The following is a 525,000-nucleotide window of genomic DNA, read 5'->3' as shown; positions in this document are numbered from 1 at the left end:
TTAACACAAGCCAACTAAGCACCTGTGGGAATAAAAAGGGGTAGGATTTCAGGAGAGTGCTCAGTACCCTCAGTAGGTGCTTTGGAGTTGGGGTTCAAAGAGCCAGCTTGTCTGTGCAGTATCCTTCTTCCTGGGGAGAAGAAGAACATGGGGTGCCAGCCTGCTGAATGGTTTTCTCTCTCAAATATCCAACTGGACTTCCAATCATCTGCACAGCCACAGAGATGCCACCAGGAGGGACCTAGCTCATTAGTCTCTTCTCAGTCGGGAGGCTCTGTACTCCCACTCTGTCCCCACTGCAGCCCCTCCTTAACTCTCCAACCAGAAATAGGGCAGCATATAGGTTTTGTGAGTCTCTAAAAGTGCCTGCTGCCTCCTTTGCAGACCTCCTCTGTCTTCAGCAGCAAGGAACACAGTGAGACAGGGTGGACGGATGGCTAATCAACATGGGCACGCAAATGGGATGCTGGGCACATCGATGCAGAAGATGCAGAAGACTCTCTCAAAGTCTTCCAGGAGTGATGAATTTGTCTGACATCCTTGTAGATAGTCTTCCATCCATTTAGGCAAAGAGCATTTATTAATTCTTTGAGAACTTCATATATTTGTGTGTGTGTGTGTGTGTGTGTGTGTGTGTGTGTGTGTGTGTGTGTTTCTAAGTGTACGAGAACACATCTACACATCTGTGTGGAGGCTAGAGGTCAATGTCACATGTCATGCCTTGTTTCTTGAGGCAGAGGCTCTCCCTAGGATCCAGATCTTATAAAGTTGGTAGGCAAGCTGGCCAGAGACCCGCCTGTCCTCACTTCCCCAGTGACAAGTGTAAGCCACCATCCATCCATATCTGTTACATAGGTGCTGGAGATCAAATAAAGATCCTCAATGCTTGCAGGGCAGGGAACTATATCTCCATCCATAAGGGGTGGCCATTTTTAAATAAGCCCTCAGCACTGTGATGCAACCTGTGGCAACCAGTGGGGAGGATCACCCACTGGACACAGGAATCCACCAAGCTTGCCTCCCTCCCATTTAGGAGAGACTTAGCAGGTGGAAGGTTAGGAGGGGGGAAATGAGCCATGTCATACAAGTTTCCACATACTTGGATTCTGTTTGCACTTGAATCTTAGCATCCCATGAGGACACTAAACAGAGATACAGTTTTTAAGGAGTGACCTAGTAACACTGGATTGTTTTGTTTTGGTTTTGGTTTTGTTTTGGTTTGGTTTTTTTGTTTTTTCAAGACAGGGTTTCTCTGTGTAGCCCTGGCTGACCTGGAACTCACTCTGTAGACCAGGCTGGCCTTGAACTCAGAGTTCTGCCTGTCTCTGCCTCTCAAGTGCTGGGATCAAAGGCTTGCGCCGCCACCACCCAGCCTAACACTGGATTGTTTTAATCGCTCAATGGGAAGAACACATTTCTCTCCGTATTGTGACCCATTTGAGAATCTTTCTCCGCACCTACCTGTCAATTGGTTTCTACATTTCATGTGCAATTGCAGAGCTGCTGGTTGGCTATTTGACCCAAATCTTGTGGTGAATAAAGAGAGCCAAAGATATCAATAAAACAATGTATCAATAAAATAATGAAAATGGACATAGTGGTGGTTTAATTGCTGGGAAGTTACTTTATAGCAGATAAACATCTCCTGTTTTATCCTCACAACCACACAGCAAAACAGTTGTTGTTTTTATTCTTGTAGTTCCTATAAGGAAACTGGAGCTTAGACAGGTGTTAACACATCTCAGAGATGAGCGTACTGTCATGGTCCCCACATCAAAACTGGGCAAGGGTCCTTATACTTCCAGTAGGGAAAGTGAGGCTGAGAGGGTGTGGCTACATCTCAGAAAAGATGTTACTTTCATGGTTCCATTCCCAAGAGGGGCATTGGAAAACCATGTCTGCCAAGGCACAAAATTGGCATAATTTGTCGTGGATCTAATAGGAACTTTACCCTGGAGGGCCATGTTATTGAACATCGGGTCTCACAGATAGTGTGCCGACCTGGAAGGCTATGGGACCTTTCGAAGGTGGAGCCTCACTGGGGTAAAATGGGCTACTAGGCCAGACTTTCAGATTTTCATAGCCTGGAAAAATGGCTCAACAGGCAAGAGCATTTGCTGCTCTTGCAGAGGACCAGAGTTCAGTTCCCAGCACGTATCTCGGGAGGCTCATCACCACCTGTAACCCCAGCTCTAGGGCATCTGACACCCTCTTGTGCCCTCCACAGTACCTGCATGCTGTGGACTTACACAAACAGACAAACACACCTGCATACTAGTAAACAATCAATGTCTAAGAAAAACAAAATATAGGCCAGTTCCCATTTCCTGATCCCTTTCTGCTTCTTGACTCTGGATTCAATGTGACCAGTGGTCTCCCGTTCCTGCTGCCATGCCTTCTGTGCCATAACAGAATTTATCTCCTCAAGCCATGATCCAGAATAAACTTCCAGTTGCTAAAATCAATTCTTGTCAGATATTTGATCGTCTGCAGTGCAAACGGACACAATCTAGCCCTGAATTTGCTGTCATCACTGCTGCTCTGATGCTGTGATGACAGAAATGATGAGAGACATACTTAATGTACAAACTCCACTATCCTTTAAAAGTTTGTCCTGAATCACCACCAATACGAGAGAAAGCTAGATAGCAGCTGCAATGGTAGAAACGATATCCCCTCAGCCAAATTTTGACCCAGTTCTCCCTGGTAAATATTTGCTAACCTGACTCTAGGACTCTTAGGGAATGCTATCTCCTGGGGCAGGGTTCATTTCCACAGAGCACCGGAGGCCCCACTCCCTTCCCACCCCCCAAATAGAGCTCTGCCACAGATACTGCAGTCCACTCAGTAAGACCTCAGGCCAATGGGTGTCCCAGTTAGGTTTTTACTGCTGTGATAAAATGTTCCAACCAAAAGCAACTTGGGTAGAAAGGGAATTATTCAACCTACATAGTCTATCGAGGGAAGTCAGGACAGGAACTGAACCAAAGACTATGGAGAAATGTTATTTAATGGCTTACTCCCCATGGCTTGCTCAGCCTGCTTTCTAATACAACTCAGGGCCACAGGCCCAGGGGTGGCACCACCCACAGTCACCTGGACCCTCCCACAGCAAAAGAAAGCCCCATGGGCCATTCTGATGGAGTTCAAGTGAGGTTCCTTTTCCAAGATGACCTACCTTATGTCAACTTGACAAAATGATGATGATGGTGATGATAATAGCCAACACAATAGGTTAAATATTTATCATTCTCTGCAATGTCTTTGTTAAAGTGAGTTTGTTCCTATGTAAGATAGAATGCCTCAATCCCTAGGATATGTTTTTCTCCTCAATAATCAAAATCAAGACAGTCAGAGATCTCACCTTCTCAGGACATACGAAAGCACAGAAAATGAGATAGAGTAAGTCATAAAAAGCCTAACCCTTTCCTACATTCTAAATTAGCCTAGAACATTGTCCACAGAGACAAACTTTACACACAGCATGCCTCCCCGGTACCATATAGATGGTCCACATCACTAGTTGAATGGATATAAAGCAGCTGCCTGTGGAGTATTTAGTCACAGATTTGACAATCCTCAACATTACCAGCCATGAGCCTATGAGATAAAACCTTTCTGCCATCTAGGACCTAGAAAGAAGCCATGTCACCTCCCCTACAGAATTTACCATGGGGATTTCAGAGAATATTAAGGCCAGGCATATCAGGCTAAAAGAACACCATGAGCAGGTGAATATTTACATGCATTAAAATGAAAGGGAGCAGTGGAGGCTGTAGCAAACTGCAGAGCATGCCCTGTACAGCTCTACTGTATCCCATGTGGCCATGCAAGGTGAAGACATACTTAACAATGGGGGCTATTCATTGAATTAACCAGACTGTGGGGCTAGGGGAATGACCCAGTGGGTAAAGTGCTTACTGAGCAAGCACAAGGACCTGAGTTCAATCCCCCAGCACCCGTGTGGAAAAACTTTACCTGGAGGAACAGGCCTTTAATCCTAGAGCTGAGAAAGTGGATACAGGAGGATCCTTGGATCTTGCTGGTGAGCCAGATGAGCTGAACAGGTGAGTTCTGGGTTCAGTGAGAGACACTGTCTCAAAATAACAAGGTGGAGAGCACTTGAGGAAGACACTCAGTATCTACCTCTACCTCCTCTTCATATAAACATGAACACACACACACATACACACACACAAAAGAAATTCTAGCCCTGTCATTTATAAGCAACAGTAACTAGGGTGCAGTGGCTAAACTCATTGTGCCTCCTTTTTTTTTTTTCTTTTTTTCTTTTTTCTTTTTAGCATGGATATGATTGTCATGACAAATTTAGATTTTGCCTCATATTGGAAAATGAATCTGTTAGTTACTTAAATTGCTTGTAAATTCACTCCTAGGTAAGAGCATGCCTTTAGCAAGGTTCTTAATTACAAAACTGTCTGCACAAATTCTTTCTAGGTTTAATTATTTACAGCTACGGTGTCTGTGGTCAAGGTGAAATGGACACATGAATTTTCTATGAGCCTTCCCTCTGGCGTAGTGGCTTTGGATTGGTTGCATTGCCCCAGGAGTTGTTCTCAACCTAGGACTCAGTGGATTCATTTAAAAACATGGGCCAAGGGGTGATGAGAGGGCTAGATGGATAAAGGTACTTGCTGTCAAGCCTGATGATCTGAGTTCAATCCCTGGGTCCTATATGATAGAATGAGAGGACTGACTCTTGAAAGCTGTCCTCTGACTAACTCTCACATCTACACAATACACACATGCATGTGTATGCGCACACACATATACGTAATAGAGAATTTTTAAATAATTAAATAATTAATTAAAACATAGGTCATATTAGTTCTCTACTTGTGTGGCTTCCCAATTCCCTCAAGATAAAATTTAATATTAATAAGTGAAGGCAAATGGCTTGCAAGTACCCCCTAGGGCTCACCCTGTCCCCCTGGCCTCTCTGACATCACTTCCTTTGCCTTCTGTGCAGCCTCACTGTACTTCCTGATAGATCTGGTGCTTCCAAGGCAATGTTCCTGCCTCTGGGCCTCCCAGCACCTTTCTGTACAGATTCTTCTGTGCCTCCTGCTATATGTGCTACCTATCCACATTTCTTAGGGAAGGGGTCTTAGCTAAGAAATAACAAGGAGAGGGGACACTCAAGGCCAACCCTGATGGCTGTCACACAGAGGACAGCATTATATGGCTTTTCACAGACCATGTCATTCTCACCCTTGTTCCAGTGAGGAGATGCCCAGATACCTCCTATAAAGTAGATTTCCCCCAAGCCTCCCTATAAAAAGGAGAGCTATTCCAGAGGTGGCCAGCGGGAAATGACGTAAAAGGTTGAAGAACTGAATAGATGGCTGATGTTTAAAACTATGCTATATTTTCTTGTTTATCCAAGTTAGTAGGAGTGAGACGTCTATAGAGGTGCTTCCCTGCTCATAAAGAGCAGGAGAACTGAACTCTCTTGGAGAGGCAGAAATGATCCTCAAGCCTCCCTCATATGGTCTGTCTTCTCCATGTGTTTGTATAAGCTCAGGCGAGGGAGTGGCACTATTAGAAGGTGTGGCCTTGTTGGAGTACGTGTGTCACTGTCAGGGTGGGCTTTAAGTCCCTTTTCTAGCTGCCTGGAAGCCAGTATTCTCCTAGCAGTCTTCTGATGATGTTAAACTCTCAGCTTCTCCTGCACCATGCCTGCCTGGACTGCTACCATGTTCCCGCCATGATGATAATGGACTGAACCTCTGAACCTGTAAGCCAGCCCCAATTAAATGTCGTCCTTATAAGAATTGCCTTGGTCATGGTGTCTGTTCACAGCAATAAAACCCTAAGACACCATGAAAGGAAAACAATAGGAGAATAAATTGGGTTTCTGTTGCTGGAATTTCCAACCCCAACAAGCCCATAAAAAAAATCTAGTTATAATTATAAGCTATATGCCTAGATTGGACAGATCTAGCACTATACTAACTTATTCCCCAGCTATAAGACCCCTTGCCACTTGTGGTTTCTCTTGGCCATGTGGTTCTGGTCCATCATGGCTTCCTCTTCCTCCTCTTCTTCTGTCCTCTTTCATACCCTCTGCCTCTCTACCTGCCCCCTCTCTCAAACCTCCCGCCCCACCTATCCCCTCAACTTCCCAATCACAGGCTCTAACCTTTATTGACCAGTTAAGATGGGGAGAAGGTTCACATGAGATCCCCTGAGTACATAATGGGCTGCTTTTCAAGGGCAACCCCTCTTGAAGAATCAGAATTAACATCAGAATACAAACAGTATCAGGGCAACCCACAACAGGTTTCTTGGGCAGCTTAGCTAGAACAAGAACAGGCCATGGATAGGTAAGAAGGCCCAGCTAGTTAGGATGGTGTATCTGCCTCCAAGGCCCACAAGCTCCAGCTACCCCAAGTTTGAGTTGGATGATCATATCATAAACACCATCAAGAGCTTCAACTGAGTTTTTTTCAGGGAATGAGCCTTTCCTCAGACTTAGGTGTCAGGTGAACTATGGCCTTGCTGTGTATAGTGTAACCTGGTTCTAGTGGGTCAGGCTTGGACCCATCTACATGTTTTGGGGTAATTACATATTGGGGCTTGTGTTATTCAACTAATCTCACTAACAGCCTGGGACATGGCAGATTCTTAATAGTAATTATATTTTGAATGAATGAACATGGTGAATGGATAAATAAGCACAGGTTTGATTAGAACTTAAATTCATGAGGCTGGGAAGGTAGCTCAGTGGGTAAAGCCCTTGCCACGAAGAATAAGGAACACAAGATGCCTGAGTCCCAGTGTTCCTGTGGCAAGATGGGAGGCAGAGAAAAGAGAGTCTAGCAGCCTGATATGCTCAGAAGTGAAGAGCCCCTGTCTCAAAAAATGTAGAAGGGAAGAACCAATCCCCAACGTTGACCTCTGGCCTCCATACATTTACCTTGGATGTATTGTTGCATGTATTCTCTCTCTCTCTCTCTCTCTCTCTCTCTCTCTCTCTCTCTCTCTCTCTCTCTCTCTCTCTCTCTCTCTCTCTCTCTCTCTGTCTCTCTCTCTCTGTGTCTGTCTCTCTCTCTCTCTCTCTCTCTCTCTCTCTCTCTCTCTCTCTCTCTCTCTCTCTTGGACTCTCTTGGAGAGGCAGAAATGATCCTCAAGCCTCCCTCATATAGTCTGTCTTCTCCATGTGTGATGGTTTGTATATGCTCAGGCAAGGGAGTGGCACTATTAGAAGGTGTGGCCTTGTTGGAGTACATGTGTCACTGTCAGGGTGGGCTTTAAGGCCCTTTTCCTAGCTGCCTGGAAGCTAGTATTCTCCTAGCAGTCTTCTGATGATGTTAAACTCTCAGCTTCTCCTGCACCATGCCTGCCTGGATGTTGCCATGTTCCCGCCATGATGATAATGGACTGAACCTCTGAACCTGTAAGCCAGCCCCAATTAAATGTTATCCTTATAAGAATTGCCTTGGTCATGGTGTCTGTTCACAGCAATAAAACCCTAAGACACCATGAAAGGAAAACAATAGGAGAATAAATTGGGTATCTGTTGCTAGAATTTCCAACCCCAACAAGCCCATAAAAATTTTTAGTTATTATAATTATAAGCTATATATTTATAATTGACCTCTGACCTCCATATATTTGCCTTGGATGTATTGTTGCATGTATTCTCTCTCTCTCTCTCTCTCTCTCTCTCTCTCTCTCTCTCTCTCTCATCACATGCACATACAAAAGTTAAAAATAAAAGTCTACAGCTTGAATGTCCGGTGAATTAGAAAGAATCAGAGCCTTCATTTCTTTCCTTGGTGTCTCTGATAACAGGCTCGAGACTCACACGCATGAGTAATGTTTAATGGGCTGCTTTCATAAGACACTATCTCAGAGGTGTCATTTGTCGAATGCTCTGGAGCACAGTGAGCAAGATACACCTGTTGGAACAAGTAATTATTGATGTCCAGGTTGAAACTTTCCAATTCTCTTCTGTCTCCAGGCCTGAAAGTCTCTATTGGACTTCATAGTCTCTCAACTGCAAACAATGCTGGTAATGTAGACAAAAACCCATTTAGACAAGAGCTGGGCTAGGGCAGGTGTTCTATGCTGTACATCATCTGAGATGTGTCCATTTAACCCTCATCAAAAGGAATGCAATGCGTCGTGGATAGAAAACTTGCAGTGAGCACAGGTCTGCTGTGAGTTTCTCCCCTGGAAATCCAATGTTAGGAAAGAAGTTTCTGCATCATGACCTAGGACTGAGCATCCCTGCTGGTACTAAAATGGACCTTGCACATCATACTTAGAGTATACCTGCATGTATGACATACCTGCTGTGACTCAAACCCCTGAGTATGGCAGAAAATCTCATTAATTAGACAGTGGTGAATAATTAGTGTGCAGCCAGTGGCATGTTCCCCTCTAGTGATATGCTGGAGCTAATATTAATCAGGGAAATGATGACAAGAGGGTATGTGTGTAACTCTAAATTAGAGTCTTTGCTCATGCAATGGGGCATTTTGCATGATTGGTCTTTCACGCTTATCTGTTTTATAGAATAGCTGAGGAATCTTGTTTTTAATTTTAGGGTAACATAGAGAAGCATCTGCCATCTTCTCCCAGGGGAAGGTCTTTGACGAGAGAGAGAGAGAGAGAGAGAGAGAGAGAGAGAGAGAGAGAGAGAGAGAGAGAGAGGTGCTCTGAGGCTTAATGAGTGCTGGAGAATGAGATGGGAGTTGTGCTGCGCAGGTTGACTTTTGTCATCAATTTGATACAACCTACAGTCAACCTGGAAAGAGGGAACCTCAATTCAAGAGTTACTTGGGTCAGACTAACTTATGGGTGTTGACTGTAAGAGATTGTCTTGAGTAGGGGGCTTGAAAGATGGCTCAGAGGTTAAGAGCACTTGTCTGCTCTTCTAGAGGACCTGGGTTCAATTCCTTGCACCCCCATTGCCTAGGGATCTGAGGGAGTCAATATCCTAATACAGACCATACATTCAGGTGAAACACCAATAGACATAAAATTTAAAAATGAACTTTTTTTTTTAAGATAGTATAAGAGATTGTCTTCGGTAATGATTGACATATAAGATCCCAGCCCATTGAGAGTGGCACCATTCCCTAGAAAGTGGGGGCTAGCCTGTGTAAAAAAGATAGCTGAGAATGAGACAGTGAGCAAGCCAGCAAGTATCAATCCTCCATGCTTCCAAGTTCCTGTCCAGACTTCCCCCAGTGATGGAGTGTAACCTAAAAGTATAAACCAAAACAAACAGATTCTTCCCCAAGTTGCTTTTGGTCAGATGGTTTTGTCACAGCAACAGAAAGTGAACACCTTCTCATGACCCTACAAGTAAATGCAGAAAAAAAACAGGAAGTTTTAGACAATGGAAAGCCATGTGCTCTGAATCCTAGTCAAGACCCATTTGTGGAGTCCTGGCCATCATTGATCATGACCTGTGCTGGATGGTTTTAACTGCCAAGTTGCCACAACCTAGAGTCACTAGAGAAGAGAGTCTCAGTTGAGGTGTTGTCTAGATCGGATTGGCCTATATGCATATCTGTGAGATGGTTTAATTGTTAGTTGGCTCAGCTCACAGTGGGCAGCACCATTCCCTAGGCAGAGAATCCTGAACAGGCAGGAGAAAGCTAGATGGGAGCAAACAAGCAAAGATGCATTCATTTCTCTCTGCTTTTGACTGTTACCTGCTTAAGTTTCTGCCTTCATTCTTTCCAATGACAGAATTCTAAGACAAATAAACCCTTTTCTCTACTAAGTTGCCTTTGGTTGAGGTATTTTGTCACAAAGATGGAAACAAAACTAGAACACCACCTATATAACCCATGAAAGTGGGGCCAAGGGGCTACTTCAGCAGGTGTCACTAACAGGGCAGAGCCATAGGAAGCAGCAAGGCTCCTGTCCAAGGTAATATATAGGCCCTGAGGAAGAACAAGGTGGAAATGTCTAGACTTTCTGTAGACACCCAGTTGGGGAGACACGGTGGAAACTCAAAGAATCCAAAAGGAAAACCCCACTGTGTTCATTATTTTTCTTCTTGTTGTGATAAAATACCTGACATGAACTAACTTAACTGGGTTTATTCCAGCTCAGAGTTCAAGGGTGCAGTATACCATGGCGGTGAAGGTGCAGGCCTTGAGCCTTGCAGGGAGAAATGTAATACAGGCATCCCAATTAGGGCTGAGCACCCTCAGTCCTTTGCTCACAGTTCTAGAATACATGCAAAGATTGTGTCTCAAATATGTTAAGAATTTAGTTTTAATCTTTAATTGATCGTATTCTGAACATTCATAAAAATATTAGTACTGTACAAAGTCAGTTCTGAGAAAATGCAGTTGTCCTTTTAGTATTGGATTTATGGTCACTATGCCGAGTTAACAAGTAAGGACGAGAACACCAGCTCCCACGGAGATCATTCTGGTCCCATTCTGGTCCCCCCCACCTCCCATGGTTCTGTGTTGCAGAAGAAACATGGGCATGAAGAGGTTGGGTAGAAGCCACAGTGTCCATCCAGGCAGCCTGGGTCAGCACGTCCATCACAGGTAAACACAGCCCTCTCTCTCTCTCTCTCTCTCTCTCTCTCTCTCTCTCTCTCTCTCTCTCTCTCTCTCTGTCTCAATGAGTCAGGAGATGAGGACAGAGAGCAGGAAGTGGAGGCACGTGACATCAGGCTGTTTTCAGAGACAGAAAGGATGCTCTATGACTTGAGATGCAGGAGAGGGAAGCTTAGCTGGCTCTGTGGAACCTGTCTGGTCCCCTTTGCACTGGAAGTCAAAGGGCCAGTGCCCTGTTAGCTATGAGGGTCATTGTCCCTACCACAGAGGGAAGGCAGTGTAGTATAGCACATGGAGTGAGTCTTGTCAGCTGCAGAAGCAGGACCTGAGCTGCAGAGGCTCCTGGAAGGCTGGGGTGCCCACTTGAATGGTAACTATGCAGTGCTTTTGTATATTACATTGATGACAGGTGGATAGATAGCTATTACTCCCTGCCCATGAACAGCCTAGGGCACCTACAGCAGGGTCCTGCACATTTCAGACCCCACTGAGGTCTAAAGCCAGTAAAATGAAAGCAGCTCGAGGCTGTGTTCTGCTTCTTCAGAAAGGCCCTCTGGCAGGTCTGCAGGACCGTGGGGTGCCAGCTAAGTTTAGAGTTTTCCCAGAATGTTGTCAGAGTGAAAGGGCTTCATGGAAGTGAGGCTTCATGCAGGGTCTCCAGATCCTGTCAGAAGATCCATATAAGCAAAGCTGCCTGAACGCTGAGATGAGAAGAAAGGTGGACAGAGGATGAAAAGATAAGTGCATAGAGAGATACATAAATGGAACACGGACAGATGGATGGGTAGATAGATGACAGATGTGGATGGACAGATAATAGTGATGAATAGGTAGATGAGAGACAGAGGAATAGATGATAGATAAGAGATAGAGAGAGGATAGATGGATAGACAGACAGGCAGATAGATAGATAATCGAGAGATAGAGATAGATAAATAGATAGATAGATAGACAGACAGACAGACAGACAGACAGACAGACAGACAGACAGACAGATAGATAGATAGATAGATAGATAGATAGATAGATAGATAGATAGATAGATAATTGAAAGTATGGGTAGATATGTGATTGACAGAGGATATATATATATGTATATATATATATGATTGATAAATGATAGATGCATATACATATATATAGATGATTGATAGAGGATGGATAGACTGATTGGTAGATGGACTAATACATAGATGGTAGATAGCAGATAGATGATGATAGATAGATAGATAGATAGATAGATAGATAGATAGATAGATAGATAGATAGCAGATGGATAGATGATAAATAGATGATAGATAGATGATAGATAGATAAATGATTAATAGATAGATAGGTAGATAGCAGATAGATAGATGAGAGAGATGATAGATACATAGATACATACATACACACAGACACACTACACACATACATAGAAGAGAGACTAATGATTGAAAAGCTGTATCATTGTGAACACTAGCTGTACTCTATTATCTGTTACCAACAGCTGCAAGGACAGCTGGAACAAAACATTCCCATCTGGGTGGACCATGCATCAGATATTTAACTGGTCTCTGATTATTCCATTTTGCTGTGGTTTCATCTTCTGCTTTCTTCTGAACTTAGAATGTAAGATGTCCCACTCCCCAACCCCCACCCCACAGCACTACACAGAAGAGTGAAGCCTCTATCTGTCTGAAAAGCCCAGAAACACCTTTCTGGGGCCCAGTCAACCTGTTCACCCTCACATCCATGTATTTGCACAGAGCAGATGGGCCCCAAGTCTGTTCTCCCTGGAGGAAGAACTAGGAAGTCTAATCTTCGGAGTTCAGCTTCGAGTTCAGCTCAGACAGTATTCTATAATTTAAGAAATAAATAGGTTCAGCTCAAGTTTAACCTGGCTTACACTAACTGCTTTCGATTCACCGTGCCTTTCTCGAAATCATTCCCACGTGGGTCGTTTGGCTGGTTTCACCAATCAGTTGCAGCTCTGCTCATGTGGATTAGCGCAAATCTTTTGGATTCTCAAATCTGGATCTTGAAAGCAGAAAGATACAGACCTACCACATCCATACCCCAAATGCTCACCTCCTACCTTGCCCCAGTCTCCTCCATATCACATTTCTGATGAACAGATAAAGGTTATGGAAGAAAGTGGGAGTCTGCTGGCTCTGATGTGAGCTCAGAGACTCAGCTATACTAACTGTCCCTGGACCTCGGGGAGCCAAGGATTCAGGACAGGGAGTTAAAAGGAGAGAGTGAGACAGCAGGTGGTGGAGGCTCCTTGAACGGCCATGCATGAGGTAGAGGGATTTTCTTTTCTGCATAGAATAGGGGCAAAGGGCACTTGTCTGTAGTGTAAAATGTGTGTGTGTGTGTGTGTGTGTGTGTGTGTGTGTGTGTGTGTGTGTGTGTGTGTGTGTGTGTGTGTAATATATCGCCGGCAAGACACCAGTGGGCCTTGTTCACATCTCGGCAGCCTCTCTGACCCAGCGCTCTTAAATCTCTCCACTCAGCTCACTGAGTTCCCACTAGTGGGTTGCTACCACACCAGCCCCACACTTTCAAATTCCCACGGCCTTTTGGGGTGCACTTCTTGCAAAACCCATGCTTTGCCACCGTACCTTTCTGGAACCCAGTTGAGCCGCCACGTGAAGGAAAACGCCCCACAAACTTAGTTCAGAATCAATGGTAACTCAATCGCTGGGCGCAACAATTAACATCCTAATTATAAGCCATTCTAAGTTAAATCTTCACAGATCCGCTACCTGAAATAGGGTCTTCGCTACCTTCATTTTCACCTCCAAGCTCCCATCCTCCAGTCCACTTTCCTCCTCTGCCGTCCCAGTGTCCAACCCGGAAGTCCTGCCTACTCGCCCAGTGATTGGGTTCTTCATTCATTAGAAGGGCCACCTGAAATCCTGAGTACCCGATTCACTCCTCATCCCAGGCAGCCCCTCTTGGTGAAGCAGAATTAGCATCAAAATACAAATGGCACCAGGGCTACCCACAACAGTTGCCCTAAATGTAGGATGCATCCCTGGCCTCTGACTACAGCCCTGTGCTGGTGTTATGAAGAGACAGTGAACCAGGTGAGCCCCGACAAGACATCCAAACCAGCAAAACCCCTAGAATCAGGCCACTTGTTAACAGTGCATGCACAGGGAAGCCTACCTATGGGAGACTCAACGAAATGTCCATCTTCCGTTTAGCCACACCCACGGTCAGGTACTTTGGAAACTCGCCCGCTTTCCAGGGTTGATCTTGGTAATTTGTGGGTGACAGAATTCTGCAGTCGAGTGGGAGGGGTGTGACAAGGAAGAGCCTAGGAAATCCCAGCTTCCCTGGAACTCCCTTTTAATGGCTGTGACCCACAGTTTTCTGCCCTCATTTAGTCTGTCTTTCTGTGGAGGGCAAACCCCCAGCAGCAGGAGCAAGCAGGAAACAGCAGTCATCTCAGCAGGGTGTGCATAGAACAGGCTGTTCTCCAAGCCTGGCTTTTTTTTCTCTTTTATGATAAACTGCGATCATGGGGTAATTTGTCTCTCCCAAAAGAAAGGTGATCTGATTATCCTATTGGCTAAGGATGAGGCATACCTGCCTTGGTCTCAGAAAGATACAAGAACAGCTGAGTCCCTGTTGCATTGAGAAAAGGTGTCCGCCCAAGGAGACAGCCCTGCTACTCAGCTCCAAGAATCATCTCAGAGGCCAGTCTCTGCCTCTCTGCTGCCTACCAGAGCTAGTGACTCTCCTGAGAGAGACCTGAAATCCAGATTTGCAGGCATACTCTCCCTGCTTCTAAATGATGGGCACAGATGCCTATTGACAAACCAGATGAGTACACTTGGCTCACAGGCTGTCAACATTCAACCTCAAGCTTAAACAACACAACAGAAAGCTGGGTGGTGGTGACACATGCCTTCAATTCCAGGACCTGGGAGGCAGAGGCAGGTGCATCTCTGTGAGTTTGAGGCCAGCCCGGTTTACATAGCAAGTTTCCAGGAAGGTCAAGGTGACACAGAGAAACCTCACCTCAGAACAAACAAAAACAAATAAACAAAAACATAGCAGACTCTCTGCTTTAAAAAAAAAAAAATATATACAGAGAGAGAGAGAGAGAGAGAGAGAGAGAGCCTATAAGTGCAGATGCTCAAGAGACTAAAATATATCTGGAGTGCATGTTAGAGCAAATGGAGTGCTTACAAACAGGATAGTGCCAAAAGGAGACAGGTAGGAAAGGAAGGGAGAGCAGCAGGAAAGGATGGAAAAGGGCTTAGGTGCTGGGGAGATGGTTCAGTAGTTAAACCACTTGCCATACCAGTGTTAGGACTGAGATTCAGATCCCCCGCACCCGCATAAATGTGGAAGTTACCTGTATGTAACCCCAGTATTCAGAAGGCAGAGACAAGGGGTGCCCTGTCTCAGTGAATAAGGTAGAGAATGACTGAGAAAAGCACATGACATTAACCTCAGTGTTCCACATGCACACACAGAGACATGCACATACACACGCACACACATGCATGCATGCACTCATGTGTGTGCACACACATACACATAAGCATGAATATACGTGTACATGAACACAGACACACAAACATAAATACACATGTGCATGAACACAGCACAGATACACACATTCATGAACACACACATGCACCACACATGCACCACACATACATATGAGGAAAAAGTCATCTGGAAACGGCATTTTGGACAGAGTGCTGGCTTCAGTGAAAAGACAATGGCAGACAAAAGGTCTCCTTTAGCAGGGACAAGGCATTCCTGGTTGTTCTTCTATAGATGGTAGGAACCCTGGCTCAGCTGGGTATTGGCTAGCATAATGTACATGCTTTTGCATTACAAAATGCTCACAGGAGCCTTGATAAATGGGAGCCTTGGGCTTGTTCTTAGAGCATCTGCTCTTTGAACCCACCTAACATGTAAAGAATGCTAGCTTAGCTCTAAGGTGAGAAAGAAAGTATTCCCCAATTCCCTCTTCTCTGCCGTGCTGCAAGCAGCCTGGATGGAGGCAGTCACAGACCACCACACAGGTCATGAGAAAGAATAGGTTTATCAAGCTGGGGAAATGGCACAGTTGGTTCAGAGCACTTGGTTCTTGCAGAGGACCCATGCTCTATAAGCAGCATTCACATGATGGCTCACAACCATCCAACTCAGATACCAGGGATCCAATGCCCTCTTCTGACATCTAGGGGCACCATGCATGTATGCCCCTGGTACACATACAAGCATGCAGGCAAAGCACACACAAAATGAATATTGCAATTTTTTTAAAGAGCAGAAGAATTCCTCAGGAGTCCCCTAAGCTCTGGTGAAAGGCACACATGAGTAACTATACCTATAGCTAAACGTTAACAGTATTGCCTCAATGGTCCATTGAACAATCTAAAGCTCTTGAGTCATGACTAGTTTTATGAGTTAGCGTGGCTGGGCCACAGTCCCCAACTAGTTCTACGCATTTCTAGGAGGATGGTCTGTCTTTAAACGCAATTCACATTTGAAGCAGTATACTGGAGAATACTTCAATTAAACTTAGCTTCAAATAAATGATACCCGAGCTGTGATATGTATTTATTAGGCTCTGAGAAATTACTGGAGAATTACTCCTAATCTAAATCTCTAGCACTACTTTGACTACTACCCCAGCTATGCTCGCCAAATCCTTGTTATCTGTTAATTCTTTGGGTTGTTTCTGTCCCAGCAGTCTGGTATCCTGGGGAGGCATTCAACTCTGGCACGTGCTGCTGGTCATCACAACTAATGGAGACCTCCCATTCTCCTCATTTTCTCTTTCTCCAGGCTCCTTCTTCTTCTCTCCCTCTCTCCTTCTCCCATGGTTTTGGTCATTACCTGCAACCTCCACCCTGGTAATTCAAATGCCACCTCTCTCTATCTGCGGCCCCCCTCCCGAAATTGGCTGTCATTGGTTTTACTTAACCAATAGTTTTAAACTGGGGAGCAAGGTTTACACAACAAAGTCTGGTATGCGGGAGAATCTGCTCATCTAGAAGCAACCAGATCTTGGCATACAAAATTTAGCATTTGAATACAAGCAGCACCAGACTGACTGCCTACTGTACACCTTCGGCTAAGTAGATGACTCCCCTCCCCCGAGAGACTGTAGACCAACCTATAAGTATGACAGGAGATAGAAAGCAGAGGTGTAGAGTGAAGGGCATAGAGTGGGTGCTGGAGAAGAAATGAGAGGCTTTCTAGCAGCGAACCAGAACTGTCTTGGAATAGACAAGAAAAGTAGCAAGAAAATGGAATTTAGTAATAAAGGGGTAATTCTGGAGAGAAATTGGAGCTAAGTTGGGTTCTAAAGGTAGAAGGCACAAACCTGCAGTGCTGCCGTGTCTGTCCACTGCTGAACCTCTGTCTCCCTGTCTCTTGCCCCATAGTCTCCATTACACCAAGTGGTCCCTCCATTGAATCTCATTAGAGTCTCTCCATCCCACTTACTAAAGGTCTGCATTTCTCTCCCAGTCTTCGGGCACCTGACCCAACCCAGCCCTGGTCCTTCCATGCTCCTTCTGTTACCACAGGCTATCCTGATCTGTGTCTCCTTCATGTCAATTCCTGACAACTAGGAGATATTCAGGGAGTTTTCCTATCTCCTGTCCCCCGTGCTCTCCCCAGTGGTCAAGAAGTACCTCACACTCTCCAGCCAGCACATCTAGCATGGGACTCTCAACAACATCTGAGACCACACAAGCCCTAAGATATATTGGTTATCATCAAGAAAGACTTAGCTCACACCTTTCAAAGATGAGCTCACCATTTAGGAAGTGAGAGGGAAAAGCCTCGCATAGGTATTGCATTTGTTCATGGTCCTCTGACATCACCTCCTAATAGGAAGATCAGCAGAGACCCACCCTGCACCCATTACCGGTGATCAATCTGCCCAGCATGGCAGGAAATCCATGGCTGGTTTTTTTTTATCATAGGCCAAATCACGTGTTCTCTAATTTATAATTTTGACTACACCCATTTTTCACCCTCTTCAAGTTTTGCTCAGACATCAACTCAAAACATCCTGAGCCATTTATCTTACTTTAAAAATCCTAATTGCTTTTAAACGTGGAACACTCCCAACCCCTTTGCCCTGATCCAATCCCTCATCCCATTCCTCTCCTCCACCCGATGATGTAAATTATTTATTATTCTGTTGGTTTGCTGTCGCTCATACATCTCAGAGAATACATGACTCCCGAGAACAACGATGTTGTTTATTTTACTGACTGATGGGACCCATATGGGAATCCATCTTAGTAAGAATTCATCAGGCCCACAATAAATACTTGGGTGATTTTAATGAATGAGCACACTAACTTTAGAGACTTACGAGTCAGAACGTGATGCTCTTACTTATAACCCAGCATTAGGGACTTAATGTCATTTTTCTTCTGTCCCATTAATTCCTCATTTCCTGAAACTTTAAGCTCACTAGTTCTAATTTGACCAAACTAGTGACTTTCAAGAACATATGCCTCTGTGGGGAAGAAATCCCTAAGCTACGCTACATTAACAGGGAGATTCTAACTACAAAGTTCAAACAAAACAACTTAAGGCTGGCCTCCCTGCCACATCTTTTCTCTGTCGTTCTTAACTGAATTTGTTGGGCTAAGGCACACCTCAGTACCTGGCACAACATGAAACAACCATGGATAGGCAATGCCTGGGATATATGTATATCAAGGGAAATAGTCCTATTTCTTACACGTAATTATCAAACTTGGTCCTTGCATCTGTGTTGAGCTGTGGCAGACCTCAGGAGTTTACTGCCTTTCGTGAAGGTATCAGCCAGCTGTAGTGTGTGTGCCTCCTGTTCTCTTGAAGAAGCCTGAAAGTGGATTTTAGCTCACTGTTGTTAAGACCTGTTCTTTGCAGGGTTGTAGGGTAGGGAATCAGCAGATAGACTGGGTAGACTGTCTGAAGTAAATCCCCTCTCTGAGGCAGGGAGGCCAGGCTATGTGTGATCTGTGTGTTCTGGCTTCCCATCCTTGACACACAGCTTCTTTGATACCCTAGCAACATGGAGGAAGATTCCATTAGCTGCCAGAAGCCAATGTGAAGATGCCCAAAGGCTGACAATGGGGGACAGGTGCTATCTGCCTCTCTCTATTCTACATAACTGTCACATCCTCTCCTGCATTTTCTAGGGAGTCACAAGACATGTGACTTTCTTTTGGGGATCCAATTGCTTTGCCTCAGCCTAAAGGGAAAAAAATAAATGTGTAGAGAGAAAAACAACTCTCAAATGATTGGGTTTGGCCCCATTCATATACTGAGACTTACACAGTGGCAAAGGAGCAGAAGGCACCAGAATCTATTCTCTGGGCGGTCTTCCCTCCCTGGTGCTTTTTGGAGTGGGAACATCTCACTACAATGGTCTTTCAAGATGTCTCCTACCATGCAAGATGGTCCCTAAGCTCTCTCAACAAATTCAGTGTTCAACTTGAGGAATCAGGTCCAGGAGCTAACTTCCTAGGAGGAAGCATGACACTGATGGGTTACTGAGTCCATTGCCAGATACCACACAGTGTTGTTCAGAGGAATTGACAAGAACCATAAAGAACTCTGCAAGAGACTTGTCTTATAGTCTCTAGCGTCAGCTTTCTGTTGCTATGACAAAGTAGGAAGCACAAACAGATTACAGGAAGAGAGGTTTATACGATGCCCTATTTAGCTTCAACTGTAAACATGACACAGTAAATAGTTATCTGAGAAGGGAATCTCATTTTAGGGACTGCCTGGATCAGACTGGTCTATGGACATGCCTGTGGGAGATTGTCATGATTGCCAGTTGATGAAAGAGGAGGCAGCCCACTGTAGGCGGCATCATTCCCTGGGCAGGTGAGCCTGGGTTATGTAAGAAAGCTAACTGAGTATGAGCCTGAAAAAGCACTGTTCCTCTATGCTTTCTCCTTCAAGTTCCTGCTTGAGCTTTTGCTTGGACTACCCTCAGAGATTGACTGACACCCATGCACTAGAATGGCCCCCTTTTTCCTTTGGGTTGTTTGTGGTCAGGGTGGTTAAAAGGAAGATAGTACCTGTGGGTATCATCTGTTGCTTTGGACCTATGTTGAAGCAGAGCCTGTTGGAAATTGTTAAGAGATTACATTTTAAAAGTTCTCCTCACAAAACTGGTGGGGATGTGAGATAATAAGCAAGAAAATCCGTTTTCTTGAGCCATTTCACAATATTTACATAATCATAATATATATGCATATATGCATAGCAAGACATCATGTGTGTGAAAAATATACACAACTTGTATCAGTCCAAAAATAATTAGTATTAAAAAGAGGCCTTTTTTAAAAAAAAAAAAAAAAAAAAAAAGAAGGCTACAGATACCAATAATAAAAAGTTGGGTAGAACAGACACCATTGAGTTTGGTTGCAACAAGAGTGTTTGGTGCCCAGTGGGATACCAAATTGGCTCAGCAGTGGGTAGCCTTGCCCTGCTGTCCTGACTTCATTTGCACAGCATGGTGCATGCTTTTGAGGAATCTTCTCCTGTTCTTTTCATTTCAAAATACTTGCTCAAAGCCAGATTAGTAGGGCTGGGGCCATGTCTCATGTCACACAAGCATGAGTCACTGAGTTCAGGTGCCCAGCATCCATGTGAGAAGCTAGGGTAGCAACATTCACCTGCAATCTCAGTACCAGGGAGGTAGAGACAGGCAGATTCCTAGAACTTGCTGGCCAGACCATCTGGCCAAATCAGTGAGGCAGATATACAATGAGAGACCTTGTCTCAAAGACTAAACTAGAGAGTAGTGGAGAAAGATACCCAATGTCAGCTTCTAGCTTCCATATGCATGTGTGTGCACATAAAAGTGTGCTCGCATATACGAGCACACAAGCAGACAAGGTAGTACATGTCTATAATCCTAGCTACTCATGAGGCTGAGGAAGTGTCTTAGACACTGTTGTATTACTTTGAAGAGGCACCATGACCAAAGCAACTCTTATAAAAGGACACATTTAACTGGGGGCTTGCTTACAGCTTCAGAGGGTTAGCCCATGGTCATCATTATGGGAAGCATAACAGCCATAGTGCTGGGACAGTAGCTGAGAGCTCACAACCATATATACAGGCAGAAAGGTCGAACTGGTGATGGTATGGGCTTTTGAAACCTCAAAGCCCACCTGTTTCAACATACCTCTTCCAACAAGGCCACACCTCCCAGTCCTTCCAAAGCTGTTCAGATATATGACCAAGCATTCAGATATTTGAGCTTATGGGAGTCAGTCTCATTCAAACTACCATAGGCAGGAAGATGACAAATTCAAGGCTTACCTTCAGTGAGTTCAAGGCCAGCCTGGACAACTTAGTGAGATCTCATCTCAAAATGTTTAAAATATAAGAAGAGGATTGAAGGTGCTGTTCAGTGATAGGGTGTCTGCCTAGCTGTGCAAGGCTCTGGGCTCAATCCCCTCAAGAAATAAGTAAATAGATTAAAATACAAATATTTAGAGACAGATGAAGGAGTTGAGGTGCATAATATTAAATGCCATTGTCAGTATTAAATCCACTTATATGGTGGCATGAGAACCCCAGGCTCTTTTCCTCCCACTAGACAGCATCGATTCTTCCAATGCTCTGATTATTACAGTAAGCAAAAATCTACTAGTAGCTAAGGATGGTCTGGTAGAACTTTTCTAAAACATATATGCATTTCCCTCTTCTTCTGAAATAAGACTTAAAACGTCCCCAGAATTCAAACAATTTTGAGCTGATCTTGCCTCACTTCAGGATACCTAGGAAAAAAAAGTGGGAGAGGAGGTATAGAGATTTTCATCCCTTCTTCAGTACACACAGGTGTGCATGAAGGGAGATGTGAGTGTCTTTTAGGGACAAGGTATCTCCCAAAAGAGCCAATCAAGGCATTGACCATTGTGGATATTCACAGAAACAGCCATATGCACTTGTATGGTACTTTATAAATGAGAAGCAACGGCCTGAGACTTAGCTATAAATATATCTTTTAGAGACAAAGGGACCCAAGAAAAGGCCGAGACTGTGGAAGAAGCTGGTGGAATTGAAGTTGGGCATAAACACAGATCACCAAGGGAGATTGGCAAACAAGAGGCAGGAGTCAGAAACAGACATTAAAAGATGGTCCACCCCTCAGAGGAGGACTCCCTAGGCTGGAAATCTTTGGTGATGAAAAAGAAAAAAGGCTAGGCTTTGTATTTAAAACAGAGAGAGAGAGAGAGAGAGAGAGAGAGAGAGAGAGAGAGAGAGAGAGAGAGAGAGAGAGAGAGAGAGAGAGAGAGGAAAAAGAGAGAGAGCTAGCTAAAGGCTGGCTGAGCTAATATGATAAATTGCCTACCATTAGGGAGCATCCTGGTTTATAAATTTTAGGGGCAATAAAAGAAATATCGACTGGTAACACAGGGGATCACGCCCTTCATCTCTAAAGGAGTTTTTCTTTAAAAAAAAACCTCTCCATTTGGAAGACTCTCAGAGGCGCCAAGCCTTATTGATCTTATTATACCCACAAACCCTTGCAGGACTTCTTGTATTGCTGGACACAGTGCAACACACACAAGTGTTGGGGAAAATTAGATACGGCTCCAAGCCTCGGGTCCCATCATCTTCAGTTAATCTACAGTTTGCATTGGTCACATCACTCGGGACAGATCCCCACTCCATATTTCACCCCTGACCTGTAAGGAGTCATTTTAAAGGAGACAGAGGTTTAACTGATTTACAATGATTCCTGAAAAGTCAGAATATCATTGACATAATTAAACACTGGCTGTGGTCCAGCATGGCCACCCACACATGACCACCCCAGAGCGAGGGAGGGGAGTGTAGGCAGTGTACAAATCTTTCTTTGGAGAGCAATATGTAAGCATTTTATTGGCTGTGTTAAAAATGAAAGTAACAGAACAAAAGCAGGATTGCAAATATTTTGCTTAGAAGCTGAAGACTATTCTTTTTTTTTTTTTTTTTTTTTTTTTTGGTTTTTCGAGACAGGGTTTCTCTGTATAGCCCTGGCTGTCCTGGAACTCACTTTGTAGACCAGGCTGGCCTCGAACTCAGAAATCCGCCTGCCTCTGCCTCCCGAGTGCTGGGATTAAAGGCGTGCGCCACCACGCCCGGCAGAAGCTGAAGACTATTTAAGACTTTCTTCAAAAGTAATTGATAGTAGAATTAATATTTAGAAATGTGTCAAACCATGGAGCGTGAAAATGACTGAGCTGGAGAAAGCTTGAAACAAAAAATTCATTCATCCCCTCCCTCAGTCACTCACTCATTCGTTCACTCACTAACTCATTCATTCATTCATTCATTCATTCATTCATTGTTTCTTAAGACTCCCCACTCCACTTGAGCCACCTCCAGATGGTGGAAATATATATATATATATATATATATATATATATATATATATATATATATATATATATATATATATATCTTGATTGTTTTGAAAACCCCTAGAGAAAGCCAGAAGGGAAAGGTGCATCTCCAGCATCTTTTTTCTTCGAGATACACTGCATCGGTCCACAGACATTTGGTGAGCAGCAGTTCTATACTCCCAAGCTTCTCACCATCTTCTTGACAGTCTGGATAGGGTAGCTCTCATCTGAACTCAAAGTTAGGCTATATGAGTATTAAAGACACAACGTATAGACCTATCATGTCTTGTATTGAATGACGTAGCTTAGACCAAACCCTACAGTGTCCTGTATCCATGTAAAGGAGCAGGCATTCATGGAAGAGTTATGAATGAGAGATATTCTAGGACCAGCCAAGGACTACAGACAGGAAGGGGCTCCTGGGTTGCCCCCACAGCAGACATATCTGCGGATGGGGAGACAGCTGTGGACATACCCACAGTCAGGCTTTAAATGCCAAGTGTTGGAAAAACTTGTTTGAGAAAGCTAATCCCCATTGGTTAGGAATGTTGGATGAATAAAAGAACATCACTACAAGGGGGACCAAAGTAATGACCTCATGAGCCATGAGCTCCAGGGCAGTCCCTCTTGTGAGCTCTTGGTAATCCTGTCCATCCCAACGAGTCTGATTGAAATCCAAGATTTCAATATGGGGTCCTCCTGAGGCTAGCTTGCTCCCCATGTAGGCAATGATCTGGGCTACAGGATCCTAAGTGACCCTGGGATTTAGGGGTTGTGGTCTGGGGTTAGCAGTGCTTCCAGACTAGCCTGGAAGCTTGCACAGTTCTGTCCCAAGCCTCTGTCCATTTTTTTCCAAATACCATTCTGATTTTGTTTTTGTTTTAAATAATCCTACGGAAACCAGTCAAGCACAATGCCAAGCTCAGCTGCCAATAGCTAAACACTTTATTTGACCTAGACTAGAGAGACACCATTGAGCTTGCAGCCCAACCCTCATGCTAACTTGCCAAGGACCAGCTAGAACCCACATAGAGCTGGCTCTTTCAACAGACAAGGGTCTCCACTAGGTCACAGAGTCCACCCCACCCATATTTGCTCTCCCAAATCCATGAGAGTTAAGACAGCCATTAGGCAAACCCTTTTGCACAGAGCTCACCTTCTATTACATGGTTTCCCAACAATGCACTGTGGACTTCGGACTTTAGGATGCCTGGTTTTCAAGCCACAGGCCAGATGCCACGAGCCCACTCACTCTTGGGGGTTTGTTTTGTGGCCCGTGAAGCTGTTGTTAACACAACAGTTATTTGGAATGGTAGCTATGACAATTAAAATGAAACAATATGCTTGAATTGACATCCAGCAGGGAAAAAGAAGGATTGGGGATACCCCAGCCTCTCCCTCCTCCTGATGTGAATTCCTGCCAAGGCTATCCATTGGCCAAACCTCACTGCACCCAGTGGGAAGAGATTGGTTGCTGTCATTAATACAGATCAGCTTCATTTTAGAAGGCAATGGACATGAGAAGACAGAGCCTGAATGGGGAGGGACAGAAGAGGAACAAGCAGCCATGCCAAAGTTCATGTAAAGGCATCATAGTTGCTTCTGAGTGTAGAAAGAAAGAAGTAAAGCCCAGTGCTCAAAGCACTTACTTGCTGCAGAGGCTTTGCATTGGTCCCTGTGTCTGTCTCATCAGCTCAGGACCAAACACAACCATATCTTCTATTAGTCGACACTCATCTCTTAAGAGCACACCTTCTGCATAATCGGCACATCTAGAATCTTTCATCCTTGCCCTCTGATGCCTCTCCACATAATCCAGAAACCCCGATGGCTTGCACCATCCAAGTGAAGTTAGGAGGCCAGTCATAGAACTCGATGGCAAAGATACCCTGCTGCTGTTGCCTCTTGCAGGCTCATGGGGGCGCCTCTGAGTGGCCCTGTGAAACTCAGTTGCCACTTGGCTGATGTTGGCTCAGTAACATATTGTCCTAAGTGTTGACAGGAATACTCACCCCATCAAGTGTCTACTGCTGTCAGCTCTAACTGCCTTGACAAAAATCTCATAGGCTAGGTGACGTACGCATCATTGTTCAACAACTCTAGAGTCTGCAGGTCCTAAGTGGGTCTAGGGAGGCTCTCTTCTGTCTGGCTCACACAAAGATCACCTTGTCACTGCATCCTCACATGGCCTTTTCTCTGTATCTAGGGACAGTAACTCTCTGGCCTTTCGATTTCTCTCTAAGGACCTATTGGGACCTGAGGATCCCACCTTCTGACTTCCATTCACTTCCTTAAAAAGTCTCTAAGTATGTCAGCCTAGAGAATCAACATGCAAAGTGGAAAGCTGTTCTGTTAGTGGCTCTTCTGCCCTTGTGTCAATGCCTGACAAGGAACAACTTGAAAGAAATTATTTTGGCTCATGGTTTGAGGGTACAGCCCGTCATGGTCGGAAAGCGTGGTAGCAAGACACTCTTGGCCATGATAGCAGGGGTGTGAAGCTGCTCACATCAGATCAGGAAGCAGCGATGAGGGGATACTGGTGCCCTGATGGCTTTCTCATTTTTCCTCATTTGTATTCAAATGAGTCCCCAGTTCATGCATGGGACAGTGCCATTCACACTCAGGGCCTGTCTTCCTTGCTTGGGTGATCATCTCTGGGAACTTCCTCACAGGCTCCCAAAGATGTATCCCCTGGGTGATTCTCATGTCATTCCTATTGCCCGTGAGGGTGGGCCATCACAGTAGGGGCCCAGTTCAATCCATGACACCCAGCCATTTTCTCCAAAGCCTGCCACACAATAGAGGCCAAACCCCTTGCTCCTTAGCAAATGTCTCAGGCCTTAGTCCCCTGCATAGACATGGAATGAGTCCTGCTACGCAAATCACTCAACACTTTCATACAGTCAAAACCTTCCATTCCCCAGCAACAATAGTGTGTTGTAAGAAGCCTGCTTTGGTTTTTTTAACTCTTACTCTTGGGAACTCACCTTTAGGGCTTGCTATCAGGAGACCACTAAATTCCTACTGGTCTTTTCCATCAGGACAGAAGACATTTGTTCATGCAACATTTTTAGGCTTCTGTGATTCTGACATGACAAAGTAGGTCAACCTCAGGGGGAAGGGTATACATAGCTGCCACATCTGGATGTGGAAGAGGCTGCTGGCACACCACAGAGATCCATTTAGATGGCTCATCAACTTAATCACTGCCTAGCAGAGGGACCCAGAGAAAGGCAGAAGCTGTATCAGAGAAGACAGGTTCTGGAAAATGCATAAGTAAATGTATAAAAATGGGGTTTTTATTGTTTTGCTGAGTACAAAGAGCAAACCAGTGCATGTCCCTTCCACCCCTCACTCCTCTGCCACTGTTGATAGGTATCCTAACCCTAATGAGGATCAGGGCTTGGAAGGAGAGGAAGAAAAATGAGCAACATGCACCCCAGTTAGTATGATGGTTCGTATTGATTGGCAGCTTGGCAGGATGCAGAGTTGCCTACGAGATGAAACTCTAGGCATGTCTATAAGGGATTTGGGTTATATATAAGGTCTAAAAATTGGGCTAGGAAGAATTGCCTTAAATGTGAACTGGAACCATGACCTGGGGCCCTGGACTGAATAGAAAGGAGAAATGGCGGGAGAGCAGATGTGTCTCTCTCTGCTTCCTATCTGTGGACTCCATGTAACTAGGCTCACACGCCTGCCTCTCCAAGATGAACTGCACCCTCCAACTGTGAGCCAAATAAACCCTCTGTCTTAGCTAGAGTTTCTACTGCTGTGAAGAGACACCATGACCACAGCAACTCTTACATTTAATTGGAGCTGGCTTACAGTTCAGAAGGTTAGTCCATTATCATCATGACAGGAAGCATTACTGCATGTAGGCATACATGATGTTGGAGAGGAGCTGAGAGTTCTACATCTGGATCCTCAGGCAGCAGGAAGAGGGTGACACTGGGCCTGGCTTGAGCATTTGAAACCTCAAAGCCCACCCCCAGTGACATACTTCCTTCACCAAGGTCACACCTTCTTGAATAGGGCCACACCTTCCCTGTGAGCCCAAGGAATCCATTTGCATTCAAACTACCACACCCTCCCTTCCTTTGCTGGCCAGTTCCAGTGCTACATCTGACATCTGGCCCAAAGACACCAACCATGCTGCCAGTGTCTCTCCATCAGGACAGCCCCATGCTCAAAGTGCCTATCAACAGATTCAACTCTGTCCCAGTACAATAGAAAGAGGCTAGGGAATGAAGAGATGGCTCAGCACTCAAAAGCACTAACTGTGAATTAGGCAATGCAAACTGATGTAATGAGGGTTACTGATTGGCTAGGCATGAACCTTATACCGCCTCTTAAGCCAGTTACTAGTGCTTGACAGTAGATATCATGTGTGTGGAGCTGTCATCCTCCCAACAGACACCTGCCAGGATCTGATACTATAGCAAAGGGTGATTCCTTCCAACACAACACACCATGATCAGTTATTTAACTCAAAAAGGTCCCATGCTATCAGCTGTTCCATGGGCATTTCATTCTTCTCCATGTATATTTAATACACCATCCCACCTTAGCTCTTCCTTCACAGGGAAGGATCTATTTGAGAAAAACAGACTCTGGGTTGCAGTGGTGAATCCTCTACTGTAAACTTAATGGGACTGAGAGAAATGCCTAAAAGGTGAGGAAATCCCACTGGCAAGTGTCTCTGAGCTATTTCCAGATCTGGTTTGCTCATGAGGGCGCTGACCTAAAGGCAGTTTAATCCTCTGATAGAGGCAAGGTGTGACTAGAACAGTGGATGGCTGTGAACCTGTGGAACATAGCGCTTAGTTAAAGGGGGTAGGTCATTATCATTGCGGGCATGTATAAGTTACATTTTGTTGCTCTGATAAAAATACCACAATCAAAAAGGCAACTTAAGAGAAATGTTTATTTTGCTTCCAATTTCAGAGGTACAAAATCCATTATAGTGGGAAAAGTATGGGATTAGAAGCAGGAAGCAGAGAGATCACATGTCTCATCAGCATACAGGAAGCACAGGTGTCAGGAAGTAGAATGAGGCTACAAACCCTCAAACCCCGCCCCCAATGATGAACTTCCTCCAGGAAGGCTCCATTCCTAAAGGTTCCTTAAGATAGCTCCAAACAACATCACTACTGGGAAACCACGTGTTTAAGTACCTAAGCCTCTGGGGAACACTTTTTTTTTTCTTTCAGACTATCACAGAGCATTATTTTTTGAGGGTTATATCTTTCCCTGACACCTTCCTGTTCCTTCTCTTTTCTATTTCCTGGATGTCCTGGTGTGAGCTGCTTTGTCACAACCCCCCAGGCCATGAGCCAAATAAGTCTTTCCTATAACTAGTTTTTATTGGGTATTTGGTAACAGCAACAATAAAACCAAGCAACACAATGGCCACACCCACCTTTCTTCTTGCTCTCAGTAGATGAGGTCCTTCCTCCCGCCTTAGAACCATAGCTACAGCTCTCATTTTTGGATCTCAACTCCACTGTCTTATCATGTTTATATATTCTGTATGTTTATTTATCCATCCCCCTTATAAATTTCTCTTCTAGGTATAAGTATGTATGCTCAGATTCCTTCAAATGAAAGGAAATGCCTATGTAAAATATTCCTCCAACTACAGCCCAAGTTTGGGTGCTTCAACGATCAATCTTAGGGCTGGAGAAATGGCTTGGTGGTAAACTGAAAGAACACTTGCTATCCTACAGAAAGCCTGAGTTCAGTTCTCAGCACCCACATCAGGCAGCTTACAGTTGACCCTAACTCCAGCTTCGGGGAATCTGACGCCCACTTCTGGCCTCTGTGGGAATTGCACTCTCATACCCACTCATGCATACCCATAATTAAAAATTTTTAAATAAATCATCAGAAATCAACCTCTTGAAAACCTATGCATGCTCCTGAAATGCCTCCTAATCTATGTTCCCAAACAATCTCAGCCCAAAGGAGTCAATTTCATCACTAGTTGGGAGTGACTTTCACTGGGTAGCAAAGCTACATCCTCTCTGTGAAAAACCAACAGATGTGTTTTCCACCTCCATCTCGCTTCAGCTCTCAGCGGCTCACACAAATCTCATCACTCTCCCTTCTTGAAGATATCCTTTCTTGGAGTTTCATAACACTCTAGCATCCTTTGTACTCACTGCCTCCCCTTCCCCGCATCGAGCATCTCTCCCACCGTTGACCCAGCTTGGCTGACAAATTCTCCTAAAGAGTTCCAGCTCCAAGTCCTCATTCTCATAACAGTGCTCATTCTGCAAGATTTTGTACATCTTCATGGGGACGGTGCGCTACTGTGTGCAACTCCAAGATATCTGACAGCTCCCTAACCTAGGTATGCTCTGAGTTTCCATTGTCCACACTGTAGACTAGCCTGGAAACATATGGATAGCTTTCATTCAGAAAAGTCAAAGTCACGTGTCAGGAGGAAGAGGAGGGGGAGGAGGAGGAAGAACAAGAGGAGGAGGGAAGGGAGGAGAGGGAAGGTGGAAATCCCATTTACCTACCTGTCTTTTCTGTCTCATAAACAAGGAGCCATTCTCAGTCCCTCCCTCTTTTTAATTTGCCTTCTACAACTATGTAGACAGGACATTGAATCAATAACTAAGCCCCTACAGATATTTTCTTGTGTATATCTCCTCTCCCTCTTTCTAAATCAATCTCTCTTTGTCTATCTCTTTCCCTTCCCCTCTCCCTTCCTCTCCCTCTCCTTCTCCCTCTGTATATCTTTTTAAAACAAGAAGTTGAGCTCAGGCCTTTGCAAATGTAGACAAGTGTTTGACCACAGAGCTACACCTCAGACCATAATGCCTTCTTATAGCTGTGGGTCTCACATTGTCCAGGCTTGGCTCAAATTCACAGCATAGTCAAGGATAACCTTGAACTTCTAAATCTCCTACATCCACCTCCTGAGTGCTGAAATTACAGCATGAATCACTATGCCTAGTTTGGTATCGCACTGGAGGTTGAACCCAGAGCCTCCTGTCTCTCGTGGGTATGCACTGAACCAACTGAATTACATCTTCAGCCCAAATCCCTTCCATATCTTAAGTGGCCCTCCCTTTCTCACCTCTATTCTTGACCATCATCATCTTCTATGAGAATTCCATATCTCCTTCTGTAGCCATTTGGTTCTTAGTGTTGCCATCTTCAGATCACCTTCCACTTAGCAACCTTTATCCAAAATAAAATGCTTTCACTCTTCATCTCTGAGTCTCAGAGAGTTTTGTGATCATGAGCTAGAGAAGTTGCTCAGTAGTTAAGAGCACCGGCTACTCTTCCCAAGGATCCAAGGTTAGTTCAAAGCATCCACATAGTAACTCCAGGGGACCTGACACCCTTTATCTCCTTCTGTAGGTACTCTACATGATAGATAGATAGATAGATAGATAGATAGATAGATAGATAGATAGATATTAGAGATAGAGATAGATCATGCTGGCACAAAATAGACACACAGATAAATAAAATTTAAAAAGAATCATATAAGTATAGCCTCCTTCCTCTCTGACCTCATCTTACTTCTCTGTTCTCCCAAAATCCTATTTTTTCAGCCACATTGACTCTAGGTCCACAGCATGCTATGCCAAGGTTCTGACTCTGTTCACTGGACCCCTCTTCCCCAGCAGATATTCTAATAAGTAATGTGACAGCTGCTGGGGGGAAAGCTATGAAATTCTAGGCACCATGCATGGAAAACAGCGATTAATTATGATCGTCTGAGAAGCTACATTATGTTCTTAATAATCATTACAATCTTAAAATTATGTAGGCATTACAGAGACCAGATGGTTTGGGGTTTTATTTAGTGCTAGCATTCAGTTATCAGGGAAGAACTGATCACAGCTAATGCATCTTGATGAAATCTACATGTCTTGCCTGCATTTATTAGTTTTGCAATGGTTGTTATTTGCATTGTGCTTGACATCACAGCCCCAATTCATAAAAATAAATCAATGGCCTGGCGCAAATTAATTGATGTGTAAAATTGGTGATTATGACAGCCATATCAGCATTATATCCATAATGGTGATATTAATGTGAATGGCTACAACTCAAGCATAAAGCTAGATGCACCTTGGAAAGTGAATCCTATAGAAATGAGGAGGGGGAGTGTGAATCCAGGTACACTGTCAATCATGTTCCGAAAATGGGATTCTATCAGGTTGCCGTGAAGCCAAGGAGACCTTTGCAACATTCCAATGGAATATCGCCGGTAAAGCAACAAGCACACAATGATGCCTATTACACTGAGGCATCATGGGTTAGAAGCAAGGAAACTGGGACTCACATCCTATCTGCTGAGAGCGCATTGCTTCCTCGCATCACAAGATGAGCTACAAACAGCCACAGCCTAGGCATCTTGCAGTCAGGTGCAAATTGAATGGCATGTGTGACAGAAAGAAGTGGGAAGTGGGATTGGTAAGCTGCAGTCAGGAACCCTTTGGTGTAGAAAAGGGAAAGTATTTGCATTCCTGTATTCTCTGTGTGCTGCACCACGTGCCTGTGTGCACATGTGTGTGATCATATATGCTTGTATATGTAGCAGCCAGAAGTTGATGCCTGTGGTGGGTCTCCGCCATTTTTTGAAACAATCTTTCATTGAACCTAGAGCTCACCAAATGGCTATTCTAGCTTCCCAATGAATTCTAAGGATCTTCCGTCTGGTCCCCACCTTCCTCCATCCCAACTGCTAGGATCACAGAGACAGGCTACCATGGCTGGCTTTTTACGTGGATGCTGGGGATCTGAACACAGATCCTCATGCTTGCATGGTGAATAATCTAACAATCTAAGCCCCAATATCTGTGTATTCTTGCAAATAGTTCACGTTAACAGTTGTAAGGAATCATGACTGGGTGTGCTTTATAACAAGTGGTGCTTGGTGCGAGCTGCACGTGTCTGAAGAGGAAACTCTAGGTGAATTCATGGGCTGCTTCTCCTTTTCTGGTTAGCCATTAGCTCCCTGCCCTTGAGTCCGAAAAGCTGTAAATGAACTAGTGTGATCAAAGACATAGTGAGAGCAAATCTTTGCAGCAGGGCGTGCACTGAGAAATTTGTAGCCATTATTGAACTCTCAGAAACCAGTTGGTGCTTGCATTTTGAAGGTGAAGTGTCCCAGACAGGCTCATGTCTTTGAACATTTGGTCCCCAGCTGGTAGCGATGTTTTGGAATGTCCTGGAACCTTGAGGAGATGGACTTCTGCCTAGAGAAGGTGAATCGCTGGGGCCAGGCTTTGACACTTTGTTAGCTAGCTGGGGACCCACTTCCTTTCTCTGTCTCTCTGTCTCTCCCTGTCTCTATGTTTCTGTCTGTCTGTCTCTATCTGTTTCTGTGTCTGTCTCTCTCTGTCCCTGTCTCTATGACTCTGTCTGTGTCTGTCTCTCTATGCCTCTCTCTGTCTCTCTGCCTCTGTCTCTCTGTCCCTGTCTCTATGACTCTGTCTGCTTATCTGTCTATCTCTCTCTCTTTGTCTCTGTGTGTGTGTGTGTCTCTCTGCATCTCTCTGTATGTCTCTCTGCCTCTGTCTCTCTGTATCTCTCTGTCCCTGTCTCTATAACTCTGTCTGTCTCTCTTTCTCTCTCTGCCTCTCTCTGCATCTCTCTGCCTCTGTCTCTCTGTCCCTTTCTGTATGATTCTGTTTGTATGTATCTCCTTCTCTCCCTCTCCTTCTCCCTCTCCCCCCTCTCCTCCCCTTCCCTCTCCCCACTCCCACCTGACTGAAGATAGAGTGACGAGCTGCCTCCCACTTCCCCTCTGGGAAGAAGTGTATCCTATGAATCTGTGAGCCAGAATAAACCCTTCCTCCTTTAAACTAATTCTTATAGGGATTTTTTTTTTTTTACAGCAGGGAGTCAGAGAGTTCCAGTTGAAAGAAGGGAAGGAAAGAACTAAGGGAGCAGGGAGAGAGAAGAAAAAAAGAGGAAGACAGGAGAGGGGAAAAGAGAGGGAGGGAAAGAGAGAACAAGTAGATGAGAAAAATGGCTTATCATACCTACCATCTGTTCTCGAGCCAGATATAGACACCATGGAAAATATCACAACAATGTGATCCTGAGGGAGAAAAAGAATCATTAGAATAAGTTCTAAACTATTATGTTTTATTTATAAATGCACAAACTTCTACCCAATCACCAAATACTTATTAAAGGATACGAGACTGCTGAATGTCAAGGCAACAGGACCCCAGAGGAGAGCACGTCTTCCCTACAATCCTGTACATCATATTATCATGCCGGGTGCGCAGGAGTCAATATTTGTGGATGTAATGAATAAATCAGTGTCATCGCACCCAGCTCCCTAATATAAATTGTGAGCTCTGGGAAGCTCGTGCGTAGCTTCACAGTCCCTGAAAGTGGGAGTAGAGTTGCCTTCCTCAGCTGTGAGTGGCATGAAACACCCTGGGGTTACTGCCCTGCCACACGTGGTCCTTGTCCCTTTCCCTCCTCTCCCTGGGTTCATAGATACCTCATCTGGAGTGGTCCGCCGCCAATCTAGCAAGCCATCCTCAGCTGCCAAAGAAAGAGGTCAGAAAATGGCGAGGCTCTGACTCTGAAAAAGGTGTGAGTTGGGCGGTGTCCCCATGCTGTCTACTGCATTGAACAGGGAGGGGACCCTGTTCGTTTTCCTGACTGTTAATCAGTTTCCTTTTCTCCAAACCAATACTCACTGCTCACAGGACCGGGAACTGAAAAAACTCTTCTGTTTAGCACGTTTCACAGATTTGTGTTCAATTGGCTAGATTTAAATGTTGACTACGAACTTAATCATAATTTTCTAAACCTAAAATTCTAAGCACAAGCCTCATCTGTCTTTATAAAGAGTTTAAACACTTTAAGGAGCAGGCAAAACACACAGTAAACAAAGAGCTTTAAACCAGCATATGAACTCCACAGGGCAACATGAACCCTGCTCTCCTGACATGAATGTCTATATCATCTCTAGGTCCTCTTTTGTCTCTTCTGGGAGGAGTGACATTGTCCCCCTAAGCCAGAGGAGCAGAATTGCCATCATGAAGTTGGAACCACTCACTAAGCCAATGGGACCTGCAGAAAGAGTGGTGGTGGAGGATGTGGGTGTGGTCCCCAAGGATCCCACCCAAAGTCCACAAGTGGTTGCATAAGGATTTGTTGTGTGATTGTGTGATAGATGGTGCTGTCAATATGAACATTGAGAAAAGGGCCTCGTGGTATGCCTGAGGTGGGGTGGGGGATTATCCTGATTATAATGATTTCGGTGACACCTGCCCACTGTGGGCGGCACCATTCCCTAGAAGGGATCTTAGACTGTGTACATAGAAAAGGGGAGCAGAACAGCAGCATGCATGCATCCCCTCTTCCTGGTTATAGATGTCATATGATCAGCTGCTTCCAGTTTCTGTTGCCTTGACTTCCTTGTCAGGATGGTTCATACCCTTGAACTGTGTGAGCCAGGCAAACAAAAACCAAGGCAACAAATAACCCTCCCTAAGTTTCTTTCCTCAGGATGTCTTAACACAGCTTCAAGAAAAGAAACTAACACAGTTGTATTCTGAACACCATACAAGAATGCAGGGCTCATTGCTTACAACAAATTCTAATAACCTCACATTTTCCATCAAAATGGTACTTGCTTTGAAAGTTTTTACATGCAAGCTAACATACACCTCATTTTCAATTGCTTGTTCTGAATAAGGCTTGCTCTAATTTTAGCCTAAAATCTTGCCAATTTGCCAGTCTGAGAGTTGGGGCTCAGTTGGAAAAGTGTTTGTCTTGTAAGCAACAAGAACCTGAGTTCAATCCCCAGAAAACACAAAGAATGGTACTGTACACTTGTGATGCTAGCACTGGGGAGGCTGAGACAGGAGGATTCCCCTGTGCACTGGGCAGCTAGTCTAGTTTAACTGATGACCTCTGGACAGATGAGAAACTCTGTCTCAAAGATAGGGTGGAGCCATAAAGATGGTTCAGCAAGTAAAGATAGTTTTCACCAAGTCTGCCAACCTGAGTTTGGTCCCCAGGACCCTACACATAGTAGAAGGTGAAAACTAATTCCTGCGGGTTGTCCTCTGACCTTCAGACACGCACTGCAGCATCATTAATGCCACAAATTAACAACCTGAATTAATAATGAGTTAGTTGAGTACAGGAAAGATGGCATTTTGAGGAAGACATCTGAGGTCTTCGTCTGTCTCTAACATGTATGCACACCCACATATGCATGTGCACTGGCACACATGTGAACACACACATGTACATTCACATACACACAAACGCATACACACATGCACTCCTTATATACTTGGATTGTGGTGTTCTCACTTTTTTCCCTATGACTACTTCCACTGTTTTCATTTGCAAACTAGGAAAAGGTCTTATCATCTAGTTTTAAAAGCATTCCCCCCAAATGCTAGATCCAAGCATAACATTTAAAAAAAAAAAAGTCATCTGATTTCTCTTGGCCAGATGAACAAATGATAAACCTCGTGTCTGCAGAATGGAATTTCCAGCTACCCATATTGACCTGATGATTGAGGGGGACCTCAGAGACAAGGGTCCAGCTTGCCTGTGTCTGCAGCAGGTTCCCTGACAGCAAAGCAAGCAGTTGCTTTTCTACTTCTGTACATTGGAGACAAAGATCTTTGAAGCCATCCAGATGGTGTGTGGTCCTAAAACTGAAAGAAAGAGCAAAATCCAGGGTAGGAGAGATGGCTCTTTGGTTAAGAGCACTTACTGCTCCTCCAGAATCCTTGGGTTTGAGTCCTACCACCTATGTGATACATCTATAACTCCAGTTTCAAGGGATACAGTGCACTCTTCTGGCCTATGAAGGTACTATAAGCATGTGATATACAGACAAACATGCAGGCAAAATACCTATACATATATATATATATATACAATCTGAATCTGTGTGTCTGTGTGTCTGTGTGTGTGTGTGTGTGTGTGTGTTTTCTTTAAAGCAAAACAGGAGCGGAGCCCAAATGGCTCATAATGGATGAAGAGACAGACCCAGGTACAGTCAGGCAAAAGGACACTCCTCCACCCAAAGTGAAGAGCTGTGGGGACCCACGGTGTTGGAAACGGTTCCTATGCCTGAGCCAGACAAGTGTTAAAGAGAAGGAGAGTCTGTGGTGGGATTCTATTCCTGTGGGCATTTTCTGTGAGTTTTCGTTTAATAGCTGAGTCTTCTGGGAGCAGAATTGTCCACCCATGCAGGGTACCTCTGTTCAAACTCTTTTTTATTATTATTTTAAAATTAATCTTCTGACTCAAGGTTTCTGTAAAGCTTTTTCATACATCCTTCATTTTTGACCCACCTTCTCCCCCTCCTCTCCCTCATCCGTGACTCTGATCCCCGCTTAATCTTTGAACCCTATGTTCCCGCCTCCTCTTCCATATTGCATGAGTTCTACTAGCCCTCTAATTAAATTTTTAATCAGGTTGTGTTCTAGAAATTTCCATATGGCTTTTTCATGTGCCCTTCCTTTAGGCTAGCCCTCCTTCCTCCTCATCGCCCCCGCCCCCCTGCCCCTGCAACATGTTATTTTAATGTAAGCAAATTTGCAAAAGAAAAAAAGATCACATATCTTGGTTCTTGGTTGTATATAGGGGGAACAACAGGATATTTTGACATATATGTATCATAGTGTGTGTGTGTGTGTGTGTGTGTGTGTGTGTGTGTGTGTTTCAAAATGATGACTCCTATCAAGCAAAACTCATATCCACCAACAGCTTCCATGTGTTTGTGTGTTTATCTGTTTGTGTGTATGTCTCTGTGCCATCTGTGGGTCTCTGTAGTATGTGGTCCTGTGGTGTGTGTTTGTATGTCTGTGATTTCTATGGTGTGTATGGTGTATGTCTGACTTTGGTATGTGTGTGTGGTGTGTGTTTGTGTGTGTGTTTATGGTGTATATGTGTCCGTGTCTATGATGTGTGGTATGTGTGTGTTACATGTGTGTGTTTCTGTGTGTGTCTATGTGTCTGTATGTCTGTTTATCTGTTTGTATGTATGGTGTGTGTTTTTACAGTGTGCATGTCTGTGTGTGTCTGTGGTGTTTGTGTCTGCATCTATGATATGTGTGTGGTGTGTGTATGTGTCTGTGGTGCATGTGTGAGTGTCTGTATGTGTGTGGTGTATATCTGTGGTACGTGCATCTGTGTGTGTGTGTGTGTGTGTGTGTGTGTGTGTGTGTGTGTGTGTGTCAGTGTCTCTCTATGTCTATGTGTATGCAGCAACTAAAATCTTCCAGGAAATACTTTTAGTACAAAAGACCATTGATTGTTATGGTGATAATGGCTATGAGACTGTGCAGTTACCAAAATTTTTTTTTAATTTTTAATATTTTTTATTACATATTTTCCTCAATTACATTTCCAATGCTATCCCAAAAGTCCCCCATAGCGCCCCCCACTTCCCTACCCACCCATTCCCATTCTTTTGGCCCTGGCATTCCCCTATATTGGGGCATATAAAGTTTGCAAGTCCAATGGGCCTCTCTTTCCAGTGATGGCCGACTAGGCCATCTTTCGATACATATGCAGCTAGAGACAAGAGCTCCGGGGTACTGGTTAGTTCATCATGTTGTTCCAACTATAGGGTTGCAGATCCCTTTAGCTCCTTGGGTACTTTCTCTAGCTTCTCCATTGGGAGCCCTGTGATACATCGAATAGCTGACTGTGAGCATCCACTCCTGTGTTTGCTAGGCCCCTGCATAGTCTCACAAGAGACAGCTATCTTTGGGTCCTTTCAGCAAAATCTTGCTAGTGTATGCAATGGTGTCCGCGTTTAGAAGCTGATTATGGGATGGATCCCTGGATACAGCAGTCTCTAGATGGTCCATCCTTTCATCACAGCTCCAAACTTTGTCTCTGTAACTCCTTCCATGGGTGTTTTGTTCCCAACTCTAAGAAGGGGCACAGTGTCCACATTTTGGTCTTCATTCTTCTTGAGTTTCATGCGTTTAGCAAATTGTATCTTATATCTTGGGTATCCTAAGTTTTGGGCTAATATCCACTTATCAGTGAATACATATTGTGTGAGTTCCTTTGTGATTGTGTTACCTCACTCAAGATGATGCCCTCCAGGTACATCCATTTGGCTAGGAATTTCATAAATTCATTCTTTTTAATAGCTGAGTAGTACTCCATTGTGTAAATGTACCATAATTTCTGTATCCATTCCTCTGTTGAGGGACATCTGGGTTCTTTCCAGCTTCCGGCTATTATAAATAGGGCTGCTATGAACATAGTGGAGCATGTGTCCTTCTTACCGGTTGGGACATCTTCTGGATATATGCCCAGGAGAGGTATTGCTGGATCCTCCGGTAGTACTATGTCCAATTTTCTGAGGAACCGCCAGACTGATTTCCAGAGTGGTTGTACAAGCTTGCAATCCCACCAACAATGGAGGAGGGTTCCTCTTTCTCCACATCCTCACCAGCATCTGCTGTCACCTGAATTTTTGATCTTAGCCATTCTGACTGGTGTAAGGTGGAATCTCAGGGTTGTCTTCTCAAGGATAAAAGAACCTCTGGTGGAATCACCATGCCAGACCTAAAGCTTTACTACAGAGCAATTGTGATAAAAACTGCGTGGTACTGGTATAGTGACAGACAAATAGACCAATGGAATAGAATTGAAGACCCAGAAATGAACCCACACACCTATGGTCACTTGATCTTCGACAAGGGAGCTAAAACCATCCAGTGGAAGAAAGACAGCATTTTCAACAAATGGTGCTGGCACAACTGGTTGTTATCATGTAGAAGAATGCGAATCGATCCATTCCTATCTCCTTGTACTAAGGTCAAGTCTAAGTGGATCAAGGAACTTCACATAAAACCAGAGACACTGAAACTTATAGAGGAGAAAGTGGGGAAAAGCCTTGAAGATATGGGCACAGGGGAAAAATTCTTGAATAGAACAGCAATGGCTTGTGCTGTAAGATCGAGAATTGACAAGTGGGACCTCATGAAACTGCAAAGCTTCTGCAAGGCAAAAGACACCATCAATAAGACAAAAAAACCACCAACAGATTGGGAAAGGATCTTTACCTATCCTAAATCAGATAAGGGTCTAATATCCAATATATATAAGGAACTCAAGAAGGTGGACTCCAGAAAGTCAAAAAACCCCATTAAAAAATGGGGCTCAGAACTGAACAAAGAATTCTCACCTGAAGAATACCAAATGGCAGAGAAGCACCTGAAAAAATGTTCAACATCCTTAATCATCAGGGAAATGCAAATCAAAGCAGTTACCAAAATTAATCAAACTGCACTCTTAAAGTCGAGTCTTGCCACATGGCAAGCAATAACCCAATCAACAAGACAGGGGAAAGTTCACAGCTGCTATGAATATATTAAAGATGCTGAAATAGGGGCCAGGAGATGGCTCAGTGGGTCAAGCACATGGATGAGGACCCAAGCTCATATCCCCAACACTTGTATGAAAACTGGGCTGCTGTGGTAGCCACCTGTAACATCAGCACCAATCAGGGAGGCAGAGCTGGCATTGACAGAGCAAGCTTGTGAGGCAGACTAACTGGGTCAGAGGGCTCAGGGTTCAGCAAAGGACCCTGCATCAGTAAGATGGAGAGCCATCAGGAATGACACACAGTGTTAATCTTCAGCCTCCCTCCACTCACGTACATATATACACATGAAAAAAGATGCTGATATATATGTGACAACTGTAGTTAATAGCAGCACAAGTCTCAAAATTTCAACATTAGATTTTAAACATTCCCACCCCATACACCAAACAAGGATGTGAAGTAATAGACATGTTAATTATCTTGATTTAATCTTTCCATAATGCATACACATATCAAAACATCACATCAGACCCTATAACTATGTGCAATTACCACAGACTCCAAAAGTGCTAACAGAACAGATTTCAAATGTTTTCACAAAAAAAAAAAAATTGATAAGCGTATTTAATAATGCAGTCACAAGCCTGTGATTTAACCACAGCACACAGTCAGGACACATGAGAACCTCACAGTGTTCTCCAAAATTGAATGTCACATGCAAATTTCATTTGTCCAATGAAAAGAAAAATGTTTTAAATAAATATAAAAGGTGTGTAAAGGCCACAGAGGCAAAAGGTAAGGTTTGCTTCTACTGATGTGTTAGGTGAGTGAGGTTCAATCCGTCCTGCTTGAATACACACACACATGCTTTCACAGGTGCAGACCCACAATCACACCCTATGTGTGTACACACATACTTCCTTTCTTTGCATTCACCAATTTTGCATTAATGTGTGCATGTAGGGGGAGTACATGAGGTATGTGCACGCGTGCACGTGTGTGAGTGTGTGTGTGTGTGTGTGTGTGTGTGTGTGTGTTATATGTGTGCGTGTGGGAGGGCCTGGGAGGTAGTATGCATGTGTGATATATGTGTGTTTGTGGGGGAGTGCATGTGGGGGTGTGTATGTGTGTGTATGTATGTGTGTGTTTATGTGTATGTGTAGTGTGTGTGGTGTATGTGTGTATGGGGGATGTACATGTGTGATATGAGTATGTGTGCTTACATGGGGCTATATGTATATACATGTGTGTGCATTTATGTGAGTGTGCACTGTATAGAATATGTGTGCATGTGTGTGGTAGTGTGTATGTGGTGTATACGTATGCTATGTATGTGTGCATGTATGTGCGTTTATGTATGTTTGCATATTTGTGTGGTGTATGTGTGCATTGTGTAGGGGTGATATGCATGTATGTGTGCATGTGTGTGTGTGTGTGTGTGTTGAGGCTCAAGATCAACCTCAAGTGACATTTATCATATTTACTTGTTGTTCTTGTTGTTGTTGTGTGTATACTAAGTGTGAGGGTATGTGCACACATGTGCCTTGTCTTACACACAAAGGTCAGATGACAACCTTGGGTATCATCCCTTGCCTTCCACCTTGTCTGAGACAGTTTCTCTTTGTCATTCACTACTGCATACTCCTCACTAGGTAGACCACAAGCGTTCATGAATTCTCTCGTGTCTGTCTGTCTCTCAGCTCACTTATGGGAGCAAGCTGTTACCATGCCTAGCTTTTCATGCTCTCTGAGGCTTTGAACTAACACTTTCGCAGCAAACACTTTACCTACTGAACCATATCTCTCATCTCTAAACTTGGACACCTTCTTCCAGAAAGAGAAAAGATATACTCAGCAGGCAGACAGACTTCTTCCTATAGACTTGAGAGTTAGGTGTCCCTCCCCTGTCTATCTATGCATGGGATGCCTAAGGCCCCATGTTGGTACTGCAAAACCTATTTTAAAATTGTAGGTGGAAAGCTGGGAAGGACATTCATGCCTAGGTAGATCTGGAGGTCCTGAGGTCAAGGTTGCAATCTGGGTTTGTCATCCTTCAGCGGCATTGGGAGAGATTGTTGGCGTAGGGCAAAATTAGAGATGCTGTGTGGTGGGCTCCTGTCATCATATTTCATGGCCCCCTTTCTCTGCTTTGGTGATCAATGATGTTGTGAGGAGACCCCATTTCTCAGCTTGTTTTTGTTGTTGGTTTTGATTACCAGTTCAAAGATCAAAAACACCCCCAGCCTGATCTGCTTTCTTGTAACCTACTCCTTCTCCCATATTACCCAAATAAATAAATATCATGAGATTCGCTTTTTCTTCTAAGTCAAAGGTTACAAATTACAGGTCTTTTGGTCACATCTGGCCTATGTGCATTGCATTTGGCTTTAGAGGCTTTGAGCAGTGACCAGTATTTAGAAATCGGAAACCGTTACATTAAAATTCATGTTAAAATCAGATATGTAGCTTCTCTTTGGAAATTGACTGTCTGGCAGGGCTGAGCCCTTTACTGAGAGGTCCCAGCCAGGTCACCCAGTAGTGCTCTTATGCAGACAAGGAGAGTCTGTTCTGGTTCACAGCAATTCATTTGTTTTGTCTTTTGCCCACTGTCGTCATTATAGCTGTGACCTCTGAAAACTAAAGTTAGATGTTGGGAAAGCTTTGGAAATAAAGCTGCATGTTAAGCAGAAAGGAGATTTTTCTGTGCTTGGAACTCATTGGGATCTCTCATGAGGTGGAGACATGGATCCAGGGGTAAGAATGCCCACTGGACAAGCTTAAGGACCTGAGTTCGAAACCCCAGCAACCATGTAAAAGCTGGACATGGGTGTGCTTGTCTGTAACCCTATCAATGAAGATTGAACATGGGACATTCGTGAGCTCTTGCTGGCCAGCCTGCCTACCCCAAATGGTTCAGTAAGAGATCCTATTTCAAGTGCAGAGGAATTCACCTAGTATCCTCCTCTGCCCTCTGCATACACACATATACACCCACACATGTGTACACCCTCACATACACACAAGACAAAACTAATTTTCCAAAAAATTTTTCACATGGCTGCAAATAGCTGGACAGTTGTAATATCTGACAATAGCAACATGAACATAAGTAGAACAAAATGAGAACGTATTTGTAACACAGAACAAGGCATACAGGGCTGCTGTGGATGCTCAATGATGCTGATACAGAGACGGGCTCCTCCTTTCAACATGAAGTACCGTTTTCATCATGTTTTCTTGCTAACACCACTTGCCTCATGGTTGCAGGATAGCTGCCATGGCTCTGGCAACATGTCTGTATCTTAAACAAGATGAATGAACCAAGAAAGGACAGAGAATATGTCAGAAAGGTTAAATATTCTCAGGAATCAAAAGCTGATTTCCCACTGCATCATAATAGTGAACTTTAAGGGGTGTGCAAATATAGAGTCATTATTGTAGTGAATATCAGATTCAAAGAGGGGTAAGCAACTGTGTGATCTGTAGTCAGTAAGACTAGGTCTGATCTAAGGTCAGTGGCAGTAGTGCCTCATATGTAAAAGATCATGGTGATGGTGATGGTGGTAACTGATGATGTTTCTCGTGATGATGGTCATGATGATGCTCATGATGGTCCCAGTGGTGGTAATAGTGGTGATGATAGTGGTGATAATGGCTGTGATAGTGATGATGGTGGAGATGATGACGGTCATGATGATGGTGGTGGTGGTGATGGTGGTGGTGATGGTGGCCGTGATGGTGATGATCATGGTTATAATGATGGCGATGATGTTAGAGATGAAAATACAGATAAAGACAGTGATGATGCTGATTATGATAATGGTTGATTTATTGTTCAATAAAGACTATTCACTTTTAGAGTGGCTTCAGAAAACTTCCTTTTTCTTATTATGTCAAATGATTGCAATGACTTTCTTTTCCTTCCTTTAATGACTTTTAAATTATTTATTATGAATAAAACATGACAATGAGGGGTAGGATAAAACTTTGAACCCAACTCCTTTGTCAACAGAGGATAATTGCTTAGTCCTGATGTGTCTCTGCAGACTTGGTGTTAACAACTGAGGATGACTGCATTTTAAAATAACTTAGAAGCAGCCTAGCTCAACATGTGTGTGTGTGTGTGTGTGTGTGTGTGTGTGTGTGTGTGTGTGTGTGTGGCATGTGCATATGTGGATTGCACACACAGGCATGTGTGCTCTGAAAAATTTAGCATGGTATTAAGAAAATATTTGATTTAAATTTTGGATTTAATTTGATGTTTCCAAGAGCTGTGAGGTATATTTTTGTAGAAATTTAATTATTAGAATGAGTTCCCAAGGTCTAATGGCTTTCACTGAAATTCTGAAGCCAGAGGAGGGGTGGAGAGAGAGAGAGAGAGAGAGAGAGAGAGAGAGAGAGAGAGAGAGAGAGAGAGAGAGAGAGAGAGAAGACCAGGTTTGAAGCAGGAAGCTGGCTCTTCTGTGTGTTTGGAAATTTGATTTTTGAGATTTCTTTTTCACGTGTTACTCAACATATCTTTGTGTGGCTCAGGTTACTGTTGCTCAACTGAATCAAAATCTCTGCAAGAGGGCCAGAGAGATGGCTCCCTGGGAAAAGTCACTTGCTGTTAAACCTGACAAATTGAGTTCAGTCCCTGGGACCCACCCAGTGGGAAAGAGAGAAGTGACTCCAGCAGGTTGTCCTCGGGCCTCCATACGCAGGCCACAGCACCCTCACACACACAAGAAATAAAATAGAAGACAAAAACAAATCTCTGAATAGGTGCTGGCAGTTGAAGGCTCCCTGTGTGGTTTTACTGGGCAGAGAGCCACGTGTTATGAACTCAGCTATAACACAATCTTTTTAGCTAGATTGTGGACTGGCTCTGTGCTCTGTGTAACATGTGGGTGCTGCTGTGTGCATTTCTAGAATATGTGGTCTGTTTACTGATACTATTTACCTGGGGCTGCTCCTCACGGGTGTGGCATTTTCCGAAAGCACCCTAGCCCTAATATGAGGAAGCAACGTCTCTCTCCAATCTCCACCCACTTCCCTTCTATCAACAGCACACGTGGAACAGTTGTGTTTCTTCCGTGGTTTTTCATCTCCCTTCCTAGAATATGAGTTTCTTCTAGCTGGTATGTCTCATGTGTATAAGAGGGTCTAAAAGGTGCTTGTGCCTGGTAGCCTCCCCAGGAGGCAGCCTGGGCTGAAGGTCAGCATGAAAGACTGCTATCACAGACAACACTTGAGACCCACAAGCATCTTCCTTAGAGATCTCAGTTAAATGATGGCACTGACCCTCGACAATCCTATTCTGATTGCCCACTAGGTTAAGGGTCCCTGAAGGAAAAGCACCCTGGTAGTGTAGTGATCAGCTGTTGAAGTTGCTCCAGAGGGCTATCACTGTGGGAGGGGATGTCTCTCAGCATCCTTCTCTGCAGCTAAGGCATGCCACCTTCCCCCTCAGAGACAGAGAAGTGGAGGTATAACATAATGGCTGATACAGTACACAATAAAAAAGTCAGACAGTGGGTATGAACAATATCTACCCCCTCCTTCCAAGGTACAAACCACAAACCAAAGTGTAATTTCACAAAGTTCACCCTGGAGAACTAATGAGTTTATTAGACTTACTTCCAGAGTATGGGTGAGGGGCTACAAGCAGAAATATGGGGGAGCATATTTCCAAAGCAACCATACTGGAAAGTCTCTACCCAGCACGAATGATGGCTTCCCTACATAGATGACACTTCTTCCCCTGATCTTCCCTAAACTATGTATTCTAGCCACTTCCCTAGACAGAAGCCGCACGTAATTAGAGCAGGGTTACATACAGATGGCTGGGAGATGGCTGGATACTCAAGTGAGAGTCCAGTAACACTCCTCAGCCCTCTACTTATGAGTGGTATCAACAGTCCACAGGTCTCATTATGGGGGGCTCAGGAAAGTAGGGACAGCTGATCTCCAGAATGTGACTAGAGTTTCCTTCAGAGGATAGATGCTGACAACCTGTCTCTTGATTTTCTCCCCCAAAGAAATAGAATTCTGGCTTGGCGGCTTTCAAGTTGATCCTTCAGTTTGGAAAGAGACAGGAAGGCACAAGCTTGGGGGCTGGGGAGTGCTAAAGGAGGCATACGGGAAGCAAATGTGGTAGTTCCCTCGGGCCGAGAGCCCTCTAGGGATACATCGAGAATGCACCTTAAAATTTCCTGGAAACACACTTGGGGTAGATCAGCCCAACAGCACCTGTCCCTGCTGCTCACAGGCCTCTCGGGGATGTTACCCCTCCCTCTTCCCTCTCTCTTCCCATGCATATGCATTCAGATGGATGCGCAGGAAGCAGCCAGCTGTCATAATGCATCCAGGACTGACCTGGATGGAACACTCAAAAGTTACACCTCCCGGGAAAACCTGCAGGCCCAAGCCACGCAGGACATTAGGCATGGTCCAAGTACCATCCCTCAAATGCCCAGGTGATAACTGCCCTGAAGCCATAGGGCACTGAGGGGGTCCAAATCCTTCATCTGCCTGTGGTTGGCACTGTTGATGGCCACTACAGTTGGGAGATGGAAGGGGGCAGTGACAGAGAGCTATACCAGTCCATGTTGGCATCTTGGTCAGCCAGCCATATTCTGGGGGCACTTAAGAGCCCCATCTTGTCAAATACCTACCATAACTTTGCCCAATTCATTCTTCTGTTCTTAGTTCTGAAGTATCTTTTTGCAGCCCGCTCCTCTCATCCTATCAGAAGCTTGGAGAAGAGCTGGAGAGACATCTCTTTAAATCCCCAACATTTAGCCAATCCTAGAGGGTGGTTTGGTCCCATGACCTTTTCGTCTGGTTTGCTGTTGCTAGTACATGGTGTGGATGGAAAGCTGGCTCTTGGGACACGTCAAGGCCCTATAGGAAGCTCCATTATTAAGACTCAGATGGTACAATAAAATCAGCGTTGGGCATGCAGAGCTTGTTCTTATTAGGAGGCAAGAAGTCTCTCACACAGAGAAGGGTGAAAATTTGATGAACACAGCATCCTCTAGAGTATGCTAGATTTCCAGAAGATGGCAAAGTGGGCTAGAAAGTTGGCTCTCTGGTATGGATGATGGCGGTTCCATACACTGTAGAAATGCATTCTCTGGGATCAGCGTCCTGGAGACCCCAGAACAGACATACTTGTCCATCCCACAATTTCCTGTCTCTCAGAATTCAGATGATGGACAGGTCCAACTGTTTATTGGTCTTTCTCTAGTGGTTGTGCTGAAGTGAACTGGTCCTGGAGGCTGCATATTTTTTGTTTACGTGGTCCTCAGCTGTGGACTGCCACGTGCCCAGTGTTTCTGGAGATGTGACAGCCTCCTTCTAGTTCCAAGTGTCTTATCATCCCTGTGATCGGCCCGTTAACATAAATGGCATTTCCCTTCCATTGTATAAACGTAGCTACTCATTTGTAACTGCCTGATGCTAATCACGGGCAGACAAGCTCTTTGTGAATATAAAAACTTTGTGGTACCGAGATGGACAGAGCCATTTCTTGCTGGTTCATTCTGTCAGAACCTTCAAAAGACAGCCCCTGTGCTAGTCCTGGGTAGTCAGTACTTACCACTAATCCCTACTAAGGACACAATCACGATGATGTCGATATCCCACACTGGTATCTACCTCCACAATGCTGGCATGGTTTTGTTCTCCAATTAGCAAACCATTCAGCTGCTGATGGGATGCTGCAGCCTTGAGTGGCGTCACGTACAAGCTATGTTATCTGTACTAATTAAGTGAAAGTGGATGAAGTCCCAAGTAGCTTCTCCCCCAAGGCCGCCACACTCATGGCTCCTTCTCTGCAGTCAGCTCTGAGAAGTGGAGAGAGGTTTAAGGAAGTAAGACATGCCAACATCATTATGCCAGATAAAGAAACAGAGACACAAGGAGGCCAGTAGTGACCCCAGTATTCTGCAGCCACTGAGACATCTTAATTGGCCAAAGATGCCACTTCGCTAAAGGGCACAGACAAGATATGAATATGAAAATGTAGCCATAAACGTAAACAGTGTGGATATTAGTATTAGGGGATTTAACTGCCTGCTGTTTTACCTGGGCTAATTTTAAAGATGTACCTCAGGGGCCAGGATGTGCCTCCGCTGACAAAGTGGCTGCCTAGTACACTTGAAGCCCTGGGTTTGACCCCCACACTAAATAAACCAGGGATAGTGGTACAGGCCAATAGTGAAGCGGAGGCAGGAGAATCAGATGTTCAAGTCATCTTTGGCATTGCCAGTTCAAAGCCAACATGGACTACATGAGATTGTCAAACAAATAAACAAACAAATAAGCAAACACCTTTGGTGACCTTGACTTGGGCCCCTTGAGCTGGGACTCGGGAACATTCCCCCAGAGCTCCTGCCTTACTGAGTAAATTTTGGGGGTTGACCTGGGCCATATAGTGAGTTCCAGGCCAAAATTTCTTCAGGTCTATGAAGGTCATTACTGTCTCAGTTAAATGGGACAAAAGCCATAAAAACCAGGCAGGCAGACAAACAAACACAGGGTTTTGCTTTGTTTTGTTTTCTGCATTTTCCAAAATACACTAGGTTGGAAATATTTTTAAAGATGTATTTATTTATATGTCCACCTGTATGTATGTCTGTGCATCATGCGTGTGCCTTGACCATGAAGGCCAGGGTGTTCGATTTCCTGGAACTGGACTTCCAAGCATGTATAAGCCGCTGTGCGGATGAGTTTATCTGCTGAGCCATCTCTCACATCTCCCCAGAATTCTTATCTACAAATAATAAAACACAAGCTTGGCTGGTTTATGCAGGCACTGAGTTATTCCGTTTATTAAAGAGGATAATGAATCCTGCCACACTCGTGGCTCCTTCTGTGCAGCAGGCTCTGGGGAGTGCACAGAGGTTCAAGGAGGTAAGACACACCCACATCAGTATGCCGGAAAGAGAACCGGAGACACGAGGAGGTGGCCAGTGGTAACCCCAGTGTTGTACAGCCACTGAGACATCCTAATTGGCTGAAGATGCTACTGGGCTAAAGGCCACAGACAAGATATGAATATGAAAATGTAGCTATGAATGTAAAAATGGTAGCTATTAATATTAGGAGATTTAACTTTCTGCAGTGTTATCTGATGTGTCAGTGGCTGCGCGACATTTGGGGTTACTGTTGGCCTCCTTCCGTCTCCGTTTCTTTTTCTGGCATAATGATGTTGGCATGTCTTACTTGCCTGCTTGACCCTCTCCCCATTCCCCAGAGCTGACTGCACAGAAAGAGCCATGAGCGATGGAGGCAGGACTCATTAACATCTTTAATAAATTGAATAGACTAGCCATGGCACGGCATTGTAAGGCAGCCACTGTCTGCACTGGGAAGTTCCTCCGGAGATTTAGTGCAAAGAACAATCCTTCAATTTACCCAGTAAGGCAGGAGATCTGTGGGGGGATGTTCCTGAGTCCCAGCTCAATGTGCCCAAGTTAAGGTTGCTGAAGATGTTTGTTTGTTTGTTTGTTTGTTTGTTTGTTTGTTTGACAGTCTCATGTAGCCCAGGTTGGCTTTGAACTGGCTATGTCAAAGATGACTTGAACATCTGATCCTCCTGCCTCCACTTCACTATTGGCCTGGGCCACTTCACCTGGTTTATATGGTGTAGGGATCAAACCCAGGGCTTCCTGTGTGCTAGGTAGCCACTCTGTCAACTGAGGCACATCCTGGCCCTGGTTACAACAGAGGCAGGAGCCAGTGTATCAGGGATTGAATGAATGTCTCTGGTCAAGGGCTCCTCCAACCTGTCACCTGTGCCAAGCGATCAAGTACTTCTGTGAAGCCAGCAAAAGGTTGACGCTACTCTGGGGACCTCTCTCAACCCCAGTCATACCTGTGAGCCATACTAACAGGTAACACTGACCTGGCAAGTGAGTTCCATTTGGAGTGCATATGTCGATTGCATTTAATATCTTTCCTGTAGGAAGGCTGGCTGGCTTTCAAGTTGCTTAGCTCTGGCAGAGAATCCTCTAGCTCGAAGCAACTGGGGAAGCCAGGCTTTTGTAGAGAAACTGAGAAGGAGGAAACCTTTCAGAATCAGCTCCCACTTACCTCAGAAGATGAGATTGAGCTGGAGCTTTCAAAAGCAATGGGTGAGCTCGCTTTGTATGACGCTCTTTCATCTAGAAACCTGCTGAGGACCGCCAGGATAATGGGTTGGCTGCCTGTGCTTGGGACCCAGCCTCCCACCCTAACCAGCAGCAGTTCAGACAAGTAGTCTACCCCAGGCAGACTCCAAAGCCTGGTGGAGAAGGCTAATGCAGCAGGTGGTTAGCCAAAAAGTTGCAAGTTGTTATGTCTTCTTCTCCAATCAACATTCATTCTCTCACCACCATGATGGATGGAAATTGATGGCCAGGCATCCACAGCACTCACGAGGTGGAGACTTCCTGCATTTTCTTGCTCCCGGCGCCACAGGCGCTCCATGACGTGAGACCCGTGTCCCTTCTTCCCTATTTTCCTGTGGGTCCTTCCAGAAGGTTTTTACACATATGAAAAGACTCTTCCTTTCCCTCCACCACAGCAATTTTCCTCGGAGCCCCTAGGAAAGCATCGGAGAACACAATCCTTTCATTGAAGTGTCCCAGGGAGCTCTTGAGCAGCTGAGGGTAAGAGAAACCTGGGAACCAACGGGAAAGGCACTGTGCTGGCCAGCCTGGGGTATCTGTTGCCAGATTTGGTTGGGACAGGCATATTCTGATGGCCAGTTCCACTATTATCAGTGATGTTCTAGCATAGTGGCTCTCAATCTTTCTAATGCCTTGACCTTTTAGTACAGTTCCTCATATTGTAGTGACCCCCCCCAACCACAAAATTATCTTCCTTGATACTTCATAACTAATTTTGCTATTATAAATTATAATGTAAATTTCTGTTATGTGGGATATCTGATATGCAAATACCTCAAATGGTGTTGTAGCCCACAGGTGGAAAACCACTGTTTTATTGAGTACCTTGGCCTTTATGATGGGAATGTGCTGTTCAAATTTGCTACATTGGGGGAGCTATGAACAACTCCTTCCCCTTCTCCTAAGATGTCAATGGCAAACTGGGAGGTGAATCCATCAGGGTTCGTTCTGGGGAATCAAAGATTTTTATCAAGCTTCCTTCCAGAGCATGAGGTAATGACATAGCAGCCACAGGAGAAGGTCTGTACCCAGCAGGGATGATGGCTGGTTCATGACTGTGGAGCACCCCTCTGCTCATCCTTCCTTACCTATATCCTGCATCCCAGCAGTTCTCAACCAGAGAACTTTCACAGGGGTCACCTAAGACATCAGAAAACACAGATATTTACATTATGATTCATAACAGTAGCAAAACTGCAGCTATGAAGTAGCAATGAAATAATTTCATGGTTGGGAGTCACCACAACAGGAGGAACTGTATTAAAGGGTCTCAGCATTAGGAAGGGTGAGAACCACTACTCTAGCCCCTCCTTGAGACCCCGAGGCCACATGTAATTAGGGCACAATCAGCTACAACTGGTAGGGAGGGCAGACAGATACTCAAAAATCAGCAGACCCAGCTGTGATGGTCTTTGATCAGCAGGTCCACCGGGACTCCCGAAGGTGGTGGTTATTTATACTGGTCCTATAAAAGAGAACCGGACAGCCCCAGCCTGGGAATCACAGTCCAACCTTCTCTGTTCTGGATGTATCTGCATGGTCTTTCCACAATAGGAGCAGAACACCTGCTTGATCCCATTTAGAGCTGTGTAGTCATGAAACCCAATGCAGTGCACACTGTCCAGCTCCCATTGGCTCAGAGGCACAGCCATAGGACCACACTATGCACCGTGCGTGCCCTCAAGCTCCATTGCCCACAAGAGGTTCTTCTTGGGCTCTGTCCTTTCCTGCTCTGTTCTAACTCTTCCCTGACACAACACTGGACTGCATCCCTTCTCAAACTTTTAACCATGTTAAATTCCTCCCTTACAATGTCCCTTGGCAGGTATTGAGACACATCGATAACGATAACTACCATAGATGCCACATATAGACATAGTAGACAATGTTTATTTGTGTGTATATATTGATACAGGGTTTCTCTGTGTAGCCTTGGCTATCCTGGAACTCACTCTATAGAACAGGCTAGCCTCGAACTCAGAAATCTGCCTGCCTCTGCCTCCCAAGTGCTGGGATTAAAGGCATGTGCCACCACTGCCCTGCTTGTATATACATTTTTAACTTGTTTTTATTTTATGTATATGGGTGTTTTGCCTGCATGGCTGTCTATGCACCACATACAGGCAATGCCCACAAAGGCTAGAAGAGGATATCAGGTCCCTGGAACTGGAGTTACAGGTGGCACTTGGTCACCCTGCAGGTGCTAGGAATCAAACCTGGGACCTGTGCAAGAACAGCAGGTAATCTTCAGTGCTGATCCATCTCTCCAGGCCTGTTATTTCTCTAATTTCAAAGAAAATAAAGACCTAAAATGTAGGGTTTTTATTATTATATTTTTTACTCATTTAAGGGGAGACATACATGCCACATCTCACATCGGGCGGTCAGAAGGTAACTTATAGAAATCATTCTCTTTTTCAAGCATGTGGGTCCTGGGGATGGGACTTTGGATGTGAGGCTCTTGAGAGGAGAGGTGACTGCACTCCAGGCAGCTGTCACCAGTCTATATCACTGCTTTCATCAGCCGAGACCCAGATGTAAACAATGTGAGTCAGTGCTGAGTGCAGAAAGTTCAGGGACTTCACACACAGTAGCTCGTTGGGTCTTCAAACAGCCTGAAGAAGCTGGCTCATCCCCATTTCACAGATAGGGAACTGAGAGACAAAGAAGTGAGGCGTTCAGGGCCACACACCCAGAGAGACAACAAGAACTCCTGGACCCAGTGGGACCCACCAGGCTGGAGAGTCTCAGGCTATATCTAGTGTCCCGTCTTTCCTGATAGTATTTACTATTGTACCTGTATGAAAGAAGTCAACTTGACTGATTCCCGTGATATCGGCGTCCTGACCCTAATAAGAGTACAAAGTGGTTTGCTTGGTCACATTTTTTTTTAAATGATCGTTGAACTCTAGTCAATAGCGTGTGGTCTGAAGCCTTCAGGGGTGCAGGAAGTGGATGTCTGTGGCTTTCTTTGAGACGGATCATAAAAGCAGATGGACGGAGAGCTGTGAGGCAGACAGATATGTGATAAAGCAAACACTGCAAGATGCTAATTATAGAAGTAAGGCGGTGGGCGTGAGTGCTCAGTTTCAACTTTCCTCTGATTAGTGCTTTTCATAATAAAATGTTGGTAGAACTAGGTCGGGTGAACTGATCCAAAGGTGAGCAGGGACAGGCAGGGTTGGCAGGTGAATCATTCTGCAGACTGAGCATCGCTCTGTGGGTGAAGACTCGAATCCCTAGACTGCAGACATGGCAGAGGAAATCGGAGAGCTCAGAAAACCTGAGCATCCGTACGATCTGGGGAAGCCAGAGAGAAATCAACCTGAGCCACCCTGGCCTCTCATCTTGCTGCTGGATGTCACAGCTGCTCCAGCAGGACCAGGGACGTCTGGTAAGATAGATGAACAGTTAGCCAGTGGACACAGAGAAGAAAATATAGAAATGTGCCATATACAGTCTGCCAGACGGCTGCATCAGCAGAAAGAACTTCATCCCCAGAGAAGCTGAGCAAGAGGAGCCCCTGCTGCACTAATCAAAGTGGGACCCACAATGGATGACTTCCTGTCTTCAGGACCTGTTACGTGTGTTGGAACAGGGCAACCACTGAAAAGCTCTAGTGGAAGAGGACTATCTTCGTTATTTTCTAACTCTGTGATACAACAGCGTAACTAAGACAACATATAAAAAGAAGCATTTAATTTGGGGTTTATGGCTTGAGAGGGTTAGAGTCCCTGGATGAGCAAATGCATGCGGGTGGGAACAACTGAGAGCTCTATATTTTGATCCAAAAATAAAAGGCAGGGAGAGATACACTGTGAATGGGGTGAGTCTTTTGAAACCTCAGAGCCCACCCCACCCCCAATGATGTACCTCCTCCAAGAAGGTCACACCCCCTAATCCTTCTCCAAAAGTCCCACTAACTGGGAACCAAGTATTCAGACATATGAGCCTATAGAAGCCATTCTTCTTTTTCCCATTAATTTATTTATTTACTTATTCACTTTACATCCTGATCGCTGCCCTACCCATCCCCCTGGTGGGAGCCATTCTTATTCAAGCCATTATAGCGGTCACTTGCACAGTTTCCTTAGTATAGAGGACAACTTCCCATTCCTCTTTTGTAGAAAGATAGAAAGCATCTATATGACCAAGTCTTGGGTATCCTCAACCCATAGGCCCTGCTGCTACAGGGCCAACATGGGTCACTTCCTGTTACCTAGGATACAGCCAGCTCAAGAGAAGACACCAATGGCCTCTTTAAAGAATGGACAGTTGTGAAGTTGCTTTGTGCTGAACATACCCAGAAAGGTCAGCATAATGATGGATGAGAGGGGTGAGCCACTGAGAGAAAGGCGTTGACCCATTACCACCCACACGGAGGATAAAGAAGTTTATCCTTTCCTGACTACAGGGATACAGTATGTTCTGCCTGCTTGCCTGATGCTGACAGGTTGAGCAATGACCATATTGCAGTGGCTCATGGAAGCTGTTGCTTCTTCCTTCTCTTCTCCTTTGGTTACTGTGAGGACAGGTACAGGGCAAAGGACACACTATCACCATCATGTGCCTTCTGAGGAAATCTTGGTAGAGGGTTCTCTCTGCTCACAGCCGCAGAACTTTTTGTGGGGGACAAACCTCTTCATAAGGATTGTACATTAGTGGGCAGTAACACAAATGGACAATCTCTCCCTACAAGGGACTGTCTCTGTCCTTCACAGCTTTTGCAAGCTCCACCACACCAGGAGAGAGCTGTGGTTAGTGGTGTGTTAATTCCAAAAACTGGACTTCTTTCAAGAACGAGAAATCAGAATAAGTCAAAGAATACAGTGCTAGGGAGATGGCTCCCTGGCAGCGCTTGCCTCGTAAGCACGAGGACCAGAGTTCAATCCCCAGCACCCATGTAAAAGACGAGCATGGTGGTGTAAGTTTTTAATCCCAGTGTGGGGAAGCAGGAACAGGAGGTTTCCTGCAGCTCACTGGCTAGCCAGCCTACCTGAGTCAATGCTCCAGGTTGAGTGAGAGACCTTCCCTCAAAAATACAAGGTGGAGAACAAATGATGAAGATATCTGACCTTATCCTTTGATCACATGTATGTTCACAGGCATGTACAGGCACCTGCTCCCACATGTACCTCCACACCCACACAAATACATGTGTAAAGAAGAGAAACGTATATTGACAGTGAGGAAGGCATGGGAGAAAACAGGCCAGAAAGCTCCCAGGCAAGGGGTCCCATTGGCCTTCCCCAGAGACTTGCTCTTATGAGACTTGGCCAGATTTATTCTTACTCCATCCTATATAGAGAAAGTATAGGAGAGAGAGAGAGAGAGAGAGAGAGAGAGAGAGAGAGAGAGAGAGAGAGAGAGAGAGAGAGAGAGAGCATGACAGTCAGAGATCACAGATTCACTGGAAACAAGCAAGTTCTATTGTTTAAGGCAGTTCTGAGACAGGCTGAGAATCCAGGGTGGAGTTGGGCTCAGATCTTTATCTGAGCCATCACAAGGTCACTGTAAAGGAGAGGATGAGGTAAGGCAGGAGGCACAATGGTCATGGCCATCTTTGGAAAATACAATCTTCTGTGTGCATCAGTTTGACTGGATCTCAGAGTTGCCCTTCTGGAAAAGGAAGATGGGGTTGCTCCAGTCACAGAGGATCTCTGGGAAGAGTAGCAGATGGTAGAGGTGACTGGCAAGTTGGCTCGCACTGAGCCCTGTGTCTTACCTAGAGCATCAGTCATTGATCCATAAGGGAAAATGTGGGAGGGAGAACTCTGTTGACTGTGTGACCAATACCCACTCCTTCAGAGTTCCTTCCTGCATTGTAGAGATGGTCTTGAGATCCAGACTAAGGACCTTTGTGTGACTAAAATAAACAAGTGGGAAATACATAGCACTTGTAGGAAGATCCTATGAATCCTTGGACAGTGTCTATCTAAGTCACTGTGGTTGTCCCCACTGGTATGAGGATACTACTAGCATCTAGTGTGGAGGCCAGCCTGCTATTTCACAGCCCACAGTGTACCACACAGCCTCCTGCAGTGACTGCCACCCAGTCCTCTCAACTAGGACTGAAGCAGAGTTGCCAGGGGCTATTGCTGTTGTGAAAAAAAAAATGATCTTCTGTCCAAGCTTAGTGAGTAACCACGGGAAGACAATAGCAGCCTCTAGACATGTGTCCGGAGATAAAAGAGAATGTTCTCCAAGCATATTGTTCCTCCTTCCCCATGAAGATGCTGAAACTTGCTGGGAGTGGCATTATCTCCTGGGCATGTGATAAAGGTTCTAGAGGAACAGCATCTTCTAAAGAAGATTCTCAGGGCATGAGCAGCTCTTCTCCCCTGTGGTCCTTAGGAGGCACCATGTGGCATACAAAGATGAAGCTGCCATATTCCCTCGAGAAGGGTCTCACTTGGCTTTGAGGAATATTGGGGAATACAGACTCTAGTAAGTGGCTCTCTGTTTGAGACTGACTTTAGGATGGCTATAGCTGGTACCTAAGACAGTGGGTTATGGGTTGGCTATTTCCAGCAGAAAGAACACTCTTTAGTAACATCCCCTTCTTCCAGATGTATATTTCCAGGCCCCACTCCTTCTCTTGTTTTCTTCCATTGGTATTTCTACCCAACACACCTTCTTACTCAACTTCTGCTCCTCAGAAGAGCTCCATGGTCTCACCATGAGGCTGGACTCTGAAGGAAACAGCTTGGATACAAACCTCTATTCTAAAACACCCTCAGCCATATATTCTAGTTTGAATTCTGTTTTCTCTGGGAAAGGCAGCGGCATAAGGGAGGGAAGGCTTACACTTCCAGGGAAGCTAAACAGATCGCATCCATAGTCAGAAGCAGAGGGACCACACACCCATGCTGCCTTCTTACTTCTGCTCATCCTCAGTTAGCTTCCTTCACTCTTATACAGTTGAGAACTCAGCCTAGGGAATGATGTTGCCCATAGTCAGGGTACCACCTCAATTAACAATCAACATATGCACATGTCTCGAGTGCATGTGCGTGCATATGCGCACACACACACACACACAAACTGATAAGCCTCATACCAACCCAATCTAGACAACTTCTCAGTCAAGACCCTCCAAACCAGAACATCATGTGAACCAGAGACACTGCTCTACCTCAGTTGCCTCTGTCCTGTTTGGTACAATGGCACCCTTATGGGTTGCTCTCTAACTGGGATACCAGAAGAATAAAATAAGGCAAAACAGGTGAGAACTTTGGAAGGCCCCCAGAAAGACAGCCATCCCTGAAGTCAGCTTTCATTGGCACTGATGCACTGAGTCCACTCAAGAGGTCACTTCCCGTGAGTCCCTGATGACCTCTTCTCCTTGGAAGTCGGTAACTGTCCTCTGAAATAAGAAAACGGTCTCTAGGGATGGCTTAGATGACTGTGCTCTTCTGTACGGTCAATTGTATAGTTTTCTGGACTATTTATAATAGAATACCACAGGGTTGGGTGAGTAACTGAAATAGAAGAAATATATTACCTCACTATTATTCACATATATGTGTGTGTGTCATTCATATATACATATATATACACATATATATGTATATATACACATATATGTGAATGATATATATCATTCATATATATCATTCACACACACACATTATACATATACATATACGTAAAAGTGATGGCAGGATTGGTTTTGCCTCTATCTTTCCCTTGGGGTGTATGTGTCTGCCTGCTTATTATGTCTTCATTATGCACACTATGGCCTTCTCACTGTATACACATCCCTATGTGTGCACTGACCTTTTTATAAAGGTTTCTAGTCACCCATTTAATTTAATTGGCTTTCATATTTTTAGCACATGCACGAGTGTGTGCATACTTTGTTCTCGTGTGTGAATACAGAGAGACCACACACGCCACAGCGTGCATGAAGTGGTCTAAGGGCAACCTCAAGTATTCACTCACACCTTGGGATGAGGTCCCAGGCTGTGCTGCTCACAGGCTGCTCAGCCCTCAAGCTTCTGAGATTCTCCTGTCTCCACCGTCCACCTCACCATAGGGTTATGCTGCTGTGTCCAGGTTTTACATGGATTCTGAGGATTTGAACTCAGGTCCTTAGGCTTTCAAAGCAAGTGCTTTACACACCGAGCTATGTCTCCAGCCCAGTTTAATTAGTTAAGGTCACTGTCCATTTAGGACTCAACATAGACATCTCAGAACAGTTGACTGCCCCACCTGACTCCATTTTTTGTTTAGATGGCATCTCAACCTAGCCCACGCTGATTTCAAGCTTGCTATGCAGCTGACAATGACATTGAACTTCTGCTCCTCCTGCCTCCACCGCCTGAGTGCTGGGATCATGTGGGTGCACCGCCACACCCTTTGTACACAGTTCTGAGGATCAAACCCAGAGCGTATGCTAGACTGATACTGTACCTACTGTGTCAATTATCCAGCCCTTCAGCTACTCTTCCAGAGGATCCAGGTTCAATTCCTAGCACCCCCTTGGTGGCTCATAACTGTCTTTAATTCTAGTTGCAGGGGGTGAAATAACTTCTTTTGATCTCTGTGGCACCAGACATGCACATGGTACATAGACATACATGAAGGCAAAACATCTATACACATAAATATAAATTATATATGTATATATACATATACATATGTGTGTGTATGTGTGTGTATGTGTGTGTGTGTGTATGAGAGAGAGAGAGAGAGACAGAGAGAGAGAGAGAGACAGAGAGAGAGAGAGAGAACTAGAAATCTCGGGCCAGAAAATGAAACAGATACTCTCAGTGGCTCATTTCTGCAACAAAGCCATAGTCCGAAGGGCTCTACAACCTCCATAAACAGTGCCACCAACTGGCAGTCAAGTGTTAAAACAGATGAGCCTGGGGTGGAGGTGTTCACATCCAAATCATATTATTTAGTGTATTTCCCATGAAGAACAGATGGAAATAAGACTTTAGTGCTACGCGCAGCGTCTTGCTTTAGCAAACTTTAAATGTTAGCTGCATCCTTACCTCCACCGCCATCACTAAGGATGTTTGTTTTCCACCCAAGATAAAGACCAATCACAAAAGGGTACCCCCAAACTGAGGCACAGATGCTAGGCCTGAGGCGCAGATGCCAGCCCCTGGTGGGACGCCGCTGTTTGCTCATTTTGAGGGAAGGAAGATAAGCTTTGATTACCCTTAGCTGTAGCATTTGAAGGAAAGAAAAGGGGAGAGAGAGAAATGCCCAGAGAACATAAATTTGGCCACAGAAGCGATATTTAGATAAGATTTAAACGCAGCCAGCATTTAACCAGAAAAGCTTAGAGCTAGCATTAAATTCACATAAGTGCCAGAATTATGCACATGAGAGTCAGAAATATTAGCTTTGTCTCCATCATGGAGCAGGGGAGACTGTCTGGGAATGGATTATGGAGGGGACCCGAGAGTGTTACTCAATCATTCCTTGAAGCCGTCAGCATTGCAAAGTGCTGGTTAATAAATGATTTGACGTGTGCCATTAGTCACACTTGAAGGAGATGTGATAAAGTCAGTCAGTCAGTTCACCTAGGTTGTGTTGAATCCGGTTCATCTCCCAAAAGGGGTAGTCTGTGGGGTTTAAGTACCAGATGCTATGGACAGAAGGAGAGAGAGGACCTGCTCCTGTGGATTCCATAAGAAGAAACCCAATCTGTGCCTCTGGCCTCCTGCGTGAGGATCCCTGTCCACTTAGGAACTGAGACTCGTGCTTTCCCAGCTGATAGCCAGCCCATCAATACCAGGCCTTCCAGAGCTGGGAGAGAACAGGGCAGGCTACCTGGGGCAGTGCTGGTAAGGGACACTCATGTGTATGTGTCCTCCATAGAGAGGACTTGGGAGACACTTAAGACAGGGTAAGAACCAGGAGACAGCAGATGAGAAGTGTGACCAGAAGGTTTGAGTCACCACGGCCACTGTGCGGAATGACCATGAGCTTGGTGACTTCAGATATAAGACACATTCTCTGAAGCCACACTTCTCAGGAGCATCCTGTAGAAGCTTGCTGCTATGATCTGATTCTGAAGTCCTAGTGAATGAGATTCCAGCTGTTCTTGCCACGGAAACAAAAGTTGCTCACCCTGAGAGACAGGGATACGTTGTTTTCCTAGACTGTATTAAAGTCTCCAGTATCCACGTTAACCCCAAACTATCATTTTATAAACTTTCAATATACACAGTGATATATATTTCTACAAAGTTAATTAAAAAAAAAAAAAGAAAAGAAAAGAAAAAAAGATTAATCCTGGGAGCTGGCTCAGTTGGAAAATTACATTCCTGGAAAACACAAACCTTGAATTCAATCCCCCAAACTCACATTAACAAGCCAGGTACAGCTGTGCACACTGGTAACATTAGTAATAGGGAGGCACACACAGGAGGATCCCAGGGCCTTGCTGGCCAGCACACTGAGCCTAATTAGTGAGCCCCAGACCAATGAAAGAGGCTCTCTCAAAGGAAATGAACTGTATTCTTGAAATTGGTAGCTGAAATGAAACCTCTAGATTCCTCACGCATGTGCACATACATGTGTGTGCAAACACATACATTTTCCAAGTGGATAAAAAGCATGATTCATATATGCTGATGTCTCTAAGATGTATCGAAACCCTCCCAAACATATAGGCTTAGGAGAACTGTGTCCAGGAACCCCTTCAGGCTAGACCACCATCCATTTATCCTGCCCAAGCACTTCCTCCCTCCCTCACCACCTCGATGGGAAGTTGCCTGGCTATGTCTCTCCCCTGGATATTCCCAGTGTCTGCATCCACTTCCTCTCATTGGCCATCCTTTGTATTAGGAGGTCCCCTCCCACGACCTGGAGGGTGCAAGTGATGTGTGTGAGGTCACTTAAGACAGAGACCCCTTCTCTGTGGGGATCCCAACTACATTCTTGGCCCATTCTCAGTTTTTTGGATAATTCGTGCTCAATGAACCTGTGTTCCATCATCCGCCTCACTCATCCAGGCTTAACCTTCAAATGTCACCAGTTTGGCAGGTTCTGACTTATGAATACAGCCCTTGGAACCTGTCCCCTATGTTTGGGAGACCATCAGGGTAAGCCTCATGAAGTAAGGTAACAACCCATGGCTGTGGTGAATCACCCCAAGGAAGGGCTCTTCTCACCTGCATCTCTGACCCCCAATTGTGTCGGCAGCTATGTCCAACCCCAACTCTGAGATCGTGTGCTGACGTCGGCCACCATCTCACCAGCAGCCAGGTAGCACCTAGAGGGTAACAGGTGAACTTGGTCACTCTCTGTGGAGTGATAGTCCCCTCAAGACAGAAGGCAAGCCCCCAACAGCCTGAAGAACCAGAAATCACTATTGAGCAGCTCATTTGACTCTCTCAGAGTGTAGGATGTGGACTGCACCACGTGGGCATCTTCTGAGAACCACAGAGACATATTCTCAAGCCTCCAGCCCCACTCGAGGTGATTTGTCTTTGCCCTTGACTTAAATAATACCTCATAAACCCACATGTGAGTTCAACCCTTATTCCTGGACACAACATGTCCTGTGCACAGCTCTTGCCCCACAGACACGAGACATTGGTCCTGTGTATAGCCCTGCTCCTGAGTCCTCTGACCTTGTTTGCACAACCCTGCCTCCTCACAGATCCTACAAAGCCTCCTCTCCTGAATCCACACTTTGCCACTGTGTTCTGTCACCGCAAGGAATAAACGCTGAGTTAAAGAGCCAAGACGAAGCCAGTTATAAACTCAACATCATACTTAGTGCACCCCAGCCCACCGCTCCTTCAGTGCAAAGGCAGGCCATGTGGCTCTCTCGCTCTGGATGAGCTCCAAGCTCCTTTAAATGGGTCACCTGTTTGTCAGGAGAGCCCTGACAGTTACGTTCACAAAGGACTCAGTTGCTCTAAAAATGAGTCTTACCACCAATTTGTTACAGTATTCTTTCTTCCCTTCCCTCCCTCCCTTTCTTTTTCCTTCCTTCTTTCCTCATGTCTCTCTCTCCTTCCTCTTTCACCCTCCCTCATCTTTTCCTTGTCCCCTTCCTTCTTTCTCCCCCTCCCTCCCTCTCTTCTTGCCCCACATCCTGATCCCTTTCTCTCTTTCAAGAACTCTGATCCTCTGCAGATGCTCAACCTGAAGTATAAATGGAAATCCGGACAGAGAAAGGGCCTTAAATTAAAGACTCCCTGGGCTCTGAGGCAAGGCAAGCTCTGTCCAGACCACAAATTATAATAAGCCAGCCATCACGCTAGTCCCCCTGGACAGTGCAATCAGATTTAAGTACTTTTGCTATTGGCAGACATTAAAGATGACAAAGTCCTCCTCCATGGAGCCAGCTGCCCATTTCTTTCTCTCTTTACTGATCGACCTCCCCACCTAGGCTGAGCCTCACAATAGCCTGCCCTGTGTATCAGGCATCCATGCTGCCTCTATAGCAGACAAAAGCACTTTCATTAGAAAGGCCATTGTGATCTTTGCACAACCTACTCATTTCTGTCTGCTTTCCTTCACACCCCTTTAAGTGTTAAAAGTTGGTTTTTTCATCCCTTAAGGTGGGAATTAAGAGCCCTGGGCTAAAATTGCACCTGTGAGGGGGGCAGGGAAGACAGAGGGACAGAGAACCTTATCAAAGCCCCATACTCTTCAACATGGCCCTGGGGGATCATCAGTGTCCTTTGTTCTTGGGTTTGTCATATGTGAAGTGCTGCTGACAATCTTACCTGCCTCCTGTGTGGTCCTGATGCTGAGCTGATACTGGGTGAGCTCAGCATCTCTCCCTGACCTGTATCATAGCCAGTGATTAGTGAATTCCTCACCCCTGCTTCCTCTCCCTGTGCTGTCAAGCAAGGCACAAGTGAAGGGACCCATTCTCATCCCAGAATCCATCTTTGCATTCTACCCTGGGTCTACTCTCTACTAGAGCCAGTGAACCACAAATCAGCTGGCTCTTGGAAGAGTGCATTTATCCCCCTGTAGTTCTGAAGACTAGGGATCAGGGATCAGGAATCTGTCTGGTATTGTTTGGCTTCCAATCAGACTTGTCTCATTCCTTACTCTCCCTGATCTCCATGCTCATAGCACAGCCTCCTACCCCCATGGCCACAGTGTCTTCTCCCTTCTCCTAAATTACCAGTAGCCTTCTCAAAAGGACATCTAGAACAGAGCCAAAACCAACCCAAACATTTAAGGCTAATCCCCATCAATCAAGAGCCTTCACTTTAAGGCTAGCGAGATGGCTCAGGAGTTAAAAGTGCTTACTTTGAGAGTGTGAAGACCTGGGTTTAGATCACCAAAACCCGCATAAATAGCAGGTGAGCATGGCAGCCTGTCTGTGATTTTAGTCTTGGAGGACAGACACAAAGAACAAACTGCCGGGTGCGATTAGCCATTTAGATGAGCTCTGAATTTGACTAAGCAACTCTACCTTGATGGATAAGGTGAGCGATGGATGAAGGATGGATTTTTGACATCGACTTTTGTGTTCCTCATGCATATATACACACACACACACACATACACACACATGCTTACAAATGTGCACACACAGACACAAAGAGAAAAGTAAATAAATAATCAAATAAATAAACATATACAACTCTACTTACCACTCCAGTGGATCAAAGATCCTTAGTCATGCCAGCAGGATCTGCTCTGATAGCAGGTACTTCATTCAAAGAGACTGCCTGTGCCTGCTCTGCCTCACAATGATGAATCCCAAATATGGCACTGCCCTATTCCCTGGTCTGTGGACTGCAATGAAGTTCACCTCCCCCTGCCCTGCTTCTCTCCCTCCTCCCCACCAGGTTTCTGACAGATGTGACTATGTCTTTGTCAATGGGAAGGAAATGAAGGGCAAGGTGAACGTGGTAGTCAGCTTCACCTACCAGCACCTGAGCAGCCCCCTGGAGATGACAGTGTGGGTACCACGGCTACCTCTGCAGATTGAGGTCTCAGACATGGAGCTGAACCAGATCAAGGGCTGGCGGGTCCCCGTTGTCTCCAACAAAAGGTAGGTGTATATAAACATGTACATGTGAGAGTGCCTGAGTGTGTGCATGCATGCATACGTGTGTTGTGCATTGAGCATCCATAGCAGAAAGTCATGTCCACTATGGTTAAACTTGAGGAGGGAAGCAGACAGATGGCTAGCTTCAGGTAAGAGTAGATACAAGGGTTCACATGGTGATTTACTGTGACCAAGTGCCTAGACTCTGCCTTGTAGACAACTAGACTCCAGCCACAAGCACCACCTACAGAAAGATGAGCTTGGGGACAGGGAGGAAGTCATGTGGATGAGACTCAGGCTAAGAAGAGAACTGACTTTAGGGAGAAACAAGCAACAGATGTCATTCCATAAGCCAGAGCAGATCGGAGTTCTTGGCCCTGGTGAGAAGTCTGAAGCTTGTCTGCCATAGTGTACCTGTCATACCATGGGATGTAGCTTGGTAGAGAGGTTAGCCTCCCATCATCCATCAGAAGGCCAGATGAGGATGGAGAGGTAGAGTCACAATGCTCAGGCTCTGCTTTCTGAATGTCACTGCAGGGATGCCTGTGCACACAGTCATACACTGGAGACATTTCAAGTGTCAGGGTAAGCATGAGTCCTGTCACATAAGGAGAGACTCCTGTGGGCTATGGGTGCATAGCAGAGGAATCAGTTGTCACTCAAGAGGACCTTGTTATTCTTCACCTTTGAAGTTCACCCCTCTAGTCCTGTGACCTCTGGAAGAGGCTATAGCTGGAGGACAAAGGTGGTGGATGCAGCAGACAGTGGGAAGATAGTCCTTAGAGATATTTCTTTGGAAAACTGGGTTGCAAGGAGCTGGGATAGAGTGAGTGGTGCTGGTGCTGGTGCTGGTGCTGGTGATGATGATGATGATGATGATGATGATGTAGTTGACAGATACCTAGCCAGGTCTGGTAAATGGTAGTCTCAGATGCCACCATAGCTGATGGGCTCCCTCAGAAGTGGACAGTCAACATGTGAATGGAAGTTGAGTTGATGGTGGGAATGGACCAGTGTATACAAGATATCAGAGAAGGAACAGCCAACATCTGTCCATTTGGAGCCACCTGTTCCTGTCTGTCTTGATTATAGTATCTCACTAACCTTATAGTAAATGCTCGCCTCTTTTGGGTGACAACCAAGGCGTATTAGCCACATATTACTGTATGTCCTGGTTGGCCTTGATCGTTAACTTGACACAGCCAAGAATCATCAAAGTGGAAAATCTCTATTGAGGAATTGCCTGGATTGGGTTGATCTATGTGATTGTTTGTAGGGAATTGTCTTAATTATTAATTGCTCGCTCTGGGTTGCATGATTTACTACACAAGTGGTCATGGGCTAAATAGGAGAGCTAGCTAAGCATGAGTCAGAAAGCCAGCAGACAGCATGGACCTTCTCTTCAAGTTCTCACTGGAGTTCCTGCCCCAGCTTCCCTCAATGATGGATTCTGACTGGGAAGTGTAAGCCAAAAAGACCCCTTGCCTCCCCCAAGTTGCTCTGGGTCAAGAGCGCTTTTATCAAAGCATCAGAAAGGAAACCTGAAAACACTGTATGATCAGGACCTTAATCTGAAACTCGGTGTGGCTTGAAGAACGGTGTGTTTAGACTCCCAGATTCTGCACAGGAGCAGTTGGGTGTGGCTTACTGAAGTACCAGGAGCTGAGGTCTCAAAAGCCAAATTCTGTTAGAGAGGTTGGCACCCCATCTGGAGGCTCCTGCAGAGAAGCATTGTTCATAGAGTTCATAGAGTTCCACTCCTCACTAGCTGCTGATCAGTAGAGAAAGGTACCTGTCGGGTGGATGTGTCCCTAGGGAAGCTCAGAAGATGGTACCTTGCTTCATCAGAGTGGACCAGGGACAGAAGCCACTGAAGAACACAGACCACACTGATGTCAGTAACTTAAAACCCAATCATAAAGCCAGGTACTTGGGAAGCTGAGGCAGGAGAATTGTAGCCTTGGGTACATAGTGGGACCTCATATTAAGAAACAAATAAAAGGTCCTGTGAACTCTCGTTGCAGTTCCCAATTTACCTATTCTCTGATCAAATCAACCCAGAGATGGCAGTGCATTCCTCGATACTTAACCAAATGTTCTGGGTTCCTGAATGAAAGACACACACACACACACACACACATGCATGCACAGCCTTCTATTTCAATATGCCTTAAGCAGTTCAAAGGCTGGCCCACTTCTTAAGCTCTATGTGGCTAACACCCCTCCTCTGATATCCCTGAGTTATTACATACTAAAATCTATACTCAATCTTTACAGCCCTAAACCCAATTGGAGAGCCCTAGAGCTGTTCTTTTCTGGCTAGTACATGATTGCTATGTTTTCTCTTCTGCACCTCTCAGACCTGGTTCGTATGCCTTTCCCATCATAGCAATTCTGTTCCATCTTCCCCACTTGGTCCCCTTGCTTGGGAAATCTAAAGTCCCGCCTCTGTCTTTCTGCCTAGCTGCTGACACCTTTTTTTTACCAATCAGAACCAACTGGGCACAAAGACCCTCAGTGTCTTACATGCAGACATGCAGATTTCCATGTGATTTTGGGAACCCACTTAACATAATGCAAGCATTAGACCAAATCCACAACAAACTCTTCCTTCCAACAACCATTACCTGAATGTAAAACCTCAAAGAGCCTTTGAGCCTTGATAGCTATTGGCAAGTAAAGGTGGCTAGGGAAGGCAAGACACTGTCTTTGGTGGTTTAACAACCGGTAAGATGCCCAGATTCCTGTAACTAAACTCTCACACTTGTCCCTGGAAGCAATCCTAGTGAAACTCATTGGTTCATCATCCAAAACAACGAAAGACACAAAGTAGAAAGGCTGGTTAGTATAAGAAAGACGATCAGTGGGAGGGGATGAAAGAGGGTAATGGCAAGGATTGCTATGATTAAAATACATCATGCACATGCATGAAAATGTCCTAATGAAACCCTTTACTACATATCATTAATATAGGGTTAATTAACATGTTGATGATGGGAGGGGCTATCCAATCACTTTTGAATAGTTATAAAACACAATATATGTTCCTGACAAAAGGAGTTGGTACAGAGTAAATGCCAGGAGGTGTGAGCCTTTGAGAAGATCTTAACCACCTGTCATGGCTCTCTGTTCCTTCCAATCAGAACGCTTGTCACACTGGTGGTTTAGCACCCTGAATCTTCTGTGTATGGCTGAGCCTTAAGCAAGCCAGAGCTCTTTGGAGGTAGAGACTCACTGAGCCCCCCAAGTGGCTCCAACAAGTAAATACTTTTTGACAGGCCAGCTCGGGACAGTGAGGAGGAAGATGATGATGAGAAGAAGGGCCGAGGCTGCACCCTTCAGTACCAGCACGCCATGGTGCGAGTCTTGACCCAATTTGTGGCTGAGGCGCCCGATCCCGGGGGACACCTGGCCTACCTACTGGGCTCTGACTGGCAGGTGGACATCACGGAGCTGATAACTGACTTCATGCAGGTGGAGGAGCCCAGGATTGCTAAGCTGCAAGGAGGGCAGATCCTGACTGGCCTGGAGCTGGGCATGACCACTATTCAGGTGAGGCATCAGCAGAGTTGAGCAGGGCTTTCTGTACCCCTGCTCTGCCAGGTGAATTGCTCAACTGTCTGTCATTGCTCAGAACAGAGACTCCTTTGGGGCTCACTTTAGTGAAATCACCAACAGTTTGGGTATGATACAGAACAAGGGCCCTGAGACACCTCGCACAATACATGGGAGACACAGGGCTATACTTCTTGGTCATGTCCCCTAGCCATAGCAGGTCTTACTATCTTGAGAAGCTAAACCCTAGATAGAAGTTCACCCTGCCTGGATCACAAGCCTGGCCAGCTCCTTGATATTGACCATAGTCACCTGAACCTTCTATCCCTCCACAACTGAGAGTTTTTCCTTGACCTATACACACACACACACACACATATTAATAATAATAATAATAATAATAATAATAATAATAATAATAAAATGAAAACATTACATTTAATGTTACTTATATCAAACAACTAAGAAGAAAGTTGAAAGACAATGTCAACACCTAGGAGCCCAGACCTAGATAAGGGTTTATCTTATCTAGGCTTTAAACATTCACTTTGAAACATGATTCAAGTCCAGAAAGGAATTGCATGGTGACGAGGAGGAGAAGGGCAGCCTTCCTAGGCAGGCAGCATAGAGAGTGTGTCAGGAGGGCATTCAGTCCTAAGACCATTTCCCTCAGGCCCACGGAGTTCCCAAAAGAACAATTCATTTATTCATGTTCTTCTGGAGACTTTCCTCTCATGCTGTCTTAAGGTTTTACTCCTGTGAACAGACACCATGACCAAAGCAGCTCTTATAAAGGACAACATTTAATTGGGGCTGGCTTGCAGGCTCAGAGGTTCAGTCCATTATCATCAAGGCAGGAGATGGCAGCATCCAGGCAGGCATGGTGTGGGAGGAGCTGAGAGTTCTGCATTCTGTTCTGAAGACAAATAGGAGAAGACTAGCTCCCAAGTGGCTAGGAGGAAGCTCTCAAAGCCCACACCCACAGTGACACACCTACTCCAACAAGGCCATACCTTCAAGCAGTATCACTCCCTGGGCCAAGCACATTCAAACCACCACATATGCCCATTGTCATTTGAACAGTCAAGATAGATAAACTGGTGATGGTTGGATGGAACATGAGCTCTAGAGACCCTTTGAAAATTGGTTTGTTGAAATGCTGCCCCAAAATTCAAAGGTCAAAAGAGCAGATGGACAAAGGAGCAGACATAATTCACCCAGGGGCATTGAGAATGCATAGTACATGGTGAAAGCCCACTCTACATCCTTCAAAAGCAAGGCTGGGCTGGAGAGAATCATGTTCTGTGGTCACTAGAGGTGTACAGAGGGAATCAAGATTGGAATATCAGCACCAGGTTGGACTCAGAGTGGATGTGGAGAGAGTGGGTGTCGTGGGGCAAGACAAGATTTCAAGATGCCACTGGATCTCATGGCTCAGTTTCTCAAAGAGTAGAATTGAAGTCTGATGTGTTGGTGGAAGCCTTTATAGTACCAGCACTAGGAAAATAGAGACAGACCTCTATGAGTTCAAGACTAGCTTGATCTACATAGCAAGTTTCAGATCAGCCAGGGTTAGACAGTGAGACCCTGTTTCAAAAAAAAGAAAAAGAAAAATCTCTAACTGTAGAAATGCAAGTCCCAGAGTAGGAGATAGATTAGATGGTCTTTGGACCAGGAAGCCCTACTTTCTATTTTGAGACTTGTTTTTAAGTATTTTTATTTTATTTGTATGGGTATTTTCCCTGCATATATGTATATGCACCACATACATGCCTGGAACCAGAAGGGAGTTTCATCCCCTGGAGTTATAGATGGCTGTAATGCATCACATGGATTCTAGGAACTGAACCTAAGTCATCTACAAGATGCTAGTGTTCTTATCCACTGAGCCATCACCCCAGCCCCAAGAAGCCATACTTTATAGTACATGCTGGGTTTCCCATGTGAAACAGAAATAAATATACAGTTAGGGTGTAAAGTCATGGTTCTCTGGGGGACATGAAGTCATTTGGAAATTGCATAATTTTAAATAAGGGTGCACTGGTAATAGTAGGAATGGCCTGTGCTGTGTACAGGAGTCACCACACTCAAAAGAACAATGACACTAAACCCTCTTGCTGAGGATAAGGATAGAATACAGTGACAACTGGAGTTGGTGTGTGAGATTTGGAGGGTAACATGGACTTGCTACCTGCTCCATGTTGTTATGTAGAAGACTGCATCATTACACTCCCGTGATTAAGACTTAGTTTAAGAGGAAGCCTGCTTACGCTCCCATGGGCTCATTGGGGGCTCCCGTCTCTCACTATTCCTGCATGCCCTCATTTATAACATGGGATGGCTGGAATGCTGTGACCACAGAGAGCTTCCCCTTTGTCATGTTGGCTCTGCCCTCCAGATCCTGTCCCCTCTGTCGGATGCCATCCTTGCCGAGAAGACCATCACTGTACTGGATGAGAAGGTGACCATCACAGACCTCGGGGTCCAGCTGGTAACAGGGCTCTCGCTATCCCTGCAGCTCAGCCCCGGGAGCAACAGAGCCATCTTTGCCACTGCCATGGCTCAGGAACTTCTGCAGAGGCCCAAACAGGTAAGGAAGTGGCACTCGAGACACCCATCAGCTGAGTCTTACTCCAAGTGAGATCAGCACACTGTAGATAAGGTCAACTATATACCAGGTGAGGTCAGTATCCACCAGAGCAGTCACACATTAAGTAGACTGTTGTCGAAATTTGTAATCCCAATCAGGGGTTTCTACCCTGCCTTTGACCATTTAGTTTCTGAATAAAAGATATATACAACCTTTATATTTATAATAAGCCTTATTCAGCACAAGAGCTGGACAGATATCCACCCTCTATGTTATTAAAATCTACTTTCCTATCCCTGAGTTATTACTTACTATGACTCATCTGGGCTGCTCTTAACTCCAATTGGCCAGTACTTGGGGCCATGTTTTCATGACTCACCTAACCTATGGCACCTTCTCCTCCATTTGCCTTCTTCTCTCTCTTTCTCCCTCATAATTTTCCTCTGACACCCCTCCCCAAGTGTAGAAACCCTAAAACCCACCTATGTCTCTTCTGCCCAGCTGTTGACATCTTTATTCATCAATCAGAAATAACCTGGGGGCAAGGTCACATAGTGTCACTTGGGTCTATCCCGAACTCTCATCTCTAGGGCAAACAGATCTTGAGGAACCAGTGTTAGCATTAGAATACAAGCAGCATCAGGCCAACCCACTAGAGTAGACTTCACACCAGATGACTATTCCATTATGAGAACCCCACAGCAGGTGGGGGCTTTTACTAGGAGATCAGCATACTCCGAACAGACATCACATGTCCAGTGTTTCTTGACTGCAAAGAAGCTGCTAACATATGATGGCAAAACCTCTTGCCTCCTAGCTTACTAAAACAATGGGCAAACACTATAGCAGGTAGCCAACAGCCAGAGTAAACTCTCTGAAGAGATGCTCCCCTGTCCTCCACACTCAAGTGTGTGAGAGTGGGTCACACTCTCCTCCTGTCTAAATAGCTCTATCTGCCATACTGACCTCACCCAGCAGTGGGAGAGAGGTAGAGACAGGAACAGACTCAGGATTGCCACAGCCTACAGCCAGGCTCCAGCAGGTTTGGAGACTGAGCTAAAGAGTATGCTACCTCTTCTTGTTGCTCAGGCAGAAGTAGAGAACTGACTTGAGGTCATATAGTTCTTCTCGCTGTCTTTGAAGCCAGTGTACTAAGAGGCTGTATTGTGCATTTGTGTTATGTATATGGATATGCATTCGATTTCTGTTGCTGTGATAAACACCACGTCCTATAGCAACTTGATGAAGAAACAGGTCATTTCACCGACAGCTCATGGTCCACCATTGAGGAAAATAAGGGCAGAAGCTCAAGGTAGAAACTGAAGCAGAGGCCATGTTAGAATTCTGCTTACCGGCTTGCTCTTCATGGCTTTCTCAGCCTTCCTTCTTACACCACTGAGGGCCACCTTCCCAGAGGTGGCTCTACCCACTGTGAGCTGGACCTACTCATGTCAATCATTAATCAAAAAATAAAAATAAAAATAAACAAACAAAAAACAACAACAACCAAAAAAACTGCTCCATAGAGTGACCTCCAGGCCAATGTGATGGAGGCATTTTCTCATTTGAAGATACCTCTTCCCAGATGACTCTAGCTTTGTCAAGTTGACAAAAGTTCAGCCAACATAGGACATATGTTTGTAGACGTGCCAGTGCCAGTCTGTGTGTCTTACGTATGCTCATGTATGTGTCTCTATGTGGATATATGTACATCTTGTGTATTGTATGGTCTGTTATGTATGGTTTTGTGTTGTATATGTGCCTATGTGTAGATTTCTGTGCCTGTGGGAACAAACTGTGTGCTGGGTGTATGTATGGATGAATCTTGTTTATGTATCCTGTATTGTGTGAATCATTGGTTGTATACATGTTTGTGTATGTACCTGCATGTGTACTGTATATTTGTGTGTGTGTGTGTGTGTGTGTGTGTGTGTGTGTGTGTATGGAGCATGTATTGCTTGTATGGTGTGGGCACTGTGATTGTGAAAGTACTCCAAAGTGTACAGTTTTATGGTATGTGACCCTGTGTGTATGCACTTGTGCACACATCTGTGTACTGACCCAGTGGTATCACAGATAGAATGTGATTACCTTCCGATTCTGAGGTGGACAGACATTATTTCTTAGATGGAGCATAGAGAATGAGGTGAACATTACAGCAAAAGACAGCAATCAGTTCTCCCTGCGTGGGATCACATTCATCCAACTCACAGAGAGATTTTTCTGGAAGCTTCAGAAACCCTTCCTCCACTGTTACCTTCAGTGGGGGAGGGTTGCTAGACTCAGCCTCCCTTGAAGCACCAGGCATCAGCAGAGACTGACCACACTCACAGCAGGAAGAAAATGGAGTCCAACCCACCACCTCGGAGCCTTCTATCTTCCAGCTGGACCTGCTCCTCAAGTTTCCCTCTCAGATGCTAGCCAATTATTAAGCCCTGATCACATAGTCTTATGTAGGGGATTTGGTATTTAAAAGAGAGAGAGTAGATATTCCTAGTAACAGATATGAATTCTTGGCAAAAATCAAACCTCCTTTTGTTTAGAAGGATGGACACCAGCCTGCAAAGTGCAGATAGGAAAGGAGAGAGATGAGCTCTCTTCCTAGCTCAGTGGATGATAAAATCAGACCGCCACCAGTTAGGAATTAAAAAGTGATAAGACACAGCCAGAATAGAGATAATCCATCCCTGACATGCTGAGTGTCACCTGCTCCCCTAAGGGTAGCTCTGGGGTTGGTTGCATGGTCCTTGGTCTCCTTATACAGCTTGGCTCTGCGCTGACAAATTCGAAAAGCTAGGCGTCCATATACATCTCCTGCTGAGATTTCCTAGCATAGTAGAACAGGCTGGTGGATCAGTGCTGGGTCCTGTGACTTTTTTGCACTGCATCCTGGCTGATTTTCTACACAGCGACTGGTTCAGATTAACATGTAATAAAAGGAAGCTGTGGAAGCCACAAACTGCCTTTGAGAATCTTGTTTTGTTCCTTCCAAGCTAAACACCATCCATGAAACATTGACTTTGGTCACCAGTGAGGGCTGTTAAGATGAGAAAGAAAGAAAGAAAGAAAGAAAGAAAGAAAGAAAGAAAGAAAGAAAGAAAGAAAGAAAGAAAGAAAGAAAGAAAGAAAGAAAGAAAGAAAGGGAAAAAGGGAAAAAGGGAAAAAGGGAAAAAGGGAAAAAGGGAAAAAGGGAAAAAGGGAAAAAGGGAAAAAGGGAAAGGGAAAGGGAAAAAGGGAAAGGGAAAGAGAACCAATAGTAGTAAGGAAGTAGGTAGAAGATGGGAGACTCAGATCCTGGCTGGCAGACCCAGGTCATCTGGTTCCCACACCCTGAAATCTTACCATTTTTTTAAAATCTTACTGTGCATAACTACCACATTCATGTCTTTCCTTATCTCTTGCGCTATCATGGTGGCCCCAAGGGGGGGGGGGAGCTTAGTCCTCAGTTTTACTTAAGTTCTCCCCATTCATCTTTTGTGCTAATCTCTCAGTCTGTCTTTCTTCTTTCAGATATAAAAGAGAGAGGGAGGGGGAGGGCATGGCCCCACTCAGTGATGCTCAGCTTAAGGGATATCATGGCAGTCTCCTTTCTAACTAGCAGAAGCCAACAGGTAATGTGTGGGTCTCTTGAGGGCTGTTCCCAGGCTGGGCTTGAATATGTACATTGTGGAAGATGGAGAAAGGGCTTGGGGCAGAGTAGGCTCTCCAGGGAACTGGAGGAGGAAGAAGGCAGAGGAAGTGCTTAGCCACCAGCATATCGAAGATCAAAGGCTTTACTACAACTCAAGCTGTGAATGAATGGAGACCTCTAAGCACAGAGTATAGAAGGCAAGAGATGGAGGCACACAGAGACCCCAGCTGTAGGCTGCTTTTGTGTCCCCAGGTTTCTTCTCATTGGTTGACATAGAGGCAAAGTCCCTTACTATCTCTAGCTGATTCCACACCTACCTTAAGCCATTGCTTTAGCTCCAGGTGAGCACAAGCCAGTTATATCCAAGAGAAGGTAAGATGGGTGAAACCATGGCCTTCTGTGGTCCTGCGGGTCATCTCTCTACCCATCCAAATCAATGCCCTCCATATGTGTTGACAATGTGACTGGATGCTACAATGGTGTCAGATGGCATTGATGACCACATTAAATTTATACCCATGACAATCATGAAGGAGCCCCCTCACTGGCCATACTGTTTCACAAGCCATTTATAATTGTACCAAAGTAGATCCTGGGCAGTCTCTGAGCCTGCCCTGTCTTCTAACAGATAAGAAAGTAAGTCAATCTTAATTTGTTTTTGGAGACCAGGCTACCCCCAAAACTCATTGCATAGTCAAGGATGACTTTGAACTTCTAATCTACTGCCTCCATTTCCTGAGTGCTGAGATTAGAGCTGGGTGCCCACCTGGGTTAATGTGGTGCCAGGGATGGAAGTCAGGGCTTTACATTTTCTAGGCAAGTACTCTATGAACTGAGCTAGAGCCCCAGCCTCCAATTCCAATCTTAGTTTGGAAGGCTTAATCTGACCCTATTCATCACCCCTGCCCACCCTTCTGTTGCTTATAGTAATTCACACCCCTTTAATGGTAGAGTGTCTCGTGGCTTTCTCTACGTTGTCTAACTGGCTTTTCCTTGAAGCCACAAGAAAATTTCACACACATACACACACACACACACACACACAGAAAGAGACAGACAGACAGACAGACAGACAGACAGAGACAGAGAGCGACAGAAGGACAGAGAGACAGAGAAAGAGACAGAGAAACTGTTTGCTGAAACTCCAGACACATGTTGACCCACTTCTCTTGCTCCACAGGAAGCAGCCATCAGCTGCTGGGTGCAGTTCAGCGACGGCTCTGTCACACCCTTGGACATTTATGATGAGAAGGACTTCTCCCTGATGGCTACGTCCTTGGACGAGAAAGTCGTCTCCATCCTCCAGGACCCCAAATTCAAGTGGCCTATCATTGCTGCAGAAAACGAAGGACAGGGGGCCCTGGTTAAGGTCGAGATGCTCATCAGTGAATCTTGTCAGAAGTCTAAGCGGAAGAGCGTGCTGGCTGTGGGAACAGCCAGCATCAAGGTTAAATTTGGACAGAATGATGCGAACCCCAACAGCAGTGAGAGTGGACACCTTGGGGCTGGGCTTCATGTGGAGAATATCAATGACAGGAGGTCCAAAAAGCCTTTTCAGGAATGGGGGAGCCCCGAGGGGCCATTCTATAGCAGCTCATCCATAGGGCTCATGGAGGGATGGGGCAGTACCACCAAGAGGCCAACTTTCCAGAAGAAGGAAGGCCAGGAAAACCTGTTAGATGACATCATCCTCTCTCAGACCATGGCCACAGACCTCACCAGCTTCCCAGACCAAATGGACCTCCTCCCCGGGAGCAATGTGGGCACTGAGGAACATGACCTTGATCAGGCAGCCAAGGGACTGAGTGACCTCGAAATTGGCATGTATGCTCTGCTGGGTGTCTTCTGCCTGGCTATCTTGGTGTTCTTAATTAACTGTGTGACTTTTGCCCTGAAGTACAGGCACAAACAGGTTCCCTTTGAGGAGCAAGAAGGTCTGAGTCACTCTCACGACTGGGTTGGGCTGAGCAACCGGACAGAGCTGTTGGGGAACCATATAAACTTCTCCTCCTCCCAAGAGGAGCAGATCACCGCTATTGACAGGGGTCTGGACTTTGAGGAGAGCAAACTCCTTCTCAGCTCAAACTCTCAGAACAGCATCAATGGACAGATGTTCAGGTCCACAGGAGCCATGCTCACAGACGACCAAGAACAGAAAAGCGAACCCCCTACCTCCCCTACCTCCAAAAGGAAAAGAGTGACATTTTCCACATTCTCCGCCATCTCCTCAGACGATGGGTGTCCTTCTGGGAACACCATGGTGTTGAGTAATGAGGATGACATTAAGTGGGTCTGCCAGGGCCTGGATCCTGGCGAGTGCACAGAACCTCACAGTTGCATGGAGAGGCTACATGAGCACGTATAACGGGGACACCAATGTTGTTCTTACCTTTCAGCCTTTAACCCACTTGGGTATGGGGAGTAGACATGTACCCAGGGGAGAAATGAGACAAGAGGACACCACAAGGGCAGCACTGTCCATAGAACCCTGGGAAATGATCCCCTGTTAGCTGGGGAGGGCCAGAGTCATGGTATCCATGCACTTGCTGGTGAATGATGCTTTGGTTCGACTTAGGAGGTTTAGTGTGCATGGCAAGATGTTGTCAAACCTGGAACAAAGATGCGCGTTTAAGGGTTCATCACAGGGAAGAACTCGCGCAATTTGGTTTCTTGTCAGATCCATGTTGCTCCGATAATCACTATTTCAGACCATGAAAAAAGAGAGGAAAAAAAAATCGAAGGCTCAGGTTGAGCATGCGTGGGTCAGAGGCAAGAGGCATGGCATTGAGTGGATCAGCACGGCTAACTCGAAGTATGCTCACAGGCAGAGTGTAGCACTGAAGCTGGCTATGGGAGGCAGGGTATTGAGCTGGTTCCCAAAGATGGGGGTCCAAGTTGGCCAGGGATTATTGACAGGCTAAGGAAGAGGTTAGCAGGGCAGAAAGGAAATGGGTAAACAAGCCCACAACTAGCTTTGTAACTACATGCCAAGAAACATACATACATATATACATACACACACACATACATACACACATACATACATACATACACACATACATGCACACATATACACATACATACATTATACACACATATACCTACATACATAAACACATACATACATAAACATACATACATACATATATACATACATACATACATACATACATAAACACATACATACATTACACACACATATATCACTGGAGCAGTTGAGAGAAACTTCCTGTCTATAGGACACTGGATACAAACCCCACTGCTCCTTAATGCAAATTCACAAGATTTGAACTTGATCACTACACTCTACTGACACTCTTCAGCCATTGGTTATGTGCAAGTGAGGAAAGAAGAGTGTTTCCCAGAATTTGCTCCCTGCCTCAAGTTCCCCTGAGCTTCCTGTCAACTTCAGGTGACATTCTATAGAGGAGGTCCCAGGGACACATATCCCTGTAAAGACACTGGTCTCCAGAGTGTAAACAGGACTCGGGGTGAATTCCCCACCCCGCCCTTGCTTTCCTAGAAACCACAGAGAACCTGTTTTGTGATGGGCTCTGCCGCCCCTCATATTGGGTCTCCTGTCCAAGAATTTGTCATCAGGGTATTTTAAGACAGAGCCATCTGTTCAGTGCAGGTTGGCTCTTTTGAACTGCAAGAGAAGAGTGTCAGGGACGTTGGCTTGCGCATGCTTGGACAGCATGAGAGGTGAGCGGGTATGGGTAGGTGTATGCATGTGTATAAGGGTATGCGTGCGTCTGCGTGTGGGTGTGCACACAGTGGGTAGCTGTGCATCTGTGGAGGCTGTGCGTGTGTCTGTGGGTGCGTGTGCGGGTGTAGCTATCCTTGCAAGCACTTGGACCCCCAAATCATCCCCAAAAGGATTAGCATTGCTTAACGTCAAAATGTCTCTACAATCCCTCAAGATGCTGAGTCTATGGAGATGGTAAGGGAGGCATGATCGGGAGATCCCCCACCCCAACCCTGGTCTCACTATGAAGTAAGGATGATGGGTTGAGGAGTAGCCGTGACCTTGAAGGGTAAAGGAGACTAGTCTCTGGGTAATTCTAACACTGTTATTTCCTTCTCTTTTCTTTCCCATTACTTTCTGTCTTCATTGCCTTGTCTCTTTCCTCATCTCCCTCCCCTCCCCCTCCTCTTATTATTCTTACCCGGATCATATAAGAGAACCTCTCTAGAGGACTGCAAGTCCCACCTCCTCTCCTTCCCCTCAAGGCCCTCTCCCCTCTGACTGTGGTGCTAATCCTTTTGTTCTGACAGCCAGCAAGCCACCCAGCTCCCAGCTCCCAGTAGACTCTTCTTTGTTTGGGTGGGTAACTTCACCACTGCAATCCTTTGCTTTCCATTGCCCACTTTCTGATTTCTTTCCCCTTCTTACCCATGTGATGTTTCCTTGACTACTGCAGCAGATGCCTGTTCTCAAATCCCTCCACGTGTAGAATGTATTGTAGATTGTAAGAATGTAATCTATATTTATAAACTTACTGACTGTAAATATAAAACATGCACTCTGCAGCTTCATGGCTGGCCTTTGTCTTTCAACACGCTGACCCCCCCTCCCCGACTCCCCCAACCCTCCTCCCAGGGCCCCTGGCATCCATTGCAAATGGCTTTCCCAATGCTATGGCTTTTGGTAAATGAAAATGTAGATTAAAGAGCCGGGTGCAATCCAATTACACCCTGACATCCTGTAATGCTGCTCCCGGCATCGAGGCGATGCTGACACATGATGACAGAGTGTACCATGTGCTGAGTGTCTCTCCTTCAGGACCTGAAAGGATTTGAAGATAAATCATATGTGTAAATCTCTCCTAAAAGCCTGCTGACAGATGGTAGATGGGAGCCTCAAAGGCAAGCATTTGGCCCAGCCTCCCCGTGTGCTGGAGCAATGAGGGCACTCTGTCCTCCCCTTGGGTTTCCTAAGTATTTACTCACAGCTGTATTCAAAACTTGACCTTGGCGGATGAGGCGGTACAGATTCAGAACACACAAATCGCTAAACACAGCAGTGGATATCTGTAAATACAGTGCTGGAGAGGCAGAGATGGGAGGAACCCTTGAGTTCATTGGCCACCCAGCCTAGCTGAACCTGTGAGCCCCAGGTTCACCAAGAGACCCTGTTTCAAAAAATAGACCGATGTCCAATGTCTCTAGTGCATGAACACGCACACATATACTAGCCTTGAGTTTCAAACTTCATTCACTGTGTCTCCAACATGGTTCTTCATAGAGAAAAGATAGCAGAGCACTGAAATGCCTGTGCACACACACATGCACACACACACACACACACACACTGATGAATGCTAGTCATTCAGCCATTTTTGGATCCACTCCTCTGTCAGTAATATGGAGCTGGGGAGGGACACATGTCACTCTCTCAGATCTTACATTTGGCGACATTAATAAAGATAAAATAATTTGGGCATAGACATATGTTTCACACACAAAAAAATAAAAAGATAAAACAAATAGCAGAAGGAAAAAAAACAACTATTTAAAACCCTGCTCCTTTTGCCTAAAAATACCCAGGTTCTACTGTTCCTTCCAACTGAATACACCATGAGAAAGAGCATAGTCAGTATGGATAGATGATCAGCAAGTATGGGACCCCTGAAGCTCAGAGTGTACTTGGAACAGAGTCTTAATTCCACCTGCTCCCTCCTTCCTTGAAGAAAACGGATTCTTGAAACCATCTCCACTACAGATGGGGGAAAAGAGAATAAGGAGCTGTGTGTTTTTAAGAGTTAGTAAAGGATATGTTTCTGCAGTGAGCACCATTCTTTTCTGAATCCCCTAGGCAAGCACAGAGTGTCTAGAGAACAGAGTGTAAGGGACTTGGGAGATGGCTCAGTGGTGAAGGATTTGCTGCACAAGAAGGAGGACCTGAACTTGGTCCTTAGCACCCACATCAAAAAGCTTGGCATGGGATCTGTGTGCTGGTGAAATAGAAACAAATATCTCTGGGGACTGACCGACAGGTCAGCCTAACCTACTCTGTGATACCCAAGTCACAGTGAGGGGCTCAGTTTCAAACCATAGAGCATGGGCCCCAAAGATGGCTCAGCCACTAAAGGAGCTTGCTGTACCAGCTTGATGACCTGAGTTCAATCCTGGAACCCACATGAAGGTGGAAAGAGAAAGCAGACTCCCTGAAGTTATCTTCTGACCTCCATACCCATACACATTCCATGGCACATTTGTGCTCACATGTGCACACACACACTAATGAAAAATAAACAAAAATTATGAAGAATTATAATTTTGAAAAGTTATGAAGATTGGGCTGGAGAGATGGCTCAGTGGTTAAGAGGGCTTGCTGTTCTTGCCAAGGATCCAAGTTTGGGTTTCCAACACCCACAAGGTGACTCACAACCTCCTGTGATTCTTGCTCCAGAAGGGAGACAACACCTGGCCTCTGCACTTACCAGGCATGGACACACCGCACATACATCCAGGCAAAATACTCACACACATAACACAATTAATAATAATAGTAAGTATCAGTGTGAACAGCGTGTGGGTAACAACAACTACAGTTGAACTCTGACCTCTCCACACGTATGGACACATGCGTACATGTTCATATACACACACGTACACCTATACAAACAGGTACACCCATACAAACACCCACCCACATAGAACAGAACTCTGTTCAAGAGTGAACACCTATACAAACAAGTGTACCTACACAAACACGTAGCCCCAAGGCACACAACTCTGCTTCAGAGTATGTATCTTGGGATACACAAGGTCTAGAGTTTGAGCAACTACCACCCAAAGTCTGGATGGAAAAACAAACAAACAAATAAAATCATTACCAGGTATAGAAAGCTATGCCCTCTTGCTCAAACCTGACCTGTATGCTCATTAGACCACCCATGATTGCCAGAGAGCAAAGAGCTTCCTATATGTTGGGAAGAGCATCCCTGAGGCCGCCATTACCATCTCCTCAGCATCACATCCAGAGGTTCTTTCCCTCCCAGGTCACTTCTAGGCAACCAGCCATGAGGATTTTGCAAACCAGGAACCTTGAACACTGCACTGTTTCTCATCTCTGGAGGGCAGGACCTTCTGGGGTAAAAGTATTGGTGGGGCCCACTCCTTCTAAGAATTTTGAAGCAAGAAGGTCTTCCCTGGCAGTTTGCTGGTGATCTTTGATGTCCCTTGCTCTTACAATAGTGCCTTGAGGCTGGAGTATAGCTCAGCAGTATGTACCAGGCCCTGGGTTTGATCCCTGGTATACTCCTCCCCCCAAATCACCTTCTATCTGCTTCTATCTTCTCTTTAGGTCTCTCTCAGGTGACCAAAGTTCCCTATAAAGACATCTACTTATAGGATTCTGTTTTATTTAGTCCAGTGTGACCTCAGATTACCTGAGTACCTGGAGACACATTTCTATTTAAAACATGGTCACACTCCAGCACTGGTATTGAACCGTCCTGTTATGGAGCTTGTAGTTCAACCCATGTTGTCAGCCTTTGCTCCAAAGTTTCTAGAAACTACTACCAGGACTGGCTTGTGTTTTGGGGCTCAGGCTCAGGCAGTCCCCTGGGGTTTCGAGGAAAGTCTCAGCCCCCAAAGCATTTTCTACACCCTCATTTCGTCATTTCTCACCCACTTTACAAATGAAGCTGTGCTAGGGCACCCTGGAAGTGTGAGCCAGTAAATACATGTGTGTGTATGTGTGTTTCCCTCTGGGAAAGCTCAGAACTGTGAATTCACCACCTGCTTGACACCTCCTAAAGAGCCCTCATTAGCTCCTCTCCACCTTGCTTCTGCCTTCACAGCAGCAAAACATTCAGTAAGAGGAGTATGTGGACCAGGGATGCTGTCCCGGGAAAGGCATAGCTTCTAGACCAGCAGCCACTCAACTGCTTAAAGGAGCATTCTGGGTGATAAGGCTGCCGGCCAGAGATCCAGATACATGACTGACTTGGCTCAGTGGAATCCCATGAGAAGAACTTGTTGGGTTCCTTTGACACGTGACTATGGAGAAGATGTAAGACCCTAGCAAAATGATGTAGGCAGGGAAGTGAAAGGCTTACACTTTAGTGTGTGTTGAGGGGCATTTCCTGGGGAGGGGTTTTGGGGGGGTACATACCTACAGGACTGTTGTAGCAAATTGCCTCTATCCATATGACCTAGAACAAGAATTTGTTCCCTGTCAGTGTCTTTCTTAGGGTTTCCATTGCTATGAACAGATACCATGACCAAGACAACTCTTATAAAGGACAACATTTAATTTTGGCTGGCTTACAGTTTCAGAGTTTCAGTCCAGAATCATGATGGGAAGCATGGCAGCGTCCAGACAGTCATGCTGCAGGAAGAGCTGAGAGTTCTACATCTTTATCAAAAAAAAGCCAGAAGCAGACTGTCCTCAGGCACCTATGAAGAGGGTTTCAAAGCCCGTCCCCATAGTGATGCACTTCCTGCAGCAAGGCTACACCTCCTCCAACCAAGCCACACCTCCTAATAGTGCCACTCCCTGGGCCAAGCATATTCAAACCACCACAGTGTCAGAGTCTTAAAGTTTGAAGTGAAGTTATCTCCAGATGCCTCCTGAGGTCTATGAACGCTCCTGGCTATGCCTGGCCTTCTACTGTGTCTTGATTTTTTTCATCTTCTCAGAAGAATACAGACCTGTTGTTCTACTCTAGTCCGACTACATTTTACTTCTATTACCAAAAACAAAAACAAAAAAACAAAACAACAACAACAACAAAAAAAAAAACCTGTTCCCACAGACACTAAGGGTTGGGACTTCAATGACTCTTTAGGAAGACACAATTCTATCCACTCTATGGAGAAAGATGCTCCTTGGAAAGAAAGAGGTCCTATATTGGTAGGTTTTGTTTTCAATCTTTCCACCAGGCATGGTGGCACAAGCCATTAATCCCAGCACTCAGGAAGCAGAGGCAGAAGGATCACTGTGAGCTCAAGACCAGCCTGGTCTACATAGTGAATCCCAGGAGAGTCAGAGCTACAAAGAGCAGGACCCTGGCTCAGAACAAGACAAAACATAATATTTCTAGTGCAAGTGATTTAAGACAACACATAGGAGCTGAAAAGATGGCTCACAGGTCAAAAGTACCTCCTGGGAACATGTACACAGTTGCAGGTACCTGCAGAGGCTTCAGATCCCCCAGGAAATAGAGTTACAGGCAATTGTGGGCTGCTCAGTATGGGTGCTGGGGACTGAACTCTGGTCCTTCACAAGAGCAAGTGGCATACCCCAAGTGGCATAACTTTTTAAATTATGTATGATACACATTGACACTAATCTATTAAATATGTCTTTAAGTAAACATAAAATAATGTCCTCTGTGGCTTTGTCAATCTTCCATACATCCTTATCATTATTCATTCCTCTTCCCTCCCTTCCTGCTTTTCCCAGTAAAGACGGGAAGGGCTTTTCCATGTCCACGGATCCTCCTCCCCAAAGCCCCCTCTCCCCCTACACGTGGCCCCCTTTAACTTTCCTGGTTTCTGTACAGATAGGGCTTCTCACCTACTTCTGGGTGACAGCTGTGGACACTGGTGACAGGTGTCACCTCCTATGAGAACAGTGGAGTTTGCAGAGCTTCGATGTGGGTCCTGACACATGGGTCCCTAAATCACCATATGGAGGAGCCTGGCCTCCATAGGACCTCCCATAGGCCTCTTCTTGACAAAGAAGATGCTGGCTCATGTACACCACTGGTCCATTGGGTACCTTGGCAGCACCCACTGTGGCCCAATTACACATAGTATGTTGAGCAGATGCTGCTGGTTCATTATGCAGTTGGAGTCCCTAGAGCACATCCTCGTGTCAGAGTGGGAATTTAGGTGTGCAGCCAGGGGCCAGATTAATGCCACAATCTATTATTTTCCCCTTTAAGGATTGCCCTGACCCAGCTGCCAATACAGGCCTGGCCTGAAGGAGCAGAACACACGGACTGTCTTGAGAGTGAAGAGATTCCCCAGAGGCTTAATTGTGAGTCTTATTACAAGGAATGATGGGACCTGACTGTCCTTCTCTCCTGGCTCTAGAGGGCTCATTAGGCAGCTGGGACTTGGCTGTCTGTGCCAGAGCTGCCCAAGAGCCTGGCTTTCCCTGCAACGACCTCTAGCTGACTAGTTTCTCCAGCTCCCTGATGGACTTCATCTCAATCTGCCCCATGGAGCATGTGTTTTGTTATGTCCAGGAACTTTATGGCTCTGAAGAAGCACGAACCTCTCTGCACCTACCCTAGCCACTTTAGACATTCCACACAGCTTAAGGTCTGGAAACAGCTGAGCTGAAGCCCACTTCAACTCCATCTCAAGAGTACCAGAGCTGGGCAGCCCTCCAGGCTGGAGCCTAGATAAGGCTTCAACTGTTCACAGGAGAGCTGTGGTTAGGAAAACACCCCTGGGCTCCTCTGAAAAATGCTTTCCGATGCCCAGACTTGATTCTGCAGTCCCGCTGGGGGAAAACAGCACAGACCATCGAGTTGTCCTGAGCTATAAGTTATTTGTCTGTAATACAAGTGTCTCTCTTGGCCTGAGCAACTTTAGAACACACCTGTGAATAGGAAATGCCGGCGTGTTCCATGGTTTTGGCAGGCTAACAGTGTTATGCCAGAAAGTTCTCCCTGGATCCCACCTCTGCATTTCAGTTGGCAGTTCTGACTGTTCATTAAAATGCTCTTTATCCATCTTTAGGTCCAAAGTGTCCTCCCTCCTCCCTCTCTTTCTCTTCTTCCCTTCCCCCTCTCTTTTTCCTCTTCCCTTCTCCCTCTCTTTCTCCCTCCTCCCTTCTAACTCCTCCCTTCTTCTCCCCCCTCCTTTTCCCTCCTTCTCCCTCCTTCTCCTCCTCCATCCCTTTCTCTTTCCTCTCCTTCCTCTTCCCTATTTCTCCCCTTCCTCCCTTCTTATCCTCCCTCTCCTCCTCCTCCCTCTCCTCCCTCTCCCCTCCTTTCTCCTCCTCCTTGACTTCAGCTAAGCCCCAGATCTGAGTTTGTACCTCTGCTTCACTGTGCCAAGAATGAAGCGATCAGGTGAACCTTGTCGCACCAGCAGAGTGGGCCACCTCACCGAGACAAGTAGTAACTAAGCTCCTTGTCAAGACAAAACAGCATCCAAGGGGCAGATAGGGATGAAGAAACTAGCCAGCTAGAGAGGCATTTGTGGTGAAAGCCAGGCTCTTGGGCATCACTGGAACATAATACGGTCAAGTCCCAGGTGGCTAATGAACCTTCTTGTGCCAGGAGAGAACAGCAGTTAAGTCCCATCATTCCTGGTGGCGTGGGAGCCTTGGGGACTTTATGTCACACTCCATGTCTGAGCCTGGATCAGCCTAGTCCAGATTTTGACCACCCTCCAGCTCTAAAAAGTCTATAGAGAAACTATAGCTCATGACCTCTAGCCAGGAGCCAATTAGAACCTCATCACTTCTGCCACAGAAGACAGACAAAAAGGCAGTGACCACTGTACCCCAGGAGACAGGTGAGCCCCAAAGCAAACATATTATTCTTACTTTGCAGGCAGGCAGAAGCCTTGGAGGGACCATCACTATCTATTCTTTTCTCACATCTTCTAAGAAGAAACCCAAGAACAGCATCATGGGATTAAGCCAGACAGCCTATTGCATGAATCGCTGATCCAAATTTTCCATTGGCCACCAAGAACCTGTCAGAACAGGTTCATGGGATCCTTGTGTCAGGCTGACTGCTTCTCACCCACTTTTTACACACACACACACACACACACACACACACACACACACCAGTAGCCTCTCTTCAGACTCTACAAGGGACAAACCTAACAGTTCCTTGCTGGAGTTGAATCTCTCAGTCTCCAAAGGTGGTTTCGTTAGCCAAGACCATCGTCCCTGACTTCCCATAGGGAAGACAGACATGGAACCTGGAGAGCCCCCCCCCCCAAGGTACAGCTCACACACCATGAGTGAGAAACTTCCCAAGTTAAGCTTTTCTCAAAATAAAATCTTAACTCAGTAATATTTTTAGTTTAATTTAATTTTATTTTTTTACTTATTCACTTTACATCCCACTCACTGCCCACTCCCAGTCACTCCCTCCTCTTCTCCTCTGAGTGGGTGCCCCCCCCCAGGTATACCCCCATCCTGGTACATCAAGTCTTTGCAAGGCTAGGTGCTTCCTCTCCCATTGAGGCCAGACAAGGCAGCCCAACGAGAAGAGCATATCCTATGTACAGGCAACAGCTTTTGGGATAGCTCTTGTTCCAATCAATCAGCAACCACATGAAGACCAAGCTGTACATCTTCTACATATGTGCAGGGAAGCCTAGGTCCAGCCTCTTTATGTTCTTTGGTTGGTGGTTCAGACTCTGAGAGCTCCAAGGGTCCAGGTTAGTTGACTCTGTTTGTCTTCCTGTAGAGTTCCTATCCCCTCTGGGGCCTACAATCCTTCCTTGTATTCTTCCATAAGAGTCCCCAAGCTCCATCCACTGTTTGGCTGTGGGTATCTATATCTGTCTGAATCAGCTGTTGGGTGGAGCCTTAATTCAGTTTTGAACGGCAAGGCTCCTCTCTCTCTCTCTCTCTCTCTCTCTCTCTCTCTCTCTCTCTCTCTCTCTCTCTCTCTCTCTCCCTCCCTCCCTCCCTCCCTCCCCCCCCTCTTCTCTATAAAGGCAGAGATGGAGACCCTGCTGGGCAGAGCTCTTCCAAGGAGAACTTCATGACTGGATTGGCTTAAATAAATGTTCTAAGCTTACGTGATTCCCATGTAACCTTCTGTAGCGTGGTCAAGTCCTGTAAACCTGCTTGCTAGCTGTCCATTGATGCAGGTGTTTCCTGCCACACTTCCTTACAGCAGGACCTGGGAATGGTTCCTCTGGGCAGATTCCACTCAGGGTCTCCCTTCGACATGTGGTCTGATAGATTCCAGCTGGGGCTATGATCATCTGAGGGTTTAATTCAAATTAAATGCATGCCTCTGAAGTAGCTCACTGACCAGTCTTCAAAGGAAAAGGAGGAATTTGGTCTTCAAAGGAAGCCTTGCCACCTGCATCTCAAGCAAGGTCTAGTGACATGTCCTCCTGACATGGCTGTCAGCTTCTCCCAGAATGGGTGACCCAAGAAGGGACAAGGAACATGCCACCCACCAGGGCTCTAAAGATCCAACTCCAGAACTCACACATTATAAACCCCACTATAGTCTATGGGTTTCACAGATTAGACTTAGTCACTGTTGGGGGGCAACCACAGAAGACCCTGAAAATGAGGAGGAGGGGATCATGGGAACCATTCTGAGAGTGGACGCCACGAATCTCTGAGTAGCCACAAAATGATCTTCCCCAGATGATAGGCTGACACCAAAGAGCTCAGTAAGCTGCTAAAGAAGCAATAGCTCTACAAGTGTTTCTAATTTATATATATATATATATATATACATATATATATATTATATACATATACATCATATACATATATATATATATATATATATATATATATATATATATATATATATACTGAATCCTGGTGTTCCAAATTGAGTCTGGAATGCACCAGATTCCACTGACTGTGTTCTCAGTCTGAGCTCTGCTGCCTACTACCTCAGCACTCACCCAAAGTTAGAAGAAGGTACTCCTTCCCCACGAGGAGTCTAGATTTCCCTGTTCCTACAGAAAAGGGGGATGGGGAGCAGAAAAGATCATCGGACATCAGCCACAGTCTCCGAGAACTCCCTTGGTACCTGAGTCTCTCCATGAGAAGGGAAAACTCAGTTAAGGAAACAGTCTGCGTTCAAGCTGTTTGTCTGAAGGCCTTCCCAGAATTTAGATGTGAAATCCCCATTAGAGATAAGCTGAGGTAAGTCGGCCCATGCCCTCTCTGAACTGTTATTCGGGTATCTAACCAATGAGCTGTTTTTCATAGTGAATACTTGGGGCGGGGGGGGGGGGGGGAGTCGGGTGGACTTGACTATACTGTGAGATTCCCCTATGGGCTATCATGACTGTTTCTTCCCAACTATTTAAAATTACATTTATTTACTTATCTGTACACGTTCATCAGGGAGGCATATTTGTGTGTCACACATTAGTATGGGAGGACAGAAGGGAGTCAGCTTTCTCCTTCTACCATGTGGGTTCTGGCGATCAAACTCAGGTCATCAAGCATGGTGGCAGGTGCCTCTACCTGCTAAGTCACCTCATGGGACCTCTTCCTGGCTTTTGAGACATTTCAAAGTCTATGGGAAAGTTTGCAAACAGTACCTTTCTCTCAGATGACTGAGACGAAATCAAAGTCAATTAATAGTTCCCATTCGTTGACATGAAAATGGATAGACAAAGAGCCATGTGTCAATAAATAGATCTCGAAAAAAGGATAACTGTTACTGACAATGTTGATGAAATTACACACTGGCTAGAGTGGATCTGGATCACACCCGCTTACCATGAGAGAGGATGGGTCGTTAGAGTGGCTTGGGGCTGGGACGATGGCTCAGACAATAAAGTGCTTGTGGCCAAGCATGGGGACAGGTTTTCCCCAGCATCAACTTTAAAGAGTCAGGCGCAGTGGTGCATCATTGTAATTCCAGGCCTGAAATGCTGACAGGTGAAGGATAGAAACTTGGGGCTCTATGGCTAGCCAATTTAGTTGAACCATGAGCTCCAGGCTCGGTGTGAGATCCTGGCTCAACAAAAATAAATTAAAAGGTGGAAAGTATTTGAAGAAGACACCAAATCTCTGGCCTCTGGCCTCCAAATAAATGCATGCACAGAGGTGTACCTATCCACATACAGAGAATCCACTCCTGGTCTTCAGGCCTTCAAAGTTCCAAAGACTTTTCTGAGTCACATAGATAGCAAGTAACAGAGTCTTAACCTTGACCAGTAGCCAAAACCACGATGGCAGCCAGCCTAAAGTAAGGCCTGGAGTGCCTCAGAGAGTTACCTCATTCCATTGTATGTCCTGGAACTGGCAAAGTCAGGGAATTATAGTCACAGAAATGAAGGTGGCACCCAGAGACTTTTTGGGTGCCTGGTCATCAGGTGGGCACACAATCAAGATCTGTGTATCCAGTTAGATGCTACAGCTTAGGTTAGTAACTGTGTAGCGCATAACCCAGGGTCAACGAAGCAAATGGGTGTACCCTCTCTCAGAAGCTCTGCGAAGCAAATGGGTGTACCCTCTCTCAGAAGCTCTGCTTGGACCACCCCTCCAGTCTCCAAAGCTAGTCTGTCCCTCTCCAATCACGGCGCCCTATCTTCAAATTCCCATCGGCTTCCTAGTAAATTATATCTTGGAGTAGCAGTCAGTCAATTTCGTGCTTGCGAGAAGATATCTTATCAAGATTAAGCTGGTCTTCTAGAGCATGCTTCCCAATAATGAAATAGCACTTCTATTCTCCAGTCATAGTCTGTGATAACCTGGAGGTCTCTGGGACTGAGATTCTGATATGGCCCTGTATCAGATGGTACACAAACTAAGCATACAAGGAGGGGAAAAAATAGACATGTTTATTTCATTCTGAAGCAATAGTTCAGATGCCAATGGTCTAAGGTTGGCTGGTGACTCTGTTTCTGGCTCATGGGGTCTCCTAGGATGGCTCCTTAACTTCACTTCTGAAGGGCTGTCCTCATTGACAATCCTGCTCAATTTTGGCACTGCTAACATTTTGGGGCTGGGTACTACTTTGTTGGGAGGGGCTGTCCTTTTCTAGTATAGCTTATAGCAGGGTCTCAGACCTCCAGCCACTGGCTACCATAGATATCCCCTCTGGTACATGGAATCCTTGTTCTAGTCCACTGTTTGAAAGGGAAGAGAGAAAAGGCTTCCTGAGATGTTTGCATTCAGAAGGGCGTGACCCTGATGCTCAGAGTCCTTCTTCTATTCACAGCCATTAGCACAGACTTGACCTCTACCTACCCTGTGCTGTCAGGGAGGCTGGCCGGTGTCTCCACCTGAGAGTCCATGTGCAGGGCTGATGCTCAGAGGTTCCTTTAGTGAAAGCAAATAGGTTGTGGGAGCCAGGGCAGTCTCTGCATCCGTCCTTAACAGAATACTGCAGAGGGTTTGCTAGGAGCAGAGCGGAAAGGGTGTGAGTTCAAGTCACTGAAGTAGGATGAGTGATGACAAATATACATGACGTATAACACATGCAGCATATGTGCTGCACATCCATATACAAATGTTTTATTGTGAGATATATATATATATTATATAATTTATTGTGTTCTTCAGAGATGGGCACCTAGAGCAGACAGAGGCTGGAGCCAATGCCAAGGGTGCTATCTTTAGTGGCAGAGGGTGCTCCTCAGAGCTGTTATCCAGTCTGGGTCACAGGGATTGGCATGTGCGCTGGCTGGCTGCTCTTGAACCCATTATACAGAAGAAATAACAGAGTTGAAAATAAACAGAGGCTTGTGAGCATGACAATGTAAGCCTGTTAGGTCAGCCCTCAGGAAACTGAGGCTGGGGCATCAGGAGTTCCAGACCATCGTGGGTTACATGGATGAGGTTTGGTGGTCAGTCTATGTTTTTAATCTGTGCCTGAACTTCCTAGCTCCTGACTTTGCTGGTTTACTCAACACTTCTCAGTTCCTTTATATGTAAAATTAGACTAAGGGTGTCGCCCATCCCAGGGTTTAGAAATATGAATAGTGGAAAATGTACATATCCTGGATACCAAAAGCTTTCAAAATGTCCTGGAGAACATTCCCAAAGCTCAGAGTGAAGGGCCCATCTCTCAGACCAACAAGAGTCACAAAAACAAACATGCATACAAACAAACAAAAAAACAAATAATCAGCAATCTCACACCTATAAGCCAAACAGTCAGGAAGTTGAGACGGGAGGATTACTAAAAGTTCAAGGTCAGCTTGGGTTACATACTGAGATAATATCTTTGAAAGAAGAAGAAGAAGAAGAAGAAGAAGAAGAAGAAGAAGAAGAAGAAGAAGAAGAAGAAGAAGAAGAAGAAGAAGAAGAAGAAGAAGAAGAAGAAATCTAGATGTGTGGTCTATGCCTTTAACTCCAGCACTTGAGAGGTAGCGACAGGTGGATCTCACTGAGTCAAAAGATAGCCTGGGCTACATAGCAAGACCCTGTTCCACCACCACCACCAAAAAAAAAAAAAAAAAAAAGCAGGGAGAGTAAAGTATGAGAGAAGGAGGTAGAAAAGAAGTGAGGGAAAGAAAGAGAGAGGGGAGGGGAGGGAATGAAAGGGGAGTGGGGGACGGCTCACCTCCAGAAGCATTCAAGTCCATAGACGAAGGGCAAGTGCAGGAATTTGCATTTTTGAAGCTTTACGTGGCTGGTTCTGATGGGCAGCTGGGTGAGCAGTGGCCTCCAGACTCTGATTCCATAATCCAGTGGTCTCACATTTCAATCTGTCCTTTGCCCTTTCTTTGGCCATTCCAGCCTCAGTCCTTTCATTTATGACTCTATTAACCTTCCCCCTGTGGTTTTGATCCAGAGCTCCCGTCTTAACTCTTGTCTTTCCTGTGTGTGTACCAAGAGGGCTCCCAGAGTAAAGGGTGACAAGGTTCTCCTCACAGCATTAAGCTGTACAGTCCTGCATTCCTGGACCCCGCAGCCACTGCTGGTTTACCCCGCCCTTTGCTTTGTGTGGAGGATAAAGTAGGGACCAGTCTCAGGAGAATACTGTGGGGAAGACTGGAGACTGCTAGCTGTACAGGAACAGTAAGCCAAGGGTACCAAGGCAGGACACTACCACCACAGATGGTGACTGTGTTTCCTGGGAAATCTTTGCAAACAAAGTTCGGCTCCTTTGTGGAGACTTTGGATAGCAGCTGAGAGGCTGAGCTAAGTGACCCACAGAGAAACAAAAGAGATTTCTTCTCCAGCGCACAGTAGGTGGTTTATTCCACCAGGGCAGCTACACATTTGTGCAAAGATAGATAGATCGCAGCATAACGCTGTTGGCACAGAGAGACCATACCAGAAATCTCTGGGAATACTAGAATTCCTCGGTATCAGAAACAATCAGATCAGGATCTGGTTTCTCAGCACGGGTGTTCAGGGTTCTTGAAGGCTGGCCAGGCTTCACAGCCACTTCATGGACCTTCTAGGTCAGTGGTTCTCAACCTGTGGGTCACGACCCCCATAGGGGTCACATATTAGCTCTTCCGGCATATTGGATGCTTATGTTATGGTTCATAACAGTAGCAAAATGACAGTTATGAAGTAGCAACAAAAATAAATTTATGGCTGGGGGCAGAGCGGGGGTCACCAGAACACAAGGATTTTAGCATTAGGAAGGCAAGGAATCACTACTCTGGGTGTTTGGGGGTGTCTGTGTCAGCATGGACTCTAAAACCCACAGAGGAAGGCTGACAAGTCACAGAAATGCTATTCAATCCTTCTCCTTGTGTGTTCACTGTTTTCTTCTCCGCTTAGCTCAAAGACAATTTCATTGACAAATAAAGTTCATCAATGCGCAAGGCTGGGAGTGTGATGAACTGATTTATATGCACATGATGTGGGGAATCTGTGTGTTCGATACATAACTCTGCCTTCTTCCTCTCATGGAGTGGAATGTATTCCCTCTGCCTTTGAATCTACGATGACTTTGTCACGTGATCTATTCCTCAGATTGAGGTGGAAGTCACATGTGACAGCTCCAAGACCCAGGGACTTTCACATGGCCACGTTCATCCTTATATCTTGACTCCAAATCATAAGCCCAGGTCAGCTTGAGGATAAATCAGTCACATACAATAAACACCTTTGTAGAGTGCCCCATAAAAAGGCCTGGCCAGAGTCAGCCAAAAATTCTTGATTGTCACCACCAACTCATCATGGGTATATCTGTGAGCCCTGACAAGACTGGAAGAGTCCAGTCCAGTTCAACCAAGGCACCTGTCCAAGAGGTAAGCATTAGTTAGATTAGCCACTGAACTTTATGCTTTTGTGTTCTGCTGTAGCAACAACTAGCTAAAATACCAGGGGCTTGCATCTCTGAATCAACATGACTTCCTACCATTGCCCATAAGCTCCTGGAGGCTCTGCGGTTTTGTGGTGTCCTTGAGGTTGTCTCTGTATGTATGACATCATCAATGTCAAGGAGCCCCAGAAACACTCAAGGAGCAGACATAGGCTTGGTCATCAGCACTGCAGCTTTGTGATGAGCTCCAGGACAGAAGGCATAGACAGCTACCCTACTAGAGCCATGTAGCATCCATCACTGCACTGTGCCTTGGGGGTAAAAATCAATCTAGGTCTCAGCTGAGCTGCCCACCTCTTGCAGAAATCCGTAGACATGACGTCATTCTAGCAGAAGTGCCTTCCCCATGTCTCACTCCAGGGGCAGCCCCACCCGATAAGAGGGCGTAGAGAAAGGAACAGGGCTCTCCATCACATGGCACAGAACACTCTGACAGATGAGTCTAAGTACGTAGATGAGATCAGACCTTCCCAGTCAAAATCTACGTGCTGGGATAACACACTAGCCATGTATTATTATGCTCTGGAAATAACAACAGGACCAAAGGTGGGGTCTAAATGGCCTGGATGTGTCTCGTTGGCCTGCCTTGTGGTTGACTGGCACACTATGGGAGGAGTATGGTATTGTAGTCAAAGCCATAGCCATGGAGCCCAACTACCTCAGCTTGAATTCTTGGCTGCTTCAGCAGTTAGATATAACACTTACCTCCTCATGCCTGTTGTTTCTTCACATACAAAACATGAAAATAATAGTAATCATCTGAACAGGTCACGGGAGGAAAAAATCCAAATTAATGGCAAGTGCCTGACAGACATGGAGTCTTATGTGTGTGTTGGGGTCATGATTTTTGCCCATGGAGGACTCACCTCTTCACAGTGCACAACACAATACATGTTAGACCCTCATCTCAAACAGCCATGTGCCCTTCCATGGTCACATGGTAATAGATAGCATTGAGGTTAAATGAGATTCACAATGGATTCCATCCCAGAACAGGTTGTACAGTAACTGTATCCTCATGGTTTTCACTGACATTATCAACGTTCACAAAGGAAGTCCTGGTGTCCAGGTTACATGGGTGGCTGTATACGGAGAGTCAGAACTGGATCCTGGCTGGCCTTGCTCTCTCTGCACCATCCATAGCATAGAGAAACTCAAGTACCAGTAAAAGTACCAGTAAGTCAGTCACAAAATGAAATGTGTGAGCCACCATGCCTGGCTGCCCCTCTTTCTGCATTGATTCAGTTCAGTTGCATAGTAAACAGATGTTCAGGGTGGTTAGTTCCTTATAGAGAATTGCTCTCACTCCCATGGTTCCTGAAACACAGAATTGCCTAGATTCCTTCAGACTCTTCTGCAAGCAACTTGAAGGCACATGCCTCCAGATATAGTATAGTACTGATCCCTAGGCTCCATGCTGGGAGGACAACAGGAAGGTGTAAGAGCTGAGAGGTAGGTTGTTTTTAAATGGGGAGCCACATTCTTCACACACACACACACACACACACAATGAAGATGGAAGATAAATTTCTGATTTATGTGACATCTCCAGATACACAGTTCCTAGTCTCAGGCTCACGGGTAAAGAATGTTGAAATTGAAAAAAAAAAAAAAAAAAACAGAGTAAAGGAGTGGGAGCTGGAAAGATGGCTCAGTGGTTAGGCGCACTAGCTACTCTTACAGAGACTCTGGATCCAATTCTCAGGTCCCACATGGTGGCACAGAACTAAACATAAATCCAGGTTTGGGGGTCTGATACCCTCTTGAGGCCTCTGAGTGTGCCAGGCATGCTCATAGTGTACAGACACATTTGCAGGCAAACACTCATACACATAAAATGAAAGTACAATGAGGTGGCTCAGTGGGGTAAAGGCACCTACCACCCTGACTGACAACTTGACTCTTCTGGCAATATCTTTGGGTAAGGTTATGGATTTAACCGTGATGTGTTTCTGAGTTAACTGATGTCAGGTAGACTTTTTTGGTTGTCAACTTGACACATTTGGGAAGAGGGAGCCTCAGGTAAGAGTCACCCTCATTAGAGTTACCCCATGGGGATACGTGGGTGGACCAGATTTTCTTAATTGCTAATTGATGTAGGAGATCTCAGAACAGTGACAATGCTGCCATCCTTGAGCAGGTGGTCCTGAGTTGTTATCAGCAAGCTAGCCAAACATGAGCATGTGAGTAAGCCAACTAGCAGCATTCCTGCTAGCATCATGGCCTCTGCTTCAAGTTCTTGCTTAAGTTCCTGCCCTGACTTCCTTCAGTTGATGGACTATGACCTGTAAGATAAAAGAAACCTCTTCCTCCCCCATGTTGCTTTGGGTCATGGTGCTTAGCACAGTAACAAAAAGAAAAGTGGGACACCCACTCCTATCTATGTTATTCTGAAAGAGTGGTCAAGTTTCTGCCCCTTAACTTCTGTATTAGCTGCTTGCTGCTGCTGTAACACAACACCTGGCAGACGCACTGGAAGAGAGCAAGGGTTTACTTCAGCTCACAGTTCAAAGGCACACTCCATCCTAGCAGGGAAGGCATGGCGGCAGGAGCATGAGGCAGCGGGCCACATCTACAGTCAAAGCAAAGGAAAACAGACACTGGTGCTCAGCTCACGGTCTCCTTTTCATTGAGTCTAAGACCCTACCTCATGGGATGGTGCTGCCCATATGCACTATGGGTCTTTCCACATCAATCAAGAAGCTCCCTGACAGACATGCCCAGAGGTTTGTCTCCTAGGTGATTTTAGTTCCTGTCAGGGTGACAATCAACATAATCATCACATTCACTTTCCCTGGTTTCAGTAATGACTCTAAAGGTTACTTTTTTTTCACTACAGATGTCTTAGTCACCGTTCTATCACCTTGAAGAGACACCATGACCAAGGCAACTCTTATAAATGAAAGCATTTTATTAGGGTTTGCCTACAGTTTCATAGATGTAGTTCATTATCCTCACGGTGGGAAGAATGGCAGCACACAGGCAGACATGGTAACTGAGAGATCTACATCTAGATCCACAGGCACCAGAAAGACAAGAGTTACTGAGCCTGGCTTCAGCTTTTGAAAACCCCAAAGCCCATCCCTAGTGACACACTTCCTCCAACAAGGCCACACCCATCCCATCAAAAGCCTCACCTCCTAATCCCTCTCAAGTAGTGCCATTCCCTGATGACCACACATTTAAAGATCTGAGCCACTGGGAGCCATTCCCATTCAAACCACCATAGCATGTATTTATGGAGTGGGAGATAGAAGTATGCACTCAAATGCAGATAACTAGGAAGGCCAGAAGATGTTGGATCCCCTAAATATGGAGTTACAGGCTGTTGCGAGCTGCCTGACTTGGATTTCAGGAACCTAACCTCTTCTGTCATTGGCTAGGTCAGCCAGTGCTCTTAATCTCTGAGCCCCTGACAGTAAACTTCAGTAAACTCAGCTCCCAATTCTCACACGTCATCTTCAGTAAACTCTCCTATCTTTTTCCCCATGTGGTCCACAAATTACAGGAAAAAAAAAATCACAAAGCAAAGCCTGCACACAGTCACACTTCAGCTAGTAAGTGATGCCTTTGAGTAGAGAGGATCCAAAGTCTTCGAGACTTGAGAGCGAGTAGGCATCATGGCAACACCCTGTCCATTATGCCACGGATAAACGGTATGCCTCGCCTACACATTGTGGTCTGATTAATAAGATAATGTGGGGTGTAGGCACAGTGGGCAATAGAAAGATGGAATTGCTCTCAGGTACTCAGTGTGGGAGGAGATGCCTCAAGAGCTCCAGCAGCAACAACAGGCACCCATTTCCAACCCTCCAGGATGCTGTGGACACATGGAAAGTGAGGGCCCCATCTGTAGGTGGTGTGCGATCATTTTAAGCATCAACATTGGTTTGTGTTGTATTAATTTTTAATCTCCAAACCAGGGTTTCTACCATGCTTTTAACCAATTAGTTCCTAGATAAGACACACACACATACAACCTTTATATTTATAAGCCTTAATCAGCACAAGAGCTGGGCAGATATCTACCCTCTATCCTATTAGAATCTACTTTCCTATCGATAACCCTGAGTTATTACTTAGTATGTTTCATCTGGGCTGGCTGCTCAGGACCATGTTTTCATGACTCACTTAACCTATGGTGGCTTCCTCCTCCTCCACCTTCTTCTCCTCCTTTGACCCAAAGCCCAGGAATCCTAAATCCCACCTACATCTCTTCTGCCCACCTATTAGCTGTTGGCATCTTTATTTACCAATCAGAAATAACTTGGGGACAGGATCACTTCGATCTACATACAGACTGCAGGTCTTGGGAGCCCTCACTTAGCATTACTATAGACAGCAAGACCAAACCTTAACTGGTTTGCTTTGGGCAAGACATAGAATGTAGGACTTAAGGAATTAAATGCTACAACCCAACTCCCTGTGTTCAATTCCAGGTCCTCCCACTTTTTAGTTGTCTACATACAAGCAATTATTTACCAAACTTCTGTTTGAGCTTTCTAATTGGGGAATAAAATATAAAAGATAGAATTCACATGAGAGACATTCCTCGGTGCTTGGAGGGGCTGAGCAGAACCTTCTTATCCTCAGACCCTGAGAATTTGCATAACATGTTGCCTCCTTTTTGCTAAAACACAATAAACACCATTTGATGATGCAAAGCTTGTTGGAGGTATTTGGTGTTCCTGGCTGCAATCGATAGAGATGTCTCCCTCATCAGGGGATCAGGGTCCCTGGGAAATGACTGGAGCTGAGTCTAGAGAAAATGAATGGAAACCAGGAGGACTAAAGAGAGCAAGACCCTAGATGATATAGCTGAAACTGTCTCTGTCCTCCACACAGATATAACCCTGTACCTCTCTTCCTACATGGCTTTGTGTGTGTGTGTGTGTGTGAGAGAGAGAGAGAGAGAGAGAGAGAGAGAGAGAGAGAGAGAGAGCACCCAGCTTTTTGCACACAGGTTCTGGGTATTAAATTCCGGTTCTTAGGCTTACAAGGCATGTACTGAGCTGGCTGAGCCATCCCACATCTGCTCCCTGCATATCATATTCAAGAATCAGAATTCCCAGAGAAAACCTCAAGCTGGACAAGCCCAAGCTCTGAGCTGACACCCAGATGTCAGAGGAACAACCCCTGCTTTCTTCTCCCACACCAGAGCCTTCAGCCTCCACCGCAGACAGCAGCACACAGTGATGGCTTTCCTGACAGGGTCCCTGGCCTTGACCTTCACGAAGGGACATGTCTTCCCAACAGTGTCCTTCCTATGGACATTTCCCATGGGACTGTTTCAAAGGAGCTTTGACGTTATTTATCCCTCCTTCTATTCCCACTTGTACCCCACCCCCTGTCCCCACCCCTGCCCCCATTTAACCCTTCCTGTCCCACTTTAACCCTTTATAGCTCTGTGCTTTATAGCTCTGTGTTCTGTCTGCCCTCCCTTGAGACCCATCCTTCAAGGCTCCTTACTAATTTTCTGATCTCTGTGGCCATTCCAAAGGAAACACGCACATCTGAAGAGTCAAAGCTAACATCCACAAAGGAGAGGAAGGGAGTGACATTTGTCTTTCAGGAGAGCCACCCAGCCTTTCCTGGAAGAGTTGAAATCCTAGACCTTGCCTTTCGCTGTCCTAGAATTTTAAGCAAACCTTGGGAGCCTAAAGGGTGCAGGCTCTTCCTCCTTCTCCCTTTGTCCACTCCTTTCCAGCTTCCAGACTTGATGAATTACTGAAACTGAACAGCCACGGGAGCCGCCTGTTGTTTGTTTCCTGGGATTGAATGAACAATGGGAGCATCCTCAAGCCAGGCTACTGGGTGACAGTCTGGTCTGCGTGTCACAGAGGAGCTGTTGTAACAGGACAATGAACTGTTGTTGTAACAGGATGCAGGATAGCTGCTTGCAGAATTCACTCACCTGCAAGAGTTGAAACTGCTTCATTAAATCTGTGTAGAACACCCTGTCTTTTTTTTTTAAGTCAGCTAGCATCTGTTTCACACAGATAATATACCACAGCATTGAAAAAAAAAAAAAACAAAAAAGTTGCTTGTTCAAGGGAATAGAAATTATTTAGTGTGATTTATAGATTATAGATTGGGCGCTCGCTCTCCATTTCATTAGTGGACATTTCAATGCATAAATTACTAAATAGCTTCAGCCATTAAGCTATTCTTGAAAATTAAAAAATAAATAAATAAATAAATAAATAAACACTGCTGGCATAGAGAGAGAGAGCTCAATGATTAAGAACGCTGACTGTTCTTGCGAGAACCCGGGTTCAATTTCATGTGTAATTCCAGTTCCAGGGGAGCTGGCCTCCCAAACACCACACGTGTACATGCTACACAGCAGAATCTCCATCAACAGCCAGCTCTCACTGAAGAAACACTAAACATGGATTCAGTTGTATGAACGCTTAATGCATATCAGCTTAAGAGATATTTTCAAGGTGGTTTATTAAATTTTAATCTATAGGAAAGTCATACATGCAGACAATGAAATATGGCCATATGCACACACTCATACACACACACACAAGCACACAATTTTCTCCCAACATCATTTGGATCCTTCACAGCACAACCACCTCCTACCTTCGTGTCTTTTTTAAATAACCCAGTGTTCAATTAGTACTGTCAGGTGCATAGGTATGGGGGCCACCCACCAGCCACTAATTGCTCCTCAGATAGGGGCGGGACCTCAAGAGATCCTCCCCAATCCAGGTTGCATGTTTGACTAGTTTGGTCTAGTGCAGGTCTTATGCAGGTAGCCATAGCAATGGAGAGTTCATTAGCACAATGGCCATGCTGTGTCTGAAGAAAGCTCTCCTCCCCCATCCTCTGGCTTTTATGTTCTTCCCACCTTCTTTTCTACAATGAGCCTTGATGGAGGGCTCATTGATATAGGTACCCCTTTTAGGGCTTAACTCTCACTCTCTTACTCTCCACACTTGGACCAGTGGTGAGCCTATGCTTTAACCACTGCCCATTGTACAGAGAGCTTCTCTGGCCAGGGTTGAGAGCAGCTGGAGTCTATAAGTATAACTGTAAAGAGAATGCCAGTTAACAGCATCACTCTTGAGCAAAATAACACTAGTTGGTTCCACCCAGGGCCTATGACCTGGACTTTTGACTATGTTTACATAAAGTCTTCAAGTTCTAGGGGTTTCAGTTTCTCCACCCTAGGAATCATCAGGAACTAGGTGTAGGGGTTTGAATAGGAATCCCTGCCCCACCCCACCCCCCACCTCTACCAAGCTCATAGATTTGAATGCTTGATCACCAGGGATTGGCAGTTTTAGGAGATGTGGCCTTGTTGGAGGAAGTGGGGGGGGCGGGGGGGCCTTTGAGCTTTTAAATGCTCAAGCTAGGCTAGTCTCTCCCTCTCTCCACCCTACCTCTCTCTTCCTGCTGCCTGCAAATCTGGATGTAGAACTGTTGGCTTCTCCTTCAGCACCATGTGTATCTGCAGGCTGCCATGCTTCCTGCCACGGTGACAATGGACTAAGTAAATAAATTAACTAAATATTTTCCTTTGTCTGAGCTGTCATGGCAATGGTGTCCCGTCACAGCAATAAAACCCTAAGACACTAGGGAGATAGCGCAGTCTGTAACTTACCCCTGTAAGCACCAGGGACTGACTCCAATCCCCAGAAAAACACCTTTTTAAAAAGCCAGGTATGGTAGTGCCAAGTTATAGTCCCAGCGCTGGGGAAATAGAAACAGGGGAATGGCTAAGGTTTGCTGGCCAGCTAGTCTAGCCTACTCAATGAGTTTGTGCTTGAGGAGTGACACCCACATACACACAGGAACACACAACCACGCATCCTACCCCGCCCCGGCACAAAGGGAAATAACCACAGGATGAACGGCAGTCATAACCTGGGATGGTCCCTTATTTTACAGTTGATGAACTTATGGCTCATTGCATGGCTAAGAGACAAGGTAGCGGGCATCATAAGAATTCAACCATTGGCTGTCAACTTCAGTTGGGTTCAGAGGTTCAAAGCCCCAAGCTGGCAATGAGAAAACCAACCAAGATACAACCACCAACAACAGGAGTCCGTCTGAGTGCCAATGAGAACAGTTGGGTTCCTCCTCTGCTCTCTTTCCCGAATCCACACAAATACTAAAGGCAGAGATGAATATGCATGAGAGGGAGGGGGATGCTCCGACCATTGCCTCTTGCTGCCTGTCCTCTGAGACTGCCAGGCCCCCTCTGAGAGTGCTGTCTGTGAATCTCTAGCCCCGGGGACTCCCAGGTGTCTGAATTTCTCACTTGGAAGATTGAGTTTGCAGGTTCTGACACAATATAGGAATGCTAGTGGCTATCGGAGCCCAGACACTCACTCTCCCCGCCCTCTCCTCCCCTCTAGAAGACCTGGCCTTAGGCTTGGTTCCTGCCACGATGCCATCCTCCTTCCTCAGATACCTTTCAGAAGGGACTTGCTCTCTCCTCTCAGGGGTCTGACTCCTCTTCAGTCCCTTGCCCCATCCTCCACACTGCTGCCTGTGGCACTGTGGGCTGAGCTCTCCTTAGAGTCCCTGCCATGTTATCATCTGTCTCTTTGTCCATTGCATTAATTACCCTTCTAATAAACTTCTTGCCTCCAACAACCCGTTTCTGTGTCCTCTTCAACCTCACAGGTGAGACGTTAGAGCTCCGTTCTGATGGTTCGATACTCATACATCTTACTAAGTGCTTCGAGTGTAATCCCTGCCAATCAAGACAGGCTCTGACAGAGGGCACAGCCATGGCTGACTGTTTGCCACCTGCAATCCTTTCACCTTTTCTTGACAGCCACGTCCCAGATTGGCTCAGGGAAGGGAGGAGGCTCCTATCTCCAGGATGCAGCCCAGTGGCTTGTTCCACTAAAGAGAAAGGCAGGGTTTCTACATCAGTGCCCTGAGGGCCTAGCCATTAGTTTCTGCCCACTGCCCCTGCTCTAGGACCATAATCTTTCCTGCCCACTTTTATCCCAGGTTTTCAGCTAACTTTTCTATTTTGCAAGAAATCCAATAGCCCCTTAATAACACCCATTTCCATTTGGTTCATCAAAATCCCTGGCAACCAAAGGACTTTGGATAACCTCAAAATAGGAGAACCCCTAATCTCCGAGAAATGATATGTCAACCCAGGAGATTAATATCAAGCCACTCTGCAGAAGGGATCAGCCATGTGCAGAAATGCTTCTCCAAATGTTTCTGGAATTACAGCCAGGGGAGAAGGGGCTGTCCAGGACGGGAGCAGTTCTCTATGCCTTCATCAGCCAGGATGAGACATCACTGCCTTTAAGACTCTTAGCATGTTATGTTTAAAACTTGGTTGAAACAAGGGGGAGCCTTTGCCCCCTTGCTCTGGTCAGTGTCTTCTAGCCCTTCAAAAGTGAAGTGGTTATTGATAGCCCACTGTCCTGTGAACCAGAAAAAAAAAATCTATTCAGTCATGACCTTTGTTTTAGATGACAGACCTTTGATTTTGTTTTATTTCATTTTTTTCAAAATAAGCTAGTGAGGAACCTGATGTGAGTAGGTCTGTGGTGTTCAGTTATGGGGGTCACGTGACTGTTGCTTGTTGGGTTTTAGACCCCTGTAGAGTGGAGCCTGACACCTGTGTCAGAGGTGTCAGTCAGCCCTTTGGTTAGGGGGAGGTGGTTTCATGGGATGGGCAAGTGCTGTTCTTCTACTAGAACGTTCCATTATTATGTCTCCTCCTGGAGGGCACCTGTACCTTCCAGACACTGTGGGAAGGAAGCCCCTGTCTCCTAGCTGAAATCTCTGCACTCCCTCCGTTGTGGTTCTTGCTCTGCGAGACATGCAGACATCTGTAAAGGCCACAGATGAGAGAGACCCTTGCTAAACACAAGAGTTGATCATTGCATTGTGATGAGATTCCAGCCCCTGCCAGAGCTACATGGCCCTGGTCACATGGTCTACCCAAAGTCCTTATCTCCCTGAACCACCCTCTTTGTCTCTGGCAGCTCCTCCTGTCCTTTGGATGCCTGCCCTGAGTCCTGGAAGGGCTGCACTCTTTGCTAGGCCCTCAATGGAGGTTTGTGGGTGTGACTCAGGGTAGACCTACAATCCCCTATTGAGGGACTGGAGGTATGGGCTCAGGGGTAAATGACAGACTGGAGGTGCTATGAAAACAGGGGGTAGAGGAGCGCCCCACTCTGATGTCTAGGATCTGGGATTTCCTGGATGAGGGCAGGTGATGAGGTTCGGGTCATTGACTACATTCTGCATACTCTTCAATATTCAAGTCAGAAAAGCCATTATCTCTGGACCCATCTGCACATGGCAGCAACTGGCTCCCCCTCCTGGCAGGTTTGTGTCTCTGCAGCTTGCCATGGCGCCGCATTTGTTCACACCAATATGGTTATTATTCTGCATTAGAGGTATTCGATTTTATTTTACGGGTGAGCGTTTTACTTGCATGTATATATCTGTCCCACTTGTGTATTTAGTACCACCTCAGAGAGATGGACCTGAGGCCTCACTCATTTATCCTGGGTGAGCACTGTATTCCAGAGCCACAGAGAACTCTACTCTGCAAGGTGAGTGAGCACAGGGTGATTGCGGTAGGACTTTCTTAAGGATGCTATGGGGAGGAAACACAATGACCTTGAACTCCCTTCCCCTTACTTCTTCCAACTGGGGCAGGGCTTTGAACCCTACCAGGTTTCCCCTTGATTAAAGCCAGCCTCAGGCCAGTGGGCATGGCTAACACATTGGTGGTGACACTGGCAGGACACCTGCCCTCCAGCAAGCTGGCCAGCCATCTGCCCAGGCTATGATAAAGATGCCTCTTGCCTTTCCTGGAAGGCCCTGCCTCCTTCCAGCTCACAGACATCAAGAAGGACATCTCACTGGTAAACCAAGCCTGATATCCGGTGCCCCACAATAAGGATGGGGGAGGAGATGAATGGTTATGTGGGTGCTGCGTGGGAGACCTCCATGAAGCTCTTGGAAGCTCTGGCTGTCGAGCATCTCCAGCCAGGACCTGTCACCCCTCAAACTAATTAATGAAAATCACAGCTCACATCTAAGAACTCCCAGCCCCCACTGCGGCTCTAGACAACCACACATGAGCTGAGCTAACCTCTGATTGCTGGCGGGGGTGGGGGGCTTTCTTTGCACACCCAATTTGTAATTTACAGTCTCTCATTGGTGCTTCTGAGCAGGAGCGGCCTCTGGCATGATTAGTATGAGAAGGCAGCTGGCCGCTGGGGCTGTGAGGCTTACTGCGCTGGGCAAATTGGTGCAGCTGTACGATGCCACATTGGAACTCATGTGCAAGGAAGAGCTCACCCTGTCCCTTCGGGAATTCTGCTGAGTCCCTGAGTCTGGGAACTTCTCCCTGCCCTGTGGAAAGTAGACAGGAAAGAGCGGCCTCAGGATAGGTTCCTTCTTCCAAGAAGGTGCTTATGAAGGGCTTAACAGTGGACCGACCATGCAACAACCAGAAGTCTGTAGCTGCATGGTTTGGAAGAAAATGCCTTAATGGCTGGGAGCTTCCTCTGGAGATGGCAAAGAGGGTGTATGTGTATGTCTGCACCAGTGTGTGTGTGTGTGTGTGTATGTGTTTGTGTGTGTGTGCACACTAGGTTCCTACCTGAACAAGAGGAGAGTATGAGAAACAGATGAGGCTCCTCAAAGTCACCACACCGGAGCACACACACCTAACAGCAAGAGGGCGCAGACACACAGTATTATGCAGAACTATCCTCTGAGCTGAACTACCACCATATTTGGAAGTCCAGCTGCTCACCAGAGATCATCACATCTGGGCCTACTGACCATCAACCTTCCCTCTTGGAAGGAGGGAGTAAGAAAGGCTATGGAACTCTCCCCTGACTACCCAGTTTCCACTCATAAGCAGTTGTGTGTAATTCCTACCTACTTGTACATGGCTTTAGGGAGGGGCTCGAGGACACAGAGGACTTGAGAGAGGACTGCGTCTATGCAGCCATGAGAGAGCCATCATCCATGCTGGCCACAGCCCCTCCAGTATGGCTGCTTTAAGGCCACCCACACTGTGTCATGGTTTCAATAAGAACGGCCTCCATAGGCTCCAATTAGGGAATGGCACTATTTGTTAGAGATTAGGAGGTGTGGCCTTGTAGGAAGAAGTGTGTCACTGAGGGTGAGCTTTGGGGTCTCAAATGTTCAAGCCAGGCCTAAGGTTACTCACTTCCTGCTGCCTGCAGACCCTGATGTAGAACTCTCAGCTCCCCTCCATCAGCATGTCTGCCTGTGTGCTACCATGCTTCCTGCCAGAATGACAATGGACTGAACCTCTGAACTGTAAACCAGCTCCTGTTAAATGCTTCCCTTTTTTATAAGAGTTTTTAAATATAACTTTTATAAGACTCACAAAGGCCATAGTGTCTATTCACAATAAAAAAAAAAAAAAAAAAACAGTGACTAAGACAGCCAGTAATCTCATGCTTCATGCTCTATAAAGAATTCTAATGAATCCATCCATTCCCCAGGTTGAACTTTGGTGGAATCACACCTCAGCGTGTCATTGGAATCTTAGGAAGATCAGGAGACATGAGGGAGGATTTTTTTTCAATCTCCCCCAGGAAAGGCATTTTTAATAATGCACACACAGAGAGATAGTGGCTGAGGTACATATACATGTATACACAAATATATACACAGACCTAACAAGTGAGAAGGGACATATACATACATGCATGCATGCATACATACATACATACATACACACACACACAGACACACACACACATCACACACATTCATACATACACACACATAGTCAACACCATGAATCAAAAGTATCTGTGGCCAAACACATTTCTCCAAATACTGGGTCACCTCATTCCTAGACATGGCGCCAGCTTCCCTGTGTCTTCATGGCCGAGAGTAGACGTATGTCTTCACTTTGGAGGGCAGAGGATGGGCATGCCTCTTCTCAGCCCTTCCCACCTCACAGGGTTGCTTTGGTTCTCCAGACAGGGTCTCTCCCTGGCCCTGGTCTCACTGAAAGCCTAAGAGATCTGCCTGCCTCTGCCTGTCCAGTACTGGAATCTCAAACATGTGTCATGACACCTAGCTTTTTAATCTTTTTTTAGATTTTTTTAAACATATATAGCTGCTTGCATGTGTGTCTATGTATACACGTGTGTACTTGGTGCCCATGAAGGCCAGAAGAGGGCATCAGATCCTATAGAACTAGCATTACAGATGGTTGTGAGCGGCCATGTGGGTGCTTGGAATAGAACCCAGGTCCTCTGCAAGATCAGCCAGTGCTCTTAACTGCTGAGCCATCTCTCCAGCCCCTACATCCGGCTTTGGAGAGAAACAAAATCAAAACAGAACATTCTGGGGGTTGAAATCAAGTTGTAGGCTTACGTGGCAAGTACCTTACTGTTACTCTCTTACTGTGAGTATATACATTTTACCATGCGTTCATCTGTACAGGAAAAACAGGGTGAGCGTGTACTAGGTTTGATACCATCCAGCATCCACTAAAGAGGAGAGACATAGACCTTGTGGGCTGCTGAACAGGTAAATAGATGGATGTGATTTTATTCTTCCTCTCTGTCTCTGTCTCTGTCTGTGTGTGTGAGAGAGAGAGACAGAGACAGAGACAGACAGAGACAGAGACAAAGAGACAGAGAGAAACTTGAAATTTTTGAGGTGGGATGATGGCTCAGTTGGTAAACTGCTTGCCATATAAGTATGAGGACCTGAGTTCAAATTCCCAGAATCCAAGGGGGAAAAAAAAACCAGGTATGTCAGTGTGTGCCAATAACCATGGTGACAGGCTATCCCTGGGGCATAACAGCTAGCCTGCCTAGCATACTTGGAGAGCTCTAGACCAATGTGAGGCCCTGTCTCAAAAGTCAAGTGGACAGACAGTTCCTCAGGACTCCTCAGAACCTAAGATTGACCACATCCTCCACAGTGTGTGCTCACATGTGCCTGCACAATCACACATGTGCACGCACAGTCACACTTGTGCATTCACAGTCACACATGTGCCCTCACAGTCACACGTATGTCTGAACAATCACACATATACTTGCATATGCACACAGGCCCGAACAGACACCTGCAAGCACACACATATACATGCACAAAGAAATGGAAGTTTTCCAAGTCTTAAAGTACAAGTGAACATCAAAGTTTGCTGATGAAGGCCAATAGCCTGTGGTAGATTGCATGGTTGGTTAAACTACCCCACCTGCTCTATCCTGAGGGACCAGGCCCTGAGAGAAATCCCTCCTTCCTGCCATGAACAGACACAGCATGAGACCTACCTCCCACAACAGAACTTGAGCAGAGATGTTTGCTGCTCCTCAAAAGAGAAAAGATTGCTCAGTGATCAAGAACACTTGTTGCTATTGCAGAGGACCCAGGGTTCGAGTCTCAGAACCCACAAGACAGCTCACACCTCTAACATCAGTTCCAGGTGTTCCAACCCCCTATGCTGGCTTCCGGGGGGACCGGTGTGCACAGTGTGCACATACATGCACTCAGAGACACACGGGCACATAAAATAAAAGGAGTAAGGAAATCTTCTCAAAAACATTTCCATTACATGGTCCACACTGGCTATTCCTTTCCTTCAACTCAGGACCGGTACCATCCAGCCTAGAGCTGCCAGTTCACACGGATCTCCGAAGACTAGAGAGCCATGGCATCTGGATGAGCTGAGGGAATCACTGTCACATGAGCTGAGGTAAACCTCCAAACTGTCAGCCACTGAGACGAGTGCCCTTTACTTCTGTAGTGTAAGTGGACAGAGAACCCATTTGATTCCTAGCGTCTCTGCTGAGGCACCCTTGACTGCGCGCTTCAAAGGTGGTCCCTGAAAGCATAGAGTGAGTCAGAAACTTACCCAGGGGTTGCAAACCTGGGCATAGAGGAATCTGACCTCAAATTGGGGGAATCTCACCATTTTGACCATAACATTAGCTCATCTCCCTCATAGCCCACCCTCTTCGAAGATGATGTCTTCCATCTGGAGGAGATTCGGGCTCCCTTCCTTCCCGCAGCTTCCAGGTTCCGAAGGCACTCCAACACTTCAGGGCTTATGTATGTCTGCTGTGGTCAGTACTGCCATCTTCAGGGTAGCTGCAGCCTCCTCTCCCGTATCCCTTCCCCTCACCCTCCCCCCCAAGTCTTATCAGAACTCACTAACGAGGGAAGACTCTCCACTGAGTGGATTTATTTTCTTCCCTCCCGAGGTACAAGCTGTATGGGTCAGAATAACTTACTCCATACTACTGAAGAAAAATCTTGCCTGGATGGCTCCCCAAAGGACAATCGAGGGTCCCAGTCCATATGTAAAACAGTCTCTGAAGCTCCACTCTGCAGCTGCGCCCTATTATCACAACAGCGGCAGGCCGCCTTCCTCTTTAACTGTAAACGCTCCTGACAGCTCCAGTGGAGATAATTATGATGCTTAAGGGAACTTTCGGCCTTGCTAAAAATACTGAGCAACAGTTTGAGGCGAGGGGAGGTGCTTAGGCGTGATCTAGTAAAGGCTCCAGGAGCTGGCGGCTGTAAGTGTGTGTCCAAACCCCGGGGTTGCTTAGTCACCACCCTCTTCAATGCATCTTCATCCATCCTCATAGCTGGTGCTGAATCTCACAGCTAAGCCTGTGAAGCAACTGGAATAGACCTGGTTCTGCTCCGTAGGAGAGACCGGCAGGCAAACAGACAAAACTGGGGAGTTGCCTGGCTAAGGGAGGATCTGAGCAGTCATTGAAACCCATGAGCTCCTCTTAGGGGACACAGTTCAACCCAAGTTCCCAGTGTTCTGGAGGCTGAGACCTGGCCACTGGGCTGCAGATGTGATAAGTGCCAAGAAACCCTGCTGGTCGCTATCTCTCCCTGCCTGGAGCAGCTCAGTGGGGGGAGACGGTGAAAGAGGAGACAAACAGGTCCTCAAGCCACCACGTGGGGCATGTCCTCCGTGCATCTGCACTCTACTTACTCTTACAGGAGAGTGAAGCCCACCCACTCTTGAGTGTGGTCTGTACTGGTCAGTGTACAGCTTTGAAGAGGCAGAGACGTGAGAATCACAGTGGTTCATAGGCCAGTCAGTCTACCTAAATCCAAGCACTCTGGGTTCCATAAGAGACCCTGGCTTAAAATAACAACAGCAACAACAATAATGATAATAATAATAATGTGGAGAGCCATTGAAGGTACCCAGGTATCAACCTTTGACCTCAACACTCTTACATGCACGCACACCGAGACACACACACATACACAGAGCATGCTTGCACACACATACACACAAAAGAAATAGGAGGGAAGAAGAAAGAAGCAGTGTGTTTTTCCTGTTGGTTAAAGGCAGACTACAAGACAGAGTTGAACATGACATTCAGCGGTGTGGATATCACTGACAACCTGGACAAGGTCTACACTGTTCAACAGCTGCCGTCCAATGAGAGGTACAGTCAAGGGGTAAAGGGGGAGGATGCTGGGGACACCTTTCTGTAGGACAAAGCAGAGGAGAGCAAAGAAAAGAGAGAGCCTGGCTACCTCATAATGCTAGATCTACCCCAACATTTGCATGGCTCAGCCAGCAGAGGAGAAAATACAGGAAGAGAACAGAAAGCATCCTGTGTGATGAAGGCCCTCCGGTAGCTGATGGAGCCAAAGGGAAGGGGGCCTGTCAATCAGAGCTTAGAAGCTTGTTGGGATAGTCTTTTTGTACACTGTGTAAAGATCTCTTTGTGTGTGTGTGTTCGTGAGCACACGCACATGTGAAGCTGGGAAGTACTCTACCAGAGAGCTATACTTCCAGCTTCTCCTGTTCATTTTGAGACAGAGCCTAAATAAGTTTCCCACATAGCCCAGGCAGCACCTGAACTTGCATTCTTCCTGCTTTGGTCTCCTAAGTGCAGGGGTAACAGACATGAAACACTGTGCCTTGGTTATAATTGTTTTTAACAGACTCCTGGGAGAAGGGTGGGCGGTTGGGGAGATGGCTCAGAGGTTAAGAGCACTTCCAGAGGTCCTGAGTTCAATTCCCAGCAACCACATGGTGGCTCATAACCATCTATAATGAGATCTGGTGCCCTCTTCTGCCCTGCAGTCATACTTGCAGGCAGAACACTATACATAATAAATAAATAAATAAACAATTAAATAAATAAATAAATAAATAAATAAATCAGAAAAAAAAAGGGAGAGAGCATGCTCAGCCTAAGGAGGGACTGAGGATACAGTGTTGCTAGATGCAAATGTGGTTGTTTGTGTCCTTGATAAACTGGAAGTGAAATCAGCCATCTGGTTAGCTCAGTGGTCAACTGGTTAGCTCAGTGGTCAACTGGTTAGCTCAGTGGTCAACTGGTTAGCTCAGTGGTCAATAGTAAGTGGTCAGACGTTGAACATGGTCAGCCATGATGTTGGTCAACGGTGGGCAAGGGCAACTGGAAACACTGTCAATGATGAGCCTGGGCCCTGGCAGTGTGATCATCTACGTCTGAAGCACCAGTATCCAGTGAGGTCTCCAGACAGTAAAGCTGGGGACTTTCGGAGAATTGTTTGGACGTTGAGGGTAAGACACATCGGCCGGCAACAGTCAGCGTGTGCTGGCTCTGTCGCTTGACTTTCTTGGAGCATCTCGACTCCTGATACTTATGATCTGATCCTCCCACAGTAGTCAATTACAACCACTAACATCAAAGTTTGCTGAGTCCTGGGAGTCTTCCTCATGGCGTACAGCTCCTCAGCGTAGTTTTGAGGAAAAGGGGATTGGGGTTAAAGGGGAGGGCCAAGGTATACTGGGTAAGGGGAGAACTAGAGCATTCTGGGTAAAGAGGGAGACCAGGGCATTCTGGGTAAGATAAGAGCGAAGCATTCCGAATAAGATGAGGGCACTGGCATTCTAAAGAAACACCTGCTATGGGAAAAACAGAATTGGAAATGTCATTTTCATGAGGGCAGTACGAAGAAAGAAAGGGAAGAAGAAGAAGAAGAAGAAGAAGAAGAAGAAGAAGAAGAAGAAGAAGAAGAAGAAGAAGAAGAAGAAGAAGAAGAAGAAGAGGAAGAAGAAGAAGAAGAAGAAGAAGAAGAAGAAGAAGAGGAAGAAGAAGAAGAAGAAGAAGAAGAAGAAGAAGGTGAGAGACGCTCGCAGGTGCCGGCGGAGGGTCAGAGGTGTAGACAGCTGCAAGCCGATGGTTCTTGCCAAGTCCGTCCATATGGAGAAGAAGAGAGGAAGAAAGAGAGAGAGAGAGAAGAGAGAAAGAGAAAGAGAAAGAAAGAAAGAAAGAAAGAAAGAAAGAAGAAAGAAAGAAAGAAAGAAAGAAAGAAAGAAAGAAAGAAAGAAAGAAAGAAAGAAAGAAAGAAAGAAAGAAAGAATCCCAAACACATGAAAAGAGGTTGAAGCAGACTCCATAACGTCTCAAGTGTAAATTAAAAGTAGGCAGCAGGAACGTGTTTTTCCCCCAGCAGATTGGCACACATCCCAACGCACGGGAACATGCTGTGTTGGTGAAGCTGCGGGAAGCAAGGGCCTCACACATCGCTGCTGGAAACACAAACCAATACAAGCTCCATATGGACGGACTTGGCAAGAACCATCGGCTTGCAGCTGTCTACACCTCTGACCCTCCGCCGGCACCTGCGAGCGTCCCTCACCTGCAGCCCTGCGCATACGCAGCGCGTGCACAAGAATATTTAATTGCCGCGTTTTCTTGTAATAACAAGTGATGGAGAAAGACCATATGCTCATCCATAAGAGATTGTACAGATAAAGTGCATTGAACCATTCACTGGAATATGTAATAGCATGCTGCATACCTAGGAGTGGGGGAGGGGAAGAATGAAAAGATCGCGTACCGATGAGGAAAGAGAAGCGATTCAAAGTGGGAAGTGGGTTACAAAACAGTTTAGACAGCAGGGGCCACTGTGTGTAAATAGAAGAGGGCATACGAACATATTTTGTATTTGTTCATGCTTCCATGAAAATACCCTACAACTTAAAGAAAATGAGTCAAAAGCCATGCTTCGCTTAGATTTGAAGGGAGTAGGCCGTATGCAGGTGAGTGTATTGCTCTATCAAGGGATTAATTTAAAGAATGGCTTGTCTGTAGGTGGTGGGATCTGCTGCTGCTGCTGCTGCTGCTGCTGCTGCTGCTGCTGCTGCTGCGGAAGTGGGTTGTGACCGAGCTGTTTGGGGCTGCTGTGGAGTCAGTCTCTAGGATGCCCTCTCTGGTCTCTGCCTCCCGCTATCTACGCTGTGAGCCATAAGAGCTGCGATTAAATGCAGCAGAGGTGATGCGATGTTGTTTCTATAGAGAGAGATAAAAGGGTGAGCTTTCAGGTAGCATCATGTTTGTACCTTGATACCCTCCACAGTTCATAAGCTGAAGCCCTAACTTATGAGTCCTTTGCCATTACTGGATGAGAAAGAATGAACTGAAAAGATGACTCGGCAGTTAAGAGCAATTATTGCTCTTTCAGAGGATCCGGGTTTGAAAACTGGAACACATTTGGTGGCTCAAAACTGTTCCATAACTCCAGTTTCACCTCATAACTCCTGTTTCAGGGGACCTGATGCTCTATTCCGACCTCCATGGGCACCAGGCACAAACAAGGTACACACGCACACATGCAAGCAAACACTAATATGTATAAAATAAGTCTAAAAAACAAAGATAAAAGATGACATCTAGCCGGGCAGTGGTGGTGCACGCCTTTAATCCCGGCACTTGGGAGGCAGAGGCAGGCAGATTTCTGAGTTCGAGGCCAGCCTGGTCTACAAAGTGAGTTCCAGGACAGCCAGGGCTACACAGAGAAACCCTGTCTCGAAAAAACCAACCAACCAACTAACAAACAAACAAAAAGAAGACATCTAGACTTCATTCTCTTTCTCTCCCTCCTTTCAACCCTTTTTTCCTTTTGCCTTCTATCTCCTCTCTCTTCCAATCTCCCTCTGTATTTCTCCTCTGTGCATGTCTCTCTCCTTTCCCTTCCTTTGTTCCTATCTCCTCCCCATCCATCTCTGTTCTTTCTTTTTTATTGTTGTTGTTTTTTATTGGATATTTTCTTTATTTATATTTCAAATATTTTCCCCTTTCCAGTTCTCCTCTTTGGACACGCCCTATCCCCACCCCCACCCCCACCCCCACCTCTATGAGGGTGCTCCCGCACCCACCCACCCACTCCCATCTTCCCACTCTGGCATTCCCCTACACTGGAGCATCAAACACCCTCAGGCGTCAAACAGATGTCCTCCCATAGATGTCCAACAAGCCATTCTCTGCCGCATATGTGGCCGAAGTCATGGGTCCCTCCATGTGTATTCTTTGGTTGGTGGCTCAGTCCCCGAAAGCTCCAGGGGGTCTGCCCTGTTAGCTCTGTTGCTCCCCCCATGGGGCTGCAAACCCCCTCAGCTCCTTCAGTCCCTTCTCCAACTCCTCCATCAGGGACCCTGGTGCTCAGTCCAATGATTGGCTGTGAGCATCCTCCTCTGTATTTGTCAGGCTCTAGCACAGCCTCTCAGGAGACAGCCATATTAGGCTTCCATCAGCAAGCACTTCCCAGCATCCACAATAGCATCCAGGTTTGGTGGCTGTATATGGGATGGATTCCCAGGTGGGGCAGTCTCTGGATGAACTTTCCTTCAGTCTCTGCTCCACACTCTGTCTCCATATTTCCTCCTGTGAGTATTTTGTTCACCCTTATAAGAAGCACTGGAGCATCCACACTTTGGTCTTCCTTCTTCTTAGTCTTCATATGGTCTGTGAATTGAATCTTGAGTATTCTGAACTTTTTACCTAATATCCACTTATCAGTGAGTACATGCCGCCGAGTGTGTTCTTTTGTGTCTGGGTTACCTCACTCACGATGATATTTTCAAGTTCCATCCATTTGCCTGCAAATTTCATGAACCCATTGTTTTTAATAGCTGAGTAGTATTCCATTGTGTAAATGTACCACATTTTCTGTATCCATTCCTCTGTTGATGGACATCTCAGTTGTTTTCAGCTTTTGGCTATTAGAAATGTGTCTGCTATGAACTAAGTGGAGTATGTGTCCTTATTACATGTTGAAGCATCTTCTAGGTATATGCCCAGGAGTGGTATGGCTGGGTCCTCAGGTAGTACTATGTCCAATTTCTGAGGAACCACCAGAATGATTTCCAGAGTGGTTGTACCAGCTTGCAATCCCACCAACAATGGAGGAGTATTCCTCTTTCTCCACATCCTCCCCAGCATCTGCTGTCACGTGAGTTTTTGATCTTAGCCATTCTGACTGGTGTCAAGGGGAATCTCAGGGTTGTTTTGATTTGCATTTCCCTAATGACTAAAAATGTTGAACATTTATTTAGGTGCTTCTCAGCCCTTTGAGTTTCCTCAGTTGAGAATTCTCTGTTTAGCTCTGTTCCCCATTTTTAAATAGGGTTATTTGGTTCTCTGGAGTCTAACTTCTTGAGTTCTTTATATATATTGGATATTAGCCCTCTATCAGATGTGAGATTGGTAAAAATCTTTTCCTAATCTGTTGGTTGCCATTTTGTTCTATGGACAGAGTCCTTTGCCTTACAGAAGCTTTGCAATTATATGAGATCCCATTTGTTGATTGTTGGTGTTCTTTCCCCCTGTGCCCATTCAATACTTTCCCCCATTTTCTCTTCTATTAGATTCAGAGTATCTGGTTTTATGTGGAGTTCCTTGATCCACTTGAACTTAAGCTTTGTACAGGGATATCAGAATGGATCAATTTGCATTCTTCTACATGTTGACTGCCAGTTAAACCAGCATCATATGTTGAAAATGCTGTCTTTTTTCCACTGGATGGTTTTAGGTCCTTTGTCAAAGATCAAGTGATCATAGGTATGTGGGTTCATTTCTGGGTCTTCAATTCTATTCCATTCATCCACCTGCCTGTCACTGTACCAATAATACCATACAGTTTTTAACACAATTGCTCTGTAATACAGCTTGATGTTAGGGATAGTGATTGCCTCAGAAGTTATTTTATTGTTGAGAATAGGTTTTGTTATTCCAAAGGAATTTTAGAATTGCTCTTTCTAACTCTATGAAGAATTGAGTTGGAATTTTGATGGAGATTGCATTGACTCTGAAATTGCTTTCAGCAAAATGGCCATTTTTACTAGATTAACCCTGCCAGTCCATGAGCATGGGAGGTCTTTCCATCTTCTGAAGTCTTCTTTGATTTCTTTCTTCAGAGACTTGAAGTTCTTGTTAAACAAATCTTTTACTTAGAGTCACACCAAGATATTTTATATCCTTTGTGACTATTGTGAAGGGTGTTGTTTCCTTAATTTCTTTCTCAGCCTGTTTATCCTTCGAGTATAGGAAGGCTACTGATTTGTTTGAGTTAATTTTATATCCAGCCACTTTGCTGAAGTTGTTCATCAGTTTTAGGATTTCTCTGGTAGAGTTTTGGGGGTCACTTAAGTATATTATCATAGCATCTGCAAATAGTGATATATTGACTTCTTCTTTACAATTGGTATCCCTTTGACCTCTAATTGCTCTATCTAGAACTTCAAGTAGGGTAGCTTTGTCTAGTCTCTGATCTTAATGGGACTGCTTCAAGTTTCTCTCCATTTAATTTGATGTTGGCTACTGGTTTGCTGTATATTGTTTTTTGCTATGTTTAGGTATGGGCCTTGAATTTCCTGATTCTTCCAAGACTTTTAACATGAAGGGATGTTGAATTTTGTCAAATGCTTTTTCAGTATCTAATGAAATGATCATGTGGGTTTTTTTCTTTGAGTTGGTTTATCTGGTGGATTACATGGATGGATTGCTGTATATTGGACCATCCCTGCATCCTTGGGATGAAGCCTACTTGATCACAGTGAACGATCATTTTGATGGATTCTTGCATTTGGTTTGTGAGAATTTTATTGAGTATTTTTGCATCAATATTCATAAGGGAAATTAGTCTGAAGTTCTTTCTTTGTTGGGTCTTTGTAAGGTATCAGTGTAACCTTGGCTTCATAGAACAAATTGGGTAGTGTTCCTTCTGTTTCTGTTTTGTGGAATAGTTTGAAAAGTATTGGTGTTAGGTCTTCTTTGAAGGTCTGATAGAATTCTGCACTAAACCCATCTGGTCCTGGGCTTTTTTTTTTTTTTTTTTTTTTTTGTTGGGAGACTTTTAATGACTGCTTCTGTTTCTTTAGGGGTTATGGAATGGTTTATCTGATCCTGATTTAACTTTGGTGTTTGGTATCTGTCTAGAAAATTGTCCATTTCATCCAGCTTTTCCAATTTTGTTGAGTATAGGCTTTTGTAGTAGTATCTGATGATATTTTGAATTTCCTCAGTTTCTGTTGTTATATCTCCCTTTTCATTTCTGATTTTGTTAATTTGGATACTGTCTCTGTGCTCCCTGGTTAGTCTGGCTAAGGGTTTATCTAGCTTGTTGATTTTCTCAAAGAACCAGCTCCTGGTTTTGATTCCTTGTATAGTTCTTTTTGTTTCTACCTGGTTGATCTCAGCCCTGAAATGGATTATTTCCTGCTGTCTACTCCTCTTGGGTGTATTTGCTTCTTTTTGTTCTAGAGCTTTCAGGTGTGCTGTTAAACTGCTGGTATATGCTTTCTCCAGTTTCTTTTTGGAGGCACTCAAAGCTATGCATTTTCCTCTTAGCACTGCTTTCATTGTGTCCCATAAGTTTGGGTATGTTGTACCTTCATTTTCATGAAATTCTAAAAAGTCTTTAATTTCTTTCTTTATTTCTTCCTTGACCAAGTTATCATTGAGTAGAGTGTTGTTCAGCTTCCATGTGTATGTGGGCTTTCTGTTGTTTTTGTTGCTTTTAAAGACCAACCTTAATCCATAGTGATCTGATAGGATGCATGGGATTATTTCAATCTTCTTATATCTGTTGAGGTCTGTTTTGTGACTGATTATATCATCAATTTTGAAGGGGGTAACATGTGGTGCTGAGAGGAAAGTATATTCTTTTGATTTAGGATGAAATGTTCTATAGATATCTGTTCAATCCATTTGGTCCGTAACTTCTGTTAGTTTCACAGTGTTTCTGTTTAGTTTGTATTTCCATGATGTGTCCATTGATGAGAGTGGAGTGTTGAAGTCTCCCACTATTGTTGTGTGAGGTGCAATTGTGTGCTTTGAGCTTTAGTAAAGTTTCTTTTATGAATGTGGGTGCCCTTGCATTTGGAGCATAGAAATTTGGAATTGAGAGTTCTTCTTGGTAGATTTTTCCTTTGGTGAGTATGAAGTGTCCTTCCTTATCCTTTTTGATAATTTCTGTTTGAAAGTCAATTTTATCTGATATTAGAATGGCTGGTCCAGCTTATTTCTTGGGACCATTTGCTTGAAAAATTGTTTTCCAACCCTTTATTCTGAGGTAGTATTTGTCTTTGACACTGAGGTACATTTCCTGTATGCAGCAAAATGCTGGGTCCTGTTTATGTATCCAGTCTGTTTTTCTATGTCTTTTTATTGGGGAATTGAGTTCATTGATGTTAAGAGGTATTAAGGAATAGTGATTGTTGCTTCCTGTTATTTTTTGATGTTATTTTTATGCTTGTGTGGCTCTCTTCTTTTGGGTTTGTTAAAAGAAGATTACTTTCTTGCTTTTTCTAGGGTGTAGTTTCCCTCCTTGTGATGGCATTTTCCATCTATTATCTTCTGTAGAGCTGGATTTGTGGAAAGATATTGTGTAAATCTGGTTTTGTCATGGAATATCTTGGTTTCTCCATCTATGATAATTGAGAGTTTTGCTGGGTATAGTAGTCTGGACTGGAATTTGTGTTCTCTTAAGGTCTGTATAACATCTGTCCAGGATCTCCTAGCTGTCACAGCTCTCATAGCTGTGAGAACTCTGGTGTAATACTGATATGTCTGCCTTTATATGTTATTTGACGTTTTTCCCTTGCTGCTTCGAATATTCTTTCTTTGTTTTGTGCATTTTGGGTTTTGACTATTATGTGACAGGAGGAATTTCTTTTCTGGTCCAATCTATTTGGAGATCTGTAGGTTTCTTGTAGGTTTATGTGCATCTCTTTCTTTAAGGAAGTTATCTTCTATAATTTTTGTTGAAGATATTTACTGGCCCTTTAAGCTGGAAATCTTCACTCTCTTCTCTACCTATTATCCTTAGGTTTGGTCTACCCATTGTGTCCTGGATTTCCTGGATGTTTTGGGTTAGGAGCTTTTTTTCATTTTGCATTTTCTTTGACTGTTGTGTCAATGTTTTCTATAGTATCTTGTGCACCTGAGATTCTCTCTTCTATTGCTTGTATTCTGTTGGTGATGCTTGCATCTATGACTCCTGATCTCTTTCCTAGGTTTTCTATCTCCAGGGTTGTCTCCCTTTGTGATTTCTTTATTGTTTCTATTTCCATCTTTAGATGCTAGATGGTTTTGTTCACTTCCTTCACCTGTTTGGTTGTGTTTTCCTGTAATTCTTTAAGGGATTTTTGTGTTTCCTCTTTAAGGGCTTCTGCCCCTTTACCTGTGTTCTCTTATATTTCTTTAAGGGAGTTACTTATGTCCTTCTTAAATTCCTCTATCATCATCATGAGATGTGATTTTAAATCAGAGTCTTGCTTTTCTGGTGTGTTGGGGTATTCAGGGCTCTCTGTGGTAGGAGAACTGGGTTCTGATAGTGTCAAATAACCCTGGTTTCTGTTGCTTGTGTTCTTCCCCTTGCCTCTCACCATCTGGTTATCTATGGTGTCAGCTGGTCTTGCTGTCTCTGATTGTGGCTTGTCCATTCTGCAATCCTGTGTGTTAGCACTTCTGGGAGACCAGTTCTCTCCAGGAGGAATTTGGGTATGGAGAGCTATGGTACAGAGTCAGCTCTCGGGTACAGATAGAAATCAGTAGAATTGTGTTCCTAGCAGTTCCTTAGTTCCTATGTCCTAATGGCTCTGGGAGGGTCCCTCTTGGTCCAGGAATTTGAACAGAAGTAGTGGTTTTATCTGAGCTCACAGGTGTATCTGCACTCCTAGGAGACCAGCTCTCTTCTGGCCGTATTTGGGTATGGAGTGCTGTGGCACAGGATCAGCTCCAGGCACAGATAGAAACTGGAAGGCTCCCATCTCTGACATTCCTTTACTCTTCTCTGATTCTTTCTCTCGGTTTCTGCCCATCCCCTTTCTCTCTCCCTACACCACATAAGAAGACAAGAATGCAACCATCCTAATTTTAGTAAGAAAGGCTGGACCAGACATACTCTGAGTCTTTGACCTTGGGTTTCCAGCTTCCTGACGTGTATTATTGAAGCTGCTTAATTCATGAGAGTTGTGAAGAATGGAATATAAAAGTCTACTCTGTTCTGGAGCAGTGTTTCTCAGTGGGCCATGACCCCTTTGGAGAGTGAAGGACCCTTTCATAAGGGTTGCCTCATACCATCAGAAAACATAGATTTTTATATTATAATTCATAACTGTAGCAAAATTGCAGTTATAATTTCACAATGAAAGTAGCAACAAAAATCAGTTTATGGTGTGGGGGGTGGTCACCACAACATAAAGAACTGTATTAAAGGGTCTCTGAATTAAGAAGGTTGAGAATCACTGCTCTAGAGAAAATCAGAAGCCATGTCACAAAGTAACATTGTGGGGAGCTCTCTAGCAAGAAAGCAAGGTTGATCAGCAGTCACCTGTATGACCTTGGAAGTCACCAGCTCTACATAGACCTTGAACCATCTGTGGGACCAACATTATGGTGACTGCTTCATAAGGACCCCTGTGCCACAATGTCTAGATAGACTCCCTAGTACTGGCTTCCAGCTGCAATTACTGGGGATATTCATTACACAGAAAGAAATAACCTGTATATCTGTACAACTAATTTCCCAAAGCTCAGTCTTCTGAAACCACAAATAGTTCCCATGATCATGAATCAACACTGGCTTTGCCTCTCCTAAAGCCTCAGTCAAGGTATAGCTTCCAGGTGGGGGCTGGAAGGCACTTGAGATACTAGAAGGTCTCTAATACATCCAAACTGTAGGCAAGGGCTTTTCCTCCATCCACCATCAAATGAACCAGTCCTAAGGTGGTCTAGGGTCCTCCCAGGATATCTAGCTTCTCCTAAAATAAATGACTCCTTGGCGTGAACTTGAGAAACTCACAGTCACTCTTATGATTACACAGTTGCAGATATTCTACACATCAGGGCACAGCTGTAGAGTGGATACTGACCCTGAGAGCATGAAGTACCTCTTTGGAGACTTCATAGAAACATCTGGAATAGGCTGGAGGGTCAGTACAGCCTGAACCTGAGGGTGGGATAAGAATGAGGAGATGGGTACAGAGTGGGCGGTGAACACAGGTTTGCCCTTGAGCCTTGTAGGTGGGTATCTGTTGTATTCATATTTATTAATCCCATCGGCAGGGTTTTGTCTGCCCCATTTGTTTATGTTCCTGAATGAAAGACACACACACAACCTTTATGTTTTAAATATATATGCCTTTATAGGCATATAAATATATATGCCTATATAGCACAATAGCTGAGTGACTGCCTAACCTCCATGTTTCTAGAAGCTACCTCCCACCAATAATTCTGAGTTACTACTTACTAATTTCTATGTTCCATCCTGGCTGCTCTGGACCCAACTGAGCAGTCCTCTGGACTGTGTTTTCCCGGCCCCTTTAAATGGAGGCTCTGCCTCTCTGTCCTGCACTCTTCTCAAACATGGAGTCTTTCTCCTCCTTCTTCTCCTCCCAGTCCCAAGCCTGGGAAATCCTAAAATCCCACCTCTGTTTGTCCTTCCCAGCTATTGGCTGCTGGCATCTTTATTTATCAATCAGAACCAACTAGAGGCAGGTTCCCAGAAGCTATGTGCACACACCCTTGTGCAAACAGGGAGGGAACATAATTAACATTCGTGATACAAGCAGCTACAGGTATCCATCATCATCGGTCTTGTGTGTGTACCTCCAATCCTCTCTCTTTGTATCTACCAAGAACTTGTTTTGGGGGTAGGAACATGAATGATGGTGGACTTAGAATATATGCCTGCATCTCTCTATGTCTAAATGTCTGTCTTTATCAGCACAGACAGCTATAGCATGTATGTTGCATTTCAACTTCCACATGGCAGGTTGCAGGATGTCAATAATTATTTATTAAGAATATTTAGTAATAATATGGTTCCTACAGGCCAGGCAGTGGTGGCATATGCCTTTAATCCCAGCACTTGAGAGGCAGAAGCAAGTGGATTTCTGAATTCAGGGCCAGCCTGGTCTATAGAGTGAGTTCCAGGACAGCCAGGGCTACACAGAGAAATCCTGTCTCGAAAAAAAAAAAAAGAAAAAGAAAAAGAAAAGAAAGAGAGAGAGAGAGAGAGAGAGAGAGAGAGAGAGAGAGAAAAGGAAAGGAAAAAGGAAAAGAAAAATTCTCCCTCTGCTGTGGTTTTAAGTTAGATCCAATTTTTGCACTATTAGTAATAATCATAGCCAATCTCAAAGCTTGCAGACCAGGTGATTCCATATCTGTAATGGTCTTTAAAAATGAAACCCTCACAATCTATACTAAGAGAAAGGAGATGTGGAATGCCAGAGGAAATGGGTCAGAGAAGATAAGCATGAGGACAAAGATGGGCATGTGGAAATTTCTGGAATTCTGATCACAGTACAAGTTAGAATGCACATAATACATCCCCAGAACTGAACAAGGAAAGAAAGGGAATCTTATTGTTGATTATTTATTGTTCTGTGGGTGAGGGGTAAGCGGTGGAGTGCATGTGAGTTTAATGCCCATAGAGGACAGAAAACGATATTGGATTCCCTAGAACTAGAGTTACAGCCATTGTGAGTCACAAGACATAGGTGCTGGGAACTGAACACAGGTCCTCTGGAAAAAGACTGCAGAACCATCCCTCCAACTCCATGAATTTATGTGTCCCAAATGTAAGCAGGTGCCCACAGAGACCAAAGGGAATTGTATCACAAGACCTGGAGTTACAGGTACCTGTGAAATGCCATGTGGGTACTAGGAATTGAATTTGGAATTGAATATCTGCTACTTACTGCTGAGCCATCTCTCCAGCCACGATGCTTTCTTAAGTTCTCTTGCATTAGCCCTCCCCAACTGCTGGGGTTATTGGTGTGAACCACCACCCCCGGTTTTATTTGTCTGTTATTATGATTTTGAACAGGGTCTCCTATAGTCCCCACTGGCCTCACACTTGCTCTGTAGCCAAGGATGACCTTGAACTCCTGGTCCTCTTGCTTCAGTGCTAGAAATACAGGACTAGGCCAGTTTCCTGACCTCCCCAGTATGGGTTCTAAGCATCTGTCCTGTGTTATGTGGACAGGGGAGGAGTGGCATGGAAAAATGAAGGACTCAGCACAGGACTGAACATCCTGAATGCCTGCAGGGCCCAGTAGGTGCCAAAGAAGACAGCAGCAATGGTATTAGAAGGTTCCAAGTATCAGGCATGGGCCAGCTGACTCTCAGCGTCATTGGTCTCAAAGGAACCTAACACAGACCTGGGCTCCCATGCAGAGGTCTGGTTTCAGGGGAGAATTCAGAATCCATCAGTGCAAACCCCATCTGCAGCCTTGCACCTCACCCCATGGGCAAGAACAGGAAGTGGCACTGCGCAAACTCGACAGCCACCTCTCCGCTCTGTGTGCTGCTGCCCTCAGGGAACACATTGACAGATCTTTCATTTCTTGAAAGAGGTTGAAGCTGGGATTTCTTATGAAATGTCTCAATTTTAAAAATATCGACTCAGCTTGCTTCTCCTAAGCGCACAGATCCCAGCTCAACCTCTGCGTTACAAGTCGACAGAGTGACGCCATTTGGAAATTCCACAGCACAGCAGCGTCTCTGTAACTTTTTTTTTTTTTTTTCAGAATCTGGCTGAAGTGCAGGAAGAAACCATCTTTCCCTCCCAGGTTACTGCAACAACACAAGAGCCTACAGAGTTGGGCAGAACTGCTTTACTTAGTGTGGCCAGTTAAGCACGATTGTCTTCTAGAAGACACAGGGATGTATCCTTAAGAACACTCCCAAATAGATTTAGCTCAGGAGGGAAGACCCACCCTGAATGTGGACAGCATTACCCCATTGGCTGGGGTCCCTGATTGAATAAAAGGGAGAAAAGTGAATCAAACATCCGTATTCTAATCGCCATGATTTCTGACTATGAATGCCATGTGACCTGCCTCACCATGACAGACTGTACCCTCAAACTGTGAGTTAAAACACACCCTTCCTCCTTCCTTCCTTTAGTGATCTTTGTCAAGTATTTTGTCATACCAACGGTGTCTTAGTCAGGGTTTCTATTCCTGCACAAACATCATGACCAAGAAGCACTTGGGGAGGAAAGGGTTTATTCAGCTTACACTTCCACATTGCTGTTCATCACCAAAGGAAGTCAGGACTGGAACTCAAACAGTTCAGGAAGCAGGAGCTGATGCAGAGGCCATCGAGGGATGTTCTTTACTGGCTTGCTTCCCCTGGCTTGCTCAGTCTGCTCTCTTATAAAACCAAGATTACCAGCCCAGAGATGGCACCACCCACAAGGGGCCTTTCCCCCTTGATCACTAATTGAGAAAATGCCTTACAGCTGGATCTCATGAAGGCATTTCCCCAACTGAAGCTCCTTTCTTTGTGATAACTCCAGCCTGTGTCAAGTTGACACACAAAACTAGCCAGTACAAACAGGTAGCAAAGACTTACAATGACTGCTTATTATTGTAAGTTATTTGTGATCGTATAATGTAATTAGCTAACTATAGTTTCTTCTAGTAGCTTATGATGATTACAGCTCATGAGTTTGTGGTTCTCAGAGTTGGTCTTGGCTGATGATGCCTGGCCCTGCCTGAGATGTGTCAGCTGCCTGGCCCAGGCTGTCCTCAGCTAGAGGAGTCTGTGTCCCCACAAGGATTCTTCTCCATCAATCAATCCATCCTGAGCTCCTCCACAATGAAGCACAGGTGCATTTTTGAGCTTGGAGACCCTGCTGGTCTTATTTGACCTTCGACAGGACACAGCCAGGAGTCACTCTCCATTGAAGGATTCAGGAACATATTGCCATGATGGCACATCTGAGGGAGGGGGGGCTAACTGATGTAGGAAGACCCAGCCCACTGTGAGTGGCAGCATTCCCTAGCAGAGATTCCTGGGCTGTATAAGAAAGCTAACTAAGGGCTGGAGAGATGGCTCAGTGGTTAAGAGCATTGACTGCTCTTCCAGAGGTCCTGAGTTCAATTCCTAGCAACCACATGGTAGCTCACAACTATCTTTAATGGGACCTGATGCCCTTTTCTGGTCTGTCTGAAGACAGCTACAGTGTACTCATATGCATAAAATAAATATTTTTTTATAAAGAAAGCTAACTAAGCATGAGCTTGTGAGTGAGCCAGCAGGCAGCATCCTCTATGGTTTTTGCTTTGGTCCCTGCTTGAGTTCCTGCCCTAAATACATAGAAGCTGAACTGGTCACTTTCCTTCCCTAGGCTGCATTTGGTCTGAGTGTTTCAGCACTGAAGCTAAGATACTTTCCCCACCACATTCCATTCCCCAGAGGCAAGTCCAGAGGCCATGTACCACTCCAGATGGACCAAGTACCAAAGCAGCGTCTAGGCTGAGGAAGGTAAAAGGCCATTATGCACCTGTTCCTGTGACTTGCTGTTGCAGCTATGCAAGCTTTCTGCCTGGGCGCCATGCTTCAGATTTTGCTGACTGCAGCCCTGAAACCCCAAGTATGGAAAAGAACAAGGGAACTCTCCAAAAGAGCAGACCAGTGAACTCAGTCACCAATGCCAGTGTTCACCTATATCCCAGTTACCTAAGGAAGCTGGGCTTTCAAGCCCAACACCACCATGAAGTTAGCTATATGGACTGCACACCCTACATGGAATGGAGGAAGATGAAAGACCTTGAAAAACGTTCAGCCTTCATAACCATCCTAGACCTCCAGTGAGGGCTTACCTTGCATCCTCTAGAAATGTGTGGGTCCACGGTACTGTCCTGTGCCACTATTTGGAGACTAGCGCCTGGACCCAAGGAAGAATAGCCCATGGTTCCACTAACTTCAATGTGTGTCATTGACTCTATTGCTTCTGGGACAGGGTGAGGGAGATTGTCATTCGGGCAACATGTTGTAGAGAGAAATTGCTTGATTCATGGCATCCAGGAAACAGAAAGGAGCCAGAGACAAAAGATATCCTTTTAACACATACCTTAGTGACTTCAACCTCATAGTTGCTCATAACTCAAGCCTCATAGTGTTTAAAGAAGGATCAAGTGAATTCATATATGGAGCTGTGTTTCTGGCTCCCCATATTACACAAAAGCCAAGTAATATATGTGTAAGAAACATGTACCCTGACTCCAAGATCCTTCCCACTATTTGTAGGAGTCATTGTAGCTAAGTATTAACACTGCATATTCCCACTGTCAAGTAAATTTAAGAAAATGGTATTAGCTTGCATACGTCCATATGCATCCTCTGTGTATAAGCCTTAGAAAAACCTGTGTTTGTGGGTGGGTGGGGGCAGTTTGTGTACACACATTTCAATAGATCTCTTAGATTCGTTATTACATCGTGTTCTGTTTTCCCCAGACTCTAGCAGCAGCAGGAACCTCTCTATATATGGTATAAGTGTCTGGTTCAGACCCCATTGAATGTCTAAGATTTGAATAGGTTAAGTTTGAGCAACAAAGACCTTTTATCTAGAGAAGAAATTTCACAAGAAAGAGATTGTTATGTGACACTCTAAATACTGTGTTACTCTTCTTCTCCCTAAAGCCCCTGCAAATATGAACATACATGAACACACCCTCACACTTAACCAATGCCCACCTGTGCCTCTAGAGAAGTACAAATGGTTTTTGAAGCCCACTTATATTCCACTGGGTCCTTTGCTCTTCTGCCTAGACCTATATTATACCCAATGCTGCCTAGAAGAAGCAAGAGATTGCCCAGTCCCTGAGCATATGCAAAGGAGGCAGTGAGCTAATTTATAACAGCCAGAATGGTAAAACATGTTTGCTTAGAGCCTTGTGTCCAGTTTCTATTCTCCAATTTCAGAAAGCTAATAAGAAAATTGATTTTCTTGCAGGGCATAGGAAAGACTTATTTCTTATATGCAGCACAGGAATTAATAATTCATTAACGAGCTCTATAAGTCTGTGGAGAGATCCATTTGGCAATGCTACAGTGACATCAGGAAGGCCGTCTGAGGCTTCCTTAGGCACATAGATGCTTGTCCTCTTTTCTACCATCATCTCTCACCTGCAGAACAAAGTCAATGGCATAGAATGGAAAGCTCAAAATGACATTCACGTGAACAAAATGAACTCTGCTCTAACATGATAACTTAATAATGTGGTGACCCATGCCTTTAATCCCAGCTCTTAGGAGGCAGGTGGATCTCTGTGTGTTCAAGGCCAGACTGCTCTACACAGCAAGTTTCAAGACAACCAGGGCTACACGGAGAAATACTGTCTCAAAACAACCACCACCACAATAATAATAACCATAGTAATGGTGGCGGTAGTGGTAATAGTATTAATAGAAATAATAAAGCCTTCAGGTACCTAAGCAGCTTCTTACTCATGGTCACATGATGACCTCTGAAGCACCAATGATCACATGGTCATTCTGGGCACCAAGAACAAGGCAGAGCAAGGAACTCAGCCCCTCTCAACAGAGTCAGACCTTCCTGAAAGCTCTTCCAAAGAGACGTTCAATCTAATCTTGCCAGAACCTGATCACCTGTTTACACATAGCTGCAAGAGAAGCCAACACAGCAGACCCAAGCCGTTGCCATCTGTACTAGTTACTTGACTCAGTACTGTGAAAAAATACCTGACAGCAAGCAACTTAAAGTGGAAGGGCTTATTTTCGCTCACAGTTCAAGGGGCTACATTGTATCATGGTGGGAAGGTGTGGCAGCAGGAGCATGAGGCAGCTGGTCAAGTTACATCTATAGTCAGAAATAAAGAGCAATGGATGCTAGTACTCAGTTCCTTTTCTCCTTTTCACTCAGTCCAGGGCCCTACTTTATGGGATGGTGCTGCTCACATTTAGGGTTGCTATTCTTTCCTCAACCCAATCTAGAAACTTCCTCATAGACATGCCCAGAGAGTCTTCTCCTTAGTCATTAATCAATATTAAATCTCATTATGCTTTCTGTGGCTGATAGTAAAGGAAAAAGAGACACCAGTCATGCTGATCACACCCCAATCCTTGACAATGATGCTTCGCCACACCCATTCAACTGCTTGTCTTACGAAACTCCATGGCTCATTTCCTGCATCATGTTCCATACCTAGCTTAGCACATTGCACCTGTTCTACCTTCAAACGCATCCTGAGTCTGTCTGTCTTCTAAGTCTCCTCCACAGCTCTACACAACCCACCACCATGCCAACCTGGCCCCCACCTCTGTCTTCACAGTGGAAGAACACCATTCTGACTTTCTCTTGCTTGATGTGGTCCAAAAGCATTCCCTTGCACTGGGAGTGAACACCGGAGCTCAGAACACACCTGAGCTGAGACCTCATGAGATCTGAGCTCAGGTCCTACCTCTGAACCTCAGAGACAGTTGACTTCCATTCCTCCCACCCCTAAGACCCTTCCCATCACAGGGCTTCTGCATTTACTCATTTCTCAATTTGGGCATCATGGTCTCCAGACATTTGTGAACTGCATCCTTCTATAGAGTCCTGTCTCGGTGAAGATATCCTTCCTCACAATGCTTCCATCATTCCATATCTGAGTATCAGTCTCTTCACCTGCATCTCCAGGCATTCCTTAGCTGTTTTATCTTCTCCACCACATTAAAGCCACCATTGGACTGGTCTTTTTCATAATATACTTGTAGGCTGCTGTGTACTCACTAGAACCTGCTCCAACAAAGACAGCTGCTTACTTTAAAAAAACTATTTTAAAATATTTTGAGTTTCATCCATCTATAATATATACACATATACATGCAATGTGGTAGCCAACTGTTTGCTACTTTGTGGATTCTTCTTTCTTCCACCCATCTCCACCCCTTTTCTTCCACCCTTTCAACCCTGGAACACTAGATAGGAGAGAAAAAGGGATAGGGAAGGAAGGAAAAAGATCCCTGAATAAAGTCAGGGGTTGAAAAATGGGGTGGCATTATTGTTAGACTACTTCCTTCTGATTAGGCGCATCAAGTTTCTTGGAGCAAGTTTGATCTTTACTGAAGATATCTAATTTATAGTCTTCCTCCTCCCCCTCCTCTTCTTATTCCTTTTCTTTTTCTTCTTCTTGCTGTTTCTTCTTTGCACATGACTATTTACCAGACAATGACCAACAACAACCAACAACTCACCCTGACTCTCAGAGCCCTAGCATTTATATACCCTCTAAAAGTCTCCAAAATTCCAAACATCATACAATTGCAGAAACTATCTGCCACTGGCAAAACCATACCTCTGCTAGAGCATGAGGCAAATCATAGTCAGCCACTATGGACAGTCCAAAGCAACCCCATATCCCACACCTGGGATTAAAATGAAATATTTTTTTGTGTTTTTTTTAAAGAAACCAAAAGTTCAAAATTGTTACTATACAATATAACATGATAATATTCACCCCTAAATTTCCCCTTTACAACTCTCTCCATGTTCTTCCCTGCCTCAAAAGCACCTTTTCCCAAATTAAAATATACTTTTTGAATAATGTGCTAAATCCAATTAGTATTGCCCATAAGTGCATGTTTGTAAGCATCTGCCTCAGCCTACCAGTGGCCGCCAGTGTTGCCAATATGTGCACTTGTGTGTACCCCCTCCTGGTTGTACCCCCAATAGTGATTCTACCCTAACAACTACCAACTGCCAATGGGTCCTCAGTAAAGGGTGCACCTTGGAGAGCACCTTCCACCCACTTCCATCTATGCTATGCAGAGTTTTGATTGGCTTGATTCTGTGCAGGTAACCACAGCTGCTAAGAGCTCATGAGCGTGCATAGTCATATCAAGTACAAAAGCCAGGCTCTAGTACTATGCCTGCCTGCCTGCCTGCTGCTACTAACTTCCCCTCCATGATGATAAGGACTAGTCTCTGAAACTGTAAGCCAGCTTTTAAAGAAAAGCTCTAAATGCTTTTCTTTATAAGAGTTGCTTTGGGGCTGGAGAGATGGTTCAGCAGTTAAGAGCACTGACTGCTCTTCTGAAGGTCCTGAGTTCAAATCCCAGCAACCACATGGTGGCTCACAACCATCCATAATGAGATTTGATGCCCTCTTCTGGTGCATCTGAAGACAGCTACAGTACTTAGATATAATAATAAATAAATCTTTAAAAAAAAAAAAAGAGTTGCTTTGGCCATAGCATCTCTTCACAGCAATAGAAAAGTAAGATACCACCAACCATTCTCTGGGAAGGAGCAAACCATGAGAAACATAAACACAGGAATCAATAGGATGCAAATTTGTAGGGAATGGATCCTGGGAGCATCTTCCAAAACACCTCCCTTGACCACTCAGACTTTCTTTTTTTTTTTTTTTTTAAGATTTATTTATTACTATAAATAAGTACACTGTACCTGTCTTCAGACACTCCAGAAGAGGGCGTCAGATCTCATTATGGCTAGTTGTGAGCCACCATGTGGTTGCTGGGATTTGAACTCAGAGCCTCTAGAAGAGCAGTCAGTGCTCTTAACCACTGAGCCATCTCTCCAGCCCCCAGAGTTGACTTTCTAGGGACTTTCTGTCCAACCCAAAAGAACCTAGGAGAGGGAGCTGCTTCCACAGTGATGAAATTGTACCAGACAACTTAATAGAAACTTCTCCTCTCCTGCTGAGACATGAAACAGTTGATTTCCACATGGAAGCCCCCATCAGCTGTGACAAACCCATTATAAACTATCCCCAACCCCATCTCTCTTTCACGGAAATGTGAAGAATGACAAAGATTAGCCAAAGAGATTTTCTCCAAAACCCAGCCTTCCCTTCCAGCTTCACCACTCACCAGTGAAGATGCAGCTATGGGCGGAAGGACAAAAATGTGCAAGATGGATTGCACTCTCACTTCCAATTATAATGAGCTATTAATTATACAGCCTGGCATTAGCTTGGATTATAACCCACTCATACAGAAAGAGAGCTATTTTCTCTTTCCAGTTGAGTTCTCCACGATTACCTTCCAGCAGGAGAGAGGAAGCCCCCTCATAGAGAGCTTTACCTCCCAATGGCTGACATGCAAGGTAAGGGGGAAAAAATTAAATAAGATAAAATAAACTTTGAAAATAACCTGCATGTGGCTAGTAACTCCTGGGCTGCTCACCAAGGCTTCAGATCACTCTGGATGACCTCAGATTGGAGCATGTGCCCCTCTGGTGTCAGTTAACCCACTGAGCATGCTTGTTACCGCCAACTGTCAGGATTTCACAGAGTGCTTTACGTGCTGATCAGTCACGGAGACACTGATTTCAACCAGGCTGAGAATGGCCCATGCCTGGCCATATTTCCCTCTGAAGATTAAAGTCATGTGCTCATCTGGGATGCAATGAGTGGGTCAACAATCTTGGGCTGAAGTTTCTGAAGTATGCCCAGCTTTTAGATTCAACTCCTGTGGTGCCGCCATTTTATTATTGCCTAGAAGACCAAAGTCTGGGTTTAGCCAGAAACTCCTTGGATTTTGTCTACTCTTGTCATTGTTAGTACTGTTTGACCCAGGGTCTCACGGGGCTCTGGAACCCACTACATAGCCAAGAATTATCTAGAACTCATGATCCTCTTGCCTCTACCTCCTCAGTGCTAGGGAGGCATGTGCCACCATGTCGGGTTTCACATGGTGCTGGGGATCTGTAAGAAATATAATCAAAAGATTCGTGTTTAAAAATACATGTAAATGGAGGGATGGTTCAACAGTTAAGAGCACCGACTGCTCTTCCAGAGGTCCTGAGTTCAATTCCCAGCAACCACATAGTGGCTCACAATCATCTGTAATGGAATCCGATGCCCTCTTCTGGTGTGTCTGAAGACAGCAACAGTGTACTCATACACATAATATAAATAAATAAATCTTTAAAAAAAAATAAATGCTCATATGTAGCAGATGTGCAGCCTGGTCTTCATGTGGGTCTTGAACAACTGGAGCAGGGACTATCCCAAAAGAACAGGATATCCTGTATGCAGGATATGTTCTAGCTGGGTTGCCTTGTCTAGCCCCAGTAGAAGAGGGAGCCTCTAGTCTTACAGAGATTTGAAGTGCCAGGGTAAAGGAATACCGGGGGGGGGGGGGGGGGGGGGGAGGGGGAGGGGGTACCCACTCAAAAGAGATGGGGTGAGGGGAATGGGGGAAGGATTGTGGGAGGGGTGACCAGGAGGGGGGGGGGGCAGTGAGTGTGATATAAAGTGAATAAGAAAAGAAAAGAAAAGAAAAGAAAAAGAAAGATAACCATGAAAAAAATAAACAAATAAATGTTCCAGAGTCATCTTAGTCTAGCTACTGATAAACAGAAAACCCTGGGAAGCTGGGCAGCCAGCTACCCTAACCTAACCACTTCCCCATCCCCACACACCCCCAAACTACATGCAAAAGACCAGAAGGACAATCTACTGCAGGGCACCGGACCTACCTTTAAGTGTGGTTCATATACCCAGTGAGACTCTGCTGGCGGAAATTACATTTTCCTTTGCAAGTGGCTATCTTGGTTAGGGGTGGGGACTTGTGTCTACTTCCCCCTCTCAGCAGTGGGGTATCCATTAAGTTTGAAAATGAACAGGAAGTAAGAAAGAGGTGGAGAGACTACATGCAAGTGACTCAGTCAATACACGACTGCGACCTGCTTGCTATTCAGCTAATGAGGAAGGAGAGGGAGCATGTCTAGGGCTATGAAGACTGTGGTCCACCTCCATCTACCCAGAGCTCCCGCCGGACTTAAGAAGGATGGAAAATGAACTGCCTCCTTTTCGGGACTCTGAGTCTCCAGTGCTCTTATTTTGAAGTGAATGCCTGAGCTTCAGCTTGGATCAAACCCATGGGACGTGCAAGGAGCATGGGCGGGGCAAAGACTCTATTAACCAAGCTACAGCCCAGCTCCGCCCATGAAATTCTTAAAGGAAACTCAATTTTAACTTCATCTCGAGGCCTCTTGGAAGAGATCGGCTCCAGTGAGACACGCAGGAAATAGGTGTCCGTATTCCATGCCTACTTCTTCACACCCTAAATGGTATGCGTACATGGATCTCAGACTCACTGAGTAACAAGGTAATGTCTAGTGGTTTTTTTTTTTTTTTTTTTTTGACTTTGCCTTCTATTACTTATTGTTATCTGTTTGTTGTTCTTGGATTTTTGGGTTGATTTGGGCTTTTTGTTTGTTCTTGTTTGAGACAGGGTCTTACTGGCTGCCCTAGAATTCTCTCGGTAGAGCAGGCTGGCCTCAAACTCACAGAGATCTGCCTGCCTCTGCCTCCTGAGCGCTGAAATTAAAGGCATGAGCCTCTACTCCCAGCTGTTGCTTGTTTGTGAGGTAGACTCTTGCTACTAAACCCAGGCTTGTCAGGAACTTATAATCCAACTGTTTTAACTTCCTACAATCTAGAAGAGCAGGCATGTATCACCACGTCCAGCTATTCCCTTATTTTTAATATAATTTGGTTGGTGGTGGGGGTGATATGTGTGCAGTATGCCTGCTCATGTATGATGAAATGTGTATATTCATTCCTATGTATGTGTGTTGGATGTATGTATATGCACATGCCTTTGGAGGCCCAAGGTTGATGCCAGAAATAATCTTTCTTGGCTCTTCTATCTTATTTTTTGAGTCAAAACATACTGAGTAAATTAAACCCAGAGCTGGTCTTGACAAACCCTCATTTCAAAACCCTGGGTTTAAAACAATTAAGATGTCATCTGGAGTCTCATCAACTAAAATACAAGGACATTCCTTTGTTTGAGACAGGGTCTTACTGGCTGCCCTAGAATTCTCTCGGTAGAGCAGGCTGGCCTCAAACTCACAGAGATCTTCCTGCCTCTGCCTCCTGAGCACTGAAATTAAAGGCATGAGCCTCTACTCCCAGTTCTAATTCATGGGCATTTACAGTAAGATGGTCCCACCACACACACACACACACACACACACACACACACACACACACACATACACACACACATACACATATACCCCATCCCTCCACCCCCCCACACACACACAAAGACCCACATCTGCTCACCCACCCCCACACGCAAACACACAGACAAACCCATACACACACAGACCCACACCCACTCGCCCACCCATCCACACCCACACACATACACTGTGATGTTTCTCTTTGCTGGGTAATGCCATTTCTAGTACAGTAAAAAGGCTGCATGCAATCCAAATTTATAACCATACACTTGCTTAATTTTGGAATCTGTTATTTCTGGCCATGTGCACTGTTTGAAATTTCCTTCCATCACAGTTGATGTCTTGATGGCGCCTTCTTCCACATACATCTCTTTAATCATCTCTGATTGCATTGTGAGAGTAAATCCCTACAATCAAAATGGCTAGGCAGAGGACAATTCATATTTTTAAGGTTCCTGGAGATGGGTGTATTGGGCTGTACACATCTATGCTTAAGTTTTTATTATCTTCATTATTTATTTTGCTATTTATACTATGCACTTAAAGCCATCATTTATAGCTTTATAAATATCATTTAAATAGATATGAACTTGGGGGCTGTGATAAATTCTGCATTGTAAGTTCTGGCATATTCATTAAATATGCATTTATATATACACTTAGATAAATATTTAAATGTTCATCTATCTTCTATCTATGCCTTATATGTACATTGTATTCCTGTAACAGTCTGGCAGCCAGAACTTGTCCGTGGTACAGTGTTACTTCACAGAGATGCTGACTTGTGCTCTGAACTGTGACTTACCCTAAATTGAAAGTTACATCCCATGAGGCCATGGGATCTGGTGATGTTAGCATGTTTATACCCTTAGTATTGTTTTGAGTCACCAGAGTTCTAGCCATCTGTCATGGAAGCCATGGGGACAAATCTATCTTTGATGTCCCTTCTGGTCCCAACAGGGCAGAAAGTGAATGTTTTAAGCTGAGTCAGGATTAGGGATGACAGGTCCCTCAAGTCTTTGTCCCCATGAACCCTGGGACTTTTATTCAGTATTCCATGTACACCAAATGGCAGAAAAATCCTGGATCTTGTGGCCATCTGGTCTGTAAGCAGCCAGAGTCTAGTTGACACATGAAAAGACGATATTAACTCAGCTAAGACATTATGTGTGTTGGTGAGCTGCATCAAACCGCAGCCCCCAAAGATACATGTCTCAAACTTCAGTGCACAGTGATATTTAAAAAGAAGACACAGCAAACACAATATAGGTGACATCCTGCTGGAGTAGGGTGGACCCCAACAGGAGTCCTTGTCAGGTAAAGGATGAGTGAATCAGGGACACACAGAGACAATGCAAATGCCAGGGATAGATATCAGAGCAATGAGGTTATAAACCAGGGATTGCCTGGTACTGCAAGGACCTAGATGAGGTGGGAATAGGCTGGAGCACAGTCCTGCCTATACCTTCATTCTAGGCCTTGGCTGCCAGGACTGAGTGGGTAGTGTCTGTTTGAAGTCACCAGAAATATCATCACTTGTCATGGAAGTCTTGGGGATGAGCCATGCTGAAGGACTTCCATTCACCCAGGGACTCCACTGCCCTCTTCTCTGCCCCATGATCTGCCTGTAGGGGTTCCTGGTGCAGAGGGACCTGTGTCGCTTCCCTGTGCCTTCTGAATGGGTCTTACCACTGATGGCCCCAGGAGAACAGGATGAGGAATGAGAGGTAAGTCTCCCCTTGTAGCTGCTTGTATTCTAATGCTAATTCGTGTCCCCCAAATTAGTTTGCACAGGAGGGTCTGCACACAGCTTCTGAGAACCTGCCGCCAGTTAATTCTGATTGGTAAATAAAGATGCCAGCAGCCAATAGCTGGGGAGGAGGGAGAGAGGCAGGATTTAGGGTTCCCAGAGGCTTGAGATCCTGTGGAAGCAGGACAGAGGAGCTCTGCCATGCCTTAGTGTGGAGGGGAGGAGGAGAGAAGAGATGCCCTGCCTGAGGCGTGGACAAGAGAGAAAGGCAGAGACACCATGTAAGGGAACCAAGAGGACCTGGCCACAGAAGGCTGCTCAATTTTAAGTCAAGAGCAGCCAAGATGGAACGTAGAATTAGTAAGTAATAACTCGGGATTATCAGTGGGAAGTTGCTAGCCAGCATGGAGGTTAGGCAGCTGCTCAGCTATTATGTGCCTTAGGGCATATTTAGATATAGAGGCTGTGTGTGTGTGTGTGTGTGTGTGTGTGTGTGTGTGTGTCTTTCATTTGGGAACATAAACCATTGAGGGGGGAAAGCAACCCTGTGCCCAGGATTTATTTATTAGAAATATATTACATCTCCTTGGAGCCAGGAGACCTGCACACAGCCCCCCTAAAAGCTACAGTTCCTATAAAGGGCCCCTTGTACATAGCTCCTCTCCAGGTAAGCCATGGCCCCTCCCTGTCTTCAGGTCTGTGGAAGGTTCATGTGCCTGCAGCACCAGCCCCAGGTACATGCAGCTGGCTGTGGCTTTCCTATCTGCTGCCATATCTCTATATAAAATCCTTTCACAACTCCTTCCTTACTGCTGATGGGCCACTTGTTCCCGTGGGACTCTGATGATGAGTAACAGTTACATGGACATATTCTATTTACAATTAGGCATACTCAAACTTATCCATGCCAAAGGGCTAAAAAACAAAAATACATGTGAAGAGATTTGTGTTCCTTGGAAACAGAAAGGTTATAGCAGCCACAGAAATGCACCGCTAAATCACCTGTCTGTGAAAACATCCACATGTCACCTCTCTCTACCCTAATGTCTGCAAGATGGCTGCTGGACTACCAGCCATCACACCTGAATTCTGCACGGCAAGACAGAGTGGCTCCTGTCTCTCATCGTGTCGTTTAGATGATCCTATTCAGAACTTCTAGGTCACACCCCACATACTCAGACTGGAGATACAGGGTATTGTCATTTAGGCAGATTGCCTCCCCTTGCCTCCCTGAGTAAAGCCATACTCTGTTGAAAAGAAGAAGAAGAAGGAGAAGGAGAAGGAGAAGGAGACGGAGGAGACGGAGACGAAGAAGAAGAAGAAGAAGAAGAAGAAGAAGAAGAAGAAGAAGAAGAAGAAGAAGAAGAAGAAGAAGAAGAAGAAGAAAGATATTTGGCGTCCTTGTGCAATTAGCATTCTTTGCCAGTAACCAAGAACTCATTGTTGAAAAGTCTCAGACCTTGTGTGGCCACAGGCACAAAAGCCTAACCAAGGCTGAGAAAGGTGTAAGAGGTGGCTGAATGGCTGGCTGTCACAGAGCCTAGAGACCTGGTGTGATTCACCAAGCTCCATGCTTGATGAACTCAAGTGGCAAGCTGTCACCTGTGACCAGTCTGGGTCGTGCTAGCGCACTTCACACCTAGCACAGTCTAGCTTGTCCCAGCTGAGTTACCACCAGGTATGTCCAACCTCTGACACTTCCACATAACACTGGCATCTATAAAAATCATACCCAAGAACCTCACAATCAAATCACAGGGGAAAAAAATCTCAAAATATTTTAAGTAACTTTGTGATTTTTGTGTTCTACCACACTGATATCCATCCTTTATGTATCTCGGTGCAGCCCAGAGGTTGAGCATACCCGCTAGCTAGCCTCTCTCACCACAACCCAGCCCAAACTGGTATAAATAACAAAGATAAATTATTTTAAAGATAAAGATGGTGGTGTTGTGTGGAACCAAGACATGAGACTTACAGGAACTGCCAGATTTGGTTTGTTTGTTTGTTTGTTTGTTTGTTTGTTTGTTTGTTTGTTTAGAGATAGGGTCTCAGAATGCTTACTCTGTAGGCCCAGCTGTCCTAGAACTCATTGTGGAGAGACAAAGTTATTCTGTCTCTGCCTCTTGAGCCCTGGGATTAAAGGTTTGTACAACACACACACACACACACACACACACACACACACACACAACATGCCTGGCCCTGTGCACTCTCAGCCACTGCTCCAGCACCATGTCTGTCTGTCTGCTGGCATGCTGGTGATGGACTCTAACCCTCTCAACCTACCAACCCCAGTGACCTCTTCCTATATAAGTTTGTGTCTCCACCAGCAATAGAAGAGTGACAACACCCAGGACATTCATGTCTTGAACCTGTATTTAAATTTGCTGTGTTTGCCACTGGCTTCCTCATTCACCTGTGAGGTAAAACCTCCAGTGATCTCATTTATAAAACAATGTTAATAGCACTTGGAAAGCTTAAAGATTTGTTTTGGTGTTTTGTTTTGTTTTGTTTTGTTTTGTTTTGTTTTGTTTTTATATATCTCTATGTGTGTATGTGAGTACAAGTGCCCCTGAAGGCCACTAGAGGGCGCCAGGTACTCTGGAGCTGGAGTTAAAGAAGGCTGTGAACCACCTCATGTGGATGCTGGGAACCAAACTGGGGTCCTCTGCAAGTCGTACACATTCTTAACCACGGACCTGTCTCCCCAGCCCCAGCATTTGGAAGTGGTGTGTGACATATTATTCACCCTTTGGATTGGGGGTAGTGGGTGTGACAAATCCCCCAGCGTGGCAATGGGTCAACAGGTCCACAGACCTTTTTATCACTGTGCACATGCACAGCCTGTATGTGCATAGTGATAAAGAGAAGCAGGGCGGGACCACGGGATCCTGCCTCTGATCTGCACATGGGGGTAAGAACCTGCTTTGGCAGTGAACTTTTCCCTAATGAAAAATTCAGAAAGTCCCCCCCTCCCCCATTTACAAACTTGTCAGGTTTGTTTTTAAATTACCTTGAGCAAGGACAATTTGAATGTAGTCTGTGTGAGTGAATTTCTCCAGCCAGCTTTTCATGTGAGAAAGAGAAATACCCTCTTTCTGTCTTGTAACTCTCTCTCTCTCTCTCTCTCTCTCTCTCTCTCTCTCTCTCTCTCTTTCAGTCTCTCTTATCTCCAGTCTGACAATTAGAACATAGATATGCCTGAGGCCTTCCAGACAGTTTCTGAGACACATTCAGACCTTGCACTGAAGGCCAGAACCTTTCTTCCCAAAAAGCCCTACTTTGGGATTCAGCCTTTGGTGTTCAGAATAGCAACTTCTTACTGACATTCAAAAGCTTCTGAAATCCCCAGTCCAGAACTTGACTCTAGGGCCTGCCTGGAGAAGACAGCTCCACTCAGTGATTAGGAACGTGTGCTACTTTCTCAAAAGGCCTGAGTTGAGTTACCAGCACCCACACTGGGCACACACAGCTACCAGGAACCCCAGCTCCAGGGAATCTGACACCTTCTTCTGGTCTCAACAGGCAGTGCACACCATGCACATACTCACATACATATACATAAATAAAAATAATTTAAAAGATAGAAATTGACTCTGATATCAGAATGGGTGCTGCCTATCTCAGCTCTCTATTGCAGAAAACTTGTGAGTGTCAACTTTCCACAGGTATGAGGTTTACACATATGCAGAAAGTACCCAAGTCAATGGTGATGTATTATGCTGCACCCAGGTGTAAACAGACGTTTGCACAGACACGATAACATGGTAAGATAGCCTATGAGGCTTGTCCAGAGAGGAATCCTAGTCTTGTTTTTAACACTCATTAATAAAAATTCCTGCCATGATATTATCAACAGGCTATGGTCCTTATACCATGCAACTTACCTACCCCCTCACCCTTGTGTGTGTGTGTGTGTGAGAGAGAGAGAGAGAGAGACAGAGACAGAGACAGAGACAGAGACAGAGACAGAGACAGAGACAGATAGATAGAGAGAGACAGAAAGAGAGACAGAGACAGAGACAGAGAGACAAAGACAGAGGCCAGAAGAGGATATCAGATCCCCTGAAGGTGAAGTTAAAAGTGTTAAAAGTGGTTGTAAACTGTCAGAGGTGTTAGGAACTGAACTCAGCCCCTTTGTAAGCGCAGTACATGATCTTAAATACCAAGCCATCTCCCTAGCCCCATACACTCATTTAAGCAAGTTTTTTAAATTTATTTCATATTATGTGTCTGGGTGTTTTGCCTGCATGTATGCCTGTGCCCTAAGAGGTCAAAAGATGTCAGATCCTGGAACTATAGTTACAGACAGCTGTGAGTATCCCATGTGGGTGCTGGGAATCAAAACTTGGTCGTCTGTAAGAGCAGCCAGTGATTTTAATGGTTGAACCATCTTCTCAGACTCATGAACCTTATTTTTTAATGTATAAGAGTAACTTTAGTGAACACTGGTTGGTAGATCTCTTTGGAAAAGATTTCAATGTCCCAGAACCCTCCAACACATACAACAAAATACTGGCTTGCTCCAGCCTGCCATAAGGACCTTCAGAGGGAGTGTGTGTCCATGTATAATCAATATATCTTAGTTTACTGTTTCCCAGGGCTGTGCTTCACTTGAAGCAAAGGGACCACAAAAAGTCACATTCTTTCTTACCCTGAGTTCTTAATTTAGGAACGGCAAAGTTTGAAGTGCTGATCAATACAGCTAGCCGGTGGAGAGCTTGAACTACAAATGAGCATCCGATGGAGAAAAGGTGAGCTGTGACCTTAAAGGCTAAATTAAAGTCCAGAGAAATGCTATTCTTGACATTAAAAGATATTAGGCAAAGCAGACTGCCTATAGCCACAACCAGGATTGCAGTTCTGTATATCTCAATGGCTGCTACCACAACAGGGCCACCTTAGGCATGCAACACCCTTTTTCTTTCCCAGTTTGAGATTCCAAATTTTCCACTGGACCTGGGAATTTGTATTTCTCAGGTTCCCTTGCAGATATATGTGGCTATGGGATACAACTTGAAGTAAGAGTGGTCTTGAAAAATGAGAATAGATGTATTTGTCCTCACCTGGAATTCAGGCATAAATGGCAGAACATAGGCACCCTTCTTTCATGCCAAGCAAGTAATGGCCACCTTGATGATGGGGAGAAAGAGCAAGATGGAAGAAGTGTGGGCCGCCCACCCCATAGAAGATTGAAACATCCCAGTGAGTCTTGTTACTTGAGATAGAACTATTTTCTCTATTGTTTAAAACCACTGCTCATTTTGAGAATTTCTGGGGTGTGTGTGTGTGTGTGTGTGTGTGTGTGTGTATGTATGTGTGTTATGTGTACCTGTGTGTGCTGGAAACAAAACCCAGGACCAATAAAACAGTCAGTGCTCTTTACCCCTGACCCATCTTTCCAGCAGCTGCATTATTTCTTGGAAACAGTGTCTTTCTGGGACCCTGAAGCTAGTGTGGTAGCCTGCAAGCCTAAGTTACCCTCCAGTCTAGGCTTCCCAGACCACTGTATTTACAGACATATCTGATGGTTAAATAGCAATTTCCTGAGTTGAAACATTCCATCCTAGAGGGAGGCTCTTAAAACTCAGGAAGTAAACAACTCACAAGTCTCAAGAAGATCCTGAAACTGAACAGAGGCACAAAGGTTCTCCTTCTCCAAGGTTATACAAGTAGGTAGGTAGGACAGCTGAGGAAGAGGAAAGTCTGACCTCTTAAGCTGCTTATACCCTGGCTGGCCTTTGCAGAGAGTGGTCTATGCTCCTAAGTAGCTCCTCATCCACACTCTTCTAAGTAATCCCAACAAACTCACTGATTCACCAAGTTGGAATTTGTACATTAGTCTGGCATCAGTTCCCTATCTGGGGTGAGTAATTTGTTTTCTAGGAAAAGTCACACAACAGTGGTCACACCTGGCTTCTTACATAGGTACTCAGATCTAAACTCAGAGCCTTAGGCTCATTTAGCAAGTGTTCTTACATACTGAACCATCTCCCCATCCCCTAATTGTTGGTTTGTTTTTTTGTTTTTCTGGTGTCAAACACAATGCCCCCAGAGTCTTCTCCCATACTCCTGTTAAGTTGGTCCCTCTGGTGAGTGTTTAAAATGTTTAAAACATTTTAAATACTACCCCAGGGGCTGGAGAGATGGCTCAGCAGTTAAGAGCACTGACTGCTCTTGGAGAGGACTGAGGTTCAGTTGCCAGCACCTATATCAGAAAACTCACAGTCACCTGTCACTCCTGCTCCAAGGACTCTGGTGTCCTCTACTGCCCCCTGCAGGCTTCCGAACGCACATTGACCCATGCAGATTCACACACAGGCACACAAATAAAAAGAAATCTCAATAAATGAAATAGTGTGTTGTTTGGACTATAAAGCAGAATTGCAGATGTTGGGAGTCAGGGAGTGCTGGAGTTGACAAAATGGAGTGTGTGTGTGTGTGTGTGTGTGTGCGCGTGCGTGCTGCAGTTGACTGAGAGCCATCCACATTGATTTGTGCGGTGGACAACCCAGCTGATGGCACTTTCTGTAGAAGCTGTGAAACCTTAGGATTAGAGTCATGGCCAATGCTGCAGGTGACTGGAATTATACCTTTGAGGATAATGGGCTGCCTTAGCTTTCCCACGCCAGCTCTCTAATCACCCAAAGTGTGAACAAGCAAGGCCAAAGTCCCTACTGCCACAGACAGAACCACCCAGCTTCCATGGTGGACTGAACACGCTGGCAGCATGAGCCAAAGGAAGCCTCCCTTTGGTTGTTTCTGGTAAGGATTCTATCATGGTGAGTAGAGAGAGAACAGGTATGAGGGGCTGTGAGAAGCTGGTAAGGCTAGCAAGAGGCAGGCCACGCTGGGTGTGCCCGAGCAGAAGCACTCTAGAGAGCATCCTGTGGTCTGGTTGCATGATTATTCCTTGTTTACCTGTTTGTGTGAAGTATTTCTTGATTCTGTTTTCATGGTTTTAACTATAGCCACATCAACTAAGTTTGTTCCACGTAAGAGACTTAGCCTCTCATCAATTGGAGGTTCACCCTTCAGAATCAGTCGCAGCCCAGCTTTTCTCAGAATCACCTCACTTTCCATAAGACACTGGTCTCTGGGCCAGCGACATCACTCAGCATGTAAAAGTGCTTCCCATGCAAGCCTGCTGACATGAGTTCAATCCCCTGAACCAACTCCTGAAAGGCACGCAGTGGCGTGTCTGCCCACACCCAACACATCCACACATCACACACAACAATAATAATAAATAAAGTCTGTAAAAGATCCTGGCCCTTTGCTGGATGTGGTAGTGCTTGCAAACAGATCTTTTGAGTTCGTGGACTACCTGGTCTACATAGCAAGTTCCAGCCCAGCCAGGACCATATAGTAAGACACGCCCCCCCCCCATCTGAAAACATAGCCTGTGTCCTGTTCAGATTGCGTGGGTTGGCAGCGGTCATCTCAGCTGTTCTGTGGATCTTTAAGCTCAGGCTGATTTCTCTCTGAGCTTCTAAAGCACCCACCTGGGAAACCAGCTAAGTGTATAAATTGTTTGAACTCAGGCAGGGTTGAGAGAGTCTCTTGAGTGGCCGCCATTGGATAGAGAACTTTCCCAGTGTTTTGGTCCCTCTGGGGACCACTGATGCTCTAATGCAGTGGTTCTCAATCTGAGGGTCTTGACCCCCTTTGGGGGCTGAATGATTCTTTCATAGAATTAGCATATCAGATATCCTGCATATCCGATGTTTACATTACAGTTTTTAACAGCAAAATTACAGGTATGAAATAGCAATGGAAATAATTGTATGGTTGGGGGTCACTAAGACTGTATTAACTGTATTAAGGGTCACAGCAGTAAGAAGGTTAGACTACTGCTCTAATCCCCCACCTCCTCCAAGTGCTGGAATTACAGTTGTTGTCCACTGCACCCAGCCACCTGTTGGAATCCCAGTTCTCAGTGGTGATGGGAGGGTGGGGCCAATGGAGAAGCTCTTGGGCCACCCTTTAAGAGGAGACTGATGCCAGTCCTGGGGAAAAGGGGTCCTCTCAGGAGTGGGTTACTTAAAAAAGCGTTAGTTTAACTCCCCTCATATATTGTTTTCTGTGTATCTCCAGCTCAGCTCTGCTCTTCCATCATGGGACAGTGAGCGCTCTCGCTCAGGCTCTTGCAGGCTGCAACTGCAGAGCCTCAGAGTCTGACCCACTAACCCGTTCATTTCTGTGCCTCGTGCATTAACTGGTCTGCCATGCTCGGCCACATTGGCACAAAATAAGCAGAGACATGTCCCCCGAGCTGCTAGGGAGCTGTGGAAAAATGAGAGAGGAAGCAAATTCAGTTACAAGGAGCCCTTCCAGAGAGGCCATGCAGCAACTCTGAGCATTTCTGTCAAAGACAAGATACTTCAGTGTTCGAACATTTGCAAACCTCCCTTCCGGGCCTGTGTGGAGGTATCCCCCACATAGAGGCCTGCAGCTGTCTACCCCACAGGCTCACTTGAAAGGACAGCTGCAATGTGCCCCTCTGAGGAGGTGGAATTTTTTTTTTTTTTTTTTTAAGATGAGGTGGAATCTTTAAGAGACAGGGCCTACTATATGGTCTTTAGGTCATTATCTGCACTCAGGATTACCTCCTCGTTCACTCTCATTTCCCAGTTGTGAAGAGTGCAGTTTTTACACTGCCAATCAGTCCTGCTTCTTTGCCCAGACTCAGAGCAATAGAACCTGATAGGTTATTTCTCTGCCTCCGCCGCCGGTGAAATGAGCCAATTCAAGCCAGATTAGATTATATTAAAGGCAGGTTTATTGGGAAGCTGCTCTCCGGTGGGCGAGTTCTCTGGCCCCAAGGATCAAGACCAGGGAAGTTGCAATGGGAAAAGGAGGAGGGGAGGAGGGGGGCAGGAGGAGAAAGAAAGAAGGGGATGCGCATGCGTGGACAGAGAGCGCTGAGGAGAGAGACCAAAACTGTCTGGATTATATAGGGAGGAGCCTCTGGGGGGAAGGGCAGCCCAGCCCCTGGGCTGGAAAGTTCAGAGTTGGGGGCAGGATATGCCAGGTAGGGTCTGAGGGATGCTGGGAAAACCTGGAGGCCAGGTCTGCTTCAGTATGTAAAATAGGCACCCCAGTGCCTTGTCCTGGGGTTGGATACCAAACAGAGCCACCCAGGCATAGACTAGAACCTCCAAGCTGTTGAGTCGGCAGAAACCGCTCCTCTTTATGTCCTTCAAGTGTCTGGTACGGAAAGGGAAAGCTGTTACACTTCAGTATAAGTTCATGTCCAACCCCTCTGATCAGAAATTCGAGTAATGTATTTGTTTTCTTGGGGACCATGTTGCAGGGGTGGGGTAGGGTGTTGGGGCTGCTCCCCACAAGAGGTGCTTCTGGAATAAATAAACAGCAGCTTTAAAAAATAGATATATATAGCTGATGGTAACACACTTTATTAGTTAAGAAACCTTCCTTCCCCAAAGGGCATTTGCAGATGTAGCTTAGTGATGCTGGCACAGTGGTCAGGCAGTGATGTCATCCCTACGCAAAGGAGAGGCAAGCATTCCAGAGCATCCTGTTTTTGTAAACAACTGTGATACCTGACCTCTACACACCTCTCCTGAGGTGGGTTTGAACTCTGGGCTCAGAGGAGCTGCTATGGAGATTCAGGCCTCGTGATTCTCTCCACACACCCCCTCCACCACCACCCCTTCTTGTGCCCAGAGAGGTAAGACCCCCAGCTCAGGCTGAGGGCCAAGGAAATGGACACATTTCTCAGTGCGCCTTGCAAATGCTTGAAGCTCAAGCAGTGAGGGATTGCTGCTGCCTCTGCTGGAGCCTACGTGAAAGTGACGGTGCTGGATCTGAGGTACAGAATATAAGGCTGAGAATTACATCCTCTATCGAATCGGGCTCTGATTTCATCCCTGAAGTTCTGGTTTACAAAGCTTGCTTCCTTCCAGCCTGCTTCTCTTAAAAGGAGATGCTTGCTGCTGCTAAGAAATGCAAAAGGCCCAGACGAGCCTTCTGAGTTGGAGCAAGTATGATATGGGTTCTGACTATTCCTCCATTCCTTCCACAGCCTGATACTTTTCACACGTGCGGCTATTGGCTGCGGTTTTTCCTCCCTCCTCCTCCTCCTCCTCTTCCTCCTCCTCCTCCTCCTCCAAGCTGCTTACACAAGTGGCCATTGCATGTCCTGCTCACAGTAGCACAGCCTTGTTGAAATTCAACAAAAGGGTTGCTGGAGGAACGGAGCACTGTTGTAGGGAGATCCCATCGAAAGATACCCCCACTGCCCAGATTGACTTCTCATACCCCAGTGACCTCTTGTCACAGTCTTGGGTCCCACCATTGTCTGGAGTCTTGTGACTCAATCAACACTTGTTCTCAATTCCATAGCAGTAAGAGGAAAGACCGCCCACATTGAATTCAAGGCCCCCAGCCTCCATCTTGAGAGCCAGACTCCCTGTGATGTCATACAGGGGTGGCAGGGCCTCTTCTGGAAAGCAAGCTGGGCTCTCAGGTACACTAGTGAGAAGTGACACAACATGATACATTCATAGCCTCTCCAGAGCTTATTAGCATGCCAACCACAGCCCACCTCCCTACCAACCCCTGCCACCCCCATGTCCCGTGATAGCTTGTTGATCAAGATCATATCAAAAATGCTGCCAGCTCCACTCCATTGACAATCCTGGCCTTTTTGGGTTTTGTTGCTTATAAATAAGCCTCCATTATGTTGTAAAAGCAGTCCTTGAAACAGTCCTCCAAAAGCCCCTGAGATGCACCTCCATCTCCTGCACAGAGCTGCAAACCCATCTGGGACTGAACAGTGAGCCTACAAGCCCACTGATGACTGATCTGTAAGCACCTCTGGGACTGAGTCACAAGCACTTTCAGAAGTGAGCTATAAGTCCATCCAGAACTGAGCTGTAAGCACAGCAGAACTGTCTGCCAAACAGGAAGAGACTTGGGGTGGGGTGGGGTTTGGATGTGTTCCTGGGGACTCTAGGATTCCAGTGGTCCAGGACTGGGTCCCATCTTTTGGCATCTGCCCCGAGCTGAGCACCTGATGGTTGTTGGGACAGATGTGGTGAGCACGGACTTCCATCATTTACTCTTCCAAGTTCGTCTCTAGCTTCCTGATGAGGCGCTGGTAGGTGTCTCTCTCCACCTGCCAGGAATGATGCGTCCTCACATATTCCCTTCCGTTGGTCACAATTTCCTTCTCCAGGGCGGGATCGCTAACCAGTCTTTTTGCCAACTGAATGAACTCCTGAAAGACAGGAAGTGGATGAGAAACACATATGCGTGATGGGTGCAGGGGGGGAACCCTGGAGAAAAATCACTTTGAGGGAGCAGGATCAGAGTAATGCAAGCATTGGGATTAAGAAACATTGTGGCTGGGCGTGGTGGCACACACCTTTAATCCCAGCACTTGGGAGGCAGAGGCAGGCGGATTTCTGAGTTCGAGGCCAGCCTGGTCTACAAAGTGAGTTCCAGGACAGCCAGGGCTACACAGAGAAACTCTGTCTCAAAAAAAAAAAAAAAAAAGGAAAGAAACATTGTATATGTCAGGTGGCAAGATAGTTCAGTGGGTACAATGCACGAGGGTGCACACACGCACACGCACATGCACACACACACCAGGGAGCACTACCCCCACAACCATGAATTCACACTATTCTCGTAGCAGCTTTGCAGTGACCTGTACCTTCAAGTAGCACGCACACAAACGCACATCCCCACAGATCTGTGCCCATAAACACCCGCCAAGAATGTCCACCGGAAACCCTGGAGCTGTCAATCAGGCTCTTCCCCAGCCTTCCTTAGTCCAACGAGAATCATCATCTCATGGCCTATTTCTGCAGTAGGCGGTGGTTACGCAGAGACTTGCACATGGTCAGAGTGAAGATCTAAGTGACTCAGCCGTAAGTGGGATGTGTTCACCACACCCTGCAGGCTCAGGGAACACCATGTGGGAATGTTAAGATGGTAGAGCTGGAGGAAGGGGTTATAGTTCACCTGCATAAGACTGGGACCCACAGACTGAGGAGTCGCTCACCCCTTCCTGACAATCTGTAACTGGTTCATGGTTGATACGGGATATAGAGTGTCCTGATTAGATCTGCATCAACTTGATGTCTTTTCAGGTGACCCTCAGTTGAGAAAAATGCCTCTTTTGGCCTGAGGGCAAGTTTATGAAGTATTTTATAATGATAACAATACTACTACTAATAATAATAATAATACTTTATGTGAGATGGCCCAGCCCACTGTTGAATGGTGCCTCCCCTGGGCAGGTGGTCCTGAGTGTTATAAGAAAGCAGGCTGAGCAAGCCATGGAGAGCAAACCTGTAAGCAGCCTTTTTTTTTTTTTTTTTTTTGGTCTTTTGAGACAGGGTTTCTCTGTGTAGCCCTGGCTGTCCTGGAACTCACTTTGTAGACCAGGCTGGCCTCGAACTCAGAAATCCGCCTGCCTCTGCCTCCCAAGTGCTGGGATTAAAGGCGTGCGCCACCACGCCCGGCTGTAAGCAGCTTTTGTAAGCAGTCTCTGCTTCAGTTCTCACCCACCCCCAGGTTCCCGCCCAGTTTGAGTTCATGGCTTCCCTGAGGATGGACTTGTGTTTGGATGGGAGTCCCTGGCTTATCCCGGACTTGGCCCAGCAAGTTTGATTCCTCCCTCTCTCTCCAACCGCACCCACTTGGAAAGCCTGGGAACAGAAAAGGTGACAGAAAGCCCAGTCCTGCATTCCTGACAGCTATCCCAACCGCCTTCATCTGAAGTCACCAGCAGGCAACATCCACACCCCCCCATGCCCCATCCCCACACAAGCCCAGCATGTGGCAGACACATCATTCTCCCTCCTTTACAGTCTTTAAGAAACTTCCACACCATAGTATGCCAATGACAACCCCCACCTCACCCCCACAGTCCTTATCCCCACCCCTGCTCTCATCCCCTGGAACTGGTGAACTCACCCAGGAGCCCATTCCCAAGTAAACCTGCCCCCCCCTTTCTTTTGGCTTTCAATTCAGTTGAAATATATATAAATATAAATATATGAATTAATATTATATTTAGTGTTATACATTTAATATTATAAAATATTCAGTATTATGTATGCTATATAAATATAACATTAATATTATAGTTAATATCAATAATCACTTTCTTTGCAGTGATTCAGGAGTCAGGATTTCTTCCCTCTTTTATGGCCATAGCTAGAGACGCTCGGCTCACACACTGGGGTCAGAGAAGCTTGTTATGCCACAGGCAATGCCTGGTGCAGAAGAAGTTCTGGGACCCAGGGCCAATTCTGCACCTTTTCTCTCTGCTGTGTGATTTCCAACACGCTAGTTACCACCTCTGAGCTCACACTGACCAGCTGTTGTGAGGGTCTAATCCACTGTACAATGATATCCTGGACCCAAATAGTATATAAAAACACAAAGAGTGTTTTATTCTGCAGAAGTCCAGTGTGCTGAAGTCTCTGATTACCAAGATAGAGAGAGACCACCAAGTGAGGTCTGCAGGCCTGACTTAAAGCACATTAGGGGAATTCAGGGGTCTAGAACTGTTACCAGCATGGGGGGCCTGGAAACTGTTGCTGAGGAGGTCTGGAAACTGCTGCTGACCCATTGTCCTTGCCTCAGAGCAGGTGGCAGGGCAGCTTCTGAGGCCTGGACCTGGACCTGGAATTGCCCAGTTCTTGGAAACAGATTTAGGCCTCGTCTCCTTAACTGCCAATTTGAAGGCTATCGTGGAGTCGGCCTAGTCTTCTCTCTGTGAATGAGCAAAGGCCATCACCCCCTCAGGCTGCATGCAGGGAGCATGAGAAGGTCCTGGGTTTTGTTTTCATGCCTCCACTCCTGTAGCTTCCCTTCAGACCATGTGTGCATTATTAACTGATGCATCGGGGAGCCTCCTGCTGACCAGTACTTAATTTCAAAGCCTCTCCTAATTAGAAAAATTAAGATGTATTCTGATATCAAAGCTTGTTTAGGAAGAGAGGGGAGCATTCGTTATTTACTATGGCTTGCAAGGAATGCTGAGCCAGGAGGTCTGGGTTTAAGTTCACAGACTCCCCTTCCTGAGGGAGACAAAGAGGTTTGCAGCTGGGACTCAACTGTCAGCCAGAGCAGTGGTGGCAGTTGCTATAGAATCTGGGGCAGGGGCGGGGCGCAGTCAGGAAAGTGCTGACCATGCAAACATGAGGACCTGAGTTTCCATCCCCAGCACCCACTAGAAAGAACTTCTATGTGGCTACACACATGTGTAGTCACTCAGCACCAGGGAGGAAGAGACAGGAGGATATCCCTGGGGCTCACAGGCAGGCTAACCTAGCTTCCTTGTGAATTCAAAGCCCGTGAGAGACCCTGTCATAACAAAACAAACAAACAAGGGGAACAACAGCTGATGTTGTCCTCTGGACTCCACAGGCACTCCACCACCTGCATGCATACTTGTGCACACAGACACACACACACACAGACACACACACACACACACACTCTAAGACTCTCATGCAGAAACTCATGTACACTTAATTACTATTGTAACCTTACTCTACTTCAGGTTGAGTAAATTCCAACCAGGAGACAGTGCCTGAGATTAACACAAAGCACTTTCCCGTCAAGAGGGAACAGCCACTTATCCTCAAAATTATTGTTAATTAAATGTTGAACGCCTTTTATGGTTGGCAATATAAATAGCAACATTTATGTGGGTGGGATTTTATTTTTATGTATTATGTACACATTTTCTAGTAAGCTGGTGTTCTTTTCACCATAAAAAAATAACATATTTATTCCTACCACGTGTCATAATAGCATTCATATTAAAATTATTCGATGGGCTTAGCACTTGGGAATATTACTTTACAACGCCGGCCATATCTGTGATTTATCTGGTGTGAAGGACTGGGCTGAAGTCAGGGCCCTTGCTTACTGTCACCACAGGACTCAGGATAATTTTAGAACAAAATCCTGAGCGATGGTGGATAGGTTCTTATAAAGTACCCAACTTATTTATTTATTTATTTATTTATTTTCGTAGCAGTGAAGTCTTGGAAAAGAGGGTTTGAAGAAAGAAAAGACCGAAGCTAGATATCAGATGCAACTTATGGCTGGCTTAATGAATGGGCAAGAGGGGGAAGGAAAGAAGAGAAATAACCAGACCCCCCCCCCAAAAAAAAAGAAAGGAAGGGAGAGAGGGAGGAAGTAAGGGAGGGAAGGAGGGAGGGAGGGAGGGAGGAAGGAAGGAAGGAAGGAAGGAAGGAAGGAAGGAAGGAAGGAAGGAAGGAAAAGTTTTCCCTGCAGTGACTATCTACTGAGCCTGGATACTGTCCCTGTAAGTGGCTAAGCCATTTGCCACCTATTTGTTCCTGGTCAAGGACTGTCTATAAAGTCTCCCATCCTCTTATAGAAGGGTTTTTGCTTTGTGGTTCCTGTTGGGGTCGAGGCCCACTCCCCATACCCTGTGACTGCAGGTAAACAAGTGGCCTTACCTCCCTCAGTGTGCTGTGTCTGTGTGGTGGTTTCGACTTGCAGGCAAAGCTTTGAAGGAGGAGACTTTAGTACATTTTAGAAGTAAACTCTAGGTTTGGTTTTTTTTTTTTTTTTTTTTTGCTTTTCTCTCTCCAAGTCACCTTGGAAAACGACACAGAAACTTGCTTGGGGCAGCCTCACTGAGGATGACATGTCAAGGATGGGATTGTCAGGCCACTGCAAGAGGAAGGCCATTCTGGACCTCTTAGCGCCAGCTCAGCTGTAGCACAACCATCACTGGGCTCACTGGGTGAGCGGCTGGCTTCAGCTGGAGCAGCGGAAGTGCCCACATGGGACTCAGCCACGAATACCCAAAAGTTACCTTTTCCTTCCTCTCAGATGACAGAACCAGCTTTTAATGTAATGTGGTCTGAGGAAAAGACTCACATGGATGACCCTATTTGTCCATACTGACTATGGTGCTGTGGGGTGAGCCTAACCCATTCTCTTGACTCACGCACAGAGAAAACCTGAGAAGCTGGCAGAGGTCAGGAGCCATGGCAAAGATGAGGGATCACGGCAAGGGTCAGGAGCTATGATGTCTGTGACTGGTCCATACTCCATGGCCTTACATGAGTCCAGGATATATGTGTAATGTCAGTCTGTATATCTCTAACTTACCACGGGCCACCACACCAGACAGACGGAAGAACTACAGAGTAAAGGTTTCAGGGACATGTCTGTGGAGTGCACACACTAAATGGGGACAGAGGTTGATTTGCAGTCAGCCAACCTGGAGCAATCCCAGGTTCCACAGAGCTGTCACCACAGACTCATGTCACCAAAGTGCTGACTTAAGCAGGTCAAGTGGCCTTGAGGGAAGTGCTTTCTCTAGGACCAGTGATACCCCCTTGAAAGCCGCTGAGATCAGTAAAAGGCAGAGAAAGCACACACACACACTTAAGACAATGAGAATAAACACCATGCAAAGAAACACAGGTCTTCAGAGAGCTCAGACATGAATGAGTATGGATGCCTATAAGTCAGCCTTAGGAAAACCACGTGTCTCCCATCCCCCCAGTGAGTAGTCAGTGGAGTGGGGTACGGAGCATACTCAGTAAGTCACTCAGAAACACAAAGGATACAGCCAACTAAACAAAATGAAAAGGTAGCGGACCAATGCTACCTCCAGGGTTGCAGGTGTGCAGAGCCTTGCTCAGACACCTGCAAAAAAAGTTGTTTTGTTGGTGGTGGTGTTTTTTTTTTTTTTTTTTTTTTGTCTTTTTTTGTTTGTTTTTCGAGACAGGGTTTCTCTGTATAGCCCTGGCTGTCCTGGAACTCACTTTGTAGACCAGGCTGGCCCGGAACTCAGAAATCCGCCTGCCTCTGTGCTGGGATTAAAGGCATGTGCCACCACGCTCGGCTGTTTGTTTTTTTTTAAGTGATACAAACAACCATTGTTTGTCTTGGGGCCTGAAAGGAACTGTTCCTAGAGGTTACTCTCTTTCCCTATCATCCTCTCTTTTGGTGGAGACAATATCCTTTCTGAAAGAAAGAAAGAAAGAAAGAAAGAAAGAAAGAAAGAAAGGAAGGAAGAAAGAAAGAAAGAAAGAAAGAAAGAAAGAAAGAAAGAAAGAAGAAGGAAAGAAAAAAAGAAAGAAAGAAAGAAAGAAAGAAAGAAAGAAAGAAGGAAAGAAAGGAAAGAAGGAAGGAAGAAGGAAAGGAAAGAAAGAAAGAAAGAAAGAAAGAAAGAAAGAAAGAAAGAAAGAAAGAAGGAAAGAAAGGAAAGAAGGAAGGAAGAAGGAAAGGAAAGAAAGAAAGAAAGAAAGAAAGAAAGAAAGAAAGAAAGAAAGAAAGGAAGGAAGGAAGGAAGGAAGGAAGGAAGGAAAGAAAGGACCATTTAAAATGTATCCATTGAAAATTTTCTATATGTATACAAAGTATCTCAATCCTATTTACTCTCTCACCCCAGCCCTTAACACATCTCAGCTTCATCTCCCTCTTTTAAGACAAAGAGCAAAAAAAAACCCTCACTAAAATTGGTAGCACATAATTTAGGATCATCCAATGGGTTGTGAGCGTCCTACCAATTACCACATACTCCCAAGAATGCATTACTCTCCCCTGCCCCCACAGCCATCGACTGCCAATAGCTCCTCAGCCAGGGCTGCATCCCTTGGAGCCCCTCCCCCTCTGTGCTGGAGTTTTGTGTGGCCTGATGTTATACTTTAACTGAGTGTGGTGGCTTGAATGAGACATGCCCCCCACCCCGGGCATTGTCTTAGGCGTCTGAACACTAGGTCCCCAGTTGGTGGCGCTGTTTGGGGAGGTTTAGGTGGTACAGCCTTGCCGGAGAAAGCAGACTACTAGGAGGCGAGCTTTGAGATGAAAGGGGACTCTACAGCCACTTTTAATGTGTCCTCTGCTTTGTGACTGCAGCCAAGGATGTGGGCTCTCAGCTTCCTGCTTCTGCCCCGTGTGCCGTGCCGTCTACACCATTATGGACGCTAAGCCTTTAGAACTATATAAGCAACTAAACACTTTCTTCTGTAAGTTGCGCTGGTTGTAGTGTTTTATCACCGCAACAGGAACGTAACTACGGTGCATAGCCGTTGCCAGTTCGTGGGTACCACGACCACATCCTGCCCAGCAGACAGCATTCCACAGCTCTCCTCCTCATCTTCCAGCCCTGGCCTCCAGGAGCTTGGGATGGATGAGGAGGCAGCTGGCTCATTCACAGATGATTAAAAAAAGAAAGGAAAACTGCGGATCTGGTGCGATGGTGGGAAGCCAGCTGTTCCCTGGGCCAAGGAGAGCTCTCCAGCAGAGGAGCTAGCATGAGAATGCCATTCTGCACAGAGACCAGCTCCTGGGGGCCACAATCAGTGGGTCTGGGCAGAGGAAGGAGGGCATGGTGGGTGTGATGCGGGGGCCCCAGCATAGCCTAGCACGTATATCACTCCCTGTATAAAATGGGAAGCACAGTGGGGTTCTCAGACATGTGACTAAACTCCACTATTTCAAACAGGTTCCTTTGCTCAGGACCAGGAAAGGCACTACAATGGAAGTGGCTACTGAGATAAATAGCCCTAACAGGATCAAGTGCTGCCTGACAGAGATGGGACACAGTAGACACTGGGTTCAGCTCTGTCGTGGAGACAGAATTCACAGTACGTGGGGACAGTAGGAAACACAAGCAGAGGCACCAGGCAGGTGACTGAGCCTGCTTGCAGCCCCCTCCTTCTCCTCCAGCATTACCCTTCCAGTGACAGCCCAAGGATGTCCTCTAAGGGACACCTGATGACTTCCAGGGTGCTGACCTCTCATGGAGCAGTACTGTTCTGCTCTGATTCAGCCAGGGGCAGGGATGCCATTAGATCTGCCCTACACCTGGGTACCAAAGCTTGAAGAAGGATCCTGCAGTGGGATTGGTTGAGCCCTCATAGGGTACAGGTAGATGTAAGTACAGGGTACTGAAAGAGTAAGGGAAGGAAGGAAGGAAAGAGAACCCTTCCCTTTCTGTCCCTCTGAGTCACACTGGCTCCTCTCCCGGGTTGCAGGCCCATCCCTAACTCATCTTTTCTTCTTCAGCAACAAAGAGGCAAGTTTGCATTTTGGCAGGTGACTGTGCAGAAGATGGTAAGGACACCATGGAGGTCACTAAAGAAACCATGCACCTTCTCTCCCTCGTGTTTTGGGAGACTTCTTGACAAGCAAGATTCTCCTGATGTTGCCCTCAATGCCTTGGTACTCAGGCCTACACCAAGCCCAAGAGATGCTGAGGTCCAGGCTGGAGCTCACCCCAGGTGCAGTTTCCATGTTTCCTGAGGCATGAGCCCCATCTGGTGGCCCTTTCTATCCAGCCACATTCATCAAGCCCAGGTTCCATGGGTCACTGGGGGCTTCAGTTCTGCCAGACTGTGCCATCTGTCTCCAGCATGGGGCAGCTGTGGGCCTCAGTCAGGAAATGTCCCTTCTCCTGATAAACCAGGATGAATAAAGGTTGAGAGACTTCACTTTATGTGTGGGGAGAGGAAGGTGTTAGGTGAGAAAGTACCAGAATTCCTGCTGAAGGGAGAGCTGAAGGGAGAAAGGAAGGGAGGAAGGGAGAAGGGAGGGAGGGGGAAGGAGGGGAGGATGAAGGAATGTAGGGGGACAGAGTCACAGAGACAGAAAGAGGTGAGAGCACCTATCAACATGTGTGGGAGGGAATGGGACATATTTGCATAAGTATATGTCTGCATGAGTGCTAGCTTTCGTGTGTGTGTATGTGTGTGTTGTGTGTGCATGTGCGTATGTAACCATTTCTGCATCCCTCACCTGGGCTGGACTCTTCCGAGAAACCCAGCCAAGGCACAGGACCCCTCTGTCCAACACTACAGTCCTGGTCTATTCTGCTGGGGGCCAGTGAGCATCCACATGCACAGGGATAGGGGACTGGATGCTTACTGACTGCTTAACTAACTTCTGGGGGCCGGGGGTTGCACTTTTTTTTTTAACATATAGAAGTCACAGGACAACTTACAGAAATCTGTCCTCTCCTCCCACCATTTAGGTCCCAGGGGCTAATACTCAAATCTTTAGGTTCAGTGCTAAGTGCCTTTACCATTGAGCGATCTTGCTGGCGCTCTAAATTTGAATGTGAAATCTCTCTAGATTCAATGATTCAAAAATCTTCTTCAAAGCAATTGGCACGGCATCTGCTACTTCCAAAAGGAAGAGTCTTATCTCCATCTTCTGGATGAAGGAACGGCATACAACCGAGTGTGCCTACACGCCACTGTGGGTTTCAAATGGGAACAAGACCCCTGAGCACTGCCACCTTCCAGGTAGGACAAGTTTGAGAATGGTATTTCCCAGAGTACCTTGCTTTCCCCAAACACAATCAAAGCCATCCCTGCTTAAAGAAAGAGATGTCTTTAAGAAAGGCATAGCCTTGAGAAGAGGGTGCGGCTCTGTAGATAGATGGCATGGTTGGCCTAAGTCTGATCCTTAGTACCACATATGCTCAGTGTGTCGGTGGCCATCTATAATCTCTGCAGCAGGGAGGTGGGAGGGGGTGGACAGGAGGATCGGACATTCAAGGTCATGCTTGGCTATATAGTGAGTTTGAAGACAGCCTGGGCTACATAGACTGTGTGTGTGTCTGTCTGTGTGTGTGTGTGTGTGTGTGTGTGTGTGTGTGTGTGTGTGTTTTAAACATAAGCTGGGTGTACAGAGGTGGCTCACACCTTTAATCTCAGCCCTTGGGAGGCAGAGGCAGGAGGATCTTTGAGTTTGAGACCAGCCTGGTCTACAAAGTGAGTTCTAGGACAGCCAGGGCTACACAGGGAAACCCTGTCTCAAATGAGAGAGAGAGAGAGAGAGAGAGAGAGAGAGAGAGAGAGAGAGAGAAACAGAGACAGAGACAGAGACACATAAGCCATGTCATGTTGGCCACTAAGAATACGAGCTCAAATACAGCATGTCCTTTATAAACATTAGCCACCACCACCATTTGTATCCCCAAGTTTATTTCTCGATAGTTGTTTAAAGAACAAAAAGAAAACCTAGCAAATCAGCTTGAGCCGCCCTTGAAGAGCCCAACTCTGGCAGAATATGAATTCACGATTTCTATTAAATATCATATAGATCTTAATTTTGAAGCTATAAAACTGAGCTATAAAAACACCTAGGAAAGTCGCTGGACTCCTTCCTTCTTAAATGGAGAAATAACCAGATTGTTGAGGTAATGAGAAATCAATGCTGAGCTGGTTCGGGAAGCCTCGTTCAAATTGAAATTTTCCAGAGGTGAAGTGTACAAAACCAGAGCTTATTCTGTCCTGACAGTGAAATGTGCTTAGTCATCAACTTTTTAGATATAAAAAAAAAAAATAGATATAGGCATAAGTATGGGATATAAATATAGAAATATATTATCTAGATATATATAGAGATAGATATACCTCGACATTAGCTATATAGTGAGATTGCATATAGACATAGAGATAGAAAGATGGAGATATGCATATAGATACAGACATAGATATAGACATGGAGAGATATGTAGAGGTAGCTGTAGATGTAGATGCTTCAGTTGGCTCTCCTTGTAAGATCCCCAAACAAATGCCCCATACTGCTTAGTTTTTGTCACCTGGGAAGAGGGAACCTCAATAAAGGAACTGTTTCCATCCGATTGTCCTGTGGGCATCCCTGGGAAGAATTTTCTTGGTTGTTGATTGATGTGGGGGAGTGGGGCCCACTATGGGCGGTGCCACTCCTAGGCAAGGCAGTCATGGGTTGTGTAAGAAAGCAGGCTGAGCAAGCCAGCAAGCAGAACTCCTGCTCCTGCTCCTGCTCCTGCTCCTGCTCCTGCTCCTGCTCCTGCTCCTGCTCCTGCTCCTGCTCCTGCTCCTGCTCCTGCTCCTGCTCCAGTTACCGCCCTGAATTCCCTCAGTGATGGAACTGTGACCCGGATGTGTAAGGCACACAAAACCTTTTCCTTCCCAAGTTGCTTTTGGCCATGGCATTTACCACAGCAATAGAACACTAATACAACCCCTTCCTTCCAGAGTCTTTTCTATGCTCCTGTCACAGGGGTGAGTGTAAGACTTACCACTCACTGTCAAAGGCTTAGGGGCAGGTGCTGTCTCAGGTGCTGAAGAACCACAGACGGGAGAGGCCCAAATCCTGAAAGTGAGCGGGCACCAAATCTCCATTGCCCATTAGCAGGCTGTCACTTTGAAGGGTTGAGCCCTCTAAAGGGGACCTGAGGAGAAGGCTGGAGCCAGGAAAGTGTCAACAAAGAAAGAGATAAAGGCTGGGCACCCTGGACCGCACAGCTGTCTCCAAGGATGAACTTGAACTGCTAGAGTTCTAGATTTGTAGTTACATACTGCCTTGTGCAGTTTCAGGCAGTGCTGGTGCTTGAACTCAGAGCTTCATGCACTCTGCCAGCTGAACCTCATCCCAGCATCTAAAATGGCCACGTTCTTCAGTCTCCACACCCAGGCTTGATGTATGATCCACAGGTTTCCCTCATTCTCCTCTCTTACATGGTGCCTGGACAAATTCAAACTTCATAGTCCACAAACCATGACCGCCCTTTCTTTGCTGACCGTCCACTGAGCCCCAGACTCTGGCCAAGGTTCCTGGCCATGCACCCCACCCCCTTGCACAGGCCCCAATCTCCCAATCTCTCTGAACACTTCAGTCTTTTATTTCCAGCCCTACATTGGAAAACCAGGTTTCTTTATGTTCTCAATTAAGGAATAACAGCTAACGCAGAATGAGTAACTATATTTAGCTTGACTTCAAAGAGCATTTATGCTTACGCATTATTTATGCGCTAGGCATTGCATATACATATTTTAACTCCCAAAGCCGGTGGTCTGACAGGACAGTTCTTCTTAATAAATGAAGTGCTGGTTCTCATACATATTTGAATGCATATTTGAAATTGCTCTAGCTTCCCCTGCATCCAAGTCTAAGTTCTGTGGTTGATTAAAGCCAGTGCCAGCCTGGAGTTCCTTAAAGCTTGCGTTATTTGTTTTTAGAGCAACGTATCCCAGCATACACTGGGTACATGTGACATCCGTGTCTCGCGCACTATTTCGGAGTGTGAAGAATCGCAGCTCTCCCCACACAGAACTAGGAAGGGCTTGCTGTTCTAAACATCCGTCGGTAAAGCCAACGTGAAGATGGTGGGTCCAAACACATCTGTGAGTAAAGTTCTAAGTTCTGTAGTGACAGGGATGGGAGGTTTGGGCTGCCTCTGTGACTCAGGGACTGAGACTCACCTGAGAGGACCTGAACATGAGAGAGGCAGGGTGCTGTGCCCCCAGCCCCCAGAATACACTGTGTCACACACAAGGCATCAGGTAGCTAGAAGACCTTTTCTTCTACTCCACCCTGCCCCTAGACAACAACTTCGGAGAAGACTAGCCGGCAAAGTCCTTGTGCGTTAGTTTTTGGTTTGTTTGTTTGTGTGGGGTTAGTTTTGGTTTTGTTTTAGACAAGGTCTCATGTAGGCTAGTCTCGAACTAGCTATATAACAGAGGTTGACCTTAAACTTCTGATCCTCCTGCTTTTATGGCCTGAATGTTCTATGACAGACAGGTATACACCACCATGCCTGGTTTATACATGCCAAGCGAACATTTAGCCGGCTGAGCTAAAATCCTCAGGTCAGAAGTACCCTGGAAGTCTAGATGCTGCATATCCCTCCAGGGTGAGAAGAGAAGTCACTGAGCATGTTGGACGGCTCTACCTCCACCAGGAGCAGGGAGGCTTAGAAGAACCCCAAATTCATGAGCTTTCTTCGCTCAGTCAGAACTCACACCAATGAGGCAAACACAGGGGAAAGGACTCTCTTTACCTGAGGGTTTGAAAACAGCAGTCCCGTGACTCCATGCTCTACCACAGCCGAGTTCCCAGGGATGTTCCTGGCTAGCACGGGAACTTCCAAATCCATTGCCTGTGAAGATGGGAGGAATGAGGATGAAGGTAGCATCTAAGAACCAGGCAAGGGGGCTGGAAGAAGATGGCTTAGGTGGTAAAGGGCTTGCTCTGCAAGCATCAGGACCTGAGTCCAGTCTCCTGGAACTCTCATAAAATAGATAAATAAATAAATAACCAGGCATGGTGGTGCATACCTATAATCTCAATACTGGGGGTGCGGTGGCAGGGACCAAACCAGGGGGATCCCTAGAACTTACTGGCCAGCCAGTCCAGTCTATTTGTCAGGCTCCAGGTTGCGAAAGACCCTCTCTCACAAACCTAAGGTGGTTGGGGCTGAAGAGATGGCTCAGAGGTTAAGCGTGCTCGCTGCTCTTACATAGGTTTAGAGTTTGGTTGCCTACGGTACCCTAGCTGAATGATAGTTCACAATCACCGGTGACTCTAGATCCAGGGGCTCCAGAGCCCTCTCCAGGCCACCAGGGACACCCCCCCACATGTGTACAATCCCCCCACATAGACACCCATGAGCGTCTATCATTTAAAATAAAAAAATAAATCTCTTTTTTTAAAAAAAAAATGGCAAACTCTGAGAAGAGACAAGCTCTGAGAATCCCGGAACACATTGGGAAGTTGGTCCTGACAGAGCTGGAGCTGGCACAGCCCCGCGCTAGACGGTGTTTGGAAATAGGCCTGCTCGCGTTCAGAGTAAATGCACAGAGCAGGCAGGGAAAGACAGAGGAGGGGCAGAGCCCGGCGCTGGGGGACAGACACACAAAATGCCAGGACACGAGACATACAGCTTCCCTTTTCCAAAACAGACTCACCTGGCCTCCCTAGACTAGATCAAGCTCCTCTTGTGGGGTGGGCAGACCTTCTCTTTCAGGCTCACTAATATCCCTGTGGCCCAGGCCCCCACCCTTAGTAGAGCTGCCTGGGGTGGGGGGTGGGGAGGTGAAACAAACTTTCTCCGTGCTTTAGCTGTCCTGGACCTCATTCTGCAAACCAGGGTGGCCTCGAAATCATAGATTCACCTGCCTGTGCCTCCAGTGTGCTGGGATTAAAGGTGTGTGCTATATACTACACCTGGCTGAACCAGTCTTTATCTTCCAATGGCATGAGGAACACAGCTGCTGGAACCTGTACCCCATAAAAAGAGAACAGCCAGGCTTTAGGGATGCACAGCTCACCTGCAGGGTGTGGCTTGTGAAGATTGCAGCCAGGCAGTCCTGAGTCGGACTGCCCTATCTCTATTATCTCGAACAAGGATTTGCTGCGACTTTGTGGCATGGGTGACCATTCTGACTGATCACTGCTAGTATGGGAGAACGTCTTGATCTGAAGGTGTTCATGCAAACTCACAGAACTGAGCGGAGAGTGGCTTGGGTGAGGTTGGCCAGTGGCCGGCTGGCAGTGTATTTCGTCTACGCAAAGACCACCCAGCCCCTTGCAAAATTCCTTACAGCTTCCACATCCCAAATGCATGCCCTTAGCAAGTCTTTCTAGTTCTGACACTTGAAAAATAGCTTCGGCTTGCTTTTCAAAAGAATAAGGAATGGTCCTGTCCCGTGCCCCCACATAAAATCAATCTCTCTATATCTCACCCCTCCCCCCCCATACTTTGGCACCAAAATGGCACAAGCATTTTAAAACTCTCTTACAGGGCCCTTCAAGGTTTTCCAATCACTAGAGCTAGCATAACTGGCTACGGTCAAGCATGCTCCTGCTCGCTCGTAGCTTTAGATCTTCCACCCTTGTCCCACCGGGGTCCCAAAACCTAACCCAGAGGTCTGGTCTGCATGTTGGCTACATCTCCGTTGGTGGTCCAAACAGGAAAACTGGGAATATGAAGACAGCCCTTTATACTCTTTGTGTATGGGGAGGGGGGTGCTTGCGGATGTGTAGAAGGCAAAGGAAAACTTGGCGTGGCCCCGTCCTCAGAAACTGCCCACCTTGTTTTTTTTGTGTTTCTTCTTTGTTGTTGTTGTTGTTGTTTTTTGAGACAGGGTCTCTCGCTGGCCTGGAGCTCACAGACTCTATTAGGTCCAGCAAGCCCCAGGGGTATATGCCTGGCTCCCCTCTAAGCCTTCTCCATCCCCGGGATTACACTCACAAAGCAACCATGCCTGGTTTTTCCCATGGGTCCTGGGCATTGGACTCAGCACATCAAGCACTGAACTAACTGAGCCATCTCTCCATCTCCCTCCTTTAAGGTAATTCTACTGGGCGGGGGCTTGAGGGGGTGTTAGTATTTCAAATCCACAGTATGCTTGAGTGGGAAAGGCCTGGCGGGCTTTTAGCAATAATCACCGGGCTACTGTGCATCTGGCTGACATTTGCTCTTGACACGTTTTTTCTGCGAGAAGCGTGTATTTTAGCCAATGGGCATTTGTACTTGCCTGCTCCCGAAAGCAGATTCGGAAAGGTCAAAAGTTCACTTCCTGGCCCAGTTGATGGGCGTGTGTTCCGTGATTAACACGCTGGCCATCTGAAGGGATTCTGAAGAGGCACGCTGACCACTCCCCCTAAAATCAACTTCTTTCAGAGCCGGTCTCCCAAAGGTTATTTTGCCTTCTCAAAGGAAGGCCACAGCGACGCTTCAAGAGCATTGGAATTGCTAGCAGCTGCCTTTCCTAGGAGGCAAGCCGAGTGCCACAGCAGTTACACCACAGAGAAAGCTGGGTGTGCTGCTCAGAAAACCATTCAGCAAACTTCAGGCCCTTGGCCTTTTCTTAAGAAATAGGAGCAGAGAGGGGAATGTGTATGGAAGTACAGTTGGGCACCTTCTCTACACTGGGTTAAAAGTTAGTTGCTGGGGGCAACAAACCGCCCCAGTGGCTGGGGCTGAGCACCCGACCAAGGCTGACAGTTATCACAGAGTACAGGCTTCTTTGCCGGACACAAAGATGACACAAGATCATGTCATGCACTTCTAGAGCAATTGATGCAAATTCATACTTGCTCCAAGGTATCTAGACACCCTCATCTGGTATCCACCGACAACCGCACTCACTTCTTTGTACGCCCACACAGACACACGTATATACATGTAACTTAAAATTTTTAAATAAATCGTTTTTAAAAATTGGAGAAGAGAAAGAATGGTACCACATCCTGGGCATTCGAGCTGCAGTTACCTCCAAGATGGCGGCTGACATGCCCTCAGAGACTGAGCTGTTGACCAGCGCAAAGCAGCTCTTCACCACTGCATGCAGATCTTCCTGGCACATCTCTCGGATCAGCCGCACCCCTGCAGCCCTGAAGAGGACAGAGCAGAGGTAGCACAGCTGTTTCAGCCCTCTTCACAGCCCCACTCATTTTTTTTTTCTTTTTTGTTTTTTCGAGACAGGGTTTCTCTGTATAGCTCTGGCTGTCCTGGAACTCACTTTGTAGACCAGGCTGGCCTCGAACTCAGAAATCCTCCTCCCTCTGCCTCCAGAGTGCTGGGATTAAAGGCGTGCACCACCACGCCCGGCTCAGCCCCACTCAATTTTATGTGAACAATTAAGACCCAACTTGTATATCGAGTGAAACTGGGTCCCTTATTACTGGCAGAAAAAAAAAATGCAATTTAGACAGATACACTGATCAGTTGTTTCCAAAGAGACTATAGCAGTCTGCACCGTCATCAGCTAAATACAAGGAAGCTCCTTCATTCTTCCAAATCTTTGTTAAGATTTATTTATGTGTATCAGGGTTTGACCGAAGAATGCATGTGTGTATGTACCATGTGACTGCATTACACACAGAGGCCAGAAGACGGCATCCCATCCAGATGCCCTGGAACTGGAAATACAAGTGATTGTGAGCCATCCTGTGGGTGCTGGGAATTGAACCTGGGTCCTCTGCAAGAGCAGTCAATGCTCTTAACCAACTGAGCCATCTCTCCAGTCCCCAAATCTTTGTTATTTTAAATAATTGCATTTTTCCCAGTGTCATTAGTAAAAAAAATAAAAAACAAAAAACAAAAACAACCCTATCATCTTCAAGACCTCTTCACTAAATCAGGTATAGAGGCATGCACCTAGGGCCCAGGCACATAGAGGCTTCTGATTCCAGGCCAGCCTGGGATCTGCAGCAAGACCCTTAGCCAGAAACCAGTGCTTCGCTCTGGCCTTTCCCCAGATGACTAGGGAGATAGAGTGTCTTACACTTTGAGTGAGTCCATTTATTGGCCTCTACCCCGTAACCCAAAGCATGACCTTGGGAGGTCACAGGGAACATTTTAGGAGGCTGCACTTTCAACCCTGCTTAGAGCAGAAACAGAGGTCAGTAAGCTGGGGCTTGAACTGCTCACTCTGCCACGCAGAATTCCCAGTGTGCAAGATGCCGTCGGCCTGCAGGTGCCCCTGCCCGTCATTCTTACCTCCTTACCCGCTCTTTCACTTCCCTTGTAAACACTGGATCTACCTGGAAAAAGGAGGGACAAGAAACCCTTAAAAATGGCACATGGCTCAGCAGGTACAGGCCCTTGCCTCAAAAGCCTGAGGACCTAGACATGATCCCAGAAACTCACGTGGTTGAAGGTGATAACTGACTCCCGAATGTATTGTCCTCTGCCTTCACATATGCACCATGACGTGTACACACACACACACACACACACAATTCTTTTTTTAATCCAATTCTGCAGATGGGAATGAATGGTAGAGCAACTAACTATCGAACACAGAACCCTAAGTCCAGTTCCTAACACTCCATAAACCAGGTGTGATAATGGAAAGCCGGTGACCTCAACACATGCAAGGAAGCAAAAGGACCGTGAGTTCAAGACCATCTTCCACTGTGTGGCAAACTCCAGACCAGCCCAGGATATTTGAAAGACGTTGTCTGGGGCTGGAGCAAACCTGACCTAAATCTAAGTCTTCAGCACACGAATCCTAACAGGATCAAAGCCCACCCAGTAGTTCTGAAAGGAAGAATATACAAGAAACAGACGAACAGCCCAAGTCCAGCCCTTACACAAGGAAGATAAGAAAAGAGAAGTGGGCAGGGTCTGTGTGTAACATCCTCTCTGAACGTAGAGCCCAGGGAAACCCAAGGGCTTCAAAGGACAGTGGAGAGTGCCTACAGACAGGACAATTTAACTGTCCAATCCTTCGGGGAAAGGCTTGCTTTCTTAAACAATGCAGATGGAATTTGTCATAAAAATCCATCAAGGGAACGAGTGGGAAGCCTTCATCAAAGCAGCCCATGGAACTGAGGTTTGTTTTAGGAGCCCTCTCAGAAGTACAGTTTTTAAAGCAAGGGCACGCCCCTAGGCTGATGAATTATAAAACGTGTTTATCCGTGTGAGCATTATTCAGACACAAAGAGAAGGGACTACATTATGCAGTAGCAGACTCCAGAAAACATTCTGCTAGGCTAGGCTTGGAGGTGCACACCTGTGATACAGGACTGGGGGTAGAGGCAAGTGGGTCAGAAGTTCAAGGTCATGCCTGGCTCCATACAGAGTTCAAGGTCAGTTCCCTTCCCTGAGGCGGAAGAGTCATCAACCTCCTTGCAACTCACCACAAACTCTTCCCAGAGACATCCAACCGGCTACACCTGACTGACTAACTCCGTCAGATTGGTCCCTCCGCCTCCCACCTGGCCACTATTATCAGCTGTGAATACGATTTTCAAACAGTTGTAAAAAAGCATTCTTCAGCACAAAACTCTAGTGTCACCGAGATAAAGATGGCTCAGTGGGTAAAGGTGCTTGCCGTCAAGCCTGACCTGAGGTGACAATCCAGGACTCACATGCACCATGGCACACCTGCCTCCTCCAAAATAAAGAAGTCAATAATAATGTAATTAAAAAAAAAAAATAGGGGCCAGGAATGGTGACATTCACCTTTTTTTAAAAATTAGGTATTTTTTCTATTTACATTTCAAATGTTATCCCCTTTCCTGGTTTCCCCTCCGAAAACCCCCTATCCCCTCCCCACTTCCCCTCCTCCCCAACCCACCCATTCCTGTTTCCAGGCCCTGGCATTCCCCTAACTGGGGCATCGAACCTTCACAGGACCAAGGACCTCTCATCCCATTGATGACTGACTAAGCCATCCTCTGCTACATATGCAGCTGGAGCCATGAGTCCCTCCATGTGTACTCTTAGGTTGGTGGTTTAGTCCCAAGGAGCTCTGGGGTTACTGGTTAGTTCATATTGTTGTTCCTCCTAGGGGGCTACAAACCCCTTCAGCTCCTTGGATACTGTGCCATTTACCTTCAATCCCAATATCTGAGAGGCAAAGGCAGGTGGATCTCTTGTAAGAATGAGGCTTGCCTGGTCTATGTAGGGAGTCATCCAGACGTGCACAATAAGATCGTGATTCACAAAGAAAAAAAGAGAAAGAAAAAAGAAAGAAAGAAAGAAAGAAAGAAAGAAAGAAAGAAAGAAAAAAGAAAGAAAGAAAGAAAGAAAGAAAGAAAGAAAGAAAGAAAGAAAGAAAAGAAAAGAAAACTTATTTCAGGAGGAATGAAGAAAGAGAGCTTGATGACATCTGCATGCACACACACAAATGAAAATATAAATACATCTTTACAACTTTTTTTTTTTTTAAGCCCAGACCTTGCTTCAAAGACACAGCAAGGGTGTGAACCCAGCTCAGGGATTCGGGATGCTAGCAGCCCCTCCTGACTGTGGCTCCAGCCAGGCTGCAAAGAAAGTAGCTTCAATTCCTGTTCTCATTTACACGGTGCCAATAGCCATCATGAATTACAAGCACGCTGGCTAGCTGAAAGCAAATGCCGGAACAGCGCGCTTTATAATGCCAGGTGATATAATGCCTTTGTCTAGAAACTCTGTTTCGCTTTCTTCTGACAGGAAGCACTGTGTGGTGGGCCTTGAATCTTTCCAACTGTTAGGATGCCTGCTTAAGGACTGATGGTGTTACATTTACTGACAGTCCTGGGGCCACTATGTGCCTGGAAATTAGTAGGGTTATATTATATCAAACATGAATGCATAAGAATTTGCAATTATCCCTAGAAAGATCTGTGCAGAGAAGAGCTCATAGCTACGAACAACAAATTGCTACTGTTTTAGCTGTTTATAATTAATACTCAGTGGCCACCTAAGCCAGAAAAACATGTGCTAAGCCCTTTAAAACCATTTACTTAGTTCTAGCAACAATGTCATTACTGAACTCTTCTATACAGGAGGACTCAAAGAGGTTGTGTAACTTCACCAGAGTCCCAGAGCAGGAAAACGATTGGGCCAGTATCCTAGTCTGGGCAGACTGGAAGCCAAGTTCTCTTGGTTCTGTTTAGTTTCATCAGATAGCTCTCCTACAAAGCTCAAGGAACAGAGGCTGGAGAGATGGCCCAGTTGGTAAAGTGTTTGCCTTGTAAGCATGAAGACCTGAGTTCAATCCCCAGACGCCACATTTTAAGAAAATCTAGGTGTCAGGGATGGAGAGATGGCTCAGTGGTTAATTAATAGTACTAACTGCTCTTGCAGAGGACCAGGTTCCCAACATCCAACTCAAAACCATCATTTGTAACTGCAGTTCCATGGGATCTGATACCATCTGCTGGCCTCCAGGAGCCCCTATACTCAAGTGGTGAATAATATTATATACATACACACACACATATATGGTGTGTGTAGGTATATGAACACACACACATTATAATCAGGCACACATACATGCAAAAGAAATAATTTAAATGAATAATTATGGTACATGCTCATATTTCTAGCTGGGGGGAGAGGAATGGAGGACACTTGACCCTTCCTGGAGAGTAAGCATTGTAGCCAAGTCTGTGAACCCCAGGACAACGACAGACCCTGTCTCAAAACGACAACAAAAAGGTAGATGGTCCCCCACAGGAAACTGCACCCATCTGCAGTGAGCCCATGAGCACATACACACACAGGCACACATAGACATATCCGTGTGCACACACGCGAATGCAGGCTATAAAAACCCATGAAGTTCCTGCCACTTTCCTCACTGTTCTCCCTCTGGCCAACCTGCGTCCCAGTCTCCAGGAGTCATCATCCTCCAGGATGCAGCCAGTGTCCTATCTCTAAAATGCTTTCACTCCCCCTGACAGTCCTGGCCAGAAGCCACACCTCCCCGAAAACTATCCTGCCTGCTACCTGCCACCCCCAGGGTCACCATCTACGATAGCTCTGCCTCTCTTTCCGCTGCACCTCGGTCTCCTTCCCTGGCTCCCACACAGTGACTAGAACAGTCCTGTGCACGAGAACCCCCTTTTGACTTCCCACTCCTGAGGCCTCATGCTCAAATTCTTAAGCAACCAGATGCCAGCAGAACCCTAGCCTATTACAATGTGAAAGTCAGCCCTCCAGGGAAAGCTCCCTTCTAGGCTGGCAAGATGGCTCAATGGGCAAAGGTGGTTGCCACTAAGCAGAGTGACCTAAGCTTGTTCCCAGGGATACACCACCCCCCAACCTGGGACACTGTAGGAGGGAACCGATACCTGCAAGTTGTCCTTTGATCTCTAGACACATGCATCATATCACGCACATGCATTTGCGCACCCTCGCGCGCACACACAAATATTTAAAAAGGGAAAACCTTTCCTTCTACATGTTAATTTTCACCTTAAAATTTTACATGGGTTTGTTTCTGCCAGCCCAGTCCTCTTTTTGTCTTTATTAGCATGCACTGGCTCTCAAGATGAACTGTTTGGGGAAAGATAATTTGTCAAGGATACAAGTTGTGTTCCGAGACGGCTAGAATGCAAAGCTGGGGACATAGCTAAGGAGTGAAAAACAAGCCTTAAGATGAAACTACAATCGACACCGGCTTTCTCTGGGTTTACTTTCCACATCGGTTCACTTTCAAATCTCTTAGTGAAGCCGAGTGTAACAAAACACAAGATGAAGAGGAAAGGAGGAGTGGATGTTTTTATTTAATGAAATTTTTAAAGGGGGGGGGGGGAGGAAAGCTTTGAAAGCAGCAAGAGAAGAATTCTCATTTCCTCCTTCCAAGCTTGTTTATTTCCTAACAAAAGATATTGTTTCAACTCGAAGGCTTAGGGGAAATAATCTTTGCTATTAAGAAGTTGCTGGGGGAAGTCATTAGGCTGTCATGCCCAAAGCAAGCGTTCCCTCGCCTCCAGCACGCCTCATCAAAGAGCTGGGGAAGGTGCCATACAAGATGCCCTGTGAGTGGGAACACTTCTCTCAAACAGAGAAACTGAGAGATCAAAGGAGCATCCATTGGAAACCCACGCTGAATTCAGAGCATCCCGCAGCTACAACAGGATCCCGGCAGTCAGAGCGGGAAGGGAACATTGACTTTAATAGTCCCTTATGCTTCCTGTAGTCCCAGGACACTCCCCCAAGGACAGGAAGAGCTCGCTTTCGTTAGTACTGGGCCAGGAAGAAGGTACTACTCTCTTAATCATTCCTATTTTGCAGACGTGGAAACTGAGGCATGTGGTTAAGTCAAGAGCAGTTAGGTAATTATCATCAAAGTCAATGAAGGGCATGTCACCCTTCAGACGAGCCATATGACCTAGCTTTTCTCACAACACAGAGGCAGGTCTGGCCCAAAGACGGGGCAGAGTTAACTGACCGGCCATCAGGTCATGGTAGTGAGACCACGGCAGGCACCAGGCACCCATGTGCTGCATATCCATAATACAGGTCAAACATTCATGTACATAAACTAAATCTTGAAAACAACATGTGTGTATTACATAGACAGTTTGGGATTCCGTTGTTGTGGCCATTGCCGTGCAACCCCGAGTCTCAGCCCACCAGCTCCTGGCTCATCCTCACTTCTCCCCACTGAACAGGGTCTGGTGAGTGGCCTCACAGAACGGTCCTCTCTCCCTATTAAAGGACACCCTGACACCCTCTTCCTGAACCTGGAATATCAGCAGGTCTTAGAAGCAAAGTGGGAGGGACTCTTTTTTTTTGTTTGTTTTTTTTAAATCTTAGACGCCCAGCCTTGAGTGACCCTTGTCCCAGTGAGCTGTCTCATGCTCATTCCCAATGGTTTCCTCATTGAGCTCTTAAGATGAGGTATGTCAGTGAGCCTACAGTGTCTTCACCAGAGTCTGACACATAAACGGGATTCCTGGAAGGTGGCAGAGGTAGTTGCTGCTGAACACCACAGTGATTCCGCAATAACTGCCAGACTCTGCTTCACTGGTCATGATCTAGCCAAGTTGATACAATTTTGCAACAAGCCATAGGACTGTGACCTGGAAAAGCTAAGTAAGCCTGCTGAGCGTCCATCCCTCTTACACCATAAGTGCTATTTGAGACTCGAGCTCGGCAGAGAGCAAGAAATGGACTAGAAGAAAGTGCGCTCCTATCAGGGTCCAGACAGGAAGATTCGGGAGGGTAAGGGTTGGTATTAATGCACTGTATGCTTTGGCCATTAAAGGAAGAATTTCAATGTGTCCTGACATGTGGACACTTGACAAACCCACCTCGTCAGTACATGAGTCCCTGATACTGCAGCAAATACTCAAAGTCAAGTACAAAGTGGCTTAAGTCTCCTCCAGTTCCAGACTTCAGAACAAGGATAAACTGAGCACTTGGGTGTGAGCATTACAGACGTGGAGAGGTTGGGAATGGTAAAGAATGAGGTTGTATTGAGAGGGCAGAGGAGCATATCTGAGGACCCGGACCTGAGCCAGAAACGTCACTGAGGAATCTCATCTCAAGAGGAGCAACCAACCGTACAGGCCTTGGGAGGGAGAGCCACTGACCTGCCTCCATCAGACAGGCCTGTGGACAAGTCTGTGGGACATTTTCTTGATTGTTGATTGATGTGGATAGGGCCCAGCCCACTGTGGGCGGTGTCATCCCTTAGGTGTTTGGTCCTGGGTTGTATAAGAAAACTAACTGAGCAAGCCCGGAAGCAGCAAGCAGCGTTCCTCCATGGCCCCTGCTTCAGTTTCTGCACCATTAGAGTTCCTGCCCTGGCTTCCCTTTGTGATGGACTGTAAGTCAAATGAACCCTTTCCCTGTCTAAGTTGATTTTGACTATGGTGAACATCCCAGGGGCAGAAAACAAACAAGGGCTGGAATCAGAGAGCTGCATCTTGCTGGCCATGTTGTTTTTGTCCTTTGTTTTTGTTTTTGTTTTGCGGGGGTGGGGGGAGGTTGGTGGTAGGATTGTGGAAGGATTTGAGAGTTTGGGACTGAAGGAGCCATTGAGTACTGCTGGTTTGCTGTTGGGGGAGGTTGGAGGATAATGCTGAGAGCGGCATACATGATGGAGACCCGGCTTACTGGTACCTGAGGAGAGGTTCAGAGTCTCTCAGAAACACTAGCAGGACCATTCCTTCCTGTGAGGTTTTGAAATTGCAAGTCTTTGGTTCCTGGTTCTCTGGGACAGAAAAGTCAGCTGCGATTTATTTAGGAGACACTAACACCTTCTAGAAGGTGGGGTCGGCACTCAGAAGCTGTGGTCCAGGAGGCCGAGGCTGCGAGGCTTAAGCTGGCAGTCAAACTTAGATGTAAACCATGGTCCTGGTTTGAGGGTGTAGGGGACTTAGAACAACCTGTGGCAGGGCTGGAGTCCCTTCAGAGAGGTTAGAAGATCTTTGGTGGAGGTATATAGCCTCAGCTCTAACAGAGGCTTTAGGCTTGAAGGGGTCATGGAGAGAATCTGAGCCTTAATGCCATAAGGCAGGGTCAGAATCCCTGAAACAGCATTCCTCAACCTGTGGGTCTTGACCCCTTGGAGGGGGGTGGAATAAAATGACTCTTTCACGGGGGTCCCTTATAACCATTGGAAAACACAGATATTTACATTATGGTTCACAACCGTTGCAAAATTACAGTTACAAAGTGGCTATGAAAATAATGTCATGGCTGGGGGTCACCATAGCATGAGGAACTGTGTTAATGGGTCACAGCGTTTGGAAGGAAGATAAAAACAGCCCTAAAACAGAGGCCAGAAAGAAAAGGTACAGCCTCAGTTGCAGTGGCGATCTCACGACTGTGGAGTTCGGGAGGTGGGGGGAGTGGAGTTGGGGGGGGGGGGAGAAGGGAGAGAGGAGAAGGGGAGAGGAGAAGAGGAGGGGGGGGAGAAGGGAATAGGGGGAGAAGGGAAGAGGGGGAGAAGGGAAGAGGGGAGAAGGGAAGAGGGAGAGAAGGGAAGAGGGAAGAGGGGGAAATGGGGAGAAGGGAGATGGGGGAGGAGAGAGAGGAGAGAGGGAGAGACAGAGGCTAGGCAGTGAGAGAGACCACTGGTAAGGGTTGAAGCCTTAGATACAGGAGCCACCCCAGAATATTGAAGATGCCAGACAATAGTGACCACTCAGAGACAGTGGCAGGTGTTGGGTGGAGCTCACCCAAGTATGCAGTGACAGAACCTAGAGCTGGGGCTGCCTACGTGTCTTAGAGCCTGCTTCACGAGAGTCCCAGATGTTGGGCAGTGAACTGTTTACAGTGTTGGGGTTTGGTTCTGCCCTGCTTGGATGCTAACTGAGCCCTGGTTCTTCCCGCCTAAAAATGACAAGTGTGTAGCTTATTTGGAACTTGGTAGGAAGCCACAGCTAAGAAGCTTCGCTATTTTAAAGAGACTTTGAACTTTTAAAGTGTTGGAATTTTTTACTTAAGACCACGGGGGCTTCTAATGTTTGCTGTATTATGCACTCTGTCATGAGAGTAACTCGAGATCCCGTGTCGCTGTGGCCTCTGACATGGTTGCACAGTTTTTGTATGTGTGTATAATGTATATTTCAAATCCTTTTTTATATGTCTGGCTGCACGCATATTGCGGGACAACATTTGGGAATTGGTTCTCTCCTTCCCTGATATGGATCCAGGGGATTGAACTTGAGCCATCAGGCTAAACAAGCAAGCACCTTTACCCACTGAGACAGTTTACCAGCCCCTCCCCTCTTAGTTTGTCTTTATTATCATTTTCTTGTCTCATTCTGAGAGGTAGACGTGATTATTCCCAAAGTCTGGGAGAATGCAGAGAACAGCTGTGCATGCTGGGAAGGTCCACGGGGAACTAAAATAAGACAAATAGATAAGAGTCTGAGAAACGATATCAAGCAATCCCTCGGTTGGGGGGGGGGGGCGCAGGGGATGCTTCTGAGGGAGTGAGTGAACGTGAGGCTAGCCGCTCAATGAATGCAATATTGGAGAATCTGTTTCCTTCAGATCGAAGCGTTTCCTCCTGGGTGGAGGCTTAGGGGAGACACAAGCTAGCCACTATACTCACTGGGCCTCCTGAGGTCGCAGAAGCAAGGAAGCAGTTGCTGGCGAGGAGGGCACCCTTCGGTAGAGCTGGGGGCAAGTTGGGCAGGGAGCTCCAGGGATGTATCATCATCCAGGCTCGGGGATAGGGGGTTTGGTGATGCATCTAGCTGCCTTTGAGTCCTCCCTGCTCCTGTCACCAATAATCTCATTGGTTCACCAAGATGGACTTGTACACATTAGTTTCCTCGGTCTCTGTCAGGGTGTCCATTAGCAAACACTTCCACCTTGCCTATTACCCATCTGGCCAAACAAAGCAAAGTGGTGGGGGTGGGGGCGCTCATCCTGCACAGATGAGAATTCTACTCAGCAGATGATGTAACTGTCTCAGCTCACCCAGGGCACTACTTTGATGTACTGTCACTTGGGTGTCCTACAAACTTAGCAGGGAGTTGTGGAGGTAAGAGGCCAGGATCAGGACATTAGCAGGCTAGGTGTCCCCCTGAGGTGCGCTTCCTGGTTCATAGGTAGTGCTTCCTGGTTCATAGGTAGTGGCCTCTTGCTGGGTCCACACACAATGAATAAAGGCAAGGCAAAGTGGCTCCCTGGGGCTCCTTTTATATGGGCCCTGATCACATTGATGAGGGCTCCCTCCATCCCCTGGGTCCAGGCATCTCCCAGAGGCCTCATCTCATTACATTACAAAAAAAGGATTTCAGTAGAGGAGTTTAAAAGGAACAGATACACAGTGGAAAGCCTAGAACAGAAGCCACAGGAAGAGGGCCATGCAGCTAGGAGCAGAGAGTACACTTGGTTTTCCAAACTTCTCTAGGGCAAACAAAAGGCCACATTCATGAGGTGTGGTCTCAGCACTGAGGAGGAACTAGGAGATAGGCAGATGTCTGCTCCCCATGCATCTTGCAAGAGTCAACACAGGGCGGAGAGGGGAAGTTTCCTGGCCAGAGCTACCAAAAGTCAAACTTGATGTGTGTGTGTGTGTGTGTGTGTGTGTGTGTGTGTGTGTGTGTGCCCGTGCCCAACAGCACAAGGTCCCTAAACAGTAGCCAGCAGCATGATCTGACACTTGGTTCAGTATCACTTCTGCATCCACAGTTTGAAACATTTTGGACCATTCATAGTGACTTAGAAGAACTTTTGTCTTTTATATTTTAAAATAAGTTCCTCTTCATATGACCCTCTGGCTTTCTAATTATCCTTTGCAGTCATAAATTAGTTTGAATTAATTGTAATCTTTACAGTAAATCAGCCATATAAGAGATCAGCAGATATAATCTTTGGCCTGTTCTCTCTCTCTCTCTTTCTTTCTTTCTTTCTTTCTTTCTTTCTTTCTTTCTTTCTTTCTTTCTTTCTTTCTGTCTCTCTCTCTCTTTCTCTCTCTCTCTCCCCTCTCTCCCTCCCCCTCCCTCCCTCTTTCTTTCCCCCTCCCTCCCCCTCCCTCTCTTGCTCCCTCCCTCCACCTCCCCCCACCTCTGTATGTGTGTGTGGTTTTGGGAACTGAATCCAAGGCTGTGCACAACAACTTTGGGGAGTGCTCTACCACTGAGATATGATTGAGATGGTTTTCTTTCTTTCTCTCATTTTTAAAATTTTTTTATTTTATTTTATTTATTTTTGATTTTTCAAGACCGGGTTTCTCTGTGTAGCCCTGGCTGTCCTGGAACTCATTCTGTAGACCAGGCTGGCCTTGAACTCAGAAATCTGCTTGCCTCTGCCTCCCAAGTGCTGGGATTAAAGGCATGTACCACCACTGCCTGGCTGATTTTCATTTTTTAAACATATTTTACATGTAAACATGTTTTGCATGCATAAATGCATGCGCACCACATGTGTGCATTGCCTGAAGAGCCAGATGAAGGCACTGGACCCCTTGAAACTGGAGTTACAAATGGTTGTGAGCTGCCATTTGGGTGCAGGGAACCAAAGCCAAGTCCTTTGGAATAGTAGCTCATGCTTTTAACAACTGAGCCATCTCTCCAGCCCCATACTTTTCTTTATGTTTTTGTTTTTCATACTTTTCAATTTTTAAAAAAGGTAAATTATTAGCCAAAGGAGATAGCTTGTCAATAGAGGTGCTTACCACCATGCCTGACACCTAAGTTCAATCCTTGGGACCCACACAGGAGAAAGACTCCTGAAGGTTGTTCTCTGACCTCTGTGTGTGTGGTATGATACATGAATATCCCCCACACACACATACAGCGCAAATAAATAATAGCATTTAATAAAAAAAAAGGGGGGGGAACTTACTTTAGTTTCTTAAAGAAAAAAAAAATGCCTAGACATGTAGAAGAGGAACATAAACCAGTTATAGAAAATGTATTATGTGTCGACAGAAGAGATGCTGGAGAGATGCCCCTGCAGTTGGAATATATACTACTCTTTACAAAGAACATGAATTCCATTCTAAGCACCCACATTGGGCACCAGACAACCACTTGTGAATCTGGGTATAGAAGGACAGTGCCCTCTGCTGGCCACAATGGGAACCACACACACACACACACACAACTTGAGAAAACAAAGTCAGAGCTGGGCGTGGTGGCGTACACCTTTAATCCCAGCACTTGGGAGGCAGAGGCAGGCAGATTTCTGAGTTCGAGGCCAGCCTGGTCTACAATGTGAGTGCCAGGACAGCCAGGGCTATACAGAGAAACCCTGTTTCGAAAAACCAAAAAAAAAAAAAAAAAAAAAAAAAACCCAAAGTCAGTGGGCTGGAGAGATGGCTCAGTGGTTAAGAGCACTGACTACTCTTCTGAAGGTCCTGAGTTCAAATCCCAGCAACCACATAGTGGCTCACAACCCTCCATAATGAGATCTGATGCCCTCTTCTGGGTGTTTGAAGACAGTTATAGAGTACTTACATTTAGTAAATAAAAAAATAAATAAATCTTAAAAACAAACAAACAAAAACAAAGTCAAGAGGAAAAAACCAGCTATCAGATAGGCATTCACAGCCCATGAACTCACCTCAGGACCTACGATCACCATGTAAACATTGGGTGTTTCTTGATGCCATTCTTGGGAAGGAAAAGAAAAAAAAAAAAAAAAGAGAAGAAGAAAAAGGACTTAGAATGGAGCTCACATGGCTTTCAAGTCACAGCTTGGAAAATAATTCAGCTTAACTACAAATGACTCCACTTTGAGTTTTGTCTTCTTAGCTCATTAAGCATTCATTCAGTCTATCCAGAATCAATTTCATTTATTCAGAACACCTACGTGTCACTGTATGCTTTTACATAAGGAACTCTTTCTTTTTGGACTGAAGCAATGGCTCGGTGGTTAAAAGCACTTGCTGCCCTTGCAGAGGATCAGAACTTAGGTCCCAGCAACTACATGGCAGCTGTAACTCCAATTCTGGGGGATCTGATGCCCTCTTCTGGCATCCACAGGTACTGCATACACATATAACGCTGTCAGACAAACACATAAAATAACAATAAATGGATCTTTATAAAAAGTGGTAAGATTTTTTTAAAAAACTAACTTAGGCTCATAATTATTTCTAATTTGTCTGACATCCTTCACACGTGAAGCTGCAAGTCTACACAGAGATATTAATCCTGTAAGTTACCAAATGGCTACTGGCTGTGTCCCAAGTGATCATCTAGGAACAGTCTGCTTATATGCAATAAACAAAGCGGGCGGGGGCTAAGGTCCCACTGGGCATGAAGGCTCACACTGTAACTCCTGCACTTGGGATGCTGAGGCAGGAGGATTGAGAGTTGGAGACCAGCTGGGAGCACCCAGTACGAACAGAAAGCCAAGGCACATCTCTACTTGCAAGTCCCCCACCCCGAGGAGGGCGTAACACATACCTGAGAATGCATCCACAAGGTACAGAGGATCCTTCACTGGTCTGAGTCCACAGATTATAAGGAATATGTACAGGTTGTCAGCACTTTGGTCAATCTCTGCAATGTAAGAGCGTGGGACACCGGCTAAGTTACCCGGCAACAGTGACGGCACTGCAGCAAGGAGACCAGAGGTCAGCAGCTCACGCTGGCCTTCCCGCCCCTAGCGTGATCTCTAAATGCCTTGTCGCACACATTAGATTACATAGGTAAGTCTGAGCTTTATTCTAGCTATGAAATGCAAGGTTTCTGCCATAGAGGGGGAAGGATGGAGGCGGGGGGGGGGGGGCGGGGGGGGAGGGCGGGGTGTGTGTGTGTGTGTGTGTGATCCAGCCACTACTGAGAGAAATCAGCAGGCCCAGGAAGGACTTGGGTAGTTTCAGTTGATGCAACTAGAAAAGAGGCTTTATGGATGGATGACTGGGGAATTCACAGATGCGTGGTAGGTATGAACATATGTCCATAGGAATCGGAAACACACATACGTCTCCCCATCCTGTTGTTTTTTTTTTCTGCATTTGCCAGTTGGATTTGTCAACTTTACCTCAGAAAACTGTAACAGTTCTAAAAGTAGATATGTATGTTTATGAAGTGGTTTTTTTTTTTTCTCTTTCTCATTTGTTTGTGTTTTCTTTCTTGTGGGTAGTACACGAGATAGTATCTCTTATAATAATAGTCCAGGCTGGCCTCAAACTTGCCTTGAATTTCTGATTCTCCTAACTCCACCTCCCAAGTGGACTAGAGGGAGATACCACCATTCCCAATTCATGCAGGGCTGGGATCGAACCCAGGGCTCCCTGCATGCTAGACAAGCACTCTACCAGATGAGTTATCTGTATAACTTTAAAAAAAACAACAGAGAGGAAAACTGGCTGGGGACATGGCTCAGCAGTTAAGAGCACTGGCTGTCCTAGCAGAGGACCCAGGTTCAATTCCCAGTACCCAGTACCCACATAGTAGCTCCCAATGATCTGTAACTCTAGTTTCAGAGATGTGATGCCCTCTTCAGGCCTCTGTGGATACATACAGACAAAACAGCCATACACAATAATAATAGTGATGATAATAATAATAATAATAATAAATACAAGCTGGACATGGTGGTGCACGCCTTTAATCCCAGCACTTGGGAGGCAGAGGCAGGCAGATTTCTGAGTTCTAGGCCAGCCTGGTCTACAGAGTGAGTTCTAGGACAGCCAGGGCTACACAGAGAAACCCTGTCTTGAAAAACAAAGAACAAAAACAAAAACAAAGAAAAAGAAAAGAAAAAGCCAGGGCTATACAAAGAAACTTTGTCTTGGAAAACCAAAATAATAACAATAACAATAATAATAATACAGAGAAGGCTTAGAAGTGCCATATCTATATAGCAAGACAGCATTGGGCACCAGTCTTGGGACTCTTTTTGTTTTGTTTTGTTTTGTTTTTTGTGACTCTTCTTATGACTGGTGAAGCTGAAAACCCCTGACCACTAGAGAGAGAGTGGGAACTTTCCTGGCCAACAAAATGCAGGGAAAGTAGCTATATATGACCTTTAAGCCTTGGTTGTGAAAGGCCTTGTTACTCTTTGGTCATCTGGCCACACAACCTTCTTAGGGGAAAAAAAAATGTCTTGATAAAGAGACTCACCCTGGCAGAGTGAGGTCCCACCCTGAGGTGAGCATTTCGGGAACAGCATTATCAGACCTAGAACAAGCAGGGGGTGCCTGGTTAAGCCACAAAACCACAACAGCTCACACCCACAGCAATCATGAGAAACAGCCACAGTTGTCTGAGGTCTTGAGGTGTTTTATGGCAACTGGCATATAATTGATGGAATAGCAGTTGTTAATAGACTCAGCACAAAAGCTAGCCTAAACTATCAGCATTTACAGCCTGTGTAATTGGCTGTAAAACCAAGCACGTGCAAGGTTGTCTTCTCCAGGATGGGCACTTGTCCATATATATTTTTTTCTGAGCTTACTTAAGTCTTGAGAATAAAAGTGGCATACTGCATGTGTCATACATGTGCATGAGGGACAGTGTGATGGTTTATATACACGTGGCCCAGGGAGCGGCACTATAAGAAGGTATGGCCCTGTTGGAGTAGGTGTGTCACTGTGGCCATGGGCTTTAAGACCCTCATCCTAGCTATCTGGAAGTCAGTATTCTGCTAGCAGTCTTCAGATGAAGATGTAGAACTCTCAGCTCCTCCTGCACCATGCCTGCCTGGATGCTGCCATGCTCCTACCTTGATGATAATGGACTGAACCTCTGAATCTGTAAGCCAGCCCCAATTAAATGTTGTCCTTTATAAGGTCATGGTGTCTGTGTACAGCAGTAAAACTTTAAAAGACAGACATAGTCAGCACAGATAATAGAATAACCAGAGTGACGCTGGACAGAATCACACTGACAGTGAAGAGTGACAGCCTTGTCCTAGGAAAGCCTTAAGCACAATCACAGGAGCTGGGGGTGTATCTCAGTGGTAAGGTGCTTGCCTGAATATCTTGGTTTGGTCCCCAGTACCACCCACACACTCAACTCACAGATGTGCACACACACACACACACTTCTAAGCCAGGTGTGATGGCATATACTTTCAGTCTTAGTAATTAGTAGGCTAAGTCAGAAAGATAGCATCAAAGTTGGGGCCGGATGGGCTGCACAGGGAATTCAGGGCCAGCATGTACTATATAACAAAAGCCTGGCTCAGAAAGAAAGAAGGAAGGAAGAAAGGGAGGGAGGGAGGGAGGGAGGGAGGAAGGAAGGAAGGAAGGAAGGAAGGAAGGAAGGAAGGAAGGAAGGGAAAGAAGAAGGGAAGGAAGAAGGGAAGGAAGAAGGGAAGGGAAGAGGAAGGGGAAAGGGGGAAGGGAAAAAGAGAAGAAAAAAAGAGGAAGAAAATAAAGAAAATTCCAGGTGAATATGATCAAGATACTTATATGCTGGGGCAGGAGAAAGGGCGTGGTGGTTAAGAGTGATTACTACCTTGGCACAGGACCTAAGTTTAGTTACAAGCACCCATGTGGCGGCTCTCAAGGGTCCGCAACTCCAGCTCCAGAGCACTCCATGCCCCCTGCTGCCCGCTTTGAGCATTGCACCCAAATGCTCATACTCACACACACACATTCATAATTAAAAATTAAATAAAATCTTAAAAATAAAACATTATATATGCATGTGAAAATATGTTATCTTATGCATAATGAATGTAAATATAAAGTGGCCACGGTCTCTGAATTAACCTTTGACAATATCGCTAAGCTGCGTTGAGGGTTTTATATGCCCTCCCCAGTATTTTGAATCTTGTGAACTAGCCTCAGCAGGCAAACCTTAGTGAGTGAATATTTGACTAAAGTCGGAGCCGGAAGCTACAGATGTGGTCTCAAGGTCGGAGAATTGGAATTCAGGCACTGGAATCCAAGGTCAGGAGTCAAGCGATTGTCTTTAATAAATGATAAGCTCTCCTCCTTAATAAAATCTAAGGGGAAGGAAGGGTCAAAATGAGAAGGCAGCCTAAGCCTTTGTTCCCAGAGATGAGCGGCTAATGTTGGATCTGATCCTCAGACTGTACATCTGCTGGGGATGGACATAAAAATTACCTTCCCAGACTTGTGTATTAATTTCAAAGGGAATACAATTCTGTACACGGGAAAAGCAGAGAGGAGGCTGCTTAGCTAAAGCAGGAGGCTGCAGGCCCCCACACAGGACCTGCATACTCACATGCCCAACCCACCTGCCACCCACATACACCCCACACCGCCACATAGATGTATGTACAGCATATTTAGATATACGAGTCTGTGTACTCAAAAATTACCGTCAGCAACAGGACAATCCAACCAAGTCCAGAGCAAGACACAACTCCAGTCTACTCACACCCTTGATATAGGGAGATGCACTAAATCCAGGAGAGGAAGAAAAGTTAAGACGGACAGTGGGAGAGCCGTGAGTACCCCCAAGGTGGGAAATTGGCCTCATTGAATAGGGAGAAAAATATAAATATGTGATCCAAATGCTGCACCAAGATACCATTCCAGAAACTCACACAATTGCTTGGGGAGACCTGGCACCTGGTAAAGCAACTGTCCTGTGCCCCTGTGTGACATGGTGCTGAGGACACACCCACCTTCTTGCTTACCTGGGTCACCTGCTTTAAATAACTGCTGGAACATCTATTTGGCCCAGTTAGCGGGTTACCGCACCTGTTGCCACTAGGGAAACCTAGCCTGGTGTCTCCTGGGACCCGGATGGTTTGGAACGACAGCCCTGGGAAGAGACTGGTCCATGGTCCTCAGCTCCAATTTCTGCAGGATGCTACCTATCACTCGCAAGGAAGCTATGCATCATAGTGCAGCTGAGAAGCCATGATGGCTGAGTGTCACACGCAGCAGTCACACACAATGAAAAACACACTCCAGAGGCTGGAGAGACTCCAATGGTTAAGAGCTGCTTCTGCAGAAAACATGGAACCAGTCCCACACAGCAGCATACAGCCACCTGAAACTCCTAGTTCTTGGATCTGATAGCCTCTTCTGTGGGCACCAGGCATGGATATGCTACCATACTCACACACAGAAAAACATACACACGTAAATAAATAAATAGCCTTAAAGTGCTCTCTCAGGCTGGAGAGATGGCTCAGCGGTTAAGAGCACCGACTGCTCTTCCGAAGGTCCTGAGTTCAAATCCCAGCAACCACATGGTGGCTCACAACCATCTGCAATGAGATCTGACACACTCTTCTGGTGTGTCTGAAGACAGCTACGGTGTACTTATTTATAATAATACATAAATCTTTGGGCCAGAGCGAGCAGGGACAGAGCAAGCGGGGTTGGCTGGAGTGAACCAGGTTGATCGGAACAAGCAGAGGTCCTGAATTTAATTCCCAGCAACCACATGAAGGCTCACAACTCTCTGTACAGCTACAGTGTACTCATATACATAAAATAAATAAATCAATCTTAAAAAAACAAAACAAAACTAGGAAGTACTTAAAATTTTTTACTTATTAAAAAAATAAAGTGATCTCTCTTTCTCTCTCTCTCCCTCCCTCCCTCCCTCCCTCCCTCCCTTGCTCCCTCCAAATTTCAGGTGGCTGGTGATAGACTACCTCACCCTTGAAACAGGATTCCCTCAGACAATCTTGTTCAACCTTGCTCTTTGGTCATGGTGGGAGAGCCTGTCTTGCTTTGTCCAGGCAACTCTGAAAGGCAGGGGCTACAGAATGGAAACCTGAGCTATGGGTTGCAATTTTTTCTGCCCCTTTTCCCCTGAGGGAAATAGTCTGCCCCCTCATGGTGTGTACCAATAAACACCTGTATTGAAAGGTTAGAATCCTGTCTCCTCCTGTCTCTTTAAGCTGCCTCAGAAATCTACAAAATGGGACTAGGGAACAATTTGTAGAGGTCTTGTCTAGCTTGGAGGAAGCCCTCGATTCACTGGCCAGCAAGGGATCAACCAGAGATGATGATACAAGCTCACAATGCTAGCAACTTGGGGTGGAGGCAGGGGGATTAGAAGTTCAAGGTCATTCTTAGCTACACAGCAAATGCAGGGCTGTCCTGGGCTACAGGAGACCCTCTCTCCAAAATAAGTTATTTAAATGAAAATCAATAAAATAGAAATGCACGCTTCAAACTAACGGCGTGCAAGGCACCCTGATATTTCCTATTCAACTTTTTAAAGTGCTCACTCCCCCCAACTCTCTAAATTGATTTTGAGCCTCCTGACCCAGAAGACCCTAGAGGGAGAGACGGAGTTAATCCTATATCCACTGTGCCGTTCAAATCTTCGTGCTGGGCTGGAGATTAAATGTAATGAGAATTCAGGAAACTAAATTAGAGGAATGACAGACAGGGGCATCCCGTGGCCTCGTCTTCTTCTAGAAAAAGAAAGAAAGAAAATTCAAAGAAATACCTGGCGCAGCCTGCCCATAGATAGAAGGCTTATTTTCAGACAGATGAATGCTCAGAAAACCCTGCCAGAGAGCCAAGGGCTAGAGACCAGCATACTAGGGATTGGGTGCTGTCTAGTATGTGGGGTTCTCCATCTGTCAGTCGCAACCCCTTTGATAACTCTCAATCTCCAAACGTTTTATAATACGATCCATAGCAATAAAAGCAATTACAGTTATGAAGTAACAACGTAAATGACTTTATAGTTGGCGGGTCACCACACCATGAGGTCTGTATTAAATTGTTGCAGGATTGGGAAGATTAAGATCCACTGGTGTGTGACCTGGCTGGCACCTTCCAGCCCTTGGTGGCGTATGGAAAAGTGTTGCGTTTGTTCTTTGTTCTTAAAAGGGTAGCCGCAAGAGATGGGCCAGCCAAGGCTTGGGTAAAGCGCATGCTACCTAAAACTTGAGTGACTGATCCTCACTGGTAAATCAAAACATGCGCCTACAGCCTGCCCGTGCCCTCACCGTGCCCTCGTAAGGTTAGGCTGAGTGTGGGTGTGAGCCCAGCAGGTGTGTTGTAGAAATTATTTAAATCTGACCTGGGGGTTCTACCCTATTTTTATATCATTTAGTTCCCAAATGAAAGACACACACAGCCTTTGTATTTCTAATAAGCTGTAATTAGCACAAGAGCTGAACAGATAATGATGTCAGAGTCTATGTTGTCAGAGTCTACTTTCCTAAGAATAACCCTTGAGTTACTACTATGTTTCATCTGGGATGCTCTTAGCTCCAATTGGCCAGCCCTCGGGGCCACGTTTTCTTGAGTCCTAACCCACGGCAGCTTCTCCTTCCTCCGGCTGCCTCCTCCTTGTCCTCCCTCTGCGACCCCAAGTCCAGGAAACCTAAACCCCACCTATATCTCTTTTACCCAGCTATTGGCTGTTGTCATTTTTATTTACCAATCAGCAATAACTTGGGGGCAGGGCCACTGGTTTATATACAGACTCCAAGTCTTGGGGGCCCACACTTAGCATTACAATACATGGTAAAAGGCAAAATCTCAATATCGGTATGCATGTATTTAACATAGATTAGTGTATTTGTAATTGTGTGTGTGTGTGTGTGTGTGTGTGTGTGTGTGTGTGTGGTGTGGGGGGTTGGCATCCACTGCCAGCAACAACTAAACAAGGGGCTGTCTGATCACACATGAGGACAAGTGGAGATTGCTGTGGCTTCCTCCCCTGTCATCAGTGCCATCATTTGACATAACCCTAGCTGGCCTGTATTAGCTGTAGGGCCCAGGCTAGTCTTGAATTTTTGATAACCCTTTTCCCCTTGCTTCATGAGTGCTGAGATCATTGGCGTGAGCCATCATACCCTGCCTTGGCACCTCTCCTATCCCTCAACTATATGGAAAGAAGAGGCTTGAAAAACTTTAGCAGAGGGTGTTATGCTGACTGGAGTCGACATTATAGAATAGGTATCTGATTTATGGCTGTATAAAAACAGAGAGCCATTTGGGCAGTGGTGGTACGTGCTTTTAATCCTAGCACTCAGGAGGCGGAGGCAGGTGGATCTCTATGAGTGAGTTTGAGGCCAGCCTGGTCTACAGAGTAAGTTCTGGGACAGCCAGGGCTACACAAAGAAACCCTTTTTATGGGGCGGGGTGGGAGGGCGGAAATGAAGATCCAGTAGCACCCTCACCTCATAGGAAAACCAAATAGATTTTCTTAAGAATAGACAAGAAAGAGGAACAGGTTAGGATGCCAAGAGTCTCTACCACATAGAAAAACAAATGGGGGTAGGAAAATTGGGGGGAAGATGGGAGGAGAATGAAGCGTAGTAGCATACGTCTAATCCCAGTACTTAGGAAGGACCAGCCTCCACTGCATAGCAAGTTAAAGGACAAACTGGGCTACCTGTGACCTTGTTTCAAGAAAGGGGAATTCTGAGTGGAAGGAGGAAGATAGGCAGAGACAAGTGTAGTAGTGTGTGTGGAGGGGGATCAGGGAGAGGGGGAGAAGGAGAAAGTGAGAGAGAGAGAGAGAAGAAGGAGAAGGAAGAAGGAAGAAAGAAGAAGGAAGAAGGAAGAAGGAAGAAGGAGAAGAAGAAGAAGAAGAAGAAGAAGAAGAAGAAGAAGAAGAAGAAGAAGAAGAAGAAGAAGAAAGAAAGAAGAAGAAGAAAGAAGAAGGAGGAAGAGGGATAAATAAGCAATATAAATAAAGTAAAATGGTTAGTTTAATCTTGGGAAGAGTCTCAGCAAGGGATTGTAAAGGCTGGCCTGTAGGAATATCAGTGGGGAACTGTGTTGATGACATTAATTGATATGGGAAGACCCAGCCCACTGCGGGCAGCACTATTCCCTGCGTTTTGGGTCCTGGATCATAGGAAGAGGAAAGTAAGCTGAATATAAGCATACATGCATTCTTCACTTTGCTCTTGATGGTGAATATGCTTCAAGTTCTTGCCATGATAACCTGGAACTCAGTGTAACCTGGAACTGTGAGCTGAAATAAGTCCTTGACTCCTAAGCTGCGCTACCTGTTCAGGGTGTTTTATCACAGCAACAGGAAATGAAGGGAGTGGAAAACGGAAAGTGGAGAGGGTAACCTCATGGATCTAAGCTTTCCTCTTTTTTTTTTATATATATATATTTTTTATTACATCTTTTCCTCAATTACATTTCCAATGCTATCCCAAAAGTCCCCCATACCCTCACCCCCACTTCCCTACCCACCCATTCCCATTTTTTTGGCCCTGGCATTCCCCTGTACTGGGGCATATAAAGTTTGCATGTCCACCAACAGATTGGGAAAGGATCTTTACCTATCATAAATCAGATAGGGGACTAATATCCAATATATATAAAGAACTCAAGAAGGTGGACTCCAGAAAAATCAAATAACCCCATTAAAAAATGGGGCTCAGAACTGAACAAAGAATTCTCACCTGAGGAATACCGAATGGCAGAGAAGCACCTGAAAAAATGTTCAACATCCTTAATCATCAGGGAAATGCAAATCAAAACAACCCTGAGATTCCACCTCACACCAGTCAGAATGGCTAAGATCAAAAATTCAGGTGACAGCAGATGCTTTCCTCTTTCTAGGATTCTGGGTTTGAGGGCCCATGACTTCCTTTGCTTTAGATAGGTGGGTTGTAGGCAACCGTATGCAAGAATCTCAGAACACTGTCATAGCAACACTGGCCATGCACCTGGAAGAGACTAGAAACCTCACTGACCATTTGAGGAACTTGGTATAAATACTCTTATCCTCATGAGAAGAACGAGCATAAAGAGCACATGGAAAGCCATTATCGTTCTGTAGACTGCTATTAATCTATATAACCACTGGTGCTCACTTAATCTAGAATATGGAATCTTGATGACACACAGCTGGTTTGCTGTTTTAAAGTGGTACAACAGTGATTTGTGAGCCAAGGCTGGGAGATAGAGCAGATCAGAAACTCTGCAACATCCTGAGTGAGGGAGGGCACTGTAAAAAAAAATAATATCAGGGGATGGAGAGGTTGCTTAGTGGTTAGGAATGTGGCTGTTCTTCCAGAAGTCCCAGCTCATGTATGCACAAGGGTCACAGGCATGTACGCTGGTGAAACATGCACATAAAATAAAAATAAATACATATTCTTTTAAAACAGCATCAGGTAGGGACTGGAGAGATGGCTCAGCAGTTAAGAGCACTGACTGCTCTTCTAGGAGACCTGAGTTCAAATACCAGCAATCACATGGTGTCTCACAACCATCTATCATAGGATCCGATGCCCTCTTCTGGTGTGTCTGAAGAGTGACAGTGTACTCATGTACATTAAATAAATCTTTTTTTAAAAAATAGCATCAGGTATTTAAGGTGACTTGTTGGAAAACCCTGTTATTAAGGTCACAGTCCACCTCTCCAAACTCAGAGCAAAATGGAAGACTTCCTTTCTCATCAGAGCTTCTCTTTCTCTGCCTAACCTTATTTGGAGAGTGTCTCTGAGCACAAATGCCTGACCTTATCTGAAGAATGAGTTATGTGTGTGCATAACTCAGTACACACATTCTGCCCTAGCTTCCTGCCCATATGTTAATTAGGTGCAAGGTTAAGACCAATCAACCAGTCTTAGTTAGGGTTTTACTGCTGTGAAGAGACACCATGACCAAGGCAACTCTAATAAGGACAACATTTAATTGGGTCTGGCTTACAGGTTCAGAGGTTCAGTCCATTATCATCAAGGCAGGAACATGGCAGCATCCAGGCAGGCATGGTACAGGAGGAGCTGAGAGTTCTACATCTTCATCTGAAGACTGCTAACAGAATACTGACTTCCAGGCAGCTAGGAGGAAGGTCTTAAAGCCCATGGCCACAGTGACACACCTACTCCAACAGGGCCACACCTTCTAATAGTGCCACTCCCTGGACAGAGCATATACAAACCTTCACACAATCCTTTCCACCTGTACCCCTAAGAGCCCTTATACACCCTCCCCTAGAACAATAAAATAGAATGAATTCTCTCACTGAAGCTGTCTCTAGAAGTCCTTCTGTTATGCTCACAGCCAACTGAACCCTGATCTCTACTTCTGTTCCCTCATGGGTGGGTGGTCAACGACCCCAAGGAGAAAGGAGACCTTCCGCAACTCACCAATATAGATGGTTACATGAGATCCTGCTCTACCTAGCTGCCCTCCAATCTTAAGTGACTATAAGAACTAGAAGACTATGTATAATAGGACGTTTGTTCACCAAGAGCCTGCATCAAATCCTAATCAGTGGTTCTCAACCTGTGAGTCAAGATCCCGTTGGGGGTTGCAGATATCCTACAAATCCGATATTTACATTATGATTCATAACAGTAGCAAAATTACAGTTCTGAAGTAGCAATGAAATAATTTGATGGTTGAGGGTCACCACAACACGAAGAATTGTATTAAAGAGTCTCAGTATTAGGAAGGGTGAGACCCATGTCTATGTCTTCTGCTCTCCTCAGCTGAGGCTCAAGGAAGTATCAGGTTACAATCTCAGGTCACAAAAACTCCAAGAAGCCCAGGTGAGCCAGAGATGGGGTGATAGGCCATCTCCCGCACCCCCCAAATCCAAACCCACTAGGGATGATCAACTGTACAACTGGGAACTCACACATGATTGTTAAACTCTCGGAACAATTCTAGCCACTCCTCTTGCTTTACTGTCTTTCTCCGGTAATCAGCTACCCCAGCCACACCAGGGTCTCCCTGCATGCATGGATTCTGAACAGACAGAATTTCTAACTGTTGGCAGTGATATGGAACACTAGCCAAGTCAGCCCCATGTGGGGGAAATGCCTTCAGCGGAGTACTTTAAATCTCTTGGCTGTCCTGTTACTCACTCGACTACAAGCCCAAACATCAGTCCTGAGACTAAGGAGTTTGACGGAAAGCCGTTTGGCTTTCAGGAATTATGGGTCTCAGTTACGCCTCCATCACGTCCTATAATATATTGAAACTGAAATAACCTAAAGGCAGGCAATTTAAAGCCCCCCCGCCCCGTCCTGAAGAATCGTACCCACATGCTGACATGAAGAAGCAACAGGGTCTTGGGGGTTCATTTATAATGCCGAGAACAGCCACTCCACTGTCATTGGGGATTGATGAATGCGCTACTGAATTTTTTTTTCTAAGAAAATGCTTGGGATTTTTCTTTGCAACAGAAACTAAGGCTGACATGCAGTGTGTGTTGGAGATTTATGGTAAGGTTTTTAGAATGAAAACGGATTTGGGGTGCCCTCACATCAACTGTGGATGGGGGAGCTGATTTCAAATTTTGAGTCTTGGAAGTTTATAGCAAAGCCTATATATCTTTGGGGGGTGTTGAAGCACCCCCACAATTTGGACCTTGTAAAAACTACTAAAGACAGGCCTGGGGAGATGGTTCAGTCAGTAAGCAAGTACAAAGGACCTGGGTTCTATCCACAGAACCCACATAAAAAAAGATAAATAAAGCCAGATCTAAGAGTATGTACGTTTAAGCCAGGTGGTGGTGGTGCACACCTTTAATCCCAGCACTTGGGAGGCAGGCAGATTTCTGAGTTCGAGGCCAACCTTGTCTACAGAGTGAGTTCAAGGATAGCCAGGGCTACACAGAGAAACCCTGTCTCGAAAAACAACAACAAAAAGAGTATATACTTTTTATCCCAGTGCTGGGGAGGGAGAGACAAGAGGATTCCTATGGGCTCACTAGCCAGCTATCCTGGACTACTTGGTGAGCTCTGGGCCAGTGAGAGACAGTGTCTTAACGAGGTGGACAGCTCCTAAGTGTGGGCTGCCTTCTGACCTCCAAACACACCCATGTGCACACACCTGAATGAACTCATAGGCAAACAACCCTAGAGTAGAGCTCTGTCCGAGCAATTCTTGCCTTCAGATCTCATGACAGTAGACAGCTTTTGCCGGTTCTAGCTTTTATGACCAAAAATGACTAGGGTGGCAATCTCATTGGGAGTTTTAACCCCCCCCCCAAAAGCATATACTGTAGACCTTGTTTCTAATCAGTCTATATCTAAAAGACTTTTCACGATAAACTTTTGTCCAACCAGCATCACTGAGTTTATTTCACGCAGTGAATGGAAGATGAAGTGGTTGAGTTTCTGAGTTGAGAATTCCACTACAGACCGGAAACAGCTCCCCACCCCCCGGCACCATCTATGGACTGTGTCCGTATGCCACTGCAGACACTCTCTTTTGTTTTGGGGTTGTTTTGTTTTGTTTTGTTTGTTTGTTTGTTTGTTTCAAGACAGGGTTTCTCTGTGTAGTCCTGGCTGTCCTGGAACTCACTTTGTAGACCAGGCTGGCCTCGAACTCAGAAATCCACCTCTGCTCCCGAGTGGTGGGATTAAAGGCATGGGCCACCATGCCTGGTTGCCAGGTGACACTCTTGAAAGTTGCAAGGAGCTCAGATTAATTGTACAGTTTCACACAAACCCACTGTTAGGAATGCCTCCTAAGAAAACATCTAGGAATGCTCAAAGAGTGGAGGCTACACCACTCTGTTAGTGCAGATTGCAACATTGTAGAAAGAGAAAAGCCAATTGCAGCAAGATGCTTTGAAACATCTGACAGCAGACTCGGAGGGATGCTCCCGCAAAGGGCCAAGAAGGGAGCCACGCCTTACCTAATGATTGCTGGAGGAAGGTGTTCCAGTTAAAGTTGGCATTTGGTATTGTTGCAATTCCTGGTGGATAGAGTAGGAAAGAAAAAAAGGAAGTTTGGGCTCTTACAAATCCATTCAACTTCTTAGGAGTTTCCTGGGCCCTTGGGCTCAGGTTGAATGCACCTGTGGATTCCAGGGATGTCACATCCCAATCAACCACCATCCCAAGCGACCACCTTGGTTTGTACAGACCTTGAGCTTTTTAAAGAGACTCAGGAAGTCTTCTAAAACATCGGCACTTGAATTCTACTGCTCTGGGTAAAGGCTCTCCGTCACTTACAATTCCTAAAACCGACACTCAATGAATTGTGTGGTTGCGAGCCCTCTGTCATTTCCTCGAATGGATTTTTTAAGTTAAAAAAAAAAAAATTCAGCCCTGAGTGATGGCTGCCTCGAGTTCCAAGGAAAGCTGGACTTACAGAAAAAGGCTCTGAAGAGAGAGAGGAAGGAAGAGGAGGGTTGGACTCATAAGTTCCATCATCCACCCACCTCTAACCTTGCTTCAAGGTCATCACTTGCCCAGAGAGTGCGGCTTAGGTACCTTCTGCACAGGCCCCACAGCCCTAAGACCTGCAAGGTAGGAGCTTCCTGCAGTCTATGCAGACAGTGGCCGGACAAAGGGGTCAAGCCAGTTCCCCAGGAGCCCAGTCTCTCTGGACAAGAAACAAAACAGGCGAGGACCAGACTCTACCTACACAGATTCGGAAACCCTTTACCAGCCCTTTCGGCACATCTGTCTTGAAATAGAGACCGCTGTGACTAGAGCTTGAAAAATAAGCTAGGGGGTCTCATGTAACCCAAGCTGGCCTTGAACTCACTCAGTTCTGACCTTTCTAAGTTCATCTGCCTAGTGCTGGGGTCTCAGAGGCCCAGAGGAGCCTAAGTGACATGATAAAGCCAAGAGGGGCCTGTGGGGCCGACATATTTTAGTTCTCCCTGTTTCGGCCATTACATTGACTGAAATCAGTCCCAGGTCCTTCTTTGGACCCCTCTGTCCATCCTCTGCCCTCAAGGACAGCTTGTAAGGGTCAGTGGAGCTAGAGAAGAGAGCCTTTTCCCTTTTGATCAAGGCAAAAATTTGCCTCCATTGTTATACAAGCTCAATCCTGTAATTCTAGCTAAGGCTAGAGATGGGACGGCCAGAAGTTCAAGGCCAACCTGGGTTAGAGAGTCTACAGAAAGAGAAACCAAAATAACACACAGGGAGGGCAGTGGAGTCTGTCGCCACTGGTAGGATGTATGGTCATCTGCACTTTTCCTTATTGTTTTATAATTTTTCCCATCTCTCTTTTACTCTAATGTTAGAAAGCAATGGAAATGTATCCTCTCTGGTTATTCTAAGTACCACTCAGAGGCTGCATTGCCTCAGTCAACATTCTCGTAAAATATAGAGTATCGAGGGGGCCAGCAAGATGACTCAGTAGGTGGAGGTACTTGCCACCAAGCCTGACTTCAATCCTTGGGACTCAGATGGTGAAAGAGAGCCAGTCAGGTGGTGGTAGTTCACAGCTTCAATCCTAGCCCTCAGGACGGAGGCAGAGAGATCTCTGAGTTCAAGACCACCCTGGTCTACAAGGTGAGTTCCAGGAAAGAACCAAAAAAAGTTGTCGTCTAACGTCCATGTGTGTCCAGTGGTGTGTGCATGAACACAAATGAGTAAAAGAAACGAATAAACCGTATATGTCTTATATGGACACTTGAAATTATAGACGCTACATATTATATATTAAATATATATTACAAATATATTTAAAAGTTCTTACCTTGACTCTGGACAAAGATCTTCCCAGTTGCATGTGGCTTTTAAAAAGGGAAGAGAAAGGTAGGGAGTAAATTTAATGGTCCGACCATTCTATACTTTCAGAGACCAAGATAATTAAATTACCCTTTTGGAAACATCTCTAAGCCACCCACAACTGGCTTGTTAGGAGCACAGAGTTACTTCCATTCCTAAAGGGTTTTGCCGTTAATAACAGAGAGCCTCTAAGAAGAACAAAGAAAGAAATCGGGCTTAATGTAGGAGAGTCCCCAAAGCCCAGGAGTGTACCTGTGGCTGAAGGAGAGGTGGTGGACAAGTGCCATTCAGGGGTGCTTTGTCCCCAAGTGGAAAGGGTATTCCCCATCCCTCAGGACAAAGGAGGAAGGAAAGAATGGAAAACACGGGCCGGGCGTGGTGGCGCACGCCTTTAATCCCAGCACTCGGGAGGCAGAGGCAGGCGGATTTCTGAGTTCGAGGCCAGCCTGGTCTACAAAGTGAGTTCCAGGACAGCCAGGACTATACAGAGAAACCCTGTCTCGAAAAAACAAAAAAACAACAAAAAAAAAAGAATGGAAAACAAAGAGAGGATGGGGAGAGGGAAGAAAAGGGGGAGAGGGAGGTAGAAAAAAAAGAAGAGGTGGGAGACAGACCCAAAAAGCACAAGTGGCAGCCAGTGGGAAGAACATGTTGACCTCAAGACCAAGCAGCGCCTTCAGTGTTCCCAGAATCCCACCAGAGGCAGCTGTCTCCCTCCTTCCTTTTCTGCCCCGTTCCTCCTTCTTTCCCTCCTCCTCTCTCTCTCTTCTTCTTTTTTCGATTTTATCCTTCCTCCTCTTTCTTCTCTCCTTCTCCCTTCATACCAAGATCCCAGCTTCTTATTCTTTGTGGTATTCTCTGGTAAAAGTGCACAAGAGCCTGCAAGATGGCAAAAAGCCCATTTCTCCAGATCCCAGAGATAAGGGGCTAGTGCGCATTAAATGTCTGGACAGAAGTGAGAGCTGGAGAGAGGCAGGGGATCCTCTGTCCCATAGCAAAGGAGAGACTCAAATGCTAATGGCTGTGGTCAAAATAGAGTCCCCTGGACAGGATCAATAGGGACCAACTCTGTGTATATTTTTATTTTGTGACCTAAATATTCTGATGAAGTCAGGAAGTGACACCTGAAGCCAGAGGTCATCATTCTGTCGTGTGTATACACACTCTATACACAAGCGAGCACACACACACACACACACACATACATATATGTGGGGGCATAGCACCATCGCTAACAAAGCAAGGCCCTAACACTGTAAATGGCACACACACACTGGTTCTCAAACTTATCTGTCAGGTTGGGGAACAAGCCGTGGTGACAAAGCCCAGCCAGGCAGACCCTCCATGGGAAGACAGGCAACCAGCCACGGGTATGGGGAGGGGCAGCTTCCACTCCAGGACAGAGCTGTTCACTTCAGTTTGGGTTTTGCCTCAGCATTGCCGTTTTAAATTTAACCCTTTGAACCACTGGCCCACCAAAGTTTTCCCTGTCCTACTCAAGGTTGCATCCAGCTAATACAGGTGTCGCTGAGAGAATCCCATGAACTCGAAAGCCCTTTATAGGGAAGTATTTCGAAATTCACTTCTCAGCTAGGCACAGGAGCGGATGCCTGTAATGTCATCACTTGGGAGAGTAAAGCAAGAGGATCGCCTTGAGTTTGAGGCCAGCGTGGGATACATCAAGACCCTACCTCAGAACAAAATGAGATCTCCTGTTTAAAGAAGATAATAGAGACCGTCTACAAAAGCAAGCATAAAATGAGGGGTTGGAGACAGACAAGTTATCCAGTGGCCTCCTAGACCTCACCAGCACATATACGAGAGAAAATAACAAGTTCAAAAGGCATGCTAGGTGAACCCTCAACATGGGCTGCCTTCTTTAGGGACTCAGTGCTTCAGAGCACGAACTTTCTCAGAACCTTCCAGTCCACACCCCCTGTGCCTAGACAGCATGCCTTCATCGATCTTGTGCCATGCCCCAAATCCAGCTTTTGCCAGCGCTCCAGACCTCTCATCTTCAGGTTCAAAGCCTCCTGTTGGATTCCATACTTAGGACCATATCCCCATCTCAAGCTTTCTGTTTGTTTGGTTTGGTTTGTTTGTTTAAAAGGGAGCTTCCGCCGGGCGTGGTGGCGCACGCCTTTAGTCCCAACACTTGGGAGGCAGAGGCAGGCGAATTTCTGAGTTTGATCAAGGCCAGCCTGGTCTACAGAGTGAGTTCCAGGACAGCCAGGGCTGCACAGAGAAACCCTGTCTTGAAAAAAACAAAACAAAAAAAAGGTGGGGGGAGGGGGGCTTCCAGTAGCTGGGGCTGGCCTCAAACAAGCTAGGTAGCTAAGGATGACCTTGTGTAAGGGGCTTCTCCACTTCTGACTACTTGCATTACAGAGGACCACCACACCAAGGTTTTGTGGGGCTGGAGGATGGAACTACATCCTATATGCTAAGGGGCCCGTGGCCTACTGAACTACACCTAGCCCAGTTATAAAAGCCTCCCATTCGTACCCACGTATGTTTTCACAGTGAAGCCTTGCCTTGTTTTACCGTGTTGTTTTCTCTCCTTGCTTGGTAAGAGATTTCTATGAAAAAAGAACGGGAGGGTAAAGGACCTCCTTTAAAAGTGCTAATTTGTGTGTAATCTGCATTGATACAATGTATGTGTAATCTGCATTGATACACTGTGTGAACCTCGTGTGCCGGAGTGGTGATTTCCTCTGCGCAATTTGTAACCATTATATAGGTTCTCTTCAAAAAGCTACAATCGGAAGTCATTTTTTTTTTGTAATTTCAAATCAAAGTCATTATTTTTTGCTGCCCCCGTTGAGCCTTAGAGTCTGCATCTATTACAAGAACTCTTAATGGAGTTTCCACTGGCAGAAAGTTAATTCCAGAAGATTAGCCTTTTATATTAACCTGAGAATGAGAGGTCTTTTTGTAACTGTGATCTGAGCCTTCTTTTCTTTTGTCTTTGTCCTTATCTTGTGCTGCTCCCAGGTCAGAGACAACTGCAATACTATTGAGCCACGCTCTGACCCTTCATCCAAGGGCTGTACCACCTCCACAGCCTCTAAACTAAGCCCTAGCCCCTCCCTGGTTAATTCTAAGCAGGTGCTCTCCAGCCCAGCCCATTCTTAACCTAGTCGTGCCCCCTCCCACTCCTTTTAGTAATATTCTATAAAATGGGTCTCTTACAAAGCTGTGCTTATTTTAGAGCATGTACCTTACAGGATGCTGGCTTTTCCCATCAAATAATTAGTCAAATTATGTAATAAGTTCTCAGGAGCCTTAAAATGGAGTCTTAATACTCTCCCCCTTCCTCTTAAAATATCACACACACACACACACACACACACACACAAAGCTGCTTTAGTTCTCAGCCTTTTAGTTTTTTCATTAAATCCCAGAGAAACAGCCACGAGAGATGAATGAATAGAGAAATTCACAAGTCTCCAGGTACGGCCATTTCTTCCAGTGACAGAGTTCAGTTGCCAGCTTAATTAATTTCGAGTAGAAAAAGGGAACTGAAAGGGACATCTTGACTTTCTCTACTTGTATTAGAAAAGTGTGTTTCTAAGGAGAATAGAAGCAAGGCTGCTCTGGGATTAGCATCTCACCACACCCAATTTAATTACCTTTCTAAATGAAGATGGAGGAAAAAATGCAGTTTTAAGTTTTGAACTGGATTCTTTGCTTAAAAGTACATTGACATACATGATATCTATATATGCACATATTCTCTCCCTTTAAAAAATGTCTCAGGCCGGGTGTGGTGGCGCATGCCTTTAATCCCAGCACTCGGGAGGCAGAGGCAGGCAGATTTCTGAGTTCGAGGCCAGCCTGGTCTACAAAGTGAGTTCCAGGACAGCCAGGGCTATACAGAGAAACCCAAATACCAAACAAACAAAAGAGTCTCAGGGTTTGGGGGAGGAAGGGAGGGAGAATGTGCATGCAGTACCCACAGAGGCCAGTAGAGGACATAGGATTTCCTGGGACTGGAGGTATAGATGATTATAAGCTGCCGTATGGATAATTGGGAATCGAACTTGGGTCCTCTGCAAGAGCAGCTAGTGCTCTTAACCACGGGGCCATCTCTGCTGCCTCCACATTCTCTCTTTTGAAGTCATAAAGTGCCAGGCACAGTGGTGGCTTCAAAACCTTTAATCCCAGCACTCAGGAGGCAGAGGCAGGCCCACCTCTTTGGGTTCAAGGTCAGCCTGGTGTACATAGTGAGTTCCAGGTCAGCCAGGACTACATTTGAGACCCTGGCTCAAAAAGAAGAAAAGAAGAAGGAGAAGGAGGAGGGAGTGGGGGAGGAGGAGGAGGGGAGGTAGGAGGAAGACAGGAGGGAGGAGGAGGAGAAGAAGAAAGGGGAAAGAAAGCCCTAGGGACCTGGAAACACCTATAATCTTATCTTTCAAACTAGGATTACTGATATCTGGTCCCGCTTTGGAATAATTAGGTACAATTACCCAAAGTACAGCCTGAGTTAAGTCTGCTTCCAAAACAGAGCACATAAAATTCAAAACCAAAGCTGGCTTTTCCTCCAGCAAGATTAAGACTACATTGCTCAAAACACATCATCTGCTGCTGTTCACGGTACATGAATCAAAGTCTCTCCTCCAAAATCTACCTAAAAGAATTCCATAAATACAGCTGAGTAAGATACCTTTATATTATTTATACATATTTGTATTTGAAAAGAAATCGAATCAAATAAAAACACTGGGCTGAACTTTATTGGAAAATCCACCCACAACCCTGGACAAAAAATGTGTATTAAAAACAGCTTCACTTTCAAATATAATAACTATCCCCCAGCCATGGAAACAAGGTAATCTCGTCTTTTATTAGGTTTTTGTCAGTATCTCCTATATTCTCATCTGGGAGGGACCAAGCCATCTTAGCTACTTCACGAGTCGTGTGTTTCTTCCTTAATGTTTACTATGTTAAAAAATGAAATGTTGGGGCTGGTGAGATGGCTCAGTGGGTAAGAGCACCCGACTGCTCTTCTGAAGGTCCAGAGTTCAAATCCCAGCAACCACATGGTGGCTCACAACCATCCGCAACAAGATCTGGCGCCCTCTTCTGGAATGTCTGAAGACAGCTACAGTGTACTTACATATAATAAATAAATCTTTAAAAAAAAAAATGAAATGTTTTTAATTATATGTACATGTGTGTGGGTGGCTGTGTAAGTGCACATGAGTGCAGATATCCATGGAGGCCAGAAGAGGGCGCCAGATGTCCTATATCTGGATTTGCAGGCAGTTGTGAGCTACTTGATGCTGGTGCTGGGACCTGAACTCAGGTCCTCTGCTTTTAATAGCCAAGCCATCTTTGTAGCCCTCATTTTTTAATTAAAAAAAAAAAAAAAGTTGTTTTAGATTTCTTTATTTTGTGTGTGTTTATGTTTTGCCTGTACATATGTATACCATGTGCACACTTGCAGCCTGCAGATGTCATAAGAGGGCATGAAATCCCCTGGAAGTGGAGTTAAAGATGGCTGTGAGCTCCCACGTGGGTACTGGGAACCAAAACTGCGTTTTCTGGAAGTGGAGTCAGTGCTTTTACAGATGAGCTGTCTCTCCAGTCCCTCAACGTTTGTTTGTTTCTTTGTTTCTTTGTTTGTTTGTTTGTTTCAAATGCCTGGTGACTATTCCTGGAAGAGGACTGTCTGTGCGCAGGTCTGGCTGACCCAGGGTAGTGTGAGGACCTGAGCTCCATGGTGCCGCCTACCTCACTCACTCTCAGAAGATTGCCCCCGGCCACTGAAGCTTTATGCTTCAGAATTGGATTTCATTGCTGATGGTCAATAAGTTATTTGAAGCACTATTCATTGGTTTTGTTTTTGGTTTTTTTTGTCATATGTATATATTTGTTTGGGGTGTGTGTGCATATACTGTGGGCAATGTGTATTTATTTGTTTGGGGCATGTGTGCATATACTGTGGGCCATGTGTATGTATTTGTTTGGTGTGTGTTCATATACTGTGGGTCTTGTATATGTATTTGTTTGGGGTGTGTGCACATGCTATGGGCCATGTGTGGAAGTGGAAGACAACTGGAGATAGTCAGTTCTCTCCTTGCCCTATGTTGGATCTAGGAATCGAACTCAGGTCTTCAAGCTTAGAGGACAACGTCAATAACCCACTGAGAGATGCATCGTCCCAGCCTCCACCGGGGTTAAATAAAAGCCAACAGCCTGATAAATAGCGGAACAGGCAACATGTCTGCCACTTTCCACAAAATAAAATAAAATAAAATAAAATAAAATAAAATAAAAGGGAGTGGCAGCCAGGTTGTGGTAACAAATGCCTTTAATCCCAACATTTGGGTGACAGAGACAGGTGGATCTCTGTGTTCAAGCTCCAGGACATCGAGAACTGCACAGAGAACCTATCTTGAAAAGAAGGGGGGTGGGGGTGGAGGCTGGACTTCACCCACAAGATTTAAAAAAGAAAGTTTGTTTTTGCACTGAACTTTTCCAGGTATCTACGCTGGGGAAATGCAATACACCACTGTGCCATACCAGCACGGTCGAACTGACTTCTTTCCTGTCCCCAAGCCCCACTGAAAGGACAATGGAGGAATACATACCCACTGCACCTGAGCTGTGTCCTTCATTGCCTCGGTGAAAGCCACAGCAAACCTGGTCCATGGATAGAGATAACAGTCAGTTAGGCTGGAATACAATTACCCAACATGCTCAAACCCTCTTGTTCCTTTTGAATCATGCAGTGGGGGCTGGTGAGATGACTCAGCCGTTCAGAGCACTGACTGTTCCTCCGAAGGTCCTGAGTTCAACTCCCAGCAACCACATGGTGGCTCACAACCATCTGTAATGAGATCTGACGCCCTCTTCTGGAGTGTCTGGAGACAGCTACAGTGTACTTACATATAATAAATAAATAAATCTTTAAAAAAAAATTGAATCATGCAGGGGAAGCAGAAATTAAAACTCAAAGGCCAGGCTGGGGAGATGGCTCAATAGTTAAAGAACATTTACTGTTCTTCCAGAGGGCTGAGATTCAGTTCCCAGCACCCACGTGGGGTGGCTCACAAGTACCTGTCACTCTAACTCTGGCGGATCTGATATCATCTTTGACCCTTGTATGCATGTGGCATGCACACTAACATACATTTACTGGTTTTTGTTTTTTGGTTTTTTTTTTTTGTTTTGTTTTGTTTTTGCTTGTTTCTTCTTTGGGGGTTTTGTTTAATTGTTTGGTTTTTGTTTGTTGAAACATGGTTTCTCTGTGTATCCTTGACTGTCCTGGACTTCGCTTTGTAGACCAGGCCCTTGAACTCAGAGATCTACCTGCTTCTGCCTCCCAAGTGCTGGAATTGAAGGCGTGCGCCACCACCACTCAGCTACACTTACATTTTTAGGAAATAAAAAGTCAGAAAACAAAATTCAGTAGGTGCCATAGTTAATCCCTAATGCAAAGAACACTCCAGGGCAAGAGGTATAGGATACAGGAGCTTGACGTGAGAATCTGTGTGTGTGTTACAGCATCTGCCCTGGATAATGAAAATACATACATATTAAAACCATGTGGTACGGGGCTGGAGAGATGGCTCAACGGTTAAGAGCACTGACTGTTCTTCCAAAGGTCCTGAGTTCAATTCCCAGCAACCACATGGTGGCTCACAACCATCTGTCATGGGATCTGATGCCCTCTTCTGGTGTGTCTGAAGACAGCAACAGTTTTTTTTTTTTTAAAAAAAGCATGTGGTACACAGACAGACACTCAGGCGTATACGTGACATAAATTAAAAGAGAAATAGCAGAGTCAGCAAGTCCTAAGGGGCTCCGGTGCTAAGAAAATGGCGAGCCTCTATCTTAAGATCATGTTTGTCAGTCAAGCAGAGACGGCTCAGCAGGAAGACTTTCTGCCGAGCACCACCACCTAAGTTTGATCTCCTAGAATTCACATGGTGGATGGACAGAACCAGCTCTCTCTCTCCTCGAGAGCTGTGGTAGCATGTTCACACATGCCTGCTGAATTAATAAAGGTATTTTAGGAAGATTGCCTTTGCCACAAAAGGAGCATATCCGGTACATTTTAGTAGAACGGTACGTACACAACATCTCTGGCACAGGAATCATATAAAGTTGTTCTTTTTAAAAAATCAAGCCCGTTGGGAAATGGGATAAGCAAAGTCCACAGTTCTGTGATCATGGCACCTGACAGTAGCTTTACGGATTAGCCATACATACATACATACATACGATTACACACGTGTAATTCTGTGACAATCACAGAATTGGATATTCACATCAATCTCTGTAAATATCATGGCTGATTTCAGTCACCATCTTGACAGGAGCCAGAACCATCTAAGAGGCAAATCTCTGGACATCTCTAAGACAAATCTGGGGGGACTCGGGGGGGGGGAGTTTCTAGATCAATAGAACGGAGTTGGGAAAGCCCACCCTATGAGCAGCACCATGCTAAGGACTGGAACTGTGGGCTGAGTAATAGGGGAGTAAGCTGAGCACCAGCATCTGTCTCTCTGCTCCCTGACTTGGGGATGCTGCATAACCAGCTGCCTCCCCGTGATGGACTGTGATGGACTGTACCTTCAAATTTCAAGCCACAATATAGTCCATTGTTGTTGTTGTTGCTGCTGCTGCTGTTGTTGTTATTGTGGCTGTTGTTTTAAGACTGGGTTTCTCTGTGTAACCCTGGATGGCCTAAAACTCACTATGTAGACCAGGCTGGCATTGAGCTTAAGAGATGCTCGAAAGGTGCTGGGATGAAAGGTAAGCACCACCCCCCTGGATCCATCCATCCATCCTTCCTTCCTTCCTTCCTTCCTTCCTTCCTTCCTTCCTTCCTTCCTTAAGTTGCTTTTTTCGAGCATTTTGTCACAGCAGTGAGAAAGGTGACTGACAGATACTGTCGTGACCCACTTTGTGTCAATTTGACACAAGCTAGAAGTCATCACAGAGGAAGGAGTCTCAGTTGAGAAAATGCCTCCATGAGATCCGATGTAGACGGGCATGTAGGGCATTTTCTTAGTTAGTGACTGATGGGGGAGGGTCTGGCTCATTATGGATGGGTCATTCCTCAGCTGGTGGTCCTGTGTTCTGTAAGAAAGCAAGTCAAGGGGAGCAAGCCAGTAAGCAGCATCCTTCCATGGCCTCTGCATCAGCTCTTACCCTCTGTGAGTTCCAACCTGACTTCTTTTGATGATGCACTGTGATGTGGAAGGCATAAGCCACACAAACCCTTTCCTCCCCTGACTTGCTTTGGTCATGGTATTTACCATCACAGCGATAACAACCTTAACTAAAACAAATCGGATATGAATGGCACTGAGTAACAACCATTCAAGGTAGAGAATACACAGCTGAGACTTGCAATACACACGGACACCTCCCCAAAGCGCAAAGATTAAGACTGTATTAGACATGAAGAGAAGGGGAAAAGTGAAGGAGAGGCTGGGATCAGACTCCAACACACTCAACACAGCACAAAGTCAGCAAAGGGGTTAAATACATGGGAAAGGACTACGCCCTCCAAGACAAAGATAGTGGCTAAGCTGGAGAGATAGTTTAGTGGTTCAGAGCACTGGCTGCTCTTCCAGAGGACCTGGGTTCAATTCCCAGCACCCACATGGCTCAAAACCATCTGTAACTCCAGCTCCATTTGATATGATGCCCTCTTCTTGCCTCCAAGAACATTGCACACACATGGTACACAGACACACACGCAGGAGAATACCCATACACGGGAAATAAAAATAAAGAGACGGTGTTTTTAAAATAAAGAATAACAAGGGATATTATCTTTTAAAAATGGACCTGGAAACAAAATGATACCAATTTTCAGATACATATTTAATTTTGATACTTATAATTACTAAGGACTTATTAGATCATAAGTCTTAGAAGCTGAAAGTCTAATCCAAAATTAAGATGTAATTCTATAACTGTACAGGATAAAAGTTTGAAAATCCTGAAAAAAAAAATTTACACAGCCCCCCCATAGGAAAAAAATAACACCAATTTAAAGGTGTTTGATTAAAAATGGGCTGGAGAAATGGCTCAGCGGTAAGAGCGTTGACTGCTCTTCTGAAGGTCCTGAGTTCAAATCCCAGCAACCACATGATGGCTCACAACCATCCGTAATGAGATCTGATGCCCTCTTCTGGTGTGTCTGAAGACAGCTACAGTGTACTTACATATAATAAATAAAGTTTAAAAAAAAATGAAATGCACATTATAAAACCAGACAAACTCAATAACCTCATTTATGGAAACATGAGCCGCACAACATCAGACAACAAATTCATGATTCATGCGTCTCTCTTGCCTACTGGCCTCAATCAATAACACCCCTCCCAAATAAAAAAAATCAATATTTGCTTTAAGAACGATGCAATAAACAGCCCTAATGATAATACTGTAAGATGGATTTGTCCAATAATGTTTTCAGTAAACGGAATTACTTTTCTTCCATAGGACAGTGTAGCACGGACCATGTAAATGGAAAGGCGATATGTCTTCAGGATGTGCAAACAGTAGTAAGGCATTTGTACTAATAGACCACCTTTTTAAAAAATGATGTGTGTGTGTGTGTTTGCGAGATGTGAGTGCAGTGCTTATGGAGGCCAGAAGAGGGCGCATTCCCTCTAGTGCTGGAGTTGTAGTTCACTTATACCAGGAGCTACTTTTGATGTGGATACAGGGAAGGGAACTCTGGTCCTCTGCAGAAACAGCAAGTGACCTTTTCATTGTCATTGTATTTGTTTTTGTTTTTTAAAGATATATTCATTTTGATTTTTTGGTATGAGTGTTTTTCCTGTGTGTGTGTGTGTGTGTGCGTGCACGCGTGTACCACACACACAAAGTGCCCGTGCAATTCAAGAAGGGCTGGCTACAGCTAGTCTCTGGAACAGGGCTTCCCATGCTATCCTCACAGAACTAATGGATGTATCATCACAGAGAAGCACCAAGCGCAGCCAACAGAGCCATGCTCTTGGAGGTTCTCTGGTCCTGGATGGCTGGGAGTAAGGTATAAACGGAGGACTAAGCCAGGGTACTGACACCTCTCTGGTGACTGTCTCTCAAATGGTTTATGGAACTCACAAAGGAACACAGACAGGAGCCATCCTGAATAGTGAATAGCCATACAGAAGAATAGTTACAACGATGGCCCTTGGGCCTGCATTGCTCTTAAATTAGCGACTCTAGCCGGGCAGTGGTGGTGCACGCCTTTAATCCCAGCACTTGGGAGGCAGAGGCAGGTGGATTTCTGAGTTCGAGGCCAGGCTGGTCTACAGAGTGAGTTCCAGGACAGCCAGGACTACACAGAGAAACCCTGTCTCGAAAAACAAAAAAAAAAAAAAAAATTAGCTACTCTACCCTGCACTGTGGTACATTTCTACAGTCCCAGTGCTCAGAAGGTGGAGGCAGCAGCAGACTTCAAGGTCATCCTCAGCTATCCATGATGGTCAAGGCTAGCCTAGGCTTCAAAAGACCCTATTTCAGCAAACACACACACCCAAAGCACATGCTAGGGCTCTCTTCCTACTACACAAAGCCTTCCAGAATGCTCCTGTGATAATAAAGGTAGGCCAGGTACATTGTAACCCTGTTTGGTTCTGATGAGAATTTGTAACAAAACAGAACTACACTGAGGGCCAGTTTTGTTTTGTAGGGTGGTGGTGGTGGTTGTTATCGCTGCTGCTGTTTTGAGACAGGGTCTCTCTCTATAGCCCTGGCTATCCAGGAACTTGGTATGTAGATCAGGCTGGCCTTAAGTCTCAGATATCCACCTACCTGTCTCCTAAGTTTTGGAATTAAAGGCATGCACCACCGTGCCTGGCAAGGGCCTTATTAGTGATGGTGTGAATTGGTTTCCCTGGTAAGATGAAAGCCTTCCCACTGGGAGAGCCATGGCCTTACCTGGCTTCCTCCAGAACTTTCCCCATGACTTCCTTTTTTTCTTTGTGATTGGCATCTTCATTTAAGTCAGTTCCACCAAAAATGACCCCGAAAGGAATGCTGTGACCTGCAGAATGACAAGTGGGGCAGACTGGGCATCAGGAGGCGCGCCCTGGCCTCAGCTGAGAAACAAAAGCACGGGTTCCCACAACACAGGGCTGCGGGGCTTGTCTGTTTGCAAAGAGCTCTCTAGCCCAGGCTGTCCTCAGACTCTCAATTCTCCTGCTTCAGCATACTCGGGCTGCAATTACAAGTGTGCACCACCACTGCTAGATGTGGGGGGCAGGAGAAGGAGGGAAGGAGAGGGAGAGAGACAGAGAGGGAGGAAGAGAGGTGTGTATGTGTGTGTGTGATAGATGTATGTGCCTGTGAGAGATGTGTGTGAGTATGTGTGTTTGTGCATGTGCCTATATGTGTGTGGGGGCGGGGAAGGAGAGGGAGAGAGGTAGGGAGACAGAAAGGGAGGGAAGAAGAGAGAAGTATAAGTGTGTGAGAGACATGTATGTATGAGAGAGTAGGGGTGTGTGTGTGTGTGTGTGTGTGATAAGAGGAAGGGATACATTTGCCACAGTGCTGGTGTGGCGGTCATAGGACAACTTTGTGAAGTCAGTTCTCTCTCTCCACCTCTGTGTGTCCAGGGAATTTGGATGGCCAGGCTTGTGGAGAAACTGCCTTCACCCAGTGGTTCATTTCATTGGCCCAATCTTGTTTTTGAGGCAGAGGGGCCTTGAGCTTGTTATTACCGGGAGGGTGACCTTGAACTCGTAATTCTCAGGCTTTCAGGTAGGATAGCCCAAGGGGCTGAGATTTCCCCAAGCACTGTCACACCCAGTTTATATCTCTCTGAAAATTGAAGGCAAGGCTTGGCTAGCAGAGTTACAGCCCCAGGCCCTAGGTGTGAAGCATTCAGTTTCGTCCTGGGGGGAGAGCAGGTATCACTATTAAAAGCCAGTACGGAGGGCCATTGAGATGGCTTAGCAAATAAAGGACATTGCCACCAAGCCTAATGACCTAAGTCCCATCTCTGAGACCCTCACAGTGGAAGGAGAGAATCATTTCCCTGTGAGTTGTCTTCTTTTTTTTTTTTTTTTTTTTTTTTTGGTTTTTCGAGACAGGGTTTCTCTGTGTAGCCCTGGCTGTCCTGGCACTCACTTTGTAGACCAGGCTGGCCTCGAACTCAGAAATCCGCGCGAGTTGTCTTCTCACTTCCACAAAGATCTCTCCCCATCATAACCACCATCACCACCACCATCAACACCACCACCACTCCATACACAAATAAAAATATGTACAAAGAAAAACTCACACTAAGATTAATCACGTCAAGTTCCGCCTGCGATAGTTTAGACTATTTTTCATTTTTCAAATTAACTTGCTTTCAATTTTAAGCATACACACACACACACACACACATGATCACCACCATCTATAAGAGACAAGCTCACCAATCCTGGGGTGTGATCAAAGAGCTCATCAAATGAAACAGAAGAAGGCTGGTGAAAGGAGAGGGTTATCACACTCTAACCTGCAGGGGGCAGCACTGTGTAGCCCAGGCTGTTAGACATGGGCACCTGGAGGTCACCAGGCATGGCCCCTCCCTCATATCACCAGCTTCTTTTTTTTTTTTCCCTTTGAACAAAATAAACATTTTTGTTTTACCTTTTTCCCTTTTCATTTCTTTTTATTTATTTATTTTATTAGCTATTTTCTTTATATACATTTCAAATGCTATCCCGAAAGTTCCCTATACCCTCCCCCTGCCCTGCTCCCCTACCCACCCACTCCCGCTTGGCCTCATACGAGACAGCTATACCAGGGTCCCTTCATCAAAATCTTGCTGGCATATGCAATATTGTCTGGGTTTGGTGGCTGATTATGGGATGGATCCCCGATGGATCACCAGCTTCTAAAGCCAGTCTTGTTCTGTAGACTCAGAGATCCACCTGCCTCTACCTCCAGACTGCCCCATGGTGTTCAGCCTTAAAGTATCTTTGAATTCAGTTCTGCACACGGGTATGGTGGCACAAATCTTTAATCCCAGCATTCTCTGTGTCCCAGGCCGGCCTGATCTACATAGCAAATAAGTTCTTGGTTAGCCAAGGCTCTGTAGTGAGATTTGGTCTCAAAAACAAAAACAATTTATCACACGCCAAATCTGAGGAAAAAAAAAAAATGTGGAAATAAGATGTAGTCATTCAGACCCCTCCATTCCTAGCACCTGGACGAACTCAACAATCTGTAGCTCCAGTTTCAGGCTCTCTGATGCCCTCTTCTGGCAACTGCAGGCAAGACACACATAAAAATAATAATAGGGCTGGACATGGCTCTGCTGTAAACAGCACTGGCTGCTCTTGCAGAGGACCTAGGTTCAATTCCCAGCTCCCACAGGACAGTTTACAGTCGTGTGAAACTGCATTTCCAGGAGATCTGATACTTTCTTATAGATTCTGTGCGCACCTGGCACACATGTGGTAAAGGTTTGTGTGTGCGCGAAGGCAAAATATCTTTACAGATGAAACTGTTTAATTAAAAAAGAGAAAAAAGAAAAAAAGACATCACTCCTACCTGATTGCTATGGGAGACCTGGCAAAGATAGAGGATGTTTTTACTTAATTTCAGGTAAAATAGCTGAAGCTGGGTGCACTGGCACATATATGCGAGCCAAGGCAGAAAGATTGCCAGAAGCTCAAGGCCAGCCAGTACTGTAAACTGACAGACCCTGCCTCGAGAGCCTGAGTGTGGTGGTGCTTCCAGTAACCCCAGCATTTGAGAAGAAACAGGAGCAGGAGGTCAAGGCCAGCCTTATCTACAACCCGAGTTCAAGGCCAGCCAGAGCTACATGAGACCCTGTCTCAAAAACTCAAACCAAGCCTGGCAGAGGTGGCGCACACCTTTGATTCTAAGTACTTGGGAGGCAGAGGCGGGTAGATCTCTGAGTTTGACGCCAGCCTGGTCTACAGAGGGAGTTCTAGGACAGCCAGGGTTACAGAGAGAGAAACCTTATCTCAAAAAAACCAAAACCAAAACAAAAGCAAAAAAAAAAAAAAAACAAAATTCAAAACATACAACAGAAATGACAGATAACCGTGGGCCAGTGAGAGGGCTCGTCAGGTAAAGGTGCTTGCCACCACGCGTGAGGACCTGAGTTTGATTCTTGGGACTAACGTGGTAGAAAGAGAGAACACTATAAAGTTATCCTCTGACCCCCCACACGCATGCGTGCATGCTGTGCCACACCCACCCTACTAAACAGATCAATTTAATTTAGAAGTTAAAGACCACCAAACTGTAAGCCGTACATGATCTCGATTTTAAAGACACACAAACTACAGAATAATTATATGGGGTGGGGCGCTTGAATTGGATCCCTACCCACTCACGGGATATCCTCACAGACTGGTTAATGTTCTAAGCCACAGGACTCCATCTGCTTCCTTACTGGGCCCCAGCCTGGGGCATATTCTTTAACTTCATTAAAGCACCGTAGGCTGCAGCAAATTAACTCGCAAGCCGTATGTTTTATAGGCTAGTTAAAGCATATGAGAGGGTTCTCAGAGTGCACCTTGCACAGTGCCCTGGCTATACGCCATCTAGGAAGGACAGCAATAATATTCTGCCATTCAACACTTGAAAAATTCATTGATGTACACAGAAGGGGAAACTCTTTTACATATATCCCCAGGAGGGAGGAATGATCCCTTGGGTTAGTTCAGGGGTCGTACAGTATGAACCATAATGAAAAGCAGGAACTGAACCAGTTTTTTTTTCCTTAAGACTTATTTATTTATGTAATTTATGTATATAAATGTTTTTGCCTGAATTATGTCTGTACATTAGAAGAGGGCACCTGATCCCATAGGACTACAGGTATAGATATAGACGGTCCTGAGCCGCCACATGAGTGCAGGGAATCGAACTTAGGTCTTCAGGAAGAGTAGTCACTGCTCCTGACTGCTGAGCCATTGCGCCAGCCTTGAACCACTTACTGACACGTTGGCACTGTAGCCAGGGCGCATGTGTATGGATGGTGCCTCTGTGTGCTTCCTCGTAATCTGCATTTCTTTGCCTGATCGCTCCCTGGCAAACCTTTGCTTTTTATAAAGGGCTGGGGAGATGGCTTAGCAGGTAAAGGCATGTGCTCCCGAGCCTACCTGAGTTTGATTTCCCAGGACTGACATGGTAAGTGGGTCGATAGGTATGCAGAGAGAACCAACTCTCCCAAATTGTCCTCTGACCTCCAAACATGTGCATGGAAGGCACACTTGCACGGGAGTGCACGTGCACACACACACACACACACAAGTATATTAAAATTTTTAATATAAAAAGTGCTTTTAAAATAAATTAATACACGCCAGGCAGTGGTGGCACATGCCTTTAATCCCAGCACTTGGGAGGCAGAGGCAGGTGGATTTCTGAGTTCAAGGCCAGCCTAGTCTACAGAGTGAGTTCCAGGACAGTCAGAGCTACACAGAGAAACCCTGTCTCGAAAAAACCAAAATAATAATGATAATAATAATAATAATAATTTAAAGAAGAAAAGGGGGGTTGCAGAGATGGCTCTGCTTTAGCAGAGGACCCAGGTTTGATTCCTAATACCTCATTGGCTCAGAACATGATACCCTTTTCTGGCCTCTGGGAATACAAAGCACACACACACACACACACATATATATATATACACATTGTGTGTACACATCAAGATCAAACTCCAGAATCAACCTCCTTATGTTGATACTCAGCTAGAGCTTAGTAGCTTTTCACCTGGATGGTGAAAAGACACTATGGATTCAGTGGAAGACTTTCATTTTTTTATTTTTGGAGATAAGGTGTCACTGCTGAGTGGTGGTGGCACAGGCCTTCAATTCCAGCACTCGGGAGGCAGAGGCAGGTGGATTTCTGAATTTGAGCCAGCCTGGTCTACAGAGTAAGTTCTAGGATAGGCAGAGGTACACAGAGAAACCTTGTCTTGAAAACACACACACACACACACACACACACACACACATGAACAGATGTCATTGAGTTATCGTAAACTTACTTTATACTTACCTAAGTTGGACTCAAAAATTGGAATCCTCTTGCCTTTACTTCCTGGGTGCTGGGAACTACAAGTACATGCCTCTATGTCTGGCATGGTAGGTGACTTTAGAGGCTGAGTGTATGGCTCTAGAATGTTCTTTATAAGAGAAGCTGGCCACTGTGTCTACAGCTACTCAAACTACCTGTGACTTCATTTTCATTGTCATCTGGAGACACAGCCTAGAATTACCTCAGAAAGAGAGTCTCAGTGAGGGTTTGTCTAGGTCAGGGTGACCTGTGGGCACGTCTGTGTGGAGACTGTCTTAATTTAATTGATGTGGGAAGACCCAGCCCACTGTGGGTGTTACCATTCCCTAGTCACGGGGTCCTGAACAGTGTGAATGTAGAAAGGACCATTTGCAGGAAACATACTCTGTGTACATTCATTTCTCTTGAGGTCAGATGTGTGACTAGCTTCTTCAAGTTCCTTTCAAGGATAGGCTGTACCCTGGAACTGAAAACAACCCTTTCTCTCTGAAGGTTGCATTTGTCAGAGCATTTTATCACAGCAACAGGAAACTAAACTGAAACACCACCCATGGAGAAACCCCAGTAGGGAGGTGTGATGGTTTGTATATCCTTGGACCAGGGAGTGGCACCATCTGAAGGTGTGGCCTTGTTGGAATAGGTGTGACCTGGTTGGAATGGGTGTGTCACTGTGGGTGTGGGTATAAGATCCTCACCCTAGTTGCCTGGAAGTCAGTCTTCCACAAGCAGCCTTTGGATGAAGACATAGAACTCTCAGCTCTTCCTGCACCATTCCTGCCTGGATACTGCCATACTCCCACCTTGATGATAATGGACTGAACCTCTGAACCTGTAAGCTAGCCCCAATTAAACGTTGCTTTTTATAAGACTTGCCTTGGTCATGTTGTCTGTTCACAGCAGTAAAACCCTAACTAAGACAGAAGTAAAGAGGCTTCTTGGCCACAGAAGAATAAGTGGACCACAGGAGAGACATGAATGCTTTGACACAGGACTTCCAAAGCTTTGTAAGACCCTGTGCTGTGAATACAGGCATGTACCACACCAGGCCTGGCTTCAGGACAACACTTAAATAAATATTTATACAGTACAGACATCACCAATATCTATCTGTTCTAAACTGGCAAGGTTACCACATTTAGATAACTGTTTAATAGAAAAAGACAGAGACCTTGTATAACCCTTCAGTCTGTCTTTGGGTAACACCTGGCATTTTTTTCAGTACTCCCCCAACCCCCCCGTGTGACTTTGGAAGCGTGAGAGGGGTACCTTGCAGAAGTCTGCCTCCTCGGTAGAGGTGAAGAGCTAGTGCTGCTTCCAGATTTTCATCCACGATCAGGTTGGCAATTTCAGATGGGCTTTCAAAATCAAAGGCATCTCTCAGAACACACATGTGGCCTGCAGCTTCTAGGTGGTCCCTTTGTTAAAACAAAAAACAAAACAAAACAGAGAGAGGGAAAAGTTGGTTGGAGTTGTCACCTTGGTTAAGGCATGTGGTGATTTGAATACGCTTGGCCCAGGGAATGGCACTATTAGGAGGTGTGGCCTTGTTGGAGGAAGTGTGTCACTATGGGAGTGGGCAATGAGAACCTCCTAACATAAAAGCCAGTCTTCTGGGGCTGGTGAGATGGCTAGGCCGGTAAGAGCACTGACTGTTCTTCCAAAGGTCCTGAGTTCAAATCCCAGCCAACCACATGGTGGCTCACAACCATCTGTAATGAGATCTGACACCCTCTTCTGATGTGTCTGAAGTTAGCTACAGTGTACCTGTGAATAGATAAATAAATTAAAAAAAATAAAAATAAAAAAAGAGCCGGTCTTCTCCTAGTGACCTTCCGATGAAGATGTAGAAACCTCAGCTCTTCCTACACCCTATCTGCCTGCTGTCATGCCTTGATGATAATGAACTGAACCTCTGAACCTAAGCCAGCCCCAATTAAATGTGTGCCTGTATAAACGTTGCCTTGGTCACAGTGTCCTTCACAGCAGTAAAACCCTACCTGAGACAAAGCTTTGAGTAAGTCCCACATAGTAACCCTTATTTTCTGAGCTGCTTTTTTTGGGGGGGAGGGGGGCAATCTGTACTGAAACATAGATGGAAGTTTGAAGAGATGACCACAGTAGTCATCCATTCCCCAGCCTGCAGGACCAGGGATTGTGGCTGGGATCAAGGTCAGGGCAATCCCAGCTTTGAGACACAAAAGCTTCTCACCACATTCAGTGGCACTGACCTACCTCGGGGCTCCATCTGCATCTCTCTGACTCCACTCCTGCCTTTGTCCACTGTCCCTTTGGTCTAGATGGTGCCCAATGTGCATCTTACAATAGCTACCACTCACTTTTTTATGTTTCCTTTAGGTTTATATTATTTTATGCTTATGAGTGTTTTGCCTGCATGTGTGTCTGTGGACCACATATAATGCTGGTACCTACAGAAGTCAGACGGTGTCAGATCTACCAACACTGGGGCTCTAGATGATCGTGAGTTGTCATGTGGGTATTGGGGACCAAGCTCATATCCTCTGTAACAGCCGCCAGTGCTCTTACCCACGGAGTCATCTCTCCAGCCCCTGTCATTAGTTTCTTTAATGATTTCAAAGGGCAGGCACGATGGCTCCATGGAATAAAGGCCTTTGATGCTAAGCCAAACTTGGTTCTAACTATCTGAATCTGATCCTATTGGGATCCACGTGATAGAAGGAGAGAACCAACTGTCCCCAAGTTGTCCTTTTACCTTAACCTGTGTGAAGTCACTCCCTACCCCCCAAGCACCATGCTTCCTGCTCTACAGTAAATTAATAAATATAATCTCAAAAGTTTTTTTTTAAAAGGTTTATTTACTTCTATGAGTACACTGTAGCTGTCATCAGATAGACACACCAGAAGAGGGCATCGGATCCCATTACAGATGGTTGTGAGTCACCATGGAGTTGCTGAGATTTGAACTCAGGACCTCTGGAAGAGCAGTCGGTGCTCTTAACCATCTGAGCCATCTCTCCAACCCAATCTTTAAAGTTTTAACGACTGTCCCCGAGAATGTGCTCCCACCTTGAATCTCCAGAAGTAGGAAGTGAATAAACCTCCATAAACCTCCGTTTCTGTATTAACCTGACGTTACCCAGCCTCAGGTTAATTTGTTACTGTAAGCAGGACTGGACTAGATGGATCATCTGGTATCCAATGTGCTATAGAAACAAAAAGGGCTTAGGAAGAAGCATCAGGCTGAAGGAGTACTCAGTACCATGTTCACTCTGGGACACAGGATGGGGCCCGTGGCAGTACTAACATATGAATGCTAACATCTCTTTGCATAAGGTAAAGACATATATTGCATAACATGCTAATGGCACTGTGCAAACTGAGCAAAGCCTAGAGCCGGAGAAAGAGCTCCAAGGTTGGAATACTAGCTGCTCTTGCATTGGACCCCAGGTTCAATTCCCAGCACCTATCTGTGGCTTACAACCATATGTAACTCCAGTTCCAGGGGAATCTGTTGCCCTGTTCTGGCCAGTGTGGGAACTTCACACACAAACACACACACACACAAAAGTATATTACAACTTTTAATATAAAAAGTGCTTTTAAAATAAATTAATTCATGCCAGGCAGTGGTGGCGCACGCCTTTAATCCCAGCACTTGGGAGGCAGAGGCAGGCGGATTTCTGAGTTCGAGGCCAGGCTGGTCTACACAGTGAGTTTCAGGACAGCCAGGGCTACACAGAGAAACCCTGTCTCGAAAAAATCAATCAATCAATCAATACAAGTCAATCAATCAATACAAGCAAAATGGGTCTGAAGTTTTTGATGTGGTTTTTACTGACTTTACTTATTGTTCAGCACAGGGCTTGACGCAAGCTAAACAAGATTTTATCACCGAATTACATCCCCAGGGCTCACCAGGTCACCAGGCTGGCCTTGAACTCACTCTGTAGGCCAGGCAGACCTTGAACCTGCAATTCTCCTGCCCCAGCCTCCCAAGTAATTGGGATACCAAGCCTGTGTCACTACGCCTAGCTCACGTTGCATAATTTGGCCGTACCATTCTCATTGTTAACTTTGATCAGTCATCGGAGGTCAATAGCACGCCCCCCCCCCACCTCCGTCAGTGATGACAGTGTTGGTGCCTGGGTGGCACTCACAAGGGAACCTGTCAACCCTGCAGCTATTGCTTTCCTCAGCCTGAACCTCACATCATTTGTGAGTTGGAATGCTATGTGTTCTGGGCAGCCGTGAGTAACTGCTATTCCATCTCCAGAAAGCTCTAGGAAATGAGAAGCTGCTGGCAGATGGCAGTAACTCTGAATTCTACTAGAGAATGAAAACCCGAGAGAGATCCATGACCTCTGCTGAATCCATTCACAAGGGAAAGGGGACCGTGGCCGTGGATAAGGAGAGTCACGATTACAAGATGCTCTTCGCCTACTAAACGCCCTTTAAACAGCACTGTGACACTCATTGAATGGTCTCATAAACATTCTAAATGAAAAATAACTTTAATCTTAATACTCGGTGGGCTGAAATCTTAACTCCGGTGCCTGGCTGACTTATAACACTTTCCAATTACTTTGTCCCCCTTCCCTCTCTCACAGGATAACTCAATTCAATAACAGATTCACAAAGTACCTATTATGCCCAAGAAAGTATGGTTTTTTTTCTTCTTTCCCAGCAAAAGATTTTTAAAGAAAGGAGCTGAGCTGGGTGTGGTGTCCAATACCTTTGATCCCACTGCTCAAGGGGCAGGAGGAAGGTGGATCTTTGTGAATTTGAGACCAGCCTGATCTACAAAGCAAGTTCAGGGCAGCCAGTGGTCTAAAACCCTGCTCAAAACAAAACAATACAAAAATCACACACACACACACACACACACACACACACACACACACACAGAGAGAGAGAGAGAGAGAGAGAGACTTTAATAATTAGCTCTCATTACTTCTAGGAAAAGGAGACCAATTTGCATGTTCATGACTTAAGATTAGAAATCACCTCACCCAGCTCCATCCAGCAACGACACCGTTCTTTAAGATTTATTTTTGTTTTTTAATTATGTCTATATGCTTGCATGTGCAACATGTGCTTGCAGTACCCAGAGTGACCAGAAGAGGGCATCAGCCCCATTGGAACCGTAGTGACAGGCAGTGGTGAGCCACCACGTGGGTGCTGGGAACTGACTCTTGGCCTCTGAGCCATCTCTCCAGTGCCATGAGTCATACAGTTTCAAAGGGCAGGTTTTATGGTGTGTTGAGTGTGGCTCAGGTGGGAAAGGAAGAGGCATTTCTAGAGGCAGCCTTCTCAGACACTGTAGCGTATGGCCAAGTGGCTTTCCCAGGCTGCCATCTCTGCACACTTCTCCATCAGAGGATTTTCACAGTATAACTGTGTAATACTTTGTGCATTTACATGCAGAACCTTCTTCCAAACGGCCATGCTTGGCCCTAACACACACTCACAGCTCTGGTTGCCTGGCTACTGGCTTCAGGGGTTGCTGGTGGTGCTCTGATGGGTGAGGTGCCACCTAGTCTTTAGTCCTCATTTGCTAAGAGTCTAAATGTTAGCGGACCTCCAACACCTGCTGCTTATGTTAAGTTTCAAACTCTGGACAAATGGATGAGGTGTGTTGTCGGGCTGTGTGTCTGCCTCACCGCTTGAGGTTCCCGAGTACCGCCCATGATAGGGTCCCAGCAAGTATTTTTCCATGTGAGAAACTGTGGGGACTTGGACAGACGCCATGATCCCAGCCTCCTGTGTACCCAGACTCCACTTTCCCTACAAGCCAGACAGGAAGGGGATAGCTGAGTCTGAGACGGGTGGGGGTGGGGGTGGAGGTGCGGGAACCCCATTTGGTCCTGAGTGAGTACGGAGGGGCGGGAAGATAGAAAGCCTTCTCCTGCTCCTGGAGATTTAGGCACATCTCTTTACAACGAAGGTCTAAACCCACAAGTCCTATCTAGATACCTCATTAGCATTGAGAACTCCAGGGTTTTATGCTACCAATGATCACGGTCCTCTCAGTAGGGTGTCATGGTTACGTGTTCCAGATCAGGTAATCTGGTAGGGAGCTGACCTCAAGCCTACCATTTTCAACTCTGAGATTTCCCGGGGTTTAGGCTAGCTCAACCTTACCAGTTCCTCTGTCTGGTGGCAAGGTCCACTTGCCTCACAATATCTATTCAGCATATCAAAGCTGACCTGGCTGCCATGTTCTCCCAGCATTCCTCAGCCCCTACCAGTTATGGGGTATCAGCCCAGCTGGGCTGCCCTTCCCCCAGAGGCTCTGCCCTCTATAAGAGAGACATTTTGGTTACCTGCCCCTTTTGTTCCTTTAGCCTCTTGGCTGCTGTGTCTGGTCCCCACCCCCTCCTCTCCCTTCCTCTCTCCACACGTCCCAGCTCAGTCTGGTCATGTCCACTCTGAACTCTCCCCGATGTCTCTGCTGCTGGCTAAGCTCTCCCACATAGCTATAAAAAAAAAACCTTACCCACTCCATTGTACCTAGTAGGAGCACTCATGTCTTTTCCTTTCCTTTTTATTTTTTTCTTTTTCTGTTCAACTTACGCAGAAAGAAAAATAAGTCTGTTTCCCTGCACTTCCCAGGCACCCATGATGCCCTCTGTGTGTGAGATATCCCCCAAGAAGCTTACGTGTTGAGGGCGTGTGTGTGTGTGTGTGTGCAACTTTGTATAGTCTTTGGGTGGTGACTGATTCCTAAAAACCTCAATGATACTGATGGATCAATCAAATGGATCAATGGGTTTAGAGAAGGGCCAAGCCCTCCATACTCAAAGATCTGAAACCTTCATACAAAATTCTGCTTTCTGTCTCTGATCCCTCTCAGTGGATTTAGTTTCATTTGGTTTGGGTTTTTTTTGGGGGGTGGGGTGGGGGGGTGGGAGTGTATGTGTGTGTGTGTGTGTGTGTGTGTGTGTGTGTGTGGCCTTGGCTGTCTTGGAACTAACTCTAGACCAGGCTAATCTCAAACTCATGGAGATCCGCCTGCCGCTACCTCTGTGAGTATTGGGATTGAAGATGCGCACCACCATTGCCGGGCTCCTCAGAGTTGCCTAATTTATTAGTTAGCTAGTTGGTTCCTATAAAACATCAGTTCTGATGTCATGACCCCTTTGACAGTTGAATAACCCTTTCACAGAGGTTACTTAAGACCATTGTAAAACACAGATAGTTCCATTACCACTCATAACAGGAGCAGACTTACAGTTACGAAGTAGCAACGAAAACATTTTATGGTTGGAGTATCAGCATAACATTTGGAACGGTAGTCAAGAGTCATAGCATTAGGGAGGTTGAAACCCATTGCTTTACAGCAAAACCCAAAAAACTTGAAATTCTCCCCTTATTGGTTCACCAAAAAGCTTTCCCACCTAAAATCTGGTCATTGCAGCAGAACTCAGGAGGGAAATGATAGACGGGGTGATGAGGAAGGAGAAAGTGATTCTGGCTGCAAAAGACGTTTTCCCAGGTGGCTTCAGATTGCTCCCTTTCCCTGAGGTACCTTCTCTCTAGTTTCAGCTGTAAACACGTTTGTTGTTCATTGGCCCTCTGTGGATGAAGTAAGAACAGCTGCCACCCACTGCCCAAAGTTCAGTTCTCCTGCGACAATTCTGGCTCAACACTCTCTGCCCGAAACCAACTTGACCCTGACTGTGTGTGTTCTCCTGAGAGCCAAGGGTTACACAGTACTTGGCAGCATTTTCTGGTCACCGTCGGGAGTGCCACAGACACTGTGTTCCCATAGGATTTGAAACAAAGGTCAAGAAACTTTGTGGAGGGGCGTGGTGGCACACACCTAGAATCCAAGGGCTCAGGAGAGAGATGAGAGGATCAGACGTTCAAGTCCTTCTCTAGTGAGGGCCAGACCTATTCTCATTATGAGGTGTGTGGGGGAGGGGAGGGAGAGTGTTTAAGAGCATCCCTAGCTATAGCCGACTGTTTCACAAACAGTGATGGTGATGGTGACCATCTGGAGAAATGGCTTAGTGGTTAAGAGCACTAGATGCTCTTCTAGGACGCATTCAGTTCTCAGCACCCACACAGTGACTCACAAACATCTGTTAACTCCAGCTCCAGGGGTATCTGATGCCCTCTTCCAGCCCCCATGAACAGCAGGTACTCATGCAGTGCATAAACATACATGCATATAGACACATTCCCGGCAAAAAAACAAACAAACAAACAAACACCCATACGCAAATGATAAAAACTAAAAGCAGCAACACATTTCAAAAATACTAGGGAAGCCAATTTGAGTGTGGAAAGCAAGAGGTCTTTGGGTTTCTGGAGGATGGTCTCTGTCTCAGCTGCTCATCAACCACTGTCATGAGGAAGTCATTCCCAGACAGTGGAAGACACTTGGGGGTCTCATTATAAAAGCCTGGGTTAGCTGGGAGGATGTAGCCCAGTGATGAGTGACTGCAGGGCATGCATGAGACCCTGTGTTCCCTGTCCCCCAGGACTGTCAAGAGGAAGCAGGGAGGGGGGGTTAAGAGGGAGCTGGAGAAGCTAGCTATCCACAAAAGCAGGGATTGACCCAGGAAGCTGTTTTAAGATTAACTTGAATTATTGAAAGGTTTTGGGGGCTCAGCCTCCTCTCCATGAGAGGAAAGATGCTCTGAATCCCTGGGCCCAGCACTAACTGGACAGAGCTACTAAGGTTCCTACTCACATCTACTTCCCCTGTCCTTTTTTTCTCCACCAAGACAAAGTGAAGTTTGTTCTCTGGGTTACATTTATTTTGAGACAGGTCCATGTAATCTATCTAACCTTGAACTCATAGAAATCCTCCTGCTTCTGTCTTCTAAATGCAGGGGTCAGAGGCATGAGCCACCACACCCACCTGTGTTCTAGGCTTCTGATTACAGTTTTCTTTTAAAGTTGTATTTTAGCCATGCAAAATGGCAGTGGTGGTGAGTGCCTTTAATGCCAGAACTCGGGAGGCAGAGGCCAGTCTGATGTCTACAGAGCCTGTTCCAGAACAGTCAAGGCTACACAGAGAAACCCTGTCTCAAAAAACAAACAAACAAAAAGTTGTGGTTTTATCAATGTCTTTATGTGTATGCCTCTGTGCATGTATGGGCACAAATGGGAGATTAAAACCATGTCAGATCTCCTGGAGCTGGAGTTACAGCTGACTGTGGGCCACCTGATGTGATAGGAACAAGACCTCAGCCCTCTGAAAAGAGAAGTAAGTGCTATTAACTGCTTCACCGTCTCTCCATCTTTTCTTTCTTTTCTTCTCCCTTCCTTCCTTCCTTCCTTCCTTCCTTCCTTCCTTTCCCTTCCTTCCTTTCTTTCTTTCTTTTCTTTCTTTCTTTCTTTCTTTCTTTCTTTCTTTCTTTCTTTCTTTCTTTCTGTCTCTTTGTCTCTCTCTCTCTCTTTCTCTCTTTCTTTCCTCCTCCTCCTCCTCCTCCTCCTCCTCCTCCTCCTCCTTCTTCTTCTTCTTCTTCTTCTTCTTCTTCTTCTTCTTCTCTCTCTCTCTCTCTCTCTCTCTCTCTCTCTCTCTCTCTCTCTCTCTCTCTCTCTCTCTCTCTCTTTCCAGACTGTCATTATGTAGCTCCTGGCTGGCCTAAAGCTCACTTAAGTAAACTAAACTGTTCTTGAACTCACAAAGATCTGCCTTCTTCCACACTCTGTTTGCTTGCTCACATATTTATTTGCTTCCATTTATTCATTTATGTATGTATTTAGTTAGTTATTTATTACAGGGTCTCATGTGAACTCTTTACTTAGAGAATTACCATAAGCTTTTTGGTCCTTAGGCTCCCGCATTCAAAGTCCTGATCAGATCGCACATATGTACCACCACACCCATTATGCACAATGCTGGGGATGGACCCCAAGGCCTAATGTCTGCTAAGCAAGCACTCTATCAACTGAGCCACAAGTACCCTGAGTCACAAGCATTCTACCAACTAAGCCACAAGAAGTCTGAGCCACAAGCACTCTACCAACTACATCATAAACACTCTGAGCCACAAACACTCTACCAACTGAGCCACAAGCATTCTACCAACTAAGCCACAAGTAGTCTGAGCTACAAGCACTCTACCAGATGAGCCATAAGCACTCTACCAACAGCCCCCATCGCTTCTAAAACACATGGGACACAGATTCAGTCCCACTTACCTGCCACCCTACAGCTAACACTACCTTCATTTTATGGCTGTTCTTGGCTTTTTGTGACAAAAATCTTGCCCTTATTTCCAGCCTCATGCCCAACCCTGACTCCGGCAGATTAGCTGCCTTGGCTCACACTGTGATGCTCTGATTCATGACCACCAGTCCTCACCAAGCCAATGAAAGGACTCAGAATCACTAAGTTCTAATTACTCAGCCTCATAGAAACTTTAGTGTTTTGCTCTTCAAGATAGGGTTCCTCTTTCGGCCGCCGCAGCCATCTTCCAGTAACTCGCCAAAATGACGAACACAAAGGGAAAGAGGAGAGGCACCCGGTATATGTTCTCTAGGCCTTTTAGGAAACATGGCGTTGTTCCTTTGGCCACATACATGCGAATCTACAAGAAGGGTGATATTGTAGACATCAAGGGGATGGGCACTGTTCAAAAAGGAATGCCCCATAAGTGCTACCACGGCAAAACCGGAAGAGTCTACAATGTCACCCAGCATGTCGTGGGCATCATTGTAAACAAGCAGGTTAAGGGCAAAATTCTGGCCAAGAGGATCAATGTGCGGATTGAGCACATCAAGCACTCAAAGAGCAGGGACAGCTTCCTGAAGCGGGTGAAGGAGAACGACCAGAAGAAAAAGGAAGCCAAAGAGAAGGGCACCTGGGTGCAGCTGAAGCGCCAGCCTGCACCACCCAGAGAAGCACACTTTGTGAGGACTAACGGAAAAGAGCCTGAGCTGTTGGAGCCCATTCCATATGAATTCATGGCCTAATTGTACACAAAGAAATAAAATACCAGCACCAGGAAAAAAAAAAAAAAAAAGATAGGGTTCCTGTGTAGCCCTGGCTGTCCTGGAACTCATTCTGTATTCCAGGCTGGCCTCAAATTCAGAGAACCACCTGCCTCTGCCTCCCCAAGTGCTGTGATTAAAGGTGTATCCTACTGTGCCTGGCTATATATATATATAATTTTTTTTTAATTTTGTGCACTTGTATGTGTCTATGTGGGGATGGTATGTGAGCACAGATTCCCAGGAGGCCAGAAGGGAGTGTTGGGTCCCTGGGATCTGGCTTACCAGTGGCTGTGAGCCTCTAGACATAGCTGCTGCAAAAACTGTGTGCTTTTGAGTCTTTTTTTTTTCTCTATACCTGAACCCCTCTTTTAAACATGGGTGGTGGGATTTGAACTCAGATCCATATGCTTTGGCAACAAGCACTCTTATTCACTAAACTATCTTTCCAGACCCAGAGACGTGACGTTTGTCTAGGAACTTCAGTTCATATGCTGCAAGCAGAGAGTGTCAGTTTCAAAAGAATGGGGGTAGAATTTTCAGGTTTTATGGTTGTTTTCTGGAAAAGAGGGCTCAGATTTCTATGACTACTTTGGGGAAGAGAAATTCTCTCCGTATTTTGTTGTTGTCCTTTGCTTGCTCTATGTAAGAAAGGGTTGGAGAGATGGCTTGGTGGTTAAGAGCACTGACTGCTCTTCCAGAGGACCCGGGTTCAATTCCCAGCACCCACATGGCAGCTCACAACTGTCTATGACTCCAAGATCTGACACCCTCACCCAGACATACTTGCAGGCAAAATACCAATGCCCATAAAAAAAATAAAAATAATAATGATTTTAAAAAAGGAAGGGAACAGGAGGTGGGAATATAGGAGGTCAGCTTCAGACTTTGGCATCATCCAATAAATATTCTGTAGGGATCGTTTACAGTCAATCACTGATCTGTGAGTCTACAACTTTATTCCAAGGCTATGCGAGCTTCTCACTAAGCCCACCAAGGCCTTCCCTAACCACATACTATGCCCCTAGGAATGGCACATGTCCTCCAAGCCCTCTTCCCCCATGGGAAGGGGCATACAAAACTTCTGGGTTAGCGATCGATTCTACTTTGTGACGACCTCCATGCACATGATACATTTGGGCATGTTTTCCACTATTTCATTCATCCGTGATCAAGTCATTCCGGAGAATCTTGGACCTTTCCCACCCACACAGTCAAATGTTAGCTAAAGGTGCTTAATGTTTAAATGTGGCAATCACAAATACAATCTCTTCCTCTTACCATGTGCACAAGACAGCTGGATAACTGCCTCGCCAACCTTCTGTTTCTTTTTTTTTTTTTTTTTTTTTTTTGGTTTTTCGAGACAGGGTTTCTCTGTATAGCCTTGGCTGTCCTGGAACTCACTTTGTAGACCAGGCTGGCCTCGAACTCAGAAATCCGCCTGCCTCTGCCTCCCGAGTGCTGGGATTAAAGGCATGCGCCACCACGCCTGGCTTCCTTCTGTTTCTTGAACAGCTTAAACTAACATTGGCCTCGGGACCTGTGGGTGCTTCCCCTCTGGTCTTAGCTTACAAGCTACTTCTGCCGAGAGTCCAGCCTAGACCTTATCACTTGAAGGAGCCCCTCCGACGCAAAGGTTATATTGTTTTGGTATTGCTTTGCTTTGGAGATAGGATCTCAAGTAGCTGGAAGTTGACAGTAGCAGAGGATGCCCTTGAACTTATAATGGTCCTGCCTTCAGCTCCCAAAGGCTGGGGTTATCAGCACGTGGGCATGTGAAACCGCACCTCCTGGGTTTATGCACTGCTGGGAACGGAACCCAGGGATTCACCTATGCTTGCTTGGCAAACACTCTATCAAATTGGCCACACCCCAGCATGGTTTTATTTGCTCCATAGTCCCAATCGCCCTGGAATGATTTACCCCTGTGTTTACTCTCCTTGTAAATGACTTGCATTTTTCTACTGGAAAGAGCTCAGTCCACAGAGAGCCCGAAGAGTGACTGAATTAGAGGGAGGGGAAACTCACACAATCACAACACTAATCACTGCTCCGGGAAACTTCAGGTATGCATCTGCCCCCCTTTGGTTGTTCACTGTGATCTTGAGAGGAACTATAACATTTTTTTTAACTTGAAGCCTCAACGGCTCTTTCCCATGATGAGGAAACATACCCACTTAGGGGGCCGGGGGGGAAGCCATTGGGACATATCTTGAAGCAAGTGGAGGAGGGGGGCGGAAAGCGAGCAAGAGAGCACCGGACACGTAAGTGTCTGCTTTTCCAATGATTCAGACCAGCCCGGCTTGATCCAGGCAACCAGATGGCCAGAGGTGAATGGACCCGCCTTCCCTGCCTTGTCCTGGCTCCAGGCTTCCGTCCCAGGTAAACATACAAAGCAAAAAAGGCCTAATTAAATAAAATAAGCTGAGCGTTCAGAAGAGAACCAGGTAGGAAGTGCGGGCGCGGGGGAGGGAGTGGCAGCAGCCACGGAACTCGGAACCCTGAATCTCCACACGTGCTGGAGCATCCGATGCACCGATGCACCGGGACTCTTTGCCTCTTTCCAGCCACGTGGGTCCCCGCTTCTCATCCCAGGCCACTCTGCCCAAAGCTCAAGTCTGCAGCGAGGCCTTTGCTGAGCCTCTGGTTTCCCCCACCACCACCCCGCGTCCCAGCGCTGGCCCAGGCGGCCTCTTTGCAGCATCCTAGGGCACTCACAATAGCCAGACAGGGCAGCAGGCAGCTGGAATCAGAGCTGCAGCCCCTCGCGCCCGCACCTGCGCCCATAACCCGGCCGTTTGTGCACGCGCGGCTCTGGCGCCCGGCCCAGTCCCGCATCCCCAGGAAAGGGATGCTCAGGTCCCCGCAACATACCGTAGGCGCCCAGCTGTGACCGCGTTGCCAGTGTGAGGCCTCAGTACTGCCAGGAACAGGAGCCGCATGTCGCTACCGCTACCGCCAAGAACTGGGCCACCAGGCCCGGGCGGAGGGGTAGGGGTGGATTCGGTCCCGCCTGCTGTTCCAAGGCGGAGCCCGCAGGTTCAGGAGTAGGGAGGGGAGGGGAGGGGAGAGGGAAGGAAGGGGGAAGGCAGGGAGGCAGGGAGGGCAGGGGAGGGGACACGAAGGGAAGGGAAGGGAGAAGGGAGATCTGGGGGCCCCGGAGGGGACCTGAGGAGACTAGCGGGTGGGGGTGAGGGTCACGAGACCAGGTGTCAGGCAGCCACGAGCTCAGAAAGATGGGAGGTGGGGGGAGCGTGTCCACTCCTCAGACACCGAGAACATAGGTTGTCCTGTGACTTCCCCTCGTTAAGATCATGAGTTGGGCTCCTACATGCAACATGGTGGCTGATACAGAGACTGCTCCCCCCAGAGACTAGGACCAGGTGAGGTGTAGGTACAAGACCACAGGTGGAGAGGTGACTTGAACTTCACTCTGCATTGAGAAGACCCTAGACTCTAAGGATGCCCTGGACTCTATGTAGGCAGTCCATCCTTTTGTAGACCCTAACAGCTTCAAAGAAGAAAGAGTAGGTGCCTGGGTCCCTTGAGTAGCCTTCTCCCAGTCCAGCTTCGCAGCACACTGGTCTCTGATTGTCAATGGACAAAGCCCACCTCTGCAGGGGGACACTGGACCCACTATCCTACCTATTCACAGGGAGGAAGCAAGGGAAGGTTTGTTTGTTTGATTGGTTTTTTTTTTTAATCACATAATTACCTGATTCTTCCTTCTCTCCACAGTAAAGACTAATAGAACTTGCTCTTTCTTTCTTCCTTCCTTCCTTCCTTCCTTCCTTCCTTCCTTTCTTTCTTTCTTTCTTTCTTTCTTTCTTTCTTTCTTTCTTCCTTCCTTCCTTCCTTCCTTCCTTCCTTCCTTCCTTTCTTTCTTTCTTTCTTCCTTTCTTTCTTTCTTCCTTTCTTAAGTTTTATTGTTGAGTGTGTGCACGTGCACGTGCATACGTTTAGGTGCCTGTGGAGGCTAGAAGAGGTTATTGGATCCTATAGAGCTGGAATTACAAATGGTTGTGAGCTGTCTGATGTAGGTTCTGGGATTCAAACCCACATCCTCAGTAGGAACAGCTCCCTTCGGCTCCAGTCCCCCCTCCCCCAGAATTCATCTTTGAATCTGGAGATGTCTTCCAGGCGTCTTTTGACTGCCATAGCTCAACCCATCACATTCACATTCTGGAAGGAAGGAGAGAAGGAAGGAAAAATGATGCCCTCAGAATAGCACATCTCATTTTTCAGGCATACGTCTGGAAATTCACCGGGACCCTTGATGGTGTTCTTTTAATGACTCTTTTAATGATTGCTTTGAGGTTGCAAGGAAGCTGGCCAAATGCTGAGTGTGTGGTGCACACAGTCACCCTCAGCAAAGCTTGTTTATCAGAAAAATGGGAGGGGAGAGGTCTGAGGTCACCTCTGCGATCGTAATCTGTCTACAGAGGAACAGAAGAAAATGTATAATGATCTCGTGTATGTATGGTGACACACACTGCAGGTTACGTATGGTGACACACACACTGCAGGTTACGTATGGTGACACACACTGCAAGTTACGTATGGTGACACACACTTATAAACCCACCTGCTGGTCAAGACACTAAAGCAGGAGAGTAGAAAGTTCAAGGCCAGCATAGGTAACTTGCTGAGACTCTTGTCATTTTGAGTCTAGTTTGGTTTGGTTGAGACAGAGTATCACTATGTAGGACTTCTGTCCTGGAACTCACTCTGTAGATCACCAGGCTGGCCTCAAACTCAGAGATCTGCCTGCCTCTGCCTCCCCAGTGCTGGGATTAAAGGCATGGGTTTTTGTTTTGTTTTGTTTTGTTGTTTTGGTTGGTTGGTTTGATTTTGGTCTTTTGAGAAACAAGGTTTTGGCCATCCTGGAACTCAACTCTGTAAACCAGAGTCAGCAATCCAACAACTTCTACCTCTTGAGTGCTGGAATTAAAGGTGTTCGCCAGCACCATCCCACCCCTATCCAAGGTATGTTTTAAAAGTAGGATGGAAGCTGGTATAAGGGTGCATGCCTTTAGTCCTGGCATTTTGGAGTCAGAGGCAGTGAGAACTCTTGAGTATGAGGCCAGTCTAGTCTACAAAGTGAGTTCTAGGCCAACCAGGAATCCATAGGAAGAGCCTGTCTCAGAAATCAAACCAAAATACACAAACCAAAAACCTAAGTCCTTTCTACCCCTAGGCAGCAGAGAGGCATTCTTTGGGTTCTAGAGAATAAATCTTAAGAGTCAGAGTGCACTTGGGAGGCAGAGGCAGGCAGATTTCTGAGTTTGAGGCCAGCCTGGTCTACAAAGTGAGTTCCAGGACAGCCAGGGCTATGCAGAGAAACCCTGTCTCAAAAAAAAAAAAAAAAAAAAAAAAAAAGTCAGAGTGTCATCTGGACATGCCCTCTGGACATTCTAGGACAGTGGTTCTCAACTTTGTTAATGCTCTGACACTTCACTATAGTTCGTGTTCTGATAACTCCCCAATGGTAAAATTATTTTCTTTTTCTTTTTTTTTTTAAGATTTATTTATTATTATATGTAAGTACACTGTAGCTGACTTCAGACACACCAGAAGAGGGCATCAGATTCCATTACAGATGGTAGTGAGCCACCATGTGCTCGCTGGGATTTGAACTCAGGTCCTTCAGGTGAAAAAAATCAGTGCTCTTAACCACTGAGCCCAGCCCTAAAATTATTTTCATTGCTACTTCATAACTGTAATTTTGCTAGTTATGATTTTCATAATGTACATATCTTATATGCAGGCTATCTGATATGTGACCCCTATGTGACCCACAGGTTGATAACCCCTGCTCTGGGAGCACCTGTTGACTCCCTGCTGGTGGTGGCTGTCAACATTCTTCCTTTGGTGGCTCCACCGCCCCAGGTTCCACCACCTGGTGCATGGTCCCATCTCTGCTAGCTATCCCTTGGTCTCCCTCCATCTCTGCTAGCTGTCCCTTGGTCTCCCTCCATCTCTGCTAGCTGTCCCTTGGTCTCCCTCCAGAGGTGTTTCCTAATGCACTGGGGAGATGCACTTGTCAAGAAGATGCTGTGTCTTCACTATAGTTCAGCGTGTGCACTCAGTGTCGATGGAGACTAGAAGAAGATGTCAGAGCTGGAACTGGAGTTCCAGGTGATGATGTGGGTGCCCTCAGAATCAAACTCTGGTCCTCTGGTGCTCTTCATCACTGAGCTGTCTGTCCAGCCTCCGTGTTCTGATTTCTGATAGGAGGCAGTGCTACTCTTAAGTGGGTTGGCTAGGCTCGAGTGCACATTGGATGTTCCTGGAATATAGGTGTCCCATCAAGTAGGAGAGGCTGACTTAGCTTTTGGGACCCACAACTTGGACAGGCCCAAGGCATCAATTAATTCATTGGTAAAGTGAGAAAAGCCATAAGCAGTATCATGACTAATGAGCTCATCTTTCACGGGGTCTCATATCATCATCTTAAGTAGGTAATAGAAAAGGGCCCAGGGGCAAATACGTTATGGTAGGAACTGTAGAAATTATTGTGGGGGAGGGGAAGCTGCTGATACTACTCTAGCTGCTTCTAATATAAGGCTCTTCAAATGTACGCAAAGGGGGAAAAAAAATCTGTTTTCTCTTTGATCATAATGTGTGCTCAGATCATTTCCTAGCTCCTAGCACTAGAAAGAACACAAAGTTTTCTCATCAATCCTGAAAAGACTATTGTAAGGAGAGCTCTGAGGGTCTGCTGCCTTCAGACATGCATGGCTCTGTTGTCAAAAATCAACACTTGGTTTGGTTTTTTTTTTTTTCCTTTCGTGCTCATCATGGCCAGGCAGCCGCGTGTCTGTTGATATCAAGAACTTTGAGCCTTTCTGTCATTATTCCTCCCCGTGATGCTGCAGGCTGTGGGTTGCTGTGTGTGCGTGCATGTATGAGTGTGCAGTAGTGGGCGACAGAAAAGAAGAGAGAGAGAGAGAGAGAGACACAGAGAGAGAGACAGAGACAGAGAGAGAGAGAGACACAGAGAGAGAGACAGAGACAGAGAGAGACAGAGACAGAGAGACAGAGAAAGGATAAGGGAGGGGGAAGAGACAGAAGAGTGGAGGGTGGTGGATATTTCTGAACACATTCACACTCTTCTTGCATGAGTCAAAAATCACATACAATCCCATTGCCCTAAGAAAACCACTATTGTGGATGTGAAAGGTCCTGCACCGGCTGGTGGTTTAGAACCCCTGATCCTCAGCTGGTGGCACTGTTGCTGTTTTTTTTTTTTTTTTTTTTTATTCGAGACAGGGTTTTTCTGTGTAGTCCTGGCTGTCCTGGAACTCACTCTGTAGACCAGGCTGGCCTCGAACTCAGAAATCCGCCTGCCTCTGCCTCCCGAGTGCTGGGATTAAAGGCGTGCGCCACCACGCCCGGCTACTGTTGCTGGTTTTTTTGTTTGTTTTTTTCTGGTTTTTGGTTTTTGGTTTTTTGGTTTTTTTTTTTGTTTTTTTTTTTTGTTTTGTTTTTTTTTTTTTTTTTGGTTTTTCCAGACAGGGTTTCTCTGTGTAGACCAGGCTGTCCTGGAACTCAGAAATCCGCCTGCCTCTGCCTCCCTAGTGCTGGGATTAAAGGTGTGTGCCACCATGCCCGGCCTCGCTGTTGCTGTTTTTGAAAGGCTGGGGAACCGTTTAGGAAGTGAAGCCTCTATGGAGGAAGTGGGCTGAGGAGGTGTGGGGGTAGGGATTCAGTGGGCCTTGAGTTTTATAACCTGATCCTATTTCCTGTCAATCTGTGCTTCCTCACAGACTGTCCAGGGATCAACAGGCTCCCACTGCCATCCTTCCTCCTCTGCCATATACCTTCTTGGTTGTGATGGGTTATTCTTTCCTTCCTGTTTTTGAGTTTTGTGGATCTTAGAATATGTTCCCAGCAATCCTCCTGTTCACAGGGTGACGACTGTGTGGACCTTGTTTCAGACTCTGAACTATGCTCTGTCCCCCACCCCCACCCCCGAGAGCCCTCAGCTGCAGGATCTACTCCTTGTATCCTTTACACAGGAATCTGAAAATCAAGAAGCCCTGAAGCCTTCCGCTTACACATCCTGTCAACTTATATACTCGTTTCTTTGGCTTCTCTATAAAAATAGGTATTTGTGTTAATATTTTGTGGACGGCTTCATGGAATCCATACTGGCTTCAAGCTCAGTGCACTGGTTAGTCTTTTTTTTTTTTTTCCAACTTGACACAAGCTAGGGTCACCTAAGAAGAGGAGCCTCACCTGAGAGAATGCTTCCATCAGATTGGCCAGTGGGCAAGTGTTATAGGGCGCTTTCTTAACTGATGTGGGAGGGTCCGGTCCCCTGTGGATGGTGCCCCTGTGCTGGTGCTCCTGGGTTGTATGAGAAAGCAGGCTGAGCCATGAGGAGCAAGCCCCATTCCTCCATGGCATCTGCTTCAGTTCCTGCCTCCAGGCTCCTGAGCCTTGAGTTCCTGCCCTTAGTTCCCTGCAGGAGAGACTGTGGCGTGGAGGTGTAAACCTCATACATTCTTTCCTTCCCAGTCATAGTCGTCATTTTCATTGTCATCATCATCAATTTTGGATTTTCAAGACAGGGTCTGTTTCTGGGTAGCCTGGGCTTTCTAGAACTCTGTAGACCAGGCTGGCCTCAAACTAACAGAGATCGGCCCACCACCTGACCTTTGTCAGTGACCTTTAAAACAGTTCTAGACAGCAAATGTCTTAGTTTCTGTTTCCGTTGCTATGATTAGACACCATAACCAAAAGCAAGTCGGGGAGGAAAGGGTTTATGTGGCTTACATTTCCACATTGTAGCCCTTCGTGGAAAGAAGCCAGAACAGAAACCCAAACAGGGCAGGAACCTGGAGGCAGGAGCTGATGAAGAAGCCATGGAGGAGTGCTGCTTTACTGGCTTGCTCCTTAAGGGTTGCTCAGCCTTCTTATAAAACCTAGGTCCACCTGCCCAGGGCTGGCACGGCCTACAGTAGGCTGAACCCTCCTACATCAATCACTAAGAAAATGTTCCACAGGCTTTAAAAGTAGTGGCTCAGGACCCCCCAAGACCAAGTTGGAGATGTACTTGTCCCAGAGGGACAGAGGACAGGGAATAAGAGACAACGACAGGAGATAGAGGATGAGGGAGAAGGGAGAGGAACAAGGGAATGGAAAGGGATATTTGTCTCCAAGGGGCAAAGGATGGACTCTGGATAAAGAGGGGACAGAAGTGGCCCATAGGCAAATGTTGGTTTATAAAGGTAAAGGAGAAACCCTGCATGAGGATGAGATGTTCAATTTTAACTGGGCACGTTAATTAGGTGAGCCAGAGGGAGCTTTGGATGGCTGGACTTTAATACTTTGATAGCTGGACCTTGGTCGTCAGCCTCAGGAGGAGGAAGTGGTCAACTAAGGGAATAGACCTTGGTGGCTAGCTTTAGGAATGTAACCTAATGGCTTTTAGCAAGGCAGAGGGAATGAAAAAGAAGGGCAAGGCCTACCGGAGCTGTATTCCAGCTGCTCAGAGTCCCATCAGGCCTGCCCCACAGCCTGATCTTATGGAGGCATTTTCTCAGTTGAGGCTTCCTCCTCTCCAGTAATTTTAGCTGTGTCAAGTTGACATAAAGCTAGCCAGTACAGCAAAGAAGGACACTTGCCTATGCATCCAAGGATGGCCTTGAACTTGTGATCCTCCTGCCTATACCTTCAAACCACTGGGATTCCGGGTATGTATCCTCATGTGTGATTTTCTGGGGTGCTGGGGATGGAACCCATGACTGTGAGCCTTGTAGGCAAGTGCGCTACCCACTGAACCACACCCCTAGCCCCAAGGATAGAACACCTTTGTTGATGCTCTGCTTGGGTTGGCGTTTGTCCCTGCTGCAAAATGAGGAGGAGCCAGAGATGGTTTTGTGTCTAATACGTTCTGTTTGTACTTAGTAACCACGGTAGCCAGGCTGAGTGGGATGTCTAAGTGTGTAAAAGCACCTGCCTCCATCTGATGACCTGAGTTCAGTCCCCAGGACACACATGACGGAGAGGGCCGAATGCGATGAGTGGTCCTCTGACCTCCTCGTATATGTCCTGATACATGTAATGCTTCCCTATACACCCTAAAATAAATAAACAAATAAACAAATAAACAAAATTTTAAAATTTCGAATAGGGAATGGAGAGAAGGGCTCAATGGTTAAGAGTGCTTCCTGCTCTTGCCGAGGACCCAAATTTAGTTCCCAGGACCCACATTAGGTGGCTCACAACCCCCTGTAAATCCAGCTTTAGGGGAAGTGATACCTTTGCCCTTCGGGTGTGCCTGCACTCGTGTACGTACCCACAGACAGACCCACATTTCAATGCAATTAAAACTTTTTTTTTTAGGTCTGGGTGGCGGGCTCTGTAGTTAAGAGTGTGTGCAGTTCTTCCAGAGGACCTGAGTTCAATTCTCAGTACCCATATCAGGTGGCTCACAACTACATTTAACTCCAGCTGCAAGGGATCTGACACCTCTGGCTTCTGTAGGCACCTTTTTACTTATCTGTACAAGCTTGCACACACACGCGAGTGCACACGCGAGTGCACACACACACACACCAATAACAATAAAATTTAAAAAATTAAATACTTTTGGTAGGCAAAATTATACAACAGGTTCAAATTGGGACATACCTTCTCCTGGTGGTTCAGGCAAGAGCTACTGCACAAATTCCCAAGGACAGAAAGTGTGGCTATGCAGTTTCTTCACCGTAAAATAGGAAGACAATTCTCTGGGGGAAACAGTAGATCCTAAGCTGATATGTGTGTGTATTGGGGAGAGGGGGTATTTACAGACCAGAATTAGTATAAAGTTGTAATAAAGGATTAGAGAGATAGCTCAGCGGGGAAGAGCCATTACTACATTTACAGAAAATGTGTTCTCTTCGCGGCACCCATGTTTGTGGCTCACAGCCACTAGTGTAACTCCAACCCCAAGAGAGCCAATGTCTATGGTCTCCTCCACAGGCGACTACATTCATGTGCACATAACCCCACACAGACATATAAACATAATTAAACAGAAAAATCAATCTGTAAAGTTATGAAATAAAAATAGACAAGGTGGACTGAAACTGTAACTTTAAACCTTGTTCCTATGGCGGTGATGCCCAGACTTCTGACTTCTGAGCTGGGTGTTGATAAATCCCATTGATTATCAGCAGCCTGAGTTCCTCAATTTGTTATTTAGTGATACAAAGGTAAAAGCGATGTACCCATTGCTCTTTCCAAATACTGGGGCTGCTTTTAGCAACACTGTAAGGAAACAGTACAGAGCCAAGTCTGTGATCCAGGTCTGCAGTCTGCAACCTTTAATTGGGCTGATCTCAAATTCTCCCCAGCAGGTGGTCCAACCCACAAAGCTCTTTCCAGGCTACAAAAAGTGCCTTCCCTTTGAATTGTAAATTTACTGATTCATTTGACTTAACTTTTCCCCCTCTTTGTATGCTATGTGTCCATTACTTGTATCAATTGGAAGGTTTGTTGTTTTTATTCGTTTCCTCTATATAGAGCAGGCTGGCCCCGAACTCACAGAGATCCACCTGCCTCTGCCTCCTGAGTGTTGGGATTAAAGGGGATGCACCACCACCAAAATTTCCTTTTAAATCTGGGATGAATAGATAGCTGTTTATTGTCTCCTCAGAAGTTTTGTAAAATGGCTTCTACTGCCATCAAGCTTCAAAAAGAGTCACCGGCTTCTTTGCATTTTAAAAAATATTTTGCCTCTCTCATTTTAATATTTCTTCTCCTGAGACTTTAGTGGCCCAGAATGTGAGGTTGCTTTTTTTTTTCCATGTTTAGTAGCTTTTCCCAGGAGAATCAAACAACTGTCCTTTTTCTCCCTGGGTTGTAAATCCTTTTATCATTGTGAGCTTTTTGTTGTTGTTCAGTTTTAAACCTTTTAGTTATTTAGTATGTGTGTGTGTGTATGTGTGTGTGTGTAGGCATGCCCGTGCCAAAGCCCATGTGTACAGGTCAGAGAGCAACTTATGGGAGTCAGTCCTCTCCTTTCATCACCTGGGTCCCAGGGTGCTACTCAGGGCGGTCAGTCTTGGCCGCAAATGCTTTTTACCCACTGGGTCATCTTGCCAGCCTTGGGCTTACTTACTGTTATATCTGTGCTTCAAGTCTTCCTCATTGTCTTTGTCCCCGTTAACCTTTCCTACCAGTCTAACCTAAAACTACATACATTTTAGCTGCAAATTACTTGGCCTTTATGCTAATAAGATAAGCGAAACCTTTGGAGACCATGTCCCATGTAGCCTAGCATGGCCTTAAACCCTCTCTGGAGCTGCGAATCACCTTGGCTTTTCTGCCTCCACCCTCCCAGTGCTGCCACCACACCAAGGCTGAGATTATGCTTAAGAAATTACAAAGTGATAATTGGGGTGGGGGCTGGAGAGATGGCTCAGAAGTGAGACTACTTGCTCCTCTTCCAGAAGCCCTGAGTTCGGATCCCGGCACCCATGATGCCTGTGACGCCAACTCTAGAAGAGGCAGCACCTTCTTCTGACCTCCAAGGGTACCTACGCGCGCGCGCGCGCACACACACACACACACATACACTAAGGCTGGATGTGGGATTAAAGAGCCCCTTTGATCCTGGCACTAGCAGGCTGAGGCAGGTGGATCCTTGTGAGTTTGATGCCAGCCTCATCTACCTGGTGATAAGAAATGATCATTAGCAGAGGGCAGGTAGGCATGGCTGCACACCTGTTGGCATCTTGAACATCTTGCAATGCATAGAAATGGAAGTTTCTTTCTCTTTGCCTTTCTTACCCTTCCCCTTTCTAATGTCGAATGATTAATGTCCGCAGACATCTTGTGCATCTTAAAGTGCCGGAGGAAAAGTGCCAAAGGAGCACCGATTTTTCCCCCCAGAGTCAAATAAAATGGGAGTTCGAAAAGACTCATCTCTCTAAGCAGACAGTTTCACACCCTCTATTCAAAGACACCCAGAGTCATCCTGAGAGCGGGGTTAATATATCAGTGCACACACTGCTGGTGGGCTCTGCTTTGATTTTTTTGCTTAACGTACATTTTCTCCTGTTCAGATTTTCCCGAATCCTAGTTGCAAATTCTACTCTGGAATAAACAGAATTCATGACAGCTGTCCACATCTAAGTGGAGTCAGAGGATTGAAAGCATGGCCCTTAGCCGGGCGTGGTGGCGCACGCCTTTAATCCCAGCACTCGGGAGGCAGAGGCAGGCGGATTTCTGAGTTCGAGGCCAGCCTGGTCTACAAAGTGAGTTCCAGGACAGCCAGGGCTACACAGAGAAACCCTGTCTCGAAAAACCAAAAAAAAAAAAAAAAAAAAAAAAAAAAAAAAAGAAAGCATGGCCCATGGCAGCAATGTAGGTCCCCGTGTAAGGGATGAGCAGAGGCCCTGCCAGGGTCACTCCCTGGGGAAGTAGACAAGTCTAGAAAAGCAGAAGTGGCTTGAGTGCCGAGGCTGAGCAGCTGGGTATATTTTGGGTACTCATTACCTGGAGGGACTTAAATACCCACCCGCTTCCTTGTACAGGGCAGCGATGACAAACCAAAGAATGGTTTCATCAAAGTCCAACTTGGGAGACCAATGAGATTTGGGTTTGCTTACAGAACTTGCGTGACGGGTTATTGACAGGAGTGTGACTGACCCAAAGTGGGTCACATGAGAAAGTCTTACCCCAGCATGGGCGACAACTTCTCAGGTAGTGTAGATGGGCATGCTCTAAAGTCTGTACACTCTAGCGGCTCCTGAGACCACAAAACCACACACAGTGAAGCCAGAAATACACACTGCTACCTGGGAGGTAGAGGGGCGTGGCCGGAGTCTCCAGGGAGGGTTCAATGACTCCACCCACTTCTACTGTAAGGGATGTTAGCAGCCTACCCCTCTCCTCCATACATTCCTCCAATCTTGCTCTTTCAAATCCATGGCCTCTTTGTTGTACATTTATTGTTGAAGTCATTAAGAGAAAACATTTTAAGTTATGTGTGCTGTGTGTGTCAGCAAGCTTACCTTTGCGGAATGGCAGCTACATTCCTAACGATAGCTCAGGGACCTGAAGCATGTGGAGTGGAGGCTCACTGAACCTCTTCAAGTCTGAGTCTCTTGGACCAAGCCCAAGACTCTTGTTGGATTCTTAGTCAAAACGAGTTCGGGGCCCAGCCCTGCGGCAATAGCATCTGGGAAGACTACACTCAGGCTAGCGTGCCCTGACGCAACTGGGATTGAGTGGGAGGAAGGATTGTCCAAGTTTCTGTTTTACTCACCTTTGTGTAGCAAGACTTCCAGGTCTGCATGTGAAACCTCTCCCATTTTAAAACTTGTGTTTGTGTGTAGCTGTCCAAGTGTGGGTTTGTATACCCAAGTGCAGTGTCCTCAAAAGCCAGAACAGGACATCAGATGACCTGGAATTGGAGTTACAAGTGTTTGTGAGCCACTCTACATGGGTTCTGGGAACCTAATTCCTCTTCCCTGCAAGACCTGTATGTATGCTTAACTGCTGAATCATCTCTGCAACGTCAGCCTCTTCGTTTTTAATCACTGGCTCACTTCCAGCTGGTAACAGCTCTACCAAGATATGGCCAATGGATCATACAGTTTACCTACTTCAAATGAATAAAGACTGTGTTTTATTTTATTCATAGGTCCTAAAGTCTTAGGGTTCCATTGCTGTGAAGAGACACCATGACCAAGGCAACTTTTATAAAAACAAAACAAAACATTTCACTGAGGCTGGCTTAGAGTTCAGAGGTTCAGTCCATTATCATCATGGCAGAAAGCATGGCAGCGTGCAGGCAGACATGGTGCTGGAGAAGGAGTTGAGATTTCTACATCTTGATCCTAAGAAAATTTAAGCACAGAAGATCTCAGAGCCCACCCCCACAGTGCCACACCTCCTCCAACAAGGCCACACCTCTTAATAGTGCCAAGCATTCAAACCCATGAGTATATGGGGGCCAAACCTATTCAAACCACACCATACAACTAATTTTAAGGCATGCATGCCCCAAAACCTTGAATTCTGGCAGTCACTCTCTGGTTGTACAATGCCTCTGGCCTTGACTGGGAACCCTTGCCTAACATGCACTGATATTTGCCTATTTCATATATTTCAAAGAAAACAGGACCGTGCTGAGGACTGTAAGGGGCTTAGCTGTTAAGGTCATTTGTTGTTTGTTCTTCCAGAGAAACTAACTTTAGTTCTTAGGACCCACATCAATGGCTCACAACCACCTGTAACTCCAGTTTCAAGGACTATGATGTCTTCTTGCCTCTGAGGGTACTTCGTGAATGCACATGAGCATGCATGCACTCACTCACGCACACACACATACAAATAAAAGATAACCAAATATTTATAGAAGTAGCATCTTACGATTTGTGTAATTTGTTGCTTGTTTGATTTCTGGTGTTGTGACTGACCAAAAAACAACTTGGGGAGGAAAGGGTGGTCTTTCAGGTTATAATCCTTCAAAAAGGGAAGTCAGGATGGGAACTTGAGACAGGAAGTTGGAGACAGGAAGCTGAAGGCAGGAGCCATGGAAGAATGCTACTTATTTGTCCCGCTTCTTTCATTATATAGCTGAGGATCACCTGCCCAGGGTTGGCATCACCCACAGTAGGGCTGGGCCCTCTCACATCAATCACCAAGCAAGAAAATGCCCCCAAAGACGTGCCCACAGGTCAATCTGTTGGAGGCAATTCCTCAGCTGAAGTTTCCTCTTCCCTTGTGTGTGACATTGACAACTGAAGCTAACTCTGCCAGTGGGTCACTCCCCACCACCACCTCCAACACTGTGACCACACTAGAATATTCTGCATTCTGGGTTTGTCTCCATCCTCAAAGTACCAAGTTCAGGGGCCCCAGTGCACTGCCTAAAATTCCTGCCTCCACACACTTAACTCCAAGGCCCCGCCGAGCCATTAGCTTCGCATTTCCCTGAAGAGACTGACCCATTGGATTAATTAGTACCAGTCAAACTGAGCAGTGAGTTACCAGCTCAGTCAGTCCAAATGGTTTATTAGCCTTATCATTCCAATACAGACTTTGTTCAAGTGTGTCATGCTTAGCTTAGCAGAGCTTCCTTTTCTTTTTAATTGCTTGTATCTGTATGTGTGGACTTACATGCAGAGTCTGCTGTCTATCCATTAAGTGGGGCTCCCCACAGGGGGATAGAACTCAGGCTATCACCAGGCCGGGTAGCAAGCGCCTTTACTTGGGAAGCCATCTCACTGGTCCAGTTTTTAGCAGTCTTTTAGCAAACGTTCCAAGACTCAGTCTTACTTATCAGCAGGACTAAGAGTCAGTTATAGGCTGTAAATAAAAGTTTTGGTTTTAGTTTCTTTGCTCTCTCTCTCTTTCTTTCTTTCTTGACAGGGTCTTACTATACAGCCCTGGCAGAACTCATGTGTTGACTACACTGGTTTCGAACTCACAGAGATTTGCCCGCCTCTGCCTCCCAAGAGCTGGGTGCCACTAAAGATGTGTTTAGTTTTATGTGTATGGATGCTTTGCGTTCATGGAGGTCTGTGCACCCTGTGTGTGCGCAGTATCCCTGGAGGCCAGAAGAAGGTGCCGGATCCCTGAGGAAATGGAGTTACAGATTGTTGGGAGACACCAAGTGGGTGCTGGGAATTGAACCCAGAACCTCTGATGAGCAGGCAGTGCTCTTAACTGTAGAGTTTTCTCTTCAGTCCTTAAAATAATAATAATAATAATAATAATAATAATAATAAGCAGGGAGGTAGTGGCGCACGCCTTTAATCCCAGCACTTGGGAGGCAGAGGCAGGTGGATTTCTGAGTTCGAGGCTAGCCTGGTCTACAAAATGAGTTCCAGGACAGCCTGGGCTACACAGAGAAACCCTGTCTCGAAAAAAACAAAAATAATAAATAATAAATAAATTTTAGTAATTTTTGTTTTAAGAAGAGACAGAAAAGTGAGAGACCGAGAGAGGGAGAGGAGGCCGAGACTGTTACACTTGACGCCTGGGTCCTGAGAAGATGGCAGGAAGGGAAGAATTAGACCTGGGTAACCTAGATTAGGAACCCAGTTTGGGGCCGGAACCTTGGAGCCTAGGCTCCAGTTTCCCGGTGGAACCCCTCCAGCCATAGGAACCACCATCCACGCATCTCAACAGCAAACCGCTGTCAAGTGAAAGGCCCGCTTGGCCGGATTTCCGGGGGCGGAACCGGCAGCCTCCCCCCCGCCCAGCTTGCCCAGTCAAAAGGCGGCGGCGGGAGGGGGAGGGAACTCACTGTCTCGCGAGAGTTGGGCCACCGGGTCCTCAGGGAACCGGCCATGGAGGGCGAGCGGGCGCCGCTGTTGGGTTCGCGGCGGCCGGCAGTGCCGGCGGCGGCCGGGGTGTTCGCGGGGCGGCGTGCGGCGTGCGGGGCGGTGCTGTTGACTGAGCTGCTGGAGCGCGCGGCCTTCTACGGCGTCACGGCCAACCTGGTGCTGTTCCTGAATGGCGCGCCGTTCGACTGGGAGGGCGCGCAGGCCAGCCAGGCGCTGCTGCTCTTCATGGGCCTCACCTACCTGGGCTCGCCGTTCGGGGGCTGGCTCGCCGACGCCCGCCTCGGCCGGGCCCGCGCCATCCTGCTCAGCCTGGCCCTCTACCTGCTGGGCCTGCTGACCTTCCCGCTGCTGGCCGCGCCCCGCTCGCGCTCCTTCCTCTGCGGGGACCCGCGGCCGGAGCTCGTGCGCAACTGCTCGGCGCCCTTCCCCAACGGGACGGCGGCGTGTCCCGAGAACGCCGCGCGCCGCTGTGCTCCCGCCACCTTCGCGGGGCTAGTACTCGTGGGACTCGGGGTGGCCACGGTCAAGGCCAACATCACGCCCTTCGGCGCCGATCAGGTGAGCCGGACCCGCTCAGGTCTTCCCGGGTTTGGGGACATCTGCCCCGCACCTCCTGCGCACCACGGCTACCCGAACCTAAGCGTTGACTTTAACAACGCTGGAGACACGAGGGAACTGGCCCGGTAGCCTGTGTATCATCTGCATCTCCTGTCCCCAGGGTTCTCCCACTGATTGGAAAAAAGGAGCCACCCCAAACACCTAAACCTACATCCCCACTTGACTCTGCACCTATGTGCAACCGATCGGAATGCACAGGGCTGCCCACCAAGCTTCCCAACCCATAGACCTGCACCCCACATCGCCTCAGATCTAGAGAAAGGTTAAGGTGAGGGAGAGGAATTTCCCAACCCAGGGAATCTCCCTTGTAGTGCAGAGAAGAAGGTCCCTGCCTCTGATCCCTCCTCGTTAGTGGAGGTGAGGAAGGAGACCTGCTCTTCCTTGGAGAGTGGCGGGAGGAAACCCATCTGCTCCAGCACCCGAGTGGGTAGGAGGAAGAGCAAGACTCCCTCTAATGCATGTGAGGAGGAAGCCCATGAGTAGAACCCATTCCACACCTGGCACTAGGTCCAGGACTGAGTAAGAGGGAGTAACGTTACCCCTTCCCCTCCCCTGCGCGCACCGCTGTCCACATCTGCTCTTGCATCTGTTAGGGGTCTGTAGGAGGGGAGACAACAACACCCATCCTCTGCTCTGCGGGAGCTTTGTGTGTGTGTGTGGGTGGTGGTGGTGGAAGCCCTGGAATAGGGGCAAGCTGTATAAACAGGTATGATCTGGGTGGTAAGGAAGAGTTGAGGTGGGATTTATTCATGATGCAGTAACCATTGTGGTTTTAAGGAGAAGGGACGTTCTCTTGGTGGAGTCATCTGCATTGAGATCTGAAAGAGAAAAGGGTGAAGTTATGACTTGGAGGATAGACATATACAAAGGCTCTGACACTGCCCTAGCTTCCCTTTTACAAAGTTAGGGGCAAGCGACAGGCAAGCGCTTAGTTTCTATCTTCACTGCTTTAAGTAAGTTTTGGGGTGGGGTGGGGCGGGTGGGAAAGACCATCATCATACGCTGCTACTCTGACATCCAAGAACAGGGATGAGGAGGGAGCCAGAGCTGTGGAGAACAGAAGTGATCTGCAAGTGTCTGGGTGCCACATCTGCTCTGCTTCCTTTTCTTAGGGGACTCCCATGCCAGGAATAGTTCTAGTGGTCAGATGCAAATAGAGTATTTTGTAAGCAGTGGAAATTATGTGGGGTTTGAGTGTCAGGCTCTCGGGATAAAGCTTTCTTTCTTCTTTTTTTCTTTTTGGTTTTTCGAGACTGGGTTTCTCTGTGTAGCCCTGGCTGTCCTGGAACTCACTCTGTAAACCAGGCTGGCCTCGAACTCAGAAGTCCACCAGCCTCTGCCTCTCAAGTGCTGGGATTGAAGGCATGTGCCACCACTGCCCAGCTTAAGGTCTCATTCTTTTTTTTTTTTTTTTTTTTCTATTTTGTACTTTTTTTTTTTAATTAGGTATTTTCCTCATTTACATTTCCAATGCTATCCCAACAGTCCCCCATACCCTACCCCCCACTCCCCTACCCACCCACTCCCACTTTTTGGCCCTGGTGTTCCCCTGTACTGGGGCATATAAAGTTTGCAAGTCCAGTGGGCCTCTCTTTCCAGTGATGGCCGACTAGGCCATCTTTTGATACATATGCAGCTAGAGTCAAGAGCTCCGGGGTACTGGTTAGTTCATGATGTTGTTCCACCTATAGGGTTGCAGATCCCTTTAGCTCCTTGGGTACTTTCTCTAGCTCCTCCATTGGGGACCTGTGATCCATCCAATAGCTGACTGTGAGCATCCACTTATGTGTTTGCTAGGCCCCAAGGTCTCATTCTTAATTGCTTACTCATCCCCGGCCTCTGCCTTCCATGGAGCTGTAAAACTGAGTAAAGCAGGAGCTAGATAACTCCTAAAACAGAACACGTGTTGTCCTGTTTCAGAAAGACTGCAAGTAGCTATCCTAGAACGCGTTGTGTGGCAGGAAGGTGAGAGCACAGCTCAGACTACAGCTGGTCTGAGGAGAGAAGTGTGGCCTAGAGTGGAGGCAGTGCCTTGGACTGAAGGTTGCACTCAGATTGGGAGGCTGGCTATAGGAAGTGCTAGAGGGTTATTTGTGTGTAACAGGGAAAGTGAGCCCTGGTTCTTGGTACAAAACTGCTCCTTGAGAAGCTGAAACTGAAGTCAGCAGAGCGAAGCAGCACGAATGTAGGACTGACTGGCCAGTGTTATATGGTGTCTGTAAGGCTGGCCATTTTGGAGAGGACACACTCTCAACTGTGTCAGAAGTAGCAGTGATCTTAGTATTTAGAGATTGAGGCAGGAAGGTTGCCACATCACATATTCTGGGCTACAGAGCAAGACTGTGGGCCATGCAAGTAAAATGTAAACAAAGGAAGTAGTTGCTGCTTGAGAGTTCTGCAGTTCTCAGAGGTGTTCATCAAACTCTCAAGACCAGACTCCTGGCCTTGGCCTCTGTTCCACTAGCACATGTTACCTCTGTCATTTAAGCCCAGGTGTGGTGGTTTGCATGAAGTGGCCCTCATTAGCCTCATATCTTTGGATACTTGGTCCCTAGTTGGTGACTGGAGGAAGTATGGGGTAGGCATTTTATCTTAAATTTTAACTGCTGCTCTAGTCAGCAGTCTGACTTGCCATGATGAACTTGAACTGTGAGCCCAAAATAAACCCACCCTTCTCTAAGTGGCCTTGGTCATGGCATCTCTCACAATAATGGAAAAGTAAGCTACATCCTGGGCCATAGCAGTACATAAGGTGTACCTGTGACTGTGCGTCCCTACCTTGAGCGGTTTGAGCTTTATGATGTACACTGGGTTCTTTTTTTTTTAAGATCTATTTATTTATTTTATATATAAGTACACTGTAGCTGTACTGCTGGTTGTGAGCCACCATGTGGTTGCTGGGATTTGAACTCAGGATCTTTGGAAGAGCAGTCAGTGCTCTTAACCGCTGAGCCATCTCTCCAGCCCCCAGTACACTGGGTTCTTTAGACTTTCCACTCACAGCCCCTTTTCATCTGAGAACTTAAGTGACTCTGAGATAGAAAGTAAATATCCAAATAAATAGTAACTGACATCAACCAAGTCACATTTATTTTAAAACAGTTCTTTTACCATTTATTAAAGGTGAAATCCAGTTTGTGTAGTAATGAGATGCATGTTTTTAAAACTTGATAACAGTCCAAAGACAGTAACTCCATCTTTGAAAGCTGAAGTGTGATGGGTGGTAGGGAAATAGCCTAATGGCTCTTTGAAATTAAGCCATTATGCTTCTATAAGAACAGAAAAACATTCTCTCAGCTCATAGCATGTTGGCCTCAAATGAAGCCAGGGTGTGCCAGGCAGCATTTGTTGGCGTCATGAAGCATGTCACTGTGTGAAGTGTAAAGTGCAGGTGGTACTTGTACAGGGTCAGGACTGCCAGGAACATCTTGGGTCCACTGCACATTTGATTCTGAATTAAGTTTTGATCCTTGTGCACTCAGAAACCTGTCACTGTTGCCAGGTTTTACACACATACAGTTGGAGAAGCTTTAGTTGTGTGCACGTCGTGACTGTCACAGCCCAGCTGCTCAGGGAACAGATAGGGCAGTGTGTCTTAGAATCATTGCTCTCCAATAGATACTAGATCAGTGATTCGCACTCCTAACAGATCCACTGGATGGATCCCGTGAGGATCACTGAGTGGGTGCAGTGCGCACACTTCACTGTGTGCTATTGTCTCCAGTGTCTCTACACTTAAAATCCTGGGAAGAGACCCTAGAGAAACTTGACAGCCACTTTGGGTGTGGTCAGTGACTGGCTCTGTCATGGTTTTGTTTTCTGTTTATGGGTTTTTGTTATATTTTTGAGACAGAGTCTCAGTGAAGCTCAGGCTGGCCTCTGATTCACTAGTTGAAGATGACTTTGAACTCCTGATACTCCTGCCTCTGCCCAAGTCCTGTCCTCCCACCATTCTCGGCTATTTATTTATTTATTTATTTATTTTGACTGGGTGTTTTTCTGTGTAGCCCATGCTGTCATCAAACTCACTAAGTATCTCAGATGCTTCTTCAAACCCCTAATAGCCTGACTGCTGCTTTGAGAAGTGTGTGTCACCATGCTAGATCTCCAGTGGTTTGTTTTTGGTTTTTTTGTTTGTTTGTTGGTTGGTTGGTTGGTTTGGTTTGGTTTGGTTTGGTTTGGTTTGGTTTGGTTTTTTGAGTTCTGTTCTTGCTCTGTAACCAAGCTGGCATCAAACTCATTGTGATCCTTCTGCTTTTGCTTCTGGAATGCTGGAAGTTTGGGTGTCTGTACCCCACCCATTTGTCTCTCTTAAAGGGCTTGCTTTGGTTGTTTGGGCTGTTTGTACAGTGGCCTGCACATCAGATGTGGGGGTGGTGTTCTTAGATGTGGCGGTGCCTTTGTGACTGCATAGAAAAGTGGTGGTATTTTTTAGGAGATTCTCAGTCACAAGAATGTGTAAGTGTGTTGGGGTGTGTGTGTGTGCATAAATTCCCTCTCATTCACACATTTGTTTGTTTTGTTTTTGAGATAGTGTCTATCTGTGTAGCCCTGGCTGGCCTGGAACTCAATATGTAGATCAGTTTGGCCTGGAACTGACAGAGATTTACCTGCCTCTGCCTCTTTTATACATTTTGTATATGTGTGTGTGTGGGTCTGTGCGCGAGTGTGTGTTCATGGCTATGGTGTACATGTTGAGGTTGGAACAACCTGCAAGAGTGAGTTCTCTCCGATCATTCAGATTCTGGGGATGGAGTTTGGGTTTTCAAGCTTGTTGAGGTTGCCTTTACCTGGTGAGCCATCTTATCATGTTGGCCTAGAATATTTTATTTTTAATAGGAAGAAAAAGCTAAAAAGAAGGGTACATCCTATTTTTTTTCAGCTTTTCTGTAACTTTGAAATATTTAAATAAAAAGTAGGGTGCAGTCCCTCTGGTGATGAACCTTAGTGCACTCTGTTCATTCATCTGTAAAAATGCTATTCACCCACAGCACTAGAGTTAGGTTCATGTGGGTGCTGAGAGCACCACGGGATGTGAAGGATGCTCACACATCCAGTGAGCTGACACAGGGGCTGCAGGGCAGGGCAGTGGTGGCTTCACAACTCTGAATATACAAGAGATGGTTGGCCACACTTAGGTTCAGTTTGTGGTGTGTAAATGATATCTTCAGTAAGTAGCTGGGATCCTTTGGAGGCACTTGCTCTCTGCTGCCTCAAGACTGCTCCTTGAAGGAGATTTCAAGGCCTCCTTGTTCTTAACATGTCTGCTGCTTTGCAGGAGAAGCCAAATGGCTGGAAGGTGCTTTGTCTATGTTTTCTGCATAGGGTCAGTTCTTGCTGGCCTTTCCCTGTAAGAGCAGTGTGCTGCTGTCTTTAAAGCACTTCTGCTTTTCTGGCTGGTCCTGCCTCTTGACTCTGGATTTAGCCCCAGAGTGGCTTTCTTATATGGGAGGTGGGCCTGACTGTGGGTGAACAGGAATACCAGGTCAGTTCACAGTGTGTGTAGACATTGTAAAGTCACTCTCAAATGTGGTTTGGTTTAAGGCAGAATTCATCTGCCCTTTATTTTTCACAGTGCTTACAAATTGCCAAAGGTCATTGTCATTCTTGATTGCTGATTATTCAAAAAAGTAAGCTAAGTGCTAGGTGCTTGTATATATTCCATTGCTTGGAAGGTGGGGCAGGGCATCCAGAGTTTGAAGCCAGCCTCAGCTACATAGGAAGTTGGAGCCCCGCTTGGGTTACTCAAGACCTTAAACCAACAAGCACTGAAAACAAAATTAAAAATAGCTGAAAGAGGAAGAAGCTACCGTGCAGACAGTGCTGCCACTCTCGTTTGGTTTAGTTTACAGTCTGACTTCTCTGTAGCCGGCAGGCATTCTTTGCTTCAGCAGAGATTCTGAGTGCTAGGATTATTCTGAACATTGGTCAGGACTTTAGGATGGTGTTTGTCCCAGTGGAGAGAGGTTGTGTTCCTTGGTATCTGATAGCTTTCCCCTGTTTAAACACATATCCCTTTTGCCCTGCTGGCCTCTCCTCTCCCTTTGGCTCTGGTACTTTTGGAGGGCGTTGGCCAGGGCATATGAAGAGTTTGATCAGTCTTGGCAGGGCATGTGGTGATGTCATGGGACTGGTACATGGGGAAGCTGTGGCTTTTTGCCAAGGGCAGAGAGAGGCATGTGACAGCTCAGTTTGCTGGCCTGTGGCTACTGAAGCCCTGGGAGTAGGCCTCTGTTTATGAAGCAGCTGTGGCTGGTAACCCTTGGACAGTGAAGTCAGTTGACCACCAAGTTCACAAAGGGACATAAAGACTTTAAAAAACGTTTGTATGTCAGGTCAACTGAATAAGTATTCTCTTACTGTTTTGGGGATGAGCTGTTTCTATGAATGTGGGAAGATATGTATGGTCCTGCTATGTGTAATGGGAAGGGCCTGGGACATTTCAGTTAGTAGCTGTAATGTTTCCTGTAACATGCTGGACATTGTGGTGCATATGTGTAGTTGTAGCTGCTCCACAGGCTGAAGCAGGGGATCATACAAGCTCAGGAGTTTGAGACCAACCTAGGCAACTGATCCCATGTCCAAAGTGGTGTGCTTTTGTTTTTCCTTCTTGTGTAAAGTGGCCTCTTTTCTCTAAGGGTTGTTAAAACAGTGACATATCTATGTGTATATGGTGTTTATACATACAATGTATGAAGTGTATAAATAAAGAATAAAGTATATGTGTGTGTACATTGAGTTTTATTTTCTCTATTTCTTGCTCATATTTTTTCTTTCTTTTGGCCTGTCTCCACTGGTCATGGACATTGATATCCACCATTGGGTAACATTTAAAGACATTGTGCCCCAGCTGTAAGAAACTAAATATAAACTGTTCTGTAGTGATGTCCACCTTTAGAGTGGAGTCTTTGTTCAGAACTGACATGTAGGGCAACAAAATGCTTGTGGTTTGTTGGTCATTTTTGGGGCTGGAAATGGAGTTTAGTGGTAAAGGAGTTGTCTTAACATTGCAAGGACCTGTGTTCAATCCCTAACCCTGAAAAAGAAAAGAACAAACCAACAACTTGGATTTTTCAATTTGCTGAGATTGTAACCCTCTAACATGAGGCTGGTGAAGTATGTGTCTGTGTGCTCAGGATCCGTCTTTGGCTGTGGGTTTGCTCAAGAAAATTTGTGAAATGAAACTGTCCAGAATCATGCTGAGTTGGACTAGGCCCATTCTCATGTTCATGGTAGATAGAAACAGTACAGGAAGAAGCAAGGTTGGGATCGCAGAAGGCTTGCATGGGGGCTGAAGGGGAGAGTCAACTTGGGACTTATTTTAAGCATTTCTTCAATGTGCTGATGAGATCCTCTGTGCAGCTCAGCCAGGATTCAGCTCATGATTCCCCTGCTTTTGTCTCTTAAATGCTGGGATTATAGGTATGCCCCACTGGATAACCTTTCTAATCTAAAGCTAGCTCATGCTTCTCTTACTGTGCTTACAGCTTAGTTGTAAGCTTAGCAAAAACTGGTGCTTGGGCCCCATGCAGGAGTGGTGCCTTGCCGCTGAGCTAGCCTTACTATGCATGGGGCAAGAGCCTGCCAAGCAGGCTCTCATAGCACTTTGTGTTAAGTTTAGTGAGTTCTGGAGCTCAGTGTACTATGTATGCTCCCTCTGTGGGCCTGGACTGGGCAGCTGTGGGTTCTGGACCCTGTTTCAGGTGGCTTCATGGTGGTCAGCTTACTTGGAGCACTAGGACTTGCATTTGGAGAGGCCTCCAGCTGCTGGAGGGATTGAGTGTGAGATGGCTTTTGTCAGGAGACTTGCTGAATCTGTAAACAGCACTTTGACTGTGTCCTTCTTGAGATCCTGTGTATCTGCTTTCAATTTGTAGATGATCAGGTGCCAGGTAGGTATGGTAACAGGGCATATAGCTGCTGTGGGTGGTTGGGAGGTCATTACATATGAGCTTGTCATGTTTAAAGAGGAAACGGAAGGTGTAGAAGATCACATTTTCTTATGCGTTTCTCTTCTCTCTTACTTTAGGTTAAAGATCGAGGTCCAGAAGCCACTCGGAGATTTTTCAATTGGTTTTACTGGAGCATTAATTTGGGAGCAATCCTGTCATTAGGAGGTATTGCCTATATTCAGCAGAACGTGAGCTTTCTCACAGGCTACCTGATTCCCACAGTCTGTGTGGCCATTGCTTTCCTGGTCTTCCTCTGTGGCCAGAGTGTCTTCATCACCAAGCCTCCTGATGGCAGTGCCTTCACTGACATGTTCAGGATTCTGACCTACAGCTGCTGCTCCCAGAGAGGAGGGCAGCGGAGAAGTGGGTGAGTGACACAACTCCTTGCTCCCCGCAGAGAAAGTCCCAGCTGAGGGCTGGGCTGTGTGGTTTGTGTCTGGTCTTCCAGCCAGCTTTATTTAGGAAGTGTGTGATATAAACCCCTCCATTAGGATAGCAGAGCCCTGAGTTCAATACTCTGCCCAACTCCTTCACTGCCAACATGGGTGAGGGTGCCTTGCTGCTGGGTAGCAGATTTGAAGGTAGGGATCTGCAGAAGATATCATGGAGACATTGTGTGCTTTAGGCACAGAAGTATGTTAATGAGAACTTAGGCTGTTATGTATGTTGTAGCTTCTTGTCTCAAAAGGAAGCTGTTGTCTCCCACATTGGTCAAAACAGTTTCCCTAGTCCAGGGCCACGCCATCTACTTTGTATTAGAGGAACACATAGCTTGAGATGCTCTTGGCAACCCATCTACCCTTACTTAAATGGGGCTTGCATAGCCTTAGTGCTGAAGGTCCCAAGCGTGGAACTTTCAGAAATAGCCATTTTCTGAGCTCTGCCCCCTTTTCTACTGGTGGTGATCCATGGTGCCCAACGTAAATTAATGAAGTCCAGAAGTCATCCTACGAAGGACTTAGATGCTTCTGTGTTTTTTACGGGCTGCTATTTATAGTTACTTGACTGTAGTTGTGATGTAAGAGAGATTGTAGTATTGTAGCCACCAGAGCAGTCAAGGAATAGAAAACCAAGGTCCAGGGACCTTGGTGGTCAGCTCCCTCCCTGTGATTTGCTGAACCTAAGGATTCTCAGTAGTTACTGAGTTCCTTGTCCATAGGGCTTCCCATGGGATGGCCATGCTTGCAAAAGTATTCTGCAGGGCAATGTGCACACCTCCTCGTGTGCTTGTTTGTGCCGGACATTGGCGTACCGGAAGCCATTTGTGGCAGATCTAAAGCTACACACTGTGACTCCTGTGGCTCTGCTGATGGCACATGAGTCCCTTGGGTGAAATCTGACTGTCCCAACTTCCTTCATGGACCTGCTGGGAAGGCTGTGTGCTCTGTCAGCTTTTAGACCCTGTCTAGAAGGGAACTAACACTTGAGGAACTTGCAAAGCTGGACACCACCCAGTTCCAGCACACCCTGGTTTTTTGCCAGGACTTTCCTTTGTCAGACAGAAGCTTTGTCATGGGCCTTACTTGTTTCTAACCTAGATTGATTGCTGTGGGGACAGGACAGCCTTTAGCAGACATCCCTGATGAGAGCCTTCCAGCCAGGGACCAGCATTGCTCCAGAGCGTGTGGGGTTTCGGTGCACACATGGCACAGAAATAGTGAGCCTGAGCAGCCTGCCTTCCTCTGAGCTTCAGCTCTAGAAGGCTCTGGGACAAAACTAAGCAATTAACTGGCTGTGGGCCCTGGCTGTTTGGAGACTAATATTAGTGTCTGACTTTGATGTCTGCCTAGGAGAGCTGGACTGCTCTCAGGATTATTGTGAGACCTCAGAGCAGTGAGGTGTGCAGGGCCCTCAGCAACCTAGTACCTGATGAGGCCTGTCACTGTGCCTCTACTGGGGATGCCTGGAGCAGGATTGAAGAGCCCCGAAGTGCCACACACACGTTTCCCATGGGTCTGACTCTTGGCCCAGTCCCTGTGTGTCTACTCTGTGGATGTGCTTGGAGGGAGATGTGGTACTGATTTTAGATGAGACCTGATGCTCTGTGTTCACATCCTCTTGTCCTCACACTACATTAGAGCAGGCCTAGGGGCTCTTTCTTTTTTCAGTAACTTCAAGTGGAGTCTGTGACAAGTGTACCTAGCCTTTCAGAGCCTGAACACATAGGCATGTGGACATATAGGTAAAGGGAAACTGAGTTACAGCCTTCATTGGAGGAGCAGTATGCTCTTGTCTGTGACTGTGAGGCACACCTTATGTCACAACATAGAGTACTAACTGTGCAGGTGGACTAGAAACTTCTTTTTTTCTGAGACAAAGTCTCAAGTAGCCCAGACTGCTCTGCACTTTCTTCAGATCTATAAGTGATTCTCCTGCATCAACCTCCTTAGCAGTGGAGTTACACATGTGCCACGTCACCTGCTGATTGGGAGGCTTTAATACAGTGGTTCTCAACCTTTCTCAGGCTGCCACTCTATAATACAGTTCCTCATGTTGTGGTGACCCCCAGCCATAACATTATTTTCATTGCTACTTTATAATTTTGCTACTGTTATGAATTTTTTTTGGGGGGGGGAGGAGTTTCGAGACAGGGTTTCTCTGTATAGCCCTGGCTGTCCTGGAACTCACTCTGTAGACCAGGCTGTCCTGGAACTCAGAAATCCGCCTGCCTCTGCCTCCCGAGTGCTGGGATTAAAGGCATGCACCACCACTCCCAGCACTGTTAGGAATTTTAATATGAATATCTGATATGTGACCCCTATGAAAGGGTCATTCAATCCCCAAGGGGGTCCAGACCCACAGGTTGAGGACCACTGCTTTAGACACACCCTAGTTCATTAGCTTTAAAGTAACTTGATACACAACACTGAGAGCTGTGGTACTAGAGAATTTGGTTCTTGGCATCAGTGTGTTTCAGAGACATTAGTTCAGAGACATACCATGTACTCATCATTTGTAGTGTCTGTATCAGGTACATGGGGACCTCAGATAAACAAGAATTTGAAGGAGTTAGGAATGTCCTCAAATGAAGAGAAATACATATAGGCACCTGTGACTAGGACTCACCTAGTCCCTGTGATACTGCACAGGCAGCAGGTATTTACATCAGAATTTGACTAAAATACTGAGTAAGTTATGGATTTTAGTTTTTCGATCTTCTCCAACTTGGAATATGCAGATTAAGAGCAAAAAATACGGGCAAGAGAGACAGCTCAGTGGTTAAGAGTACCTGCTGATTTTTTTTGAAAGGGCCTGGATTTGGTTCCCACCACCCACAGTCTTCCACAACTCTGGTTCCTGGGGCTCCATTGCCCTCTTCTGGACTCCAACAGCACCAGGCACATCTATAGTACACTTGGCATATATATGCAGGCAAGCTGGTTGTGTTGGCACATGCTCTTAATTATAGCAAAGAATGGTAGATCTCTGAGTTTGAGGCCAGCTTGATTTGTTGCAAGGACAGCCAGGGCTCCATAGTGAGGCCCTGTCTCCAAAGACAAAACATACATATACTCCAGTCATACATATAAAATAGGAAAAACATTCAAATAATTTAAAATGTGACAATAGGGCTGGTGAAATGGCTCAGTGGGTAAGAGCACCCGACTGCTCTTCCGAAGGTCCGAAGTTCAAATCCCAGCAACCACATGGTGGCTCACAACCACCCATAATGAGATCTGATGCCCTCTTCTGGTGTGTCTGAAGACAGCTATAGTGTACTTACATATAATAAATAAATAAATCTTTAAAAAAAAAAAATGTGACAATATAGGGAAATCAGGCTTAGGGTTATAAACTTGTATATATTCCAGAGTCTGGAGTTGGGAGGCTCTCAGTGGGGATAATTGTCTTATGTTGGTTTTGGTCATGCAGGGAATGGTGTGGTTTCCTACAGTTCCTGTTGGTATTGTGTAGCTGGGAAAGACTGTCGATGCCTGCAGGGCCTCACTCATTTTTTAAGAACTGCAGATGGAGAGGCAGGGATGTTCATTGTATTCCACAGCTATGAATGAGGTGTGCTTGTCCAGGCATGCACCTGTAAGCCAAGATGACCTCGCTTTAGTCCTGACCCCAACTCTTAGAGGCATTGAGATCTTGACACAGCTCTTGTCTAATCTGTGTCCTAACTTCCTCTGAAATGGGTCAGTAAGAGCCTTGCAGGACTTTCAGGCTTGTGATAAAGATGAATGGGTCAGTTCCCTTTCCCATCACCCTAGTGTAGTACCTACCCATCATGGGTCTGTACTTTAGATTGATCTTCATCCCAGAGGCAGATGTTGCTTTTCCAGCCATCAGAGCATCCTCTAGTCCCTTGAGTGTCTACCTGTTTCATAAACCAGTATAGTCACAAGAAAACTTGGGATTGCTCAGATTGCTGTCAGCTGGCCAGAAGTCCAGGTAACATTGCTGCTCTGGAGCTGCATGAGGTTGAGATGCCCCCCTTGTGGGTATAGCGGACACAGTTATCCTTTCCAAGGGTCCCATGGTCAGCCACAGGAGCTGTGCGTGCTGTGTACAGTTAGTCATAGAAGGACTAGAAGCAGGCAATGCAGAGAGCCTCTTTCCCACCCCAGTCGTGATTTGTTACCAGAGCATTGTCACTAGGGGTGGAAGTAAACTAATTCCTTCATTTTGTTTCCCAAAGTGAAGGCCTTGGAGTCTTTCAGCAATCTTCTAAACACAGTCTGTTTGATTCATGTAAGATGTCGCGTGGAGGGCCGTTCACAGAGGACAAAGTGGAAGACGTGAAAGCCCTGGTCAAGATTGTGCCCGTGTTCTTGGCTCTGATTCCTTACTGGACAGTGTATTTCCAAGTGAGTGCTGACCCAGCCTTGTGGCTGATGTTGCAGTGCAGGGCTCAGGGTTGTCCATCAGTTGCCATAGTTTTCAGTCATGGACTCAGGTTGGCTGCTTTGTGTTACAAAACCTTTCCCAAGAAGCAGCTGAGAATTGGTGGTGTGCTTCTGGTTTTCTGGACCCTCCAGCTTCTTTCTCATTTGGTTGCCTGGAAGCTTTTCTCAAAGAGACTGTATGGTGTGACTCAATAATTTCCATGTCTGATTCTGAGAGGAGTTGCCACACCTCAGCTACAGGAGGGAGGGTGTGTGCATAGACTTGGAGAGGCCCTGCTGGCTTACCTGCACCATCTGCTTGCTTTATCCAGATGCAGACCACATATGTTTTACAGAGTCTTCATTTGAAGATTCCAGAAATCTCAAGTATCACCACCACCCATCACACGGTAAGAGACCTAGAGGTGGCAGCTGCATCAGGTAGCTGTGACACTGTCACTAGAACTAGTTGCTGCTTAGTTACAGCCTGCTGAGATTGGATTGGCCAGTGCCACTAAACACTAGTACTGTCAGACTCAGCCCTCCCCCAGCTCCGAGCACACTTGTTGCCAGTCAGCATCTCTAGTTGAAGCATCATGCATTGTGGTAGGGGGAACTGCTGTACTGTAGCTAATGCCATGCTCTGTGCAGCTGCCTGCAGCTTGGCTCACCATGTTTGATGCGGTGCTCATCCTCCTGCTCATCCCACTGAAGGACAAGCTAGTGGACCCGGTGCTGAGGAGACATGGCCTGCTCCCATCCTCCCTGAAGAGGATTGCTGTGGGGATGTTCTTCGTCATGTGCTCTGCCTTTGCTGCAGGTGAGCCACCATGTCTCTGGCCCCCTCGTCTCCTCTCTCTCCCAGAGTGGCTTCTGCAACATGCAGAAGTTAGTGTATTGTTCTGAAGGCACTGGGTAGCTGGTGACTCTTCAAGTGTCATTTTCTTCTCGAGGACAAACCTTCATCCTAGGGCTGAATAGACTTGGCCCTGCGCAGGCCAACACTCAGTGTGGAGTGGGAATGAGAGGAGGAGATTCTGTGAAGGCATCTGACTTTCACAGTTGGTGAAGCCACCAGTGTCCCAGCATGGAGGAAAAGGGTTTGTGGGATTGTTCTAGGCTCCTGGGACACTCCCAGCAAAAGTCTTAACAGCTGAAGAGCTAGCTCCTCAGATCCCATGCCACAGTCCAGCATGGGACAGTGTCCTAAGACTCTCCTCTTTCCCTCATTCTTTCTGTTTGCTGATGAGGCTGGGGTCTGTGCGCCTTTTCAGGAGCATCAGGTGCTCTTAACTGCTGAGTCATCATCTCAGCCCCTCTTTCTTGTTTAATGTTGAAAGAATAGTAATGCCAAGGATTTGCCTGTCGTTACAGCTGTACCATGTTTATTATGCTTATGGAAGGGTTCCCACTCCCCTTTTATTACTTTAAAATTTTTATTTTGTATGCATGTGGGGGAGGAGGTGTGCAGACCACAGCACACGTGTGGAGATCAGAGGTCAGCTTGCCTGAGTTCTCCCCTTCCTCCATGTCAGTTATAGAGATAAAACCTAGGTCATCAGACGTGGTGGCAGCACCTTCCCCCTTTGATTGAACTGTCTCACTGGGCTAGAACTTTGATTTCTACTTGATCTGAAAGTCACTTGGGGCTTTTAGCATTTTGCTTTAGTACTTAGGTTTGTGTTTGTGGTTTTGTAGAGTTGGGGAAGATCCTGTGTTGGAGGCTTGGGGGTTTCTTGTTACTGTGGCATGGTGGTGCCAGCTTGGTACTGAAGGTTCCAGTGAACTGTCTCCCAGGTCCCCTTTCATGCTTCTGCTATGCTGCCCATCTCCTGGGCCTCAGCATTCTGTGCTTTATTTTGGTTCTGCCCACAGCCTCGAATTTATTTTCTTGAACTGAGGCAAGTTTTTGAGCTTTGTCTAGAGACTTGGGCCCATTTATTTCAAGGACTGCACAATGGGTAATTCAGAATTTTCTTTTCGTTTATATGCCTGTGGCGGTGTCTTTGGGGACTTGGGTAACTTGGCAGTGGCAAGGCCACTAAGGAAGTATCTTATTCTCCTCCAGTGATCATTAGTTACACAGATCTCACGCATCCTCTCAGTTTTAAAAAGATGGGGTGCTGGAGAGATGGCTCAGTGGTTAAGGTCACTCACCTGCTGATCTTGCTGAGGTCCTAAGTTCAATTCCCAGCAACCACATGGTAGTTCCCAACCATCTATAATGGAGTATTCCTGTGTAAAATAATCAATCTTAAAAAGATGGACAGGATGAGTGGCCCAGAGACTTGAGGGCGAAACTGACCACAGTGAACATCTGTAAAATGCCCTGGTGAGGACGTCACCAGCTGGGTGACACGACTGGGTCTGCCTAGGAAGTTGTCATAGTCACCCTCCTTTCTGGATTGTTGATAAATTCCTGTAATACACTGCAGACTTAGATTAATGTCAGCTTTAAGTGCTACACTAACTTGATTCTTAATTTTAGGAATCCTGGAGAGTAAAAGGCTGGACCTGGTAAAGGAGAAGACCATTAACCAGACCATTGGTGGTGTGGTGTACCATGCTGCTGACTTGCCCATCTGGTGGCAGATCCCACAGTATGTGCTCATTGGCATCAGTGAGATATTTGCAAGTATAGCAGGTGAGACTGTGAATGCTGGTGGCATCTAGGCCTGTTTGTATTATACCCTGCACTGAGCAAGACCATGGTGCTTTGTGTGGGAGAGTGGGGGTGGGGGAATTGTCTCTTAAAGCATGTAAATAGTAGTCCTCAGGCTAAGGCTGCCCTTTCTTGTGCAAAACCAGTGTTCCTTAAGATATTTTCACAAGTCAAACACGACCCGCCCTGTGTGTCCCAAACTTTGCAGAGCACAGCTGTGCTGCTGGTGCAGGCTTACATACATACAGAGCTTGTTCTCATGGGCCTCTGTCATTAGTGATAACCTGCAGGGATAAGGCTTGGGGCAGGTTGTCTCTTGTAGCAGTGGGAAGAGAGGAGCTACCTCCTTCCTCCCAAACCCTGGCAGATTTCTGTGACTACTGACAAAGGGCTTTGCTTTAGCTTTGCCCCACCTGGTCACTGTGACTATAAGTTTATAGGTACTTGAACCGGTTATGCTGTGTTAGCTGTGAAGTAGGATCCTTATAGAGGCCTCTCTCTAACCCCATTCAAGTCTTGACTTTTAAAGATTGTTCATTTTATGTGTTGCCTGCATGTATACTGCATGCATACAAGCCTCCATGGAGGATAGAAGAGGGTATCAGATCCCTTAGAACTAGAGTTACACATGGTTGTGAGCCTCCATGAGGGTTCTGGGAATAGAACTCTGGTCCTTTGCAAGAGCATCCAGTGCTCTTAAACACTGAGCTCTCTCTCCAGCCCCCTGAGATTTTGAGAAAGGATTGAACACTGCAGCAATCCTCTGGCTACCGCCTGTTGAATGCTAGGATTTCAGGTGTGAGACACCATGTCTGTCTTGTGACAGAAATTACGAATATCTTACAAGTGAGAGTGCCACTTTTCCTTGATGTGTTTAAAGAGCTCTCATGAGGATGAGTGGCTTCTCCAACCACGTGTGTTTCCAAGGACAGTCCTCCTGATAGTGCTCACACCCCAGTGGGATCCATGTATACTGGGAAGCTGGCTCAGGGTGACTAAGGTGATCTTCTAAGAGTGACCTCCTTTTCTCTAGGTCTGGAATTTGCATACTCAGCTGCCCCCAAGTCCATGCAGAGTGCCATCATGGGACTCTTCTTCTTCTTCTCTGGCATTGGCTCCTTTGTGGGCTCAGGACTGTTGGCTCTGGTGTCTCTCAAGGCCATTGGGTGGATGAGCAGTCATACAGATTTTGGTGAGCTTTGATGTCTGGAGGGGTGGGAAACCAGAGTGCTTGCTGTGGGTTGTGTGAAGATTCAATCTGTCCCAAGAGGCCTCTGGCCCAACCCCTGCTGAATCTAGCTTAGCACTTCCTGAGAGCTGGGTGAGAAGTGAGACCTGCGTGTCAGCTCCTGTGTCAGCCTGCTCTTATGTTTTGGCTCCTGACTGTGTTGGGTTTCAGATTTTGGAAGGGTGGGTAGTGCTTTGTCAGTGAACACTGCTGCTCCTGGAGGAGGCTCCTGGTTGTTGATCTGGGCAGCTCTGCAGTGCTGTGTGTGATCAGGGGCTACAACATCCTCTGCCTTTTAGATGTTGTATGTTCCCTATGCAGAAGTCTGTACTGTGAGCATTTGCCCAGCTTGGTAGCATTTCATCCGCTTTCATTGCATAGCTTTGGGAAAGTCAGGAATTTTCTAGAAATTGTGGGATTCCTGGGGCCTTGAATTGGATTCCTTTGAATCTGGGGTAATGCTCAGAAGCCTGAAACCTCCTTCCCCAACCTCTCTGGGTGCCTATAACTGACTGTGTAGCTGTATGAGGCCAGGTGTCAAGCCAACCAGCTGTTCTGGAGCTTGCCTTTGCTCTCATTCCCCTAGGACAATGACATCCCTGGAGTAGAGTCAGCCTGCATGGTGCAGACTTTTCCAAATGGTCATCACAGGATTCTAGTTATTAGTGTAAAACATTTCCTATTATATATGCAAGTAATACAGGCATGTGTGGACGACAGCTTTCAGAAGTCATTTGTCTCCTTTTCCTGTGGGATCTGGGGATCAAACTCAGGCTTGCATGGCAAGTGTCTTTAATTGCTGAGCTATTCTACCAGTCCACAATCAGGGTCTCACTCTGTAGCCCAGGGTTGCCTTAAAGTGCAGGAGTGCCATTCCTACTTAGGAGACAGTTGTCAGAAGAGATTGCAACCTCATGAGGACTCTAGCTCACCTAGGGGACACTACATCAACCCTTATCACCTCATATGTGAGAGTGCTAGTTCTGGGATTGTAGGTGTGAGTGACCTCACTGGCTTAGGCTCTAGACACGTTCTTTGTGTGCAGAGTTGGCTGCTTTTGCTTATTCCCACTCCCAGCCTGCTCCCTACCTTAATTTACTAATTTAGTCTTAGTGTTTTTCAGGGAGATCAAAGACAGGGTTTTTCTCTATATATAGCTTTTGCTGTCCTGGAGCTCATTCTATAGACCAGGCTGGCCTTGAACTCACAAAGATCTGCCTGCCTCTGCCTCCCAAGTGCTGGGATAAAAGGCATGAGCCACCGCTGCCACCACCACCAGGTATAATTTAGTGTCTTTTTGTTCCCAGCTGTTTCTGATAGGCTGTACCTAAGCCTCTGCAGAGTTCCTTTGATTGCTGTATAGCCAGTGTGTGTTTAAGGTAGTGCTTTGCAGTGCCCTGCAGCTTCTCACTTTTTGTTAGGGACTGGGGTCAGCTGTGCAAAGGCCCTGGTGTAACCTGGTTTCTCTAGAAGGAACAGGAGCTCCAGGCCAGCACCCCTTCTTCCCACCCAGGTGCACAGCCCCCTTCCCTCCCCATTCCATGTCAGCATTCTTGCAGACTAGGAAGTGACCAGAGCTTATGTGGTGTCCCTGGTGGGCTAGGGGTTCCTCGTGAGGTTTCAGGGCTCCCTAGGCCTCCATTGCACACTTTCTTGTACCCTAGCCCCTTCCGACACTCGCCACTGTTCCCTATGTGGGAATAACACTCCTGCAGCCCAGTGCTGTCTAAGCCCACAGTCTCCATGCTGCTAGTACAGGTCAGTGCAGAATTCTGTCCTATCTCCTCTCTTTGAGCACCCTGCCCTGGCCAGGACACATTCTGTTCTTATAGAGTCACCATGGGACTCTCATTTCTTCTGAGAGGCTCCCTGTTGATCTGGAGTGTCATTCCCCCACAGAATTATATTGCAGTGTTTCTTAGGTGGTGGATACAAATTTGAATTTTTTGCATATTCCCAAATGAGACTAGACCTGGTAAGCTGTAGTGTGCTTTCTTCTCTGGGGGGCCAGTGGTATGTACATAACTACACAGTCCACTTGTCTTGCCAGCTTCACCACTGCACATAAGATTATACCACTGGTACCTTTTCACAGTTGCAGACAGGTTCTGGAAGATGGCTGTGTCACTGACCATGAGGGAGCAGGACAGCTGAGAACAGAGCAAGGGCAAAGCTGTTTTCCATTTCCTGACTGAATCAGTCTTTTGTCTGTGAAGTTCAGGATAACAGGACTCTTCCCCTTTGGGGCAGACTTAGAGGTTTTGTCCTTCTCTGTGGATCATGTGTCTGTGCTTGTTGGGACCCTGTGTTGTGCTTGCCCATGTTGCTTGATAGACATTTGATACTCAGAGCATCTGCTCAGGTAGTAAGGGGTGTTTAAAATAACCCAGCATAAAAGGACATTAGGAGGAACAAGTCTTACCTTCTCAGTAGAGACTGGAACATGCTTTTGAAGTGTCAGAAAGTGCAACAACCTCCAGCCACAGCATGAGCTGTGCGCCAGTTCCCTTTTGTATGCTGAGTCACCTGGAGTATAGCTGAGTGCTCCTCGGCAGCCCCTGGGAACTATGAATGAGACCTGTGGAGACTCATTATGGGGACAGGAGGCACCCTCAGTGCTCCTTTCATGCTGTGCCCAGCTGTCATCCTGCCACCGGCATGTATGTTGGTCCTGGATCTTTGGAGTAGTCCTGGAGCGGTGGTTTACAGAAGTGATAGTGTGAGGTAGGCAGCATTACAGCTAAAGCTGCTTTACACAGGCCCAAGTCCTCCCAGGTGCAGAGTCACAGTGGAGAGCACAGGCTGCGACCTTGCGACCTGGCTGTTGAGCTCCACAGTCTATGGCCCTGCCCTGCACCAGCCTCCTTCCTTTGGAGTTTGGGTGCTAGAAAAGCTGTGATACTACTTTTATGGTGAGACCAAGGTGTATTCATTCTAACAGGGAGGGAGAGCTGCCTGTATAGATATGCAAGACTTGAAAGATGTTAAGAAAAAGCACCTAGCTTACTCTAGTGCAGCTGTTCTCAACCTGTGGGGTGACCTTTAGGGTCACATATCAAGAGATTTACATTAGGATTCATAACAGCAAAATTACAGTTAAGGAGGTAGCAATGAAAATGATTTTATAGTTGGGGTTGCAGCATTAGGAAGGCTGAGAATCACCGCTTTGGTGGGACAATATCTCCTCATGCTACCTGTCATGTGGGAAGGCCCACACACTGGGGACCATGCTAGATACAGTCCCCTGCAGCATTGCTGAGAGGAATGTGGTGTGGTCAGAAGTGTCACTCAGTGCTAGGTGTAGGCAGTGATAGGAGAGCGCCTCAGAGAGAGGCAGGAAGCAGCACAGGAAGCTTCTCTCCTATTGTCTGTGTGAGGAGAAAGTGCAAGTCAGGAGCATTGCGAGAGGCCTGACGTGACACCCAACCTCACAAGCCTTCCTCCGGGTCAGAGCTAGGACTGGGACACCTGCCTTCTCACCTTCCTTCCACCGAGGATGGGAGAGCCCGGAGAGGCAGGTGGCTAGTGCCCATTGCCCTCTCAGGTGGCCAAGAGCCAGTGAGAAGGTGCCCTGTCTGTGGAGGACTCACCAGGAGGTGTCTGCTCGTTCCTAGGGAACATCAACAGCTGCCACCTGCATTACTACTTCTTCCTGCTGGCCGCCATCCAGGGAGCTACACTGCTGCTCTTCCTCATTGTGTCTGTGAAGTACGACCGCCAGCGAGCCAGGACAGATGGGGGGCCATCCAGCACGAGGACCTGATGCAGCCAGCCAACATGCTCACAGGTTCTGCAGACTCTTAAGGCCTCAGGGCTTGCTAACTACCAGGGCACTGCCAGCAAGCAGACTGAGGCTAGATTGTTGGTGTCCCAACTTCTGAACTTGCATGTTGTCTGGACTGGCTTCTCCCTCCCTGTGCCCGGATGATGGTGGTGAGTGCCTTACTATGGCCCGTCTCATGTGCACTGGGCCTGCCAGATGATGAGGATGTGGCTTCTCTCACTGAAGGTCTCTGCCAGTCCTGAGCCAGCCGTGCTCTCCTGGGCAGCCACTGTTCTGCTGCTGCCATCCTTATTCCTTACAAATATTGTTACTTCATCATAGCATCTCCTTTAAGATTAGCAAGCACTTCCTTCAAGGCATAGGAGGATTCTCTTTAGAGGTGAAAGTGTGGTTGATGTCAAGAGAGCCCTAGGAGCTGTGTCTACTCCATCATGGACTCTTGTCACAGGCCTGGCTGATGCCAAGGCCTTTGTGGGTCAGTCATGTAGACTCATCTGCTCAGAAAGTAGGTTTTGTTGACTGAGATAAAGAAGTTTTTATTAGACAAGGCTGGCCTCAAACTTGGGGCTGCCTCATGTCTGCTTCTCAAGTGCTGAGATCTCAGATGTCTGTCACTATGGTCAGCAGGACTTAGGTCATGAACAACTGATCTGCTTTAAGCACATGCATCCCTGGTGATTGAGGACACCATGTCCTCACTGAAACCAGACAGCAGCTGGCAGGAGATTGGCAGTTACACCAGGCAGATCTTTTCTGAGAACTTGACTTTGTGTAGCAGTAAGGATGGAGGCAGGCGGTGAGTGGGGAAAACATGGGAGCTGCTGGGCTATTGGCCCAGCTTTGTACCGTTACTGACATCTGGGGTTCTGAGTTTGTCAACTGAACTGGTGTGTGTTGCTGTGTTTTGTATAATTTTATAAAAGCTTTTCAGACGTGACACCAAGAGCTTCCTGATGGTTTCTCCATACTCTGCATCAGTTCAGCATCCCCTAAAGCTGCTGCCAGCTCAGCCTTGTATTCCTTTGGCCCAGTGTTAGAGCCACAGTGTTCAAGTCCACTTCTGCCAGAAACCTGACTCTGCCTCTCTCACACACCAGGAAGAAGGCTTCAGGATAAAAACCATCCACTGTGCCCCTTGTTCTTGGCTTTGGGGTAGGGTGGGGGGATAGTTCTGCAGAGGTTTGCCCGTATCTTAAAGAAGAAGCTGGGTGCTGAAGTCATTAATCTGTTGTCACGATGTAGGCTTTCCTGAGTTGGTGAGAAGGCCTAGCAGGTGAAGGTGCCTGTCCCCAAGCCTGAGACCTGCAGACATGATGGAGGGAAGGAACCTGTTGTCCTGAGTTGTCCTTTGCCCTCTACACACCATTATGATGTGCAACCTTCCACCCCAAGTAAAACATAATATTCTAAAAGTAGGTTTTCTTCACAGGAATTTCTGTATTTGCATGAGAGAGGGACCTCTGCCTCCCCTTAGTGTGCTGTGGACACACAGGGTGTGTGCTGGTCATAGGCATTTCTGCTTTGATAGCCCAGGGAGCACCCTAAGTGAGACAAGAATGGCAGCTGGGCAAGAGACCCTGGTGTGATGAAAAGGACCTGTGGGAACTGTCTCGAAGGTCCTGGGGCTGAGTGTGGCAAGAGCATCCATCATCCTCATGAGACTACATAGTGGGGTTGGCTTCAGTACCAGCCACGCTCAGTGAGTGGCACCTTCACCTGGAGAAATGCAGCAGCTATTGGTGGAAGTTCACTCTACTCATGTCTCCATGGCACCCACAGGGTGGTACCTGGTGCTGAGCAGACTGAATGGCTTTCTCTTGCCATGTCTTCCTTGTCTGTTGGGTTTCCTTTAGATGCCCACTTTTGAGAATGATCTTGCATGTTAGTCAAACCTGGGAAAGACTGGTGGGTACCAGATTCACCTCCAGTCTTCTGTGTCGGTGGGAGATCTACTTGTAGTTGGATATCGTGTGAGGGCTGACTGTGGTGGAGCTGGTGTTAGTCCTAAAGCCTACATTAGCATCTGAACAGACAGACCATAGGTAGTCACTTTGATCTACAGTTCTAGGCTGGCAGTTGAATAAAACACACAAAACTGAGCTGTGCTGTTTGGGGTGTTTCAAGCTGTGTATGCCCTGAGTTCTTGGCTGTGTTACCTCAACTGTTCTCTGTGGAGACAGACTAGCTTCTTCAAGGTTATGTGTGTCCTCATATCCTGAGGCAGAAGCTGAGATTGGTTTTTTTGTTTGTTTGTTTTGTTTTGTTTTTTTCTTCAAGATATGATTTCTCTGTGTAGCTATAGCTCTGGCTGTTCTGGAATATGTAGACCAGGCTGGCCTTGAACTTAGATCCACTTGCCTCTGCCTCCCAATTGCTGGAATTAAGGCATGCGCCATCACCGCCTGGCAACAGATCTTTATAAAACCAGCTTCTTCCAAGGTACTTGGTCCCTCAGGGTTGCAGTTGCTGGTACTTGAGTAGGTCATGGCCCTATGTCTGCTTTCAGTTTGCTAGAAAGCTCCACATATGCAGAGCTCCAGAGCACGTCATGTTATTCATGGTGATGCATCTGTGCTGTGGATGCTGGAAGCATCTTATGTGGATTCTCACAAAGAACAAATCACTTGTGGCGATTTTAGTGTTAAAATGGAATATCTTGTTCTTTGCAAATAGGGTATTTTAAAGGGAATAATACACATAGGTGTTGTGCTGAATAAAAACATCAAATATACAAAAGAGAAGGCAGATGATACCAAGCTGGGTCTGTAGTTTATACTCCTCTCCAAGTCACCACACAGTTAGGATCTGAGAGAGTCCAGGACCACATCTCTCATCTGCTTTCTGACTCTTCTCCAAGCCAGCTTACTGTGAAAGACAGCTCTGATCTAAGGAAGGTAAGTAGCCTGACTACCAGGCCCTGTGGTAACAGGCTATGCCACAGCACCAAAGGCTGAGGTCCATGGGAGCCACGTTTGCCTTTTTGTGCCCACTGTCTGGCCATGTGAACACTGAAGGGAGTGAAGGGCAGCCACCACTTGGGCCCCAGGACTGTGATAGGGATGGTTTTTCCAGACCTGTCCCTAGCTCTGCCCTCGCCAGTCATGTCAACACATGTCAATCCCCCCAGCCCTTGGGTCATTTGTTTCTAATTTTTTTCTCTAGAACTCAGACCTAAATTTCTAAAAGATGTCTCCTACCTGATCATAACGATATATAAGTAAGTGTATTTAGATTCTTCTGAGAAGAGTTTATCTTCGCTCAGGCAGAAGGGCCTGGGTGCTCATCCTTCAGTGATCTCTCAGTATCCAGCACATTTTGCTACTGACATGTAGAGTCCTGGGTAGAGGTTGCAGCAGCTAGAGGAGAGCCAGAAAAGGCACTGGCAGTTTGAATGAGCGTGGTTCCGTAGGGTCTCCTGCAAGAACAAATGGGAAAAGAACAGAGAATGGAGCCACTGAAATGACTCGCACATCTGATACCACGTGACCACGATGTGGGAATTCAGCTTTTTAATTCCATCCCAAGTAAAAGAGGATTGGATCCTGCGTGTTCCTGACAACAGCACCGTGGCTCAGACCATCTGTAATTTCCAGGGGATCTGACTCCCTCTTCTGGCCTCCATGGGAACTGCATGCATGTGGTGCATAGACATAAGTTTTAAAAGTCACCAAATCTTGGCATCGGGAACATTTAGGCAGATTCGAGTCTTGGGGCACAGCTTGCTCTTCCAACAGTAATGCTGTGCAGGGCCAGGACAGCAGCCAGAGATTCTCTATTTCTAAGCAAGGTCATCTTGAGGTTCTATGTATACTTGAACTTTCAAGGTTGGAGCATTTTACACTTTAAAAAATGCAGCCTTCTGAAGACTTTGGGAAATTGGTCAAGGTGGCTCCCAGGAGCCTAAAAGGAAAGGAGCTGGGTTGGCTCGTGACCCTATCTTTGACGGGAATCTCACGTGCCTTGCTTGCTGTTTAACTGTTTCACAGCTGGTGAGTGACAGGTGTCAGTCCTTGGCAGAGTAGTGAGAAGCTGCCCCCAAATGGACACTCAGTGTAGAGCAGAACTGGCTGAGTTAGAAAACCCGGCAGCAAGCAGACCCTTCACTCATCTCCCTCCAGAGTCTGCCTAATGAAAGGCCTCCCTCAGGTCAGCACAGATACCACCACAAATTTCTCTGTCTTGGGCAAACAACTCATAGTAATTTATATCACTCCAATTAAGCAAAAATGACATTTCACACTCACTTAGCAATGACTGGAAAGTTCATCCAGAAGACCCCATTTAGTGTGGTCTCATCTTGTCTGTTCCTGTTCCCTGTGAATGATACGATCCAAGGGCTGAGATCAGAGAGCCAGCTCAGTGACTTCAGAACAGCAGGGATGAAATACTATGAGCACAGTGTTGCAAGTGCTATGGCTACCAGCTGTGCACAGGACAGGAGCTCAAACTGCCTATGTGGCTGTAGCAGAAAGAGCCCGAGAGTGACTGAAGGAAGCTGACTCACCATGGTAGGTCTGGTTCTAGAAAATTCCAAGTAAGCCAGGACCCCCTCACTGGCTTTGACCAGACTGGTTTGATCTGGCTGAGGTTAGAGTCCCCCCATGGACCGAAAAGGGAATCTAAAGTGTGGGGATAGACTGCAGAGTGAAGCAGTGCAGTTGTGGGTGCTCGTGCCATGTCTGAAGGGAGCCTGCACCCCCAGAGCATGGCCTGCTCACCAACCCAGACAGAGCTCAGAAAAATTCAGTGGGAACCCCCACGCCCCCGGCAGGGGTATGTGCAATGGAGCAGGGACTCCGTGCTTAGTCTGAAGAGGTGGGAATTTCTCCGCCCCAAGGTAAAACACTTGGTTTGACTGTCCAAAGGAAGATGCCTTCAAAAGAAAGAGTTTTGAAAGTAAGTTAGAACCTTACAGATGCAACTGCCAATTATAAATGATAGAAAAGCTACTAGCAATCTCAGAGTGGTTTTTTTGGGGGGGGGGGGAAGGTGTCCCTCTGTAGCCCAGAGTAGCCTTTAACTTTGTAGCAGTTATGCTTCTGCCTTCAAGAACTATACCCAGCTGTCTATATTTTTATTGGCTATTTTATTTATTTATATTTCAAATGTTCCCTTCCACAATCCCCCCTAGTACCCCTCCCCTTCTTGGTCTCTAAGAGAGTGTTCCTCCACCCAATTTGAGTTGGGATTACTCTAGTCCAGACTCTCCAGGAGTGCTTGCTAGGTAGGTAGCCTAGGATGGCCTCTAGTGGCAGCCCTATTCTTTCAAACTCCCCCAACTTGAGGAATATGGGCAAGAGCAATGATGTCTTGTCCATACCTGCTGAGTGTATGTTTTTTTTTTTTTACCTTCTCTCCCACCCCCCTTTGGGTTGCCTGGAGCTTTTATGTAGACTAGCCTCAAACTCAGATAGTTCTACTGCCTCTGTCGCCTGAGTGGGCCACTACATTCAGCTACTTATTTTGTATATGCACACTTGTGTGTGCTTACATGTATACCTGTGCAACATATGTGCAGTGTCCCCATGGAGGCTAGAAGATGGCATCAGATCCTCTGGATCTGGAGTCACAGGTGGTTGTAAGCCACCATGTGGATACTGAGAACTGAACCCAGGTCCTCTGCAAGAGCAGCCGATGCTCTTAACTGCTGATCTTCTCTCCAGTCTCCCCTCCAACCCCCTTAAGTGTATGTGTGTGGGTGTTTTTCCTGCATGCCTGTCTGTATACCACGTGCATGCAGTGCCCTAGGGGCCAGAAGAAGGTGCTTCGGCTTCACATGCAGTTGTAAGCTGTCGTGTGAGTACTGGGAGTTAAAATCCTTCACCACTGAGCCATCGCTCCAGTCCCATACCTATTAATAATGTAAGAAGTAACAATTCTACTCTATGACTTTGGTGGAGCCATAGAACCCATTCAAAAGACGTTTTCAAAAATAAACATTTGAATAAAATCTGTACATGTTATACTGATGTTATCATTGCCATCAAAATGTTAATTTTTATATTGATATCATATTTATGTAAATTTATGTTTTTACAGGTCCGAAGCAGGCTAGTTTACCCTGTGTGTGCATGTGTCTTCTCATTATTCCCACATCTGTCTGACTATAACAATGCACCACTGCTGTTTGTATAAAGAACAGTTTGGCACAAGCCTCTAATCTCTAGATCTCTGAGACTGAGTCCTGCCTGATCTATAGAATTCCAGGATAGCCAGGGCTACACAGAAAATCCCTTTCTTGAAAGTTTGGGACACTAGAGAGACTGCTGAGAGATGAAGCATGTGTGTTTCTCCTTCAGAGGACCTAAGTTGTTCCCAACACCCACATTTGATGGCTCACAACTGCCTATAATAGCCACTGGTTTAGGTGCAGGTTCATGTGTATACACACACACACACATACACACACACACAGACACAGTTTTTATATGTAAATTCCTCTTTTTTTTCCCACTCCACAAATCACTCTTAGCAAAGCCTGTTGGGCCCATTGCCTCTCTGTGGGCTACAGCAGAATTGCAGGCCATCTTAGCCCTGTCCATTCTGACATAGACTATGAATGTATCTAGTTAAATATAGGAAGCCTGCCCAAAGCTTCTTGTTGTAGGATTCAAAGCAGAATCCTGTGATGTCAAAAATAAATCTCACCCATTGCTTTGCTGGAGTGAGTATCCCCACCCTGAACTGTGCACACTCCCTCTCCTTCTCTTGTGAGTGCATGCAGACAGACAGACACACACACACACACACAGGTTGACAATTGCAATCTGCTAAAAGCTTCTGACGTGCAGGGTTCCTGAAGAACCATTGTCTGGATAACCTGATTAAAATTCCCATCTGACTGAGCAGAAACAGTATGACCTCCATTTTCAAAACTTCATCCAGTCCTATATAGAGCACTTAGAGTCACACAATAGTTCTTCCAAGACTACAGTTCTGAAATCTGATTGAATAAAGGCACCAAACAAAAGGAGCACACTGGTTTGAATTTTTTTTTTTTTTTTGAAGTTTTGACATACAGCTAAAAATCTGTGGTGAAAGTAACAGGTGTTTTGCATGTACACCCAAAGGTTTGGGGCTAGGTTGCTATTTATCCATTACCATGTAATGGATACCCAAGTAGTTTCACACCTTAGAGGCACACACACACTTAGAACCCCTTCTGTGGGCTGGAGACACACTGTGTAGACTTGGGAGTTAGATCACATTGCTCACTGTGTCTGGTTTCCCTGCAAAGAGGTTGTTCTCCAGGCTTCTGCCTTAGACGTGGGGGGTTGGAAAGACACAGAGCAAGAGGAGGAGAAATAGACAACTGGGCATGGAGAAGTGGCCCAGAGGTTAAGAGCACTCCTTGTTCTTGTAGAGGATCAAGGTTTAATTCTCAGCATCTAGGTGGTGGCTCACAATCATCTATAAGTCCAGATGCAGGGGATCTGATGCCCTCTCCCGGATTGTGTGGGTATCTGCCCATGTGGCATACGCTCATATACTTCTACATAAAAAATAAATCTTATTAGCTGGAGAGATGACTTATCTGTTTAAGAGCACTGACTGTTCTTCCAAAGGACTTGGGTTCAATTTCCAACAGCCACGTGGCAGCTCACAGCTGTCTGTACTTCCAGTTGCAGGGGTCGGACATCCTCACAGAGGTATATGCAGGCAAAACACCAGTGTACATACAGTAAAAATAAATCATTTTTTTTGTTTGTTTGTTTTTGTTTTGACCTTTCTTACTCTCCTAGCCCTCTTCTCTTTCCCTTCCCCCCTTTCTCCACGTGGTCATGGCGGGTCTCTCTCCTATTTTCTCTCTTTTCCCCTGCCTTTCTACAATAAAGCTCTAAAACCATTAAAATAGTTAAAAATTTGTGTTCATGTTACTGGAAAACCAAAATAAGTATCTTTAGTATTGATTAAAAAAAAAGTGTCCAGTCATATTTACAACAATGCCAGCAATTTCAAATTCAATGGAACAGCATTTCAAAAGTCACATTTTGATTTCATGAATTGAGTAAATTATAATTCTATAATACCTGATGTTGTATTCAAAGCACAAATATAAAAGTCGGTGCGCTAACAAAGGCAGTGCTCCTGTCTCCCCTCAAGATAAGGAATCAACTGGCTGTGGTGAGCACACCTGTGGTTCCACCACTCAGGGAGGAGAGGCAGGAGGATTGCAGTAAGTTCACGGTTAATTTGGACCACACAGTGAGTTTCAAACCAGACTGGAGCCTAGTGTGACATCCTGTCATAAAACTCTAAATAGGCGCTGGAGAGGTGGCTTGGCAGTTAAGAGCTTGCTGTGCTTGGAAAGGATCTTGAGTCCAAGTTTCCCAGTGCACAACCTCCCATAACTCAACCTACCAGGAATCGGATGCCCTCTTCTGGCTTGAGTACTTCGTGCACACACATTATAAAATAAAAATTAGAAGAAGGTGTGATCCAAAGACGCTGTGATACCTACAATCACTTAATCCAGGCTAGGCCCCCATTGCCATTAAAAGAAAAGTCACTGACTTCCAGTTTGCAAATGACTCATATTTTGTGTAGATTATAATTTGAGACAGGATCATATGTAGTAGCCAAGGCTAGCCTCAAACTCTGAGGATGACCCTGAACTTCTGATTCCATTGACTTCGTGTCCTGAGTGTTGGGATCACAAGCATGTACCACCACACTATGTTAATGCAGTGCTGGGGATAGAGCCCCTAATCTTGTGTATCCCAGGCACCTTCTCTGTCAACTGAGCCACAGCCACAGGTCCCAACTTACTTGCTTTTGCACTGTCTTTGTTTCTGTCAAGGCACACAGAAGCCCCGCATTGAGGCTGAGCACTGTGGGTAACTTCTTATCCCCAGAACTGTTTTCTGTGGCTCTCTCAGTTAAGGTCACACAACATGGCCTTCACTGGCTGACACTGACTCTATCCTCAAGCTTTCAGGACATGCAAGATACTTCTCATGACCTCGTTTTACGTTCCCCTCCAGCAGTGTGTTCTCTCCTGGCATCTTCAAAGAGTTGTCGAAGTGACTGCCCAGTGCCTTGGTTTAGGATCTTGATGGGCCCTCAAAAGTGCATATGGATGTCAGCCTCAATTTTTCTTGGGTAGTGGTGAAATCTTCAGGAGGCAAGGCCTATGGACAGGAAGCTATGTCACTGAGGTATGCCCTTGAAGAGTTACTGGAATCCGAGTCCTCTCTGCTCCCCAGAAATGATCTGAGCAATTTTTCCCAAAGGGACCTAAAAAGAAACCTTCAGACTTCAAGTGCTTTGTCACAGTGACTAACAGCAAACTGGGCTTCTCACATCCTCCATATTTGGTAGAAAAGCCAGCATATCTTTCATTGAGGGACTTCTGCAAAGGCCCGGAACTTGATGGGATGGATCTGGGAGCCACTAGTTCTCGTCCAGCCCTATGCTGCCTGGCTTGTGCTGGATCTTGCAGCTCCCAAGTTTGAAGGTTCTCCTAATTTTCCCATCCACTCCATCGGGATGCATCATCCTGGGCTATTTGTGTTTTGTTTTACTCCTCTCAAAATATTGACTCTGGAAGCAGCAGACACCTGGCATATCCTTCAGAGGTTTCTTTGTTTGTTTTTAAATTACATCAGCTGAAGAGAGCCCCAAAGGAGAGCACATGCTTTGTTGGAAATATAAAGATTGAAAGAAGGAAGAGATGGACATTGAGGGACAGGTTCCTTTGTCTGCTGGGCATTTCTCAGGGGACTGAGGAAAGGGAGACTCAATTTTGAGTATACACAAGGGGTCTGCACGGGATGCAGTGTGGCTCTCTGGCCCTTCCCACTCAAGTGGGTTTGAATAAATAAGATGGATTCGTGATGGAAAAAGTTTTCTTTCAAAGAGATTAGGAAACAATAGGCCCAGTGCTGAGGAAGAAGGGCAGTTGATGGGATACAAGCTTCACCTGCTCCCGATTTGCACTGGTTGAAATAACCACCCCCCAGGCTCTTGCCCAGTGACAGTGGGTGGTGATCGTTACCCCAGGAAGCAGCAGAAGATGGTGGGTATAGGCTCATTTGCATGTTGCTGTGGTTCAGATATGAAGTGTCCCCACAGACTGACTGGTGGGTTGGTCTCCAGCTAATGGCACCTTTTGGGGAGACTGCAGAACCTTTGGAGTGCTGGGGTGGGGCTGGCTTGAGGGTGGGAGTTGGGCTCTACCTTCAGTGCCTCTGCCCACTTCTGGTGTGTCCATGTATCAGGGAGCTGCCACACACCCACCCCGTGCCATGAAGCTGCCCATCTTCAGCCCCTGTGTGATAGCATGAATTATCTGCTTGACAGGATCTAGAATCATCTGACAAACTCACTCCAGGATTGTGACAGATTATTTAGCCTCTGGGCATGTCTATGGGTGGCTCTCTTGATTAGAGGTGTGAAGGCCCATCCACTTTGGGTGGCACCATTCCCTAGGCTGAGAGCCTGGATTTTATAGAAAGAAGAAAGATGGTGTGTGTGTGTGTGTGTGTGTGTGTGTGTGTGTGTGTGTAAGGTGGTACAGTGGTTAAGAGCATTTGCTGCTCTCAAAGAGAACCCAAATTTGGTTCTCTGCACCTGCATGTCCGCTAACAACCACCTGTAACTCCAATTTTGGGGAATCTGATGCCTTCTTCTGGTCTTCATGGGTGGTACCATGGATACACATATTGCAAATACATTCAGGGAAACACTGACACAAAATTAAACAAACCTTTAAAACAAGTATCTAGCTGAGTGCAAGCATTCAGCATTCTCTGCTTCCGGATCTGACCAGCTTCTTCAACTCCCTCAATGTGACTTAACTGCAATTATGGACTGCAGTCTGGGACTGGGAACCACAATAAACTCTTCCTTCCTTAAATTACTCTGGCTATTTTATCAGAGCTCAAGGAAGAAAGATCACGACACTTTCCCCACTATGACGTAGAGCCTAGCAGGTGACACATGGGTACCGTGTGACTGCAAAGTCACCAAAGTGTTCTTTCGATGGCCTGTTCCAGCCCTTAACAACTGACTATATGAAAAAGCAAGTCCACAGTGAGATCCCATCTCACCCTAGCTGGAAGAGCTAAGGGCTATCAAGAAAATAAATGCTGGTGAGTATGTGGAAACAAGGCCCCTTATGTACCGCCAGAGGGATCTGCTGGGGAAGTTGGTCTGGATTTCTTTGCAAAGAAACTAAAGTAGATTTGCAGTTTGCTGATGAGATAGCTTCAAGTGCTTGAAGTAGGACACTCTGCCCTTATGAGGGGTGGGCTCATAGGTTGAAGTGACCCTAATAAGGAGCCCTAAAGCCTCAAACTTCTGGAGCTCTGAGTCCACCGCAAGAATTCCACACTGCCCTTCATAGCCGTGTATTTTATCTGCCTTTTGTTTTTTGTTTTGTTTTGTTTTTCAACACAGGGTCTCTCTGTATAGCCCTGGCTGTCCTGGAACTCACTTTGTAGACCAGGATGGCCTCAAACTCAGAAATCTGCCTGCCTCTACCCCCCGAGTGCTGGGATTAAAGGCGTGTGCCACCACGCCTGGCTTATTATCTGCCTTTTTAAATAAAGGGGCATAGGGGTTCCCACCCAAGCAATGAATGCCCAGAACTACCTCTCACACACAACTGGAGCCCTAACAAGACTGTATACTTCAGTCTTGAATATATAACTGCAGTTCAGTAGGGAGAGCACACACTGAAGGGCAGTCAGAACAGCCTGAGTCTGGGTGCTCTGCTGGGGAAGTCCCACTTACTGTTCTGCCTGTGGGTAATTGAGAACAAGACACATCTCCAGGGCAGGGGCTGGATCGGCACACTTCATCCTGGCATCTAATTCCACCACTCACCATTATCAACAGCCCTCCTCCCTGCAGAGGAAGCCCCAGGCCTCTTTAGCTGATGAATCACCCCTTTGCCTACCCAAACTTCTGTGAACTGCTTTCTTGAGGTTCTCGCTCCACCATTGCATCCTCAGTACTACACGGCCCTTAATTACTTTCCCATTGATTTCTCTTCCTGGGAGCCAGTTGCAGCTAAGGTGAAATCTCAAGGCTGATGGAAAATTCAATGCGTTTCGCATGCTCCCTATCCCGACAAAGGACTCAAATAGATAAGAAAGTGCTGCCTTCTGGGTGCTTAAGCTAAGTAATGGAGAAGTCTGGACATCCAATCAAAGTTAAGAAGTGCTGATCACAGCCAAACATTTGGGGATACTGGTCAGGAAATGCAACTGGAGCCTTCAAGTTGAAAGGAAGGCTGTAGAGTCTCAGCACGGGGCTGGCATGGTGGTGCACACCCAGGGTAGAGGCAGGTGGATCTTGGTGAGTTCCAGGCCAGCCTGGTCTACACATCGAGTTCCAAGTCAGGCAGGGTTATACAGTGAGACCCAGTTTCACAAACCAAGTCTCACCACGAGCTCATTGTCCAAGGATGCTGGCTCCATGGCGGGCTTATTCTTTGGGGTGGGATCAGCTACTCTGCACATCCTCGCCTCCCAAGTCCCGAGGGAACTAGTTCAAAATCATCCTGAAAGGCCTGTTCTGGGCTTTCCCATTCTTTAGATGCTGTCTTTATGGCTTGGTCCCCAGCAGGTGGCACTGCAGAGAGGCAATTGCACCAGGAAGGTGACAACATTCTCAGGGGTCAGTCCAGTGAGCTCAGAGCTGATGGAAGGAGGAAATGATGTGCTCTTGGGGTGGTATCGTTGAGAAACATATCTTGATCTTGGACAGTGCCTCTCTGCCTTTGCCTCCTGTCTAACACAAGGTCGACAGGCTGTCACATGCACCTACTGCTATGATGAACATCACCACAGGCCCCTAGCACTGGAGTCCACTGAACTTGGAATAAATCCTCTGAAACCAGGAGCCCAAATACACCTCTCCTCCCTTGTCTTCCTTGGGTAATTTTTTTTTTTCATGACAACGAAAGAAGACTCCCAGAATAAGTTGAACCTCAAGCCTTTTCCCTAGAAGCATGGGATTCCCTGAATGGCCAAGGAAACCTACTAAAAAAAAAAAGTTTATTTTTATTTCTAAATATTTGTGATGTGATTGTGTGTGTGTGTGTGTGTGTGTGCGCGCGCGCGCGTGCGTGTGTGTACAAATCTCAGGATCTAGTCATTCACTTAAGATCTCGTTCAGCTCCTACACAAAGCATCCCAAAAGCCTCACCTGTGATAAATGAATGGGTCCCTGTGATCTAACCAGACTCTATTGTCCTTGACTAAAGGCATTAAACCCTTTCCCCTGTCATTAACACTGGTTTCTGTAACCTCAAACCAAACTGCTCCATAATAAAAGAAAAAAAATGAAAATTACTTTATTGCACTCAGCCCTAAAGTTATTCACTTCCATCCCTCAAAAAATTTTTATATGCTCTTAGCATATGGAAAGCAGGCATCAATGGCCCATTATCCCTTCAAATGAGAAATCATATATTCTCTTCTTCATGATAAAAGGGCCTGGCTCTGCAAAGAGAGGGGAAGAGTGGTGGGGGCTTTCTTTCAGTGACCTTCAGTGAAGGTCACTTCCCTTCAGGGAGGGGGAGCTCGGGATGGGTGGAGCTTGGAGACTGGGACTGTGATTGTGAGGGTCAGAGCTTTGGCCACTCACGCCTGTGCTAATCTTGTTTATAGTCTTTCTTTGCCTTTACAACCTAAAACAGGGCCTGGCCAGGGAAATAAATGTCTCAAGAATCACAATTAAGACATAGCGGAAGGGCATCCTGATGGTTTCCCGGGAGGCAGGTAGGAGAGGGGTTTTGTTTTTAAACAAAGTGTGCAGGCTAGTTTTATGTCACCTTGGCATATGCTATAGTCATCTGAAAGGAGGGAGCCTCAGTTGAGAAAATGCCTAAGATCCACCTGTAGGGAATTTCCTTACTATTTGATGGAAAGGGCCCAGCCCATTGTGGGTGATGCCATCCCTGGGCTGGTGATCCTGGGTTCTATAAGAAAGCAAGCTGGCAAGCCATGGGGAACAAGCCAGTAAGCAGCACCCCTCCATGGCCTCTGCATCAGCTCCTGCTTCCCGGCTCTTGTTCCACTTGAGTTCCTGCCCTGACTTCCTTCAGTGATGGACTATGATGTGGAAGGAAGCATAAGCCAAATAAACTCCCCAGGTTGCTCTGGTCATGTTACTCTGGTCAACATAGCAACCAGGGTGGCTACCAAGAGTGCCTTTCACTGGATGAGCAGAAATCTTTGGTTACAACCCTGCTGTGATTGGTTAAGCAATTGGGAGTTCCTAGCTGGGAACTGCTGACTTCTGAAATGTATCCCTGGGGTAAATATCCAAGTCCCTGCGAACTTCCAGGGGGTCAGAGTCTAAGGTCTTTTTTTTTTTTAAGATTTATTATTATATCTAAGTACACTGTAGTTTTAAACGATTTATTTATCATTATATCGAAGTACACTGTAGCTGTCTTCAGATACACCAGAAGAGGGCATCAGGTCTCATTACAGATGGTTGTGAGCCACCATGTGGTTGCTGGGATTTGAACTCAGGACCTTCGGAAGAGCAGTTGGTGCTCTTAACCACTGAGCCATCCCTCCAGCCCAGAGCCTAACGTCTTACAGTCAGCTTTCCAGCTTCATTTGGAAAGTGGGGCCTGAATTACCATATGTCCTTCACACTTGCTCCACCAACCTCAATGTTTTCCCACCCTGGTTCTCAGGTAGGCTGAGGGCAATATTCTCCTCAAACCGGTTTCATTTTTTTTTTTTTTTGTTGTTGTTGTTGGTTTTTTGTTTGTTTTTGTTTTTTGTTTTTTGTTTTTTTTTTTTGAGACAGGGTTTCTCTGTGTAGCCCTGACTGTCCTGGAACTCACTCTGTAGACCAGACTGGCCTCGATCTCAGAAATCCACCTGCCTCTCCCTCTCAAGTGCTGGGATTAAAGGCGTGTGCCACTACCACCTGAATTTCAAACCGGTTTCTTATACAAGGTCTGATTATATTTTACAAGACGAAACGACACATCGGAAGAAAGGATCAAAAACAGTATAAGACAGTAGAAATATACTCTCAGTTCTGGAGGCTAAGAATCAGAAACCAATATTCAGCCAGCATTCTTTGGCTTATGGACAAAGCACTCAAATCTCCACTTCTGCTTTCTCATGTATTTGCCCAAGCCTCTCCCTCTCTTCCTCTGTATTGGAACCCTCTGTTCTGAGAGGGGCATAGTTAGCAGATTAGGGGGATCCATAGTCAAGGATGAATCTGTCTGCATATCACGGAATCTGGCAGGACCCGACTCTTAAGTTTGCATCCTAGGATTACAAATGGATGTGAGATTTGGGTCACTGTCTAGCTCAATACAGATGGAGATGGTGGTGTAGATAAACCACATACCATTGAAGGGACAAAAGATCTCTTCCTGCAATTCTTATGAGAGCGCGCCCCCAAACAGGATTCCTTTTTTTTTTTTTTTTTTTTGTCATTGGCTAAAATCGTGCTGCATTCCTATTGTGAACCAGTCATCTGCTTTGGGAAAGCGACCACCTTCCCTGTACATCCCCTGGTATGGGACGCATTGTCAGTCACATTTACAGAATTGATTAGTGTACACTGCTGGGTGGCTTGTTTGCAAAAATTTGCCTTAGTCCCCCCCACCCACTGCCCCTGCCTTCCTGTTTCCCTTTTCCCGACAAGATGACCTTGAAGCCCCTCCATAGGAAGTGGGCTCTGCCTTTAGAGTACACCCCTCCTAAGAATGGACGATATGCAATGGGGAATGATGATTGGAAAAAAAAAATAAAAGACGGGCTACCCATGTTGCAATAGAGGGTAAAAGTGCTTCTATGCCAAAGTCAGCACAAGTCCCCACTCCATGTGATTCTATTTACATGAGCTACAGCAACTCAGTAAGTCTATAGAGACAAAGGGGGCGAGTGGGGAGGAAGGACTGAGGAGTCAGCCAATGGAGATGCATTTCTACCGGAGGAGGTGGTGAGCAAGCACTAAAGTTAGTCGTAATGTGGGCTGAGGATGTGGCTCGGTGGTTAGCGTGCCTACATAAAGCCCTCTGTTTAATACCCAACAGGGCATAAATTAAGCATGATGGCCCTGCCTGTATTCTTAGCACAGGGGAGGTGAAAACAGCCCTGAAAGTTGGAAGTTGAAGCCTGAGCTATGCAGCAAATTCAGGGTTGCCCTGGACTACATGAGACTCTGTCTCAGAAAAATGAACCTACCATCGTAGATGGCTTATACAAGGAATAACTAATAACCATTCAAGTATACACTTGAAATGAACCATCCCGGTGCTGTATGAGTTGCATCTTGATAAGGGGGTTAAGAAATGGTCAACAATGGTGGCTGGGTGTGGTGGCACACACCTTTAATCCCAGCATTTGGGAGGCAGAGGCAGGCGGATTTCTGAGTTCAAGGCCAGCCTGGTCTACAGAGTGAGTTCCAGGACAGCCAGGGCTATACAGAGAAACCCTGTCTCGAAAAAACCAAAAATAAATAAATAAAATAAAACCAAAACAACAACAATAATAGTAATAGTCACACACTCTGTTTTATTCAGACCTTTGATGGTGACTTGCTTTTGCCTAAAAGAAAGGACTGGCATTCCTCAGCATCTAGCCCGATGAAAGACGGCATGGAGAAATTACTTACTGTGCATTTCAAAGAGGGCCTCAAGTCATCATAATACATGTGTAGTCACTGTATATCACGCCTCTGAGCCATCTCTTCAGGTGCTCAGACACACAAACTCCCCCAGCCAAGATCAATCAAACACTCAAGCCATCCAATCCTTGATCGATCAGTCATTGCTAAGTCATTGGGGCAGCTAAGGATGCACCTCAATCGCTGCTCACACCCCCGGAAGCTACCTTAGGGAATGCAACTCAGAGGCTCTCGGTGTATTCATAGGGGGGCAGCCATCACCACAGACAACTTTAGGACCCTCTCCTCAGCTACCAGGAAAGGCTCGCCCATCCTGGTTTACTCCACTCCTGGCTCCCCCATTCCTAGGTTCACCCACCTGGCTTCTCTCTCTGTGTGGATTTGTCTATCATGGGCATTTCATAGAAATAGAGTCAGCCATTCCATATATTACTGCGTGAGTTTTGGGGGCCATTTTCTTGCTCCTGCTGCCATAGCTTCCCCGCCACGACGGACTGCAGCCTCTCAGTACACCCCTCCTTCCTTAATGTGGCTTTTGTCAGATGTTTTGGCTATGAGGGAAAAAATGACAAATATAGGCACTGAGTCAGTTGACCTGAGACAGGGTGTCTCGGAACTTCTAAGTCATCTCCCCTTGCTGCTGTGAGACTTCCCTCAAATGGAGCCACGTGTTCCAGCCATGTGTGTGTGTGTGTGTGTGTGTGTGAGCTGAATCCAGGGCTCCCTCTCTCCTTCTCTATCCCCCTCCCCCTCCCCTCTCCTCCCTCGGTCTGTAGTTGCATAACGACACAAGAGTGTCCCCTTTTTGTGGCTAGCAAAACTGACAGCTCTGACAAGGGAAGACAAGGGAGATTTCCTTACCTTGGAACCACACTGCCTTAGGTGACCACTTTTCCCAGACTCCCCTTCCCGCTTTCCATCTGAGGAAGTCCGAGCAGTATTGGAGGAAGAGGGGAGGCCGAATTTCTCCCCGTCCTAAGTCCTAAGTCTTCCAGTCTGCTTAATCCTCAGGCTCTGAGGAGCGAGTGACAATGAGTTCCAAGGTCGTTTGAAACCAACTTCACCAGAAACAGAGCCTTTTTTGTTGAAAATAAAACAATAGCAAACAAAATGAGATGCCCTTCATTTCTGAAGTTTGCTATGGGCAATGGCGGGCCCAGGCTGCAATCAGTTTCCACCTCAGCATTCTGTTCCCCGTGAGACAGAGAGTGGTTATCAGCATCGCTTTGTTGGGGGTGGGGATGGGGATGGAGAAGAGGGCCTGACACAAATCACCTGGGTGAGTCCTTGGCTGCAGGGTATAATCACATCAGAGGTAAACCTGGGGCCTGTGCAAAGTTTCAGAACTCCTTCCGGAAAGACCCCAAACTTTTGGAAGTCAGAGCCCGCCTGCTGAGGAGTGTTTGCCCCGGCAAAGGGTGTGCGCATTGTCGGGGAGATTAATACTTTCAGACCCCAGGAGATCCATTTAAAGCCCAGACACGTCGTCCTGCTGGGGCTTGCAGACAGGATTTGTTACCCACGCTCCTAACACAGCCTTCTGACGAAGTCTCAGGGGCAAGGCAAAAGGCACACGTGCAAGATGTGTGGGCCAGGAGCTGATAATTCACCTTAATGGCGTCGGCCCCCGCTGCAGGAGATCTTTTGAAGGAGAAGCAAAGGGCATTTGGAGGTGAGGGTCCAGGCTTCTGGTCCAGGGTCTTTGCCAGTGTCCTTCAGCCCACCCTGCAGCATCTCCTGGGTTGGAGGGTGCGGATACATGAGATCTAGCCCATGGCATTGGCCATAAAAATGTCTCTAAAGGGCTCCTCTTTATTTATAGGACTGGGGGAGGGGCAGGGCTTTCCTTAAACTCACTATGTAGTAAGGCTGACCTTAAACACCTGACTCATCTTGTTCCGCAGCCCAGGGCTGCTGTGCACCACTACCCCAGGGCAGAATTATACCTGTGTTTTGTTGGAACATGATATCTGCTTGCGGTAAAATTCAAACAGTTCAGAGATATGTAAGGGGGAATTCATCTGCACTCCAGCAGATCTGGGAAGACCAGGGGGGACTGACTGTCTGGGGTCTTTTGTTTCTGTCAGTGGATGAATGGACTGCTGTTTGTGTGGTACATGTTAATGCTCAATGAAGCGGGGTTATAATCTCCATGATGATGTTGTTGTTATTATATTGCATTGTGTTATATTGCAATGTATTATTATGTTGTATTATATTATTATATTGCATTAAACTTTTTATTTCATGGATGCATATTTTGCTTTCACCGAGTGCTTGCAGTACTCACAGAGGCCTAAAGAGGGCGCCAGACACATGTGGGTACTGAGATTAGAACTCAGGTCCTCTGCAAGATCCACCGAGCCATCTCTCCATCGCTTCTGAACACCCTGCTTCTCATCAGAGTTTTTGCACAGGAAGTAGAAGGACAAGAGCCAGGACGATGCCCTCTGTCGATCAGCCTCCACGTTTGCTGACGCTGTGTGCTTGTCTGGCCTTGATCTTCTGACTTTCACTTTTTAGAAATTTCTTATTTCAGATACTTTCGTAGACACAGGTGGCGAGAATAGCCTCTTGAGCTCTCATAGCTTCTCAGCAAATATCAGTAGTCTTTGCCCTGAGCTATCCCAAGCTCTGCTACTTACACTGTGCCAAGGACCTCTGTAAAACAAGTTTTAGTCCAGTTTTTCCACTTCACTCTCTCAAGGCTCTATCTATCTATCTATCTATCTATCTATCTATCATCTATCTATCTATCTATTTACTGTCTATCTATCTATCATCTAATTTTCCTATTTATCATCTACTTACCTATTTATCAATTTTCTATCTATCTCTATCATCTACCTATTTATCATCTATCTAATTTTTCTGTATCATCTATGTCTGTCTATCTATCTATCTACCCATCCATCCATCCATCTACCTGTTGAAGTTAGGCCCTGGTTCTTCCTCCCAGCCCCAAGCACGTAGAAATAAGACTCAGACTCAAAATGTACAAATACCTTGGCCATCTAGCTAGGCTCTTCTCTCTCTCTCTTTTTTTTTTTTTTTGGTTTTTTGAGACAGGCTTTCTTTGTGTAGCCCTGGCTGTCCTGCAACTCACTTTGTAGACCAGGCTGGCCTCGAACTCAGAAATCTGCCTGCCTCTGCCTCCCGAGTGCTGGGATTAAAGGCGTGCGCCACCACGCCCGGCTGGCTCTTCTCTGAGTAGTTATAACTTAAAACATCCCGTTTACTCTAGCCTGCATTCTGCCACATGGCTGGTTGCCTGTGCTCAGCTACATTTGTCTTGTTAGTCACATCTTCCTAAGGAATCTCCCGCTTTCTCTCCCAGAATTATTTCTCCTCTCCATGTCCCACCTCCTATTTCTTGCCCAAGCCATAGGCCATAGGCTTTTTAATTGACAGGTGATGCATCCATACAATATACAATATGTTCTCTCTACATCCACCTATCTACCTACCTATCTTCTATCTATCTACCTATATATATTGTTTACCTGTCTGTTTATCATCTGCCCTTCCATTTATTTATATAATCTATCACCTATATGCTTGCCTGTCTACCATCTATTCAACCATCCATATAATCTATCATTCTTTTTACCTATTAACCTATCATCTATCCATTCATCTATATTATCTATCATTTATCCATCCATCTATATAATCTACCACCTGTCTATCATCTATCCATCCATCTATATAGTGTATGTTTGTATCTGCCTATCTATCTATGTACCTATCTATGACAATCTATCAATCATCTCTCTATACCGGGGTGGAACCCAGTGTCTCGCTAACACTACTCAAACACTATTCCACTGAACTTCATGCCCAGTCTCCCACCTCACAAATCATCTTAACCACACCTGTCCCTGTGGGAGCAGGTTTGGCTTCTCTCCATAACCCTGCATCTCCCATGCTGGCTCCCATAACCCTGTGTCTGCAGAAATGTACAAGGGATTGAGAGTAGCTATGTTAACAGCAGCTGTCTCTGAGCCAAGGGAGGCCCCACATCACCTCTATTGATCTGCTTTCTGTTTGGAGTGCTGTTATCCGCTTTGATGAGGGTGACAGAACACCACTTTATAAGATTCCTCAGTGCTCCAGGCCAGAGCCTGCAGACCTTCCACCCCTCCGACGACAACATCCTAGAAGTGTCTACCTCAACATCCCAAGGATTTACCGCTAAAAACCTTATCTGTTCCCAGCACCTGTGGCTGGCAAGGAAGTCAGGGGAAGGGAAGGGAGAATGGGAGAGGGATTTGGCAGTTTTTTAAAGACAAGATGTCACGACTGCAAAGATATTAATGAATGCCAAAACACGTGGCCAGCTCTGTCCAGCGTCTTTGAGCTCCCTTTCTTAGCCCACAACACCCTCTGTGTGCAAAGGACCAGGAGGGGTGGACAGAGATGTTTAACCTCCCTCCCGTCCCAAATGCAGCTAAAGCCATTTTCAGAAAGGTGTGTGGATTTACCAAGAAGTACACTTGTTCTCCAGGAGCCGAGTCATCTGGTAAAAGCCATACCTTCCTTCCTTCCCCCTTGTTGAAGTCCTAAATTCGTTTTCTTTGATGAGGGATGAAGAAGGCATTAATGTTTGGGATTGAATCCACGAGGCTGACCTTTGACCCGGGCAGTGAGCCAGAGATTTGGGTGAGCAGAGGAGAACCTCGTTCTCTTTCTAGAGGGATTGAAAAGCTATGATGTCCCTTTATGGTCCCTTCCTGATGCCTGGGACAGAGAAAGGTAGAGTTAACAAATAACTGAGACCTCATATGAACACCTGGGTCTAGTTATACCTGCAGCTTTAAGAACTTCCATGTGGGCCAGAGAGATTGCTCAACAGCTAACAGTGCTTGAAGCCTTGCTTGATGGCCTGAGATCAATCTCTGTGACCCAAATGGTGGAATGAGAGAACCGAGTCTTGTATGTTGTCTTCTGATCAGTATAAGTACCCCTTACACAAGCACAAGCACACACATTTCACACACACACACAAACCTCACACATACACACTAGACATACCACCATCCCCCCTACACACAGGAAGACACATACACAAACACCACACATAAACACATACACACACCACACACACACTAGACATTCCACCATCTCCCCACATACACAAATATATACACACATCTCACACATACACATACACTAGACATACTACCATCCCCCCCACATACATATGCACAAACCACACACATCACACACACACATATACAAACACATACATACCACACACACAAACACAGCCACTTACACACCACACACACACACCACACATACACACATACCACACACACTAGACATACCACCATCCCCCACATATACACATATATACACACACCATACACACACACTACACATAAATAAACACGCAAGACATACCACCATCCCATACATATACCACATATACACATATCACACATATACACGTAGGGAGACACACAGAGAGAAACAAAGAAAGACTAAATAAATGTAATAAAAAAGAACATGTGTACATGTGTATTTAAGCACATGTGTGTGTTATGGTACATGGGTGGAGGCTGAAGGACAACTGCCAGGAGTTTGTTCTCTTCTCTCACTGTGTAGGTTCCAGGAATTGAACTCAGGTGGTCACAAGCACCTTTACACCTGGAGCCATTTCCCCAGCCACAAGAGATATTCAAACCACTGAAAGACAGCATGGGTGGGTGCTCCAAATGGGAGTTCAGGCCCCATCTTGATTTCTTCTCTCTCCTCTCTTATGACTTCCTGAGTTCAAAGCCAAGGAAGTGGTCCTGAGGCTACAACCTAGCTCCAAGCACCTAGGAGAGAGTACATGTCTATACCTCTTATATCTCCAGAAGAGGAGAAAGAAGAACAACTTTGGCCTTCTGGTTGGGAGCCACAAACCTTTCCCATGAACCTGTCTTGAAGAAGGATGCCATGGCATTTTGGACAAGAACCCAGAGAGAACTGTGTCTGTTTGTGTGATCCATGAATTGCAGGGGCAGCAACTTGGCGATAATCAGAACACATTACAATTTTTATGGAATACAGAAGTGAATGTCCCTGGGTGAGAAGTGGTAAGGATGGGCTCCAGAGGCAGAAAAGGGTTTCCATGGCAATGCCACTGGGATAATTTTATAGCCCAACTGCTGCCATCACCCATTGTAGGTCTGCTCATTTAGGGCAGCCCACCGCCACATCTGAAATCCCCTTTGGCTGCCTTGCTCCTACATGGACAATCTCCGACTTCCTCTTTAGATCAGTCTTCTCAAACATCACTTGTAGCTCTGTTGGGTTGGTATTCTTGCTTCGGCCCCCGTGAAAGAGTCGGCTGGCACAGCCTCTGTAGCTCCTAGCTCTTGGGCAACTTTAGAAAAAGATGAGCTTACAGGCCCCCAAAGACCAGGGGAGCCACCAAACCTTCACTATCAGTTGTACACTATTAGTCTCACCCTCAATTTGTGGGGCTCCAAGTGAAAGTGTGGAGGTCCCAACACATATGGGCACATGGCTGCTGCACAGGCTAACAGAAGCACCCTGACCTTGACTCTCAGCTGCCACAGCAACCCAATATGATGAGTTCTAATGGAGACGCAGCCTTCTTAGAGTTATCTATGAGACACAGCGAGATAGAAAACATCACCTCCTGTATGAGCTCAGTTGCTCTGCAAACATCCATGTCCCCGGTTCCTCTCTTTTCCTAAGCCAGGCTCATGGAATGGAACACAGCTGAACACCTGAAGATAACTGTGACTTGGTTCAGAGGACAGTCACTCACAGCCCACAGGAACACCCTCGCTTTCTTGTAATCTCCTCTCTCAAAAGTTTCATCCCTAGACACACTCCATGACAGGAAGTTTAAGGGAGGATACAGGTAGATAAGAATACAGGTGGAGCAGAGCAGAGCCAGGCCCTCTGACATGGGTCTAGGCAAGTGCCCACCTTGCCCAGGTGGAGGGCACCGTGGAAGATAAGCTCTGATCTCTCCTGCTTTTAGAGACTTCTTTTCTCAGCTGATCCATGCAAGCTACGAGCTCCCAAATCCTCCAGGACACAGAACATGGTCCTACCTGCCCGTCACACAAATTCTACAATGAGCTTTGGTCTTTATAAAAAACATAACGTCCTCTTCATGGGTTCCCTATCAAAGCCAAAGGCTTTTTTTTTTTTTCCTGATGTTAATTAGGTATAGGGGAAATTGTGGTTAGCTCTTAGAAAAATCACATCTCTTGCTCAATGAATCATTTTCAGAACTAAAGAAAAAGAAATTCAGCCTGTGACTTGAGTATGAAAGCAGAAAACAGTCTTTTTTTTTTCTTTTTTTTTTTTTTAAAGTGGAAATTTTTTTCTAGATTGTTCAGAGTCAAGAGTTCACAGTTTGTTTCCAGGGTGCCTTGAACAAAGCTTAATATTTTTCCTCCCCTGGGGAGGGAGGGAGGGGTGGAGAGAGTGCAGATTGTGACTCTTCGCTGATACAAAACATTAGGAAGGAGTTGATTTCCTTAGAGGCTCTGGGTGAGCCCGACACGGGTGTTCAGATCCTCTCTGGGCTTTGTCAGTCTGCCCCGGTCTCTTACATACCTCAGAGTCACATCTCAATTCACCTCTCTTCACAGGAACGAGACATTGCTGAGCGTGGCATCCAGACAGCAGCCAACCTGTGTTCCCAGGGTCCAGTGCTAGGGTCTCAAATCCAGTCTCAACAGGACAAGGAAGGATGGGGAAGGGGGTTCTTCACCATAGAAGTTAGCAGTGAGACCAGAACCTTAACTTTCCCATGATCAGATTTAGTAGTGTGTGACCTGGGGAAGGGTTTTGGGTCCACCAAATTAAGAAGTCTCAATGGTGTTTTAAGCCAGGCATCATCTCCAGTTGCCAGAGGAAGGAGTGAGGCTATGAATGGCTTTTCCCACTGTCACTCATAAGTACCTGACCTAGCCAAGCTTTATTCTCAAATGTATACTGTCATGATTTTTAGAACAGTTTGATCGCCCAAGAAGAAAGAGACTCGGTTGTCACTTCTGCAGTCCCTGCTGTCATCCACATTAAGTGATGATTACTTCCTGTCCTAGCTAGCTTCAGCTGTCAACTTGACATAGCCTAGAGTCACTTGAGAAGAGTGTCTCAGTTGAGGGATTGTCCAGGTCAGATTGGCCTGTGTGTATGTCTGGGGCGGGGGTGGGGGGGGTGTTGGGGAAGGGATTGTCTTGATTGACTCAAGAGGGCCTGGCCCACTGTGGGCAGCACCATTCCCTGGGCAGGTGGTCATGCGCTATTACGAAAGCCAGCAGACAGAGTCTTCCACTGTTACTGCTTTACTTCCTTGACTGTGAGTGAGTTCCTTGGTCAGCAAGCAGGCTTGCCTTCAAGTTCCTGCCCCAACTTGTCTTAATGATGGACTATATAATTTGAGTGTGGAAGAAGAGAATCAACTTTGTAAGGTCACCCCCAAGCATCAACCCTACTGGACTTTTGAGTGTTTAGATTAAAGGTATGTATTACACCCAGCTTACATTCGAGTTTTTGTATGAGCTCCTGGTCCCTGTTCTTCAGGGTAACTGTACCTAGTTGTGTAAACTGGGCTGGGGTACAAGCCAGGGTTGTCTGTCTGGAATGCCAATAACCAAAAACACTGAGCAAAGTAAATCTCTCTGTCATCCAAAAAGCAGTCATGGTGACCAGTCTCCTACATATTTCTCCATCACTTCTAAGACTTCAGTGACAAGTGACCCACCTCTGGCCAAGTTTGACTCTGAGGCAGGGGGGTTCATTTCCCTAGAGCCTGTCAGTTGTGGCTTCTGCTGCCACTATGTGGTGTCCTCAGGGGCGTGGTCTTTCTGGTTCCCCGATTCCCTGAGTTGCTCACTCCTCTCGCCCTGCTTCTGTCTTACCTCAGAGGCTCTCACTGACCAGATGTAGTCCATGATCCATGCATTTATCACCAGGGAGCTGTTCAGAAAGGCAGAGTCTTTAAGCCTCAGCTCCCCCCGATGCTTCACCCAACTTCCATTGAAGCCACAGGTGGCAGCTGTGCACAGATGGATACAGAGGAGCCAGTGCAAGGGTTTGGCTCTCAATACTTGTGTGTGTGTGACTCCCAAGACAGAGATGTGTTAAGAACAGAGAATGGAGAGTTTGCGCAAAAGGCTGGGTGCAATCTCCTCTTCATGGGGCCTCTGTGTGAGAAGCCTATATGCTGCGGCATACACTTACCGTATCCCGCCTTCTCCATGACGGACGGAACTCCAGAAGCTGTGAACCAAAATGAATTCCTCCCACCCCCAAATTGCTTCTGTCAAGTATTCTGGTGCAGTCGTGAGAGACATAGCTAATGTAGGTAGGAACAAGGATTAGGGTTTGTTCATGCACGTTCGGTAGCAATAGCTGTGGACGGTGGGGACCGTCCCTGCTGGAGTCTCAGGGAGAAGGGAATCATACTAGCAAGTTAATCTGCTAACAGAGTCCTTCTGTGTTCTCTACCTGGCTGAACATTGTCCTACCTCTAGTTTAGGTCCACCCAGAGCCTCAGTCTGTGACCCTATTTGGAATTTGGGGCAATGTAGATATACTTAGCGAATATGATTAAACCTGTTGGATTAAGGGAAGCCCTAGACCCATGGAATCTCATGTCTCATGTTATCATTGCTTTGCTATGTCTGGACACACCCACTGTACCCCTACATCCTCATCATTGGTGCAGTGACCCCTTCTCTCCACAGCTGAAGGGAATCGCAGCCAGCCACAGTGTCCCCACAGTTTCCAGAGCCTTCCAGAACATTCAAAGGTCAGCAGAACTGGTAGAAGGTAAATCTTGACCCTCAGCTTAACCTGGACTTAAAAAAAAATCAGTGAAATTTCACAGTCAGGTAATTTCCTTCTTCTTAGTGATTTTTTTTTGGACAGGGGAAGATTAAAAGGCTTTTTGGCTAAAACATTTTGGTTGGTAGAAAATAAATTGGAAAAAAAATGCCATAAAGTGTCTTACTCTCTGAAACGTAATCTACACAAAAGCACAATGGTACTGGGAGAAATTGGCCTCTGTCTCTGTCTTCTTCAAGTCTCGCTTGACGCAGATTTGCCAGTTAGGCTGTCTGCCTGTAAGCAGAATTCGGCTGTCAGAGCCTCAAGTTCCCCAGGTTTGCTTAGGTTTTCGCTGTCTGGAAGTAACTAATAAGCCTCTTATAGCAAACCCATTGGAAGCTCAGTGTAGCATCTTCAAACTCAACACAGGATGGCTGAAGCCAAATGGCTGGGCACTGTGCAAGCTGGGGCAAATGTGCCTGCTTTACAAGCTGATCTGTGGGTGCCATCTGGCCTCTGCTCTCTTACAGCATGGTCTTCCAAGGTTGCACAGGGAGGGAAAAATGGGTAGTGTGTGTGACCCAGCTGTTTCTACTGTACACAGGAGACTTATCTTTGTATTGTATTTATTTATGTCCAGCGTGTCCTGGCCATAGCCCTTTCTATTGGTCTTCACACCCAGATTTCCCGCTGCATTTTATGTAGAGTGGTCCCTATCTCAGATGCACCTAGAGGCTCAAGTTAAATGGTGTTCCCCTGAGTGGCCTTCGTTGATCTTCTTGATGGGCTCTCAGCCTCATTAAAACTTCACTGAGTTTTAATAATAAATAATAAAATTTATAAATATAAATTATAAATATTATATAACTATTTAAATATAAAATAGAAATATATTTAAAATAATACATAATAAAAGGTATTTATTTTATTTACCTATGTGTACACTGTAGCTGTCTTCAGATCTCATTACAGATGGTTGTGAGGCACCATGTGGTTGCTAGGAATTGAACTCAGGACCTCTGGAAGAGCAGTCAGTGTTCCTAACAGCTGAGCCATCTCTCCAGCTCCTCCTTAATATATATATATTTTAACATTAATTCTCAAATCCTTTGAAAATTTCAGACACGTATACACCTATCTTGATCACATTCACCCCTCACTCTCCACTTCAACTCTTCCCAGGATCGCCCATAATATCTCCTCTCTAACTCCATGCCTTCTGTCTGTTTAACCCATGGGGTCAATTAGTGCTCCTCATATGCTCATGGGTGTGCGGTCATTCACTGGGACACGGGGAACCTACCAGTGGCCGTAGTCCTAAAGAAAAGTGACCTCCCCCTACCCCACCCCCACCCCACCCCCCGAAGCACTCAACTGTCACCAGCTCCTCAGCTAGGGCCATGGCCCCAGGAACCCCTTCCCCTCCATGCTGGGTTTTTAACTGGTTTGATCTGGTGCAGGTGACCAGAGCTGCTGTGTGCCCATGTGCAACAGTCACATTGTGTCCAGAGGATAGCATCTCTCAGTGTCCTCCCGTTCTCTGTTTTTTTTTTTTATATTCTTTCTGCCTGCTCTTCCTGGGTGTTCCCTGAGCCTTGGGGGAGGGGCTGCTAGAAATATCCCGCCTATGGCTAAGCACTCATAATCTCTCATTCTCACCACTTTGAGCAGAGCTGTGCCTCTCAGCCTTAACCAGCATGCACTGCAGTCAGAAGCTTCTCTTTGCAAGGCTAGGAGCAGAATAAATCAAAGGGTGCAGACATAGCCGTATAGAAGGGAGTTTGATAACATGAACATTTAGAAAATTGTCATCCGTAGGTCCCCCCGTAGGACTTATGCCTTCCCAAGCCATGGGTTTTGACTATGTGACAGATGTGAATTACCTCCTGGGGAGCAGGCTTCAATCCAGTCAAGTGAGTGTTTAATAACCCCATTATACCATCTTATCACTATTGTACCAGTGGTTCATCTTGCCTTGCAGGTCAGTATTATAGCAGCCAAAGATAAGACATTCGATGACCTTTCTCCCTCAGCAGCCTGCCTAGCACCTTCTGATGCTATGAAAACATGGTATGTTGGTGTATGTTCGTAATTCCAGGCTTGGGTGTGTGCACGTGTACGGTAGGAGGATTGGGACAAGTTTGATGTCAGTCTGGGCTACATATTGAGTTCCAGTCTAGCCTGGACCACAGATCAGACTTGGTCTCACAAAGAGTGTCTCGATTAAGCAATGTTTATGGGCGCCTTTAAATTTTAAAAATAAGCAGAGGCTCTTGTTTATAACAATTAGCTTTGAGAATTCAAACGCACACAAAATTATGGGCAGAATTGAAGATGAAAAAGACACCCTCTTCTGATAAGGTGAGTTACTCGTTTCTCTTTCTGAAAGGAGAGGGGAGGTTTTTGCGGTCTCTTTTTATCCCTTTGGCTTTTCTTTGCCTCTCAAATGCCATGTAAGTGGACCTGAATTTCTTTTCTATAGCTCCAAATTCCATTTTTAGCCCAAGATAATGTATGTAAAGCTTGCATTCACATGGTAATTAAGACCATCCTCTTTGGATACTGGATCTTACTTGTCACATTCTAGCTATGACCTTAAAGAGGTTGCAGTGAGTTGGACTCCTTGTCAGCAATAGGGTTCACACTGCTGTTCTGGGTCCATAACTGGACAAGGCTTAACCCAGGCCCTGGCATAGAAGAAAACTCCATTGAACAGTCTCATTATTTCTGTAGTGAATACTGGTGTTAATAGAGATACGAAGGTCTCCATGTGAACTTGAGAAGTATTCTATTCCTTTATTTTGACCGTCATTGTGTGTGTGTGCCCATGTGTGCGTGCATGTGTGTGTGTGTGTGTGTGTGTGTGTTGAGGCCTGAAAACAACACTGAGTGTTGTTCTTCAGGAGCTGTCCACGTCTTCTTTTGAGACTGAATCTCTCCCTGGCCTCCAATTTGCCCTCATGCCTGGCTTTTGTCTGCAGGGGTAGAGTTGGAAGAGACAAATGCTGGTCCTCATGCTTGCCTGGCAAGTTCTCTTAAGTAACTGAGTTATCACCCCAGCCCATCTCATTTCTGAAAGGCCATGAAGCCTATCAAGGAGTAAGGGGTGACACTGGAGTAGCTGTGTGGCTCTCACCTGCCTACAGTTCCCCACTTCTGGCTTTCATTGACCGCCTCCTAGTCCCTCTCATTATCTCACCCTTTGTAAGCAAAGATACAGCTAGTCAGCTGGTGCTAAGTAGATTGTTGGTCCAGCAACAATGGGACAAGGTACTCCTGTTGGATTTTATGACGAGAACTGAATAAAAAAAAAAAAAAAAAACCACGTTAGCTTCTATAGGCTCCCATCTGCATAGAGAGAGATGTTTGAAAAATGAGCTGACACACAGGTCCTTGGAATAACCAGTGATGATTGTGATGATCGGTGTTCACTCTAAGAGGGAGTCTGGGCAGAGCTGGTGCTCAGAGAGGCGGCTGTGAAACCTTGAGGGCAGATCTGATTGAGGGGCTGGCAACAGAAACCCTTACTATCTAAGTGAGACCATATTTGAGTCTTAAATTTGCATTATAAGAGGTGTTTAAATATGGTGAAAGATCTCAATGAGTGAAATAACTGAGAAAGGTTGATCTCTTTGTATTTTCATGAGTGTGCGCTTGTTTGTATGTATGTGGAGTCTCTGGGATGATGTCAGGAATTGTTCTCCCTTACTCTTTCACCTTATTCAAAGAGGCAGGGTCTCTCAATCAAACCCAGAGCTCACTGATATGGTATGTCTCCATAGCCAGCTTGCTCTAATGAATTATGTGTCTCTGTCCACCACCCAGCATTTATACGGGCTCTGGGGATCTGAACTCTGATCCTTAGGCTTGGACTGCAAGTGTTTTAGCCACTGAGCTATCTTCTAGAACATCTTGACTGACAGTTGACACTGACTTCACAAATAACCTCACAGTGGTTCCTGGAATATGGATAGTCATTGGTGAGTATTGGTGACCTATCAGTCTAAGTCACCTAGGGGATAAATCTCTGGGCGTGTCTGTGAGAGAGTTTCTAGACTGGGTTAACTGAAGAGGGAAGACCCACCTAAATGTGGGCAGCACCGTCCCACATGCTGAGGTCCTAGACTGAATAAAAAGAAGACAGTGAGCTTATCATCAGCATCCACCTCTCTCTGTTTCCTGACTGTGGATGGGACCAGCTGCCTCACACTGACCCTAAGCTGCCCCACTGTGACCCCGAGTGACTATGTGATCAAACTTGTCCATCATCAGAATAACTCCGGATCAGCCCAGAGTTGAAGTGTGGGGAGGGGCAAGTGTATTGTTTCTTCTTTAAAATGTGAGCTCTTCTGCAGGCCCATGCCTGTCAGGATCGGAAGACAGGAAGTAGATAAAGAACGTCCCACGAGACACTGACTTTGGAAGCATGGCAAGCGTTTTAATGACAACTGCCACCACAGGTATAAATAAATAGCTTTTTTTTTTTTTAATCTATTGTAAATGCTACAAATATATGTGTCAAAGGTCCAACCAAGGTCACTAGGCTTCTGAGACCTTTTCTCAGCTACTGATTTTAGTAATAGAAAAAACAAAAACAAAAAAAAGCCAAACAATGGCCGTCCCCTGGTCTCTCTGTGAATGCTGCTCTGCTGAGGGGTCACAGTGCCCGACATCCTCTCCCTCAGCTGATGAATGGAGAGTGCCAGGCTCCGGACATCCTAGTTCATTTGATTCCCTCCTACTTTTCGAGTAAACACTCTGTTTTGAATGGATATGATACTACATTGTGCTGTTAACACAGCCATACTGTTCAAAGCTGCAGTTTGATTGACAATCTAACATAGATTTCTATTTTTAAAAAAATCATTTTGAGTTCATGCTGGTTCGCCTTGCCCAATAATAAGATCAGATAACTCCAGCCTGCCCCGCCCCCACGTGTCTTTTCTGTTTGTTCAGTACAGGGTCGGCTGTATCTTGTGGTAGACATGGCCCATCTGCCTGACCCTGCACACCTCGAGTTTATGGATTTCACTCACAGCTCTTCACATAGAGGCATCCCTATGCCCACACTGCCGGAGACACCCACTGAGTCTCTGTCTCCATAGGGAGTGGCCAGGTGTCACAGGCTGCACTCTGTTCTCTTGGCCATACCCTATTCAGACAGCTGTGAACATTATTCCACTCATTGGCCTGACCCGGCTGATGACAGATTGCGGGGTGCACTCTCCCCATGCGGGGAACTGCACACTTGCTATATTGTTAAAACAAAACAAAACAAAAAAACCAAAAAATTACAAACAAGTCAGAAAATATTAACAAAGCAAGAGATGTATAATATGAAGACAGGTTAATGTTGCAACGTAAAGACTGGATTAGTTGATGATCTTCTTAAAAAGAGGGGGGAAAAAGCTATCTAATGAATAGAAATATAATTTACATTTCATTTAGGAAAATGTACCACTTGGTCCTCAGAAATAAACATGACATTGAACCTAATGAAGGCTTAGGACCTTAGAAAGAAACATGGAAGCAAAAAGAGATAATGGGATCCAATGTAAAATTCTCATTCTTCCTAAGAGGTGACCATTGTTCAGATGTGCCTCTCCTTGGGCAGAAGGCTAACAGACCTGGACTGTCCTCAGAAACATAAAGACTGAATTAAAATGGAGGCCTTCTTTTAGCAAGCCTTATTTTTACATTTTGTTCCTTTATTAGAAATATAAACCGACAGTCATTTGTGTGTTTTTTTTATTTGTCTTTTTATATATATTTTTTAACAAATATTTTTGGTAGCTTGTCTGCAGTGTCGTTTGATTCATAAAATAACTCTCTCATGTCTGAGCAGTTCTCTTTCGGATCCACTCTGCCTCGCTGCCGAGTCAGAGACTCAAACTTCTGGAAACCTACCAACCTTTGCTGCTAAAAAAAAAAAAAAAAAACTGCTTTAGTATAAAAACATCCCTTCCCAGCTTCTAACCTGCTACCTGGTATTCTGTGGGCCCCAGATTTCCTCACTCAGTTCACTGAGAGCTCCTTCCATTCAGCTACTCTGCTGAGGGAGGTCGGGAAGGAGGCTACTGTCCCAAGTTGGCGAGGAGGCCAGAGCGCTACACACTGTCTTGGAATTTCTCCAGGTAGGTTCTGAGTTCCTTGGGTGCGCCCACATCCAGGTCTTGACAAACCCACTTGATATCATCTTCCCCACTGAGGATGGAGTTCACCGTGGGGCAGCTTTCCTCAGGTGGGATGGTGAATGTGGCAAACTTGACCTTCTTCATCTTGGAGGTGGGTGAGTTTGCAGGCTCCTGCCTGGGCTCCCTGGTCTGCCGTCCCCCGGAGCCTGGTGGCCTGTGGACCTGGCTCTGCGTGGGCTTTTGGGAGCCACCATTGAGAAGTAAGTGGTTGTTCTCCTCACAGCCCCCCAGCCCTCGGTCTATGATGGTCGTGTGCTCGTCCTGGGGTGGGGACAGGTCCCCAATGTTCTCCAAGAGCTCCGCCTCATTGCCCAGCCAGACCCAGTCATGAGAGTGGGTCATGGATGCCTGGCCTTCCAGAGGCACCTGTTTGTGCCTGTACTTGAAGGCAAAGGTGGCGCAGTTAATGAGAAAGACAAGGATGGCCAGGCAGAAGACACCTAGGAGGGCATACATCCCAATCTCTAGGTCACTCAGGCCATGGGCTGTCTGCATGAGCCCATTCTCCTCCAGTGTGCCCCCAGTCTTGGCCTTGGGGAGGTCCACATGGGCCGGGAAATTGGTGAAGTCAATGGGTATGCTGTGTAGCCTAGCCCCATCCCGCCTGCCACTCTTCCCCACGTTGTTATCCAGCAGGGACTTGGTAGTGGTGGTAGCACTCAGCACTCCTTCTTCACGGTCCCCAGGAAAGTTGCCATGGTATAGTTCATCCTGGCCTGGGCGTTCCAGGTCCTGAATCTTCTGTCGACGGTCACTGGCGTGGTTCTTGATCTCCTCCTCATCCTTTCCTCCAGTCTGGCTGGAGTCGGCATCATCCCATCCAAACTTGACCCCCACATGGCCAATGCCAACAGCCAGCACACTCTTGCGCTTGGATTTCTGACAGGCTTCGGCAATGGACATATCGACCCGGAGCAGTGGGCCCTGGCCTTCTCCTTCAGCTACCATGGTGGGCCACCAAGGCGAGAGGGGTTGGGGGATGGACACAACAGCCTCATCCAAAGAGATGGCAGTCAAGGAGAAGTCCTTGGAGTCGTAGATATCCAGGGGTGTCACTGAGCCATCACTGAACTGGAGCCATGTGCTGATTATAGCTTCCTGCAGCGAGAGAGACCATGAGAATCACTTGGGAGGTGCCTTATCTCCAGGATAAACACCACCAAAGTAACAGGAAGGGTGACATGAAGTCCTGATCTAGTTCCAACATACTGGGGAAGTAAATAGGCTTTCCATCAGTCAGAGAGATACCATGACACAGCTCCAGCATAAGCCATTTTCAGGAGTTCATCTAGCTGGCAAGATCATCTATCCAGTCCTGGATCAGCTTTTTGTTATTTGCCAATCACTTATTCCTGGGCTCATAGGCATTAGTGGGTTTGTAGAGGTAGAAAGCAGAGGCAGGAAATGATGTCAGAGCCAAAGGCCTGAAACTGGAAACTATAGGCTGGGAATGTGTAGTAATTGGTAATGAGCTTGCCTACAGTACATGAAGCCCTGGGTTTGACTAGGAGTGACCAGCACTGCATAGACTAGGAGTGGTGGTGGACGTCTTTTTCTTTGGCACTTGGGAGAGAGTTGAGGCAGGAATATCAGGAACTCAAGGTCATCCTGCCATCTCAAAAGATATATATATATATATATATATATATATATATATATATATATATATATATAGAGAGAGAGAGAGAGAGAGAGAGAAGGTTTCTTGTCTGTCATGTGATGGCTAATCTTTGTTGTCAACTTGACTACATCCAGAATCAACTGAAACCTTTCTTGCTGCAAACCCTTGGAGGGATTTTCATAATCAAATTATTTAAAGCAGGAATCTCAGCTCCAAACCCGGGCCACACCTCCAGTGGTAGCACAGGTAAGAGGAGATGAGCACAGAGGAAAGAAGCTTTGCTTTTTGCCTGCTTGCTCTCACTCTTGCTGGCAAGTTCCTCTATCCTGTTGCTGCAGCTGGTATTAAACTCAAAGTCTCCAGGACTGCAACATGGCCTGAAGACCAACAGATCTCTGGGAATCATCCAGAACTCCTGAGTCAGATTGAGGCTGCTGAGACATCCAAGCTCACACACTGAACAATACCCAGGTTCTCCACCTTTCCATCATGAGACGGCCATTGTTGAACTACCTGGACCGCAACCAGTAAGTCATGCTAATAGATCTCCTTTCAATGTAGGGATTCATCCTTTCAGTTCTGTTCCTCTAGCGAACCCTAACTCAGGGCCCTTCCCCACCCTATGCTTTCCCAGGGTCTTATAGATACATTTTGCTTTGTGGAGGAAACAGAGAAGCAAGAATATCTTTCCTTTGTATGACCCTGATGCACATGGCACACTCTTTGCATGACTGTCAGGTAGACAGCAGTGACACTTGGTGAACTCAGCTCAGCTGTATCAGACTAAGAAAGCTCAGGTGAGGGAGTGGGGGGGGAATGGGGGGACTTTTGGGATAGCATTGGAAATGTAAGTGAAGAAAATACCTAATTAGAAAAAAAAAAAAAAAAGAAGCTCAGGTGAGTGTCAGGGACCGAGTCATTAAAAAGACTTGCAATCATTCAGTCAATGACCAAACAGCCACACCCAGGGCTTCATGTCCCATTGTAGAGAACAGAGAAGGGAGTTTAAAAGTTCCTGAACAAGAAATGTCCTGGACCTATCTTCCTAATCCTGCTGTATAACTCAGGGACAATATAGTGTAATGGTGGACCTAGATCCACATAGCCGGGATGCTCCAGGGCATTTCCTGCAGGAGCATTCACTTTCAGCACCATGGACAGACCCACAACCTAGGCATTGCCAGCAAAATCTTGAACTTCTGAGATTCTAAAAGGGGAATTACAGAGCGTGTATGCCTATTAGGCATCCGCTGATATTCAGAGGATGCCTTTCCTGTAAGTTTAACTAGAGTGTCCCTCAGCCATCAGGTTAGCAAGAAGTTAGCAGAGCCCTGCTGTGCTGGAGACCCAGAGGTCAGCCACTGCCAGTCCCCATGGCTGGCTGCACCCAGCAAGGTTATGTTCAGCCTTTTCCTGCAGGCTCACTGCTATGCTCTTCTCTCACTACCAGAGCAGTCTTGATTGTGGGAGCCTTTCTGCTTGCCCATCGGTCACACCCATCTTAGACTCTATTGGTGCAGCAAGAGGGGGTGGGGGTAGAGTATGAGCCTCTCCATGTATGACGGGTGGGGAAATCTATCTCCTATCTGCCACTGGTGGGAATAAGAAACCCCACACTCAGATCTGGTCTGGTGTGGCACTGCCAGTGTGCCGCAGGGAGTGTGCCGCAGGGAAGGCAAGCAGGAAAACAAGACTCGAAACTGGATCATCAAAAGCATCAAATCACATGGAGTTCCTTGGGAGCAGAGAAAAGTAAGGCAACTACTGTTGCACAAGGCTCCCCTGATGAAAACAAAACTCTATCTGTAGGTAGGTGGCAGGGGTCACAAGGGGCGTGTTAAAAATATACATGGGAGGTCTGAGGGATGGCTCAGTAGATAAAAACACGGGCTTTGCAAGCCTGGAGACATGATTTCAATCTCAAAAACCTGTGTCAACGTGAAAGAAGAGAGAACAGACTCCTTACGTTTGTCCTCTAATCTCCACATGTGCACTGTGACACACACACACACACACACACACACACACACACACACACACACACACACACAACTGCTGCTGCTGCTGCTATTACTGCTACTCTTAGTAGAAAGTACAAATCTACTATTAATAAGATGATCAGGCTACTATTGGAGATGTGGGGACAACTGGAAAAGACCGAATTAAAATAAAGGAGGAAAAGAAAGATCACTAAAGAAAGAAAATGGCGAAGAAGAAATTAAAGCAGAAACGACTCAGAGAGCAGAGGCGTGCGGAGACCTTTCAGGGTTTCTAGGAATGGAAAACTGAATGGGGTAATGTTGGCACAGGCCGGCAGTCTTGGGACTTGGGAAGTACAGGCAGGAGGATCAAGAGTTGGGTGCCAGTTTCAGCTATATAGCAGCTAGTTGGAGGCCAGCCTGGGCCACATGAGACCCCCTTCTCAAAGAAAAGAAGGAGAGGGGGTGGGGACAGGTGAGTGAACCACTTGAGATGCTTTATGCAACAGACAAGACGTGTCTGAAGAGAGAGTTGACTCACCAGCCAACACAGCCCATGTGTTTACTCAGAATTGGGAAGAAACAGAAAAAAGAAAAAAAAAAAAGGCAGGTAGGCAGAGATTGATAAAAGAGAGCAAGAATTGTCAATAGTCTGGATATAAGTTTTAGGAGGAATTTGGAATGAGGAAAGCAATATTCTAGAACATTCTAGGGAATGGTGATCCTGAACTCCAACATGAAGGTACAGGCAGAGACTCTGGAATGGTGTTGTGTGGGTGCCTGGATCTGGCTGTACCTGAAGGCATGAATGCCTGCCCACAGGCTGCTCCACTCTGTTTAGGTCATTTGAGGCTGAGCTGCTGCTCTTTGGAGTAGAAGGCCCAGAGTAAAGTTCTGTAAAGAAAGGGGGACTGGCTGCTCTCAATGTTCTCCTCCTCTTTTAAGCACAAGGACCATTTTTATTTGAGTTTGGGAGAAAAATAACAGGGCAAGTACATTGTAAATCTTATCAGCTGCTGGGAGGAGGAGGGCGAGGAAGAGGAAGAAGAGGAGAAGGAGGAGGAAGAGGAGGAGGAGGAGGAGGCGGAGGAGGAGGAGAGTAACCCATAACTTTTGAATTAGGGTTAGCAATGGAGGTCTGCAAGCAGCTATGTGTGGGGAGTGGACTTTCAGAAACAAATGAGAAATCTCAGAGTGGGAGAGGGCTGGGCACACTTAAGAATTTTGTCCAAAGGTGAGAAGAAGGAAAAAAAAGAGTAAAGAAGAATAGTTATTCTTTTGAGTTAGTCTGCACTAATTTGAAATCTCATGATGGTGTGGAACACCTATCCTGCCAGTCAGCAGCTATGAGCTCAGCTTTCCATGATCTTCTATGATCAAGTTTGCATTCACCTTATTCATCTTAGCTCAAAGGCATCCTCTGGCCTGAAGTCAGAAATGCCAAGAAATTAACATACCATTCTGGATACAATAGATAGGTGGGTGTTATACTGATCCCAGCTTCTTTGTCTTCCGAGAGTGGTACATTCCTCATATTTCCCCAGCTGGCATGGTCTCTCCAAGAGCCTCGGTGGGTGAGCATGCCTTCATTGGTAGATGAGCAAGTGACACAGTTGTAGGACCCCCCTACCCTTCCTTGCACTTTGTCTGCTTTGCCTTCTGATAGGCCTTCATCTTTCATATAAGTAAGGGAATCCTTGCGGAGACTCAGCTTGTGGGGAAGCTGATATGGACAGAACATGGCCCCATGCCTTTAGATTCTGTTCTTGGAGCTCCGTCTGTGTTACCCATCACTTCCCCTTCTCACACTTACACCATCCACCAGAATTCCAGGCAACTCATCTCCCCCACCTGTCCTTTTCTACCCAAGCCTAAAAACAAGTGATGCTCATATTCTTCTAGATTTTCAAAGAGGAAGCTATTAATGACACAGGCAGAAGTGTCAGTCTCTAATTTCTTATGGAGGAGATAAAATGCCATATGTTGTGGCTTGCTCATCTTAAATTAATTTTTATTCCCATTCCTGGATGGAGAAGGGAGTTAACATAAACCAAGCCTTTTTCTAAGAACAGTTGGGTTGAAACTTGTGGCTGGCCAGAGCCGTTTCCATCAGTTCTGCCTTGTGACTCAGAGCTGATCCTTCAATTGTCTCATTACAGTGAGGCTGGAAACGGCATCAGGGAATCCAGCAGACGTCTCCCAAGACGACAAATGCCAAGTGACTTCAAATAACACAGAGCCACCAGTGATTTAGACCCTGCTTCTTAGAGAGTCATGCCTGCAAATTGAAGATGCTCTATCCACGGGTCTCCTGCATCTGGGCTAGGTATCCAATTACTGCTGGTTGATGAAGACAGACGGGAAATGCTGGATGTGGATGGTGGCTTTGTCCCACATCCTAGAGCAGTGGTCCTCAACCTTCCTGATGCTGCAACCCTTTAATACAGTTAGTTTCTCATGTTGTGGTGACACCCCCCCCCCAACCATAAAATCGTTTCATTGCTACAATGTAACTATTATGTTGCTACTGTTATGAGCCATAATGTAATCATCTGATATGCAGGATATCTGATATGTGACCCTCCCTACAAAGGGGGTCCTGATCCCCATGTTGAGAACCACTGTCCTTGAAGCTGTGATGCCTCTGTCCACTCTAATCTATGGCTTATTCTTAGCAAAGAGCTTCCAGCTTTTGACTTTTTTTCTCTGTTCCTTTGGCTTTCATCTTTTCTCCTTTTGTGCATATATGGATGTATGTAGGTCAGAGGTTAATACTGGGAGTCTTTCTTAATTACTCTCCACCTTAGATTTTGATACAGGGTCTCACTGCACCTGAAGCTTGCAGGTTCAGATAGGTTCAATGACCAACAAGCCCTTGGATCCTCCTGTCTTCACTTTCTGATAGCTGGGATGAGAAGTGTGTACCATTATGCCTGGCTTTTTATATGGATTCTGGAGATCTGAACTCAGGTGTTCACACTTACATAGCAAGAGCTTTAATGACCAAGCCCCGCCCCCTCATCTTTTATTCTCTCCTTTACAAACCAGAACACACCTTGTCAATTCTTGTCCTCAGGGAAGAAGGGCAGAGGAGCTGGCCCTGTGGACTGGACATGACTAGAATGAACATGCACCCAGTCTGTATTGTTGAGCTTTAGAATCAAAGGCAGCAACTGCCCACTGTGCTAGGCAGACTGGCTTTTCAAAGACAAACTTAATGGGGTTTCCAGGAGTCAGATGCAGGGGCAGGGATGTCCTTCTCATCTGCACCACATGGTGCAGTTGTCTATGGGACAGGGATGGCTTCCTGGGCTACCTAGCAGAGGGCTGGTAATGGAATTACAACCTCCTTTAGGGTCACTGATTCTTGCTGCTGGTGGTAGAAGAGGATGTCAGAGCCTGGGGCAGAGTCTATGTTGTGTGTGAGAGGGGTGAGGAAGTGGGGGAAAGGGGAACTGACAGCCACAAGGACCTGAGAGAGGCACAGGGACAATTATGATAGCTGGCCAAGAGATGGGGACCTCTTTCATCTGCAGTGACGAACTTGCTCCCATCAGCAATACCTCTGGAAATAAAGCCTTCCCTGGATGAGAATTCAGCCTTGTGATACCTTGAGTGCCAGGTCCAGCTGAGTTTCCTCAAAATGGGGATAGTATTGCAGTAAGCTGTTAAGTAGCCATGACTGTTACACAGCAGTAGCTAGCTGATATGCCGCTGTGTGCTGAATACCATCCCAGAGTCCTTCCCGGAGCCCACAGCTGGGAGGAGGTGGCCATGTGGATGTCACACAGCTTGAGTCATGTGTTTGCACCACTAACACAGCCACGTAGAAAGGGGAATAGGGAGCCTGTGTCTGTCAGTGGTGAAACTCTGCATGACATTCTGGTCTTCCCTAGTGTGATGGTTTGTATATTCTTGGGCCAGGGAATGGCATCATTTGGAGGTATGACCTGGTTGGAGTAGGTGTGTCACTGTGGGTGTGGGCTTAAGGTCCTCACCCTAGTTGCCTGGAAGTCAGTCTTCCACTAGCAGCCTTTGGATGAAGATGTAGAACTCTCAGCTCTGCCTGTGCCATGCCTGCCTGGATTCTGCTGTGCTCCCTCTTTGACGATAATGGACTGAACCACTGAACCTGTAAGGCAGACTCAATTAAATGTTGTTTTTTTTTTATAAGACTTGCCTTGGTCATGGTGACTGTTCACAGCAGTAAAACCCTAACTAAGACACCTAGCTAACCTCCCTGGCTTTGCTCTGTCTAGATCCGATGGCCACTGTGTTCTGGCTCAGGAGTATGTCCACTTCCACAGATACTGTTTTGTTCCTGTTGTGGTATGTGAAGGACTGTAGCCTCCACTGCTACCCTGTCAGGTTTAGAGCCTGTTACCTGTCCCAACCATGGCAGGCCAACCTCCTGGTACATCTTGTCTACAGTGGGGTTTAACTATAGCTTTGCTGCAGTCTGCCAACTTCTCCTGGTTGCATGTCACCCACGGGAACCAAGTCTGAAGCTAAGTGCCTGAATGAACAAGGAGCCAGCCCTGTGCGAGTCCTGAGGCCCCCACTGCTTCTTGTCTAACAGTGATGGACAGTGACTGTCCCTCATGGAGGGACTCATGGGGGGAATGGTGACAGAGGCATTCCCCATTGCACATGTAGTTGTTTCTAATTATCAAACGTGAAATGATCCCTCTCTAATGATTGAGGTGCTATGGCTACTCAGGTGGGACTCTCCCAGAGCTCTTTTGCCAGAATCTTCTTCAGTACAGAAGTGTGTAGGACTCCACATTCCCTCCTCCCTTCCTGCCAGCTTCCCAGATTCCATTCACTTGCAGTAGCGTTGGCTGTGAGCCCTTCTATTCACAGCAGAGGGTCAGCTCTGCAAAGCTTTGCTCCCATGGGATGTTATCCTGTAGCCCCTTTCCCTTTTGATATATGGTCAAAAGCAAGTACATGGTGGAGCACACCTTAATAGCGATTCCAGGGCGTAGTGAATGCATAATTGAAGTGGCAGAGGAGGCAGAGATGGACCAGGCTGTGAAGATGACATTAGTGAGAAGAGAGTGGTTGAAAACTAGGGTTGGAAGGGAGCCAAGGCAGTGTTCAGAGGTGAGAGAGCCCGAGGAGCAGATCTCAGACTAGAGGAACCGCAAGGGCAGAATCCCAGAAGAGGAGGGGCTACCAGAAGCATCTAGGAGGTCCAAAGAGCTTGGGGTGGGGAAGTGGGAAGTGGGGTCAGAAAGCAGGCAAGGTTGCACCAGCTGGAGTGTGTAGGCTGGGGATGTACAATGGAGCAGCTGATTTGGTCTGACCAGCACCTTCTCAGCCCTGGAGAGAACACTGAGGTGAAAGAGGAAGGATGCTGTGGAAGTAGGCTGAGGGGTGGAGTGGGAGGGTGCCATCAGCTATCTGTTCCCTGGGAACAGCTGCAGGATGGACGAACCTTCCTTTAAGTCCCAGAGGCTTCTGTGTGACCTGAGCACTTGTAGCTCCTGTAACCCTGAACCTGGTCATATCCCCTTCCCCTCCTTCCCTCGGCCAGGCCCCGCCCCTTCCCAACCCCTACCTTTTTTGGGGCACGCAGCAGCTCCTCTGCCATGGCCACAGCTGAGGTACCCTTGTTGTTCTCTGAGATGGGGTGTAGGGTGACAGACAGCCCAGCCACCACCTGGACAGCTAAGTCTGTCACAGATACTTTGTCATCCAGCACAGTTACTGTCTTCTCGGCCAAGATGGAGTCAGACAGGGGAGACAACACCTGTGGAAGCAGCAGAGCACAGAAGAGCCATCACACCCATTTCTAGGCAATAGGAACCCCTTCTAGCTTCCAAACTCTACCCTAGATAGGCCAGAGGTCCTGAACATAGAATGTAGGGAGGCACGGGCTTCCATCACTGTTAATGGTCCCATACTGAGCCTTTGTTGAGCAGTGGAGACAGCCCTTCCCTGAAATTCTAGTTCTGTTGGTAAATGGAAATAAATGCAAAATCTATTCCATTTTAACAAGGAATGGCCTCTTCTGTTTACAAAACAGGCCATCTGTACAGTGTGCAACAGTTAAAGTAGACTTGATGATCCTGCTGGCTGGATGCATAAAGAGCTATGCATGGACTGACTAAGCATGACACAGCACGAATCAAATTCTAAGGGATCCATGGACTAACAGGAGATATCAGATCTATATCAGTGCCTCCTCCTTCCATCTGCTACCCCACAGCATCTCTGTGGAAGACCACCCTCCTTTATCTTACAAGCTCAGTGTCAGGCAGGAGCTGTGCACACCTGCATGATAGAACATTTACTATGGCATTAGCATCTTCAATGACACTGTAGAGAGTGGTGAAAGCCAGGTGGGACTTGAGGGGTAGAAGAAACCTACCCCTGTCTGTCATCTATCCTGGAACCAACCATTCTATACATGTATTTATTTATTTATTTATTTATTTATTTATTTATTTATTTATTTTTGAGCGATAGGATTCAGAGTTATCAAGAGTTTGGTGACTGCACCAGATAACAGGGTCTAGAAGAAAGATGGGAAATTCAGGCTTCCCCGTTCATAGCAGCAGTACATACAGGACAAAGGCAAGTCTCATATATTGAAGCCAATCTGGAGAACTAAGTGGGAAGCGGGACCAGGGGGAACATGAGTGTATCCCCTGAGAGTGGGCTCTTGGGCTGGAGAGATGGCTCAGAGGTGAAGAGCACTGACTGCTCTTCTATAGGTCCTGAGTTCAAATCCCAGCAACCAACCACATGGTGGCTCACAACCATCTGTAATGGGATCTGATGCTGTCTTCTGGTGTGTCTGAAGAGAGCAACGGTGTACTCATTTACACAAAATAAATAAATAAATAAATAAATAAATAAATAAATAAATCTTTTAAAAAAAAAAGAGAGTGGGCTCTCATGGGTGAGGGAAGACTAGAAATAGAAAGGCTGGTCCAAGCTCCACCCCCATTCCTATGTCACCCTCTGGAGCCATCATAAGGACAACTAGCCACAGGAATCTGCCTCACATCCCCCCAGGATCCCTAGTCCCAGAAGAATGGTATCAGCCAAAGACACAGAACCCCTGAGCCTCTGCTTCTTACCTGGATGGTGGTCATTCCGACTTCCCGCCCAACCAAGACCCTGCTGTCCTGCAGGGTGGCTATGTGTGGGGACTCCAGCTTCATAAAGTCAGCCACCAGGTGGGTGATGTCAAACTGCCAGTCTGGACTGAGAAGGTGGCTCAGCTGGCCCCAGGGCCCAGCACCCTCTGATACAAATTGGGTGAGGACTCGCACTGTGGCATGCTGGAACTGCAGGGTACAACCCCGGCCTCTCTGTTCTTCCTCTTCCTCCTCCTCACTGTCTCGAGTGGGCCTGTGTGGGAGGAAGAGTCCTGGCTCAGTACATAGAGAGAGGAAGCTTAGATGATCACAGGATGGGTGCTAGCCTCAACCTCAGTAGACAGTGCTCAAGATAGGCGCCTTATGCCCACATGGGAGTCTGGGATCTATCTCTGGGCATCGAAGAGGCTTGATTGCATTGCCAGGCAAAGGAAGGACATTTCCTATGCTCATATGGCTCCATAAGCAGTCATTAGCCACGTACAGATCAATTTGTTTGTTAGTTTTTAAGCATGTGTGCATATATGTTTGCATGTGTGCTGGTGTGCCTGGACCCATGTGTGTGCATGCATCTGGGGCCAAATGACAATCTCAGGTGTTATCCTCAGGCATACTTTGTGCTTCCTTTGAGACAAGGTTTCTTATAGGTACATAGCTCATGGATCAGGCTAGGCTGGTTGAGAATTAATCCCCTCTCAATGAATTACAAGTGTGTGTGATCATGCCCAGCAGTTTTGTTCTCGTTTTTTGTTTGTTTGTTTTTCAAGACAGGGTCTCTCTGTGTAGCCCTGGCTGTCCTGGAACTCCCTCTGTAGACCAGGCTGGTCTTGAACTCACAGAGATCCACCTACCTCTGCCTCCCCAGTGCTGGGATTAAAGGCATGTGCCACCATGCTTGGCTGCCCAGCATTTAGTTTTTATATGGAAGTTCTAGGTATGGCTCTCAGGTCTCTTGCTTGCACAGCAAGCACTTTACTGACTGAGTCATTTCCCCAGCATCCAGTTGCTCTTCTTGAAGTATGCTAACTTGTCCCTCAAAAGGAAGGGAGCCTGGGGACTGTCTGGGAAGCACTTGGTGATCTGTAAATAAGGAGGTGGGAAACCGGGAGTCACAGCAGTCCTTGTGAAGCTGAGTCGTGCTCATTCTGGGAAAATAGTTATCCAAGATCCTGTCTGTGACAACCCAGCGTCACACCAGAGAATCATCAGTGGCTTTCTGCAATGGGAAGCCCCTGCTCCAGTGGGAACTGCATCACACTCTCCCAGAAACTGAGATGCCGTCATCACGGAGAATGAAAGTCAAGTCTGCATACTGAACCCCACCCAGGTGCTGGGGACCCAGAAGAGATAGCAGCCTGAAAGGAGCCACTTCTAAGTAACAAATTCAAGTTCTCATGTACTATGAAAAAAACTTGGTTCAACACCTGCCCCTCAGCAATGTGTGGGCCTGGCTAGGTGACATAAAAGCTATGACCTGCTGCCAGGGTTAGGGAGATGTGGGCTGTGGAAAGACCAGCTTCTACTGTATCCTGGAGCCTGTCTTGGTCTTTTCGGTATGATCTGTGAATCAAGTTGGTGGTGTTGTGGCCAGAGACATCTCCCCACCCCTGACTCACCTCTTGCTGGCTACGATGGGGACTCTCCAGCCCTTAACCTGGCTGAGTTCTGTGTCAGAGACCTCGATCTGCAGGGGAAGCCGTGGCACCCACACAGTGACATGCAGCGGTGCACTCAGGTGCTGGTAAGTGAAGTTCACCACAGAGTCCACCTTGCCCTTGATCTCTTTACCATTGACAAAGACATAGTCACAGTGGTCTGAGACCTGTGAAGACAGAGAGAGAGAGGATGCAGTTCGCATGGCTGTGCTGACAACTCACATTCAGTTTGTTCTAATAGTTATTTGTGTGTGCACATGCATGCACACACATGTGGACACACATGTGAGTATACACAGCATGTGAGGACAGGCACATAAAAGCCAAAAGTCGAAACTGGGTACTTCCAGTATCGCTCTCCACCTTACTTTTTGAGACAGAGTCTCTCATTGAACCAGCAAGCATTGATTTGGCTGGTTGGCCCACAAGCTTCTGGGGCCCTCTAATGTCTGCCTCTTCAGAGTTGGCATTCCAGGTATGGACCAACAGACCCAGTTTTTACATGGGTGTGGGGAATCTGAACTCAGGGCCTCATTCTTTCTTGTCGAGTACTTTGCAGACTGAGCTGTCTGCTTTGCTCCCGGTTTGTTCTACTTCATTGCAAAGTACACTTGCTTCCAGTGCAGAGCCCGAGATAAGGATTCTGTATCACTGGCTTAATGGGAAACTAAACCTAGGAAACAAGAGCAAGGAAGCAGACCAGGGAATATGGAAGAAGTGAGAAGGTACACACGGCACTTCTGGGATTGCAGGGTTTAGTCTCTTGGTGGCTCATGAGAGCACTCAGAATTGCCCATCTAAGGGGCAAGCAGTGGGAGATTTTCCAGTTCCCAATTCCCAGGCTGTGGTTGCCTTTGCAATAGAAAGCAGAGAACAAATTGAGGTCAGGACCTTCAATGTCCAAGTGAACTTGCATCTGTAGAGAACTGAAGCTAGGGTTGAAACCTGAGTGTACACAGGGCATGTGGTGGCCGTCAGGAGCTGGATGTAGGCTGATGTCTGTTCAGAAGGTAACCATCACCACTCCCCAGATGACCTAGCTTCCAAGAATGCCAAGGGGCTTGACACCTTCGCCTGCACATGCATGCCCACAGTCTCTTGCCCCTCTCTCCACTCATATAACCCCATTGGTTCTCTGCGGTTCTCAGTCCTTCCTCTAGAGACACATTTCCACCCCAGTTTGCCTGGCTTGAGCATGCAGGAGTCCCTATGATGCTGCCCCAGCCAGGACCTCTGGGATCTTTACACTAGGACCATTGATGTTCCCCATGAGAGTGGTGGGATCTCACGGATGGATGACTTCCTGCCTTTTCCTGAGCCCTCGTCTTTCCCCTTCTCTTCTCCTGGGCCCTTTTCTTTTCCCCTCTTTTCCCTTCCTCCCATCTCCTTCCATTTTTGCTTTTAGAAGCTGCTTCATCAAGAAAAAAAAAAAACGATTAAGAAAACAGAGAGAACAATCTACAATCACCTGGCCTCTGTGTTCCAAAGGCAATTGAAGTATTCATGTACCTTCTATAGCCACATTCAGTCTCATATCTGCAATGGAGCCCAGTAAAGTGAGTGAAGGCATCAGACACACCTATCCTCCCAGGCAGGCATGATGAGCACCAAGATCAGTGGCTATGTGCATGTCACTGATATTGGATGTCTCTGGGGGCCATGATGAGAAGATATGACCAGGATCCCCCACCATGAGTGCCCAGTTAATAGGTACATCCTTTGAAATCAGACCTATCTGTACTATTCTAATGAACTGAAAATAGAAATCAAGTTGTAGAAAGGCAACATGATGCGTCTTGCATAGGCAAGCTTATAGAATATGACTTAAATTGGTCCCATGTGTCTGTATCATCATTGAAACTGTTATATTCTGGATGGAATTATATATTATGCTCATTTTCCATTGTTTGGTCCTTACAGCAGCTGCTTATGAGGTAGGGGCTGAGCAGAGCTCACAATGGTTAGGGGAATAGATGGATAGAGGGGTGGGTGAATGGATGGATCAGTAGACAGATGAGAGACAAATGGATGGGTGGTGTATAGATGCGTAGATGGAGGGATGGATGGAAGAGTAGATGAAGGATGGATGAATGTGTGGGTGAGCTGATGGACAAATGGGATGATGGATGGATGGATGGATGGATGGATAGATAGATAGATAGATAGATAGATAGATAGATGAATAGATGGATGGATGGATGCCTCCCTGGTTAGATGGGCAGATTGACAGATGAGTTGGCAGATCTATGGATGGACAGACAGAGAGTAGATCAATGGGTGGATAGGTCAATGGGTAGATGGAGAAGAGAATAGATGAATATTTGACTAGGTGGATAGGTGGATGGATGGATGAATGAATGTATAGATGGATAAATGGCTGGCTGACTGGTTAGATGGGTAGATTGACAGATAGGTTGATAGATGTGTGAACAGACAGAAGAGTGGATCGATGGATGGATGCCTCATTAGGTAGATGAATAGATCAATGGTAGATGGATGAAAGAATAAATGAGTATTTGATGGATGGATGGATGGATGGATGGACAGGTGGACTGATGGGTAACTAGATGAGTAGATATATTTATATGAAGATTAATAGACTTGTGGGTGGACAAATGACTGGAAGGGAAGAGTTGGAAATGTTTGTGAATGGATAGATGGATGGATGGGTGAAGATTTTGAGATAGTAGAATCAAGACGGATGGGTAAATAGGTGCACAGGAAGATAAAAAAATAAGTGGATGAATGGATGGAAGGACAAAAATCCCCCCTTATGGATACATCTGCTTCAAGATAGCCAAAACAACCGAGGAGAGAGAGAGAGAGAGAGAGAGAGAGAGAGAGAGAGAGAGAGAGAGAGAGAGTCAGCCTAAGATGATATGTAAGTAGTGATGACATATACACAGGAATTTAATCTGAAAGCTTTCAGAAAATTCTCAATCTAACCATTCTAGGTCACTGACTCCCATGAGAACCTATCTAGAGTTGATTTGTGCTAGAAAATTGCACACATGTGCAGTTCGGCAAACATTTCTGAACTAAAGATGTCACCCACCACCCATGTGGTGCCACGCTAAGCTCTAACTTTCATTTGCATATTTGTCTCCTACTAGACACTGTCCTCTGGAGAGAGCAGAGTCCCATCTGAGTATCTGAACCTGACTAAATAACACCCTGTGCTGAGCAATAGTTGCTGTGACCAGTCAGCCTGCTCTTTCTGCAGGTATGGCTACTCTGGGCCCCAGTTTCATCTTTTCTGTTTGCAGGGCAGATGGTGAGGGCTGGGCAGAGAGAATTCTCTCCATCTGCTGTGGACAGTGGTATGGAACAGTTGGGAGGGGCCCCAGGAAGGGGTCTTTTCACTCACTGGTCAAGAGTGGTTTAAAACAGTTTCCACACTGAGAGAGGATGGGAAGCAATTTCAGCCACTGTCCCAGACTTATCATTAGCATGTAAATGCTGTCCAGGATTGGGGAACATATTAGCATAATAGCCAAGCATAGAGTCTATCACTAATCACATCTTTAATCAATGTTGTAATTTACAGACCATTGACTTTCCTCATTTATTACCTCTCTGCGCTCGGGTGGGTGGGAACCTTGCCTCTCCAGAATATATAAATGATTAGGGGGAACACGGAAGACACAAAGGTGCTACGCACGATAGAGCCATCGTCCCTGCTGTTCCTGACGGTGTCACCAATGTCTGGGGACGACTCCGGACAAATTAATCATGTCCTAAGTGGCTGGCAGTGGGAATGAGGGTACCACACAAAATGAACAGGTTCTCTTACAAAAAAGGAACTGATTCCTGCAGGAATCTTTCCAGCCCATTGGCTGTGTTTCTCGGAATCTTTTCATCTCTGTTGGTGGGCTGTGCACGTGAGCCGAATGCTTGGTGGAAAATTGGATCAGCATTAGGTCACTGTCCATGAGGACCTGGAGGGTAAGGCGAGTTAGTGGAGGTTTTGAACGGGGAGTACATAGAGCCAGGTGTCTTATTTTGATGTTCCTCGGGGGTTGGTACTTTCTGATGACCTAGGAGTCAGTCTCCATGGAGAAAGCATAGGTGTCGATTGCCAACCACTGATGTCTAGGGAACCATCCTATAGACACTGGGGACTTTAAAGATTTATGGACACCCAGCCTGTGGAATCCACAGCAGCTTCTGACTTTTGGGGGACTGTGAGGGGGACCATGCTCACATGTCTCATGGAATCTTGTTTGATGCTAGTTTCAGACTCTGAGAATCACTCCATCACATGAGACAGCCATGTCTTCTATCTCAATTATGTCTGTCATTGTTCTAAATACTAATTACGGTGCTTTAAAAGTCATCTCCAATAACAGCCTACCTTCAGATATCCAACTGTTTTCTTCCATGTCTCTGCTGGAGACAAGCTTGCGAACCTTAGCCCCGTTCAGCCTCCTTGTCAAAACAAGATTACATAATGTACATTTCAAATTTGGAAAATTCAATAATCAGACTCCTGGCCTAATTCTTTTTCTATTTTGGTGACTGCCGCTATGTATAAGTGGAGTCTAGGCATAGGGAAATCAAAATTGCTTCTGGATACACCTGAACTCATGAGCCAGCTCTGTCCATGTAGGAGATCATTGGCTCCCAGCTCTCATTTCCCACTTTCAGTATGCCTGCCTACCACTGCTACAGAAACCCTGTGGGGGCTTGGCACACTGATAGCATCCTATTTTGCAGATGAGAATCTCGAGGCCTGCTGCGGAGGGCTGCTTGCCTACAGCAGACAGAATGAGTTCCATTTATAGCTATAAGTTCAGAGCTCACCCAGGCAGCTCCAACCCTGCACGTTAAGAGACTCTAACTCGAGACTGTAGCCTTGACCCAGCTGTCTCTCCATGTCATTCCTATTGCTGAGATGGCAGGGAAAGACAGGCACTAAGAGGAACTGCAGCTTGGCAAGTGTGACACGGGCTTCAGCCAGGCTGGCTACATGCCAGAATCCTTCCTAAAGGCTGTTCTGGCTCTTGTCCATTTGGTCCACCCCAGGCCAGTCTGCTTGGACAGGTTGTGTCTTTCTGAGCTCAGGCAGGGGACAGATGGTCAGGAAAATATAGGATGAGCCGAAGGGAGGAACTCTGTGAAGATATGGAAGAGGTTGAGGGAGCTCATTGGGATGTGCTGATGTCTGCCAGAACTATAGTGTATTGAGAGGTTAGTGGGTTTTAGAGCATGCTCTGAATTCTCATCCATTCTGAAAAAGGTTGTGGCTGTTGGACATAGGGTTGCATATGCCATTAGTTAAGGAAGAAACCAAGGTGGCTTAAATATGACCTAGATCAATTTGTACCCTGGGACAATCATTGTCATGGTTTGAATATGCATGGCCCAGAGAGTAGCACTATTAGGAGGTATGGCCTTGCTGGAGTAGGTGTGTCACTGTGGGCATGGGCTTTGAGACCCTGCTCCTAACTGCCTGGAAGTTAGTTAGTCTTTCCGTAGCAGCCTTCAGATGAAGTGTAGAGCTCTCATCTCTTCCTGCACCATGACTGCCTAGATGCTGCCATGCTCCCACCTTGATGCTAATAGACTGATCCTTAGAACCTGTAAGCCAGCCCCAATTAAATACTGTCCTTTATAAGACTTGCCTTGGTCATGGTATCTTGTCCCAGCAATAGAAACCCTAACAAAAACAATAACTAACAATTTTTTTTGTGTCCTAGACTCCTTCTAAACTCTGTAAACGCCCTTAACTGGTGGGCAGCCTCACTGACACAGCTGTGTTACCATTCCCACTGCAGCTAAGTTCTCTTGTGTTTTCTCTGTCCTAGTGCTCAGCACATGTCATATATGTCTACCACAGGGCCTTTGCAGCCCCTCTTCTTGCTGCAGAAGACTCGTCTGTAGCTGTCTGTACATTCCATCATCATAGCAGCCAGATTTTTAATGCAGAAGATCCTGACCAGGGACAGTTTTGTCCCCAGAGGCATTTCTGATATCTCTGGAAATCATGGCAGTCATGATTAAGGGGAACATTGCAGCTAGTGGGGAAAGAAGCTGGGGTTGTATGTCAAGACTGTAAGGTTCACTGACAGCCCCTCATGCCAAATGCCCTAAATGCTATCTGTACCGACACTGAGAAATGGAGTTTGAATTAGGTACCTATGCTTTCAAGGTAAGCAGTTTATCAACCTAGCTATCTCTACTGCCCACACGCCTGTGTTTTTTAGCCTTGGAGGCTTGTCTATGTCACAAGGTCTTGATAGCTCTGTAGGTGAGGCATAGATACTGCGACTCAGAGTGGCTGGATTCCCTGCAGTCACTCAGAAGGCAAGTGGCAGAGCAAAAGTGTGGTAGGGTCCCTCTGTCTAACTTCAGCCTCTACACAAAGTCACCACATTGGACACTTACAGGACATGAGCAATACCCCCCACAGAGCCCTTTTGTCTGCCTGGAACTGGATAGACATTTTTTTTAAAGATTTATTTATTATATTTAAGTACACTGTATCTGTCTTCAGACACACCAGAAGAGGGCATCAGATCTCATTCCAGATGGTTTTGAGCCACCATGTGGTTGCTAGGAATTGAACTCAGGGCCTCTGGAAGAGCAGTCTGTACTCTTAACCACTGAGCCATTTCTCCAGTCCTGGGCAGACATTGTAACCTCAGCACTGCTTACTAGAGCTGTTGGATGCTTCTTGCATGATGTTTAGTAACATTCTCTGCATCCCTAGATGTTAGAGGTCCAACTGCCACGCATCACAATCTAAACTATCTCAAGATACTGCCAGGTTACTTCTAGGGGAAGATGACACCCAGTAAAGCTTTGTTTCTGAAGCTTTGTCAGAACTCACAGCAGCCCCAGGAGGGAGGAGCAACATCCTCAAGATGCAGAGGAAACAATAAGGGCAGATAAGATGGCTCAGTAGGGAAAGGCACTTGCCTCAGAAGCTTGGCTAACGGAGTTCCATCCCCAGAACCCACACATAAAGGCAGAGAGGAGAACTGACTTTGTTTAGTTGTCCACTGGCCTACACACACACACACACACACACACACACACACACACACACACACACACCATGGCACGTGTGTCTCCCTAAATGATAATTAGAAAAAAATGGAGGCTTCTTACAGAACAGACCAGTGGCAGGAAGGAGGCTGCACTGCTAAATTATAGCTTAGCCATCATAATTTGAACCCACATAGTATCCTAGAGTTGGGTGAACTCAATAGACCAGCTTCTTACACTTTAAAGTGAGGACCCCCAAGTCCAGCAAGGGTCATGGCTGAGCACTACCACTGGTCACCTGCTGGCCCTCAGTGCAGTGCCTCTGGATTTGGAGAGCTGCTTTGCCCTCTGGCCTTCCCTCCTCCTGGAACTAGACAGTCCTTTGTTTGTTGCTTTGTTTTCACTTCATTTAGGTTTGGAGACAGGGTTTCAGTCTGCAGCCCAGACAAGACTTGAACTCACGACGTCATCCATTCTGGCCTCCGATTTGTAATAACTCTCCTGACATATTCTCTTAAGTGCGGGGATCACAGACATGGGCCACCGCTTGGCTTTTGAGGACGAGGACACAAGAAGCACACACAGGGTCATTGTTTTAATGAGTCCCCCACAGGCTCATGTGTCCAATGGTGGCACTGTTGTGGAGTCTCTAGGAGGTGAAGCCTGGCTGTAGAAAATAGGACATTGAGGGCCAGTCTTGAAAGTGTTGGCCACTCTACTCTCGCCATAATGGACTATGTTTCTTGAAATCATGAGCCAAATGCACCTTCGCACCCCCTAGTCCCCGATGGCACCACAAACCTGCAAGTCCAGAAACTTAGGACTATTACTAAAGATCTTTGCTCTCCTAAGGGCTCATAGCCTGTGTCAATAGAAATCCTGGGACAAACCAAGGCTGTCATTAGAGGGAATTGTTCCTGTGACCTGAAGCCTGAGCAAGCACCTGGTGTCACAGAGGCCAAGCTACCCTCTTCTCACTGGTACCCAGTGTTAGTGGCTTAATCCCTGTGATACACTCAATGTGTGTATTCCCGGAGGTCAGGAAGGCCACATTGGAAATCCCACAAATCCATCCTTAAATACTGAATCCTCAACCCATCACGGCTGGTGCCTAGCAATCTATGGTCATGAGAGCCCATGGAAAAAGATGTGTAAAACTATAGAGTGAGGTGGTTTCCTTAGGGAGCCCATCACGAGCATCACAGAGCAGCCATTAATAGCCCTATTCAAGCTGGCAGCTTAGTATTACCTAAACCCCCTTAACAGGCTCAACTGTCCCCTCCCAGGAGGTCACCTTGTTTGAAGTCACCCCACACCAGTACTTTTTAGCACAACACCTGGACAGCACGTTTCTGCAACTATCACTGTTGGTCTCCGTCAGTGGCCAGGCTCTGTGAGCGTGGGGCCACAACTGCAATATTTACTGTTCTCCCTGTCTCAGGATGCCCGTCAATCTTCACCGAATGAATTAGCCTGTGATTTATGAAGACACCAACTGTGCACTGTCAAAGCTCATATGATCCAAGGATCAACTAGGACAAGTACAGACACATGATCCATGCTGTGTCACTGGCTGGGAGACAGCTTTATTTCAAAGGTGGCAGGCTAGATACTTTGTGATGCCACGGAGACACTGACAGTGTAGAGGCAGCCTACATATTCTTCCCACACCCTTGTTCTGGGTGTCTGTCAAGCTAGTTGCTTCACTGCTTTCTCCAGTGCTCTATCCCTTCATCTGCTGAATGTACATCAAGGTAGATAGGAACATCTGAGGTTCTCCGGGGGGAGATGCTGAGGCAATGATGAAGCTACATATAGGGAACAGAACAGGCAGATGCCTCAGCCTTGGGAGCCTTTGCCCTGTCTGCTTTCACATCCCAACACCTCCAGGCAGAGGGATTCATGGTGCACGTCTAGGAATGAGGGAAAACGTCTCACAAGAAGTGGCTGTTCCTACAAAACAAACCGTGGTTGAAACGCCTTGTGAATGTTGAGTGTATTTACACACATCTACGTATATGTGTGTGCATGTGTTTAAGGTGATAAACACATGAAAGAAGCCACAAAAGGAACTGGGACTGTCTCACAGATTATCTGGGATCCAGAGAAATGGGTTTGAGAGTGTGTATATGCTGTATGTGCGTGCGTGTATGTCTCTGAGCAGATTATATGTATGTATGTGTGCACATGTGCATGTGTGTGCATGTGTGTAGGGCATGAGGATAGAAAGGGAACTAAGGGAATGGGATCTAAAGGGAGGGGAATAAGAGCAGTTGATGAAATCTTTGTGGCAGGATAGAGGGCTACTTGGAGTGACAAAGAGGACTAGCAAGGGGGTAGGGATATATATATGTGTATATATATATATATGTATATATGTACATATATATATAAAGAAAATATATAAGGTAATGCATTATCTTTTATGCTAATTAAAATAATTTTCAAAAGAGTCCATGGGGGCTGAAGAGACAGCGCAGATGCTAAGGGTGCTGGCTGCTCTTACAGAGGACCAGAATTTGGTTCCCAGCACCCACATGGAGGCTCGCAACCATCCATGACTTCAGCTCCAGGGGATTTGACACCCTCTCCTGGCCTCTTTAAGCACATACACACGAGAAAACATAAAGATAAAAATCTCATATTAAAAGGTCCACAAGGAAAAAGGTGTGGATGATCCGATGTCATTCTTATAAATGCATGGCTATTTGTATTAGAAGGGTATGGAAAAAACCCTGATTTGTACACTTGTGACCAGAGAATAGCCACACACCCCATGGGGTCAAGCAGATAGACTGGTTAGATTGAATGACCCAGACAGGAGGCAACAGGGATTGGTGGCCACTGGATGATTGGCAAGTATCTATTTAGGGGACACTGCCTGGAACACGGCTCAGTATGTCCAATCTGCTGGGCTCTCCCAAGATGCCAGAGGACTCCCAGACTTAGGGTTTATAAACATGTGGTTAGTTACTGCCTATTACATAGGGCCAGAGTTCCCCAGAATCAGGGTTCCTTCCTCAGGATACCACCAGCTCCATATTCATGTGCCATAGGCCTTATCTGTACCTACTATGAGATGGGAGTTCAGGATGTGGCTGTATGAAACTGCTGGAATAGTGGCTGTTTTGTACCTGACCCAGAAACCTCATTTTGTCACACAAAGCCACAGCAGTATGATTCACCATGTCATATGGGGGTGAAAACTCAGAGCCCCCCTCCCCAAGTCTTGACAAAATGAAACCATCTAGTCCGAACCTCCCGCACATGCAGCAGAGTTGGCATTGTTACACGTGAGCTCCCCTCTTTGTCCCTCCACAGCATGCCAAGTGGCACTCAGGAGCTCAACAGAACTAGTGACTTCAGACTAGAGCCCGAGTCCCAGGGATGACCCAAGCAGATGAATCTAAGCCCCAGAAGAGAGCTTGTCCAGGCCCTGCAGATATGAGCCTAGGACCCAGGGAAGAGCTGAGCTCTGGAGACTGACTTTGGGGATTCACTCCTACACCAAAGGCTGCCCGCTCCATGCCTCCCCCAGCTCTTGCTGATTGGATGCTCTGCTCTGCTGTGTCAACAGCTAGAGGATGACCACCTCCTGACTCACTCCAGGAGGCGATTTTTATTTCCGCACACACTTATTTCCCCAAAGATACTGATCTGCATTCCTGGAAATCTCAGCACTGGGCTCCAAGTCAGAGTCCCTTCCGTGGATCTAAAGGTTGTTCTCTGTGTAACCATGGTGGCATTTGTTTCTGGATTTGGTTCACACCTGGCTTTTGTAGGCTGAGAGATGAACTCTTTGCCTCTAGAACATGGAGCAGATGTGACATTGTTCTCCCAACACGTTGCTGCTCAACCGACTGAGATTTTTTTTTTCTCCTATGCCCCACCCACTCCTGGCATCCTCTGTTGTTTGCTTCTCCGAATTCATCTCAGAGGAAATTTAGGAGGTCTCCTGCCCTGCAGGCTGGATGTAGTGAACAATGATGATTATTTTTAATTCTTTTCCTTAAGGAGGAGATTTTTAAGTATTAGTGCCATGAGTTAATGCATGTGTTCTCAGCCTGACAGAGGCATTCCTTGTCTAGAATTTAGAAGCAATGTTCTGGAGAGCAAATAGATTTCAGTTTGATAGGATAAATATAAGGAGGGAGAAAAGAAAGGAACGAGAGAGAGAGAGAGAGAGAGAGAGAGAAAGGGAAGAAGGAAAGAAGTAAATAGGAAGGAAGGAAAGAAGAAAAGAGGGAGGGAGAGAGGGAGGAAGAGACACCGGAAGGCTGGAACCAATCCCCACCAAGCCTACTTACCTTGATGACATTCTCATCTGTGGCCTTGCACTCCACCAACTCTGAGATGTCCCTCAGGGTGCTATTCTCCTCCACCGACACCACCCTGACAGGCATGGCCACTGTCTTCCCCGTGAGGATGGCTGTGTTCAGGAGTTCAGTGTCCTGCCAAAGAATCAGACACATCAGGTCAGGGGACAGTCTCCTTTCTGCTGGTGCTACGTGATGCTTGGGGATGCTCCTGAGGTCAGCACTAGGCTGCTCCTCTTAGACATACTGTGGCACTTTCCTGAGGAATTGCATCAGAAGGACATTCTTCGGAATAACAATGAAGAACATTTTTAGTATTTCAGAGACCCAGCAGAGTCACACAGCAACCAGGTGACAAGCAACAGAAGCCAGTTTGGAGTACTATAGGAAGAAAGATACCAAGCTCAGTTGATTAATGCCTGTCGCCACCAGAAAAAAAATATGCCCAGAGCCTATGAACATATCTTACATGGTGTAATGGCTGGTTTTGTTTGTCAGCTTGACAGCCCCGGAAGAGGAAATCTCAACTGAAGAGCTGCCTCCAACAAACTGGCCTGTGGGGTGTATTCTTGATTGACGGCTGAGGTGGGAGGGTCCAGCCAACTGTGGATGGTGCCATCCCTGGGCAGTGTGTTGGAAAGCAGACTGAACAGCTTCAGAGGAACAAGCCAGTAAGCAGCACTCCATGATCTCTGCTTCAATTCCTTCCTGGAGTTCCTGCCCTGACTTTTCTCAGTGACGGAGTGTGACCCGAGAGTGAGGAGTTGAAACCAACCTTTTCCTTCTCGGGTTGTTTTTTGGTCATGGTGTTTATTCTATCGAAAGAAAGCCATGTAGAACGCCTGGGAAGAGGGACTTTGCAGGTAGAATGAAATTTCCTGGTTTCAAGGAGAGCTACTACTTCTTGAGCTGGCCCCAACAGAATCCTAGACCCTGAAGAAGGAAGAGTCATGAGGGGCGGAGGAAGAGCTCAGGCGGTGTTGATGGAGAGGAGGTCAGCATGGAGGTGACCAGTCAGTCCCAAGGGTCCTGAAGACAGGAAAGGAAAGGGGAGATTTTTCCCTAGGGGCACAACCCAGCTTTCACCTCACACAGCTCAATGTCAAACTTCCCTCAAGTCCCTGATTATGGAGTAGCTGTGGCTTACAGGTGGCACTTTACCCACTAAAGTACCCCTGAAACTTCCTTTTTCTGTTGCTGTTTATAGTGTTGGGTGTCAAACTTGGAAGCTACATGCTAGACCAGTGCGTTACCTCTGAGCCACATCCCTGGGCCCACAGGTTTCCTCTTTGAATTGAAGCTTTATTGATTTATAGTTATTTTACAAACCAAACTGTCTCTCTCTGCTGCCCCTTGGGAGCACACTTCACCACATCTATAAGCATGTCTGCTTGTCTCTTTGTGTCAATGCTCTGTAAAAATTGCACACATAATCTATTAGGTGATGCAGAGAACACCAGTATTTTTGAGTTTGCAGGGTAGTTACCACCTTCTCTTGGTGGCCACATGAATATGCAAACAGATCTTTGAATCTAGGGGGACTGACTGGTACCTTCTGCCTTGTGTGTGTGTGTGTGTCTGTGTGTGTGTGAATTTCTCGCATGTCTCTTTCCACAGACTCTTCTCCAGCGTCACTACTGTTGTTTGAAGCAGGCATACAGGGCAGAGAGGCTCCCTGTTAGAATTAGAGACTCAGGTTCCCAGACAGTCTCCTCACCCTGAAGTCGAACAAAGCTCTGCCTGCCTTTACAGGGTGCCTGGGACTCCTGAAGTCAGGTTCCAATTACGGGTGGCCTTGACCTGGCTATTACAGATGCTAAGAATACCACAGAAATTCCTAAGTCAAGGTCATTACAGGTAATGTGCTCAGGGTTGTCTTTGAAATGGTCTCAGTGAATGGCTTCATTAAGCAGTGTGGTCACTTATGGGGACCATAATTGTGATTAGCTTACTAAATGGTTGCTAAAGCTTCACAACTGTGTGTGTACACACATACACACACCACCACCACCACCACCACCACTATCAGCAGCAACAGCAGTAGCATTATTACACCTTGGCACTCATCTTTGATCAAAGCTAGTTGAACATTACCAATTTCTTACCGGTCACATCAGTTTTGAGAATTAACAGTCACAGAAACACGAAACAAGGGAAGAAAATCTTTAGCCTGTGAAGATATTCTGACTCATACACAGGGGAAAAGTTCCCTGTATTTAACAGCTGTTCTTCTGACCAGTTAGCTTCAGTGAGTGCCTGTTGCAGTGTGGGCCAACAGTCTGGCATTCTAGATTCTCCCCTGGCTTCTCCATCAACTTCAACATTGCCTGGATCACATTTATCAAGCTTCTTCAGGATGAAGTGGCGATATCATTTGTGACTACTTGACATCTATGAACTGTCAAATCCAGACCGCTTGCATTCTGGGCTCCTTTATAGTATAATACAGAGTAGCTTGAAAGAAGGGACAGTTATTTCTCAAAGTGCTGGAGGCCAAAAGGGCAAATCATGACTCTGGGGCTGGTGAAGACAAACAGCTTAAAACTGTATGTGTGTGTGTGTGTGTGTGTGTGTGTGTGTGTGTAAGACAGAGAGGGGGGAGGGAGGGAGGGAGGAGAGGAGAAAGGAAAGAGAAGCAGACACACAGGAGAGAGGTAGGGAGAGGAAAGAGAATGAGAGAGTCCTCTTTACATGCCATGCTGTTGGCTATATGGGATCAAACAGGGCCTCAGGAAGCTGGTGTCAGAGCCTCACAGTGGGTGTGAAGGTGTCACCACCGCAAAGAGGCTTCAAGCTAGCAGCTGTGTCATTGCTGTCCTGTCCCTCCTCCCACTTCCATTATACATGAGGTAACTACTCTGCTTTGCAAAAAAAAAAAAAAAAGAATTAGTACCAGGCATGCTAAATCACTCCTGTCCCTGGGAATTCTGGAAGAGCCCGAGGCTCCCAAGAGAGATTCCCATGTGGTTTGTATTCACATCAATCTCTCTGTCTATTTCTGGACAAATTACACTTTTACCTTTTTGATTAAGAGAATAGAATCATTTCTGATGCATTAAGAAGTCTTAGGGATGCAAGCTCACTAATAATGACAGGGAAGTGACCAGTTGTGGCTGGAGTGCTCAGCCCTGGAGTGTCTGCAGGGAGCATCCCTGAGACTCCCTGGAGAGGAGATTCTGGGTGTGAAAGAATCAGGGTGGGTCTTCACAATAGTCACAAATAATACCTTGGTGTGACTCTAACTAAGGAAGTGAAAGATCTGTATGACAAGAACTTCAAGTCTCTGAAGAAAGAAATTGAAGATCTCAGAAGACGGAAAGATCTCCCATGCTCATGGATTGGCAGGATTAATATAGTAAAAATGGATATCCTGCTGAAATCAATCTACAGATTCAATGCAATCTCTATCAAAATTCCAACTCAATTCTTCACTGAGTTAGAAGGGGCAATTTGCAAATTTATCTGGAATAACAAAAAACCTAGGATAGCAAAAACTATTCTCAACAATAAAAGAACCTCTAGGGGAATCACCATGCCTGACCTCAAGCTGTACTACAGAGCAATTGTGATAAAAACTGCATGGTACTGGTACAGCGACAGACAGGTAGATCAATGGAATAGAATTGAAGATCCAGAAATGAATCCACACACATATGGTCACTTGATCTTTGACAAAGGAGCTAAATCCACCCAGTGGAAAAAAGACAGCTTTTCAACAAATGGTGCTGGCACAACTGGCGGTTATCATGTAGAAGAATGAGAATTGGTCCTTTCTTATCTCCTTGTACAAAACTCAAGTCTAAGTGGATCAAGGAACTCCACATAAAACCAGAGACATTGAAATTTATAGAGGAGAAAGTGGGGAAAACCCTTGAAGATATGGGCACAGGGGAAAAATTCCTAAACAGAACAGCAATGGCCTGTGCTGTAAGATCAAGAATCGACAAATGGGACCTCATAAAATTGCAAAGCTTCTGTAGGGCAAAAAATACTGTCAATAAGACAAAAAGGCCACCAACAGATTGGGAAAGAATTTTTACCAATCCTAAATCTGATAGGGGACTAATATCCAATATATACAAAGAGCTCAAGAAGCTGAACTCCAGAAATTCAAATAACCCCATTAAAAATGGGGTACAGAGCTAAAGAAAGAATTCTCAACCGAGGAACTCCGAAGGGCTGAGAAGCACTTGAAAAAATGTTCAACATCCTTAATCATCAGGGAAATGCAAATCAAGACAACCCTGCGATTCCACCTCACACCAGTCAGAATGGCTAAGATTAAAAACTCAGGTGACAGCAGATGCTGGGGAGGATGTGGAGAAAGAGGAACACTCCTCCCTTGGTGGTGGGATTGCAAGCTTGTACAACCACTCTGGAAATCAGTCTGGCGGTTCCTCAAAAAACTGGACATAGTACTACCAGTAGATCCAGCAATACCTCTCCTGGGCATATATCCAGAAGATGTTCAAACTAGTAATAAGGACACATGTCCTACTATGTTCATAGCAGCCCTACTTATAATAGCCAGAAGCTGGAAAGAACCCAGATGTCCCTCAGCAGAGGAATGGATACAGAAAATGTGGTACATTTACACAATAGAGTACTACTCAGCTATTAAGAACAATGAGTTTATGAAATTCTTGGGCAAATGGATGTATCTGGAGGATATCATCCTGAGTGAGGTAACCCAATCCCAAAAGAAGTCACTTGATATGCACTCACTGGTAAGTGGATATTAGATCAGAAACCTAGAATACCCAAGATACAACTTCCCAAACACAAGAAAATCAAGAAGGAAGACCAACTCGTGGATACTTCATTCCTCCCTAGAATAGGGAATAAAATATCCATGGAAGAAGTTGCAGAGACAAAGTTTGGAGCTAAGAAGAAAGGATGGACCATCCAGAGACTGTCCCATCTGGGGTCCATCCCATAATCAGCCACCAAACGCAGACACTATTGTATATGCCAGCAAGATTTTGCTGAAAGGACCTTGATATAGCTGTCTCCTGTGAGGCTTTGCCAGTGCCTGGCAAATACAGAAGTGGATGCTCACAGTCATCTATAGGATGGAACACAGGGCCCCCAATGTAAGAGCTAGAGAAAATACCCAAGAGCTAAAGGGGTCTGCAACTCTATAGGTGGAACAACAATATGAACTAACCAGTACCCCCCAGAGCTGTGTCTCTAGCTGCATATGTAGCAGAAGATGGCCTAGTTGGCCATCATTGGGAAGAGAGGTCCCTTGGTCTAGCAAACTTTATATGCCCCAGTACAGGAGAAAGCCAGGGCCAAGAAGTGGGAGTGAGTGGGTAGGGGAGCAGGGTTGGGGGAGGTTATAGGGGACTTTCAGGATAGCATTTGAAATGTAAATGAAGAAAATATCTAATAAAAACAAAACAACACAAAAAAGGAATAGGATGAGTTATGATTCAGCTGTGAGGAGGACTGTCCTCTGCTAGGCTCCCAGACAGACAAGGCAGAAAACATGGCACCGGGTGAGAAAATCCAGATGCAGCTAACTCTAGATCAGGAACCCTATCCAGCTATCCAGAGCTGTGTATGATGGAGATAAACATGGGGTCTCCTGCCTAGAGACTGAACATTGTCAAATTATACAGTGACTGCATGTTGTAATCACATGCAGGACAGCACACTGCCAGTTAAGAGGCAGGCTCCGGGGTGTCATCACCTAAGCAGGGTGCACCCTGGTTTTTCAGGTCCAGCAGGTCTCTGATGGTCAGATATCATGGCAGGAATCGCTGAAGAATCCAGACTGGGAGGGGTCAAGAGCGCCACAAAAGACCTACAGAGCCAACTAACCTGAACCCATGGGGGCATCACAGAGACTGAACCACCTACCAAAGAGCACACATAGACTGGACCTAGTCCCCCTGCACATATATAGCAGATGTGCAGCTTGGTCTTCATCCTGGTCCCTAACAGTTGGAGCAGGGGTTAACTCTTACTTGGACTCTTGTTGCCTGCCATTGGATCCCTTTTCCCTAGTTGGGCTGCCTCGCCTGGCCTCAGTAGAAGAGGATACACTCTTAGTTCTCATGAGAAGGTGTCAGGGCCAGGTTGGTACTAAGAAGGGGTGGCCTCTCCTGCTCAGAGAACAGCAAAGGTGAAGGAGATGAAACTGAAAGGAGAGGAGGGAGGGGGGCTGCGATCAGGATGTAAAGTGAATAAATAAATTAATATGAACAAAAAAGAATCCAGGCTGGATGGCCACAGTCACCTAGGACTGAAGCATTGGACCCTCCTATGACCACCTGGGGCTGAGGTAATCTGTATTTGGTGCCATTTAATAGTGCTAGGCCTGGAGCAATTGCATGAGCAATCAGGTCCTTGTGCGACCATGTGCGTGGTTCCTCTGATGGTTCACGCCTTCCTTGCACCTTGTCTGGGGAACTCTGTCTTTGGAGGATGTTTCTGATGCTTTCTCTAAGCTCCCTGAAGATGAAACAAAACTTATACCCCTTCGTGAGGGGTCCACATCCTTCATCTCCCTCTTTTTTTCTACGGGGAGCACCTTTCCTTCTAGGACCCCCTGAATGATCTCACCTAGAGGAACAAAGGTCCTCTCTGGATGCAGGAATGGATGAGTTTCAGACCCCTGCAGTTCCTGCAGGTTGTCTAAGATGACCCCAGATATCAGTCAATGCCAGATAGGACCTGAAGCCCCACATATGGGCTGTACTTAACCTCAGATATATTCACGTGGAAATATCAGCTCACTATAGCGGGCTTGTGGCTGAGCCTGGGATGAAAGAGGTACAGCTCTACCCTGAAGCAAGACACTAGCTTCTCTGTCTGCCTTAGGGCTACCTTGTCTTCATGTCCTTGTCATCTGGGGCATCCTCACCTCCCATATCAGCCTTCCCCATGGTTGCTGGGGAGCACCAAGTGCCCAGATTTCTCTCTTTCTCTCTCTCTCTCTCTCTCTCTCTCTCTCTCTCTCTCTCTTGGTTTTTCGAGACAGGGTTTCTCTGTGTAGCCCTGGCTGTCCTAGAACTCACTCTGTAGACCAGGCTGGCCTCGAACCCAGAAATCCACCTGCCTCTGCCTCCCAAGTGCTGGGATTAAAGGTGTGCGCCACCACCGCCCGGCCGATTTCTCTCTTTATACAGACAACAGCCACGGGGCAGCAGTGCTCCTTTGCAAGCTTTATCTGAACTTGACCCCATGACCCCATTTCAGGCTCACAGGTGCTGAGCCTTATGACTTAGCATCTTCAGGGGACAAAAGTCTACCCACCCTCTGCAGAAATATTCCGTATGAGTTTTCATTCAGTTCAGCTCATACAAAGGGGTGGTGGGGGTGTGTTTACCATGGAGGAAACGGAGTTCTAGAATACCTCATCTCCCAACCAGACCATCTGCTGAAGTCTCTCTTGTGCTAACCAGTCCCCTGCACAGCTAATGTTGAGCTAAGCCAGGCAGCCACAGCCACAGCTATGAGGGCACCAGTGTCACAGGACTTCATTTCTCTGGGAAGTAGGACTGACTGAGGTTGAAAAAGGTTCTGGCTAAAGTCAGGCCATTGCACAATTTTCTCAAAGGTGAATCATCTCTTTATCTTGTCTGCATTGATAACATTAGGACAACTCTATGCATTTATAGATTTTTCCTCTATGGTGGGGAAAGCACATCACTCAACATACCATCCTCTCTTCCAGCATTGTTTTCGGGTAATTTCATAAAGTCACTGTGGTCCCGGAGGGCTCAGTCAGGCTCAGAGGCTGGAAAGAGATCAACCTGACCACCAGCCAGGCATCTCACCCTGATCCTCTGGACCCCAGGACACGCTGTGCTCACAGACACACAGGAGCTTTCTCCCTCTACTGTGAATGCTGCTTCTTGTGATGCTGAGGACTCTGTGTTCTGAGAGCAAGCATTCCTAGACAGTGTCTTGTTAAGCGTGCCTCTGTCCATTGGCTGCTTTTCCAGCTCCATCTCAATGAGAGACTCTCCTGCCAGCCCTTACCAGCATAGATCCTCTTTCTTAGATCTTGTTTCTCTTCCAATTTGAGGGCCAGGATCAATAGGATGCTGTGAGGTGGGCTTGCCTCATGTCTTGTTCAGGGGAACAGGCGAGCATCCTTGTGTGTGACTGGTGTAGCCCCCAACCCTTATTTGAACCCCAAGTCAGTGAAGATTTCAATTCAGGAGCATCACAGGATGTTAACCCAATCCCCAGCCAGTAAGGACTCCCATTTAGGAACCCACTGGGATGGTAGATGCTCTCCATCTTCCAGCCTGGGTAGCTGGATCATATTTCAAGAGCCCCATGTTCCACACAGCAATGAGGCAAGCTCTTTAATACCCGAATGAGAAGACCCTGTTCCTATTCTGCTGGAGTGTCACATCTTCCAGAGCCTCTGTCTCCCTCTACTTCTTTTTGTACTTAGCTACTGTGACTTCATCTCTGCACACACCTCGTTCCTCTTATGTGGAATACTGTGGCCTCCCTTCCCCCAGCCTGGAACCTGCTTGCTCAAGGGTGGAGCTACCGGCTCATTCGTCCTGCCACGCCTACTGCTGGAACCTGCCTTTGCCGCCTGGAGGCACACACGTGTTCGTCCTGCTACTGGACCCTGAGTTACTTGGCGGGATATTGGGTTCCCTCCCCCTTCCTTTATAACTGAGTGTCTGAAAATAGTAAAATTGAGCCTTGATCAGAATGTTGTTGTCTTGGCTCCATTGTTTCTTCCGCCCCGTCTAGATTCCTCTCTTTTCAGTTCGAACTGCCATTCTCAGTTGAACCGTTCGTGTTGTGGACTGCGGGCAGGCCGCAACAGAATACTGTTCCCTCAAATAACCACACGGTTCCGACCTTGCTTCCCTGTACTACCTACCTATATACGGCACTGAGTAGTACTACTGAAAGATGCCTATCAGCAAACACTTCTGAGTGTGTCTGGGAGGGAATTCCCAAGACATTAGATCCCAAGGCCTTGGAGTGGTTGACACTAATTCCTGGATGGATTCACAATCTGATGATAACACTGTGAGAGGTGAGGACCCGTTGGGAGCAGTAAGTCACTAGGGGGTGTGTCCTTCAGGCTGGGTCCTGGTTTCCTCCACTTCCTGTATCTTCTTCTCTGCTTTTTGTCTGGCAGGATGTGAGCAGCTGTCCTCCATCACTCACGCCCATTGCCATGATGTACACTGTCCAAATGCATGGGGCTCAGTGGCTATGATTGAGCCCTCAGAAACATGAGCCAATAATTGCTCTGTCCTCTCTTGTTTGTTTGTTTAAGTCAGGGATTTGAACATGGTCACAAGAAAAAAATAACAAACATGGCAGCTATGTTTTCCATAGTTCACCAGTGCCTCTCAAGAGACATGGTTTCTATTCAGATTTGCAGCCGTGCCTGTCTCCTCCTGAAAGCAAAACTCCACAGAACAAAGAATTCTCTTCTCCTCCTCCTCCTCTTCTTCCTCTTCTTCCTTTTCTTCCTCTTCTCCTTCTCCTCCTCCTTCTCCCCTTTCTTCTTCTTCTCCTCCTCCTCCTTCTTCCTCTTCTTCTTCCTTTTCCTCTTCCTCTTTTTCTTCCTTTTCTTCCTCTTCTCCTCCTCCTTTTCCTCCTTCTCCTCCTTCCTCCTCCTTCTTTTCCTTTTTCTCCTCTTCCTCTTCCTTCTCCTCCTTCTTCCTTCTCCTCTTCCCCCCTCTACTTCTTCCTCTTTCTTCTTCTTCTTCTTCTTCTTCTTCTTCTTCTTCTTCTTCTTCTTCTTCTTCTTCTTCTTCTTCTTCTTCTCCTTCTCCTTCTCCTTCTCCTTCTCCTTCTCCTTCTCCTTCTCCTTCTCCTCCTTTTCTTCCTCCTCTTCCTCCTCCTTTTCTTCTCTTCCTCCTTTTCTTCTTCCTCTTCCTCCTCCTTTTCTTCTCCTCTTCCTCTTTCTCTTTCTTCCCCTCCCTGCCCCACTTGCTGTTCTACTCCGAGCACCTGGAACAGCCACTGCTGAAGAACTCTGTGCTACAGACATATGATAAGAGGCAGAAAAACAAACTGCCTACAAGTCCTTCTAGTTTGAGTTTCTGAATATACCTACAGGGCTGTGGCTGTAGCTCAGTGGGTAGAGCACTTGCCTGGCATTCACAGAGCCCTGGGTTCAACCCCTAGCACCTCATAAACCAAGCATGGAGGTGCATACTTGTAACCCAGAACTTGGGAGGCGGAGGAAGGAGGATCATAAGGTCAGAGTCATGCTTGGCTATGCAGTGAGCGTAAGACTAGTCTGGGATACCGAAGATCTGATCATTTGGAGCCTAGCCTTCTCTAAAGGTCTTGGATTAAGGACACAGTGCTTGGTTGCCTTCCTGGGTCTGTACATGTGACCAAAATCCTGGAAGGGGCTCTTGTTTCATGGTTCCGTCTTTGGAAATGAGGCCAGGGCTTGGATCAGACCACAGTCCAAGAGTAATGGGTGGTATGGAGTGACAAGCTGTGTTAAGATCATGAGTCCAGAGTCCCCTCAAAGCTCCAGCTTTGGCTTCGGAGTTCCAACACTTGGAACTGACATGCTAAAGGCCTGCATGCCAACAGCATTCTGATTGGTTGGTGTTACCATCTACTCTGGTCTGATTGGCTGGAGCCTGTATCACTCTGTCAGATTTTGAATATCATTCATTTGTACTCATGTGAGCAGTAAGGTTCAAGTAATCAGCGGATTTTTCTTTGTTGTTTTTAGGGTGCTTTCTAAGTGATTCCCTAGTTTGTTGTAAATAACTCAGTAATGGTGTGTGTGTGTGTGTGTGTGTGTGTGTGTGTGCACAAATGAGAGGTTTATGTGTCTTTTTCAATTGCTCTCAGCTGTACTTTTTGAGATAGGGTCTTTCTGGTCAGAGTTAGGCTGGTTGACCTGTGAGCCCAGCAATCCTCCTGCCTCCACCTCTTCAGTGCTGAGATTACAAGCATACACCTCCACAGCAGTGTTTTATGTAGTGCTGGGAAGGCAAGCACTTTACTAACTGAGCCAGCTCCTTAGCTCTCAGTAAAAATACTTAGTAAAATTGCAAAGAGCTTCATGGGCTTCCTTGGGGCACCTGGACAATCAAGGTAGAAGAGAGTCACCCTTGCCACAGTGACCCCCCAGGGTCCAGGCACCCTCAACGTTTTGCACTGTGGGTATTCATCACAGGGAGTTAAAATCCAGCTTCATTCCTCCACTGTCCTGCAACTTTGTATTTGTGCCAGCTACCACCACTGGAGGAATGCAGAGGTCCCACAGCAAGCCACTTACCCATCCTTTCCAGGGAGTCATGGCTGCTCTCCAAAGGTAGCTGAGCAAATTTCTCTCCTTCCCCGAGGACACATGCTAACACCTCTGCGCGCCTCACAGTCACACAGCAATAATTCCAGGTCCTGGCTCTGTGGGGAAACCCAACTCCCACCTCATTTACTTCCAATTTATTCATGGTACAAAACTGGGGTGCGGGAGGCAAACTTAACTTAGCTGTCAATTTGCTTCTAAGGCAAGATGGAGAATCCATTCTAAAGCGTGCATTTAAAACAAGAAAGCAATTCAATTTTGCTAGGCACCATCTACAAGGTCCGGAGCGGTAACTCAGCTATTAAACAAGTCACCCTCTGGGGTGGCACATAAGAATAAGTTGCATGAACGTCTCCAAGGAAAGTCAGTCGCTTTGCAAGTTTGCTGAGAAGTGCTTGAGAAATACATATTTTATTTCGGCAAAGTTGTGGCAGATTCTTGCACTTCTTAATTATGTGGGCATGGCTGCTAAAAACTGAGGGTGGTTTTCCCATGATCTTACAGTGGGTCCTGCTCTAGTGATGTCATGAGGAAGAAGGAACCAGGGCTGTCTGCTCAGGAAGAGGGAACCAGGGCTGTCTGCTCATAGCCCTCTGACTTGCGTGGGGCACAGAATAGAGAGCATATCTCTATGTGTTCATCCCTAGGACACTTGCCTTTCCAAAGCCATGGGGAAGAGTCTATCTCAGGTCCCTTATACCTAGGAACTGGGATACAAATGATGTGAGCCCTTTGTGGTCTTCCTCTCGTCTTCTCCATATATATTCTCTCTCTCTCTCTCTCTCTCTCTCTCTCTCTCTCTCTCTCTCTCTCTCTCTCTCTCTCTTTCCTCCTCTTCCTTCCCCTCCTATTTCCTCTGTGTGTGTTTGGAAGAACATTTGAACAATAAAGGTGATCAGAGCCAGGCATATGCTGGGCAGTCTTTATGAACTTAACACAGACTGGGAAGTCACTTGGGAAGAGGGAGCCTCAGTTGAGAAAATTACCTCTTTGCATAGGTCTCTGGGCTTTTCTGTGGGGGTGTTTTCTTTATTAATGATTGGTGTGGGAGGGCCCAGCCTACTAGTTGGTGCCATCCCTGGGCAGGTGGTCCTGGGGTGTCTAAGAAAGCAGGCTGGGCAAGCCAAAAGGATCAAGTCAGTCACAAGTCAGAGTAGCATTCATTTGTGGCCACTGTTTAGTTCCTGTGTCCAGGTTCCTGACTGAGTGCCTGCCCTGACTTCTCCTGATGATAGACTGTAAGAAAAAAAAATTCGATGGCTTTTTTTTTTTTTTTTTTTTTTTTGTAGGCAGGGTTTTTCCTGTGTCCTGGAAGCCACTCTGTAGACCAGGCTGGCCTTAAACTTACAGAGACCCACTTATCTCTGCCTCTCGAGTACTGAGATTAAAGGCATGTGGCACCACACGAGCTTGGACAGAGGTTTATCATGGCGGCAGAAGAAAACCACTACACACATTGACCCACAGCTGTCTACTCAGTATTTGAGAAGGAGAAGCAGGAGGCTTTCTACAAGATTCAGGTCAGTCTGATTGCGCCCCAGTGTGATCCCCCACAGACAAATATACAGGCAGACAGACAGACAAGGAGAGCTTTCTACCCCTGTGTGGGTATGCAGATAAAACAGTAATCTATCGAAGGGCAGACTCCCTTTTTCTCTCCCCTCTATCTTTCCTTTTTTCTCTTTCTCAACAATTGAGGTCCAGCAACCCCAGGATAGTGTCTGGGATCCTTAATCACGTGTCAGAGCAGCGCTTGGGCCACACTCTGATGGTCAAACTATGTCTGTGCGAATGCTGTGACATCTCGTGAGGTACTGGCCAGTTAATTGGGGAAACAGACACAAGGGATTCTCCAGCCAGCCACACCCACATTCAACTCTGATGGATAGAAAGAAAGAGCATCTCTGCCAGCAGTGCTAGCATTTCAAAGAGGATGGTACCCAGTGGGAGATGCTTACAGAGTTGTGTGGGCTGGTGATGGCAAGCTGGGAGCCACTACTTGTGGGTAATCAGAGGAGTGGCTTCCCAGGCAACTTTCCCTTGATTTTCTTACAACCACACACCGATTCTTTATCATTTGAGGCTTTGGGCTGTGAGTGAACACAGAAGGGAACAGAAGGGGGTTTTCTGGAATGGACTAAGGTGTGGGTGGGCTCAGGTATGGGGCAGGCTTAGGTGTGGGGAGGGCTCAGGATAGGGTAGGCTCAGGTGTGGGGTGGGCTCGGGTGTGGGTAGGCTTAGGTCCACGTGGGTTTGGATACAGGCTGGGTATCATGGTTGTACCTGGGCAGCAGGGTCTGTCTCACTTGCTTGGGAGATGCCAGCTGGTGTAAGTCAGATGGTTGAAGGCTCCTATACCATGCCAATCAAGAATGGAAGGATCCAGCTGGCCCCGTTTGAGTGATGCCCAGTACTGGCAGTGAGCCAGGTTTCTATACAAGTCACTGGCATGGGATTGAGGAGTTGACAGTTCTATGCTCTACCAGACACTCTGTGTATGGTGGCTCCCAAGGCTCGGGGGAGGGTCAGAGGAACCTCCTGGCTCAACAGTCTGTCAAGACCTTTGGACTGCCCCACCTGTACTTCAGCAAAGGCCAGGAAGCTCCCGTGCCTCATAAAGCTCAAGGGACTCATCTCCTATTTTAGCGTCGACTCCCCACATCTATCCTGAACTCCAGGATCCAACCTGACCATCCCAGGGACAGCCTTAGCATCTGATGCATAAACAACCATTAACACCACCCCCTAGTGGCGGAGGTGGGGAACGGCCCATGGTGTAAACAGACCTTTTCTTTTTGAAAACTTTTGACAATTTCCTACACATGCGCAATTGTACTGTTATTGTATTTACCCCGATCATCACCCTCTATTATCCCTCTCCTACCCCTCCTGACTTTGCAGAAATCCTCCTGACCCCCTTCTTCTTGGTGACCTACCACGCCTAGATGGTTAAGATTTAGTGAAGATGCCACACACTGGATATAGAACACAGAGAAGTCCAGCTGGAGCTTAGCTGGAATCTCTCTCTCTCTCTCTCTCTCTCTCTCTCTCCTCTTTTCTCTTCTCTCTCTCTTTCTCTCTCTCTCTCTCTCTTTGACTTTCTCTCTCTCTCTCTCTCTCTCTCTCTCTCTCTCTCTCTCTCTCTCTCTCTCTCTCCCTGTGACACAGTCTTTACCCAGCTAAAGCAAACTGCAGGTCACACAGCCTACTTAACAAGTGGAGTGTAGTTTATTCCAGGGCTTTGCTGCTTCTCATCCCACTTGGGTGAAACATTGTGTCTCAAGAGGTGTCAAGATTCCCCTCCTATAAAGTACCCAGGACAATGAATTTGAGCAACTTTGTGCGGCTTCACGAGTTTGCTGTAGTCTTAGAAATTCCCATCTCTCAAAGGCTCTCCTGGGCCATTTCCAATTAATCTCTGCTCCAGCCCCAGGCAATCGCTGACTGCTCTGTCTCTGTAGTTCTGCCATTTTTAGAAACGATCCCCAGAATGTCTAATTTTTAAATGCCTAGTTTCCCTACATCTCACTTTTTTTTAAATGTGTGTATGTGTGTGTATGCATGCACGTATGCATGTCAAAGTCAGAGAGCATCAGGTGTCCTTCTTCAGGAAGCCATCTACTTTATTTACTGAGATAGCATCTTTCACTGGCCAAGAACTTGCCAAGTAGAGACTCTACTGGTCTTCCCTGCCCCCAAACCCCTGAGATTACAGGTATGTGCTATCATAGCTGTTTTTGTTGTTGTTTTACTTTGAATTTTTGTTTGTTTAATCCCGTCCTGGATGCAGGCTTAGGTCCTCATGTAAATACTTCACCATTTGCATTCTCTCCCCAGTACCTGTGTGTGTGTGTGTGTGTGTGTGTGTAGTGTGGGTAGGGTGTCCTAGGTAGCCCAGGCTAGCCTTGACTTTGCAGAAATCCCCATGCCTCACCCCGAATAATTGCTGGGGCTATAGTGTGAGTTACCATGCTGAGCCTCACCCCAGTTCTTTAAAGGGGTACCAGCAGTAATTGCTCATTGACAGGCAGAGCTCCACCCTCTGGCTGCACGGAGGCTCACTAACTCTTTCACTTGTACATGCACAGGATAGACAGGTTGTGAGAGCTAGTATGTACTAACAACACCTGCCTGCCCATCATGGAAGGTGACTCAGGACTATGCAGTATGCACAGGGAACACAGGAAGAAACTGCCAAGTCAGTTTCTCATCACCCTTCCAATCTCTTATCCCCAGCACCAGAGCCTGCGTGGTCCTCTTCCTCCATACAGTGGCAACAAGTAGTCTCTTCTGTTTTAGCCTGCCTGTGAGTACCAGGTGGCTGCTTTTCTTTTTTTAATTTTTGAGCTTCGTGTTTGCCCAGAGACTAATAAAACCAAGCCCCTTTACTTCCCAAATATTCCAGATTTAAATTTTGACTCATGTTCATTTTGTGACATTCAGATTCCTTAAGCCATGATGTTAACAGTGGATTTAATTTTTAAAAAAACCACATATTTATTTTGTGTGTCTAGGTGTGTTTTGCCTGCACGTTTGTCTGTGCACCAGGGACATACTTGGGGCTCACATAGGCCAGAAGAGGGCATTGCACCTCCTAGAACTGGAGTTACAGTTGGTTGTTAGCCCTTGTGTGGGTGCTGGGTCCTATTGGAAGAATAGTCAGTGCTGCTAATCACTGAACCATCTCTGCAGTCCCCAGATTTAATCTTTATGTAAAGAGAAATTTTAAAGACTCAGACAATACATGACAAGGGGACATTTTGGTTCACCTATAATGTGATAGGTAGGTAGGTAGGTAGGTAGGTAGGTAGGTAGATAGATAGATAGATAGATAGATAGATAGATAGATAGATAGGCAGGCAGGCAGGCAGGCAGGCAGGCAGGCAGGCAGGCAGGCAGGCAGGCAGGCAGGCAGGCAGGCAGGCAGGCAGAACTCCAGGACAAAACTACTACATATCACTAGTTATTGAAATTTGGGTCTTGCAGGTGCTGTATCTCAGTCCCTTAAAAAAAAATATTTTATTGAGACAGGGTCTCACTAAACTGCCCAGGCTAGTTTTAAACTTTTAATCCTCCTGCCTCAGTTTCCTGAACAGCTGGGATCACAGGTCTGAGTCACTCTTCCTGCCTGTAAAGGGCTTGCTGCAGAAAACATAATGACATATCTTTGTCAGCAGCCATTGGAGTTACTTATTAGAAGTACTCAAGTGTCCACACTTAGATGTTTTTGTGGAAATAGGATCTATTTTCTTCCAGATTTTAAAGTGGTCACCTGTTGCCCACAGCAGCAGACACAATGTTTGGATTTTGCGACTGGGGAGTGTGCAGGCCCTGGCTGCTAAACCCGAGCCCATGCTGTGGTTTCCTAGGGTATTCCCCAGCTCCATCGGCTGCTCTCCCCTGTGAGCTTTTACATTCCCCTTTCTCTTTAAGGAACGTGTCTCCAGGGTGCCTGAGAGACTATGAGGTGCAGACAGACAGCAGCATCCCAAAGCTGCCCCCTCCCCCTCCCCATCCAAAATGGAGTTTGGGATTCAGATTCATGCAAATCTTCCAGGAGTTAGGGGAAACATTTTCCAGCTTCCTGCACCTCAACTCTACTTTACATTTAATTTTGAGCATGAGCAGTAATCCCAGCATAACATCCCCCCATTCCCCTTCCCCTATCTTACAGGGAACCACACTATTTTAGACAAATAAGAGTTCAGGGATAGGAGGAGATCACGCCTCTTTCCTGCAAATGATTAGGGATGAGGAACTAGTTTGTGGGCTCTGTGGCTCCTGAGAACCAGAGATTTCTCTGAGGACTGGTGACGAGGGACCTCCATAATGAGGAGCCGGATGACAGCAGGCAGGCTCTGGCATCTGTGATAACCCATTTATGTTTCTTTAAATTAGCATGCAAGTCATCACATGGCAATTCTGAGCAAAAGGTCTTCAGTCTCCATCCTCCCCAAACTCCTGCTGCTGGTGCTCCCTGTAACCCTCTGTCTCCCTGATGTTTTCGTGTCCCACACTCCTGGTCTTTACCCATAAGCCACTGAGTCCAATTACTGCTGGCCACAAGCTCAGCGGTGTGGGGGAACCCACAGGAGTATAAGCAACCCACCAGTGGCCACATATCCAAGAAGTAACCAACTACCAATAGATCCGCTTATCATTTAGACTTTGTGCTTGCGCTCTCTCTCTCTCTCTCTCTCTCTCTCTCTCTCTCTCTCTCTCTCTCTCTCTCTCTCTCCCTCCCTACCTCTCTCTGTCACACACACACACACACCACACACATTTTCTTTTCTCTCTCCTGTCTGTCTCTGTCCTTTCTGTCTTGTCTGTCTGTCTCTCTGTTTCTGTCTCTCTCTGTCTCTGTCTGTCTGTCTGCCTGTCTCTCTCCCCCTGCCCAGGCTAGGATTCCCATACCCCATATGAAAGAGTGCATGTGTTTTCTGACATTCTAACTTTGTGTTATCTCCACATTACACTTCCCATATCCATCTAGTCTCCTGAAGATTTTGTGAGTTCACACTTTTCCTTGCAAATGAATAAAAACCCTACTGTGTCTAGGTACCACATTTTTATTACCCATCCATCTGTTGATGGATATCTAGACTGATTCCACGTCCTGGATACTGTGGGCAGCTCAGCAGTGGACACAGATGAGTGATGTCTTAGGGTAGGATGTGGAGTCCTCTGCGCACATGCCTGGGAGTGATGGAGCTGGGTCATGTGGGAGCTCCAGCTTTAATGGGGGTAGGGGGCGTTCTCCCAACTGAGTTCCACAATGGCTGTATTAATGCATCCCCCCATTAGCGACTAAAAACTCCTCTCTCCGCACACCATCTCTGGCATTTGTTCTTAGATTTCTTCATGCCAGCCACTCTGACTGGGCTAAGGGAGTATCTCAAAAGAGTTTAAATTTACATTTCCCCAATGATGTTCTCTTTAAAAAAATACTCATTGCCCATTTGCATTTCTTACTCTAAAGGATGTTCATTTCATTAGCCAATTTGTTGATGGCAGGGTTCGTTTGGAGGGAGAGAGATGTTTAAAATTTTCAGTTCTTTTAAAATTCTGGATATTTGTGCCTCTGTCTGAATTATAGCTGGCAAAGATTTTCTCCCATTCTGTGGGCTGTTTACTCTGTTGGCAGTTTTTTTTTCCCTGTATAATCTTTTAAATTTCATGCTGCCCCATGTGTAGATCTTGGGGCTGGTTACTGTGCTGTTGGACTTCCAAGAAGAAAGTTCTCACCTCCACCCATGTCTTGAAGAACATGACTTATGTTTTCTTCTACCAGTTTCCGTGTTTCAGGTTTTAGATCGGAGTCTTCAATTCACTTTAAGATGACTTTTGTATAAGGTGAAAGATATACTTCTAATTTCATTTGTTCCCCTTGCAGGTGGATATCAGATTTGCCAGCACCATTTGTTGAATAGGTTTTTCCACATTGTATGCTTCTGATGCCTTTGTCAAATATTAGCTGACGCAGCTTTGTTGGCTTATCTGTCTCTGGATGCTCTCTTTTGTCTCATTGACCAGTCTGTTTTTAGGCCAGTGCCAGGAAATCTTTGACAATATAGCTCTGTAGTGTAAGTTTAGGTCAGGTATTGTGACCCCCCTCTCATGCACTTTGGATCACTAGATTCTCCCTTGTCTCTGCTTGGCTGGCCCCAAGGGAGAAAACAGCCTATGCCTGGAAACCAGGTCACCTGACTCTCCAGGCAGAGTCTGTCACCTGCTAGGGATATATCCGTGCACAGTAACATGTCCATTTCAGCTTATAATTCTCAGCTCTAATGGCCTAATCAAGGGTATTGTAAGCACTCTCAGTGCTCCAGCATCTTGTCTGGAGATGAGGAAGTGGCAAGTCTACAGGCTGCAGGTCTGCAATGAATGTGTGGAGGGGATGCTTTCAGCAAAGGCTCATGGGAGAATCCTGCCTTGCCTGTTCCAGCTGTTACTGTTAGTCAGAAACCCTTGGATCGTGGATATGTTCCTTCAATGCCTGTGTTTTGGGGACAATTTAAAGAGTCTTACAAGCATATGTTGGGTTGGGTTTAGGGCTCACCATTACCTCATGTGGTCTTGCCTTGCCCCTTGGTTTTGTCTTAGCCAGGAAGACCTGATTTGCACATAAGTCACAGCCACAGGTGGCATGGGTTAGGACTCGGACACATCTCTGAAGTACATAACCCCCAACTAAGGCAGCAAATCTTGCAAGATGCTGGGAGAGACTGTCTGTGACTGTTCTGCTATTATGGAGGGATATATTATATATATATATATATGTTGTATTATATATTATATATATTATAGAGGAATATGGAATATGAACCACCCAGGTAGTTTGCCTGTGGCTGGAATGAGGGGGTGTCGTGTAGGACAGGAATTCAGGAAACTCCCTCTACAGGATGGATTCTGGCCAGGGGCTGTTTTATGGATGCTGACCCTCAGACCCTTTTGTGCTTTTCTGTATATTGATTTAACCTCATGTTCTCTGAGAGTGGGGCACTTAACATGTACACTGGGCATGTTATCATCTCTCCTTCCCTCTCCCCTCTTCCCTTTTCTCCCCTCTCCCCTTGTCTTTCTCCTTCATCCTCATCCTCCTTATCCTCTTCTTCCCCTTTCCTCTTCCTTCCTTCTCTCCTCCCCCTCCCCCTCCTCTCACTCCTCCTCCTCCTCCTCCTCACTCCTTTCTCCCCCTTTTATCTTTGAAACAAGATGGAATTCCTATGGCACATGTCTAGCCAGTGCTCCTTAGAGGATTTACAGAGCTGGGCAGCCATCTCTACAATGAGCGCAGGCACATTTTATCATCCCGTAGCTATTCTGCCTCCTCTGGTGGTCACCAGGTCCTCCCCAGGCTGGGCTGTCCCTAAGTTGTTCTCTGTTATCGGTGGATTTGCTGATCGCTTTTGAGTAGGATGCTGGTTTTGAAGCTCAGCCTTGCTCTAGCACATGACTGTACTTCTTCTTCTTCTCCCCCCCCTCCCCATCCTGCAGGATGATTGCAGTGCTCTTGAGTGGAGTGGTACAATTACCGGATGGGAATCATAAACCAAAGCGGCTGTATCACTGAGCGCTTCCTACGATCCAAGCTCTGCTCTAATTACATATTATCTCAATGGAGATGCCTTCCGAGGTCGGACAGGAAAAACAAATGGATCCAGTGGACTAGGGGGGAAGCCATTGCAAGGGCTGGTTCAGTCCTGGCCCAAGGAGGGTGGCGTGCAGCCTCCACTCAGAAATTCTGATGCTTGCCTGGGGGGGGGGGGGTCACCAGACACTCTGTGACCTTCAAGAGAAGCCAGGGTCAGGTGTGGTGGCTCATACTGTGAATCCCAGCGGAGGCAGGCAGATCTCTTGAGCTTGAGGCCAGTCTGGTCTATACAGTGAGTTCAAGGACAATCAGGACTGCACTCTTCCAATTGGTAATTATGGACTACAGAATTCATCTTAAGGCAATTTAGGCAGAGAATGACTTCTGGATAGCTACCTTCATTCCTACAGCGAAGGTTTAGGGTAACCACACCACGTCACACACATCTCTCGAATAACCTCAGAGTCCAAGGGGAAACCAAGGTGGCCAACTCACTCAGGTTCACATAGGTTGTCCTGGTCTTCAAACCAAAAGCCCTGTATCCCAGGAAGATCCTCGGTGCTGAGCAAACTGGAATGGTCCTGTGAGGTCACAGTTGAGGATCTCATGCCTGAGGTATTCTGGCCGCTCACTTGTGGATTATCAACTTGGAGTGAATATTTGAACACACAAAGGAAAGGAGTTGGTGTTTTCAATCCATTGAAATATTCTCTAGGGCACCAGCTCTCAACATTATGGCCTTTTTGGGGGTCAAATGACCCTTTCACAAGGGTCACATGTCAGATACCCTGCATATCAGGCATTTACATTATGATTGATAGAGGTAGCAAAATTAGCTATGAAGTAGCAATGAAAATAATTTTATGGGTGGGTGGGGGTTATCACAACATGAAGAAGTATATTAAAGGGTCACAGCATTAAAAAGGGTAAGAACCACTGCTCTGGGGTCAAAGACGCCATTTTGTCTCCTCACTAATCAGATTTGAGTTTTGACTGTTCTCAAAGATGATATCACCACTAACGACCATGACTCCTGTCACAGGAACAGTTATCAACACCACTGATTCCGTCCACCCTGTCACGATCATTGTCACCACAGGCACATCAGCATCATCACCAACATCATCACCACCATCATCACCATCACCATGGTCACTACCACACTCATATCACTGTTACCAGCACCACTACCATCATTAATACTTTTGATTTCATAAAGATACTAAAGTGGGCAGTTCTAATCTCCAGATATCATGCTTGCTAGTTTCTACTCTGACTCTCTGATTAGGCATTCCAGGATCACGTAGGCACAGTCCTGTGATGATGATGATGATGATGATGGTGATGGAGAGGGTGGTGATGATGTCTCTGAGTAGGACTATCTGCAACAGACAGACAAAGCTTGCAACAAAAGAATCATTAGGTACCATGGATCTATAAAGGCACTGCCTAACTCACAGAATCTTGAACTTATGTGAGAGAAGTAGGTGTGTTCAGCCTGTGATCCATTGGAGGGCTAGGAGGGGCACCTAAGCTGTGAATTACCCTCCTCTATGCTGTGCTGAAGGAGCAAATCCCTTGCTGGCTGTGTTGTGCTGGAAGCTTCCAAAGGTTTTTGGGAAAAAGAAGGCGTTCTCACGTTTCCCACGGTGCCTCCGTAGGATCCGCATTTTAGAAATAATCTCAATTAAAAACCCCAAATTAGGGGCGACATATTTTCGCTCTCTGACTCTTATAGTTCCACCACGCCTGTCTAGATGTGCCTGGCCACAGAGAAATTAGGTCACACAGAAGCAAATATTTATGGTAAACTTGGCAACCGTCCCTGCAGGGAATTTCCACTTTGCCAACTGTGGAGTTGGATGGGGGACCCTGTGTTCAACCATAGTGTTGTCAGGAGCAGAGAGAGAGCTGGGGAGAGAACGGAGACTTGGCTTCAACAAGGCTGTGGTATAACATGACACTGTCAGGACTGTTCATTCAGCCTCTTGGTTAATCCCAGCTGCTGAGTCTGAGGAAAGACACTGAAGTCACAGCTAGGTCAAGCCCCGGCAAGGCCCTGACCAGCTTATGCTTTTGACCCATTGGCTTTACTTCCCTGAGCCTCAACTTTCCCAGCTGAAAAATGGGAGTAACACACCACACCTGGGGGAAACCAAGGGATCATCTACAGATGCTGTGAAGGGGCTCACACCCGTCATTATCCATATGTGGGGGGTGTAGGATGCAGGAAGAATGTCCACCAACTGAGGCATATAAACAAAAGAATGAGAGACGTCTGTGCCCCATACGTTCTGCACCAATATGAAAACAACTGCAATGTCCCCAACAGCTGGATGAAGAAAATCTGGTCCAAGGGTACAAAATACTATTCAGCCATGAAAATGGAAACACTGACATGGATGAGCTCGAGGGATGCAGTGCTACTCCAACAGAGCAGATGTAGAAGATCCGATTCATGGATGGACCTAGTATGGCCCCCATGCAGAAGAGGAGGGAGATGTGATTGATAGAGACGCTGGGGAGGGGTGAGAAGAATATCAACCAGTGGCTGTGAGGCTCCAAATATGCTCCAATTATGCATATTAGGTGTGTGTTTGTAGCTAACCACAGGATACTGTGGGTATACCTAAGACTTTGTTAAGAGGACATCCTGAGCTGGGGAAGTGGCTGACTCAGCAAAGTGCCTGCCTCACAACCACAAGGACCTGAGCTCAAATCCCAGAACTCACTTTAAAAATCTGGGCATGATGGCACACTTTTTTTTTTTTTTTTGAGACAATGTCTTACTACATAGCCCTGGTTGGCCTGGATCATGCTTTGTAGACCACACTGGCCTTGAACTCATGCCAATATGCCTGCCTCTGCCTCTTGAGTATAGAGTTTAGAATTATGACAGCAGTGGCACACAATTTTAATCCCAGGAAGTGCAAAAAGGGAAGATCTCAGGGGCAGGGGCTGTTGTGATCCAGCCTGGCCTTCTTAGTGAGTTCCAAGCCAATGAGAGAGCCTGCCTTAAGCAATGAGGTACACAGTTGCCCAGGAATGAACCTTGAGGCTGATCTCTGGCTTCCACATGCAAGAATTCACTTGTATACACAAGTGCACACATGAATAAGCACACATAACATACACACTTAGGGGACACTTCATGTTAAGTGTTCTGTGTGTGCACAAGCACAAACTTTCAAAATCAAAAGAACAAAGTCACTACATCTTATCCTACGACAAAACATCTGGGGTGGTCAACTTAATAGAAGGGAAGGTTGACTTCTATGCTTGGTTTCAGAGATCATAGCCCCTCCCTCCCTCCCACCCTCCCTCCTATTCTCCTTTCCTTCCTTCCTCCCTCCCTCCCTTCCTTCCTTCCTCCCCCTCCCCTTTCCCCCCTTTCTCTCTTCTTTCTGTCTGTCATTTTTAAATAGCCCATTTCTTTTGCCCCAGGCGGAAGCAGGATTTTGACAAGAGTACCTGGCTTTAAGAACCTATTCACTTCACAGTGGCTAGTAGGCAAAGTGAAATATGGGTGATGTGTATGGTGGGTTGTCACAGTCCTTTTCAGGAAGACTCTCATGTCTGGCCAATGACCTAACATCCTTCCAGTCGGTTCCGCCTCTTAGAGCAGTGGCTCTCAACCTTCCTAATGCTGACACCCTTTAATACAGTCCCTCATGTTGTGTTGGCCCCAACCATAAAATTATTTCTTTGCTACATTATAACTGTAATTTTGCAGTCGTTATGAATCACCATGTAAACATCCGATATTCAAGATATCAGATGTGCAACTCCTGTGGGGGCTGCGACCCACAGGTTGGGAACTGCCGTTTTAGAGGTTCCATTGCTCCCAACAGTACCATGGCTGGGAAACATGCCACAGGAGAGCCTTCATCCAAGCCATATGCAGACAAGAGTTCCGGGAGACAGGGACATGTTTAGTACCTTGACTGTGGCAATATGTCCAAATTTATCGACTTGTGGACAGTTTTCACTTATTCACTGTAACTTAGCAACGTTATTTTTTAAACAATGGTGGTGAGAAAATCTGAATAAGTCCCATGTCTTAGTTACAGTGTCTATTGCTGTGAAGAGACAGCATGACCACGGCAACTCTTACAAAGGAAAACATTCAATAGGGGCTGGCTTACAGGTTCAGAGGTTTAGTTCATTATCACGGCAAGAAGCATGGCAGCACGCAGGCAGGCATGGTGCTTCAGAGGTAGCTGAGAGTTCTACATCTGGTCCACAGGCAGCAAGAAGAGAGATTGACAGCAGGGCCTGGCTTGAGCTTCTGATGTCCCAGTGTCACACTTTCTTCAAGAAGGCCACACCTACTAATAGTGCCGCTCCCTATGAGCCTTATGGGGGCCATTTCATTCCAACCATCACATCCCATGCAGCTGGTGGAGTGAAAGACTAAGTGGGGCTTGCCTTGTTTGGGGATGGGGTGGGAGAGTGTGGAGGACGACAGGTCCGGGGTTGGGGGTGGGTTCTGAGTTACAGTGGTGGGTTTGGGACTTCCACCCTCAGCTTCAATCTTTGCCAACATTGGCCGGGAGCCAGGAATGACCATCAGAGTAAAACTTCAGAGCGGAGTAGGATTCAGGGTGTGCCCTGGCTTCTGCCGGTCTCCTGAGAGGCAGCACCAACCTCAGCGGCGGCCCAGGGCCTTTCCATCATTGGACAGCATCTCATGGAGGCTGTGGGTGACCTGGGGTTAGTGCAAGCGAAGTCGGAGGATTGTGTGTGACTTGGTGGCGGGGGACCACTCAAAGTGAAGGAGGAACCCGCCTGCCCACATGTTTGGAAGGCAAAAAGAACAATTCTCCATAAAATAAATAAATGTCCTGATTTTGACCTTTTAAAACTCCTTGACAATACCCAAATTGGGGGTGGGTGGGTGGGGGGAGATCTTGTGTTTCATCTAACTGTTCTTGTATTATGTTCTAGGGCAAAATACCAGGTTTAATTCTCATTAAAATCTGTACCCACTTAAGGTTCTCAGGAATAAAATTCTATTATCCATTCTCTTTGGTTTCTCCTTTCAAGAATGCTTGGTATGCTGGGGCTCTACACAGCAGGGCTTCTGTGTCGCTGAGAACTTCTCCCCTCCCCTCCCCTCAGGACCTGTACAGTGCTTTAGCTTAGCAGCTTGGCTTCTGGACTCTGAATACCATGCACACACTGTCTGAGGTAACACCTCTACAGCCTTAGAAGTAAATTTTAGGTCTGCTTGCAACACAGGGTGTCAAATCCTGTGTAGTGGATGTCTTATTTCTGTGGCAGACTGCACATCTGGCCCTGTGGTGGGGGGTGGGCTTGGGCATCCACTTGGGAAAGGGATTGCGCATGGATTATACATTGGCTCCCTGATCAACCTGGCTTTTAAAAAAGCTTTATCGTATACATATGAGTATTGTGCCAGCATTTCTCCCCCAACGCTGTCCTTCTAAAGCCCCTTCAGAAGGAGAGAAAGTGAAGAAAGACGCTGAGTCTTAAGCCACTAATGGTGCAGAGAAAGCGGAAGGTTTAAAGCATCTCGGTTGGTTGCTAAATCCCAAAATGTTATAAAGGTGAATAAGTGCTACACTGCTTCTCTCTAATGAAAGGTGTGTGTGTGTGTGTGTACATGTGTGTGTACGTGTGTGTGTACGTGTGTGTGTGTGTGTGTGTAGTCTTTCTGTATGTGTGGTGTGTCTGTATGCATAGGTGTGTTTGTATGTATGTATAGGTGGTGTGTGAGTGTCTGTATAGGTGTGGTGTATGCATGTGTGTGTGGTAAGTTTGTTGGTTGTGTATTTTTGTGGTGTCTCTTTGTGTGTATGTAGGTGTGTGGTGTGTCTGTGAAAGCCTCTATATCTCCTTAAATGTGTGTGCCCATTCTTGTGTTTTCGAGTGTGTATGTAAGCCGGAGGTTGATTCTCCTGTTTCTGCCTCCCTGGTGCTGGTTTTACCATGACAGACTGCCCTGCCCACCTTCATGGTTCTGGGAATCTAAACTCAGTTTCTCGTGTTTGCACAGAAAGCTCCTTTTCTACCTTGCCTATCTTGCAATCTCTTCAAATAGTTATCCATCCATCCATCCATCCATCCACGCATCCATCCATCCACGCATCCATCCATCCACCATTTTGTGGTAGTTTGCGTGAGGAATGCCCCCTCTAGGAGGCTCATATGTATGAACACTTGGTCCCCAGTAGGTGGCGCTGTTTGGAAAGGCTATGGAACCTCTAGGACAGCGGTTCTCAATCTTCCTAACTCTATGACCTTTTACAGTTCTTCATGTTGTGCTGACCCCCAGCCATAAAAGTATTTTCGTTGCTACTTTATAATTGTAATTTCGCTACTGTTATGAATCGTAATGTAAATATCTGTGTTTTCTGATCGTCTTAGGTGACCCTTGTGAAAGGTCATTCAACTTCAAAGGGGTCATGAGCCACACGTCGAGAAGCCAACTTCCTGGAGAAGTGTGTAGCTGAGGGCAAGCTTTGAATGTTCACAGCCTCACCTATTTCCAGTTCTTTCTCTCTCCCTCCCCTCCCCTCCCTCTCCCCCATCCCTCCCCCTCCCCTTTCCTCTTTCTCCCTCTCCCTTTCCCCTCTCTCCCTCCCCCTCCCTTTCCCTCCCTCTTCCCTCCCCTTCCCTTTCCCCTCTCCTTCCCCTCCCCTTTACTCCTTCTCCCTCTCCCTTTCCCCTCTCTCCCTCCCGCTCCCTTTCCCTCTTCCTCTCTCTCAGCTGCACATTTTGTGGTTGAGATGCGATCCCTCAGCTGCCATCTCTGGCTGCTTGCTGCCCTGCCTCCTTTCCATTACGGACTCTCCCTCTGGAACCATAAATCCAAGCAAACTCTTTTTCTCCACTTTTGGATATGATATTTTATCACAGCAACAAAATAGGAACTAATAAAAAAAATGACCTCCCCCACCCTGCCACCTGACCATTGACTCCTCCAATAGCGTCTCACTAAGCACTCACTTTACCAAGCTTGGTTCAGGATGGTACAGAGCGATCCTTTCCCCTCCCGGGGAAATTCAAATAATGAATGCAGAAGTGCAATTCAATTCTCTATCAGTCTACGAAAGAAATGGCAGGCCGGGTGAAGGGTGACTGGGATGTAAGATGTTGAGGTAGACCCGAGACAACGTAAGCAGAGACTTGATTAGCATGAAGAAGAGCACTGCCCGGACAGTGGGAAGAGGCTTTGGGCACAGCAAACAGTGAATGTAAAGACTGGTTCCATCCTGACTTTTTCGAATATACTTCATTAATGAGCACCAGCCACCAGCATCAGGGACTGTCCTAATCCAAAAGGGCCACAGCTCAACATCGTTACATTTTCAAAGCCACAATTGCCAAACAAGGTCAGGCTGGCTCTGGGCCGGGAATAAAGAAGGAGCTAGACTGCAATGGACTCTCTTCGGAGGATGAAATATGCAAGCCATCCCTGACCAGGTATTTCTGACTGCCACCCTGGACTCCCTCTGAAGCCAAAGATCGGAATTCTGTGAGTGCAGGACCCACATTATTGTGGGTGCAGTGCAGTCAGTACATTTGCCAGATTCCCGGTTGGTGGGTCATGGTCAGTGAGGTAGGAGAGAGTCTCAACAGAAGGCTTAAGCTCCTTACAGCACACCACGCTGGGACCCTTTAATACAGTTCCTCACGGTGTGGTGACCCCCAACCATAACATTATTTTCACTGCTATTTCATAACTGGAACTTTGCTACTGTTATGAATCGTGATGTAAATAACTGACATGTAGGATATCTGATATGTGACCCCGGTACAAGAGTTATTTGACCACCCCCAAAAGGGTCGGGACCCACAGGTTGAGAACCCCTGCCCTAGAGGCACCACCTCAGTAGTCCACATATTCAAATCCCTTTGAGTAGCTACTGAGTAACACTTTATTTTTAGTTTGCTCTTAACTGGAGATTATGATGTTGTCACAGAAAGCCCAAGGACATAACTCCAGGTTCCTGCTTTGTGAACAGGTCAGGGGAAATGACTTCATCTTGAGTCTACATTGATAAAACAATGATGACCTGAAGACTCATCAAAACTCCAAGTAAACTGGCCGGCACCAGGAAATCCAACTGAAACACCTCTGTCCCGGGAAGGCAACTCCTTGCTCCTGTCAAATGAGAGCTTTCACTTGAGTAGGCCTAAAAGTGCTTCTAATTTTTAAAAAAAATTCATTTTTTTTTTGTTTTTTGTTTTTAAAGATAGAGTCCTACTATGTAGCTCCAAGAGACCTGGAACCTACTTGTTTTAGACCAGGCTGGCCTTGAACTTTGCTTTCTGAGCGCTGGGATTAAGGGTATATGCCATCACGCCTGATTCAAAGTTGGGGTATTCCTCTCCCATTTTAAAAAATTGTAGAAAGACAATTTGGGACAATAGATCTATTTATATTCATCCAGCTACTGGTAAAGAACCATCTCTCCTATGAAAGATATCCCCATGTGGGCAGCCCCACCAACATGCGAGGTTATACCCAGCATGAAACACTCCCAGTATGGGAGTTCCATTAGTCCCAGTGGATTTTACTGAAAGTCTACAGCCCCTTACCCCTCTCCCAAAGAAATGAGCCCACTGAGTCCTTGCCTGACCTCTGCTCCTGATCAACAACCTTAGATAGATATTTGTTTTTACATAGAAGAAATGATCACCCCCAGATGTATTTGACAGCCCAAGGACTTCACCAATTTCATGCTACCAATACACAGACCTGGTATGCTCTTGGTCCTTCCTAGACTCATACCTCTGCCCCAAGCCTGATGAGGGTATGAGGAGGGTACCAGGTAGGGAGAGGATGCTGTTGGGAAGGATGCTGATGGGAAGGGCAGTCCATAGCTGTCTGGAGATGGTGCTGTGTAGGCTGCATTGGGACCAGCTGCTGCATGGGATGAACAGGCTTCTGCTTGACTGGGCTCTTACAGACCTAAGTGTGCAGCCTGCTCAGTGCTTGGAGGGAGTCAGATGCTGAGGCCTGATGGTGCAGTCTGCCAGTGGCTCTTCCTATCCACAGCTTTCTCTCTACACTGAGTAAAGGGCTTGAGAAGAAATGGTGCTGAGGCGAGAACTTCCTTGAGAAAAAAATTCCTCTTTCATAGTCCCACTCACCCACCGGACTTTTCCCCACATGTATGGGGGTGTCCCTTGAGGTCAGAAGAGGATGCTGGATCTGGAGTTACAAGCAGTTATGGGCCACACATTGTGAGTGTGAACCGAGCTGGGATTCTCTGTAAGAACAGCAAGTGCTTTAAACCTCTGAGCCATTTCTCCAGCCCTTATTCAATGTTTTCAAAGGCCTAAGCAGCTGTCAACCAGCAATAGGGGTCTTGCTTCATGGTGTTTGCTTTTTATTTATTTATTTTTATTTCTTTAAAAAAATTCTTAGCTAGTCCTGTCATTTCTAGATACTTGGGATTCTGAGGCAGGAGGAGGGCAAGTTGGGGGCTTGACTGAACTATAGAATGGGGACAAGGGCAATCTGGGTAACAGTGAGACCATGTCTCAAAGTAGAAGGATGGATTGTAGCTCAGTGGTGAGGGTGTTGCGGAGCGTGCATGGGGTCATAGGTTTAATCCCAGCGAAAAAAATTGAAATAGAATTTCTCATTTTTGAGTGAAGCTCTACATCCTGCTCCTACTTACTATCAATAAAGGTTTGTTTGTCTGTTTTTGCTTTTTGGGGGGCTGGTTACAAATGTACTTAATCTTATTTTAGTTATTTAAAAAAAACACTTTCTGATATGGTTATCTGTTTTCTTCATAAAGAACTGAATCCCCAAAACATTTTGTTACTTTCAAACGCTCATACCAAAACACAGTTTTTAAGTGCCTCTGAGCCATTTCATCTAAAACCCTTTTGTTAGCGCATCTCCTTATTCAGTTTTGGAGAGAAGATCTGACCATGTCGCCTAGGCTGGTTTTGAACTCAGAATCAATCCTCCTGCCCTCAAGCTGAGAACTGGGATTATAGGTGTGCCTATTCACACCCCACTGATGCCTGTTCCCGAATCTCTAGGCTCTGCTGCACAACTGAAATCCAGTTGTACGTTACAGAGAAGTACCACACGGGTGGACGTCTGAGCCTAGAGACCACATGCAAGCTGCACGCACACGGGTCCTGTGGATATGGCATCGGCGTTGTCTGTGACGATGGCATGAGGCCAATCGGAATTCACTCGAGGTAAAATTTGCAGACAAAAAGATTCGGGGTGTGACATTAGAAGTGATTTCAACTTGTCTTAAAAGCACTGTAAAATCACAATAACCACAACAATGACGTCTCATTTCAAGAAGGACTCATGTGTTGACAATGGACTGGAATAATATCTTATGTCTTTATAATGGTTTTGCTTTTCAAAGCATTTGAATGTCTTATCGTTCTGAAATAGTCAGGATAAGAATTGGGTGCTTATGTTCCGTAATGGATGTTGGCATGAATTCTAGGATGCAGATTTGAAAAAAAAAATTGCCACAGGTCACACGGTAAATATTTTAAAGTTCTTGAGCACACAAACAAAACTGTTTAAAATGTAGACTTGAAAACGGACTTCAAGGTCAGTTATCAGATGGAGGGTTACCTGGGGTTACGGTACACATTCAAAGCCAAGAATGAACCAGGCAAAGTGGTGCACACCTATAAGTTTAGTACTGTGGAGTCTGAGGCAGGGGGATTGAGCCTTTGAAGTGAGTCTGGATTGTATAGTGAGTTCAAAGCCAGCTGATTCTCCTCGGAGACCCTTGCAGCTCAGAGACCATGTGATTAACAACTGTGCAAAGCTTGGATTTAATCCACAGCATCCCAAAACTAATGCTGGCACTAAAGCAATCATTCTTTGCCTTCTCCAAGCTATGGAATCCTGGAGCAGATGACATGTAAGCTAATGTCTGTTGTGTCTGGCTAGCATCTATCTCCCACTGTATAGTGAGAGACAGGTTTTTCCATGATACACCACGTCTGCCTATTCTGAGGTCTACTGTGCACCTGCCCTGGGGGACATAGCTCTAGGCCTGGCAAGTGGAGCATAGCATTCTCTCTGACTTCCATGAATGGCTGAGGGGGAACCCACACAAGCCAGGCTAATGCTTCCAAAGATTTACTCTTTTTTATTTTTTTTAAAGTGTGTGTGTGTGTGTGTGTGTGTGTGTTTGCGCACGTACACGCACGCACACACATATATACATGCAGTGCCTTCAGAAATCAGAAGAGGGCGTCAGATCCCCTAAACTGGAGTTATAGGCAGCTGGGGCTAGAAACTGAACTCGGGTCCTTTGAAAGCACAGAATAAGCTTTCTTAATTAGACAGCCATCTCTCTACTCCAATGCTACTAAGCCAGAGCTTTCCAGGGGTGGGGGGTGGGTGTGGGTGTGGGAAGGAATTTCTGAATGATTGGCAGTGAGGTCTCGTCCTTTCTGCTGTGACAACACAATTGTGGCTCCTACCATGGGCCACTTGCCAGTCTAACAGAGGGTAAGATACCCAAGGCCTGGAGCATCCAAGGTGTGGTTTACAGACCAGCACCAATAATCTTTCCTAGAAGGTCTTTAAAAGGCTCCAGGTAGATCTTCTAAACCACACAACGCACACACACACACACAGAGGAGTCTGAAAAACATTTGAAGTTCAGATTGGTTTTATCTCTTACATAAGCTGAAGAATCCTGAACAATCCATTTCCCATAATCTCTTATTAATCCAGTTAAATAGGATGCTTGCTGATAAGTGCTCATCAGTGAGAATGGTGGATGCTCAATACATAATTTATAATCCTGCCCCACGGTAGGAGGGATGGAGAGCACGAGGTCCTGTAAATCCAGTGTGGGCCCATCCACTGTACACAGTCTGCTGACTCCTTGACTATTGCGAGAGCCTCGTCCATGGTCCAAGGGAAATGGGGTGAAGAAGTTGCCTACAAGGAACAGAGAGGGGCTAGAAGCGCCCCCTTGTGGGGGGAGCTGCATAGTACAGGGGCCCCTGCCGTCTTAGTTCCCTTTCTGTTGCTCTAAGAAAAACATCCTTAACAGAAAGGGCTTAGAGCATAAAGGACTTCTTTGGCTTACACTTCCAGGTTATAGCACATCATTAAGAGGACGTCAAGGCAGGGACCGAGGCTGTATCCACATCCACGGTCAAGAGCAGAGAGGAGAGAATTCACATGCTGCCTGCCTGCCCATGGGATGGACGGGCAGCCCGTTTTCGTCATCCTTACACAGTCCATGAAATGGCGCCGCTCACATTCAGGGTGGGTCTTTCCACCGCAACTGACCATCGAGATAATCCCCTCAGACACACCCACCGGCCCCAACCTGATCCAGGTAATTCTTTATTCAGACTCCCTTCCCAGGTGATTCCAGTTTGTGTCAAGTTGAGAGTTAAAACCTACTAGCATATTTTCCCATTCACATCATGCCATACAATCACGAATAACCTGGGTTCACTCAGGTCTCTGAGATCTGTGGTCACTCGTTGCGGCAGGCCTAGCCCAGCGCATCCTGACCAAGAAACATGGCACCCTAAAGTTTCTAAAAATGGGAGCAGGAAAAGGAGAGCTGAAGCGGTTTAAAACAGAAGCAAGCAACAAGGGCTTTGGTATGGAGACGCAGCTAGTACCATGACGCATTATCTGGGAAACTTAGCCAATGAAAGGTGATGTTGCCAATCCTAGGGTGGAGAAAGAAAAGTCACTTATGTATCAAATAATCAAATAATTGTAGCAATGACCTGGGAAAGAGGAAGCACACAGTAGAACTCAAGGGCTATCATGGCATCGTGACTTGCCATAGCAAGGGGGACGGAAGCACACAGTAGAACTCAAAGGCTATCATGGCATCGTGACTTACCATAGCAAGGGGGACGATGGCAACTAGGTCCTTCTGGCTGATGAAGATCTCCGACACAGCAATGTCCGTGGTCCCCTTCCTCGGGTACTCCACCTGCCATGTGATAGGCTGTGTCCCCGAGAGGCTGCTGAAGCTGGCGATTTCAAAATTCATCTGCATGACCTCGCTGAATAAATTGCTGCTCCTGGAAGGGAATGGAAGGAAACAGCTTTAATGTGATGTTGTTTGAAGGTTCCTTCTCTCCCTTTACCCCAATCCCACAATTGGGGTGCTCGGAACGAGGGGAGGAGGGAACCACCTCTCAGGAACAGACCCTGGCACTTGAAGCATGACGTCACTTTTAAGCTAGAGAGTGGGGAGCTGGGACAGAACAGCACCCACAAGCTACAGATCTGGACTAAATTCTTAAATATTGAACATTGATCACTGTGTGGAGGGATGAGGTCTTTGAATTGTTTTTGAGATAAGGGCTCATTACATATCTATAGCTTTTGAGGAGTTTACTCTGTAGACCAGGGTAGCCACAAACTTGTAGAAATCTCCAATCCTGAGTGCTGGGATTAGTGTGCACCATCACACGCAGATAACGCTTGTTGCTTTTGTGCTCAAGTGGGGACTTGCCATAAACATGTACTTTGAAGTCAGATCCATGGAGCTGGAATGTAGCTCACCTGGAAGAGTTGATGTACATGCTATCCTGGCATGTACAAAGCCACTGGTTCAGTTCCTAGCTCTCTGTCCACCAGGCATGATGATCACACCTGTGATCCCAGAATGTGGGAAGCTGAGGCCAGGGGATTGGAGTTCACAGTCATCCTGGCTACACTATGATTTCAAAGCTAACCTGGAATACATAAGATCTTGTCGTTTGGACTCTGCCATGCATGTGAGCCTGATTCATCCAGCTCTGTATATCATATCCTCACTCAGAATCCGTCCCTACTAGATGTTCCCTTATATGCATTGTGCTGGAAGATGGCAGCAAAGAAAAGGAGGCAGTCTATCTGGTGAGCATCTGCTTTGGGGAGATTAAGAACATCCACATATAATAATAATAATAATAATTAATAATAATAATAATGGCTGGAGAGATGGCTCAGAGGTTAAGAGCACTGACTGCTCTTCCAGAAGGCCTGAGTTCAATTCCCAGCAACCACATGGTGGCTCACAACCATCTCTATTGGGATCTGATGCCTTCTTCTGGTGTGTCTGAAGAAAGCTATGGTGTACTCATAGAAATAATAAATAAATAATGAAAGAACATTCGCATAGCAGGGGAGTATGGTGATGCTGGAGTTAGGAAGAGAGAGATATAAGCACTTAGGTAACACCAGAGAGTGTCAGAAACCACAACTTGATAAATCAATGTTGGGGGGCTGGAGAGATGGCTCAGTGGCTAAGAGCACTGACTGCTCTTCCGAAGGTCCTGAGTTCAAATCCCAGCAACCACATGGTGACTCACAACCATCTGTAATGACATCTGATGCCATCTCCTGGTGTGTCTTACATATAAAAATAAATAATAAATAAAACTTAAAAAAATGCCAAACTGCAAAATGCTAAAATAATAATAATAATAATAATAATAACAATAATCAATGTTGGGGATTTACAGATGTAACCCTTGAAAGAAAACTCAAAATTGTCTTGAAAAAATAAAAGTAAGTTAATACCCCCAATAGTCACAACAAATTCCAGACCATTGAAAACCCAACTTCCCAAACCTCTTGGACTCATCTGCAAGAAAACGGAGCCTCAGAGTGAGCTAAAAGCAAAAGGGAGTTTAACTTCCCAGCCTGGAAGTTCAGTGCCCATGGAAGCAAAGAGACTCACGGAATAAAGAAATAAAATTCTGAATGGGGAAGCCTTTCTCAGGAGAACAGTACAATGTGATCACCGGCTGTGTTTCACTCCTGCTTCGAGCGTTGTCGGGAACCCAAACAAATCTTTCCCATGCTGCTCACCCAGTGAGCTCTCCGTGGTGCTGAGGTTTATCGAGTCGCTTTGCAGGCTCCCCCTTGAGTTAACTGAGGAAGTGGGGACTGAAAAAGTGTCTCAGTGTGAGCCAGTGGCTCCCATTCAGAGCTAGGTGGGAGGATATCTGATCAGCTGAGATGCAACATGGGAGTGCAGAGAAAGGCCCTGGCTTCCCCTGCTGTTGTCTGTAGTTAGTAAGCAAGACAGAACTCTGAACTCAGGACCAGAGAGCAGCAGGAAGGAGGAGCTTGTGAAGTCTGCCCTGTGGGAAAGGACAGCACATTTGGATTTGACTCCAAGATTCAGCTTTAAAGATAAGCAAACAGGAGGGCTTGAGAGACGGGTGAGTGGTTAAGAGAATTGGTTGCTCTTACAGAAGACCTTGGTTCAGTTCTTAGCACCCACGTGGCGGCTCTCAATCATCTGTTCCAGGGGATCTGACATCCTTTTTTGGCCACTGTGGGTACCAGGTACACATATGCAGGCAAAACCTTCATATACATAAAATAAAAATCTTAAAAAATTAAGAAAAAAAAAGGCTAAAGGGATGACTTTGTAAGTAAAGAGCTAGCCATACAAGCATGGAGCCTTGATTCCCAGCACTGATGTAAAACAGCTGGGTATAATAGTGCACACCTGCTGTGGCATACATAGTGCTTGGGAGACAGAAAGAGGAGAGTCCCTGTTGGTAACTGGCTAGGGAGCCTAACTAAATTGATGCGCCTTAGGTCCCAGTGAGTGACTCTATTGTAGAAAACAAGGGAGATGGGAGATTAAGAGAGGTTCAGACATTACAAGTATGTAACTGCTCTCACAGAAGATTCAAGCTTTGTTTCCAGCATGCATGCTATATGGCTTACAACTGCCTGCAACTTCAGTTCCACAAGATCTATGTTTTGGTCTTCATGGGCATTTCTAGACATGTGCACATCCTTATAAACACACACACACACACACACACATGTGTATAATTAAAATAAAGTAAATCTATAGGGACTAAAAGGATGACTCAGAGTCTTGGAATATGGAATACTTTTGCAGAGGACCTGAGTTCAAGTCTCAAGCCTCACATGAGGCCTCTGCCCTCCTTGGGCACCCATACTAACATATTCATGTCTCCCACAGAGATTTACAAAATAGTAAGTGTTTAAGCAAAAGCAACAGCAAAATAAAGTGGTTATCCAAGAGGAAACTGATGGATAAGAGTGGAGGTTGTCCTCTGGCCTCCATGTGCACATACACATGCACACACATCTGCACACACCTATATTCCCTCACACGAATACAGACATGCAGACACACACACAGACACACACACTGAAACAAGCAAACAGATGACCTTTTACTTCTATCTCCTACCCCAAAAACTAAAGACCTAGAGGAGCAGGTAACTACATGGGGATGCAAAGGAAAGAGAGCCTTACCCTGTACTTTATGTAAATGACAATATCATTGTTTACAGGATCCAAAACCTAAAAGGAACCTGAGCTTTCCTGCCCTCTGATACAGGCTACAGCCCCACTAATGATTTAAGTACCCTAGAAGTTGGGAGGAAAGCAATGGATACCCAGGTGTGCTCTCAACAAAGACAATGGAAACGTCAAGAGTGGACATTCAGAAATTAGAATGGAGATGGTGACAAAGGGTCAAGTTCAACACTGCAGCTGTGCATAGAAAGCTTTCCTTGTGGGCACCAGCTTCTCCACTTCCTTTCCCTCCATCTCTCAGTGCTTGTGCAGAGATAGGATAGGTGGATGGTACAACCACAGGTTCTGGAACTGAACTATGGCTTCTCTGTGGAGTTGAAGGGAGATCTCAGGTAAGGTGCTTGACCCATTAGCTCTCAACCTGGGAGGACCAGAGTGAGTAAACTGAAAGGCTGTATACAATTCTGGTATCTATGCTTGCCCATCAGAGTTCTTGGAATTCTGATATCCAGCAGAGTTCTTGGCTTTACCAGGGTGGGCTGGGGCTTGGACACAGATTCCTGCGGATCTCCGATGACTAGACTGTTCGGTGACATTTAAAAACTTCTGAATCATTCCAGGGCTCTGGTCTGTGGGATGGTGCCACTCACATTCAGGGCAGGTCTTCACTTCTCAGTGCAACATGTCTGGACATGTCCCTAGAGATGCATCCAGATGTGTCTCCCAGGTGATTGAGTTAACATTCAATTCTGACCACCACAGGGGCTTCTGGGTGGCACCAAATGCAATGCGGGGAATGAGTAGAGTCGCACACTGCTCCACACACTGGAGAGAGATTGAAAACCCCCCTTTTGTGTTTGTTGCCTGAAGTTAAACTCAGCACATGCATTTTATTGAGTCAACCTTCTGAGCCTTGGGCTGGGGCCCTGTGATGGTTTGTATATGCTTAGCCCAGGGAAGTGGCACTACTAGGAGGTATGGCCTTGTTGGAGGAAGTGTGTCACTGTGGGCATGGGCAATGAGACCCTCCTAACCACATGGAAACCAGTCTTCTAGCAGCCTTCAGATGAAGATGTAGAATTCTCGGCTCCTCCTGCACCATGCCTGTCTGGAAGCTGCCATGTTCCCATCTTGATGATAATGGACTGAACCTCTGAATCTGTAAGCTAGCCCCAATTATATGCTGTCCTTATAAGAGTTGCCTTGGTCATGGTGTCTGTTCACAGCAGTAAAACCCTAACTAAGATGAACCCACAATCCTTTCATCTCCCCAGTCCTGACAATAGAACTCTCTTCCCTCTTATGCTTTCTTACTCTCTTTCTCCATCTGGCTGCCTCCACCACTCAGGCACCCCAGGTGTGCTTCCGCTCAGGCCTTCTGTAATTATTCCCATCCACATCACTTATCATCAACCTATCCTGCTGCCCACAGCTCACCCACTGATGCCATTGAACCCCTGTGGCTTGGAACTCACACGACCCAGTGTACATTTATCTGCACTTGGGGGTTCAATATCCACATCTCCCTTCACCAATTCATGCTCCCTAGTAGCAGGGCTATGGAATCCTTCTATTACCTTCAAATGACACATTACCGTGCTGACCCACCAGAGGGACGCAGTAAATGTTTGCTAAATGAATAATAGATGAGCGACTGCCTGGCTTCCTGATATTCACACTTTTCCTTCCAGTAGTCAGGTTAATATTAATTTCTACACAGGAGGGGGAAGAGTCTCAATTTTCTTAGGAAGGACGGTGGAGGCAGGCTTTGGAGCTATCAGCTTCTCCAGAAGGGTTGAACCCATTCCAAGAGGAAAAAAAAATAGCAAAAAGCAGGGTCTGTTGGAGACCTTCCAGAGAAGACACGCTCCGAGGTCCACTCTTAAAACTTTGCCTTTCCCAAATATCACAGAGGACAGACGCTGGATCTGCTCCAAAGCTTGGCTATTGAATTTTACGCCTGCTAAGCTCTGCTAAGTACATAATGAGGAGTCTGAATTAACTATGCAAAAGTGTAATTTACAGTTAATGTTTGTAATTGATGAGTTGCGGGTCTCTGTGGTGGCGCTAACTGCTGAGAGGAACGGGCCCTGAGGGGGATGAAGAAAAGTTTCTTAGTTCTAGAACAGAAGGCTTCCTCTCTACTCATTTCTCACCAGTCAGCCATCCATCAAGTATTCAGAAGAGTAGATCCCTGCCAGGCACTCTTTGAAAACACCCAGAAGTAATCACTGTAGCTGACGGTGGGTGGGGAAGTGCCATGGAGACCTCCCAGATACCTGCTGTCCACTGTCCAGTTACTCGGCTAAAGTCACAGGGAAGAGAGTGGCCCAACCAATGTATATTAACACGCCGTGAGGCTCCTTTCTTGTCCCAGGATTCTCTTTGACATCTGCTGCAGTGACATTTTCTAAGCAGCCGGGACTCAGCTGGGGCTGAGAAGTGTGGTGGTTTAAACAAGGTATGTCCTCACTCCTACCTCCCAGATGTGCCCATCTGAACACTTGGCTTTGAGCAGGGGATTCTGTTTTGGGGAGCTTGTGGGATTTGGAAGAGTTTAGTCTTCATCAGAGGTAGTGGATTTCTGGGGATGGTGAGCCTTGAGCTTAATAGCTTGACCCTGCTTCTTGTCTGGTCACTGCTTGTTGACTGACAGCCACGATGGAATCAGCTGCCACGATCTCCCATTGCAAAATGGCCCCTGTTCTGTCTTGCCTGTATCCCCCTAAGACCATGAGCTAGAATAAACTTGAGAGAAACTGTCTGTACAGAGCCTGAAGGGAGGGAATGGTGAGTTTTTGACTTCTCCATGTTCTGTCTGGCTAGTAGGTCTAACCTGAAGCTCGATGCCCTCTCTGCTACTTGTCAGAAAAGCATGCCAAGGAGAGAGATGAGAGGGTGGAGATGGCTCAGCTGGTAAGGTGTTTGCTTTGCACACAGGGACCTGAGTTCAGGTCTCTGAACATATGGACAAAAGCCAGGTGTGATGAAATGTGCTCATAAGCCCAGGGCTAGGGAGGCAGAAACAGGCTGATCTCTGGGGCTCACTGGCAGGCACCAATTAACTGATTCAGAGTGCTCTGGGACCCTGTGAGTATGGGCAGCACATTAGGAGTGACATCTATGGTTGTCCTTTAATCTCCACACATATAAATGACCACACACATACACACACACACACACACACACACACACACAGAGAGAGAGAGAGAGAGAGAGAGAGAGAGAGAGAGAGAGAGAGAGCGAGAGAGAGAGAGAGAGAGAGAGGACAGGTGACAATGATCTCTGCATTAGGGGACACTGGCTAACCAGCCTGACTTGAAGATTTTGGGGTTTGTTTGTTTGTTTGTTTTAATAGGGTCTCATTGTGAGCTCTGGCTGTCCTGGAACTCACTATGTAGACCACACTGGCCTTAAACTCACAGAGCTCTACCGCTTCTGCCTCTCAAGTGCTGGGGTTAAAGACATGCTCCACCACACCTGGTGGCTTGTCCTTTCTTTATCTTTGAGGCCCCCCTTTGTAAGCATCAGCTATGGAAAATAACCAGATAGCCTCAGGGCTGTGTATTAACACTCTGTATATCGGTCACATCCATCCCACCCTACACCTGGTAAGCTGAGGTGTGGTGAAGTGACTTTGGGAAGAAATCTCTGCCTCTCAGGTCTCCAGAGAGCCACAGTGTACTCCCCAAACTGTGAGCATCCCCAAGCTCTGACACCAGATTCCCAGCTCCGAAGGTATCAGCTGCCTTAAACAATTACCCACTGCCAGACCCTGTGTGAGAATCAGGTATCAAGAAAAAAACAGGCAGCCAATGGAGAAGTAGACACAGGACTCAATGGTCGTCCCCACTCTCCTTCATGGACTAATGGGCTCACTCAAAAAAAGAGTGCCCCTTGGGCAGCAGCCCCTCCAACCTCAGACGCCGCACCCATAGCCTAGTGTTCCCAGAGCATCTGTGACAGAGAGAGATGTGGAACGTGAAAGCTGTAGTTGCTTAGCTGAGGCTGTCCAACGGGACTTCCAATTTAGAAAAAGCCTTTCTTAGGTGTCTTAGAAGCAGCTGGAACGGAGAGAAAAGAGGCTGAAATGAACCAGATCCTTTGAGAAATCAGTTTAAAGGCTGTAATTTTGGCTCAGAGTAAACTCTGTTTAGGGGGACTCCTCATCTGCAGGCTGTGGGGAATTGGATAATGCTGTGTGTTCACACTGGAGATGGGAAACATCATCCTGCCGAAAAATGGTTTTGGGTCCCAGGGTCCTCCTCGTGCTGAAGTGTTACAAAGCAGCCATGACAGCTGGGCCTTTGTGCTCTCTGTGTCTGGGAGGAACAGCAGTGGTGGCTCCTCTAGGAGCCCGGCTGGGAGGTCTCTGGCTCCCTTCATCTGCAATCGGCAGTATGTAGTCTCTGAAGAGATATTAAGTGTACATCTGTAATGTGTGAGGAGACAGAAGAGCAGCAAATCGGATGGCTGTGTTTCAGCTGGAGGCAGTAGGGGAGACTCGCTGTCAACAGAGCAGCTAGCTTCCTGAGCAAGCATCCTGGGCACTGGCCCTTCTGCCTGACCTTCCCAGCCGCAGAGGCTGCTGGGAGTGGGTAACATCAAGCAGGAAGAAAGAACTCAAGCAGAGGAGGAACCCACAGAGGCAACCCAGCCTGTGACAGCAGGTTTTGCCTCTCACCTGGCCCCACGGCTTCTCTTGTCTTGTTTCCTTAACTGGTCTCAGAACAATATTTTAGGATTAGACAAAGAAACTGTGTATCTTTAATGTTTCAGTATCAGCAAAGGGAGCCTGGGCTCTGAGTCCACCAGACAGGCAGTGGTGGGGAAAACAGATGGAGAAAGACAGAAACAGAGATGGAGAAGAGAGAGAGACGGAGATGGACACACATGCACACACCACACACACATACACACACACACACACACCCAAAGTATGGGTGGGTGGGTGGGAGAAGTGAGAATCCAAATGTCCTGAAGTAGCGTAGGGGGTAGAAGGTTTTGTGTTAGCACGCATTCACATCCATGAATGGTTGTGGGCCATCCATTCATAATATTGCTAAGGGTACTGGAAACTGGATTAAGTAAGCGAGAGCTATGAACCAGTATTGATGGTGCACACGTGTTGGGCATTCAATTCCTCTCAGTACCCAGAGCCCTTGAAACAGTCATATGAAGAAGAACCAGCATCATGGAGAGGCAAATCCCTGTCTCAAGGACCAAGGCTCCTGAAGCACAAATCTTCAAAATCCAGTCTCAAATCCAGATCTCCCTGACCACCTTCCAGATGGACGTCAAACACAACAAGGGTAAAACGCAGATGCTGTTCCTTCGTGTAATTTTGCTTTTGGTTTCTGAGACAGTTACGCATATAGCTCAGGCTGGCCTCAAATTTCTTAACTAGATGAGGCCAGCCTTGAACTCACGACCTTCCTGATTTCACCTCCTACGTGCTGGAATGGCAGATGAGTTAATGACTGGAATGCTGGGAAAGTGTCTCTATGCCAAGATCTATAGGTGTAGGTGTAGGGGTGTGTGTGTGTGTGTGTGTGTGTGTGTGTGTGTGTGTGTGTGTTGGGGTTGGTTGGGAGAGCCAAGAGAGGAAGAAATGGGGAGGAGAGAAAGAGAAAGGAGTGAAAGAAAGACAAATTAAGAAAGGATCCAGAAGGCAGAGGGGTGTGAAAACCCCACGTAGCTGTGGCTGTCCCAGAGGCCGGAGGACTTGGATTCTTAAGTCAAACCTCCCCATGGTTTTAGCAGACAGGACATTCTACAGAATTAAACAAGTAGAGGCTGTTGGGAATGAAAACTGATACAGCCATTTTCTAAAGAGGCCAATTTGTTTTCAGCCAAGCAGACTATGGGACCTAACAGCTGCCTATGGAAGAATGAGTAAAGGACTCACAGGGCCCTACCACTGATTGCTAACCTATTGGCAACTAACAGATTTTGAGAGTGGGGGAGACATAATATTCAGTTGTTTCACTCTTTGCTTTGGTTTTCCCTCTCTCTCTCTCTCTCTCTCTCTCTCTCTCTCTCATTTATTATTATCCATTTAACAGGCACTTTTGTATCAGTACACTGAGTTGAACACAAGACTCGGGGCCAAGAAATGCACTCACAAGATCTTAGCCAAGAACACTTCTCACCAGGGCTCACCAGAAGCATCTCGAGAAAACTGAGACGAAGTTCTTTCTCATTCTGGGAAATTGATGTAATTAGTACTGGTATCTATCTATCTATCTATCTATCTATCTATCTATCTATCTATCTAATGGAAGTGAATACACTGCCGCTGTCTTCAGACACACCAAAAGAGGGAATCAGATCCCCATTCCAGATAGTTGTGAGCCACCATGTGGTTGCTGGGAATTGAACTCAGGACCTCTTGGAAGAGTAGTCAGTGCTCCTAACCGCTGAGCCATCTCTCCAGCCCATTACTGCTTTTGTATACATGACCCAAGTATAGCCATCTCTTGAGGTCTGTATTCACAGGCTGAAGTCCCATCCCCTAAGGTGATGGATAGGGGTGGGTATTGGGAGGGTTAGGTCCTGAGGATTGGGCCCTCATGAGAAAGGACCTAGAAAGCTACATGCTCATCTGCCCTGGGTGGTTAGAATGAGAGACTGGTCCAGGAGGAAGAAACTGTTTCTAGAGACCCCAAGTGTGCTGAGACCCTGATCTTGTCCTTCAAGCTGTCGACTGGGAACATCTCCCCCCATCCCCCGCCCTGTCACTCAGGAGCCTCTCAGACAATTTCGTTATAGCAGCTAGAGTGGGTTGAGGCCTTATCTTCCAACGTGCTTTTTGTGATGATGCCTCCTGTCTTATTTGGCCTCTGATAACCCATAGCAGGTACAGTCACGATGAGAACAGAATCTGAATGTAACCGCAGATGACATGTCCTCACCCTGAGAAATCCACTGTCCTGTTACAGTTTTGGCACAAGGAATACCCACAACGACTAAGGTGCTGAAGGCTTGATTCTTACTGCAGCGGTGGTCAGAGGTGAGCCGTGAGCATGAGCTCTCTAACCAAGTCACGGAGTGGAGCCAAGGATAATTTTAAGGAGTTTCTGAGTGGCAGTGGAAACTTGTGGAGACAGGGCCAAGAGCGAGGAAGTCACGAATGGGGGTGTATCCTTGAAGGGTGAATCTTGTCTGCAGCTAATCTATCCTTAAAGGGTGGATTCCTATGTCTTTCTGCTTCCTGGCAACCAGAAAGCTATCCACTTCCTATACCACATGACCTGCCGTCTCAAGATCCTTCTTCATCTCAAACCCAGAGGAACAGAGCCAGCTGACCAAGAACCAAACCAAAATAACCTTTCTTTTTCCTCCTCCTCCTCCTTCTTCCTCTTCCTCCTCCTTCTTCCTCCTCCTTCTTCCTCTTCCTCCTTCTCTTCCTCCTCTTCTCTTTCTCCTCCTCCTCCTCCCCCTCCTCCTCCCCTTCTTCCTCCTCCTCCTTCTCCTCCTCTTCTTTTAAGATTTTATGTATATGAATACACCATAGCTGTTTCCAGACACCCCAGAAGAGGGCGTCAGACCCCTTTACAGATGGTTGTCAGTCATCATATAGTTGCTGGGAATTGAACTCATGACCTTTGGAAGAACAGTCAGTGCTCTTAACTGCTGAGTCATCTCTCCAGCCTCAACCTTTCTCTTCCATAACTCCCTATCATAAGCATTCCATTCCCATGATGGAGAAACTGCAGTGAATGACACCATTCTGTTTCCTCAGTGTGTATACACAAAGTCCAGGGTGTGAGAGAGAGTCGACCTCAACCTGTGGTCCCTGGGCCCTTGGGTCCACTTCCTCCCTACTCATGATAACTTTGACATCTCAGCGGAACAGCAACTCCCTAGAAGAGGTACAGGGAGAAGTCACACCCAAACCTGGAAGGGGGAATCCCTTTCAAGTAGCAAGTGGGAGCCCCAGGGATGCAGGAGGGCCCTGAAGACACTAACTGGGTTTAGCTCCAGATACTTTGAACCGAGAAGACTAGAGGCAGACCCAAAGCCGAAGACACAGAGCATGGGCTGCGGGCTATTTCCTTTCCAGTTAGTGATGTGATTGCCTGTGGCTTTTAGGAGAGACATGACTCCACTGTCAGCTTGGTTGCCCGGTCGATATTGGCCTCAGTTTCTTTTGACAAAAGGCATGATGGGTTTTCTTAAAAGAAAAAGAGAGTGGGGAGGGAAGTTGAGTAGATGGGGAAGACAAACCTTGCGCATCACTCAGGAGTCTTTAGACACACGCAGCAGTTTGGAGGTTTGATTTGTTTATGTAACGGTGGAAAAGTACAAGGGCCAAGGCCCATCTCTCCCTGTAGCTAGTAGTCATTTCTAACCGTAACAGAACAAAAAAAAATCCTGGTCTCTGCAAAGTAGGTCACAGATTGCTAAATATATTCTGCTAAATATATCTTCCTAATATGTATTGTGTACTTATAAAAACTATATTTATATAAATATATACCATAAATCACATGTAAGCATATAGCATACATTTACTGTGCGCGGCTCTAGCAGATATATTTGGGTATGGTAATTATTTAGCATTTCTTTTGACATTTCAGACAGTTTTAAATGTAGCACACTCAAATGGTAACAAAGAAAAAACCTGCAAACACCACACAAAACAAGAGGGTGAGAATTAAGCCTCCCTCCCGCTCTCGATATTTATCTTCTCAAATCTTCTTTCGTAGCTTTCCAGAGGTCAACTCTGTGTTTGCAAACATAGTCTTCTTATTTCCTTTGTGATTTTTGTATGTGGTGTGCGTGCGTGCGTGTGTTTATGTTTGGAGGTGTGCAGGTGCACGTGTGTGCGTGGTGTATGCATGTGGTTTCTCAGGGTCTCCCTCAACTGTATTGTCTCCACTGTGTTTATGGAGGTAGATCTCTCACTGAGGTAGGGCCTCAATTTAGCTAGTCTATTTAAGCAGATTACTATAAGAGATGTGTGTGACCTTAAGGAAAGACCTGTTACAAGCTATGGGGAAGTGGGGAAAGCTCTATATTGGGATTCCCTGGCACACAACAATTGTTACCATCATAAAAGATTCCTAAGGAATAATGCTTGCAAAACAAGGAAAACTACCGCAGCTCCTAGTGTCAGGGTCAGATGGACAAGGAAGACCCTGAGCTCTCTTTTATGTTAATTTGACCCAAGCTAGAGTCGTCTGAAAGGACGGGACCTCAACTGAGAAAATGGCTCTATAGGATCTGGCTGGAGGGCCTGTTTTAAATTAGTGATCAATGGGAAAGGGCACAGCTCCTTGTGTCTGGTGCTGCCCCTGGGCTGGTGGTCCTGGGTTCTATAAGAAATCAGGTGGAGCAAGCCAGTAAGCAACACCCCTCCATGACCTCTGCACCAGCTCCTGTCTCCAGGTTCTTGCTTTGTTTGAGTTCTTGTTCTGACTTCCTCTGGTGATGGATCACAATGCGGAAGGGTAAGCTAGATAAACTCTTTCCTGTCCAACTTACTTTTGGTCACAGTGTTTCATCACAGCAATAGAAATCCTAACTACTAAGACAGAGTCCAAAGAAAAAGTCATGAAAACAATATATACAAAGGGCAAATGAGACAGATACAGAAGCGTATGAGTCAAGGAGGTGGGGTGAGGCTGCCTCTGCTAGATTGTCCCCTGGTCTTCACATTCATCAGCACACATATGTGCATATATCTGTGCACACATGCAGAAATCTTTCCCACATTCTCATACACGTTTGTCTCCCCAAGAGGTACTTACTGAGGCCTGAGAACACCCCTCCTCACTCCGTGCCCACTCTGGCTGGGTTATACAGTTTGCTGGGGATCTACATGCAAGGTTTGTCTTTTCATGCCTGAGTCTGTGCTTAGACCCCCCTCACTCTCCCAGCCTTTGCTCAGTGGCATAAAACAGTCAGCTACACATCACAGCAGTTTCATCTCTCTGGGCGCATGAGTCAAACATTTGCTTTCTCCGTTTGCTCCTTTATAGTCTGGCACCATGCGGACGCCCTGAACCATCACCCTCGTGCCAGCACAGCAAAGAGCGGATGAGAAGTCGGCAAATTCGACATCAAGCTGCCTGGCTCTGAAATATGCTCCAGCTGGGTCTCAAATGCGTTTAATATCCCGGTCTGTCGTTATAATGGCCAGCTCTGCATTTTAAAGACTAGGAAACAGGTTCTGATTCACGGAGCCTGGGGCTTTGTAACCGCTGGGATGAGAATCGAGAATCGATCGGCTTCAAAGGAAAGAGAAAGTGAGCTGTGAAGGATTGCGGAGCGCACGGATGCCATGTGGCATCCGTAAGTGATGCTAGATGTACTTCTCCGTGATGGAGGCGGAGGCCTCTTAGGTCCTTGCTGCTGATCTATGCCATGTGTTTAAGGATTCACTGCATTTAGAAACACACTGAGATTTGGAAATTAAATATTCCTTGGTCAGTATGTACTTTAGGGAGAGAAGACAGAGGGAGAGGAGGAAGAGGGAGGAGGAAGAAGAGGAAGCGGAGGAGGGAGAAGAGGAGGAAGAGGAGAATGGTGAGGAGGAGGGAGACAAGAGAGAGGAAGATGGTGAGGAAGAGAGGGTGGGGAGGGAGAGAAGGAGGAGGGTGAGAGGAGGGAAAGGAAGAAGATGGTAAGAAGGAGGATGAGGAGGATTCCCAGAATGAGAATCCAGCTAAGTCCTGACAGAAGCTGGTACTGCCTGTGAACCATCCTGCAGCTTTGAAGATCACATGTGGTCATTTTGCATGTGCCCAGATCCAAGGGTAGACTTCACCCCAAGGTCTCCCACCGGCCTGGAACTCACCAAGGGGACTAGACAAGTTGGCCAGCAAGCTCCAGGAACCTTCACATCTCTGTCCCCCTCAGTGCTGGGTTCATAACTGTGCATCATCGTGCTGGATTTACAAGGTTCTGGGGATTGAATTCGGGTCTCACGCTTGCAAAGCAAGTACCTTATGGAATGACCTATCTACACAACAGCCTATGATTGTCAAATTTTGAAGCAGTATGTGAGTATGCCCACCGACATGCCATTAATGGTAGGCTTTTGATGGGGGTAGAGTTGACTCAGCCTTAAGGACCAGTTTGATACATGCATCATTGACATGCTAGGCTCCAGGTACTAACGTTAGAGAACAGTGCCAACTGAGGGACCCTGGGGGTGCATCTACCCAGGCACTGATGCCATCTGGGGTTGAGGTCCTCAGGGCATCCCCTGCTGGTGGGACTACATAGCACCTCTTGCCAGGACATACCACAAGGGTATCCTTGTCTCTGGTGGTATTTATGGCTTGACATGTTACACCTAACAGACTTCAGGACATTGGTTTGATGGTTATTAGGCAAGCATTTTCAATAGCTATCTACTAATACCCCTAAATATAAAAGTCCCCTGGTCACTTTGAATCACACACACACACACACATCTTCATGCTTATTCTTACAATCATAACTGTTTATTTCTTTAAAGACAAAACTCTAATTTCCCATACCCAGGTAAGCTGTTTTAGACAATGTTTTTCAAGAGATTTATTTATTTATTTATTTTGGTTTCTTCAAGACAGGCTTCCTCTGTGAAGCCCTAGCTGCCCTAGAACTGGCTCCATAGACCAGGCTAGCCCCAAACTCACAGAGATCCCCCTGCCTCTGCCTCCTGAGTGCTAGGATTAAGGGCGTGCACCACTACCACCTGGTCCTCAAAGATTTATTTTTAAGTGTATGCGTGTGTGTCTGTGTGGGGAATATGCACCTGAGTTCAGTTACTTTTAGAGGCCAGAAGAGGGCATCAGATCCCTTACTGGAGCTGGAATTACAGGTAGTTGTAAGTACTGAGAACCAAGTTACAGTCCTCTGCAAGAGCAGCAAACATTCTTAACTACTGAACTATTTTTCTAGCCCTGTAGGTAAAACTTAGCAGCAGAAAAAGGTCTATTTAACCAATGGTTTGCATCTGATTCATAGAGAAAGAAGTTGGTCCTTAATGTGTTGGCAAGTTTGAATGTGTAAGAAATAGCTAGAGGGGCATAAAGAGCAAAGATAGTTGTATGTGTGTGTGTGTGTGTGTGTGTGTGGTCCAGACAACTCAGACCTGGGGAGAGATGGTCTGGCAAGAAAAGTACCCAGAAAAACATGTTGACATGTCCTCTGGGCACAGAACGCAGGGCAATCAGCTACTGTCTGATGGGCATTTTCTGCAGTGGGTGGCTGTTGAGGTGAGGTGACTTTAAGTGGATCAGCCTAGGGTTGGGGGGTTGGTGCTTGGCCTACATCCAAAGCGTGAGCGATATTGTGATTTCCAATGCATCTGTCTGTTTACACAAAAGAGGATGGAGATGAGGGGTCTCTCGGGGGCACTTGGAGGCAAGGAGAAAGCCATTTAGGGCGACTCATCTCCACGGGCAGAGAGAGGTGGGCCCCGGGCCAAGCGTTTAATTGCACTTATTTATATGGCTGCTTTCTATTTGTGGCAGCTGATGCTGGGCTTTTTGTTCGCCTATGACATCAAGTTTCCTCTTGAAATATATTTATTTAAGGAGGAAAACAAACGGGTTGGCTTCAGTGTAGGATACTAACTCTGGGAGACCGGGGCTGGAGACTGTAGCAGACGTCATGAGGGATGGTTTCCTGTGGGGTCTCTGCACAGTAAGATGGTGTGTCCAACTTTCTCCGGGGTGGTCAGAGTGGTGGTAAGAGAAGGCAAGTAAGTGGCTGACTACTTAGAGAGTCAGAGGACTCATCTCATGTCCTTGGGGGGAAAGTGAGAGGCCATGATGTTCTCTGTGACCCCATGATGGATCATCAACTTTTTAAAAGGTCAGTGGCCACATTAGGAGTGCCAGGCTCGAGTGGACGATGGTTAATAAGGGCAAGAGGTGCCAGGGGTGAACACAGCTCTCTCCCTTTCAGGACTAGTTTGATTCTGAGAGGGTCATTTCTCACCTCAGTGGGAGAGGGCTCCTGGGAGCTGGGATGGATGTGAGGTCTCTACAACTTCCGAGCAGGTGTGGTGCCTGGGACTTTGAGCCAGTCACGGTCACAGGAGTCTGGATGTAAATCCTAGTGATGAGCCCCTAACTCTTACTTTGTCAGACTTTCTCCCAACAGCAGGGGAGAGCTTTGGCTCTGTCTTCCCAGACACTGGGCTATAGCTAACTCTATGGAGTAAATCCTGACCGTAAATTATCCCAAAGGGACCTAAGAAGAGACTTGGGAAGCCTACACAGTCATGAGTTCACATGCTCTGGCACCCACAGAGTATATATATGAGAGTACCATCATAGACTTTGAGCTGGACCAGCACACAATGGGGCATCTTCGGCGTATCACTTGGGAAATACACCTCCAGGCTTGTCTTTCAGGGTGCTTTCAGAGAGGATTAACTGACAAGAGAAGACCTACCTTAAATGTGGACAGTACCATTCCACAGGCAGGGTCCTCATTGAAACAACAAAAGTCAAGCCCCCCCATTCATCTCCGTGTCTGCTTCCTGACTGTCCATGCAATGCGCTAACCATCACCTCCTCCTCCGGCTACGGTGATGGACTGTGTCCCACGATAAACCTTCCTTTCTCTTAAGTTGCTTTTGTCAGGTCAGTTTGTTACAGCGATGAGGAGACACTGTTACTCCCATGGATGGACCCTCCCCTGGTCTTTGCTTACAGCCCTGCCTACTGCAGATCTCCGACAGCCGCCTCCGCCGTCCTCATCACAGATCCGCTCCCACACACTTCACATGCAAGGGGAACAGAAGTGATTTCTTTCCCCATCTGTGTGGAAAAGTCAGTTGCTACCTATTTATAAATTTGTTTCTAGACCCGTCTATATGTCTTCAGTTTAGGTTCTCCTTTGAATGGTTATAACGTGTGCAACACACACGTGCAGTGCCCTCAGAGACCAGAAGAGGGCGCCAGATCCCCCGTGGCTAGAGTTACAGGTGGTTGTGAGTTGCCTGTGATGTGGACGCTGGGAACCAAACTCAGGTTGTCTAGAGGAGCAGTGTGAACTCTTAACTGCTGGGCCACAGAGCAATGGCTTTCATACAACTTCGCTTTTGTTAATTTACCTGCACAGATCCCGCCTTCCTCCCTTACCCTCCTCCCACTGCTCGGGTCCTCTCCTTAGGAGGCTGCACTCAGCTTTCACACCGCGTATGCGGTCTCCTGCCCCTCCCCGCCCCCAGCTGTATAGTTCAATCAAGCCGTGCTTTGGCTGTGACTTTATTTTTAGAATTGTTTCGCAAGGTATACATGTGCTGGGGGAACTGCCAGACTGTCATCCGTGTTCAAGAAAGATTAGAAAGGATTTGTGCGTGGAGATGTACGTGGGAGAGAATCCTCCTGGGATGCCCGCGCCTTGTTTTAACACTGGCTCCATCCGAGGCTCTCTCTTCTCTACCCTCTCACTCCTTGTAAAAGATAAGAAAGATTTTCAGTGAACTGAGCCAAGTGGGTGGGACTGACTCCCTGCTCCCTGATTTTACCTCACAGGATGAAAGAACTGGTACCCAGGATAGGAAAATCTGCCTCCTACCAGACCTGGGCTAGGAGAGGCCACACTGCTCCTGGCAGAGATGTCCCATCTCCCAGCAACCCCCAACAAAGATCTTTAAAATGTCAGTGATAGTCCATTCCTGTCTCCTCTAGCCACAGACAGGGTCATGGGATCATTCTTCTTTGAAAGGCAAATCTTGCATCCATCCTCCCAGTGGGTATGGGAGGCAGGCCGGTCCACAGAGACAGAAAAGAACAGCGTGTGTGAGTGAGGGCGCGCAGTGTTTAATGAGGGCCGAGTGTCACTTTGGGAAAGGAGAAGGCTAGAGACGGATGTGTCTACAGTGATACAATTTCCCTCCACGCACTCTTAAGTGGGGTTAAAAATGTTAAGTTTTATATTACATATATTTTACCATAATAAAAAATTCCATTAACAAGGCACTCTCATTTATATAGCTTTGACAGAGGGCAAGGGGAGATTGTGTCCGTTACAGCACTTTTTTGCTGAACAGGCCAGAAAAGCAGCCTCAGACTGGATTAACTGGGGATGAGCTGTGCCTTCTGACCAAATCAGTAGGCTGAAAGGCAGGCGAACTCAGAGATGGAGAGTTGGAGGCCCTGGCAAGGCCAATTAAACTCTTTAAGTTTCCATTCCACCCTGCCTAGAACAGACCTCTCTCCCTAGGATTGTCTGCTTTAGCCTAAAAGTTGCCCCCCACCCCCCAACAGCTCTGACTATCATGTCTGCCGATAAAGCCAGAGGGGCAACCTTGGGTACCAAAGGTCAGACTAATTGGCCAGCAAGCTCCAGGGATCCTGGCTACAGGTCTAAAGAGAGTTTTACTTTTCTTATTGGAAGAGACAGCCAAGGCAGGTCATTACCTGGCGTCTTAAGCCACACCTCTTCTCTCTTGGAACTCAGGCACAGCCACTGCCTTCTGTGTAAGAGAAGTCACCAGCTAAAGAGGGCTGGCTGAGCAGAACAAAAGATGAGAGAGTCTGGATCCCTGATGGCTTTTTAGGGCCACCAAGTCAACCTCAGCCCAGCTCTGCCTTCTGTGTGTTCCAGACCAGATCAAGGGAAGCCTGTCTCCTTAAGGCACTGTAATCTGGTTCCTGTGAAATCAGCCAGGACTTCAATTAGGGCAGCAAACACAGATATAAAACAGATGTAAAGATGAGAAAAATCAACCCAGTTCTGACATAGGGTCTAGCTTGAGCCTGTCACAACAAGATTTGTGAAGGTCCCCAAACATGCTCTAGTGTTGTTAGCTATTTGGAAAGGAAGTTGACATCAGAACACACTTCCTGTATTATTACCATGAGCCGGGGGCAATGGAAGAAAGTGGCCAGCTCTTTGTTTGACATGACTGCGAGTCTGTGGTGTGTGTGCCTGGGTTTGGGGTATCATCATTCTTCATTCCTGTGTCTTCTTTCCTCCTCTCTCTCCCCCTATTTTTTTGGGAGGGGTTGGTGATGGGGGGCTTTACAACAAGAAACTAACTAACCCCAGCAGCAGATGCTGGGTAATTCATTCTCTTCCGTGCTTCCCCTTTTAAATACAGTCACAGTAGATCTTCCGTTTCCCTTCCCACTTCTCATGTGGGCAAGATGATCAGAAAAGGACATCAAAGCTGATCAAAGAGACGGTGGAGCAGAAAAACGCTCACCCCAGGACTCCTCGGGCTGGCGACTCCATCGCATCTGAAGTTGGTTTTTTATTTTATTGAATGTCTCTCTCCGCCCCGCCCCCTTCTTTTATGATTTTGGCAACAGCAGTAATACAATCAAGGCTCTGTTGAGGCAGCTGTGTAAGCAACTCCCCCCGCGCCCCCCCCCCATTTAACTAAAGACAATGAAAAATTAATCTGGGCCCAGCGCAAATAAGTTTCTACGGAGACAATGAAACCCTCGGACTTTATCCTCCCTCCTCTGCAGATGTTTGCCGACCCTCTTTATTTACCAGACTGTTAGTTGGGTTTTACAGCCCCCTCCATGCAGGGCACCTTCAGGGGAGCTGCCTTCCTGTCATCTGGCTAACAAACGGTCTCTGGTATAAATGAAGATAGATCACTTATCTTCCTTCCAACTTGCTCCTTTTTCATTCCAGCACAGCAAATCACCATCTGAGGCTTTCAAAGTGTGGTCTGCAGAGCACTTCACTGGGGTCAGTGGGGGAGAGCTCTTTCTACTGGGCTCCTTAGTGTTTTTAACATCTGGCTTTTTAAAGAGACAGTATTAAAGAACACACTTGCACCTGTTGTAGCAGATGAACAATAAAGAATTTGGTCTGAGTGCCCACGAGGAACTCTCCCTGTCAATCAAGTCACTCCTATCTCCCTCTTTCTGACAAGATTCACCATTGTCCCTTTCCACACCCCACTCAGCATCCCAGGGCCATGGTAACAACTTCAGGCTGTGTCCAAAACCAGCCCCTCTGCCTGGAATGTTCTACCCACAGAGCCTATCACACATCACTGATTCCAAAAGGATTTGACCAACTGCCAAGACGGAATCCAGATGCTCTTCCTGTCCCTGCTTCAAAGCCCCTCATGACCATCATGGAGATGTGTTAGAGAAGGCTTGGTGCACACAGCACACACCACTCAGAAGGGACTGCAAGGCACAGAGAAGGTGGCCTCTGGTGAATGAGGAAGGTGCACAGAAGCACCCTTGGATGCAGTTCCCTCTGCTCCCAGTGTTTTCAGGGCCGAATGCCTCAGGTCCCCAGAGATATGGAAGAACTGGCTGTGCGGGCTGGCGGGGAGATACAGAGCTGATCTTTGTGCTTCCTAAATACTCGTTGAGCTGGACTGGATTGGGAGATGAGTGCAACAGCCTCGATTCCCCCCAGTTTCTAAGAGGGTGGTCCTAGAAGCAACACCAACAGCTCCAGGTTAGAGAGACAGCTCAGCAGCACTTCCTGTTCTAGTAAACTTCCTGGTTCCCAGCACTCATGTATGCAGCTCACAACTGCCTGTAACTCAGCCCCAGGGAGATCTTCTGGCATCCATGTGCACTGGCACTGGCACTGGCACTGGCACACAGGTATCATAATATGTATCCAGACACACAGGCATTGGGATGAATAAAACTAAACCTTGAAATACCAAGCAAAGGAGAGATGATTGGATGGTGAACACTGACTCCTCATCCAGAGGACCTGGGTTCGATTCCCAGCACCCACAATGGCAGCTTGCAACTCTCTGTAACTCCAGTTCTGATGCCCTCTCCCAGCCTGCAAAGGCACGAGGCAAATGGGTGGTTTGCATAACATGCTAACAAAAACACTCAAACATGAAACAAGTAGAAGTAAGTTAAAAACGAACAAGCAAACACTGCCGACCCTAACACTAAATTCTCATATAAACACTCACTTCAGAGGCCACCAAAGAACCACACTAATTTGAACCCTTAGCCTGGATGCAAAATCTGGCCACTAACCCCTAACATAATGCACAATCCTGAACCCCAACCCTGATCCTTGACTGTCATCTAAGCCCTAATTTCTAGCAATAATCCTAAAATTAATATCTATCTTACTCCAGACACTAGCCCTACCCCGATGTCACCCTTAACCCTAATCCCTAACCATAATCTAAATCCAAATCCCTAATTGTAATCTTAACCCAAATTCTTAACAATAATCCTAAAATGAATACTTAACCCTACTCCAGCTCTAACCCTACCCCAACTTCACCTCAACTTTAACCCTAATCCTAACCCCAACTACAACCCTAGCCCCTAACCTTAGCCTTAACTCTAACACTAGTCCTTAACCCTTAACCCAAATCCTTACCCTAACCAAAACTCAACCCTAACCCCAGCTTTCACCTCCAACTCCAGCCCAACCTCTAAGCCGTAAACCCTAACGCTAACCCTCAGCGACACAAAGGCTTGGATGTTTCTGGTGCTCTTTAAAGCACTATGCATCTCTCGCAGCAGTCTGGTGTCGCTGTGATTCCTATTCTCCATCCACAGATGAGAGAAGTTAGACAGAGAAGCCAGCAAACTACCAGAGTTCCTCAGGAGGCAGGAATGCTGGGGTCTGCACACTGGCAGGCTGGCTTCTGAGCAGAAGGGATGAGGAACTAGACCTATGGCTATTCCCCCTCCTATTCCTGGCTAGGAGAGTCCACCGTAGAAAACAATCTTAAGGAAAACCAACCACACCCTGCAACTCATCCCCAGGGCATCTCGGAAATGCCATCTTAGTTTGGGACCTGCCAGGCTGAGAAGAACAAACACAACACCCCAGCCCAGGTCACCTCCAATGGTGGCAGCGACGTAGGGCTAACAATATCACACATTTCAGAGACTAATAGAAACACTTGGTATATTTAAACAAAACAGACAAAGAAAGGTGCATTCAGGCTTAAAGGGTCATGGAGTTCCTTAGGGGAGCACACAAAAAGCCAAGTAAGTTGCCAGACAGATGTGCCTAAAGCATCAATTATCTTTCTCTGTAGTTGACTCTCGGTTTTCTGTCAGTGGGATTTTCCACAGGATCCTTCCTTAATCTAAAATTCCAAGAGGCCAGAAGTTCAGAGACGCTTTGAAAATTTCCAAGCATTCAGATTATATTCACATTCTCATGTTGTTTTTGTAGGGTCCAATTGTGGCAGAAAATGCATGTTTTGGGGTTTTACAAAGAGGAATCTCCCAAACAGACCACAGTGTCTTAGGTCTTAGGAGTATGGAGAACAACACCAGCTACCTCTAACCTGCTGGTTGGTTGTGGGTAAGCCCCCTTCAGGGTCCTTGCTTCTGCTTTCTCCACTACTCTCTCCTGCCTCAGGGGTTTACTGAGATGGCTTTGCAAGGAGGCAGCTATAGGAAACACTTTACAAGTTGTAACATTCCATAAAGATATGAGGACTTTTTTTTTTTTTTTCCATTTTATTTCTGGCATGTGTATGTCTATGTATGTTTGCCATGTGCATGCAATGCCTATACGGGCCAGAAGAGGGCGACAAATACCCTAGAACTGGCGTTAGGGATGGTTATGCGCTACTGTGAGAAATCTGGGAATAGAACCCAAATCCTCTGGAAGAGCAGCTAGTGCTCTTAATTGCTGATCCATCACTCCAGCCCTCCCCCCCCCCCCAGCCTCCCAAGTCATGAGGGGTTTTATGCCTCACATTTGCCTGCTTTTATTTGGAGTTTTCCACAACAAAGAGTTTCATACCTGGGGAGTTTGTATTGCTATATACAAAGTACTTGTCTCCTTTCTCCAGGTCTCTCCAAGGATGAGAGTGTGGTACCTGAAAGGCGTTGGGACCTTCTAGGAATGTCAAGTGGGAAGGAATCTGTCTCCAGGATGTCACTGTTATTGGAGGGGTCCCATCCCTTGTGGCTGTTGGACTGGTTCTTTTAGCTCCTCCTGTGCTGTTGGCTACAGACCCTCTACTTTTTGCCAGGCCGGCTGTGCCAACATGCAAGCCAGGAAGACAATGGGCTTCTAGCAACACATAAGCACAGTCTTTGTTGCCTAATCACAGAGGCGACACATGCAGTAATACTGATTAAAAGCAAGCCACCGGCTCAGTTCACAATGACGAGAGTAGATTACATAAGGCCAGGGACCCAGGTGGGAGGATGAGGGGAGCAAACCTCGGCTTTCCTAATTGCACTTTGACGACTGGCCAAGCATTTGAACACACCAGTCATTTGCTCTTGACAGCAACCTCAGGGAGCGGGAAAACAACACCTCTCTCTTAGAGGCAAAGAAACTGAAGCTATGACAAACGCTGGCATAAACTCCACATTGTGGATCCTGTCTCAACCACCCAGCTATGTTGAAACTTTTTATTTTTTTTAAAAAATATACTTATTTTATATGTATGAGTGGTTTCCCTGCATGTATGTATGTATGTATGTATGTATGTATGTATGTGAGCCATGTGCATGTAGTACCCATAGAAGACCGTGTCAGATCTCCTAGAGCAGCAGCTGTAGATAGCGTGAGTCTCCATGTAGATGCTGGGAATCGAACCCGAGTCCTCTGCAAGAACAGCGAGTTGTTCTTAACCACCCAGCTACTTCTCCAGCGCTAAATCATTTTCTTATGAGACTCGGGACCCCACGGCTCGGGAATGATGAGACTTGGGCCCTTGATGATGAGACTGGAGTTCCTATGGAGAATAAGCCCTTTACAGCTGTCAGTCGGGGTGGATGCCATCAGACAGGCAGCCAAACAACTCTAAGAGAACTGCTTGCTTTCAATATTGGTGTTTGGAGGCAGGGTCTCCCTGTGTAGCCCAGGCTGGTGCAAAACTCAAGATCCCCTTGCCTCTGCCTCCTCAATGTTGGGATTTTGGGTGTGTGATGCAATTTGCTTGGTTTAGTCAGACAGTGGGTTAACATGTGCCATACCTGACCTTTGATCTTCCAGCCTCCAACACTGAGAAGCGAATGTCGTGTTTATCTAGCAGCTCAGTGGAAGGTATCAGGAAATGTAACAGACACCGAGCCTCTTCCGCTAATATCCAGGACTCAGTGTTATACTTTTTTATTTTTTATTTTTTGGTCTATAAATATTTTATCTTATTTCTCTCATTTTATTAGCTCTTGGAAATTTTTATACAATGTATTTTGATCACATTCATGTCTCATCTCAATTCCTTCCATAGCCACTCCCTGCTTCCCTATCCACCTAACTTTGTGTCATTAAAAAAAAAATTATTGAATACAATTCATGCTACCCACATACTCTTGCCTATGTGGTCCTCATTGGAGTATGGTCAACCTTCCAGGGGTCCGTATCCTTAAAGAAAACCCACCTTCATTCTCCTAGTAACTGTCGGTTGCCAACAGCTCCGGAGCTAGCGGTGGGACTTTGTGCCCGCCTCTCTGCTCCATGCTGGGATTTTAAGGAGTCTCCCACCGTAGTAATAACACGCCCATTTGATAGAATGTGTGATGGTTACTACTGTCTGTCAGTTTGACAGAATCTACATGCGCCCAGAGGCATGTCTATGGGCTGTGGATTTAGCTCGTCTTGCCTGTCGGTGGCAGCATCCCAGGACCGAACCAAAACAAACAAACAAACAAAAGACAAAAACCCAAAACAAACAAACAAACAAAAAACAAAAACCCCAAAACAAACAAACAAAAAAAAACAGACAGTGATGTCCTTCGCACCAGCATCATCTCTATCAGCTTCCTGACTGCAGATGCTATGTGACCACCTTAGCCCTGCCCCTGCCACCACAGTGAAAGCTTCCCTACTGACACCATGGCTTCCCTACTGTGATAGACTGTGCCCACTGGGAGCCAGAATCAACCTTCTCTGCCATTGCTTCTGTAAGGTGTTATGTCATCGCACATAGCAATAAGTTAAGTAATCAATACGAACAGGGACCATGGGGAATTAACAGTGACCATTCTCAAGATCATAAGACAAATGGGAGCTTGTTCTATCACCACCTGCCTGGCCCGGAAAGGGCACAGAACACGCCAGGAAAGCAGGGGCTTTGCCCCGCAAAGAGAGGAGGTCTGGGGGTTGCACAGCCGTTCCTGTCATTATTACCAGGAGCACAAAAGAGCTCTTGGCCTTAGTGTCACGACTGTCCTACCACACCAAGCCACTCTAGTGCTGGCTAGAACTGCTATGCCAAGTGCCTGAAACATCTGGAAGAATCCGCTCTTTGTAGAGGAGCCCGCGTTTTCACGACATGTATACCCTGTATGCGCCTGTGGTGTGTGCGTTTATATATGCCTGTACGGTTTGTTAGTTTCTGCATAGGCATGGTGGCATGTGCATGTCAGGCCTATAGTTGAGATCAAGGATCAATCACCCTTCATCACTTTTCTACCTTTCTACCTGAGTCCCTGAGGCAAGGTCTCTCAATCAAACCCAGAGCTCACTGATATGACTAGGCTTACTCTGGGGACCTCTTTCTTGCCCCTGTTTCTACCTTCCGAGGTTGGAATTAGAGGTAGCTTGCCACACCTACCCTCCCAGCATGCACATGGGTTTCCTGGGGGATCCTAACTCTGGTCCTCACATTTGTACTTTAACTGATGAGCCAGCTGTCTTCTCTAGGCTCACCCCTCGTCCCTGCCCACTGACATTTTACTGGCTGGGCCTCAGTGGACTCCCTCGGATTCCAGTCTCACCTTCAATCCTGGTGATCCTCTGCCTCACAGGGCCCACCTTCTACGTTAAGACTCACTATTATTAGAGCCCTGCTTGGAAGACACCCTTAGCTCTTCCTCCTTTGTAGTGTGCTCTTGATGGCTTGGGCTGTGACAATCAAATATCAAAGCCGACATCTCCCAGCCTCTCTTACAGGGAGGTGTGGCCATGGGCATGTTCTGCTCATGAGAAATGATAGGTGCAGGTTCAATGTCCCTTTAGAAGAGGAGGCAGGTTTTCTGTTTCACCAAGGTTAATCCCAGGGGCTGGAGTTCTCAGTAGGGGATAAGCCATTGTGGGTGGAAGTGGGTGTAGCTACACTTTGGGGGTGATGGAGGGACAAAGCAGGAGTCTGAGCACTCAGCATCTTTGCTGAGTAAAGCTTCCAGTGAAAGAGGGAGGGGGAGGGGGAGAGAAGTGGGGGGGGGCTTGCTCTATCTGTCACAGAAACATCCCTTTTACTAATAAAAGAAACCACCTCCGTCTATATAGTGAGCACCTTGGTCCCTGATAGCCGCCTCCCTGTGTGGAAAGTAGGAATACACGCCCCAGCAGCCCACAAAGGACGGGGGTGACTTGCCTTTATCCTTACTTAAGCACCAGCGCATCCTCCCAGGGTAGAAAATTAAGGACATGATGGATGAGTTGTCTCTGCCATTTAGCTGGCCTAATTTATACACTGCTGGTGAGAAAATGCTGCACTTGAGACAGAACAAGTGCGGAATAGTAAGGACCACTTATGAAGAATTAATGTGATCCCTGGGAACAAAAGGGGAGAGTTATCCAACTACCCGGGGAAAGGCACCAATGGCTTTGCCATTGATAACAAAAACCAGTTACTCAGTCTTTGAGAAGGGTGTGAGGTCTGACAGACCTGACTGATTCAAAGTTATTCAAATATCCTCTCTGCTGGGAGTGTGTCTTCCCACACTGCTTTAATTGTTTCTTTTGAATGAGTTGTTAGCTTTTCTTCTGAACAAAAGATTCAAAGCCTTTCCCACCTGAGGGAGTCTGGGTGTCGCTTCAGAAGACTTGGAATGAGGTGGCAAGGCGATGGAATGAGATCGCATGGGCGCATGGCGATGGCGATTAGGAAGTGGGTGCCTGAGGTCCCTGATCTATGGTGACCAGACTCTGAGGAGTATAGAGACCAGAAGATCATATACACAGCCAGTCTTTATGTTTTTAATGTATCTAAATGGCCACCCTTGTCTTCTCCATTTCCCAACTAGACATTTGGCCAGTGAGCTTTTGTTCATAAGCATGATGGTGCCACCTCCCTGTTGGTGACATTTTAAAGGTTAGGAAGCACTCCCTTCCCTGCCTCTGCCTGGCCAACCCTGATCTTTGGTTGCTGTTGTTACCCTTGGATCACGGCAACAGAGATGGATCCTGTGTGTTAGCGCACACGATGCTCCCGACTGGTTCCTGAGCACATGAGAGCAGAAGTCTAGCTGCCAAGGGCAGTGCAGGAGGGAGCCAGACCGCACTGGGTTTGCAGTGCAGAACAGATTCTCTTTAATTCATACCACTTTAAGCACGGCCTTGCTTACAAGCAATTGACCCGGATTCAAGTAATACCCTCCTTTATTGGACTTAATAACACACAGCACTTCTCTAGCGAACTTGCTTCTCAAATCACCTTCTGTCTTTCTGGAGACCGATCAATGTCACGAGGGTGAGTGAGTGTGCAGGCCAGTCACATGAGCTTCAATATCCCCAGGGTTTGCCAGACACTCCATCATGGGTTGATAAATGAATGCGGATGTAAAGATTCCAGCCTCACTTTGAGGTTTTCATAAAAAGCAAGTGTCACAAGAAGGCACCTTCCTATGAGGATCTAGCATATTCAAAATCAACACATGAAGACTCTTTAGGGTCTGAGGTTTGGGGGAGCAGCTATATCCTGCAGGCTTCTGAATCCCAGGGGGTTGCCTTGCAGAGAGATAAGAATGGTTGAGAACCGTACGTCCCTGTGTATGGCAAGTTTCAAGGTTGACAAAGCTTTGTGGCTTTTGTCACCTGAAATAATATCTTAATAACTTGTCTGAATGTCCTACAGAGCCCAGGGGCCCCATAGTTTCTAACTAAAGGCCAGGGTGATAGCTCAGTCTATAAAGTGCTTTGTGTGTAAGTAGGGGGATTTGAGTTCAACCCTCCCCCCCCAGAAGCCAGAGCCACATGAGTAAATCCAACCAACCAACCAACCAACCAACCAACCAACCAAAAAACAAACAAACAAACAAACAAAAACAAAAACCAAAACCAAACAAAAAAACAAAACTCAAAATTGGGCTTCCCAGTGTGCTTTGGTAATCTCAGTCCTGGGGAAGCAGAGATGAGAGAGCAAAATGTAGAGCCGAGCAGCTACTGAAACTCTACCAAGAGTTAAGGACCATCCTGAGGGCCCGGAAACAGTTCTGTGTGCACAAGCACTAGCTGAGCAAGTCTGATGGGGGCAGATGGAGGCAAGTCTGATAGGGGCAGATGGCCCCATAGTGGGAGACTCTAGAACTTTAAGGAGGCAGGGCTTAGGTCCGTTACTAGTGATAGGGCCTTTGAAGAAAATAGGCCAGCCCTGGCTCCGCTCTCATCATTTGCTCCCTGTCTGTCATGATACGAGATGCTCTGGCCACAGGAATGCACCAAGATCCCTGCCATACCTTCTTGGTCATGATGGACTCAAAGGGCTCTTTCCTCTTCTCACTTGGTTCCATCAGACACTATGTCATATTGACATGGAAGTAACACACGGCCTCAGATGAGAATCCCCCTCTGGGGTTCTAGGTAAGCTAATCTATAAGGGAGGGCAGATCAACCATCAACCAGTTCTAAAATATTTTGCATATCAGGGCCTGGAAAAACAGGTTCCCCAAGCCCTTTTCTACAGTTAATTATAGACGAGAGAAGAGTTTGACAGCTTGATAACTTGACACAAGTCAGCTCAGGGCAGATGCTGAGAGGGACCAACTTAATACCTTGTGTGTCAGTGCACACAGGGAACCACTTGCCACACCGAGTCAGGAATGGAGAGACTAAATGTTTCATTCTAGCCATGGGGCTCGGGCCCAGCGGGCAAAGCATTTGGGCCCTTGGTGTAAGAAGACAGGCCCAATAGCATCTCATCCTGAAGGAGTGGGAGAAGGACTTGGAATAAGATAGAGGTGGGGAGGCATTAAAACAGACACAGCAACCATTAGCATTAATATGACTCTGACAAGCATGTAATCCTGAGTTCCCAGAGTCTCGGGTATATGTTGCTGTGCCACAACACTCCTCCCCCCACACTCTAGAGGACTAAAACTAAAGCAATCATTTCATTCTCGTGTGGTTTCAGTGAATCAGACATTCTAGAAAGGTGTGGCTGGGTTGTTTTGGGTTGGGGAATCTCCTCCTATCCTCCTAAGCCCTTGTATGCTCACATAAGGGGCTGAGGTAATGAGAGTGGAGCTAGTTGATGTCACCTTTCCCTTTACGAAACTCAGGGTTCCTCCCTGGAGTCTGTCCACAGAATCTGGCTGGACTCCCTCCTCACATGGCAGCCACAGAATCATCAGACTGCCTGGATGGGGGCTTTCCGTTCTGTTCTGGCCCAGGGACAGAAGTCATACAGTGTCACTTCTGTTGAGGAATATTAGCCAATCAGAAAGCTCACTTGGTTCCAATGGGAGGGGACTAGACATGGCCTCCCAATAAGGAGGGAGAAGAAAGGTGTGTGAGCTGGCAACAGGGACTGTGTATACTTCACAAAAACGCAGCCAGTCCATGGCCTTGAAGTCACTATGAGGCTGTGGATGATGGATCTCAGATCTCCCAGCCTCCACCTTCCAAGTGCTGAGCTCATAGGCATGCGCCATAATGCCCTGTTTATGTGTGGTGCATGCTAGGTGAGCTCTCTACCCACAGAGTCACATTCTCAAGCCTGTCGTTTGGAAGCAGGTGATGCTAACACTCCATATTCACAGGCGACAGTGTGATCATGTGCCAGGCTACAGGGGCCCAGGCTATGGGCATTGCCTTCTGTCCCTAGTATCTTTGTAAAAACATCCGATTTAATGAAGGAAATTAATTTCCTTTATTGAAGTGAGACTTGTCCAAAAGGTGAACCATGGGGTTTACACAGCACCAACCTTTGAGAAATCTCTGTGATACCTTCAGATATCAGACATCAGTCTGAGATGCTGACTGTGCTGTGAAATACCACACCGTGAGGGGGTACCCTTGGTGGGCCCATGCCAGGGTGTGGCCCTGAGAAATGACGCCATGCAACAGACCTAGTGTGAAAGGGGTTTACTTGGGAGAGGAGGGGGTGAGAAGTGAGGGCCTGGGGAAGGGATAGAGGCAGACAAATGGACATGTAGATAGACAGACAGACAGGAGCAGAGCCATGAGGGTGGAAGAGAGGGAGCAGAGAACAGAAAGAGGGGATGGTGGGAAGAGAGTGAGAGAGGGAGCCAGAGAGAGTGAGAGGGGCAGAGAGAGAGAGAGAGAGAGAGAGAGAGAAGAGAAGAGAAGAGAAGAGAAGAGAAGAGAAGAGAAGAGAAGAGAAGAGAAGAGAAGAGAAGAGAAGAGAAGAGGAGAGAGCAAAAGCTACTCAGGTTCTTTTATATGCAGCATACACCTGTTGCCACTGTGCTGTGGCATATGGCATTGGCAGGTCATGATGTAAGGAGTTGCTAGGTCCGTGAGAGCAGGCCAGTGGAAGCACCTGTCTGTTAACAGACTGGCCCTCCGGAAACTAGGATTCTTTCATATCTTTCACTTCCCCCCAGGTCCCACACTCAGGTGTCTCTAGCAAATCCTCTTAAGGGATTTACTCCCTACAAATGACAGGGCATAACAAACAGCCCCCAGCACCTAAGCTTTCCACAATGCGCCAAACATGCCCAGAGTCTAGGAAACTGATGGTCTAATGTGTGGTTCAAGTAGGAAGGAGAGAAGATTATAGCAAAAAAAATTACACAGTTTGTACATCCACACATGCACCTGTTTTGAAGGTGCACATGAGCCTGCTATACACTTGGGAGTGGCAGGGGGTGGGGTGGGGCACACTTCTTTCTTGGAGAGCCCAGGAGGTACCTACATACCACTGAGATGGAGATTTTAATGTGGTTGTTTGCTGTCTCCGAGAGAGGACTTGGGGTGGGCAATTTCCCTCTGGAGGAAGGGGATTATCTTACTATATCATTCCCTAAGCTGCTATTTACAGTAAGCAGCCCTGAGCTCCTCATACTCCAGCATCCTTCAAAAAACAAATAACCTCCTACAGCTAACTCTAAGGCAGGCAATTGAGACCACTTAGATGAATGCTAATGGGTATTTTACTTACCATTTTCAATGATTTTTGCTTTCTGAAAAGCCCTTCTTGTTTATTACCTGCCTGATTTACATCATCAACCTCCCCCCGCCCCCCAGCATCTAGTCCCTGAAGCTTCATGCTCTTGAGTTAAGAGAACAGGGGTGCCAGCTGCTGCTGCAGGAAGGTGGGAGAAAGACATCAGCTTCGCGCCGTATTCTATGGAGGCACATGGACGTCAGAAGGTCTACCCATAAGATCACCTGATAGCTGACCTGCCACTCAACAGGAGGAAGGGTGGGTAGGACAGAAGAGTACTTCTGTCCCTGGTATTAGCGTATCTGTAAGGCTACAGGTGATTGGGGAAGAGGGAGCAGACATCAGATGCATTTCCCCTTCTTTTGGAAATGAAGGGACGTCTGTATGATTGGTTCTGTTTAGAAAAAGATCCTGTGGTGAAAAAAACAAACAAACAAACAAACAAACAAAAAAACCAAACGGATGGTGGCCCAGCCTTTTAAGCTTATTTTCTCTAAGTCCCTGGCTTGGAAAGAGGAAGTAGTAGTCTTGCTCCAGGATGACTTTTTGAGGCAGTCTCTCCACCTGGAAGTTACAGATAATCAACTTCCTGATGCCAACAGGGCTCTATTGTGGCGGGAGCCTGGCTGCTTTTGCAGAGGGTTTACTAACTGTGGAACCATCTTCCTGTACAAAGAGCCTTTTGTTGAATCCTCTGCGCTATGGTTTTAAAACAGCTAGCTACTGGGTGTGTTGGTATTTACCTGTAACAGCAGGCACCCCCCCCCCCGCCCCTCAGGGAGGAAAGGAGGAAAGGTGAAGGCCAGTGTGAGACCCACAGAGTGAGTCCAAACCAGTCTGGGCTATTTGACTAGATACTGGCTTAAAAAAAGGAAGGAAGGAAGGAAGGAGAAAGAGGAGAGAGAGAGAGAGAGAGAGAGAGAGAGAGAGAGAGAGAGAGAGAGAGAGAGAACAAATGTACAAAGTATGGTAGATTTGATGTGACAATTGCTCTAGAGAAACCTGTTGCTCTGACCACACAGGGCACCATGCATTCCCACCTGGGAAGCTCTGAAAGCCGAAAGGATACACTGCATCATTCAATTTAGGCAGGCGCAGCCTGCTTCCCTCTGCAACACTTCTAGAATGGGAACAGGTAAGTTCTGCCCACCTCCCAGCAGGGCACCGATGACTCTGATGACATCTGTCCATGGTTCTGAAGCTTCAAATGTAGGCTTCCCTTGGGCTGACCCCCTAGCTCTGCAGCTTAGATGATTTGCATGACAGCTAGCTGCCATGAGACATTGTCTCCCATGCCTCCATTTCCAAAGAGGATTGTCATCTCTGACGAAGGGGACACCCAACAGATGGACACATGCCCCGTTTGCATTCTCTTGGGTTCTCGGGGTTGTTCTGGAACAAGCCCTGAACACCCACATCACGGGAACTTCTGTCTGCTTCTCAGCATTCTCTCAGCTGCCAGCCTCTCCCTTGAGCCTGATTCCATTCACTCTCGGGTACCAGGCTCTGCCTTCCCCAGTTTACTCATACTCATATTCCTATCCTACCTGTCTGTCTGTCTGCCTCTGTGTCTCTCTGTGTCTCTCTCTGTCTTTCTGTCTCTCTCTGTCTCTGTCTGTCTCTCTCTCTCTCTGTCTCTCTGTCTGTCTCTGTCTCTCTGTCTCTCCCTCTCTCAAGTCAAGTATATGGCTTTCTGCTGCTAGTGCCATTGAATTGGACCATGACACAGTTTTTATATCTTATTATTTTTAATAAAAGATTTATTAAAAATAATAAAAGATTTATTTTTTAAATTATATGTATATGTGTTGCTATGTGTAGGTATGTACCTTATGTGTGTCCAGGAGACCACAGAGGCCAGAAGAGGGAGTCAGATCCCTTGGTGCTGGAGTTATAGGCATTTGTGAGCTGCCATGTGGGCGCTGGGAAATGAACCCTGGTCATCTGCAAAAGAAGCAAGCACTTCTGTCCGCTAAGCTAGCTCTCCAGCCCTGGTTTTGATATTTTGATTGTATTTGTATCTGATTCCTTTTAGTTGTGCAACTGAGGCATTCCCTCCTCAGATCATTTGTACACGCCAAAGCTACTTTTGAAAGAAAACACTTTCAGTCACTTACTTAAACATTCCGTTTGGGTTCCCTCTCCTTCTAAGCACCCTTATTCTTTATCTACCTGCCTGAGCACGTGCCTTTGGTGGTGGAGGCTGTCAGAAAGATTTAGTGAAACAATGTGCACATTTTTATAAAATGCCGAACCCCAGGGAATACACAGGGGCCTGTCCTGCACATTGCAGAATGCTGAGAAATACACAGACTATTCCCGTGGCTCAAGTGTGGGCTTTTAAGGCACCAGGCTTGCTTGGGCGACAGCTTTTAACAGCAGTGCTTTAACAGCCAAACCTAAAAGGAAACTTCAAGTGCAGACTCAAGCTGCATTATGTCAAGGTGTTCGGCTGGGAACAGGAACATGGCTGGGTCAGGATTCCTGCAGCTGGTATCTCTGACCCAGAGCAGGCGCCAGCTGGATCATGACCTCAGAGGGAGGGGTTATACCTTCCAGCAACTAAGCCCCATTCATTTCAGGGAGTGCTCTCCTGTTCAAGAACTATCTTATGCCCCTGAAGAATGAGCTTATAAAAGATGGTTCAGGGAGTGCTCAGGGCAAAAGCACTTTTCAGATGAAAATTCCACACTGGGAGTCCAGGGGAGCCAGCTTCTCTCTTTCTTTCTGTTACCTGGGGGTCATTCTTCCAGGTCAGAGAGAGCACTTGCCTAATTGATCCCTAGCCACTTGGGCAGGACTATCCTGGACACCGAGGTCTGAACAATGGCTCAGAACTGGGAAGGGAGATGAAAGGGAAATGCAAGAATGCAGAAAGGAGCAGGAGAGTGAGTTCTAATTCAAGGCCACTGCTGTCTGCCCACACCCACACCCTTAGTCTTTCTGCCACAGCCTTAGTGGCCTCTGCCTCATGCCTGGCTCACTTAAGAGTCACATGGCTCTGATGGGGAAAGAGATGCACCTAGTGTTAACTGCTGTGTTGGTCTAAGTATGAAAGATTCTCTTATAGGTTGTTAGTGGAGTTTGCCTAAGAGCACAGATGCTCAAGATGAAAAAAAAAAATAAAAAAAATAAAAGGCTTGGGGGTGGGGATCTATCCATAACGTAAAGAGAATACACTCAGATGTGTGTGTAGCCCAGGTACAAGCCATCTTCCTGGGTGTGGGGAATTCTGGCAGATGGCTTTGAGTCCCTGAATCCTCCAGTTCTTTGGGGGGAGGTTTTGAGTTAGGGAGAGAGGCCTCTATGCTATCTTTGTGAGTTTCCCAAGCAAGCTTTCTCTCTCAACTTTTTTTCCAGAGAGGCCACTTCCCTAGGGGAGGCAGGAGGGGGCTCTTTTGACTCTGAGTCTCAGGCTGGGCTAGCTAGAAGCAAACTCTGGGTTGGGGAGTCATTTGAAAGTAGTGAATTAACAGGGAATTTTCTTTCCCTGTTCGGGGAGAAAATAGAAAGCAAGAGAGAAGAAAATGGTCCCAACACAGGAAAGAGGTCCAGCAAGGGCTGTTTTCAAAATCCCAGCTTCCAGCCAGTTCATGTAGGGAGCTCACAACAGTGTCCTGAAATGTCTGGTGTTGTCCAAGTGTGACAGCAGAGCTGGGCTTTTGCACCACACCTGACCTCACAGGTAGGGCAACTGAGGAAGAAAAAGCCCCAGGTTTCTTCCAGTGATTGGCAAGAGTGGGCTAAAGGTATCCTTCAGCCCAGAACCATGCTCCAATGAAAGTACCATAGGATATGAAAGCAACTGGGTTGTTGGGGACTAGATTGTGACACACAGAACACCTCTGTCCCCAGCTCCATTCATATACTGAAGCCCCATACCCTGCTGTGGCTATATTTGGAAACCAGACATTTATGGAAGTAATTAAGTCTAAAGGAGATCCTGGGAAGGCCATAACCTGATGAGAGTGGATGTACTAAATCCAATTTTGACTTAGCATGAGCTGTCATGCTAGAGACCTGTTGTAGATGGGAGATGACTGGACATGCAGAGAACATGGAAGGAATAGCATTAAGTAAGTCGCCACAAATATCCCTTCTTCACTCAAACACCACCAAGCCTCATCATAAGCTGACCACAGGAGTGTGGCCTGTCACATGTCAGTGCTGGGTCCATCTTTGGGATAGGCTTCCAGAGTCAAACTCCAGTCAGTCAGTTAGTCAGTCAGTCAGTCACTCTGCCTGTCTGTCTGTCTCTTTGTTTCTCTCTGACTCTGTCTGTCTCTGTCTCTCTGTATCTCTCTCTGTCTCTGTACAAATTGTCAAGGGACAATTTGTAAGGGATCCCTTCTCTTCTTTTATCATTGAATTCTGGGTATTAAACCCAGATTGTCAGGATTTGCAGCAAATGCCTTTACCCGTGATGCCATCATTGGATCCACCTTGCTTTTCTTTCTTTCTTTTTTTTTTAATTCTTTTTTTTAAAAAGATTTATTTATTTATTATATGTAAGTACACTGTAGCTGTCTTCAGACACTCCAGAAGAGGGCACCAGATCTCGTTACGGATGGTTGTTAGCCACCATGTGGTTGCTGGGATTTGAACTCTGGACCTTTGGAATAGCAGTCGGGTGCTCTTACCCACTGAGCCATCTCACCAGCCCCCACCTTGCTTTTCGAACATGAGTCTCTCACTGGCGTGGGCTCCTCAGTAAGTCTAGGTAGGCTGACTGGCTGGGAAGCTTCAGGGAGCACTGGAATTATAAGAGCAGACCACCATGCCTAACTTTTTATATGGGTTTGAGGGGACTGAACTCAGTCCCTCTGTGCGTACACAGCAAGCCCTCTGCTCATGGGCCCTCTCCTTAGCCCCAGCAAATCCTCTTTTATGAGCTGGAACTCCAGGATGTAAGCAAGCTCTAGAAATACAGCTGCAGCTTCCACGGCTCCAAACGGGCAGCTTTCCTAATTGTTGACACTCACGAGGGACATTTAGAGAGCCAAAGGCAAGACGCAAAGCACTCTCAGTGTCTCCAACTGCCACCAGCCAGCATCCCACAGAGAGGCTCCTGCAGGCAGCCACAAATCACGAAGCTGGGGTGTGTGTGTGTGTGTGTGTGTGTGTGCACTCTGTGCCAACAGAATCCTTAGATAATTGGCTGAGTTTGTCCTTGAAGCAAGAATGCTTGGTACACATGTCCTGATGAGGGCTGTCTGCTTCTGCCAGGTTGATCAGGGAGGCCAGTTCCCATGACCAGGGCAGCTTCAGGCATGGGAGAGCTATTCCTGTCCGTCTTCCTCAGAGGCTTGGGGAGCTTCCCTGGTGAGGACTGTGGATTCTGAAACAGATGACCTGAGCACAGACCCCTGCCCCAGATGTCCCCTTCTAGCATTTCAGGGACTGTAAGTGTGCTGCAGGCTCTTTGCAGCAGGAAGTTCCATGGACATCTCTGTGAATGGTGATTATGCTACCAAGCAGGGTGAGCAGCTCCATGGGTAAAGTGGAGCTGGACTGGGGTACAGTTGTTAGGAGGGTTTACCCTGGATAGCTTAGTGGGGGTCTGATAACATCACAGTGTGCCTGGAGGTCAAGGTAGGAGGTAGTAGACTTGGAGATCTGCTCATAGAACAGAAACTATCTAGGACAGCTCAGAAAAGAGATGACTGGCCGAGGCTGGCTCTGTGGGTGTGGCTCAGCCACAGTCAAGGAAACAGGATTGCAGGTTCCCAAAGACAAGGCAAGGGACTCTCCCGGGAGCTCTTCTGCTACCTGTGTCGATTCCCAGTGAAGCTGCTTGCATTCTGAACTCAAGAATTTTCAGGTGATCAGCTTAAGTCATTTCAAGTGACTCTTAAGTGCATCTCAGGTGAAATTTTCCAGCCATAAGAAACAAACACCCAAAGCAATGTAGAGGCAGAATGGGTGACAGAGGCCACACCTCCCCATGTCCTAGAAAGCTGGCCCACCAGCCACTCTCATGAGGAGTTTTCTCAATCGAAGTTCTCTCCTCTCAGATGACCCTGCCCCATGGCTTGCTCCAAGTTGACAAAGGGTCAAATGAAGTCAAGCTCAATGGGGAGCAGAGAGGAGGATCCTTCCCTGTACACCTGTCCCCCACCAGGATGCTTTAGACCCTGAACTGCACTTGGTTGGATGCCTGCCATGAGACTAGGGTGTGCAGACACTCAGAGGCTATAAGGATACACTGCCGGGGCTGGGAGGTGACTCAGTTGGTAATGTAGCACAAGAGTCTAGGTTTGATCCCCTGGTGGAACCATGTGGGGAATAAGGGTGGGTGTGGTGGCTTGTGCCTGCCATTGGGAATAAGAAGATTGGCAGATTGCTGTCCAGTCAGCTATTTGACCAGTGAGAAACACTGTCTTAAACAAGGTGGATGGTACCTGAGGAACAAGAGCCAAGGTCATCTTCTGACTTAGATACACACACACACACACACACACACACACACACACACACACGCGCACACACCATATACATGTTTCACTGTCTTAAGGTCTAAGACCTGTGCTGATTTGCTGTACAGTGATAGACAAATCCAACATTTTGTGTGATCTGCCAGGAGCTGCCTCAAGAGTGCCACACACTCTGGGTACTTGAGATCAGGTAGGATTCTGACTCAGGGGTACCTACCTACCCAGCACAGAGTGGAGAGCCTCCCAGGGCCTCCTAAGTGTCTAAGCAAGGGATGGGTCTGAAAGGGGAGACGTATCGGTGTCGCCCAGAGATCAGGTTCCCCTGCAGCAGGTGGTAGTTTCATGATATGTGCTAGGCCCTGATGTATAAACACTGTTCCTGAAGCTGAGTGACAGCTGTTGTGAGGTCCTGGCTGTCACAGTCTGGGATGGGTGTTTGAGCAACTGATGATACTGGCTCTTCCATAGCAAGGGTTCTGAAGGGGGGCAGATCACTTAGGGAAACTGAGAGCAAGCAGGCCTAGCCAGGTTCCCTCCACCACATACACCTGCTTGTGACGACCCAGAATCAGACTGGTGGCAGTACACCTGTCATAAAAAAAAAATAAATAAAAAGAAGAAGCTATCCTGAAAATGGCTACATAGAAATCTGTCCAAGCCATTCAGAGAGGGGCTGGAGCGATGGTACCATTGTTACAGGCACTGACTGTCCTTACAGAGGACATGGCACTCACTTGATGACTTGCAACCGCCTGTAACTACAGCTCCAGGGGATCCGACACCCTTTCCTGGCCTCTGTGGGTACCAGGTACAGATGTGAAGCACCCCTTTCACATAATTCTAAAAAAATAATAGTTGAAAACAAAATCCCTCTGAAGAACCAAACTGGGAAAAACAGGTACACTCTGTACTCTTCCAGGGACACAGCAGCCTCCAGCCAGGGTTCTCAGAAGCCCCAAAACACACAGGGCTGACTGCGTGTCTCTTTATAGAGTATTCTACAAATGTCTCATCTCCCTTTCGTGGATTCTCAGGCTGTGCCTGACACAAAGAACTATTTACACGTGTAAGTTCACTATCTGTTAATTAACAAGCCTGCCTTCATTTACTTAAATGTCTATAATGATTATATTTTACACAAAGCCAATTGGGAAAATTTCATGTGTCTTCTGACCTCCCCTATAACTAAGGGCCCAGGCACACATTTCTTTCTGGTCACTCCTCCAACCCCTATCTCCAGGTCAAAGACAGAGACACTGAGATGTGCTTAACAATTCTTCCAGGGGTCACGAGCCACCATGGGGATGGCTGGGGCAGAAACCAGGAGCTGTTCAGCAGGACAGCTGTCTTTCATGGTTGGGTGTTAAAGGAGGGTCCTGCAGAGAGTTCCATGGGTCTAAGAATCGAGTGCGCATAAACAAAAGTGGAGAAGCTTCCTGTAGTAGCTCTATCAGGAAACTTGGGAGCATCCTTGTATGTAGGGTAAGCATTAGGATGAAATAGTTGTCTTCTAGAAGTACTTTGACCTCAAAGAAATCATTGTAGAAAAAGGACTGTTTTCTGTTACCCATAGTTGTCTTTCTCGAAGAACTCTACAGCCTGTGCACGACGACTTTGGTCACAAGACAGCCCTGGCACCCCAGGAACGTCTTGCATTATTGAATACTGCAAACTGTAGAAAGCAAGGACTCAAGTTGTAGAGGTGTGGCATTTTCCTTCAGGAACCATATAGATTAGACCAGGGGTTTGGGGACGAGGAACTTGATGTACCCCTCAGGTTAAAACAACTTTTGTGTAACAATTACTAACTAGGCTTTTGGTTGGCTGCTCAACACCCAGTCCACAGAGGCTGGCTCTCCCTGCGGCCAGCCAGGTGTTTAACTCATTCTTGAGTGACCCTCTCTCTTTGATCAACTCTCGAGACTCAGAACACTGACAAACGGCAGCATTTTAAGGGTCAATTAAGACATGTCCCATAACTGAACCTTTCTTCTCTAAATCTGTTTCTTTAGGAAAACACACTGAGAGAACAGGTCTAGAGAGCCCAGACAAGGGAACACGCTTCTGATGGACAAAACAAAACAAAGCAAAACAGACAACGCTGTGTGTACAAGGAAATATCACAAAGTACTCCATTCATATGTATGATTGACACCCACCATTCAAAAATTAAAACTCCAACAGTGGAGATGCCAGCCGTACTGAAGTCAGGTCCACCTACCTGTGGACAGCTCTCAGGAACCTGTCAACCTCTGTGGCTGTGTTTTACTGACCTAAGCAAAAACTAAATGTGTCAGAGAAACAGCTGGGGTACCAAATTTAGAAAGGGTTTCAATTGTTCATAAGGGAATTCTATGTCACTCAGGTTGGCAAAGCAATTCTTTTCTTAAGCGATGGCATGGGAGCCGGCACTGAGAAACCAGGCTGTTCCAGTGAGGACACACACAAGTCGGTTTGAGCATCTCTTAAGGAACTATTTGAGCCCATACTAAATGCTACCAGGATGCTGATGTGAGAACCATCTTCCTTACACACTCAAGACCGTTTGCATCAAGTATACAATGTATTCTGAGCATAGTCCCCTCTCCCCAACATCCTCCCCTTTCTATCCTTCTCATTCCCTACAGATGAGCAGAAAGCCATTCTTCTAGATATGTTTTTCATAATGATTAAAACTCTTCTACCAGCAATCACAAAGATGGGATCAAGCATAATATGCATGATGAGGTAGAGGGTTCATTGTGTTGGGCAATTATTGTTAACTTGACACAAACCAGAGTCACCTGGGGAGAGGGACTTCAGTTGAGTGATTGCTTCCTTAAGATTGGCTACATTGTGGGGGCATTTTCTTGACTGATGATCCCAGTCCATTATGGGTGGTAGTACATCTGGGCACGGTGACCCTGGATGCTATAAGAAACAGGCTGAGCAAGCTTGGGGAGCAAGCCAGTAAGCAGCATCCCTCCATGGCCTTTGCATCAGCTCCTGCCTCCAGCTTCCTGCCCTGTTTGAGTTCCTGCCCTGACTTCCCTCACTGATGGACTGTAACCTGTAGGCCAGAAACCTTCTCCTTTCTCAGTTTGGTTTTGGTCATGGTCTTTATCATGGCAACAGGAGCCCAAGCTAGAAAAGCCATTTCAATTTTCTGTTTTCCATGGATAGTAGAGAGAGATTTTATGTGGAAGGAAGCTCACTGGTTAGCATTATCTAGGAGAATCAAATCTGGAAACAACCTTGGCTCTTCAAAATCACAGTATGCTGACTGGCATTCGGTTAAAGGCTTGTGGTGAAGTATGATGTAGCTGTTATCCCTGTTTTAAAGATGTACTTAAAGTCAAAATGAAATGTTTCCTATGCAGATGAAAACAAAAAGCACCTTAAAACTCCCAGTGGATATTAGGATCCCAAACCTCTGAGGTAATTAACTTACTTCTGCGTGTGGAGATTATGTATATGAGACCCTGGAAGGAGATGAGCCCACATTTTAGCAGCTGCTAGCGGGATGCCTTCAAGTGACTTGAATTTTGTTTTCCAAAACAGTTAAGTGTAGTGTTCTTCATAGCCATGAAACCACTCTCTTGAGGGGTAATCCACAGTGTCTATGGTGAGTCTCTGGGAGACTCCTCTTAGCCTCACAATTTGCCATCTCCTTCCCTTATTCTCAATGGTGACTAAATCTAATCTGTATGCAGAGGGAATATTTTGTCACAGCATCCTCTGATAAGCCAAGGAGGGCGACAAAGCGCAGGGTGTGTGTGTGTGTGTGTGTGTGTGTGTGTGTGATGTCATTTCTGTTCCAATGCTCAAAGATCACAAGGCTGGTGCCTACCCATGCTGACAACCATCAGTCATCCGATACTCCTGTGGGCATTAGGTCCTGGGTTTAACATCTGGACCACCGATAGTCTCTGGACCAGCAATGGTCCATGTGAAGCCAGACAAAGCTCAATGCAAAACCAGACTGCTCTGGAGGTGTTACTCACCTATTGCGTGCCCCAGGGCCCAGGCGCTGGCAGGCCACCGAGGTGGTGGTGTGCTTCCCTCCGTTGCCCACCTCTTGCCTCACATCCCACTGCCGAGGCTCGCTGGTCTGCGCGGTCAGAATGTTCACCCCCTTCTTCACCTTGGCTCTGTGGATGGAGGGAGAGAAAAAGGGTCACAGTGTTAGAATTGAGCTTTCAGAGAGCCCACTCGGATGCCGCTATCAAAATGCATGGGGCTGTGCCCCTGCTAGGACCACACATGGAGGTGAAAGGGATCCCCCCCTCCCCCCACCCAAGGCTAAGGGACCGTGGAACTTGCAGGAATATCCTAGGGCATTCTCTAAATTGCACAAGAAATTTTTTTGTTTTGTTTTTTTCAAGACAGGGTTTCTCCGAGTAGTCCTGGCTATCCTAGAACTCACTCTGTAGACCAGGCTGGCCTAGAACTCAAACATCTGCCTGCCTCTGCCTCCCAAGTGCTGGGATTAAAGGCATGAGCCACCACTGCCCGGCACACAAAAAATTTTTATGTGATCCCAGGCATATAGATCTACCAAGAAGGTAAAGAAAACATTTACTGGTAATAAGTTTGTTTGTTTGTTTGTGGGTAATACACATGAGTTCAGTGTCCATGGAGGCCAGAAGGAGGCATCATATCCCCTGGAGCTGGAGTTAGAGGTGCTTGTGAGTCACCATGTGGATGCTGGAAGCTGAACCAACTCAGGGTCCTCTACAAGAGCAGCCAATGCTCTTAACCATGGGGCCATGTCTCTAGCCCCTAAGAATGGAGCTTAAAGAAAGACTTGGGTAAGAGGTAAAAACCAAGGGAATGAAGACATGGCAGGGAATAACTCAGAAAGTGACATGGAAATTTAACAGCGCTGTGGTGGAGAACCCAGTACTACTGTTTATGAATTAGGTCAAGAAACTTCTAAAAGAGCAGGCAATTTCAGACTAGAAGTGACTGGAAGATTTTATATACAATGGATGATAACAGGCCATATGACCAGTGCATATTTAAACACAAGGTGTACAGAGGGGAGCCTCAGCAAAAAAGCATTGTCCTGGTTAGCTTTACCCGACAACTTGACGCAGTCTGGAGTCATCTAGGAGCCTCCGTTGAGAACTGGAAGGATCAGATTGACCCATGGACATATCTGTGAGGGACTCTACTGTTAGTTGTTGTAGAAGAGTCTAGCCCACTGTGGGAAGCACCATTCCCTACACAGGGCTCCAGAGTCACATAAGAAACCTGGTTGAGCATGAGCCTGCCAGCCCACAGCCAGCATCCCCCAGGGTTCCCGTCATGTTTCTTTGTCTGTGACATGAGCACCTTGGTCATGTGTGGAATGGCAAGCAGGGCTGCTATCAAGCTCCTGCCTTGAGTTCCTTCAAAGGTGGACTGTGATTTGGGATTGTAAGTTACATAAACCCCTTTTTCTCTAAAAGTTGGTTTTAGTCAGGGTGTTTTGTCACAGACACAGAAGAGAAACAAGGACAAGAATCAAGCATCAGAGGAGAATCGGGAGTCCATGGCAGCCTCATGGATGCGACTGGAATAGCAGAAGCAACTTCTGACCAAAGCTCTGTCCCCACCCACTTACAGACTCAATGTCCTCACCACATTAGTCTTCAAAACATTTATCCTCTATGCCCATGCTTGGGAAACCACAGGGGAGTTGCTCCAGCCAATCAGGGAGGAAGTGATGGATACAGGGAACAAAGTCTGGACTTGAACAGAGAGACAGACACCCAGTGCACGGACAGCCTGAGACTCCCACCAGCAATGCTGTGGGACTTCTCATAGAAATGTGAAGAAATATCTGTTCACCCCAGATAGGGTACCCATGACAAAGAAAAGATTCCTCACTGGTGAGTGTACTGGGGTGATTGACAGGAGCATCTCTGACTCAAAAGCAGCTTCAATCACCCCTTCTCCCAGCACACCACTCGCAGGTAGCTCCACTCAAGAGTCTCTTCTTCTCTGGAGGCTGTTAGTGCTTTATAAAACTTGGGGACCAGCTTTGTGACTCTTTTATCTTTCTAGCTTCCCAAGCCAGGAAAGTTTCTTAGGTTTCTTCCTCAAGGAGGCAAGATTTCAGCATGCAGGGAGTCGAACAGCCAACAGTGAGGTTTCTAATGATGTCTGCCTGTGATCTAAATGAGTACATCCTGAGATGTGACCAACGAGCAAAAGAGTTTGGGAACGGGGGTGAGCTGGACATACAAGGAAACAAGAAAAGAAAAACCAATAAAACTCAGGGCTGGAGAGGTGGCTTGGTGATTAAGAGCATGGACTGCTCTTGTAAAGGATCCAAGTTCATTTTCCAGTACCCATATGGTAGCTCATAACTGCTTGTAACTCTAGCTTCAGGGAATCCAACTGGTACATACATACTCACACGCACATGCATGCACACATTAACACTCTCACACACATAAAGGTACTTTTAGTTTTATATTAAGTCACTACACGGTGGACATTGTGACTTAACATTGTGGCTTAACTTGACAACGTAAGGACATTGACAAGTTCAAAGAGATGAGGATGCATTTGGTGAACAATATTTAAAGGCACACTAGCATGGGGAAGCCCCATCTTTCCTAGCAGAGATACTGACAACTCTTGGGCGTTCAAGGTCCTGGCACTCATGTGTGCTGCTACAAAGGAAGGCTTCCTGCTGTGTGACTTGGCTGGGAAATGGTTTGGTTGCATTTGAACTTTGAGAGTCCAGATTTTAGCAAGGCTACAGTCATTTCTTCCCCATTGGAGTTCACATGCACTTGAAGAACCTGGTCGGTCTTTGTGGTGGGTAGTTCCATATCCGAGAGAGCTGGAGAGCTAGCCACTGAGGTGGGGAAGGCCAAGAGCCGTAAGGGTTTCTGGTGGACAGAGATCACTTTCTTTGGTGAGAACAATGGGTGTTTTGATCTATTCCATGCATTGAACAGGGGAGACGGCAGCCTGGATTCCAGAACTGGAAATTTGCAAGTAGAGTCAGCACTGGAGATAAAAAAATGAGTCACTCATCCTTAGGGATACCTAGCATCGAGGTAAGAAGTGGAGGTGAAGTGGCCAGACAGAGGCTGGCTTTTCCTGCACGGGTGTGTGGATGGGAGACATAGCAGACTAGGACGGAGATCTCCACTCTAGTCACCTGCCTGTGTTTCTCTGCCCCATGCGTAGCATGTATCCTGGTCTCATATGCCCCGATTTATGGGCCTGATTTTGCTGGCCACTGACATTCCAAGCTATCATTTGTTATTTGTGATGCCTGTGCTGAGTCCTGAGCTTCTCAGCACAGGCTGGAGGCTGGGGTGTCTCAGGGTACGATCTAGCTGTGGATCTCCTCTTGGTGGCACTCCCAGCTTCACCGCAGGTGCCCAGGCAGAGCCCACACATCCATCCTGCACGTTCCCAGCCAGCGATCTCGCTCAGTTCTAGCTGGTTAAAAACAATAGCTTTACCCGTCTTTTCCCAATATGTAATAAGGGGTGATTAAGTGTTCTTAGAGAAAAATCAATGCTCGGTACACATTTTGAACACTGAAAGGCTAATTTCCACCCGCGAGGTATCTCCCTCTGGCCATTTGTAACCTCCTCATGTAATGCTGTCTCCTGAAGCTGCTGAGTTCTTCTGGGATGAGTGAGCCTCTTATGAGGCATGAGGGAGTTTTTGGGTGCCACTCAGTCTTGGATCCTGGGTACCTAGATTTTAAACCTAGGAGAGTATGTCAGAAGGTACAACCGTATAATCAGATGCTGTTTGCAGTATACTGTCCACCCCAGTTAGCATATGTTGGAGTCCTAGGGTGCAGTCTCATTCACAAAGGGTCCTGCGGTGGTTGTGGTGGCGGTGGTGGTGGTGGTGGTGGTTACACATGATGATTAAGCTGTTAAAACTCTTGCAACACAAGCATGAGGACTGGGGTTTGGAGCCAAAGAAACACAAGTAAATACTAGGTGGGGGTGGCCACCTCTTACAACTCCAGCCTGGGAAGGCTGAGACAGAGGTGGGTGGCAAGGGGTCTGAGGTATCAAGGCTAGCCATTATTGGCGATCTCTTGGTTTGATTGAGAGATCCTTATCTCAGTGAATAAGATGGAAGATGGAGTGAACTGATTTCAACTTCTCTGGTTTGCACATGTATGTACACATGCATGCATAGATACCCACATACATATGTCCACACATATACATGTATAAACACATGCGAAAGGGGTAAAGGGTCATTGTGGACATAACCGAGTTAAAATGAGGTCACAGAGGTGGTCCAGACTGCATCCACCATCAGGAACCAAGGAATGTGAAATACAGATGCTCAGTCCCTTCTCTCCCTTTTATGCAGAACATGGGCTAGAATCACTCACATTCAGAGTGCGTTTCCCTCCATCAGTTAACCTCGTCTAGAAGTAACCTTACAGGCATGCCCAGCGGTCTGCCTCCTAAGTGAGCCATCCTGCCAAGATGACAATATTAGCCATTACAGCTTTTGCTATACACCCCCTCCCCAATGGAGACATCAGCCAATACCTTTGTTTTACTTCCCTATGTAGCAGAAGAGAAGACATTCACAAGGTGTCATCAGCTCACGTGCGGCACTATGCCACGGCTGCCCCAGAGAACCGGCACAGTTGCCAGCAGGTGAGGAGAGAAGCAAGCCACCACTTGCAGCTGCTCACCCAGCCTGGCTCCTGGGAGACCTAAGGCCGTAGCCCTGGCAAGGCAGAAGCAGCGGTTTAGAGTCTGAGGGTCTCATTGTTATCAGTCGGAGCTTCCCCCCATTCTGGCTCCAGGTGCTGTCACCTCTGGCTTCTTATGCCTGGTGGTAGCTGTAGCTAAGGAGGGAAGGGGAGCCCTTTGCAGTGGCACATACTGCCCTCCTGCAAGAAGACACATGCGTTCATATCCACAGCCTGCCACTAACCTAGAAGAGATCCTGTGAAGCTGACCAGCTGGGATGGGGGGAGCTGGCGGTGGGGTTTCAATAGTTTAGAACATTATGAAGGACCAGGTACATGTGCTCATGAATTAGTGCTGGTGTCCCCATAGCTTTTTGAGCTCAGTAAACTCATAGTGGTCAAGCAGGTGTCAGAGGCTGGTGCTCAGGGAAGGTCCCTCCCTCCCTCCCTCCCTCCCTCCCTCCCTCCCTCCCTCCCTCCCTCCCTCTCTCTTTCTCTGACACACACACACACACACACACACACACACACACACACACAGCCAGACTCCTCCAGGTTCTCTGCAAGCAAAGGCTTCAATTTGTTGGTGCATCACATCCCCTGTGAGTGCATTTATTTGGTACTTTCCTTTAGATCAACCATCTCTCTGCTTGCTATAGAAAAGTCATTTCACAAAGGAACCCCGTCTAGTTACCTACAGAGTAATAAAAAATGTTATGTGAACGCACACGGAAGTGAATATGTGACAGGACCAATAAGAAAAACATATTCATAGATCTTATAAGTTAATATGTCTGGCCACTAGTGTGCTCACACTCTCAGGCAGGAAGCAAAAGATTCTAAAATGCAGACGTTTGTGACTATAGCTTGCTACAGACAATTTTTCTTCCCTTTTTTTTCTCCCTCTCTTTCTCTTTCTCTCTCTTTCCTTTCCCTCCCTCCTCCTTCCCTTCTTTTCAAGACAGTGTCTCAGACTGTGATCCAAGCTAGCCCGGAATTTCAGCAATTCTCCTGCCTCAACGTCTCAAGTGCTGGGGTTACAGACACCCTCGCCACAGTTTTGTGGGATATGAAGTCACAGAGCATGCGCACACATGGTCACGGTTTGCTCTCAGCAGTGGGGGCTGCTTCTCCAATCTCCGTCTCTCACTAGGAGCCCCATGAACACAGTTGCTCTATACAACCTGCCATGCTCTGAGCTGGTGCTGAGTGTCCTGGGTGGGGAGAAGGCCCTTTCCTAAGCCAGGACCTATGCCCTCACCTACTCTGTCGACTTCTTTGATCTTCCTTAAATTGTCTGATGGGGTAGAATGTTCAGGATTGTATCAGGACCCAAGATGGAGAAAATGAGTCTGAGCCTTGTTCTAAGACATGAGATGTCCCCTGCTCATGCCTGCATTTCCTCAAAGAAGCCAGCGCATTTATGCATGCACAGATGGTCATGTGTGCATTATGTAGGCACGGTGTATGAATGTGTGCATTATGTAGGCATGGTGTATTAATGAGCCATGTGTGTCATATGTGTGCACACTGCTATGTGTGCATGCACATGTATGCACAAATGATATGCATAATAGGTGTACCTGTGTGTGTGTGTGCATCTACATACATGCTTGTGCATACAGGCATAAACCTGTATGTGCACGGAGCCACTGAACCCAGGCTCTTTTTCCTGCCTGTGGGATCAGCGACTCAGTCCCTGCCAGCCAGCCTGTCTGAACACGTGCTCCCCGCCTATCAGGTGAAAACAGGTGCAGCCAGAGGCATTTCCTACTAAGTATCTTCCTGTGCCTTGATAAGCTTATCCACTGTTGGTCCTTTGGGCCATTGCCTGTGACGTGCCTGCATTTGCTTATATCTGGAGTTAACGGTGACTTCTTTATCAGCAGGTCTTTCCATCTCTGAGGCAAAGCTGGCGCTGGAGAGCAGCAGGGCTCCTGGCACAGCTAAGCTCCATTGCTTCGGGCCCTTAGCACTGGGTCCCCCATCTCCTTTGCAGACTCTGGTATAAGATGTTCATTAGCATGCACCACTGCACAGCTTCCGCAGGCTTACTCCTCAGACTTCCACTCTGCTCAGGCTAAACAGCACGAAACAGGCACCTGCTGCACGCTAGAGTTTTAGCATTTTGCAAGCTAGTTGTTCGACCAAATCTTTATCCAGCTAAAAACCAAATACACGTAGGGTTGCATAATTTAAAAAAAAAAAAAAGGAGCTGGGCCTCAGGGCATACATAGCATGTAATCTCAGGTACCTGGGAGCCTGAGGCAGGAGGATCATAAGCTGCCTGGGCTACAAAAGGAGTTCAAAGCCAGCCAGGACAACTTGGAGAGATCCCGTCTCACAAAGAAATTACAAAAGAGGTTAAGAGTTGGCTTAGTGGTTCAGAGCACATTTTAATCTTTAGAGGACTCAGTATTCCCAGTGTCCATACCAGGCAGCTCACACGTACCTACGGGTAACTCCAGATCCAAGGGATCTTTCGCCCTCTTCTGGCCTTTGTCGGTACTGCACTCATGTGTATATGATAAATATATAATATAAATCAGAAATGATACAAAAAGGCCTTGGGCTGAAGCTCAACCATAGTGGCTTTGCCTCACATGTGCTAGGCACTGGGTTCTATCCCTAAAACCACATGCGGAAAAGGTAGGAGACTCAACCCGTCACTACTGGTATCCACTTGCTATTACCTATCACCATGAGGTCATATCTGTCGATGTATGTATATGAAGGCTATACTACACTACACAGTAGCAAATTAAATAGCATCCCTTCCAACTTCTGCATCTGGTGGCATCAGTCACACTGGTACCTGAATTTACACTCAGCCACCGGCAGAGATGACAAATGGAGATGTTTCTTCAGAGTGTCCCTTGCTGGCCGTTAGCCGTCACACCATAGGACCAGCTGACTTGGTCTGCATTAGAGGACAGTTTATACACAAATATGTTCTCAGAGTCCCATATCCACTCTCCCAACCCCTGACCTCTGACCCTGCCACTGCCTTTCTTACTCCCATCTTGTGTCTCAGAGGCAGGTTTCTGAGCCTCACTTGTGTCCCATCCCTCCTACTTCCGCCCAGTGGAATGCGGTCAATTTACAGATGAAAGGGCATGCTGGGAAGATTTACTAAGCAACACAGTTATTTGCCCTTTATCATTGCTTCAGAATCAAATCATCTCCCAGAACAAGAACGCTGCAAATCAAAATTGAATTAAAACTAAGAGAATGTTCACACAATTGGCTCAAACTCATCAAAAAACAAAAAAAAAATCCCACAGAGCATTGCTCTTACACCCTTGTATATCATCTCGCTATGAATGGTGTCTCTTCCATTTCTCCCAAAACAGCTTTGTTTTCAGATGCCCATTAATTTACCTTATAGGATATGAGTCTGTGGGTCTGTCTGCTTGTGTTCCTGAATTATCCCTGACTTTTCTTCCTTTAAATTATAGACGCAGAGACCTACAGCCAAACATCAGGCCAATCTTGGGGAACACTGCAGAAAAAGGGGAGGAAGGATTGAAGGAGCCAGAGGGGTCTATGACACCACAGAAAAACCCAGACACAGAATTAAGCCAACCTGAGCCTGCTGGGAATCACAAAGAGAACCTCCAACCACGGAACCTGCATAGGACTGATCTACGCCCTCTGCACATATGTAACAGCTGTGTAGCTTGGTTTTCATGTGGGACTCCTAACAGCGGGAACAGGGGCTATCTCTGACTCTGTTGCCTGACTTTGGGATCCTTTCCCCCAACTGGGCCTCAGTAGAAGATGATGCATCTAGTCTTACTGCACTTGATATGCCAAGGCTGTTTGATAGCTATGGGAGCCCTCCCCTACTCTGAAGAGGAAGGAAGGAGGAGTGACCATGAAGGGGAGGTAGGGAGGGAGCGGGGAGGGAGGTTTGAGAGGAGAGTAGGGAGGGGAAACAGCAGTCTGAGTGTAAATTAAATTAAACAATTAATTGATTGAAATAAAAAATTTAAAACAATACATAAGTTAAAGATACCCTTTTGAATTTGTCCTTAAGAATTTCATACCTGGGGGCTGGAGAGATGGCTCAGCAGTTAAGAGCACTGACTGCTCTTCTGAAGGTCCTGAGTTCAATTCCCAGCAACCACATGGTGGCTCACAACCATCCATAACGAGATCTGGCGCCCTCTTCTGGAGTGTCTGAAGGCAGCTACAGTGTACTTACATATAATAAATAAATAAATCTTTAAAAAATTCACACCTGATCATATCATTCCCTGTTTCTCGCCTCCAACTTTCCTATCTCCTGACAAGTCCCTTCTCTACTTCATGCTTTCTCTCTCTCTTTTGTTTTTTTTTTTTTTTTTTTAAAAGACCCACTAAGTCCAATTAATCCTATCCCTATGCACATGCATATGGAGCCATCCACAGGAGCATGGGACAACCTACCAGTACCTCCTTTAAACTGGGGTTATAATAAATAATGCGATTAGATGACGCCTTGCTGGTTAGACCAGGGTACCTGAGTATGGGCTGTGGATGCAGGCAAGCAGAAACGGCACACCTCTGAGGGATGCTGCCCGAGTCCCCATCTGGAATGGCCAGAAGATGTTCAGTTGTGAGGTTGAGAGAACACAAGGGCATCCAGTCCCTCAGCCTGGTCCAGTGAGGGAGCAAGCCGGAGAAATCACTGCACTGTGGAACCCAACATCCAAAGAACGGATTTTCACAGGCTTCACCATCTGCCATGCACCAGTATCTCTGAGTTTGCCTCATTGTAAGCATACACAACAAGAGAGCCAAGAGTTCTGAAGATCTCACCACATCCAATGTATGGCATACCCCAGTGCTGAGCACCAGCATCCGTCTCTCTCTGCTTCCTGAGTGTGGATGCCATGTGACCAACTGCTTCACACTCCTCTGCCAGGCTTTCCCATCCCCCATGACTGACTGTACCCTCAAACCGTGAGCCAAAACCAACCCTCTCTATCCTCAATAGTTCTTGCCGGGTATTTTGTTGCCAGGATGACAAAGCTAATGGCTACTGGATGGCTGGTCTTTGAGCCAGTGATGGCTGGAAATTAATGTCCTGGATTCTGTGCTTTTCCACTGTGGAAGAGAAAACGAGCTAGGGATGATAGATGTATGTGTGTGCATAAACACCACACACACACACACACACACACACACACACACACACACACTGCTACCTTGATGGAAACCACCTTGCTCTCTGGTCGAGAGCCACTGGTACAAGACTGTATTAATAATAAACACCATGGATGGCAAAAGAGCCCATCTGTCAAGTTCCTAATGGCTCCCCAGGTGCCTTCTCACCAGCACCTGCAGCTTTCTTGGGAGATGTGATGGCCGGTCACGGAGGAGCCAGGGCAGGAGGAGGAGGGCTCCTGGGCAGCTGGTGTATCAATATTGGATGAGGCTGACCTACTAATTTGCCCCTGAAGGGATCCTCAAGTCTGCTTACGCAGCTGTCTACTGCACAGCTGTGAAACTTCTCAGTCAAACCTCACAGAAATGGCCGCTCCCGGTGGGCAGCTCCCGGGATGGACAGGCGCTTCATTCCACCTCTCTCTTGACTCTCATAGCCACCGTTCTTGTCACGCTGGGGCTGGGTAGCAGGACACAATGACCTCCCACAGTTGATGGAACACATCTTACCCAGCCCTCTTAGCCTGGTTTGCCTAGCACCAGAATGCCCTCGGCAAGCAAACCAGGGGTGTGTGGGCTATGACGTCTTTTACCTACTTTAAGTGTGGTGGGGGCATTAAAAACAGGTAGCTAGTGGGGACACCTACTTGGGCTCAAGACCAGTCTCTGCTAAGCTCAAACCCTTCGCCCTTTATTCGTGATTTCATGGATCACTGTGATCTGCCTTTGCACACTCCTGCCTGCCTTTTGCTTCGTTTTGCATCTCTGAGTCGTGACAATACAATGTGCCAGAGTTGTGCCTGTGAGTATCTTTCTCTCAGGCAGTTCACTTCTACAGAATGCCTTCTCTCTGTGCTGGCCCAGCTGGCAGCCTCTCCCTCTTCTCAGCTCAGATGTACCTGGGAGGCTCACAAAGAGTGGGATTTGCCTCCTCCCTTCTGTCCTGTGATCCCTATTTTAAATTTATCCACAGCCCTTACCCCGATACCTTGAGTTTTATTAATTCTTCCCAACAAGTCACCCCATTAACATGCAGACCTCATCAGAGCCCAGCATGGTATAACTCTGGGTACAGTTTTAGAGTCCAGATTGAGTCCTCACCAGGGCAAGGTTGGTGTGACCTGTGTAAATCCCCACCCACACTCAATGGCATTAGGGGATGGGCCTTTTAGAAGGGAATCAGGGTATGATTAAGAAACTTCATGAACAGGAATAGTGTCATTAGGAAAGAAACCCTCAGAGAGCCACCATGCTCTTGCCAAGTGAGGACATAGCCAGAACCTACCATCTATGAATACGGAAGCGGCCCACACCAGTCACCAAGTCTGCTGGTGTCCTGGCCTTGGACTTCCAATCTCTAGATCTGTAATGGAGTGGCAGTAGTTTGATGTCAACAATTGATACTATTTTGTTAGCATACAGTAGTTTTATAACCTAGGACAGGGTAGATATCCATCCACCTCTCCCTAAGCCTCAAGCAACACTGCCTTCAGACTTTGAAACATAAAGGCTGTGGTGGTTTGAATATGCTTGGCCTAGGGAGTGGCACTATTAGGAGGTGTGGCCTTATGAGAGTAGGTGTGGCCTTATTGGAGGAAGTGTATCACTGTGGGCATGAACAATGAGACCCTCCCCCTAACCATATGGGAGTCTGTCTTAGCTGTCTTCCGATGAAGAGGTAGAACTCTCAGCTCATCTTGCACCATGCCTGCCTTGATGCTAAACCTGAACCTCTGAACCTGTAAGCCAGCCCACTTAAGTGTTGTCCTTATGAGAGTTGCCTTGGTCATGGTATCTGTTCACAGCAGTAAAACCTTAAGATAGGCCATCCTGGGTTATACCTGAGAGCTCAGCTATGACCTGCCACACTTTGCTGGAGTTTCTGTTCTATTCTATGCTCTTGGCTCACAGGTGTGGAAACCACCATCCCAGACTGCAAGCTCTTCCCAGGCAGTGCTGCAGTCATAGAATCCTGCAGGGAAACTGGATGCAAAGTCTTGTTTATAGGGACAATGGCCCCATTGCAACTTAGCATTACAGGAGCACTGGATGTTCCTGCACAGGGTTATTCAAGGGTCCCAGAGCTACCTGCTTCCATATTCATGGAAAAGCTCTTCCTCATAAGCCTGGGGCTTTGTCACCTACAGTTTGAAGGAAAAGATATCTGAGCCCCCAAATCTGCACTCTTACAGTGAGTGATGGCCTGTCCTTGGAGAAGATAGAAAACAGGTCACTATGGGTGTTAACTGCCCTTAATGCCCAGTTAGCAAACACCCCTTTCCTTCCTACGTGGGTTCTAGCCACCACATTTCTGAGAATGGGGATTGGAAAGAACCAGATGAGTGTGGTAGCTTGGAACTAAATCCATCCTGATTCCTTCCCTGAGATACAAGGAGATCCTACTTCCTGGGGGCAAGATGGGAGCACCTTCTAGCTGATGACACCACACTCTCCCCAGCAGTGGAGAAGCAAGGTCAACTCTAATGGTTCTCGAGACATTTGGCTCAACAGTGTCCCTGGTGGCTTCTTCCAGCCCATGCTACTTAGTTTGAAGGACAGCCTTAACACACTATGCCTCAAGGAAGGTGGTCTCAGAGCTTTGTGGCCAGGGGAGGGGGAACTACTTCCCTTTTAGCTAAGTGGACATCTGGCATTGATGATAACGTGATTATTGGGTGTGGATGTAAGACCCTCAGGAGTCCTCTTGTTGGGAGAGCCTTTTCCAGGAGAAACCAGAAAGGAGAATGTGTGAGCCCTTTACTTAACCCCAAACCTGCCCTGGGTCTGCATGCCCACCTCCACTCCAACCCAGAACCCCTGACTGACAGTTTAATGCATGGGCTTACTGTCTCCTAATTCACAAAATTACTAAGTGTGGCTTCATTTTTTGATGAGTTAGTTCTACTTTGGAGTTTCCCCTTCAAAGTTGAAATTCTTATGGTTAAGAAAAAAAAAAGGTGAGAAAGAGAGAAAATGAATTTAATTCATTGCTGTAAATGATAGCCATACTTGAGCTATGTAGGGCTAAAGCCAGCAGGGGCAGGAAGCCCTACAGGGAAGCCGCAAGTCAGAAGGGACAACTCTGATTGGTCCACACACCACAGATGGTGGCATGTATGCCCTGGAGGCAACGTGCACAGCTATACTAATGTCTAAAATTCATACAGCCCCAATGTGCTCTGACTTAGAGACAACTACAGATTCCCCACTCCCTTCATAACCTTCCCATTCAGAGTAGGGGTTCGGCTATCCTTGACTCTGTAATAACCCTTTCTTGTCTAAGCACAGGTGATGCCCCACTTGGCTCCAAGGACTTGTCTTAGTGCAGCCGACTTGCACTTGAACCCATGAGACAGAGAGGGCTAAGGGCCACTACTCCAGCATAGCTTGTCTGAGTTCTTTGAAGATTTGATAGCATAGAGACAGAAAAGAACACCCTTCTAAACACCATTAAGCTAGCTGGAAACTGAGTCAAGGCTGCTGTGTGCCTGGGCTGCCTTACAAAAATTTTGTGAGACTGGAGAGAGAAATGGGAGTCTTGATGTATCCTAAGCCCCTGGATCCAGTTCTATCTGAAGCTAAACCCTTTTGTGCTTGGAGATTGAATAGATTTCCTTTTTCTTTTCTTTTTACCCCCTCCCTTCCTTCCTCCCTCCTTGTGTGGGTGTATGTCTGCATGTCAGTGTGTCTATATGTCAGGCACATGAGGGTGCTACAGTATGTGTATAGGGGTAAGGAGTAACTTTTGGCAGACAGTTCTAGCCTTGCAACATGTAGATTTTGATGATCAAATGTAGGTTATCCAACTTGATGGTATACGCCCTTATCCACATCTTGCTAATCCTTAGTTTCTATTTTTAAAAGACACCATGACCTTTAGCATCAGAACTTGGCTCGGTGTCTCCCTCTCTTTCTCTGACTGTTGCTGTCTCTGTCTCTCTCTGTCTGTCTCTGTCTCTCTGTGTGTATGAATGCTGGAGGATAGAACTCAGTCTTACATGTGCTGGAAAACACCGTGTTCCTATTCTACACCTCAGCCCTAAACTAAATTTTAGTGCCCAGAAACTTCATGGAGCACATATCTCCTATCTCTGTGTCTAAGCTAGCCACTCTAGTGCCTGTGATATCTTCATCCCAGCTAGGGGATGAGCAAGAGATTCACACACATATATCTTTAAATGATATGATCTAAAACCAAGCACATGCCCGTTTTACTCCTATCTGCTAACAGGGAAATGCAGGCTTACAGGAGTTACCTTTTGTTGCTGCGATAAAACATCATGACCAGAGAAGCAGCTTATGAAAGAAAGAGTTTATTTTGGGCTTATGGTTCCAGAGGGAGTAGGGCCCATCTTCGTGGGAAGGTGTGGCAATAGGCAGGTTTCCTGGCAGGAACAGGAAGCTGAGAGTTCATACCCTTAAGCGTACATGTGAATCAGAAAAAGTGAACTGGAGACAGAGTGAGCCTATGAATGCTCAAAGACTATCTCATCCTTAGAGATAAACTTTCTCCAGCAAGGCTGCATCACTTAAATCTCCCCAAGTAGCACCATGAACTAGAGGCCAAGTGTTCAAATACCTGACCCTCTGGTGAGCATTTCTCATTCAGATGTCACAGGTGTATTCTGGGTAGACTGTACAGTGAAAGGAAGAAAGAGAAAGAGGTGGGTAGGCACAAATGGAATCTGGTACAAGACCCAACAGTGTCCAAGAGTGCCATGAAGAATATTGAGTGTTCTGAGAGCCTCAAAGGGAGTGGGATGCCTGGAAGAACCCTTCCTCGTGACATATTGAAGGCTACTTTGGAGAGAGAGTAAATAGTAAATGGTCTTTGAGGGTTTAGACCAATGGCTCTCAACTTTCCCAATGCTTCTGCCCCTTTCATACAGTTCCTCACATTCCGGTGACCCCAACTGTAAAATTATTTCATTGCTACTTTGTGACTGTAATTTTGCTACTTCTATGAATTGTAATGTAAATATTTGATAAGCAGAAGGCTTATCTGATACGTGACCCTCCCCCGACAAAGAGGTCACAAGCCACAGGTTGAGAACTGCTGGCCTAGACAGCTCATGATAGAATTTCGGGACACACGAGCACATAGTCCCCAGGGATTGGCTGGAAGATCAAGTCTGAGGCAGCAGGGTATGAATGAGTGAGCTTCATTGAAGGACTTGCTTCATGATGCCAGAAGCAGGGAGCTAGAAACAGAGCATCTGGGAGAAGACTTAGCTTGAGGTTGAGCTGTGCTTGGGAATATTAAAGATGGGAAGCAGGGATCTTGTGGAAGAGAGGGACCTAGAGGTCTTGCCCCAGGTCTTCTTGTTGAGCTTAGGTCTCGTTCACATTATGGGTAGACAGGTTTACCAGGGAGCCCAGACCCACCTGTAGCCCTTGGGAAAGGACCCTTAACATGTCTGCTACAAGCAAGCATTCTGCTTTCCTTCTGTTGTTGGCTTTACTGTGTGTGTATGTGTGTGTGTGTGTGTCTGTGTGCGCATGTATGCACATGCATGCATGATAGTTTAACTGATCATCAGGGATGCTCAGCCTATGAGACTGTAATACTTTGGGAACAGGCTCTTTGGCCTGAGAGAATACAAGAAAGGACTCGGAATTTTCTTTTGGCAGTGGCATGCGCTTTGTGGAGATTTGATACATGGGGTGATAGCAGCCACCATGCAATTTTGAGGGGACAGGTGTGCTGAAGAAGGCTCTGTCATTGTGAGGGGGCAGGGAAGGAGGTAACTCAGTGTATGAGTTGTCTTGTAAGTGTGAGGACCTGAGTTTGAGCTCTAGAACCTTTATACAAAACTGAGCATATTAGGACACCATTCTAATCTCTGTACGGGGGGGGGAGGGGGGCAGAGTCAGGGGGATCCCCGAGACTCACTGGTCAGCCCTCTAGCTGATTTGGGTGAATCTCAGGTTCCACTGAGAAACCCTGTCTCAAAAATTAAAAAAAGTAGAAAAGAGTCTGAAGATCAACACCTTAGCCTGACCTATGGCTGCCACATGCACACACACATGTGTGCCTGCTCACATTAATATGTATATACATGCACATGTATGTGTGCCAACACACAGATGGTTACTATAGTTAGCATGGATGAGGGAGGATGAGAAGAATACATTTCTTGAGGATGTTTGGAAGCCCCATATCTTTTTTTTTCCAGTTTTTTAAAAAAAATTTTTATTAGGTATTTTCCTCATTTACATTTCCAATGCTATTCCAAAAGTCCCCCATACCCTCCCCCCCCACTCCCCTACTCACCCACTTCCATTTCTTGGCCCTGGCGTTCCCCTGTACTGAAGCATCTAAAGTTTGCAAGACCGATGGGCCTCTCTTTCCAATGATGGCTGACTAGGCCATCTTCTGATACATATGCAGCTAGAGACACGAGCTCTGGGGGTGGTGGTGTTACTAGTTTATATTGTTGTTCCACCTATAGGGTTGCAGACCCCTTTAGCTCCTTGGGTACTTTCTCTAGCTCCTCCACTAGGGGCCCTGTGATCCATCCAATAGCTGACTGTGAGCATCCACTTATGTGTTTGCTAGGCCCCGGCGTAGCCTCATAAGAGACAGCTATATCTTACATCTGCTTTATGACCATAAGCCTTCAATGTGGCACTCTTTTGCCATTACTCCAGTGCTTGGTCAAGGCAGACATCACCAATCGATCCTGAAGAGCCAAGCTAAGGCTTACCAAACACTCATAGTATGGTGCTCCAGTGAGCAGATATCTAGTTGGCCAATGTGAGAATAACCAGAGGATGCTTAGACACATACAATAACCAGTATACTAGTATTTTAAGGTATTGCTCTTCTCTGGCTCACTGAGAGAAAAAAAAACCAAATACTGTCCACACAAGATTTGAGGGTAAAGATAATGGACAGCTCCTTCCCATTGCCGTCTGCAGGGTTCACAGTGTCTGTTCTTTGGACAACACCTAAGGACGGATGGCGGTCCCCACATGACAGATTAAAGAAAGTGATGTCCCACTGCCAAGAAGATGTAAATAAAGATTCAAGACCCAAGACACCAAGGTCACATCACACCTGACTGGGTCCCTCAGGCTGGGGGATGGCAAAGTCCTTGGACTGTCACTCAAATCCTCCATCAGACGTAGACATTAGTGTCAGGATGAACAGCTGACTAAATAGACAGGGGATGATGAATGCAAAGGAGAAAAAGGAGGAGGGTGGGAAGGAGAGGGAAAGGAAGAAAAGGCAAAGAGCACCCAGGAGGTGTGCTCCTGACCTTCAATCAGGTGGGTAAGTTTATGCAGAAATCCTTTCCTTCCTCTCTGAGAAGTTCCTAAGCTAGACCATAAAGTACTATCACCATTGCAGCTTGGAAGTGGCCTCCTAAGCCGGGGCCTGGGTAGCAGCAAGCAGATCTGGGCAGGCAGGTGTCTAACCATGGGGCATTTCTCTGGGACACTGTGCTTCTGGGAGAATCAGGTTTTCCAAAGTTAGAGAAAACCCTGAGCATTCTGCATCTAATCTCTGCTCCAAACACTATGTACTTCCGTTTTGTTTAATGAGCAGTATGTAAATTATATATTAACAGGTTATACTCATAGTCTTCTCACTAGACCTCAAGCTCTTTCCCATGTCTAGAAACATACCCATGTCCCAGTCACAGGGGAGGCAGCATAATTACTGGCTAGTGGATGGAGAAGCAGAGAAGGCTGGACAACTCAGCCCACCAAGGGGTTCATACAGCTGGAAAGAGAGCAGCCTGATATTCTTGCTGGGGTCTTCTGCTTCAGATTTCTGCCATCATAAGGTTTCTGTGCATGCTCACACACACACACACACACACACACACACACACACACACACACACACACAGGCATGCAATACACACATACACACAGAGGCATGCATACACACACACACACCCCTACATAGCTACTTCAAAGGAGTAAGGGAAGGAATTTAGTTTGAAGCTGAAGATAAAAGAAAAATATTTTCACAACACTTCAAAATTTCGCAAGTGGATACATCATACAATTTTACAGAACTAGGGCATAATAATTGACTTAAATTTTAATATTTATTTATGTGCCCATGAGCTCACGCACACATGCATTTGCACACACATACCATGGTGCATATGTGGAGGTCAGAGGACATCTTTCAGGACTCGATTCTTTTCTTTCTACCATGTAGGTTTCAGGGGTGAAACTTAGGTCATCAAGTTTGGTGTTGAATACCATCATCCACTGAGCCATTTAGTCACTCCAATAACTGCTTTTTAAATTAGAGGAGAGAGGAGCTGGGGTCTCAGCCACACACACACACAAACACACATACACACACACACACACACACACACACACACACACACACAGACATACCTACATATGCATATATGAGTAGGGTCTCCTCAATGGGTTGTTTTCCCTTCCCACTGCAGCTAAGCCCTGGGCACTGATGTGGGGGCGAGAAAAACCACAGGCTACCTGCACCTCAGATGCCACCAGGATCTGCCCATGTCTCATTTTCTGTTCAAAGCAACATAGATGAGACCCCTGAGTTAATTGCAAAACAACCCCAGACGAGGAGAAAAGGCTTCCAGATGTGGCCAGACACACCCCTCTCATCTCATTAATTGTCAGCCTGGTACTTCATTTTCTGCACAAATAAATCACTGGCCCAGAAAAGATGAGCCTGGTCCAGGAGGACCCAGAAAGGGCAGGGCGGCCTCGGAGCCTCAGGACACGTTTGTTTCTTCCATGTAAGATGTCGACTCTAATAAAGGGAGATGGCCAGAGCTTAACTGTGCTTTCCCCGGAGGCTGAGACGTCTGGTACCTGAATTTCAATGGTTCTCACTGCAACACTGTTCCATCCCCAGGCTGCTGGCTCAGGAGCCTAGCCTATCTTTGAGGCTAAGCTCATCTGGTAACCAAGGCAGCCTGTGCTATGTCTGTCTGGGGCATCTCTCGATAGCCTGACACCCAGCTTTGCATAAATATTTCAGTCCCAAGAAACACAGCTCTACTGGGCTCAATCAAACTCTGAGGTCAAAAAAAAAAAATCTCATTTCCATAAACCATCCTGTTGCTGAGCAGAGTGTGAGGAGTTTCCTCACAATATTTATTTGTTTATAGAGAGGGTCTCGTATCACCCAGGCTCGCCTTGAACTCCTGATCCTCTATCTTCCAAGTACATGAATTATAGGCGTGCACCACCACACAGTTTATGCAGTGCGTGGGATTGAACTCAAGACTCTGTGCGTGCTAGACCAGCACTCTACCAACTGAGCCATATTCTCAGCCCTGTTCATTGTAAAGAAAAGTATGTTTGCCACCAAATCTGCTGCCTTGATTTCTTTTTGCTATTCTATTATAAAATTGTGTCTTAAACCTGAGTCTGAGTTTGGGGGTGCCCCAAGCTGGCCTAGTCCACTTTCCCTTATATTCATGGGGTTCAACACTTTTGTCTCACAGGAAAGACACCTGCCTGTTTTGTGGGTTGGATAGGCAGGTGGCACATCCACCTTTCATTTGAACTGGCAAGCATTTGAGCCTGGAGCTGGTGTGGCAAGTTGATGCCAGTCACCCCAGGACCTTCTCCCTCCACACAGGTCTTTCTGCAACAGGCCAGGCTTGGTATGGGCTATGTGCCCTTGTAAGCGGCCTTACCCTTGCTCCATTGCCTATGGGTCTCTGCAAGGAGGCAGCCTGAGCAATTGTGTGTGCGGAGAAGTCTTGGCTAATCACCAAAGGAGGCATGGGATGGGTTCAAATGAAGGGAGCCTGGTCATGGTGAAGGCGTTTGTTCCTTTAAGTGAATCGTCCTCCCAGTGTCTGGATGAGTCCTTGGTGAGAAGAAGTCTCCCCAGGGCTTACATCTCATTTTGTAGCTGTCATCTCTCCCCAATCATCTTTTCCTTCCTTGCAAGGAAAGAGTTCTCAAGGTAATTGGACATGTCACAGTAGCTCCTGACAGAGCAAGGCCAGACTCCCTCGCACTGTGTGCGAACTGAGTGAACCCCTGTCTAAGGGGCTGAGTCTCCAGGCAGGACTCCTCCTTGGGAGTCGGAGAAGGAATTCTGGAAAGAGTGTCCCCAGTGCAGGGAGAGGGAGCACGATGTGACTTCCGAGGGGGATTTTGGCATGAGGTTTTGTCTTAATCAATGTGGCTTCCTTTTTAATTTTTTTATTCCCGTATGTGTGCCTACACATGTGTATCTGCACACATGCATGAATGTGGGTGCCCATGAAGGCCAGAAGAGGTTATCAGATCCCCCAGAGCTGGTATTACAGATGATTCTAAGCTGCCTAACATGGATGCTGGAACCCGAACCAAGGTCCCCTGCAAGAGCTGCAAGCCTTCTTCACTGCTGAGCCATCCCCCACTTCCATGTGTCTCCTGACCTCTCTGTGCTTGGGTGGGGGAGCAGGGAATTGTTTGTGTCAGCGCCCCTCCCAGACACAACCTCTCTATAGTAGGTCTGTATGACTGCCCTTCCCCTAGAGGATCAAACTGCTTCCTGCTCCTCTGTACCATCCCACTCTCCTCTGTATCATTCTATCCTGGCACCTGACCCTCTGAATTCTCTGCACCAAGTTTGTATTTTGTGTTTCCCCCCTGAGAAGGTCAAATCCAAAAGCACATGGAAGGTCTTTCGATCCCATGTCGGCAGCACGTGAGGACTCAAAAGAGGCATTCAATAAGCATTTTGGTCACATGAGCTCTGAGTGACAATAATAAAGTCACAAAAGTCTTGGCATTGCAAAGGGGATGAATGAGGACCAGAGAGGGAGCTGGCTTTGGGAGAGCATGAAGACCAGAGTTCAAATCCTTAGAACCCTGTTAAAGCTATACCTGCCATTTTAATAGTTCTACATGCAAGGCGGACATGGGAGAATCTCTGAAGGCCCACAGCCCAGCTAGCATTATATATGTAGTGGTCAGCAAGAGACTGTCTCAAACAATCTGGAAGGTAAGGACCACCCTAGGTTGTCCTCTGGCCACCATATGTGCACTGAGATATATATGTATCCAAATACTCTCTCTCACACACATAAACACAAATATAAACATATATGTGTGTATATATGTATGCATATTAAAGGAAATGGATGCATGAATAAACCAAAAGTCTCATTCTATCTATGCTTTGAGTGTCTGAAGGAAAAGACTCTCATTAGAGGATGAAGGACTGAATGGTTTTACCTCAAGCAAGGAAATGGAAGGAAATTTACCCCAAAGCTCAGTTACCCTCTCTGGCCAGTAGGGCTTACTTAGACCATGCCACAGAACTTTCCCTGGAGACATCTGTATGAATGTTAATAGTGAGAACTTGTGAGACACCCAAGTCCGCAGTGACTGGATGGTAAATTTTGGGTGCCCTGCCTAGTGCAATATTAAGAGGCTATGGTTAGGTTGAGGGTAGTCTCTGGTGCAGTGGACTCTGTGGAATGTCAGCAATAAAGGAGGGGTGGGAGAGAACAGGAGGAGAAGGAGGGAGGCAGGGAGGGAGGGAAAGAGACAGAGAGAAAGTGAGAGCGAGTGAGAACAAGAGAGTGCGAGAAAGTGAGAGAAAGCAAGAGAGTGAATGAGTGAGAACAAACAGAAGATATCTAGTTCCTCACAGAGAAAGACGGGACAGGAAGAAATGACTGTTGTATTTGCTTAAGTTTTACAGGTACTCAAGTCAGAAGGAACCACAGAAGCCAGTGCAGGTGGTTCAGCATCTGTGTGGAGTCACCAGGTTGGGTTGTGTGTGGCACCAGATGGGCTTAGAAGGAGGACTTCTCTCTTGCCCATCTTTCTACATCACAGAATATTTAGCCAAATACACTTTTGAGAAATAAGAAAGGGACTGGAGAGATGGTTCAGCAGTTAAAAGCACTGACTGTTCTTCCCAAAGGACTGGGATTCAGTTCCCACCACCCACATAAGCTGTCTGTGAATCAGCTGTAACTTTTTTTCCAGCATCTCTGACGCCCTCTTCTGGTCTCTGATGTTACTGTATACATTTGGTGCACAGATGTAGGCAAAACACTCATACACATAAAACAGGATGGAAAATAAAAATAAAAGAAGCAATGACACCGAGGCTGGAGAGATGGCTCAGAGGTTAAGAGCACTGGCTGCTCTTGCAGAGAACCCAAGTTGGGATTTTCCTGGGAGCCTCACAGGAGATCTGGTACCCTCTTGTGGCCTCTGTGGGCACTGCATTCACGGGAGCACATAGTTTAAAAAATTTTTTTTTTTTTTTTTTAACAAAAAAAAGAAACAATGAAGCTGGTACGGTGGTGCTTCAGAGATACAAAGAGAAAGATTGAGTTAAAGGTTAGCCTAGACAGTATGCCAAGAACCTTGTCTCAAAAAGCTTAAGTCCATTGATAAATCAATCAGACACGGAGGATGGGTCCAGAGAGGCTCCTGTGACTGACAGGAGACCTTAGGGTCTTTGGGCCTGCACCACAGCCCAGCCAGAGGTAGATATTCTTAGCAGAGATAAAAGGTGGTGGATGATACATCCAAGGCCAGGGCACTGATCTCCAGGCTCCTGAGGTCATTGGTAAGCCTGGGTGTGTCACACTGGACAGGCCATGTTTGTTGTCTGGTGACCCTGACAGGTAGATGGTAGCAACGTGATTCAGTATGGCCTTTCTAGCCATGTGACTTAGGGGTGTGTGTGTGTGTGTGTGTGTGTCTGTGCCCACATACTATCCTCAGGGGTGTGTGTGTCTGGTCATACACTATTCTCAGGTGTGTGTGTGTGTTTGTGCCCACATATTATCTTCAGGGGTGTGTGTGTGTCTCTGGTCACACAGTATTCTCAGGTGTGTGTGTGTGTGTGTGTGTATGTGTCTGCGGCCACACACTATCCTTAGGGTGTGTGTGTGTGTGTGCATGCTCATAAGTATATGTGCTGGCATGCACATGTCTGTTGCCACACATTCACTATCTTAAGGCCATGCTGTCACACTATCCTTAGGAGTGTGTGTGTGTGTGTGTGTGTGTGTGTGTTGTGTCTGTGGCCAAACATCATCACCCTCTAAAGGGCTAGAACAGAGAAGTCTCTGGACACCCAGGTTGGATCAGCTTCCCTGGTGAGTGTTGGTATAAGCACTAGGGCTGCTCCTGCCCCAGCACCAGATGCCTACGTTGGCATTTTGTAGCTTCTGTGCTTTGAGTTTCTTCGCTCTGGTGGTTGCACCTGTATCCTTCCTCATCGTAAACCATAACCAGGGTGGTTTCTGGTGATGGTTCACCAGACCCTCCAAACCCACATGGACTCAGAGGTGAGGAAGGCCATGTGCCTGTCCCTGTGCCATTGTGGTAGGATGGTTGACTGACTGACTCCCTGCCCTCTCATTACCATTTCCTCGAAAGTATTTGGCTTGTGGATGGTGCGTTCCTGATGGCTGTGGCCCAGTGGTCAGATGGAAGCACCTGGGTACCTAACAGGAGGTGTGGAGTCCATTCCCTGTACGGAGCTTATGTCAGCCAGTGCTCAGCCTGCATGTGCAGTGAGACTGGATGAGGCCCTTCCTCACCGTATCCCCTCCTCCACTGAAGCCTGGAGGCCACTCTGGCCAGCCCTGTATCCACACTCTGATCACAATACACATGTCAGCTTCCAAAGCTGCTGGCATTCCAGGGCAGGCCAGAAAGGAGTGACCATCAGCCAGCAGACATGGGACACAGATCTATTGGAATGAGAGTGGAGACAGATTAGTCAGTGGGGGCAGAGAACAAGGTCACAAGCCTCCCTCGGCCTGGGCAGGAGGAAACAGTGGGCCCGGGGCATTGGCAGTAGATACCATCTGTACCTGCCAGGCAGGGATGCCCAGAGGGTACAGGATGCCCATACAAGGAGCTCCCCGTCTTGGCACCTTGGCCCTAGCCAAGCTTTGATCCTTCTCAGGATGGACCTTCAGGGGCAGGCAGCTAATTTTGGATTATTCCCCTGTGGCTGCCCAGTGTGCGCTGTGGTCTAGCAGGTTCGTGGCCATCTGATGGAAGGCCGGTGGAAGCCAAAAAGCTTCGTGGGAGCTGCCAACCAATTCTAACTATGCAGAAAATCTGAAAGTGTCCTTCCTGATGCCAGGCTGCGAGAATGTATAAAACTCGAGGCGAGAGATGGCCTTGCTAGGGAGAGAGGCAGAGAGGCATGGGCCTAGGAAAAAGATGCAGGGTGGGCAAACAACCACACCTTGCTCTTTGTTGTTTTGTAAAATATAACAGGAGGGGGTGTGAGATGGCTCAGCAGGAAAGGAGCTTGCTGCCGAGACTCGAGATTTGAGTTCAATCCCTGGGACCAACCTGGTGGAAGAAAAGAAATAACTTCTGGGGGGAAAAATACACATGCATATGCCCTGGTATGCACCCCCTGAACCTACAAAAAGAAGAAAAGAAATGTAATTTTAAGAGTTTGTATAGCCATAGAAACTTTCTCTTGCTAAAGCCACTCACCAGCTTGCCAAGGCCCTGGTCATTTGTGATGGAGACACGTGGATAAAGACTCCTACCTGGTCACCATTGGGTTGGTTAGTGAAGGGTTTGGGGTGTGTTTTGTTTTGCTTTGGTGTATATTTTTGGTACTAGGTCATGTAAGGACACTTATACATATATAATCAAAATATGCTGGAAAAGGCTTTGACAAGCAGTTGCTGTTGAGGTCCATTAATGAAGACCGATGACCTCAATTAAGAGTGATTGACAGCAGAGCAAGAAGTCCCACCCCCCAACCCCCCACCCCCGTGGTGGACGAGCGGCGAGAGAAAATAGTTTCCCCCACTCCACCTCCTACCTTACCCCCATTCTTCTCTCTACTCTCTTCCCTAAGGCAGTGTGGACACATTTCCTGGGACCCTGTATTCATAGGGGTGGCCCATGATGACCCAGATTCTCACAGGTGGTCTATGTTAGGCATGCCATACAGACTCCAAACCACAGTTTCTAATCTTCCTGCAACACAGACCCAGTCTCCTCCCTCATGTTCCCTCCTGCCTTCATGCTCTGAACAGTGAACAGACGGCCCAACACCGGCAGTCAGCATAGGGAAAGCACAATGGTCAGCTCCCACATTCAATTGCCTGCCGCCAACCATAGAATATCCTGTGCTCCTTTGATGCAAAAACAAAACAACAACAAACCGAATGTTTTCATGGCCGGAGAAAGATGGAGAAAGCTTTCTACCTCACTGTTAGAATGGTCATGCTGGACTGGATGGCTCATCTCTGGGACTCCAGCTACTCAAGAGGCTGAGGCAAGAGAATGGCAAGCAAGGGGGAGAGGCCAGGCAACTTTCTAGAGCTGCTTTATAATAAAAAGTAAAAAGAGAGCTGAAGCTACAGCTCAATAATAGAGTGCTTGACTAACATTAGGTACTAGGTACCAGGTACTAGGTACTAGGACAGGTACTAGGTCCTGGATTCCATCCCTAGTACTGAAGAAGATATGGAGGGAGAAGAAGGGGGAGGAGGAGGATTCCCATGAAGAAGAAAGTTATCTAATACCCAAGGCCTCCCTGAGCCAAGCTGGCTGGTTCACTTGTGGAGGTCTAACCACTAGACTTCCCATGGTGCCACCACCATGTTGTTCTCCGGCCTTTCCTGACCCTAGGCTGTGTTTTATGTGCTTGCCTCACAAACACTGGCACAGTCACACACTTCAGAGCTGTGCTCTCTGAAACATGTCTGTTATACCTTGGTTAATTGCTTATAAACAACTTTTTTTTGAATAAATTTTAGGGAGGAAGAATATCTTTTATCAGGAGTTTTCATTGGGAATATATCTGCATAGAAAGTCTTACTGCAAAGATCCATCTGAAAGACAACACAGATGGGGGAAAGGTGGCTCTTGAGTTTGCATTGGGCTCTGGGCTGCCCCGTATTTTCCTGTCAGGGTATATAAAACCATCTGAAGACTCAGCTGAACAGGGGAGCCAGGGGAGATGCTATCCTTCCCAGCAGCCCTTGAGGAAGCTTGTAGGGAGCTAAAAACCTCAGATCACTGGGAGGACCCTGGGGCAAGGTGGGATAGGTAGGTAGCAATGGCATCAGGTCTGAGCTAACCCTTTGAAGGCAGGCTCAGGATTACACCTTGATTGGCAATACTAGGATGATTGGTGGACATGGAACTAGGGAAGAGCTGGTCCTCAGAGGGCCCGACATCCTCTCTCTTCTCCTTCCGTCTGTTTCTCATAGGACCACAATGAATATCATCCCCCATCTGAAGGGTCCCAGGACAGGTGACATCCCACAGATGGCTTATTGGAAGAAGGAGCAGTATTGTAAAGGTGACCCTGCAGCTGGAGTCACTGGGTCACACTGTGGTGATCCAGAAAGCACAGAGGTAGTGTGCGGGGCTATTTAGGACAACTTCTGAGTGTGGCCTTACTGACTTCATTGTTAGAAACAGCATTCTAGTTCCCACCTGTTGTCTGCTTCCTATCCCCAACGGGAGAACACTAGCTACAGAGAAACATGAGATCCGACCGTTCCTTTCAAAAATCAACACACGCGCATAACAACCTTGCTTTCCGGGCTGTCTGCTTGTTAGCAGGAAAAGGCCTCCCTCCACACCTCTCTGAACACGTAGGATGCTTAGCGGATTTGATGGCTGAGTTGAAACCCTGAGAAGTGCCCTCGGACAGAAACCCAAAGTAGCTCCTAGTCACGGCTTCTATACATCGAGATTTTTGTCAAAGATGTATCTCTGGCATTTTTATAGCAATTCCTAGGAGATGCCCAAGAAAACCAACTACACAGAGGGCTTGGAAGAATCCTCTCCTTCGGACTCTATCTGAAAGACAAAGCCTCGGGGCAGGTTTGCTCTTATAAAAAGAAACAGACCATTAAAAAAAAGAAAGAAAGAAAGAAAGAAAGAAAGAAAGAAAGAAATGACGCCCCACCATGACTGCAAAGATTCCAGTGTCTTCCCTCTCCTGGCTCCTAAAAATCTCATTATCACCTTCTCTCTACTGTGGGTAGATGTTTCTCAGGTACAATTAGGTCCTCAGGTGAATTCATAGAAGTGGAAACAGAAGATGAACCTGAATGGGCTTTGAGGGGTCACTGAGGTGCAGGGCTTCCTGGGTTGCTCTGAGGATAATCTTGTGTTAATTCCCACAGCCTCTGAAAGGGTTTCACCGTCAGGAAGCAACCCACAGCCACCTCTGGTTTATGACCTCAGGGAAAAGGCTGCATCTTTCCATCAGCCACAGTGATGGAAGCTTGCTTCCCAGCATCTCCATGGTTACTCCCTCAGGCTACTTTAGAGGCAAAGACTGTGGTGATGAAGTTCACTGCGTGTCTGTTCTAGGAATTCAGCAAGAGCATCAAATGGGCCCGTTCACCATGATCTGAAATGACCATCTGAGGGTCTAATTCTAAATGATTACTGAAGGCTACTTAGGTGCTGGGCACTTCCTATATGTTGCTTTTACTTGACCCAACAGGTATGGGAGGTGGGCTTTGTCATTTTTTTTTCCCTGATGGAGAACAGAGCCCTGTGTCCTCTTGCTTGAACTTACGATAGTGACCCACTGAAGTGGAAGTTTCAGATTTCTTTACAAATTCAGCTGTGTCATGTGATGTTTGTCTGGAAGCTGTTTTATCTATCTGTCTGTCTGTCTGTCTATCTATCTCCTCTTCTGTGCCTCCTCCCTGTTCATCTATCTATCTATCTATCTATCTATCTATCTATCTATCTATCTCCTCTTCTGTGCCCCCTCCCTGTCCACCTAACAAAGAAGACACAGCCATCTACAGCCAAGTAGAGACCTTACCAAACACTAAATCTAAGGGCACCCTGACCTTGGTAATCCAGCCTCCAGAACTGCTGGGAAATGTGTTTCTTGTCACTCAATCCTGTGGCCTGTGAATACAGGTGTAGTGATAACTACACTTTCCAAAGACTACACACTGAAGATTCCACAGTTCGGTATAACTATTCTTCATAAACCGTGACCCAGATCTTTCTCACAGTAGTAGGTGGAGTGGATGAAAGTGACTATCCCACCCTCCTGGAGCTGGGTGGTGTTTGAGGACTAGTCATTAAAAGGATCCACGAGCCAAGCCCTCCCGTGAGCCCTGGTCCACATGAAACATGAGGACATCATAACACGGCTGCTTCCTGGGCCTGCTCAGTTAGGTCTGGGTAAGACAAAACACTTAATCCCCCTGGACTTTCCTTTCCTGGGAGGTAATGGGACTTGCCTCTCTGCGTGAGTATATGTGTGCTTGAGTGTGCACAGTATGCGTGTCCTTTTCTATATGTGAAGGGCAGAGGTCAGCAGCAGGTGGCATCCTGCAGGAACTACCCATTTGGCTTGGGTCTCTTAGTGACTCAGAAATTGCCAGGGAACCTCAGGACTCCACCTGTCATCACCTGCCAGAGTGACAAGTGTCATTTTGAACTCAGGTTCTTGCATCTGCATGGCAAATCACTTTACCGACTGGGCCTGTCTTCCTAGCTCAGAATCAGCCTGCCATCGATGGGAACATTTGAAGGGAGGATATGGTCAGCATACTGCTGGCTCTCGGCCCACTTTTGCTGTTTTAATGCATGATTTTTATGCCATGATGCAAAACAGAATCAGAGCAGTGTAAAGAGTCCCAGCTTCATGTCTCACAGTCAGACCAAGGGTGTAAGTATGGGGCCCATCGAAGAAGGAGGTCCTTGTAGATCTTAGGATGGTGAGACTCCCATCCAGAAATCCCCTCCAGGGCTGCCACTTGGGATCCTTGATGCCTCTTGAATCCCTCATTGTTTTGAATCAGAGATGGAAGGATTTTTCTTTGAACCAGAAAACTATACTTCAAGCTCTTGAAAGGCGGACGCTCTGAAAGCCTCATGCATTGATAATGACCTTGTAGACGGGACAGACCCTGGCATATTGAGGATGATGATAGCCTTCAACTTTTCTCCACTTCCCTGAAGAGAAGTTATGATTTGAAGGTGGGGAGCCTCCAAGCGAGGCCTTGAGAGTTAATGGGACCACTTTGGCTAGGTGCCATCACGTCTGAAAACCTGAATAATGAGGCACACTTTGCCCTTCATGTCTCAACAAAGCCCTAAGTAATGGCAGAGCTATTATCCCAGCCTCCGATTGACATGGCCTTCTAAAAAAGCCCGGAGATTGTTAAGTGGGTTGCAGCAAGAAATACTTGGGAGAACAGAGCGAATGGAAAGTTCTACAGATTCATTTTTTTTTCTATTCAAAGTGGGGCACCACTCTGGCCCAGAACTGGGGCTGCTGAGGCTTCTAACAGCGCTGGGGATGTAGATGATTGTCATCTATGTGGGCCATTACCGTGATGAGCTCAGAGTCATGCATAGGTTACCTGTCACCTTGGCCAGGTCAAGCCAAAAGCAAGAGGTTGTCAATTGCAATACCCTTACACTTGCCACAAACGAGCCAGGGCACTCTGGGGTGGAAGGTCACCAGACTGACTGCACTGTACCACTTCTATGCCTACATGAGATCTACTCTCTGAGGTGACAAAAGGCTCATCAGTGTGTCTTTCCAAGATGACCAGGGATTCAGATCTCACCTAAGTGAAAGAAGATGTCCTAGTTTCGTTTCTTTTGCTATAATTTAAAAACCCAACAAAAACCAACTGAGGGGTGTTAGTCGTGTCTTCCCTGATTATTGTCCATTATTTCTATAGTCTATATGGTCACTGTCCATATTTCAGAGAAGCTGAAACAGAAACTCATCTAGTCACACGAAGAAGAGTCATCTAGTCAAAAGAAGAAGGAATAAACAGACCCTTGCTTGCTTTTACTTAACGTTTCCCTTTTATGCTCAGGAACCCCTGATTAGAGAATGGTGCTGCCCATAGTGGGCTGAGTCTTCATTATCAGTCAACAACCAAGAGAATCTTCCACTGACTCGTCCACAGGCCAAGCCAATCTACACAATTCCTCATTAAACTTTCTTCCCAGGTGCTTCTAGTTAAGATGATGGTTAAAACCAACCAGCCACAGAGAACTTCAGTCCTTGAACTCTGGAATCTTGAAGTCCTGAGAGAGTTGCAGTTGTCATCCTGCCAGACTCACTGGAAGTCACAGGCCATCCTGTTCATCCAGGGCCGTTCCTCCCCTATGATCATACACATCGTCTCGACTGTACACATTGGCTCACACCTCTGGAGGAACACCCACTTCAATTGGTCATATGTCTACTTCCCCTCTGGGCTACTCTCTGATATTGCGCATTCTGTATCTAAGCTGCAGTGCTGGGTTGTATGTATGATACAAGGTGTTCCCAGGTCACAGCCAATCTTGATTTACATTTGAGTATCTGGCAGAGGGGGCTTGCCCTAGTTTATTTCCTCTATAAATGTTCTTCATGTACCTGTGAAGTATAATAACCCTTTTCTTAAAACAGCTAGAATAGGATGGCAAGTTAAGGCAGCTGGGAATTTTCAGGGGGATTTTCTCATGCTTAGGCTTCTGCTGTCCCAGGCTGTCCCAGGCTGTCTCAGGCTGTCTTAGGCTGTCCCAGGCTATCCCAGGCTGTCCTCAGCATTGTAAGATTTTTCTCATCACCACAGACCCCCAAACCTGGAGATGCTGTGCATAGGAACCTGGGTGTGAGGTCTAACTCAGTCTCTCCTGCCCACTCCTCACTAAAGGGGCAGAATATAAAAGTTCATCTGGCCAAAGTCCCATCTTTCTAATTTTATCTGGTGGGTCCAATGTGTCATTGTGATTGGGCAGTCAAATCATTTGATTTTTCCCAATATGCAACATTTAGCTTTATATACTGAAGGCACAGCATACATGCATCTTGCGGTGTCAGAAGCCCCTCTCATGGGTCCAGAAGTAATGTTTATTTTTAAAACATTTCCTTCAATTTTACACCTGTGGATGTATGTGTGTGAATCTGTGTTTTGAGTGCATACCTATATCACACATGTGCAGTGCCCATGGAGGCCAGAAGAAGGTGTAGGAGTCCATGCAGTTGGAGTTACAGATGGCTGTGAGCCACTACGTGAGTGCCGAAAACCAAACTCAGACCCTTTACAAGAGCAGCAAGTGCTCTTAACCACCGAGTCATCTTTCCAGCCCTGCTACATTATATTTTGCTTAGGTTCCTACTGGACACTCACATAGAAGTGTCAGTATAAGTATATCTCATTATTCTCTAGGGACGTAGCTGAAAGTGGAGGTAATGAGCCATACACCAACCGCTTAACATCTGGCGGAACGGCCCCACTCCTTGCCAGAGCAGAGTGCCCCCTAGTCCTCCCTCACCACCACTCAGCTAGAGAGGTCCCATTTGCTGTCTTTGGCAGCTAATCACGCTGAGTTGGAAGTGCCATCTCACTGTGGCCTGATTTACATTTCCCCAGTGAGCAATTAACTGGAGCCCCTCTTCACATGCTTACCGGAGAAAAGCCTTCTGCCATCCTTTGTCTATGCTTTAATTGAGTCGTTCGTGTTTTCATTATTGAACCGGAAGAGTTATTTGCTAGGCTCGGCGCTTATCATCAGATCACCAACTTCCAACATTTTCTCCCAATTCTGAAAGTGACACCTTCCCCTTCTTTACAGGATTCTTTTGAAGCACAAAAGGCTTAATTTTAATGAAGTGCAGTTAGTATAGTTTTCTTTTGATTGCTTGTGAGTTTAGAATTAAAGGTAAGAAACTGTTCTCTTTGTTCTTTCTTTTTCATTTCTTTGTTTGTCTGTCTGCTCATCTATCCATCTGTCTGTACATCCATCTGTCCATCCATCCATCCATCCATTCTGTCTATCCATCTGTCCACTGATTCACTCACCCATCCACCCATCTATCCATTCACCCATCCATCCATCCATCCATCCATCCGTCTGTCCGTCCATTCATTCATTATGTAGCTCTGGTTAGACTGGAACTCACCATGTAGACCAGGTTGTCCTTGAACTCAGATATCTGCCTGCCTCTATATCTAGAGTTTTAAGACTAAGGTGTGTGCCACCCTACCCAATCAAAAATGATCCCTGAATCTGAGGTCATGTCCACCTGTGTGATTCTAAGCTCTCATCACAGTTCTTTCATCTGGATATTGATCCATTTGGAATTAACTTCTATAGCTGGTAGGAAGCAAGGGTCTGGCCTTGTTTTTCTGTGTGAGGATAACCACCTGTCTGATCACCGTTTATTAGAAGGGCCATTGTTCTCCCATTTTTGTTTTCTCGATACTCACTGTCACCAAAACCAAATTAACCATAAGATGACAGGTTCATTCAGGAACTACAAATCTTCCTCATCGACCTGTAGACCTGTATCTGTCTTTATCTCTTTCTACTCCTGTTGCATCAGCACTACACAGTTCTGATTCTTATAGCCTGTAGCAAGCTTTAAAACCAGGATCTCAAACCCTTCTTTGTCAACATCATTTGGGATACTGCTTTCTTCCATCTTTTGGGTGCTCAGAATTAAACTCAGTATATCACAAATGCTATGTGAGTGACAAGTCTAGACCCAGGCACACCCCCAGACCCTCTGTGCATTCCTGAAGCAGGCAGACAGTTTCTACACAAAGTGGTAAGAATCCCATTGAAATTCACCAGCCTGCCATTCTCGTTTTAACAAATGATTCCTCATCATCCCTCATGTAAGCAATGCTAACTAAACTCAGTGAGTCATGTGCATGGAGCTCTGCTGAGAACTTGTTCAGAAGGGTTTTCCAAATAAAAAGGAGGGAATGATGAAAGGCCACACACATACATAAATACACATACACATATGTATATATATATATATATATACACACATATATACATACACACACACACATATACATATAATGTCAGTGACGTGTACCCAACAATAGCACATGGAGGGATAAACAGGTTGTTGGTTGACATCTGAGGCCACATAGAGACTTTGGGAAAGAACCATGATTCTGAGGTCAGGGAGAACACAAGAGTGAGCATGTGCAGTGTAGTCATACTTAGGGCTGAGCTATGGAGGTTGACCCTAGGCATGGCGATGGACAGTCCAGATCAGTAGCATGTTCAAGCCCAGGTCTAGAGCCTCAGGTGTCCTCGGCTCTTGGGGAGTATGTAAACATGCTTAAAATTTAGATCTCAGCCCCAAAGCACAGGGAGTCTCTCCACATGTATCCTTGTTCCTTACACAGCCAGCTGACTCTGCCAGGAATGTGTGCACAACTCTATACTAACCCAGGTGGGCAGCCTGCGGCAGACCTCAGAGGCAGAATCAGCTGGCGATTTGGAACTTATTAATATGCTCAGACCATTCAGCTGCAGTCCAATCCATCAACCTCGAAGTTGTTGAATTCCAGGAAGAGGCTCCAGGCGGAAGCTAAATTCACTAGACTGCTTTCATCTTTTGCTCAAGTCCCTGTTCCTTGCTGCTGGGGACACTTGCGCCTTCGATTGTTTGGCTGATTCTTAGGCACAGAATGCTCTTGATTTCAAGTCCATTTTCCCCCGGGCCATACTTCAGCACTCTGGTGCTATGGACAGAGCTTTGAACTTCAGCCATTGGACACACAGGGCTGATGTCTCAACTCCTAGTTCCTACTGATGCTGCTTGGTAGACGAGTCAAGACTAAGCTTTGGTTTCTCACCTCAAATAAATATCACGGCTAATAGAATACTCTGAGTTAAATAAGTTACACAGCACTTAAGATAATTAGCAAAGGAAAGACAACAGCGGCTGTTAGCTAATTATCATATGGGTACAAAGAACAAACACTACTGTCTAATGGGATAGTCTCAGATTGGGCTGTTAGGACCTAGGGACTTTTCTAGAATAATGTACAGCCCACTGTGGGTGGTACCACGCTGGGGCTTGGTGCTCCTAGGTTGGACCAGAAAGCAGGCTGAGCAAGCCATGGGGAACAAGCCAGTAAGCAGTGTTTCTCCATTATACCTGTCTCAGTTCCTGCCTCCAGGTTCCTGCCCTGACTTCCCTCAGTGATAGATGACTATAAGATGTATTCTAAAACAAACCGTTTCCTCCCCCAAGTTGCTTTTGCTTGGTGCTTTATCACAGCAATGGAAAAAAAAGGAATAACCTAGGATATTATGCCACAGGGCCATAGTTAGTTCCCAAACCCCATTCTACGTATTTAATACACCCAAATATCCTTCTCTCTCAATTATCTAGACATTTTATTTTGTGACTTGTTAATTAGGACCAACCAGTAGCTATATAAATAGTAACACAGCTACTGAGATGCTGTGGTGACAACCTGTTCCCCATGTGAGCATCTCACGAGCTTGACCATCCATCATCACCCATCATCCATCATCCATCATCTTCTGCAGCTCCTTTGCTTTGGTCCTCAGGTGCCTTCCCCCCACCTTCTTTCATAAAGTTTCCATTTCAAATGTGCTCGGAAGGGCTGGAGAGATGGCTCAGCGGTTAAGAGCACTGACTGCTCTTCCAGAGGTCCTGAGTTCAATTCCCAGCAACCACATAGTGGCTTACAACCATCTGTAATAAGATCTGATGCCCTCTTCTGGTGTGTCTGAAGACAACTACAGTGTACTCATATATATTAAATAAATAAATAAATAAATAAAAATTCAAAAGTTCTGGGATTGGGAGAACAGGAACACAGGTTGGTGCTCACTGCCCAGGAAGTCACCATGGTATCCAGGACTTCTCTGGGCATGCAGATGTTGGTGGCCTGAGGCAGAGAAAGCCACATGCCAACAGGATGGAGTCTCATATCTATGACTCAAGTCTTTCCCTGGGTCAGTACTAAATGCTCATATACATTCACTTCAGGAAACCAGAACACCGCTAAAAAGACCTTTAAAAAGAACTTCTGTTGCCAAATTATCTCCCCATTAACCTCCATTGATTTTTCCCTGATTCAAATATCATCCCCTTAATTGAAATCTGTTCTGAGTTGTACTTTGAAGGAATAACTGACATTTAAACGTGCGGTATGGACTGCAGGCAGTGGCTTTCAGTCTTTTGGGGTTTGTGACGTGCTTGCCTGTGCGGAACAGAAGTGTCTTTGGAGTTCTTCTGGTGTGGCTGGTTTGAAAGGTGTATTTCAGGTGTTAGGGAAAACCCTACCTGATACACCATTCACCTGGTAGGAGTTCCACAGATGGGTGCTTATAAAATAGCAATTCCATGTGTTCTCCTGTGGAGGGGACAATGGCTTGTGTTTAAATCTTATCCTTCTCCCAACTATGGCTCAATCTTTCTCTCCAACATCTTGAAGATATGAGACCTGCCATGGTTAGAGGAGCCCTGGCAATTCTCTGCCCCACCCCCTCTTCTTATCTTTCTTCTCACACTTGCATGTGAGGGTTGTAGGGAAGCAGAGGCAGAAACAGAAAGAGGAAGCTGCACACCTCACTCATGAGTGGTGTGCTTCCTTGCCTGCATGTCACACCCTCTCCAGGGCACAGCCACAGCAGGTGGGGATAGGAAGGGGCTGGGCATGAGTCCGAAGGAGGAGGAGAGAGGGAGGCTGAGGGGAGCAGAAGCATGAACATCTAATGTTGGGACCAGGCATGTGTTTCTTTTGAGTGAACTATGTGATCTGTGGTCCCTAGAGAGGCACCGGATAGTGATCCTTAAAGGACCCAGATCTAGACATGTGACCAAAAATTTCTCCTGGCTTCAAGGATCTCAGCATTTTCCAAATTGGTTGGGATGAACAACAACAACCAAATAATAATAATAATAATAATAATAGTAATAAAAAGAGGAAAGAACTACCGATGGCTCAGTAGGTAAAGGCACTACCTGACAAGCCTGAGGATCTGAGTTCAATGCTCAGGACCCTCATGGTGGGAGGAGAGACCTGACCCCTGCAAGTTTTATACACGTGTGCATGTACACACACACACACACACACACACACACACACATCTTAGTTAGGGTTTCTATTACTGTAGTGAAACACTATGACTGAAAACAAGATAGGGAGGAAAGGGTTTATTTGGCTTTTACTTCCATATCACTGTTCATCATTGAATGAAGTCAAGACAGGAACTCAAGCAGGGCAGGATCCTGGAGGCAGCAGCTGATGCAGAGGCCATGGAGGAATGCTGCTTACTGACTTGCTTCACATGCCTTGCCCAGCCTGCTTTCTTTCTTTCTTTTTTTTTTTTTAAAGATTTATTTATTTTTTTTATATATAAGTACACTGCAGCTGTCTTCAGACAATCCAGAAGAGGGCGCCAGATCTCATTACGGATGGTTGTGAGCCACCATGTGGTTCCTGGGATTTGAACCTCGGACCTTCGGAAGAGCAGTCGGGTGCTCTTACCCACTGAGCCATCTCACCAGCCCCCAGCCTGTTTTCTTAATAGAACCCAGGACCACCAGCCCAGGGATGGCTCTACCCACAGTGGACTGGGACCTCCCCTATCAATTACTAATTGAGAAAATGCTGGATCTCACAGAAGCACTTCCTCAACTGAAGCTCCCTTCTCTCTGATGACTCTAGCTTGTGTCAAGTTGATACACAAAACCAGCCAGTACACACATACACACACATACATGCACAGACACACATAAACACACACACACAGAGAGAGAGAGAGAGAGAGAGAGAGAGAGAGAGAGAGAGAATATTAAGTGTAAAATTAAAGCAGAAAGCCAGGCGTGATGGCGCACTCCTTTAATCCCAGCACTAGGGAGGCAGAGGCAGGTAGTTTCTGAGTTCCTGGCCAGCCTGGTCTACAAAGTGAGTTCCAGGACATCCAGGGCTATAAAGGGAAACCTTGTCTCGAAAAAACAAAAAACAATAAAAACAAAAACAAAAAACAAAAAGAAAAAAGAAAAATTAAAGCAGAGAGGAATGTCGTTATAAAATGGAATGATTTTATATAGAAATAGAAGGGGATGAATGACAAGATGCTATTTTCTAAGGAATACTGTGCACTAGGCACTTTAGATGATGTTTCTCACATCTGCACACAGTAGGCTTCTAGTTGTCAGTGCACAAAAACATAAATATATAGGAATTATACTAAAGCTATATATTTTTAATTATATTAGAAGCATGCTACGAATATATAGCAATTGTTATAGATTTATTTTGGATGATGATAATAATGGCAAAATTAATCAATGAATAGCATAGTTCGGCACCTCTCTCTCTTTCTCTCTCTCTTTGATAGAACTTTCTGGAGATCAAAATGTCCTATAATGTATACAATTCAATATGGTAACTATAATCATATGACACAGAGTGACAGGATGGAGCTAATGGCTAAAACAAGGGGGATTCTGTAAGCCAGATGGAAAACCCACCTTCTCTTCACACCTTGGACTCAGGTCAGGCCCTTCCCTGGATGGGAGGGTTGTTTACAGTAAGGATGTGGGAGGGAGGGTAGGGAGGGAGGGAGGGAGGGAGGGAGGGAAAGAGAGAGAGAGAGAGAGAGAGAGAGAGACAGAGAGAGACAGAGAGAGACAGAGAGAGACAGAGAGAGACACAGAGAGAGACACAGAGAGACACAGAGAGGCAGAGAGAGATACACACAGAGAGACACAGAGAGACAGAGACAGAGAGACAGAGAGAGAGATACACACAGAGAGACAGAGAGAGACAGAGACACAGAGAGAGATACACAGAGATACACACAGAGAGAGACAGAGACAGAGAGATAGAGAGACAGAGAGAGACAGAGAGACAGAGAGATACAGAGACAGAGAGACAGAGAGAGATACAGAGACAGAGAGACAGAGAGACACAGAGAGAGAGAAAGAGAGAGACAGAGAGAGAATACATCTCAACTATCATTGTTTATATGACTTCAAGATACCTGGAATATGGCTAATATAATCAAGAACCATATTTAAAGTTTGGTTTTAATGAACTACAAGTTAAATAGCCACCAATGGCTTGAGAGAACCTGAATGACAGTTCAAACATTGAGGCCAGCCACATCTGTTCTAGAGTGGCTGGGGACCAGTGAGATCTGAATAGGGATGTGAGTGGCCCAGGGGACCACACAAACAGCACGTGAGGCAGTGAGACCAGGGGGTGCAAAGGCCCTGGGGTGGGTACAGAGCAAGTGTGCTGCAGAGCTGTGGGGTTTAGGTTGGTGTCCCTGTAAAAGACGGGGCTGCCTGGACTGGCTGATCATGACAGGACTTTAAGATGCATGAGACAAGGGCATGCTGGGAAACTCTGAGCAAAGGCATTCCATGATCAAATGTAATGTTTAAAAAGAATGACCCATTCTTTTGTAAATAATGATTTTCAATTTTATGTGTATGACTGTTTTACCTGCATGTGTGCCTGTCAGCCACATGCATGCCTGGAATCCACAGAGACCAGAAGAGTGTGCTGGAATGTTCCAGATGGGTGTTAGCAGCTATGTGTGTGCTCAGACTGAACCTAGGTCCTCTGCAAGAGCAGCTAGTGCTCTTAACCACTGAGCAGTCTCTCCAGCCCAGAAGGGGATCTCTTTTTTGTGACTATATTGTAGATAGTCTGTTAGCAGAAAACCAGTTAAAAAGCTTCAGATTTTATTTATTTGTTTTTTTTTTTAAGACAGGGTTTCTCTGTATAGCCCTGGATGTCCTGGAACTCACTTTGTAGACCAGGCTGGCCTCGAACTCAGAAATCCACCTGCCTCTGCCTCCCAAGTGCTGGGATTAAAGGTGTGCGCCACCATGCCCGGCTAAAGCTTCAGATTCTTAAAACGGTATTTTATGTATTTACTTCATGCATGTGTATATGTGTGCATATGCATGTATGTCATGTTGCAAATGTGGATGTCAGAAGACACTGTGGAGATTTGTGTCAGCCAGCCCTCTCCTTTTTTTAACATGTGGGTCCCAGCTCGTTCTTGAGGTAAAATTGCTAACTGTGGGCAGAGTCTGGTCCGGTTCTGCACCAAAGAGCAGGAAGCTAGGGAGGCGCTGGCAGGAGAAGATGGTCACTAGATACTATCTGCAGGCTGTCTGGAGGATGGATGAGATCTGGATGGGAGTTGTTCAGAATTGGATGGAGGCTGAGGAGGAAAAGGAAAACAGTCTCATGGGGTATCCTGGGACAGAGAGATGAGCCAAGGCTGGCACCATCACTTACAAGGTACACTGGAGACAGACAGACCAGCCCCATGCTGGACACTCTGGAAGAGACAGACCAGTCCCGGCTGGGCATGCCCCTCTCAGGGCAATAGTGAATGAACCATAACCTCTGAGCTTCATTTATGACTACTCTGCCCAGGTGTTGTGTCTACCTGGGTTTGTGCAGTTGGCATCTAGACTCGAGAGAGAGCCATGTCTTCCAGACTCTGAGACTCCTAAATTTTCTTCCTTTCTTAGGTTGCACTCCAGAAGGCAATACTGAAAGACTGAGGTTTAGTGTGTGTGTGTGTGTGTGTGTGTTTGTATGTAAGTGTGTCTGTGTGTGTATATGTGTATGTTTGTGTGTATGTGTGTTTGTGTGTGTGTATATGCATGTATATGTATGTGTGCTTATATGTGTGTTTGTGTGTGTTTGTATGTGTAGCATATGTGTGTGTGCTTGTGTGTGTTCGTGTGTTTGTGTATATACTGTGTGTATATATATATATATATATACACACACACACATATATGTGTGTGTGTGTTCATGTGTATGTGTATATGAGAGAGAGACAGAGACAGAGACAGAGAGAGAGAGAGAACAGTAACACTGCATGTGCTTTCTTCAGTATGCTTTAAAACTCTGCAATGACCAGTAACATGACACAGAGCATCTGTGATGACATGGGATGCTCATTAGCCATGTTCCACTTGGCTGCCCATGAGCTAAGGGTGGTCCCTGTCTAATCCCTTTGTGAGGTATGATATCACTGTGTCTTCAGACAATGATGGGAAATAAAGAGGGGCAGGTTGCTAAGGAAACAAGTTCTCTCTTAAGTAGCTGCTCTTCTTGGAATCTCACCTGCTGGTCCTCATCACCCACAGGTGGATGTGAAGACATCCATCACTCTCATAATCTGGGCTGTCAGAAGAGGGCGGTTCTTGGCCAGCCAGCTTGTAGATACATGCCAGGTCAATTCCCACCAATCTATTTCCGTTTTTAGCATCTAGTTCTGTGGGATCTCCTTAATTAGTTTTCTTCTACTTGAGAAATAGTCCATCTCCTCAGTCCTTACCCAGCTCAACGTGGTGTGGGGAATGAGAATTCAGAGACCAGAACACCTACAGGATGCCACCATTTCTCAAAGTCACAAAAAGGTCACCTGTGACTCCCAACAAAGATGTCAAGGATCTTGCAGATAGTCGCACACTGATGGAAACATGAGCAACATGGAATGACAGGTCTGCCTATAAATATCTCCTCAGGCAGCAGACCTGACAGTATCACAGGTCCAGAAGGTGAAGAGGGTTGAATAGGCACCCCTGACTCCATCCCCATGAATAATGCTTTGTTCCATTCCTAAAATGAAACCAACACCCAAGGTGTCCATCCCTGTCACCTAAATCTTGGTGACATCTTGGTGCATCCAGAGAGAGGCTATTTTGGGGGGAACTTGACATCTTGGATTCTAACCTTGAAGTGTTGCATGCTACAAACATGATATATGGCTGCTGAGAAATGGAAAACGAAGAAAACCAAATTGAGAAGGAGGAGGAGGAGGAAGGAGAGGACAAGAAAGAGGAGGAGGGAAAGGAGGAAGTAGAGGCATGGAGAATATTCTGCTAGGTTTTTAAAACCTCCACCCTCTCCACCAGCCTGTGATTAGGACTGAGAATAATGGGAAGGGACAATGGTCAACTGCTATTAAAGCCTGGATGACAGGTTTCACTGCAGGGGAGGGGCAGACCCCTCAGCTCTGGCTTTCCTAAGGTCTGGGCTGCTTAATCCTTGCTTTGAGACCTTAAAATTTCCCAGTATCCTTTTAGACATCAGAAACCACTTTCCTCCTGGCTGTGACAAACACCTGGCAAAAGTAGTAGTAGGAGGAAGAGTTTATTGTGGCTCTCAGCTTAAAGGGATACAGTCCACCATGATGGGGGAGGCAGGGCAGTAGGAGCATTAGGTGGCTGGTTACATTGTATCCACAGGTGGAAAGCAGAGAGAGATGGATGCTGGCGCTCAGCTCACTGTCGAGTTTTTATTCAGTCTAGGACCCCAGCCCATGGGATGGCACTGTCCACATTCAGGGTAGGTCTTCTCATTTCAATTAACCCAGTGTAGAAACTCCCTCACAGATAGGTACAGGGATCTGTCTCCTAGGTGATGCTACAACCTGATATGTTGACAATCAAGATCATTCCTCACAACCTCCTTCCCAGGGGTGGTAACACTGAAACATCTTTAGATGTTTCGAAACTCCCAGGTGGTGGGAGGGATTTGCTCTGGGCTAAGAACTCCTTAGAGTCCACCACCTTCACAAGTCAAAAGACCTTTCTAGTGTCCTTGTAGACAGCCCAGGGGCTCTGCTTGACCTCTTGCCAGACAATTCTCATTTGAGGACAACCTATTTCTTGCTCAGCTATCTGTGACTGCTACAGAAGTCTCCAGTTAATAGAAGCGGACATTTCTTCCTAGGGACTTTCCCCAAAGCTATTCTCCTTACTGCATAATAACCCTTTTAAGATTGGGAATTTTCATCCCCAGGAATGATGGCAGTGAAGACACCTGCTAGGAGGCAGGAGTCTGAAGAGATGTACAGACAGTATGTAGATGATGGGAAGTCTGAGAGACTGGGGTGCTGTGGGGTCAGTGTGCTCCCACAAAGGCCTTGTTGCTCACCTGCCTCTGCAGCCCCACCATCTGGCTTATAGACCTCCTTGGGGTTCTGTCACTTCAGGTTCAAAGCTTTGGCCAGTTATGGGTCCTGACGAGAGATGCTTCACTGAGAAGCTGATTAGGAGGTAGTTGTTTTCTTGGGTGTCTGCATTTGAAGGGACCCATGGGTCTGGAGAAATGGTTCAGTGATTAAGAGCACTCGTTGCTCTTCTAGAGCATCCACATTCCCAGGGCCCTCATGTTGGCTCACAACCATCTGTAATTCCAGTTTCAGAGGATCTGATGCCCTCTTCTGGCCTCTGTAGGTACCAGGTATGTATATGCACATACATCTATCCAGGCAAGACACTCATGCAAATAAAATAAACTAAATGAATCTCTCCTTTAAAAAAAAAAAAAAACGACTGCTTATTTCACCGAGAGAACCATCTTTGTGCTCAGAGTATCTACTGATATGGCCTTAAATCCATTTCTCCATGAAGAAATAGGGTTTCTAGGGGCAAGGAGACTGCCTTATGCCAAAGCTGCTCAACCGGAGGTCCCTGAGCTTCTGAGCTTCCTCCATCAAAGGATGTAGGGTTTGAGTTACTCTTGCTCAAATAATTTAAACACAGTATGCAGGGGTCTGTGTTGGGTGTCCTTCTGTTTTCTCCATGGACACCCTGTGTCTCCATTTTATCAGCTTGTATAGTTGTGCATGGTTCTTTACCTGGCTCCAAACCATAAAGGCCACATGAAAAGGCCATTCATGATCCTGGTTGTAGAAGCAGGACCCAAACCAAGTTTCAGAATGAGCTATCCAGGAGACCTGTGTACCTCCTCTGTGACCTTGAAACATGCACAACACCTTGCCAAGCCTAAGCAGCAAAAAGATAAGAGAATGCTTGGGGAGTGTACTAGCTGGTTTTGTGTGTCAACTTGACACAAGCTGGAGTTATCACAGAGAAGGGAGCTTCAGTTGAGAAAGTGCCTCCATGAGATCTGGCTGTAAGGCATTTTCTCAATGATTGATCAAAGGGGGAGGGCCCCTTGTGGGTGGTGCCATCCCTGGGATTGTAGTCTTGGGTTCTTTAAGAAAGCAAGCTGAGCAAGCCAGGGGAAGTAAGCCAGTTAGTAACATCCCTCCATGGCCTCTGCATCAGCTCCTGCTTCCTGACCTGCTTGAGTTCCAGTCCTGACATCCTTTGGTGATCAACAGCAATGTGAAAATGTAAGCTGAATAAACTCTTTCCTCCCCAACTTGCTTCTTGTCATGATGTTTGTGCAGGAATAGAAACCCTGACTAAGACAGAGAGATATCACAGATGCTAGGAGATGAAGAAGGAAAACACATGAGGCAGTGCCCTGGGCATGTGAGCCTTCCTGAGACAGAAAGGGTCTCTGTCCTTTGACAACACTGGAATAATTTAGAAGTGGAGAGCTAGCCATTGGGCAGAAGTGTTGCTGCTCCCAATAGGTGCATGACCTCAGGATGCTCCAGAAATCCCCCACTTCTGGTACCAAACCTCAGATATTAAGGGAACTAAACAGCTTCCTCCACCCCGAGTATCTGAGTCCTACCTAAGGCTACAGTGAAGATGGTAACAGATCTTACTTCATCATGCTCAGCTCAAGCAGAACTGCTCCATACAAGCCTGTATTTCATGAACACTGAGCATTCAACTCACACTCATTAAATGCCTACTGTCTGCCAAGTCCCATGCTCAGAGCCCAGTCACTGTGCATAGCCTAGGCTCAGCTCTGCCCCTCTCCACTGATGAGAGTCAGTTCAGAGAGCTGGATCTTTTGAGATGAATCATAGGCTGGGAAAAAGAAGTAGGACTTGAGTTATTCAAATCAAATCATTTGAAAACAGCAGTGTTGGGTGCCTCTCTGGTTGCTCCCTGTGTCTCCCTTTTAGCAGCCTAGTGTGGGAGGAAGGGTAATCTATGGATTGACTACCATCTCACAGCCTGTCTCTTTATCAGGAAGAAAAATCTATGTACTAGATGCTAAGAAGGGGGATGGCCACCAGATACCAAAATCTAGATTTCAGGTAGGAGAGTCAATTTCATCTCTAGTCTGGACCTTTTATACTTAAAAAGGAAAAAAGATTTTATTTTTAAATATGTGCATAGGTGTGTGGGTATGTGATCATAAGTGCAGAACAGACAAAGTCCAGAAGAGGGTGCTGGATCGCATAGAGCTGGAGTGATAGGCAGTTGTGAGCTGCTGGGTGTGGGTTTGGGGGATGAACTTAGGTTCTCTGCATGAGCAATATGTGCTTTTAACTGTCATACCATCTTTCTAGCCTCAGTCTGGGCCTGGAGAATATTACTCCATGTTAATGGTCAGGTGTGTGTCTCCCAGCCTTGTGTTGGTTTGTCTTAAAGAAGAGATGCCGTCATGACCTGGTGATTCTCTAGTCTCTGAATGGCTATCTGATATAATCCTCTTGCGGTGGCAGGCTAGAGAGTCTTTGGTTCAAGGTTAGGGACTTATTACAGTCATCTTAGACTTAAGATATATAGAGGTTTAATATCTGGCAAGGAAGGTCTATTACACAATGTTATCCACCCAGCCAAAGAACCTTTATCTTCATAAGACTAAGATATGGTTGGGTTGTGGAAGATCACCAAGGCTGGACCTTCTGACTGTTGATTTCCCTTCTAGATTGTGAGGTGGGGGGGAGGATGTTGAGGGGCAGGTAATGGGACCCTCATCTTGCTCTCTTCCCAGCCATCTGTATGCAATTCTGCCCTAGTAACATCTAGTCTCTTAGGGGAGGGACTAGAGCATTCAGGGCTGGGAAGAACTAGGGACTGTGCTGCATTAATTCAGACATAGGTAAGATGACATCCCTGCTGAGTGCAGACCTCCTAGTGGCTGCTTTAAGGCCACCCATGCTCCCTCTTGTAACCCCTCCCTGATTCTCTGAAAGTCAGCCTAATGAACTTATCCATTACCCAGGCTAAGCTTCGTCGGAATCAAACTTTGGTTTGCCATTGGGAGCTCATGAAAGTTTAGACAATGTTTAGTCCCTACCCCCAAGAGGGAGAAGAGGAACAGGAGGCAGGTGAAGGAGAACCTTGCGTCCATGGGGATGCTCCACAGTACACTGGTGAGGTGGGTGGGCACTGCCCCGACTCCCGCCACAGGGCAGAGTACCCAGGTGAGAAACAGAGGCTTAATGGGGGAGGAGTGACTGGCACAGTGTGGTTAAGGGAAGTCTGGCTGCCGAGTTTATACCCTCAGTAGGAGATCCATGAAGGATTCCTGCCGAGGACTAGACAGCGGGTAGTTCAGTTTCTCAGGCCATATGGTCTCGTACAACACTCTGCCATCCGAATGAGGAGCAAGACAGCCAAAACACAAACAACAAACGTGGCTGTGTTCCAACAGAGCCTTATGGATGGATGCGGAAATCTGAATTTTGTTGAATTTACACTTGTCATAAGATATTTCCTTCTATTCCCTGCCCCCACCCTTCCCCGTTCTTTAAGACGACTCATATCTTGAAAGGTATATAAAAACCTGGCTTGACTCATGGGCTGCAGTTTACCTGCCTCTGCTCCGGGCCAATACTCCCTGCCCCTATATTTAGACACAAAAAGACTTGGGGTTACTTGTGTTATGTATGCAGCCCACTCTCCTCTCCTAACTTTCTACTGCAAACATCTTCAAGCCCATACAAATGTGGAGAGAACAGGACTCCGTATTCTAAGCACGATGCCAGCAGAGAGCCAGAGTCCTGTTGGGAGCTTTCCTGGCATAGATGGGGTGGTGCTTGTGTGAGCAAGCAAACAGGTACACCCGAGTCCTCGCAGTCCACGTGGGGTAGGAGGCTTGCCTCTCATTTTCAGAGGTCTGTCATCCCCAGACAGATGCAGACTGGGAGGTGAGGATCTAGCGCTGGAAAGTGCTAGAAGGTGGTATGTCATCACTCTATAGAGCCAGCCCCAGAGAGAACAGAGTGCTAAGTACTTTGAGACCTGGGGCAGGAACAGAGTCAGAAGCAATCGAATGCTCCACTTTTCCCAGAGCTAAGCAGGATGCAGAGGCTAAGAGGCAGGCATACACAGTGTCCCCGAGTTCTCATCAGCGGCTCCCTGGCAGGATCCCCTGAGGACCCCATCATTGCTCAGCCCCCATGACCTCCAAAGTTAGAACAGGAAGGCCTGTGGTCCTTGTTCATATGATTTATTTTCTTTAAAAGCCATAAGTGCTTAGAGATTGGGGTGGAGAAAGAAAAAGCAGCAGCAACAGCAGCAGCCTGAACACACAACAATCAATGTTTTTCAATAAACAGCTGAGGGCTAAATCGAGGAGGGAAGCGCAGCCATAATCACACGGAATGAGCCTTCATTAAGCCTTGCGCATGGGGCACGGCGCGCCAGCTCGGAAACGGCGCCGTGACCTACTTTACATGATGGGTTGCTTCACCTGTTTGGGCTTCAGGAGACCCATTGAGCGGCAACAACTTTGAAAGTAACTACTCATAAACACTGCTAATTTAGCTTACGGGACTGAGGAGGACCCAAAGGCACGGCTGAAATCCAAAATGTCTTATGTCAGATTTTCTTGTCTAAGTAAAACATGTCTGTTGATGAGAACATCGGGTCTCATCTTCTTTTCCCTCAAGGAGTGACCAAGACCGACCATCTCCCTTGAGAGCATCTAAAAGGGCTGGGGCACACTCTCAGTGAGACCGCCTTCCCTGTCTTTGTTCTTTGTCCCTTCCTGCAGCCCAGGAATGTGGCTGTAGTGGTTTGAATGAAGAATGGCTCTCACAGGCTCATACTATGAATACTTGGTCCTCCTTGGTGGAACTGTTTGGGAAGGATTAGGATGTGTGGTGTTAATTGTTGGAGGAGGCGTGTCTTTGGGAGGTGGTGAGCTTTAAGGTTTCCAATCTGAATTTCTCTTTCTCTCTCTGCCTTGTGGCTATAGCTCAGGATGTGAGCTCTCAGCCACTCCTTTAGTGCCATGACTGTCTTCCTGCTACCATTCTCTCGGCCATGATGGTCACAGGCTCTTAGACTCTAACTCTTGGAAACTGTAAAGCCCCAAATAAACTCTTTCTTCTATAAATTGCCTTGGTCATGGTGTCTTATCACGGCAATAGAAAAGTACTAAGTAATGTAGGACTTTGTCTCATACACAGGCTTAGATTTCTGTATTTGGGTAATTATAACAAAATCTCTTACTCAGGAATAAATGGGTCCTAAACACAAATATGAAGTCTTTCTTGGGCTTAGAAGGATAACATGTTTATCTGAAAATGCATCGTGTAGCACATTTGCCCCAGTTCAGGAATCTACAGGTGGATGAGGAGTTCCTTCCTCAGTGCCTTGGCTATGGGACACACCAGGAAAGATGCTGAGATCTGGTGAGCTAGGATGAGAGAGAAGCTTTTAGACACTCTTCTCTGACACTGAATGTATGTCTCCGTTACCATCATCGTCGGATATGGCAGGAGGGTTTTCCTCTCTGTGATTTCACGATGGAGATAGAAAATGCCCCACTTTATGACAGACGTGGGAAGAATTCTTTCCCTCACGTTCCCCCCCCCCATAACGACTTGCAGTCATCAGGACCCTTTGTGCAGCCCAGCATTCCTTCCTTGATGCACATGTGTTGAGCCATGAATGTGTGCCCCTCTACACAGCTGCTTTTAGCGTTGCTATACATACTCTATAATCTTTTTTTTTTTTAAACTCTTTTCTAGAAATCACAAGAAGTGCCATCAAGTCTAAGGAGTACTGAATCCATCTCATGAGGCCCTAAGCTTTTTTTTTTTTTTTTTGGTTTTTCGAGACAGGCTTTCTCTGTGTGGTCCTGGCTGTCCTGGAACTCACTCTGTAGACCTGGCTGGCCTCGAACTCAGAAATCCGCCTGCCTCTGCCTCCCGAGTGCTGGGATTAAAGGCCTGCGCCACCACGCCCAGCTCAGCCCTAAGCTTTGTTAGACACTCCCATGAGCCTTTAGTGTGGGTCTCTTCTACGCCGGGTGACTTGGAGAAATACATATCAGGGAGTAACTTGGCTCGATTTAAACACAGCAGGTGTGTCAGTTAGCTACCACTGTGTAACAAGCCAGCCAATTCCAAAGCTCATGGTTCAGAATGATATCTGTTAAGGGCTGGTAGGGAGAAGACACAGCTTGGTTTGCCTGGTTCGGGCTGGGTTGGGCATTCTGGACTTGTTCCCTTTGCTGTCTTATCAAGGGATGCAAAGGTACTCTGTTATCAGCCAGCCTGCCCTCCCTGGCCCAGAATGTGCAGCCTTCATCACCCAGATGAAGTTACATATCACCTATCTTGACTGTGGGGTGGATAGAAGTACCTGCAGGCTTCTGAGCTGCCATGGAGATGCAGAAATAAAAATAGGGGGTTATGTAGTCCCACATAACACTCACCTGGCCACTCCCCAGCTCTGGAATGCTGCACAGGTGCTGCACAGGCGTCCTTGTCTGTACCATGGACAGCACTTGCTCTGTATCCCAGGGAGGCCCCAGGATACCCCAGGAGTCCCACATGTAGCCCTGTTTCCCGCATCCTCACGGTGTTCACTCTGGATGTATCAAGTCCTCAGAACACAAGAAGATGCACATCTGTACTAGTTACTTTTACATCACTATGACAAAGTACCTGGCAGAAGAGGCTGAAGAGAGGAGGCCGTTGTTCTGGCTCAAAGTTGAGAAGATTCAGTTCATCATGGTAAGGACGTACTATGGCTAACTTGGCTCATGGTGGCAGGAACTCAAAGCATGGTTTACTCATATCTTCAAGGATTAGAAAGTAGACCTCAAGATGCAAGCAGAACTGAATTATAAACTTGGAGGCCTGCCCTTATTGGCCTGTGCCTGGAACCTAGGCTCTGTGCACCGAAGATCCTAGAACTCTCCCTTCCCCACAAACACTGCAGCCACTTGGGGACTTGGTTGAAACACACAAGCTTATGAATGGCATTTGACATCAAAACATCACCTGCAAGAATTGAAGAAAATGACTAGTGCCTGTCCTTACCCACATTTTGGGTCCTCCCTGGCTGGGATAACCATCCATATGTCCTTAAAAACCTGAATAACTGTTGTAGAGCACCATCCTCCCAGCAACACAGCCTCCATGTTCAAGTTTGTGAGTATTCATCATGATGGAGCTCATGGACAGTTGACACTAGGAGGGGCTGGGGAGGGTCATGGGACTCTTACCTGAGTATCCAGCCACTCCTCATGGCCATTCATATACAGCTCTGCTGTAACTACATGCAATCTTTGAGTCTAGGGGAAAATTAGAGTATAGATAGAATCTAGGGAAAACTAGGGGAAGGGTCTCCATCAGCAGCCGTGAAGACATTATCATCCATGCTGGATGCAGAATGTCCAGTGTGGCTACTTTGGGGTGATCAACGACACTGCCAGGAACCCTCCACCACACCCTGTAAGCAAGCCTAATAAACTTGCTGGTTCCCCAGGGTGGACCTTGGTGGAATGGTACTTTGGTTTGTCTTTGGGAACTCAGGAGTGGAGGTTGTTTATATCTCCCCACCCCAGGGAAGGACTTTCTACAATAAACTTTTACCAAGATATATACTGTTTCTGGGCTGGAGAGCCCAGGCTGTTTTTCTGAGGACCTGGGTTTAGTTCCCAACACCGGCATGACTGCTCACAGCCCTCTGCAACTCCAGTTTTCAGAGGATCCTTCGTCCTCTTGTGATCTCTGTTGGCACTGCACGCACAAGGTGCACAGACCTCTATGCAGGCAAAATATATCTTGTGCATAAGAAATGAATCTTTTAAAAAAAACATATACACTGTATGCATTAGCATGTCCGGAAGGTATGTCATTGCTACTGTCTAATTCCAGAACATTCTATCAGCCTGAAAGAAACACTGTATCTACTTTCAGCCTGGCACCTGTAGCCATGAATTCCATCCTCTCTGGCTCTCGGATTTGACTATTCTGGACCTTTTGTTCAGGTTTATTTTCACTTCAATTATGTGTATATGTGTGTCTGCATTGTGCATGTGCACCTGAATACAAGACCCTCTGAGGCCAGAAGAGTGCTGGATCCCCTGGAGCTCGAGTGATGGGCAGTTGTGGTTAATGTGCGTGTTGGGAACGCGCTCCTCAGCTCCGATTTTAGACATTTTATATATAAAGGGACTGGAAATAACCACAAAAAGTGGCCTTTCAAGTCTAAGCCAGAGACATTTTTATTCAGAAAAAAATGTAAATACCTAAAAATCCACTAAATGATGACTCTTTCTGTCTCTGTCTCTTTCTGTGTGTGTGTGTGTGTGTGTGTGTTCTGAGCTCATGGTGCCACTGGCCACACTGAATTCTGGGACAAGCAAATGAAAGCCCCACGAGTTCCTCCCTGCAGTCACCTTATGGAATGGCTGCCTGTCCCATTCTCTCTTCCACGTGGCACCGTCATTGCTGGGGCCCTGACCTCCAAGGGGACAGGTTGCTGTGTCACTCTTTGTTCTGTCCAGACTATTCCAATATGGCTTGGCGTGCATGTCTGACTACTATACACACACAGAAAACTGAGACATGGTGGTTCCCGTTGCTTTCTGCCAAGCTGTTGCCTTTTGAAAAGGTGACGGCCAGCGATTACTAAAGCTTCCTGTTCCTTGCCTACTTTTAAAGACCACCATCCAATCAAAGGTCCCGATGTGAGAACTCCTTAAAAAAAAAAAGACACAGAATTGTGTGGAACCACACTGATAGAGTATTCTACAATCCCCACTCCCAGGATGCCAGATTGTTCCCCACACCCTGAGTGTTCCCACAGGCATCCTAACTACCACCAAAAGCACAGAAACATAATACCCACTGCTTCTGTATACCCACTATGAAAATATGTTTGAGTTTAGGAAGTGTGGCTCTACTGTCTGGCTGCAAAATAAATCCTGCCTTCACTGAAGATGTTCCAGCTGGATGTTGGCAAGAGATTACTGGAGACCAATAGCATCCTTAGGTATGATGCCTTTGGGGAGGATCATGGTGGATGATGAAGGCAAGGAAGACTGTGCACAGCCATTTAGGGGGCTGGTAGATATATAGGCATATAGGCCATTTTCCATAAGCAGCTCTGGAATGCTGTGATCCTCCCCACCCCCTTGACAAAACCCAACAGGCTGGGTGCAGGGTCCAACAGAATGAGATTTTCTTGGGAAGCATGTATATGAGTGTACATGCATGCATGCATGCATGCATGAGTAGGTGTGTGCATTCCCGAATGCATGCATGCATGCACACATGCATGCACATGTTCATGCATTTGTGTGTGAGTGCAAACACACAATGCGTGTGTGTGTGTGTGTAATGCAGAGTTCAACATCTGTTCATGCATTTGTGTGTGAGTGCAAACACACAATGCATGTGTGTGTGTGTGTGTGTGTGTAATGCAGAGATCAACATCCTGTGTTGTTCCTCAATCACTCTCCACCTTATTTTCAGAGACATGGTCTCTCACTGAACCCAGAGCTTGCCAAGTAGGCTAAGCTGGTTGGCTATCAAGACCCCTCCCCCCAAATCCTCCCGTATCTGCCTTCCCATGCCTGGACGTGTAAGTGAACACCACAAGCATGGCTTTTGTGTGGGTGCTGGGGATCTAAACTCAACTCCACTTGCTTGCACACTAAGCACTTTCTTTACCAGCAGAGCAATGTCACCAGCCCAACCTTGGAGTTTCTGAGAAAGGCTGGTCAGGCCTAGCAATTCAAGTTTAACTCAGGGGGATGTGAAGCCATTCAGGAGACTTGGATCCCATTACAGCTGTAGAGCTGTATGACAGAGTGATGCACTCAGGACCTGAGCTGTCAATCAAGCTCATGACCAACAGTAAGAAAACCTTTCAAGACAATAGGGCCTAGAGTATTATTATTATTATTATTATTAGTAGTAGTAGTAGTAGTAGTAGTATTAATATCATCAAAGATCCTGAAAAGGACTGGGCCAAGATGCTGTGTATTTATCTGTAAGGTACTCACACTATTGACAGTTCCCTTCTAAGAAATCCTGGAAAGGACTGGGCCAGGATAGGAGGGGACAAAATGCCTGCAACCAGTGGAGACCTGGGAAGGTAAAAGAACCACTCCATAGATCTTCTAGAAAAGTCTAGAGAAAGGACCCAAGGAGATGAAGGGGTTTGCAGCCCCCTAGGAGGAACAACGATATGAATTAACCAGTACCCCCAGAGCTCTCAGGGACTAAACCACCAACCAAAGAGTACACATGATGAGGCTCATGGCTCCAGCTGCATATGTAGCGAAGGATGGCCTAGTTGGTCATCAATGAGAGGTCCTTGGTCCTGTGAAGGCTCTGTGCCCCAGTGTAGGGGAATGCCAGGGCCAGGAAGCTGGAGTGGGTGAGTTGGTGAGCAGGGGAAGGGGGGGGAAAGAGGGTTTTCAGAAGGGAAACCAGGAAAGAGGATAACATTTGAAATGTAAATAAAGAAAATATCTAATAAAAAAAGAAAGAAAAGAAGTCTAAGGCTCTTATCACCTTGATTCGGGGGTCCTGGCTTCTAGACTTTTGAGGCAATTCATTTTAGTGTTTTAAACTGTGATGGTCAACTTGACAGGATCTAGAATCATCATGGAAACCAGTCTCTGGAGGGTATCTGTTGAGGGTTATCTTGAGTAGGTTAATTAAAGTTGGAAGACCCATCATCGTAAACGTGTGCAGTATCATCTCAAAGGCTAGGATTCTGGGCCTGATATAAAGGAGACCATGAGCTGAGCACCAGCAGCCATCTTTCTCTCTGCTTCCTGACTGTGGATGCCATGTGACCAGTCACCCCATGAGGGACTATGTCCTCAAACTATGAGCTACAAATTCCTTAAGTTTCTCTTGTCAGGGTATTTTATCACAGCAATAGGGAATATACACGCATCATCTAGGGTAATTAGAGAGAGCTGTCCTGGGGAATAAATTCATGGCCTGACCTTTCGTATAGGTGGACTCTTGGTCTCAAGATGTCAGAGAAGAAAAATAGCCTCTCCTCAAGCAAGGGATGCTGGGTAGAAAGCATGCTCATAAGTCAAGCTGTGCAGAAGAGCACGGCCCATCCCCTTTCTCCTGGATCTGTCCAGTGTTGGCCCTTAGGTGCTCCAGTCCCTTTCTACTCCATTTCCAGTCCAGGTGTGAGCCTAAGGCCTTTCTGGAAAGTCAACTATGAGTCTGGCCATTGGGTCCTCAGTGGATCGAGCCACAACTCACCTTTTAGCATATGGGAACCTTTACTATGTTCCCAGTCATCCTGGGGGCTTCTCTGGATCCAGTGTGGCTCTCATATCTGCTTGAGAGTCACAACTTGGCTTGCAGTGCACACACAGCCAACACGAGAAACAATCTACCAATGGATACAGGAGCTGCCACTACTGCTTTGCTGTACCTCGACTGGGACACAGGCACGATGAATCATGCAGGGACATACATGTAAGAAAGAAGAAAGCTTCAACCCAGAGAACTAGGTGCATCCCTGCATAGGAGACCACCAAGAACCCAAGGCGTCCTGTGGTAACTGTGCTTTGTGCAACCTCACCTTTCTGAGTAGCTCTTGGCCCTTTCTGACCAAGAAGGGGCAGCTTTCACATACCCCACAGCATGACTGCTCAGGACACAGAGGGAAGACAGGCTGTGATGTAGCCACCATTGTGGGACCAGATGGAGGTGGGTGTGGCTTTTGATAGGACTTTAATCCTATCAAATCCTATAGGTTCTGAGGATTGTTCCCAGAGCCTCACATGCTCTGGCGAAGCACTTGACCACTAAGCTGCTTCAAGCCCTATTGGTTCTTTTCACTTTTTATTTTCAGGGTAGCCTCTCAGTTTCTTAGAAAGGACCCAAGATTCATGCTGTGGCCCAGAGAGACCCTAAGCTGCCATTGCTTTCTCTCAGCCTTCCAAGAAGCTGGAGTCACAGGCCTATCTCACCGGGCCTGGATGCTTTAAAATCTTCCATTATTAGCTTATATGTTCCCGACTATCAGTTTAAAACTCAGTCGACTCAGCAGCACAAGGATGAGAGAACACTAGCTCACTGCTCTGAGACAAATGCAGTCAGTCTTCCACGTGGCCCTACAAGGCTGGAATCTGCATTGGATATTCAAGTTTTTACAGAGGAGAGGACCTAAGCACAGAGAGGCTAATAATGTCCCAGGGTAACACAGCCAGGAAAGGGTTAGGGTTGGGGTAATCTCGTAGGCCAGTAGTTCTCAACCTTTCCTAACACTGTGACCCTTTGACACAGTTCCTCATATTGTGACGAAGCCCCCCTCCCCCAACCATAACGTTATTTTCATTGTTACTTCATAAATGTAATTTTGATACTGTTATGAACCATACTTGTAATTATCTGACATGCAGGATATCTGACATGTGACCCCCCTGAAAGGGGTCACTACCCACAGGGTGAGGACCACTGTCCTAGGCAAGCTGGCCCAGGCCCTGTATATCCAACACCGTGCTTTGCAATGCTGCCACCACTTAACTCTCCTTTCCTAGTTTAAACCCCTCTAGAGGAGACCATCTCAAACTCTTATCTCCCATATTGATATTCAAGCTCTTTTTGAAAGTTATGCCCCAGGCGGGAGACCAGGCTTGACAGCCTTCCTTTTTTGCTCAAAAGACGAGAGCCTGAGATTCTGACCTGTCTGCATTTTTTTTTCTTTCAGCTGGAAGCAGGGGCATCCACACCTTCAAATTTACAAGCAAATCTCATTGCAGCTAATGCAACAATAGAGGGAGGGTTGAAAGTCGGCTCTCTGGACAGGAGGATTCGCCTCCCCTACCCGGCCTGGAGCAAGCTGAAGTGTCTGCTGATATCCTTGAACATCAGAATGAGGGGAAAGTTGGTTCTGGAGAGACGGGGATCTGATGTTAAGAACACATTCTGCTCTTGGAGAGGACCTGGGTTCAGTCGCCAGCATCCACACCAGTCAGGTAGTTTTATAGAAACCTGAAACTCTAGGATCTGACGCCTTCTGCTGGTCTCTGCGGGCATACACACTCAAAGTTACACAGGTGTGTACACACACACACACACACACACACACACAATCTTTTTAAAAGGAGCTAAGGGAAGTAGAGATGTTTCAAGCATTTAGTTGGGAAAGGCCAGAGATGCTGTTAAAACCCTTGTGTTGCACAGAACCCCCCCCCCCCCCCCATCTACTGAGCTAGCTTGACAACTCCTGGCTCATAGACTTTGCTACTACATGAGATCTCACAGCAAAACAGAAGAGTTAGGGAAGGCCCATGTTCAGGCCAGAGGTCCTCAAACCACCCCCCCCCCCCCCAAGCCCAGTCTCCTTGTGATCGTGGTAACTGAAAAATTTACCAGAACACAGCATACTCATGTTCTTGCATTGCTGGTGGCACAGTGGGATAATCGTAGCAAAGATGCCTTGGCCGGCAGAGATGGGAGTATTTACTTTAGAGTTGTTTACACTCTAAGAAGTGTAACCCGACCATGTGCCCCTGGAACTTCAAAGGCATTCCTTCTGCGCTGAATCTTCAGCTTAGCCTCTAGAGCTGGCTGCTTCCAGGCTGCTCAGCTTCTGTGGCGCGAGGGTGTGTGCGCATGCGTGCGTACTTGCCTGCGGCGGGTCGTGGGGGGTGGGGTTCTGATCAGATCAGCTCTGCAAACTTGACTAATTTGGAGGAGTGCTTGTTGTATTGTTGCCATGTCCCAGTACCTGACAAAAGGCTACTTAAGGGAGGATGATTTCCTATGGCTTACAATTTGAGGGAATGCATCCTGATGTGGAGGGCAAGGCACCACAGTGCAACGGGACATCTGGTCACGTGACATCACCAGTCAGAAACAGGAAGTAGAACTGAGGCATCAGACCCCAAAGCTTGCTCTCAGTAATCCGTTTCCTCCAGTGAGTCTCTCTACCACCTAAAGCTCACACAACTTTCTTGAACAGAGTCATCTGCTGGGGAACAGTTGTTCAGTCACAGGAGCCTTTGGGGACATCCCACATCTAAAGCACAGCACTGATTTAAACTGTCTCTTCTTAGGCATCCTGCACATTTTCCTTCCAAATTAGAAGTGGCCAACACCAGGAATATTAGAAAGATGGGTGACTAGCAAATCATTAGATGTTCCTCCTGCGCCCGCCTCAGAAGACCACAGGGAGGTCAGTAGGCACGGCTGAAGTCAGCCCCGAGACTACAGAAGTTCACAGGGGAGGGTAACGGCAGTAGTTGTGGGTCAGAAGTTGCCAGGGAGAACCCGTCCATCACAGCAGAGGAGTGGACAGTCAGCAGCCTTTCTCGGCGTCGGCGGCTGACCCTTCCTATTCTCACCATTTGTCAAAACTGAAATCCATGGCCGTGTGCCAGCCTGGCATCTTGCCCACGTGCACTTCACTGCAGCCTCTTAGAAGCTGCTCTGCTTGGAATGTGTATGTGTGTGTGTGTGTGTGTCGGGGGAGGGGGTGATTTCAGTGCAGGGTTCCTTCAATCGAGCTCGTGGGCCTCTTGTGAGCTTGAAAAGTCAACTCAGCTGGTCTCAAGCTGCCTTTTGTTATGCATGAAGACACACAAAGGGTCGGTTCACCATGCCAAAGTAAATATGCACTTGAGAAAGCTTTCAGATATAAACACGCTCACACGCACATGTATGTGTGGGCAGATGTGTAACACCCACCTGACAGATGCATACATAAATGAATGTTGCAAGATACTGCTTGCTAACCTGTGTGCATACAGTCTGAGTCACACCACCGTATTAGTCATTTTCCTAGTTGCTTTGATAAAATAATTTACCAAAGCAATTTAAGGAGGGAAGGCTTTCTTCTGGCTTACAGGACAAAAAAGAAGGCCCTCATGGGTGGTGATGGTAGGGATGACATCATAGCAGCTGGTCACATTGTATCCACAGTCAGGAAGCAGAGGGTAATGAATGTTCATTGTGATGGCCATTATTGGTTGGTTGTGATGGCTTCTCTTCAACTTAACAGTACCTAAGATCACCTGGGAGACGGGCCTCCGGACACATCTTTGGGGGAACTGTCTTGATTACCTTTGTTGAAAATGGGAAGGTACATCTCAACTGTGGGCAGAGTCATGCCACAGGCAAGAGATTCTACATGGTAGACATTGGAGTTAAGGGAACCAGCTGAGCTGCAAGCCTGTGCCCATTGCTCTCTGCCTCTTGACTACAGAAGTGTTGTGAGCAGCCTCCGGAAGCTCCCGAAGCTGGGCTGACCCTGTAAACTGGACCGTGAGTCACGATAATTCCTTTCTTCCTTATGTTGCTTATATTAAGTATTTCATCCCTGTACCAGGAAAAGAGACCAAGATACTTGTACCCAGTTTCTCTTTTCCCTTTTGTGCAGTGAGGGATTCCAGTCCAGGGAATGATACAGTCCATCTTCAGAATGGGCTTTCCCATCTCAATCAGTCCAACCTAGAAACTCCCAGACAGTAGTGATTCTAGGTCCTTTTGAGTCGGCACTAAGTTTAAACCATCACACCTGTTTTAATGGTACTGACATCATCTGAGACTCCCCATTTAGCCAAACAAGCTAAACCAGCTGGCTAGGGAGTCCCAGAGTTCATGTTATTTTCACCTCCCCACCACCGGGGTTAAAATGCATTCAGCCACATTATGTGGGTGCTGGCAATGAAGCTCATTGAGCCTCATACATACGGCAGCACTGACCGGTTTATCCCTTAAGCCTACCCCCATCCTTCCACGCACTAACCTCTGCAGTCACCCACAGATTACTCAGCCAAACAACCAAGGTCCTCATCCCTTGATCCCCACACTGAGGCCGAACCCACTCCATTTTATCTGAGCATTCCTCAACCCCACATCCAAACCCAACTCTCACCACTAAGAGATTTTCTGAGGCCAATAGGGACCAGATTCATTGCAGCCCACAGACTTGCAACAAACGGAAAGGAAAGCAAAAAGAAACAAAACTCAGCTCCCCACCCCCCCACCCCCGGCTGGCAATCATTCGGAACAATTGGCTTCTGATTAGCCGCCTCGTTAAAACATAAACTCATTTAATTTAATCATTGAAGCAATAGTCTAAGCCAACACAGCCATTATCACAGGAAATTCCGTAATGCTCACTCTCTGTGAGACATGACAATTTGGCATCTTTATTAAGAATACAGATCTCTCACTGGTGTGGAGGACTCTACAGCAGCTGTGGTCCTACCGTTATCTCTGCAAACCAGCAGCCTCTTTCCTACTTGCCCACACAAAGCAATGAGGGGAGAGAACACCCAACACTCCCAGAGTCAAGTGAGATGGTCCACCTCCAATTAGTTTTCAAGAATGATTTTATATTTAATTTAATTTTAATTTTGTCAAGTATGAGTATGATGTGTTTGGGGGAGAGAAGTAATATGTATATGAGTGCAATGCCTTCAGAGCCCAGAAGAGGGTGCGGGATCCCCTGGAAGTGGAATTACAGACAGTTGTGAGCTGCCCAGTGTGGGTGCTGGGAACTGAACTTGCGTCCTCTGCAAGAGCAGTATAGACTCTAAGCCACTGAACTGTCTCTAGCACTAAGTAGAACTTTCAAATTACCAATCTGTTTTATGCTAATGGGCACAGCAATTACCCCATAGGTGGGTGTAACTTTAATTTTTTCAAATCCAATTTAAATGATGGTTCTTAAACACTTTCACCTTCCTTGTAGCCCACCACCCACCAGAGGTAGTGGAAAAGAAAGGATATGTGGGAAGTGGACCTGTTTAGAAAGGTTCTTTGGAGCAACTCCCATTTGTGTTGTCAGGAAATTGGCAGTTCAATTCACAGGCTAGCAGGCAGTGGTAGCTCAATCCACTCACAAACACCTCACAGATAAACCAGCAGTCCAGTTCAGTAAAGTCACGTTAGCAACAGCAGTGACACGACCTAGCAGAAACAGCCAGGCCTCAACCTTGGCTCAAGTCAGCAGGGGAGGCCCAGAGGAACACCAGGAGAAGTTCTCCCAGAGAAGCAAAGATCAGCAAAGACATGAGACCCACGAGCGTTGCACAGCTAGCTGTACCAGCAAGCCAGGCTCTGTCATGTTCTAGTTATACCCTCCAAACATCACATGTCCTCCATGTGCTTTGCCTCAGCCATGTGCATCCAATCAGCCTGAGTCCTCAGAGTCCCAGCAAATGTAGCTCAATCACACAGTGTAAGGTAGACCAAAACATGTATGTTGTTAGCAAAGAATCCTTCATCACGTGTCCCTTCACGTGCTTACTTTAGCAGAACATCCTCTCTCCTGTGTCTGCTTCAGTGAAACATTCCTTCACGAGTCTGCCTGAGCCTTTCTCCTGTGTCCAATTCAGGAAAATACTGTTTCAGGAAATTCACGTGTTTGCCCCAGCAAAACAGCATCCAATACAACTGACTCTCCAAAGAACTCTTAGGTTTCCACTTCAGGTGGGGGTTTCCAGAGGCAGATGAGATGGAAGACAGGAACAACCTCCCTGTCTAGGCATCTTGACCTTGTAGCTTCCTCACACCATCTTACCTTTACCCACAAGCCTCCTCTTCCTTACCATCTATGGGTCCTAGCCTCTTACATGCAGGCTCAGCTCTCCCTAGTCATCTTCTGGTTTCTCAGGATGAAGAGCCCCTTTCCCTAGCAGCTCCTTATAAACCAGTTATGATCAAGAATGGCTTGAGGATGCGGGTGTGCTCATCCACAGCAACTGGGAGGCAGAAAGAATGATTGCTGCTAAGTCAAGGCCGGTGTGCCTCTCCAGTGGTTCCAGATGAGCTTTAGCTCCAGGGAGTCTCTATCTCAAAATATTAAGACATTAAAAAAAATTGAGGGGCTGGACAGATGGCTCAGTGATTAAGAGCACTGACTGCTCTTCCAGAGGTCCTGAGTTCTATACCCAGCAACCACATGGTGGCTCACTACCATCTGTCATGGGATCTGATACTTTCTCTTCTGGTGTGTCCCAAGAGAGTGACAGTAAACTCACATACATAAAATAAAATAAATAAATCTTTTAAAAAAAGACCTGAGATGTAGTATCCCTTATAGACCTTTGCATTGACTTTCAAATTTAAAAATATATTACTGGATTGTCTTTCTGAGTAGACTCTGGAAATTCCAAACACATTGTGCTAAATCACCCCGTTCTCTGCCTATCTCTTGATGCCCTCCCACTCTCCTGGTCACCTCCCCATGTCCACAGACACACCTCCTTCTGATCCGACCGATTATGGTCTGGCAGCTGAAACCCAGCAGCTGGCAGAGACATGGGTGTCTGATGCATTTCACATGTGGGTTTTCCGAGGGTTTGCATCTTCATACGGGAATGTGTGAATGGGAAGCATGGGGTATGATTTTGGCCCATGGGGACTTTTGAACGCTCACACCCCACCCCTGATGCTTATGGGAGGAGCAGGGGTTCAGAGCGTGTGGAGGTAGAAGTCCCAAACCATTCCCACCATGAACAGAGAAGAGGGCAGAGCCTCCTGCCTTCACCTTGGCCTCTGCTGCCTCTGGCGCTGCAGATGTGGCCACCAGAAGCTGGCTTTGTGAAGAGTGAAGAGAATCTACTCCTCGAGGGTAGAGGTAATCTGTAGGATGTAGACACACTAGCTCAATTAAGGCGAGGTATCAGAGAGGAAAGGAAGCCACTGGGAAGACAATGGCGGAGGTGTATATGAACCAGGGAGCCTTGGAAAGCCATGAGCGCCTGTGTCTTCCACTTTTGCTGCTATGCCTCTTGTCTCTGTGTTCTCTCATCCTTCCTTTATGAGTCTCTGAAAAGGTCAGCTCTTCTCATTCACTAATTTACACATGAACTGTTAGGTATCTGGGAACTCACTGCTCTAAGCCCTCCAACCCTGATGTCCCGGTCAGCTTTAACTGTCAACTCCACATAGCCCAGCGCAGTGGCTCTCAACCTTCCTAACGCTGTGACCCTTTAATATGATTCCTCATGTTGTGGTGACCCCCAACCATAAAATTATTTCCATTGCCACTTCATGACTGTCATTTTGCTACTGTTATGAAACATAACACAAATGTCTGATATTTCCCATGGTCTTAAGTGACCCCTGAGAAAGGGCGGGTCAACCCCCAAAGGGATTGTGACCCACAGGTTGAGAACTGCTGGCCTAAAGTCATCTAAGAGTCTCAACTGAGGGATGGTCCAGATCAGACAGGCTTGTCTGGAGCTTGGGGGTGGTTCTTAATTAATGATTGATGTAGGGGGGGCCTAACTAGGCAAATGGTACAGGAAGCAAGCCAAGCAGAACTGTGAGGGAACCAGGAAGCCACAACTCTTCATGGTTTTGGCTTCGAGTTCTTGTTTGAGCTCCTGCCCTGCCTTTCTTCCATGCTGGATGATAACCTTTCAGCTGAAACAAACCCTTTCTCCCCTAAGTTGCAGAGCGGCAGAGTAGCTTCTTGTTGTTGTTGCTAATAGTTTGCTTTTTATTTTGTTTTTGTTTTTTGAGACAGGGTTTCTCTGCGTGGCCCTGGCTGTCCTGGAACTCACTCTGTAGACCAGGCTGGCCTCGAACTCAGAGACCAGCCTGCCTTTGCTCAGAGTGTTTTGTTTTGTTTTGTTTTGTTTTGTTTTGTTTTGTTTTTTATCACAGCATCAGAAAGGAGACTCAGGTAGAAAACCTGCCTAAGGGAGCCTGGGAAGGTCCAGTCATCAACACATCATCAGCTAGGATTCAGGCCTCACACTATGTTGCACACTAGGGTGGGAGTTCACTGTACAACACTCCGGGGGAGGGCAGCCATGTAAAACAGTGTCCCTGCCTTAGGCGAGGATTATAAATATCCTTCTGTTTCCTGAGGAGCTACAGAAGCAATATTCAATGCACAGGCTACATTTGCAACTTCATAGCCATCAGCTTGAGAGATCTGGGCAGTCATGGGTTGTGACAGGAGTGGAAAAAATAAACCCAATGGGCTGCGCCATAATTGGTTATGGAGATGGTGGTCCACACAGACCCATCAGTCTTGTAATGATGGTGGAGATCACCATCCACAGGGTCCTGTTTCTTCTCTCCTTGGTGCATCTTGTCCTCTGGGAGACACTGCCTAGCCAATGACTGTATTACCTGACAATGCTTGCCGTGGGGGCTGGGGGCTGCCATTAAGCAAGCATAGTAGACCATTGTTGGCCCATCCCAGCTCTAGGCAGGTTCCTTCCTTTCCTGCCAAATTGTCTATTTGATTTAGGGCAGTGCTAGCCCCTGGGAAGAGTACACGTCACAGTGTTCCTGGTTAGGTATGATGAATGCTTACTTAATGTTCACATCCCAGACTAAAGGAGGCATGTAGTCGCAAGGTGGGTGTCCTGAACGTGATCCCCAGTCACTTGACAGTCCAGACTGCCTGCACATGGAATGTTCTGCCTCTAGAGCAGTGTCCCTGCATCCAGATATTGATCATGGAAGAGTGAGTGAGGAGGGGTGACACAGGCTCGTCTGCAAGGGACACTGGGCAGTTCTGCTTGATTAATAATAGACACTCCTACTCCCAGGTCATGCATTGCTAAGAAATAACAGTCCATGCCTGGGCAGTGTCACCCAGAGACAAGATGCACCAAGGGAAGGGAGGGACATGACCTTGTGGACGGCCATCTCCACCATCATTCTGTAAGCTGGGGGAACTTTGTGGACCACCATGGCTCCCATCCTTGTGAGGCTGATGGACTGCAGCACTAATCCCACATGCACAGCTGTTGCTTAGAAGTAGAGGTTTTTCAGGAAGGTCCTGATGGGCAGATGCACAGGAGCGAGTCATATAGCTCTGTCAGGCATGTCTCACTTCCTTCATGAACATCCATCGGATACCAGCGACAGCCATGTTGGGACGGCCAGGCGGAAAACAAACTCCTGTCCAAGCTGCTGTTATTTGGGCCTGCTGATTTTTGCCACCCGAAACATTTGTTCCCGAGAGACAAAAACAAGTCATGGTTGTCTTTCTTCTCTCCCTCTGTGCCTTCAACATATTTTGCTCTTTGAATAAAATGTGCCTAGCTGGTTCCCACTGGTCCCTACCTTGGGACCTTATCTCTGGTCTGTCTTCACGTAGCCCCAGATATCATCCATCATCCTTATTCTTTTAGACTCTCACTTGCAGCAAAAGGAGCTGTTGACAACCTGGTCCAAAGCAACCAACCTCACAGCCCCGTTCTTGGGTTCCTTACTGGCACCTGAAACGATTTTTTTCCCCTTTCATTTTGCTCAAGTGTGTGCGCGCCGGCATATATGTGTCTGTGTCTGCATGAGTTCGGGTTCAGGTGCATGTTCGCGCATGCATTTGTATGTGCATGTATATGCGCATGCGTGTCTGTCTGTCTTTCTGTCCATCCTATATAGAGTTTTGAGACCACTCAAAGGTCTTTAAAAATGTCTTTATCTGGAGGTATGTGTGCACGTATCAGTGGCCACAGATCTCATTTTGGATTTGTTCATTTTTCTCTCCCCAGCCCGGAATCTCATGCTCCCCGACTGGCTGGCCTCTTGGGTCCCCCAACTGAGGGAAATCAGAACACGAGAAAAAGATTTTAGAATTCCAGTAGCCTCTTTTTCTCTTTCTCTCTCTCTTTCCAATTAACAGCTGCCGGGAGCAAACTTTCTGAGGTGAAATACATCCAGAGAAGATAAACGGCTTTTTAATTTGGGTCACCCACAAGGTCAGCGGTAGAACTGTGTTATTGTTATTTTTTTTTTCCAAACATGCCTTCATTAACTTTCTTTGAAGAACCGGTATAAAGGAGTCCTGTGCTTTTTGATGAACACATTTCCTCTCCTTAGCTACCAGTTTCAAATGAAGCCTTTGCCCCAGGCCTGAGCAAGGGGGGGGGGCACCCCTGTCTGTGGCAGTCCTGAGCCTCTGGCTGGGTCTCTGTCAAGCTTTTTGCCAGACAGACACAGAGAGGGGTTGACTTTCCTGATGCAGCCTGGGCCGAGTGGGCAGGACAGCCAGTCCAGCGATTCATTTCAGCAGAGGAGACTCACCGTTACATATCTATCCTCCCATTGCCTTCTCTGGTTGTGAATGGCTCCATTGCTGTTCAGTGAGGTTTAACCGGGACTGAAGCAGCTTGGATTCCCGGAGGAGGAGGAGGAGGAGGAGGAGGAGGAGATGCTCCTACCAGATAAGGTGATCTACTGTGATTGGTTCAGAAATAGTCACCTGATACCACATGGGCCGCCAGGCACCTGCCCACGACTTTGAATTGACTAGTGACTTTTCTGGACTTGTTGGTTTGGTGGAAAGGCAGCATGAGAAAAGAGTTGTCAAATAGAACAGGCTTGGCTTGGTGGCACATGCCTTTAATCTCTGTACTCTGGAGGTGAATCTCTATGAATTCAAGTCCATTTTGGTCTATAGAGCAAGTTCCAGGCCAACCAGGATACACAATGACACACACACACACACACACACACAGAGGGGGGGGGAGAGGGAGGGGGAGGGAGAGGGAGAGGGAGAGGGAGAGAGGGAGAGGGGGCCAGAGATGATTAGAACTCGGCGATGCTATCCACTTCACACTAATTCAGCGTGCTTGAGCTCCTATGGGCTTTAACTTTACAGTTGGAGAAGCCGTTTTTCTTTCTGCTTCCATTATCTGATTTAAGTTTCTCCACCCATCAGGGAAATAGCCCTAGCTCCCATACCCCCAAGCAAGACAGTTCTGAATTCAATGTTGAATCAGGACTCGGTCACCTCTAAAGTTCTGAAGTTCCAACAGGATCTGGCCGCCATCTGGGACTGCACATGCTCCTTTCTTGGGAGTCCTTGGTCTTATTTTTAGCACTCGCTAGCGACATTCAGACATGCTGATAACGCTTCCTGTTCATGTTAAGAGAGACTTCTCCACCACCTAACAACCTGGATTTCCTATTGTTTCTATTTCAGCCAATGACATCACTGCCATCCGTGCCTGGGACACTAATGTCCTCCTTTGTGCGGTCACCCAGTCTAGACCAGTGGTTCTCAACCTGTGGGTCGTGACCCCCCTGGGGGGTTCACATACCAGATATCCTGCACATCAGGATTTATATTATGATTACGTTTCTATTACGATTCCTAACGGTAGCAAAATAATAAAGTAGCAACGCAATAATTTTATGCTGGGGTGGGGAGGGTCACCAAAACCTGCTCTACAGACTAACAGTCACAAAAATATCTAATGGTTCACAGCCAAGGACAGTCTTTATCCAGAATCCTCCAACTGCAAATGAAGAGACCTAATTCAGGCCTGTGGACCACAAATAGTCTGAAATTATCTCTCCTTGGTGCCTATGAATCAAGAACCCACTGCAGCTGGATACGTGGGGTGTGCCTATTTTTCCCAGCCTGCCTTGCAGGTGGCTGACTACAAGTCCTCACCCATTTGCGGATGGCGACACAGCTGCCTCTGAGTCGCCCATGCTCCTGGAAGTAATTCCAACATGCCCATCAGTTCAGCAAGTTGGACTTGGATGAGCTGTTTCTTTGGTTGGGCACGAGGGCCCCATCACCAGTGAAGAGACATGAGTTTACATTTCCTTGAAAAGGGGGAATTTGTCATGAAATCCCCCCATGCTGCCAAAAGCCAACACAATTCTGCATATTTTACCCCTGGATCTTATATGAGAAAGCCAGAAAATGGAGGCTGCAGATCTGCCTTGAGTTTCACTTGATGTCATTTTTGCTGTTATGACAGTGCTTATAATACACACTCATAAGGATGCTCATGATGGATCTAATACATGGCAATTACATGTGCTAACACACATGTCCAGCTACAAATGCTGTTACTGTGCTAAACACTGTGACCAAAAGCAACATGGGGAGGAAGGGGTTTATCTAGCTTATACTTATATAGTGATTATATCACTGCTCATTACAGAAGAAATCTGAGCAGGAAATCAAGGCAGAAACCTGGAGGCAGGAGCTGATGGAAGGATGCTGCTTACTGACTTGCTCCTCATGGCTTGTTCAGAGTGCTTTCTAATATCACCCAGGACCACCAGCCCAGGAGTGGCTCCACCACAGGGTACTGAACCCTCCCCCATCAATCATCAGTCAAAAAAAAAAAATGCCACCGCAGACAAATCCAGAGGCCAATGTGATGGTGGTACCTCAGGTCTAAACCCTAGTTCTCTACTAACTAGCCACATGAGCTTTAATTACTTTCCAAGCACCAGTTTCATCCTTAGTACATTTCATACACATTTCACACGTGCCACTAGAAACCCTGAGACCCCAGAAGACTCTTTTTAACATTGCTGTGAAGAGGTTTAAGCACCTGAGCCTCTCTGGTGAGCACTGTGGAACGTTATCACCAAAACAGCTCGGCATTATCTTTAAAGCCTAAATCACTCCCTTGTCACGTGACAGGCATCCGATTTCAATGAACACAGAGCCATGCTTATGGGTATTCACCATAGCATAAGCCAGAGGTCTCCAAAAGAGTGGCTAACAAACAGGGGTCCATTCCACCACAGGAAAGTGCTGAGTAGAGGAAAGGCTCACGATGTCGGGACTGCTGAATGACTATGTCTTCCCAAGACACACAGCTAAGGAACTGATTACAGAGACTCTCACAGGGGAGTCCATTTGCATGAAGTTAAGGAATGGGAAGAAGAGATCAGGGGGGACAGGTGCTGCAATATTGGTGGCCTTTGTCTGGAGCAGACAAGGTTACCTGGGATACACAGGCATGAGGGAACTGTCTGGGGTGAAGTAATTGTATCCACAGGAGTGAGTGGAATGGATGTCAACATGTATCAAAAAGTATCCAGGCTTGTACATCTTAATTTAAGTGATGTTAATTTTAAAAAGGAAGGCAGGAAGGGCTGGAGAGATGGCTCAGGGGTTAAGAGCACTGGCTGCTCTTCCAGAGTGAGTTCTATTCCCAGAAACTCCATGGTGGCTCACAACCATCTGTAATGGGATCCGATGCTTTCTTCTGGTGTATCAGCAACACTGTGCTCATATGTGTAAATAAGTAAATCTTTTTTAAAAAATGAAAGAAGGAAGAAAAAGAAGGAAGGAAGGAGGAAAGGAAGGAAGGAGGGGGAGAAAGGGAGGGAGGAAGGAAGGAAGAAAGAAAGGGAGGGTGGGAGGGAGGAAAGAAGGAAGAAAGAAAGGGAGGGTGGGAGGGAGGAAATAGAGTCTGGAGAGATGGCTCAGTTATTAAAAGCACCGAATGCTCTTCTAGAGGACCTGGGTTCAATTCCCAGCACCCAAATGGTAATTCTAGTTCCAGTTGATCCAACGCCTTGTTCTGGCCTCCTTGGGTCTACCAGGCACAAATGTAGTATGAAGACAAACATGTGGCCAACAACGTTCAGGCACTTAAATTAAAATATATATATATAAAATAAAAAAGAAAAGGGAGATGAAGGTTAAATAAGGAAAGAGAAGAACAAAGGAAATGAAGTGCTGGAAAAGCCATCGGATGCGTGGGTATCAACCTGGGGTTTAGCATCTCTGCCTCTGCCTTCTGCCTGGCTCCAGTGGCTTCTGCCTGGCTCCAGTGGCTTCTGCCTGGCTCCAGTGGCTTCTGCCTGGCTCCTGTGGCTTCTGCCTGGCTCCAGTGGCTTCTGCCTGGCTCCTGTGGCTTCTGCCTGGCTCCTGTGGCTTCTGCCTGGCTCCTGTGGCTTCTGCCTGGCTCCAGTGGCTTCTGCCTGGCTCCTGTGCCTTCTGCCTGGCTCCAGTGGCTTCTGCCTGGCTCCTGTGGCTTCTGCCTGGCTCCTGTGGCTTCTGCCTGGCTCCAGTGGCTTCTGCCTGGCTCCTGTGCCTTCTGCCTGGCTCCAGTGGCTTCTGCCTGGCTCCTGTGGCTTCTGCCTGGCTCCTGTGCCTTCTGCCTGGCTCCAGTGGCTTCTGCCTGGCTCCAGTGCCTTCTGCCTGGCTCCAGTGCCTTCTGCCTGGCTCCAGTGCCTTCTGCCTGGCTCCAGTGCCTTCTGCCTGGCTCCAGTGGCTTCTGCCTGGCTCCAGTGCCTTCTGTCTGGCTCCAGTGGCTTCTGCCTGGCTCCTGTGGCTTCTGCCTGGCTCCTGGGGCTTCTGCCTGGCTCCAGTGGCTTCTGCCTGGCTCCAGTGGCTTCTGCCTGGCTCCTGTGCCTTCTGCCTGGCTCCTGTGGCTTCTGCCTGGCTCCTGTGGCTTCTGCCTGGCTCCAGTGCCTTTTGCCTGGCTCCAGTGCCTTCTGCCTGGCTCCAGTGGCTTCTGCCTGGCTCCAGTGCCTTCTGCCTGGCTCCAGTGCCTTCTGCCTGGCTCCTGTGCCTTCTGCCTGGCTCCTGTGGCTTCTGCCTAGCTCCTGTGGCTTCTGCCTGGCTCCAGTGGCTTCTGCCTGGCTCCAGTGCCTTCTGCCTGGCTCCAGTGGCTTCTGCCTGGCTCCAGTGCCTTCTGCCTGGCTCCAGTGGCTTCTGCCTGGCTCCAGTGGCTTCTGCCTGGCTCCAGTGGCTTCTGCCTGGCTCCAGTGGCTTCTGCCTGGCTCCTGTGGCTTCTGCCTGGCTCCAGTGGCTTCTGCCTGGCTCCAGTGGCTTCTGCCTGGCTCCAGTGGCTTCTGCCTGGCTCCAGTGGCTTCTGCCTGGCTCCAGTGGCTTCTGCCTGGCTCCAGTGGCTTCTGCCTGGCTCCAGTGCCTTCTGTCTGGCTCCAGTGCTCTCTGAAACAGAGTGCTGGTCCTGAGAGTGGACTTGGTAAACCTTCTGCCTACGTCCTTCTCATCCACAGGAGACACCATACTTGACTCCTGACTGCCCTCCTCCACTCAGGCACAGCCCAGAATTCTCAACGGCCTTGCCAACATGCCCTGCAAACTGATCAGAGCCAAGACATCCCTGGCCTGGAGTAGAAGTCAAAGCCCTCCACAGTCAAGAGCAATACCCCAATCATGCCAGTTTAGCCAACACTCAGGACAAACCCATCACAGATATTCACGGATTGAGCTGTGGTAAACCCCATCCTGTAGCTGCTGGCCCAGAGTATGAGTTAAATGGCTGGTCAGACCCCAGTTCCTGCAACCATCACCCAAGTGCTGGCATCTACTGCTCCATCCCTGTCTCTACCTGTTTCCTCTGGGCTTATGGCTTTTATCACCCAGCTCTGAGTGTGCACAATCTGCCACTTATTAACACCAGCTCAGGCTTCCTGTGGACTTGTTCCTCCTCGGAACAAGAACATCTATGCCTGTTCTGCTATGAACATGAACCATGCTTAGGGGCAGGGCATCAACCACACAACTCATCTCCATGGGGGAGAGAGTTCATCTCTTTCACTAAGAATAAGCCAGGGACTGTCTTTCCTGCTTACAGGTCCCCTTGCTATTATGGAGGACCAGAGTAAAACCTTGGTGAACATGGTACCTGGACTCCCAGCCTGATCCCAAATGCCATGGAGGTGCCCATATCCACCTCATACCTTTTTGCTTCTGTGGTTTCTTAAATGAACCATCACCATTGAGTATTTACATCCAGCTCTTAAGTGAAACTCAATTCAGGTGGCAGCCTGAGTCACTGCAGACCCACCTAATTGGACGTGACAGCCATGATTTATTTACTGTGGCTGTCTGTGCTTGGATCCTTAATCGCATCTAACACTCATCTTATCGCAAGCCTGCTCGGAGGACCAGAAATTCAGATTTTTTTTTCTAACAGCCCAAATCCCCAGTAATGAGAGGAGGGAGTGGAAAAAACATAAAGGGATTAAATTTGCTTCCGTAACGTAGCCCAGGTGTTTGATTTTTATTGGTTATGGTTAATTTAGATATTTAAAGATACAAGGAGGGAAGCAGTCAGTTTTGAATATCCTGGATGTAAGCAAGGGGATACTACCTCTTATTTGGCATTTAGTTTGGTCGGGGGCTCGGTGAGTAAGAGTGCTCACATCTCAAGCATGAGGATCTGAGTTCAAGTCCCCAGCACCCACATAAAATGCTGGACCTGGCTGTGCATACACCTGCCACACCAGTGACGTAGGAGGTAGAAAGAGGAAGAGCTCTGGGGCTTGCTGACTGCCGGTCACGGTCAATGAGAGAGCCTGTCTCAAGAAAATAAGGAGGAAGATGATAGAGCAGGGCATCCATGTCTTCCTCTGGCCTCTGCAAGCTGACCTGAATGCATATGTGTGCATACACCACACCACAGAGAGAAACATGAGAATGTATGTGTGCATATGTACATGCAGGTGAAGATACATGTGTCTGCTCACCTGTGTGTGGGGTCGGGGGAGGCACAGGGGCCGAAGCCAACCCTACTTAGTGTTCCTCAGGTCTAATTGCTTTTCTGGGATGGTTGTTCTCACTGGGACCTGGGGCTTCAAGATTTGGCTAAGCTGGATGGTCAATGAGCCCCAGGCATCTGTTTGTTTCCACTTCCCCAGGACTAGGGTTATGAGAATGCATCAACACACCACATTTTTTAAAAAATGTATTCATTTATTTTCACTTAGGTGTATGTGCATATGTCTATGAGTTCATGCACACTGCTTTTGTGAAGTACCCGTGGAGGCCACAAGAGGGCACCAGATGTCATGAACTGGAGTTACAGATGGTTGTGCACTACCTTGTGGGTGCAGGGAACCAAATCTGGGCACCCTTTGAGAGCAGGCAGTGCCAAGAAGTAGGGTCCCCTTGCTTACATCCAGAATATTCAAAACTGACTCCCTCCCCCTCATATCCTTAAATGTCCAAATGTCTTAACTGCTGAGCCATTTCACAAACATACCCACCTTTTCATGTGGGCTCTTGGAAACTAACTTGTATACGGGGAGCGTTCCCCCAATCTACCCACCTGAGTCCCTAAATATGCTATTATCCCCCACTTGTCTTTTATTATTTTTTAATCATTCAATTTTCAGGTTAGCATACAAAACAGTGGATTTTACCATGCATCTTCATGCATGAGTTAGTCTACTTCAGCACCTGTCTCTTTAGTAGGGGCAAGTCACCAAGTACCAAGTACCCAGTGAGTGACACACCAGGCTGATCCTGCAGTTCTGCTTGCCTCCCAATTGATAAACATTCCATCTTTCCAAGCCTGCATTTATTTATAACACATTTGTTGGACTCAGATCAACTTATCAGACCAGATACTGAATGCTACAGATGTCAAGAGGCAATGAAGTTCTTATTGTCATTTGGTTCCACGTTTAAAAGAGAAAAACAGGTTTTCTTTTAATTACCTTGACCTACACTCCTCCCTGCCATCAAGAAACATATGTTTCCTGGAAATATCATATAACCATTGAATGCTTAGGAAACCATCATTGCATGCATTCATAATGTGTTCTAGCCCAGGATGCTGGGCTTCTGACAGAGTACATGGTGAACACTCAAAAAGACCAAAGGCATTTTAGAGCATCAAAGCAAAGTAGAAGAGAGTTGTGGCAAGAGGAACTAAATAATAGGAGTCAGAGAAGAGGAAGAAAAGAATCCAAAGGCTTGCAAGGTGATATGAACCTTGCCTCTGGTATTTTTAAAGACAAAACTTGTGCCAAAGGCAGAAGATTAACAGAAGTCTGAGGCCAAATGCTGGAGATCTGAGCAAAGCCCTAGCCCTGAGCCATGGGCTACTTCTTTTCAGGCTAGTTTCCCTCCCCTCTCTAATGTCAGAGTTCTCTGTCAAAGTATATTTGTTGAGCTGACAGTAGTGTGTCCAACCTAGTTGTTCTAATGAATAAAGGGCTGCAGACATGGCTCGGTTAGTAAAGTCACTGTCATGAATGCATGATGACCTGATATGGATCCTCAGAAACTATATTAAAAAACAAACAAACAAACAAAGAAACAAACCAAAAGTCTGTGTTTGTAATCTCAGCTCTGAGGAGCGAGACACAGAGGGATCCTTGGACATCTCTACCAGGCAGTCTGTATGAATTGGTGAGCTCCAGGCCAATGAGAGATTCTGACTGAGAGAGAAAGAGAGAGAGAATTTTTTCCTATAGCCTCAAGTTCTCCAATGTCCCTTCTTTGAGCATTGTCATCTATGACTGTAGATGGCTTATTCCACCTAGTAGAGAATGTTAACAAGTAAGTCTGTGTATCCCAGTACTGAGTCTGAAGACAGCCTATTGTAAGGCTTTGGGGAAAGGCAGGAGCTATGTTAAGAATACTCCCAGAGGCTGCCTTATTAGCTTGACCACAGTCACTGGGGTGAAGCGGAGGCTTCAGCCCAGTTGGCGTTAACTCCAGCCACACTGGTGCACCAGCATGGAGAACCTGCCTATGAAGACTCTCTGACAACATCAGCCCCCTACCAACATCTCTACATGCTAACGTAAGACCCGGAGTGAAAACTGCTCAACTATGCCTTGCCTGTGATCAATAGCAAGACAAGAGGAAGTGATAAGCCTACATTATAGGGTAATTTCCACGCAGCAGTAGCAAAGAGAATCCCAACTCTATTAGCTCCCAGAGCTGGTGCGGGACTGATGTTCTGTGAGGCATGTGAACGGGGAAGAAGGAATCAGCTCACTGGGCTGCACTTAAAACAGAGGGGCAGATGCCAGGCAGAAGCTCTAGACTTTCCCAGAGCGTTGATGCATTCTGTCTATTACCCTGAGAATTAGTACGTGCAAAGCGTTAAGTGTAATGGGTGTCATAAAGTAAGGATGTGACAACTGGCAGTTATTCCTATTATCATTTCATGTGCAAATTAAGTTTCATATATACCATGCCAAGCAGGTCACAGGTAAAAGCTGGTTATCTTTGTCTCTCTCCTTGGTGATCTAGATGAGAAAAAAAAATATGCAGAGGCAAAGATAAATCTTCATGGAAATAAACGAGCTCATGGAGACCAAGGAGATGATGTGGTTGATGGAGTGCCTGCTGTACAAGCCTGAGGGTCTGTGTCCCACCCCCAGCACCCACTGTAGATCAAGAATGGTAGCACACACCTTTAATCCCAGCACTCAGGAGGTAGAGGCAGGTGGGTCTCTGTCAGTTTGAGCTCAACCTGGTCTATATAGTGAGTTCCAAACCAGCCATAGCTACCTAATGAGACCTTCATATATCAAAACACAACAGAAAACAATCCCATCAGGCATAGTGGCATGCATCCATAATCCCAGCAGGAGATCTGGAAGCAAGGGGGAACCCTGGGGCAACTGCTCAACCAGGCTAGCTAAAATGGTGAGATATGGATTCAGGGAGTCTCTTAGAAAGTAAGCTGGAGAGTGTGTGATATAGGAAATCGTGTGACATTGACATTTAGCCTTTACATGCATGCATACACACATGCACATGCATACACATAAACATATATACACACATCACATAAAAACAAGTGAACAGTTGTCCCATAGTTGGGTCTTTGACTTTCAGAATTATTCTTTTGTTTCTCCCCCTTTCTGACCCTGCTTCTAAGATGTCTTCTAGGTCAAGATGATCTCTCTGGGTCATTAATGTTATTGAACTCAGATCTTGAAGGTCTGAGCCTCTCGTGGCTTTCTACAGATGTCCACAGAATTCCTTGTCTTCTTCATGCAACCCAAGAACTGCTAATCTTTGAGGCACCCCATCACCACCACCACCACCACCACCATCATCATCATCATCACCATTCTCTCTCTCTCTCTCTCTCTCACACACACACACACACACACACACACACACACACACACACTCGCAGCACATCACCAGCATCTCTCATCATTTCCCCATTTACCTCCCACCCTACCTAGCTCTAGTTTGCTAGAAGCAGGTTCAGAAAGGGGGAGAAACAAAAGAATAACTCTGTCTGAAAGTCAAAGACCCAACTATGGGATGAGAAAACTTACCCTATACTATACCATGGCAGCAGAGATAGGAATGGCAGCAGAGATAGGAATGGCAGCTTACCTGTATTTGCTTAACCAGGGAATCAAAGGCAGACAAAGCCATGGCTCATTAAAGCCATTGAATTATGGGTAGTATGCCATGCAGATATGAAAACAAGATTGTCTTAGTCAGGGTTTCCATTGTTATGAAGAGACATGATGACCAAGGCAACTCTTATTGAAGGACAACATTTAATTGGGGCTGGCTTAGAGTTTCAGAGGTTCAGCCCATTATCATCATGGCAGTGTCTAGGCAAACACGATGCTGTAGAAGAACCCGAGAGTTCTGCATCTTGATCTGAAGGCAGCCAGAAGACTGGCTCTTCTGCACTGGGCCAAGCTTGAACATAGGACCTCAAAGCCTACCCCAAAATGACTCACTTCCTCCCACAAGGCCACATCTCCTAATAATGTCACTTCCCATGGGCCAGGTGTATTTAAACCACCACGAAGATGGACACCCTACCTCTATAGAGACCCCCCCAGTCCCACTGCAATGATTATTGACAAGGTCTCATCTTCTGGTTCCTTTTTATCAGTCCTTTCTGTAGTGAGAAAACATTTGAGTGTGGCAATTGTCTAGTGGGTGGTGGGGGAAAGGCATAGTCTATTTGGATGGGAAACAGTACTATAGAGGAGACTCCATAGTAGTGGGGGTTACTGACAACTGTGTGGAGCAGGAAACACAGAGATGAATGCTAGTGTTTGGATGGCTTTCTCCCTTTCTTCTTTATTCCTCCATCTAAGATCCTAGTTCATAGAGTAATGCTTCTAGCACTAAGGCTGCATTGTTCCTACTTGATTAACCCTCTCTGGAAACACTCTTATAGACACACCAGGAGATGTGCCTCAATCTCCTGATTATAAATCTAAAGTTGATACTGAAGAGTAGATGTCCTACCATGTAGGTGCTGGGAACCAAACTGCAATCCTCTGCAAGAGAAGCAAACATTCTTAACTGCTGAGACATCTCTGCATCCTACCCTGTGTACATATTATCACTTAAAGATGATGACCCCTGGATCACGAGGGAAAATCACATGGAAATCACGCTCTGGAAACTGCCTGATGCACAACACAGGAAAACCACTCACTTTTTCACTCTGTGTCTGTGGTGGTTTGAACATGCTTGGCACAGGGAGTGGCACTATTAGGAGGTGTAGCCTTGTTGGAGTGGGTGTGGCCTTGTTGGAGTGGGTGTGGCCTTGTAGGAGGAAGTACGTCACTGTGGGGTGGTCTTTTTTTTCCTCTTAATTATATTTTATTTATTTTTTAAACTTTTTAAATTTTATTTTAATTAGGTTTTTTTTTTTTTTTGGTTTTTCGAGACAGGGTTTCTCTGTGTAGCCCTGGCTGTCCTGGCACTCACTTTGTAGACCAGGCTGGCCTCGAACTCAGAAATCCGCCTGCCTCTGCCTCCCGAGTGCTGGGACTAAAGGTGTGCGCCACCACGCCCGGCTAATTAGGTATTTTCTTCATTTACATTTCCAATGCTATCCCAAAAGTCCCCCCTACCCACCCACTCCCACTTCTTGGCCCCAGCGTTCCCCTTTACTGAGGCATATAAAGTTTGCAAGACCAATGGGCCTCTCTTTCCAAAGATGGCCGACTAGGCCATCTTCTGATACATATGCATCTAGAGACAGGAGCTCCAGGGGGTACTGGTTAGTTCATATTGTTGTTCCACCTATAGGGTTGCAGACCCCTTTAGCTCCTTGGGTACTTTCTCTTGCTCCTCCATTGAGGACCCTGTGAGCCATCCACTTCTGTGTTTGCTAGGCCCCGGCATAGTCTCACAAGAGACAGCTATATCAGGGTCCTTTCAGCAAAATCTTGCTACTGTATGCAATGGTGTCAGCGTGTGGAAGCTGATTATGGGATGGATCCCCGGGTATGGCAGTCTCTAGATGGTGCATCCTTTCATCTCAGCTCCAAACTTTGTCTCTGTAACTCCTTCCATGGGTGTTTTGTCCTAATTCTAAGAAGGGGCAAAGTGTCCACACTTTGGTCTTTGTTCTTCTTGAGTTTCATGTGTTTTGCAAATTGTATCTTATATCTTGGGTATTCTAAGTTTCTGGGCTAATAACCACTTATCAGTGAATACATATCATGTGAGTTCTTTTGTGATTGGGTTACCTCACTCAGGATGATGCCCTCCAGGTCCATCCATTTGCCTAGGAATTTCATAAATTCATTCCTTTTAATAGCTGAGTAGTACTCCATTGTGTAAATGTACCACATTTTCTGTATCCATTCCTCTGTTGAGGGACATCTGGGTTCTTTCCAGCTTTTGGCTATTATAAATAAGGTGCTATGAACATAGTGAAGCATGTGTCCTTCTTACCGTTGGAACATCTTCTGGATATATGCCCAGGAGAGGTATTGCAGGATCCTCCAGTAGTACTATGTCCAATTTTCTGAGGAACCGCCAGATTGACTTCCAGAGTGGTTGTACAAGCTTGCAATTCCACCAACAATGGAGGAGTGTTCCTCTTTCTCCACATCCTCGCCAGCATCTGCTGTCACCTGAATTTTTGATCTTAGCCATTCTGACTGGTGTGAGGTGGAATTTCAGGGTTGTTTTGATTTGTATTTCCCTGATGATTAAGGATGCTGAACATTTTTTCAGGTGCTTCTCAGCCATTTGGTATTCAATGCCTGCCATGCTTCTCGCCATAATGATGGACTGAACCTCTGAACATTTAGCAAGCCTCCACCAAGTTGAATTTAATAGGTTAATAATAATTTAAATCTATTATTCCATGAGGGCCATTCTCACTAAAACCACCATGACTACATTTATTTTTTAAAATTGTATGTGTACATGCCAAAGAACATACATAGAGGGCAGAGGACAACTTGGAAGAGTCAGTTACCATCTTCTGCCATTTATGACCCAGGTGAGAATTCTTTGTTTAGCTCTGAGCCCCATTTTTTAATGGGGTTATTTGATTTTCTGGAGTCTACCTTCTTGGGTTCTTTATATATATTGGATATTAGTCCCCTATCTGATTTAGGATAGGTAAAGATCCTTTCCCAATCTGTTGGTGGCCTTTTTGTCTTATTGACAGTGTCTTTTGCCTTACAGAAGCTTTGCAATTTTATGAGATCCCATTTGTCAATTCTTTAAGACCCTCCTCCTAGCCACATCGGAGCCAGTCTTCTCCTAGCTGCCTTCAGAACAAGAGGTAGAACTCTCAGCTCCTCCAGCGCAATGCCTGCCATGCTTCTCGCCATAATGATGGACTGAACCTCTGAACATTTAGCAAGCCCCAATTAAATATTGTCCTTTATAGGAGTTGCCATGGTCATGGTGTCTCTTCACAGCAATGAAACCCTGACTAAGACAGTGTCTTTCTTTGCTTCTTCAAGGCATTGCTAGATACAATACTTGCCAAATCATACTCGAAATTAGGGTTCGTTTGCACTCATACCATATTTTATCAATGTCTTAAGTCACCTTTTGATTGCTGTGCTAAGACATGGTGACCAAGAACTCATAGAAGAAACAATTTATTAAGGGGTGACAGTTTCAGAGAGAGTCCACAACCATCATGGTAGCAGGAAGACAGGCATGGCACTAGAGCAGTAACTGAGAGCTTACATCTGATCCATAGACAGACAGACAATCAGTGGAGAGCTAATTGGGAATGGCATGGACTTTTGAGAACAAGGCCACACCACCTAATCTTTTTCAAACAGCTCCACCAAGTTGAATTTAATAGGTTAATAATAATTTAAATCTATTATTCCATGAGGGCCATTCTCACTAAAACCACCATGACTACATTTATTTTTTAAAATTGTATGTGTACATGCCAAAGAACATACATAGAGGGCAGAGGACAACTTGGAAGAGTCAGTTACCATCTTCTGCCATTTATGACCCAGGAATTAAATCGTGGTCCACCAAGCTTGACAAGATCCTTTGCCTGCTGAGCCAATCACAGGCTCCAGATTATTGTATTTTGAACTGATCTTATTTTTTTTTCCGTCTGATGACTTTCCACCCATAGAGAAGGTACAAGCTCCACTCCACAAGGCTCCTTCTTTAGTCTGTTTCATTCACTCACAAATCCTCAGCCCCTAGAGACTATGTTTAGGAGGTGTTAATAAAGTTTTATTGGCAGAAGGAATGAATGAAATTTCTGACTTCTTGGAAGATGCTACCTCACCCCAAGTCATCAGTAACCTGGATCATCCAGCCACCTCTGAGACTTTCTCTTCCCTGAATCACTGTTGTCTGTGCACACGCAAAGTGAGATGTTTGATAGTTTATTCTGTGTCACGAATGTTTAATAATCACTGTTACAAAATGTGCAGTCCTCTCCGTTGCCAAGGTGGCGGGTGAAGAGGCACAGAAATTCAAACTGAAGATCGACTTTTCCAGAAACCAGGAACCCACACGTGCCACAAGATTTGAGGTAGATTTTGACTTAAGTGCCTATTTTCTTTTCTTATAGGGCAAAAACCAAACCAAACCAAACCAAAACAACAACAACTAGTATCTCTTCATTTATCATTTATTACTTCATCTTATCTTCCTGTGGTGGCCAAGGAAAGAAAATGACATGTTTATTATAAAAGTATATAAAAATATAAATAATTATATATAAATATTTAAGTATAAATATAATATTTCTGCATTTTCCTTCAGGCAAACAATACTGTAGATGCCATTGTTACATTTTTTTCCCCCTAAACACGACCAACTTTGCAGACTCCTGGCACCATTCTTTCAAAATCCTAACTTCTGAGATACCTTAGCATCTGGTTCAGTTTTCCATAAAAAGCTTATTTAACAGCACCATGAATCTTCATGCACCCAAACAAAAGCAAGGGAGAGAAAAAAAAGTACAAGAGAAAGAGAAAAGAAAAAAGAGAAGGCTCCCAGCTGCATTGAGGTTTGAAGGACAGAAATTTGTGTTTTTCTAGCATGTGTACTTGTCTTGAATAGGAAAGGAAGGGAAAATTAATTACAGCTCAAAATCCAATCGAGCCCCGTGTGTGCAGTTCTTACACTTCAGTTACTTTCTCATTTCTCAGGGGCTGTCTTCCTTACTGTTGGACACAGGGTTCTCCCCTGGGACCTGGAACTCTGGTTCACCTAGGCTGGGTGGACAGCGAGGCTTGGGATGTTCTTGTCCCTGATTCCCCCAGTGCTGGGATTCCAGGCAGAGGCTACCACACCTGACTTTTTTATATGGGTTCTGAGGATAGACCTTGGAACTAAATGCTGGTAACGAAATCATTTTACAAACCAGGCCACCTCTTCAGCCTTCATTTCTCTTTCTGGACATCAAATCCACATATTTCCACTCCTCGCAGATAATTTCCATGGGTAAACATTCAGTCCTTTCCCTGGGAAGCCTCTGCCTTATTCTATTTCATCCCTTTGAAGCAACAGAGACTCATTACTGCTGCAGAGACAGTGGGATGGTCCGGGACCTGGTCATTCTCCATGCTCACGGGTGATAGTGCAGGATGCATGCAGCAAGACCCTAAGAAGATTTTTTGTCTTCCAGCATATTACACACTGGAAGACCCTCATTCCTTGCTCCATAATGGAAATCTGATACTATCAGACAAAGAACGTCTTGGCCTTCATCCAAATGGAGAGGCCATCCTGCGCAGTTCACACAGACCCAAAGCAGATGAATAGAAGCTATCCCATCAGCTTGTTCCCAGTGGATTAAACACAATTAACTTAATGAGGCCCAGGACTTAAGCTCTCAACACTGAAGTGGGAAGTGTCAACTGACATGTCTATAGGGGGCAGGAGGTACCTTAGGTGAGGAGGTCCAGTGATCTGTGTTGCAATTGGCATGGTACAGAGCCCAAAATGCCACTGCTGGCTTCACACCCTTGCTGCAGAAAAATCGGCTTAACTTTCAGATCATCCGGCTTATAAGAGAAAACTAGACTCTTAAATAGAATGTCTTAGTTAATATAATACTGCATGGGCCAGTAATATATTTTTATAGACCAAATACTCTGGGCAGGTACTTGTAAGTGTTTTCATATTTGATGGATAAGGAAGAAAGAGAATCTAATGGGTGTTTGGGTTAGCGTCTGTGACGCGTGACAGAAATAGGTGTACTTTTCCTTTCCCAAGCAATGTGACTCTGAAGCTCTGTCCACTAAGAGGTGGGACTTTTACTCCACCCACAGATCCTGGATGACTTTCTGCACTGACCACTACAGTCCTGGTCAAACTCTTGAATAGCTTCAAAGTGAGCCCAGGATAGCATCCTGGGCTATGGAGACATTTATGCCTTACAGTCTTGAGCTGAAAACTTATCAGCCCCAGCAGCAGTATGTCCAGCTGAGAGCCAATTGATCTCAGTCAGAGGAGCTAGCTTGGCCTGTGAGAAGAATTGCCTGGCTAAGTTTAGCACAGATGCTGACCCCATAACATTGCAATAAAAAAGCAACCATTCTTCCAAGTTACGTATTAGGGTGGTTTGTTCTGCATAAAGTAGGTGAACCACTACTCGAATCCTAGCTATAATTACTACCACAAACTCAATATTCCTCCCCTGTCACATTAGTATAGGAGGATTTCCAAGGGATGGGACTATCCAGTGAAGCATTAGTGTAGAGTAAGTCTTCAATGGATTATCATCACCTAACGCCTTCAGTGTGTCTTTTAAAACAGTTCTTCGAGGGCTGGGTGGATAACTTAGTTGATAAAGTCCTTGGCATTCAAACAGTACAGTTCTGGTATGATTCCTAGAATTCTAACACTAAGGAGGCAGAGAAGAGATTGGCTCTGTCCTACCCCCTCCCCCGCTCTCTCTCAGCGATACCTATAATAATAAGGCTTAAATTTGCCAACCCTAACATTTGGCAGGCTCCGTATCTCAGAAACTGGAAGGAAGCAAATTAGGCAAAGCCACCTACCGAGCGAATGCATTGGCCCTGACTCTGACTTGGGGATTGTCAAGAGCTTGGCGAGCTCATTTGGTCACTTGAAAGTGCCATTGTGTGGGCACTGATACCAGAGAAACTTTCAAATAATACAAACAAAGGCTGCCTCTTTCCCTGGCTGGAGGCTGGTTGTATTTATAATTCTTGGCATGCAGCTTTTAGGCACCAACAAAGCCATGATGCACAATCCCCTCTGCACTTAAGATTTTCTTCTTTATTGGTGCTACCAAATCCCATTGAGGGAATGAATTCCATCTTGATTAGTGTGTGAAGTCTTGGCAAGAGAGATCTTTCCCTCTTCATTTTTTTTTTTTTTTGGTTATTTGAGAATTGTATCTATCATCTGTCTTATCTATCAATCATCTATCTATACTGAAATATGATCACATACATCCCCATTTTCCATTCCACCTGCATCTCCCACCATATTCCCCCAACATCTCCCCCTCCCAACTTCATGTTTTTTTTTTAACCTAAGTCCAATTAGTGCTGTGTATATGTGCATGGGTATGGGGCCATCCACACCATTAAAAAAGAATGTCCCTCTCCCAGCAGCTATCAACTGACAATGGTTCCTCCTAAATGGATAGGGATTGGAGAGCTCCCCCCTCATCCATGCTGGGATCGTTGACTGGCCTGAGGTGGTACAGGTCTTGAGCAGGTAACCATGGCAGCTGTGAGTTCATGAGTGCAGTAGCCATGACCATAAGACAGCTTTTCATAGCTCTCCTCCCATCCTCTAGTTCTTTCGCATTATCTATCTCTTCTTCTGTGATGTTCCCTGAGCCTTGCCAAGGGCTGGAATATCGATAAAGCCATCTTATTTAGGGCTAGGCACTCAAACGACAAGGGGGAAATCTCAAGGGACTGTCTTAGGGTTACTCTTGCTGTGATGAAACAGTTTGACCAAAAGCAAGTTGAGGAGAGAGGGTTTACTCGGCTTACACTTCCACATCACAGTAGTCCGTTGTTGAAGGAAGCCAGGAGAGGATCTCAAACAGGGCATGAACCTGGAGGCAGGAGTTGGTGTGGAGGTCATAGAGGGGGTGCTTCCTATTGGTTTGCTCCTCATGATTTTCTCAGCCTGCTTTCTTATAAAGCCCAGGACTACCAGTCTTAGGGATGGCGCCATCCATCAGTCACTAATTAAGAAATGTCCTACAGGGTTGCCCACAGCAGCCTGATATAATGAAGGCATTTGCTCAACGTGGCTCTCTCTCCTGTCTCTCTGTCTCTGTCTCTCTGTCTCTGTCTCTTTGTCTCTGTCTCTCTGTCTCTCTCCCTCTCCCTCTCTCTGTCTCTCTCTCTCTGTCTCTGTCTCTCTCTGTCTCTCTGTCTCTGTCTGTCTGTCTGTCTGTCTGTCTCTCTCTCTCTCTCTCTCTCTCCTCTAGTTAGCATAAAACTAGCCAGAAAGGAACCAAGTCCATCTGCTCTCTTCTCCAGCCCTAGGACAGCCTAGTTGGTTCATGACTGAGAATTACATTCAATCACTGAAAACTGGATCTGGAGGAACTGAGATGGTCAATGGTCCCTTCACATTTGCTCTCAAGCCCTAGCCTTTAAGAAGTTTCCCCAAGAAGACCCTGTACCTCTCATTCACACCCTGCTCAGCATCTTTTCCTTGGTAATTTCCTTTGCTGAGGTCACTACACCAGTGATGGACAGCCAAGAGAGATGTGTCAGCATCAGATTTGAAGAGTCTTACTCCCCTGGGCTTAGGGGTCTCACAGGGTCTGTGTTCATTTACATAGGCAGCTAGGGTCCCATGGACTAGAAAACCATATTGCAATCAGCCACCCAGAGGGAGAACTCTTTATCTGTACTCTTAGTTTTTAAAGGGTCATACCTAAGGACATCACTTGAGTCAGTACTGAATGTAGCTCAGAGTACCCATAAACTGTGATCCCCTGAAACAGGCACCAGGCCCAGGAGTGAAGGGAGATCAACCAAAGCAGTCAGAGACAAAGCCAACAATGAGTTCAGAAGTTGGCAGAACTCCTCATTCTCCAGGGTGCTGACCCACATTGTTTTCCTTTTGGAGTCACGTTAGCAGACATTTGATTATGTCAATGAGATGAAGAGATTTAGACAAATTGAGGGGAAAAGAGCAGAATGGGCACCTGGCGGTCTGGTCTGCGTGGTCTATGGGAATACATGGCCCTTAGCTGCATGATCAGCTGGTGCTGGCTCATGAGTCTCCCTCTATTGAAAAGGAGACCCCCATCATGTCTGTAAAGTCTTAGCCCAGATCTGTGTGGTCTCCCTGCATCTCTCACAGCCTGGTCCATATCATCTTGGTTCTGGGACTTAAGCTGAGCAGGTAAGAGTAACATGGGAAAGCCACAGGAAACTGTTGCCACAGCACTGCGGAATCTGACTGCTCTGTGACTGCTCGTGATTTGGGCAAATTATACACTCGGTCTGTTGAAAACGGGTGGCCTCGTTACCATGTCTGTCAAAACTGCTTTGAAGAAAGATAGTGTCGTCCTACGAACCCAACTCATACTATCCAGGCAGCCCTTGGTTTCTTACACCTCAGTCTAAGGGGAATAAGCAGAGGCCCACGGAAAGCACAGTTATTACTATGAAGTCTCCAGTGACTGGAAAGGTGACAGATTAATCATCTCACACTCATTAGGCCTCCGTGACTGTCACTCCATGGTGCTTTGTGGTCCCTCCTTTGATGTTCCATAAATGGGCTTGGCTGCTTGTTTGAAGACAGAACATTCTAGAAGCCAGTGTAAAATTCCCAGGAGGGAGGGGGCTTTTTATAATCACCATTATGACTCCATTATGGAACACTTTTTTTTTTCTTTTCCTTATTCCATATGGAGTTCAGAGTGAGTGCCAGAGCGCTTAGAGAGGTTTTCCCTGGAGGCTTTGTAAACACAGACACTGGGGCAAGCCTTCCATTAACTAACAGCCAAGTAAAACCTGCCAGTGAGTGCCGAGTTGGAGCAGGGATCCAGAGGAGGAAAGGGTCTCTTTGGATGGTCAAGGCTGTTTCTCAAATGTCCTGGTCCCTATGCTGGGCACAGGGTCATCCCACATCAAGCCCACACCCTCTCAGGGAAGATTTTTGTCTATCATTTGCTGAAAGGACAGAAAATATAGATGAGCATACACCGCTAGGAGGTAACCCAAGAGGTGAGAAAAGAGGCGACTTGAACCTTCAGAGCCACACCCTTCTCTTTTGATCTGTTCAATGCTGTTTGAATGTACACACTGCTGAACTGGTTAAATTAGATGCCGAACTGGTAGCCATCTAGAGGGAGAGAAAAAGTTGTAGGTATGCTTTTTTTTTTAATATAATATTTTCTGTAACTTTATACAGGGGAAAAAAAAAACCACTTCCTTAGCAACAGCTTTGCTTCCTGTTTCTTAGAGACTGAGCAAGGATAGAAGGTGGTACAGCCAAGCGAGTACCTGGACCTCAAAACTCTGGGTGAGGGTTTTCCAGAGGCAGGCCACTTCTAATTATTGCTAATTGTGGTCTCATTGCTCTGAAATGGGCCTACATAAGCTAAGCAGATGCTCTACCAGTGAGCCACACTTCCAGCCCCCAGTTCTTTGAATGGTGTTTAAAGTGGCTTTGATTGACTTTAAGGGAAAGAGGAACCCACCCCACCCCGATAGCATGGATTTTAAGACCCCATGACTCCCAAACATCTTCTCCTGGCCACTCCTATTGCTCACATAAAGTCCTAAGGCATTCTTGATTGTGACTGATGGTCATTTCCTAAGGGTGCCCCATGTAGATTTAACATTGGGGTCTACCTTGTGTGTGTTTTATGGGTAGTGGATAAAAGGAAAATTCTATCATCTATCTATCTATCTATCTATCTATCTATCTATCTATCTATCTATCGTGTGTGTGTGTGTGTGTGTATGTGTGTGTGAGAGAGAGTGCACGTGAACGCACGCGCGCACGCATAGGTATTTTCTGAGCTATGGAACCTTTTGCTAGGAAGAAGCAGACACCAAGATGCTTCACTCTCAGAATCCCATATATATATTCTCAGAAACAAGAAACTCCAGCCCCTAAAAACAGGATGATCTCTAAGATACTTCAATAATATTAACCATACCATAATACAGAACCAAGCATGGTTCTGTACTTATAAATCCAGCACCTGTGAGGCTGAGGCCCGAGGATTGCTGAGAGCATAAGGCCAGCCTGGGTTATATAGTTCCAAAAAAGCTTGAATAAAACCTTGTCTCAATCTCCTCTCTCTCTCTCTCTCTCTCTCTCTCTCTCTCTCTCTCTCTCTCTCTCTCCCTCTCCCTCTTGACCTCCCTCCCTCTCTCCCCCTTCCCCCCCCTCCATGAAATCTCAGTTTCCTGGGATGAGATGAGGTGGGAATTAAATGGCCAATGGTTGTAGCATCTCCTTGTGAATGGAGGGAGCTGGGCTGTCTACACAGTATGGCAGTAGAGCAAATGCAGTGTTACAGGGTCAATTCCGTGTGATCTCCTCCTCAGTACAGATACACCTGTTTCCAGAACCACAGGCCACATTTCTTAATGATATCCTCCTCCTCCAGACAGACCCCACCCTTGCCACAAGCCTTCCCTTTGGTTTATTGGGGGGGCACTCACGGTGTTGAAGGGTCCAGACCCACTTTCCTAGAGAAAAAGCCCACTGAGAAGTTGTATGAGGTTATGTTCAAGCGTGACAGTTTTTGAAAGAACACATCCTAGTTGGTAGTTAGCTGAATTGTCAACCCGACACAGCCTAGAACTCAACTGGAGAGTGTCTCAAGAGAGTGACTGTCTTTATTGGATTGGTTTGTGGGTGTGACCGTAGGAGGTTGTCTTGACTGTTCATTTATATGGAAGGGTCCAGTACACTGCGGGTGGCACTATCCCTAGGCAGCTGATACTGAGCCATATAAGAAAGCATGAGCCTATGAGTGAGCCAGTGAGTAGCGTCTTCCATGGGTTCTGCCTCCAGATTCCTGCCCGAGTTCCTGTCTTGAGTTTACTCAATGATGGATTGTGACCATAAAGTATAAGCTAAACAAATCTTTCGTCCCCAAGTTGCTTTTGGTCAGAGTGTATTATCAACTGCAAAGAAATAAAAAACAGAACAGAACAAACAGAACAGAAGCTAGGAGAAGGGAAAATAAACCAGAAATCAACAAGAATTCTACCTACAGAGGGAAGAGGTGAGTTGCAATGGGGCAAAGGTGACAGAGGACATTGAGACTTCAAGTTCCATTTTCATAGGAGTAGACTGAGGCTCATGGGGGCTCAAACTTCCCTAAAACTAAAAGGCTGATCCAGGATGAGTCCTGCTAGCCAGCCTCCACAGTGGTCCCATTAGGGTAGCATCAAGGAGAAGGCAAGATCACAGGTCCTATGAGTGGAGCCTCAAACACCAGTTGCTGGAAATAGTCCTAACATATTTACCTACTGCTTTTCATTTAAAGCCACCAGAGCATACCACAAGAGAGAATGGGTTTCTCTGCCTGTGGGAGGTGCCCACAGTGACACTGGGCATCTTGGTTGGTTCGCCTCTCCCTTTCCCTTCTGTGGGAGGAGCCGCATCCCTGTTCCTAGAAGCATTCATGTCATCCCAGCAGCAGTAGCCTACAGGCCAGGAAGCAACTAGCTTTCAGTAGAGATACCACCGTCTCTTTCTGAATCACCATCTGGCCAGATACAAGGCTGGAAGAGGAATGAGTGTGCCTAAACAGGCTGAGTATTATTCAAGGTGATACTCAAGCTGGCTTGGGTGGGTGACATGGAAACTGGCTGCAGCAGCAGTGTGAGCAGCTAGTTTGAGGAGGGTGACCCACCTGTTTGGGTTCAGGTGTGCATTGCTTTGCGGAATCCTCAGGTCCTACTACACATATGGGTTCTGAGCCAGCAACTAGTGGCGAGGGTCCAATGTATTTGCACATGCCCTCCAGGGGGTGCTGTTGCACACTTGCAAGCCCTCTGCTTAAGCTGTTGGTGGGAGCTGAAGAGACATGCTCTTCAAGGGCAATGGGCATGGTTTGAGGCAGAGAAGACTTCTCAGGCAGACCACAGCATGTCTCCTCTATGCTGATCACAATGACAGCGTTCCCCTTTTAGTTGCTTCTGAATCTGCTTGTCCTGCACAGGAGATGCTGGAAAGTGCAGAGGTTCAAGGCCCCTTTCATCCTGGCATCCATCTTCACCACTGCCCTTTTCTGCCAGAGCAAGGGAATTCTGAAGCCATCTTGCTCCAGAGACAGAGGCAAGCACTCATTTCCTTCCTTTCTGAGCTCCCAGAGGTCTCAAGTTTCCTCCCAGAGAGGAGGCTGCCTGACATGGTCCTGATGACGCTTCTTTCTGCCAAGTGTGATTTGATTCACTTTACTTCCAGTTTAGCAAAACCTTTATTTATTTAAATAAGAACAAGCCCGAATATCTCGCCCAATGTAGACATTAAAGATGCTTTGGCTGGAGAAATGGCTCAGTGGTTGAGAATATTGGCCACTCTTGCAGAGGACCCAGATTTGGTTCCCAGAACCCTTGGTGGCTCATAGCCATCTATAACTCCAATTCCAGGGGATGTGAATGCCCTCTTCTGGCCTCGAAGGGCACTGCACACACATAGTACACAAACAGATATAGGAAAATACTCACACACATAAATAAATCTTTTTAATTAAAGATGCTAAGTAAACAGTTAAATTAATTTTTTTTCTTTGAGCCAATGAAGAGCCATACCAGATAGGAAGTGTGTGGGGCCATCTACAGGGACAGGGAAGGCAGGGAAGCTTTCAGAAGATACAGCAGGGAGTGTGGCAAAGAACACATTTATTTGCTATAGATACATAGTTTGTCCAATTTAGATACATAGTTTGTCTACATAGAAAGTCTCCAGTCTTGAGAAGAACGACAATATGGTAATAGCTACAGTGGGTAACAACAGCATACCCGTTATGAGGTGAGCCATTAAAGTGTTAAATACCAACAGGAGGTTTGTTGTTGGGAGGGGGTGGGAAGAAATATTGTCCTAAATTCTTCAGGGACTTCAAAACCATGAGCAGAGTGAAGAGGAGCCAGGCTGCTTCCCTCCCCCAGCACCTCTCATCCAACAGCTCCGCTGAGCCAAAACGTGACCTCCCACGGTCCCATTTATAACTCAGTCCTCATGGGTGACTCATCTTCCCCCTGTGCACTTCGGGATGACGTAATTGTCATCTGGACTCCATCTTGAAGTCGTTCATCTCAGAGACTCTGACACAGATCCACGGACTTCAAGATCAGCCACGTGACCAAGCCTTGTTCCAGGAAGTGTTCATTAACAGATAATAAAGGGACCTGAGAGTGAAGTGCAAGCCGATAGCAAGGACAGCTTCCATCTGAATGATCCAGGTGATCACCTTTTTTTTTTTTTTTTTTTAAAAAAAAGCAGAGATGTTAAGATGGACTCATTACAAAGTTCTAGTCTAAGTAGATGAGGCCCCTGCTCTTTGGTAAACAGGAAAATTGGCCTCTATTTCAACAGCTTGTGGACACATTATACTCAGCCAACTTGTGGGAAACAGAGTCCTTGCCTCGTCGAGAAGGGATGCTCTGTCCTTAACAAGCAGCCTTTAAAAGACACACAGGGCACAGTTTTGAGTCTCTGTGACAGGCATGGGCTCTGGGGTCTGAGAAGCAACTGTGTCTAACTCTCACCTTGGTGGTCATGAGCAGCTCTTTTGAGCTGTATTCATTCATTCATTCATTCATTCATTCATTCATTCATTATCAACAGAGAAGGAGACTGCCTTGTGCATTGTTATGTACCGAATACCCTCTCCCTAGCTTCCACCCACCAGCAGGAACTTCTACTCTCTGGTCAACAGCGAGAAACATGCACATATATTATCAAGTATCTTTGTGGAAGTGGGGTGAAACTAATCCTTAGCTGATCTCAATGAAAGCAAGGACAACTGTCTTCTCCAAGCATGCTGCTCTTGCCTTAGAGACGGGAGCTCACCAGTCAGATGCCCCCAGCTCTACTCGGCTCTCAATCAGAAAGAAGGCCCAGCATGCCTTTGTGGGACTTCCAAGAAAACGTATGTGTGATACACGTAAGAGTAACATAAAAATAGTTCATATTTATTAAAAGTGTAATAGGTGCCTAATGTAATAAACTTCTATTGGATTGAAGTCTCAAGATACCACTGGACATGGGTACTGTGATGATCCATGTGCAGAAATCAAGGCTCAGAGGGGCTGTGGAACTGGTCATGGTCATACAGCTGAGAAACTGTGGTGCTGGCTTTGAATCTCAGGACCCATCTCTGAGCTTCTCTTCTCTTCTGTGAGGCTGCAGCCAGAGTGCACACCTACTGCTTGCCCCTGTCCCACTCATGAGACCCCCCTCCTCCTCTTAAGCACCTCCTTTTCATTTCTTTCCCAGATGAAGCCATATGCATGCACCCTTAACATGCTTTGGTGAGATTTATTCACCTCTTCCAGCTTTAAGAATAGCCTGGTGGCTAAACACACTTGCATTCACTGGCCACTGTAAATAGATTAGAGATGGCTGTGTGGCCCAAACAAAGTCAAAGCAACTCAATTACAGGCCATTTACTGGACTCATTATAAGAGAGACATCTACTTTAGACTCTACGAAGGGCAAGAGGCAGGAGACACCGGGGCTCCCTGAGCAGAAAATGAGAGAGGTAATGACAATCTATGCCAAGGGGATGTCATTCAAGCCCAGAGCTTCTGGATGCAAAGCCCCTCACCATTTCAGCTGTAACTGGGCTATGTGTGATGGACGCATGCCTCCTCTCTCAGTGGCCCCATTTTATCATCTGTAGGATTGTCTGTTGAAAGGACTGAGTTATTTTCCAAGTGCCATGGAAACACAACTGTTTAGGAGCCCACAAGGACCACCCAAGCCACAGTGTCCAAAACGACTTGGAGCTTTGACGCTTGGGACCCACAGGTTCCACCCTGGCTGCACTCAGCAAGACTAGTATAAAAGACCACACATTCTTTTGTCTGCAGCAAGTTCTATTTTCAAAGATCTCCTCTGGGAAACTCGAGAGAAGAGAAACCAGCTAGCAGATTGTCGTGTCACAGCAATGTGGTGGTGGGCGCAGGGATCTGAAGGAAGGTGAGGTGTGGTCCCTGCCTTCTGCCCATCACTGTTGAGAATGTTTCTATCAGGGGCATCCTGGCCTCACAGCTAGGTGTTCTCCAGGGAGAGAATTGAGGAAGGAAGCTCTTTCTATAAGATAGATATAGAGACCATGGTGGGAGAAGGCAAGAGAGACAAGGATCCCAGCTCTGGGGGAAGGGAGGTGGATGAGATCTGGAGAGCTGAGAGCTGCAGCCATCTCCCTTATCCCTGTCTGCTGAATACCTCTCTTTCTTCTGTTTACCTCCATGTCCCTAAAACTCAGGACCTGCCTTTCTAGGCAGAGTTCCCCATGCCTCTCAGAGTTCCCCAACCCACCTGTCCAGAGGATGGGCCGAGGCATACACTCAACTTCTCTAAGAACTCAGGAAGCACTGGCTGGAATGGCAGCCTGCATCAGCAAGAAACTCTGTAAATGCCTCTTTTTCCTCTGGCCATGAGTTGGACTTGGCTAATAATTCCTGGGGGGGGACAAGACATATAGTTCACCTACTTAAAATTCAGGAGCCCCGGAGACTGATGTCAGACCAACAGAATAGCTGTGTACTAACACCTGAACATTCCAAGAACATTGCCCAGGGCACAGTGACACACATTGGTCATTCCAGCACTGCCAAGGCTGAGGCAGAAGGATTTTAGACCAGTCCATACTACATGGTGTGTTCAAGGCCAGCTTCAGCAGCACTATGGGTTTCAGAGTCAATGAATAGAATGCAGATTTGGGAAGATGCTTCAGCTGGGAACGTGTTGTGTACACAAGCATGAGGCTCTGAGTTCAAACGAAGTGCTCACATAAAATGCTGGGCATGGTGCTACATGACTGGATTCCTAGCACTGAGCAGGTAGAAATGGGTGGATTCCTGGAGCTCACTGGTGGGCCAGCCTTGCCTATGGTGTGAGTTGTGAGATAGTGAGAGACCCTGCCTCAATAAAAAAAAAATCCCAGGACAAAAATAAATAAAACCTACCAAAACCAAAAATAAAACAGGTAGATGGAACTCTCAAAAAGTGAAATCTGAGGTTGTCCTCTGTTTCCACATCCATGCACATACAGGTGAGCCCCTCACACACAAGAACACACATACACACAAACATACACTAGACATACATACATACATACTTATGTATGCCACCCACTCACAATGCACACACAATGACACACTCATAATACAAACATCTACATATACCACTCCACAATACACATTACATACACACATGCATATACATATATATATGCATACTAACATACATACACCTATGTATATACATGCATACATGCACACTAACACACACATATATGAGTATATACAGATACCACATATGCACTGTAATACACACATACCAATATGTAGATACATACATATGCACAAAAATATGTGAATACAAACAACACACATGCATATCAACACAAATATATATATATATACACACATATGCATACACGCACACACCACACACACACACCATCACAATAAAGAAACCAAATGCAGAAAAGGCCGAGAAGCCTCTCTGCTGCGATTACAACTTGGTTCTTCTAGCCCCTCTGCCCACTGAACATAACCAGAAAGAGACCAGATGCCACAGGCCCACTCCTTATGGGTTAAACTGTGCACCAACACAGTCAAAGGCATAGTTTGGAGAACTTGAGAGCTAAGATGACTTTTAAGTGGGTTAAAGAATGTGGAACAAAGGCAGCGGGTGGTGGGTCAGGAGGGCCCTCTGGTTCCTCTCTGTTCCAAGCTGGAGTCAATTTGCTGTTCAAATGTTTCCCACAACAGCGAATAGCTCTGAAAGTCTGCACCAAGGCTGGGCTGCCTGGCAACACAGATGTGTTTTGGAGGAGCTGGGGAGGGGACTGGGGCTGGAGCAGGAAACTACTTCTTTGCTTCTTTCCAAGCAGAAAAAAAAATTGCTCCTTTTGTCTGTTCCAGGAGAATGCATTTAAAATGACAAGCTAAAGAAAATGAAAACAAGCCCTTGCCTTTGGAGGCATTTGATGGGGAGGAAAACGGACACTGGTGAAGAACATACAGGAAAACGCATCTCCAGAATTTTCTGAGCTTTCTTTTACTATACCGTCAATGCAAACTTGACTGTGTTTTAAGGTCTCCTCTGACAATGGGGTGTCTGAGAACAGTGCAGCCCTTCTGTGACCTCACAGCTTTATGGCCAGTTGGAAATGTAGAAACAGAAATTACCAGGGTGATCCAGGTATCTGGAAAATGCCTTTGAGGAGTTGTGGGTTTTTTTTTTCTCTTTTCCTTCAAATCCTTCAACATGAAAGAGATCAGAAGAAAAAAAGATGACTCTGTGAAATTGAATTATAACAGCATCAGGCAGTCTGCACTCAGCAATTAAGAGGAGTGGATTTGAGGGAGCCCGGCTGGATGGAGGCGGAGAAGGGAGAGACCTACTTCAAACTCTGCCACTTCCCGTGGGGCACGTGGCTGGTACTGCCAAGGGGTGAGGCAGAGAACAGGGTTAGAGCTTTAGCAGCATCTTCCCTGTGGTTGGGTCAACGCAACCCCATTCCTGAACACCCGCCCATATGCATCCTCCCAATGAGACCCATCTGGGAACAGAGTTTTTGTGAGTTGTTAGGGGTTAGTGAACCCTGCACCCAATGACAGTGTCCTTTGAAAAGGAAGGAAAGGGGACCTGGGGCAGCAAAACCACAAAGCAGCGACAGGAGGCAATGTGTGATGGTCAGAAGCTGAAGTGAGTGATATGGCCACAAGCTAAGGATGAGGGGCCACAAGGAGTTACAAGAGGCAGTTAGGGATTTTTCTCTAGAGACTTTGGGGGCCCCTTGATTTCTGATTTTTGGCCTCCAACCCTGTGAGTGAAGGAAGCTTTGCTGCTTCTAGTCACAAAGTTTGGGGCCCGTTGCCATGATGCAAGGAACACATGCTTACTTTGTGTATGGGGTTCACATGCAGATGTGCACATGTATAGGTAGAGGCTAAATGTTGACATGAGGGTCTTCTTCCACTACCCTCCATCTTGTTTATTTTTGAGACAGTGTATCTCACTGAACCTGCAAGCTCATGGACTCGGCACATGGATTCATGGATGGCTGGTCAGTGATCCAGGGACCCTCTGACCTGCTTCCACCATGCCAGGATTATGGATATACTTCATCACACCACCCTACTTTTTTCCTGGGGGTTCTGGGATCCAAACTCAGCTCCCCTGCTTGTGTAGGAATTACTTTTACCACTGAGCCATCTCTGTAGTCCCTAATTATTACTTCTTGGAGCTATGACTGGCTCTGGGGACACAAAAAGGGTCACCTGCAGGTATTGTGTGTGTGCTGTGACAGCTGGAATGTAACTGTTACCTGTTGGTTTTAACTCTCAACTTGATACAACCTAGGAGGAGAATCTTCTCAAAGTAATGCTTTATTTTAAATTATGTTATTTATTTTAAATTATGTTAATGTGTGTACTTTTGCATGCATGTACATATGCACACATGAATGCAGGTCCCTGCACAGGCCAGAAGAAGGTGTCAGATCCTCTGGAGCTGGAGTCACAGACAGGTGGGAGCTACCATGTAGGTGCTGGGAACTGCACTTAAGACCTTTGCAAGGTAAACCACTGGGCACTCTCTCTAGCCCCATGGAAGATATTCTTAATGACGAATTATCTAGATCAGACTCTCTTGTGGGCATGGCTGTAGGTGAATTGTCCAAATGACATAGGAAGACTTAGCCCATTGTGGGCGGCCTCATTCCCTGGGCACAGTATCTTGAACAATATAAGAAAAGAGAAAGCCAGCTGAGAGCAAGTAACAGATTTGTTTATCCCTTATGCTCTTGACTGTGGATGTACTGTGACTAACTGCAAATTCCTGGCCCTGACTCCCCCAAAATGATAGACTGTAAACCTGGAACTATAAGCCAAATAAATCCTTTCTTTTTCTAACTTCCTTGTCAGGCTATTTTATCACAGTAACAGAAATGAAACCGTAATACTTCTGTTTTCTGGCTTGTCTTCAAAGCCACAAGGTCTGGCAGTAAACTTTCCATTTGTCACCAGTTGCTGGGGCTGTCAAGTGGCCAATCCCTTCGGAAGCAGCATTAGAACATCCAGGGCCTGTAGCGCTGTTCCTTTTAGCTCCATGGGTGTGATATATACCCTAAAGTTTGGCCACTGTAACTGATTTAGAACTATGTAATGTACTCAGAACCCTCATGACTGTCTAATTCAGGATCCTTTTACCAGCCCCAGAGGCGGACATCACTCCCTTCTCATTATATGTCCTGCTTACTGATAACTGCCTCTTTCTGATTTGCTTGTTCAAGACGTTCCATACAAATGGAATTACAGACACTAGAGTCATTTGTACATGGCTTCTCTCAGCATCTTATGTTCGAGGTTCACCTACACAACAGCACATATGATTCAATTTCTTCAGATTTACAGTTTTTATGGCTGTGAGCCATCAATCAGTTGCTAGGATTTGAACTGGGGTCCTTTGGATCCACAGTCACTGCTCTTAGCTGCTGAGCCACAGCTCCAGCACATGATTTAATTTCTTTTGAGGGGTTAACTCTTTTCCACTAAACAGGTCGCTAACATTTGCTGATCCACCCAGCAGCTGATGGGTGGGGTTTTGTGACTTGGCTGTAATGATAATGTTTCTGTGTACACTTGTGTCCTGTGTGCCACCGTGTAGGATCCTACCCTTAGAACACTGGTGGGGGCTGGTGACTTGCCCTTTGCTCTGGCTGTTTCCAAAGAACTCTACTGGAATAGCCTTCCCTAGTCCTTGTAAAAAGAGGTGGGAGTCAGCCTCAGTGCCATTAGTCAGTTACTCTCTTAAAAAGTAACTCACTCCCACCCCTGGTACTCTTCCGGTCCTCTTGTATATGAAGTCACATGGTATATCTCCTCAACTGCTTTCCTGCATTCATCCTTTTTATTTATTGACTGGAACATGCTAGGAGTATATCACAGTTAGGATTGGTTTTATTTATTTATTGAAGCATGTTTAGATTATACTGAGGCCATGTTGACTTGGTCAGGGACTGGAGTCACTAATTGAGGTGACTGTGCTCCACTCACCAGTCACAGACATCACAGCCATCAGTGATTCAGCCATCAGTGTTCATATACAAGATTCAGGGTTGAAAGGGAGATCGCCTCTGCACCTGCCTCAGGCTACTGCATTCCTCACCCATTTTATGGTCACAGCTCTGAAGGTTGAAGCTATGAATGCCTGATATATATTTTTCCCACCCCTTTATATTTATATATTATATATAAGTTATATGTGATATATCTAATAAAATTATATTATATATCATATAAAGTATATGATATTATATTATAAGGTGTATAGTGTATGTTATATAAAATTTATGGTATATCATATTATATGTAAAGTATATAGAATATATTCTATGTGTTTATTTTATATATTTAATTTATATTTAATTTATATTTATGATATATATTATATTCATTATATACATTGTATTATCTATTCATAGTATTAATTATTATCTTATATTATTTATTTTATATTATTCATTATAATATTTTATAATATATTAATACAATATATAAATTATATATTAATATATAAGTAAATATATTAAACATATTTAAGTTATGTTATATAAATATGTATTATACACACACATATATATGTGTATATATGTATGTACGTATGTATATGTATGTATATATGTGTGTGTGTGTGTGTGTATATATATAAAGCAGAGTTACCCTTTAGCAGGGTGACAATGCCCCCAACTAGACACCAGAGAGCCCAGTACCAGGAATGGGTTGCCTCTTTTGGACATATTGGCCAATAAGGTTGATAGAAATTTCAAATGTCATAGGTAATTGCCAACACTCCTGATTACCCTCTAGAACTTGACAATAAGACCCTATTGTGGAAGACGTCACAGACTTGAGTCATGTGAGAACATGGAGAAATCAAGCAGGTATTCCCCAGGAAACTTCATTCCTCCTGGATAGCTTTCATAATGCTAGAATGTCTATGACTGGTAGACAAAGTAGCCATCAATTTTACCTAGCTGTGAACCATTCAAGATACAATAATAACCAGCCTGGCAAGACAAACTCACTAGTGCAATAGTGGTACATACGTCAGGGGTGTAACCAACCACTTTCTGATCAGATTTAAGGTCCATACCTGGCATCATTACTGGGGTCAGGAATCTGTGTCTAAACAAGCCATAGGCCCTAGAAAGAACCTATTGCTAACACTCTGTTAAATGGACAGACTATTAAATCATCTCTTAATAATTTACCCATATACCCATAGATTAATAAAGCTTTCAACTCTCATCAGAAAAGTTTCTCTCTGCAGTAGACAGTGATTAACAAAGAGACCCACAACAGGTCAGTGCTCAGAGAATAAGAGACTGTGGGGGTGCTCAGACACAATGGGACAAAGACATCACATCCTCTTCCTCCCCGGCTCAGGCTCACTGATGAAGAAGAGGCAGAAAGATTGTAAGAGCCAGAGGCAGTGGATGACTGCAGAGAGACGGTTTTCAGGACACAGTAGGGCAGTTGCACATATGAACTCACAGTGGTTATGATAGCATATGCTAGACCTTTGCAAGCTCAGGCCAGACAAAATCCAAGCATGGAGGTGGAAGGTGGGTACCAAGTCCCACCTCTAGCTGAGGAGCTACTGGTAACTGATAGCTGCTGGGGGAGGAAGAAAGAATTTGCTCTAAAAGTGTAGCCCTTTGTAGGCTGACAATGCTCTAGTGGAAGGACACATACATAAGAATCACACTGGAGTAAATGAGATATTTAAAAAGGACAATACAAAATTGGGTGAGTAGTATGGGCAGTTAAGAGCACTTGGTGCTCGTCCAGAGGGTCCAGAGGACATGGTGGTCCAGATTATCTGTAACTCCAATTCCAGGAGATCTGATGTCCTCCTCTGATCTGCATGGTCTCGAGACATGAACCTGGTACACACACACACACACACACACACACACACACACACACACACACAAAGACAAAGTATTCATACCCATCAGATAGTAAAATAAATAGATCTAAAATGTTTTTTATAAAAAGTTTGAAATCCCAACACCTATGTAAAAAAGTTGCCATGGTTGGTAGTGACTGTAGTTCCAGCAGGGGGTGCTAGAACTCGGTGGATCCTGAGAGAGACTAACCCTGTCTCAGGGAAGTAAGGTGGAGAGTGATGGAGAAAGATACACAAATATCCAGCTCTGGCCTCAGCAAACATGGTACCATTGTATGTGCATGTAACCCAGACAAACATGTATCAATTAATCAACCAATCAATCAGTGACTTGGAGAAGGCAAGCTTTTCTTTTGCTCAAGAGCAGGCTTTATATACCTGTTCTCAAGATGTTAATTGTGGGTCGAGGGCACAGAGAACCAACTTTCTCTTGTGGAGGGAGAGCTAGGTGATACTGAGCAGGGGGCGGGGGGGATACCTTGCCACACTCAGCATCTCACATGCATACAGCTGTTTCCCTGCAGAAGCATGGAGCCTTCCTGCCTGCCCTGTAGCACTCAGTGCTCAACAATACTCCTTGTGGGGTAAGCTATCTGAGAAAAGCTCTACCTTATTGGCTAAATGCTATGGTCTTCAAGGGTCTCTGGGATGCTCCCAGCTGAAGGTGTCTAGGGTCTGAGCAGGCTCTGTACCCAAATGTTTTGGTCACTTCCTAGTCCAGATGCTCAATGGCATATGATCAGCAGAGTGGGCAGAGCATGCAAGGCCCATTAATGATCTTCTCCAAATCCAGGGCCTGAGAAGAGAGCGCCCCACCCAGGTGAAGGTCTCATCTCATCTGTCCACTGGCTGCATCTCTTAAAGGAAACTGGACATTTCTTCCAAAATCTGCTCCTGGCAACTGGACTTCTTCCCCTTTGAAAATGTCCTCGGTCATGAATAAACTGGAAATGGATAATGTGCCTTACAACCAAATTTCTTGATCCAAATATTACATGCATCGTGGTGAAAACTGTCCAACTGTGGCCTTGAAATTAAGGGATGGATTGAGTGACGAAGCTGGGCAAAGGTACATCACCGGGTGACTTCTGGGAGTATCGTAAAAAAGAAATGAATTTTGTTTTTGAGATGGGCTCTCACTGTATAGTTCTGGCAGGCCTGCCTGAACTTGCTATACAGACCAGGCTAGCCTTGAACTCACAGAGAACACCTGCCTCTACCTCTTGCACTCTGGGGTTAAAGGCATGTACTGCCATGCCCAGATTTTTTTTTAAAGACACACAGAAGGTTGGAAGATAAGGAGGTGGAAAGAGTTGAGATACTGAATAGGGGGGTCACAGAATGAAAAACCATAGGATAAGCTGTCAGAATGGACATTTGGTCACCTCAAAGCTATAGCAGAAAATACCCAGATGTCTATATTGTTTATAACCTCACTTTATGATATTCCTCTTTTCCATGGTTCACCTATTTGTGGCACACATGTATGTGGATGCATCTTTCTGCATGTGTGTGTGTGTGTGTGTGTGTGTGTGTGCACATCTCGGCAAATGTGTAGGTACATGGAGGCCCAAGGTGGATGCTGGGGACTATCCTCCATCTTTCTTGTTATCTCCCTTATTCATGGGAGCAGAGTTTCTCAATCAACCCAGAGGTCACAACAAGTTGCTGGTCTCCTAGCCAGTTCTGCTTTAGGCTCTCCTTGTTCTGTCTTCCAAGGCTGGACTCACAGGAGGGTTACCCTGGCAACCTGAGCTCCTGTTCTTCCACTCGCATGCCAAAGGTGTGACCCACTGAACCACAACTCCCTGTCCCCTTTCACCTTTTAATATTTATTTATCGATTTATTTTATGTGTATTTGCATATGTGAGTTCATATGCACCACACATATGCATGAGCTCACAGAAGCCTGGATCTAGACTTATAGGCATTTATGAGCCACTATATAGGTTCTGGGAACTGAACCTAGGTCCTCTGTAAAAGTAGTAAGTGCTCTTAACTGCCCAGTCTTCTCCCCAGTCCCTTTCATTTTTATGGGATTTCCCTCCCGTTTCAAACAGTGAAGTTGGGGTTTTGGAATGAGAATGGATAACTCCAAGATAGATTCTTGGACACTGTTTTTCCTCTTGGTCTACGGGTTCCAGAACTGAGACATGTGTGTCCATGAGCATGTGTGCATGTATGTATGTGTGTCTGCATGTATGCATGTGTGCGTGTGTGTGCGTGTGCGTGTGTGTGTGTGTGCGCATGTGTACATGTGTGCTGGGTCTTCCGTACTAAGGATCTTTGTGTCAAGTTTAAAGTCAGGGGACAGGAGATCTTTGCGAGTAAACAAGGCTTACCTCCTCACATGAAGCCTGCCACGAGTCATGATTAGAAAGCTGTGAGTGAGGAAATGTGGACACAAAGAGTCTCTAAGTATTCTCTCATCTCCCGTGCTCCAAAAGCCCTGCTTTCTAGGAAGACAATTCTTCCTACCAAAATTGGGGTGAAATGGTGATCAATACAGCTTGGGGACAAACCCGGGAGCTGGAGAATCCACAGCACAACTCAATGAACGTTTATAGGTTTTTTTTAAAAAATCCGTTGGTAATATTCAATCTTTTTATGTGCCAGACACTGGTATGAAGGCCTCACAAATTCAGAATCATTACAGGCCCGTGGAAGTAGGTAATATAATTGAATTTATCTTTAAGATAAGCAAAAATTGAGGCTGTGAAGGGAAGCCCTGCATGCCACTCAGGCTGTGTGTGGCAGGAACAGAGGTCCTCCTCTATTGGGATGAAAAACCCAGACATCCTCTGCAATAGCCAGGCCAGTGCATGTTTCCTGCTACCAGACTGCCTGGGCCTTAGATCTGTGTTGTCTGGGGGATGGAGGGTGGCTAGAATCACCCTGAAGAGGGTAGAGGCTGCACTTTCTCAAGGGGGGAGCTGGTACACACCACTGGAAGACAACAAAGGTGTCTCTGATATGTCACAACCCCCTTGAAGTGCTGTAGCTGCCTTCTGTCCCCATGCCCCCAAGGCAGCACTGTGTGGATTCAATTTACAAGATCTAGAAGTCCCAGGCAAAACCATGAACTCAGATTTTAGCTCAGTAACTTTTCCTGATCAGCCGGGGGAGGGGCACAAGGACAGAGGAGTGAAGCTGGACCTTCACTCTAAATCCCCCGCCATTTTGGTTCCATATCAACACTTGGAGGAAGCCATAGACACAGCTCCAGAGAGAACTCCCTGAACCAGCCATCTCAGCCCTGTAAAAAACATAAATCTTATAAAGAGGTATCCTAAATCCTTTAATGACACCCAAAGCAGCAGAAAATTGGGACCTGCAGCAACAGCCCACTCACAATTGTAAGAAAGAGCTTAGGGCACAGATCAGCCATAGAACATTCAGGAAGAGACCCTGGGTTTGGGGTTTGACTCTTGGATGCCGCAGGCACAAGAAAGTAAGTATATTGTTAAGACAGAGCTCTCAGCAAATCATTATTTGAACCCAGAGGAATAAGTAATACCTTAAGAAATATATGAAAGTCTTTGACTTTCAATTCTTTATGTGACGCACATGCAACGCAAAAACCTTACCAATAACCATCCTGGCAGCCAGACTACCAGAATAGGATGTCACCGAAGTACAGGATAGCATGCTGGCATTCTGTTTTGAAAGCATTCCCTCCCTCCCCACCCAGAAGCAAATCATCTGACAACATAATAAATATTGTTTAAAACAAACAAACAAACAACTGAAATGTAGCTGCAGCAATTATAACGGAAGACTTTCTCACTCACAATTAAAATCCCTCTTTTTGAATCCCTCACTTTTCAGCGTCACTTGAAGACAAATCTCCCTCTTATGCAGCTCCTGAGCTAGTCTGAGGAAGCTTTGCCTTGCGGTGCTTCCCCTAGGCATTTGAGAAAGCATGTGTGCTGAGCTGAGCACCAAAGCCCTCACAGTGAGAAGCAATCCGAGAGCAAGAGCTCTCTGCCAGACACCCAGTGATGGAGGCCAGCTTCCTGAGATGAAGCCCATCTCCCCAGTTTGCTAGGATATGCAAATTATGCAAATGAGGTCAAAGAAAGGTTAGCTTCCCTGCTCAATCTGATGAAACCTTGGAGCCAAAGACCCAACCGCGGCAGCATTGAATGCCAAGGCCCTGGGCTCCCAGATGATAGAAGAGCACACATAAGTAATCCCAGTTTTGAGGGGTTTTGCATGGTTTTCGTGTCCCCTCCCCCCTCCCCTTCCCATGCTCCTCCCCCAGCAACAAGTAGTAAGTTTCCATTTCTCTGTGGCCTTTAGCTCCTCAGCACTTCTGAAACACAAGTCATTTACCCCACCCCCGACTTGTGGTGGTGGGTCTCTCTATGACTGTTAGGGCACCCACAATTAGGTTGGGGCTCCCACCTCATCACAGTCCGTCAACATTACAGACAGGGAAAGTCAGTCTCTGCTATAGAAGGGCGCATAACCTTTGGAGCAATAGAAAATGGAAAAGAGGAAGAACAATCACTGTATGGGTGAGACATCTTAAAGCCAAAAACAACAACAACAACAAAAAAACCAAAAACCAAAAAACAAAAAACCAAACCAAAACAAAACAAAAAAACCCCAAGCCTCTTAAAGTGGGTGGTCTCCCCAGTTCTTGGGAGCCTTTCTTTATCTGAGAAGTCTATAACATTTGCAAGTAGAGGCATTGATCTTGAGCAGTGGTTTTCCTGAATTTTAATTCTGTAGCTGGTAGAGAAAAAGAGGCCACCTACTAACTCGCCTCTTCCCGATCATCGCCCACAACAAACACAGTCTAAGCACAGCTTCCCAGCGCATCTTGGCTTAGAATCACAGGCTTCTGTATTAGGGGGCAGATCCCTTGGGAGGTAGCAATTACGCCGACCCTTAGGCGTGGAGTCAGATTGACTCTAGACATACTACATACAATCAGATACCAGCCTGGGCGCCTACCTTAGGATGAAATGGTCCACAGTAGAGTTATTGGCGATGGTGACAGATGCGGTGACTATGTCTCCCTGCTTGACAGGCTGGGAGGGCAGCCAGATGACCACATTGCCATCCAGGCGCAGTTCGCTGAGCTGGGTGCTGTCCTGGGCGCGGTAAAGGCTAACGGTGCCAATCTTCTGTAGGTGGGATGTCCTGCCCTCCTGTCCATCCTTTCCTGGACGAATAGCATTGTCCTTCCTGGTGTCACCTCCAGTGCAGTCACCACGCTCACCCCCTGGCTGTACAGCATAATACAGTTCCACAAGATTCCCCTCTGGCTGCTCTGCTGGCCTCCTGCGCCCAGATACAACCGCTGGGGGACTGAACCAGCCAGGCAGCATCTCCAGCTGGGCCACGCACAGTCCCAGGGCTCCACCCAAGCGGCAGCTGCCTCGAACCTCCCGGCTGTCTCTGAAGGCAAAGACCCGCAGGCAGGGCAGTTTCTCGTCCTTTTGGTCATCCCAGTCTCGGCCCACAATGTGGAAGAGCACCTGTACTTTGGGATGGCTCAGGTAGACTTTCTCTTGGAGGATGTAGGCCTTCAGTCTCCAGTCAAAGGGAAACTTACTGGTTGGGCCTAAAAAGTTGGGGTTCAACATCAAGTCCAGAGGGATGACCTTTTCTGCAGAGTAAGGCCCATAGCTGACGTTTAATACCGGGGGCTGCTGGGCCTTGTAGATGAAGAAAGACTCCACCCTGGACTGCAGGCTGGCATTCCGCAGTGGGTCGGGGTTGGCCTCCTTTAGGAAGAATGCAGTCTCGGCTCTGAGGACGTGGAAGCTCACGGGCAGGTACGGCGGCAATGAAGAGAATCTCTGTATATTATCCATGACCCCTCGGCTTTCTGTCACTAAGGAAGAGAGGGGAAGAAGTTTAAATCAGTAACAGGCAGCTATTATCCGGGCTGTTAGTTTGCACGCAGTGATTTAGAACAAAGAGCTACGAGTTCTAAACTCCACGACCAAAGCTACAGAGTCCTTCAGGAAACTGCCAACTCTTCCCGGTGGTCCGCTAATTACAGAATTATTAGGTTCAATTATGTAAAGTAGATTGAAGTGTGTAAAACTGGGAGTTGGTGGCTTAGTAAAGTGCTTGCCATGAAAACTTGAGGACCTGAGTGAGTTCAGATCTCCATAATCTAAAAAAAGAGGCAGTGCATGGTGGCTTATGGGTGTGGTCCTAGCACTTGGTGGGGGTGTGGGTGGGGGGCGGGAGCAGAGACAGAGGAACCCCTAAGCCTTCTTGGCCAGCTAGTCCAGCCAAACCAGTAAGTTTAGGAGTAAGAAAATGGCATGTGGAATAGAATAAAATCCACAAATTATCCCTGAAACAGAAAGGTTTAGTTGGAAGTAAAGATGGCCCCTCAAATCCTGAGGCAAAAATGTATAGACTTTAATAAATACTGCTAGAGCAGTTGTGTTAAGAGACACTTGTTTTAAACAACAACAACAACAACAACAAAATTAAATTAAATAGAACTAGATCCAAATCTTACAAGCAAGATGAAACCTTAGAGCCGGAGAGGTGGCACAGCTGGCAGAGTGCTTGCTGCATAAGCCTGAAGCCCTGAGTTTGAGTCTCCAGGACTTATGTAAAAGCCCACACCAGGGAGGCAGAGCTGGGAGAACCCCGGGGTCAGTTTAGCTGCAATGGTGAGTTCCAGGTGAGACCCTGTCTCAAAATAAGCTGGAAGGCAATAGAGGAAGACACCCAATCCTAACCTTTGACCACCACTCACACTTAGTAAGGATAAACCCTCAGGCACATGCAAACATGAGAATACATCACACACAGAGACACACACATTCGTACTCACAAATCATAATATTAAACGTTGAATGGACCCATGACAAAGTAGAGGATGGTGTAGGGAGAAGACAAAGAGAAAAGAGATGTTGGGAAACATAGGAGAGACAGAGACGGAGCTGAGGAGAGGAAGAAAGCCCACCTGAATTAGATGTGATGACACTGTAAAGTATGACGCATCTGGATAGAAGGTGTTTGGAAACAGGGGCTAGAGAGATGGCTCAACAGCTAAGCACTCTGGCTACTCTTTCAAAGGACTTGAATTCAATTCAGAGTCCCCGCATGGCAGCTTAAAACTGTCTAGATCAGTGGCAAACGCCTTTAATCCCAGCACTCGGGGAGGCAGAGGCAGGCAGATCTCTGAGTTCGAGGCCAGCCTGGTCTACAAAGTGAGTTCCAGGACAGCCAGGGCTATACAGAGAAACCCTGTCTCAAAAACAAACAAACAAACAAACAAACAAACAAACAAACAAACAACTGTCTAGATCTCCAGTTCCAGGAGACTACAGTGCCCCCTCTGGCCTCCATCGGTACTACATGCAGACAGTACACAGCTGTGCATACAAACACACACATAAAATATATTTAAAAGTATGTGGAAATTCTTTCTACTATGTTTGCAACCCTTCTATCCATAATGTCAACGTTGAAAAACACATAAAAATATATTTAAAGGTGTGTGGAAATTTTTTTGTTACTATGTTGGCAACTCTTGTAGCCACATGGTCAAATACCAAAATAAAAGAATGTGGAAATACTCAATGAAATAAAAAGAATGTGAGCAAACCATTTAGGTTTTATAACCCTCATTTTCTATGTACAGATCTTGCCTGTTTGTTAGAACAAACAGCAACAAGAGAAGCCCTTGCCCCCACCCCACCTACACTCCCGCCCCCATTATTTGAAAACCAGGAGCAGAAATACCTGTATTTATGTCTATGGACTTCAAGTCCTCTGGTCATGTTAACCACTTAAGCTTGGTAAATTTAGTTACAAATCACTGAAGGTCCTGTAGTCACTGTTGTTTTCCTTTATTGCTAATGACAGAATCTTCATTATCAAAATGTGTAAGAGACTGAATAAGTCAACTACCCTCTGGTTAGGAGGGAGCCCTTTAAGGGTCCCAGGCAACTTCTGGTCCTCTTCAAGATTCTACTCATGTGGTGGCCAGCACTTCTTGGTCCTTGGAAGCCCACTTTCTGTCCCTTAATTTATTCAGATCTGTCTGACAATGCTCGCTTGGCCCCAACCGAAAACTAATTTTACTCAATCTATGTATCTTGCTGTCTAATCTCTGAGTTCAAAACCTCAGCACCCATCTAAGAGCCCTCGCTGGGGAGGCATAGCTGGGAGGATCCCAGGGGCTCTCTGGCCAACCAGTTTAGCTGTCATGATGAGCTCCAAGTTCAGTGAGAGACATTGTCAAGGGGAAAGGCAATAGAGGGAGACACCCGGGGCCAACCTTTGAGGACCACACACTCCTGTATTAGTAGGTATGAACCCTCACACACATGTGCACACATGTGAATACATCACACATGTGCATACTGAAATGCTACCTTAAGAAGCTAAGAGTCGAACTGGAGAGATGGCTCAGCGAGTTAAGAGCACCGACTGCTCTTCCAAAGGTCCTGGATTGAATTCCCAGCAACCACACAGTGGCTCATAACCATCTGTAATGGGACCTGATGCCCTCTTCTGGTGTGTCTGAAGAGAGCAATGGTGTACTCATATACATAAAACAAATAAATAAATCTTAAAAAAAAAAGAAAAAAGAAGAAGCTGAGAGTCTCTGGGTCCCCAGCTTTCCTCTCAGCACAGTAAGTATGGAAATAGAGGAGGTTTGTCTGCAGCTGGGACAGAATAAGAGATGGTGGCCATCTGGGTACTGGGACTCAGCCCCTGCAGCCTGAGGGAGTTGCCTGCTGGACCCTAGGGATGGACTTAATGTTTGCAGCCCCAGATTTAGAGTCATGAAACAGTTAAGTCCATGCATATTGAGGCTGCTAGAATTCCACATTAAGTCAGAAATGGGTGATACATATGCTTCCCTCTATCTGTCCCAGATGACTTCTCAGCCACTTGCTTGTCCAAGATGAGAATCCCCAGGAGAACTATGACTTTCAGTGTTCAGGACTTTCAATGCTAAGGACTCTGGCTGCATAAAGGGCTCAAGATCACAAATGCCCAACTGCTACCTTGGCAGCCTCAAATCAGCCAACCTCCTTGTCTGGTCTTTGTAAATCCCAAGAAACCCAAACTATCTTCCATTCATGACAGAGAAGCTGGGAGACTTTTCTCTCCCTCCTTTTTCCCCCCCAACCTTCCTCCCTGTGCCTTCTTCCAAGTGCAGCCTGCATCCACCCTGAGCATATGGGACACCCTGCTTGCTCTCCTCTGGAAGCATCCCTAATCCCTTCCCGGCAGGGACACTGGCAAGCAGATCAAAGCTGCCTTTGGTTCTGCGTCCAGATGAACTTGGGTTGTCAAGATGTCTCTTCAAAGAAATAACACTCTCTTCCTAGCCCAGAGGCCCTGCGCCGGGGTCACCAGTGACAAGGGCACCTTCATTCCTTTCTCATTAGGGACAGCAGAGCATCTCCAGTTTAACCCACTCAGTCCTGGTCGAGCTTCAGACACACTCGGAAGCTTTGCCAAGGTACACCATTCCACGAAGAGTCCTTGGAAGTGTCAGAGCTGAGTGTTTAAGAAACTCACTGTACTTCACAAAATACCAAAAGGCTAATTGCCACATCTAGCGATGTTTAATTTTAAAGTGTTGAGTCCGGCCCAAAGGGCTCTTGAGAACTTGAAGTAGAAAGATTTAGAGACAGTTTAATTTGGGGGAGACAGGGAGACAAAGCTTTGCAGACAAAGCTGAGCATGGGATTGCAGGGTCCACCTGCAGCAGGGCGCCCTGGGAACATGATGCTTTGTTGACAAATTTCACCATCATTCTTCACTCTACCTGCACAGGAGAGGTTCTCTCTCTCTCTCTCTCTCTCTCTCTCTCTCTCTCTCTCTCTCTCTCTCTCTCTCTCATCTGTCTCTCTTCCCCCCCCCCTTCATGTGTATGCAGATATGAGTATATGGAAGTTTATGTGGAGGTCAGGTCAGAGAACCATTTCAGGTGCCATTTCTAAGGCACTAGCCATCATTTTGGAGACATGGGAACGGGACAGAGTCTCTTACTGGCCTGGGTCCTCCCAACTAATCCCAAGGATTTTAAACGTGGGTTCTGGGGATCAATCTCAGGTCCCCATATTTGCAAGGCAAGGACTTTACTGATTGAGGCATCTCCCCTGTTCCAAGAGAGAATAATTGTTTGATTTCTTCAAAAATTTTTGTTTAAAAACAAGTCTACAAATGGCCTTTTGGCTTTCGAGCAAATGTAGAGTTTAGTCCCCACAATATGAAGGTGGGGTGGACTTCCAACGCAAATCTTCCTATCTGGGGCCTCTTTGTCTTTTGGGGTCACTCTGTATCCTCAACATGCAATATAGGGCACTAGCTCTGGTCTCCATGTTGAACCTCGTTCTGAGCCCTTCTAGTCTGTGAGATTGAACCCGAGTCAAAGTTATGGTTTGGGAGCTTTGGGTAAAAGCTAAGCGCAAGGAGTTTGGGGATGAAGATATCCACATTTGATCCACTCACCAGGCATGTGCTAGTGGGCACATGGCTACTTTCTGTAAGCTTCTAGCTGTCAAGATGGCTCAGCTAATAAATGCACCTGCCACCAAGCCTGATGCCATGAGTTCTGTCCCCAGGACGCACATGGCAGAAGGACATCTCCAACTCCAAAAAAGCTGTCCTCTCACTTCAGAAATACAAAACAAATGAAAGGAAAGAAAACCCTTATAAGTTTTAGTCGCAGCCAGGCGTGGTGGCGCACACCTTTAATCCCAGCACTCGGGAGGCAGAGGCAGGCGGATTTCTGAGTTCGAGGCCAGCCTGGGCTACAGAGTGAGTTCCAGGACAGCCACGACTACACAGAGAAACCCTGTCTCGAAAAACCAAAAAAAAAAAAAAAAAAAAAAAGTTTTAGTCGCAAATATGACAGTGTCAAGGCTAAGTTACCACTGTCTTTTCGGCTTTTGACACACACAACCAGCCTGGGCTGAGTACTGGAGCCTGAGGGAATGTGCAAGAGAGCTGGGTTATCCCACTGATGACACGAGTCAGTAGTGACGAAGCCATCAAACGAGGCAGCTCAGCCTCATTAGCCTAGTCCAGGCTAAACCAAAGCTGATCACAGCCTCCAAATTTGGGGGCACAAAGCTACACCAGATGCCAAAGGCAGTAACCACAGAGAGTTAACTGCATTCTTGGTGGGGTTTTAAAAGCTTTGGGTTGGAACCTCATTCCTCAAGATCTTAACAAATATCCTGTGGGAACATCTACATATAGATGAAGAAATGGGGGGGGGGGATAGAAAAAAATGTGACTTTTCCCCGATGAAATCTTGAATGTACGGATGCTGTTAAAATCCACATCAGTTGTCTGGAGTCAGAGGCGCACCCTCCCCACCTTCCCACCTCCCACACCTCCCCATTCTTCCCCCCATCCTTCACCCAGCTATGTGAGTTGAGAAAGTTCAGTAATGTGCGTTAAGAGAATTCTTTTAGCAAGGACTGGAGAGATGGCTCAGCAGTTAAGAGTATTGCTCTTCCACAGGTCCTGAGTTCAATTCCTAGCAACCACATTGTGGCTCACAACCGTCTGTAATGGGGTCTGACGCCCTCTTCTGGTGTGTGTGAAGAGAGCAATGATGTACTTGTATACATGAAACAAATAAATAAATAAATAAATCTTTAAAAAGAATGCATTTACTAAGAGCCTGGCTCCTGATGAGTGTCCAATAGGGTCATGTTTTATTAACTATTACTTTAAGGGTATCTGTGCAGGTGCATGGGCACACGTGGACACACCCAGCTTTTTTCCCACTGGACTCTGGGGATTAAACTCAGTTCCTCAAACTTGTATGTCAAGCACTTTACTGATGGAACCCTCTCAATCTGACACACATGCATGACAGAAGCCAGATATACATGCATGCACTTTCAAGAGGTTAATAGTTCATAGTTTTTCTGATTGAGATAAATAATGCGCTAATACCAATGGACTGGTTTTTTTTTAATGGTCCTTCTAAAACTGAAAAAAAAAAAAACCACCCAAGATCACATGACCCAAATAGCATTTGTCCAGTATACTTTCTCATGATAGAATTGTTCAAAGAGGGGGTTTGGAAAGGTGGCTAGATACTTGAGAGCACTCACTGCTCTTTCAAAGGACCCAGGTTCAATTCCTAGCCCCAACATTGGGCAGCTCACAACTATCTGTAATTCTGTTTCAGGGATATGATGCCCTCTTCTGGGCTCTGTGGGAACTGCAAGTCCTTGGCACACATACATACATCCGAACACTCAGACTCACACGTACAAAATAAAAACCAATTCTCTCTCTCTCTCTCTCTCTCTCTCTCTCTCTCTCCCTCCCTCCCTCCCTCCCTCCCTCCTCTCTCACTCTCTCTCTAAGGAACTATTCAGAAAGAATGAGAAGGCCAACACTTTCCTTCTTATGTGGTTGACTTCATAAAGCCTAAATCTCTCCAATATGCCACCAAGCGTCTGCCCATGACCCTAGTGACTATACGCATCCCCCTCTGCACTCCCAAAGGCACATACTATGCATATGACCAAAACACCTCCCATGTCTGGGGAAGTTTGGGTCTAGCTGATTAAGGAGCTGGAAGCGTTTGCAACCTTTCCTGTATTGTCTTGCCATCACCGGACTGCACAGAACACATGCCATACTGCCTAGAGCCCCTGACTAACCCTCACTCTGGCTCATCAGCACCGGTTAGCATCTCTAGGAAAGACAGGATAAATAAGAGATCTCAAGGGTATGAATCAAAGTCTCAGACAAGCCTCTGCCAGCTCCCGAAGGCCACGCAGAGAGGCACTGGGAGGCCGCTGACAGCTGTACCTTTCCATCTGGCCTCCACGCCACAGGCAGAGTGTCCACTTCTGTCTCCCTCCCTGTTTATCCATTTTCTTTATCTGTGCTTGCTGTCGGCGGTGGCAGGGATACTGTGTCCACCATCAGTTGTTCATCAGAGAACTCCGGTTGCAAAGCTACCGCCGGAAATTGAGTTTTTGAGATCCCGAGATAGTGGAATGTAGTTGATGCTCCCGTCACTTAGCATCCAGACAGAAGACCTCGGGGGGGAAATGACCCTGTCAGTCCACATGACGCACTGCCGTCACCACGAGGCTCACTCTCTGACATGCTGACAGAACATGGACTCTTTCCAGTTGATTCTCTCTGGGCTGAGATGGGAAGGGCAGGAAGGCTCTTGCAGGTGGAAGGGGGTGGGCTAAGGACTCTGTATGGAAGGGGGATGAGTTACAATCAGGCAGAGGGATCACTCGGGAGTGTAAGGAGGGATCTTGGTCTAGGTGCATGGGAAGGAGGCAGATTTTAAGCCCATAGTGTAATATCATACAACTGATACACACTATGGTGGGTTGCTCCAGTCAGCAGAGAGACAAAGGTGGTACTGCAATAGAATACAGTTTCAAGTTCTCCATGGCCTAGTGATGTCTCAGTCACCGAACAGTGGAGCACTTTAGTTACTTAGATATCTGTGGAGATTCTGCTGTGAACAAACATTCCTCATAGCTGTCAGAAATGAACAATACACCGGTTATGGGGAATGCACATAACTTGATAGAAACCACTCTAGCCCTGTCTTAAGGATTCTTATAAATTTCCTCACAGTGAACCACTTGCTATAAAGTGTGTTCAGGAGAATGCTGACTACTGCCCACTGACTGCATGATCAGAGTCTGTCAACCACATCACAGGCCCAGCCTAGTGCTTGGCATAAGCTATCCGGCCATACAAATACCCAGCGTGATAGCCAAACAGCAGGGGAATCACCCAAGAGCACGGAGTTCTCAGAAGGTACCCATGTCACTAAGTGATGAATGGCAGTTAGATCCTTCCTGCTTTGAAATGAATAACACTGGAATATAATCTTCTAGAATATGTATGGCCAGGCCAACTGGGCTTGTTTTAAGATGGGGCAAGGACTTCTGTAGCATGTTGAAGAGAGAGATCCAACTAAGGGTGACTAATTACCTGCCCAAGGGGGACACTGGTCATACTAGACACCTCTCTATATATCTATATCAATATTGATATAGATATAGATATCTCTCTATATGTGTGTATAATTTACATATATCATAATATTTTAATTATTTTCATGTATGTTCTCTCTATATATCTGTCTCTAGCTCTCTGCATGCACATACATGTACGTGCCCCTGCAAGTCAAATATTGATGTCAAGAGTGTTCCACAATCAATGTGTCTACCTTACTTTGGAGACAAGATCTCTTGCTGAACTTGCTTGTGATCTGGACAGACTGCCTGGCCAGCAAGCTCCTGAGATGCACTTGTCTCTGGCTCCATGGTACTGGGGTCATAAGCACCTATCAGTACCAAAGTACCTAAGGATTTTATGTCCCCATGCTGGGGATCGAACTCAGGTCCTCATGTGAACATGCAAGAACTTTCCTGAGTGGGCCATCTCTCCAGCCCCTGGAGACATTGCTGATGGACAGGGGAATACTACTTGCACAGAGCAGGTGCAGATCTACAATGCTAATACACACTCCTGGTCCACAGGGCAGTCCCTACCACAAGTTCCCATATTATCGTAGCAGAGAACCCCCTGATCCAACAAGGTCCAATGGTAGGCAAGAAAGAGACCTCAACAGCTACATCAGTAAGAAGCGACCTATCAGGGACTTCAGTGGAAGCCTTCTCTAGCTCACAAAGAAGAAATGCATTATGGTAAACATCCCTGGAATCAGACAGAACCCACAAGGAACTGGTGAATCCCTGAGCTACGGGTGACGGCAGGGAATTTTTATTTCTTGTAACTATCCGAAACTTTTAAGTCGCGGAATCTTCATCTCTATAGTCATCTCTATAGAGCATGTCAACTCCTCAGGTCCTCAGCAAGCCTGGTGATGGGGCAAGGGGTTATCACAGGATTGTTATAGTTTACTTCTCCTCCTCCTCCTCCTCCCCCTCTTAATTGTTTCCCTCTTCTTTTCTGTCCTCTCCACTTCTGTCTCTTCCTCTTCTCCATTCTTTTTCTGCCTTTCCTATTTGAGTCAGGGTCTCTCAAACTCATACACATCAACTTGCTCTCTAACTGGGCTGACCCTGAATGTTTGAATCATCCTGCCTCTACATCCTGAGTGCTGAGATTACAGGTGTACTGGCACACCTGGTTAACACAATGCTGGGTACCAAACCCAGAGCCCGGTGAATGCTAGGTAAAAATTCTCCCAACTGAACCATACCCCAGTCTTTTCTTATTTAGAATCCATCTGCACTTAGATTATGGTGATAAGATATACTAGAACTTCTAAGGTTTCCAAAGTACACACACACACACACACACACACACACACACACACACACACTCCATTTGAGTGACATTCATATAAAAAGAAATCACCGGTCCAGGAATGGTGACTTCCCCTCATGTGCCCAGCATGTTCTGTATCAGATACTGGCCACTCACCCCCACCCCCTTGGACACCTGCAGAAGGCATGCTGGCCTGGCTCAGTGTACATCAAGGAAAACCGGATCGTGAGCACCTGCCAAGTCACTGCAGCTTGCCGGTAACTCGAGCCAATTTGAATTTTTCCCTTTTCCCATTTCTGATTTATTAACATTCCTTGGCTACAGGACTTCTCCCTCTGCTAAATATGGCTCATTGTTTCCTGTCTCTTGAAACAAAAGGTACCTTGATAAGTGGATTATTTGATTTCAATGCTGCTTCTGAGGGGACCCGAATACCTCTTGCTGAAATTACACAGTGGGGTTTGCAATTTCATAACACTGAGACTCCCCTTGAAAGAGGCTGGTTCTTAGATTCCTGCCGGGGGGGCCCCTGAGGGGATATCCCCCTCTTCTTGTCTCAGGGAGAGCTGTGGGATCAATCTCTGGTGCTGCGTGATTAAGACCCTAGAAACAGGCAAAGAGCTTTGTTGTTCAGAAGCCAATGCTGTGAGACAGCCAGTATCTCAGGCTCAATGGGTGTGGAAACAGCTTTGGGTAGGCATAGGCCCCTGGGTAAGTCTTGGTGGGGTATAGAGTTGCAGGCCATTAGGGTTCCTGAGCTAAGCTTGTGCTGGCCCTCACAGTGGCCCTGCGTTGGTGTGCCTGCATCTTCCTGCCCTCCTCACTTTATACTCTTGGCTACATCCCAAAGCAACATGTGGATTCTGATGGGCTGAGGCCCAGCTTCTGCAGAGAGGGAATGTTGATTTCTCCTTACTTTAGAACAAATCGCCACCATCTTAGCATCTTCGAAGGACAAAAGTACCTTTTTTTGGTTATTCTGGAGGTCAGAAATCTGAAGTCTGAATGGGGCTGAAATCTGTTTAGCTTGGCACCCCAGGAGAGAATCTGTCTGTCTCAGTTTTCTCACTCCCTAGGGCTGTCTGCCTTCCCCTCCTTTGAGGCCTCTTTTTTCCATCTGCAAAGCAAATGGCTAACCACTTTCCTCCAGTTCTGATCTCCTGCCAGCTCTGACCTCTTCTTGAAACTTTTCTGATGAGTCTAGAACTCCTCCCCTGGGGTGATCAGGATAACACCTCATCTCAAGATCCGTAGCTAGTTTCACCTTCTGCTATGGGATGATAGAAGGTCACATAGCTGCAGGTTATGGCCCTCAAAACGTACAAGGCCTTAGAAGGGAACATGTCACAGCAGAGAGCATGTATGTACCTATAAGAATGTTTCTGGCTCACGGGCATGGCGGTCAGTTCATGTACTGTGATATAATACACTTAAAAGCAGGGCATCTAGGCTTCCAGCTCTGGGCATTTCCATGGTCACATGGCTCTAATGTTTGGGGTGTGCTAAGGCAGAATGGGATGGAGAAAAATGTACCACAGAGGGAAGGAAAAGGGAGGGAGAGGAAGAGAACAGAGTTTTAACATCCATTCCAAGTCCACACCCAATGACTTAACCCCCGTTCCCCTGGGTCCTGCTCCTGAGACGTTCCATTACGATGGCTGGATTTCGAGGGCAGAATCAGGCCCTGCTCCTTTCCTGCCTGCCAGGCGTCCATCTCAGACAAGGATGAGTTGCCCAGATTCTGTAAAGCTCTGCCCACTGGACACTCACACACTAGCAAACCCATTTAGTGATCAAGCAAAGCTCTGACCTTCAAAGGTCGCAGGACAATGTAAGAATAAGCGGTATTGCAACTACAGCAGTTAGGAGAGTCCTCTGATGAAATTTCACTCAAAGTTTGCTTTATTCCCTGTTCGTGTGTGTGTGTGTGTGTGTGTGTGTGTGTGTGTGTGTGCATATGTACATGCATAGACAAGCATGTGGAAGACAGAGGTTGATATTGACTGCCTTCTTTTATGGCTCTGCTTTTTACATATTGAGGCAGGGTCCCTCATCTGAATTCACATCTCACCTCTTCTGCCTATCTTTCTAGCTAGCATCTCTATCTCTATAGGTACATGCTAATTCTTTGCATACACATCAGCTCTCCTGTTTATCCAACAAGTCCTTCACCTGCTGAGCCATCTCCCTACGCCCACTAAAAGGTTGCTAACCCTTCTCGGAAAATTATATCCATCCATGAAGGCACTGTTCTTAGTGTTCTGTCCACAGAAAAACAAACAGCAGTCGGTCGATGGATCGTGGTTTGCTGACTCTAGCATGGAGGGAGCCTTCTAAGCTGGGTTTCACGCACAGTTGGAGGTCACTGGCCTCTTTTCCAGTGTGCTTTATAACCTGAATTACGACGGGACAGGCTTACCTCGTGGAGTCACAATGTAAACATGGTTTTCACTAAGCATCTGAAACAGTTTGGAAATGAAAGAGAAAATAAATTCAGGAGGGTACTGGAGTGGTGAAGCCCACGAGGGATTTAACTAAGCACCCTTAACGCTCACACAGCATATGGCTGCAGGATGCTTCACAGAGTCTATTCAGAGAGAGGCAAGCGGTGAATGGCAGATGGTGTCATTATTTATGTGGAACCCGACATTAATCCCGAGAGTCCAAATTATCTCGATTCATGTCAATAAAAAGAAACCAGCATCCCATCTTTGTGGCGGTCTTTTTCTTCAAAATAAAAAAAAATAGAATAAGGAGCTTATTTTTAATATGCTGTCCATATTTCCTTTCCCTGTAATTACAGTTAATTTTTTAAAAAGTCTATGTCCTGTTCAGGCATTGGCTCCCCCGCCTCCAACACACACATGTGAGTCTCATTTGCCACTAAACATCTGTAGGTTTGTTTGGTTATAGCGGAATTTGGGATGATTATATTAACGAGGAGTCTTGGGGTACGGAGTGGAAAATGCATTCTTGATGGTTGAGTAAATACGAGAAAAGATCACCCCAGAAGATGAAGGCCATTCATCACATATGGCCTAACTCTCTGATTTGTGACAAGGGCATTTAAAGTGAAACTTTCTGAGAGGGAAATGGAGAGTCATCCACTCAGAGAGCTGACCCTTCGTGGCACTAGAAATGTACATAAAAAATCCGGCCCTAAAAAAATTGATCACTCTGGGATGAGTACATATGTGGATGTATATGTGTGGTATGTGGTGTGTGATGTGTGTGTATGTAGTGTGTGTGTGTGTGTGTGTGGTGTGGAGTGTGGTGTATGGTGTATGTGTGTGGTATGGTATAGTGTATGTGTGATGTGCTATGTGTATGGTATGGTATGTGGGGTGTGTGTGTGTGTGTATGTGGTATGGTGTGTGCATGTGATTTGGTGTAGTGTGTGTGTGATGTTATGTGCTGTGTGTATGGTGTAGTGTATTTTGATGTGTTGTACTGTGTATATGGTGTGGTATGTATGTGTGTGTGGTGTGGTATGTTGTGTGTGGTGTGGTATGTGGTGTGTGTGTGTATGTGTTACTCTGTCCTCATTCCCTATGACATCATCCACCTTGTTTTATGAGATCTCAGTGGCTTGCTGACTGGGCTGGTCATCAAGCCCTGGGGAATCTTCCCTTTTCTCTCCTCCGTGCCAGGATGACCAATGTGAGCCACCACACCCAGCTTTTATACCTGAGCGCTGGGGACCGAACTCAAGTCCCCCTGTTGCCATGCAAAGTGCTTTACCCACTGAGCCACTGAGGCCTCTGGGATGAGTACCTCTGCTGTCTCTATTTAACCCAGGAGGAGATGAAGCCCAGAGGGGGTCAGGGTTTTCCAGGGCCACTTGTCTTTTATAGTAGAATCAGGAATTGAACTTGGTGTCTGTGTCTCTGCTTTGGGCTCAGCAAATTGGCTCGATCACTCTGGGCTCACATCTCACTTCTGCTCATGTGCTTCTTGCGGAGACAGAGGGTCAGAGCTCGGTGAGTGATGACATGATCAACTTTAACACCTCATGCTTGGGTCAGTCCCGTGGTCAGGAGACAGGATCCAGAGGTACCTGAAGTTGGGGTGGAGATCTACGGAGGTTGCCCCTTCCAGGCTTAGGAAAGTGTAGGATGCCTTCCTGACATTTTAAATCAACAGATAATCAGCATCCCGTTTTTCACAAATGATTCCCTTAAGCTTATGCCTGTTCTTAGGGCACCAGTCTCACTCTCGGTGCTAAGCTCAGAGAAACCAGATCAAGAGAGGTCGCACAAGGACCGGTCCTCATTCAATATCCATGAATCAAGAGGCTTTTCTGAGCCCCGAGCAGCTATGCTTCAGGAGAGAACGCATAGACAATTAATCCACATTTGTTGAGCTTGGAAGGTTGCTTAAGCAGAGGAGAGAAAGCCATCCCCAGAAGGGGAGAACTCAGACAGGAAGGCAGGCTTCAGGCTCTCTTAGGTGTGGGAAGGAGGGCGGGGGAGAGCTGGAGCCCTGCTGCTGGAAGTCAGAAAGGAGCACCTAAGCTGTCTAGGGAGCACTTCCTTCTTGCCCCAAACTAGGAAAAAAAAATACAGTGGAGATCACGGAGTGTCAGAACACAGGCAACTGCACAACAGAATTCTGGGAGGAATAAAGATGGAAAACAGCCCTGAGCCAGGCCACCGGGTTCTATGTCCCACCGTGGCATGTCCTAGCTACAGGCAAGGGGAGCCTCAGTATCTCTAACTGCACAGCACTATTAATGCCAGCACACATTAGGGAGCTACTTAGAAGATGAAATGCCTTTCAGAGGTAAAGTACTCGGCTTCACCTGTCTAGCCTGGCACACACAACCTTTGCTTGTTCATTGTTTTAAACTATTATTAGGTGGTAGCTTTGCAAAGGAGCATCACATTTGCTAGAAAGATCTCCACTTATGACTAAGGTGAAAATTAAATACAAGCAAAATGCCTTTTATCTGGGAAAAGAAAGAAGGAAGAAAGCTAGAGAGATGGTCCCGTGCCAAGAGCACTGGCTGTTCTTGCAGTGGACCCAGCTTCAGCTCCCAGCATCCTCCCAGCATCCACAGCAGGTGGTTTACAACTGCCTGCAGCTCCAGCTCCAGGGAATCTGACGCCCTCATCTGGCCTCAGTGGGTATTGCACTTAGGTGCACATATACAGATGATGCACAAGATCATGCACATGATTCTTTTTAAATCTTTAAAATATTAAACAACTAGGAAGACTTGAGGATTATAGGGGGTTTTCTCCCCCAACTCTGGATTTCTTCACCCAGATCTTGTTCAAAAGTTCCATGATATCATCCATTTTTCTGTCTTAGCATCTCCCCAGAAAGCCTTCATTCTCATGATTACAATAAAGCTGTTGGCCAACCGGCCATTACATCTGAGTCCCAGGGAAGAAAGGTTGATAATATGCCTATGAGGTAACTGTGCCATTTAGCATTAGAGAATTTATTAGGTCCAAAAAAAATTGGCCCTATGAGCTTCAGCTACATGTTCTTGAGATTGGCATAATTACACAAGGAGCAAATAATATAGGCTAAAGTATTTGTTAAGTAACTATACTGATATCTTAAAATATCAATAAATGTAACATAATAATTGTTAAGATAACAAAGTCCTGAAATCAGCCTATGCATGTATGCACCTTCATATGCATATGTACACACATACACTCAAATATTTAGGAAAAATTTCAAGTCTTTAAAAAGCCATAGAGAAGATGAAGTCCATGACTCAAAGGTGGACGTGTCTTTTATTTTTCCCCTCCCTGTTTCTTTGCTTTTTTTCTTTTTCAATTGGCTTTGAAAGGAGAAAGCAATGCGTTTAATGCATCTGACACCATTTGGTTTTGTCCGGTAGCAAGAAAGAGAAACTAGCTTGATGATGGATGGCGCATGCCTTTCATCCCAGCACTCAGGAGGCAGAGGCAGGGGAATCTCTGTGAGTGAGAATCCAGCCTGGTCTACAGAGAAACCCGAGAGAGAGAGAGAGAGAGAGAGAGAGAGAGAGAGAGAGAGACAGACAGACAGACAGACAGACAGACAGACTAAATACTGGGTTCAATGAAGGGAGATTTTTCTTCACCAGACCCAAGGTCCAGACTGGAGAGATTACTCAGTGCTGAAGAGTGTTCAGCGTGTAATCATGAGGACCGATTTTTGGATCCCAGCATCTACATAATGAACCGAGCATCTAGCACATGACTGTAACCCCAGCTCTGAGGAAAGTGGAGACGGGAAGGTCATTGGAGATTGTTGGCTTCCTGCCTAAACCACAAAAAACTGTGAGACTCAAGTTCAATGAGAGATGGTGACTCAGAGGGAACAGGTAGAAAGTGAGGAAGGATGATACCAGACATTCACTAATGTCCTGTAAGTGCACACACCTGTGTACACACAGTCACTTAATCTCTCTCTCTCTCTCTCTCTCTCTCTCTCTCTCTCTCTCTCTCTCTCTCTCACACACACACACACACACACACACACACCACTCACAAATGAAGGTTCTACTGTCTTGAGATAGATGGTTTGCACAATTGTGTTTAGTTCTGTACTCCAGTTATATAGTTCTCTGATGCCCCCCCCCCCACCATCAATTTATGACATTTAAATTCTCACTTGGATCTCTCAGTTTGGTGGAAGCCACTATCCCGTCATGGGGACACTTGAGCCTGTTACTCCTATGTGACAGTACTGGCCATCTTGAAATGAGGGTCAGTGGAGCACTGAATGGCATCAGTCCTAGATAACATACAGAGATGACCTCACAAGAGGCTTTGCCTCAGGACCACCGGGAAACTAGGTAATAAGCATCAACCACCATAGAGGGCATTAGACCATAGCAGACAAGCAATAGCCTTGTGTGTTAGCTCCTGGGCATGGCTGAGCATGGAGGCTGAACTGTACAAGGCTAAGACACGAGTTCAGTCTGGGAGAATCCTAAAAACTGCAGGTTCTTCTGTTGGAGTTTCCTACCCCATGATTATGTCTGTGTTGACAACAGATCTTCCGTTTCCTCTGATGAGTAGCCTGCCTTTCCTTTCCACCCAAGCTTGGATTCCCAGCATGGGGTCCAGGTGTGGACAAGCATCTCAATCCCATCCAATCAACACACAGCTCCTACCACATCTTCACAAGACTCGCAGTATTACTTCAGGGCTTCCTCTGACTACAGCACTTCCCTGAGCACCTGCTAAGTCCTGAGATGGAGCTCTAACTAAATAACGTCGGAACAAACAGCTCACACTCCAATGATAGCATGACCGAAGACTATCTTTGTCATTAGTCATCAGTATACAAAATCATTGTGGCGCAGATGGATGGAAGGGCAAGTGATATATATGTTTGTCAGTATGTCCGTATTTATGGACAGATGAATGAGAAGATGTATGTGCATGTATGGATAGATGGACAGATCATTCATGGATGGATAGAAGGATGAATGGATGGATGGTCACATAATACTTAAGTTTATAAGTATGTATGTATTTATGGATGGATGGAAGGATGAGAAACTGTATGTATGTATACATATACACATATACATACACATGCAGATGTGGACAGATCATTCATGGATGGATGGGCAAGTAATACTTATGTTTTTAAGTATGTATGTATTTATGGATGGATGAATGGATGGATGGATGAGAAACTGTATGTATATGTGTATATGGACACATACACACACACACATATATATATGAACAGATAAGATGGACAGATCATCTACATATGTATGTATGGGTGAATGGATGGATGAATAAGATATGGGTGGGCAAATGGATGACAGATGGATTAATGGGAAGGCAGAAAGATGGATAAGTTCATAGATGAATGGCTAGACAGACGAACAGATAGATGGAAGGAGCATGATGGATGGATTCATGGATGGATGGACAGATGCTTGGAAACAGTAACTCAGGACCCTGTGTGCCTCTGACTATCAGTTATCTGGGTTCCCTGAACAAATGCCCTCAGGTGTCTCTGGTCTCTTCTCACAGGACTCTTGGACCACAAAGCTCACAGAGTGCAGTATGTCACATAGACTAGCTGCCACAGCTCCGGGGAAGTCCAGCACACCCATGCATATGGGCTTGAGTGACTACTGGGACATGGAGCCATTAGAAAATTTAGAGAGTAGAACAAAGACAAGAGGAGAAAGAGGAAACATAAAGAGGGTTGAAAAATCTTTCAAATCTTTCAAAGAGAGCACCCAAAAATTCACATCCTGACTTTGTACAGGAAGACTAAAGCTTGGGATAATACCAGGCAGGCTACCTCTCTTGCCTGATAAATGGCTGGGTCACAGGACTGCCTCCACTTGGTCATCAGGTGACCAAAATCTACTCTTCAGGTCACCAAAGTCCACATCCTCTCTTCCCTGCCTGGCCCATGCATGTTCAGAGTCTGTTGCCCTTGACTCAGAGGGGACTCCCTTCTCTCCACTCTGAGCTGTGGTTTCCAGAGACTGGCTGCCTCAAGATGACAGCCCCAAACAGCTCAGCCAGGCTCAGGCACCTTAAAGTGGGTGGAAGGAACCTGGTGGGAGGGAGCCCATCTCTCTGGCTAAAGGGGCCCAGGGGCTGGGGGTACTTCTGAGATTTGCCACCAGAGGGCGCTCTGAAGGGACTGGGTGAGGCTGAGGTGGGCTCCCCGACAATGTGTCCAGTGAGGACTCTACATTTCTCCCTCTGTAAGCCTCCTGTCTCTAACCCTGTGATGCCCAACAGTCATCTTTTTTTCTTGATGTTCATTTCTTGAACTTTATTTTATTCTTCATGGTGTTTTTGAGACAGGATCTCTCTGTGTGTCCCTGGTTGTCCTGGAATGCACTATGCGGACCAAGCTGGCTTTCAGTGCATAGAGATCCACCTATCTCTGCCTCATAACTGCTGGAGTTGAAGATCTGTGCCATGATACATGGATTAAAACTGACTTTTGAGTGCTACCTAATGAGTATGGGTTAAGGTCATATTATGGAGTTAACATGTGCTTAGTGTGTGTAATATTGTATATGTGTGTTGTGTAAAAGCCAAATCAAGGTAAATACATTCATTGCCCTAAACAGTAACTATTTTTTGTGATGAGAACATTAAAAAAAAATCTTGTTCTTGAGACAGGGTCTCATGTATCCCTGGATGGTCTTGACTTCACTACATAGCTAAGGAGGACCCTGAACATGACCTTGAACTTGTAGATCCTTCCATGTGCTAGGATTGGAGGCTATTGCAGACATGTCCCACCATGCCTGGTTTGTGCAATGTTGGGGATGGACCCACTGGGAAAACACTCCACTTACTGAGCTCCCTCTGCAGGGTTGGCATTCCTTCTAGGCTCCACTCAAGAGTTACCTAGCAACAGCCAGGTAGGCCTGGCTTGCTATAAAAGGGACTGTTTGGCTTCCAACTCCCCCGCACCCCCCAGGTTCCTGCACTTTCTCTGGGCACAGACTCACAGACTTGAGACCTGCGATGGCAGAGGAGAGAGCAGTGGGTCAGGAACTCAAACTAGGAACCAGGTCAGAGCACCTAGAATATAGCACTCATTCTGTGGGTCCCTGATCTGGGCTGTGCTGAGGAGAGGCAAGGTACACCTTATAGCCCACTGCATACCCCAGAGCCTACTGCACACCCTATAGCCTGCTGCTCACCTCATAGCCCACTGCACACCCCATAGTCCGCTGTACACCCCATAGCCCGCTGCACATCCTATAGCCTGCTGCATACCCTATAGCCCGCTGCACATGCCATAGCCCCCTGCACACCCCATAGCCCACTGCATACCCCATAGCCCACTGCATACCCCACAGCCTCCTGCACACCTCATAGCCCACTGTACACCCCACAGCCCGCTGCACACCCCATATAGCCAATTGCATACTCCGCAAGTCTCAGCTATATTTCTACACACATGAATCCGAACATCAACTCCATGCAAAGCTTTGGGTGTGCTTCAACAGGAAAAGACACCTACCGTGCTTACCCTGCTATAAGAAGACACTAGTAAAAAATGAGTCATATGTAGCCTACATGAGTTGATACAGAACTGTAAGGTAAACATCAGCCATCCAGGAGCAGGGAAGAGGGGACTTGGAGCCTCAAAAAAGAATATTGCAGGTCGAGCACATGAATAGATACAGCTTAGGTGATGAGGGGTCGACTGGTCCTGAGGCTGGATTTTGGACACACACACAGTGAGTGACTAATACAGATCTCATCACTGGAATGCAGATGGACATAGAGTTGCTGTGGACCCACCAAGGTTCCTGCCTCAAGTTGCTCCTTACGCTCCTGCCCTGACTTCCCACTGTAATGGACTGTGATATATGAGCTAAAATAAACCTGTGCCTTCTCTAAGTTGTTTTTGGTTGTGTGGTATTCGCCACAGCACCAGAGAGGAAAATACAACACACTCACCCTCTATCCTTCAAAAAGGAAAAAAAGTCCGATTTGAGCTTTAGGAGTGGCAGTTGAGTTTGTGCCTCTGCCCGTCTTCACTCATTCTGTAGGGTAATGCCTGTTTGTGTTTGTTTTGGTTGTTTCTTTTCAACTGAGCAGCTTAGCTGAAATCACGCTTTGGTTCTACAGTCTGGCCAGAGCATGTCAACCAAGCAAGCATTACGGTTGATACTCTTCATGGCTCAGGAGACACAGCCCCTCAGCTAATCCACACATGTCGCTGTGGGGGTGGGGAGCATTGCTTAGTGAGGGGAAGACTGAAATCCAAGGATGCTTGAAGCACAGCAGAACTATGCAAATGGTTAAAATGGTACATGGCTTAGCTTTCTCTCTCCCTGGGCGCCTGAATCCTTCCTGCCTTAATTATGTCTTTATGGGCAATTTTTCCTCCTGGAAAAACTCATTCAAGCAAGCCAAGGATACACACATGGGAGGGACCAACTCAACTCCACAAAAGCAAGGCGGGGAACAGAAACCCCCTGGGGCTGGAGAGAGAAATTCCTTTTGAACTGAGGAATGATAAGGTGATTGTGGGCACAGGGGGCCTTTGTGCCATTAATCTGACCTGCCTTTATCTGGCCCAGAATCTGGGGACACAGGGGGATTCGCAGTCAACGGGGAGGCTCTGCACCATGGGAAACTGCTGGGGAATTCCTTCTGAGGGCCTGGCTTGGAGCCCTGGTACTGGATGTGTTTCAGTTTTACTTAATTTCACTGCTATAGAAAAAAATGACCAGCAAGTAGCCAGCAAAATGAACCTACATGTACCTAAGTAAACACAATACTCACACACACATGAATAAATAGCTACAAAAGACACACAATGACATGTATACAGATACATATACACATATAGATACAGGTATGTACACATACACCATGCTTATGAGTACACATATAAACAAACAGCGGCATACAGACACATACAACTCATGTACATAGATATATACACACAGCTACATATGCACACAATTGCACAAAGTAATGAACATGTGCAGGCATACATATATACATACAAACACACATGCAGATAGCATACACATATACACACATATGGCCATGTATAGACACACATACAGATACACACGGGCATATATATACACACACATGCATATATATATATATATATATATATATATATATATATACATGTACACATGTATAGACACAATGCAGATATGTACAGGCATACATATACTCACAATGAACACATATATAGACACAAATGTGGATACATATGTACACATGTAAACACACAGAGATATACATACCAGTTCATGTACAGAAGACACACACATATAGACACACAAACTACCTGTTTGAGTTTCTTTCTTTTTTAAAAACTTTTTTAAGAACTCATTTTAATTATTGTATATATGTCTGTTTAAGGGTGTCAGGTTCCCTGGAATTGGAGTTAGAGACAGCTGTGAGCGGCCATGTGGGTGCTGGGAATTGAACCCAGGTTGCCTGCAAGAGCGGTGCTCTTAACCTTTGTGCCATCTCTTCAGCCTCAATAAAACACTGTGAGAAATGAAACCTGAGGGAGAGAGGGGTTACTCTGGGCCATCGTTATAGAGGCAGAAGCTGGGAAGGCATGGTGGTCAGAACAGGAGGCTGGCTGGTCACATTTGATCCACATTCAGGAAGCAGTAGGCTGGCTGTGCAGGCTCCCACACATGATCTTAATGACCCACCTCCTCCAGTCGGACTCCACCCCTTAGAGATTCCTAGAAGCTCCCAAACAGCACCATCAGCTGAAACCAAGTGTTCCAACACATGAGCCTGTGGGAGAATCCTTCTCACTCAAATCACAACACCCAATACAGTGAAAAACACTGTCACACATTTTAGCAGAAAAATATTAACAATATAAATATTGTTAACAACTTTTTTTTTTTAAGATGGGCTTTCTCCTCTGTGTAGTCCTGGCTATCCTAGAACTGAGTTGGTAGACCAGGCTTGGCCTCGAACTCATGTAGACTCACCTGCCTCTCCCTCTCGAGGGCTGGAAGTAAAGGTGTGTGCTACCACACCTGGCAACATTATTTCTGCCAATAATTCTGCTGGATGCTTAGGAGGAGGAATCTGAGTGTCAAAATGGCAGGGTGCATGCGATCATGCATGCTGGATCGGATCATTAATGGGGTGGGGAAAGAGCCTGCCTGCCATTCCATTCTTAGAGGTTCCTGGAGGGCTTCCTACAACTAAAAGCAAACTGGAGAGACAGCCCGCTTGGTTTACCAACTGCTTTCCAGGAAAGCCTAAGGACCTGGGTTTGGATTCCTAGCAGTCACATAAAAAGCCAGGCATGATGGAGTGTGCCTTTAACCCCAGCGCTGAGGGCACAGACAGAGGATCCCTGGGGCTGACCAGCCTCTCAGTCTAGCCAAAAAGTAAGCTGCTCCCTAAGTAGCGAGAGACCCTCTTTGAAAGCACAAGGCAGAGAGCAACAGAAGGCACCTGACAGTGACCTCTGACCTCCATACACAACTGCACACACTCATGCACATGCAAGTGAACTGGAAAAGGTGCAGTTGATGCAGATTGGTGCCACGGAGTAGCCGCCAACCACAGGGGAGGATGGGAGTGTCAGTTGTCTCCAATTAACTAAAAAGAAAACTTTGGTCTCCTGGGCATGAGGGCTGCTTCTGGGAGTGGCCATTCCTTCCCTGCAGATGCTGTCTCCTGATCATCGGGTTTGTATTCAGCCACACAGATTTCAGATCCTCTTATATTTTACAAAGCAGCAAAAAATGACTTTGCCCAGAGCGGCTGCAGTTCTCAAAGAAAAGCCTTTAACTTTAACTTCGTAAAATCGGGAAGAACGCCCTGCATTTCCTACGGGCACACACTCACGTGTGGAGCGCTGTAAAAAAAAAAAAGAGTCTGGGGGCTGTGGAGCTCAGGCTCAGAGGATTACAGAGTGATGGTAGGTTGCCCAGCAACGGGGAATGCACTTTACCAAGACAGTATTAATGCATTATTTGGGTGGCTAAAACACACACACACACACACACACACACTCTCTTTCTCTCTCTCTTAAAAATGAGTGGAGAAAACAACACAAAACAAAACAAAAACAACTGGTGTCTTTGCAGGAAGTGGTGTTGCAACAGGGCTTCACTAGACAAAGAGAGGAAACTGGAGAATGTCCCTCCTTCAGAGTCGCTCAAATCTTAAGAACAAACCCCCTTTCCTTTTAAGAGGTGTGTTGGATGAAGCCTCCACATTTGGCGGTTGATTGGGAGGGACGGGACGGGGGGGGGGGGGACAGGGGTGGGGGCGGAGGCTCTCCTGAGCCGTTCTCTCTGAAGCTGGTGTCTTGCTTCTGGCATTATTTCAAGCTGACAGATGTCTCATCCCTCAAAGCTGCTCTTTGTGGCTGTCCTGGTATGAAACACCCCGGCCAGCCTCCCAGCTGGACAGCTTCGTGGACTGGTGGACTGTCTGCCTTCCAGAATCTGCTGGGGACTGGGCCTTCAGAGAGCAAAGCCAGAGTAGCACTCCCCACAGGGTCTACCAGAAGGGGACTAAGAAAATGTGCCCTGTCTTACACACACATACACACACACACACACACACACACACACACAAACAAAATAAATAAACATAGCAATATAAATTATTATTAAATTATTTCGAGCACTTTCAAAAGAACACCCAGAGTGAACAAATGAATCCTTTGAGTACTTAGATGAGATTCTTAAATGCTTTCTCCACAAACAGAAGCAGCCCTGGGTGACTTCCCCTGCTTAGCAGAGCTGTACCTAATAGCTTGTCCTGGCCACTCACAGGTTCAGGTATTAGATTCATCTATATGGTCGTTCTCCAACAAGGCAGTGAGGGGAACATTTTAAGGCCGAAGGCACTTGTGCTGTTCCCAACTGAGGCCAAACACTGGTCTGCTTGCCCCCTGCTTCCTTTAGCTCTCATCCTGGATACAGCCAGCAATTCTTTTCAGGCACACTTTAAAGCCAGGATTTTGAGCCCTTCCCCCTACCAAGAACTACAGGGATCACATCCTGAGCTTCACACACACTAGGCCCTCTACCACTGACCCCTCTTCTTATATTTCAGTTTGAGAAATTGTCTTACCAAGTCACCTAGGCTGCCTTAAAACTCACCCTGCAGCTGAGGCTAGCCTTGAACTTGTGATCTTCGTGCCTCAGCCTCCTATTGGTGATCACTGTGCCACAAGACTTCTATGTGTGCTTTCCTGGTGGGAGGGATAATCTTCTTGTTTAAAATGTACCAAGGTGCAGCTCTGAGCCACTGGCATTCCCTCTAAGTGCTGGGAGGGTGTGGTGTACCCTGCAGAAATGATGCAGTGAAGATGAGCTCTGGTCAGGCATAGTCTCGGAGAGTTTTCCTGAAGGTTCAATGTGAATAAATCAATAGAAAGTAGTAACTCCAGTGACTTCATATATGGAAGTAGAAACAGGAGGGTCAGGAGGTCAAGAAAAGCCTCGGTTACACAGCGAGTGAGTTGCCAGCCAGCCTGGGTTACAAGAGACCCTGTCTCAAAACACCAGAAAACAATCACAAACAACCAAACAGGTGGGAGAAAGAATCATTAATATGTATACAAATAGGGTATGTATGACAGTTGATTGTGCCGTGTGTGTATTTTGGTTTCTCAGAGGCTCCCATGTTTGAACATTTGACATCCCAACTGGTAGCACTGTTTTGGGTGATCCTGAAACCTTTAAGACACCGACGGGATTCAGCCGGAAGATGCAGAGGCACAGAAGTGGGACTTGAGAGACACAACGGGTTCACCCCACTTCTGGCCTGAGCTCCCTCTTCTGATCAGCCAAACTGTGAGCAGGCAGCCCCCTGTTTGTGTCACCATGCCTTTTCTGCCATGATGGACTCCACCCTGTCAAAACCCAAACCCAAACAAATCTTCCTCCCTTCAGTTGTTTCTACCGGGTAAAATGGCTGTCACAGGGTGACAGGAACATGACTCCATTTCTCTTGGAGTGATGACTCTGCTTAGACTAAGTCATCTTTCATGTGGATGTCGGGGAACAACGGGCATGAATGACCACAGTCATGTTCTTTACTGGTGTGTCTGCACTGGAAAAGATGGGGGACCCATCTGAACACTACAATTTTATCACTATATGACCACCTGTGCCACATGTCCTGTGTATGATGACACCCAAGGCATCAGGGGTACAATACAGAAGTACCAGGAAATGAAACAGAGAGATTTTCAGGTTTTTAACATTCTGTGCTGTGGCTTTATGTATAATTTCATTATCTTCCTCATGCTGGTGACATGGACCGAGAGGCCTGCCACTCAGGCCTCTGTAGAGTCCCCAGGAACCCACTGTGCACCAGGTACCACTCTAGAAATAGAAGAAGAATAGCAAACAAAGAGAAAACCATACTTGTCTTTCTGGAACTTTCCCTGTGTTGGAAGAAGAGGCCAAACCAGAGGGACAGAGGGTTGATGTAATTTCAAAATGGTCATCTGAGAAAACCTTACAGAGACTATAACAGTAAGTTGCTGGGTTCTGATGTCCTCTTTGACCTCCATGAGTATCAGGCACACATGTGTGCCCAGACAGACATACATGCCAGCAAAACTCTTATATATGTGGAATAAAAATAAATACATCTTTAAAAAAAAAAGAAAGAAAATAAATTTCTGAGCGGGCGGGGGGAGATGAGCTATCTGTTCTCTGCCCCAGCATGCAATAGTTAGGAGAGATTCATGGACCCTAGGTTTATAGCTTTTAAACTATTTAAGTGTATCCCATAGCTTGAAGCATCTTCATCATGATTAAGGTAGCTGTGCATTTACACACCTAGTCAAGACACAAACACACCTATCTATTTACCTACCTACACACACACACACACACACACCTCTTCTGACCAAAATTAGAATTTTGTAATGCAGAGAGTACCCTGTGTGTTTCCCTCCTACCCTGTGAAACTCCACTCCATTCCATCCCTCTTTCCAACAAACGTTGCATGGGTGTCTCACCTCCATCTACCAAGTCACATTTCTGTCTGAAGAACATCCACCCACAGCCCAGTGGAATCACATCCCTTGTGGTAGGTGGGTAGTACTAAAAGCAAAAGCCTAGCCTGTTGTCTCCTTGGGCCATCATCCTCAGGAACGCTGTGAAGAATGGCAGGATGCTTCTTTAGTTCTGTGGGTCCAACAGGTCTCTCCCACAAGAGAAAAAGGAGAAAGTGGTTTCTACAGCTGAATGCAATACACATTGGCAGGCCTGGAGGCCATGTTGGAGCACCATGTAACAGCCAATGCACATGAAGAGGCGTTCAACAGGTAGAAGGTGTAGTGGCTATTCCTGGTTCTCAACTTGACTATATCTGGAATGAACTACAATCCAGAATTGAAAGGCTCACTAGTGACGCTAATCTGGAGGCTGGGAGATATAAGTTTCTGACCTGGATCTTGGTATGAAGAGCTTGAGGCATGGTGGCTATGAATTTCAGAAGATTAAGATAGGGAGATCTCCAAATTCAAGGTCATCTGGGATTAAAGGTGTGGTGGCATCTGGGCTACACCTTCTGCTGACCTACATAAGGACATTGGAAGAAGGAAGTCTCTCACTCCTTCAACTGCTTGCCTTGTGGGACTGAGCAACTGCTAGATCCTTGGACTTCCATTCACAGCTGCTGCTGACCACTGTTGGGAGTTGGACTGCAGACTGTAAGTCATCAACAAATTCCTTTACTATATAGAGACTACCCATAAGTTCTGTGACTCTAGAGAACCCTGACTGATACAGAAGGCCAGGGAGGAAGAACAGTCTTTTAAGGCAGGAGACCCTCCATACCTCTCTCAGCCTGTGGTTCATCCATTCTCTTTAGTAGTAGTCAATATTACATAATTCTTTGACATTTAAAGTTGAAGGGCCAGAGAGAAGGTTCAGTGGGTAAAGGGGTCTGCAGCCTAGCCCAATGACCTGAGTTCAATCCCAGATGGCAGAAGATGACTCCTGAAACTTGTCCTCTGCTCTCCACATGTGCCAGGAATACACACGCACATGTGTGCATGCATGAGAACACACATACACACACACCCCCAAAGAGACGTAATGAAAATTTTAAACTGGTACCTACAGAAACAAAAAGAAATCTAGGACACGTTTTAACTTGTCAGAATTTAGATAAGCTAATCGAAGAGATTTTTATCGTGAGATAAGTAGAAAAGTTTCGTATTCCTAGGACGACACCCAGAACTTCATTCCCTCAGCACTTTCAAAACTCAGACCCTAAGACCTCCATAAATCAGAAGAGGAAAAAAAAATGTCTTCAATGCACCTGGTTTCTTTAAGCCAGGAAATAATTAGGGCAGGCTATCTCAGGATTTCACTTACTTCCAAAAAAACAAGATCCCTAACTGATGATTTCAGCCATTCTTGCGTGATTATCGCTTCCTGCCAATTAACAGCTGCGGAGCCAACGCTGTGCAGACAGCCTCCTCCAAACAGGAAGCCAGAAAAAAACAGCACAAACCCAACTCAGAGCTCTGAAGTCCTCTCCTCACAACTCCCCAAGGCCAATGTGCTCCTGGCCACTTCTGAGTCCAGCAGCGTGTGTTTGGCCCCTAAACCATCTTCCTTCCCCACCCCATTCTCTCTATCCTGCCTTCACTCCATACCCAGTGGGTCCAGCATTCTTCCTTGCTCTCTCTGGAGCTGTTGTACCTGTTGATGACTCAAAATTCATCACCAGGCTACATTCGTTACCTTGCTTAGAATGTCTGACCCAACCCCATCCCAATATGTTGCCTGGGTCTCACTCCCTGGGATCATCATGCCTTATAAATGATATGTCCAAGTCCTAAGTCCTAGTACCTGTAAAATGACCTCATTTAGAAATGCAGCCTTTGTGGGGCAGTGGTGGCGCATGCCTTTAATCCTAGCACTTGGGAGGCAGAGGCAGGCAGATTTCTGAGTTTGAGGCCATCCTGGTCTACAGAGTGAGCTCCAGGACAGCCAGGGGTATACAGAGAAACCCTGTCTGGAAAAACCAAAAGAAAGAAAGAAAGAAAGAAAGAAAGAAAGAAAGAAAGAAAAGAAAAGAAAAGAAAAGAAAAGAAAAGAAAAGAAAAGAAAAGAAAAGAAAAGAAAAGAAAAGAAAAGAAAAGAAAAGAAAAGAAAAGAAAAGAAAAGAAAAGAAAAGAAAAGAAAAGAAAAGAAAAGAAAGAAAGAAAGAAAGAAAGAAAGAAAGAAAGAAAAAAGGAAAGGAAAGGAAAGGAAAGGAAAAAAGAAATAACAGCCTTTGTGTACACACACACATAAACCACACACACACACACAACCAGATTCAAATTAGAAAGTCAGATTCCAGAGCCCATGATTCAGGCATCATTTGTGTGTGTCTGTGTATGGTGTGTGTTATGTATGTGGTATATGTATGTACGCACACGTGCATGCATGTGCAAGGCTACGTGTACACGTTTCTGTATACATACATGCATGTGGAGGCTAGAATCTGACATCTGGTATCTTCTTCAGTTGTTCTTCACCTATTTTTATTTATTTTTTAAGACAGGGTCTCTTGCTGAACCTGGAGCTCACGGATACAAGTAGGCTGGCTAGCCAGCAAGTCACAGGGCTCCTCCTGCCTTCATCCTTCCGCACTGGGATTACAGATGTGTACTGTCTCCTCTAGCTTGTTATGTGGGTGCTGGGAACCCAAACTCAGATCCTCACGTTTGTGCAGCAAGCAATTTACCCACTGAGACATCTTCCCAGCCCTCAGGTTTTATTTTTAACGCTAACCGCTTGTCTTATTTAAGCCAAATCAATGAGAATGGAGGCCAAGCTGGAAGTCCCTCATGCAAGGCCAGCATCCCCATGTTCCTTCCCAGTCCCTCTTGACTTATGTTCACAACTGCCCAAATCCTCAACAGATAGAACCTCACCAGAGATCACACGCTCCCCTGTGAGTCCCTTGTATATTCTCCCATATTCCAGAGTGAATCTTTCCTCTGCCTTTAAAATGAAACTTGGCAGTCAACAAACTCAGGCCTCTGCTCCTGACTTGGGTTCGAGGTCACCTTTTGTAATCAGAGGCTCAGCTCATACTCCTCTGTCCTATGTCCAGAGAAGAAACCATCAGCCTAGAATGCACTCCAGTCTTCCAACTTAAACGCAAAGTGTGTGTGTGTGTGGGGGGGCGGGGGGCAATCTCCCTAGAATTCTGCCTACTCCTTTATCCTATACACAAAGGATGGGCAATCTTCCTAAGAGATGCCTCCACCCCCACCCCATCCCCTACCTCCTGCTCTATCCTATGTACAGAGAGGAAGTCATTTGCCTACGAGATGGTCAGCCCCTCTGTCCTATGCACACAAAAGGAAGCCACCTGCCTAAGAATGGAGACTAACTCAACCATTTTCTCTCTAGCAGATCTCACCAGTTCTTATTCTATATCCATGCCTTTCCTCCCTCACCCAGAGAGTCTGATTTGTCGAGTTCAGCGGGTGATGATAACTGCCCTGCCAATCATGAGCCCTATTCCTTTTAAGCAGGCTCTACACTTCTGAGTCTACCATGAAGGTGAAGGTGATCCTGGTCTGGTCAGATACACTTAGGGAGGTGGCTTCGATGGAAAGGCTTAGCAAGAAAGGATGAAGGAACGGGCCCCTGCTGTAACTTCCTTTCTCAACTCAGTACGTGGTGAGACAGAGGCCAGAATAAGGTTTTGATTTTGTGAGGAGAGTCAATTAAGCAGCTACAGGACTTGTGAGAACACCACAGAGCCATTCTGCACATAGCCCAGACCCGTCCCTGGAGTTCACTCCATTATGGCTGGCTGTGAGCCTTGGTAGTGAGCCTTCTTTACGCCCTGCAGTCAAAAGCATCCTTGACAGGTCCACCCACCAAATGCACACACAGGGGCTGGACTACAGACTGAGGTCCAAGAAGGTACAGCTGGAGTCCTGTAATTGAATACAGTGAGCTGCAGTAGGAAGAAGCTTAAGAAGAAAGACTTAGCAACCAGTTGGTGTAAGGTTATGCACATCATATTCTAGAAGGTAGCCACGTTTCCTCTAGTTTTGAGAGCTTCAAAGCTGAGAGTAAATGGCATAAATCTCTCTTCCCTGTGCTCATCTTCAAATTCAGCATCTCTTCTCACATCTCTCAGCTTCATTAGTTACATACATACATATATACACACACACACACCTAATTTCTCCTTTTAACTTCCCTAGGATCCCCCAACACACCTTCCTTCCATCCTTCCATCCTCATGTCTTTTTTTTTTTTTTAAGAAAGAGTAAAAAGGAGATTTATTCAATGTGCTGCATTGGGAAGGAGGACAGAGGGGCCCAACAGTCATCCCTAAGTAGGTCCTGGAGTGAGATCGATGTTTAAGTACAGGACCAGGGATGTGCACATCTAAGCAGGTCCAGTCAAGGTGTGGTCAGAACAGACCTCCCACTAACTGGGCTCCCATCTCATCCTGTAAGGTGGGCTGCCTAGTTACTAGAACTGTGTGAATCTCTTTCCAGAAGACAAGCCTACCTCAGGCTGGATCTTTTCCTTTTCCCAGTATCAGGGAAATTCCTGTTTCTTTGGGGCCCACTATTTGAATAGTCTGATAAAGACACAAGCATCCCTTTGGAGTCCCTTCATTTCCTTCTTTTAAAATTGGCGATTTATAGCTGGACTGTGATGGTGAATTCTTTTAATCCTAGCACTCAGGAGGCAGAGGCAGGTAGATCCCTGAGTTTGGGAGCCACCTGGTTTACAGAGTGAATTCTAGGACGTCCAGGGCCACACAGGGAAATCCTATCTCCAATAGCAAACAGACAAAAAAAAAATTGCAATTTATTTATTTTTAACCCATTGAGTTCGGTTACTGTTGATTTTATGTGCATGGGTACAGAGGTCATCCACTGGGTCATAAGCAGTCTACCAGGGACCTCTAAATGAAACGGACTCTCCCTTTCCCAGAGCCTAGCTCCTCAGCTAGGGGTGGGATCTTAGTAGACCCTTCTCATTTATACTGGGATATTTTAACTGGCTTGGTCTTGTTCAGGCAACCATGGCTGCTATGGTTCAATGTGTGTGGCAGCCCTATCATATCCAGAAGCCAGTATCTCATGGTTCTTTCTCCCCATTCTCTGGCTCTTACATTCTTTCTGCCCATCTCCCCAATGATGTTCCCCAAGCCTTGATGAGGGAGAGGGGACCAGCGTCCATCAGCTTCCGGTTCCTCTCCTGTCCGTATTTCCCCCTTTGCTTCATTCTCTTATTTGTATGTACTCAATCTTACTGTACTTCCAGAAGATGCATGACGCTCCTCCTGTGGGACAAGGTGGTGTTTAAGGAATTAATAATCAGGCTCTGGAATATTATTGTTCAAAGGAATGGTTTAAGGCATGACCAACTCAGCAAAGTGGAGTTATGGGTAGACACTGTAGATATCCCACAATGGCTCTCAGCACACTGAACCTTTGTTCTCTCTCACAGGTTCATTTCTATCTCAGTTCTCATGGACTATGTGTGTTTTCTTCCTCTGTATTTCCATACCACACTGCACCACACTGCACCACACTGCCCCTATAATTTGTTATTGAATATATGAGTCAAGATAGGTCCACTTATACAAGATCAAAAACTTCACTGAAATTAAGCCACAAAGTCACATGTGCCACACACATATTTTTAAAGATAAGGGTGTGCATCAGCCTCTGGAATTCCCAGGAGAAAGGCAAGATGCAGCCATAGATGGCGGAGAAGTTGGTTTTTCTGCATCTCTTAGTTTACCTCCAGTCTCAGTTTTTCCTCACGGGGTCAAGATGGCTTCCAGTAGTCCACAATGACAAAGACGAGACTATCTGGGCTGAGGCGAATCCGATGGAAAAAGATGGGTCTTACTGGATTAGTAAACCACTTACAACCAAAGCCACAGTGATATCTGCAGAGAGCAGGGAAGGCTCTAAGATGCATTTGAATAGCTCACACAATGGGGTGGATATTATGGTACATGAGTCACACTTCAACAACATTGTTTAACTAACTCCATCACCAAGGGTCCAGTGACCACCACCATTGCTATTTTACAAATAGAGAAAAAGATTTGAGAAGGTTTCCAAGAGCAAGTGTCTGGTCATTTGTGGCCAGAACGAGACTGGATTCAAGCACACTTGAAACCAGAGCTAGCAACTGTCTTTGCCACGTCACGTTGCTTTAAGTATATTCACAAGATGAGCTATGTAGCAGAGCAGAGAGGGAAATCTCCCTCCCTGAGCTGCTCCATACAGCTGTGTAGCCTGCAGAAGCTGCAATGTCCCAACAGGTAATTTAGGGAAGAAAGGGTTTATTCAGCTCACAATTCCAAATTATATTCCATCATTTTGGGAGAAGTCAAGGCAGGGATTGAAGGAGCTAGTCATATCATATCCACTGTCAAGGGCAGAAAGAGAATGAATGTTTGCTGGTAGTTTTCTCCTCTTTTATACTGTTTAGAACCCCTGCTTAGGGAATGGTGCCGCCCACAATTGGCTGTGTCTTCAGACATCAACTAACAATAATGACAACCACCCCACCGCAAACCAGGTATATCTTCAGGCCAACTTGATCTAGATAATTCCTCATTCGAGACTCTAGGTTGTGTCAAGCTGATCGTTAAAACCAACCAGCACCTAGTCTTATGCCTTACTCAGTTTCCTTACATGACATGAGAGCCATGATCCCCATGGTATCTCATGCCTTCTTTTACCTCCAAAGAATAAGGAAGCAAATTGCTCAGACCAGCTGCATCTGACTGATGGGTGGAGAACACAAGCCTCAAATACTGGACTAAATATATTAACTTTCCTTAGAGCTACCTACAAGGCATAAGACGAGTGGAGCAAGGTTAATATTAACAATACACTTAGCCCAATACGTCCAAATATCACCATTTCAATGTGTAATTGCTATATAAAGTATTTATGTAAGGTTTTTTTTTCCTTCTAATTTTTACATCTTGAGACAAATATCAAGTGGCTATTTTATACTCACAGAAGATCTCAATTTGGATTGGCCCTTCTCAAGGGCTCAATGGTATATTGAGATATTGTGTGTGGTTGGCCTAGACACATCAGGACATAGCTACAACCTTGTTACCAGCTGAGGATGGGAACCTAGACAGGGTCAGGGATCCTTAACCCAGCTTGAGCATGTCATATGTAACTGCTATGAATCCACCTCAGTATTTCCTATCCAACTCACTAGAAGAGCTAGCCTCCTTTCCTAGAGAGTGTAGGTGCACAGTGCTCATGTATTTATCTTCTGAAGAAATCCTTGCTCCAGGAAGGTGTTCTAAAGATGAGCGCTCATTTGGGGTGCTTTGAAATGACCCACTGTCTTTACCAAACCGTCACTGTGGTGCCTACTTTTCCAAACCTATTGCTGGGATGGCCCCTTTACTTTCAACTGCTGCTACCACACTTGCTGGCTTGGGGATCCAATTGCTCCCTCCCTGGGTGCCTTTGGACCTTCTATCTTCCCATTCTACACTATTCCTCTTGCAGCTTCTGACTTTAGTGCAAATCCCTTTTCTGACGTCACAGTTGTAGGAACAGGTTCTTTCCTGCGTACCATTTACCTCACCCATGTGGTCTCCTTCCCAGCATGCCTTGCTTTCCCAAATGTACTTCTTTTTCATTTTAAAAAGATTTTTTTTTTTTTTAAAAAAAAATTATTTCATGGGATGAGAATGGAGAGGAGCCTGAGGAAAAGAAGGTCCAGCGACAGGCCCAAAGTGGGATCCAGCTCAAGGAGAGATCCCAAGGCCTGACACTATTACTGAGGCTATGGAGCGCTCACCAAAAGGGATCTATCATGACTGCCCTCCAAAAGACCCAACAAGCAGCTGAAAGACTCAGATGCAGATATCTGCACCCAATGAAGCAGCTGGTCCCTGTTGTTGAATTAGGGAAGGGTGAAAGAATCTGGGGAGAAGGGTGATCCTGTAAGAGGACCAGCAGTCTCAATTAATGTGGACCCCCGAGATCTCTCAAACACTGGATCACCAAACAGACAGCATACACCAGCTGATATGGGGCCCCAAACACACATACAGTAGAGGACTTCTGGGTCTGTGTTCATTCAGAGACGATGCACCTAACCCTTAAGAGACTGGCGGCTCCGGGGAGTTTAGAGGTCAGGTGGGGTGGGGGGGGGTGGCATCCACGTGGAGACAGGGTGGGGTGGGGAAGAGGTGTGGGATGTGGAGCAGTCAGAGAGTGGATGTGGGAGGATGGAATATGGGGTATAAAAAATAAATTAAAAATAAAATAAAAATAGTATTTCATTACATTATTTTATATGTTTTGCCTCCATGAGTATCTATGCACACATGCATGCCTGGTGCTCATGGGGTCTAGAAGAGGGCATTGGATCCCCTGGAACTCCAATTACAAATGGTTGTGAGCCTGAGCCACCATCTGCGTGAGAGAACTGAACCCAGGTCCTCTGTGAGAGCAGCCATTGCACTGAGCCATCTCTCCAACCTGTTTTCTACACAGGGCTATATTTTCCTATTAAATAATCCTTCACACAAAACATGCTTAATAAATACAGGTGACCTGGGAAGGTGACGCTTGTAGGGGCTCTTAGAATGCTCCTAGTGTACCCCTTAAACTTCATAGACTAAGATGTTTTCTGCGGCTTGGGGCTGAACCACACTTCCCTCAGGCTGAGCTGGCACCAAGAACAATGAGAAAAGACTCACTTCCAAGTCCTGTTTACTGTGAAGTCACAAGGCTGCCAGCAGTCCAGGAAGCCATCAAACAGCCCCGTGATGCTGGGGACCTAAGCAAGCTCGTCCAACTGAGAATGTTGTTGAGGGCTGACACAAGCTCAGGTCACACAGAGAGGCACCTTTTAAAACTCCTGCATCCTGCAGGACCACGGGGGGTGGGGGTGGGGCGTGAGGGAGTCAGCAGGCTGGCACCGTGCCCTTGTCTAAGTTGGGAAAAAGGATGGTAACACTTTACAGCTTTCAAAGGATGCTAGGAGGGAGGCCCCGGGGCAGGATGAAGAGAAGAAAGATTTGCGGATCAGAGGCGTGGGTCCGGCCTGTTAGAAAGAAAGCTGCAGGCTGGACAGTGAACAGCACCTTCTCCAATCTCTCCCCCGGACTGAGGTCCGAGCCAGGGAGTCAGTCTCTCTGCACTACACTTCTTGTGTGTGTGAGAGCTGAGCCAAGGGAAGAGCATTCACACAGCCTTCCGAAACACCATCTCAGCAACAAAGCAGGCAATGTGTTTCATCTCGGGCCCCGCGGATCCAGCTGAGTTTACGGCAGTGGGTGGCTTTCAAACCTAGCATTTGATCAAAATGAAAAAGTGGCCCTTCCTTTCACCCGGTGACAAGCCCGTGCGTATAAATCACAGCCTACCCTGGGAGGACTGCTCGGCACACAATCAGCCGGGCAGCCTGGCCACCCCAGTCCCCATCTGGACAAAGGGGGCTGGGCGTTTTGAAGGGGGCCCAGGCGGCTTTAAAGGCCCCTTGTAAAGATGAAACTCAGACACCATCCGGAGCTCGCTGTGGGGGGAGGAGGGAGCTGAGCTGTTGCAGGAGATTTGAATTTTATGTGGTCTGAGAACCATAGCCCTCAGGAAGAGGAGTGCCCCCAGACCAGTGGGAAGAGAGACATCAGAGTTTCAGAGGGAAAATGTGAGAAAAGGGAAGTTAGAAATAAATG

The 525,000-nt window shown here is 46.3% G+C and overlaps 4 protein-coding genes, 1 long non-coding RNA gene and 1 pseudogene across 9 annotated transcripts in view; 4 read left to right on the top strand and 2 right to left on the bottom strand.

Annotated features, from left to right (window-relative positions):
* Nucleotides 1-77,620, top strand: part of Tmem132d (transmembrane protein 132D) — a 681,893-nt gene extending 604,273 nt beyond the window's left edge. The window contains exons 6-9 of the mRNA XM_021163504.2: nucleotides 63,205-63,410; nucleotides 66,686-66,959; nucleotides 69,361-69,552; nucleotides 74,364-77,620. Of these exons, the coding sequence (XP_021019163.1) occupies nucleotides 63,205-63,410; nucleotides 66,686-66,959; nucleotides 69,361-69,552; nucleotides 74,364-75,548 (1,857 nt within the window). The 3' untranslated portion in view covers nucleotides 75,549-77,620. The remainder of the gene's footprint in view (nucleotides 1-63,204; nucleotides 63,411-66,685; nucleotides 66,960-69,360; nucleotides 69,553-74,363) is intronic.
* A 65,668-nt stretch (nucleotides 77,621-143,288) lies between these two features.
* Glt1d1 (glycosyltransferase 1 domain containing 1) lies at nucleotides 143,289-234,945 on the bottom strand. 5 transcript variants are annotated; one of them, XM_021163965.3, is made up of 15 exons: nucleotides 234,868-234,945; nucleotides 233,736-233,924; nucleotides 231,877-232,014; nucleotides 207,948-208,096; nucleotides 201,573-201,678; nucleotides 196,253-196,304; nucleotides 189,625-189,661; nucleotides 187,823-187,882; nucleotides 176,420-176,476; nucleotides 174,755-174,850; nucleotides 173,907-173,956; nucleotides 162,153-162,196; nucleotides 160,924-161,044; nucleotides 157,707-157,805; nucleotides 143,289-145,136 (listed from the first exon to the last, which is right to left on the bottom strand). In XM_021163965.3, the coding sequence occupies exons 4-15, from the start codon at nucleotides 208,069-208,071 to the stop codon at nucleotides 144,975-144,977; spliced, it is 1,008 nt and encodes a 335-aa protein (XP_021019624.1). In that variant the 5' UTR covers nucleotides 208,072-208,096; nucleotides 231,877-232,014; nucleotides 233,736-233,924; nucleotides 234,868-234,945; the 3' UTR covers nucleotides 143,289-144,974. The 5 variants fall into 5 exon arrangements, 4 of the variants coding, with proteins under 4 accessions (XP_021019624.1, XP_021019622.1, XP_021019623.1 ...); XR_015047002.1 differs by lacking the exons at nucleotides 231,877-232,014; nucleotides 233,736-233,924; nucleotides 234,868-234,945 and adding exons at nucleotides 160,186-160,311; nucleotides 220,485-220,778 and having other exon boundaries at nucleotides 145,118-145,136; XM_021163963.3 differs by lacking the exons at nucleotides 231,877-232,014; nucleotides 233,736-233,924; nucleotides 234,868-234,945 and adding an exon at nucleotides 220,485-220,774.
* LOC147005358 (large ribosomal subunit protein eL21 pseudogene) lies at nucleotides 217,072-217,614 on the top strand (annotated as a pseudogene).
* LOC147005357 (uncharacterized) lies at nucleotides 219,520-233,521 on the top strand. The gene is made up of 3 exons (XR_015047003.1): nucleotides 219,520-219,676; nucleotides 219,903-219,992; nucleotides 232,255-233,521. It is a non-coding gene; the product is annotated as an uncharacterized LOC147005357 (long non-coding RNA).
* Slc15a4 (solute carrier family 15 member 4) lies at nucleotides 234,871-256,920 on the top strand. Its single transcript, XM_021163962.3, has 8 exons — nucleotides 234,871-235,465; nucleotides 243,555-243,844; nucleotides 248,123-248,291; nucleotides 248,642-248,719; nucleotides 248,961-249,129; nucleotides 250,798-250,953; nucleotides 252,005-252,163; nucleotides 255,814-256,920. The coding sequence occupies exons 1-8, from the start codon at nucleotides 234,911-234,913 to the stop codon at nucleotides 255,960-255,962; spliced, it is 1,725 nt and encodes a 574-aa protein (XP_021019621.1). The 5' UTR covers nucleotides 234,871-234,910; the 3' UTR covers nucleotides 255,963-256,920.
* A 30,033-nt stretch (nucleotides 256,921-286,953) lies between these two features.
* Nucleotides 286,954-489,430, bottom strand: Tmem132c (transmembrane protein 132C). Its single transcript, XM_029477801.2, has 8 exons — nucleotides 488,552-489,430; nucleotides 387,292-387,438; nucleotides 345,504-345,687; nucleotides 312,269-312,412; nucleotides 300,933-301,138; nucleotides 299,296-299,569; nucleotides 297,768-297,959; nucleotides 286,954-289,702 (listed from the first exon to the last, which is right to left on the bottom strand). Exons 1-8 carry the CDS (start codon nucleotides 489,415-489,417, stop codon nucleotides 288,518-288,520), a joined length of 3,198 nt encoding a protein of 1,065 aa, XP_029333661.2. The 5' UTR covers nucleotides 489,418-489,430; the 3' UTR covers nucleotides 286,954-288,517.
* Between the last annotated feature and the right edge of the window lie 35,570 nt (nucleotides 489,431-525,000).

This window comes from Mus caroli, unplaced genomic scaffold (assembly GCF_978045245.1).
Source record: "Mus caroli unplaced genomic scaffold, Mus_caroli_1 scaffold_4, whole genome shotgun sequence".
NCBI lineage: Eukaryota > Metazoa > Chordata > Mammalia > Rodentia > Muridae > Mus > Mus caroli.
The sequence above is the reverse complement of the archived record's forward strand: the minus strand, read 5'-3'. Positions and strand labels throughout refer to the sequence as shown.

Excerpts from the sequence above, each read along its gene's own strand:
- Slc15a4 (XM_021163962.3), top strand. The coding sequence starts at position 234,911 with ATGGAGGGCGAGCGGGCGCCGCTGTTGGGTTCGCGGCGGCCGGCAGTG. Across the intron at positions 235,466-243,554 it reads CGCCCTTCGGCGCCGATCAG|GTTAAAGATCGAGGTCCAGA; the intron begins GTGAGCCGGACC and ends CTCTTACTTTAG. Across the intron at positions 250,954-252,004 it reads GATATTTGCAAGTATAGCAG|GTCTGGAATTTGCATACTCA; the intron begins GTGAGACTGTGA and ends CCTTTTCTCTAG.
- Tmem132c (XM_029477801.2), bottom strand. The coding sequence starts at position 489,417 with ATGGATAATATACAGAGATTCTCTTCATTGCCGCCGTACCTGCCCGTG. Across the intron at positions 387,439-488,551 it reads GTGGACCATTTCATCCTAAG|AGCCAAGGTGAAGAAGGGGG; the intron begins GTAGGCGCCCAG and ends CTCCATCCACAG. Across the intron at positions 297,960-299,295 it reads TCGGAATGACCACCATCCAG|GTGTTGTCTCCCCTGTCTGA; the intron begins GTAAGAAGCAGA and ends CTGCTTCCACAG.
- Glt1d1 (XM_021163963.3), bottom strand. The coding sequence starts at position 220,552 with ATGCGGCTCCTGTTCCTGGCAGTACTGAGGCCTCACACTGGCAACGCG. Across the intron at positions 162,197-173,906 it reads TGGTGATCGTAGGTCCTGAG|GTAGATCCAGTGTTTACAAG; the intron begins GTGAGTTCATGG and ends TCCTTTTTCCAG. Across the intron at positions 161,045-162,152 it reads GTGAAAGAGCGGGTAAGGAG|GGCTGCAGGGGTGCGGCTGA; the intron begins GTAAGAATGACG and ends TGTCCTCTTCAG.